This window comes from Ambystoma mexicanum, chromosome 4p (genome assembly GCF_040938575.1).
Source record: "Ambystoma mexicanum isolate Mex_15411 chromosome 4p, UKY_AmexF1_1, whole genome shotgun sequence".
Lineage (NCBI taxonomy): Eukaryota > Metazoa > Chordata > Amphibia > Caudata > Ambystomatidae > Ambystoma > Ambystoma mexicanum.
Genome location: NC_090927.1, coordinates 1054039628 through 1054616343, shown reverse-complemented (window position 1 = coordinate 1054616343; position 576716 = coordinate 1054039628). Strand labels below are relative to the sequence as shown.

Here is a 576716-nt window from a genome sequence, read left to right as displayed (position 1 = left end):
CCCATGTGCTGATATGGGGAATGGAGCGCCGTCCCTTTTAAGGGAAGCAGCGAAACGAGAGACCAGGGGGATGGAAAGGGGAGGGCTGGGAAGGCGGTGGAGGCGGGCACGAGAAACGGCAGTAAATATTAGGGAAATAAAGGAAACAGACATGAGATCGGAGGCTGTGTGTTTTGGTGTGTGTGGGCCCAGTTAATAGGTAATATATGCCAGCCCACAGGCACACCAGGTGATGGACAGCTGCCCCTCACGCACTGGATATGTTAGTAAGCAGTTGGTGTCGAAACGTATGCTGCACAAGTAAGTACCTGAGAAAAGCAGCACAGCCTACTTACTATACGTTGTTAACAGTGCTGGAAATAGGAAAGAATACTCTGGGAATGCCATCTTCCTTTTGGGCAGGGTTAGGGGGCAGGTCAAGGGGCGTGGCCCAGGCATGTCACGAAACAGCCTATTTCTTCATGGAACCCAAGACTGATGATTTGCATTAAAGCAAAGAGCATTTTGGGAACAAAAGAAATAACACATACAAAATATATAACTAGGTCTGTGCTAGTGGTTCAGCAAGATCCCCTTTGACTCAGTATTAGAAGTTGTGCTCTGTGTTTTTTATTGGTCACAACACTCACCCTAACAAACATATATCTGAAACTTGCAAGCCATATATTTAAATGTGGACACCTTCTAAAAGGTATGCGCGACTCCTCTAGGCTGTTTTTGCATTCAGTCCAACTTGAATGCTAAAATCTCTGAAGCAAAGGTTCGTCGGGAGAGCTCGCTTTAGGAGCAACCCAGGGAGTTGTTGAGGGGCAGTGAAAAAACAAAGTTCGGTCTTGTAAGAACAACCCTACAGAGAAGCTTCGCTTTGCCTTTTGCACAGCTCCATTTCCTAAGTTGTTTATAAAACCTATGTCAATTTACAATAAAAGGTAACAACTCTAAGGCAAACCACACTACAGGTAGCCCCAATGCAGTGGTGTGACACAAAATTTGGGGGTCCTCCTTAGAGCCATGCTGAGACCCCCCACACCTCTCCAGCTTGGCAACAAATCACCACACTCTTGGCCAGCCTAGATTACCACGCTTGAGCAAAATGCACGAACGTGCTGCTTCAAGGGTACACCGCACACTGTACTAGGAGAAGCATATATATGTGTGCGTTTTAATGCCTTATACAGCACACTTTCTGTGAAAAATTGGCTAAAGAGCCAGAGCGTTTGCAATTGTTTTGTAGGGTAACACCAGTTCAAAAATGCAATATATGCAAGTCACCAACAGTGCACAGGGGCATTAATGCTTTCATTAATGTAATGCTTTGCTGTTAAAAATGCCATGCCACAGTGAAAACATGTCCTACTGGCTGCACATTATAGACCCAGTCTAGACACAAAACATATTAGAGTAAAGCATGCCAGGTCACGGTCAGACATACCTAGACTGGTTGCACAAAAATGCCAGTCGAAGCTATAACACTTATCAAGGTTGTTTTATCAGAGATGCCCAGAAAAATATGCAATGCCACAGTAAGAAACAGCTAGAATGGCAGCACCCAAATGCCAGTCTAGCCAGGTAATTACACTTAGCAGGACTACTTTATCAGAGATGACTAGTTAAAAAAAAAGTCAAGCCAAGCTAAGAAATGACTAGACTGGATGCACCAAAACGCCTCTCTAGCCACTAATACCACATATCATGCCTGCTTAGCCTGGAGATGGATTATCATTACGATGTATCGCACAATCTCCGCCCCCACAAATCCCCTCTCCCTCCAAACCCCTGCCCCAACCCCCAACATCAGCCTATTGGCCCAGAATTACCTCCACATCCCTCTTCTGTGTCCCAGTGCTGACGTCTGAGACACCTTGCCTCATAGCTATGTACTAGGACGAGAAAGAGTGGGGATAGGAGTAATGAAGATTATAGGTAACTAAGCCAGGCATTACCTCCATATCTCGCTACCTCATCCCAGTACTTGTGTTTAAGGCAAAGTGCCTCATACACAAGTACAGGGACGAGGAAGAATGGGGCTATGAGTAATGAAGATTACCAATAAGTATCATGGCATTAAAAACAAGCAGTGACAAAACACCATTGATCTGACTGGGCTTCAGTCCTCTCCCCCACCACCTGGAATTTTGGGCTATGTTGACTCGACCTGGCTGACCTACAAAGCCGTTTCCGGACAGAACAGGACACAGTGGTTGGTGGAGAGAAACAAACGAGGGAGAAGTTATGGTGGGCTATGTATTTTGGTTAAAACACACCTGGAGAGTGTGCAGGTGGTTCTGACAACTCCAGTGCCATACATATTGGCGGTTAAAATGTTTAGACCGGGCCTGGTGGAGCTCTTAGTAGTTAATATGTACAATAGCCCCCACAAACGGTATCAGAAAAACTGTTTGCTTGTGCTGGCTACTGCCCTGGAGGAGCTTTCGACCAGGCTCTCTCTGGGAAATGTGTGTTTGGTACTGGGTGACTTTACTGTAGTACTGGGGTGTGGGCTGGAAGATAATTTGTATGACAACACAGAAGACGCTGTGGCAGAGATATCTCTTCCCGTCATGATGGACGGCTCTGGGCCTCATAACGAGTTTGGCGGTAACCCTTAAATGCAGCGGTAATGCTATTACCGCCGCATTTAAGGGTCTGCAAATCACGGCCTTGGCGGATTTCCCCCCAGCTCTGTGCTCGGGTCTAATGCGCTGCAATTTTGCCGATTTTCAGTGCTAATAGCGCCGGCGGGAAATCCGCCGGCAGTAATAGCGCAAAAATTCCCAATTGGGCCCAATGGGGAATGGGAAATTCCCGAATGGGCCCAATGGGGAATGGGCACTAACCGTTCCGCCAAACCCATGATCCAGCGCTAATAGCACCGGGGGGGGTTGGCAATAGGGCAAATAGCGCCAGCGGTACGGCGTTACCGCCATACTCGTGATGAGGCCCTCTGTGTGGAAGGGTTGCGCCTTTGGCACTATATTTACGAGTGGGGACTGCGGTCAGCAAATGGGCGGCTCGGTGGGGACATTCCTGGCAGAGTTACTTTTTCCTATGCAATGGGCAGCTCAACAATCGATTATTTTTGTGTACCAGTTGAGCATTGGGGCCTTATAAAATGGTTTGGGTGTTGGAGAACGTCTGAGCGACCACTTCCTCATCAAACTTGAGATTAAGCCAGCCCCAAGGGTGGACAGGTTGAGCCAAGTGTATCCTCTGGAAGTATCCCTAGATACCTCCCAGAATGGGCTCATGGTAAGAGTATACGAAGGATGACCTACTAAGAAAGACAGTACTATTAAGCACATGCAAACTTGAGAATCTCCTGTCGGTGAACCTGGAGAGTGAAATCAAACTGGAGGAGTGTGGAACAATGTTGCCCAGCTTTCCCAGGTGTTTTCCTGTGCCCCAGACAAACGAGGAGGAAAAAGAAAGGGGGTTGGCTTGACTCTGAGTGCACAAGAGCCTGGAAGAACCTCTTACTTGCTCTGAGCAGTATTGCAACACCCAAACCTGCCATTATAGGTGCTAGATCCCATTACAAGAAAACTGGCCACCAGAAAAAAAAGGGCAATTGAAGAAGAAGCATCGGAAGCCTGGGTGGTTGCCGCAAGGTATAATGACTCTAAATTGTTTTGGGAGATTGCCCAGAGGGGCCCATATTATAAATTAAATATGGATACTCCAATCAACAATGTCTCAGATAGGGCCTGGATGGACCATTTTGCAACCTTATTCACTGCATGGAGAAGGGTTGATGAAGTTGGGCAAACGACCATGGTCAGCCCGGGATGCAGTGAAGGGTCGGGCACTGAGGCAAGTATTGTTGTCTCAGTGGATGAAATAAAGAAGGCTATTGGTTCCCAGCGTTGTAACCGATATCCGGGCCCGGACTGTGTCCCAGCTGATGTATTTGTTATGGCTCTGGATCTCTCACCACCAGTATTAACACAAGGGTTTAAAGAAATATGGGCAGGTGTGGCTATCCCACCCTCATGGTCCATGGCGGTTATTCAGCCAATATATAAAAAGGGATCTTGGGCCTTTCCTGCTTCGTATAGACCCATATAACTCTTGGATTTTCTGTATAAAATATTAGGTCGTGCCATTCTGACCCGCCTCGAGGACTGGATTTTGAGCAGCAGGGTCCTCTCTCTGATACAGCTAGGATTTAGGCCAGAGCTGGGTACAGCTGAGCAGGTACTCAACCTTTATTTGGTAATAGCACATTCACTCTATTTGAAAGAGGAGCCCATCTATTTGGCATTTATGGATCTGAGCAAGGCGTTTGACAATGTCAACTGTGCTAAATTGTGGGATATGCTCAGGTCCATGAACTGTCGGGGCCCCTGGTTATTCTTCTGGCCAGGTTCCATAGCTCCACACATGCATGTGTCAGGAGTGGTGCCAATGGGCATTGTACTGGTTTCTTCCCAGTTGAACTGGGGGTACGCCAAGGATGCATGTTGGCACCCCTACTTTTTTGCCCATATATAAATGGTCTCTACAAGCATCTCCTAAAATCCTCTTGAGCTGGACCAAAAATGGGTGGCTGGCCCTTACCGGTCCTACTGTATGCAGACAATTATGTTTTGATGGGCCATACACCAAGAGCTTTACAGGCCCTCATTTCGGAATACACCATCTTTATGGAGGAGCTGGACCTGGTGGTAAATGCAGCAAAGTCGGCGGTGATGGCATGTTGGAAGGGGAGACAGAGATTAATTTTAGAACCATGCATTGTATGAACAGTGTTATCCCCAGGGTCTATTTCTTTGACTACTTGGGGGTCAGATACACTGCCAATGCAGGTGCCACGGCCCATGTAACCGAACAGTCTCGGCAGTTCAAGCAGGCTTTGGGTGGGGTCTCCAGGGCCATGTCTATGTTTAGAGCCAAGGCAATTGCTCCATTGTTGCACCTGTATAAGGGAAAAGCAGCCTTGATTTTGCAAGATTTGCAAAGGAACTGTGGGGTTACTCAAATGTTAGTGCAGTTCAGACTCTGGAGAACCAATTCCATAAGAACCTGTTGGGGCTGCCAGCTTCGGCTCTGAACTTCGGAGTATATATGGAATTGGGTTGTACTCCAATTGGGGACATGGTCTCCTTGCAGCCAGTATTTAACTGGCTTAGGTTATGGGGTAATGGTAAAGCGTCACTGACCCACAAAATGATTATCTTCCTGATAGACAAGGACTCGGGAGACAAGGTCCCATGGCTGTCTCACATTAAGAAACAGCTGAGGGTGGTGAATACTACGCATCTGTACCCACCCAGTTGTATGTTCTCTCGGTGAAAGATAAACTGATGTACTGCATGCTTTCATGAATCTGTGAGAATGGACAGAGAAAGTATAGAAATAATGAAGCCAAAGAATCGTGGGTTGATGACAATTATGTCCCCAGTTGTCCAGCATTATCTGCTGTGGGCAGAGTTCCCAGCGGATCATGTCCTCGTAAGGTTCAACTCCATCCACGTAAGGGCTGTGGTGGCAGCATGGTCCAGTGCGTTACGGATCGATCTTGTCCGGTGTGTGAAGGCCGATATGAGGACCTCGCACATCTGATTTTCTTTTGCCCTGCCTATGCACAAGCCAGAAGACAGTTTATACAACCTCTATTGCAGCAACTGGGCTTTGCACAACACCAGCCTGCCCAAATATATTTTTTTGTGAGCGGACTCCCCACATGTGGGTTGGTCCTTACTCGCATATCTGAAAACAGCACTTTATTTCAGGAAAAGACTATTAAGTATACCACCCTGAAATTAGTTTATGCACATTCATGACGGTCAGATAGCACAGCGAGTAGACCGCTCGCTTTGACATACGTGCAGAGCCTGCTGACGCAGGTTTGAATCCCAGCAGGGCCAAACTCAGCCTTCCATGCTTCTGAGGTTGATAAATAGGCACCACACACCATGGGAAATAAGCAGCACTTAGATATCTGAGGGTTCGTAGCGCTATATAAATGCACAAACAAACATTATTTTATGAATTGTATTTGCAATCCTTTTAAGCTGTTCTCTTTGGTGAGGTTTTTATGATCATATGTTTTACTGTGTCATAACTGGTATGCATTTTGGTATTTTGTACTGTTTTTATGGATTGTTTCTATGCATATCCGAAATAAACATGATGATGATGATGATGTTGATGTTAAATGGTGCCTGTGTTTCGCCATTAACAAAGGCCCGGCAATTACTAACGTGAAGCATTTCACTGTTAGTTTTTAGGCGGTTGAAATTGTGGAGTGGGTTTTGTACTTGCATGCCAGTGGAGTGACTGGAAGGGTAGAGAGGGGACAGCAAACCACTCATTCTCACAGGAGTCCATAAGTGGGTGCTTTCAGACTTAAAGGAGAGAGTTAACTGCTTGTAACATTGAAGCTGCACTAGAATAGTCACATTAGAATGTGTAAAGAAGTTAGATGCCCCCACACAAATAGGTTTGCACCTTCCCCACCGCCTGTGAAGTTAGCGCCTCTACCAACATTTGAATGGTTAGACCCCCAAAATGTAGGTTTTGTTGAGCCCCTGAACAAAAGCGCGCACACAATTCACCACACACATACACACACGCACACCCAGCCACCCATGTATTTGAGTGCGCAACCTTTCAACACCCACTAACACAGGCATACCCAGGGCGCATCATGCACTCACTCATTAATGCATATTACATTATATACATATATATACACACACACTTACATGCACGCACACACCATTTAAAGAAAATACATTTTCATACCTTTAATCCGTTGGTCCAGGGAACAAGACCTTCAGCTCGCTGCAGCAGCCAGGAACGCTTGTTCCCATCATCTGCAGAGGATCAGGAGGCCTCTGTGTCATGGGGTGAAGGGGAGCCCCATTACTTCGAAAATAAATGGTTTCTTTTTTAAATCACTGACTTCATAAAGACATTATTTACGTTAAAGGACCGAACCGGAACTGAAACTATTTATTTTTGAAGTCATAGTGTTTCCCCGCCCCATGACATGGAGACCTCCAGCCTGTAGGCTTTGATGTCCTCGGTTGGGTGAGTCTCGGACTTCATAAAGAAATAGTATATGTTTCTAGTCACTCTGCCTTCATAAAGAAATTATTTCTGTGACGCTGTAACAGAAACAAATTCTTGATGAAGACAGAATGACTTCAAAAAGAAACAATTTCGTTTTGTTTTTAGCCTTTGGGCCCCCTCCCAGGACATGTGCGGGGCCCACAGTACCACAGGGGTTGGGGGGGCCGTTACACCAGTTCCCTAATGTGATTGAAACTTGGAAAGCCCAAATTCAAGACAAGTCTTTAGCGCTATGAGGCTGACCCTGACCTCCAAGCAATAATTGTTCTAGGGCAGGGGTCGCCAACCTTTTGTGAGCAATGAGAAATATTTGCTTATCAAATGAAATGGTGAGCAACAGCCGTACCATGACGCAACATATTGTCTTTCAGGTGATGGCAAAATGATTGCAACTCAAATTGTAATGGTAGTATAGGTAATTTTACAAATAGATCATGTTACTGCGCAGCAATTTATTAGTAAGTCGAGATCCAAATCTAGGGCAAGCGATTTTGCAATAGTTTTTAACTAAATTTGAGATTACATTGATGTTTTCAAGAAGTGTAAGTGGCAAATTGAGCATTTGTAATTACAAAAGACCATTAACACTGGTCAAAACTTACAGGATTTCAAGTGTACTTTACTAGGGCTTCAGGAATATTGTCCAAGACACATTTGAAAACAGTGGCAAATTATGCATTTGTAATCATGTAAGGCCAGTCATTTTGGTCAAATACCGCTGTACAGAGTGGTCTAGAAGTTCTACCTTTTGATTTTTTGAGAAATGTCTTGGTCTTTTAACTAGAAATTATTAACAAGAAATGAATTTGCATATGCAATGTATTCAATCATGAACAATTCAGTAAGCCCCTTGTTTATTTGTGCATTATTCAAATGCCAGATGGGCAAATTATCAGATGACAATTTTTTCATAGGAACACTGCAATGAGTAGTGGCAGTTGGTGAGTTATTGAATTGGAGGGGTGTAAATATTTGCTTGGAATATATGGGAGTCACGGAGCATAGCGAGGGAGCCTGGACCTCCAACCAACAGGTGGTTAGGGTGGTTTGCCCACCCCAAGACATTTATTAAAATAATGGGTTAAAATGGTACATTTTATAGCACACTTTCCGTACGAAATTGGGGAAAATAAAACAGTTTACCCTCGGTTTTGTATGCAAGTACATGCAAAATCCCAATAGATGCAAGTCCCTAACAGTGCACAGGGGCATTTTCCAATGCATTTTCATGATGCCTTTGCTTACAACATAATGCCAGTATAAGAACCCTTTTCATGCTGGCCCTCAGGATACATGTCCATGCAGGCTGTGACAATATATGCCAGTGTTACCATATCAGAACTTCCCGCTAGGATAGAAATTGCATGCCACAGAAAGAGGTATATCCAGACTGGCTGTAACAATGTAGGCCAGTCTAGCCACATAATGACTTATGTTTGCTTTTTATCCTTAACGCCGAGTACAAAAACACCATGCCACACTAAAAATATATGACCAGACAGGTACCACCAATGTAGGGCTGTCTAGCCACCTGATAACACTTACTACGTTTGCTTTTACCCTTGATGCCTAGTAAAAAGAAATGCCATGCCACACTAAGAAAGTGAATGTAGACTGGCACCACCAATTTAATGCAGACTAGCCATGTAATAACATTATCATGTTTTCTTTACCCTTGATCCACCCTTAAGAATCGTTACTGTGCATCAATTGTAAACCAAAAAACGACATGCCCCCAGCTGCCCAAACCTAAATTTGATGGTGCTCCTCTTCATACATGCAGACACACATGCTCTCATACACACGCATTTATACAACATACACTTTCTCATTCACACGCAAATTCATACACCAGTCATACAACTCCTTACATGCATGCATTAATGCCCGCTTCCCTGGTCTACTCACTGCAGGTTGCGCAACCATAAGTACATTTAGCCTTGTTTGACCCCTTCACAGGCTCTTCTGATGCAGTACGAAGGGGGGATATTGTGTTCCTTCAGGAGACCCATATAAATGGCATCGAACCGGGGAAGCTGGCTCATGGGTGGGTCGGGCAAACCTTTCACACGCCTTTCAATCAGAAGAGGGCTTATCGATCCTCATTCACAAATGCCTGCCCTTTGCCCCGTTGGATACCCTGTCTAATCCGGAAGGGGATACTATTCTAACAATGTATTACTCTCTTGAATATTCATGGTCCAACCGACCACAATGCCAGCCTTTACTCGCATGTTTTCCCACAGAGCACCCCTTACATGGGCCGACTCACGTTTATGGGGAAATATCTTAAACAACCTCCTTCTTCCACCCATACTGCACTTCCTAGAACGACTAGGGCTCTGTTGCTCTTGATGGATGAGCTATGACTGCGAGATGCGTGAAAGGAGTTGCATCCACAGCAAAGAGATATGTCCTTTTATTCAAATCCTCATGGGAGCTATACTCGTATCGACTATTGGCTGCTAGTTTTTCCAATGCTGTCCATAGTAGTTAGGTGCGAGATCCGACCTATCACTCTCTTGGATAATGGCCCAATAGTTCTGCAGATATCATTCCCGGTGGCATGACTGCAATCCCCACCCTGGCCACTGAACCTTGTGGGCCTGCAGTATCCCGACTTTGTCGGATATCTGGGGCAACAGAGAGATCAGTTTTGGGACAAAAATGTGATTGAGGGTTATACGGCTGTGAAATGTTGGGATGCTTTCAAAGAAGCCTCCCTGAGGGGGGAAAGTATCACTAAATGGGCCTTTAAGCTGAAGGGATGGAAACAGCATGAACAACAGTTCCAGAGGGACCTGCAGGTCATGGAATGAGTGTATAAAGCTACACGTGATTGTGCTTTACTGGGCCGCATTAAACGATGCCAGAGGGAACTTAAGAGGTGCACCACATTGAGAGTTCAGAATTTTTTCTCTAAACGTGCTCAATCCTTCTTCAAAAACAATAATCACCCCCTGCGACCAATGTCGGTCCTCCTGAATGGACGACAGTGGGCGCAGCTCATTGATGCTTTTAAATCTTGCTATCAAACACTAGAGCAATAAATGATCGCTTTGTCGAATTTTATCATCGGCTCTACACCAAACCGCCTGCTCCGCAAGCCAGGGTCACATCAGACTTTCTGGATGGGCTTGACCTACCTACTGTATCCGAGGAAGACTTAGGTCTGCTGAATGCCCCGATTGACCAAGGGGACATTGCTGCTGCTTTGGCAGAACTAACCGTATAAAAGGCCACCGGCCCCGATGGTCTCCCGATTGATTTATATAAAGGACTGGTAGATAAAGTAGTTCCGAGGTTGGCAACAGTCTTTAATGAAACAAGGGAGATGGTGTCCCTACCCAATTCACTGCCGGTGGCTAATATTGTAGTGTTCTGTAAAACTGGAAAGGACCCTACCAAATGTAGCTCATATAGGCCAAAAACCCTTATCAATATGGATGAAAAAATTCTGGCGAAATGCCTAGTGTGGCAGCTAGACCGTGTCATCCCAGAATTGGTCCACCCAGACCAGACGGGCTTCATCCGAGGTCATGCAATAATCTAAGATGACTTTTGAATGTAGTGGCCACAGAAGCAGACCAGGAAGATATTGTTCTATCCCTCGATGCCGAATAAACTTTCGATAAGGACTATTGGGACTATATGTTTGCAATATTGTGGACATTTGGCATCGAGGGATATTTCCTGGAAATGGTGGGGCCCATGTACCGTAACCCTTAGGCATCAGTGGTCACCAATGGATATACTTTGGCCCCCTTTCATCTATATTTGGCCATGCAACAGGGCTGCCCCCACTTTTAAATGCCTTGGCCATTGAACCACTTGCTGCAAGGATCCAACGGGACTCTGAACTAGAGGGCATCTCCAGAGTGGGGATCGAACACCTGTGAGAAACCTGAAGACACTCTCACAATCACTTGCCAAGGATCTCCTGCTCAGGTGGCCAGGGGAGGGCCATCACTTTTGGATTCCGACCCTGGGGGTGGACAAGTGAGTGAGGACCACCTGGGTGGAGGGTTATTGGGGAGAGGGTGCCTGACTGCGAGACATGGTATTCCCCCTTTCATAACAGTCACTTAACCTCTCTTCCCTCAGCCTTCACGGGCTACTTCCATTCATGCCCCAATTTTCCCTATAAGTTCCCACCAAGTACTAAGAAGAGGAAAACGCAACTAGGAAGAATGCACACTTCCTATCACAAACACCACTGAGAGGAGCATGAAAGCATCCCATAATGAAGGGCAGGCATGTCCCAAGGGAAGCCCCTTAATAGGACTCAGGTGTATAAAGGAGAGAAACACAAGCCACTGAGAGAAGGCGAACCTCTGTGTTGGGAAAAGTCTCAGGAGTCTGAATGTCGGCATCAATCCCGGAGGACCTACAGCTGGTGAGTACAAGACTGGGAGCCTTCAAACTGAAAGACGGGCAGCTGGAGCTGCCAAACTGATGAGAGAGGGACGCCGTCTGTGCCGAAACCCGGAGGCAGCTGGAGCTGCCAAGCCAGCAGGGAGCAAAGCAGGAAGCGTAGAAGGGAGATCGGGACGTGCCCAACGAACATGGCCGTCTACCTTCCCGCTTCCTAGAAGGTGAGTGGGAAAAGCAGAGACCGCCGCTGTGGAGACGTGAAAAGCCGGTGAGTGTCAGAGGACAAAGGTATACCAGAGTGCTCCCAGGGGAACGCAGGCAAGAGACGGTCCAAGTGAAAGTGAACTATATTGAATACCGAACTGAGTTGAAACTGCTAATTGAGTATATTGAATACTGAATTGCTGAATGGAAAGTGCTATTTTGACTAAGATCGTGAAACATTGAATTCCGAACGAACATTGGCAGTTAAACAGACATATTGAATGTCAAACTGTATGTGAGCAGCACGGTGAGAAAAACGAAAGCAGATGAACAATTGAACAGACACTTGTGTGTTCTACCAATGTTAGAAAGTTCATAAATCTGTGACAAGACAAAAACTGATGCAGAAAAGTGTTACAATAACTAAAGGGAAATGGGGGCTGTGTTACAAGGGTCAGCACGAGCGCATATTATTATTTTTGGGCCCACCAGCATGAGTTATTGGACTGTACCCCCCCTTTACGCTGTTATGTGTGTGCAGTACTTTCTCCACATGCTCCCTGCTTTTTCTTATTCTTACTCTGTGCACTTCCAAGTGGATGCGCTCCTTGGGTAGAGTGGGAAATCCAGCTATGTGTTGTAAACCTGTTGGGGTGTAAGTGAATGGGAATGGGCAATTTTGATCCCCGGTCACAGCCCTGTGATCCTCCTGGCCTTTGTGTGTTTTGTTTTTATTTTGGCCTGCTCAGCTTTGCTTTGGTCCTCCCGATTGATATTTGTTGCTTTGTTGTATTATTGCACATGCTGTATGATTATTTCCCTGTTGATAAAAAGATCTAAAACCTAAAGAAATACATTTAAAAAAAGGGACAGAGGCTACCTGCAGGAGTGGGAAGTTGTGTACTGAAGACTGAAGTAAATGGCCACACATCGTTTAATATATAAGGAAGGGAGGAATTGGCATTCATTAATGGTCTCATAGTAGGTGACTAGGCTAATTTTTAGTTTGGGCTATGAGGTTTTGCTTGCACCCCATATAAGCCGGAAATATTGCATTAGAATACAGATAGGGAGGAATGGCATATGAGGAGGGACACACAGCGGTTTGGGTCTATTTGACCTAAATCCTTTTGACCTAATCACATTTGATCTCATTTATTTGCCCTTTTTTTCGGTCTAAAATGCGGGGGAGACCCCCTGCAATCCCCTCACGTCCCCTCTACCTAATCTATACCCTTACCCACCCCCATATATATATATTTAATTAAATTGACCGAAAAAAGGTTAAAAAAATCAATCAAATGTTTAGGTCAATTATGCTAATATCCACACAGCCTGTAGGTGTTGTTTGGTTATGTGCCCACCAATTGCTTGGCGTTGGACATGCTAAACTCTATGACCATTCCTACCCAGTTCTCGCCCCTCCCTGTCCAAAGCACATCCTCATGGGAACTCATTTGGGCTCACTTTAATCAAGCCTTACCATCAAACGTTGTACTCAACGTGCCTGCCATTATTTTTTCAAAGCAGTCTTCTGAGAGTTAATGACTTAATTGGAGTTGTAAACCCACTACAGGTACAATACAAATGCCGTGCCAGGTCTGCCTTGAGGCATTCGATTTATAAGCACTCTGCGTATCCTACACTTAAGTTCTGTTAATCCTGTTAAGAACTGGCATTGGCAAAGCCAAACGTTTTGGCTTGGGTATAAGTAATATGTATATGCCAGGCACTGCTATTAGATGCCCAGGTACTCTCACCAATTTTCTTCTGCTACCATCATTGGCCAGTTAATACCACTACAGTTATGCTGGCGAGTGCCTTTCCCATACCTACACAAAAGCCCAAACTGTTGGCATTTTGCCAATGCTTGTTTGTTTGAGGCACTCAAATGAGTTACTCCATGTCATCTTAACGCCACTAAAGTTTCTTTTTAAAGTATTATTTTCTGGTATGTTAATCAGTTGAAACGAAAAAACCTCCCAGAATCCATTGATCAATTACATGGAGTCACCTTGACAAACTGCTGTTTACTGGGAGACAGACTGATGAAGTAGGGGGAAAAAGCAATACTGTTGCCCATTATGTTTGTTGCTGTACTTTAAATTTAAGCAAAGAGGCCAGGTGTTGGAAAAATTGAGGGTTTGAATGCTGGGAAGAATGCGCTGAAGGCTTCTTTGTTTGCTGTTGTGTGTGTCCAGGTGCAATTTCACGTCTGCGTGTGTTAATTACTGTGGACAACGTGCAAGGGCAAAAGTAGAAAAAAGCATTAACAAAACCAACAGTTTTGGTTTGTGGATGTTGTTAGGAAAGATTTCGTAATTGTAGGGAATTTTCCTTCCATGTGGCAACCCCTAAACTTTTTGCTATTGTTTTTAACCTTGTTCTTGACTTTGCCAGAGAAGTACAGCCTTCTGCCGCACTTCTCTGGGCTTTCGCTCCTTTCTTACGGGGAAACTGACATGCCCTTAAGACAGTCAGTACCGGGGAACGTGGTTTCCCGTAGTTTCTTTTATCGTGTCGCAGCTTTAGTGCAACACGACACAAGAGGGCACTGTAAGCTAAGTTACAGCTCTCTTGGGTCTCTAGCCTTCTACAGGCCCTAGATACTCTTTTAGGATGGTATTTGATCGGTGCAAGTCATTCAGGGACTCGAATGGTGGCAGCGATCGCTTTGTTTATTTTGAGCTCCTTTTGGCGTTCTGAGCACGTTTTTGCCCTGAACCCAAAATGGTGGCCTGGCTCCCAAAATGGCCAGGCCGCGAGGCTCCTTTGTCTTGTCCACTGACCGGCTTGCTCCCTTCACCTTCCCCAGGTCAGACGACCCGGGGCCTTCCTTATTTGGGCATGTACTTTCCCGCGAAACGTGGCTGCTTTCGCGGGCTTCTACATGTCGTTTGCGTGCCTCCAGGGTGTGGGCTGGGATGTCTGGTCCCAATACACATCCTGGGTGCCAGAGAGTCTGGGGTGGTGTGAATGCCTGGGACCACCGTGGTCCGTGATTGGTCCACGTATGGTATGTGTGTTGATGTGCGGATCTCCCATTGGCTCCCCTCCGTTTTGGCGCGAAGGGAACCGTGGATAAGAGGGAGCTGGAAACACCACTGCCATGTCGATCTCCTGAGTTCTCACGAACGAAGGAATACAGGAGCCAAGTATCCTGCAACCCAGAGGCTGGACCGAGGAATCGCTGGTGACCCGCTGAAGGAATCCTCCTTTGCACTGCTGTCGTCCTGTGAAACCCTTTCCTCCTTGGATCGAACCAGAAGGCCTGTACTGGTGCTTCGACCTTTGGAATAGCAGGAACAGCTATTCCCGGCGACTTCATCATCTCCTGCCAAGTAAGCCTTCGGAAGTGTCTCTGGGCCATCCAGTTGACTGACCAGCTTACAAGGGAGTCCTGCTCTGTAACTGCCGCCAGGTTGTGTTGTATTTCGAGTCCTTGTCACTCTCCCACGCTTCGTACACTTAGCGTTCCCAAGTCTGAAGGGAGGAGTGTACATTTGGCTTGAATACACACGGCCGCTCCGTTGTCCTGCTGCGACAACAAAACTGTGCTGGTTTCGTCGATTGGGACGTCTTTTTGCTCTACACGACTACGAGGCGTTCCCTGCTCTTCTGAACCTGCCAGCTGCTGAAACTAACGTGGAGAAGCCTGGGTCTGCTTGCTTCGGGGACCGGTGAGTAGTTTAGCTAGGATCTGGTCGCCCTCCTGCAGTATCCCATTGCTTTTCCCGGCTGTGTAAAAACAGCACCCTTTTGCCGTACTCGCGCTCTGCTTCTGCTCGCTGTGGAGGCTGCGCTTGAGTTGCGGAACCTGTTCTCCTTCTGCTGTGCACTAACCCGAACTGCCTGACTTCCTCCGAAGAGCTTCCCCTTTTGCCCGTTGGCACCGGCGTGGCAGGTACTTTGAGCACAAGGCTCCACTCTTCGCAGGGCTCGGACTTCCATCTAGTTAGGTGCCTCTAAAGGCGAACTGAGTCAAAAGCGTTATCGCACTGCCTGTTTTCCTTTCCTTTCAGGTGGACTACATATTTCGTGCTTTAAACGCTTGCGACTGTGTATTTGTATATATATTGTGTTGATTTGGTATGTGTTGGCTTAATACTGTGTTATTGTGATTTTCTCGCTACGGTCGTTGTTTTAAAGGCCTTAAAATAAATGTGTTTATATTTTTGATATAACACCTGTTTGGAGTAGTTTGTAAGCGCTCTTGCTTTGTGTGCTCATTGCGGGCTTTCAGTCACCCTCACCCCTCTTGAGACCTAGTCTTGACCGCCGCGATCGCTACCTTGATTGGTCTGGCTTGTCCAGAGGTTACCCTGTTCCAAGTAATTAGGTTGGCCTTCTGAACTTCTGCGCCACCAGGACAGAGTTCAGAAATCCGTCTTAACAAATTGGTGTACAGCGGTGGGATACGACTGAAAGTATCCAGTGTTGCGCTCGAACTAGGGCATTTCAGGTTATTCCAAACAGTACACGTAGTGAATTGTTGTAATATAACTTTAAAAAGGCCATAGTCCTATCAAACAGTATGGAAGCAAATACCTTGTTAACTTTAAATGCTTCCAAATCAGAAACGCTGAAAAAGATGTGTGCGGAGAGAGGTGTTTCCTCTCAGGGCACAAAATTGGAAATGATCCAGAGAATCGTGGCGTGGCAAGAAGCGCAGCTTGACGCTATAACTTCCGAGGACAGTGCAGAAGGTGGTGGGGCTGCTCTCACTGGCAGAACCGACGGTTCTGCCGCTGCACTGATCCATCGCGACCACGAGGACAGGGAGGATGTAATGTCTAATGTTTCCTCTGCCAGTTGATGGGGAGGCTATGCTTGAATTCAAGAAGCAAGAGCTGCGGTTTAGGCAGCAGGAGCTTGAATTCAGCATAGCCAAACTAAAAATCGAACAGGCAGAAAAACAGAAAGACAGGGATCACCAGTTGGAACTGGCCAAGCTTCAGGTTGCAAATGGATCCAAGGGTCCTAGACATGGTTCTGGGGCTTCCTCTCATCCACGGTTTCCAAAAGATCTGCTCAGTGTGTATGAAGAGAGGAATGACATTATGGACTGGCTGAATGCGTTTGAGTATGCATGCGAGGTCCAGGAAGTTGACAATGCTGATAAGATTGCGTGGTTGCTCAGTAGACTGCCCCATTCTGGCTGCAGTGCCATTATGGAAATGTCGAAGGCTGAGCGGGCTGATTTCGCAATGTTAAAGCAAACTCTCATTTTAAAGTTTGGGAAGACTCCGGCCCAATATTTAAAGCGTTTTCGAGAGTATAAGAAAAAGGAAGGTGGTACTTGGGTATCTTATGTCGCTGAATCTTTGAAAAACTTAACTGGCTGGGTCGAAGGTTATAAGGTTTCTACCTTCGAAGGCATGATCAATCTGGTCATGCTGGAACATATTTTTGCTTCTTCTTCCCCGGAGCTTAAGCAGCATTTGGCCGATTCGAAGGAGATAGATCCTAAGAAGCTGGCCATTGCAGCAGACTTATGGGTGTCACATCGAGTGTCCCATAAGGACAAAACTCATCCTGGTAAGCAGGAGGAAGGGAAAAAGTCCAAAGATATGGAGGGTGGGGAATCTGCTAAATCTTCTTCCCATAAGGGCCACAAAAAGAAAAACAAGGGTAAGACACAAGAGAACTCACAGGGTAGTGGAGGTTCGCCTCCGAAACAGAACTCTGGTTACAATAAGCCTCCCTACGTAAACAGACCCAATGGGGCTTGTTTTTCTTGTGGAGCAACTGACCATGTGAAGGGGGATCCCCGTTGTAAGGTTAGACCTTTGGGGGTCCACTCCGCTAATCTGGCCTTCTCCTCCTACGAGGAAGAAGAGATTACAGGAGCATCCTTCTCCTCAGACTCATTTCCCAGCGGAATAGAGGCTGAGGTAGTTTTAGTGTCCCTGGGTTCCTGGGAGCCTAAAGTCGCAGAGGCGTATGCTAGGATTCCGGATAATACCAAGCACTACTTTAAAGACAGTGTGCTGATCAATGGAGTGGATACTCCAGCTCTTAGGGATAGTGGGTGCAGTCGAACTGTAGTGGATTCTACCTTGGTAGACTCAGAGGAAGTTGCCAGAGCTACTCTGATGCCCACTAAGTTGGCTGACGGCCCCCTCCGTATGTTTCCCGTGATCCCTGTAAATCTTACTTTAAATGGTACAGCAGTCAGGATTCCAGTGAGCATTCAGAGAAACGTCCCGGGAAAGGTCTTGTTGGGCAATGATCTCAGAGCTTTAGGGCTCGTAGGAGACACTGCCGAAAGACCCTACACACGGTCTCAAGCACGGGCAGCATTGGCCAAGCCCAATACGCCGCCCCAGCCAAAGGGGAAACCCAAGGCGAAAGGAGTCTACAAGTCAAGAAGAGGGAAAGAGAATATTCCCCCTAGCTCGCCTACCACTGCGGTGGAGGAAGTTGGTCAATCGCCCGGGCCTGACGAGGAGGTGGCGATGCCTGAAGTATTCGACCCCAACGATCATCCTGAACTAAAAGACTTGTTAGTTGAAGGAGGTCCTGATAGGGACGAATTCAGTAAAGGCCAACGTGAGTGCCCATCTCTGGAAGGCCTAAGGAGACAGGCCTGCTCCCAGCTTGAGGGTGAACCTCCTGGGAAGCATAGGATTTATTGGGAAGGTGGACTCCTGTATAGTGAGCCCACAGAGTCTACAGAAGGAGACCATAGGAGGTTGGTGGTTCCCCTTGCTGTTAGACCCTTCCTCCTGCAGTTGGCGCATGAAGTTCCCCTTGCTGGTCACCTTGGTATTAAGAGGACCAAGCAAAGGTTATCCATGCACTTCTACTGGCCCAAGATGGGGGTGCAAGTAGAAAGTCACTGCAGGAGTTGTGCCTCCTGCCAGTTGTCTGGTAAGGTTGGCGCGACAATCCAAGCTCCGTTGGTACCGCTCCCAGTTGTGGGGGTACCATTTGAAAGGGTAGGGATCGACATCGTTGGTCCCCTTGACCCGCAAACATCCTCGGGCAATAGGTTTATCCTGGTGCTGGTCGACCATGCAACCAGGTATCCTGAGGCCATCCCATTGAAAACTGTAACTGCCAAGTCAGTTGCAAAAGCTTTACTCGGCATATTTACTAGGGTTGGCTTCCCTAAAGAAGTTGTGTCAGATCGTGGCAGCAACTTTATGTCGAAGTATATGCAGGCTATGTGGAAAGAATGTGGGGTCACCTACAAGTTCTCTTCTGCATATCACCCCCAGACCAATGGTCTGGTGGAACGTTTCAACAGAACGTTAAAGAGCATGATTGGGGCTCTGGAGGAGCCCCAGAGAAGAAAATGGGATCTTCTTTTACCATGCTTGCTGTTTGCCTACCGAGAGGTACCACAGGAGGGTGTTGGCTTCAGCCCCTTCGAACTTCTGTTCGGTCATCCCGTACGGGGACCCTTAGCCATCGTCAAAGAGGGATGGGAGATGCCCACTCCCCCTGTTACTACCAATGTAGTTGAATATGTGCTAGGGCTCAGAAAACGGATGGTACTTCTGATGGGCTTGGCTAGTGATAAATTGAAGGCAGGGCAAGCGCTGGTGAAACATTGGTATGACCAGAAAGCTTCCCTCATCAACTTTACACCTGGTCAGCAAGTCCTGATCATGAATCCAATAAGGCCTCGCGCTTTACAGGACAAATGGTCAGGCCCTTACACAGTGGTGGAGCCCCTGGGTGAGGTGAACTATTTAGTGGACCTTGGAAGGCCTGGACAGGCTCCAAAAGTGTTCCACGTGAATAGGCTGAAGGCTTTCATCCCAAGAGTCGAAATCGCAGCACTGCTACTGGCTTCCGATGTTGAGGAAGAGGAGTCAGAACCTCTCCCCGACCTGTTCCAAAGCGGTCCTTCAGATAGCTCCGTTGAGGGTGTCCGAGTGGCCCCTCACCTGACTTCTGATCAGCAGGCGGAGGTGAAAAGTTTGCTTAGGCAGTTTTCCCCCCTGTTTTCACAGTCCCCTGGTTTGACACCTTGGTGCAAACATAACATTGACACAGGAGACAGTGTACCTACCAAAAGTAGGGGATACAGGATGTCAGATAAAGTACGGTCTTATATTAAGACCGAGGTCAACAAGATGTTAGACCTTGGGGTGATTGAACCCTCTAGTAGTCCTTGGTCCAGTCCAGTGGTTTTGGTTCCAAAAGCAGGCACTTCTGAATTGAGGTTCTGCGTGGATTACAGGGCTCTGAATGCTGTCACCAAGACAGATGCACACCCCTTGCCTCGAACAGATGAGCTGGTGGATACTTTGGGTGCCTCCAAGTACCTCAGCACGTTTGACCTCACTGCTGGCTATTGGCAAATAGCTTTAGCAGAACATGCCAAGGAGAAGACAGCATTTTCTACTCCAGACGGCCTTTACCAATTCCGGGTAATGCCGTTCGGGTTGAAGAATGCACCTGCCACTTTCCAGAGGCTTGTGAATCATGTGTTGAATGGGTTGGACGAATTCTGTCTTGCATATCTGGACGATATAGCAGTTTTCAGTGCCACCTGGGAAGACCATGTGAAACACCTCAGGATTGTGCTCCAGGCTCTTCAGAAAGCCCACTTGACCATAAAGGCTAGTAAATGCCAGATTGGACAAGGCTCAGTGGTTTACCTTGGACATGAAGTAGGTGGAGGGAGGATACAGCCTCTACCCAGTAAAGTACAAGCAGTACAAGACTGGCCTACCCCCACTACGCAAACCCAAGTGAGAGCCTTCTTAGGACTCACGGGTTATTACCGCAATTTTGTGGCAGACTATGGTACCATAGCTGCTCCTCTGACTGCCCTCACAACTCCGAAGAAACCCAAGAAGGTAACTTGGACCGACGAGTGTGAGAAGGCCTTCAATGGCTTAAAAGACTCCTTGTGCCAGGCCCCTGTGCTCAGGGCCCCTGATTATCAAAGACCTTTTATCGTGCAGACGGATGCCTCTGACACTGGGATAGGAGCTGTACTATCACAAGTAGATGAGAAGGGTAAGGAACACCCTATCGGTTTTATTAGTCACCAGCTTAAGGACAGAGAGCTCAGGTGGTCCACGGTAGAGAAAGAATGTTTCTCTGTTGTGTGGGCCCTAAGGAAGCTGAGGCCCTACCTCTATGGGACCCACTTCACTGTGCAGACTGACCATAAGCCGTTAAAGTGGCTAATTAACATGAAGGGGGAGAATCCAAAGTTGCTTAGGTGGTCCATAAGTCTTCAAGGCTTCGACTTCACTATTGAGCATAGACCAGGTGTCCAACATAGCAATGCTGATGGGTTGTCCAGAATGTTTAACCGACCTGAACAAGAGACTCATCCAGGGGTGGATTAGTTCCCCCTGTCCATAGTCTGGGAGGGGCGAGTGTTAGGAAAGATTTCGTAATTGTAGGGAATTTTCCTTCCATGTGGCAACCCCTAAACTTTTTGCTATTGTTTTTAACCTTGTTCTCGACTTTGCCAGAGAAGTACAGCCTTCTGCCGCACTTCTCTGGGCTTTCGCTCCTTTCTTACGGGGAAACTGACATGCCCTTAAGACAGTCAGTACCGGGGAACGTGGTTTCCCGTAGTTTCTTTTATCGTGTCGCAGCTTTAGTGCAACACGACACAAGAGGGCACTGTAAGCTAAGTTACAGCTCTCTTGGGTCTCTAGCCTTCTACAGGCCCTAGATACTCTTTTAGGATGGTATTTGATCGGTGCAAGTCATTCAGGGACTCGAATGGTGGCAGCGATCGCTTTGTTTATTTTGAGCTCCTTTTGGCGTTCTGAGCACGTTTTTGCCCTGAACCCAAAATGGTGGCCTGGCTCCCAAAATGGCCAGGCCGCGAGGCTCCTTTATCTTGTCCACTGACCGGCTTGCTCCCTTCACCTTCCCCAGGTCAGACGACCCGGGGCCTTCCTTATTTGGGCATGTACTTTCCCGCGAAACGTGGCTGCTTTCGCGGGCTTCTACATGTCGTTTGCGTGCCTCCAGGGTGTGGGCTGGGATGTCTGGTCCCAATACACATCCTGGGTGCCAGAGAGTCTGGGGTGGTGTGAATGCCTGGGACCACCGTGGTCCGTGATTGGTCCACGTATGGTATGTGTGTTGATGTGCGGATCTCCCATTGGCTCCCCTCCGTTTTGGCGCGAAGGGAACCGTGGATAAGAGGGAGCTGGAAACACCACTGCCATGTCGATCTCCTGAGTTCTCACGAACGAAGGAATACAGGAGCCAAGTATCCTGCAACCCAGAGGCTGGACCGAGGAATCGCTGGTGACCCGCTGAAGGAATCCTCCTTTGCACTGCTGTCGTCCTGTGAAACCCTTTCCTCCTTGGATCGAACCAGAAGGCCTGTACTGGTGCTTCGACCTTTGGAATAGCAGGAACAGCTATTCCCGGCGACTTCATCATCTCCTGCCAAGTAAGCCTTCGGAAGTGTCTCTGGGCCATCCAGTTGACTGACCAGCTTACAAGGGAGTCCTGCTCTGTAACTGCCGCCAGGTTGTGTTGTATTTCGAGTCCTTGTCACTCTCCCACGCTTCGTACACTTGGCGTTCCCAAGTCTGAAGGGAGGAGTGTACATTTGGCTTGAATACACACGGCCGCTCCGTTGTCCTGCTGCGACAACAAAACTGTGCTGGTTTCGTCGATTGGGACGTCTTTTTGCTCTACACGACTACGAGGCGTTCCCTGCTCTTCTGAACCTGCCAGCTGCTGAAACTAACGTGGAGAAGCCTGGGTCTGCTTGCTTCGGGGACCGGTGAGTAGTTTAGCTAGGATCTGGTCGCCCTCCTGCAGTATCCCATTGCTTTTCCCGGCTGTGTAAAAACAGCACCCTTTTGCCGTACTCGCGCTCTGCTTCTGCTCGCTGTGGAGGCTGCGCTTGAGTTGCGGAACCTGTTCTCCTTCTGCTGTGCACTAACCCGAACTGCCTGACTTCCTCCGAAGAGCTTCCCCTTTTGCCCGTTGGCACCGGCGTGGCAGGTACTTTGAGCACAAGGCTCCACTCTTCGCAGGGCTCGGACTTCCATCTAGTTAGGTGCCTCTAAAGGCGAACTGAGTCAAAAGCGTTATTGCACTGCCTGTTTTCCTTTCCTTTCAGGTGGACTACATATTTCGTGCTTTAAACGCTTGCGACTGTGTATTTGTATATATATTGTGTTGATTTGGTATGTGTTGGCTTAATACTGTGTTATTGTGATTTTCTCGCTACGGTCGTTGTTTTAAAGGCCTTAAAATAAATGTGTTTATATTTTTGATATAACACCTGTTTGGAGTAGTTTGTAAGCGCTCTTGCTTTGTGTGCTCATTGCGGGCTTTCAGTCACCCTCACCCCTCTTGAGACCTAGTCTTGACCGCCGCGATCGCTACCTTGATTGGTCTGGCTTGTCCAGAGGTTACCCTGTTCCAAGTAATTAGGTTGGCCTTCTGAACTTCTGCGCCACCAGGACAGAGTTCAGAAATCCGTCTTAACAGATGTTATGTTATTCAATATATATACTGTGCCCATAACCACCATAGTGGTTTTACGGCACCTGGCCTTGTATATTATGAACATGTTTTCTTTATTTCTACTGTACATAGTGAAATCACCTGACCCTGCAGCCTCACGATTGCTCTAATGTTACAATCACATTTACAAGTTAACATCCCTTGATATGTTTTGCCAGAACATGTTAACATACAGACTATACTTTCCACCGAGAGGTACATTTCAGGAAAAATAGATTATACAGCAGCAATTGACGCTTTTGCAGAAGCAACATCTAGTAGGTGAGTGTCCTTCATTGAGACAATGAAGATAAACATGGGATAATAAAAAGTATTTCCTGTTTGTAATATTGTTTTATAAGTTGTCTACTTGGAGAGAGAGTTCAGTGTGGAGTAGCAACAGTGGAGGGGTGCGCAATTAGGTGTTTCACAGTTTGCGCAATATTGGCTAGAAACGGCCATGGCGTGGGTTCTGGTAGCCCCTGTTAAGCGGCAGCTCCTCCAGGATTCACATGGCGTTGCTGCAACCCTCTGGCTATGTTTCAGTTACCTACTTACATTAATACAGGGCAGCTGAGCACACAAGGGATTCATTTAATTTTCTGGGAGGCTTGTGTAGTATGTATGGAACACTGGCACAACGGATACAAACAGACCAGTAACTCGACAATCAACTCTCCTTTATTTCTACTCACACCTTCATCTCATAAACTGCAACTGGGGATGTTCATATTACATAAGGCAACACGCACAGAAGAGCAGGCAGAGCTGGGGCAGGCATGTATTCCCTTAGATCCATGGTGTGTCTCTTGCACATACACTCCTAAAGCAGTGGCATGATGAGTGTTGCTTTGCAGGAGGTTGCGCCTGTTGTATCCTGTCCTCACAGGGTTAATGTTGCAGAGGGTTTTGTGACGCTCCATGCTAACGGTGTGGGAGCCAATCAGAAGGTCTTGGGTGGAGATCAGGAATGGCAAGCTTTAAATTCGCGCGGCAGAGGTGGGATGCAGTTTTCAGTGTTTATCTGCCCTCTGAGTAAAAAAAAAAAAGAAAAACCTGTTATGTTTATACAATAATAATGCATGAGTGACAGTGCGTGCACATGATCAGTGTCACACACATGATCACTGCCACGCACGTACTCGTTAAAGGAGGAACACACTCATTGTCCATCAACCGAGGATTCCTGGTGCAGAACAGCACACAAGATGTCGGGCACAGAAATGTCTGGTGCAGAGTCATTAGGTGCGGCTGTTTGTCGCCATCCAGCGGCTTTCAACATGTCTGACCCTAAGGCACTTGGACCAATATGGGAGCGTTGCCTGAGGCGATTTGAGAACTATCTTGAGGCCTAAAATGTCAGCTCCTCTGACAAGTTTGCGAGAAGACTACTGATTAATCTGGTTGGTGATGAAGTCGAGGACCTTATCCCTAAGCTGCCTCCGGATGAGGTGGATTCATACAAGGGTCTGAAAGGCTCCCTGAGTATATATTTTAACCGTCAGAGAAACATAGACCATGGAAGGCACACGTTTAAAACAGCGTGTCAAATGGAAGGGGAATCCATGGATACATTTGCAAGCAGGCGTTGCAAGTTGGTAGCCCACTGCGAGATTCACAACTTCACAAATGAAGAGGCTATCAGTTTGCGTATTGTAGGGGGATGTTGATCCTCTTCTTTTCGAAACAAGCTACTGAGAGAACCTCTTCCCTTACCCACTATTCGCATGATGACAAGAACAGAGGCAAGGTCCAAGCATAGGACACGCAAATTGAAGCCAGCAAAGATCGCAAAGGTGAGCCCATATTTCAGTTATCCCATTCTATGAAGAACATGCGTGGTGGAAATATACCAGTATGGAAGAATTCATCTAGAGGTAGGTGCTACGGTGCAGGCTGCCTTTTCTACACAAAGAGAATGTCAAATACTCTAGGACAGAAGTGCACCAAATGAGATAGGGAAATCCTATGGCAAACGTGTGCTATTCGATGCCTGTCAGACATGATGTCAATGCCAGGAGAGACCTGGCGAGTTTTGTTAGGCACATGGGAGGGAGCTCCCCATCTCTGACCCCAACTGGTTATCGTGGGAATGATGACTGTGCTTACATGATGTCTGACCAAGTGGACTCTGGCCGGGATGATGTCAATATACTCGTAGGTGATCACTCTGCTAAATTGGTTTTAGATACAAGAGTAAAGCATGTTTGTCTCCGAATTCCGACAGATGACTAGTCAACCGATACTGGCACCCTCTGAATTGTATTTCAGTGGGCTGCAAAGGGTCCTGTAATTGACCATGGAAAATTCCAAACCATTCTCCAGTACAATGATCGAAATTACTCTCTGAAGTGCATGTTTTTCAAGGGGAAGTCCCTGGGAGCAATTTGCTGGGGCACTCGACGGCCATAGCGATGAACATTGCAGCTGTAATGTACACAAGGAAGACAGCACACCATAGAGTTTGTCAATTTCTGCTGCTATTTCAAGGGATACGTCATCCCAAGGGCCGTCCATTGGCGCTGCACATTGACAAGTCCATGCCCCGGTGGTGCAGCACCCTTGATGTATACTGATTAATCTTCAGTCGCAAGTGGAGAAGGAGAAAAAATACTTGCTAAGGAATGGCATTATTAAACCCGTGTCAGGTCCCATCCCATTACGTCGAACCTCGTCACTGTCCCTAAGAAAAATTCCATGAATGGCATATGCATTTGTGTGGACATCAGTAAGCCAACAAGGCAATTGGAAGGGAAAGACATCCAGGAATGCATCTAGATGATATGATTAGTTTGCTCAATGGGATGCCATTCTTATTGAAACTCTATCGCAACAAGGGTTACCATGAGATTGAGATTGATCATCAGTCAAGATGCATCACACATTTCCCTAGCTATCTAGGCCTGTTCCGCTACAAATGCTTGAGCTTTGGCATCTTGTTGTGGCCAAGAATTTCCAGTAAAATATGTGCAAAGTCAATAGACATGTCAACAACTGCTTCTATTGCAGTGGCGACATTCTACTTTTTGGGTCAACCATAGTGCAGCATGACAAGGCTCTTGGGCGAGTGTGGGCTGCACTGGTAGAGGCTAGACTTACGCTCAATGCTGACGAGTGTGAGTTTCACAAGACTCAACTTCGGTTCTTTGGAAATATATACTCTCATAAAAGAATGGCCCCTGATCCAGATAAAGTCAAATCTATCTCGGACATCTCAGCTCCTCAAGGTGTCAGCAATGTCCGCTCCTTTCCTGTGATGGCCAGTTACTCCAGCCGATACATTAAAGATTTTGCCACCACGAATACTGGACTAAGAGAGCTCACTATACAGGGTGTACCATTTCAATGGTCCTCCGAGTGTGATGCAGCCTTTCCACAAATAAAGGTGGACATTGCTTCCCCGGAACACATGACCTACTTTGACCCATCTCTATGTACGTAAATGACCATCAATGTTAGCCCCATTGGTCTTGGTGCTATACTTGCCAAACATCAATCGAGCTGAGAGTCTTTGCAGTCAATAATTGCATACGCCAGCAAGAGCTTGTCAGATACTGAGAGGAATTATTCTCAGCCCGAGAAGGAAGGTCTAGCAGTGGTCTGGGCCTGTGACCACTTCCACATGTTCCTCATTGGTAATCCGTTCATGATAATAACGGATCATCGGACTCTGGTTACAGTAAATGGTAAGCACAGTTGAAAATTGCCATCAAAGATTCAATTATGGGGTCTTCTCTTACAGAATTATGATTTCTGCATCATTCACAAACCACACAAAGAATATAATCTGACATTACAACAGCCAGCTTTGATCTTTTCCTGTTCCTTTCGCTTCCTCCTCCATCTTGGCATGCATTTTGAACAACATAGTCACTGCTTCTGTGAGTGTTCCGTTTGCTTCATCGTTTGAAGGCATGAATGTACAGCAAGAAGACCCGATATTGGCACAAAATCCTCCTTCTGTTGCTGTGAGAAGGTCTAGAACATATCTGATCTGCAGGGCAATCAACCTTACTGCTCGGAGCTCTTCTTTTATCGCATTGAACCCATTTACAGTTGAGTTTATTGTCTGCATCAGCTCCCATCTCGTAATCTGGAGCCATTTTGCATTTATGTATGTCTGTATAGCTGGAACTACTGATGCAAAGAACATCTCAGTCCTACTGAACAATCAGTGTTCAGGTGGTATGTCGTACAGGGATGCTTCCGAAGCTGATGAGAAGTAGTTCTCTCTGTTCACCCTACTCACTTCTACTGACCTCTTCTTTCTTCTCGCATTGTCCATCTTAGGGAATTCTTCTGTTTTGATGTCCTTTTGTGGTACTATTAGTGCTGGCGTATTGATGTGTACCAACATATTCCTCCCCAGTTGGATGGCAGCCTCTCATACACCTTGGATCCGCATGCCAATAATGATCCATTAATACAGCCGTCCCAACCTTCATGCTTGGATGCTGTTCTGTGTACTTGCACTCTTTGTTTTCTCCAACCTTTACTGCGCCATCATTCTGGAAACATAATGCTGCTTTTTTCAGTGGTATTATGGGCATGGGTCCAGATTCATTGTCTACCCAAGTCAGTAACTTTGCACTTGCATCCCATTCTTTCAGGCATTTATCATTTTCTGATTGTAGTGCGTTTACTGGATATTGTAGGAGCGTATGTGCTTTGCTGCCTACTACTCCCTCCTTCCATCCTTCAGCTATGTACACTTGGTCATACACAAGCATATGTGGTAATTCCCAGCATCCTGGTTCTCCTCATAGTTCCTTTGGTCCCTTTTTATGACATGGCAATTTATTCAGTGTTATTGTTTTTGTCTCTTCTTCCTGTGGGCCGTCAGTTATGTATTGAATAGCCTAGTCTAGTTTCCAGTAATTGTCCATCATGTCAAGTGTTTTTATAAAGCTACCTTCATAGGGGAACATTGTCTTGGACATCCATCGCAATGTTGCCATTCTCCCTTGCAATCGTCCTCGGGTTGCAAACATGGACAGGTGCATAAGGCATTGTGCTCTTGCTGCTGGTATTTCAGTTGCTACAAACGTTCTGGAGGCACTTATGACACAGCGGATTAGTGAGCAGACATAGAAGTTCTCCCCGGTGGTTTGCTTGACTACTTTAGTCATGTGCTTGTACCACATGTTATTAGATACTCAAGCAGTATCAGTGAGACAGAGATCCATCCCTCCCATGTCTGCATCAGCACTGTGTCTACCTCTTCTTACTGTGCTTACAGTGCTTACCTTTCCACCTGACATGGTTGTTCCACCTGCTGGAGTTGGGGTTGTGTTAATAGAGGTTACCGCAATATCACTTGCCACATATGACATTTGCCAAAAGATGAGGACAAAAATACCACATGAAAATAAGAAACAGGACCTAATAATCATTCTTTTAATAATGCCCCCACCACTTACACCTCCTTAAATTCTTGTGCAGTCTTCAAGATGTTTGTTGCCCACCTGCAATGTGCTGAAGAAGGCATTATTGTATTAGTATTTTATTAATTCAAGCACTGTGAACCTGGTGTTGGGTCATTGCAAGAAGGAATAGTTGTTCCCAAACTGTGCGCATTCTAGGATCACAAAGTAATGCAAGCACAGACGGGTTTCCTATCTCTAGGTGTGGGTATACTTGGGCCAAATAAGCTATAAAACATGGAAAAACACATTAGGATGGTGTCTTCTTGCAATGTTGGATCTCCTAACAAATTGGACAAACGGGCCTTGGAAGGTTTCGGATCAGGATCAAGGGGAAACATGGAACCAAGTGTCATGCGCCGCCCGTGGAAGTGCTGGCAACAGTGGAAGTTTTGTTAAGGACTTTGCATCTGTTCCACCGGCCCGGAGCGGTCTAGCCTACTCCCAACATGGCTGCTGCATCTATATTGGTGGGCGGTGACAGAAGCTCACTGCGTTGTATCCGTCTTTGGGGAATTCGCCTTGCTCGTACTCTTTTGCATGGAGTCCTAGCGTTTTTTGCCTTCTCAGTCTTCCCTCTCTGCCCTGGTTTCCACCGTAGTTCTTCCTTGTCTGTCTCTGTCTTCACCTTGCTTACCCTTAATGTGTAGTCCCCAACCACGTCTCCATGGTTTCTTCCATTTTCACCTGGTGTGCTGTTTGCCTATTCACAGTCTTTCTTACTTTTGCACGTAACCTTGTCGTATGGCTTCCGACTATCCTAAGATCTGTACTCAATCCCTTTCTTAGGGTCCTTGTTTTCTCAGCCATGTTCTGTTCGGCATTTCACCCTTTCATTTCCTTTGTCAGCGTTCTTGCCGGACCACCGCTTACTTCTACATCTCCATCTGTGTTTCTCTGTGCACTGTGTTCTTACCTGTCTGCCTCCTGTCAGTTTCCGTCAACCTCTTTTCATTCTGTGTCCGCGCTGACTTCTCTTTCTGCCCTTTGGTGCTCTTACTGTTGCTCACTCTTGCATATTCCTGGAGAGCAGTCCTCAGTGCTGCACCAGGTAGTCCTCTCATACAGCACCCAGCACCTTTCTCCAGGAGCTTCAATACAGATTCCGGACATATTCTTCGGAGGAATCAGTCCCCCTACCAGTGTTGCCTGTCGCTCTGACAGGTTAGGAGCCCCAGCTCCACCAAGGATCTACACTCCAAAAGGAGAGAGACTGAACCACTGGACTTTAACTTCAAGCCTGCACATTCTATGTTGTTTTTGTATTACAAGCTATTCAGGGTTTTTTGTGCCAGGGAGGCTTTTCCCCTGAAATTGGGGGCTTGCTCCTCGGAGTTCACCTGGACTTGGGTTAATCAGCAGGTCAAGGTGGCCTCTGGGGGAGCTTGCCCCTATCGTCAACAAAAGAAGAAGAAGTCCAAGGGACCCAAGTAACCTTGTCGGAAGAAGGAGTCAGAAGCCCCGGATAGCTCTGTGGAAGACCCAGGTGAGGAGGAAGCACAGGAGGGATCCCCAGGGCTTGACACAATGCAATAATCCCAGTCGCACTTTCACGATGAATGCTGTCAGTGTGCAAAAAGAAAAATAATCAACAGACAGTGTGCCTTCACTCTGTATGTGTAGGAAGTCCTTTCCCTATCTCTGTTGCTCTGGAACGAGTAATCATAGGTTGTCCTCTAGTGGGTTGTGATGTTTCGAGGCAATTGTTTTGTTCTTCTGCTTGTGGATCATTGCCCTTGTGTTGCTGGTGCTAGGAGAGGCCACCGATTTGCACAGCTTGATGTCCCGCTGGTGGTTCCAGGCCGTCTTCCCTTTTAGCTGTTCCGCTCAATCAGTTACTTTTTCTACTGTATATGGTCCTCTAAAATGCAGTTTATACCATCGCCTGGTGAAGTCTCTTAATAATGCCTGATCACCAGGATACAGCAGTGGTTGCTTCAATAGCTCCTTATTTTCTTCCGGGTCATTGTTCTCTTCTGTTGCTTCAGGCCTCTCCCATTGTCCCTGCAGTTGATGAGAAATAAGAGAGGCACTAGCCATCAAGGAAGCGGTGTACTTGTACATTTCCTGACTCAATACATCAGACATTTTTTCTGCATCTTTTAAAGGACTAGTGAGAGGAGCCAGGGGAAGTCCCATGCACTGTCCTGTCACCACCCCATGTGGGGTTAAATGGTGGTCAGACCCTGGTTTATAGCGCAATGCAAATAATGCTAATGGAAGACAGTGCAGCTAGCTTTTATTCAGATTGTTTTTAATTTTGGCGATGCCTTCTTTGAGCAGCCCATTGAGGCGCTCACACATTCCATTTGCTTGCAGGTGATAGGCATAAGAGAGTTTGTGTTGTATTGCCAGCACGGTTGTGATGTGGTGGAACATCTCATTGGTGAAGTGAAGACCATTGTCAGACCGCAGGACCTCACACACGCCATATCGTGGGAAGAATTGTCGAACCAGGAATTTTGCTGCTCTAATGGCATTAGGATGGGTACAGGGAACGGCCTTGATCCATTGGTGCCCCTAGATATGGGGTTCTCCCCCCTCATGTGTGTTTGGCACTTCGACACTGCCATGTGCAGTGAGTACAGGAGTGCCTCTATCAGTCTCTATCATTCTCTGGAGTGTCTCTATCAGTGTCTCCAGCCTGCCCTTTAGGAGTGTGTGCTTCCCTGGTGGCCCATAAGCACATCTGAAGCCCCTCCTCAGTCAACATGACAGCCCACAATGCACTGTAGATGTCATGTAGGCTGAATCTTAATACACTGTTACTTCCTTACCCTTGCTGTGCTCTAGTGCTAATATCAAAGCTACTAATACTGCTGCCTTTGCTGATAAATGTGACAGTAGAAGTGCGCTTGTCACCACCTCACTCGTCCCATCCTCTTTTAATCTCACTACTACTGTCCCAGTATGTCTTTCCCCTGTCGTTTGGCCAATCTTTAGCAACCCGTCAGTTTAAAGCACATCTCCCCCTCAAGTTTGTTCTCCTGTACCTTTGGGGTGTCGCTGAATTGCTCTATGTTGGCTGTGCAATCGTGCACATAGTCGCTCTCTTCTAAGGGTTCGGCAATGAAAGTCACTGGGTTGACAAGTCGCATCTCACTATCTTCAGAGCTGGGTTTGACAGTATCACCTCGTACCCTAAAGCTCTCTGTGTTGTCAATGTACTTTTAGGCCTTTCCAGTATTGCAAAGAGAGCATGCTCCACATACAGAGTGGTGCTGCGTCCCATGGTACCACTCGCTGATTTTGCTACTGCGAATGTGGCAGCAGCCAATGCCTATTCGCTGCATAGGGTCATCTCATTACTGGGTCTAATTTCCCATTGTAATATGCTAAAGGTTTGTGCCCCATGCTTGTCTTCTGTGTCAGTACTGCAGTCATACCACTCCATTGGAGTGTGAGAATAAGAAGAATTCATTTTGATAGTCTGGGATCCCTAACACTGGAGCTGTGCATATTGCCTCTTTCAACTCGTCAAATGCCTCAGTCATTTCTTTTGTCCATTATAATGTATCCTCAACTCTTTGTGCTTCCTTCAGTGCACTTATCAACGGCCTAGTGTAAGTGCTGTAGTCAAATACCCACACCCTGCAATAATTACATAGTCCTAGAAACTGCTGCATTTGTCTTATGTTTGTGGGTTTTGCTGTCTTGTGTATCGCCTCTGCTCTTTCTGGCCTTACTTTTCACCCGTCTTGTGATATGAGTTGTCCAATATATAATAGCTCGTTCTGGCAATATTCTAGTGTAGCCTTGTCTACGTTGTACCCCTTTTCTGCTAGTACAGTCAACTTGTGCACAGAGTCATCTCTACACTGTGTCTCTGTCTTGCTGCAAATCAAGATGCCGTCTACGTATTGTATAACAATGCTCTCCAATTTTACATTTCCTAAGTCCAGTTGAAGCACTCTGCCAAAAAAGGATGGTGATTCACAGTATCCTTGAGGAAGTCTTGTATGTTTCCACTTCTTATTTCTATAAAGAAACAAAGTTAAGTCTTATGAATCTGGGTGTAGTGGTCTAATGGGAAGATTTCTCGAACCAGGATTCTCGTGCCTAGAAACACTTGTGTACAGGCGTGCTATGAATGCCATATCAAATCATATCATAGAGAACAAAGCATTCTTCAAATCTATGACTGTGCAGTAGGTAGCTTCCGTGAGAAAGCTACACAAGATGGTCGCTGATTCGTAACTAAACGAAATTCTGCTTTAACAATATGGTTCAGAGGGAGCAAGTCCTTTATAAAACGCCATGACACCCCCCATTGCCTTTTTGACAAGGTATACCACCATGTAGCTTAGTGATTCAGAGTATTAGGATGCCTTGCCGCAATTGTCTCATAAATAACCTTGTCTGCATCCCAGGACAGGGGATATTGCCTAGCTCTTTTTAAAATGGCTCCTGGCTTCAGGTTTATTTTAACTGCTCCTAACCCTTTCAGAAGCCCCACATCATAAGGACTTGTGGTCCATAAGATACTGGGGACCTTTGGTAAGTTTTCCTCAGGAAATGTCGGGGATGCTTGTAGCATCATTGCCATTCTCTGTGGTACCTCTCTGTAATGTATTTGCACCCAGTATGTGATGCTAATTTCAAACACTACCTCATGATCTGATCGATTGTCTTTGAACAGTTCGTCATCTGTAACTGTAGTCAATCTGTACCCTTCTACTAGGGTGATCACTGATCACCGTGCTCACTCTGTGTCATCTGTCCCATGTACTGCTATCTAGTCGTCCCCCACTATTACTGCCTCGAATTCTAGTGGCACCATTGTCCCTTCCTTCTCGTCTAATGGTAATTCTGTCCTGAAAATGTACTCATTTGGAAGGTGCCATATATTTCCCTGAATTCCTGGGAGCCATGCTATTATTATTTCAGTCCTTTATCTAAATAGTTCCTCATCTGTAGGTATTCCCCTCTGTACCTTGCGTCCACAATAAGCTTGAATAATTTCCCTCACATTTAGAAGGTGTATCCCAGGTGTGGAACACACTATCCCTTTGTCAGTGAACGAGATGGTCATGTTCATTTTGCTCATGATGTCTCTCCCATTATGTTCACCGGTGTCGGTCGTGAATACAGTAAGGGTAGAGCTAGATCATGCTCTCCTATAGAATGTACAATATCGTCTGTAAATGGAACCAATTCCGTCGCCCCAGAAAATCCCTGATCATTCATGGCATCGACTGACATTCCATACTTCCCCTCCTGGATGCAGGATCTAGTCGCCCATGTTAGAACTTAAGAATCAATAAGAATTATACTTTTACTCTAATGCGCCAACCACTTGTTTTGAACTTGTTTTCGGTGAGTACTCTCATAAAAAATATGAAAAGCAAAATTCCACAAATTAATAATTGCAAGTAGTCAACTTTGTAGTTCCAATATTCCATTTATTTATTGTAGGCTACACATGTTAGCATCACATGCGAACTTATCCTATTGAATTTGTTTTTCAATTTTCCATTTAATAGATTCCAATTCCCAAATACTCTTTACACGTCTTTCCCCATCACTGTTTGCAATGGTTCTTCAGGAGAGTTTAACATAATCTTGATAACCTTTTTGTAAAAAAGACAATAAATCAAAAAGAAAAGGATAACTTTTAGAAAAGGGACCATTGCCATATGCTTTTTAGCTTCATAGTGATTATTTATATAGTTAATAGTTTGACAAATATTATTTTATACTCACCAAATAAGCTCATTCTTAAATTTCCCTTAATTTTTGGGGTTACTTTCACTTCAATGCTTATTTATTTTTGTATATTACACTGTTGTTAATATTGCAGCCCTCTGCTGTCAATTCCTTTCAGATTCTATAGGGGATAAAGAAGGTTTTGTTTTATTTTATATTAAAGTTTCAATTTCAACAAATATTTGGCTATTGGAGTCCTTTTTTTCTAACCAAAATTTCAAATTCTAAGACTAAATGCAGATCCAAATACCTCAGCTTGTTATTTAGCTTTGTTTTTCCTCTCAAAATCCTGCTTTTGTCCAGGTTCCAAAGCAGAGTGCCGCCGGATGCTTTCGCGGCCACTCTGTAGCTTATTACTCTATTTATAACGCTCGCGCGGGTCGCGATGATGTCAACACGTCACGTGATTTTGCGCAGCGCGATGACGTCATCACGCCCGCTCACGATGTAGCGGCCATTTCGTTCTAAGTTCGTGTTGTGATCTGCATTTAGTCTTAGAATTTGAAATTTATCAAATTCTGGATGAATATCTTGGGAACTATGAAAAGGAGTTAAAAATTAAAAAACAAAGAACCTTTATAAGAGATGAGGAAGATTACAACAACAATAGAATCTTTACTTTTCAAAGGAAATATGACACAAATGTGAAACAACAGTTTAAGAAAAAAAGTGTTACACCAAAAAGTTTTGCTTCAACACCATCTTCATCAGATCTGGAAACCTCTAGTGACAAAGAAATCTCAGAGATTGAAACAACACCAACTGTGCCCACTAGAGAAAATAGACCTAGAGATGACCAAATCATAGAACCAGAAATGTGTCCTTTTTTGGAAGAAGTTTTACGATACAGAAAGAGTTCACGTATAAATCAGTCCAATCTTCGTGGAGTGCCATCAAAACAAAAGGAGCTTCCAGGTATCTCCCTATCCAACGCCCCATAGGCAAGAGGGGAGGCGTTAGAAAAAAATGCAAACGAAAACCTAGGAGTAGAAACAAGAGCCAAAAAGCAAGGGAAGAGAAGGTGAATCTTATTATTAATCTATCGGAATTTCAAGTTACTCCGGCATTAATTACAGCCTTAAGTAAAGGATTAACTTTTAGTCCGACGTATAGAGGAGACTATTTTCAAACGCAATTAGATCTATTTAAATTCTGCAGAAAGTTAAAACTCAAGAAATGTTTTGAAGAGTCCAGCAAAACTAAAGAAAGAGAACTTACACCAACCCCAACTATCCTTACAAAAGTAATGGTAGAGAAAACAATAGATTAACTGAATATTGAATCAGGCCTACACAATGGAAATCTTTTTACAAGAACAAGAAATACTAAATTGTTTATCTGAGGAGACCAGTATTAAACCAAAGTCAACATGTACACCGATCTTCGCAGCAGAAAATGCAATAGATATATTCCAGAAAACTGTAAGTGAGAAAAAACTACTTGAGTGGTAACAAAACCAGAGTAAAAAGTTATCTTACACAGGAGGAAAAATCAGCCATAAAGGAATTATCAGCAGATACGTCAATAATTACAAAGGCAGCTGATAAGGGAGGTAAAATTGTCCAAATGAATAGAACTGACTATATAAATGAAGGCTTGAAACACCTAAACGTGGTCGAATGCTATGAGAAATTAACAAACAATCCGCTACAAAACTTGGAATTGGAATGGAATCAAAAAATCAAAAATTGGTATGAATTAAGCTTACTGAGCGAAAAGGAATACTATGGTCTTCTCACGAAACACTCAATATTAGCCACAATGTATTTTCTACCAAAAGTACATAAACCATTCACAACATTTCCATCTTTACGACCCATCATAAATGGTATCGGATCGATTACAGAAAATGTTTCACAATATATTGACACGCATTTGCAACCATTAACCACTAATCTTGCCTCTTTTGTGAAGGATTCAAAACATATCATTCAATAAGTTAATCAGATCCCATGGGAAGAGAACTACTTATTTGTCACCTTGGACGTAGTACAACTTTACACAAGTATTCAACACAATAGAGGAATAGAAAGCACATCATTTATTTTGAAAACAAGATCTATTTCGTATCAACAACAAAATAAAATGATATTAGAAATGCTTCATTTTTGTTTATATAATAATATCTTCACATTCAATAACACCCTATACAAACAACGACATGGCACAGCAATGGGATCGATGTTCGCACCAGCATATGCAAATCTCTTTATGGGTTTTTTTGAATTACAACATGCATGGAAACATCCCCTCTTCAACACCAATGTTAAGTTTTGGGGACGATTTATAGATGACATTTTACTGATCTGGGAAGGCAACACCACAGAGCTGGATAATTATGTAACTCATCTAAACAACAACAACTATAACTTATCCTTCACGAAATCAGTAAACTCAAGCAAGATAGAATATTTGGACCTGGAACTATTCATTGAAAATGCACAGATTCAAACAAAACTGTTTACTAAACCAACAGCAGGGAACAGTCTCCTCCATGCAACCTCATTTCATCCAAGACATACAATTTACAACATACCATTCGGGAGATCCTTAGACTAAAACGGAATTGTAGCACTATCTCTACCTATCAGGAAAATTTGAAATCTACTCATCTGAAATTTAAACAAAGAGGTTATGGCAACAACAACATAAAAACGGCAATAAAGAAAGTTGAAAATATCTCAAGAGATTCTTTACTACTTGATAAACCAAAAACCACAGATAATAAACGACTCAATTCATAACAACTTACAGTACAGACTCAAGGAAGACAGGGACGTCATTTGGGGGTCGCCAGAGGTCGCAACAGCGACCTCTGGCGTTTCCCTTGCGACCTCTGTAATTATTTTGCGACCTCTGGGTTCAGTTTGGTTTAAAACTATATTTTTAAAAGCATGCTTTCAACTTCCGCATTGCTTTTTGAAGACAACTCTTCTCCGTCCTTAGATGGCAGCATTCCCTCTAGTGATCCCCTCGGTGACACTCTGACCAAGAACACAGTGATATTTTGAACTTCAGTGGAAGCAGCCGTGAAAGAAATGCGCTTCAGGATCGAGCTGAAGACGAAGCAGACGGCAAGCGCAGGTACGCTCTCACGAAAAAAAATGCATGCTCCACAGCACAGTCTGTCCTCTTGAGCAGGCTGCTTTCTTGGCAGAAATATGTTCAGTGAAGGGGTTGTTTACACGGGAGGTCACTGTGCCTTGCTTAAAACATACCCAATTGACCCTTGACATTTTTTGAAAACACTGCTTGTGTCCACAGTCAGGTGCAGGGGAAAACGCAAGTTGTTGCAGTCCAGCTAAGTATCATGAAACCAAACCTGCAATGCGCACACTTGCACATTTTTCGTTTTTTTTAATGCACAACATATCAAGCCATGTTTGCTCGTTCTGAGAAATACCCATATGGGTAAAATCCATTCAACTCAGTAACCGCATACTGTATATGTCATATTTGCATTTGAAACACAAACATTGGAATTGCAAATCGTTGCTTACATTATCCATGTCTTGCGAGTGAGACAATAAAAAAGGACGTTTTTAGAGCATAACATGGTGAAACAGAAAAGGTGGCGCTGGCAACCCAAAGTGCGTATGGGTAGGACCTTGCTTCTTGGGGCTCATGCTGGCATGGTAGCTGTGTGGCTCCAACAACTGGCCGAGGGGCGTCTGGAAATGAGGAATTCGTCAGAGCAATAGATGTAACCATCAGAAAGAAAATTACCGAAGTTTAAGTTTTGTCAGAATGTATTGGCTTTAAAAGAGTAGATGCAAAGTGCAATGCAAACACATACATCTATAGATGTGCCATATCAACTGATTGGCAGAATATGGTTTGGTCAAGGTAACAAATAGGTAATGTGGACGCTACTATGATATATATGTTGTTGCAGTATATTAAAAAATAACTCTCTGAAAAGTACACTGTTTATGCAGCAAGGCAGGCTGCTTCGCAGGGCAAGGCAAGCTCCATGATGCCTGCCTGGGGGGCGGGCGCGGCTCCACTAGGTCTGGAGGCTGGCTGGAGTGTTCGAGACTTGAGTTCATGGTTGCTTGGAAACCATGAACTTTGCCCGACCTCACCTCCGCTATGTTGCAGGCATATGATTAGCCGTGCTTTCGGAAATGGTTCTGTGAAAGCAGAGCCGTAGGTTTTTGAAAACCTAAATAAGCAAGTGCGCACTGGTATGCTAACAGGTCAGAACCATAATGCACACATTTTCTCTTCAAGTACACAGTCTGTAACTGCAAATTTCCTTGCGTACATGCAGAGCAAATGTGGGAATTAAATGGTGTGCATCCATGTCGAAGACAGCCAACTGTAAACGTGGTCTTCCTTTGCAATGGTGGAATTGTTCAGTTTGAGACCAGCAGAAAACTGCTGATTCCAGGCATGCTGCACTGCACAGATGAAATGGTCCAAAAGCAAATGTTGGTTTGCGTAGAGACAGAGTAACTGCGGGCAACATTACCAGCATGAACAGAATTTTGTATTACTGAAGCTGCATTTTTTCCCCTCAGACAGCAGCTGCTGTTTTCCCCTGGGCACACTTGGTGTTGAAAGTAACACCTTTGTTTCACTTTTTTCCAGATTGCAGGAGCCTGGGGGGAAGCTCGCTTATGTGAGGTGAGATAACACAATTCATCATGATGGGCTAAACGGGGGCTGCGCAGGCCGCAGGCACTCCAGCAAAGTTCACCGGGGCGGGTGGGTGCATGCTGGCTAGATCCCTGGGCTCTACTGTGGACTATGAAACTCCATGGTATGGTATGACCATGGGGTCCAGATACTGCTGACCATGGTGGGGGCCTTCGCGCCCTCGGCACCGACTACTGGCTGTTTCCACCAGATAAGGTCAGTATTAGCAGCGAAAAGGACATTGGGTGCCTGTAATACAAGGCAGGCCACATTGCGTCCTCCAGGTTGGGTCAGCAATAGCAGTGACTGATCACATTGCTTCCTGCAGCCAGATCAGTGATATCAGTGTGAGCACACTGCTTCCTCCAGGTGATGTTAGCCATAGCAGTATTAGCACATAATTTCCTGCAGTTCCGATTATTTGCTCGTTGTGGGGTCAGTGATAGCAGTGTGAGCACTAGTTTCTGCCATGTGGTGTCAGCCATGGCAGTGTGAGCACATTGATTCCTCCCGGTGGTGTCAGACAAAATTTGAGTTCATTGCTTCCCATATATTAGTGCGTACAAATGACTTCCTATAGGTAGTCAGTGGTAGTGGTGCAAGCACATTTCTTTCCAATTTTGGTCAGAAATTGCAGTGTGGGTGTTGTTTATAAAACAGGGTATTGTTGCAAGCCAAACATGGGGGTGAGAAGGGTCAGGATGAGAGGGCATGTGTCATCAAAGCACACGCCTACTGTTTGGATTTTGTTTTCCTTGAAATATTTAATTATAAATGGTTAGGTTTAAAAGGTGAACACCTTTTGTAGTTTGCTCGCATACTTATTGGAAATTATTGGAAATTCTCCTCTCTCATGTTATTTTTCCAGTGTTGATTACTTTTTTGAATACTCATTTGTCTTGTGCCCTTTCTTCTAAAGGGATAGCTCAATTGAACGAAATTTGTATATTTCACTTCACAATATGTTTACTTTCTGTGCATATATTAATGAGTGGCAGCTTTGGATCTTTTCAACAGGGGAAGAGATTCCCCCACTGAGTGATGCAAGAGAGCTTTAACCATCTCTGGTTTGAAACAGCACATTTTACAGCACATTTTGCAACGGGAATAGAAAAAGGCCATATGATTTAAACTCTCTGAGCTATCCAATTGTAACACAATATGCTGTAAAATCAATTGTGCATTTCAAAATAGACATTTATGAGGCTATCTACCCACCAACTTTACAAGGTTTACTAATGCAGCAAGACATAACCCTGCTGCTTCTAAGCACTCTAATAATAAGTGTTATGTCAATAAGAAATGTCACCCCCATAGCTAACACATGACCAAATAACGTGGTATGCACATTTATGGACCGATATCTGGTAAAATAGCTCAGTGGGTTAAGTGCTCACTGCTGGGGTACTTTGCTGCATGCTGATTTGCCTCTTTTTTTTTTCGTTAGGAGCATGTTGCATAAGTTTAAGTGTAATTGTGCACCACCATGTGTTGCCATTTTCTTCTATGCCAGGTTTCTGCATTCTGTGGCACAGGACTGGGAGCAGGATGGCCAGAGTACACCAACACCAAGCAGGACCAGCTTCTATTGCCTTGGACAGAACCTCGAGATGACCGTAACTGCAGGCAGCCCAAGTAAGTGTAAATGCTTACATTCACAGTAATTTAGTAATATGGGCCTATACACGCTGATATTAACGCTGCATATGGTGATCTGTGCTTGTATAAAATGTATATCATATTCCAGTGATATAACCATGTTTCTTAGTGTACTGAGGAACAGTGCTATTTGATGCTACTTCCTGTGTTGTCCAGGAGTGAAAGGTTGGGTGCCATCACTTCCTGTGATGTCACGTGGGGGCGTGGTCAACTGACATCACTTCCTGTGATGTCAACAGAGGTCAAGGGTCATGTGATGTCACTTCTGCTACCCCTGGCATTTTGGTGAAATGACGTCCCTGAAGGAAGATAAAGAAAATATTATCAGAGAACTGGAATATTCTAACGGATTCAAACTTAAGAAACCATGTGGATGAAAAAGCAAGCATTTGTTTTCGTAAAGCTCCGACCATAAGAAACCTAGTGAGCCCGAGTTTTCTAAAACCATTACCGGACACAAGGAAGATATTTTTTCAATCACTAATGAAAGGTACTCAAAAGTGTGGACATTGCAAATTATGCCCATTCTTGAGCACAGGAAAAAAGGAAATTTTATTACCCAATGGCAATATTAAACAAATTAAACAACTTATCAATTGCAATTCTACATTTGTGATTTATGGACTGGAATGTGTCTGCAAAAAACTCTACATAGGCAGCACGATAAGGAAACTAAAAGTTAGAATGCTTGAACATTTAAGAGCTATTCAAAACCGTGACCTAAGATCTCCCATTGCAATGCATATTTTGGAAAATCATCCTATGTTTGATATATCAGGATTGAAAATATTTGGTCCCTACCGCCAAGAGGGGGGAACAAAGAAGACATTTTGAGAAAGCAGGAATGCAAGTGTATTTGTATAATGGATACATGCACAACTGGTTTGAATAATGATACAGAAATGTATAACTGGTTATGAGACTAATTGTTTGGACAATGACACTGTAATTGGCTATGATATTATATTTTTTTATTTTATTATTTTATTTATTTTTGAAGTGAGCAAATTGCTTGGCCAAAAAATGTATTAATATAAAGTATTGTGTTTTGTTACGTTAGGATATAAGACTTTGGTTGATAAAATAATTTTGTATGAGAAATCAGATCTTTTCTTATCGAAAGATAAAATAGTTGCATACTTCCTTTTTCTTAAAAATTTGATTACTTGAGTCTGTATCTTGTGAGCACATACAGGATCGAACTTAGAACGAAATGGCCGCTACAGCGTGAGCGGGCGTGATGACGTCATCGCGCTGCGCGAAATCACGTGACGTGTTGACATCATCGCAACCCGCGCAAGCGTTATAAATAGAGTAATAAGCTACTAATAAGCTACTAATAAGCTGCGAAACTTTAATATAAAACAAAACCTTCTTTATCCCCTATAGAATCTGAAAGGAATTGACAGCAGAGGGCTGCAATATTAACAACAGTGTAATATACAAAAATAAATAAGCATTGAAGTGAAAGTAACCCCAAAAATTAAGGGAAATTTAAGAATAAGCTTATTTGGTGAGTATAAAATAATATGTGTCAAACTATTAACTATATAAAGAATCACTATGAAGCTAAAAAGCATATGGCAATGGTCCTTTTTCTAAAAGTTATCCTTTTCTTTTTGATTTATTGTCTTTTTTACAAAAAGGTTATCAAGATTATGTTAAACTCTCCTGAAGAACCATTGCAAAACAGTGATGGGGAAACACGTGTAGAGAGTATTTGGGAATTGGAATCTATTAAATGGAAAATTGAAAAACAAGAGAGTATTTGGGAATTGAAATCTATTAAATGGAAAATTGAAAAACAAATTCAATGGATAAGTTCGCATGTGATGCTAACATGTGTAGCCTACAATAAATAAATGGAATATTGGAACTACAAAATTGACTACTTGCAATTATTAATTTGTGGAATTTTGCTTTTCATATTTTTTTATGAGAGTACTCACCGAAAACAAATTCAAAACAAGTGTTTGGCGCATTAGAGTAAAAGTATTCTTTTAAGTTCTAGTTTGTTTCTGTGTAGCAACCACACATGGATTAGAGAATTACTCATGCTGACAACCTTCTAATTAAAAAAGTGAACAATTTTGACCACATAACTGTCGCCAAGGCAAGCTTTTTTGTTTGGTTTGGTTGCAAACTTCTTTACTGACTCTAGTCGCCCATGTGCCTACAAGAAAGGAGAACAGTTTGTCATCTATCGTTGCCCCTATGTGTGGTTTCGCCACTGAGTTGGGTGTGATTGATAGGATGGAACACATAAGGTCTATCTGTGGGGTGTCCTATTGAGGGTATAATGACATTCTGTTTCCTACAAATGGATTGCCCCCCACTATGGTAACCCACCTAGTTTCCTAATGGGAGTTGCCATGGAGTCCATGGGGCTCATTATGACACTGGCGGTAGCCCTGCCTGTAATACAGGCAGGGCTACCACCGGTATCATTTTATTTCGGGCGCCCAGGAATAGGCATTTACCGGTCATTACGGATTTGCCGGCCCTGGTAATCGCCTATTCCCGGGCGCCGGAAAAAAAATGCTCCCCTTTCCCATTGAGCCCTACAGGGCTAAATGGGATTGGGGAGGTTGCATGCACCGGCACCATTTATAATGGTGCGGTGCATCTGACATGGTCTGCAGGCGGGTGCCGTTCCGCCCGCCAGGTCAGACATTGCGGGCGGGAAGGCACCCGCCCACAGAACTCGTAGTTTGTCAGTCCAGGTTCTACAGATCCAGCAAGCTTACCGGTACCGTAGTTCCCGGACCGGCAAACTTATAATGAGGCCCCATGTGTACCAGTGTCCTGTCATTTTGCTGTGCTCTGCATGATGGCTTTGTGTTATTCTGCATCTGTGGTATCTGTGGTGCCTGTGAACACTGTTGTGCTGGCACCTGTATTTTTGGTGTCTGTGTCATCGGCTGGTGTGTCTGTGGGTATGCATTTGGTGCCTGTCCTTGTTGTTGTGTCTGGTCCTGGGCATAATACTCATTCTGTTCCCCTGGATACGTTGGCTGGTATGGCATTCCCCCATTAAGTGGCATTCACCCTCTGCTTCTATATACCCTAGATAAATGTCCTATCTGTCCACACACCCAGCACTGGGGTAGTTCTTTTATTTGCCTCTGATACCCTCCAGAGAACCCTTCTTGACCCTGCTGAATTGGTTGCCCGTATCCGTCATACCCTCCCGAAAATCCTTTGTTGCATTTGATGCTGTGAGAAACCAGAAGATGTCTCACCCGCTAGTCCATGCAAATCTCTCTCAGGAGGCCAGTACACAGGCATCGCCTTCGGATCCAGACCCGGGGGGTGGACCAGTGCGGGAGGATCACCTTGGTGAGGGGTCCTCAGGGAGTGGGACACCGGATGGTGAGACGCGGTATCCCTCTGTTCCCTGTAACTCCTTTACCCCATCCTGCCCAATGGAATATTTAAAAACTCAAATCCCCTCACACTTTTCCTGCACAAACTCTTTTACACAGACAGCATGCTCTGGGAAAAACCAGACTCACTATGGTCATGTGAGGTCAGGCAATTATTGACAATCACTCACACCTGACTTCCATTACAGTTCCCCACATGGATAAAAGGTGGAGCACAAGAGCACACTCTGAGCGAGGCAAAACGCACAATGGTACAGCATTGTCAAGTTGACAGCTGAACGAGGGGAGAAAGACAGCCATGCACAAGAGGTTTGTGAGAGGGCCAGCACCCTTGACCTTGTTGGCAGGAAGCTGTTACTTTCAAGAAACCTTCAAGACAGAAAACGTAAGACCAGGAAACCAAGTTGAAGAATCCTGCATTGTGTGTGGGAGATACCGAAGGTCCTCCTGTGTAACTGACCAAGGCGAGGAGCAGCAACAGATGCTGTGTTATCGTCCTTGGCTCCAAGAACAAAGATGCTACAGAGAACAACACAGTCGGTGAGTTGGGGAGACCGATGCCAAACCAGTCTGTGTTGCAGTCAAAGTTGCAAGTGGCAACATTGTAAAAAGAGTGCTGGAACAAACATTGTTAAATGAGTGTGATAAAAGACGCGAGTGAAGCTAAATTGCTGGTGAATATTTGAACATTAAAAGGAAAGATACAATACCATTGACAGAGTGGTCCGGCACTGGGAATGTGCTCAGTCGAAGGTCTCTGTATGGTATCCTGACAAGAGAAACGAAAGTAGAAGATTGATGTGAAGTGTAAATTGTGTGAAGTGAATTGAAGTGGTCGTGTGACGGTTTAAGCAAAACCTATTGCACATTTGAAAGTCTTCGATTCGTTTTTATCAAAAGGGATCTGAGCCCGGACGAGGGAGATCCAAGGGCCAAGCCCTAAACGCAGGAGACCAAGTTGCAAACATTGTGGAAAAGAGGATCTGAACCTGGCCGAGGGGGAACCGTGGTCCGAGCCCAAAGAAGGGAGACAAATCTTGAATTTGTGAAGGTGAAAACCCTGACAAAGGAAAGGAACCTTTGTGTTTTGTTTGTTACATCAGGCCCTCTGCAAATAAGAGACTGTCTTTGTGAGAGAGACTTTGGCGGAAGGCCCCGATGCCTATGTGTTTAACTGTTACTTTGTGGCCAAGAAGCAAGAGTGTGTGTGAAGCCTGCACGTGCCGCCTTGCCCCGTGCTGAAAACATGGGGATGGGAAACCAACTGCTCAGCTATCCTGACATATAATTTCTTGAACACTTTTCTTTTGCATATATTCTTATCCCACACTATTTTGTATTTAGAAGTAAGTATTGGCAATAGGTTTATTAGTATAGGCCCTTTTATTTTGACAGACTCCACTTGGATTATGTTATTATTATTTGCTGGTCATAGCTTGCTTCCATCTTTAGATTTAGGTTTAGATAGGTGTTCTATAAACCCATTGAAGTTCAATAAACACCCTTAAACTGCGATCACTTGTGTCTGTCTTTACTGTTTGATACCATGCCTTCCTTGCAATTTCCATAGCCGCATCCCCTTGGTGGCCCCCTCTTCCTCGGAGCCCATACTGCACATCCTCCCACCCCATGAACCCCTCTCCTGCAGGCGTCAGTGCTGTGTCTGTGGTGCATTCTGTCCTCCCGTGCTTGTTAATACTGCCCCTTTCATGGCATATTTAGACAGTTTCTTCTGCACTGTCATCGCTTCTTCCTGCTTCCTTTCCTCATGTGTTTTCCTTTCACTTTACTGCATTAACCTGCACTATTGTAAGTTGTATTTCTGACCACGGTTTTGCTTCCATCCCCACCAACTCCTTTAGTTGCCTTTGCACCTGCTCTGGTAACCAATGGCATACTATATGATAGAATAATGCCACTGTTTTGTCCCACGGTTCTTGCATTTCAAGGCGCCATAACTCTTGAATAGCCTGAATATATTTTAGAGGGTCGTCCTCTTGCCTCATTCTGCGTGCCATAATCACACTAATATCTGATGTGTCTGGGTACTGCACCAGTAGAGCTTGCCATATGGCTGCTCGGCAGTTATCAAACTGTGAACCATTGTGCACAGTTTTGTGGGTGGTTACTCCTGGGTACCCAGCCCTTTTCCATACGTCATCGGCAACCTCTCCGGAGGTCGCCACTAGTAAAACTTTTCTGTCTCCCACTGCTAACTTCTGCCCTGCTGTCATCTTCTCCATTTCATATATCCATTTCCCCGCACCTGCGCTCAACAATGGTAGCCTACACCTCAAATGTTCCTTTTCAGTATGTTTCCATTGTATGTATTGAGGTCACCCCCTCCCTTTTCCAGTAAGGGGAACTGTGTCAGCCAAACCTCCCCATCCAGTCTCCTGGAGTCTTTGGTGGAGGTGAATGCCCTTGCCACCTCCGCCCTCCTTTGTGCTGGAAGGTCTCTAAATCTCTGTGCATACAGGGTTATGTCATCTATGCTGCGCGACACAGCCCTGGACTGTCGTGGTCCCTTGTCCTTGTCACCCTGCAATCCCCCTGTATATTTGTATGTTCCCCACGTGGAGTTCTGATCGGTGTGTTTCCCTGACGATCGATGAACAGGTCGCCCTACTCCCTCATCCTCACTCCCTACCAAGTCATCTTCTGACTCAGTGTCTCCCAAGTCACTGCCGAAATTGTCATGGAAGCTTAGTCTCCTCAGTGCCTTTGCTCCCTGTTGTACCCATTCTAGGTTAGTCAAGTTCTCGCAGTCCCCCCTGTGAGAAACCTGAGGCATTTCTCCCAGGCTATTCCTGGGGATCCTTTGTTCAGGTGGCCAGGGGAGGGCCATCACTGTAGGATCCCAACCCTGGGGGCAGACGAGCGAGGGAGGATCACCCAGGCACAGGGTTCTCTGGGACTATTGGAGGCCTGCCCTCGGACGAGACATGGTATTCCTCCCATTCCCAATACACCCCTACCCGACATCCGTTCAGTTGTCATGGGATATTGTCAGCACAGTCCCATCATACTTCAGTACCTTTCTGTAAGGAAAGGGAGAAAACAACCAGGGAAATTAAAACCCAATAGAAAATCCATTTACCCATCACAATACCTTTACCGCCTCCATCCTAACAAAAACCTACATGGTTTTTCCATGATCTCTAAGAAAACCTACAGTCCCACAATCCCTACTTCTATTCTAGAAGTCCAACTACTGAGATGAAGAAGAGGCAGATGGGATTTGTGATGATCACCCATAGGAATCCATTGTCAATGGAGTCCTATGGGCAGTCCCCATGTTGTTCTGATAATGAGGTCAGGCAGAGTCAAGCAGGGAGGGACAACTACTCACACCTGATTCCAATCAACTCTTTCAAAGAGTATAAAAGGTCAGACACCCAGGCACACTCTGAGAGAGCAGGGGAGGCTGAAGGAACTGTGAAGACCAGAAGGAGAAGTCAGCAACTGGGAGAACATTGGTAAGCCAGAAGGGGGGGATGGACTGCCAAGACACCGAGGCCTGTGAGTACAAAGGGGGCTACGGTATGGCAGGGGATCTGTGCCCCAGGGAACCAAAACTCCAGCTACACTTTTCTGGTAGTATTTACATCAGTGCTTGCTCCCTGGGTGAGTTTCAGAAACCCAGGTATTTGAGGGGCAGGTACTGGGACCTTGACCTCAAGTGAATCCCCATGGAGGACCCACTAACACCTCATCACGCAGGGTAAAAGATGGACACCCTGTGTCTCGAGTGAAGCTAAGGCAGGATAACCTGTTATGTCAAGAACTTTGTAAAAATACCAAAAGTGCCGGTAACTGGCAAAGTGGGAGCAAAACCTTGAAAGTGCATTCTGTGACCTGTAGTGCAAAAGAGCAAAGCTGTGAGACAGAGTGGTCTGGCACCGCGTGTGTGCCCAATCAAAGGTCTCTGTGAGGTATCCAGCTGAGAAGTTACAAAAGTGAAACTCAAAGGAAGAAAAGAATTGTAAATCGAAGTGGTCCTGTGATGGGTCAAGCAAAATCCTGCGCCCAGTCGAAGGTCTTTGATTCTGATATCAAAAGTTATCCGGAAGAGCAGGATCCATGATCCGAGCCCGGATGAGAGAGACCAAATTGTGAACATTGCGTGAAAAGGGATCTTAGCCCGGACAAGGGGGATCCATGGTCCGACCCCAGATGAGGGAGACAAAGTTGTGAATTGTGAACATTGTGGAAAAGGAGTCTGAGCCCGAACAAGGGGGACCCGTGGTCTGAGTCCAAAGGAGGGAGACCAATCGTGAACATATGAATGTGAGAATCTTGACAAAGGAAATTAACTTTTGTGTTTTGGTCACTACATCAGACCCTCTGCATTAAGAGACTTTAAATGGCAAAGAGACTTTGGCACAGAAGGTCCTGATACTGAGATATTGAACTGTACGTGTAACAAAAGGAACTACAAGCACCAGCAGTCACTGGGGAAGAAGGTAATACTGTGTGTTTTGACAAGTAAAGTGAAATATGTTTCAAGGTGGAGGAAACCTGTGTTTTGACAAGAGACTTTTTTTTAGAATCCTTTTTTTGTTTCTTAAAGACTTTGCCAGAGTGGTGTGAGACCTGCTGAACCATTGAACTGTGTCCTCATGCCGAGGAAGTCAAAGTGTGCACGAGGCTCCAGCATACTGCCTTGCCCCGTGCTGCTAAACATGTGGGGAAGGTAGGGCAACTGCTCAACTGTCCTGACATATTGTTTCTTGAACACTTTTCCTTTTTTGCATACACTACTGTCGCACACCATTTTGTATTTAGAAGTAAGGATTTGCAATAGGTTTATTAGCATAGGCCCTTTTATTTTGACAGACCCGACTATTACCGCATTATTATGATTTGATGGTTTTAGCTTGCTACCATCCTTAGAATAGGTTTAGATAGGCGTTTAACCAACCCTTTAAAATTCAATAAACATCCTTGAACTGTTTCTCATTTGTGTCGTTCTTCATTGATGATATCAAGCCTTTCCTTACACCCCTCACAGAGGACCCAGTGTTGGGTTTGTCTGGCTGCCCTATCAATTTTTCAGCCGTTATCTCACTTTGCTTGCTCTTCTCTTCATTCACCATTGTCAAAATGTGCTCATTCGACTCTCAGCCTTTCGTCCCTCACTGTGCGCTCCTTCTCCTCCTTGCGGTTGCGCTCTCTTTCGAACTGCTCTATTTCCCACTTCCTCCTTTTCCTCTTTACCAAAACTCACTTTTCCTCTATATCTCCTCTAACTCTCTCTTTCTCCTCATCTCTCGCTGCTCTCGCTCTTTCTCTTCTGCCTTTTGCTTTTCTCTTCGCACTCTCTCGTGTTCCTCCATTTCTTGTGTCTCCTCCTCCTCCGTTATCTCTGCTCACTCTCGTGCTTCACTGTTCTCCTTGTATCCAGTTACTTCCTTACTCGCCCCTCCTGATTTTCCTGCTGTCTTCCCTTCTAATTTCAAGAGTATTTGTCCTACCACCCACTCATTCAATGCTATATTCTCCAGCCCTTTCCTTTTGCTTGTCTGGGTCTCACTGTGTACCCCTTTTCCACCTTCTGTGGTCATTGCTCCCCCTCCTGCTGGTGCGAGCCATTTCTGTCCCTCCTCCTTGGTGTGTATTGAAGGTACAAATTTTGGATTTGTGTACCCCTCTGCTGCTCTCAATTCTCATATAGGGTATAGTCCCTGGGCTCCTGCTGCAGTCCTTTCATTCCCATGTTTAGGAGATGGTGGGGAAGCGGGGCTGAGGGCTTTTCGCCCTGGGTCTCCTGTTGGCTTAGCATTCATTGACGTCTCACCACATCCCCTCCGTTGTCCTGAAACATTTTCTAGAGCTCAAATATTGCCATACGATTGCTCAACCTTTTCCCCTTATAAACCTCTTGTATGTGTGTGTGTAACGGTTGCTGCACATATTTGGAGAAGCTCCCACCTTTTGGCCATGGCTTAGTCAATTTACCGCAAATATAGGGGGGTGGACCAGTGGATAAAGGATGACTGGACTTGTTAACTCAATACATATATGTACAAATTTTTTTCCATCAATCCAAAAATATATGTTATATGCATTCTAATGATAGTACATATCACTTACCTAAAATCAAACATCAATAATTCAATCACAATTAATCACAGTCAAGCCCACAATAAAGTATTATCCAACAAATATTCATACACACACTCTTATATCATAAAATGGCTTTCCATTTCTCTGTGGAAATATAACTTTATAATACACGTTTTTAGCAAGTACTTTTATAAAAATGTTTGACCCTCTCCTTGATACGGGTGTCATTCCAAGTTTGTTATAATTCCAAACGGTTTTTTATAGTCAACACGTGTTTAGGTCATAGAACTGAACATTGTGTCCTTTTCTTTTTTCTAGACCTTCATCAGGACGTGAGGCCAAGATCAAATGTCTTGCTTTTCATGGACTGGAGTGAGCCACATCATGTCTCCGTAATTGAAATTCGGAGATGTAGAAGATGTTTTACACACTTCCTCTCCCAATGATTTTCTTATGTTGGTCATGTTCCTTGTTCTTAGTATTTTCTTTTTCTATTTCTAGATCCGCTTTGTCGGGTTGCCGTGCGTCCTCGGTACCAAGCGTAAATCACCTGGCTGATACTAAGAACAAGGAACATCACCGACATAAGAAAATTATTGGGAGAGGAAGTGTGTATCCCTAAGAAATATTCATTCATCTGCCCTGTGGGGGATGCAGAAATAGAGGGTGCATATCTGCTGTTGACATGTTGGGAGTTTACAGACTTGGAGAAGAACATACTATGGGCTATATGCATGGTCTTTTACAGTGCAACTGACCTGACTGAACAGGCTACTCCTAGGTACCAGTGAGGGATTTATTCCATAACCTCTTCTATATCTCCGAATTTGAATTACGGAGAGATGATGTGGCTCACTCCAGTCCATGAAAAGCAAGACATTGGATCTTGGCTTCAGGTCCTGATGAAGGTCTACAAAAAAGAAAAGGACACGATTGTCAGTCCTATGACCGAAACACTTGTCGACTATAACAAACGTTTAGAATTATAACAATCTGTGAATGATACCTGTCTCAAGGAGAGGGTAAAAAAATGTATGAAAGCACTTGCTAAAAAACGTGTATTATGAAGTTATATTTACACAGAAAAATGGAAAGCCATTTTATGATATAAGAGTGTGTGTATGAATGTTTGATGGAGAATAATTGATTGTGGGCTTGACTGTGATTAATTGTAATTGAATTATTGATGTTTGATTTTAGGTTAGTGATATGTACTATTATTAGGATGCATATAACATATATTTTTGTAGTGATAGAATAAAGTTTGTATATATATATGTATTGAATTAACAAGTCCTGTCATCCTTAATCCACTGGTCCACCCCCCTATATTTGCTGTCTATTTACCTGACGGACCAGGGAGTATAGTGCAGGTTACCCCTTTTGTGTTTGATTTAGTCAATTTAGCTTCTGTGCTTTTTGTCCATTCCATTTTACAAATCTTGTCCTTATATCGCGGAAGGGCCTTATATAGGTGCTGTAGGGGTGTGATAAGGACTGCGGATCATAGTCGCAAATGTCATAATAAATATACATGGAAGAAGGGTCAGCAAGCCAGTGAGTGTAGTACTGTGCTTGTAAATCTTTGTTAACTAAGATGAGACTGTCTTTTAGACTAATGTTCTTGTTTGCTGACTTTAGGGAACCTATGGATTTTTGCAAAGGTTTCTTAACCCGAAAGGAAAGCATCTTTGGTCTGTGTGTGCCTTTCCTGCCTATGAAACAAGACATTTTTGGCTCTTGCATTCTGTCACGGATGGCACTCTAATAAGAGTGGCACAGGACACTCAGGAAGGGTTTGGGTGGTTGTGCCAAAGTAAAGTGGACAGATAAGTACACACACAACTGAAAGAAAGGAGAATGAAGAGTAGGCAAGTGTAGCAAGGACAAAGGTACATAATGGATTCCCTCTTGGGGTGTATGCAGATATAGGAAAAGAGTATGCCACGGACCTTCGGAAAACTCTAGCCTTCTGCACAGTTTGCTATAACAGAGGCCCACGCTGTTTGCTCATGGCTTGGAACAACAGCTATGGGTGTCTGTAACGCAGAAACGAGACAAGGGAAGGGGCAGAGGTTGCCTGATGGAAACCAACAGACACGCTTTGTACAAGGGGTCTACAAACAGTACAAGAGAAGACACTAACAGACAAATCCAGGGAAATGGAAGTCGAATAGCAAACTAGCAGAAGGAAATGAAGGGAAGGCCGTATAACAGGATTGGATAGGAATAAAGAAACAGATGGTTGAAAATAAGAAAGAAAGCAAGGGAGCAGGAGTCAGGAAACAGGGGGACTGCAGTAACTGAAAGTAAATAATGTAGGTAAACTGTTGTGGATAGCAGACGACGGTAGGGTACAAGGTTGAAAGCTCAAAGATGCAAGGAAGCAATGAGCAAGCCCAAAAAGGAGCAGGGCTGAAAGGAAGGAAGCCCAGAGGGAAAGGACTTAGGGCAGCGGAGTGAAGCAGGCTGCACAGCAAGGAGCCTAGAAGGGCTGGGCAGCAAGGAGTGAGCCCAAAGGAGTAGGGCCGCTGACTGTAGAAGGCTGCAGGAGGACTGTAGAAGGCTGCTAGACTGGAAGCCCAGTGGACGAAGACTGTAGTTTGAAGGCAGCGGAGCGTGATCGGCTGTGAGGCAGGAGCCGGGGAGGCAATGGCGGATGGTAGCAGGGGAGCGTGATCGGCTGCAAGGCAGGAGCCTGGAAGGCAATGGCGGAAGGTAGCAGCGGAGCGTGATCGGCTGCAAGGCAGGAGCCTGGAAGGCAATGGCGGAAGGTAGCAGCGGAGCGTGATCGTCTGCAAGGCTGGAGCCTGGAAGGCAAGGACGGAAGGTAGCAGCGGAGCGTGATCGGCTGCAAGGCTGGATCCTGGAAGGGAAGGACGGAAGGTAGCAGCGGAGCGTGATCGGCTTAAAGGCTGGAGCCTGGAAGGCAAGGACGGAAGGTAGCAGTGGAGCGTGATCGGCTGCTATGCAGAGAGCCCGGCAGGGCACTGGATCAAAAGCAGGAGTAAAGAGGAACCACATACAAGATCCATAGCTCGAAGCAAAAAGGTGCTGGAAGGACTCTTAATGCAAGAGACTGAGCCCCTGCAGGCAGCAGCTTATATACCGCCCTGCCCAGCACAGAGGCAGGCTAATTGGTCGCACCTGGATCAGCACACCTGCAAACAATCTGCCTCCTCCCTCTCTGTTCCTGAGCTGGTGGGAGCAGAGCTGATCCCTAGGGCTTCTGGGGATTGTAGTTCCGATGATGACCAATATGAATAGCCAGGAATAGATGGTTATAGCCAAGTGCATTGTGGTAAGTGTAGTTTGTTGGAAATAATAGAAAAGCACCAAAGTCTCGGAAATGGGGAATAAGGTCCATATTGATCGCCAATGTATGCGCCCATGGCGCAGGCATGACAATCAGTGGTTTTCAAAATATCCCAAGCCTCTCTGGCTCCCAACCAACTTCTTAGGTGTGTTCTGCGCACCGCCCTTCTGCAACTCTCTGCTTCCTCAGGCGCACCCACCAATCTCACGCATGCGCCTTCCATGCACCGCCACAGAACAGCTTACTCCATCAATTTTATTTTGTCAAACCCGAATTCTGCACCTCCTCGTGCTCTCCTAGTCCTATACACAGACCTCACTGGTGACCTCTACTCTTAAGTAAGTAAGGGAATGATAGAAATCACTAACAGAGCTTACAACAATATTGTCCCATTACACAGATATTTTCAAAGGCCCAACCATCATATACCCACGCCGGTCATCCTGCCTCCTAACAGGGGATACAAATATTTCACCTGCTCAATCTGTACCTACAGCGTCGCGTTGTAGATAAAATGCCTCTGCGAGACTTAACCAGAAGAACACCTTCCACAATTCAAGCTAGCTCCATTTGCTAAGCCCTATACACAGGGATACCATCATCTATGACCCGAGCTAAAATGCCCAATTCACAGGAAATGCAATATTTACATACCTTCTGTCATCCGTACCCTTAAGTCAATAGACTAGGCTAACCACCTGAACCTTTTACCTCAAGATCGAATGTTCCCTAATCGGAAACAAATGACTTCTACATCCGCTCCATTCTCCACTATACTTGACAATACTTGACATTACTTCAAAGATACTCAACAATACTCATCACCACCCCACACCCATCATCACTTTACCACCCCCTCTCTATTGCGTGTGGCTGAGTCAATACTTACACTCTGTGATCCATTGACGCTGCTCAGCCACCAGCTCTCCCCAAAACTGCCACACCGCCCTTCTGGTCTGCTGGGCTCCTCATGGATCGTGGGCAGGATATTTCCCAAGACGGCTCCTAACGGCCTCTAGATGGGGTGCACTCCGTGAGACTCGCACTCCGTGGGGCACCTTCCAGTCCTCCAAGTGCTGTGACGGAAGAGGCGACTCTATGCCGAATGGGTGTAGTGAATCATCCCTCTGCTACCAACTGTTTAGGTATACCAGAGGACCGGGGTTCACACTACACAATTACCGTTCCGAGCACCCAGGGCCCAACGAACCATCCCCTGGTATACAGGCACAGGACTCAGCCAAGGGCAAGTTAGAACTGTCCTTGATTTTCCATAACAGACAGGGATCATACAGGAAAGAGTAAAATCTCCAGCAATCACAGCTCCTGAGCCTGTTTCAGGGGCTTTTGTTGATGTGTGGCGTCACAAGTTGGGGCTCTTCCCGTAAAAAAAACAAATAGCGTACACTATTGTGTGGCTGGGGTGGTAGTGCCTATGGACGACACCTATAGAATTTAGCTGACTGGCCCATGCATGTCAGGTTACTTTGCATGAGCCTTCCCCAAAAAACTATCTATTACATTGTTGCAGGGTTGCATGATACCCATTGGCTCTTGCCCTTTGCCATCTACCCCTGGATTTGTGTTCCGTGGTTGGCTGGAGCGGGTCTCCTCAGGCCAGGGACACAGCTCTGTTCTCAGTGCTCTGTGTACCTTCTCAAGGTAATGAGAAAGACTATGTGTCCCCATTGTTGCTACTGGTATAACCACTTTGCCTGAGAGAGTGCCTGCAGGTTGCAACGTTGTAAAACAACACATGTATCATTTCTTATCTGCTTCGCTGGGAACTGCTCCTCTTCCCACTGAAGGTAAATGGCCATTGGCCGGCTCGGCCGGATTACGTGGGTGAAGACAGAAAAATTGAGCCTTTCTGCCTGCAATTAGTGAGGATTTATTCTGCTATTTCGCAGGTGGCACCCTGTCCCTGGAGATAGGCATGTTCTGCTCATCTCTGATCCTGGCTGCGAGCACCAGCCTTGGACAGTGTGCTGCAAAATCTGTTTTCCTTCGTCCCATTTTCTGAGGCCTGTGGCTTCATGTAATTCTAATGTCTATATTGTATTATCTTCCTTATGGGTTAGTGGTACTTGGTTCATCCACATTCCTTATACAACCCTGTAGTTCCATATGGTTAGTTGCAATAAGCAGCTGCAAGCTTTCTCTACATATCTTTAATTTCTTGTGTTTCTGTGTTTTGCTAATGAAAAGGAAAGGCTTCTGATAGTATGTATATGTTTCTGTCCTCTACCTACAGAAATGTGTAAGCATGTTCTTTGTGTGCAAGTGTGTGTCTGTGTAACTTTGGGCAGGGATGCGAGTTTGCCTTGTGGCTAACATTAGTATGTGGTGGTGTCTCTAATGACGTCAGGATATTTATCATTAGTCAATCAGGTCCAATGAGGCACCTACATCCATGATCAGTGTTGAGGCACCTGTATCCAGGAAGATGTCAGCTGGATATGGTTTGAATGGTTCTCTGAGAGAATACCTGATCGTATATGTAGAAGTCACTGGCCCTCCTGGGGGCTGGCCAAACAGTGACTGCCATCTTGCATTTCTGGCTCTTCATGCTGTCAAGCTTATGGGGGTCAGGAGGAGCATTCCATGGACCCTCTCTTCACATGCTTTAAGTTTGTGCACGACAGAGGAATAAAGAAGCTGCTGCATACTCTGGCATGCCTTCCTTTATGCTTCACCGTTACTCGCATTACGAGATCCAGACACAATAGGGCAAGCGCTACTGGGACTCTGCTGGTCCAAAGACGTTCCAGGATTCTTTTTTCGTATTTCACTGTTATGCACAACTTTCTTTATGAATGTACAGTTCTCCAAAGCCCAAGAGTAAATTTCTCGCTATATCTTTTTGAAATATATGAAGAACTACCCATTTAACCCTGCACATACCCGCATTAATTCAGAGTACCCCCGCTTAATTTCATATCAATAATTCACTATATCTTATTAAATTTCAGAATAAAAAAATTGATGCATGCTTTCTTAAGGTTGAGGTTAAGGATAATTGGTGCCAAACAATTATGTGAAAACTACGTTTTAGTAGATTTGATCTAGATAACAAATCAATGAAACATTTGTTTGTGGGATGTTTCTGTTTACATACTCTCTGTAATAAATGTTTTGCAGTTTGTACATGATCCAACCCCTGAGACACATGAATTTTGCAGAAGGCTTTTAAGCGGTCATCAGAATGTTTCATCAATTGCTGTGATCAACTACATTCTTCTGACTACAGGAAATGGTATCTGATTGTAGCATGAATTAGAAGATGGTATCTGTGGTTAGTTAAGTCACAATTAGATGACAAATCTTTTTAAAACATATTGTAATTGGAAAGTTAGGTATTTTTGTATGTGTAATATTTCTTGCTTGTTTTATGAATGTGCCTTTTTACTGTGATTATGTAATTGTGAAAGGTTTATATGAAACCAAACACAATAAAAAAATATAACAATTCACCATAAAAATGGTGTAATATTACTTTGATGGACCCTGTTGTGGGTTAAAGAACATTGCAGCACAGGGCTTTTTTGGAAGGGCACTGTGCCGGGAGGAAAGGGACGAGCCAGAAAAGGAAATGTCCGTTTAAATAAAGAGTCGAGTTACGATCAGGCCACGTCTCTATGTATCCTTCTGTTAGGGGTTCAATTCCTGGGTGCCAACAACTGGCGATGAAGGAGACGGACCTTCTCGGCATTGCCAGCTGCGCTGCAGAGTCCTTCATGAAGCTGTGCGACCCATCCTTGCCAGCATTATTCGCTGCCGCCGCAGCGTCCTCTTCCACCAGAAGTGTGGTGTTCTGTATTCAGTGTCTATGTAATGCATCCTCTGCCTGAGGGCTCCCACCGCCAGAAGTGGTCTCCGCACCTCTCCGAAGCGTCCCATGATCCCGCTGGCCCTGCAACATCCCGCTGAATGAGAAATCCGGCAGCTAGTCTTGCCCCACATTGAGTGCAGGCCACTCAGGAGTGATGACAGCCTGCTAAGAGGACCACCCGGAGCAGAAGGCTGGTGCGGGCTGAAATAAATAATAATAATAATAATATAGTAGAAAGAAAAAAGTTACAAGATGAAGGCACGTGCCTGGCAGGTACCCCGACATGCTGGTTACAAATGTGGTGCTGGTGCCACATGAAGGATTAGCCTGATACACGTGCATGCTGCCTGCAGGGGCCGCTCTAACACTCCAGGCACACTGAGGCAGTTGCAGCCCACGGCCTGGACCACGCTGCCCTGCCAATGCCCACCTGTGATAAAAGGGGCATCTGATGGACACGCTGCTGCACATTCCATTCTTGTAAAAGGGTGTTTGAGCCCCTCCTGCATGTCATAGGCATCACTGAGGTTCCAAGACATCACAGGGTACACCGACCGGGTGCCAGTGCACATGAAGTGCCTGAAACACACCTTGAGGACACCATGGAGGATCAAGGCACCTTACAGAATGCAAAGACATCCTTCCTGAGGAAGCCAAATCCATTTACAGTGCTACCGCAACAAGATAAGGGCCCACAGTAGATTGAATGGGTCGATGAATTTGATGACTTCATCAGGGCGGCAGGTGAGGAAAAGTCACCTGTTCTCAAGGGCATCTTCATGAACTTGTCAGGGAAGGGGGTCAAATGCATCATCAAGATGATCCTGTCGGAGGAGAAGACCTCCTATGACCACCTTGTCTCTGCCCTGAACAAGAAACTGGTGATACAGCCCAAAAGAGACTATGCGAGGTACACATTCAATCAATGTTTACAATCCTCATATGAAACGGTGAAAGAGTTCATCATACGTCTCTGGCAGGAACTCGTCCACTGCCAATTCTCCCAGTTCTCTGACAATGAGGCCATCTATCTTTGCGTCATCGAGGGCTGTGTGTCTTTTGCACTACGGAAACAACTCCTGAAGAAGCCCCTAATGATTTATGAAGTTATAGAGATGGCGAGAGTCCATGAACGTGTCGAGATACAAGCGACTGCGATGGAGACGCAGAGGAAGAAAGGCGAGAAAGATGAGACTGTAGCTGCTTTTCCCACAACCAAGTGGCACGCTCACAGCCCTGCCATGACAAGGGGTCCACCAAGAGATGGATACAAGCAGTGGAGGACAAGCCCTTGCCTACAGAGGACATTTTTCCGATGTGGCCAGGCATTTCCGCACGCGGGCAGATGGCCGGCTGTCAGCCAGCGGTGCTTCAAATGTGGCAGGGATGGCCATTTTCACACTGTCTGCCGAGAAGGAAGACTGTTTCCAACCGTGAGACAGCCAATGCCCACGGGGTGGCCAGCAGCCAGACAGAGCCAGCAAGCGCTGTGGAGGCCACTGCCCACCTATCCTAAGGTGGCAAGGAGAACAATCAGGACCATGGGCCAAGGCCAGGACTACAGAGAGACTCCATGGGAAAAACAACAATCTCAAGTTGGCTATTTTCCGGAGCAGTATGACTGCCCTGGGGACCCATACAATGATTACGACGAATACATGAGTTGTACCCGGACTATACAGACAAATTTGTCAACCTGATGAATGGGGAGCAGGAAGCAGCGTAGGCCTCGAAAGTGATGGTCAGACTGGTAGAGGCTACACACTGCATCTTGATAGAGACAGGTACCACTGTGACTATAATTGGAGAACAGGAATTTCTTCAGACTGGGGACAGAAGGGAGTTGACACAATCAAAGGTGCGCATTTTCCAGTAGGGAGCAACTCACTGTTACCGTCCTTGGGCCAATTCCAGAGAACACTATCACACAATGGGAGGAAAAGTGACACTACCATACATGTGCTGAGAATCCCTCTTAGCAGACAGTGTCTACTTAGCTATCAGACGGCAAAGGAGTTTGGGTTGATTGATGTCCATTTTCAAGGGAACAGAGTGGTCTGGTGCAGTGGAGGCCTCACAGCCAAAGAGAGTATCTGCCACTTGACAGGCTCAATGATGGGGAAATAAGCTATCAGGAAAGCGTTCCCCGATCCAATCCGAGGACTAGGGAAGCTGAAGGGCACCGTGGTGCGACTGCACAATGATGCAAACATATGGCCTGTACCGAAATATCCTAGGAGGGCAGGTTTTCATCTGTAACAGGCAGTATCCAGAGAACTACAGCAGCTGATGGACAATGACATAATTGAATGAGCAGTAGGACCAACACCATGGATCGCACCCCTGGTGGTAGTACCGAAAGAAGAAGATGAAATTTGACTCTGCATCGACATGAGGGTGGCCGACACAGTGATAGAGTGAGAACGACAACCAGGTCCCCAGATCGAAGTCATGATGGTCCAACTGAACCGTGACACCAAATTCTCCAAACTGGACCTCAACCAGGGGTATCACCAGCTGGAGTTGCACTGGGAGTCGAGGCCGATCACGACATTCTCCACTCAAGAAGGACTATTTTGTTACAAATGCCTCATCTTTGTGATCTCTTCGGCCACAGAGATTTTTCAGGAGGCCATCCGTCAGCTGCTGCTCCCAGACAAGTCAGCATTTAATTATTGAAACGATATTCTAGTCTACGGGACCACACAGGAGGAACATGATCAGGTCCTCTTGTGCAACATTATGCACAAGGCGAGCCTCACGCTGAACTATGAGAAGTGCAATATCAATAAGGACAAACTGTGCTTCTATGGACACATCTTCTCATGTCTAGGAATGCCGCCTGATACTGAGTAAGGACGTACCATCTATGAGCTGTCAGCACCTACTCAGTTGGCAGACGTCCGGTCGTTCCTGGGCATGGCGGGATACTGTGCCAGGTATCAACACCACAGAACCGCTGAGAACAGTATTGCGGAAGGATGAGCCTTTCCACTGGTCTGAAGAATGCCAGACAGCATTGGACAACATCAAGGCAGAGCTCTAGAACGCCACCCAACTGGCCTATTTCAACTCAGCATGGCACACCAAGATCCAGCAAGCTACAGCGTGGCCTAAGCCAGCTGAGCGCTGTCCCAGACAGAAAGTGCCTAATCCCAGGCCAAGAAGGAAAGCCTGGCCGCGATATCACCACTTTGCTGTTTTGCAACCCACAGACGAAGACCGCCGAGGATTGAGAGGTGGGGCCAGCTCCAACAAGTGGAAAGATTCCAAGCAGTGATTACAGCTGCACCAGGGTGCAGGCAGGAAAGAGATGGACCGTTTGGCAAACGTCTGCATGGAGCTGGCGGTGTCGGATCAAGGGACGCTAAGGGGTTGCTGCATGGTCATACCATTAGCCCTCAAGAGGGGCCTAGTGCTGACAACACATGAAGGACACAGGGGGTGGGGGGGTTGGAGGCCATCCAGAAGCTGCTGAGACAAACCGTAACATTCCCGTTCATGGATCACATGGTGTAGGAGGCAGTCAAGAAATATTTCCTGTGCCAGTGCACATCCAAAAGCGACCCCCCTTCCCCACTACAAGAGAATGAGATTCCCGAGACTGTATGGCACAAAGTCGCAATGGACTTCTTTGGGTCCCTTGAAACAGAAGACTACCTTTTGATCATCATGGATGATTTCTCAATGTTTCCTTTTGTAAGGAGAACTACCTCCACCGCATTCACCCAAGTTGTTGGGGTGATTGATGAAGTCTTCAGCGAGTGGGGCATTCCACAACCAGTGAAAATAGACAATGGGCCACCATTCAATGGCCACGAGTTCCAAGAATTTGCCAAACATCTCGGTTTCATACACCAAAGGGTCACACCCTTGTGGCCCCAGGCCAATGGAATGGCTGAGAGATTCATGGCGTTAATAAAAAGGACAATCCAGAAGGCCATGATGGAGGGGATACCAATACAGCAGTCACTTTGCAGGATTCTGTGGCAATACAAGAACATGCCGCACTCTGCCAAAGGAGTGCCACCTGGAGACCTGATGATAGCCTACCGTGCAAGGACAAGGCTACCCCAAGCTAGGATGAAGTGGACAGAAGGAGGGGAAGTGAATGTGACAAAAGAAGACATACCAGAGAGACGCAAAAGGGAAGGAACTGACAAGGCAATGGACTGACTGGAAGAGTGGGGCGAAGAAGGTTTTCAATGAAGGGGGTGACGTAATAGTAAAAAAGAGGATACAATGGAAGACCGACTCCAGATATGAGACTACGCCCCTGAAGGTGACAGAAGTAAAAGGGACAATGATCACAGCCCAGAACGAGATGAAAGAAATAACCTGCAATGTGCCCTTTTCAAGCACCTCATGGGAGAGAGAATCCGAACAGGAACCTGCCCTGACACAGAACAGTGACAGCCAGGGCAGCAGATGTCGAGGAAGTGGCAGATCGTCTTGAAGAGCAAGGACCCCTAGAAGTAGGAGGCGACAGAGGTGACCAGCCGCAACGAACCATTAAGCGGCTGAATAGAATTATTGACGAGATCTGAGATGGATGTATGGAGATATGTGTGGGGAGGTGTTGTCGGTTAAAGAACATTGCATGCCGAGGGGAAAGAGAGGAGCCGAAAAGGGAATAGTTCGTTTTAATAAATAGAAGAGTTACGATCAGGCCACGTCTCCGCATCTCCTTCCCTTAGGGGGGTCATATCCTGGGTGCCAACAGACCCCAGTCCTAGACGCACAGCGCGCTCTGGTACATTCCTGTTATTATATTCAATGTCAAGAAATAGAACAATAATGTATGTAAAACTGCAGTAGTAAAAGATCAGTCAGCTCGTATTGGGCGCAAATGCAAGCCAAGCACATTGATTCTATTTAAGTACCTGTTTGTTCACATTTTTATTTTTAAATTGACCGAAGCGCCAGACAACAAAGGTTAATTTTCCAACAGTATGTGTTACTCGAGAAACATGCATTCATTGCGGCTCGAGGAATGCGTCCATGTGGAGCGCCATACAGGGCGCGGATAAATCATGCCAGTTTGCACTGCACACGCTCGAGTGATTCTGCTGTCAGCCTGCACACTCCCTGGAAGGCAGGATGGCAGCTGAAACGTAGTTTGCTGCAGTAAGAAAGCTGAGCGAGTCTCCGCCCATGGTCAAAGCACTACCATACTACTTCCGCTTGGGCAGCTGGGAAGCAATTCTTACTGAGGCGTCAGAAAGTTGACTGTTTTATGAGCTGCAGGCCACGCGCTTCCTTTGATTAGTCCTACATTCTGGCCAGGAAGCAGCTCTATCATTCTGTCGCTCTGACGGGGTCACGAGGCTGGAAGCAAGGCGCCTTTAACACAACAGAACATGGTGACCAGGAAGAGCAGGTGCCAAGTTCTAAGGAAACACCAAGCCATGGGCATTCCAAACATACATGTTCACGGATAAGACAACCCGATGACCAGTGTACTCAGCTGCGTGCATAGATTTATGTAAAGGGGGCTTGTTGTGGATTCCTCACCTGTTTCTTTTTTTAAGAACCTTTTACTATGGGCCCCACCCAGAATTCGCGTGCTCATATTTTCTAATCCCTAGATACGATTGAATAGCGTCATTGTGAATGTTGAAAAAACAAAACTAAATCCGTCCCACATTAAAACCGGATGGGCCATTTCAGAATCTTGGTTCCAAGCAAAATTAAACACAAATGTATGTGGGTAACATTTCTAATTTGAATGTTTACTGCATTATTAGAGCATGTAAAGCAGCTGGTGCATATCAGGGCCACATTACAGAAACCGTGCACCTGTGCAAGTGCAGTATTGCAATGTTTTAATACATTTGTGCAAAATAAATATATTTCCAGTGCATTTTTGCACTGTGGCAAACGTTGTTGCACTAATAGCATTCCATATTGGTACTAGTACAGACGTTATGCCCTAATGCAAACATGCATTGAAATAGAATATGATTCTTCCACTGGGGCAATTTTTACCTATCGCTCAAGTAGTGCAAAATTCCACCGACACCAGTGCACAGATTATGTAATATGGCCCAGAGTGTTTAATAATGCTCGTGAACTGTGCAAAAGGTCCCCTCCATTTGAACCTCCATTTGAATTCGCGGCCACTGGAAAATGCATAAAATGGACACTGCAGTTTGCCATATGTTTTGTGAATCAACATAGCCCCATTTCCAGCTCTTGCGAGGTCACATTGCAGAGGAAGCCGAACTTGAGTTGAACCTGTTCATCGCACCTCACATTGACGTGTATCGTGTTTTTTAACTGCTAATGCAGGGCTGAATTGGTACCAGGCTCCTGGAAACCATGCACGACTTCCATAGTGCAAGTGATCCTTGGTGGATTGTGTCCACTTTGCCTGGGAACTGCTTTCACTTTGCATGGTGCAGCGTTCAGCGCTCTTCAGAAGGAAGCAGTTTTTTCATGCATTGCTTCCCAGGGCTCATCAAAATGCAAGACAAATTACAAAGGCATGCAGGGATAGAGGCCCGCTGTACTTGACAGGTCCCAGTGCCTTCGTTAGCTTCATCTGATGCTACGGCACACATTGAAACAAGCAGTGGCAATGCCAATAGTGTTGGTGTTTACTGCTTTTCTTTGCATGTTGCATTTATAGGCACATGGGTGCAAGGAGTAGAGTGCAAAGACTCAAAGGAGGGAGGATGCGATAAGGAGTGTAGGTGTGCAATAGAATGAGAAGGGGAATAGAGCAAGGCAGGATGCCATTGCTAGAAGGTGGCTTCGATGATGAGTAACAGGAAATATGAGCAAGAGAGGGTAAGAAATAAAGAGAGTGTGTGAGAGGAAGAATGAGAGGGGGTACTGTGGGCGGGCCGGGAACACAGTGCGTAGAGACGGGGTAGGGTTTCATATTGTTTCCAAGGGAAAAAGGGTATGGAAGGTCTTATGTGGTGGTCTCCTGCCAAAGACGCGGGCGTGTTGGAGAGGCACAGGCGTTTACCACTCCCCCGCCCCTAAGCGCAGTTGTATGTATAATCACTGAAACGGGCTGAGTGAAGCACCGGGGGTGTTAGATGGACTAAAACAACCGATCTGAAAACCTTGAGCCTTATTTACAGAAACATTCGCACTTACCTTAACCTAATTGAACGGAGGGCGCCCTTCAGTAAACTTGGCATCAAGCGGGCACGCCCATCCTCCACTAATGAAACCCATTTACTGAGACTTCTCCCCATACCTGACCAATCCCTTCTAGTAATGTTCAACATTTTCCCACACCCCAACAATTCCTTGTTGTAATGTTGACCTCACTGCGGCCCAGAGGCTTCGCCCCCCAGGTGAACATCAAGTTGGCACCCATTGTCGTATAAATAATCACAGTAGAGTATGAACATTAAAGGAAATAAGTGGTATGCAACATCCACCTGGGGCATCAAACTCGTTTCCGGTGTACACTTGAGTACCAATTATAAGAGCAATTAACAGAAGCATCCGTTTACTGTGCAGTGGCTGCACTCAGTTGCGACACACCCCGCGTAAGCAGTGAGGTAGGGTGCGTGTAGGTAATGGGAGCACTTGGCAAATGGCAACTGTCGGGTGCTGCTGGGGCCGCTCGCAGGTGTGTAAGGGGAAGGATGTCACCAGAAAAGCGTGCAGCAGGAGAGTCAAGATAAGGCTGTGGTTGCGCTTTGGTGTGCTTACATAGTATATAGCAAGGGGATTTATTGCATGAGCGACTGGGCTGTGGACGCCTCTGAGAGACAGCTCTGAGATGACCCGGAATCAGGAGATCACTATCAAAGACATCTCTGGTGCCCTGACTGAGACATATCTGCAGAGATTGGGGAGGGAGGGAGCCAGGGGCGTTGCTGGGGGGGGGGGCTAAGGGGGCTGTAGCCCCTGATCTTTTGGTTGTAGCCCCGGATAGAATCTCAGGAGCTACAGCCAAAAGACTAGCTAGCCCCCAGTCCCAACAGTTCCGACATCAGCTTAGCCCCGGGTCTTTTCCAGACCTAGCAACTCCCCTGGAGGGAGCGAAGGAGGGCGCGCGTGTGTGAGTGGGGAGCTCGGCTCCTGTCTGCTTCTCTTGCAGCCTCTGTGCTTGTTGCCTGCAGGTTGAAGTTTCAAGCCTGCAGTGGGCTGCCTGCAGTATGCAGTTTGCAGTCTGCGCTGGGAAATCTGCAGCCATAAGTACACTTTGTTTTAAATCTAACAAGTCTTTCATGGTAACTGTGTATATGCATTGCAGGTAATCAGCCCATTTTTGGAGATGTGCGAATAACGTCTTCCCCGATCAGCATAGGATCACACGGTTCAACGAGGTATACGTTGCCGTTGTTACGATGGCGCAGCGAGGCGAAGTTTACTGGCGTCATGATGGCGTGGCAAGGCGACGTTAACATGGGAAATCTGCAGCGAGCAAACGGGGAGGCAAAGTTTAAATGGGAAATATGCAGCGAGCATGGCTGATTTGGCGCCGAGCCGGCCACGCCGAACCGTCTCCTGCAGCAAAACGTCTGTGCCAAATCAGCCCGAGCTGAACTGGCAGCGCTGAAAAATGTCCTGCTCTGCTTTCAAGCATCCCTAAAAAGAAAAATAAATACAACCAAAACATGCTTGGAAAAAGAATCCCATTAAAACAAAGCCCAGGAAAAATGCTCCACTTTGGAAGTATGAAACAAATACACGCGAACACCATTTATTTTGGTATAATAAAAGCAATAAATAGCCATGTGTTTTGAAAGATCTTTTTACATATTGCATTTTATCTGTTACGCAGCTCTGCCCCTTTAAGGGAGAGACGCAGAAATGGTGGGAGGACGGTGTGACTTGGGAGAAAAGGGAGGAGTTATGATGGAACAGGCAGTTCCAAGTTGTAGTTAAATAAAGATAGATGTGCTTCACACATCCGGGTGCTCTGTCCATTATTTACAGAGCTCATTCGGGCAACAACTGGCGACGAGGCTGTCTCCAAATGGGCCAGAGCTCTTCCATGCAGGTGGGTGATCCCACCGCACCTTTCCCTCTCTGTCAGCTGGTGGTCCCACCACACTGCTACTCCAAAAGGGAGATTCGCAATCCGCGTATCTCGCCCACATGTGGCGGCTGTCCCACCAAGCTTAACAGACTCTTGATCCCGAGCGTGCAGACCCCGGCAATCCTGCCGTCCCTGCTTGCCAACGTTCCTTGTGAGGAGTGACATGAGTCACCGCATGTGCAGGCCACGCAGCAACCCGCCAGCGTTTTTTTATCTTTTTTTCTTCCATCCCTACACCAGCAGGCCCACATGGAAGACGCCACGTACTACGGAGCAGCACGCGTGATCAAGGTTGGTGGCCGCCGCAGCGTTTACTTGTTTTTCCTGCCACTGCCCTGCCTCCAGAGATGCTCCCACATGCTGACTGCCCACACCAGGGACACGTAGGACATTTTATGAGTTCATGTTCCAGGCCCATATCATTGCACTAGGGCACATGGATTTAGAAACACTCAAGGCCAATCACACCAACCCAAAGGAGGGAAGACCTGAGCAGCCTTCCCAGTGGGAACAATCACCAACCAGCAGAGGCAAGCGAGTGCCCCCCAGCGCAGCCGCACACTCCACGGCTACCTCACGCCCCGTACTCCAGGTGAAAGCCTACAAGGAGCACAGATACGTTGACCTCATCGGGGGCCCCCAGAGAGTCCACCTCATCAGCCAATATGAGCAACCTGAATACTCTGCCTCCTGTACCCAAGGCCAAGTCGGTCCTACTACGCATGCCACTCCCGTTCTCCATGACCCCCCAAGCTGACAAAGGACCCCGATGGGTTGAGTGGATGGACGACTTTAATCACTTTTTGAAGGCAGCAGGGGAAGAGAATTCTCCCAACCTACTGGATGTATTCATCAACTTGGTTGGCACAGAGATGAAAAACCATCATCAAGCTGATTCCGCCGGCGGATCAACCTGATTTCATCTCCTTAATCAATGCTTTGAACAGAAAACTTGTGATTGAACCAAATCGGGACTACAAGAGGTATATGTTCAATCAATGCACGCAGAGGGCCAAAGAGTCTGTCGATGAGTTCATCACATGCCTGAGGGTCAAGGGTGCCCACTGTCAGTTTCATACATTTTCCCTAGATGAAGCAATACGACTACAGGTCATAGAGGGCTGCCTGTCACCTACCCTCAAGAAACAATTTTTGAATAAGCCTCTCTCGATCGACGAAGTAAGCAAACTCGCGAGAATTTTTGAGAGAGTCGACACCCAAGCAGCCTCCATGACAGACACCCCAGTCACGAAGAATGACAGCCCTGAACTCATCGCCCCAGTTCAGCAAGCGACACAGCGGCCAGGCGAGAGAGGGACTACATCATACAGAGCAACCAGCCAACCTGGACTCAGGCCACAAAGGCTGTGTTATAGATGTGCTATGGCATGCCCACACTAAGGGTGGGCATGCCACCATGTTGCAAAATAAAATCAATTCCAAAAAACTACTCCTAGTAACCAAGAATTCCCCCACCCCTACTCTGTGTACCCCATCCGATGACAACTCCAAACCCCCCCCTTTCAGTTCACACCAGTCACCCACGATCTCGTATTGGACACTATCTCCAAACTAAAAGCATCCAACTGCAAAGGAGACACTGTCCCAGCCAAACTAGTCAAAGCCTGTGCACCCACCCTGACCCCCCTCATCACTAAATTTGTCAATGCCTCTTTCAACTCCAACACAGTCCCGACCTGCATTAAAGAAGCCTGGGTTACCCCGCTTCTAAAAAAAAACAAATCTAGACCCCTCCATTCCAACCAATTATCGCCCCATAACCACTGTCCCATTTTTACTCAAAATCATCGACAAACTAGCCTACAACCAAATTCAAACCCACTTAGAATCTAACCAGCTCCTCGGTACCAGACAATCAGGATTCAACCACAGCACTGAAACAGCTCTCTTGGACCTCAAAATCCAGATGGATGCCATCAGAGATTCAGGGAAACTCTGCATTCTCCTGCTGTTGGACCTTTCAGCCGCGTTCGACCTGGTGGACCATGACAAACTCTGTAACTCACTTGTCCGTGAGTTCAATTTCTCCAGGGCAGCCACTGCCTGGGTGAAATCCTTCTTAACCGACCGCACCTCCAGAGTGTCCATAGGCAAAGAAGCAACCAACCCCATCCCAGTCCCCATAGGGGTACCTCAAGGCTCCTGCCTTTCTCCCATGCTGTACAACGCATATACCAAGCTCCTGTTCTCAGCACTTGACGATATGGGTGTCATATACACAAATTTTGCAGATGACACCCAGATCCTCATACCCCTTACAGGCAACTATAACCAGGATACATTAACAATCAATAAAATCTACGTCATCATACAAAATTGGATGGCATTAAACAGTCTATGTCTTAACGATGAGAAGACAGAAATCCTCATCGTAGGATCTCCAGCCAAAATAGAAACCCTTCAGCCAGAATATTCAACCATCAATATCGACGGTACCAATAGCCCAGTATCGAAGCAAGTAAAAACACTGGGCGTGTACATCGATGCTAGCCTGACTATGACTAAACAGATCAATGTACTTTCATCCTCAACGGCCTACACCTCCAAATTAGTTGCGCTCAGCTGACAATTTCTGACCCCAGCAAATTGCCTCACCCTAGCCAGAGCTCTGGTCCTATCGAAATTGGACTACTGTAATGTATTACTACTGGGTATCTCCAACACCAACCTAGCCAAAATGCAACTTTTGCAAAATAAAGTCCTGAGGGCAGCCCTAGGCTTAAAAAAATCAGACCATATATCCAAGACCAGGAAAGATGCCCACTGGCTCCCTATCAAAGCCCGAATTATCTTTAAAACATTATGCATCACCCACAAATGCCTCACTAAAAAAGGGCCTATCTACCTCAATAATACTCTGCATCCCAAAACCGACATGAGATTACTTAGATCCAATGACAAATTCCTCCTGGACCCCCCGATTCAAAACCACTAGAGCAGGGGGCAGCAGCTTCACCACTTTTGCCCCCAAACACTGGAACTCCCTACCCATTAACATCAAAAAAGCACCCTCATTCACGGTCTTCAAGAAACAGTTAAAAACATGGTTATTCAACCAATATTAGCACCCAAAGATAGGACCCCGTCCAGCGTATACGGTTGTGAATATTTAGTCCATTGTATATTGCTGTGAATACTCTGTAATTGTGAATACGCTGTAATTTATATCATGTAATGTAATGTTTAGAATTTTACTGATTTCTAAGTTGTCGTATATTGCTGTGAATACTCTATAAATGTAATGTAATGTTTTGAATTTTGCTAATTTCTAAGCTGTCTTATAACCACGCCGTGACACCCGAGGGTCTGGGCGTGTAACAAATATATTAAATAAATAAATAAATAAATAAATAAATAAATAAAGGGTCCTGCCCATCCCTCTCACAAATGTGCACCAACTGCAGCAGACAAGGACACTTCCAATCCGTCTGCAGGGAAGGGAGACCGTTTCCGACGCTGAGAATGAATGGGCAACCACCATACAGGATTTTTAGTCGACCACTGCAGACCCAAACCTAACAGGGTAGGTTCTACCCCCCTGGCCAACGACGATATGTCAGGGCAGTAGAAGAATACCACTCACTGACTACGCACAAGACTACGGCTATTACGACCAGCCCTCTCATCTGGTTGATGAATACAATGAGCCCTCTTGCGACTATCAGGACTATGAAGACTCGCATCAAGTCGCGCCATATCAGGGTGGCACCAACTATGATCAACCATGCCAGGATGAATACGTCAACCTCATCCAGGTCGACAGGAAGGCGAGAGAAACACCGAGTAAAAATGGGAAACAGTCTTCCTACTTGACTCTGGCGCCACAGTCAACATCATGGGGGAACAGGAGTATCTGCAAATCCCTGACAGGCCATCACTAGAGAAGATGTACTGGAGAATTTCTCAATGGGGCACGACGTTGCCCCTCCAGGAAATTGGACATTTCAAACACCAGCTCATCCACAAAGGTTTGACATCAGAAGCCCGACCAAGGGCTGGTGCCCCCTCAGCTACCATTCAGCTTCATGTCTAGGGCTCATCAACATCTATTTTCGTGAGGAGATGTAATACAATCGTCTGCAGGGGGGCGTGAAAATGAATGGGCGGTGTGCGCAATCAACGCATTCACCCGCCACAACCTCATCACCAAGGAGGAGGTCCTACTAGGTTTCCCCCAGCTGTGCTCAGTGCTGGGTAAGCTCAAAGGGCCTCCTGTTAAGCTACACAACGACTCATCAGTAAGACCTGTCCCTCAGCACTCCAGAAGAGTGGGTTTCCATCTTCAAGAGGCAGTCTCCAGAGAACTGGATCCACTACTCCCTGATGGTATCATCGAGCCAGCTACGAGCCCAACCCTGTGGGTGTCTCCCCTGGTTATCATGCCTAAAGAAGGGGGGCAACTATGCGTATATGTGGACATCAGGATGGCGAATACTGCAATCCAAAGAGAGCACCACCCTGGGCCGTGCATAGAAGACAGGATAGTACAACTCAACAAAGCAGTGATGTTCTCGAAACTTGACTTGATTCAGGGTAACCACCAGTTAGAACTGCACCCCGAATCAAGGGGCATTACGACGTTCGCCACCCATGAAGGCCTATTTCGATACAGGTGCCTACATTTTGGTATCTCGTTTGCGGCTGAAATCTTTCAGGAGGCCATAAGGCAGAAAATCAGACCCATCAAGGGCACGCTGAATTACAGCGATGACAATCTTGTGTTTGGAACATCCCAGGAGGCACACAACGCTGTGCTACTTGCAACATGCACAGCAGTACAGAATGCTGGCTTAACGCTCAACCTCGAGAGAGGTAGGTTTAGCAAGACCAAACTGATGTTTTTTGGCCACATCTTCTCTGCCAATGGCACGACACCTGACCCCAACAATGTCAGTACAATCACAAACCTGATGGAGCCACTGCAAGTAGCGGATATCTGTTAATTCCTGGGCATGGCCGGACATTGCTCACGCTTTTTCCCACACTATGTGTCATCATTGAGCCAATACAGAGAGTTCTGCCAAAGGAGTCATCATTCGTCTGGTCCCCTGCTAGTCAGGCAGCCTTCGAGTCCATCAAGAGAGCCCTGGCGGAGGCACACTGTCTTGCATACTTCGACCCCAACTGGCACATGGAAATCGTTGTGGACGCCAGCCCTGTAGGCCTGAGGGCCATCCATGCACAGATGAGCCACGCTGATGTACATCCTATGCAAGCAGAGCCCGGTCAGCTCCCGAATCTGCATACTCACATGCTGAGAAGGAGAGTCTGGCGGCTGTCACAGACCACCAGGCGTTATTGTCCCTGTTCGGAAATCCATGCACAAAGATGCCCCCCAGGATCGAGAGATGGGGCATCAGGCTACAAGAATATAACTACAATATTATCTACATGCCGGGAGGAGAGCAGAACCCAGCCGACTACTTATCTCGCCATCCAGCGGGCACCCCAGCAACCCGGGCAGGTGATGGCGAGTACATTGATTATGTTGCTACCAGCTCGCTGCCCCCAGCATTGTTGCTCGAGACGGTTGCAGCCGCATCCGCTGCCGACCTGTCCATGGCATTGGCCATCAGTTTAACGAACAATAACAAGTGGAAGGACTACCGGCGTGCAATGAGAGGAACTGGAAAGACTGGCAAGAATACACACTGAGTTGGCCGTCAAGGACCATGCCATCCTGCTGAGAGGATGCAGGCTAATCAACCCTGCGACGCTCAGGGCTGAGGTCATTAAAACGGCACTCGGAGAGGCCACCAGGGGGCGCGCAGGCAATGGCTGCCTGAACGTGCTGCTCTCCCCGAAGCCAGGCGTCCAGCGGGATTCGAGCCCCCCCGAGACCCCCCCGGCGGGACCAACACGGCGGACGGAGCGGGTGAACCCCCAGGGCCCCCCGTGGGAAAAAGAACGGAGCCCGCAGACCCCGGGGTTCCCGAGGAAGGCACAGCGGAGGAGGACGCGGCCCGGACGCGTGAACGCGTCCGAGCGAGCACCGCGTCTGAGGCCCCCTCGCCGCGACGAGTAGCCGCAGGCCCGGAGGCCCGGCGGCGGCTTGGGAGACGGGCTCCCCCCTCGCCCCACCACCCGGAACAGAGGAAAGGAGGCACAGCGACCGGCCAGGAGCCCCCGTGGCTGGCCCCGCTCGAGCGGAGAGGTCCGGCGCTCGGCCTTCCCCGCCCCCATCGGGCTGCCGCGGACCGCGGGGTCCCGGAGGAGGGGGGCGAGGGGAGTGAGCGACAACGACGCGGAGGGGCCCAGACCTGCCCCCCCCCCCGCTGGCGCGAGTGGGGACAACCACCCGCGCCTCAAGAACACCGCGGGGAGGACCCCCGTGGTGCATTGATTCCGCCCTGCCCCCCCCCCCTGCGGAAGGAAGAACTCAGGGCGGACGGGGTGAGAGGCCCCCGCCCGCCGTTGGTGGGGCGTGTGCCCGCCCCCACCTCCCCACACACCACAAGATCCCTCGGGCGCAACGCCGAGGCGGAGGAGCCCTCCGCGCCTGCGGAAGGAAGAACTCAGGGCGGACGGGGTGAGAGGCCCCCGCCCGCCGTTGGTGGGGCGTGTGCCCGCCCCCACCTCCCCACACACCACAAGATCCCTCGGGCGCAACGCCGAGGCGGAGGAGCCCTCCGCGCCCACGGGCCCAGGCCGCACGGGCCAGAAGAAGCGTACCGCGGGGTCCCGGTGGAGGGGGGCGAGAAGAGTGAGCAGCAGCAACGCGGAGGGGTCCGCCCCCCCCCCCCGGAACGCCGCGGGGAGGACCCCCGGGACATACCGATTCCACCCGCACGGGCCAGAAGAAGCCCCGGAGCACGGGGAACGGCATCGAGAGGGGTGTGAGGCCCCCACCCAGGAACGGGTGGGGCGTGTGCCCGCCCCCCCTAGGCAAAGGCTAACCCCCAGGAATGAGCCTAGCCCCCATCTGAACCGCGGAGGGAGTTCGGATACTGACCCGGAGCGGGTGGGGCTCGACACTGCTAAGTGCAGGTGAACATCAGATGAACTGGCGGGAAGCCCTACAGGGATACCGTTTCCAGGAGACCCCCAGAGGCAACATGAGCGCGGACCCCAAGGAAACCATGGCCCGACAGGAAGATGCGGCCCCCTCGTCGGCAGCAATGGAAAGAGGCTTTGCCTCGATCTTGCAGGAAATCAGGGATATGCGTTCAGATATAGCCCAGAAATTTGAAAAAATGGACCAGAGGGTGGACAAGGTCGAAGATAGACTATTACAAGTGGAGGCCAACCAATCATCGACAGCAGCCCAGGACATACAACTATGTATGAGGCTGGAAGCCCTGGAGAAGAGGGACGAGGAAAGGGCTCGACAGATGGACGACTTTGAAAACAGAGAGAGGCGGAACAACCTCAGAATTTTCGGTGTGCCTGAAGCGGAGGGGGAGACGGAGAGGGACGTCATTCGAATAGTGAAGGATATCATCACCCTCCTATTCGCAGAGGCAATGACAACCGAGCCAACATTCGACAGGGTGCATAGGGCAGGGGGCAGAGCGGGGGCCCCCCGGTCTATTTTGGTCCGCTTCCACTATTACTCCGAGAAGACAAAGGTGCTGGAGGAGGCCCGAAAGGCCAGAGAAATCACCTACAACAACGCCCAGGTCTCAATATATCAGGATCTTTCCTCCTACACGCTGGCCAAGCGCAGATCATGGCGTGCGCTATAGATGGGGCTACCCCTTCTCCCTGAGCTTTGAATACAAGGGCCGACGCTCAACCCTGATCACGGAAGACGACATCCGGAACGCTATTCAAGAATATACAGCAGAACCGCACCCCCGGAGAGGCCCAGTGGGACCAGAAAACCTCAGAACGAACAGCCCCGGTCCATCCGGGGAGAGGAGAAGGCGCACCGGCGCAAGGAAATTTCGGAAAATGAACACTCCATCTCCAGCAAAAGAGGGAGAACGGCACGACTCCGAGGACTGAGAACGGGGGTGACCTACTGAATCCGGGACGGACATGCGCAGATTCGGAGAGTGTACCACTACCACCGTCTCCACGAACAGCAAGTACAGGGGTCACATGGTCGAGATACGACCGGGGGGGACCGTTAGGGGCTCGAGGGGATGAGCTTTGTGGGTGAAATGCCTGGCCGAGGTGGGCAGGCTGGTGGTTCGGCCAAAAGCCAGCAATGGCAGAACTAATTGGCTGGACGCCGGGGAGGGGGGTGGGGGCATATTCGGGAGTAGGGGTTGTTCAGACACTGTTGGGACACGGTGGGCAGTTGGGGAGTTTCAGGCCCACCGGGGGGGGAGGGGGTGAGATCCGTAAAGTAGAACCAAGGGAGCATGCGAAGGAGAGAGACACGTGGGTAATGACTGAGAGGGAGGGAACCTGGGACTATGGCTGACAGTCTACCTGCCCTGGGAGTGGGATCCCTCAATGTACGAGGCTTGAATACGCCCACAAAGAGATCCCTGGTCTGTAGAGAGTTCAGAAGGGCCAACCTCGACATCCTCTTCTTGCAGGAAACCCACTGGCCGCGGGGGAAGGAACCCAAAATCCGGGGAGGAGGTATCGGGGAGGTCTTCAGTGCCTCCCATAAAAACAAAAAGAGAGGGGTGGCCATCCTGGTTGCGAGGAACGTGGGGCTTGAGAAAGAGGCAGTGCTGAAGGACCCTGAGGGGCGCTACCTGATGGTGCGGGGAACCCTACAGGGAGCCCCACTCACCCTAGCCGTCGTCTACGGCCCAAATGAGGGCCAAATCCAGTTTTGGGAAGAGGTGAGGGATAAACTTAAAGGCTTTGTCCATGGGACGGTGGTGGTGGGGGGGGATTTCAACATGGTCCTGGACCCAATACGGGACAGGAAACGAGTCGGTCCCCAGGCCCCCAGGGCACTCGATGAGATCATGGCACGGGGCTTCCAGAGGGTCAACTCGGAGCTGGGCCTGGTGGACACGGTCCCGTCCCCTAGAACGGACACCCCCATATTCACTTACTACTCATCCGTACACACATCATTTTCCCGGATAGACTATGTCCTGGTGGATGAAACCTTGTACCCATTTATCTCTGGCCATAGGGTGGACCCAGTCCCCTGGTCCGACCACGACCTGGTTCGAGTCACCATAGCGAGAGGGGGCTTTAATGAACACAGGGGAAGATGGAAGTGTAACGACGCCCTCCTGAAGGACGAGGTCCTAGCCCAGGAAGTCCTTGACGCCATTACAGAATTTTTTGAATTCAATGACAACGGCGAGGTGCGTACACACTCCCTGTGGGACGCGTTTAAAGCAACCCTGCGGGGAGTCCTGATCCGACTGGGAACCCGGAGGAAAAGAGAAAGGGAAGCCCAGGAGAGGCATCTGAGGGGAAAAATTGCCCAACTTCAACCGGGAGGCTCCCCCACGGAGCCCTTAGACCGGGACCGGGTGGCAGCCCTGGACGACTATAGGCTCCGACTAAAAGACCTTCTCCTCCACAAAACAGAGAGAAGCCTCCACCTGATTAAACAAAAGTACTATGAAAAGGGGGACAGGGCGGACAGGATTCTAGCTTGGAGGCTGAGGGAAGTACAGAAGAGTAGAATGGTGAAGGCAGTAAAGAACGAGGTGGGGGAGCTGGGGCATGACACTCCTCACATTGGAGAGGCCTTCCGCCGATACTACGAAAGGCTATACTCGTCTGAGTACAGAGGGGACGGGGGGGAGATTGAGGAATTCCTAAACTCCATACAGGTCCCGTCTCTGACGAGGGAGATGGCGGAGGGGTTGGAGGGTCCGGTGACTGAGGAGGAGGTGGAACATGCGATCAGCGGCATGAAGGTGGGCACTTCCCCGGGCGAAGATGGATACTCAGTGTACTTTTATAAAAGATTTCGGTCGGCCCTCGCCCCCCACCTGGTCAGGGTGTTCAATGCGGTCCTGGAGGGTGGTCCACTCCCGGACTCCATGATGGAGGCAATCATTGTAGTGCTCCCCAAGGACGGTAGAGACCCCACGGAGTGTTCCTCCTACCGCCCGATCTCCCTGCTGAATATTGATGTTAAGATCCTGGCCAAGGTCATCGGGAGCTGGGTGGAGGGGGTCCTACCGAAGCTGGTCCATGGGGACCAGGTGGGGTTTGTTAGGGGGAGACAGGGCTCGGACAACATTCGCAAGTCCATAGACCTGTTTCATTACGCCCAGGTGTCGGACCTAGATGCGAGCGTCCTCTCCCTGGACTCAGAAAAGGCATTCGACAGGGTCGAGTGGAGGTTTATGGAGCTCACTCTTCGGAAGATGGGCTTCGGGACCCACATTAGGGACTGGGTGGCCGCACTGTACAGGGCCCCTAGGGCCAGAGTCCAAGTGAATGGTAGACTGACGGCCCCACTCCCTCTATCGCGAGGAACAAGACAGGGATGCCCACTATCCCCATTGATTTATGTCCTAACTATGGAACCTCTGGCAATAGCAATCAGATCACACCCAAACATCAAGGGGATCAGGAGAGGCGATGTAGAATTCAAGCTCTCCCTGTTTGCAGATGACATTCTGGCCTATCTGGTGGACCCAAGATCCTCACTCCCACCTCTCCTGTCCCTGCTGTCCGCATTTGGGAGATTCTCAGGCCTAAAGATCAATACATCTAAATCAGTCCTCCTCCCTATGAGAACTCAGGACCCAGGACTAGACTCCCGGGACAGTCTGGGGGGAATAGCGGTGGGGAAGACCTCAATTCGATACCTGGGGATCCTCCTGACCAGGGACCTGCACAAACTCGCCCCTGCCAACTATGACCCTGTTATGTCACAGATCACCGCCGATTTAAGGAGATGGGGCTCCACGATCCTGTCCTGGTATGGCCGCATGACGGCAGTGAAGATGAATATATTCCCGCGCCTACTATACCTTTTCACCGCCCTCCCCGCCATCGTCCCCGACCAAACATTCAGGGTCCTCCAGAACGCGGTGCGCGAGTTTGTATGGCAGGGTAGGACCCCGAGAATCGCGAAGGCCGTTCTTACCCTACCTAGAGAGGAGGGGGGGGTTCGGGCTCCCTGATTTTCACCTCTATTTCCGCGCCGCTCAATTGCGCGTCCTCTTGGAACACATGAGGGAAGGGATGGGCACATACTGGTCGTATCTGGAGGATATGGATGCGCACCCACTTAAGGTACGCGACCTCTTATGGGCCCCACCTAAATTCATCCCGAACAGACTCAAATCCCATCCAACACTGGGAGTTCTCTGGGCAATATGGAGGGAGGGCCCCCAAACGGCACACCTGACATCATGGCCGTCCCCGATGTCCTCCCTTTGGGGCCATCCACTTAGACTGGGAAACAAGGGGTTCCGTAATGCACAGTCCTGGTCGGACTCAGGGTTGGAATGGGCAGGACAATTGTTCAAAGAGGGAGATTTCCTACCATACGAGGATTTGCAGACCGCCCTCGGCCCGGAGACAATCTCCATATTCGAGTATCTCCGATTGAAGGGTATCCTGTGCGATCAAGCATGGGGCCAGCGGCTAAAGAGGCAGATGACCCCCTTCGAGAAACTACTCGATACTGCAACCTCCAGGAAGGGGGCGGTATCTGCAATGTACAGAATCCTCAACACGGTTGACCTGGAGAAGAGGAGGGGGTTCCGCACTTTCTGGAACGAGCTGGCCGGGGAAGAAATATCTGAGGATTCCTGGTCGAGGATATTCAAAATAGCATTCCACGGGAACCTGTTCACTGCAGACATGGAGCACAATTTTAAAATTCTACAGGGGTGGCACAGAGATCCCGTCAAACTGTCAAAAATGTTCACGGGAATTTCCCCCGCCTGCCCGAGGGGATGTGACCAACCAGGCACGAGGGGCCACATGTGGTGGCACTGTCCGAAAGCGCAAACATACTGGGAGAGGGTAAGGGGCTGGATTGCCGAAGTCACGGAGGAATCGCTTCCCCACAATCCCCTAACAATACTGCTGGGCCTCCCCCCAGAGGATACGGAGGTACACAGATACCCGAGGATGTGGGAAACAATGCTGAGGGCCGGGAGGGTGGCATTGGCCCAGAAATGGAAGAGCAGGGGGATGCCCACAAAGGAGGATTGGACACACAAGGTTAAAAACATGTTCTTGATGGACAAATTAACAGCGATGATGAACAATGACATGAACTCCTTTCAGGCTAACTGGTACGGAGTACAGCAGATCTGGGGATGGGAGGTCCACTGAGGCTCGAGGAGGGAATGTGGAGGGAAATGAGGACCCACGTCCCGGGGGAGAATGGACGACATACAGCCTATCACGCAGTTGGAATTTTCTTGCTTTTTTTCCCGAACTCCGGTCATACAAAGTTTGCAACGCATCTCCCTGCAAAGGGGGTTCTACTGGATCCAAGTTAATGGGGGGGAGGGTTTGTTTTTTCCTTTTTTCTTCCTTTTTCTTCTCTGGGGGGGCGGGGGGGGGCTCTTCCTCTTTGACGGCTGATGACATGTTGAATCTATGGTAATGCTTCCAGCCTGTTTGTTATATTATGAAAATGTTAATAAAATAAAGTTTAAAAAAAAAAAAAAAAAAACGGCACTCGAAGGACATCGGGGAGCCAAAAACACAAAGAGGCAACTATGTTGTCATGTATGGTTCCCCTTCCTGGACTCACCGGTCGACAGCTGGGTCAAGTACTGCTTGGCATGCCAATGCACAGCAAAAGCAGAGCCACCGATACCACTAAAGCTGACGCACATCCTGGAGCGACCATGGGATAGGGTAGCAGTCGATTTGCAGGGACCAACTGAGTCAGGGGAGTATCTCCTGCTGTTCATAAACAAGTATTCCCGATTCCCCATCATCAAGAGAGTAACAACCTCTGCGTACTCTCAAGTCGCAGCAACGTTTGACGAAGCGCTCAGCGAGTGGGGCATACCAAGGTCGATTAAATCAGACAATGGTCCTCCTTTCAACAGTCATGGGTTTGCGGCTTTCGTGAAGCATATGAGGTTCAGACACCTGAAGCTAACCCCCAGGTGGCCACAGGCAAATGGAATGGCCGAGCGCTTCATAGCCTCCATTAACAAAACAATGCAAAGAACCTGCATGGAAGGCACAAATCCACATCAGGCCCTATGCAGACTCTTACGTGACTATCGCAACACGCCGCATGAGGCCACATACAAGGCCCCAGCTGAATTGATGATGCAATATGATGTACACACCACATCGTGAGACACTGCAACGCTCCTGAAGAAGGGGACACAGATACAACACAAAGAGACACTGAGAAGAAAGAGTGGACCAAGCTGGACTCAGACATGAGGCAAAGGGCCGTACATAAGGACTTCCAGGTGGGGGCCGAAGTCCTCGTCCATCAAGCAATGACCAGGAAGACAGACCCCGGGATGCGCAGAAACCCATGAACGCTGTGGCCATCAAAGGAACCATGGTGACTGTCTAAAACGAAGACCGTGAGATCATGAGGAACAGCTCTCTGTTCAAGCACCTTGTCAAGAGAGAGAACTGTGAACGCTCTTTCCGGAGCCTGACCCAGAACACAGAGAGCAACGAGATGACCTGTGGGTGCCTCGAAACTAGGCCCACCATCAGGTGCCTGCGGAAAGTGAGACGCCAGAGCTAGAAGGGCCAGTTGACGGAAACGCCCGGCCACATCGCCTGATCAGGAAGCCCATGTGCTGGGTGGATGAGTGTTCACCTGGACGTGAGAACATTTGTCTGGGGTTGATGTTACGCGGCTCTGCCCCTTTAAGGGCGAGACGCAGAGCTGGTGGGAGGACGGGGTGACGTGGGAGAAAAGGGAGGAGTTATGATGGAACAGGCAGTACCAAGTTGTAGTTAAATAAAGATAGATGTGCTTCACACCTCCGGTGCCGTGTCCGTTATTTACAGCGCTCATCCGGGCAACAATATCATATCCCACATGCTTTTCCTATGTGCGCTGCAAAGTTAAACTGTAATGAAATCATCAGCGATGGGCAAGGAACGCGAGAGTGCAAGCTAGATGCGGGTTGCTCAGAATTCTGTAGTTGCACAGGGCCGGTTCAAACACAGCTCATCACTGGCGACTCACTGGTACTTGCAAGTGATGTGCCAGCCTCTGCCCTCGTGCTCTCCGCGGCCAGAGGAAAGCCACAAGGTGGGCATAGGCGAGAAGGAAGGGGCATCTAAATACTAAACCCTGTGCTGCACCTTACAGGAACGGCGGTGGAAGGAGGCCGGGAGGTATTTTGGGGGGGTTAGGTTCTTTCAAGAAGATATCAAACAACATAGATCTTACCCGGTAGCCGCGTGCAACAAAGAGGCACAGAACCTAAAAGCATGTGTTGTAATATTTCTTCTGCTGTGTAATTACCCCACATTCTAAACTCGTAGGCTGTTTTTGGTGTGGGATCTAAAGCAAGGCTCAATTAGCTGATCCTTCTCGGTTAACAGTTGCACTAGGGAAGAAGGGGTTGGAGGCGGGGTCAGCTGTACTACAAAAATGAAAATCCTCACGTTTTTATGAGCGTAGCGGCCTATTGTACATAGCCCCTGAAACGCACTGCACGAGTGAATGCATTATTAACAAGCCTGATATTAACTTCCTAAAGAAACGTCTAGGCTCTGAATATCTCAAGAACTAGAAGGCGGTCGTGAGATGCCGCCGTCATCCTGACGGACCAATGGAGATCAAGGGTCATGGACCCGGAAAGGCTGAATGCGCATTCCCTCGCAAATAAAGTTTAGTTTACTGCATACCAACCTGGTGCCTGGGTGTTTGTCTGGTGCGTTGCTGCCGTGCTAGGTCCTGCGTTCCCTCCCATTCACAAAGGACTTCGCACTGGCGACGAGTATTGAACTCGGCTCGCTCATAAGAAGCGATCCACACGCAGCACTGCAAAACATTACGAAGTTATATTGGATGCTGCAAGGAAGTGAAAGAAGGGACCAGCAAGGCTACAGGGCCCACAGGTGAGTGTATGAAACCTACAGGAGCACCCTGCAAGGCCCAAAACTCCCACAACTGCCCCAGAGTGACTGGGGCGGGGGGCAAAGCAAGGAAGCAACAGTGCACAACAGGCACAAGAAGGTGCATCTGCTTGCCAGCACCATAGAAGGGCCATTTCACATAGGCCCACAGCCATAGTGACGCAGGCCAAAAAGGTGCAAAGTAACTGTATCCTTGTAACTTCTGTGCCCAACTACCTGCGGGTTAGGTGCGCATTAACAAATTAACAAACAAACAAAAAAAACAAACAATGTCAGACCAGGAACCGAATGCAGCCGCGCCTGCCCGGGCACTGGAGGAAAAAGGGAGAGATGCAGTCCCTGTCTCATCAATCCTGCCTTTCGACACAGTAGACACCACCAGCCTGGGTCCACAATGGACTAGGTGGATGAAGGAGTTCAACGCCTACCTGGATGCAATAAGCCTGTATGAAGACAAACGGATCATTGGCTGACTCACTGTAACTGAAGGCCTGGAGGTGCGCAACATAATTTTTGAATTACCTGAAGATATGGAGCACAAGTATGAAGATCTCAACAAGATACTAAAAGAACACTTTGCCACACACCGCAATGTGGACTCGGAAAGGCACATCGTCCACAATACAATTAAAAGGGGAGAGCATGGCTACATTTGTCACACGACAGAGAGCCAGAGTAAGACACTTCGAATTCCACTTATACAATAATGAGGAAGCTATAAAATCCCAATTGATCACAGGCTGTGAATCGCTGGTGTTAAAGAAAAAATAGCTGCGAATTCCGCACTCCTTGGCGGAAATATTCGTGTTGGCGTGAACGTTATCAGCCCTATACCTACACATTTCCACATTAAGTAAGACACGCATCACAGTGCCCTTCATCAAAGAAGAGGGAATTAACAAAATATCATCACAGCTGACAGCATCTCATGATACCAGGCATGAAAAAAGGCAATGGGCTCGCTGTAAAGGGAGAAGAAGAATACACAGACTGTTCACCTCCACTCCCTCCACCAGTGAGTTGGAGTCACAATCCAGTACGGACTGACGCAAAAAGGCTTACCTGTATGCCTTAGTGAATCCCACTGCATCAGAACATAGTCCCAACCTGACATGGACTATATAAAAGCAGGAGTTCTAATTCTTAGTCGACTCAGGAGCAACCATCAACGCCATGCCAGAGTCAGAGTACCTGAAATTCAAGAGCAAGCCAAGGCTATGCAAGGCTCAAGTAGACATCTATGCATATGGAGCCAATGAACCACTGCCCTGTCTGGGCGCATTCAGAACATCGTGCCACCACAAAGAAAAGAAAGACAACTTAATGATTCACGTCCTAGCCACAGAGGTCACAAGCGGCTGCATAGTAAGCTTTAAATCCGCAGTTCAAATGGGCCTCAAACACATTCTCTACTGGCTCATGGCAGGGAAATACATGTCTCCAGCTGCAAAAGTGGCAGCAAGCTACCCCAGTCTGTTCAAAGGTATAGGAAAGCTCAAATGATGAAACATTTCTTTACACATCGACCCCATAGTGAAACCCGTCGCACAATGTTTTAGGGGGATTCCTTTCAACATTCAACACCAGGTTGTGAAGGAACTTCTGTCGCTGTTAGAAGGGGACATCATAGAGCCTCCGAGTGGACCCACCCATGGGTCTCACCGGTTGTCCCGGTGCCGAAGAAAAGTGCAGATGATCAGATTGTGCGTCGGCATGAGGGTGCCAAACCAAACTATTCTTCAAGAACACCAGGCACCCCACATCACCAACATGATGCACCTTCTCAATGGCGCCACCGTATTTTCCCGCCTTGATCTAATCAAGGGCTATGACCAGATAGAGCTTAGTGAGGGGTCGGATTACTTTACATCATTCATTATGCACCTGGTACTCTTTAGATATAAATGCCTGAGTTTCGGAATCTCATCAGCGGCCGAGAAATTTCAAAAAGATATAAGCAGACTCACAAGACACATACTGCATTGAATCAACTGTAGCAATGACATTCTGGTGTTCGGACAGTCGCAAGAAACACATGACGCCACCCTCCAGAAGGTATGCGCAGCCCTGAGTGATGCCAACCTCACACTAAGACAAATGTCATTTCAACAAAAGCACACTAAAATTCTTCGGTCACATTTTCTCACAAAAGGGAATCCAACCTGACCCAGATAAAATTAAAGCACTGACGGAGGCTCTGAGACCTGGAACCATAGCGCAAGTGCATTCCTTCCTGGGTTTAGCAAGTTATTGCACCAGATATCTCCCAGACCTTGCCACCACCAGTGCATCCCTGAGAGGACTCACGAAACAGGATGCAAAATTTGAATGGGGACCGGCACAGCAAGAAAGTTGCGACACTATACGGAGGGTCATGGCTGCGGCCGTAGGTATGTCATATTTAGATCCAAACCTACAGACGGAACACAGTCGATGCTAGCCCCATGGGACTCGGGAAATCCTAGTCCAGCACTCCGGCAGTGAGCACACCAAAAGAAAGATAGTGTCCTATGCCATCAGGAAACTAACGGAGACAGAGCAGAGGTACTCACAAGCCGAGAGGGAGGCCCTTGCAGTGGTGTGGGCCTGCGACCATTTCCATTTGTTCATGTAGGAAAGCCATTCACGATAATCATGGACCACCAGACCCATGTCACGATATAGAGCAAACCAACAGCAAAAATGCCACCAAGAAACGCAAGATGGGGACTCCGTCTCCAGGAATACAAATACTCAATAATACACAAACCTGGCAAACAAGAAAATCCAGTGTACTTCTTCTCTCGGCATCCGCTCACTGGAGGTACACCCTCACGAGATAGGGCGGATGGTTAGATCAACTACATAATTCACAACGCCATGCCACCCACGATCGCAACAACGGAACTCGCGAAATGCACAGCCGAAGATGCCACACTGGTGTTGGTGATGGCATGCATTGGGAACGGAAGATGGCAGTCAGGAGAAGAGGCACTTGAGGCAAGTCAGACACTTGATCAGCGGCTGTTCAAAATGCTGGCAAAATCAAAAGAGGAACTACCCATATCCCTGTCATTTCTCTTACTAAAAGGAAACCGAATAATAATACCGTAAACCCTCCATCAGAAAGTGATATAGAAATAGCACATGAGGGCCATTGTGACGTCGTCTCCACCAAATGCATGTTACGAAACAAGGTAAGGCTCCAAGGAATGGACAGACTCATGGAAAAAAACACTAAAATCCTGCCACATCTGCCTCAGTTTGCAAACCACTGTATTCCCCGAGCCACAACGCACGTCGGAGCGCCCCGAAGATGTAGCATTGCGAGATGCCCCCGTCATCCTTACGGACCAATGGAGATCAAGGGTCATGGACCCGTAAAGGCTGAGCGCGTATCGCGCACAAATCAAGTTTAGTTTACTGCATAACGACCTGGTGTCAGGGTGTTTGTCTGGTGTGTTGCCTCCGCGCTAGGCCCTGCGTCCCATCCCCTTCACAAAGGACCTCACAGTGGGGAGCGGGTTTACGGCTGCAAGCTTCTTTTTGCAGGTTTTTGTCGCTGCTAAAATGCTCTAATGATCCCTTGGCTTTGCAATCACCACTGCTGTAGTCCCTGAACCAGGCAGCCCTTTAGGCTCTGCTGCCAGCAACCTCTCCTTTCTGGATGCAGCCTGGCTCAGACTTTCCCAGAGGCTCTGCAACAGCCCATGCAGGAAGATGTAAACCACCATGGCCCGCTCAGCCTCAGCTCCTTCCATCCTTCAACTCGATCACTCCCCTTGTTCTCCTACTTCTCCTACTTCGGGGCTTCCACAGCTTCCAAAACAACAGCAGCAGGCCGCCAGATGTGAGCTAGAATGTGAAGTCCCAGATGGAGCTTCAGCCATTTCATTGCCACGCACTGCAAGTTGTCATGGCAATGCCATACATGGGTCCCAAACTCCCCTCACCCCTTTTTTATATTGCCATTACAATGTTTTCTTGATTAGATTGCTTACGCCACCAAAGCGCCAAAACCAAAAAGGGGTAAGTAATATTTAGGAGGTACACTTCATTGTGAAGAGCCCTTTTGGTCTGCACAGAAATGTTCCAGCAGTGCAGGGCAAAGGACCGCCTTGGTCATAGCAATGCAATCAGGCCAGTACGTACATCGTGCTCCACATGTTGGGCCTCCTGTCACGGATACCCTGACCTCACTCAAATCTTACTTCTTACTCGCTGAGACACGCTGGCCTGTAAAGAAAAGAGATATTTGGAACAGGCAGGTTTCTCTGAAAGTCTGATAGGTTTCAAGTAGCATCAATCTCATATTGCTGAAATTGATCAGTTCATTAATCTGCCCCAGCCCAATGATCCTGAGAAGTATTTATATTTCCCCATAGGTTTGTCCACCTCTGCTTCCCTTTCCTGTCCATAAAGCCATATGACACAGGGCACTATGGTTCTTCCGATGCCATAGAGAAGAACTCTGGCAAATCTCCTTAATCACACCTGCTCCTCATCACATCAGCAGATGGAAGGCACTGAAGCACTTTCTCCCTCATAGGTATAGCCCTCCCATTGGTCACTCATTAAGCCCCGAAAGGCAATGGTTCCTCTGAAAGGCTGCTAGTGGTGGGGTGAGTCATTTATTGCTCAGTCAAAAAATATAATTGACTGCTTCAGCCATAGATTGTATTGTATTAGATTTGGATATTTATTAAGTGCTCAAACCCTAGGACATGAGAGCGCAGAGCCGGCCCGAGGCATGTGCAATGTGTGCGGTGGCATAGGGCACTGCACTCAGGTGGGGGAGGGGGCTCCAGTGCCTGCCTCAACTATAGCAGGTCACATTATTTTTGAAGAGGGGCTGTGCTGCTTCCTTGGACGATTCATGCGGCCACAGTGTCACCTCCCAAGCGGTTGTGATGCTCTTGAGACAAATACCCCCTCCCAGCAGCCCATCAGACGCTGCAGGCCCCATAATTACTACTAATCACTTTCTTTTCTCTAGTCTAGCTTTTAAAGCAGCTGAGATGTACACGTCATGGATCATTTAGGAGACCATTGTTTTGGGCAAGGCGTTTCTGTGTTAAGAAATGCAAAGGGTCATTCTTATTCTAAAAGCACACACAAAGCACTAGTTAGCTGCCTAAATGTACACCCCTCTCAGGCCACTTACACTATCTCACAGACTTAAAATATATCTCACAGAGCAGTTTTAAACTAGCTACATTATTTTCAGATGTTCATATTTACCACACCGAAAATAGTTTCTTTTTGGTAGTATGTCATATTTTTATCACACCTTATATAAAGCCTGTATTTGTCAAACATTGAAACACAAACTGATAAAATACCTTTTCTCACAATAATCTAAGTCTTGAAAGTACATTTTCAAAACTCAAAGGCCATGTTTTGCTTTTTGCTGAATTGCATTCTGGTATTTGTAGTCTCCCACTCACCAAGAGGAGTATAATGCCACAATTGAACAATTTTTGCCTCGCATGTTTCTATAAGGATTTATATATTTGTGTCAATACCTTACTATGGTTTGTGTACTTTTTAAGTCATATTTATAAAAACAGAGCACTGTACAAAAAGCCAAACATGGGTGTAAGGGCAAACGATCAGCCGACAAGCAAGTCATTTATATATACGCAGAGGTTGCCATCCTGGAGATGTTATTTTCCCTCATTGTGGCCACATGTTGTTTTTTAGGGCATAAGTAGAGGATACATGTGGGTGGGCACACTTATTTCATATGGTGTCCGCTACCCCGCTTGGGTATTTTTGAGTCCGGCAAACTTGCTCAAGTGTTCGGATACAAGGATTTCACCCACGGTGTCCAAATGCAGACGCTTACCCACAAGACCACATACAAGTATCATCAAAACACATATCTCTTACTTTTCCTGGGAATATTTCACTGTAGATTGTTGGGTCTAAAAAGTGGGCACCTTTTACACTTTGCCATTCTAGTTATTGGAACATCTCAGGTAATTTTCTGGTGTTGATTTATGTTTTCTACATGCCAATGCTCTTTTGTCTGGTGCACTTTATTCTAAGGGGAAAGGTCAATTGAATCAAACTTAAGACATGTACTGTGTGTATATTCACAGGTGCCAGCTTTTTTATTTTATCTATGGGGCCAGAAGTTCCCACACCTAGTGATGCGAGGGAGCTGTATCCATCCCATAGTCAAATCACCACATTTTAGAGCACAGTTTGGGTCAGCAATGGGGAATAAAACATATGATTTACAGGAAGATGTAAACCTAACATCTCAGCAACAGTCACCTTACATGTTCTGTTGCCGTTGCAACATTGGGATTCCCTGCTTCCCCTTTCAATTCCTACACCCCACCAAACAGTTCTGGCCTGCTCACCCCCTCCAATGAAGGCACAGGGGGTTGATTGATGAAGCTACCTTCTAATTTTGTCTGCTATTTCAAAATAAAGCTTCACTCCTGATATTGCCACATAGGTAAATGTTAACAGTGACAACATCATATGCTGGACGTCACATTGTATTAGTCTCCTGTGTTACTAATGGCAATGTGTTTTTAATGTAACTGCCCATGATATTTTGTGTATTAAAGACTCATTCTGTGAAATAATTTTCTGTAATATCATGGGTCACCATTTATGAAATAAGGGATCCCAGCACATCCTATGCCACCCAGGGCCCTGCAAATCCTAGGGCCGGCCCTGTGAGAGCACTATCGAAACAGAACAGAAAACAGAAGAAAAAAAAATTGCAGGGAGTTAACATGACAGATATAACTGGAACAGATGCATTTTTAGCAATTTTCAGAATGTTCCTATGCCATGTTCTAATCTAAGGAGGCACAGTAAATGATTGCCAATTTTTAACCCTTGCACCAAGAAAATTCTATCTCCAGCAGAATTGAGTCAGAGTCAACAACTGTGACAAACCTTCAAATTTGCATTATATGGCCTGCAAGGTCGGTCAGAGGAGAGGAGAGACGGTCAATTAACCAGACATGTAGGTGTCCTTCATTGAAGGCCCTTGGGCACTAACATGGCCACTTTAAGAGTAATCCTAGCAGACATCAGTACCCAATGAAGGTGCTGCAGGGTGGAAGTGATAGGCTCAAGATAAGGTCAATTCATAACAGTTCTGACAGTATTATTCAGGTGAACCTGGGGCTTGTACTACAGCTATCTGGGAAATACCACCTATATCAAGTTACTTGTTTTTATTTATATCTCACTGTTTCTAGTACAATTGAACTTTTCACAGATCCATAAAACACAAATAATATTTCAAATACCATAACATCAATTTCATCGAAAAACCACAATTTACATTTTTAAATACCTAAAATTCATAGGAACGTTTTTCATATCCTTTCTGGCATTCAATAGTCACATTTATAAACCATAACACAATATTCAATTCACCAATCTAACAACATGTATCCAGATATTGTAAAGTGCAAAGTGCAGAGCAGTAAGACCTGAATTCAAGTAGTAGACCCCAAATTCCTCGCTCTTAATTAAATCATAGTCATGGAAAAATGGGCCCAGATTGCACATGTGTACTGCCTAACATCACACGTGCTTGGATGTATCAAGTTACAGTAGTCAAGCTTGAAGACAATTTTTGCACAGGGAATGATTGACAGATGATGAGCGGATGGTAGGCACAAATTAGTTAAAATAATCTCCGAACGTATGACATTACCCAAGATCTGATTGATTTGAGAGGAAAAGTCTAATAAAGGGTCAAGTTAGGCCCCCTAGAGATTTGACTTTATTTATTGGTGTAATGCTACCTGAGTCATGCTGAAGATAAGGTTATGGAGTAATTATAGACGTCACAGAACTACGAGGGTGTGCCACCATCAGCTCGGTTTTCTTGGTATTAAGACTGAGCCATTTATGCTGCGCCCAGTTCTGTACTTGGGAGAGAGTATCAGCCAACCTTACCTTGTCAGACAAGGACAGCCAGAGTATTATAAAAAAAAATTGAGTATCATCAGCGTAACACTGAAAATGCACTTCCATTTAGAGAGTAAATCATGAAACGGTTCCCATAGATATAACATAGCCATGAAGATAGTTCAAACCATTGACGAACACCAAATTGAGATGCAACAAGATTGGTGGACACTCGAATGCTGCCGAAAGATCAAGCATAATCTCAAACGATAAGTGATTTTTGTGCAGATCCAGAGGAGTCCCTCCCTGTCATCCAAGTGAGCAGTCTTAGTGCCATAGAACAGATGGAAATTAGATTGGCGAGAGCCCAGTAGACAATGAGAAGGCAACCATATTTTCCATAAGCAAGGGGCAATAGGGCAATATTGCCCATCAAATTAGTATCCAAAAATGATTTATTTTAGAGATTGTGATCCATGATAACTTGAGACTGAAAAGAGGAATTGACTAAATGGCCAAATAAGGAACCATAACTTCAAATGAATCTTAAACCATGGATTTCCAGGATAAGATGAAGGACCCATACCCTTGACCATGAAGCAGAGTTGCTCGGGGGTCACTGCCTCAAATTAAAACATGGGAACAGAAGAGACATTCTCCATAACATATGGATCAGGATCACAAGGCAATGACCGAGAACAGATATTGCTGTGTGTCTGATTCATTTTGTTGTCGATAAATTTAAGTATATTCTGGAGCCACTCGATAGCAATAGGTTTACTAGGTGTAGGAAGATTTTTATTTTCCAAAAGACGTAGGGTTTAAAGAATTGTTTGAGGCTGCACAAAGGCACCTCCATGTTCAGAAGTGTTTCAATTTCCCAATAAGACAATCCACCTCCACCTGTCTCTCCTCCTCACCACAACATAAGATGCACATCTCTACGGATATATCTATACCACTCCCTTTCCCCACTGCCCAACCACTCAGATCTCTCTGTGTCCCACACTGAGCCCTCTCACGCCTCACTTCTTTCCGTCTGTCGCAGACTCGATTAGAAGGAAATTGCGAAATTTCCCAACAGTGTCACGGCTCGCTCCCTTCGCTCCCGTTCCCGTCACTTGGGGGCATGTTTTGGGGTTTATTCCCTACTGGACATTTCCTCAGAACCTTATGCTACAGTGATGTGATGAATTGGGAGCGCTAAAACATTATTTTCCAAGTTACTTCCCTTCCGGATCCATTCCAGGTTTTTGGCAGCCAGCATGCTACTTTAATCTAATGACTATGCTTCCCAGAATGCCTGGCTCACTGCTTCACCTCCTCCCTTCCAGGACACGGTTGGGTGGAGGATAGGCAACACCTGTGGCTGCAGGTGCAGCAGGCGGCACACCTGAGGTGTGCTCGTTAAGCAGCTTTAAAAGCCTCAGTTTGCTTCAGCCCAGCGCTGGTCATTGTTGCAGTGTTCCTGTTGTGACTGGTCCCCTGTTCCTAGCTTTTGTGCCTAGTTCCTAGTTCCTTTTTCTTGTTCCTCTGCCCTGGATTTCGGATTTATGTGCTTAATTGATTTCTGCTTTCTGGATTTCCCTTTCTGTCTTCCTCTGTCTGCAGGCAGCCTTTCTCTGTGCTTTACCCTTTGCTGCTGCCCAATTTGCCTGTGTTCTCTGTTTCTTTGATGCTGTCCTTTGCTACTGAAAAACTTGATGCATTAGTCTTTCCCTTTATAGATTTAGCTTCCTGCCTTTTCTCCTTGGATGGGTGGGAAAGGTTTCCTTTTGTGATATCAGTTTCTCTGCTCCTGATCCTTACTTTCTATTGGGATCCATTCCACGTTTTCCATTGCACTTCTGCATTTATTTCCCATTTGATTATTTAGGTGTGGGGTGCTGTTGTAACTAGTCCCTGTTTGAATGCCTTTTGTTTTCCTCACTATTCTATAATCACAATTCCTACTTGCCCCTTGACTTGGGTCTTATGTATTTAGTTATCCTCCACCCATTGCTGTTATAGCCTTCTGGGTCCCTGTTTGATCAACTCGGTTCGTGGGTTTACTGACATTCAAGTGGTCTTTCCGGTCCTCGTGAGTACTGTTTCTAAGTTCCTTATTCAGTATCATCCAGAGTGTCAGCTCACAGATCCTGTCCTTGCTTGCCCTCTACCTGGGCTTAGCGCTGTCAGTATCTGTAATAGCATAGTGGGTAAGGAGTTTGCCGACTTTCCTTTCTGTCATAAGGAGGTTCTAAGTGCTTACCCCACATCCCTTTTCATATATTGGTATTATTGTTTCACTCTATTTGCACTCCTGGGTTTTAGTATACACGAGTCTTGGGTATTGTATGCACGTTGTTAGATTCAAAGTTGTTCACTGTGCGATTCCGTGCATATTTCCCTTGCCATATTCATTGCCTTCTTCCTTTCTTAACAGAATGACCAGCCGTTATTTCCGTTTGAATATGGCCAGTTCAAGAAAGAAAGGCAGCAAAGCCACTAACAAGTTTGTACATAAAGCATCCCTTACGTTTACCTGTGACAATCAAATCACTGATCCTGACTTAAATGAACTCCTTGTCACGAATGGGTATTTACGTGCAAAGTATTTCTCCCCAGGATGGCCCATCGTACATTGCCTGATCCTAGTTCTGTCTTTAATTTTGATCCAGATTCTATGTCCGCACAAGCCTTAGCAGCGGAAAACAACACACTGCTAGATTTATTACAAACAGAGAATTGCCCGAAAGAGGCCCAATAAGAGGCATATGCCTTTGGTGTATTCTTTCAATTTCCCAATAGGCCAGTCTAGCTGTCTCTCATCTGCTCTCTCCAACTACACCAGAGAAAAGAGCTCTCTTAATGTCTCCCACACAGAGCTCTCTCATTTGTCAATCATTACTTCCTGAGGCAGAGGGTCATACAGATAAATTATAATTGTTCTTTTATAACGCGCTTAATACCGGGGACCAGTTTCTAACTGCGAGACCGGGATTTGCGAACCTGTGTTGCTATGCGTTGTCTTGTTTCCAAGACAAACACATTGCCCAGGAGCTATCCTCCTAATTTGGAGAGATATCCTACACAGGTTCCTCTGCAAGATTTTCTATGGCAGTATGTACTACACTTCTGCCTCTCTGATCTTTTGTATTAGGATAACAAGACAACAAAGCATTTATCTTGAGCCGCATTGCAAACACGTTTTCAGTCAGAGTTAATAGATTATTTGCTGCTCATCTTTGGCCAAATACCGATTAAAAGCCAAAGTTTGGTACACCATTACATGACATGCATTTTCCCACTCCTGACCATTCTCCAACAGTGGGCGCTGCCATGGCCATAAGAATTTTGAACATGGGCTACCCACATGGCCTTTTCCTGTGGGCCCCAGTCTTCTTGTTTGGGAGTTCATACAGCAGCAAGAATCATTTTTTACCATAGCCCAAAGCACCAAATCTTCGCAGCGCTTCATGCCTCACACTGGCTACTCATTAGCAGCTAAGTCTTCTTTTTGACTTTATGCATTATGTACCAGGAAGTCCAAAATAATAAATCCAATTCAAACTGAAAAGATGCATACTGAAGCACAAACGCAAGTGCCCGGATTTACATTGGCCAAGGAGAATTAGTTTGCTCAGAACATCCTTCGTGGTGCAGGCAGGAGAACTGTGGACTGCACTCCGGCACCACATCCACAATCTGCCTGACTTTGCTGTGTTCATGAAAACCCTGAAATCATGCCTGTTCCCCTTACACGCCAAAAAGAGACCTGATGGAATCAAACAGTTCTGATCTAGAGCTAGCCTCCATTGTCTGTTGGGAGAACTGCTCATCCCTGAAACACTGATCCTGAGTAAGTTAGTTTCCATTAAAAGATTAAGAACAAAGAAGTGATGTGAAAAAACCTCCAGGGGCTACCTAGCCTGAGAAATGACAAAGCCTTTTAGCTATACCCAACCGCTTCGAACAACCCAATGGATGCATTCCAAAATAACCATACCAGACCCCTTCCCACTCCATTCTACCTGCCTGGGCCCATCCTATCTTACAAGGTTTCTTCCAACTAACACATTTCCACCTCCCATGCCCCATCTTGCACACCAAGCCTCACCAGGGCTACCACCCCAACCCAGGCTGTGTATTATTATGCTACGATGTTTTTTCATCTACACCAGTTTTTACAACAGGTGTTTTTAGGTATCCAGTGATTCCCTCGAATACAAAGCATCGGATGCAAAAGCATTGAATGCAAAAGCTTTGAAAAATGCATTTTTTGTGGGTAAAGGTTTTTTTTTATTAAAATGGGTTTTAAAGGGGTAATAAAAACAGGGGTTGGGGGACCCCCCCATTAAAAAAAGAAAGAAAATGCATTTTTTCAATGCATTTTCTTTGGAGGCTTTTGCATTCGATGCTTTGGATGTAGAGGCTATGACTAGGAACCGTGTTTTTACACAGAGTTTTTGCTGCAAAAACATTTTGACATTTGTTGGGGTGGTGGGAAAGGGCACATAAAGGGTTGGGGGGGTTGGGAATAACCAACAATAGGAAGAGAACAGGGGGCTTGGGGAGGGGCCCCCATTTTTTTAAAAAAAACTTTCAATTAGTTTTTGGGGCAAAACCTCTTCGTAAAAACACCCGTTGTTAAAACAGGTGTTGATGAAATGACAGAACCGTTATTATTTTGGTACTTATTGAGCATGGACCTCGTTTTGGGAAGCAACGGAGCACTTTGCAAGTCAAGGGAGGAATTACATGGAGGGAACCAGATCGCAAAAGAGCAATACAAGGAAGTGGGGAGCTAACAACTGGCGGGTGGGGGGCAGGCAATTTGGCAACAAGAGATCTACAAGTAACCGGGGAGGAAACAATGGCGGAGCAGAATGCTCACTCTCAGGTTACGTGGGAAGTGCAGCCGTTGTGGACTTAGATACACCTGAATCTCCAATCCTATATGTAAGGCACTCCTGGTAGCAACAGTAAAGACAGACACAAGGGATCACAGTTCAAGGGTGCTTATTAAACAGTAAAGGGGGTGAGACAAATGCCTTATCTAAACCTAAATCTACGATGGACGCAAGCTTCGATCATCAAATAATAATAAGGCAGTCTAAGTGGCATCTTGTCAAATGAAAAGGGCCCATACTAAAAAAAGCTATTGCCAGACCTTACAGCTAAGTTACAAAAGTAGTGTGGATAGTGTTCACAAGAAAATAAAGAAGTGTTCACAAAAACGATGAGTCAGGATGGTATAGCGAGGTCTCCCTTCCCCACGTTTTTACCACGGGACAAGGCAGGCCTCTTGATCACAGCACACAACTGGGCTTTTCCAGCACTAGCCTATTGTTCTTTTCAGCAGAATCAGGCTCTGCAGTGGTGAAGTCTCTTTACTCAAAGTCTCTTGCCTCCGAGGGTCGGATATATTCAAAATACTAAAAATAAAGTTCCTTTCTGTATGTACGTTGGGTGATGACCTTTTCACCCCTGGATCCCCCTCTTCTGGGCTCAGAGCCTTCTCGAATGGTAGCCTCCCTCCGTCGAGTTCACTACAGCTTTTTACTCAAAAGATTTCCCCTTTTGCATTCACGAGTCTCAATGTCGTTTTAAACAATTATTTTTCAGTGGGCATCCCTCAGCCGGGTTCACATTTGCTTTAGCTTTTTATTCAGTTTACTCAAATTCGGATTTTTAGCCCCCAGTCAGACTTTCCCTTTTAGAGCACCCAGTCAGACTTTCCCTTTTAAAGCCACAAGGTCAGGCTTTCCTTTTAAAGTTGTGTGTCAAAGGCTTTCGACTGTACAAGAGGTTTTTACTCGACCCTTGTATGACCACTTTGACCTCTTACGACAGACTCTCCTACGGCCCTTTGGTACATGTAGTTTTAACAAAAAGGGGACCTAGCAGAGTCTTTCGATTGAGCGCCGCTGTGGCACTGGACCACTCTGCAGCTGGTCTCTCCCTGCGGTTTTAACAGTTCTATAACACACACTGTCCTTTTTCTTTAATTCATCTTATGTTGCCATTTGCAACCTTTGCTCATCACAGTTAGCTTTACTATCGGTCCTCCCTCCGACTCACCGGCTGTGATGAACCGCTTGGCGTTTCTGGTCTCTGGAGTCAAGGATGATACCACGGTAGTGAGCGTCTGCTCCTGCCTTGGTTATCAGTGTAGGAGGGCTCCGGGCACTGTTGGCATCTGCTACATCACACGCTGGCTGTTATCCCCGGGCTTATAATTCTTTTCCCAGAGGCTTTGCAGATCTGGGTCAAAAAGGGCAAGGGCACTTCCCTCCTTGCAGTCCTTTCGGTTCTAGCCGCCTTTTCCCTCCTCTTGAACTGCCGTCCTGGAATAGCCGACTCGTCATGCGGTTTGCCTTGCTCGTAGTGTGCTCTTGTGCTACACTTTTTATCCCTGTGGGGAAGGGAAAGGGCCGTCAGTTGTGTGTGGTTATTATCAATTGCCTCACTCTGCCTAACCCGTGTGTTGGGACATGTTAGGTAAATGGCTCTGGTTTTAGTCCATTGTTTTTCTTGGTGTAGGAAAATGTTTGTTTCGTAAAAGGGATGGTGGAGCTTCTGGATATCCTACGGGGTAGGATGGAGAAGAATTGTTATAAAGAAGGGGGTACCACATCTCACTCATCGACATCCCACTCCCCGATGACCCCTAATCCAGGTGATCCTCCCTCACTGGTCCACCCCCAGGAACTGGATCCAATAGCGATGGCTGTGTCCAGGCCACCTGGATGACAGAACCCTGGGGACTGTCTGGTGAGACACCTTCAGGTTTCTCACATATACCACATCTCAACAATAGCCAATGCTGCTACCTATCCGATTCCCACCCACTCTGATATTTGAGCACCTACTACCCTGGCCACTCATCCACCCTAGTCTCATCCTTCCCTTATCCTACTTTGTACACCAATTAATCTCAAACCACCCTTTCTATTCCCTGAGCCCTCACAAGACTTCACCAGCTGCATTCTGATGGCCATTCCCTCATGCAACATCCTGGCTACCCTACCACATACAATACTTGTCATCAATATTTATAATATCTGACATAACAATGTAACCCTTCGCCACAATATGTTAGGCTGTATCTTGATGGGCCACCTCCCACACATCCATTCCCTTTTTCTCCATCATCAACCCCCCAACTGTACCTCTCCACTCTATTCAAGGTTTGGCATTATACACAAACAGCACTGCCCATGCATGAGGCGTAGGCACAATTAACCTGTCCCATTATCTACAGGACTTTCCTGCAGTATATGCACTGAATGTTATCCTGGGCATAGTGACATACAGTCCTATATTTAAGCTTTTTGATGCTTAAACAAGCATCATAACAAGAGTCTTTTTACTATAAATGCATGGGCAATGAAAAAATGGATCAGTCTTGTGTGCACAGTTAGATTCTGCCAGTGCGTAAAGGTATACAATAATGAGTTTATTACAAGATCATGCTAAACGGGGGCAGCCATTGGGGCTGAGTTGAAACCTCTTTGCCACTGCTTGATTTATGTTCTCCATATGGTGACCCCACATGTAGTGGACTGAATTGAGGCCATGTGGGCACTGGCCACTTACTTCTTTCAAAGTGTTGTGACAAGGTCAGTGAGCTGCCTCTATTAAGGGGGATGGGGACCCCTCTTAGTCTGGTGTGGGAGGCCTACCAGGCTGTAATCCAGAGATAGTCCTAACCCACAGGAGGAAGGTGAAAGTTGGAAATTCCCCAATCCATGTCCCTTTTTATAGTCCTGGTTTGCTTGCATACGGAGCCACTGTCAAACACCCCATACCTATGTTGCATGATGCAGGAAAGAATTTCTTCAGAGAACTACATATCCTAGCATCCTCGGCGAGAGAAAAGCTAGAAAGCAACCATTCCAAAGCTCCACTGAAGGGCAAGGAACCCGTGAACATCAATCAGCGATATACGGAAGAAAGTCTGCGGTGCAATATAGAGCCACAGTTAACCTCTGAGGACCGTGAATACACGGAACGCTCCAAAAACATTAAGCTCATCTGGGGGAGAGCAACGGAACAGCTCCCCAACCAAATCAATGGGTTAACAGGCCTGCAAGGCCCTTGCGTGGACTGGGACATAAGTGGCATGACCGTCATTGCAAAACCATGGCGGACCCGGACATGAGAAAGGGCAAGGGCTTCGACCCACTTTTATGCCTTTTGATGATTGCACCACCTACCAAAAGGGGAGAGTAGGGAACGATTAGCCTGTGGAACCAGTAGTGAAGGATAGCCAATGGGGGGGGAGAGGACCAGGATAAGAGGGGGTCATAGGAAGCATGAATTTGTGTGTTGTTCAGGTGAGGTCAGAGGAGGTGAGGTGGATGCAGACCAAGAGACCAGGAGAAGGAGGGTTATTCGGGGAGATGTACAAGGTGAGGTATTGGTTGGTGAGAGATAATGGCACTGGAAGTGGATGAGCGTGTGTGTGAGTGGATTGGTAGGGAGTAAATGAGAAGATTATTGCAAAAGTGAAAGGAGATTGAAAGTGGGAAAAGGTGTGGGAGGAATAGTAGTGGAATGGAGAGGGGCAAGTAGTAGTGATGTTGAGATGTGAGAGAGGTAGTGGTGTGTCGAGTAGAGAGGAGAGAGTAGTGGTATTAAGTAAGATTGGACAGTTGAGGGCAGTAGGACAGCGAGGTAATGGGGAGGACATCAGAGGCACAGCGGAGAGAGATTGTAAGCACGATGGAGAGAGGAGGCAGTGGATGAAGTAGGAGAAGGGAGATTAGAAGGAGATGAGGAAAAGTGATAGAGGGAAATTACTATCAGGGTGAGGAAGGAACAACAAGAGTGGAAGACTGGGTGTCTGAAAGGCACAACCCTTAAATTCATCCGATAAGAACCCATAGATTGTTACCTGAGGAAGTTTAGATAGAAAAGGCTTTGACCTTCTGGCCATCACTAGCATCCAGATAGTTGCTTGGACAGCAGGAGTTACCAAGCTCCAGTACCAGTCTGAGGTTGAGGAAGGCCAAGTTTAGTGTGGGATTTCCCCTTCCTAGGTTTGAGAGGGAGGGGCGGCCATTAGGCCCACTGTTGAATCAAAAATGAAAACCCTTGAACTGTCTTTGGGTGTTGGTGTATTAGTGAGGCTATCTGTGAAATGTGGTGTCAGAGTGGGATTCCACAGACCCCGATACAGAGGTCACCCACTGCCCTAGAGAATGTTGGGCTAGTAAGAATGAGTACAAAGGCCCAAGTCAGTCCATACTTGGGTAACACAAAGGGCTGCAGGGTGTGACCTATGTGGGGACGACGAAGTGAGTTTTCCAACTTTTGGGCAAAGCCCATATTAAGTAAAAGGAGAGATGCCACCCCACATTTTATTTACGGGAGAGAACACCTATACTGAATGGACATCCATTCACAGGGAGAAGGAGCCAAGTTCTGCCAATTGTTGGTACTGAAACAATTCCGGGGGGAGGTACTGGAGATGGCTCACTCCAACCTGACAGTGGGATGCCTGGGCCTGAAGAAGGTTCTGCTGGCCTGCAGTGTACCTAGAAGTTAAACAATTCTGTGCTAGCTGTCTATTTTGCCAAAATACGTCTTGTGATGATATACCCTAAGCCCCACTACACTAACTAACAGTCATAGAGGTGCCCTTCGACAGGATTGACTAAGATACTGTTATTTTTATTTATTACATTTGTATAGCGCACAAACAGCCTGTGGGCATAGAGGCGCTGTTGCTTGCAAGGAACTTAGTTACAGGGAGGGTACAGCTGGGAAATGCATTTGAAAACGTTTGTACACTGATACATGTAGGATGCATAGTTGAAAAGAGTACAAATTACACAATACATTTCAGGTTGATCAGGCTGGGCTGATGATTGTGGCACATATTTATGCGAAGAGCACGGTTTTCATGGTCTTGCAGAAAGCCATGAGGGATACCTCTCCTCGGAGGGTAGGAGGTAGAGCATTCCAGTGTGAGGGTGCCCTTGGAACTTTCACAGTTTGGCAGTTAAAGCATTTTGGTAATCCTGGATTACGCAACTTGATATCCAGAGGCTTTTTCTTTGAGGAGCAACACCAGAAAGGCCATCCTCAAGGTTACTTGTACCTTATTTCACCATGGTGGGCTTGCCAGCAGAAATCTTGAAGATCTGGAAAGTAGTTTCATGTTCCACCCCATACCAATGGTCTCGTCACGCGATTCAACCAGACTCTAAAATGAATCCTTAGAAGATTAGTCACCAAAGATGGAAAAACTAGGATGATTTCATCCTGTGAGCCCTTTTCCCAATCCGGAAGACACTGCCATCCTCAAGAGGCTTGTCTCTATTTGAACTGGGGTATGGCTGAAACCTCTTCAATTTACTGGATTCCGTGCAGCAGGAGTGGGAAGGACCAGACAGCCAGCAGACCAGTGACCATCCAATGGTGCAAAACACTTGTGAATATATGGAGAGGGTGAGAAGTCTGATCATTGCCCACCAACAAGATGCCTAACTCCAAAAGGAAAAGGCGTATAATAAAGATGTCGAGCTGTGTACCTTCCATGTTGGGGATAAAGTGATGGTCCTGCTTCCTACCACACAAAACCAACTATTGGCCAAATGGCATGGAACATGTGTCATTACGAAGGCTGTATCCCATCATACACACAAGGTACATCAAGTTGATTGATGAAAGCCATTTCAGATATACCATGTGAACAAACCAAAAGCATGGAAGAAGAATTGTACTCCCCAATTATTGCTTTTTATATGCCAGCAATACCCAGGAAACTCCTCTACCAGTCGAAGGTCAGGGTGTTACCATGCCATTGAGGCTCCCCACATCAGGTCACCAAGAACTAGCTCAATTGATAGCAGGATGCCTTTTCCACAAAGCCAGGAAGAGTGAATGGGGTGGTTTGGAAAATCCAAACAATCCCAAGAAGGGTTTTAGACCTAAACCCTATTGGTTGCCAGAGACAAGGAAATAAATAATAAAAGAACAACAAAAGAAAATGCTGGATCTCAGAATAATTTGGAGATTCCATATTGAATGTTCCTCGCCAATAGTCCTCATTCCCAAGACTGATAACTTGTGAAGAATCGCATTGACTTTCGAGGACACAATGAAATATCAAAATTCAATGCGTATCCGATGCCCCAGATTGCTGATTTGGTTGAAACACTGGGGATGGCAAAATTAATCTCCACCCTAGACTTGACCAACTGTTATGGGCAGATGCCCCTGAAGGAAGAAGCCAAACCTAAGACCGCTTTTTCAACACTGGAAGGCCTTTTCCAATTCACAGGATTTCCCTTTGGGCACCATCTATATTACAGTCACTAATAGACTGAGTCTTAGCCCCATGTTGGATGTTTGCTGGAGCATATCTTGACAACATCGTCATGTACAGTACAACATAGGAAGAGCACCTCCAGCATTTTACAGCTCTATGTGACCAGCTTCGGAAGGCCCACCTCACCGCCAATCTGGCCAAGTGTCATCTAACAAGATCATTGTTTAAGTTCCTGGGGTTCCAGGTTGGAAATGGGCAAGTACTATCACAACAACCCAAGGTGGAAGCAGTACAGAAAGCTGCAAGACCAGTTATCAAAAAGGATTTCCTAGCTACCCTAGGCCTTGTTGGCTACAACCAAAAATTAATCTCAAATTGCTCTGCAAATGTCAGCTCCCTAGCTGACAAACTGGGGAAAGGTCATCCAAACATCATCAAATGGGACCAATGATCCAGCGGACAAGAGCCACAATCTGAACCAGAAATAACAAGAACCGCACAGACCTAGAGTGTTCCAAGAGCATTGCGCTTACCTGGGAGAGAGCTTCAGAGTGGCTCACCAGTCAAACGAGCGACTGACAGGCCAAAACTGCCCTCACACAAACTGGGACTTAGACGCCACAACTCACCAGGCGGGCTGTGATTGCCGAAACTATGCAGGTCTTCACACAATAAAGGGGTGGGGCTTAGAGATGCTTTTGTATCTTCTGTTGTTTGTACCAACTCCTGGGTGGGCAGTATAGGAACAGATTGCCCCGGGAAACGGGTTGGGAGGGATGACGATTGGGAAGGAGTTGGGCAGTATGAAGGGACTACCCTCCAATCTTACATATGACTGTAGGAAGGAGAGAGGAAGAGGAGAGTGGACCATCAGCGGGATAGCGGAGAAAGAGTCTAATGGAGAGAGAGGAGACAGTGGGTGGAGTAGGAGATGGGATACTAGAGAAAGGAATATTAAGATATGAAAGGAACAGCAAGGGTGGAAAACTGAGTGTATGAAAGGTACAACCCTTAATTCAGATAGGAACACAGAGATTGTTCCCTGAGGAAGTTTAGCTAGAAAAGGCTTTACGCCATCATCAGCAGCCACATAGTTGCTTAGACAGTAGGGGTTACTGAGCTCTAGGACCAGACTGGTGTCGAGGGACGCCGGTGTTAGGATAGGAATGCCCTTCCTAGGTTAGAGAAAGTTTGGCAGCCATTAGGCCCACTGTTGAATAAAAAACCTTGAACTATCTCTGAGAGTTGGTATATTATTGAGGCCATCTGTAATAATGCTTAGCCACCTCCTCCTTAGTCTGTTTTACCATTGCCCTCTACCCCTCTAGTTTCCAACCTCCTGCTCGCCTTTCTTCTCTCCAAATAACTTCTTTTGCCTACCTCCAAATTTGCCAACTCTTTTCAAACATCTGCCATAACCTCCTCAACATACCAACACCACCTAACTGAGAGCGTGGGCCTATAGAGCCCTGCCCCTCAATTGGTCTCACCCTCAGGGTCTGTACCTGGTTTGTAAATAGTGGGGGCTTTGGATTGGCTGTGCTTAATAAGCTCACCTGGGCTCACTAAGGGAGTGGGAGGGTGATCCAAGTCATCAAAAGGCTAGTCCACCAACTTGGAGTTCATTGGTGTCTTTGATATGGTTTGCATGGGGCCCGGGGAAACAGGCATTGTGGTTTTACTGTGTACATTATCTGTATACATTGGAAATCATGGAGTAATTTGTTTTCGGTATCCTGCATCCCTAGTATCCAGATTGTTCAGCATGCAAGCACTGCCAGCCACGTTCAAACTTCATTCAGAAGCTGCACAAATGGGTCCCAACAGTTTCAGGGACCCACTTGGGATTGCAAGGCAAGTCACACAGGGCTTGCTGAGGGCCCCCAGATGACTGATCGGACTCCTATGCAGGATAATGGTTCTCCTGCTTTGTATGCTATCTGTACAGGAGAACCCACTATTGGGAAATCAAGCATGTGGGTTACAGCTGGCCTAGCAATTTATGGTGAGATCCAGTGTTTTGCTAATGCGCCTTAAAGGGCCAGTGTCCACTTTACAAGAGTCAATGGAATAGATATTGTTTCTGTTGGACTGTGTGCCATCGGTGGACTGGCCGTTTTTGTTTGGGTCTGGTGTTTCCATGATTTTTCTTAAAGTGTTCTCATCTCCAGTGCAGATCCCACTACTGTTCCCTGCCTTATGATGGTGACTAAGTGGAGGCAATAAGGTGACCCTCTGTGTGAGGGTTGCGGGGCAATGAGGTAGAGTAGCCCAAGTCGGGAGAGTGCAATACCGGCGTGGGACTACAATGCCCAGAAGGCTGTGTGGGAGGCGTGGCATATGCTGAGAGAGAAATCCTGGCGTTGAGCCTTCCCAGGGGCTCGTGATTCACACCGGTAGGCACGCCCGCCTGAAGGAGGACATGGGAACAAGCCGGCACCACGTGTGCACTTTCCTTTAGTTATCAGGCTGAATGTTTCCGGCCCATGGCGGTGAGGAGTCAGTAAACTTTGGGAACCTGTGCAGCGGCAGTGATTGAACTTCTGGAGCCTCGAGCTGTGGCGATGATCTGGGCTCGGCTCGGCTACAAGCATCTTGTCAAGCTGGAGAAACAACTTTGCAAGCAATAAAGTGGAAGGCACGCCGGCATTTGCCTCTGAGCTTGTGCGCGGGCTGCACGATGCAGCAGTGACGCAAAGGGACTCACTTGTCGCAGTCAGTCTTTCCCTCCTATCTCAAGTCCCCTTGATGCTACGACTCCAACATTTTCGCAGAGGTAAGTCTTGTAGCACAAGCTGAGGATCCCCCAAGTTCCAGGCCTCAACGCGGAACAGCAATGTCAGCAGTGTGGTAGCTCAAACTCAGAGCTGGTTAGCCTAGAGGGCAGTCCCGGGACACTTCGAAAGGCTCTTCTTCGCAGGATACTGAGCAGATGTTGGGAATTGATGTTCCCTCCACTCCACGAGTCGCAGCTCCCTCGTAGGACTGCTGAAGTTCGACAGCAAGACGAAGCTCTTCCAGGACAGCAGCAGAAGTAGGTCACCAGGCTGCCTTCAGGCAGGTCTCTGGTTTCCTCACATGTCTCACAGCTGGACAGGAGCTTTGGCTCCATCAGGTTTCTCCAAGGTCTCTCCAGAGTGGGTGCAGGGGTCCTCTTCTTATCCCCAAAGCCAGGTCAGAGCCGAAACTCTCACTAGCCAATAGCAGAACTAGCCCCACACACACCCCAACAGTGGTCCAATCAGTCAGTCACTCAATGTTTATTCGGTATATACTATTAACATCCTTCATAAATAAACATTTAAATACATTCTATAAAAGACATCTTTAAAAACATTATCCTGTCACAAAATACACATCTGCCCCCCATGACTCTTTCACATATGAAGCAAGATTGAACATAAAAGCCTCATCTGTTGAGTTCATAATTAAAATCATAGCCTCTGCACAATTAGCCACCTTTATTCTTTAAAAAATCTGAACTTAACCATTTTCTTCTTGGTCCAATATTATATTTACCCACCAACAGGAAATGTAATAGATTCCCGGTCATTCCCAACCCACATATTTCCTGTCCATGCATAGCCATGGAGTCCTAGAGCGCACCAGTAAAACATTTAACCTTATCATTAGGATTATTCTCCTGCACTCGTGCAAATTCACCTTTGTGATAATGTTTTGTGGTATCCTTATGTCACAGCTCTCCCTACACAGTTTCATTGTCGATAGCTTTGACAGATGGCTCATGCAGATTAAAACCAAATATGAAAAGGGCGAATAAAAGGGGGCCGAGAGGACATCCCTGTCGAACTCTCGTTTGTAGCAATATCCAATCAGGACCACAGGCGGGAACACTCATGCATAACACTCAGACAGACTGAAAACAGTTTGTGGATTGGGACCAGACAGTCCCAGCCCACATCCTCCCAGCAAACACACACAGCCCTCCAGTAGCCCGCCAAAAGCCTCTGCTTTCCTGGGCACTGGAAGTCCATATATGGATTTTGCTTGCCTCACAGGACAGGAAGAAGGCTAAAAAACAAGATGGCCATAGGACCAGCGAAAAAACCTTGTGGCATGGCCATGTTTGGACACTAGCCACAATTAGTAGCCAAATGAGGTAAAGCTAAAACGAACAAACCACAGAAAAATTGTAAATAGTCACTGCTGACACCAGCTTGTCCATTTATCACACCCAGAGTAACCAAGAATCGTTTGTGTGTTAGCCTAGGGCAAAAACAAAAGTGTACCCCATTGTAAGATGCATTGTACAATGATAAAAAGTGATGACAAGTTACTAAAAGTAGCATCTATGTAACTAGACTAAGGGAAACAATGTTTCCCAGTACTGACGGCCTGAAGGACATGTCAGTTTCCCCATAACAGATGAGCAAAAGTCAGTGTGGTGAAACTTAAGGCTTCACTGTACTGTAAGAAGTACAGGTCAGGATCAAAAATAAAAGCAAAAGGTTTGGGGGCCCATTAAAATGGAAGGAAAGGTGTAGTATAGAGAAACCTTTATTAACATAGGGGTCATGAAACCAGACAAACAATTAATGGTTTGTGGTAATTTGAGAACTCATGGCTATCAGTAATAAAAGGATCTGTTAATGTAATGTGGATATGTACTAGAGAAGGAGGATACATTTGGTGGGTTAATATGCTGGTTGGACTAAAGTGTTTGAGAAGTGTGCAGCTGCATGGGCAGCAGGACAGTGGTGTACAGTGGAGGTATAGAACACTGGTAAAGAATGATTAGGCATGATTCAATGGTAATTGAGTGGAACCATTGATAGGTTCACATGTGTCTCAGTGCCAGAAGCTGAGTTAGTCTCAGGTTTGGTGAACAGGGTCTATGAGTGAGTACAGGCAGTCTGAACCATTGAGTTTACGCTTACATCCCCCTTAATCCCCCTTCCTATCCACAACCTCTTCTTAATCCTCTTTCCGGTGATCCTAAACACCACTTACCTATCCACAAACCTCTTCCTAACCCTCTTCCCCCCATTGGTTGCCTAGAGGTGGCCTGTGAATCATAGTGCGCATCTCATGTCAACTGAGGTGTAAGGGTCATGTACATGTGGCTTCTGTGGTTAGGTTGAGGGTGCGGATAGCACGTTTGACAAAATCACAAGCCCACAGTTTTTTACCACCTGAGCAGCATGGACACGACTGCCTCTGCCTTGGCAGATATGATGACGATTTTACAGGACATGCAGAGATAAATGGACAGATATAGGACAGAGATGGCAGCCTTGCGGGCTCAGGTTCAAACCCTGACAACACAGACTACTCCATTGCATGGAGGAAGTAGAGGGCCCTGGCATCAGTAGTAAGATGGAAGGCCATACCTCCCACTGTGGTAGTAGCCCCTTCAGCCCAAGTTCCTTTTGCCGCACCAGAAACATTTTCAGGAGATGGGCTCATATGTAAAATGTTTATGACGCAGTGTCAGTGGCATTGTTTGTGCAGGCCATTAGTGTTTCAATCTACACCGTCGCGTACCACTTTTGTTATTTCTTATTTGGTTGCTGGTGCGGCAGCATGGGCGATTCCTTTGGTTAGTAAGAGCGATCCAATACTTTATGATTGGGTACAGTTTAAGCAGGAATTTGGCAGATTGTCTGATAGAAGAACAGTCTTGTTGGCAGCAAATAAAGAATTGTTGTTGTTGAAACAGGGCACTAAGGATTTAATTACATACATCACCCATTTTAATCAGTTGGTGATTGAGGCAGAGTGGCCCGCTGAGAAGACACAAGTAGTATTCTACCAGAGGCTGAGGGAATAATTGAACGATGCCATTTCACAAGGAGATCCTCAACCTGTGAGAAAGCCAAAGGGTGTCTGGCCGGGCATGGCCATCGCTATTGGATCCAGACCCTGGGGGTGGACCACTGCGGGGGGATCCCCTGGATGGGGGTCCCTCGCAAGTCGGGCACCTGGAGGAGAGACGCAGTATCCCTATACCCATTTTCCTGTAGAACACCCTCATTCTATATACTATCTTGGAACCTTATCCTCCCCCCACCCTTTTCTACACACACTCTGCTGCAGAGACCATGAAATTGGAGCGACTGTGGAAGTAGGGCAGAAGTGGCCAAGAGTTGAGAGAAGGGCCATGGTCTGGCCAGCTCCAGAGTGAAGGTCGCGTAGACTTTTCAAAGGAAACCTCCCTGCTAATGCAGAAGGTGAAGGCAGGCCCTACTTTGGGTGAACAACAGAGTTAGGAGGAGGCGAGCCGTGCTTTGCCGAAAGCCTTGGCTTCAAGGAAATGCGGGACAAATTGTATCGAGCGCTACTTGGCGTTATCGAGTGAAAGAAACCAAAGCGTTTGATGAGGCTTGCAGGGTTTCATGAAACCGCGAGCGAAAGTACATTGTAACCAAACGATGAATGCAGAAGCTGCGCGTGTCATAAAAAGCCACGAGGGAAGCCTGCAACATTACAACTGTGTTTAAGACTGAAATATGCTAAAGAATAACGGAGTGGTCTGGTAATAGAAGATTACCTTTTCGAAAGGCTCCTCATCCAGAGTCAAAGTTTAGATTCAAAGTAAGATAATAGGAAAGACTGCGAATTCCAGAAGTCTTCAGGAGAGGCCAACCAAAGTAAAAGAAAGTCAAAGTGGTCATGCGAAGGTGCAAGCAAAATCCTTGTACAATCGAAAGTCTTTGACAAGTGGGAAACAAAGTGAACAATTGTAAAGTAAAGATAAGTGAACTATGTTGCAAAGGCAAGTGTGAACCTGACGGAGGGATGCCAAGGGGGAGAAAGGGGAGCGAATCCCACTGAACAGTGAGGTAAAGCCTAAGGTGAATGCAGCAAAGAGGGTATCACGAGGAAGCGAGGGAAGAGGAGAATCTTGCATGGTGAAAGCTTGGGAATGTCTTGTGATGACAAGCAAAAGACATGGGTTTGCAGGATCATGCCTTTTCAAAAGAAACTGCTTCCTGATGCCTATAGACTCAAGGGGTGCTCACAGTTATACCACTGTTCTGCCTTGTCACATAATATAACGTATTTAAGGGAGTACACTAGTTCAGCAGTCCCAAATTATCGAAACCCTTTTGGAAATTCCAGTTTGTACTACACTCTTTTGTTATACATATCATTGTCCCACACCCTTTTGTTATATAGATTAAGCATCTGGCAATACGTTTTTTAGTATAGGCCATTTTGTTTTGACACATCACTAGGACAGCATTTTCTTTATGTTGATGGATGTAGCTTCACCCCATCTTAGATTTAAGAACATAATGGTGTCCATGCTGCTGAAAAATGAAAGAAAAAAATTATTTTACCTTTGACTTAATACCCAGTCAGAGGTTTGTCATATTCATCTTCATGAAGCTGGTTTGCAAGAATGATGTGTGCATGGCTGGCCTTGCTGGATAAGTAAGGCACTGCTATGGACAACTGGAAACTGGAAAACGTCGGCGAAGGCTTTGCGGAGTTAAAAAAAACAAGGAATCATTGTTATTGGATCATAGATCCACGCCCCCAAGTCTAGTGATGTTTGTATTGGTGTAATCGCTTTGGAAGGAATGGGCTGGACTAGGAACAGGGAAACACTGTCATTGGTCCATGAAAACTGTGCCCCCACGTATGGGGACTACGTTGTAAGTGTGGTCATGGCACCATGAATATTTTTTGTACACTAGTAGGAGTTGGTTTCATGGTTTCGGATCAAGTGGATCTAACTAGATCAAAGGCAAGCGGGCGAGAACGGCACATGCATTCGGTTAACTCTTGTCATTTGTGTTTAACTGAAAGCATTAGATGTAGGCTTCGGTTAGGTGTTTTTTTCTCACCCTTATACTGTTTAATAAACACCCTTGGTGTATACTCCTTGTATCTGTCGTGCTTCTGATAACCCTGCCTTCCTTACAAACCCCAGTCATGTACAGAACTTATCGATCTAGCTTTAAGATTGGATCATCGGTGGCAACAAGGAAAGGGAAAGACCAGAAGAGTACAATCCAGTGGTCCATCTGATTAAGGCTAAGGAGTCTAGAGGGAAGAATGTGGAACTCATGCAAATTGGGAGTGTATGGGGGCCATTAAGTATGGAGGAGAAGGAGAAGCAGAGGAAGAATAATCGGTTCCATTTTTTAATAAATATTGCCATACAAGAATGGCGCTGTTTTTTTCCTGCAATATTAACCCATGGAACCTGCGGGGGACTCCCCTGAAATCCCCATATTTTTTTAAAGGCAGCAGGGGCCACCCCTGCAACACCCGCTCCCATTTAAACCTATTATCAACCCCATCAATAATGTCGCCTATGGCCTTTCCCGATTACCATATATATGGTGACATTATTGGTGGGGATAATATTACGTGATACCGAATAATCAGTGTTTGTATTGTGGTAAGGCGGGGAATTTCTTGAGAGATTGTCCCAACACTCCCAAAGGTGGCCCTTTCAGGAAAAAATGGGTACCAATGGAAGTGGAGAAACTGGTTCTGGAGGGAAGTTGCAAGCCCCTACTTACACTCCTTCACAGGAAGCGAGGGGGGGTCTCATATTTCCATTTTGGTAGCATTGACTTTTGAGGCTTATGCTGTCACTACGGCAGCCATGATAGATCTGAATCTACAAAGAGGTTATTCTGGCTCATGCCCTAGGAATTATGGATAGTACCTTTCTTAATTGAAAAGAAAGCAGTTTGCAGACCTTTCTCCCCCTTACTCCCGGTCTTGCTCATGTGTCTTGACAACCTGTCAGTTGCCCAAGGTTGGTCAGTAGAATCCCAACAAATCAGGGCCCTCAATGTTGAGCCTCTCAGTACATGTTGTGCTAGCCAATTATGTATTTTAGAGGTTACATATATTGACTATAACCAATTTAGATGTGGTCTCAGGTGGAGCCATCAGATATGTAATATCTAATTAGAAGACGAACCCGTATATATTGTCTATATAGTCAATCCCCCTTACCAATCCCCTCACCCCATAGGTTTTGTAACCAGGTTTGCAGTATGATGTCAGTAATGATGAAAGTCAGGTTTATAATATATTGCTTTGCATGAGAACCTTTGAGAGCTGCGACTCTACTGCGTGTATGCTTTCCCTGCTTCATGTTGGATAGTTAATAAAGCCTGTTTTCCCTTTCACTTTGACTATTTCTGTCATTAAGTCTAAGGGCCTCATGACAAGTTCGGGGGTAGCCATGCTGGTAAAACCGGCAGGATGCCACCGGACTTGTGAATTTTTCTGGCACCTGGCTTGCAGGGAAACACCGGGGGATTATGACCCCGGTGTTCCTGGAAGTCAGGCACGGGAAAAATGTTAATCCCCATTCCCATTGAGCCCCATAGGACTCAATGGGAATGGGGATGACAGAAGCACCAGCACTGTTAAAACCAGTGCTGGTGTGGTATAGGGTATTAATATCCCCAACAAAAATATTGCCGTAAATATGGCTGTTTGGTTCGCCATAGTCGATATTTTTATTGGGGATATTATGTGGGAGCAGAGGTTGCGGGGGTGTCCCCCACACATTAAAAAATGATGCAGGGTTGCGGGGGTGTTCCTCGCAGGGTCCATTGTGAATTTCGCCGCAAAAATATGGCGATATTTTTGTATCGCAATATTTTTGCGGCGGAATTATCAATGGAACCGCTGGTGCTTACGTGAAAGTATACGGGCAGGTGCTGTTCCGCCCGCCAGGTCTAACCATGGCGGGTGATAGGACAGCTCCCACCAGCAGACTCGTAGTGTGCCAGTCCAGTAACAGCGGTGCCGGTAGACTTATTTGGGAATGGTATGAATGTGTTAGAAGTGGACGAGTGGAGAAATTGGTATGCCTACTGTGAATTTGCACAGCACGAGACACTTTAAAAGATCAAGCTCCGGAAGGAGCTTATTCTGAATTGAAGGTGTTTTGTACAATAGTACTCAGAATCCAGTATGGGTACTGAGATGATGAGTAACAAATGAGAATTTTAGCACTTTGGATTTGTACCACTGTATTGTTCTATTAATTGTGAATTAAATAATATATTTTTTCATCTGTTGAAATGATGTTTTGTTCAACAATGTTCTGAAATATGAGTACTGCATGAAGTGTCTTCCCTACATACAAAAAACAGCTTGGAATCACAAGTTTATTGTTGTTTAATAGTTAAAGGTCATTCCCATTTTATTGAGGGTTCACTTGTGATTCCATGTAAACCACCCTCTACCTCTAATTGTAGTGTTGTGATTTAGACAACCAGCATACCACTTAGAATATAGTGATATGATAGCACCCATAGTCCCTATAGAATTGCAATTATGGAGCCCCAGAAATGCATGAAGGAAATTGACCATGCTTGTACCATTGTGAAGCACTCGCAGGTGTTCATAATACATAACAACTTTGAAGATAAAATCGTGAGTTATTCCATTAAGCTCAAAGTCTAGATACAAGTACTCCATGGACAAGGCTTGGGGCATGTGAAACAGTTGTCAAAGCAGTTTTGCCTCAAAACGTTTTAGAGCTGCTAAATAGTCATGGCCACAAACCTCAATTCCATAGTAAACAATTGGGAGAACTTTTCTATGATTGTCGAGATGGAAAAACCTCCTTGTCGCCCTATAAAAGAAGTAATGGTGCTTAAAAGCCTTCTTACATTTAGCTTTAGTTTCCATCCAGTGCATGGACCATTTAAGGGTATTTTCAACATACAGCCCTAAGTATTTGTATGAAGTCACACACTCAAGAAGAGAACAATTTAGCTTACATATGATACTATTCCCATGGGAATGCTCACGAGAAAATATCATAATCTTACTTTTTCCAATGTTAACCGAGAGACCATTTAAGTCAGTGTACTCCCCCAGAGCGGTAATCAAACATTGAAGCCCTTTAGGGGTGTGATCCATTAAAAGATCATCAGCGGAGGTGAGCCAGCTGGTTTGATGGGAACCAACTTTAACTGGTAAGATATGTAGGATACTAAAAACATCTCGGAGATCAGCTAGATATATAGATTAAAAAGCACTGTTGCAACAATACACCGTTGTTTGACGCCTCGATGCGTCGGCATAGAGGTCGATAATTTACCCTCTGCATCAAGTCATATCCAGACAGTAGTGTCAGTATGTAGCATCATAAGCATTTTTAAGCGGCCAGAGGACATTTTCCCTGAGGCCAACTTTTGCCACAATTTATTCTGCATAATGGAGTCAAAAGCCGCAGCAAAATCAATAAGTGCTCATTAAACTGAGCTCTCTCTTCGTAACAAGATATATTCCACAGAGGACACAAGGATTAGCCAGTTATGGCAGGTGGAAGCTTTCTTAATTAAACCCATCTGATTAGGGGGTAGAATGTCATGTTAAGCAATCCATTGGTTCAACTGTAAAAGTAGCAAAATCTTGGCCGGTATATCCAACATAGCTAACATTCTGTAATTGGCGGGCACATTCGATCAACCTTTTTTATATACAGGTAATATGTGGCTTTCACACCACGTATCGGGAGGAATATCAAAGTGCCTATATGGACAAGTGATAAATGCAACGCTTGAGCCCCCATTCCCGGAGATAGTTTAAGGAGACAATTGCAAATCCAATCAGGGCCAGCGGCACAGGATTTTTTTAGACGTTCAATTATGATAGTAATTTCAAGAATTGAGGCCTTACAGACCCATGTGGTAACAGGGGGGGGAATGTTACCTTCGTTTGGGAGAATAGTGCCAAGAGTAGAGGCAATGTGGGCAGCCGAAGCAGGTTCAGAGACACAGTTTATCGGTAGTGCCTGCTTATCATTGCCTCTAATTACACTTGTATAGCAGAACTATTTTTATGAGTTGCTAGATGGGCAATTTTGTTCCATTTATCCACTTCACATTTTAATTTGTACTCCTTTAACCATTTCCAGTAATTTAGTTTGACTAGTTTAACATGCAAGTTTGTCTCATTCGAGCTGTAAACACACAGACAGGGATATAGAACAGCTGAAATTTACGAGAATTAAAAGCAGCAGCAGGATCCACTAACGCCACATATGCACCCTGCATAAAGCAGTCAAGATAGTAGGAATAGGGAGTAAAAAAGGAAACAAAGACCAGTGTCCTCACGCGTGGAATATGAAGAGTGCTGCGATTTGAGACTGGCAGGGTGACAGAGGCAGGACGGCGATGGTGCAGAATGAGGGGAGGACAGATAATGTTCAAATTAGATGGAAGAGGCATGGACAATTTTAAAGAAAGAGAACGGGAAGTAAGAGAAAGACAAGAGAAAGAATAAGAGAAATAGGAGCAGGAAGAGAGGGAAGGAAAGAAGGAATGAAAAAGAGCAAGAAAGGGAAAGACAGAGCGATGCAGAACAGGAAAGAGAAAGATGGAAGAAGGAAGAGAGGGATAGAGAAAGGCAACGAGAAATAGAAAGAAGAAGAGAAAGATGGAGAAGAGAAGTTGACAATGTTCTCAGGGGACGTATGCTCCCAGACAAGTAGTGGGACCAAAGACGGGAACATACAGAAAGAGAAAGGAACTGACACTGCAAGTAAGTAGATGAAATCCTTGAGAATCATACTCGTCCAGATGAGGGAGAACAATTGGCCATACGAAGGAGGGTTAGTAACCTGTACAGATGGTAGGGTATTAACAACATGATGGAGAGTAGGAAAGGGGCTCTGCAAGGTTGGAGGAGAGGCGTAATGGAGAAAACGGGTGGAATGTATTGATTGAGTCCCATTGGAAGACTAGACTTCGAAGACAGGGAAGATCATGAAGGGGATGAAAATTATGACACTATGTTTGAAGATGAGGAAAGAGAAGAAGGTGGATAGGAAGAAGCTGCATTAGCCCCATCCACAAGCATGAGATTAGGGAAAGAGATAGTGTGGCTAGATTTGGAAGAAGCAGTAAGGAGGCCAGAACCGAGTCAATACCATAAGCACCCAAAAATGCGATCAAGTAGCGTAGAGGACAAAACATTATATGTAAATAGGTTAAAAAGTTGACCGGGATGGGGGCGTGGCCAAGATGGCTGGCTGAGTTGACGTGCCATGGAGAAGCTCCGTCCCAGCCCGATGCAATAAGGTAGAAAAACCAACATTAGGCGCACTTTTGAGTATAAATAAAACAGTGTGAGCTGAAGTGGAATAGAACGGGCAACTAAAGGGAGCAGTGGAAGAGTGAGCAACAAGAGAGGGGTAGGAGGCATGAGCGAGCCAGCAGGGAGAGAAAGGAGGCCCGTAGGGAAAATGGCAGGCAACCCCTGCTAACCCAAGAGCAGTGCGGCAGACTCAAATGCGGGGACGCCCAGAGCTGGTGGAAAAGTATTGCCAGAGCGGGAGGCAGACCCCATGAGAAGAGGGCTGAGGCCAATCCTGCAAAGCATCCCCGGTGTTGATCCGGGAGAAGTGAGCGGATAAGGGCCACACTATGAGGGAAGACCCAAAGAGAGGTGAGCAGCAGAAACCGAGCAGCACGACCACACTGCGGGGGACCCGACACCAGAGGAGGATCAAGGTGTGTCGCCCGGTGTGACAAGAAGCAGGCAAAGTGTGGAACCCGCCCCGGACCAGCTGCAGAGGTGGAGTGTAGCGGGGTGCTACTGAAGATCCAAGAGAGAGGATGCTGCTGGAGAGGATGGACGGCAAGTCGGGCCACAGAGGAAAGCATACAGCCCACTGAGGTGCCCTTGCACAAGCAACTGGAGCTACCGGAGAGGAGAGACGAGAGGAGGGACGGTGAGCCTGAATAAGGAAGGAGCCAGCCAGTTCCACGGAGGAGCCACTGTTCAAGCAGCTGAAGCTCTGACAGCAAGGAGATACGGAGCACAGAAGAGGGACGGGAGGTCGTTGAAGAGAGGACCAAAGAGGAGATAAGGAATAAGGAATCACTGCGGTGTCCGGGGAAGCCCAGTACCTCGGGAAAGCAGTCAAATAGGGGCAGCGAATCGGAAAAGGTGAAAGGCTGCCGGTAGGGATACGTGCCGGCAGCTCCAACGCAACAAAGCCTGAGTAGGACCCTGGGGAATTCGGTAAGACCCGCAGGAGGGGGAAAGTGCTAATACAACACAACGCCTGGCAAGCCCAGGGGGGGTCCTGAGCTTGGCAATTGGCAGGAAAATCAGCCAAGAATACCCCAGAGGAGCACTGGGGGAAACATCACCCACATAAAAGCATAAAAGCACTGATCTGCCCAATACACCGCAGAGGGGCAGTGTAAAAAACAGCACCGATATAGCCCATGGGGGACAGGGCCCTGAAGACTGATCTAGCAGTCTGCTAATAATAACGTCCAGCCCAAGAAGTCCCGGAGAGAAAGCAGGGCCAGGAGCCAAGAGAAGTCTGAGGAATCAGAGAAGAAGGACACCTCAAGACCCAAGGGGGAAAGCGAAGTGGAAAGGGGCCCCATGCCCATAACAACAAAAGGGGTGAGCCAGGGTGCATCAAGGGAGAAGGCCCGGGAAACGCCAGAGGAACAACCCTGAAGTGCACAAAAGCGGGGTATCTCGCTGGAGAGGAGGGGTGGTAGGAACCAGCGAGGAAAGAACTGCTTAAAACTGGGAAACAGACCGGAAAAGAGCAAGCAGGATGGGAGCGCAAGACAAGCTGAAGGACATAGCAGGAGAAACTGGGGACCACCGAACAGAGGTGTACGCAGTAATGGAATAGTGGAATGTCGATGCAACCAAAAAAAGAGGAATACAAACCCTGGAGAGCAGGAACAGGACACAACAAGGGACATATACAAACAAAGCTTCCAGGTCACAGTGACGGGGGAATGGCACTCACCAAAGCGTATCTGCTTGTTGCACTGACCAAATTCAAAGGTGAGCTCACCAAGACAGTCAAGGCAGAAGGGGCAAGCTTTAGAGAAGAGCTCTTGCAGGCTATCGAGAAAAACCAGAAAGGCATTGGGCCTCATTACGAGTTTGGAGGCAGCCATGGTGCTGTTAGCACCATGGCTGCCTCCAAACCCGAGTCCGGGTAGTCGGAATGGGGACTTACCGGGTCATTCCAACTTTGGAGGACCCGGTAAGTCCCCATTCTGAAAACCATTCCCATTCGAGCCCCCATAGGGCTCAATGGGAATGGGGAAGGAGCTAATAACAGGCCCGCCAATAGCGGGCCCGTTATTAGCTCCCTGGTCCCTTAGCGGCTCCCGCTAAGGGCGGCTGGTAAAACCAGCCAGCCTTAGCGGGACCCGCTAAGGGACCTTGGAATGCAGCGGTAGGGGGTTAACGGCACCGGCATCCTTACCGGTGCCGTTAACCCCCTACCGCCGTACTCGTAATGAGGCCCATTGACTCCCTAGGAGAGCGAGTAATGGGAATGGAGGAACGCCTGACGGAGATCGACATAAGGGGGCCCGAGTGGGCACAATAAACAAAGGAGACAGAGGAGAGAATAAGGGCACTAGAGGAGAAATGTGAGGACCTAGAAAAAATGGTTACGAAGAGATAACGTTCGGATCAAGGATCTGGGGGAAGGAGTGGAGGGCCCTGATCTGGAAGTCTGCATTCGGGAACTGTTTGAGAATCTAATAGAGGGAGAGCAAGTCAGAAGTATGGGGATAGAAAGAGCACACAGAGTGGGCAGCCGGAGAATGGACCCAGTGCGTGACCTCGGGACATACTAGTCGAAATGCACAACTATAAGGACAAGGCGCAGGATAAAGAGGAAGATTCAAGTGCGGGGGTGTGAAGTTCAGCTATACAATGACCTGTCCAGAGCCACATTGGCAAGGAGATGCTCATTCAAGACACTCACAGAGGAACTGAACAAGAGGAAGCCGAGATATTGATGGCTCTTCCCGACAAGTGATCAATTTTGCATGGGCAACGAGGAAAAAACTGTCTCTCAGGTGGAGGATCGTCTGAGGGCCCTAGGGCTGACTCAAAGAGAGACCGGAAAAGGTACCAAAGAAAATCACCCAGGAGGAAAGTCGGGTGAGGCATGGTCTGAGTCTCAAGGATGGAGCACAAAAAATGCCAAGAAGACATGAAGAAGAACAATGGAAGTTAAAAGGAGGCTCACAACAAAAGAACTCAAGGACTAGAATATAGCCTGATGTGGGGTAAGGAATCAGGAAAGTGGCGGGCATGGGGGGGCGAGGCCATGCGCGATCCGGTGGGAGGAGACCACATCAAGAACCTGTACATGGATTCAGGGACAGTTACAAGTTCGGAATGTATAACCAGTTCTGAGGGTGTCAGGGTTCAATGGGACAAAGGCTCAGTCATTCAGGGGAAGCAAACGGTGTCAGGGCAGTTTCGGGCAAATACTAGCAAGAAGGGATGCATAGGCTAAACTCATGGAACAAAAGGGGACTGAACAGCGCGAACAAGAGGGTCACATTTCTGAGGGAAATTGACAAAGAGGGGCCATAAATAGTCTGCCTGTAGGAGAAGCATCTGATGAAGCGGGATGAGAGTTGCTTGCGCAGTAGGAACTACCCATTGCAAATACCATGCTACAGCAGAAACCAGGCGGGCGGGGGTGGCAATCCTATTTCATAAAAATTTGCAAATTGAAGGGACCAAGGGCCAACGCGATACGAAAGGGAGATATTTGATGGTCAAAGGGAAAATTAGAGGCCAGATGTATACATTGGCAGCATATGCCCCCAACAAGGAGCAGGAAGGGTTCTTTGAAAGTTTTCTAGAGGAGCTGGGCAAGTTCGGGGACGGGGAAATGATTGTATCTGGGAATTTCGGTTTGGCAGCTGGCCCTGTCTGGGACAGATCAGGAGCTTGAGGGGGCATGCAACAGGGACAATGCCCAAACGCCTGCTGAGAAGAGGGGGTCAATGATGTGTGGAGAACACGCCACCCACAAGAGAGAGACTACTCCTTCTACTCACATGTCCACAAGACATTTTCCAGAATAGATTATATAATGGCAACACGAGGGATAGTCCAAGAAACTAGCAAAGTACATATGGGGAGCATGACCATATCGGATCATGCGTCGGTCAGACTAGAATGGGAGGAAGGGAACATGCAGAGAGGGACGGGGGGATGGAGACTGGAGGAGTACCTTATCATAGAATGTGAGGTGAGGCAACAAACTGAGAACAAGATACGCACATTTGTGGAGGACGGGGGGGGCAATGGCGTGGGAGAGAGATGGGATGCGTTGAAGCAGCACATTAAAGAATACTTCATAAGGGGTGCAAAGAGCCGCGAGGAATGGAGGGCGGCAGAGGGAGTGTAGAGGAGGAGCCAAGCACCCCCACCTCAACCACTTCACCTATATCGCCTATGTTGCCTATAGACTTTATACCGAAATATGAGACATACACGGAGCAGTTGAATCGACAAAGGGCAGAGTACGGACTCTGTGCGGTACCAGTAAGACTACCAATATCTAAGAGAATCCTGGAAGCAAGATTCTGGGTGAGAAGGCCATACCTAAATACAAAGAAGTAGGACAGTCGTTTAAATGAAATTCATGAAGAAACAAAGCAGATAAACGGCAAAGAGGAATGGTGACATCACACAGAGTCGAGCTGACATGTATAGAAGAGATGCAGAGATCAGAGAATGCAGATATTCTATAAGGCATCAAGAAAGTATCGAGGATAAGTGACATCTTGGGATCAAGGTGAAGAAGCTTATGCCACAGAACTGATGAAGATATTAAGTTAGTTTACAAGTGTACAGATGCAAGAAACGCAAGCAGCAAAGTAATCATGAAGCTAGCCTTCTGCTTTATAGTGAATATATTGCGGCAAGCGCCAATATATGCATGTATATATGCATATATAAAGGATGGATGGTTACACTATACGTTATTCGCAGTGCTGAACAGTAAGAAGAAGGTCTCATTCTAGTGTGTCTCAGTTAAAAAGCAGTTGAATTAACAAAATAAATATCAGAAGGCAGAGTTGGATGAGCTAAGAAGCCATGGTCTTATCAAACCAGAGCGGACTGACATTGGATACAAATCGTGTGAAAGAACAGAACTCCTGATCTGAAGACATAGACAAAAAACAAAAGACGTCAGAGGTCTATTAAGAATTAGTATTTTAAATTCACCCGAAGCTCAATTCCATGGTCTCTAGTCACGTGGAAGGATGAAGTTGGACGAACAAGGTGGTAACACCTACGCATGAGTGCAGCCTGTGCCTTCACTGCCTACATTTCTCAGAGCTAAGAAAACACTCAAGGACGAATTTCAAAGCCCTAATTGACACTAGACCATTGAGGTGATGATGGATTAGTATGCTAATTGGTGGGAAGCTGGTGCTAAGCCGAGCTCACCAGCACCTGGATGTTCAGCCTGCCTGCTGCTAGACGTAGGTGGAAAAGTACTGACGGAGGTTAGAAGCCAACCAATTGTAGAGGACCGCTTAATTAAGGGTCCTATAGTTTTTATAGCCAATGGGACGTCGTAGATTTAGTGATGTTCATAGTGGCCATTTTCAGGGGAGGGCTTAGTTGCCCCACCTGTTGTTAAGTACCCTATCACTTTCATTCACTGACTCATGCTATTATAGAACATATACTTAGATATTCACTGAGAGCCTACCATTACTGCTCGTAGGTTTTTGTAGTTTGCCACGTAGGATGGCGTCGGTAGTACGCAGGTTAACGCCATTGATGACTCATTTTGGGTGTAAGAACCCAACTTTTTAAAAGATTCATTGAGTAAGAGGCTCGAGCGAGTGCTATGATGTTCGTTGTAATCCCGGTTTCAGATAATTGAAAATAAAACAATCTTCCTTTTGCCAAATGACCCGAGTTGTTTTGATTATTGATTTCTGAATAAAATCTGCATCCCCATCCATCTCCAGGGTATTGCTACTCGTCTTAAAGGGCTGGAGGGATTATCCAGTTCAGGGGGGCTAGAGAAAAAGATACAGGAACTTGAGCAGATGCATAAGGAGAAGGGAACAAATAAAGTGGCTAGAAGGCTAGCTAATGCGAGGGGTCAATTGAAACAGATGACCAGTAGGTCGGTGGAGAGCACCCTCCTAAGGAGCAGACAGAGTTTCTATGAGCAAGGCAATAAAGTAGCGACAGTCCCAGTGAAACGGATAAGGCATAGAGAACAGAAAGCATTCAAAGACACTCTGAAAGACAGGGAGGGCAATCAAGTAGGGGAGGAGGGAGCCAAACGTAAGATCGTGAGAGATTTCTATGCAGACCTGGACGGGGAGGACCCAGTTGATGGGGAAGGGCAAGCAGCATACTTGGCAGGTTGGGAGGGACCAAGACTAACCCCCGAGCAAAAAGACCAATTAGAAGACCCTATAACATTTGAAGAGGTGCAGAGGGCAATATCTTGATTAAAGGCAAACAAAAGCCTGGGGGAAGATGGGCTAACAGCAGCATTCTATATAACATCGGGAGACTCACTCGCCAAAGCCCTGACAAAAGTATTTAACCATTTGTGAGAGTAGGGAGAGTTTACTAAATCTATGAACATGGCACATATCACTCTCATCCCTAAGCCGGGGAAGAACCCACACATATTCTCCTCATACCGCCCTATGGCGCTCATCAACGTGGATGCCAAATTGTATACGAGGCTACTAGCGGCGAGACTGGAGAGGATTCTACTGGGGCTAGTGATGCAGGACCAAATAGGGTTTATACAAGGATGGAACACGTTTGACAATATAAGAAGGGTACTACATATTATTGACAAAGCGGTAGAGGGTAGAGGGCCATGCCCACATGCCTGATGATGCTAGATGCTGAGAAGGCGTTTGACGGCGTCAATTGGGCTATTATGGAGCAAATACTCAGAAGGGTGGGAATAGGACAGAATTTTTTTAAAAAGATAACGGATAACTATCAGCATCCCCAAGCTAAGGTAAAAGTGAACAGGGCTGACTAACCCATTCTCAATAGGGAGAGAAACAAAGCAAGGATGCCCACTCTCCCCACTCCTTTTTGCTCTGGTGAGGGAACCCTTTGCGCATCGGATAAGGGAAAATAGGGAGATCCGAGGGGTTAGGTGGGCAAAGACACACCACAAAATAGGCCTGTTCGCCGATGATGTGATTCTGATGATCACCGAGCCAGAGAGATCGCCTCCAGCATTAATGGAGGAGATAAGGGCCTTCTCAGCAGTGTCAGGCTTTAAAGTGAATCTCGGAAAGTCAGAAATCTTAAATCTATCCGTAGGGGAGAGGGAAAGGAACCAGCTGGAAAACAGAGACCCATTCAGGTGCACATCAGGACCAGTCAGATATCTGGGGGTGGGGGTCATTTAACAACCTCCATAAAAAAAATAGTGCTGGCAAACTACGTGCCGCTGCTGAAACAAATCAAGGCAGACCTAGCGAGATGGAGTGGGCTGTATGTATCATGGTTTGGAAGGGTAGCCGTTGTCAAAATGAACATACTTCCTGGGCTTCTGTATCTCTTTCAGGCATTTCCCTTAGCAGTCCCAGGGAGGCTGATAAAGGACATCCAGGTATGCATCATGGGTTTTATTTGGTAAGGGAAAAAGCAGATAGGGAGGAAAATTCTATTCAGGGGCAGGGCGCAGGGGGGAGTGGCCTACCCCAGCCTAATGAAATATTACTAGGTGGCACAGCTGAGGGCAATGGCAGAATGGGGAAGGGCGGGAAATCAGAAACACTGGGTGGGCATGGAGCAAGCGGTGGCGTGAGAAAAGTGTCGGGCATGAGGAAGAAGGACATGCCAGTGGGCTATTGAGAAATCCAATCACAAGAAATACTTTGAGGATCTGAGAGCAGCTGAACAAGAGGTTTAAATTATCTCCCTGGCCAGCACTGCAGACACCCATTTTTGGCAACCCTACCTTCCCACCAGGTAAAGAATACAACAGGTTCAAGCGGTGGATGGAGGGAGGGATAAGAGGGATCGGTGATCTCTATGAAGGAACACAATTCTGGTCATTTGCAGACTGTAGAAGGGAACTGGGCCTAAAGGAAGGGTACCGGTTTGCATATCAACAACTAAGACATTGGCGCAATGATGGAAGGGCCCACAAGGGAATACACAGAGTGGGAAAAGCTAATGTCATCAGCAGAGACCAACAGGGGACTGATATCGGCAATATACAAGAACTTGCTAAGTGGGAGAACGAAGGGTAAGGAGCACTGAGAAATAACTGGCGGAAGGTGTTCACTGACAAAGAATGGGACACGGTACTAAAGAGCTGGTACACCTCATACACGTCGGTGCAACATCGGGAATTACAATACAAGCTCCTACATTAGTGGCATTATACCCCAGAAAGGCTTCATAAAATTCTTCCCACAATGTCAGCAGAGTGTTGGAGGGGGTGTGGGGAAACAGGAATAATGGAACACATCTGGTGGGGATGTCACATGTAGAGGAGGTCCCAGACATGGCCTGTACTCCAGCCACCCACTTTGAGAAACCAGGAACATACTCACCGAGATATGTGACGTATGAGGAGCAAATAAACCAACAGAGAGCAGCACTAGGGCTCTACCTATTCTCAAACACAGATGGCAGCATTATGACGGCAGTGCTCGCTCAAAGAACCTCGTTGGGGTACAAGCCCCTAGCGTATTACAGTGGGAGCCTGGACCCAGTCATGAGAGGCCACTTCCCATGCGAACAAAGCCTAGCTGCCGCAGCGTTCGCCATAGAGAAGGCGTCTACCATTGTAAAGGGATGTTCCATGACGTTATACGTCGAGCACTCATTGTTTGCCATCTTAGAGAAACCAAAGGGTACATTGACATCTCCAAGAGCTTCTGCCTATGAGGTGATCATATCTAATCCATCGATCAAAATAGTTCGATGTAAAACAGTAAACCCAGCTACCTTCATAGCTGAGCCAGTCACTGAAAGAGAGCCGATACATGACTGCGCAAACTATGAAGAATTCTATGATGAAATCCCCAGGGTGAAAGAAAATGCCCTGGCGGGAGGCGAAATCGTTTTTATTGACGGACAAAGATATACAGGCGTTGCTGTAATGAAACACATAGCAAGCGGGGAATTTCAAGTATTCGTCAGTGCACGAATACCATCTCATTATTCTGCACAAGCTGCAGAATTATTGGCGTTGATACTCACCATTGAGAATCAAGCAGGCCAGGAAGTCATGGTGTACAGTGACTCCACCTATGTGACGTCTACAGTGCATGCAGGCCTCGCACGCTGGAAAAGGAGAGGCTACCTCCGAGCAGACAGCACGCCAGTGCAGCACACAGCCTTATTGGATAGGCTGATAAAGGCACTACAGCTCCCAGTGGGCATAGCGGTTGTGAAATGCGCTGCCCACACCAAAGGGACAGATTTTGTGTCGCGCAGAAACCATGCAGCAGACACGGAAGCCAAGCGTATGGCATCCAAAAGTGAGACGATCATGGAAGTGGAAGTGGCGTGCACCTATGAACGGATGATGATAGCACGAGCCACACCAGAAGCCTATAGCAATATGGGGCAGACACAACTGATGGAGCTTCAAGGGGAGACACCTCAGGACGAAAAGAACCTATGGAAACGTTGAGGGTGTTCTTTAAACCCCTCTGACGGCTTGTGGCGGCAAGACAGCAGTGGTAAACCAGTAATGCCTGTAGCCCTATTAAAGATAGCATTGGAGCAATTGCATTACCCATTTCACATGTCAAAAGAGAATCTCCCAGCAACGCTCGCAGAAGACTGGTTTATACCGAATTTAGCTGAGCATGTTGCATTCTTTATAGTGAACTGCATAATCTGCCAGCAATTCACCGCTGGGACACATTAAAAGTAGTGAGAGGAATCATCCCCCGGCCAAATGGGCCTTTTCAACACTTACATATCGACCATGTCGACATGATTCAAGTGTGTAACGGGTAATGGTACTTAATTGTAGTGGTGTGTCCATTCTCCAGATGGATAGAAGCAGGTCCCTGTACACACCCAGACTCAACCTGTGCCGCCAAATTCCTGATGAGGGAAGTGTTCCCTAGATGGGGGGTGTGTGAGGTGATGAGATCAGACAAAAGGGCTTATTTTGTTAACGCAGTCCTTGAGCAGATCAGCTTGCTGCTTGGTATAAAGCACAAGTTCTCGTTGGCGTATCATCCAAAGGTAATGGTATTTGTGAGAGGCTCAATGGCTTGCTAAAGGAAAGGATAGCCAAGTTGAAGCTTACTCTAAAGAGGGGATGGTTGCACTGCCTTCCACTGGCATTGTATGCTCTTCGGAACCAACCAGACTCCGACCATCATCTTACGCCGCACGAGATAGTCACAGGAAGAAGAATGAGTACCCTCCTTACCCCCTGAAATAGAGCTAGATGTGATGCCCAGTCAACCCGAGAGGTCCTGGGAACCGAGTTACAAGAGTACCTGAACTGCATGACATCCAGCCTTACTGTAATTTCAGACCAACTGCAGCGAAGACGAAAAGGGTGCAGAGCAGCACAAAACACAGCAGGAGATGCTGAAATAGACACAGTTCAAGGTCTACGTACTCCAATCATCTTCCCTGGAGACACCGTGTTGGTGAAAAACCACACGAGGAAAGGGTGGGACGAGCCAAGATTCAATGGCCCTTTCATCATAGAGGACTGCACTCCTTCAGATGTAAAACTGCAGGGCAGGACATTAAGCCCTATATCGGAGAAAGCCCTCTAGCTGCACCCCACCACGAAGAGACCACAGACAACGGGGAAGAACCTCAGCATGTGCAGACAAGATCCATGACAAGGAAGAAGGACGCATGAGCAGCAAAGGCAAGACAAAGAGAACCCTTTTGAAAGTTGTGGCTTAAAACTGGACATTTCCTCTAAACAAAAAGGGGGATAAGGACATAAAATGGACACTCGACACTCTGTGCATCCTAGTTGCAGGGTGAAGAAGAAAATTGTGCATTTAAGCCACAACACGGTTGTTGACACAAACTTGTACCAAGCCACACTTAAGCATTTTGAGAAACAAGATTCTAATAGACTGTGATCAAGGACCTTTTACCTAAAGAGCTAAACACATAATCCTGAAGCAACCAACACCAAGACCTTGTTTTACAGAGCTTATGGTATCTCCCAGCAGAAATCTGACAAGGGATGTGCTCACCTACTTCCAATTAGTAGTAATATCATATCCGTCACTTGTAAGGAGAGTAACCTGTGTCACAGACTTTATTCAAGATCCTGCCAACAAGAAAGTAATCTGGAAACTGCTTACTGTCATCACAGAAGCCTTCATTGTGTTACCAGAATACAGTGATAAGGACACAAATGCTTCCACCACAGGCGATAGTAGATGAACTCACAAACACGCTTTTCTTTCGCATCATAGAGGAGTGCCCAGCAATCGTCGGGAGAACCACTGACACTCTTACGTTCATTAGAGATCCAAGAAACACTGAACATTTGAACCAGCTATAGGCTAAGCTCAGTTACCTGGTCGCAATCCACGCAGCAGGAAAGTGCAAGGAGTGTTCACGTCAAGGGAAGGGCTTGTTATCCTGAACCCAGTAAAGCAGGACAAATGTCCCTGTCGCCCGAAGACAGCTGATTGGCACACAACGTCTTGTTTCGCCTGGTCACTGACTTTCCAGAAATGGTGGGGAGACCTATCGAGGTTGACATCATTACCTTCATCAGAGATCCAGCTAATGCTGTTCATATGGGAACGCTCCTCCATGGAATTATGCTGCAAGTGGAGCTGTCCAACTTTCAGAGAGATTATATGAGGAGATTCCAATTAAACGTTCCACCGAGGGACAGATCGGAGAAGCAGAGGCAAAATTCTCCATCTTTCCACCGTGGGACAGATCGAGGGAGCAGAGACGAGAACTTCACCTTTTATTTTTTATTTTGATATATTGCCATTTATCCATTTTTTACAATGAACAGGTTCCAGCATGTCCTCAGGACTGAAACAGATTCGGGGTTGGACTGGGAACTCACCTATTTTGAATATGCACAATGAATATGACTCACCAAAGGTGTTAGTCCAATCTTTTCCCATAGTCTAGCAAGGGAACTGTATCCCATATCCAGAGACAATCGTCACCCGCAAGAGGGGGGACACTTGCGAAGCACCAGACACTTTATGATACAAACTTTCTGAGAAACAATAATGGAGTAAGTGAAAATAATAAAACACTGACAGTTTTTATGATTAAGATGGGGGCCCAGAACAGTAACCTGGTCCTCCCACAAACAAAGGGGCGCCCCCGCTTCCGTGGAAGGAAATGCTACCAATTTTCATACCGCACGATTTTGTGTATATGTATAGTGATTATCATTGCCTTTCTGTCATTAACAATCAGAACTGCATTCTTTATTGGTGCAGGGAGCGTTCCAATTTCAGTGCACCCACCAGATAATGTATTCATAGGTCCCACAAAAGCACCCAGACCCAATATAGTTATTCCAGTCCAGAGAAAACCTGATGATGGTAAGGTAAACAAACTAAATTGAATGTAATTAGCAATGATTCATACACACTTGAGGTAACGAATGAAGAGAAAAGCTGGAGACAGGGTCAGCGCGGAATGAATGTAAACGTAGCACTGACCACTACACGCACGCACACATGGAATGCACACGAACCAGGGCAAGTGTCAATGGCCACAGAACCTTGAACGAAGACAACAGAAGGTACGAGACCGCATACTGAACAACCAGTCCCAGAAAATAGTAAAGGTGACCGAAAAGAATTAAGTGAAAGGCCGACTAAAGAAGATATACCAAAAGCCCTCAAGAAGACAGAAGCGGGTACGGGAGAATTCACTGCAAGGACACAAATGTTGATAGATCATTTATTCCCGTTTATAGCTAGAGCAAAGAAACGACAGGAGGAACTGAAAAATAAAACCGCAGAGACTGTACTGATAAGCACACCAGTTCCAATACAGGGAACAAGTACCAAGCCCATGAGGCAGCCTTACGTCGGGCTGATGACATACATATGGTGGTTAAAGACACTCATTGAGAGAATACAAGAGGAAAGGAAGAGAATCACAAACCCCCCTTCTATCAAACTGATGCAGATAATGAAGCCTGCTCCACCGACCAGCACGCCTGAGAGACTCCCAGCAAGGAAAAGTCAGACAGATGCATTTAGAGATGTAGTTATAGCTAACTACAGAAAGACACTAAGAATCAAGAGAAGCCCACGTGAAGATAATAATGAACTAAACGATTACCTGGACAGCACAGCACATCTAGGAAACAACATTTGGTACCAACACATGAAAGAAGTTGGGAGAAGGAAATCAGAAGGAGACTGCTTCATTTGTGCACTCCTACAGTACAGCATGGGAAAATCCAAAATCTTCGTGGCAGTAGAAATTGAATTCCAGACAGCACACTGTATGTCCCACGTAGAAATGTGCAAGACCAGAGGCCAGTTCATGGGCAGTGATGCCTCTCTGAAATGGGCAACTGAAGCAACTGATCCTGATGAAGATGATTATGGTCAAGACATAAAGACAAGAAACAGAGCTCATACTAAGAATCATGTGATCAGGTACGAGAAGCCTGGTTTAAAAGGGGCTGAAATTAGATGGGAAGTGAATCAGAAGCTAAATGTCCAAGGAAAAACTCCAGAGGAGGCTCGAAGTTGGAAGAACAGAGGCCAACTGCAGATTTGGGGAACAGTGCTTTCACCGGACGGATAGGAGAAAGGAGTAGTGATCTGCAGAGCCTGGATGGTCATTGCTCAATACGAACCTACCATCAACATAGTGGGAAATGGATGCAAGCCATTATGGACAAAACTTGCAAAGACAGAGGAGGACCCTTGCAGATAGTGCCACTAGAAAACCCAAAGTTCTGTTTCAGAAATAACGGCACAAGGAAGATGGGAGAGAATCAGAACTGTGGACGAGTCTTCGACGCTCCAGGAATGGTGCACGGAACCGCAGTGATTATGGATCATTATTGGGCGTGTGGATCCAGAGCATAAATCAGACTGCCAAGAGACTGGGGAGGCATATGCACAATAGTGAATGTCCACGTTCCTGCACTGGTGATCCCAAAAAGTGACCTGAAAATTGACAGTTTCCCGAAAGCAGATGCTCACCTGAGGAAAAGGAGATCAGTGGAGCCGATATCCCAAATGAAGAGAGAAAATTACTTTTCTGCCAAATCAGAAGAAGCATTCCATGAGATCCCCCTCATCAGTGTTCACAACAATCTTCATGCCAAGGTTCCAGGTTGGAGCAAACACTAAGTGGTTGCAAATAACCAGATGGGAGTAATTGCAGACCATCAACACAACCATAAAGGGATTCAACGCTATTAAAGAAGAACTAAGAGCAATCCTATTGATGACCCTCCAGAACAGATATGTACTTGACATGATCACAGCGATGGATGGAGGTGTTTGCGCAAAAATCAGAGAATCATGTTGCACATTTATACCTTCGCATGATGAAGAAAATGGAACCTTAACAGAAGCCATAAGTATGCTGACAAACCTACAGAACCAGATGATCGATGAAACTGACGAAGTTGATGATGACAGCTGGTTTGGAACTCTATTCTCATGGGTCCCACAATGGATGGCAGACATTTTCAAGTTTCTGGGAGCCCTGCTATTGATGATACTACTAGGATTTTGTGTTATCAAGATAATCATCACACAATGCCAGAACACTGCGAAGAAAGCCATTGGGATGAAGATCATGATCGAGGTCAAACCAGGATGGAAGCCAGAGACCTGACTGATGAAGAAATAAGAGACTTTGTGAAGGCCAGCAAATTTGCGCCAGAAGGAACAAAGTTTGTGTATCCCAGAAAACGAAGAAAGTATGAAGGAAAATGGATCTATTGCAGCCCAAACAGACAATGCCAGCTAATGACCTGGAACAAAGATGAACATGTAAAAACAGCAGGAAGCCTGAAAGGAGTGATAAAAACATGGACTCCAAAGAAACACACGTTCACACCATCATGTACAAACCCAGAAGACAATGAACAAGATACAGAAGAACCAAGTAAGACGAATCCGAAGGAGGAAGCAGAAGTGGTTGATGAACCGACCAGAGGGGGGGAGTGTAGGGGAGATCCCAGACATGGCCTGCACTCCAGCCACCCCCTTTGAGAAACCAGGAACATACTCACCGAGATATGTGACGTATGAGGAGCAAATAAACCAACAGAGAGCAGCACTAGGGCTCTGCCCAGTGCCCATCAGAAAAGCAATACCTGTTGAAGTGCCTATAACCAGACAACCATGGGCAGCACGGTACATGTTGAGACAACCGTACCAGCAGTTGACACGAAATGAAGACTACTTACAAACTGTCCCCGAAGAGACTCAAAGGGCCTTAATGGAAGGCGAATGGTGACGACACAAGGGCCTTGACAGGCATACTAATGAACGAAACAACAAGCAAAGAACGACACCTAAAGACAAAAAATAAGGAATAATGGTGCAATAAACTTAAAAGAAGAAACGATGTTGCAAAACAAAGAACGTAACCATGAAGGAAGGATGAAAATATGCAACTGGCTAAATGCCTGTAAATAGGCTTGGAACGCAAGAAGCTAAGGAAACGGTACTGCTTGCAATGCTTAGTAGAAGGATAAAGCGGCAAGCGCCAACTGTATATCTACCACAAAAAGCACATTGTACAAGTGCGACTCCATTTTATAAAAGCAGAATTTAGCCCTGGATGGTGGAGGACAAACAGGCCAAGATTCATATACTTGCTCAAAGCCAGACGAAGGAGCAGAATCGAAACTCATTAAGAAGCAGCTCATGCCTAGGAATTCGAGGTCAACTCCAGGAAGGGAGGAGAGCGGCAACTTCGAAGAAACGAAACTTAAGAGCATAGCAGCCAGCCAGTGAAGGATGAGATAAGGAGGCCCAGGCAGGTGGCAAGGCTAAAGGAAGAATCAAATATACAAATAGAGGGAAAATGAAGCAGATTCACGGTGAACAGACACGTGACCAGCCAAGCGCGAAGAGGTACCAACGTCTGATGTCACCCAAAACCCGAAGATGCCATAACCTTTCCTGATAAGAAGCTACAGTTTCGAGGCCAACCTCAGCCAACTAATTGACACATAGCCCTAAAGTACTGATTGATGGAAGGGTGGCAGGGTGAATCTTGGGGCACACCACATCTGGGTGTCCATTCTGCATGCTGCTAATTAAAGTGAAGATTTATGTCTAGGGCTGTAACCTACCCAATCACAATGGACCAAATAATCTAGGGTCCTATAGCTAGTAGAACCAATGAGACGTCGTACTTGTAGTGACGTCTATCACGAGTGGTGTAGAGGGATGGGCGTAGACGCCCACCCGATAAGAATTATCCAATCCTCACACTCTGTTACCATATACAGACATAGCACCTATACTTAAGTTACCTTTCCCGACCAATAGAATTGCATGACAAACTGAGTTTTACACGTCGATGATGACGAATTTTGCCTATAAGAATTGCTGTCTGAATGAAGATGTTGGGAGTTGAAGCGAGACGGGCGATCGCATCACTGTTGATTTCCATTTGTTTCCCCGTTTTTTGTACTTGTCATTAAACGGACTTCCCTTTGCCAAACTACTGAGTTGACCTTATTGATTGGTGTTGGAGTAAGAGAATCCTGCACCCCATCCTCCTCAAGGTGCAGCTATCTCGGCTTAAAGTACTAGAGGGCAAGCTCTGATCCCATGGGCCCATCAGAGGTCGCTCCGCCCTCCTGTACAAACGGCTGAAACATTTCTGTCAGGAGGTGAAATCAAAAGTGCTTGTGATAATGGGAATAGACACAGGCCCCTATTCTCAACTTGGTGCAGTGAAGGTGCTAAATAGCACGATTCACTGCGCCAAAAGAGGACACCCAGCCTCCACTAGTATTCTCAAGTGGGCCTGGGCGTCTTCGTAGAGCACGACAGTGTTCTGTGTGGATTGCGCCTGTTTTAAGGTGTTACGGGCGCAATCCAATCTCGACAGCATTTTTGCAAAATAACGACATATTCAGTATTTTACAAAAATCCTGCCGAGAATGCAGGTGTGTATGAATAAAGTGAGCAGCTTCAACATTGCAGGATGTTGAAGCTGCTTACTTTGTGTATAGGAAAGTGTTCATATACACCAGTGTGGTGTATATGAACACTTTAGTGTACAGCAAAGCGAGCAGCTTTAACGTTGCAAGATGCAACGTTGGAGCTGCTCGCTTTGCTGTAAATTAAAGTGTTCACATACACCCGTGTGGTGTATATGAACACTTTGATTTACACCTGAAGCTGCTCGCTTTGGTGTAAATGAAAGTGTTTATGTACACTGCACGGGTGTTTATGAACACTTTCATTTACGCCAAAGCGAGCAGCTCCAACGTTGCATCCTGCAACGTAGAAGCTGCTTGCTTTGGTGTACATGAAAGTGTTCATATACACCTGTGCGGTATATATGAACACTTTCATTTGCACCCAGCTTCAACATTTCAGGATGTTGAAGCTGCTTACTTTGGTGTAAATTAAAGTGTTCATATACAATCATGTTTTGTATATGAACACTTTCATGTACACCAAAGTAAGCAGCTTCAAGGTTGCAGAATGCAACATTGAAGCTGCTTACTTTGGTGTTCATGAAAGTGTTCATATAGAACACACGGTTGTATATGAACACTTTCAATTTCCCCAAACAAGGCTTCGTGTGGCACTCCTCCAGTTTAACGCCACCAAAAGGGTACTGTGTGTGTGAGCTAGTTTAGAGCACATATTAAACTTGCGGAGTGCCACAAGAATAGCCTTCAATAAAGCCAGTTTACGCATGTGGTGGTTGCTAGGCTGGTTTCCAACCCATCCTAGCAACCGCCACGTTTTCCGAAAGTGGCGCATTCCTTCCGACTTCGGAAGAATGCGCCAACTTCAGAATAAGTCTTAGGTGGCGAAAAGGTTGTTAACTTTTTTAACGTCCTTTTCGGTACTTAACACATTGATGAGAAAATGGGCCTCTGCGTTTGAGGGGGTAGAGGTACTCCTAGGTGCTAGACCTGATGAACAAAGAGGTCTTGGTGGGGGTGCAGGAAGGTTATGGGCCAACTTAATGATGGCCGCAAAGAGATGCATAGTCAAACAGTGGAAACAGAAGGAGCCGCCATCCATTATACAATGGTACTATGCAATATGGGACAAAATAGATGTGGAGAAGATGACAGCGACAATACGGGGAACATTTAGGAAATTCTGTAAAGTTTGGTCACCCTTCATAAACTACGCAATTAAGGATACCATATGCCTATACATCCAGAAGAGACTGAAGGCACTGGCAATTTTAGAGGAAGAATAGGACTGAGCCGCAACCAGTTAATAGGACTTAAAGGGCCACCTGCGGGAACTGGCGGGGGGTAAGGGGAGAGGTGGGGGGAAGGGAAAGGAGAGAGGTTACTGTTGTTGTAGCATACGATGATGTTAAAATGTACTATGCAGAAAGTTACATGGAGATGCACAGCTAATTACATATGTAAACTGAGTTGAGCAATAAAGATTTGGTTGAACAAAATAAAAATATCTACCCTCCTTCTACCTGCCAATCCATTCCCATTGTCAAAACAACATTCTTACCTATATATTTTATAAACATTTTAATACAAGTAATCAACCAAATCAGTCCTTACTCTATGGTGGCATTAAAATGCTTTCGGAGCAATTAAGGGCCTATATTAATATCGATATTTTCCATAAGATGTCCTTACCCTTGTACCATTGCCACCACCTACCAAACATTACTTTAATCCTTATATAAAACATGTTGGATCTATATTCACATATCATTTGTGTTACCCCACCCATTCCTATACCGTCCTAGATACAAACAAAACTGATGTTCATCATTAAGCAGGCCAAAAAACACGACTGAAAAGTGAATGTTTAAATCTTCAACACAAAAAGGTCACTCCACAGCCCACTGCTTTTCTGCTCCCCAAATCACAAACCCCCATTCTCGGTCCTAGCCATTTAAATCCCACGTTTGCCAAAAAATTCCCCTCCACTTTACAATGCCTGAATTCCATGCGCTTTTCCCCAATGCAGAAAGACACATTATTCTAGGTCGCCATGTAATGAAAGTTGACACAATGGGCCTCATTATGAGTCAGCCAGTCCGGAAACAACGGTGGCGTTAAATCCGCCGCCACCGTTGTTTCCGGACCGGCTGATTCCGAGATCTGCAGGCGTGAGGTGTCACTCCCGCCATGTCTGACCTGGCAGGAGCAACGCCACCCGCCTGCAGGCGGAAATGGAAACACCGGCTCCGTCATAGACAGAACCAGTGTTTACATTGTCGCCATCCCCAAGGGAATGGGGATTTATGGAATTCCGCCTCCGGAATTACCGGGTCACCGGGGTTGTAATGCCCCGATGATTCTGCCAATCACGGAGGCGGAATGGGATTTCGGGTCCGGCGGTAGCCTGCCGGTTTTTCCGGCACGGCTACCGCAGGACTTGTAATGAGGCCCAAGTATTCTTATGTTGGAATTCCTAAGTCTGCTGGTTTTCGCATAGTCCTGTCGGCCAAAAAACATTGTTTCTTTGTGTGCTTGTTCAATGCATTACACTTGAATTTGCCTAGCACAATGCTTAATACTATTTTTCCTTTTGCTTCATTTTATGTTGTGCTGCCCAAAACATGTGTTGAGAATTCAGCTGAATGCGCCATAGCTTTGCGTGCTACATGAGCCAGCTTTGCCTACTTGCATTTTCCTCCCCCTCCCTTCGCTGCTGTCCCCTGGCCAATACCTGTTGGCAAGAGTATAATCTTTGAAACTCTCAAAAAAACTATGTGGGTGTTGTCCGCCTCTCCAAAGACAGCGTGAGCTGAGCTGTCTGTTTACACGCTGAGAACAAAACATACTTTATTCTGCTGCGGCAAAAGATAATATTACAATTTTTCTCACCACACAATATGTCATACCTAGGTATTCCCTATGGAGGAAGTGGAAAATCCATAGATAATCCCAAACTAGCCTCCCTCTAACATGGCGGCTTCATTGTCCTGCCCCTACTGCCACCATTGCAGGTCTATTTCAAAATGGCCACGTCAACTCCTCCTATATAGTCCACTCTTCCACTTCAGAACGGCGCGTTACTACGAATCTGACTTCCTGTTCCCTACGGATAGTCGTGAAAGTAAGTGCTCCCGTCTTCCCTGTCCTTTCTCCCTCCCTGCTCTATTCCTCGCACTGCCCTTCAGCGTGGATGAGCCTAAAGAGCACTCCTGTTATCTCATTGCGTGCACTCTGCACCAACCTTGATATTGTTTACTTCATGAAACCTGCTTTACGGGTCCTTTCCAGCAGTTCATTCTCCGCGGAACATTTATTGTTGGAACCCGAAGCCCTTACACAGTGTGACTATTAACACTGCCCTTTCAATGGAATTCTTGTTGCTTTAAGAGACCGCCTGCAATTTGTTTTCCCACCCGTTCCCGACGGATAAAAAGGAAACGTACATTTCTTACTGCGACATAACCCTTGAGTTATAACGGACACTTCAAAAACTCAAAAACGTCGTCGGGTATGTTGTGGCCTGAATAGATGACAGGACGCAGTAGGGTTTCTGACAGTCTTTATTGACTGAGAACAAGGGAGAATGTCTTAAGGCGGACTGGTGGCGCAGGGCGCTTACTCACTGTTAACTGACCAAGTCCTGTGCTTCCCCAGTTGCTTCACTGTGGAAGGGTTGTGCTCACCGGTGGCACGCCGTAAACTCATAGGGCCCCCATGAAGCCTCCAGTGGCTGTGGTGTTATGCCCTATGAGCTTTAGTGATGGTTCTGGAGTTGATTCTCCTCTTTCTGTAATCAGGAGCAGCGCTCCTGTACGACCGCTCTAGCTGGCAGGGCGCCAACTCTGAAACGGGAACGTTTTCCCGCGAAGCGTGGGCTCGCGAGATCCCGTGTATCGAGATCTCGCGAGAACACGCTCCCGCGATCACGTGATGTCCCCACACACCACCTCTGCTGGGAAAAAGGAATGGGAGGTCACTCCATGATGAAGTCCGCATATTTCCCGGGCTTCCTTCTCTCTCTCTGGGGCCTGCCAGGATCCGGGTATGTAGCGGGATCGATGAAGTGTCCTTGGGAGGGTGCTGGTGAATCGGGATCTCTTTGTCCAGCTCCTTGCTGTGATCCCCTGGGTGTGGTTGGGAAAAGGGAGCTTGCGAAGTCGTTGCGATGTTGCGGCTCTATGATGTCTCCACTCGGGAGATGATGGTTCTCGTATGGCTCTTGGCAGACCTGATCTCCTCCAGTGTCTCCAGGGGAGTGTACAGTATCATCTTTCCTGCGGTACATGGCTACCCTCTCTAGATTCCATCTCCTGCCATCGCTGGTGCGGATGTGGTTTGTCCCTCTCTCCATGACTTCTATGGGACTGCTGTATCTGGAACCTGTGATGGTGTCCTTGTGGGGAAGTCGTATCTTCACCAGATCCCCTTTGTTGACTTGTGTGTGTCGAGCGGCTCGGCGCAAGTCCCCCTGTGCTTTCATTGCTTCTTTGTTGCGCTGCATACGGCACGTTACGTCAGCCATGTCGACGTCTTCGTCGGCCCTCACTTGCTGAAGCCATGGTGGTACCAGTGAGGATGCCGCCCTTCTCCCCCTCAGCAGATGGAACGGAGAAACACTTGTGACGGCGTTGGGGGTGAGACGGTGAGCCGCTACGGCTTCTTTGACCGTCTTGTATGGGTCTAGGCCCGAGGCGTGGGCCAGTTGCAGAGCCCCTTTGATGAAGCGGTTGGCCCGCTCGACTAGGCCATTTGCCTGTGGGTGGTATAGACTTGCTTTCCGCTGTTTGATGTTGTTAAGCTTGAGAAATTTTTCCATTTCCCTGGATACTAGTTGGACTCCGTTGTCCGTGACGAGTTCTTCGGGCAGGCCCTCCCGCTGAAATATGGCGGTGAGAGTTTCAATGACTGTTCCCGTAGTGATGTCCGGGGTGAAGTCAGCTTCCACCCATTTGGAAAAGTAGTCGACCAAGACTATCCCGTATCTGTGCTCAGGGGGCATGTTGTCCAGCGGTCCTATGAAATCCAGCCCCAGTTTTCGCCACACCCCTTTTGGGACTTCGGTGGGCAGCATGGGGGCTTGCCTCACGGCTAGGCGCTTGTCGCTGTTGGAGCATTCGTGGCACCTATCGACCATCTGCCGAACGTCCTGGTCCATACCTGGCCACCAGTATGCGTCGCGTATCCTTCTTCTGGTCATGTTGCACCCTAAGTGGCCCGAGTGTGCTCTGCACAGTATGACTTTACGGATTCCGCTGGGTGGGATGATTTGATCACCTCTGAGAATGAGACCGTTCATGGCGGTAATTTCCTCATTCACCTTCCAGTAGGGACGAAGGCCTTCAGGGATCGCTCTCTCGTTGGGCCATCCATTTCGAACCCAGGTGCTTACGTGCCTTAGAGCGACGTCCTGCTCGAACTCTTCTTGCCAGTGGCGCTCGCTCATTTCCATGTACTCGACGTTCCTCAGGTCGCCGATGGACGCAACAACACATTCGTCTTCCAGGAATGTGGTGCCGGGGGCGCTTTGGTTGAGGAGCCTGGACATGCAGTCCGCTTGTGCGTTTTTCCAGCCCGCAATGTGTTGTATCTCGTAGGTATACTCTTGGAGCTTCGCGGCGATCCTGGCCAGTCTGGGGGTGGCCGTCTTGGTGCCGCCCGGGCTCAGCATGTGGATTAGCGGCTTGTGATCGGTGATCAACTTGAATCTTGTCCCCCATACGTATGATCTGAAGTAGTCGACGGCCCAAGCGCATGCCAACATCTCTTTCTCTACCGTAGAGTAATTCTTCTCGGATGAGGATAATGCCTTGGATGCAAATGCCACAATGTTCTCTGTGTCGCCCTTTTTCTGGGTCAAGGTGGCCCCTAGGCCGTATGCGCTGGCGTCAGTGGTGATGTAGGTGTCCCATTCAGGGTTGTATGGTTTAAGGCACGGCGCGTGCAGAATCCTATTCTTGATTTCGCCGAAAGCCTCATCTTGTTCTGGGCCCCACGAGTACGCTGCCCCCTTCTTCAGAAGCTCCCTCATGGGAGACGTGGTCTCAGAGAACCTGGGGACGAATTTGGCATAGTACTCAGCTAGGCCTAAGAATGAGCGCAGTTCCTCTTTAGACATCGGCGCCGGCGCCTCAGTAATGGCCTCCATGAGGTTCCTTTTGGGGCTCACCCCATCACTCGAGATGCAGTACCCAAGATACTCTACTTTGTTCACCCCGAAGACACACTTTTCATGGCGTAGGTGAATGCCTTCCTCCTGAAGTCTGCTTAGGACTGACTTGAGCGCCTTGTCATGGGTCTCGCTGTCCTTGGCGTATACCAAAATGTCGTCTTGGAAGAATGAGACATTGGTGAGGCCTTTCAATAGGGAGTTCATCATCCTCTGGAATGCGGATGCTGCGGACGATAACCCGAAAGGCATGCGGGTGTATTGGAAGGTGCCGAAAGGAGTGATGAACGCCGTCAGGGGGCGGGAGGACTTGTGTAGGGGAATCTGGTGATAGGCATCACGCATGTCCAGCTTCGAGAAAATGGCCGCCTTATTCATCATGAGGACGATCTCATTGATGCTGGGGAGCGGGAAGCTATCCGTGATCACCTCCAAGTTCAGGCTTCTCAGGTCGATGCAGATCCTGAGGTCGTTGCTGGACTTCTTCTTAACTAGCACCACCGGACTCAGCCATTGCGAGGATTCCACGGTTTCAATGGTTCCTTCCTCGACCATCTTCCTCAGGTGAGCGTCCAAAGCTGGTCTTGCGGTGGCAGGTACCGCCCTTACTTTGTGCTTGACTGGGGTGGCGTTGGGTTTCAGTCGAATTTTGTGTACGAAGTTTCTCACTTTTCCCGGTCTCTCGGAGAACAGGTTTGGAAAGATCTCCTTATAGTTTTGCGCTGCTCCTGACGAGATCATGAGCACCTGTTCCGGAGTGCTGGGATCTAGTTTCATGCTGAGTTTGTGTTGGTCATCCCACCCCAGCACGGCTGGACCTTTGGGGGAAAAATACACCTTGGTGGTGGTAGACCTCCCCTTGAAATCGATGCGGGCCTTGATGTAGCCCAACAGGTCGACCGTTGCCCCTCCAAACACGGTGGGTTTTTGCCTGGTGGATCTAATCTCCACTCTTTCTTGTCCCATCATCTCCTTGTACGTGTCGATGGGCAGAATGGTGAGGTCGGATCCCGAGTCAGCCATGACACGCGTTTCCATTCCGTCCACTTTAATGGTGCAGTGGGGCTTTTCTCTCCTGGCATGGGGGCATTGACCATGACAACCATGGGTCTGTCCAGCAGTTCATCCTCTTCGGTGGAGGTGCAGTCACCGTCGACACGGGACACGGTTTTCTCCCGCCACGTGCATGCTGGAGCCACGTGGCCAATGCGTCCGCACTTGGAGCATTCTTTATTCCTGGCGGGACAGTCGCGGTCGTTCGCCATGTGCTTGAGACTGGCGCATCTGTAGCATTTCGGTGCCTCCTTTTTCCTGGGACTTTTGTCCTTGGGGCCGTCGCGGGATTGTTTGTCTCTGCGACCTCTCCATTGTAGCGCCGCCATTTCGGGCACAGGCAGGTGACTTCCCGCCTCCTTGCGTCTGCTGGAGGTTTCTTCCTCCGCCCTGGCAATCTGGATGGCTTTATCGAGGGTGACCTCCTTCTCCTGGATGAATTTGTCCTGCACTTTCCTCGAGTTGGTGTGGACGACGAGCATGTCGCAGATGACCTGTTCTGCATTTTCTCCGAAGGCGCACAGAGAAGCGAGTTCCCTCATCCTGGTGATGTAGTCATCCACGGTTTCGCTCCCTTCCTGTTTGCGAGTGTAGAATCTCAACCTATGCAGTACAATATTCTCCTTATTAGTGAACCTCTTCATGATGCGACGCGTGGCTTCTTTGTACACGTCGTCGTCATCGGCGTCTTCGTCGGCCGCCGGTATTTCTTTAAGGCCTGCAAAGATACGCTGACCTTCAACCCCTAGCGCATTCAACAGCATCGCCCTCTTCCTGATGGGGGAATATCGCGTGCCGCCCACCGCTTCCAAGTAGGTGGAAAAAAGGGGTTCCCATTGCATCCACGGAATCGCCGGTGTCCCTGGCAGGGGGAGAAACGCAGGGGGTGGCGTGGCGCCTTGCATGGTGGGTCCTTGGGACTTCAGGTATCCTCGTCGCCAGATATGTTGTGGCCTGAATAGATGACAGGACGCAGTAGGGTTTCTGACAGTCTTTATTGACTGAGAACAAGGGAGAATGTCTTAAGGCGGACTGGTGGCGCAGGGCGCTTACTCACTGTTAACTGACCAAGTCCTGTGCTTCCCCAGTTGCTTCACTGTGGAAGGGTTGTGCTCACCGGTGGCACGCCGTAAACTCATAGGGCCCCCATGAAGCCTCCAGTGGCTGTGGTGTTATGCCCTATGAGCTGTAGTGATGGTTCTGGAGTTGATTCTCCTCTTTCTGTAATCAGGAGCAGCGCTCCTGTACGACCGCTCTAGCTGGCAGGGCGCCAACTCTGAAACGGGAACGTTTTCCCGCGGAGCGTGGGCTCGCGAGATCCCGTGTATCGAGATCTCGCGAGAACACGCTCCCGCGATCACGTGATGTCCCCACAGGGTATTACTCAGATTACTCAGACTCCTTCATATCGCATTCCCTGTTAGGACCTACTGTAGAACTACTTACGAGTGTAAATAACCACCACACTCATTCACTATCGGATGCCTGGAACTCCTGATTGTGCAACTTGCGCACCACCCATCAATTCACAGCAAGAGAGTATGTGTTCCAGGTAAGCCTTAAGAATAAATACCTCTGTACATTCAGTTACCTCTCTCTCATCTATCACTTAGAAAGCATCTAGTGTCTTTTTATAATGTTTGTGTCTCTCCCTTCTTATATCCATGTCCCTGACAACATTCAAAACATCACTACTCTGCACCTTGCATAAAGACAGGAAACCACACTTCTGGACATCCTCTGATACTCCACGTTTGGGTTTTCTTCCCCAGGAGGGTTTTCCCAGTTTTATCTTTGCCCCTGTCCTAACCCTATGGGTCATAGTGGAGCTGGGAAGGCTCCCCATTGTTCTTCCCTCCAACATTCTTCATATGCAGTTAAGGGTTCAGTGAACCTCCCATCTTCCAGTTGTCGTACAGCATGTCTCATTCTGAGTAATCATCACAGATAGTCATAACACAATACACAATTTCATGCATTCTTCTCCACAAACACCATTATTAAAATGCACTCACTCGCACAACAAATACAATAAACAAACACATATCACAAGTTACTTTCACTTTAACCTCCACCCTAGGCCAGTCCATCATTCTTCCACATGCTTCTTAAATCCACTCCAATAATGTCACATTTTTCTCACTTAATTTTTGTTTTTCATTTATTTTCATTTTGCAATACTTAAACAAACCCCTCATTAAGTTCTCGACCAACCCCATGCTCCACTATTGATCACAATACATAAATGCATAAATGTTAAACCATGTCTCCCCTCATAACAATAAAAGTCCTATTAAATAACCTACTTTGTGATGTCACAAACCCTACAGCAAGGTAAAAAAAAATAGTGAACAGATTCCCCTTCAATACAAGTCCACTTTAAACACTTCACTAACACAATGACACATTTAACAATACACAAATAACAATCTGTGTCCACCATCCTGTTTACCTAACAAGGATCCCCAATAATTCTCCAATAATTCTTGTGGTCCTCTTCCCTCGACTGTGTCGCCTGTAGAGGTCTACCTCCACGAGGACAAAACCAAGGAACTCGCCATCCATGATACGAGATAGCTATTCCTGCCAACCTTGCTCACAGGTAACCCTCATCCATAAAGCAAGCTAAAATGTGTATCTAACAGGAAAACCGAAATGTACATACCTTTTGTCACTGCCCAACCTAATCACCGAAGAACAAATGCTCACTAACCATACAGAAAACAAACATTCCATATAAAATGAAAATTCTAACACAAACATCAAGCGCAACCTGTCCATACCCTCCCCTGTTTGCCATATTATACTCCATAATCTGCTGAAAAAAGAAATAACAAACCCATAGCTGTTCCCTCCCCCGTGTGTTTGTCAGATTCCTAGGCTCATACTTGCATCTCCACTGAACTGCTGCAGCTCTTGGACTCACTGTCATTCCCCGAGCCTGCCAGCCATCCCTTCTGCTTTCCGTAGCAGGCAGGAATGCAGGGGTATAGGGGGGAGATGCGATTTGCCTCAGAGAGCATGAGCAACCATCTATCTTCTACCACTTGAAGTGCATTTTGAAAAACAGAGTTAGGCTCGAGGGAAATCCCCTCATGCCCAAAAATGAAGGAGTCCAGAAATGTGGCAAATTGCTGCTTTTATTAGTCCAGGCAGTCATATGCACACGGATTCCACAGCTCCAAATGCACTCTCAGCTCATTACAGGTGGTCACTGAGTTTTTAAGCTGCTGTAACCTCACAACCATAAAATACATTCCTTGCGCTTAGGCGGAAATAGAATTGGGTGAACAGTATAGGCATAATTACAGTCTATAGGGGGCAGATCATTTGATTGGTCTGGCTAGATCTGGTAGCTCCTCCTGGCACCACCCCCATGAGGTCAGTGCAAGCCTTGTCAGTTTAGAAAGTTTACCAGCATCTGAGCAGAAATGATGGGAGGGGAAGGTGAGCTCAGAGGACCGTCTGCTTCCCACTATTGTTTCACCTCTCTGACTTCCCAGACCTTGAGCAAGGACACTCCATTCTCCATCTTCATGTTGTGCTGCATTTTCTTCATCTTCTGTCTTTGATTTGATGGGAGTAATCATATCTGTCTGAATGGGCTTTGTTCCCCAGCTCCAGATCATGTGTTCAGGGATCGTAAACATGATTTTCTCTCCTGGCATTTATAAGGGATTTCAGCCTTTTTGTCATTGCGGGTGCTATATCTTTTCAGCTGACTCGAGCCCTCTTCCCTAGTGTCCTTGGTAGGGATGCACATGCTGCTATGCCTGTTTCGCATCTCTCAAAAAGGTCAGTGTTTCAGGCCTCAGCCCTGTGTTTTGAGCTTTCCCAATTCTTTTCAATGCAGCTCTGGCTTCCATTATGCTGATAATTGCTTTTTCTGTGTCAGCAAGTAGTTCATGTCTGTTGTATTGCACCTGGCTAATGTGGGTGTGCTCAGCTATTTCGCCTTTTCATGATTACTTTGGTGATGTCATCCGGGTATGGTCTGTGGGGCTGCTACATTGGGTGGGATCCATCCTTTTGGGGATATATGCTTGGGGGGGTTTGAGACCCCCTCAACAGGTTACTCCTGGGTACCCAGCTCATTTCCACACATCGTCTGCAACCTCCCCAAGGGTGGCTGAAAGTACTCTCTTCATGTCACCCACAACTAATGTCCCTACTGTCAACCTTTCTATCTCATATATACACTTCCCAGCCCCTGCGGTCAACAGCAGTAACTTACACCTTAAATTATCCTTGTCGATCTGCTGCCATGGTATATATTGAGGTCGTACCCCTCCCTTCTCTAATAGTGGCCACTGTGTCAGTCCTACCCCTCCACTTTGTCTCCTTGTGTCTTTGGTGGCCGTACATGCCCTAGCCAATTCTCCCCTACTTCATGCTGGAAGATCTGAGCCTTTGTATGTATGGGGTAATGCTGTCAGTCCTGCATGATATATCCCTAGAACACTGCTGTCAGGAGTCTGGCCGGGCAGCACAGGGCAAAGGCTATATCTCACAGTATGCACCGTAGATTAGGGTGTGATTCTGTTACGCTCACCTGGTCTCTCCAGGGATGTTGGAGCACGGTTGCAGCCCTCCCCGCGAAGTAGAACCCCCCTGTCTGCTTTCTCCCGCTGCAAATAGGCTGTGGGCTGCTGCGATGAATTGGAACACTGCTCCTGCGTAGATATGAGAGGACGTACGTTTGCTGGCCTGTGAGTGAATTCCCTCTGAAACCCTTCTTCCCATAGCGTGGTTTTCGTGAGCATGCATCGACCCATTAAGGCTCACCTGTAGATTATTAATGATGAGCTCTCCGTCCTGCTACTTCTGGCAGGGGTGCTTTTAGGATGAGGACTGAGTTCCTTCACTGGTCCTTCATGCGTGGTGTCCAGTCCAGCTGCGACTATTCCATGCCTTTCTGGTAAGTGTCTTTCAGTTTTCTCTTTGTCTTGAAGTATTTGTATTGTCTTTTTCACAGCCTGCTGTCAGCTCTGTAATAATGTCTATCTTTCTCCCAAATAGGTGTCATTGCGGCCCAGCAGAGCTAGAGAGCACGAGGTGGCTTCAGATGAGGAGCGGAGGATCCCGCAGCGGTCCGGCAGCAGGTAAGTGAGCTTTTAAGGATAAGCTCGAAGAATTTTGCAAGCGCAACATCAAACTGTAAGTTCGAAATGTCTAACCTTGCCTTTTGTCTTTTTACAGGGTCCGCCTTCATGGATGAGCACCACACACCGTGGGTAATAATAAGCAGCGCTCAAATACCTGAGGGTTCGTAGCGCTATATAAATGCCAAATTATTATTATTATTATTATGAATAAGATGTCATGCTGCATTGCACAGAGCTGAAGTCCTGCGTGCTGGATGATGAAGAAGGTGTAATGCTGCGGTGCCCAGAGCTGAAGTCCTGTGTTCCGGAGGATGAAGAATGGACGCCACGCTCAGCGGTGAAGAATGCAGGTGAATGCTGACTCCAGGAGGTAAGCGTATGGGCAGGGGAGTGGATTCCCAAAGGTAAGTACTGCTTTATCCCAGGCGGCGGTGAGCATTACGCTGCATGCGAATGCAGATTAACACAAAGCGTGCGCCTTGGGGTTGGGTTGGCTTTTATAGCTGAGCTCTCAAGCCACGCCTGCTAGTTCTGTTCTGCTTGCCACACCGTGCCACTCCTTGAAGTTGCACGTGCAGCTTATAGATGGAAAGTTGCACATGTAGCTCAAGTTGGAAAGCCACTCCCGGACTGACTGCACACACGTGGAAAGTTCCTGGAAAGCACTCCTGCCCATAATAAAGAGTCTGGCTTATGTTTCTCCATGAGCCTGGCGCCAAAGGCGCCAAGACTGAGTCCAACCGGGCCCCCTTTGTATAAACATCCCAAAGGGACGTGCGTGAACCATGCTACCCCTTGCTCCCACAACCTGATGTTGCAGCTCCTGTGATCCTGGCCAAGTGACCATGACAGCATTCCCCCCTCAAGGCCCCTCTAAAGGGTGGTCCTCCTGGTCCTGGTTTGGTGGGGTTGTCGCGATGGAACTGCCTAACCAATCGGGGAGCATGGACATGTTCGCTGGGTTCCCAGATTCAGTCTTGAGGTCCATATCCTTTCCAGGCTTTGAGGTAGTATAATTTGGAATGGACCACCTTAGAGTCTAGGATAGTTTTGACTTCGTACTCCGGCTCCCCCTCAATTATCTCAGGATCTGGTGGAATGCCGACATATGTACCTGGTTTCATTGGTTTTAGAAGTGAAACGTGAAACACCGGATTAATCTGCATGTTGGATGGCAACTCCAATTTCATGGCGGCAGGATTGATTATGGCTTTGATTGTGTAGGGTCCCAAGTATCTAGGGCGGAAAGCTTGTGGCCGTTTCAGAGGGATGTTTTTTGATGCCAACCAGACCTTGTCTCCGATTTGGTAACCGGGAGCTTCTCTTCGATGTTGATCTGCAAACCTTTTCTGTCTCTCCTTGGCTCTGGCCAGATGCTCGGCTGCGTCTTTAAAAACCTGGGTGATGGTTTTGTGCAGGTTTGCTATTGCTGGCATTTCTAATGTGTTGAGTAGATCAAAAACAGATGTTCGTGGATGCCGTCCGTACACAGTATAAAACCGACTTTGCCCTGTACTGGTATGAATGGAATTGTTATATGCGTACTCCGCCAACCATAGGATGTCTTTCCAGGAGTCTTCGGATGATTGGAACATGCATCTTAAATACTGCTCTAGGGTCTGGTTGGTTCGTTCGGTCTGGCCATCGGTTTGAGGCTGGTGACTTGTGGAAAGCTGAAGGTCGATTTTGGCAATTTTACAACACCTTCTCCAGAATGCTGAAACAAATTGAGTACCACGATCTGATATTAATACCGATGGCAACCCATGCAGTCGCACAATCTGTTTCAGAAACACTGTCGCGAGAGCAGAAGCGGTGGGGAGTCCTTTCAAAAGGAATGAAGTGGGCCATTTTGGAGAACAAATCCACAATACCCAAGATGGTGTTGTAACCATTGCAGGAAGGGAGATCTGTAATAAAATCCATGGACAGAGTGTGCCAAGGCGCTAGCGGTACCATCAATGGACGTAGTAGACCAGCAGGATTTTGCTTTTGGGATTTGTGTTGAGCGCAGACACCACAGGTCGCAACGAAATGGGTAATGTCCTTTCTCCAAGTGGGCCACCAATAATGTTTCTTTACTTGAGCCTGAGGTTTTGCTATTCCTGGATGTCCTTCCACCAAGGAATCATGATAGTTGGCGATGATTTGGTTTTGCAGTTTCTTATCCGGAATGTACAATCGCCCTTGGAAGTAGGGTAGATCCTCTTTAATGGTGTATCGGTCTCCTTTTTGAAGCCATTCCTGTTGGGCAGATTCACTCATCTGGCATCACAAGTCGGAATGTAGATCGTCCAGACAGGTAGCCGCGACAATTATATTTTGGATCCGCTCTTCAGGAATGATAGCCACAGGTTCCGGTGCATTGAAAGATTCCTTTTTCTCGCTCATGCGAGAGAGGGCGTCCACTTTCCCGTTACGAACTCCGGGTCTATAGGTAATGATAAAGTCGTATTCCGCAAAGAAGAGGGCCCAATGAAGTTGGCGCGAAGATTGCACCTCAGCGGATTTTAAGTATTGTAGGTTGCAGTGATCCGTGATGACAGTGACTGTATGTCTGGCTCCGAGAAGATAATGTCTCCATGCTTTAAACGCTGCCTTGATTGCTAGCAATTCTTTGTCAGTGATTGCATAGTTCAATTCGGGAGCAGAAAACTTACGGGACCAGAACGCCACAGGGTGTAACTATCCGGTTTCAGGGATCCGTTGTGACAATACAGCCCCCATTGCTATGTTGGAGGCATCAGTTTCAACCACATACGGTAAGTCTGGTTGCGGGTGTCGTAGAACTGGTGCTGTGGTAAACGCTAGATTTAGTTTCTGAAAGGCTTCCTCAGCCTCTGGGGACCAGCAGAATTGTTTGTTGTTTCGCAGCAGAGAGGTAATAGGATGGACGATCTGAGAGAAACTGGGTATGAACCGATGATAGAAGTTGGCGAATCCGAGCACGCTTTGTACTCCTTTTGTAGATGTCGGTGAGGGCTATTGAAGGATAGCGTCCACTTTGCGTGTATCCCTGCGAACGCCTCGTGGTGTGAGACTAAAGCCAAGAAATTCGACCTCTGTTACATGGAAAAAACACTTCTCCAACTTGGCAAACAGTCGATTTTGCCAAAGCTTTTCTAGAACTGCCTGGACATGACCAATATGCTCTTCTTTGGAAGTTGAATAAATGAGAATGTCATCAATATAGACAAGTGCGCAAACATCCAGTAATTCACTGAGCACGTCGTTCATAAAAAACTGGAACGCCGCGAGAGCATTACATAGCCCAAAGGGCATCACATGGTATTCATAGGAGGTCATATTTAGTATGGGATGCTGTCTTCCACTCGTCTCCTTCTTTGACCCTTACAAGGTGGTAGTCCCCTCGTAGGTCCAGTTTGGTGTAAATCTGAGCGTTTTTGACCTGATCCAAGAGTTCTGGGATAAGTGGTAACGGGTATCTATTCTTCACCGTGATCTGGTTTAGTGCTCTATAATCAATGCAAGTTCTTAAGTCGCCCTCCTTTTTAGGCACGAAAAAGAGCGCGGAGGAGGCAGGGGATTTAGATGAACGGATTAAGCTATTGGCTTGGTAAGATTTTAGGTGTTGGTTTTCCTGCTCAGTTAGAGCATAAATCCAACTGCAGGGTATCTGGGCTCCGGATACGAGATCAATTAGGCAGTCGTAAAACCTGTGTGGAGGAAGGGCGTTTGCTTGTTCCTTTTGAAAGACATCTTGATAATCTAGGTATTTGAGTGGCAAGGAGCCAGTGAGATCAAGTACGATTCCTTTCTTAGGCTTCGGGTTGGTGGGCCTTTGAGTCTAACAGGTATCAAAACAGTCTTGGGGAAAGGTCAGAACTCATTTTCGCCAGTCAATCTTAGGGTTGTCGGTCTCCAACCAAGGCATTCCTAATATCATCTGGAACTGAGGAGCACCGATGAGAACAAAGGTAATGTCCCCTTGGTGGCCGTCCTGACACAACAGCTTGACTTTTTCAGTATAATGTGTTACTGGGCCGGATGAAAGTTGAGATCCATCTACCACTGTGACATTTTCCGATTTCTGCTTTTGTCAGAGAGGAAGGCCTATTCGGATAGATAGATCTTGGTCAATGTAGTTTCCCACAGCTCCACTGTCAATGTGTGCTTCCAAAGCATGTATTTTTGACAGTTGTTTGTGGTCTACCAAGAGCACCGGGATGACTAGATGTGAGGTCTGTACAGGTTCCTTTTTACCGCTCGACAAGTAGACCCCTACGCTTGCCAGGCGTTGGAGTTTTCTGAGTCTTGTTCTCCTTTTTCGTTTTTGTTGGTTGCTCTGACTATTTTCCTGGGTGTCTTCACTGGGCATTCTCAAAGAAAGTGACCTGCTTTTTTACAGTACAAGCAGATTTGTTGCTGTCTCCTTTTTTCTCGTTCTGCTTTGGTGAGTGGACTCCGTAGTCCCCCAATTTGCATGGGTTCGGTCTGTTTGTATGGCTTGGGTTGATTATCACGAGGCCGTACATAGACCGGTTGCCCTTCAGCCCTTGTTTGATCCATTTTTCGATCCTGCAGCCTGTGATCGAGCTGTACAGTTAGGTTAATGTATTCCATACAGCCCTCTGGGGATTTACCACTTGAGCTAAAACGTCCTTGAGTTCTCTACGCAATCCACGGTAAAAGAACATAGTCCTTTTTCCTTCTGGCCAATTTGTGTGAGCCATATGACGATTGAAGGGGTATAGCGTTCTTTTGCCGCAGGATTTTTCGTCGCGGGACTTTTCATCGCCGTTTTTTGGGGGGGGTTTAAAAATTAAATAAATATTTGTTGGTGAAATGGAATAATTTAAAAAAGGGGGGGTTTTAGGAGGTAACCCCCCCCCCAAAAAAAGATGAGTTTTTTTCGATTAAAAAAAACGGCTATGAAAAGTCCTGCGACGAAAAATCCTGTGGCAAAATAACGTAGAACCATTGAAGGATGTGATGTAGGTTAACAAATCCTGATTTCCCTGACTGAGTGAAAGTAATTTGTTGCCCAGGTCCTGGTGAGTGGGTCGTGCAAACAATTTCTCCATTTCGTGCTGAAAACCCCTAAGGTCCCGAAGCAAAGGATCATCTTGATTTATCAAAGATATTGACCAGTCCGCTGCACTGCCTCCCAAATACGAGAGTATGAACGCCACTCTGGCTTGGTCGTTGGGAAAAGCCCCAGGTGTACACAAAAAATGTAAGCGCCATTGAGTCATAAATATGGTGTACTTGTTAGGGTCGCCTGTGAAACATTCAGGCGGGGCCAGAGGAACTGCTCCTGGAAGGACCACCTGAACTGGTGGTGACTGGTGCGGTGTGGGAGTAGGCCCTGGCAATGGGACCTGGCCAGCTTGTGCCTGGGGTAAATGTGTTTCCAAACCATCAGTACGCTCTCGGTTCACAATAAGGTCCCTTCTTAAGGCATTGGTTTCCTGCCTAGAAACATGAACTTCAGCCCGTAATTCACCCAAAGGTTGGGCCAATTGGTCAGTCTCTGAGGTATCCATAACGCCCAGGCAGAGATTCGTAGTGTCTTTGCGTTCTGTTACGCTCACCTGCTCTCTGCGGGGAAGTTGGGGCACGGTTGCAGTCCTCCAAGGAAGTAGAACCCCCTGTCTGCTTTCTCCCGCTGCAAATAGGCTGTGGGCTGCTGCGATGAATTGGAACACTGCTCCTGCACCGATATGAGAGGATGTACGTTTGCTGGCCTGTTAGTGAATTCCCGCTCAAACCCTTTTTCCCATAGCGTGGTTTCCGTGATCATGCATCGACCCATTAAGGCTCAACTGTAGATTATTAATTGTGAGCTCCGCGTCCTGCTACTTCTGGCAGGGGTGCTTTTAGGATGAGGACCGAGTTCCTTCACTGGTCCTTTATGTGGTATCCAGTCCAGCAGCGACTATTCCACGCCTTTCTGGTAAGTGTCTTTCAGTTTTCTCTTTGTCTTGAAGTATTTGTATTGTCTTTCTCACAGCCTGTTGTCAGCTCTGTAATAAAGTCTATCCTTCTCCCAAATAGGTGTGATTGGGGCCCAGCAGAGCTACAGAGCACGAGGTGGCTCCAGATGAGAAGCGGACGATCCCGCTGTGTTCCGGCAGCAGGTAAATGAGCTTTTAAGGATAAGCGCGAAGAATTTTGCAAGCGCGACCTCAAACTGTAAGTAGGTAATGTCTAACCTTACCTTTTGTCCTTTTACAGGGTCCGCCTTCTTGGATGAAGAAGATGTCGTGCTGCGGTGCCCAGAGCTGAAGCCCTGCGTGCTGGAGGATGAAGAAGATGTCATGCTGCGGTGCCCAGACCTGAGGATCTGCCTTCCGGAGGATGAAGAATAGACGCCAGGCTCAGCAGTGAAGAATGCATGTGAATTCTGACTACAGGAGGTAAGCGTATGGGCAGGAGACTGAATTCCCAAAGGTAAGTGCTGCTTTATCCCAGGCGGCGGTGAGCGTTACGCTGCATGCAATTGCTGATTAATGCGAAGCGTGCTCTTTGTTTTTGGGTTGGCTTTTATAGCTGAGCTCTTAAGGCCACGCTCGCTAGTTCTGTTCTGCTTGCCACACCCTGCCACTCCTTGAAGTTGCACATGCAGCTTATAGATGGAAAGTTGCACGTGCAGCTCAAGATTGAAAGCCACACCCGGACTGACTGCACACACGTAGAAAGTTCCTGAAAAGCACTCCTGCCCATAATAAAGAGTCTTGCTTATGTTTCTCCATGAGCCTGGCGCCAAAGGTGCCAGGATTGAGTCCAACCGGGCCCCCTGTGTATAAACGTCCCAAAGGGACGTGCGTGAACCATGCTACCCCTTGCTCCCACAACCTGATGGTGCAGCTCCTGCGATCCTGGGCAAGTAGCCATGACAGATTTCGGAGGCAATGTTGGCATATAACATTAACAGGGTACATAGGAAGCTAATCTGAGTTGCAACAGGTATTCACAGGAACTGCAGGGGCATACGCTGGCTGTAAACAGAGACAAAGAGAAAGCAAAGACAAACAAATATACTGGGCAACACAGATTGATCAGAATAAAGGGTGTATTGAAATATGATAAGGGGTCTGCAAGGATTAGGGAAAGCTCTTGGGATCGGTACCAGCAGATTACTCTTAACAATGGTCATAGAGCAGCGAGGTGTACCAAGGAGACGGTTGTACTCAGTGCAAGGTTAAAACTGGAGACCATATACTGAGGCTGGTAATACTTCAATGGACTAGGTGAAGGCAACCAAAGTCTTTCCCTTGTCTGATCTGACTGGATACCAACCTGGGGGTCATACTGTAAACGGATTGAAAGCGAAGGCACAACAGTGGACCAAGATGTAATACAGGTAGAAAGCAGCATTTAAAGAAATAACCAGGTACAGAACAGTACCAGGGAAACAAAGTACAAAGCAGAGGCTGGAATATCAGATTAAACAACGCAAATGACTCAGGCAAGATAGATCGCTGCCAACACAGTGAATACGAGGGATTCAGGAAACTCAGAGTGCTTAAGAACAGGCACTAGAACTATGGACTGAAGTCGGGTAATATCGCAGGCAAGGAACAAACAGGAAAAACTTCAAAAGGCAGGGAAAATAGAGAGAAAGAGAGAAAAGCTAGGCTGAAATAGAACAAGTCTGTGAAGCAGAAATGCTTACAGAAATCAGGGTGTTTACAGAAAGGCAGAAAAGATATCAGTAAAGAACTGAATGTCTTTAACAGCAAAACAGGATAAGGTAACAGAAGTCAAAAGCTGGAAATCAAGGAAAGGTTGGATAACAGGCAGACTGCAAAAACAGACTATAAAGGGTGCTGCAAGCAGCAACAGCACAACGGATTCAAAATCCAAAATGAGGATTTTCCGGAAAGGCCAAAAACTGGTAATAGGAGCACAAGCACAAACTCCCAGTGGAAGCAGTTTGGTTCAAAGTGAGCTTATAAAGGCCATCCCAGCCAACACGTTGGAGCTGATTGCAGTCTCATGCAGCTGTGTTCAATTAAACCCAGCCTTGGCTTCAGTAGCCTGCAGCAGTGGTTTCTAATTAAGGGCTCTCCAGCTCTCTGCAGCCTAGCCTGCAATAGCTTGGAATAGGTCAATGCAATCAGGGCCTCTCCAGCTCTAAGTAGCATGCTTTAAACAAATGTACTTAGTATGTCTCCTCCAGCCCTCTGCCTTTTGGACAGCATACATGTACCAGAATGCATCTGCTGGTTTAATCCAAAACCCGGAATGGAACATGAAATTAGATTGCTCCAAAACTGCAGCGGTAAAACAAGTAAATGAATGCAGAGGCCGATCACAGGTTTTAACTTTGCAAATATACCATAAACAGGGTCTCTGAATGGGCACATGTAGAGGTTCTGGGTGGCAGTTGAGTAGGATTGTGACAGCTGCAATCTTTCCCCTCTGTCCTCCCTTAGTCCTTCCATACTTTTATCGTCTCCCCACATGGTGTCTCTGTCTGGGCTCTTCCTTCAGGAACGGTGGAAGGGTCTCCCTTCACCCTTGTCCTCACTCCCCAATAAGTCAGTATCGGACCCTGTGTCCCCCATCAGTGCTGTCAATGTTTTCTTGGAAGCTCAGCCTCCTTAACACTGCGTCTTCCTGCTGCCTCTCTTCTAAGTGACCCGCGCTTCCACACTCCCCCCTCATGGTGGAAGCAATCTCATCTCTATCCACCTGTGGGGTAGCCCTGCTGCGTTTCCCGCCTCGGTCTTGCTCTTTCCTCCCTTGCGTCTCTCCCTCGTCCTCGTCACTAAAACATGCTAAACCCATCTTTACTTGCACTTCTCTTACAACGTGCCTGTCCTCTGTTCTGCACCGTCGCTCTGTAAGGAGCCGTTCTACCTCTAGCTTTCTCTTCTCCTTCTTTATTTGCACTTGCCTTTCCCTCTCTTCTTCTTCTGCCCTTCTTCTGGCCATGTCCTCAAGCTCTCTCTGTCTCTGTGCTTCCCGCTCCTCACGCTCTTGCGCTTTTGCCTTCTGTTTCTCCCTGCACACGCTTTCATTCTCTTCCTTCTCCTCTTTCTCTTTCTCTTGTCTCACTACTTCCTCCATTACTGTTGCCCATTCTCTAGCTTCATCTACGTCCTTATAGCCCACGGCTTCTTTGTTAGTGCCTCTGGTCTCTCCCGCTACCTTCACATCTAGTTTAAGCAATATCTGTCCACCTACCCACTCGTTCGGAACTATGCGCTCCCATCCTTCCACGTTCCTCATTTCCCCATGTCATCATTCGCTTTCAATCGTGCCTCAATCTCGCTGCACTCCTTGCTTTCACCGCCTGCGCTTTGCCCTCCCTTAGTCGCTTGTCCGGTGTTACCTTGCCCCTCTCTTTTGCTATACGCTGGAGATGCAAATATGGGATTAGTATAATCTGCTCCTGCTCTTAATTCCCTCACTGGATATAATCCCTGAGCCTCCGCTGCTGTGCCTTCGTTTTCACAGTCAGGAGGAGGAGGCGGCGCTGTAAGTTTTTCACCACTGGCCTCTTGATGGCTCAGCATCCCGTGTTGCCGCGCCACGTCCGCCCCCATCATCCTGAAACATTTTCCATAACTCAAATATAGCCATTGGTTTGATCAACTTCCTCCCCTTCTAAGCCTTGTGTATATGCGTATGTAATGGTTGCTGCACACATTTGGAGAAAATCCCTTCTTTTGGCCATGGCTTAGGCAGTTTGCCCTCTGTACCTCACATCCATTCTGCACTATATTTACAGATCCTGTCCTTATAGCATGGGAGGGACTTACACAGGTGTTGCAGGGATGTGTCCCTCATACCTTTACTCAAATACTTTAATTCTCACTTGACCCCAAGTCAGGGTTTACGACATTTACCAAATGCACTCACTTTATTTTATATTAACACCAGATGTTACAATAGCTCTCCAAGCCACAATAAAATCACCAGCCACTCCGGCTCTCGACCAATACCCTGTGAGTGTTCCGCGCATCACCCCTGTGCAATTCCCTGCCTCAAAGGCACAACCAACAGTTCTGCGCAAGCGCCTTGTCCGCACCTTCCCCATAGCACAACTTTTTCAACCCTCAATCATTGTTTACAACTGTTTTAAATAGCGTCACGAGAACGCTGCGTACCTGTTCGTCCGGTTGGGTTCCTTGGTGATGAGGCCAGGCTGTCAGATGATCCGAGGGGACGTGAACGATGGCGCGGGGAACCAGCCCAACACCAGCCCGAATGGAACCGGATTGGAGGTGAACCGGCTCCCACCGCCACGGGTTGGCTCACCCCTGATTTGCGTGGCATCAGGATAGTGCAAGCACTGGCAGGGGGAGCCTCTGAGTAGAAGGTTCAAGGTCCACAGGAGGCAGTGTGATCTCGGCGGAAGCTGATGAAGATCAGGAGATCAGAAGCTGAACAGTACCTCCAGGAGCGAAGACTAGGCAGCAAGAGGAGCAGGCCGGACAACGAGATGAGCATGGGAACCAGAAGGAGCAGTGGGAACTCAGAGCCAGGGAGGACTGAGCCGGACAGGCGGGAAAGGAGGACAAGGACCAGAACCAAGGTAGGCCAGCGGGAACTCAGAATCAGGGAGGAAGCAGGAGGAAGGGAGCGAGGCAGAACAGGTAGGAGGGCAGGGTGCCCCAGGCAGAACAAGGGCAGGTGAAGGTAACAGGATAAGGGGAAGGCAACACAAGGCAGCGAAGACACGATCCAAACAAACCGTGTTGAGACGCGGTTTGAAAAAGGATCAGGGCTCCTTAAATAGGCCCACCAGCACCTGGGATGCTTGCAACGCAAGCCGTGCCGTCTCCCAGGCATTGAATACCCCACAACGAGGCTTGAGCCGCATATCTCCCTGAATCGAGCATCCTGCGCACCGCGCATGCACGGAGAGCAGAGAGCGGACGCCCGCGCATGCGCAAAGCAGTGCGCACAGGAGACCCGGAAGTGCCCGAGACCCAGGACAACCCCGAAGCCGAAAGCGGGGATACAATCTCCAAGGCGGGGAGCGCCGTAGTGGGTAAGGAGACCCCTGGACAGGCGGTGTGACACTATGCCCCCCCCCCAGAAAGACCCGGGGCCCCAGGTTTCCAGGAAAAACGAAGAAAGAATTCACGGATAAGCCGGGGAGCGTGCACATTACAGTGCGGCTCCCAGGTGCGATCACAAGCAGGATAACCCTTCCAATCGATTAAGAACTGGAGTACACCCCGATGAATCCGTGAATCACAGATTTCCTGAACCTCAAACTCAGGAACCCCCTGTACCAGAACAGAGGAGGGTCGTGGACCAGAGCGCTTAAAGACATCCTTCACATAGGGCTTCAAAAGGGAGACATGAAATACAGGGTGTATTCTCCAAGTGAGGGGCAGCACTAATCGAAAAGCCACTGAAGACAAACGTTTGGCAATCCTGAAGGGCCCATAGAACCGGGGTGCCAACTTGGTGGGTAAATTACGAACAGGTAGGTTCTTGGAGGACAACCAGACCAGATCGCCCACCTTGAAATCGGGCTCCATGGTTCGGCCCCTATCAGCCTGCTCCTTCATGCGTTCCCGTGTCTCCGTAAGGGTTCTCCGGGCCAGGTCATGCTGTTTCTGAATATTGAAGACCAATTGATCCGCAGAAGGAACAGAGCTGGGCACCACAGGTGAGAAGGGAACCAGCTTGGGATGTTGTCCGGCTGAACAAAAAAAAGGACTGATGCCGGTGGCAGCATGGGCCGCATTATTGTAGGAAACTTCCGCCAGATCCAGGTACCTTAGCCAGTTTGACTGAGTGGCATTGGTATAGCAACGTAAGTATTGCTCCAGGGTTTGATTTGTCCTTTCGGTCTGACCATTGGTGTGCGGGTGATAGACTGAGCTCAAGGCTCTGTGGATACCTAGATGATTACACAACTGATGCCAGAAAGAAGAAAGAAATTGTGAACCACGATCAGAGATGATCTTCTCTGGGAGTCCATGTAACCGATAAATGTTGTGTAGAAATGCCAAAGCCATCTGGGAGGAAGTTGGGATCTTCATGAAAGGAATGAAGTGTGCGTATTTAGTGAAACAATCCACGACCACCATGACACAAGTGTGACCCTCAGAGGGTGGAAGCTCAACAATGAAGTCAGTGGTGATAGTATGCCAAGGGTAGGGTGGTGTTTCAGTAGGCTTAAGTAGCCCCAAAGGCTTTCTTCTGGGCGTCTTCGTCTGAGCACAGATTGGACAACTTTCCACATACGATCTTACTTCTTTGGCCCATCCAGGCCACCAGAATTGTCTGGAGATCAACTCCTGGGTAGCCTTGATACCTCAATGACCAGCTACTTGAGAATCGTGAAAACCATGTAGAATGTCCAAGCAAAGGGCAGTCGTTGGTATGTATAACCGGTTCAGGAAGAACAAAAAACCGTCGCGTTCGCAGATCTGGGGTCTCTTCAGCAGATTGACACGTTCCGGATCCCTCAAGGTCTCTTGAATGATCTTCTGGAGATGCGGAGCTAAGGTCAGTAGAAAGTGTTTGGGAGATATCATAGGGGCGTGTTCAAACCGACTCCCACTTCTTCCTTTTCCAAGGATCGAGATAAGGCATCAGCCTTCTGGTTTTGGGAGCTAGGAATGTATGTGATATTGAAGTCATAGTGAGAGAAGAAGAAGGCCCATCGGGCTTGGCGAGCAGTGCGACACTGCAATGATCGTAGGAACTGCAAGTTGCGATGGTCAGTACGAACTTCTACAGGGAAACGACCACCAAGTAAGTGATGCCTCCACTCTCCGAACGCCGTCTTGATGGCCAAAAGTTCTTTTTCAATGACTGCGTAGTTCAGCTCACTGGAGGTGAGTTTCCGTGAGTAATAGGCCACAGGGGGTTCGTCGCCGGACGTAGGATGCTTTTGCAGGAGGACCGCTCCAACAGCAAAGTCGGAGGCATCTGCTTCGATGACATATGGCATCTCATAGTTAGGATGACTCAAAACAGGAGCTGTACTAAACGCTGTCTTTAAGCACTCAAAAGCTGTTGATGCCTCTTGATCCCAAAGGAAAGGTATCTTAACACTGGTCAGACGTGTCAATGGGGCCGTGACCTGTGAAAACTGTGGGATAAAACGCCGATAAAAGTTGGCGAACCCCAAAAACCGCTGAAGGGACTTCAAATCATGTGGTTGTTTCCAGTTCTGAATAGCCGTCACTTTGCCCGAATCCATGTGTATACCTGCATTGCTGATTACGTATCCCAGGAACTCCATGCTATTCCGATGAAACAAACACTTTTCGGCTTTGGCGTACAGGTGATTACGTGACAATCGCAGAAGTACTTCACGGACATGCGAGACATGTTCCTTCAGATTGTCCGAGAAGATCAGGATGTCATCCAGGTAAACCCAGACCGAGATTCCAACCAGGTCGCCAAAGACGTTGTCCATAAACCGTTGGAAGACGGCTGGGGCATTACACAACCCGAAGGGCATTACCCTGTATTCGTAGTGCCCAAAGGGTGTCTTAAATGCTGTCTTCCACTCGTCGCCCTCTTTGATTCTAACCAGGTGGTAGGCACCCCGGAGATCCAACTTAGTGAAGATATTGGCAGAACGTAAGGACTCTATGATGTTCCGAATCAAAGGTAATGGGTACCTGTCCTTGAGTGTTATGTCATTCAATTGGCAGTAATCGATACAGGGCCGCAGGGTCCCCTCCTTCTTCTTGACAAAGAACAGCGGGAAACCGGCGGAGGATTTGGAAGGTACGATGTAACCCTTCTTAGAACAATCATCCAGATAATCCCGTAGTACCTGTTTTTCAGACTGAGTTAGAGAGTATAAGTTCCCATGAGGAATCACAGTACCAGGAATCAGGTCTATGGAACATTCAAATGTCCTGTGAGGAGGAAGAGGTATTTCTCCGGGCTCAGAAAACACCGTACAAAAGTCGGCATAAACATTCGGAATCGAGGACAGGGAACATAAAGCAGATGAGTCCCCTCCCAGGACTAGGGGGATCGAGGTTGTAGACTTCAAGGATGTGTTGTGGCAGCAACATTCACGGAGGCAAAAGGCAGAAACAAACTTCAAAGTGCGGAACTCCCAATTGATTGCAGGATTGTGTCGCAAAAGCCAAGGCAGTCCCAAAACCACTGGATACGAAGGTGACTTGATGACGTCGAGGGCTATCCTTTCTTCATGCCCCTTGATCTGTAATAGCATGCCGACTGTATGCAACCGGATGGGACCGGAAGCCAAAGGTGTACCATCGATGACCTCTACTGGTATAGCAGTTCTTCTGGTAAGTAAAGGCATACCAATGTTGATGGCGAATGCCTCATCAATATAGTTTCCGGAGGCCCCGCAATCTAAAAGACCATGGACATTAACCGTTTTATCAAGCCACTTTAAAGTGATCTCAAGAATCATCAAGACGGCACGCTGCATTGGGGGCAGTTGTAACCCAGGGCTGGAAAGGTCTGAAAGCAAGAAAGGACCTGTCGTAGCCTTTCCCTTAGACGACAGGTCTTCTAGTTTCCCACTTTCTTGATAGGACGCAGAGGGCAGATTCCCAGAAAATGACCAGCACCTCCGCAGTACAAACACAGTCGCTGACTTCTCCTGCGCTTCTTCTCCTCTTCCGATAAAGGGCCCCTTACAGCTCCCAGTTGCATTGGTTCCTGGGTAGAATCCGAAGGTGCTGACATCCCAGTAGGTAGAGTTAGTGGTCTGGGGTTTCCCTTCTCAAACCGTCGTCTCTCTCCTTTTCTCTCGGCCAACCTCTGGTCAATTCTCAAAACTTGATCAATAAGTTTCTGTAGATCATCAGGTTCAGGAATGTGTAACAATTCATCCTTGTATTCCTCTCTTAATCCCCGGCGAAACAAGGTCTTTTGTGTTACCTCTGGCCATAAGGAGTCAGTTGCTAATTGACGGAAACGGCTGATGTAAGAGATGATGTCAGTATTGGCTTGTTGTAGGTCCATCAATTGGTTCTGTGCTGCTGAAGCCAGATTGGGGGATTGAAACACATCCAAGAATGCCTTCTCGAAGGCTACAAAATCATTCAGGATTGGGTTATTGGTAACGACCAAAGGAGTTGCCCAGGCCAGCTCGTTTCCAGACAAGTTGCCCAATATGTATCCGATATTGGCCTTGTCATTGGTGAAATGAGTTGAACGGAAGAGAAAGTGTATGCGGCAATGATTACAGAATTCACCCACGCGGCGGGGATCTCCATCGAACTTGATGGGAGCAGTGTGAGCCATGGGACCTTCAGGCTGTGGAATGGCACCAACATTCTGTGTCACCATTTGGCGCAAGTTTACATTCTCCTGACGGAGTGCCGCCATCTCAGCATGAAGCGCTTGAAGCTCATTACGAAGACCCGAATCCTCTTCCATCGCAGAGTCCGAGGTTTCAGAAGACAGGCGTCTCAATCTGTTGTAAATAGCGTCACGAGAACGCTGCGTACCTGTTCGTCCGGTTGGGTTCCTTGGTGATGAGGCCAGGCTGTCAGATGATCCGAGGGGACGTGAACGATGGCGCGGGGAACCAGCCCAACACCAGCCCGAATGGAACCGGATTGGAGGTGAACCGGCTCCCAACGCCACGGGTTGGCTCACCCCTGATTTGCGTGGCGTCAGGACAGTGCAAGCACTGGCAGGGGGAGCCTCTGAGTAGAAGGTTCAAGGTCCACAGGAGGCAGTGTGATCTCGGCGGAAGCTGATGAAGATCAGGAGACCAGAAGCTGAACAGTACCTCCAGGAGCGAAGACTAGGCAGCAAGAGGAGCAGGCCGGACAACGAGATGAGCACAGGAACCAGAAGGAGCAGTGGGAACTCAGAGCCGGATGGAATCAGGGAGGACTGAGCCGGACAGGTGGGAAAGGAGGACAAGGACCAGAACCAAGGTAGGCCAGCGGGAACTCAGAATCAGGGAGGAAGCAGGAGGAAGGGAGCGAGGCAGAACAGGTAGGAGGGCAGGGTGCCCCAGGCAGAACAAGGGCAGGTGAAGGTAACAGGATAGCGGGAAGGCAACACAAGGCAGCGAAGACACGATCCGAACAAACCGTGTTGAGACGCGGTTTGAAAAAGGATCAGGGCTCCTTAAATAGGCCCACCAGCACCTGGGAGGCTTGCAACGCAAGCCGTGCCATCTCCCAGGCATTGAATACCCCACGGCGAGGCTTGAGCCGCATATCTCCCTGAATCGAGCATCCTGCGCACCGTGCATGCGCGGAGAGCGGAGAGCGGACGCCCGCGCATGCGCAAAGCAGTGCGCACAGGAGACCCGGAAGCGCCCGAGACCCAGAACAACCCCGGACCCTGAAGCCAAAAGCGGGGATACAATCTCCAAGACAGGGAGCGCCGTAGCGGGTAAGGAGACCCCAGGACAGGCGGCGTGACAACAACCACCAAAAATGTGCTGCACCCCTTGTGTGCTCCAATTCCTATACAATAGCCTGATTGGTGATGTCACCTCTACAATACAGGAGAAAAAGAAAGATTGCTGATACCCGCCCCTTCAATGAGTTTACCGCAACATTTCCCAACTGCGCTAACACCCCAACAAAGACAACAAAACATATACACGGCCGTCTTCCTGCCTGCTAATTGGAGATACCAATATTCCACGTGTTCAATCTGTACCTACAGCGTCGCCTTGTAAATAAAACGCCTTTGCAAGATTTAACCAGAAGAACACCTTCCGCGATACACCAGCTTAACCTGCTAAGCCCTATGTGATATGATATGCTATTTTATTTATATCGCGCTCATACACAGGTGTTTCAGAGCGCGACCAAGCAAAGCAGTGGAACAAGGGAGACAAAAACAACAATCTTACTAGGCCCAGTGACATTAAGAATGTGCAAGGGAAAGGGAAAAGGGGGAAGTGCGTGGAAGGGGGGAGAAGTGGAAAGTGGTGAACACAGGAGAGAACAGAATAAATAATAAGCGAATAAATAAATAAAACACAGGCAGTGAAGAGTGGTAGTGCAGCCAGCAAGTGGCAAGTGCATGATTAATCCGACAGGGTATATCTGATAAGTGCAGAAGAAAAGTGGGGGCTGTATGGGTATAGATACAGATCCAAGTGCAAGGGGTGGTCTGGAGGCAGTGCAGGAGGGAGGCAGGTGAGTAGGTGCCTGGGCCGGAAGGACAGTGGGTGGCCAGGTGCACGAGGGAACGGCTGAAAACAGATCTGCCCCCAGCTCGTTTCTTTGAAAAACAACTGACCCTAAGGGAGTTTGAAGTAGAGGAGCGATGGGCTCGAGAGGGGAGGTATTTATGGAGGGATAGTTGAAGGTATTTTGGACCCAGGCCCCAGAAAGCCTTGTGGACAATTCAGATGGTTTTAAATGTAATCCTTGCATGCACTGGGAGCCAATGAAGGGATTTCAGAGCTGGAGAGATACAATCCAAGGGCTTGAGGCCAAGGACAAGTCTTGCAGTCCTGTTCTGGATTAGTTGTAAAGGGCGGAGAGTGGAGGCATGTAGATTTAGAAAGAGGCTATTACAGTAGTCCAACCTAGAGAGAACCAGAGCTTGGGAGACATTGAGCTTCTGGGGGAAGGAGAGGAAAGGCAAAGTACTTCATGGAGGTGCAGTAAGAAGTTTGACTTTTTAGACACATCAGAGATGTTTGTGGAGAAGGAAAGTGTGGAGTCAAAGATGACCCCGAGATTCTTAGCCTTGGAGGTAGGGGTAGGAGGAGGGCCAAAGGAGGCCAGCCAGAGAGTGAGGGGAAAGGATGGTGAAGGTGTACAAATGAGGAGGATCTCAGTCTTGTTGGCATTTAGACAAAGATCGTTGGCGGCACTCCAATTTTGAATAGCGATTAAGCAATCGGCCACGGGATGCATCATATAGGACTAGCGCTACAACGCCCTTCCCACAGGATATACGTTATTTACAAACTTCTGTCATCCAAACCCTTGAGCCAATTTTCATAGGCCAGCTGTCAAAACGAATCACCCCAATATCGAATTTTCTGTAACCGCAAACAAATCACTTCCACCTCCACATCTTATTACCCCCAAATCGCCCACTCACCACCCCACAACCAACATCTGTTCATCCCTTCCCCTGGTTGCTATATGACTGTCTATCCTTACACTTCGTGATCAGCTGACGTCTCTCGGCCACTGACTCTCCCCCAACCTGCCACTCCGTCCTTCCGGTCTGCTGGGCACCCCACGGAAAGCAGGCAGGAATTTATCCAAGGCGGTGTGTGACACTGACACAAGAGTTTATATGTTTTCAATACCTTTATTTGGTATTTTCGGGGTTGGAAAACTCCTATCTTGCCCTAAAACTATGATGGGAGAATTCTCTCCCATCAAAATAAAAGAAAATACAGCCCTAGTCAGTTTCTTAGTCAAATCAAAATGGCATATACTAAAATAAATCTAATGCCTGCCATTACTCTTGTACAATAACTGTGAAAAGGGAAATATATATGTAAGAAAGGAAAATTAGTGTTCAAATTAATGGTCAAAATAGCTGAGCAAACTGTCTCCCCACCTTTATATAGCATGGGGTAAGGTGGCACACTCTGGCTCTGGATGCAATTCACAATGTGGACCAGTGCCTCCTTGGCCTTCCACGTGAACGTTCTTTGTTTCACAGTTCAACAAGGTTCACTATTCAACAAAGTTTCTTGGCTTTTCAGTATCACAGTTCCAATCAAGGTTACAGTTCAATGTAGGCCTCCCTCCGTCGGGCTCAGACCTCTGAATCACAATCTTTAGGGGTTCCCCTCCCCAAGATTTTATCACAACCTTTAGGCTCCCCTCCATCGGGATCAGGCCTCTTTTTACTATTCCTTTACTGCCGAAGACTTTTGAAGGTGCAAGGATTTTTCAGACACCTCAGCATGACCACTTCGACTTTCACTTCATTGTCACCGTTTCACTCCTATCCCACAGCCTTCTGGTCTATGTAGTTTTGAGCACAAAAAAGTTCCAATCAATCTATTTCACATAGGTTTCCCTTTGCCGAGATCAAACCTTTTGATTCAGTGTTACAAACCTCCTTCCATGTATCTCAAGTTTCTTTCTCTCACTTTGCCGCTTCTGCGAGATCAAGACATTTCACTGAGACTTTTTATTAGGCAATTTCATTTCGCCGGACCACTCCGTTACTCTGTATCTCTTGCAGCTCACTTTAACAAATGCACGCTTTCGCTTGTGCGTATCGCCACACACCAATCTTCATTCGCTGGGCACACTGTTGCCGTTATGAATCTTTCTCAACACAGACTCATTTATTCACCGGCTGTGTTGATTTTGTTCACTTTGCGGCTTTTGATCTTGAAGTCAATGTTCCTGCCACAGATGCTGCTTCGCCTCCCCAACTCTGTCGTTCACCCGGGTAGGTGGCTGTGGTACTTGAAGCATAATGGACAGTTTATCTTTTCCACTTTGGGGCCTCTCAGGTGCAAGTCTCAAGGTTTTCCAGAAGAGATGATCTCTCACAGGGATACCCAAGGTTTCTCCTCTCCATGAGTCAGCCCCTCGGCCTGTCATCCGGTTCCGCCTGGCTCACCGCTGCCCTAGGAGGACTGCTTCTTCTCATGCCTCACCTTGCTCAGCTTTTCAAACAAAATGTCTCTACTTTTTAGTTTTCTGACTCCATGTCCCACAATGCATCACTCCTCTTTTGCTCCTACTTTGCCACCTCCCCTTAACAGCATTCTGGCGATTTTAGGAGTGACAGGGTTTCCAAGTGGGATGAATTTGAGGTTAGGGTCTCACCACCTAACCCTCAAAGGCCTGGGCCTTTGTATCTTACCCAGGAGAGGAGCTCTGGCTTGGATGCTGCCAGGTAGCCCGAGCTGCCCCTGGTTTGGTTTCCTGGAGTCACAGTTCCCTCATCACACTTTATCCTCCCCTATACTCACAAGCTCAGTGCTCAGGCAGTCTTTCTCCTTCCAGGGTCTCCAGGGTTTCTCCAGCTGCTGTTATTCCTCCCAGCCTCTGTGCACTCTCCAGCATCCCCAGCTCGCTCAGAGCTGCCTGTGTGCTCTGCCTTTTCTACTGACTGGGAGACTTAACAGGTTTCAGGTGGGAATGATTGTAGAGGGAGGCCTGACCTTGCCTGGCCTCATTATTGGGACAAAATGGCGACTGCCCATAGGAATCCCTGCTGTATAGATTCCTATGGGTAATCTTCATGGCTCCCTTTTGCCTCTTCTTCTTAGTCTTGTTCGAAAATGGGGAGGGGGAGTTGTAGTTTTTCTCAGGGTTTAAGGGAAAATGATATGTGTTTGCCAGGGTGAAGGGGAAGATGTATGGTTGTGAGTGAATGGGTTTTGGGCGATAATATCAGTCAGTCAACATACTTTTATTCGATATAAAAATCGTCATTACATTACATTGCTTATTTCCATATAAAATAAGAACAATTACGATCATTAAAATTCATGTGTGGGCTGTTTTTCCAGTGCCAGACAAGAGAGGAGAAAGTAGTAGAAAGGATAGACATTTTTCTTTAAAAGATTACAATCATTAAAATGTATATATATAAGCTGTTTTTCAGAAATCCAATAACATAAAAGAAAATATTAGAAAAGAGAAAGATCCCAGAGGAGAGCCTTGCTCGTAGCCTCTAGGGCACTTTGATAATGTTTTACACTGAATTAGCATTTGGGTTAGGCAGTTTTCTTCCTTATCAACCAGGATTTGGGAGTAAATCTAGCCATTGCAAAATGTACATGAGTATGTACATTCTGCCGCAGGAACATCATGGCTGGTCTCGCACCCCTAATCCCAACTTCATTCAAAATTGGCTTAAGATACCTGTTCATCAGGTACTTTGTTTTTGCACAGATTACCATAAAATGCAGCATTGACCCTCTCGCCGCCCCACACATAACACATTGGTCTTAAGGAACCCCATTCCAAGACTGCGTGGAGGCAGCCACAGGGAGAATCCCCAGTCTCTTTTGTATGTATAGAACCTTTTCATATGGTGGTGTAATAAAATCTAAATAGGACTTTCTGCCTGGTGAGTGAAGTTCTAAATATGCAGGCCTTTGTTTCAACTTCATGGCATCAACCATCATCTGATTCCTTTCGCTTTGGATCACTCCATTTCTTATTGATTTCCTCCTTCCCCTCTGCTGGTTTTGAGGATTATCCCAAAGGTATCCTTCTCCTACGCCTTGGAAAATCTTGTTGACATGGATAAGCCAGTCAATTGATTTTCCTCTGTCCATGAGCATTGGGTGGTGTAGGGGGCTGCTGTATTAATCCAGCCCTTCCTTGTTCCACAATCTCAGCCAAGATAATGCTGGGCTGAGTGACGCCAACACCTCCACCGGGGTTACCTCTAATTCTAGGGCTACCAAGGCGGATGGAGCGCTTTTTGGTAAAAGGACCCGTTTTTTCATAAACTTATGCTCGCTAGTTGCTACTTTTGAGAGGTTGGCATACCCCCATAATTCGTCCCAGTATAAATCTGGGCAGGTGAGATGGCTCCACATGGCAGGCCTGAATTGACCCCCTCTAGTTATTCTAGTGTAGAGAGCGATCGGCTCACCTCGGCAACCCAACCTTCAGTCTCTTGAAATCAGACCCCTAGATAATCAAAAGTTACTTGTTCATGCTGTAGTCCATCAGCCTTCAACGCCATCAGCCTGGCTTTTGTAAAGCGTGGTTTGAACACCATAACCTTTGATTTTTTGACATTCAGATTCAAATTCAGTTCATTGCACTTTGCCACAAAGACCGCCATTGAATTTTCTAGTCCTTTTGAGCTGGTGGACAGTAAAACAGCGTCATCCGCATAAAAATAGCACAGGATACTTGTTCATGCCCATCTTTGGGCAACACTGACATCCTTCGAGCAATGCGCTAATGAACTCTTCAATATACAGATTGAAAAGGAGGGGAGCCAGGCCACAGCCCTGCCTCACCCCCTTCGTAAATACAAAAGAGCGGGTGTTATCACCTCCCAGGCCATATTGTACAGATGCAGTGTTTCCGTTGTAAAGGAGCCTAAATCCGGTCAAGTGGGCAGGGACGTTTTGTGAGATTAATAACTTCCATAGGGTCTACCTCGATACTGAGCCAAATGTTGTCCTCCGATCAAGGAATACAGCATACAATTTCATGCGTTTTAATACTGTGTATTTTTGTATCAACAAAAAAAGTACGAAACAATGATCCAAGGTGCCTCTATTCTTACGAAAACTGTCCTGGAGATCACTAATAATGTGGTTGCTATTTTTAAGTGATTTTCCCAAACAATTTGCCTGACTTCCCAGAAGGGATATCGAGCGATAATTTGCCAGTAGGTTCCTACCCACCTTTTTATACAGGGGGATTATCATTGCCTTACGCCTTGAATCTGGGAGTGTAACTTGCCTTAGAATTACATTAAACACCTTGCACAGAACAGGTGCCCATATATGCATCTCATCCTTAAACAGGTCACCCGGGATGAGGTCAGGCCCTGCAGTCTTTCCATCCCTTCTGAGCTTTGATGTTCCTCTACATCAGCTAATGTAATAGACAGATAATCAACATTCATTGGATTGCCCCCAATGCTACTTGTGGGAAGGTCTACTTTGTCCCCCGTACCGCTATACAGACTTCCAAAGTGTTGTCCCTACTCTTCAGCGCCTATGCAGCAATTAATTGTTTGATCGCCCTTCAATTCCCAATCCGTTACCAGTTGCCAGAATAACACATTATTTTTACTTTGGAGGACTTCAAACATGGATCTCCACTTTGCTTGTACGTGTTCATTCTTTTTAGAATTTACGATTTTCTTATATTGTGCACGTGCCCATCGCAATTTACTTTCATCTACTCCCTCCTTGGCACTTATACAAGCCATCATTTCTTTTTTTGCTTCCCGACACTCCTGATCATACCACTCATTTTTCTGAAGGGTTTTCGTTTTAATCTTTACCTTAGAGGTCGAAATGAATGGTAGTAAATTCTCATTAAGGCTTTCATAGGTTTTCAATACTGACAAATCAGTCGTCGCCGGGTCACAGATATCTTCTAAGTTATGAATTATAGATGTATATAGATCTGGTTTGGTATCTTGGTCAATCACTGTAATTTGCACTATTAGGGGATAATGGTCGCTTTCCAATCTCGTCCTAATGTCAAAGTCGTCCATCCTGGCCCAGTCTACTCCTTTGACAAAATGTAATCTATACGAGACGAACCATTGTGGCCATGGAAGGTAGTTTTAGTGAGCTGATCTTTAGGGAAGCATCCATTGCACGCTCTTAAATTTAAGTTATACAATAAACAGGCGGTTTCTAGTGCAAGGGGATGTGTTCTTGCTGGGGGGGGCTGTGATCAGATTGGGGATATCCCAGGCACAGTCCTGGTCCTCCCATAAACCTTCCAATGTTCCCAATGGTTTATAGTCATAAAGTCGAAAGTCATAAAGTCGAAAAAGAAATGTCGAAAAAAATAATTTCGAATGTCTTTTTTACTACGTTTTTTATTCAAAATGGGGGGTTTCGCCCCAAACTCCCTTTTTTTTTTTTTTTTCTTTTTTATTTTACCCCTTTTTTTTACTCGCAGGACTCAAAAAAAGACATATAAATTTAAAAAAAACAAAATTCGAAAAAAAAAATTTTGACATTTTATTTTCGACTTTTGTCATTCGACTTTATTGATTCGACTTTATGACTGCACACCGTTCCCAATGGTTGTATTTGAAGATTAAAATCTCCTACAATCATTGTTAGATTATTTAATTTGTCCTCTCTGAGGGCTGAGCTAGAGATTACTTTAACACGGGATAACATTGCCATACCTAGTTTGGAGGAGGGCCTATTATATATATATTAAACATATCTATTTGTTCGCCTTGCTTTGTCAAGATAGACACATATTGTATGTCTTCAGGGCCTGTTTGCTTTCTACCACCCCAGACTGACATCTACCCAGACTGACAGGCTACCAGTGCGTCTTCCTTTTGGGCCTTTTTTCGCAGGGACATGGATTGTTTGGTAACTATGAAAGTAAACAGGCTCAATAGCCCACATTTCCTGCAATTCGATTACACTGTAGTTGCTCACAAAGGCACACCAATTTGCATCATCCATTAATCTATTCAAACCAGCTATAATCCAGTATAGCCCTCCACCGCCCCTGGCAGCCAGCCCCAACTCCCAGTCAATCTGCATCCTCTGTGTCATCGTATTGCTCAGACTGTTGCCCAGTTGGCTCTCTCTCCATTAATTGTACCTTCTGAAGGTAGATTATTCACCCTATTCCAAGAGTTGCCCCCCTCCCTTATCAAAGATAACAATTCTGGGTATTTTAGGGTGACCCTGGTTTTACTTAAGGGATAGGCCCTGCGGTCTATGCTCAGATGGCCTTCTACTTGTGCCCATGATTGAGGGAACACCTGGATGACGTCATATTGGGAATTGTGGATATCTCCCCTGTGACAGGATATTATGTCACTTCTTATTATTGAAAGACAACCTTTGGTGTGTCGTATCCAATGGGTACATTTATTTGTGAGGCTCTCCTTGTCCTCAAACATTCCTTTGCCTAACCATGAGATATTGGTCATGAATATGGATGGGTGGGATTCCCTTACTGGCTTATTTGAGCCATTCCCTATGGGGGCATGGTCTGAGGGCTTGTGCACTGCTATAGTGTTTGGACCCTTTAGTGGGGGGCCTATGTTTGCATTTCCTTGCAAATTTGTATAAGCAGGCCCATAATCCTGAGCCCCCTATGGCAGTATGAGGTCGCACTTGCAGATTTTTATCAACAAGGCCCATGGTCCTGGGCCCCCCTATGGCAGTATAAAACTGCCCACTCCATGGGTTAGTCTCTACCCTGCTCTTGTTTGGTAATATACTTGGTAGTTGGGTCTCCTGTGCGTTCTTTTGCCTTCTGGGGGTCTCTTTATGTCTAACCATGTTGCACATACAACTGGTCTTTCCTCCCTTCATGGAGCCCAGATCTACCACTTTGCTTTTTATTTCCTTAATTTCCCCCATTGCTTCTTTGAGACATTTCTCTATTTTACAGACAATAATCTCTTCTATCTCTACTATAATTTCTTTTACCATTCATTTCAGGTTACAGGGCTGTGATCCCACTGGGATTGTTCGTACTCGTAGTCTGGGTTCCTACTGGTTGGGTCCCAGTCTGGCTTTGGTTTTGTTAGATTTCCATTCAGGACCAGTTTCCCGTTCCCCTTATGTGTGATTTCTTTCGTAGAAACTGCCCCCTGTTTGTGAGCCATTTAACCACTCCCTCTATTATTAGGGGGAGTCAGTGATTTGCTCAAGGGCGTCGGGTCTTGGAGAGGTCCGTAGCGATGGGACATCGCTATTGCTGACGCTGCTCGAAAAGGCCACTAGGCCCTCCACTTGGCCCTCCATGGCTCTCTGCCAGGGACCCATTGATAGCCGCTACTTGAGCACTGCCCATTCAGACGGGGGCATTTGTGTTTGACTGATGGGTTGCCTTAGTTGGGCCATTATCTTGACAATAAATTTCAACTATATTGCCGTCTCGTGCTCCCAGGGTCATGGCGTTGTTAATAACTGGGAATGTATTGTTGTTCTCTCCTTCTTGGCCCACTGTTTGTACTACTTCAAAGAGCCCTAGCCTATCTTACTTTGTGATTAGTGTTATCCCCCCCAACTGGCCGTTTTGTTTGTGGCACTGGTTCAGGGTCACAGAAGTAAGTCAGCCACTGCGACTGCACAGTTCCAGTTGATTATTTTATGTGGTTCCTTCACTCCCTTTGTCCGTGTGCACCCTTCCCTTCTAATTCTCCCCCTCCTTTCCTTCATCATCTGTGCACTCTATGTCATCTATTTCGTGTAATAGACCCTTAATCTCTGATATCAGGAGGTTAACATCTTTGATAGGTTGGAGAATCTTAGACATTTTGTTTTTAGCTGCCTCAGGAGGGGCGGACCCCTCAGCATTCCTTTTAACCATTTTGTTTGAGCAATGTGCAAATAAGCCTGTGTGCAAACAGCCAAGTTACGAATAACCTAATGTGTGACTGCCCACCACTGTGCAAATATACAAAATGTGCAAATATGCTAAAACAATTTGCTATAGTTAATAAAATAAGAATGGTATAAAAATACAAGCATGTATTCAGATGAGCAGTTACAAAAAAAAAGTTAGATTCGACTGAGGGAATTGATTATAATAACTACATTATTAAAATAGTAAAAACGTCTCGAAACAGAACACAGCAGCAATGTTGTATCTTTTATCCACAGCCTTTGCGGTGCAGCTTTTATGCCTCGGAGTCCTTGAGGCCTTAGGTCCTCTGCATCACATCTTGGTCAAAAGCTTTCTTCCCCATTTATTTTAAATTCACTATATCTCTAAGACTCGATATTCACCCGCTATGTAAAATAATGTACAGCTCTCAGGAGCAAAGAACGTCCAAGTGACTAGAGGGGCACCCCGAGGCCGACTCCCCCGTTCGCTCCCTGAGGCTCACCGAGTACCTTACTCCAGGGCGATTTTGCCTTTCTGATTTTGCAATAGTTCCAGATTCACAATCTTACATTAAACTCTTCAGATCCACAATATTCGCCACAGGGTTTTACAGCTCCCAGGAGCGAAGAACACCTGACTCACTCAAGGGGCTCCCACAGAATTTGCTTTACGATTTCCCATCCTTCTCCCTAGTGAGTCACAAAGAATGACCAAAATCAGTGCAAGCAAGGCACGCCCGAGTGGCTAAGGAGGCTGTCAGAGTCTGTCTCCTCCCTGCTCCACACGTTAGCCAGGAATCATACGAAACTAGCAATCCATAAGTCAGCAGAATCAAAATTATAACAGGGTTCCTACATGTAGATCCTACAGAAGCCTGTGCAATGGTAAAAGGGAAGGGTTCTTTGGTTGTTTCCCAGCAGTGTAGGAGACGGAATGCGACAAGTAACTCTCATTTATGAAGCACTCTCGGTAGTCAATCAATTAATCAGCGGGCAACAAACAGCAGCCTGTTGTACATAAATTTGGTGGCCAACACATGTGTCTTCACTGCTTTGCTGGAAACTGCTTCTCTTCTCACCAAGAGTAAATAGCCATTGTTCGTCTCTGCCGGGTCACGTGTGCAAAGACTGCAAAACAAAGCCCTTTGGTCTGCAATTATGAGGATTTTATTCTGAATTCTTGCACATGGCTCGCCGCTTTGGGAATCAGGAATTTTCCACCCACCCTTGTCCACGAATATCACCACTGTGCTTCGTGCTGTAGAGCCTGCATATCTCCCTCCATGTATTTGAGGCCTGTGATATCATGTGTATTCACTACAGTCATTCTATGGTTTCCCTATGTGTTCTAATATATTCTTAGAGGTTAATTGCGATAGAGCCCTATAGGTTCCTTATATGTTCCCGTAGCTCCTTATGATTAGTTGCACTAAAGCAGCTGCAAGCCTGGTCCATGTATATTTGGCTTTCTTGCATTTCTGCATTTGGCTAATGAAAAAGAAAACTTTGGCATTATGTAAATGTATCTGTTCTCTATCTACAGAAGGTGTAAGCATGTTCTTCATGTATGCTTGTGAGTGTCTGCCTATCTTCATGCAGGAATGCAAATTTGCTTCATGTCTAACGCTGCTATGTCGTGCTGTCACTAGTGATGTCATCACGGTTGGACTTTGCTGTCAGTCAACTTTGTCCATTGATGGGCACCTATCTCTTCGAAGCCGTTAATCGGATACGGTCTGAAAGGTCATCTGAGAGAATATCTCTTTGCATATGTAGATACATTGGTGCGCCTGGTGGCTGGCCGAACAGCGAGTTACATCTTTTGTTCTTCATTCTGCAGGTTGACATTCACGTAGGGGACATGAGGGCCATTCCAGGGACCCCTCTTCAGTAGCGTTATTTTACCATTTATGATGTCCGGGACTGCCAGACCCAGTGCAGAGGCAGTTAAAGAAACAGGTATGGGAATGGGAACAAAACCAAGGCCAGAGATACAATTTGCAGTCGTGCACTATTGCAGAATGCTAAAAGAGTAAAACAAGAAGAAAACTGAGGCCAGAAAGCAAGAAGAGGTGAAGTTGGTACAGCAACAGCAAGCACTTATGCAAATGCAACAGGCACCCTCTCAACAGATACAATGGGCTTCATTACGAGGCTGGCATTAGCTGTGTACTAAAGGCACGGCTGCCGCTGGTATCCATTTTTTTCCGGCACCCGCAAATGGCCAATTACCGGGTCATGCCGAGTTTGGAAGACCCGGTAATTACCCATTCACGGGTGCCGGTAATAAGGGACTCCCCATTCGTCCCCATAGGGCTGAATGGGAATGTGGAAGGTGGTAGCAGCGGTACTATTATTAACGGTACCGGTGCTACAGTTCTGTCCTGCTCAAGGGTGCCGGTACAGCCACCAGGTCAAACCTGGTGGCTGCAAAAGGCACCCGCAAGCAGAACTCGCAGTATGGCGGTACGGTAGCAACAACGTTGTTGCCTTACCGCCATACTTGTAATGAGGCCCAATGTATTCCAATGCAACAGACAGGCGCATCACAATGGCAGATGGACACAGGAGCTACACAGGTAGTCAAACCCAAACTAGGGAGTGTGACTGTGGTAGGAAGGCATCCTTTCACAGGACAGGGATGAATTTATACCCACAATGGGACAGCCCACAGGACGACCTGATGTGTTCAGTATTATCTGTAACACCAAACCGCCAAGAGGACCCAAGGGTTAAGGTGATGATAGGAGGCAAGACATACTCATTTCTTGTGGACATTGGATCAACTTGTTCCTGTGTCCGTGCGGGAACATTTTCAATGTCAGGCATTGTCATGAATGCACAGGGATTTACTGGGGTGATGACTTTAGTTCCATTTACAGACAAATTACCTATTTCTATAGGGCAACACGACATGTCTATGCCATCGCTATATTCTAAACAGACACCAGTGGACATACTAGGACGTGATTTAATGACAATAGTACTATCCTTGCACTGTTTTGGTACTTGAGTGCGGTACAACACTGTCATATCTTCTGTTTGGTATAGTTTTCTCCCCTGCCTACTGCATACTCTTTCTCCGTATTTGAGACAGTACCAATGACTGCTGCATTCTTTCTTCCACATTGCCCAGTTTTACGCTGCGTTTGGTACACCAGTGGTATCTCACCTTCATGTACTGTCACACCTCCCTATAGATTGATGTCTCTCGCATGCATCCCATGCCTGCACATTGCTTAGTATCTCTCGTGGTACAGGAATTTGCTCTTGCAACAGTAAGAATGCACATGGTTTTACTCACAATAGAAAGACGGTCCGGCCAAACCATGTTCCCACCTTGTTTTTATGCTGCCATCCTGAGTCTGACGCTTATAAAAAGGCGATTAAGTCTTGTTGTTTCTTTAGACCACTGCTATGTGTTTGTGCAGTGTCTTCCAAAATCCTGTGTCACTCTTCCACATCCAATATTGTCCATCAAAGTCATTAGTTGACTGACAATATCTAGCTTGTACTTAAATAAGCTTTTGCACTCCATCACATTACCACGTAGAGGTGTCATTGCACCAATGCTTATCTCAAAAGTTGTAATCCTGCCTTCAGAATCCAGACCATGATCTGTGGAGGCAAGGAAAAGGTAGGCCTGGAGAAGTAGGGAGAAGCAAGAGCAAGTAAAATACAAGATCAGATGTTTGGGAGAGATTATAAGAGTGCGGCAGGGAATGTTGATATACTGGACGCATGTAGACTTCTGGCATCTGGCAGTTCTAGTATACCTAAGACTAGAGGCTACATTGGTGTGAGGGCAGATTCTTAGTAGTTAGTAAGTAGTAGGTGTGTGATGGGCTGAATGGGTGCTCAAGCTTTCCCTTGAAGCCTGGAGGTTTATTTGCAAAGGTCATGTTTTAGCTTTCAAAGACAAACCCCAGGAGCTTAATCATCGGACTGTCAAACCCACTTATTAAAGGACCACATCATTGGTTAACTGTGATTAGAGTATATTGTTTCTCAGTAGGATGCACATTTTTTTCAAATGTCTCAACTTGTTGCTTGGCTAGTTGTCCCTGGCATTAGGAGGCTTTACAAAATATCGTCCATCATACCCAACCCAAATAGGTTGCAGTATCTCATAGTGGGGATAGAATAATGAATATGGTTCAACAGCAATTGCTACAATGGTGAGCTAAATTATTTAATTCTCCCTTTAAATCAACTAACCATTGGCAACAACTATGGACAAAGCTGACCTTGACAGAAAAACAGAACTACTTCACAAGTCGATTACCACAACAATAAACGAGATCTCCAAGGAAAAACCTTTCACCCCATCACGCAAAACAGCTACAGCAAAATGGTTTACCCTGCTACTCAGTGCCATGAAAATATAAAAAGGAAACTGGAACTAAAATGGAGGAATAAAAACAACCGGGCCAAGAATTGTCAATTCCAACAACAAATCCACTCATACAAAAAGGAAATCCAAAAGGCAAAAAACAAACACTTCAAAAACAGAATCACCAAAGCCCCAAAAACCCAAAAAGAAATGTTTAAAATGGTAAATGAAATGAGAAAACCCCAGCTGCAACAACACACTGACATCCTCGCTGAAACTGTACAACGACCTTGCAGACCACTTCAAAAACAAAATCAGCACCATCCAACAGATCATACAAAGCAGACCAAGCAACCTCAACATGCAACCCACCCACCCATCTGAGGACGGTCAAACTCTGAAGCTTCCCCCAAATATCAGAGGAGACATTTGTCAAGCTGGTAAACAATAGCAACAAAGCAGGCTCCCCCATGGACCCCTGCCCCCCAGACATACACAAATCAATCCTCACACAAGGAACTCCATTGGAATACTACAGAAACCTTCTCAACCAATCAATTTCAACATGGAAATGACCACAATCTTTCAAATCAGCATACATCAAACCGCTCCTCAATGACACATCAGGCAACATGGAGGACCTATCTAACTACAGACCCATCTCCAACATCCCATACCAGCAAAACCACTCACAACATACATCTATAGAATAACACAAGAATTCATAGAAGAACACCTACTGCGGGATCAGGCAAAAGTAGGCTTCAGACCAATGAGAGGAACGTAACCAACACTGCTTTCAATCTGGGACGATCTAAAGGTGAATGCAGACTCAGACATAACAACAGCTCTGATACTTCTGGATCTCTCCTCAGCATTTGACACAGTCAACCATGTCATCCTCATCAGGAGATTGGAAGAAATAGAGATCACTGACCTAGCTCTACTGTGGATTAAATCCTTCCTAACAAACAGAACAGAAACCATATCGAACAAACCTTTCAAATCCACCTCAAGAGAATCCGCATGCAGAGTACCACAAGGATCATCCTTCTCCCCATTGCTCTTCAACATATACCTGGCTCCACTAACCAAGCTCATTAAAGCCACAGCCTCACATGCTACAACTACTCTGATGACACACAAATAGTCTACAAAATACAAGACACACAGGAAGAAAACACAACAATGGAGGGCTGCCTCAAAGAATTCCTAACTGGATGAACTCAAACAACCTCAAACACAACCTGGGAAAAACAGAAATAATTATATCCAAAAGCAGAGAAAACAATCACTACATCCCATGGCCGATGGAAATTGGTACAGCACCAGCTTCATCGACATGGTAAAGAACCTGGGAGTTTTGATGGCCAACAAACTAACAGTAGAGACACAAGCAAACGCTATAATCAATAAATGCTTCTTCTTCCTCCTATGCGCAGTAAAAAAGATCCTACCATTCCTCTCTTTCACCCACAAAACACTCACCATCATCGCTCTCATCATGTCCAGAGTAGAATACGCCAACAGCCTATACCTAGGAATGCCAGAACGAAGAGAACACATTACGCCGGCACTGAAAATGCTACACTTGCTACCAATAAAACTACAAATAAAGTTCAAATCAATGTGCATAATGCATAGAGCAATCCACAGCCAAGGAGAAGAGTTCCTGAGAGAAAGAAAATAAACATTTACCACCCAACAAGACCACTCAGATCAAGCAACGACATTCGCCTAGAACCAAAACCATACAACCAAAGAAGATTTGGAGGATCGCCTTTCTCTCACCTGGCACCAATAACATGGGGTGAGCTGCCAAAAAACATACATAAAACAAGAGATCCTCCTCAAGTCAGAATACGACTCAAAACTTGGCTCTTTCCCACAGAACAAGAAGGCGGGGGAGGATGCCACCAACGCATACCATTATTCCAAAGCGGAAACGTGGGTAGGCTAGGATCTCGCTTGGGAATGGGCAAGGGGGGACCTTGAGTGCAGAGGGAGTATGGCATATCCACATACCGATAGTCTACCGATGGAATCATAGGCAGGTAAAGACCACCACCACGGAAATGGGCAGGAAGGGAGCTGTATCCTGTAAACTGTACAACCCAACACCGGAGTGGTGGAACATGCGTGCTTGAACCAGGTACACAAACCAATAAAGTAACACGGAGGAAAACATCAACCCCATCATACCTTCCAACGAGACGGACAAACGACAATATTAAACTCACAGGATAACCGCAGATGTGGTACAAAGAACAGAAACGCAATGATTAATGAGGTAATAAAAATGTACACAAAATGTAAAGACCAACTAATCCAAAAGTAGAAAATCCTCAACTTTCCCCATACACTTCTCACACGGAAACCCACACAATCACTTCTCCGCACAGCGATCCGCACGTACTTCACCACACCGCAACAACAGATACACAACACATAACCTGTTTCAACAGCACATGGGAACTCTCACTGATCCGATAACTGCACTCAAGCTCAGCGCACGGTTAAAACCGAACTGAAGCTGCCAACAGGACATCACAGTTCTCACTATCCTACTCCCGCTACACCCTATTAACCCCCAACCCTCCTCTTTCAGATTCACCAGAGCACCTGGGTATTACAACCCTGGTAGCCGGGAAGTCAGGCACAGGTAATTTTCTAAGTCCCCTTACCCATTGAGTCTGATAGCACCAGCCGGTGCTTCCATGAAACTCTGCGGGCGGGTGCCATTCCACCCGGCAGGTCTGACCCTGGCGGGCAGGATGCCACCCGCCTGCAGAGTTGTACTGTGCCGGTCTGGTAACAATGGTGCTGGTAGGCTTACTGGCACCATTGTTACTGGTTCGGCACAGATATGATGAGGCCCAATATCTTTTACTGACAAAGGCATGATGTGTTCAACTCCAGAGATACATTAGAGAAATGTGAGGGGATTTATACAGAAAATATTTTGCAGAAAAGAAAGCTTTAAGAGGAGTTCCCCTAGATGAAGAAGTGTTTTTGTATGGAGTTCACATTTTAGTATCATGGGTAAAATAAAAAGTATGCCTGATACATTTTTGTTTAGACCAGAAATCCCCATGGATGATGAGGAAGGGCAAGTTATTCCTTTGGAGTTAGAAACAGCAGTGGTAAGATAAGAAAGGGTAATGCTTCATGGGACAGATGATGAGAAATGGGATGGAGAACAGTGATAGCCGTCAATAAAGGATTTAGACTGACAGATTTGACAGATGAGGAACTATTTAAGGATGATTATTCAGATGACGAATTAGTATTCTTTACAAGTCTTACTTATTGGATTAAAGTTGAGAGCATAGAGGTACCACAGGGAATGGCAGTGGTAAAAACAAAGCAAAAACAAAGAGGTGATGGCTGGAAGGTTTAGAACGAATCTTAACCACTGGCATTGCTCTGGGCAACCCTCCAGACCATTGTTCTTCGCCTGCCAAACCATTACAGAAGGGGAAAGACCATATGCAAATCAGGCTTGGGCCCACCCCAAAAGGGGCAGTGGAGCCCGAACTGTTAGGTCACATCCCTTCTGCACGAGACCATAAGCATCCCCAAACATGTTTCAGCCTTGTTGGGCCTCGTCAGTGAGAAGTAGCTTGGGTCTCTAGGCCCAGCAGGCACGGGACCCACGTCTGGGCATACTGTTCTCACTGGGTGTGACAAAGCAAAAACAAAGAGGTGATGGCTGGAAGGTTTATAATGAATCTTAACCACTGGCATTGCTCTGGGCAACACTGCAGACCATTGTTCTTCGCCTGCCAAGCCATTACAGAAAGGGAAAGACCATATGCAAATCAGGCTTGGTCCCACCCCAAAAGGGGCTGTTGGTACTCTTGTTCAGAGGAGAATTTCTTAGCATTTCGGTGCTGGACTGTCCCAGGGCAGGACAAAGACTGATATGTTGTGGATATTTCTCCTCTGTGAAAGATAGTGAGCTAAAGAATCTGGGTAGGTTCTCATAACAAGGACTAATGTCTGGCAGAGACGCTCCCAGTATTCCCCTTGTTAATTTGCATAATTTAAGTAGCTTTGGGTCTCACCCTAAGTTAATAGGGGAATCCAGATGTGGTCCCCTTGCTCACTATTCTTAGAGAGGCATAGCTCCACTGTACTGATGAGGTCCAACCAGCCCGAAACACGTGTCTGGGGTTGCTGTTGGTACTCTTGTTTGGAGGAGAATTCCCTAGCATTTCGGTGCTGGACTGACCCCGGGCATGACAAAGACTGATATGTTGTGGATATTTCTCTTCTGTGAAAGATAGTGAGCTAATGAATCTGGGTAAGGCTCTCATAACCAGGACTAATGTCTGTCAGAGAGACTCCCAGGACCCCCCTTGGTAAGTGGTAAAAACAAAGCCATCATTTCTTCAGGAAAACATGGCAAAAGTGCCAAGTATTTTATGGACTACACGTGCATATGATGTGGGTCTATTGAAAGGATTATGAGCAGTGAAAATCAAACTTAAACCAGGAGCTATTTTGCCACATGCAAAACAATACCCAATGTCCACAGAAGCATGTTAAGGGGATATTTGAAACTATATCAGCACTAATGAAACAAGGCATTCTGGTACCATCAGATTCACCATGCAACGCGGTCATATACCCTGTCAAAAATCAAAGCGGGTTTGTGGAGATTCATCCAGGACCTTCGGCTTTTAACCAATATAGTCATAGCAGAGTTTCCTTTAGTTCCAAACCCTGCAATGATATTGTGCAATACCCGTCAAAAGCCTGGTATTTTACTGTTGTTGATTTGAAAAATGCATTTTTCTCAATTCCCTTACACAAAGACTCACAGGATTTGACTTCCTATTCATATAGAACAATGCATCTGAAATATAACTATTTGCCTCAGGGGTACTGTGAGTCCCCTTCCATCTTTAATAGAGTCCTTCAGATGGATTTAGGAAATATTGAGCTAGAAAGGGCCATCATTCAATACATGCATGACAATTTAGTGTGCAGTGAGACAGAAGAAAAATGTAGAGAACACTCTGTCAAACTTATGACGATAATCGCAGAAAAAGGGTACAAAGTAGACAAAAGAAAAGTTACAGTATTGTCAAGAAGAAGTGTTATACATAGGACAGTTAATCTCACATGAAGGGAAAAGAGTGACTCCTGAAAGAGCAGAAGCTATTAAGAGAAGCGTGCAGCCAAACACGGTGAGACAAATGCAGCAATTTTTAGGTCTATGCAATTACTACAGTACATATATTCGACCACCTTTAAAAGCACGTAAAGAAGCACAGGTGGCTAAAACTAAATTGATGTGGACAGAAGACATGACTGAAGGATTTAAGTAATTATAAAATGCAATTAGCACAGCTCATGTATTAGGGATTACATATTATAGTGAAGAATTTTACTTATTTTCCCATTCAAATGCAGAAGTCATGGCAGCAATCTTTACACAGAAGATGACATTAGGACATGGTCATAAACCATTGGCTTATTACAGTGGGATTCTAGACCTGATTATGAAATGACACTATCCTTGCGAACAATCTTTGGCAGCATTGCATTTGCCATTGAAAAGGCTTCAAGTATAACTATGGGGTGTCCCGTAACTCTATTTGTAGAGCATGCATTATTTGTAATTTTAGAGGAACCCGAAAGTACGTTGTCCACACAAAGAGCATTGGAGTATGAGGTAATTATCTCAAACTCTGCGATTAAAATCGCAAGGTGTAGTATGGTGAATCTAGCAATGTTCATAGCCAAACCAGTGGGAGAAGATGATATGCATGATTGTGTTACATATTGAGCACCCATAGCCATTGTGAAACATGCCACGCATTAAAAAAGAACAGACTAACTAGCCGATTCATGGAATTAATGTGCCCTGAAATTTCCAGCTCAAGCGTGCGAAAGCGTGCGAATCGCAGTGCCAGTGCGGAAATCGCAGCGAAACCCGCGCACAGCGATTCATGGAAGTCTGTGCGCATGGAAATCCATGGATGTGCGCTGAAATCCTGTTTGGCGCACGTTGGCGCACACGCCTTGAAACAGCGTGCGCTAAGCGCACAGCGAAGGCGCACACAACAAAAGTAGGCGTAACACGGGGCGTGACACGCGGAATGGGGAACAACGCGTGAAAATGTGGGTGTCACGGGGGAAGTACAGGAGGCAAGTGCACGGAACGCCCACACGCTCGCCTACAACACGTATTCATGGAATCGAATAGGGCAAACCAGCGCACGGGAAAAGACGTGCACAGGCCTAAACACGTCCGCCACACGAAGGCAGGCGGTAGCGTCCCTGCGCATGAAAAAAATGTGCGCTAACAAAAAGCACGTACATACAGCTATGATGAATGTCCCATATTGTGTCCCTCTAGGACAAATGACGTGCAAAGGGGTACGCGACAAACACGGACACCCGCTGTGTGAAAAGTAGCATGTGCATGTATTCCGGGGGTGCGCGGGAAGTTTCACACGTGATAGGCCTTGGGAGAGCGGGGTACTTGTATAACTGGGGTTTGCGTGAAGTTTCACACGTGATTGGATCCGGGTATGTGTATTTCTGGGGTTTGCGTGAAGTTTCACACGCGATTGGCCCTGTGCGAGTGGGGAACGTGTATTTCTGGGGTGTGTGTGAAGTTTCACACGTAATAGGCCTTGGGCAAGTGGGGTACTTGTATAACTGGGGTTCGCATGAAGTCTCACACGCGATTGGTTCCAGGGATGTGTGTATTTCGGAGGTGCGCGGGAAGTTTCACACGCGAAAGGGCCTGTGCGAGGGGGGAACGTGTATTTCTGGGGTACGCGTGGAGTTTCACACGCAATAGGCCCTGTGCGAGTGGGGTACGTGTATAACTGGGATTCGCGTGGAGTTCCATACGCGATTGGCCTTGTGCGAGTGGGGTACGTGTATTCCTGGGGTTCGCGGGAAGTCTCACACGCGATTTCAGCAGGGTACGTGTATTTTGGGGGTGCCGGGGAGTCCTACACGTGAATTGGCAGTGTGGATCCTCCCAGGTGTTCCCTCTACACCCTCCACGGCCCCTGCAGGCAGCCCACACCACAGGGGACTACCCTGCACCACTGGTCATGTCCCGCAGGCAGCCCATACACCATGGGCATGCCCCCCAGCCAAGCCACATGTCAGCTTGCACTACTGATCACCAATGCATGACCCCCTGCACCCTCACCCCCCCCAGCAGTGCAGGGCACCTGCCAGCAGGCCCCCACACATGTCCCCCAGCACCCCCACCCCCCAGCAGTGCAGGGCACCTGCCAGCAGGCCCCCACTCATGTCCTCCAGCACCCCCACCCCCCAGCAGTGCAGGGCACCTGTCAGCAGGCCCCCACACATGTCCCCAGCACCCCCACCCCCCAGCAGTGCAGGGCACCTGCCAGCAGGGCCACACATGTCCCCCAGCACCCTCACCCCCCAGCAGTTCGGGGAACCTGCCAGCAGGCCCCCACACATGTCCCCCCGCACCCCCACCCCCCAGCAGTGCAGGGCACCTGCCAGCAGGCCCCCACTCATGTCCCACTCAGCAGGCCCCCACACATGTCCCAGCAGTGCAGGGCACCTGCCAGCAGGCCCCCACACATGTCCCTCAGCACCCCACCCCCCAGCAGTCAGGGGCACCGGCCAGCAAGCCCCCAACACCCCCACCCCCCAGCAGTGCAGGGCACCTGCCAGCAGGCCCCCACTCATGTCCCCCCGCACCCCCACCCCCCAGCAGTGCAGGGCACCTGCCAGCAGGCCCCCACTCATGTCCCACTCAGCAGGCCCCCACACATGTCCCAGCAGTGCAGGGTACCTTCCAGCAGGCCCCCACTCATGTCCCCCAGCACCCCCACCCCCCAGCAGTCAGGGGCACCGGCCAGCAAGCCCCCAACACCCCCACCCCCCAGCAGTGCAGGGCACCTGCCAGCAGGCCCCCACTCATGTCCCCCAGCACCCCCACCCCCCAGCAGTGCAGGGCACCTGCCAGCAGGCCCCCACTCATGTCCCTCAGCCCCCCACCCCTCCAGCAGTGAGGGGCACCTGCCAGCAGGCCCCCACTCATGTCCCCCAGCCCCCCCACCCCTGCAGCATTGACAGGCATCTGCCAGCAGGCCCCGACACATGTCCCCCAGCACCCGCACCCCCCAGCAATCAGGGGCACCTGCCAGCAGGCCCCCACACATGTCCCCCCGCACCCCTGCCCCCCAACAGTGCAGGGCACCTGCCAGCAGGCCCCCACACATGTCCCCCCGCACCCCTGCCCCCCAGCAGTGCAGGGCACCTGCCAGCAGGCCACGACACATGTCCCCCAGCCAACACGTCATCACAATCCAGATCCCTGACTCTTATGGCCACCCAAATCCCACCCAAGGCCACCCCAGTCCAAACACCCAACCAAGCTTTACATCCACTCCAAATTGAAATCCCCATTACATGATAGATCACAAATAAGGGGTGGCGTGGGGTGGGATTTGGGTGGCCATAAGAGCCAGGGATCTGGATTGTGATGACGTGTTGACTGGGGGACATGTGTCGGGGCCTGCTGGCAGGTGCCCCTCTCTGCTGGGGGGGGTGCTGAGGGACATGTGTCGGGGCCTGCTGGCAGGTGCCCCTCACTGCTGGGGCTGCTGGGGAACATGTGTCGGGGCCTGCTGGCAGGTGCCTGTCAATGCTGGGGGTTCGGGGGTCGGGGGACCTGAGTGGGGGCCTGCTGGCAGGTGCCCCTCACTGCTGGGGGGTGGAGGGGCTGGGGGACATGAGTGGGGGCCTGCTGGCAGGTGCCCTGCACTGCTGGGGGGTGGGGGTGCTAGGGGACATGTGTGGGGGCCTGCTGGCAGGTGCCCTGCACTGCTGGGTGGTGGGGGTGCTGGGGGACATGAGTGGGGGCCTGCTGGCAGGTGCCCTGCACTGCTGGGGGGTGGGGGTGCAGGGGGACATGAGTAGGGGCCTGCAGGCAGGAGCCCTGTACTGCTGGGGGGTGGGGGTGCAGGGGGACATGTGTGGGGGCCTGCTGGCAGGTGCCCTGCACTGCTGGGGGGTGGGGGTGCAGGGGGACATGAGTGGGGGCCTGCTGGCAGGTGCCTGTCAATGCTGGGGGGGTGGGGGGCTCGGGGACATGAGTGGGGGCCTGCTGGCAGGTGCCCCTCACTGCTGGGTGGTGGGGGTGCTGGGGGACATGTGTCAGGGCCTGCTGGCAGGTGCCTGTCAATGATGGTGGGATGGGGGGGCCGGGGGACATGAGTGGGGGCCTGCAGGCAGGTGCCCCTCACTGCTGGGGGGTGTGGGTGCAGGGGGACATGAGTGGGGGCTTGCTGGCAGGTGCCCCTCACTGCTGGGGGGTGGGGGTGCTGGGGGACATGTGTCGGGGCCTGCTGGCAGGTGCCTGTCAATGCTGGGGGGTGGGGGGGCTGGGGGACATGAGTGGGGGCCTGCTGGCAGGTGCCTGTCATTGATGGGGGGGTGGGGGAGCTGGGGGACATGAGTGGGGGCCTGCTGGCAGGTGCCCCTCACTGCTGGGTGGTGGGGGTGCTGGGGGATATGTGTCGGGGCCTGCTGGCAGGTGCCTGTCAATGATGGGAGGTGGGGGGGCTGGGGGACATGAGTGGGGGCCTGCTAGCAGAAGCCCCTCACTGCTGGGGGGTGGGGGTGCTGGGGGACATGAGTGGGGGCCTGCTGGCAGGTGCCCCTCACTGCTTGGGGGTGGGGGTGCTGGGGGACATGTGTCGGGGCCTGCTGGCAGGTGCCTGTCAATGATGGGGGAGGTGGGGGGGCTGGGGGACATGAGTGGGGGCCTGCTTGCAGGTGCCCCTCACTGCTGGGGGGTGGGGGTGCTGGGGGACATGTGTCGGGGCCTGCTGGCAGGTGCCTGTCAATGATGGGGGGTAGTGGGGCTGGGGGACATGTGTCGGGGCCTGCTGGCGGGTGCCTGTCAATGATGGGGGGTGTGGGGGGCTGGGGGACATGAGTGGGGGCCTGCTGGCAGGTGCCCCTCACTGCTGGGGGGTGGGGGTGCAGGGGGACATGAGTGGGGGCCTGCTGGCAGGTTCCCCTCACTGCTGGGGGTTGGGGGTTCTGGGGGACATGTGTCGGGCCAATGATGGGGGTCTGGGGGGGCTGGGGGACATGAGTGGGGGCCTGCTGGCAGGTGCCCCTCACTGCTGGGGGGTGGGGGTGCAGGGGGACATTAGTGGGGGCCTGCTGGCAGGTGCCCCTCACTGCTGGGGGGTGGGGGTGCAGGGGGACATTAGTGGGGGCCTGCTGGCAGGTGCCCCTCACTGCTGGGGGGTGGGGGTGCTGGGGGACATGTGTCGGGGCCTGCTGGCAGGTGCCTGTCAATGCTGGGGGGGTGTGGGGGGGGGTTGGGGGACATGAGTGGGGGCCTGCTGGCAGGTGCCTGTCAATGATGGGGGGGGTGGGGGGCTGGGGGACATGAGTGGGGGCCTGCTGGCAGGTGCCCCTCACTGCTGGGTGGTGGGGGTGCTGGGAGACATGTGTCGGGGCCTGCTGGCAGGTGCCTGTCAATGATGTGGGGTGGGGGGGCTGGGAGACATGAGTGGGGGCCTGCTGGCAGGTGCCCCTCACTGCTTTGGGTGGGGGTGCAGGGGGACATGAGTGGGGGCCTGCTGGCAGGTGCCCCTCACTGCTGGGGGGTGGGGGTGCTGGGGGACATGTGTCGGGGCCTGCTGGCAGGTGCCTGTCAATGCTGGGGGGATAGGGGGGCTGGGGGACATGAGTGGGGGCTGCTGGCAGGTGCCTGTCAATGATGGGGGGTGGGGGAGCTGGGGGACATGAGTGGGGGCCTGCTGGCAGGTGCCTGTCAATGATGGGGGGTGGGCGGGCTGGGGGACATGAGTGGGGGCCTGCTGGCAGGTGCCCCTCACTGATGGGTGGTGGGGGTGCTGGGGGACATGTGTCAGGGCCTTCTGGCAGGTGCCTGTCAATGATGGGGGTGGGGGGCTGGGGGACATAAGTGGGGGCCTGCTGGCAGGTGCCCCTCACTGCTGGGGGGTGGGGGTGCAGGGGGACATGAGTGGGGGCCAGCTGGCAGGTGCCCCTCACTGCTGGGGGGTGGGGGTGCAGGGGGACATTAGTGGGGGCCTGCTGGCAGGTGCCCCTCACTGCTGGGGGGTGGGGGTGCAGGGGGACATTAGTGGGGGCCTGCTGGCAGGTGCCCCTCACTGCTGGGGGGTGGGGGTGCTGGGGGACATGTGTCGGGGCCTGCTGGCAGGTGCCTGTCAATGCTGGGGGGGTGTGGGGGGGGGTTGGGGGACATGAGTGGGGGCCTGCTGGCAGGTGCCTGTCAATGATGGGGGGGGTGGGGGGCTGGGGGACATGAGTGGGGGCCTGCTGGCAGGTGCCCCTCACTGCTGGGTGGTGGGGGTGCTGGGAGACATGTGTCGGGGCCTGCTGGCAGGTGCCTGTCAATGATGTGGGGTGGGGGGGCTGGGAGACATGAGTGGGGGCCTGCTGGCAGGTGCCCCTCACTGCTTTGGGTGGGGGTGCAGGGGGACATGAGTGGGGGCCTGCTGGCAGGTGCCCCTCACTGCTGGGGGGTGGGGGTGCTGGGGGACATGTGTCGGGGCCTGCTGGCAGGTGCCTGTCAATGCTGGGGGGATAGGGGGGCTGGGGGACATGAGTGGGGGCTGCTGGCAGGTGCCTGTCAATGATGGGGGGTGGGGGAGCTGGGGGACATGAGTGGGGGCCTGCTGGCAGGTGCCTGTCAATGATGGGGGGTGGGCGGGCTGGGGGACATGAGTGGGGGCCTGCTGGCAGGTGCCCCTCACTGATGGGTGGTGGGGGTGCTGGGGGACATGTGTCAGGGCCTTCTGGCAGGTGCCTGTCAATGATGGGGGTGGGGGGCTGGGGGACATAAGTGGGGGCCTGCTGGCAGGTGCCCCTCACTGCTGGGGGGTGGGGGTGCAGGGGGACATGAGTGGGGGCCAGCTGGCAGGTGCCCCTCACTGCTGGGGGGTGGGGGTGCTGGGGGACATGTGTCGGGGCCTGCTGACAGGTGCCTGTAAATAGTGCGGGGGCTGGGGGTCATGTGTCGGGGCCTGCTGGCAGGTGCCTGTCAATGATGGGGGGTGGGGTGGTTGGGGGGTGGGGTGGTTGGGGGACATGAGTGGGGGCCTGCTGGCAGGTGCCCCTCACTGCTGGGTGGTGGGGGTGCTGGGGGACATGTGTCGGGGCCTGCTGGCAAATGCCTGTCAATGATGGGGGTGGGGGGGGCTGGGGGACATGAGTGGGGGCCTGCTGGCAGGTGCCCCTCACTGCTGGGGGGTCGGGGTGCAGGGGGACATGAGTGGGGGCCTGCTGGTAGGTGCCCCTAACTGCTGGGGGGTGGGGGTGCTGGGGGACATGTGTCAGGGCTTTCTGGCAGGTGCCTGTCAATGATAGGGGGGTGGGAGGCTGGGGGACATAAGTGGGGGCCTGCTGGCAGGTGCCCCTCACTGCTGGGGGGTGGGGGTGCAGGGGGACATGAGTGGGGGCCTGCTGGCAGGTGCCCCTCACTGCTGGGGGTTGGGGGGTGCTGGGGGACATGTGTCGGGGCCTGCTGGCAGGTGCCTGTCAATGGTGGGGGGGCTGGGGGACATGTGTCGGGGCCTGCTGGCAGGTGCCTGTCAATGGTGGGGAGTTGGGGGACATGAGTGGGGGCATGCTGGCAGGTGCCCCTCACTGCTGGGGGGTGGGGGTGCTGGGAGACATGAGTTGGTGATCATATTGCAACGTGACATGTGGCTTGGCTGGGGGGCATGCCCATGGTGGATGGGCTGCCTGCGGGACATGACCAGGGGTGCAGGGTAGTCCCATGTGGTGTGGGCTGCCTGCAGGGGCAGTGGAGGGGGTAGAGGGGACACCTGGGAGGACCCACACTGCCAATTCACGTGTAGGACTCCCCGCGCACCCCCGAAATACGCGTTCTCCGCTCTGACAGCAAAATCGCGTGTGAAACTTCATGCGCAGCCCAGTAATACACGTACCCGGCTCCAATCGCGTGTGAAACTTCCCGCGCACCCCCGAAATACACGTCCCCAGGCCAATCACGTGTAAAACTTCCCGCGCAGCCCTGAAATACACGTACCCAGGCCAATCGCGTGTGAAACTTCCCGCGCACCCCCGAAATACACGTACCCAGGCCAATCGCCTGTGAAACTTCCCGCGCACCCCTGAAATACACATACCCTGCTCCAATCGCATGTGAAACTACCCGCGCACCCCCGAAATACGCGTACCCAGGCCAATCGCGTGTAAAACGTCCCGCGCACCCCTGAAATACACGTACCCAGGCCAATCGCATGTGAAACTTCCTGCGAACCCCTGAAATACACGTACCCAGCCCAATCGCGTGTGAAACTTGTCGCGCACCCCTGAAATACACGTACCCAGCCCAATCGCGTGTGAAACTTCCCGCGCACCCCTCAAATACACGTACCCAGCCCAATCGCGTGTGAAACTTCCCACGCACCCCTGAAATACACGTACCCAGCCCAATCGCGTGTGAAACTTCCCGCGCACCCCTGAAATACACGTACCCAGGCCAATCGCGTGTGAAACTTCCCGTGCACCCCTGAAATACACGTACCCAGCCCAATCGCATGTGAAACTTCCCGCGCACCCCTGAAATACATGTACCCAGGCCAATCGCGTGTGAAACTTCCCGCGCACCCCTGAAATACATGTACCCAGGCCAATCACGTGTGAAACTTACCGCGCACCCCTGAAATACACATACCCAGGCCAATCGCATGTGAAACTTATAGCGCACCCCTGAAATACACGTACCCAGGCCAATCGCGTGTGAAACTTCCCGCGCACCCCTGAAATACACATACCCAGACCAATCGCGTGTGAAACTTCCCGCGCACCCCTGAAATACACGTACCCAGGCCAATCGCGTGTGAAACTTACCGCGCACCCCTGAAATACACATACCCAGGCCAATCGCATGTGAAACTTACAGCCACCCCTGAAATACATGTACCCAGGCCAATCGCGTGTGAAACTTCCCGCGCACCCCTGAAATACACATACCCAGCCCAATCGCATATGAAACTTCCCGCGCACCCCTGAAATACACGTACCCAGGCCAATCGCGTGTGAAACTTACAGCGCACCCCTGAAATACACGTACCCAGGCCAACCGCGTGTGAAACTTCCCGTGCACCCCTGAAATACACATACCCAGGCCAATCGCGTGTGAAACTTCCCGCGCACCCCTGAAACACACGTACCCAGGCCAATCGCGTGTGAAACTTCCCGCGCACCCCTGAAATACACATACCCAGCCCAATCGCATATGAAACTTCCCGCGCACCCCTGAAATACACGTACCCAGGCCAATCGTGTGTGAAACTTACAGCGCACCCCTGAAATACACGTACCCAGGCCAATCGCGTGTGAAACTTCCCGTGCACCCCTGAAATACACATACCCAGGCCAATCGAGTGTGAAACTTCCCGCGCACCCCTGAAATACACATACCCAGGTCAATTGCGTGTGAAACTTCCCGCGCACCCCTGAAATACATGTACCCAGGACAATCGCGTGTGAAATTTCCCGCCCACCCCCGTAATACACGTACCCCACTCGCACAGGCCCTTTCGCATGTGAAATTTCCTGCGAACCCCGTAATACACGTACCCTGCTGAAATCGCGTGTGAAACTTCCCGCGAACCCCAGTAATACACGTACCCCACTCGCACACGCCCTTTCATGTGTGAAACTTCACACGCACCCCAGTAATACACGTTCCCCGCTTGGCGTTTGCTGTTTGGTAGCCCTGTAAACTGGTCCAGGGTTAGCGCAGCCCTTTGCGCTGAATTGGGAATTTTGATGGCTTTTCCTTGCGCGAGGGCGTTCTTGGGGGCGTAACTGGCGCTCCTGCAGGGTCGCTGCACCACTCTGCGCCACGGCTGGTTTTGGAGGCTAAAATTCATGAATACGCTGTGCGCGGAAATCGATTTTAGCGCATGCGGCTGACGCAGACATTCGCACGTGCACACTGTGTGCCAGCCGCGTACGCCACTTTTGTGCTAAATACTATTAATTACCCTGTATATCTCTTGCAGAAATGAACCCACAGACTTAGAGGCCAAACGTGATGCATACTATTGGTCTTTCCAAGGTGGGGAGTGTGTGAAATGTTGTATAATGGACCACATTTTGTGAACACACTTTTTGAAAATGTAGTCTCACCTTTAGGCATTAAGCATAAGTTTGCTTCAGCCTATCACCCGCAAGCCAATGGAATATGTGAGAGATTGAATGGACTTCTGAAGGAAAGGATAGCAAAGCTTAAATTGATATTAAAGAAAGGATGGCTACATTGCATACCTCTTGCATTATATGCACTCAGAAAGCAACCTGGTTCAGATCCCCACTAACGCCCCATGAGCTGTTGAATGGGTGCCGAATGAGAACTCCTCTCACCCCCAACAAGGGCAAATATGACAGATTCAAAATTACCCCCTTTTTAAGCAGGCCATAAAGACTCACCTTTTTAATCTGGAGTAACTCTCCCACGGCCTCTTTCTCATCCTGCTGGTCTTTTGCTGTGTGTCTTGTCCTTGTTTCTTGTGCGCCCTGAGGCCTATGGGCATGTGGCGCATAATAAGAATTAAAATAAATAAATACAGACACCCACAGTGTAGCAAGGGCACTAGGCGACAAAATGCACAATTATTTTAAAACGATGACTCAAAGTATCTCTTTTATTTCTCAACAGATCAAGCGTCAACAGGAGGGGTCAAATGTAAACAAAGAAGACAGTTTACCAATCAAGTTGGGAAACACATTAAAGGCACTGCCAGTATATATAGGGGACCAAGTGTTAGTATGCAAATTTGTACGCCCTTTGAAGGCCCACATGAGGTGGATGACATAAGCCCTACGGAAGTAAAGTTGAAAGGAAGAAGGGCATGGATCTACCTGCATGATGTCAAACCTTATACAAGTGAAGCAGCACTGACCTCTCCTGCACCCGCCACCAGTGAAGCAAGTATCCCCAGCGAAGCAAGTCCCCACGGTGAAGCAAGAGAAGAACAACAAAGAATGACCACATGATGAATGGTCAAGAACTTGGATAAAGAAAGCAAAACACTTTTAGAGTAGGATTGATTTATGGATTCATTCATCTGCAGTAATCTTGAAACATCTTCCCTAGACTGAGATAGATAAGGCTGTGAAATAATCAAAGAACAAAAAGGAATATTTTAGCTTTTATGTTGCCGATCAACCACACATGCTGTTTTTTCCTAAATACTTCAGTCTTATCCGGCTTTAATATGAAGAACTACAAACATTTGTGATGTTTTTTCGGAAATCCAAAGAATGGCTTCCTCGTTTTAAGAATTGTTTTGGCAATCATTTTGCAGTTTTTGTAATAAATGTATGACTTACAGTTAAAACGATAAGAATTGATTAATTAAAAATAAAGTGGTAACAATGGAAATGTTCCAAGAGGTAACTGTAGCTCCGTGAAAAAGATGTACCAAAAGGAAAATAATTCTGGGAGTTTTCTGTGGCATTCTGATTTTGACTACTCTCCTTATAACATTAGCATTTACACATGTTATAAGCAGCGAGGAGCCAGAAAATAAGACAACCCCTACTAGTCCCATTATTCCCATTGCCCCTATTAAGAACCCCAAAACCACGTTACGTTCTGATATTTAAAAAACCTTTCCCAGGTAAAGAGAGATGCTGAGGAAGATAATGAAATTATCAACACATACTTCAATAAATCAGCTCACTTGGCAAATAATGTATGGTACCAGCAAATGAAAGAGGTGGGAGAGAGAATGTCAGAAGAGAGTTGTTTTGTGTGCTCATTAATATAATATGCTATGAATGCTGCAAGAACATTTATTGCAAGAGAAATGTCCCCACACAATGCAAAATGTCTCAGTCATCTAGCAGCTGGTACTACAAGAGGCCAATTTAAAAGGAAATGGGCAACTTTAAGATGGCGATCGGGACAGACTTTTCCATGTGAAGATACATATGTAAAAGGCCAAAAGAATGGAAAGTGGATTACGGTGGACAAATCAAAAATGTGTATATCCATCCCAATTGGGAGAGAAGATACCAGCTGTTAACATGAAGAGAATGAATTGCTCAGACATGACTGAAAAATCAGGGGGGCCAGGATGCTGGAAAAGAGCACAGCTGTTGGTGTGTGAGCGTGTAGCAACCGGAAATGGATGCGAAGATGGATTAATATCATTCCCTGCACACTTATTAAAAAGAGACTCTGTCCACCGAGTACAAAAGGTGAATGATGAATGCTTGGAATCATGGGCTAAATATGCAAAATGACACATTAGAGTTGACAATGAAGCAGGACCGGTACATATACTACAATTGAAGAATGCAACAACCTGTTTCAAGAATTATGGCAAGGTCTTTGTTGGAAGGAACAAAGGATGTGGAAAAACAACTGAAGTACCAGGAATGAATGGAGGAATTGCAATTCTGATGGATCGATATTGGGCCTACAGATCCAGAGCCTATATGCAGTTGCCTAAGGATTGGGCAGTAGTGTGCTCTATTGTAAATGTACACATTGCAGCACTAGTGATTGCCCAGAGTGACCTCCATATCGAAGAGTTCCCAAAGATGAATGAATATAACAGATATAAGAGATCATTCCATCTTTGCCGACTGAAGAGAGAGAACTATTTCTCATCAAAATCAATAAGGGCTTACGAAGACATTCCTGATGAGCACAAACTAATCAGCAAGACTGCCATGATAATGACATCTATATTCACACCAGGACTTCAAGCTCCAGTAAACGCTAAGTGGCTCCAGATTCCAAGGTGGGAGCTGTTTCAGATGATCAATGCAACAATAAAAGGATTCAATGCAATAAAAGAAGAGTTGCGAGCCATCAGGCTGATGACGCTTCAGAACACGTATGTTCTGGATCTGATAACAGCAATGGAGGGAGGCGAGTGTGTCAAGGTTGGACCATCTTGCTGTATGTTCCCACCATCTCATGGTGGAGAAAATGGCACTCTGACAGAGGCAATAACGATGATGGCGACCCTGCACACAAAGATGGAAGATGAAGTTGACGAAACAGCAGGAGACGATTGGTTTTCATCTTTGCTGGGATGGATTCCATCTTGGTTGGCAAATGCTTTTAAATTACCTGGCACAATATTACTGTTACTAATGTTGGGAATCCCGTCTCATAAGGATCATTGTGGGACAATGCCAGAAAACAGCCAAAAAACCTATTGGAATGAAGATAATGATTGACATTAATAGACATACTGGAGAATGGAGACAAAATGAAGAAAGCATTCGAGAGAATATAAAGAAGACTTCTTTTGCACCTCCAGAAACGAAGTTCTATTATCCCCAGGTTAGGAAAAAATATGTAGGACAATGGATATTCTGTGCATCAGTAGGAGATTGTTGTCTGATGACCTGGAGTGTGGATGAACATATAAAAAATGCTGGCCACCTCAGGAGAGTGACAAAAATATGGGTTCCAAATAAAATAAAATATGATGAGATGATTAAAGAAGATGAAGCAGGAATTGCAGAGGAGGAGGAGGCAAAGAGTCTGTTCGAAAAAATGTGACCAGAGGGGGGAATATAGAGAAGCAGGTGGACACATTCTCCTTAGTCACCGCCCCTTACGCCTGTCCTATTAGAATGATGGTCAAAGAGCTACCACTGGGAACCCATGCACAAGTTTATGCGATATGTTCATACCCTGTCAACTATATGAAAGAAGATATGCACTCATGCAGTCATTCAGAAGATACTGTCTTGTTGAAACAGTGGAAGAGCAAGAAGGATGTCCCTTGCGGAGTTGTCGAAAATGAAGCCATGTATAAAATGGTGCGCGACATGGATGTACGTTAAACAAAGTCTAATAACAGTAAAAGAGTGTCCTAAAGAAGATATATGAACCTATGTTGAAACAATATGAAAATACTTAAGAATGACGATGTAACTGAAGCACGAAGAGAAACATGTACTCCATTATGCAGTATTTACGAATACAAAGAAGAATGAAATGGCTCACTGGTCAATAACTGTAAATACGCTGAAACACAAGTAAGAAAGAAGACATAGAAGCTTGCTTATAAGAGGTCTATATTCAATGTTTAGGATTACCATTAGAACAAAATGGATGACGGCTTATGTCAATCAACCCAGCTACCTCAAAATACGAGCCCAGAGTCTTAACATGGAAAGATGATGAAGAAGCTGTTTCCTTGCGAAATAGGGGAGCAAATTGGCTTAAAACCAAGGATGCTATTTCGAGAGATGAAGGAAAAAGCACAAAGGGAGTCTAATGAGCAGACTATGTGCAAGGACATATTTCGCAAAGATTAGGAGGAACAAGAACATTTACTGATGCCAAATATTGGATAATTAAAAGGGCATAAAGTCAATATGGGATAGAGTGAGCAAGTCTCTAAAGGCTAAAAGGAGAACTACACCCAGCATTATTGAATCAACTGGTGTTAAGTGCACTGTCGATATGAACAATTTCATGGTCTTGCAACACGTGATGAGCTCGCAAACAAGGGCTATTCATTAAGCCTGGAGCCAAGATAGCACTGTACCTACACTCGCTTGAATGTCCAGAGACAGTGCAGACTGGCAAGGTCAGTCTTCAAACAGAAGACACTGGCATGAAGCCTACAGATGACAGAGTGTGGCCTAATTGGGAAACAAGGGGAGAGCTGACGTATCTCCAACCACCTATGTTTTGTTTCTGTGTACATGCTGCTAACAAACGGAATGTCCAAGGTTGGATTTGGGTTGCCAACCAATTAGAATAGCCTGACATGTACTTTTTGATACAATGTTGCAAGGTATTATTCTCCTGCCACATTTTCTGCTATCACGAGGGACCCACACCATGTGGTTAGAAGTAGCTCAGGGTGTGTCTCACAGAAAAGAGACCACCAATGAGAGACTATCAAGCACAGTTTCTATAGGTAGATATGATCCCCTAATCCAATGCTACTCCTCAATAGGTTTTGAAGTTTGCTATGTAGGATGATGTCATAGAGGATGCATCTAGCATTATATAAGCTAAAAACTAATTATAAGACATTGTGATCTTGCATGAGCCGAATTGATGCGTGTTTATTCGCCCTGTGTTTAAAGGAGTATTTTACCATCTCCTTTGAGTCTGTCCGGTTATTGGGTCTGAAATATTTTACTGGTAATTTATCCATTTACTGGTAATTCCAGCACAACAGATGCTTCAAGGTCCTTATGATATTGTTATTAATAGTGTTATAGGGAACAGATATGAGTTTAAAAGTGAAAAACAAACCTGAAAAATGAACTTTTCCACTAGAGACTTCAAGTCCCATAATTCTCTAAGTACTGGGACGAAGAAAAGGACTAAAAAGGTACAGTGCAGCAGGAGTGGTCAGATCATTAATTCGGACGGCCCACACCTGAAGGAGACTGAGAGGCTTAAAAAGCCCCCTCAAGTGCCAGCCATTAGTAAGAGCAAGAGCAAGGGCAAGAAGCAGAAGCAGTGTGATTTGTGCAGGCAACCGATGCAGAACCTGGAGAAGGGAGAAGACGCCAGGACCACTGTTTGTCAGAAACCAGCTGCCGGTCCTGAAAGGCTCTGTAACCCACTATGCCTGAAGTGCAGTGGTTGTGCAGCGGGAAGCGTGCAAGAGGGAAGCTTGCCCTCTTCAGATCTGTTCTGCAGAGGCTCTGCGGCAGGAAGCGAAAGCGAGGGAAGCTCACCTTCCCAGGAGGCTGTCTCTGGTGGCTGGCATACACCAGAGGGCCTCAGATGCAAAAGCAGCTGCAGTTGCAGGTGGTGCAGGTGATGGCGGACCAAGAGAAGCAGTTTGCCTGGTGAGGAGGAGCCTCAGAAGCAAATGAGTTGCGAGCAGTGACGGGATAGGATACGCACGCCTTACCTGGTGAGTTCCCAAGCTAATAGGGACACCGCAGCGCTCTGCATCTGCTTGCATGTTGAAAGCAGGCCTTCATGAAGAAAGCAGCACTTGCATATGAGTGAAAATGGTCCTAAAAGTGATTTAGAATACCAAACTATTAAAAAGCAGAGAAAGACACTTTTAACAAAGCCAAATGTCTGTAACTTTAAACGTGTGAGTTTGTGGAGTACTCAACAACCTGATGGAGCGATATTATTAAGAACAAATGCATACAATCATTGGCCGAGCCAAGAGAGACTAAAAGCAAGACAAGTCAAATCCAGAGTTATTGCCAAAAGCAAAAGGGGGCAAAAGGGAGGTCTCATAAATTGGGGAATGTGTTGCCTGTACTTGGTGCACCAAATAGCAAAATCTGGTATAAACGCACACTGCCAAAGCCAAGGGAGAAACAGAATAAAACCCTATACTTGTCAGTCTTTGGTTACTTGTTCAAGAGGTGAACACAACAATTTGGTGCTCTTGAAGTGGTAGAAGGTGGGGTAAGAGACACTAAGAAACAACAAACGAGCCTGTTAATGCTGACACTTGGTTGGTTATTGATTTAACCTAGCTGTGTCAAAGTATTGTGACAATTAAGTTTCCGAACATTTAAGCCAACACTGTGTCATAGAAAACCCTCTGATACAATATGTGTGCAAGACATTTAATTTTGTTTGTAGAAAAACGTGAAATGTTTAGTACAATTAAAACTTTTTTTCATACAGAAACTGGAAGAAATAAAAAATGAAGAAGAAAGGGCAAGAGCCAGTGTTAAGGAGAGAGAAGGCCCAGTGAAGCATTGGGTCTGCCTACGTGACATGCAATGAAAATGAAACCTAATTAGAGCTGGGGTGAGAATGTCTTGGACAAAATTCAGAAGGGCCCCAGCATTGGTCACATTTCGGCGGCGTTCAAATGTGCATGGCCGCCTTCTTCAGGGCGTGGTTTATAGGACCCTGTGAATACATGTATAGGTGTATTAGGCTAGGCACAGGTCGATAAGACACTGTGAATCAATCATGATGGGATGGGTTTCGTCTTAAGGAAATGTCACCAAGGGGTAAACTTACCCTGGGTAACAGAGCTCCAAATCTCCTATTCCAGGTGGGTTGGATGAACTGTCAGTGGTTCGTGGTGGGGACTTCAAAAAATCTGAGCGTGACCAATCATCAAATGTGCGTTAGGAGTGCGTTTGGTATGAGTGATCTGTCAGAATGCCCCCTGTACTCAATTGTAGAAGGCCTTGATGCCAAAACGCTAAAAAGAAAGGTGGGGGAATAACCCTGTTAATGACAAACCAGATTGGGCATGGATCAGACAGCAGTTTGTCATTAGACTACAGGGAGAGAAGAACATTCTGCTTTAGAAAGGGGTAAGGAAAGGCTTACCATCGCCTGAACAGCAAGATGCATGGAGTGGTCACTGGACCATTGTGTTAGTTAGAAAGTCATCAGAACCGGCGTCGCTGTGCTGGAAATTGGTTTATAGTCATAATATCGAAAAAATAATGTCGAATTAAGAAAATGTCGAAAAAAAATGTCGAATTCAAAAATGTCGAAAACACATACATATAATAGAAAAAGTCATTAATTCGAAAATAAAATGTCGAAAAAAAAATCGAAAAACCAATGTTAAAATAACTATGTAAAATGTCACACATACTAACTTTTTTTATTGGGGGGGGTCCCCCCCAAACCCCCCATCCCAAACCCCTACCCCAACCCTCCACTCCTCCCCATCCCCCCCAACACCCCCCATGGATATACCTTTAATTTTTTTAAAAAAGTATTTAATAAAACATTAATTAAATAATTAATTATTAAAAAAAACCATCCCAAACCCCTACCCCAACCCCCCCCCTCCTCCCCATCCCCCCCACCCACCATGGATATACCTTTAACCATTTAAAAAAATTATGTTTTATAAACTATAATTAATTATTTATTTAAACATTAATTCGAAAAAAAATCGAAACAAATCCGACATTTTTATTTTCGAATAAATATTTTCGACATTTTGACTTTCGAAATTATTGTATTCGACATTATGACTGGACACCCTGGAAATTCTGTGCTGCTGCATCTGTGGTGGCAAAGATGCAAAACATAGGGAGCCAATAGTCAGTGGCGTTGGAGCCTAGGTGAGGGATGGCTTCTAGAATTAGCCTGTTGGGAAATTAAAGAAAAGGTCAAAAATGTGTACAGGCAGCTGATTCCTGGAACTGCAGTGGTGCAAAGAGAGAGCCTGCTGCGTGTAGATCTCATTGTCAGGAAGAAGCCACTGTGACCAATCGTAATGTAAGTGAAAGCGTGGTTGCCATGGATACCCTGCACGCTGTGCTGTGATTGGACTGAACTGTTGTTGCTAAGGGACCGACGACGCGGTACGTGTAGATTCAGGCAGTGGGCGTGCCTGTAACTGAGGGAACAGACTAACATCGAGAAAGTCAGATGATGTTTGTGAAGCCTCTTAGGCGTCAGGAGCAGGCTAATGCAAGCCCAACATTTACAAACAGAAAGAGAGTCAAGTGTAGAACAGCGATATAAAACACACCTTGTAATGGGAGAAAGGAAGGAACTGCTGTGTGCTTGCAATTCTCCCACGTGCAAGAGTGTCAAAAAGGATGCCCTTCTGGTAAAGGTTATCCAGAAGTAGAGGAGCATTATTTGAAGGAGGAGCATTAAAGAGCACCAATGTGAATCTTGTTTTTCCTGAAGAGTTGTTAAAAGTTTGAAGCTGCAAAATTATTAATATTATGAAGCTGTTGTGAACCTTTTGTCAGTTTATCTTAACCACAAAAGCACTTTTTAGTTCTGAAACGCTGTTCGGGCAAGGGAGTATACCCAGATAGCAATCCTTTGAAAGAGTAGGCCTGGCATGCGAATAAACCAGGTGTGAACTGAGATAGTAGGCCTGGCATGGAAGTAAACCAGGTGAAAGTTGACGAAGTGCTATAAAGTGATCCCGACAAAGACAGTTTATGTTGTTTGTGGTGCAAAGAAAGAACTTTGTAAAACTGTTGTAAAGGAGTTGCATTTCTTTATAACTCCTCAATTTTGGCAAATCATCCTGGACAAGACAATTATTGTTGCTATTGATGAACCGAGAAAATGTTCTTTATTTGAAAAGGATAAATCTTACGCTTATACAAGGAATAGAAAGAACCTTCTATTTTCTTTGTTGGACCACTGGAGTGCTGGTACTTTCTGTTGACAAGTTGGAGTTGCAAAGAACTGTGTTGGAACATTGTTGCAAACCAGGATTTCCTTATTTCTTTTTGGAACTGTGGCACAGAATCCTGCTCAAATCTAGGGAAGGGGAATTTGCCCAGACTATAACGAGAGACTGTGTGTTACAATTAAAATGAAGATGCGTAGTTCCAAAGGTCAAAGCGTAGTTCCTGAACTGTTAAAATGGTTGTGAAAAGTGTAGGGATTGTTAACAGTAAAAAATAAAAGTATTGTAACTTCGTTCCCACTCACTACGACCTCTGGGTATGTGGGATAACCAGTGTTTTGGACAAGAGTCCTCTAGATGACTATTTTCTTAAAACTATGACTTTCATGCATGAGATTCTAAAACGCCCTCAAAGCTGCGAATTGTGACTTCTACGAACGCGTGATATTCGCACCCCTAAAGACACGGGAGTGATGTGCTGGAGCACGTGTGGCGGGGTACAGCCGTTTGGCGGCCCGGATGGCTCCTCCCCTAAGCACCCACGGAACCCGCCCGTGCCTGCACAGCAGCTGCCAGGCTCGGCCCGCGCCCGGCCCCTTCCCGCCCCCGAAGCTGGTGGGAGGAGCCTGGTGCTAGCCTGCGCTGTCTCTCCGTGACAGCAGCGGGTAACCGTGGACTGGAGCGTCGGCAGCCTCCGTAGCACCTCGGAACTAGCCCCTCGACAGGCCCTGCTGGCCTTCCCACCCCCCGGAAGAAGGGTGGCCGCTGAAAGCTCAGCCTGAAGCTTCGGGTGCGGAAGTAGAAGAGGCAGCCGCCTGCTCGCGGGGCACGGGTGCAAGGCGAGCATGCTGCCGCCACCGGGAGCCCAGCGGATCCCCTGCCTGCTCCTGGCGCTCTGCGTGCTTCCGCTGCACTGCCTGCTGGCCGAGAACACAGGTGAGTGCGCGCTGGGGTTGCCAGGACGCGGTGGGTGGAACAATGTTTGGATGGAGCACGTTCTGTGGGGAATAGATGCTATGCTGGGAGAGGGTCCGGGCCACGTTGTGCTGCTCGGACCCAGGGCCAAGAGCTCTGCCCGGACCTGTCCCTACTTAATGAATTGGGGGTGAGAGAGACACATGGGCAGTGCAAGGACCAGCGGGTGGGTGCATTGATGAGAACGTCACTTACTCTGCAAGTGCTGCTCTTTAGTCTTTTCTGCGCCCTTGTTTTCGCCAACATCAACAGATAATTGCCGATTCCTCTGTTACATTGTACATATAATTGGAACACACGCAGGCAACCTCCAGGTTTGCATGACGTCTGGGTGAACTGTTTATTTCAAACTGACAGTAGACATGGCAATCAACCCAGACAGGGAGTGAAGTGTACGTTGCTTTCCTAAAAGTGGCCCGGTTTTGTGAAATGTACGTCCGTTTCTTAAAAATGGGCCGGTTTTGATTGCCGGCTGCTGCTTCGTTTCAATGACGCTGCATCAGAGTCGTGCCTCTCGTTTTCTTCTGTTTACACCTAAACATGTTCCTGTGATGGGGTTAACGAAACTTGACCGCGCGTTTAAAGTAAACATGCCCCCCTTTCTCCCTTTCGAGGGGTGGCATCTCGGACCATGGGAGGGGGCGGGCTGGCACCCACTACTCCCTAGATGTGAGCACGCAGCCACATTGCACACACACAGCGAGCCTATCAGCAAAGAAGACTGTGTTGCTGATAAAAGGATACACATTAGCGGCTGTCGCTTTGTTTGAGTCGGAAAGGTATGTTCCTGTGCAGGAGGTGGTGGTTTTGGCGAGCCGCTTGGATGTATCGATGGGAACCAGAAGAGGTAGGCTAGACGGGCCCGTGGCAGGCGTCGCTGCCCCCTTAAACACATTGTAACATTTATTGGTGCTAGTCTAAAGGAGTAACCGGAACCTGTTCTTTTTGTGGCATTTCTCCTGAGTTTTGCATCCACCTCCCGGCTAAGCTGTCACAAAGTTTGAGTACATTTAGTAGCCGAGCATTCGTTGGTGCGACTGTGTGCATGTTGGATCAGGCATTGCTTGTGCACAGGGCAGAGAGAGAGTGAGCGAGTCACTCTGCAGGGATCGTTCAGGTGCATTGATTTCTCTCAGGACTCAGAAAAAAGTGCGCGCATCCCGGAACCGAGCGCAGCAGACGCTCGCCGATAACATTAGGTTCACTAAATATCCAATGAAGGTTGCAGACGTTGTTTTCCAGAGCGGGCCCGGTTGGTTTGTTATACGCGATGGCAGGTTTCTGTTAACTCGCCCTCCCTCTCTGTGGGATGTGCCAGGCTGGAGCCCAGCGTGTGTCCTGAACATCTACATTTCAATGCGGCCGCGCTACGTTTTTACAAAGGACTGCGCGAGGGGCGTGCGCGCATGTGGTTAACTGCGCTGCGAATGCCGCGCTTACTCCCTTTTTTTTTTTAAAATAATATAATTCGTTTCTAGTTACCTCAGGGGCGGTGCCACCCGTTCGTCAGATACTGGTAAATCGTCAGGTTAACGAAACTACTAGGAGGGGGTGGGGGTTTTGCGCCCGTGACGTGTACTCCGAGAACAATTGCGGCACGTTTATCCGTCACCTCGTAAATGTGTTACTGTGTAATTAATGCAACATAAATTATACATCCTGTCAGGTCTCGGTCTCGTGCGAAGCGTTTCGCATGGGCGTAATTTTAGGGTGGTGCAGGGGTGTTTGTTCCCCTAACTTGCATGCCTCACCATTTTGTCCCCATTCATTTGGCTGGGGACCCCCACCCCCAACATTTTCAGTAAAGTTACTCCACTGCGCCCTGGTGCTTCCCGGGACATAGCGCTGCTCTGGCCGGAATGCAGCGAGTGTTGAGTAGGCATTGGCGGGAGCACAGGTGCCGGGACCCGCAGTCGAGCACTTATTTACCCGTGTGATGGCTTGGTGGGGCCGGGGCGCGCTTTGTGATGTGTGTCTTTAGGCCACTCGGGTGCATCGGGCAGCTGTGAACTACTTCCTGATCCAGAGAGACTGCTTTTAAGAGGCCGGCGGAGCGAGCCCTTCATTTCCTCGCTGGTTGTGTTAATGCGCCACACACCAGTTAATGCTTTATTTTCCATGCTCGAGCGGCGGGGTCGCGCGGGCGAGTGTGTCATGGAATCTGATGAACACAATTTGGAATCGTTTTCTCCCCCTGCTGCACGCAGAGTTGAGCACTATTCATGGCGTCCCCTAATGGCGCTTGCCTAGCATCTGTGCATAATTCATAGTACTTTGGGGGTCTCCCCGTGAGGGAGCTGTCACCGTTGCTGTAAAGTGCAACTCGCGGACATGATAGATCCCCGTTTGCAGCAAAGGGCTGCACAGCGCAGTACCTGCGGGGGTTGGGACTGTGCCGCCGCGCATGCGCTGTGAGCACCGCTGAGGAAAGGGCTCTCACACTGGCCATCATAATAAGCTCTCGAGGGGGCCTCTATAGCAGACCACCTCCCTCACTTAACTTATTCCTGTAGCTCTATGTTGAGTGCTGTGTTTTTTTTCTATTTCTTTTCAAGTTATTTTATCTTGTTTTACATTCAGGAGGAAACGCATTCTTAAATTTAAAAGGGGTTTGGGGGGTGGGGAAAAGGAATACAAGGAATGGCTTCCAGCTTTGTGCTTCATATGAAAAATTGGGGCTAGCAGTTTCTCAGAATGTTGTGCTTCTTGTTTCATGCACCTTTTGTTCAGCTGGTTATGGTTCTCTGCGTAATGTTTAGAGGTTTTCTTACTGCACCAAATTACTACTACGGTGGTAGTGAGCCTCAAGTAGCAAAATGCCTCGCATGTGGATAGTTTCAAATGCCGTACGTGGTTATTACACGTGGCTAAAGACTCATTCTTTGAGCGTGGGCTTTTTGTAATTTTGACTTTGGCTCTCACCCCTGTATAGAAGGTGATATCGGTGAATTAACTGGGACGGGCAAGGCCCAGAAGGTAGTGGTCACAGGACCATAAGTAGGGACGTGGCCATGCAGGGAAGAAATCGCAAAGGCGGCTAACGGGTGCCTCCATTTCCTGGACACCAACAGATGCAGGCAAGTGGCAGGGCTGGTACAAAGGAGGTAGCAGACTGCTGGGCAGCTGGACCTGGGGGAAAGGGCTGGGCAGGTTACCAAGTACCCTGCAGGTGGTAACCTGTACACAGGAACAAATGGGACCAGAAGCACAGCCACCAACTGTACTGGTTGGGGTCACCAAAAGGTAACACATGAGGTATCTTCCTGCCCTCTGGCATCATCTAGCCTATAAGAATGGGCGACAAGATACAGCCCCAGCATATTGCTTCTACCTCTCCTCACGGAGAGGTAACGGGTGGAAGAAGAAAAGGACAAACTCCCAACCCTCCCGTCCCACCACCCCAAAGTCACCAGACAGAGACACTAAAAACAAATGGAATTGGCAAGGACCTCTGGTGATTGAATGGCTTTCAAATGAAATGGGGGCGGGTGGGGGGAAGGAAAACGCAAGTCAACGCTGTGGACATCTGTCGTAAGCCAAAAGAACGGTGATAGGGATCAGCCTGGAGTTGGCACTATGATGGAGCAGGGCCCCTGCTCACCTGATCCCTTGCTGCCCAAAAACATGTGCTTATTGATATGATCACTTGGGTTTGGTACAATAAAGCTTACAGCCTATGTTTCCCACTACAGCAGCTCGCTTCTGTTTGTTTTCTTGCGAGCGCAAAACATGTTAATTTATGAGAATTAGATGATCATGTACCTGCACGATGCATTTCCCCACACTATGCCACTACCAGGCTTATGGTGTTAGAATAACTCTCAAACCTTGGTTAGACATACGCAAAGAAATGGGTGTTTCTAACCAAGAGGAAGGAACAGGTAATGAGAGCTGCCGTTGTGGCAGAATGCCATCTGCACTGGTGGGCAATCCTCAGCCCAAAATGACGCTGTTAGTTCTGCAGCTAAAAGTGAGATCTGTTAATCGGGTTCACTTTCATAATGCTCCATTCTGAAAAGTGTAGTACAGATGTGTAACTGCTAGGACTGGTTACCGAAACCCCCAGAAGTTGCCATGTAGTTTGAGAACATGGCAGTTAGAGTAACGTGTGCATTTCGGCAAATCGTCTCCTGGAAACTTCCAACAGATAAAGGCTGCCCTACACTGGTGGGCAACCCTGCTGCAGATTACATATCATTCTATACCGACAAGGCCTGATGACATTTCTAGCAATATCTGACTTGACCATATTGGATATTTTATTGTCCACCTGTTTAGATTGTGCACCCTTGTCTGTAGCTGAGTTTTACAGTGAAGAGTTTGGGCCCAGCCTTAGAAGCTCCCCCTTTGTTCTCTCTGGGGAATAGTTGTCAACTTGCCAGGAAGGGAAGGCACATGCCAGGGGGTTAACTGGGTTGCCATGCACCAAGGCAAACCCTGTCAGGACAATTGAAAGATCGCACCAGGGGATAATTGCTGGAATCGCTTTGATGCAAGGCAGATGGGGGGGACTGGAGAAGTAGTAGTTAAGAGGAGAGAAGTTAAGTCAGGACAAGGGTCCCACCCTCCCAGTGTCTTGGGCCACTTACTTCCTGTGCCCCTCGCCCGTTTGTGGCTGGATGGCGCATACCCGGAAGCTTGTGGTTTCCAGGGACGCAGTCTGCAGTGTGCAGACAGAACAAGAAAGCCGACAAGTAGGGGAGGGAGCTGGGTGGACAGGGCGTGGGGGGGGGGGGGGGGTGCTGCATTGCTGTTGGGGTTTGGGGGGAGGGGAGGGACTGGGACCAGGAGAGGACTGGTCACAAAAGGCAGAACCTGTGGACGGCAGCCTTTTGTACGCAGCCTACAGACACATAACCCCCCCCCATTCCCCCGCACATCTTGCAGACATAGCACTCTGGGACTGACATCATGGGGAAAGACTGTTACAGCAGTGCCAATGTTAGACTCTTACAGAAGACTTGAAATTTGCCAATCCACTGAGGCCAATTGCGTGTATAGGGGGTTGAGGACATGTCTGTCCCCCTAAGTGGAGTTATTGTTGCATACCATTAGAAGGATTAAACTCGGATGCACCCCCCACGGAAATGCCAATTATGTTAAAATCCCTATACTTAAAATGGGACTTTAAAAACACATTTGTGCCGGTGCCCCTACCAGTCCCAGCCGAGGAAACCAAAAATCTGTGCCCTTGATTACACTGGAGCTTTTTTGGGGGCAGCAGTCTAGTCAAAGCCCTGAGCCTTTGAGGTCAGGATGGATGAAGCAGTACCTCAGAGCCCTGCCCCCCACCCTACAAATCATAGAGGAACACTTGGGGGTGACCTGTGTTTGGAAGAGGCCCGCCTGCTGCCTGAATACTGGTAACCAGGATCCTGCTTACTGGATGTTGCAGCCCCAGCAAGTGCTCTCTGGCAACCTTCCGCTGGAAAGGGCAGACCCCCTGGTCAGAGACCCTCCACTACGAAGGAGGTAAGAACAGCTGAGTGCTATGTTTTCCTGCACCACCCACTTTCGAGTCATTTTTTGAGCTGCTGCAGGACCCACGGTGCTGCATTTGATAGCATTTATTTTAACCTCTTCGAGCCATTGGCACGACCACGGCCTTAGCTTTGCTCCAGCCATCTTTGAGCTGATCACTGGACCATGTCAAGCTGCCATCGGTACCTGCTTCATTGGGAACACCCATGTTGATGCTAATTTGCCCCATTGGAAAGTGCTTAGAAGCCCATCTCTGCACTGTGTGTGGTGCCACCCAAGAAGAAAGTAAGTATTCAGTGGTTCTGTGTACCTGGCCTTCTTTTTAGGGCCCTACTGATTATGTAGTACCTCACTTCATATGATAGGTTATTTATTACGTGCTTAATACCCAGAGGTTTCTAAGCACTGACTCGGGGATTGAACCTGTGCTAAGTAGCTCCCGATACTGTGTGCGTGGTCTGTGTGTTTTTTCTTTTCTTCTTTTTTTCAATGGAATCTTGATTGTACAGTTATTTTAGTTTGCCCCAGTACTGTTGCTGTTTGGACGCTTCTGTGCTGGCTCACATCCCTTCCGAAGAGTATATGTTGTCACGTCACAGACGGCAAAGGAGGCATACCTGTCTGATTGTGCCTGTTTTTCCTTTTATGAGCAGGATCACCGCTGCTTTAGCAGGACTGTGGGGATGAGTGAGTTTAGAAACCAATATTCAATGCAGTAGACCTTTCGTCACAGCCTTTGTTTCTTTTCAATATATGGCCCCTTTCTCCAGTCATAAAGTCGTGCTCAGTGAATGTGTTGCAGGCGCCAGATTTCCAAATGCGAATGTTTCCTTCAGTATATCCCCGATTTTAAATGCAGCCACTTGTTTTCCGAAAGGCAAGCTCTCCCGCACTGTAGTTTTAAACGTGTAATGGTTGTTTGCTCGTTTTTTAATTATGTATAAATGCTGCTAACTTCAGTGTCTGGGTTTTCCATTTCCTGTGACATATTTATCGTGGAGGTACGTTTTTTTTTTATTTTTTGTTGTGAGAGCATTGTATGTTGGTACTTTGTTGTTTTTTCGTCTTAATACCTAGATTATGATTTTTGTCGAGAGCACTAATCGCAGGCGGGAAGTGGTAATTTAGTGTCTGACATTACGTCTAAAAGTTGATTTGTCTGTAGGTGGCTGATTGTGTAGGCTTGCAAAGTATACTTGTTTGTGTTTACCAAAGGTGGGATAGTTATTTCATAGGCTTTTCTGAGAAGTAGATATTACATTTTAGCCTGGAATTTAAGGCATTTGTGACATCACTCTCCATAACTTTTATGGTTCATTATTGGATTTTATATAATGCGACCGATGCCATTTTCACGCGTCTCTAGGCACTTTGGACCTGTAAGAGAATGAGTTGGGTTTGGTTGGTCGGTGCAAGATGGCACTGCTGTTGGGGGTAGATCCTAATGAGCATGCTGTGTGTAGGTGTACACTTCTAGTTGCATTTGGCACATCATCTTTTGTGGCCTGCCCCGGGTGTATTCTGAAGTGGAAACTCAGGTTGTGTATCGGACAATTGTCTGTTGGGGCAAGATTGAACATTATGAATGACTCTGCTTGGGGTGCTCAGTATTTGGTTTGGGTATAGGTGTATGCAGTGGCCTCAGTTAGGTTATTTGTTGCTGGATCTGTGGTTAGTGGTGGTTCTGGTAGTTTGCTGTTGCGTGTTGAATATTGTGGTAAAATGTGATTTCAATTATGGTGGGAGACTGGAGATCAATAGGGTTCTGGCTGTTTACAAAAGATCAAACCTGAGCATAATACTGTAATCTGAGCAGGTGGGATGCTGGGTGACAAAGGGTGTAATATTCCTGGAGCGATACATCACTTGGGACTCAAAACAATCTAGGTAGCAGTCAAGCCACGCGTATAACAAAGCGTAACATGGCATAGCAAGGCATGATGAGACACAACAAAGCATTGAAAGACCGAGCAAGGCGTGACCTCCTTCCCACACTCCCAACTCTGCAGACCTTTCCCATTTTCACTTTGTGGCTGTCAAACACTATCTTTTTGTGTGTCAGTGTCACTCTTGGAAATTGTGTGGAACAAGGAACGGTGGAGGAGGCTTGGTTATAACCCCACTGCTTACCCCCAGTGAAGTGCACCAGAGGAAAAAGCTGCTGACATGTGGAGGACCCAGGCTCTCAATTCACCTTCCCTGGAATGTTTTATTGGCAGGCTAAGAGCCATGGCAAACTTGCTTAGGTGCTGTGCTCCGTCGGTCCTGCTGGGACTTTTGCACATCATGAACATAAGTTTTACATTGTGGCGGGGGCCAGAATCCCCGGCTTCTTCTCTTAGGGGTTCATCCACGGTCTCAACCATGATTGGACACATCTCATATGCACATAGAGGGCCGCAGGTCAATTCTCCTGTCCACACCCCTCTGGGTGTCGGGAAGTGGATTTACATATATACGTCGAGAGCAGGAGGGTTTGTCTAGCTTAGCTGTGCCCTGTTGCCAGGGCAAGTCTCATCCATAGACTCATTCTTTCGTTGTAGAGGGGCATGATGGTTCCTTTCAGAAACTAGAAGAATTGTTCAGGTGTCTTTCATCTACTCCATATTTCTAATTTTTACAGAGTTTGGTATAATTTATGGGGCTAGTATCAAAACTGTGTCCGCATAGTTTTGGAGTTGGTTGCAAGAACTGTGCGATGTTTGGGTCACGTGGGCCCATGTTGAATGCCTCACACGTTTACATCATTGGAAGTTGATCCGTGTCTTGTTGCGCTCGGCTTGATTTGGCATTTGCATGAGAGGGGGAGGGGGGGGAGTGGTTCTCATTTTCATTCTCTGCCTCGCATTGTTATTATAACTCATCCTCTGGGTTAATTTTGGCATTGATGGACTTCTCCGAATCGCACTTTTAAATTATCATTCTTCAGCCACAGTCTTGACCGATGGCGAGTGGTGGCTTTCTGGACCGTGCACTTTTGGGTGCTGTTATGAGGATTGTAAGAATAGCATTTCCTTATTTAGGTGCCTCGCACATGCCGCCTTGAGTGGCTTGACGTTCTCTTACTGCACTTGCATATGACGGCAGCCCCTGCGCATCAGAGGCAGTAGCTTGCTTATGGCTGCACTATGCATATGAGGCGTTCATTGGCGTTGGAAAGCATTGTTGAGGCGGCACTTGGCTGGACCCGCACGTGTGGTGATGCACCTTCAATTTCATATGATGTTGGTCTCTCTGGCGGTTTCATGGTCTCTTGGCGCTTAATACCTGCTGGAGGAATGGGTTTGATTTGTTAATTGGGAGCAGAGGGATCATTGCAAGATCGCCTTTCCTGTTGTAGGGCATGTGTGGGTCATGAGGCAAATGGGATGTGTGCGCGGCTGAGCTTAGAAGGGAACTTACTGAGCTTCCACAAATACACCCAAGAGTGAAAACTTCCACAACTGTATCATGTTGGCACTAATTGAATGCCCGCAAGGCACACAGCAGCGTGCAAGGAAATGCCACATTTTTGATAAGGTGTTTGGTGTGGGAGCAGCCTAGGAGACCTGGGAGAAACTGGTCCGGAACAAGATGGAGGCGCGCGTCGTCAAAGCTTTTCTTGCCAGTGCCGCGAGCTGGGACAGAGTGATTCATGTATGTGATCTGGCCTCAGATTCCTTACCATCTGTTGTCCAAATGGTTACATGGGTCTCATGATTCGCAGACCCTGTTCTGTAAGGGTCTGTGTTTTGACGCATGAAATGAGCGGAGAGCCAACCGAGTGTGCATTACTTGCTCAGAAGGGTTTCATGCTTCAATCTCAGGCTTATTTTCAATATAAAACTTGTGGTCGTTCTCATGTTCCCAAAATGCTCTTTGCTTTTATGCAAATCGCCAGGTCTCCGGTAAGAATTTGTAGAGTCCAACTGGTGTGGGATTTTACAAGACTTGTTTCTTGGTGTTGGGTAACCCACCTTTTAATATAGGCCTGTACTACACCACTTGGTAGTGTGACTGAGCAGCCAGGCTTACCTTAATAGTGGTAATGTCAGCTGTAGAGCTGTACAATGAAATCAGTAAATACAGGTATCCAAGTAAATACACAAGGATAATTGCACCATCTTTAAAAAGCAGCAACGACTTATAACATTAATCCCAAACGATAGGATTCAATTCAACAAGCAATAAAGCGGGTGAGTAACTTTTCATGTGTTATACATATTCCAGCACTTTTGTCATCTGAGGTCAGTAACAACACTTATTTGTGATCACCATTGCAATATTGAGTTATAAGGAGGGAAAAGTTGTAGTTGGATCAGAATGTACTTTGAAAAACCGTTAGATTCTCCCACAGGGATGTAGGCAGTCTTTTATCCCAGCAATAAGTGTTCAACTATTAAAACCTGTAAGGGATCAAGCACTGTCAAAGGCAATAGGTTCAGAAGGGGGCCTCAACTCTAAAGAGGGTAAGATAGCACTCTCCAAGCTTGGAAGCACCACAATTGGCAAAAGGTAGATTTACCCGAAGCCCCACAGTACCTGAGAATTGAAGAATTAGTTCCAGCTAGATGCCTTCCTGTTGCAGTGTAGCTGACCCTTGTACCTGGCCCTTGATCATGTTGACAAAAGGGAGGACGTCTGGCGGGCTTCTGCGGCAGCATTCGAGAGAGAGGGGCTCTGCAGCAATGGATTCTTTTTGATTCAGCAGCCTTTTGTTGTATTGACACCTTTTAGCTCAGGTTAGAAGCTTCTTGATCCTTCGGTCCTGGACTCTGGTGAGGGGACTCTGGATGAAGATTTGCTGCTTCCGGAGGGTCCTCTGTATGCCCATAAGTTTTGTCTGGATTCACACTTCCGAAGACAACGCACTTGATGATGGTCAGAGGCCCCTGGGCATTGGGATTCTTCAGCCTTGGAAAGTCAAAGCAAGTCTGGGGGTTGCGCAAAGATAATGACGCTTGTCTTAAGGCTAGTTGGTCCCACCTGTCGTCCCATACAGGTCTTCCCATTCGAAACGAAAACTGGGTCAGCACAGCTGCAGGGCTCCACCAGGCAAGGGACTTCTCAGTGGCACTGCAGAAATGGTGCTGTGTGTCTCATTGCAAAAAGCAGATGCCTATGGAGTTTACCAGACTCCATTAAACAGAAAAACACAAAAATCCTAGACAGAAAAAACACACGAGAGAGTGAGAAAAGTCTTACCCACTCTGGAGATAAAATTAAAAAGCTCTGTGTCAAGGAAAAGAGCTGAAGGTAAAAGGGAATTGGCACAGAAATGAAAATTCTCCCTAACAGTGCCCCTGAGCTGCATATTCATCCTTTGAGGAGGTTGGGGTTCCACTCCTGTGCCCTACACACATCATTGACCACTCCTTCCCCACCGCACTCATGAAGGGGAACGGGGGCTGGAGGGAGAGTTCTAGAGTAATTTGTCCATTACAAACACTTGTTCTAATCTAGTCTTCCTCCCTTGATCAGATTGTTGGATCCTGTAGTGCATATCGCTCTGCCTCCGAGGATGCCAAATCATGCGTGCCAAGGATCAAGCTTCACCCACTATTGGATGTTGCATGATGATACACATGTTTGCGTTTTCCCCATTTCCTGACGGACACTTAAGTACTCTAGATAGTTCTCTACCATTCCCCAGCCCCATGTTGCTATTTTTCCAAGAGTGTAGTGCCATATTTTCATGCTGCTGGACTTGTCCCTCTCATTTACCCTTCTGCTTGTACTGTGTTGCACCAGGGAAGACATGCATATAAAAATAATGTAGCAGTTTTCCATTTTTATGTGGAGTTTGGTTTCCTTCTTTTCACCACCTTTCATTTATGTGGTGTGACTTAAAGATGACGCTGCGCTCAAGATGCTATACATTTTAATATGAATGAGTGTTGGTTTCAGGCATGATGCAGGAAAAACCGGTTAATGACACCTTTAGCAAAGGATTGACTTTCAAAACTGGAGACATTTTAAGAGTCTGTGCCAACTCATGACTCCTAAGATTCTCTTGGGTATATTTGCTTTCACGCCCTTTGTATGACATGTTACTGTTCTTACAGAAACCAAAATCAAAAGGATAAATCCATGTACAGGTTTTCCTTTCGTCATCGCGAGAGTATGCGATAGGACAATCTTTCCTACAAAATCTTGTGACTCCCTGACCTGCAAAGGATCCATTTGTCCGTAAGTTTGGAAACTCTTACAATACTGATCATTGTGGACGATCAAAACAAAAGCGACTAGTTGCTGCTTCTCATTTTAAATGCTGCCTTTGCGAGGTGGCAAGTATTGAAGGTATCTGTTAACTGGTGTTCCATGATAAATCGCCCACACCCGTGACACCGGCAGTTTGGGTGTTTGGAAAAATCTGGAATCTGTGTGTATATTTCCATTGTTATACCCCTATGAAAAGATGATGGATTTTAATTGGGCCAGTGACTTTCCCCTCCCACCCCCTCATAAGAGTACTAATAAGAGACCTAATAAAATGAGCAGTAAGATTTGTAAAGGAGCGGCAGGGGCACTCTTAGCAGTCGCCCCAGTTACCAGCAAGAGGGTACTTGGGCCCAATGAAACCCCGCTGCAAGAACAGAAAACTCAACCATAGGGCAAGTTTACTGTCTTTATTACAAATCAAAAATGACAGGGATCACACTAGAACAGCATAGCAGTCCACAGGTTCTCAGTCTCCAAACGTGTTGCACAGTTTTAACCATAAGTGACGTCGCAGAAAAGAGTCGCATCCCCTGAATGGATTAGTTTGTTTATTGTATCGCCATATCTGGTGGCTCCTCCCTGGACCACCTCTAGATGTAACAAATACAGAGTTGCAGGGAAACTATTGGCTGTTGCAACATGGTGTGACTTAATGTGAATGGTAGTTTAGGATTGGACAGACATGCTGCATTAAACTACTCCCACACCAGCCAGACTTTTGTACTACTTAGTAACATGATGACGGATGGGTGCCCGTGGGTCAGATGTGGGTAAATTGGTGCTGCGTAAAGCAGAAAAGCGGGGTCATACGTTCAGTCTCAGTTTCAATTATAAATCTAACAACGTGCTCCTCAAAGGTTGTCTGCAAGTACGGAATCATGTATTTTAAGCAGTCCTTTACTTTCAGGATGAATACCTAGTGTTAGAAAAGATGGTGTACCTAATCTTATTCTGCGTTTTGTACTTCCTTTGTCTTTTTCTTCTTCTTGCATCAAATAGGCCTTTTTGCCACTCGACTTTACAGCACGATCAGTGGCCTGCTCTACAAAATGGAGCCCCTCAAACAAAAGTTTTGCAAGAAAACGGAGTCCCTTGGATAAAGAAGTGGTTGCTTTAGTAGTTGGGAGTTCGTTTCTGGTATGTTGTCTTTCTCATTATTCTGAGACCTCTCCCACCAGGATTGACGCTGTCGAGAGATAAGAGGCACTGGCCATCATCGAATCGATATCATTGTGCATCTCATCTATTTCTAGGCCAACAGCAGAACTGTGATTGCCTATCTGTACTCTAGTAGGAGGAGCAAGTGGGAGTCACATGTGCTCTGTGACCACCCCATGAGGGGTTAAGTGGTGGTCAGATCCAGGCTCATTGCGCAACGCAAACGAAGCTAAGGTCTGATAAGGAAGCTCTCTTTTTCAATGCGGCTTTAATTTTGGTATTAAAATGGTAAAATGGTATAGCACTTTGCATTGATTCAAACAACGGAATCCACAACCTTTTGAGCACCTAAAGTCCTATTGAACACCGTCACTGGTGACCTATACAACTGTCCAAAGTAAAATCCGTAACTCTTAGATATCCGCAGGTTTCATCCCCCAAAACCTTCCTAGGATGGGCATAATACATATGAGTTACTTTGGTTATTGGATCGCCATAGCTGGTGGCTCCTCCCAGCACCACTTCTACATATAACAAATGCAAAGTTGCAGGTTATCGGTAAAACAATTGACCACTGCAACATAGGGTGCCTTACGTGAGGGGTAGCTAAGGATTGGACAGATGTGTCTTCCCAACCATGAGACATTGGACAGCTACCACCAGGCTGAGTGAAACTTTTCAAGGATATGGGAATGATCTGAAATGTGCTGTGTTCCCATCATATTGCCTGATCTCCTAAGCCCTGAGGGAGTACATCCAGCTTCGTACCTGTATAATAATTGTATCTTTCCATCTCTGGTTCGATGGGAACAGCTTTCCTCCACCTACATCAAATGAATAAGCACTGCCCTAGTCTTCCAGGTCACATGTGTAGGGACTATGAAATGGAGCTCTCCTGCTGGTAATTATGAGGATTTTAGCTGTATTCCTTGTAGGTGTCTTATCGCCTTAGTAAACTGGAAGCCTTCCAGCTCTGCTCGTCCTCGGCTAGGATGGGCATCGTGTCTGCGCACCTATGGCTTCCATCTTTTTTCTTGTGGCCTTCCATGTTAGTTGCTGTTACGCATGTGCAAGCTAGATATATGTATTCCTGGCATCTAGTGGTTTCTGCTTAGAAACAGATACACATGTGTGCATCTGTCAGTCTTCCGCGTAAGTCATAAGCATTTGTTTTGTGTCTAGCAGCAATAAACAAATGAGTTCATGTAGCTTCATGCACGAATGCCTATATTCTTAATTTCCAAATGCACCTACGTTGTGATGTCATCAGCCTTTTCGAGATTATAGTCAGAATTGTCATTGATTGAACAAGTTGACCATCTCCTCCATATTGTCAGTCAGGTATGGTTTGAATGGCTCTCCGGGTGAGTGACGTTTCTCACATCTGCGATACATTGACGATGGTGACTGTTAAGACGGATTTCTGAACTCTGTCCTGGTGGCGCAGAAGTTCAGAAGGCCAACCTAATTACTTGGAACAGGGTAACCTCTGGACAAGCCAGACCAATCAAGGTAGCAATCGCGGAGGTCAAGACTAGGTCTCAAGAGGGGTGAGGGTGACTGAAAGCCCGCAATGAGCACACAAAGCAAGAGCGCTTACAAACTACCCCAAACAGTTGTTATATCAAAAATATATACACATTTATTTTAAGGCCTTTAAAACAACGACCGTAGCGAGAAAATCACAATATTAAACCAACACATACCATATCAACACAATATATATACAAATACACAGTCGCAAGCGTTTAAAGCACGAAATATGTAGTCCACCTGAAAGGAAAGGAAAACAGGCAGTGCGATAACGCTTTAGACTCAGTTCGCCTTCAGAGGCACCTAACTAGATGGAAGTCCGAGCCCTGCGAAGAGTGGAGCCTTGTGCTCAAAGTACCTGCCACGCCGGTGCCAACGGGCAAAAGGGGAAGCTCTTCGTAGGAAGTCAGGCAGTTCGGGTTAGTGCACAGCAGAAGGAGAACAGGTTCCGCAACTCAAGCGCAGCCTCCACAGCGGGCAGAAGCAGAGCGCGAGTACGGCAAAAAGGGTGCTGTTTTTACACAGCAGGGAAAAGCAATGGGATACTGCAGGAGGGCGAACAGATCCTAGCTAAACTACTCACCGGTCCCCGAAGCAAGCAGACCCAGGCTTCTCCATGTTAGTTTCAGCAGCTGGCAGGTTCAGAAGAGCAGGGAACGCCTCGTAGTCGTGTAGAGCAAAAAGACGTCCCAATCGACGAAACCAGCACAGTTTGGTTGCCGCAGCAGGACAACGGAGCGGCCGTGTGTATTCGAGCCAAATGTACACTCCTCCCTTCAGACCTGGGAACGCCAAGCGTACGAAGCGTGGGAGAGTGACAAGGACTCGAAATACAACACAACCTGGCGGCGGTTACAGAGCAGGACTCCCTTGTAAGCTGGTCAGTCAACTGGATGGCCCAGAGACACTTCCGAAGGCTTACTTGGCAGGAGATGATGAAGTCGCCGGGAATAGCTGTTCCTGCTATTCCAAAGGTCGAAGCACCAGTACAGGCCTTCTGGTTCGATCCAAGGAGGAAAGGGTTTCACAGGACGACAGCAGTGCAAAGGAGGATTCCTTCAGCGGGTCACCAGCGATTCCTCGGTCCAGCCTCGTGGTTGCAGGATACTTGGCTCCTGTATTCCTTCGTTCGTGAGAACTCAGGAGATCGACATGGTAGTGGTGTTTCCAGCTCCCTCTTATCCACGGTTCCCTTCGCGCCAAAACGGAGGGGAGCCAATGGGAGATCCGCTCATCAACACACATACCATACGTGGACCAATCACGGACCACGGTGGTCCCAGGCATTCACACCACCCTAGACTCTCTGGCACCCAGGATGTGTATTGGGACCAGACATCCCAGCCCACACCCTGGAGGCACACAAACGACATGTAGAAGCCCGCGAAAGCAACCACATTTCGCAGGAAAGTACATGCCCAAATAAGGAAGGCCCCGGGTCGCCCGATCTGGGGAAGGTGAAGGGAGCAAGACGGTCAGTGGACAGGACAAAGGAGCCTCGTGGTCTGGCCATTTTGGGAGCCAGGCCACCATTTTGGGTTCAGTGCGAAAAACGTGCTCAGAACGCCAAAAGGAGCTCAAAATAAACAAAACGATCGCTGCCACCATTCCAGTCCCTGAATGACTTGCACCGATCAAAATACCATCCTAAAAGAGTATCTAGGGCCTGTAGAAGGCTAGAGACCCAAGAGAGCTGTAACTTAGCTTACAGTGCCCTCTTGTGTCATGTTGCACTAAAGCCGCAACATGATAAAAGAAACTACGGGAAACGTTCCCCGGTACTGACTGTCTTAAGGGCATGTCAGTTTCCCCATAAGAAAAGGAGCGAAAGCCCAGAGGAGTGCGGCAGAAGGCTGCACTTCTCTGGCAAAGTCAAGAACAAGGTGAAAAACAACAGCAAAAAGTTTAGGGGTTGCCACATGGAAGGAAAATTACTTACAATTACGAAATCTTTCCTAACACTCGCCCCTCCCAGACTCTGGACAGGGGGAACTAATCCACCCCTGGATGAGTCTCTTGTTCAGGTCGGTAAAACATTCTGGACAACCCATCAGCATTGCTATGTTGGACACCTGGCCTATGCTCAATAGTGAAGTCGAAGCCTTGTAGACTTATGGACCACCTAAGCAACTTTGGATTCTCCCCCTTCATGTTCATTAGCCACTTTAACGGCTCATGGTCAGTCTGCACAGTGAAGTGGGTCCCATAGAGGTAGGGCCTCAGCTTCCTTAGGGCCCACACAACAGAGAAACATTCTTTCTCTACCGTGGACCATCTGAGCTCTCTGTCCTTAAGCTGGCGACTAATAAAACCGATAGGGTGTTCCTTACTCTTCTCATCTACTTGTGATAGTACAGCTCCTATCCCAGTGTCAGAGGCATCCGTCTGCACGATAAAAGGTCTTTGATAATCAGGGGCCCTGAGCACAGGGGCCTGGCACAAGGAGTCTTTTAAGCCATTGAAGGCCTTCTCACACTCGTCGGTCCAAGTTACCTTCTTGGGTTTCTTCGGAGTTGTGAGGGCAGTCAGAGGAGCAGCTATGGTGCCATAGTCTGCCATAAAATTGCGGTAATACCCCGTGAGTCCTAAGAAGGCTTTCACTTGGGTTTGCGTAGTGGGGGTAGGCCAGTCTTGTACTTTACTGGGTAGAGGCTGTATCCTCCCTCCACCTACTTCATGTCCAAGGTAAACCACTGAGCCTTGTCCAATCTGGCATTTACTAGCCTTTATGGTCAAGTGGGCTTTCTGAAGAGCCTGGAGCACAATCCTGAGGTGTTTCACATGGTCTTCCCAGGTGGCACTGAAAACTGCTATATCGTCTAGATATGCAAGACAGAATTCGTCCAACCCATTCAACACATGATTCACAAGCCTCTGGAAAGTGGCAGGTGCATTCTTCAACCCGAACGGCATTACCCGGAATTGGTAAAGGCCGTCTGGAGTAGAAAATGCTGTCTTCTCCTTGGCATGTTCTGCTAAAGCTATTTGCCAATAGCCAGCAGTGAGGAAAAACGTGCTGAGGTACTTGGAGGCACCCAAAGTATCCACCAGCTCATCTGTTCGAGGCAAGGGGTGTGCATCTGTCTTGGTGACAGCATTCAGAGCCCTGTAATCCACGCAGAACCTCAATTCAGAAGTGCCTGCCTTTGGAACCAACACCACAGGACTGGACCAAGGAATACTAGAGGGTTCAATCACCCCAAGGTCTAACATTTTGTTGACCTCGGTCTTAATATAAGACCGTACTTTATCTGACATCCTGTATCCCCTACTTTTGGTAGGTACACTGTCTCCTGTGTCAATGTTATGTTTGCACCAAGGTGTCAAACCAGGCGACTGTGAGAACAGGGGGGAAAACTGCCTAAGCAAACTTTTCACCTCAGCCTGCTGATCAGAAGTCAGGTGAGGGGCCACTCGGACACCCTCAAAGGAGCTATCTGAAGGACCGCTTTGGAACAGGTCGGGGAGAGGTTCTGACTCCTCTTCCTCAACATCTGAAGCCAGTAGCAGTGCTGCGATTTCGACTCTTGGGACGAAAGCCTTCAGCCTATTCACGTGGAACACTTTTGGAGCCTGTCCAGGCCTTCCAAGGTCCACTAAATAGTTCACCTCACCCAGGGGCTCCACCACTGTGTAAGCGCCTGACCATTTGTCCTGTAAAGCTCGAGGCCTTATTGGATTCATGATCAGGACTTGCTGACCAGGTGTAAAGTTGATGAGGGAAGCTTTCTGGTCGTACCAATGTTTCACCAGCGCTTGCCCTGCCTTCAATTTATCACTAGCCAAGCCCATCAGAAGTACCATCCGTTTTCTGAGCCCTAGCACATAATCAACTACATTGGTAGTAACAGGGGGAGTGGGCATCTCCCATCCCTCTTTGACGATGGCTAAGGGTCCCCGTACGGGATGACCGAACAGAAGTTCGAAGGGGCTGAAGCCAACACCCTCCTGTGGTACCTCTCGGTAGGCAAACGGCAAGCATGGTAAAAGAAGATCCCATTTTCTTCTCTGAGGCTCCTCCAGAGCCCCAATCATGCTCTTTAACGTTCTGTTGAAACGTTCCACCAGACCATTGGTCTCGGGGTGGTATGCAGAAGAGAACTTGTAGGTGACCCCACATTCTTTCCACATAGCCTGCATATACTTCGACATAAAGTTGCTGCCACGATCTGACACAACTTCTTTAGGGAAGCCAACCCTAGTAAATATGCTGAGTAAAGCTTTTGCAACTGACTTGGCAGTTACAGTTTTCAATGGGATGGCCTCAGGATACCTGGTTGCATGGTCGACCAGCACCAAGATAAACCTATTGCCCGAGGATGTTTGCGGGTCAAGGGGACCAACGATGTCGATCCCTACCCTTTCAAATGGTACCCCCACAACTGGGAGCGGTACCAACGGAGCTTGGATTGTCGCGCCAACCTTACCAGACAACTGGCAGGAGGCACAACTCCTGCAGTGACTTTCTACTTGCACCCCCATCTTGGGCCAGTAGAAGTGCATGGATAACCTTTGCTTGGTCCTCTTCATACCAAGGTGACCAGCAAGGGGAACTTCATGCGCCAACTGCAGGAGGAAGGGCCTAACAGCAAGGGGAACCACCAACCTCCTATGGTCTCCTTCTGTAGACTCTGTGGGCTCACTATACAGGAGTCCACCTTCCCAATAAATCCTATGCTTCCCAGGAGGTTCACCCTCAAGCTGGGAGCAGGCCTGTCTCCTTAGGCCTTCCAGAGATGGGCACTCACGTTGGCCTTTACTGAATTCGTCCCTATCAGGACCTCCTTCAACTAACAAGTCTTTTAGTTCAGGATGATCGTTGGGGTCGAATACTTCAGGCATCGCCACCTCCTCGTCAGGCCCGGGCGATTGACCAACTTCCTCCACCGCAGTGGTAGGCGAGCTCGGGGGAATATTCTCTTTCCCTCGTCTTGACTTGTAGACTCCTTTCGCCTTGGGTTTCCCCTTCGGCTGGGGCGGTGTATTGGACTTGGCCAATGCTGCCCGTGCTTGAGACCGTGTGTAGGGTCTTTCGGCAGTGTCTCCTACGAGCCCTAAAGCTCTGAGATCATTACCCAACAAGACCTTTCCCGGGACGTTTCTCTGAATGCTCACTGGAATCCTGACTGCTGTACCATTTAAAGTAAGATCTACAGGTATTACTGGAAACATACGGAGGGGGCCGTCGGCCAACTTAGTGGGCATCAGAGTAGCTCTGGCAACTTCCTCTGAGTCTACCAAGGTAGAATCCACTACAGTTCGACTGCACCCACTATACCTAAGAGCTGGAGTATCCACTCCATTGATCAGCACACTGTCTTTAAAGTAGTGCTTGGTATTATCCGGAATCCTAGCATACGCCTCTGCGACTTTAGGCTCCCAGGGACACTAAAACTACCTCAGCCTCTATTCCGCTGGGAAATGAGTCTGAGGAGAAGGATGCTCCTGTAATCTCTTCTTCCTCGTAGGAGGAGAAGGCCAGATTAGCGGAGTGGACCCCCAAAGGTCTAACCTTACACCGGGGATCCCCCTTCACATGGTCAGTTGCTCCACAAGAAAAACAAGCCCCAGTGGGTCTGTTTACGTAGGGAGGCTTATTGTAACCAGAGTTCTGTTTCGGAGGCGAACCTCCACTACCCTGTGAGTTCTCTTGTGTCTTACCCTTGTTTTTCTTTTTGTGGCCCTTATGGGAAGATTATTTAGCAGATTCCCCACCCTCCATATCTTTGGACTTTTTCCCTTCCTCCTGCTTACCAGGATGAGTTTTGTCCTTATGGGCACTCGATATGACACCCATAAGTCTGCTGCAATGGCCAGCTTCTTAGGATCTATCTCCTTCGAATCGGCCAAATGCTGCTTAAGCTCCTGGGAAGAAGAAGCAAAAATGTGTTCCAGCATGACAAGATTTATCATGCCTTCGAAGGTAGAAACCTTATAACCTTCGACCCAGCCAGTTAAGTTTTTCAAAGATTCAGCGACATAAGATACCCAAGTACCACCTTCCTTTTTCTTATACTCTCAAACGCTTTAAATATTGGGCCGGAGTCTTCCCAAACTTTAAAATGAGAGTTTGCTTTAACATTGCGAAATCAGCCCGCTCAGCCTTCGACATTTCCATAATGGCACTACAGCCAGAATGGGGCAGTCTACTGAGCAACCACGCAATCTTATCAGCATTGTCAACTTCTTGAACCTCGCATGCATACTCAAACGCATTCAGCCAGTCCATAATGTCATTCCTTTCTTCATACACACTGAGCAGATCTTTCGGAAACCGTGGATGAGAGGAAGCCCCAGACCCATGTCTAGGACCCTTGGATCCATTTGCAACCTGAAGCTTGGCCAGTTCCAACTGGTGATCCCTGTTTTTCTGCCTGTTCGATTTTTAGTTTGGCTATGCTGAATTCAAGCTCCTGCTGCCTAAACCGCAGCTCTTGCTTCTTGAATTCAAGCATAGCCTCCCCATCAACACTGGCAGAGGAAACATTAGACATCACATCCTCCCTGTCCTCGTGGTCGCGATGGATCAGTGCAGCGGCAGAACCGTCGGTTCTACCAGTGAGAGCAGCCCCACCACCTTCTGCACTGTCCTCGGAAGTTATAGCGTCAAGCTGCGCTTCTTGCCACGCCACGATTCTCTGGATCATTTCCAATTTTGTGCCTTGAGAGGAAACACCTCTCTCCGCACACATCTTTTTCAGCGTTTCTGATTTGGAAGCATTTAAAGTTAACAAGGTATTTGCTTCCATACTGTTTGATAGGACTATGGCCTTTTTAAAGTTATACTACAACAATTCACTACGTGTACTGGTTGGAATAACCTGAAATGCCTTAGTTCGAGCGCAACACTGGATACCTTCAGTCGTATCCCACCGCTGTACACCAATTTGTTAAGACGGATTTCTGAACTCTGTCCTGGTGGCGCAGAAGTTCAGAAGGCCAACCTAATTACTTGGAACAGGGTAACCTCTGGACAAGCCAGACCAATCAAGGTAGCGATCGCGGCGGTCAAGACTAGGTCTCAAGAGGGGTGAGGGTGACTGAAAGCCCGTAATGAGCACACAAAGCAAGAGCGCTTACAAACTACTCCAAACAGTTGTTATATCAAAAATATATACACATTTATTTTAAGGCCTTTAAAACAACGACCGTAGCGAGAAAATCACAATATTAAACCAACACATACCATATCAACACAATATATATACAAATACACAGTCGCAAGCGTTTAAAGCACGAAATATGTAGTCCACCTGAAAGGAAAGGAAAACAGGCAGTGCGATAATGCTTTAGACTCAGTTCGCCTTCAGAGGCACCTAACTAGATGGAAGTCCGAGCCCTGCGAAGAGTGGAGCCTTGTGCTCAAAGTACCTGCCACGCCGGTGCCAACGGGCAAAAGGGGAAGCTCTTCGTAGGAAGTCAGGCAGTTCGGGTTAGTGCACAGCAGAAGGAGAACAGGTTCCGCAACTCAAGCGCAGCCTCCACAGCGGGCAGAAGCAGAGCGCGAGTACGGCAAAAAGGGTGCTGTTTTTACACAGCAGGGAAAAGCAATGGGATACTGCAGGAGGGCGAACAGATCCTAGCTAAACTACTCACCAGTCCCCGAAGCAAGCAGACCCAGGCTTCTCCACGTTAGTTTCAGCAGCTGGCAGGTTCAGAAGAGCAGGGAACGCCTCGTAGTCGTGTAGAGCAAAAAGACGTCCCAATCGACGAAACCAGCACAGTTTGGTTGCCGCAGCAGGACAACGGAGCGGCCGTGTGTATTCGAGCCAAATGTACACTCCTCCCTTCAGACCTGGGAACGCCAAGCGTACGAAGCGTGGGAGAGTGACAAGGACTCGAAATACAACACAACCTGGCGGCGGTTACAGAGCAGGACTCCCTTGTAAGCTGGTCAGTCAACTGGATGGCCCAGAGACACTTCCGAAGGCTTACTTGGCAGGAGATAGTGAAGTCGCCGGGAATAGCTGTTCCTGCTATTCCAAAGGTCGAAGCACCAGTACAGGCCTTCTGGTTCGATCCAAGGAGGAAAGGGTTTCACAGGACGACAGCAGTGCAAAGGAGGATTCCTTCAGCGGGTCACCAGCGATTCCTCGGTCCAGCCTCGTGGTTGCAGGATACTTGGCTCCTGTATTCCTTCGTTCGTGAGAACTCAGGAGATCGACATGGTAGTGGTGTTTCCAGCTCCCTCTTATCCACGGTTCCCTTCGCGCCAAAACGGAGGGGAGCCAATGGGAGATCCGCTCATCAACACACATACCATACGTGGACCAATCACGGACCACGGTGGTCCCAGGCATTCACACCACCCTAGACTCTCTGGCACCCAGGATGTGTATTGGGACCAGACATCCCAGCCCACACCCTGGAGGCACACAAACGACATGTAGAAGCCCGCGAAAGCAACCACGTTTCGCGGGAAAGTACATGCCCAAATAAGGAAGGCCCCGGGTCGCCCGACCTGGGGAAGGTGAAGGGAGCAAGACTGTCAGTGGACAGGACAAAGGAGCCTCGTGGTCTGGCCGTTTTGGGAGCCAGGCCACCATTTTGGGTTCAGTGCGAAAAACGTGCTCAGAACGCCAAAAGGAGCTCAAAATAAACAAAACGATCGCTGCCACCATTCCAGTCCCTGAATGACTTGCTCCGATCAAAATACCATCCTAAAAGAGTATCTAGGGCCTGTAGAAGGCTAGAGACCCAAGAGAGCTGTAACTTAGCTTACAGTGCCCTCTTGTGTCATGTTGCACTAAAGCCGCAACATGATAAAAGAAACTACGGGAAACAGCGTTCCCCGGTACTCACTGTCTTAAGGGCATGTCAGTTTCCCCATAAGAAAAGGAGCGAAAGCCCAGAGGAGTGCGGCAGAAGGCTGCACTTCTCTGGCAAAGTCAAGAACAAGGTGAAAAACAACAGCAAAAAGTTTAGGGGTTGCCACATGGAAGGAAGATTACTTACAATTACGAAATCTTTCCTAACAGTGACGGGCCCAGGAGGGATGTGCATCTCATTTCTCTGCCTTCGGGCTGCGAGTCTGGTGGTGGTCACGGGGGTCACACTTCGACCTCCATCTTCTGATTCACTGAAGAATATGTAATCCGAAGGGCATCTGTTTTAGAACTTGGAGGGTAGCTTATTGCGTAACCTAACCTTGATGTCAAGAGAAGGCTCTGCTTGCCGCAAGTTCTGTTGATGATGGTCTTGCTTTTTATTTATGAGCAGTGGGGCTACAGAGTAAACGCTCCAAATCTCATTTACTGGAGGGTGCCATACGGTTAGCCACTATATGAAAAGTACAGCAAACTCTAACCAGATCAGTGGAAAAAGTGAGCATTGGCAAAGCCAACCCTTTATTTTGTTTTTGTTTAATTTGTACTGGCATTTTCCAAGCCCTGCCATAATGGTACTACATCTCTCTAATGCCTATACAAGAGCCAAAACTGTTGACCTTGCCCTGTTTTAACATATTAATTACAAGGACAAATCTTGCCCCTCAAGTGGTTGAAGGTACACTTGGTTGACGTTTTTATTACACCAAGAGCTGGTGTTCAAGTGTTGTTATTAAGCAATGGGCAAAAACATTGGCATCCTTAAAATCAAAGCGTTACCTCTGAGATTCCAAGGGGGTTGGCGCGGGGGGGGGGTTCAAGGGTATTTTGTGTGGGTGGGAATGCTCCTGCGGACTAGCATGGCAATGAGTGGTCAGTAGCTGGGTAAAAAGCCATACAAGCACAGACTGTGCATCCCTTATAATTATTATAAAGTGTTTGATGCTGGAAACCTGGACCATGATTTGAACAGGTGTTGATTCAGTTGTCTTGCTTCCAAGACACATTGCCTCTGAGCTATCCTTTCGGCCCATCTCTTTAGTTTGGCTTCCCTTGCCACTAGTTTGTCTTGGAGGCCGCAGTGAAACCCAAAACTGAAAAAGGTCAGAGTTTGCCTTCGGGACGAGACAAGGTTTAGAGTGGTTGGTTGAAGGTTAAGAAAATATAATGTATGTATGTAGTTTCTAATTTGAATTAAAGGTCCTTTTTCATGTTTGGTCATGCACGCAATAAAGGGTTCAGGCTCACCACAACGTTAGGAGATCTAGCAGACAATGCTGCCGGCACTTCAATGGAACATAAGGCCCTGCACTTTGTGTATATTTCAGTTGAAAAAAGAAAAGGGGAAGTTCCAGCTTTTGGGGAAGTAAAAACCACATTTCTGACCAGGGTACTGTAAAGGTATACCAGAGGACCGAGGTTCTTGCTACACAGTCGCTGTTCAGCAGAGTGCCCCGGGCCAACAAACCCTTCCCCGTTAATGACGGAGGACACCGCCAAGGGCAAGTTAGAACCTTCCTTTATTTTCCATAACAGACAGGGGTCATACAGGAAAACAAAATCTCCAGCAATCACAGCTCCTGGGCCTGTCACAGGCTTTTGTTAACAAATTGCGTCATAACCTTTGACCTCTCCCCATAAACCTACGAGCCCACTCAATTGGGTGGCTGCGGTGGTAATACCTATAGAAGGCACCTATATCAGATTGCTAAATGGTCCTTCCATGTCAGGCGGTCTCGTGTGATACATCCCTAAAAGCGGATCTATTACATTGTTGCAAGGTCGCAGGACTACCATTGGCCCTTGCCCATTACCCTCCACCCTAGGATTTGTACTCCCTGATTGGCTGGAGCAGGTCTACTCAGGCCTGGGACCCTGCTCATCTCGGCGGTCTTTGTACCTTCTCAAGGTTATGAGACTGTGTCCCCAAATTGTTGCCATTGGTATATCCACGTAGCCTGAGGAAGTGCCTGCGACTTGCAATGTTTGTTGGGCAACACATGCATCATTTCTTGTCTGCTTTGCTGGGAACAGCTTCTCTTCCTACCACGGGTAAATGGCTATTGTTCGGGCCGGCAGCATCACATTAGTGAGGACGACTTCTGCTATTTCGGATGTTCCACCCACTGCGAGCACTGGCCCTTTGCTTCGTGCTGAAGTTCTGCATGTATTTATCCTTGTTCTGAGGCCTGTGACTTTGTGCAAATTTCACTATAGTTATTCTATGGTTCCTATGTTTATTGTAGTGTTTTTTCTCAAAGTTAGCAATATTCAGCTCTTCCAAGTTTCTTATACGTCCCTGAAGTCCCCTATGGTTAGTTGTAATAAGGGGGTGCAAGCTTGTTTTGTGGGACTCTACTCTCTTGCGTTTCTGCGTTTGGCTAATGAAAGAAAATAAGAGACATCTGATGGTGTATACATGTATCTGTCCTCGATCTGTAGGACTGTGTATGTTTTGTTCTTTGTGTGTGTCCTTTTAACTTCGTACAGGGATGTGAGTTTGCTTCGTGGCTAACGTTGCTATGTTGTGGTATCTCTAATGACGTTGACACACCACGTTGACACACCTAGATATTTATAGTTGGTCAATCTGCTCCAGTGATGAGGCGCTTGTGTCTGTGAAGACGTCAGCTGGATAGGGTTTGAGTGATTGTCTAAGAGAATACTCGCTCACATATGTAGAATTTTCTGGCCCTCCTGGGGGCTTGCCAAACCATGACTGGCATCTCTCATTTCTTAGTCTTCGGGCTGTCATGAGCATCAGTACAGTACACAAGAGGCATCATACCTCAATCTCTCCAGAACACACCAGAGCCCATCATGAGATTTTTCTTTTTATCTGAAATCCAATTCCAGATTTGTTTTTTGTGTTGTTTTTTCTGGAGTCTTTAGAGCTACGCTAGGCATTGAAAGGCAATCTAACAGCAGATTGTTAGAAATTGGGGAATTAGTATATCTGCATCATAAACACAGTTTAAGCATAGGAAAGGCTAACCTGAGGAAGAGGTTATAAAATCAATACACAATGTGCGTTTTGTTCCCTTCCGTATTCATTTATGCAGAAATACGAGTCTCCGCCAGTAAGGAGGGTTTGTTGGGAAAAGACCTGTAGGTCGCAGTAAAAGAAAAATCAACACTTAAGTTTGTGATATATGAAATACTTTTGTGTGTGGTTTGCTGTCGTAGGAAGCAGGGGTTTTCGTGCTAAGCACCACCCCTCAGTCAAAATGGACGCAAGGTTGTTTGGACATTGAGCACTGCGAGTTTGGTTTCAGTCTTTTAAGGTTCCCTAGTGCTTGCAAGCTTGTCCGTGGGACACGCGTGTACTGTAAAGGTAGGCCTGAAACTCTTCCTTTGCCAAAGCTGCACCTCTGCTGCATACCCCTTGACCAGCTTCCCTGGGCACACTCGGTTGACGTTCAACTTGGCAGATTGTACTCTCTTCTGCAGGAGATGTTCAGGTGTGAATAACCTCCTTATCTAATGCGATGGCCTATGGGCTCCCCCCCCCCCCTTGAAGTAAGATATTTTAGTTTTGATGAAGGCGACCTGGTCCTTCATGCTTTAAGCTCCTGGAACAACCCATCCAATCATGGATATAGGGAGAAACGCGCAAGCTCGCTCATATTTTAAAATCTGTTTAGTTTTGCTCTTGGTTCACAAAAAGATTTGTCAGTGACCCTTGTTTATGAATGGTGCTCCATGACTTCATGTTGGCAATTTTTCCCCACCCAGGAGGGGGGGTGAAGCAGCAGGTATTGGTTCTCTATATCCTTTGCTATAGAAGTCCACCATTATTTTGTAGTGCATTTAAATTATGTGGCTCTTCTGTATAGTTACCTTTTTAATAGTTAAATCGTAAACATTGGGTTTACTCTCAAATTAATTGAAATGCTTTGGTTATAAGCCTTTTTGATGTGAGTGAGGAGGAGCTGGCCCTCTGTTAATTCAGACATGTCTGTACTTATTTTCACTACCAACAGTACTTGCAAATTCGAAAATCCTGCAGGTTTAGTAACTTAATTTACCTACTTAACCTAAGAGATATGTACTCGACCCATAAACGGGTGACAAAAGGTTTACCAGCACTTCAGTAAAATGGTGCATGTCACCATAAGTCCACTTTATCTCTGGTGTACTGCGCTCACACAGATAATAGCCACACAGTGACACCTTCATATGACATTTACTGCAGTAATGTCATATAAAAGTTTAAGACTTCGTTGTACTTGCAGGGATCGAAATTAAGATCTGAGAAGTAGGAGCTAAAACCAGCTCCTGGCTATCCAGAATAACCATGGGACAAGGAGCTAGTGCATAGTGCTCCGCACATCTAACTTCCATATAGGGTGCAAAAACATTGTGTCCATTATTTATGACCCCTTGTGCTTTAAATGTTGTATAGATGTGCCCTAATGTTTATTTATTAGATTGCCCCAAACGCACAGAGTTTAATTCACATAGGTCTGTTTGTTCTGCATCTCTGTTGGCCTGTGGAGCCAAAAGGAGCTTTTGGTGTCAAGCTAACCAGACTCTTCTAGGCTACCAGCAGGACCTAAATGGCTCCCACCATCTGCTAATTTCAACCCTGCACTTTCCAGCAAGGTGGTGTGCCATGTAAATGGTACTCTGCATTCATAAAAACGACTAGAGACTGGGAGTGGTCGCGTAGATTTTGGGAGGCTTCACCATGCTTGTCGCATACAGTAGGCCATCCCCCAACTACTATAAACCTGTGACTGGCTGGTTTGCCTCTTTGCATCTACTGGCTGAGCCGTGCTATACAGAAACAATTGGGGGTGGCGCCGTACGTCAAGCTAGAAGGCCACTGTTGCGGAGCAGTTTTGCAGTGAGACTTTGCACCGTGGCAGACACCATCTTTTCCAAAGAAGATGCTCCTTTTATTTAGCATCTAATTTCTCTCTTCTGCCCTTCAATTGTGTGCTCTCCGGTTCTTGGGTAAAACCTTGTTACTGTAGCTGGTGTATTGTGAATTGTATCTTCCTATAAGCCTGCTTTATTCTGTGGGTGGCCTCTGGTACAGAGGCCTTGGTTTGGGGCGCTCCTCAATGCTTGGTACTGTCCAGTGACCCTGAAGATGGCGATGAATTGTCTGTTCCCTCGAGGACAATACAGTGACTTTAAAAACTTCAAGCAAGACTTCCTCTTTAATATTTGTCAGTGTCCAAAATAGTAATTGTAAGTAGCACTAATTAATTATTGCTATGATAAACAAAGTGTTGTGGATAGCATGTCTCTCTTCTAACTATTGCAGTAGTTTACACTTGAAGCAAGTTCTGTTTTCTGCAGTGGCCTGAGGGCGTTGTCATTAAGAAGTCTTCACTGGGGGGGTTAATATGGGTGTGGCTATGTTACACACAGCATTATCCACGTGGCTGTGAATCTGGAAGGTTCCGAGGCAAGGGCCTATGCCTGTTGGCCAATATGTGACGAAAGATGCTTTACATCTGTGTTTCTTTTAAAATTAAAGTACAAAATCTTTTTCTGTTATTTAGGAGAGGCTGACAAAACTACAGTGTGCTTGAGACTTGCCTGTGGATCTAGTATGCCTAGGCTAGTTGAGAATAGGGCACTTGGGAGGGGGGGAGGGGGGCCCTCCTGCTATTTCCACTTTCCTTGCGCTATTAAGACTTGTTTCCTAAGGGAATCCAAAATATTCAGGGGCCGTTGTCTTGCCATGATGAGCATATTCCATGTTTTGGTCTGCAACCATAAAGTGGGCCCTCTTCCAGGGGGTTGTGCTTGTTGCGTGACGTGGGGAGTCATCACCGTCTGCAGATGGGCTACCGGGAGGCTGAGGGGGTGTGGTGTGACGAACGGGTACTGCTCTGGCAGTGATGAGTGATGGATACAACTCCTACTCCGCCCCGTACTACACCAGCAGTGACCCAATCAGAAAAGTGAAACGGCCAGAGGCCCAACCGATATGCCGCCTTATCCTCGAACATGAGCCAAGGAAGGGCAGGGTATAATCTTCAAGAGGGTTGTGCGCTAGCACTAAAGCAATCCAAACAGAAGTACTGGGCTACCAGAAAAGTGTACAGCCAAGATTATATAAAACAGCCTACTTTAATTAAACTTGGATACAATTGCATTAATTAAAAATACCAACCCATCCCTGTAAAGGAAAACCGACTGCAGATTTTGAAATGAAAGAGGCACTTTGGGTTTGAAGACCGGTGGGGTGAGAGTGGGTTCACAGGCAATTCTTTCAGCAGCAGTGCCAGGCCCTGAATATGTATTTAACAAAAGGGCAGAGAATTATGGTCTACTGGTCACTAGGGCTCTTCAGTGCAGGTGAGGGGATGCAGCCTTTATTGGTACACTTTTTTTCTTTACATTTTTTTGAATTCTTATCAGAGTCTGGGTGCTTTCAACTAACAGGAGAGTCCCCTACCATTACCCTTCTTAAATAGGAAAAGGCCACCGTGGATTGCAACCCGTCTAGCCCAAGCAGTCCAATCCTGGCTTCTGTGTTCAGAACTTTTCACCTCGTGATGTCATACCCAAAGTGCTTTGTCTGCTTGTTTGGTGGCCCTAGAAAAATCCAACGGTGGTACCCTACTCTAACTGGAAAGTCCTCTCTCTTGGGCTGCTCTTTATCGCCCCCTTCCTCTGTCTTTTTACATCAAAGGCTCTCTATTAAAATCCTGCTGTGCTTTCCTTTGGCCTGGCAGAGCCTACCCTTTAAAGTACTGGACTTCTCACTGCCGCCTCCGGGCAGTTTCTGTGCTGCTGGAAGGTGACAACCCTTTCCCAGGGAAGACTAAGGCTTTTGCTATGACTGAACCCATATGGCTTATTTGGGTGACCCTCCGTTCCAGACTGTGAATACACAGGAGCCCCTGACCAGGAAGATCGCAGGTAACCAAGCTGATGATAAAATGACCTCTGATTTTGTCCAGTATAGTTGTGTAGTCCCAGGCACCACTCTGTCAAAAACAGACCTGGTTTATACTTCGTTTTTTCATCTGCCACCAGATCCTGAACCTTTATTAATGTAATTTGGGTCCTGAACTACCCTGGGTTCAATGCAGATCTTAACTGCTGACCTATCGGTTCCAACAGTTGCTGGCAGAAATGCACAAGTCACTTTGTGACTGCCGTATTGCCAAAAAACACAAAGTAGCTGCTGGGAGGTGTCGGTAGACAAGCATTGCAAAGTCATGTGTGTGCTCGATGCTTTTCAAACATGGAGCATTATGAAACTGGGGTGGGGGCGAGGGTGGTCTGATCAACAAACCTCACTTTGAGACAAACATACCTGCATCATTACATTAATAAAATTAAACCATCTTCGGCTATTCCGTCCTCTCAAATGGTATTCTGTCACAAAGTGGGGAGGTGTATTGTCATGGGGTACTTCTTACAGCCTGCACACAGTGAAGTGTCAGTGTTGCATTCCAACCCACATCTGATCCTCCATTTTTGGTCGAGTGGTTTTTACCAGCATTGCTTACTAGTAAATGCTTTCTGGTTGCAACTACTTTGGACGGTTTGAATTATTTAGCTCATTTAAAATCTGTAAAAATTAATTTCTGCTTTATTATGAATGAAAGCAGTTTGCAAGTGGCCGTCTAATCAACTCAAACGATGTTTTGTGCTGTGTTCCACATCTTGGAATCAGGTGGCAAAATGTCGAGTTGCAAGATGCTAGCCAGGGATAAAAAGTGACTCTCCACCTCAATTCTACACATCCACACAGCGCACCATTTCTTACTTGCCAAGAGTCCATTATCACTAGCCACTGGCCAGTGCAGTTTACTATTTTTGAGTCTTGTTAGAATGGTACAGCAACAGCAACAAGTGCTTGGCAATACTTTTTTTTGCAACTATATCCAAGCATTCGCAAACCCCACAGCTTTGTTATTTTCACTATTTAACATGCAAGAGCGTGGGTAGGTGTAGACAGGTATGAGCTACGATGGGTAGGAGGCAGGGAGTTCTATTCCCAACTGAGGTTGGGTGCAGCAATAAAGCAATATGGCAGATCAAATGAAGCAAATACAATAATATGCGGGAGCCGGTCAAATGGCTTCTTATCTCTTTAATCATCGACCCCGCCTCTTCCTGCATACTGTGGGGCACAGCCCACAACAATAGAAATGGGACTTAGCTCCCATTCAAACAGGGTCATTAACATGGATGAGGACACAACATCTCCCCCTTACTTAACAGAGAACTTTAGTTCATTTCTTGTAACCACCTGGTTGGTCTACTGTTCGTTTCGAGGGGCTTCGCCTCAGTGTCATTGTTCTGGCCATCTGGGTGTTGCTGATGTTCCACTCCATATTCAGATTCTGGATCTGAGGATTCGTCTGTGACTGCGGTGGTTGTGTTTTCACAACCTGAGTTTCCTTCGAAGACTTTGAAGAACGATGAGTTCCTCGTGAAAGTTCTGAGGGCTTGCCGCCGTTATCATGGACCCGCTGGTGTGGGTCACAGTCGGGGTTTGGGTCTGAACGCAGGGGTGCCCTTTGTGTTTTGGTCCTGTCGTACCAGTACCACATCACCTACTTGAATCTGGCATGGTTTGTCTCCTCTGGTCGAAGTAGGTTTTCATTTTCTCCTTGCTCACCTTGTCACTGGCTCGTGCATCTTCGGCGATGGTGGTGGGTGGACGGACATGGGGGTTGCTATGGAAGTCTTGTCCGTATGATTCGGCCAAACATTAGGGTGGATGCGCATTCGCCGGTGGCGCTGTGTGGCGTGTTCCGATATTCTCTTAATAGTGTTCAAATGGCTTGCATAAATGATCCGTTGGTGATGGAACAGACTTGTAAGGTCCTCTTGAGATTGCTCATAAATTTCTCGGCCATTCCATTGGCTTGGGGATGTAAGGGTGTTATCTTTCTGTGCTGGAATCCCAGATGTTCTGCGAACATTGCAAATTCATGACCACTGAAAGGCGGCCCATTGTCTGATTTTTACGGTCGTGAGGATTCCATAGTCTACAAATGTCTTATCCAGAGCAGGGATGATGGCCTGGCCGCTGGTTGAGTGTACAAGGTGTACTTCTGGAAAACGCGACATTTCATCCACAATGACTAGCACATATTTTCTGTTCACTAGGGGTCCAAACATGTCGACGGCCACCTCATCCCATACCTGTAGGGGCATGTCGGATGGCCTTAACGGTGCGGGGAATGTTCTCGGAGCCACCGCTTGGCATACGAGGCACTTGCTTAGTAGACTTTCCACCTTCTCATCCATTTTCGGGAACCAAACATTTGTCCGGAGCTGTCTTTTCGTGGATACCACTCCGCAGTGCCCTGCATGTGCTATGTCTAGAACTTGGTTTTGCAAACTGGATGGGATCTCCAGTCTGTTTTCTTTGAGAATCAAACCCTCCGGGGATTGACACAGCGTGTGGTGTATAAGTTTGAATGTGCGCAATTGAGATTCCTCTTGGGAGGATAGACCCGCCTTGTCCCAGTCTTTTATATGCCATCGGCCTGATTATATGCAGTCCTTCACGATTTGTAGGAGTTTGTCTTCGCTGGTGGCTTCCACTAGTTGGGCTGTGGAAATGTGTTTTGGGACATCGTTGTCAACGAGATAGTTGATCTATTGATTTGCTTTAATGGATTGGCGCTCTTCTTGAGCGGGCAGGGGTATCTGGACAGGAAATCCGCTGGATTATTATCTTTGCCTGGCCTGTGAACGATCATAAATGAGTACTCCTGTAGTAGTAATCCCCATCGGGCTATGTGAGGTGGCATTTTAGCCGTGGGTTTGCCGTAGATCGTGGTGAGCGACTGGTGGTCCGTGATGACGGTGAAAGGGCATCCATACAGAAAGAGATGGTAATGTTCACATGCCCACACGACTGCCAGGCTTTCTTTTTCAGGTTGAGAATAGGCACACTCGGCGGGTGACAGGCTTCGGCTTGCATAATACACTATGCGTTTTGGTGAGGCTCCGGGTCTGGACTGGGCCAGGATGGCTCCAAGGCCGACTGGGCTAGCGTCCACGGTCAGTTCAGTGTCATATGCGGGATCGTAGTAATCCATGCACGAGGCTGACGCGATGCGACGCTTGATCTCTTGAAATGCTTCTTCGTATTCTGGGGTCAACTGGTAGTCTCGCTCTTTTCCGGTGTTGAGCCTTAGTGGTGTGCTCACCGATGCGAAATCTTGAATGTACCGAGTGCAGTAGCTGGCCATCCCTAGAAATGAATTTATGGCTGATGGAGATGTGGGAGTAAGGGCGTCCACCAGTGCTTGCACCTTCTCAGGATCTGGGCGCATGCCTTTGTTCGAAAATATATGTCCAAAGAATTTCAATGTTTTGCTGATTTCGCATTTTTCCGAAGAGAGTGAGGTGGGCGTATTCTAGTGCCATACAGACTCTTCTCAAAGTGTCATCGTGACTTTCTTGTGATGCGCCGAAAATGAGAATGTCGTCGCTATAATTTAGACATTGGGGAATATGCTTGATTATTTGATCAATCTCGTTCTGGAAGATTTCAGCGGCCGAAGATACTCCGAAGCTTAATCTTTTATACCTGAACAGTCCTAGGTGTGTTGAGAAAGTTGTGATATATCTTGATGAGGGATGAAGTTCAAGTTGATGGTAACCTTTGTTTAGATCAAGCTTTGAGAACACGGTCGCCCCATGAAATAGATGCATCATGTCAGTTGCGCGGGGCTTGGATGTCGTTCGCTTTCAATGGCCACATTTGGGGCACGCATATCCACACAGATGCGTATGCTTAATTTGCTGTCTCTTTTGGGTACCGGTATTGTCGGAGAGACCCACGGTGTTGGACCGGATGCTGGCTCTATAATGTCCTGTTGTAGCAATGACTGTATTTCATCCTCAACCTGTCGCTGCATGTTAAGCAGGATGCCTCTATAATGTTGAGCAATCGGTGGTACATGCGGGTTGATGTGTAGCTCGATTTGTCAGTCTTTTAGACGTCCCAGGCCTTTGAAGAGAGATGGGAACATCGTTTGAATCATGTCTTTTGCGCTAGAAGTGTAGGCGGACATAATTTGGTACATGATGCTGATTAGTCCCATTTGTATGGCTGTGCGGAAGCTCAGTATGCTTCCACCTGGGACTTCCCCTTTGATCACGTAGATTTGTACTTTTTGCCTTTGATTTTTGTATTGGCATTTTGCGGTGAACATGCCTTTACAATCTAGCGGTTTGTTGGAGCCATACGGATATATCAATGTATCAGCTTTCCGTAGCTCTTTCTTCACCTCAAGTGTTTTGTATACTATGTCGCTTATGACATTGACAGTGGCCCCCGTATCGATTAAGAATTCCAAATGTTGTCCATTGAGTTGCAGCAGCAGTGTTGGGCTGTATTCAGCAGCCATGCTGTTTCCTATGGCATGTACATATGTGCGTTTCCTCTCTCCACTGGAAGATGACCACCTGGCCGTTCCTCTTTCTTGCGGCGATTACTCTAGGTACCTGATTCTTTGTCTTGGCTGGCGGTGCTGAGGGTGGTGTCTACTTTTGCGATGACTGGATGTGTCTCTTCTTTCTTCACGCCATCGAGTGGATGGCACATGCTCCCTTGACGAGCTGGGTGAGCGCCGCCTGCTGGGCGTAGACTGGCTTGCGTGTTTGCGCGGGCTTTCCCGCCATGGCCTTCGGCCATCTTGTCTCCAAGACTCTCTGTGAGGCTCAGCACTCTGATAGAATTTAATGATTTTGCACACCAACTGAAAATGGTTCTCACCCCCACATTTGTCGCACTGGTGACCTATTGCAAGACATGGTCCTGTGTGGGGAAACCGAAAACCGCATCTGTAGCGTTTCTTTTGTTCTGATGAGTCGGCGTGAGTGCGAATGGGACATACTTGTACTGTGTTGGCCGTTTGCGTGATGGTGATGTTTCCTAGCGACTCAGTTTGTAGTGTTAATGCAGCGTCAGCTCTTGCTATTTGCAGGATTTCTTCTAGTGTCCTACTTTTCTGCAGTAGTTTTTTGCGAAATTCGGGGGATCCACACCCGGCAATGGCTTGTGATTTGAGAGCCTCGTCTGTGGAGTATCTGTCGAAGTCACAATATTTGGCTCTTTTCCTCAATCTCATGACAAAATGATCCATGCTTTCACTTTTATCTTGTATGGTCGTATGAAATATGTCTCTCATAGTCAACATTTCTTAAAGGTGCAAAATACGTATTCAAAGAGTTGATGATGCCCTGGAATGAGTCCGTGCTAGAATCAGGCATTTCAAATACTATGGACATCATCACGAATTGGGCGGTAACGCTGGCGGTATTAGCCCTACCACCGAACTCCCCGGTGCTAATGGCGCCAGATCACGAGTTCGGCGGTAATGTCAATCCCCATTCCCCATTGAGCCCATTCTGGAATGCCCCATTCCCCATTGGGCTCAATGGGGAAATTTTGCGCTAATCCGCCGGCGGTAATAGCGCAAATTTTTGGCGGATTTCCCCCCCCCCCCCAGCTCAGAGCTGGGGAGAAATCCGCCGAAGTCCTGCTTTGGCGGACCCTTAAATCCGGTGGTAATAGCGCTACCGCCGGATTTAAGGGTTACCGCCAAAGTCGTGATGAGGCCCTATGTCACGCACCGTAGGGCCCAATGAATGCAGCAAAATGGCTCGTAGGCGACGTTCCTCCCTCACTCCAGAGGCGTCGATGTAGATGTGCAGTTCTTTTAGCCATCTGGCCCATCTGGGAGCCAGGCTGTTCGTGTCAGACATGTCAAAGTGTGGCACGGCTTGTAATTGAAGTGAGTCAGTTACCTTCCTCTTTGTTGCTGGCAGGCCTAGGGGTGGAGTTGGCTTGGGGGCTTTGGATGCCACTATCTGCGGCGCCTTCCGACATGGTTGCAGCCACGTTGGTTGGCTGTGTCGCGAAGCTTTCTGGGGCAGGCCTCTCCCTGCAGATCAGCGCGGCCTGTGCCGTCTATGGGAAGTCGAGTCATTGTGGAGTCTGCGTGGTTTTACTGGCACCGTTCACGTAGTAATGAGCGTTTTCTCCGTGGCTGTGAAATCCTTGAAGTTCACCGTGCAGTGTGGCTGCGGATGCGGCCCTTGCACCTCGCTGTGGCACGGTCTAGTGGGTTCGGCTGAGCGTGACAACTCAGTTGAAGATCCTCGTCGCCATCCCAACTGAGGTCGGGTGCAGCAATAAAGCAATATGGCAGATCAAATGAAGCAAATACAATAATACGCGCAAGCCGGTCAAATGGCTTCTTATCTCTTTAATCATCGGCACGAGAACTGCCGCCTGAGGCAGTGACCCCGCCTCTTCCTGCATACTGTGGGGCACAGCCCTCAACAAAAGAACAATAGAAATGGGACTTGGCTCCCATTCAAACAGGGTCATTAACATGGATGAGGAAACAGGAGTGAGCTTGGAGGGCAGGAATGAGGGTTCTATGAACCACAGCACGTTTTCACCAATATTCTTTTTGTTTCCCATCACGGCGCTGCAGTGAATCTTACTCTCGGGGCCCCCTCCCCTTTTCTCTCTATGCAGGCTACCCCCCTGCAATCTTTCTCTTACCCCCCCTCCATGGGACCCCCTCATCCCTCTCCTTCTCCCAAAACCGCCTCTTTACCTCCTTTTCATGCCGCCAGCCCCACTTCCTGGATGCACTTGTTCCCTGGTGGGCTGCTGTTCGCGAGTGGCCTGCCGGTAACTGCAGTTGGAGAAATGTCGCTAGATTGGAATGAGCTATGAATCGAACTAGGGTGGAGGCAGGTGTACATTAGGGTGGGTAGGGGCAAACGCGAGCTAGGGTGGAGGGGCAAACTTTGCTTTTCTTTATGATTCCGAAATATGTGACTTCCAAGAGCAGACAATGCAAGCCTCCCTTATTGTACGTGGAGCCCATTTGCACCACTGTCTCCATGTTTGGCAAGTTTTAAGTGGCCCTTTGGCTTTAATAGTTATGCTACAGATGCCACTTGCATGGTCTCTAGGTGTATCTGAAACAGAGGGGCGAGTTTGCTTAGAGCAAGGAGATGGAAAACGCGTCCCCCGTTTTGTTGTTGTGTTGATGCATGTACACCGGAAGTACCCTGAACTCTGCCTGCAGGTTTCATATGTAGCATATTTCCGTACACAAATTCCTTTCTGATCAAAACAATGTTAGTCCTGTGAACTGTTGGGTCCTAAGTTCTATGCATGGGAACACGGGTATTGTAGGTGGGTAAAGGGTGGTTGCCCCTAGCCAGGTGACCTGCCGCTCCCACTGATATGAAAGCTGCACAGTGAAACTAAAGCAGTGTTCAGGCACCACTCGCCCTTGTACAGTACTCCAGGCCACTGTACACACACCAGGGGGTTTCTGAAGGTTTGAGCAAGCAATAGGGTAACCGTCTATCCTGAATATAATGCGGAATGGCATGTGGCATGTGTTGCGTTTCAGCCATCTAGGCTGATTTGCCCCTAACCCCACATGGCCCATGTTGAGTCCACCACGCATGAGATGCCAGGGCCTGCACTGATACTTCTTGCCAATGCCTGCAGCACTGCCAATTGGCTAGGGTGTGTGCTTTCACTGCCGACGGGTGGGGCGCAGATGAGGCTTCTCTGTGCTGCATGCACTATTTGTAGTTTCTGGCAGAAGTAGGATTGGGGCCATTCCCCTTACTTGTACACCAAGAACCACTAGGAGACCATTGGGTGATGGATCTATAAGCTAATGTGCTCCTCCCTGGCCGCTACTGCGTACCTGGAACCTTCTTTGCCTGCCTCCGGGAGGAGGGAGGAGCATCGATTCGTACCGTGTACCATGAGCAAAATGGGTGCTGCTGCTGCCCCCACATTGCAGACCATGTTTTACAGTAAGTAGTGGCTGGAGGATCCTGCACAGTGAACGCTAATGCAAGCTCGTGGCAAAAACTCAGCTGGCTTTTTCATTTGCGTTATTTTAAAACATTGTTCAACTTTAACGGTATACATCGATTTCAGTTTTATTGTACTGTTGCACTTTCTTACACTTTGCTATTTCATAAGCAAATATATTTGGTTCTGGGTGTGCAATTCTGCAGTGGCTGATGAAGTGGCGTATTGGTTTCATTCACCATAGAATGGTTCTGATTTCCTGGTTTGTGGTGGTGATGTGGGTGCAGATGTTTGAAAACCCTTTGTAAATAAACGTTCTCCAATAGTCTTCTCATCCTGTTGGGCACTGATGAAGAGGCATGACCATAAATGACCCTTTTTTGGGGATTATTGGGACAAAATGGTGTCGGGCCTCCCCTGTGATTTTTGACCTCGATGAAGGCAAGGCTACTTGTTTATATTTTGGCACGTTACATTTTATTTCCTAACTTTTGCAGTCTGTGTTTTCGTTTGTTTGGGTGTCAGTCTTTCTGGGAACTGCATGGTTTCTGTTGAGAGAGTCTGCCATCATCTGAAATCCGTATGGAAGCTTACATCCACCAATATGATTTACACTGCTGCCTTTGGTGGCCCTCAATTAAGGTAGGTGAGAAATTTAGGGAGCTGCCTCACAAGAGATATGTCAATTATTCCATGGATCCTTTTTTGTTTGTAGCTGAATTAATGACTGGGTCAGTCTGCGGTAATCTCTCGGGTTGAGGGTTAGCAGCGGGTACCTAATGTGCTTAAACGTGTTTTGCTAGACTGCTTTAAATGGCTTGAGCCGAAGTGCATCGGTGTGCCTTTTTTGTCCTTTTTGGATGTTATTTGAAGCAATGGCTTTTGATGAAACGTGGCTATTTTGAAGATATCTTGGCCACGTGTGCGTAATGCCTGGTGGAGCCAGAGACCTAAAAGGGCATTTCAAACTGCGGATTTTGCGTAAGGTGCTTCCCTTTATTCCGACTAAACATCCTGCTCCTGTGGTGGCTGCCCTGGTCCTGAGCACCACGGACTATTGTAACTCTTTACGTCAGCCGAGTCACCTTACTAAACGCCTTCAACTGCTCCAAAACTCTGCCGCGAGGGCGGTTATTCACCCCCCCCCCGACCACCTAGTGCACACATGACCCTGCTGCTTAGATAACTACATTGGTTGCCGATTGAGAAGCGCGTTTTTAAAATCTCTGTGCCTGGTACACTGTGCCTTCTACAATCAAGGTGCTGAATACATATAGGAAAATTCCCATTATGTGCTATCTCGGCCCTTGCGCTCTCAGTCAGCCCTACTGATAGCTGTTCCTCGCATCAGGCTGTCCCGGATGGGCGACTGCTCCTTCTCTGTGAGGGCCGCTATTACTTGGAACAGCCTCCCCTTTCAGCTCCGCGTCAACGAAAACCATTTGGTCTTCCGATGTGCTGTTCTAGTTCTTGCTGCTGCACCTCTCTGTCTACCTTGGCGCCAAGATACCTTCGGGTGAACACTGCGCTTTAGAAATCTTCGAACATAACAACATAACATAAATGCATCCATTCTGGCTAAGGACGCCTGAATTTATGTTGCGTAATGCCGATTTATAGAAGGAGGCACTTGCTCTTCTTTGGCGCTGCAAAAAGTAGAGTGGGGGAAGATGGTTGGGGATAGTGGAAACGAGAAGGAGAGAAGTGGAGTGAGAAAGTGGGAGGAAGAAGAATCGGTAGTAAAACGTAGGATGACATGCTAAAAGCAGATGGATACTCCTCGACTAAATCCTTCAACCGGGACAATGAAGGCATCTTTACTGGAAGATGAGGAAGCAAGCTAATTGTTTAGGGAAGAAGCAGAATGTTGCCTGAAGACCAACCTCATGGGTGAACTTTCTGATGCCGTAGAGTCGGGGATGCATGCATGGCTTTCTGATGTCAGTATTGGGCTGAGGGCAAGGTGTTGGCAAGGCCTGAAACAGCGGATTAAGATTCTGGTGAGCACATATCCGAGTTACAAAACTACAGATGCGAGGTATGAATTGTGCCAGAAAAAATCTGAATGGAACAAATGTAATTCCGGACATGATGGAGTGTTAATGTGTGCACTTCATATAGTGGGAGTAATATAGCCCAATACTGGCAAATTCTTTATGGCACATGGATAGCGAGCGCCTTTCCTGTCTTCTGGTCCATATCCAGAGTGGTGGCCTGTGTGTCTGGGTGCTATGCAAATCAACAAGCAATTCCTAGAGTTCCCTAAAAATAAACACTGAGACATGCTAACACATGTCACCTGGTTTTGGATGCCTGTGTTAATGGTAGAGTAAATTGTGCATCTGGAACAGGACTTAAAAGAAGGTGAAACTCCTGAAGGCAGTGAACAGTCTTCATAATGTAGACTGCCCGGAAGTACTGACTTCTGAATTCTAGAACCTCGTGCTAGAGAGGGGGTTTAATGTGTTGCCTCTGATGTGCATAGAATGCGGGAGATGCGCAAGGCTATATGAAAGTGTGAGATGCTTCTATATCAATACTCTTAGTGGGACGAGAGCAGCCCTACCTGGGAGCTACTAGCGGGTGAGCCTTACCAACACTGATGGCCAGACGTACACAGATCTTGACAAAGTGGGTGGAAAGAACCTTAGAGAAACCTGTGGACGCAAACTGGGTGCCGTTCACCAAGACGAGTTATGCTGTAGTTAATGAGAACGTACAACCAAGAGATGCTCCTACCAGTGATTCATTCAAAATCTATTTTGTGATTTCTTTATGCGAATTTAATTCGTTATATATTTGCATCTTGTTCAAGGCACTTGAGATTTTTAGGTGAAAGTTATTTGTCTTGATTCAATCAAGCGTTTTGTTTTTTATATAGAACCTTAATCGGGACATAATTAAATACCTTACTAGATGTGGAAAAGGCCTTTTGATCTCAGACCCGGGTCTCCTATGGAAGAGATGGGGTCCATCCCAGGATATCTGTCTTGCGTTTGCTTGGTGTAAAGTGCTCCATTGTGATCTCTCTTCACAAATGGTATGCACGGCACTGTCCTCCAGTTTGTGAGATGAGATGAGGTTCCCTCGATGCAATGGTCATGGATAAGGGCAGGTCAATGCATCGGATTTGGAGGTGCTGCTGAGGAGCTAAAAGCATGGCCGGGTGATCGACTACTGTTAATATGGATCCTAACAGGACTGATCCCCAGGCCTAATGGACAACTTCATCGTACTCGGCTATTAGATGAACTATGCAAAGATTAACGGAAAGGGGCAAGCTCAGTGTAAGTTTGGTGGTGATTGCGCCAGGTTTCATAAGCGTTCATCTACTGATGATGGTATTATTGAACGTTTTCCTGTTAAAAAAAAAAAAATACACAAATGCATATATATCTCCATCACCGAAGTTTTCAGAGTCATAACAAATGACCTGCTTGACGTTTAGTTGCCTGAACAATTATTCGTTTTAGCAAACGGTTTTAGTGTCACAAACAAGTATTAGCATTTAATCTCGCAACATTATCCAATAAACAGAAATGGACAAATACATAGTTGTCCCACCTGTAACCTGAAACGGCCATCTCTGAAGTGATCTATTTATATTAATAAAAAAAAAAAAAAAAAAAAAAAGTTTTCATTCTGCCAGTAATCTCATGTATTCCGTTGCACAGCATATGTTGTAGAGAAAGAGACGTGGGCCTGTTTTTTCTAATATCCGCAGCCACCAAGCAAATTACAGGAATCTGGCCAGAAGTGTCACTGTTTGCCTACTTCCAAGGGCTTTCATGGTGGGAAAGCGCACTTAAGCCAGCAAGGGCTGCAGTAGGAATAACGCTGGACTTCACGTCTTGTAGATGGGATTTTTTCTCGGCGGCTTCCCTAGGAGTAAATGTACCCCTAGAGAGGAAAAAGATTGCCATATGGATCCAGGCTTGGTAATTGAAATTGGTCAGTCCTGTCTAAAGCCATAATGCACCAACCGTGTAGATGTAAGGACATCCATTATAGCGTGAAGACATGTATTCCTTCTATGCCCCCTGGACAACGCATTCATAAACACCTATGCTTAGAATTTGTCTGGCAGACCTTGAGGGTCATTAACACAATGTATCCCTTCTTTCCAGCCGTCTGGGTTAGTGGGGGGGTATAGGCACTAACGGGACCTTGATTTGTTTGCGATTACGCCAGATTGCCTGAGATTTCCTCTGTAGCTCCCTATTCTAATATTCAAAATGCTGTATGCATGACAACATTAAAGCACTCTGTGTGCCACTTAATATTGCTTCCTGGCAGGGGTGGGCCTGCATGGCGTCCTGTACGTAGCAGTACAATAAACACTGCCTATAGCCTGATCCATGCTTGTGAGAAGGACAGAGGGCAAGTAGATCGGGCCCCTGGCATGGGGCAGAGATCCCTTCACCCTAAAATGTATCTGATGCAAGCTGGTCCAGGAGATATGCTGCAGAGCTCCTCCACCTCCCCCAGCGCACCTCGTGCGGGTGGGCGTGTTCTTGAATGGCAATAAATATCAGTGGAAACCCAGGACACCTCAAACAAAATGTGCAAGATTAACAAATTACAGGTTTGTTCAACAAAATGCAGTTTTGATAAAGCCACATTGATCCTAAGTAAGCAAATGGCGCCCAGCAGAGGTGGTGTGTTTAATCTCTGAAGGGCCACCTCATGTTGCTGTTATTAGAAGTAAGAATAAAGGGGCAAGAAATAGTGGTTCTATAATGACGGATTGAAATGGGATCCCAAGCACATTTTTTTTTTAAATGGACTCTATATCCTGCCATGCACTTGCCTAAAAGGAGTCCCTCTTAAATGCATGTTGTTGCAGTGGGAGAGGGCCCTTTTCAGCACTTGGAGGTCTGTGAGGGGAAATTGCACGCTCCAAACTCAAGAAATAACAGTTTCTCTGCATCGCTGATGAGGAAATACATTGTCTGGACAGTTGCAGTTTTGCACTGGGACATGTGACCTTCTGGGCCCCACCATTGTGCTTGCTCACTTGTGCTTCTAGTTGAATTACCAAATGCCCCATGATGGACTGTCCCTTGGAGTGTTTGTCAACAGATCATCTCTGGGGCTGAGCTATAGGCCGTTCTCGAGTCTGGCACTCTCGCACCCCTGTACTGTTGCCGTGGAGCCGCTGACCGATCACTCAGGGCCGCGTCTTTCTTCCTCTCGTAGGCTGGGCACCTTTTGGGGATTCTACCAGCAAGGCTCTCGGCATAGGTAAGGTTCCCTGCAAGACTTGAATGTATTCCTGTGGTCGCATTTTCCAGCCCACCAGTGAAACATTCCGGACAGGTTCATCACGGGAGGCGGCTGGCTCAAAGAAACTATATGCATATGTGTGGACCGCACAGGATGAAGGTTGCTGGCTGTTTAATTCTGCAGACTATTTACTGCGGGTAATACAAGGAGGAGAGGACCAGCTGTCTGACAGATTGAGGCTTGACACATAAGGAACTGCAAGGGACCGCTATACTCCCGCCCGCCCCCTCTTCCTTCTCTTCCTGCCAGAATAATGTTCTTAACCCCTCTGACAAGTTATCCAAGGAATGAATGACCCCGTCAGAAACCCCATGATACCATTATTAAGAAACAGCACTGAATGCCAAATACAAACTGTACAGGCCATATTCATTTCTGCACATGGTTAGATACTCTTAACCATTTTACTCTAGCACTTTTAATGGAATCCATTTACCTACGTGGGCATTCACTAATAGACTTCACTGGTCATGTCGTTTTATTTAAAAATTCCCATTTCTCTTATTTCACCTTTATTCTTAATCTATCAATTTTCCTTAGCCAAGATCACTTTTCTCCCTTCTTCTGTGGGTCCTACTTTTGTGGGGAGTTAAGAGAAGCTCCAGAACTCTGAGGGATTTCGATAGTGACGGTTGAGGTCCGATAGCAGCTACTGATTGAATTTTCTACGGAATTCTTGTATCTAATTTTCCTCTGGCTTTACGAAGCCCAATTAAAAAGTCTGGGGGGGGGGGGAGGGGTTGTCTGGTGTGGGCTTTACTGTCTGTGAAGGGCCCAGGGCCAAAGTAGTTACACCTATTCGCATACCAGCATGTTTTTCGGGCCGACAATAGCATTTTTGTAGGTAAGTAAGCATTGCTGTCGCAGTTTCACAACAATACACAATGATGGCTCTCAAGGAAAAAACTGTTCCTAGCCCCTTCTCCCGTTCCATGGAGGCCTAGGCAGGAAGGTATCGCAGAGGCCCAGGAGTTGCAGCGAGAGTGGGGTAAGGAGTTGCAGCGAGGGTGGGGTAAGGATCGAGAAGAGACAGGCGAGTGGGGTTTTTGAAGGATTGAGGGGAAATGACGTCAGGGCTCCATGCAAGAGCTTTGAATTTCGGAGAGATGGATAAGTGGGCCAAAACCAGAAGGTAAGGCCTGCATTGTAAACTCAATGATTGGGTCACAGACCTGATTGGCGTCCCCACTTGAAAATCGGCTACAGTTCTCCTTAAACAGCTGATTGTCACGAGGATCATTCATTCTTTTTGTTGATCATGCCACTGACGAAGGCTTGATTTTGCAAGGAAAGGACGCCCATGCGTGCCTAGGAGACCTGTCCTTGTGGAAATGCCTGGCTAATTGAGTTTTGCCAATTGCTTCCGAACTGAACTCTGCACATAAAACCCAGATCAGTGAATCATCGTCTCACCGATGTTCTGCATATCGGCTTGTCTCCCAAAATAGAATCAATCTAAGGTAACATAATCTTGTTAATTCATAATCGACCATACAGCTGAGCAATGTTTATAAGATTAGATCTTTCCATCCACCATTGGGAAGATGTGGCCTGTTAGGACGATGACCATGCCAGTTACACGGTTTTATTGGAAGCTCTGCCCTTGTATAATTCTGCGATGTTCTTGTTTGGTCCACGACTCTGTCCAAGTCTCAGATTTTGGTGTCGGGTATGGTTGCCAGTGCTCATTGCTACAGTGCGAGCATCTGATGAGAGAAAGGGCCACTGACTAAGTCTGCACGTGAGTGAGCACACTGAATTGAGTTTGAAATTGACAGTGTAACGTTTAGAGGGTGGGAAGGTAGTGGGTCATTGGACTCTTCGGGTGATCTAGGGGTGAAAAGGAGCCCCATCTAACGCTGGCCTCCTAGGGTAGGTGTTCCCGGATGGTGGTGCAGCGATTCTGAGATCTTGTGGTGCTTCAAGGGACGCTTTCACGGGTTCCATGGACTGTTGGTGATGCGTTAAGTAGTAGATGAGTGTGCCTCACATCAGGTGCCGCGATCAGCGCGCAACAGAGTCCACTCTTTTATGCAGGAGTGACACCTGGTGCTCTAATGCATTGGTGATCTTTTCGTGTTGCATGCTGAGTCAGCGCAAGAACTGCATTGACAGCACAGGTGTGATGCAAATAACTCATTTCAGAGTAAATGCAGCGTTTGCTTCTCCTCAGCTATGTGGAAACTATTTGGGCAACTTTAAACATATGCACAGTCAATACTGGAGTGAGGTTACCAAGGCAGGGAATTATCCAGTTTTCTCCAGACCCTTTAATTTCCCGCCTTTTCTGCTGTGCACACACACACATACACCTCACCAGTTTTGGCACGGAATTACACACGTGGACCAACTCTTGTTTTGGGAGTACTCGCTCTGGAGTGCTTTTGAATGCGCCGCCTCTGGTCTGTGCAGGTAGGGTGATGGAGAGCTGGACGCCAAGCAGGGTCTTGCGCAGTCAGGTGGGTGATGGTTTTCTGCCATGTTTCTCCATGGGCTGCTAATTCAGGGTGGAGTAACTGGGTGGGTCACGACCCTATCTCTGACTGCCAGGGGTAGGGTGTCCGAGGATCACAGAACATCAAATGTGCAGAGAAAGAAAGGACATTGTTCAGAGGACCAAGGCCCCACACAGGGTGAAAACCGCAAGACCCTAGTATCCTGTATAGCAGTCGGTCTCTAAAGGCAGGGGAATATGGTATGACATTGTAGTAGTATGTGGAAGGAACATGGGATGTGGCTGTAATGTCTAGCCACTGCCCTTCCCCCCCCACCCCCCCACTCAGTGAAGTTGAGTCTGTGCTTTGGTTTCATCTCACACTCGGATTTCCCATCTGCCCCTATTCTCTCCTAGCCGCAAAAAGACACATTTAAAAAAAAAAAAAAAAAAAAAAGGGTATTAAAGATTAGCAGGAGCTGCAATAAAATGTGCCCTCTTAAGTTCTACCCCACTTGGCCCACTAACTGGCTGGCTCATTGACTTGTGTAAAGTCTGTGTGTTACACACAATGCTTCTGTGGACATATCTTTCACACTACCACTCAAGAGAAGGGTGAAAACTTGGACACGTTTGTAATGATATTGTGGAAAACAGTTGAATATTGTTACTTCGACAACTATTCAACGGATGAAGTCCTGAAGTCTCAAGTAATTGCAGGTTGTGAATCCGCAGATTAATTACTAGAGAAAACCAGGTTGCTAGAGTACATGTTGATGCTTGCAAGGGCCGATCCATCTCCATGCAGGCGGAATCGTTGGGGAATATAAAAATCCTGCAGACAGTGGCTGCTGCGCCCATATGTCAAGTTCCAGCGGCAGACAGACCAAGCAACAAAGATCGCAAATGTTATTGGTGTGGGTATGATTTTCCTCATGTTGGCCCATGTCCAGCAATTCGTTATTTGTGTGATGCCTGCAGAGGTGACCCTTCCAGTCCATGTGCAAGAACATTAAGTATATTCAGCAAAAGGGTACAGACAAACCATGCTCGACCAGATTGCGGTCTCCAATGTCTCTGTGCAGAAGCTCTCCAGCCAGACATCAGGAATCTCCACGTAGATCAAGGCAATGCACAGAAAAAAGAGATTAATATCGTAGAGCATCCACGCCGGAAGAACCGAGAAAAAAGTCCACACGTTATAAAATAAGGTACATGGCAGCCTCTTCGAGATGACTAGGTGACTCCGCTTGTCCTCAAGTGGGGATTGCAAGAGAGGTTACATCCACGCTACAGGAAACAAGACGGCGGTGCAATACAGTCCAGCACTATTGCTTCAACTAAATGGAAGTCCACAAGAATTTCTAATTAACACAGGTGTCACGGTCAATGTGATAAATGAAGGCACATATCTAGGACTCAGACATGCCAAGAAACGTCAGACTGCTGACATCGACATACATCCATATGGATCCAACAAACCACTTGAATGTAAGGGAATGTTTACAACGACCTGCTCCTACAAGGACAAATCTGCAAAGCTGGTCATCTATGTTGTGAAAGGTGAGGTGCCAGGAGGTAGCATCCTCCATTTCAAATCTGCCATGCAAATGGAGTTGGTGCGCATAATGTACCAGATCCTGTTAGCATACACCATGAATCCCAAGACCTAATAGTCAAATTGTTCCTGTCACTATTCACTGGTCTAGGAAAGTTAAAAGAGGAGCAAATTAAACTGTACATCAACTCTAGAGTGACCAGTCGCAGGGAATACCGCTAAATATCCAAAAGCAAGTGAAGATGAAATTCAATCATTACTGGTTCAAGATATCATTGAACACGCAACCGGGCCCACACCATGGGTCTCTCCAATTGTTCAGGACTTAAGGAGGAAAATTGAGGAAAATGTTGAATCTGTATAGATATGCGAGCACCCAATTTGGCCATTGAAGGAGAGACATCTGTCTCAAAGAATGACGCACATGATGCACTTGCTGCATGTGTCAAAGGTGTTTTCAAAATAGAACCTGAACAAAGGGTACCATCACCTAGAATTACACCGAGAGTCCTGGTACATCACTACCTTCACCACTCATCTGAGATTATGCAGATATAAGAGGCTCAGCTTTGGAGTCTCATCTGCTGCTGAAATATTTCAAAATGAAATCCGTCAAACCAGGCACATCCCTCAGTGTCCCAGTAATGACATTTGGATATTTGGGACCACACAGGAAGCACACTATGACGTGTGTGCATGTCACTGGAAAATCTTAATTTGACATGTGCGAATTCAGAGAATCAACGTAAACATTTTTTGGGATATATATTTTCAAGTGAAGGGCTACACCCCGACCCATTTAAGTTGCAGCTATTAATTGCCACACTAACTCCCACGTTCACGTCAGCAGTACGGTCTTTCCTGGGCATGGCCAGTTACTGCACAAGATCTATTCAGGACTTGGCATCAGTCAGCACACATTAAGACCACTCACCGGCACAGGCCAAGAATTTACATGGTCATCAGAGTGTGAGGAAATCAAATCCCGCATTTCGTCACCCTCCCTCATGGCATATATGACTCCAATCTGGAAACCGAGCTGACCGTTGATGCAAGTCCAGTGGGTTTGGGAGCCATACTGGCTCAATTCAAGCCAGGCACCTTTTCACCCAGACGCATTGTTGCGTATGCCAGCAGAAGCTTATCCACTGAATGTGCCTATTCTCAACCTGAGAAAGAGTTTGTCTGTAGTATGGGCATGCAACCATTATCACACGTTTCTATGTGGAAGAAAATTCACCATCATTACTGACCATCAGGCGCTCCCGACCATTTATGGCAAGCCCAATGTCAAAATGCCTCTGCAGATCGCACGCTGGGGACTAAGATTGCAGGAATATTGTTTTGACATCATATACCGGCCAGGGAATGAAAGCAATCCAGAGTGCTTTCTGTCTAGATATCCGCTGCCCGCAAAAGAATCCCAGTCCTCTAAGGCAGAACAATACGTCAATTACATTGTAGACCATGCACTCCCAAAGTCAGTGGTCCGTCCAGGCATTGCCAAGGCACTTCTACAGAACACTAACGTAGGCCAAAGAGTAGGTGACGTCAGGAAAATGGCGTGACTCACACAGGCGACTAAGTATTGTCTCAGAGTGAGCGGAAAGTGCTGAAGCAGTTTATCTTGTGAAAGATGTGCTGTCCATCTGGCCATAAGAGCTACTGTTAAAAGAAAACAGGATTGTCATCCCTGTGTCCCTGCAGGATGGAATATCAGTTTGGCCCACGTAGGACACAGAGGGATGGTCTCCACCAAGAGACAATTTAGCATTCAGGTGTGGTTCTCGAAAATGGACGACAAAATACAGAGAACAATTGAAACCTGTATGTGGCTCCAAAGGCAGCGGCTCCGCATAAATTTCCAGAACCTCTTGAGCGTTGTCACTGAAAGTGTGGGATGAAGTGGCCATTGAGCTGTTTGGGTTACTGGCAAATATGTCTTAATAGCCATGGACGAAATGTCTTGCTTTACGGAGATGCACCTGATTCCATCTATCACTGCCCATGCAGTAATTCCAGCTCTCGATAAGATGTTCGCGGACTATGGAATTTAGGCAACAGTAAAATCTGACAGTGGCCCGCCGTTTAGCAGACGCGATTATGCCATGTTTGCGGAATACTTAGGGTTCCAACACAGGATTACCCCCATATGGCCTCTGGCCAATTGTACTGGTCGGAGATTCATGGTCCACATCAAAGCCACCCTGCAGGTATGCACCATCACATGTGGGTCGTTTTCACAAGCTATTTGCACGCTACTGCGAGATTACAGAAACGCGCCCGACCAGAGTATGTCTGTCAGAACTGATATTCAGTAGAATGGTTCGAACACAGCTTCCGCAAGTAGGGCATGCAGTGAGCTGCCCGCAGCTTGATCACAAGGCCAGGACAAATGATGCTGCAAGCAAAAAGAAAATGATGCGGATCAGAGCAGTCGGCAAAGGAGTCCAATATACAAGTGGGTGATTTTTCATCCTACTACGGGAACCTCAAGGTCAGAAGGATGTGCCCGCTTTCGATCCAGGTTCATTGACTGTGATAGCAGTTCAAGGGTCCATGATATCAGCTGCAGGCGCTGGTCATTCCATCACCAGAAACTCGTTCTTAGGAGATACTGGCCCTCATGAAGAGTCAGCGAATGTAGTGAGTTCCCAAGAAAGCTGCTCTGACTACATAGATGCTGACCTAGACACTGACAGCTGCATTAACAGAGACATTGAAGTGACTGTCCGTCAGAGTCCGTCCAAACGAATGATTCGCAAACCATCAAGATGGATCGAGGAAATGGAATGATCTTGACATGTATTGATTTATGTAAGGGGGAGATGTAGTCTCGTGGTGGGACACGCCATGTGTGTATGGTATGTGCAGTTAGAGTATCTCTGAAATAAAGAGAAGTAGCCTCTGAGCTCCTCCGTGTCGGCGTGATTATTACGGCCTGGTGTGCCTTTGCTATGTTACTATTGTCCAGAACGCGCGATGCACATTAGCACATAACGGGGACCGTGTTTCGAACCCAGATTGCTTGGCATTGTTTTGCTTCCCAGACCAGCCTGCTGCTCCGAGCATTGGCTCGTAGGCATGCGTACTCCTGTGTGGACCTGCCTATGGGGGGAGGAGGAGCTGTATGTTTTGTTGCTTGTGTTTCCTCTCCCATACTATGCCACCAGGTAGGCTGCTAGACTGTAGCAATTTCAATCTGTTTTTGCGATGCCTTAAAATTGAAAAAATATTTATGCAATTCAAGAATGTATTTGTGGAAGCCTGTTCTATTCCGTACTCGTTAAAGTACCTCTTTAAATCGGTCACATTGAAATTTCACTGTTGAAAAAGTGGAAATGGAGCATTATCCATTCCTAATGGACCAGGTGCGCTGCCTTTATCCATCAAAGGTTTGTACCGAATCTGAACACAAAACGCACGGCATTCATTAATTTGTTGCAAGAAGCGCACCCTTTTGTCTCAAAATCCCTTGACAAAGCTGTTCTGTTCTGAGGGACCACACCTCACACCAATTTTATTTGAGCCTTTGTTCGAAGAGCGACACAGGCCTAAAGGCATTGCGGCGGTATCTTGCGTGATTCATCCAGATTGGAACTCGGCCATGTGATTTCGCTGACTTCTTTGGTTTCTCGTTGCACGTATGTTGGTAGGAGTTGCACTCGCCACATCGGGTTGATCTTGATGTAGTAGCGATAATTGTAGTGGCGTAAAAAGGGAGCGCTTCCCCCACCCCCACCCCCTCCATCTCTTAGCAGGGAGAAAAAGATCAAGTTGTAAGCTTCTATCAAGCTACACAAATCACTGGGTCCCTGGCATAAGGGCCACCCCTCTGTATGCACATAACCCAGCACACCATTTCTTACATGCCAAGAGTGAAAGATCTCTCGCCAATGGCTAGTGGCAAGTGCACTTTTTGTTACCTACGTTTTAGTTCAGTCTCATTCTGATATTCAAGTCATGTGAACTTGCACCTCTTGGTGTGACCTTAAACTGCTTACAAGGTTTTATGAATAAAAGAGGGACTGAAGTGTCTCTTCAAATGGCCTCTGTGCTTGCTACAATCCCACCTAATTTCCTCCATTTCGGTGCGCTCGCTAAAGAGATTAACCATGTAGAACCCAGTCTCCTGAAATGGTCCCTGACCCTGCCCCCGGACTCTACCTCTGCTCCGCAACCTGCAGAGAAATCATGTGCTACATCTGCGGTCTGCCACTCCAGGGTCGGAGCTTGAATATTTCAACATTTGAGGATCAGGGATCCATGCCATTTCCAGTTCATCATTATGTGGCCTACCCATAGCAAGACCTTCACCATGACACTCCCTGAGCAAGACTGCTCCCTTGCTAAATGTGCTGATCCTGGAGTGGCAGCTCTAAAAGGTCTGCTTGAAAATGCCAGAAGCTTGATGTTTCTACTAATCTATAATCGTGAAGTGTTGAGACACTCCAAGATAAACCCTTTAGAAACGAGGTAGTTCACTCCCTGGAGCAAGATGAAAAAGTGATTCCCTCGCACTGACCAGCCAGCCCACTCTGTTTTCAGAGGTAAATGGCAAGTACTACCACTAAACGGGCCTGGCAATCGGGCAAATGCCATAATAGTCGCAGCTAGGCACAGCATGAATGGTGACGGGTACCTGGAACAGGTGTCTGGATGTTCAGAAAGAAAGCGGCTTTGTGATTGGGGGACATAGTGTGGCAGCTGAACCTCTGCCAATGAAAGATGACCCAGTGGCCTTGCAGCAAGGTCCATTGCTTTGCTCTTCACTAAACCAGGAGTGCAAGGTGGCATTAGTTTTCCACGCAATAGAAATCCATTTATTTTCTTCTGCAGTGAGTGAGGCGCTTTTACCTTTAAATTGTGAGCAGTAAATGCTACGCCCCTCCATAGTCTCCTTAAACCTCATGGAATGTGAATCGATCCCAATTTACTATGTTAGATAGGTGGCAAAATCAAGTTGAACTTGGAATTACAAAATGATTTTGCACCAAATCCAAGGCGAGCTTTGTATCTGGCTAAGTTCCAAATAGTGACACTGACTGTTTAGGAAGAAAGAACCCTCCTTCAGCTCTGCCAAGGAAGGATCACCCGTCAAATGTGTGCCCGCCGTCTATCTGCAATGGATAGATACATCGGGTATGAGGAGTACAATGAAAAGCGGCAAAGCGCTCAAGTTGTGGCTATTCCCCTCCTGGAATCGAAATACAAATTTGAGCATGAGCTTAAAACCGCACCTAGGTATACAGCCAATAAACCGGGGCTACCTCCTGAGGAACGAGGAGCTGATATAAAGCGAGCCGCAAATTTAACTCCAATATGAGATGAAAACTATACATTTCATATGAGCCAACACGCTGTCCTAAATGCATAGTTTACACAAAATGAAGCACATTTTTTTGTGTGGTACCAGTTGGCCTAAGGAGTCCAATGTAGTCCGTGCTCCTGAAGTGTGTGTGGGGGCTTGGGGGGGTATTTTACTCCCGTATTTTTTTGTTTTGTGTATTGCTAAAGCAACACCCATCGGCCAGCTAGAGAGAAATGGCATAGAATGAGGGGCACAAAGCTTATAGGTGTTTAGTGATTTGCCCACCCATTGACTACCCAAGACCATGCTAATCCCTGTGGCCATTCCAACCCACTTCTTGCCCTTCCCCCCACCCAAAGCCCATCCTCCTGGGATCTCTTAGAGCTAGGTTTATCAAGTCTTAACATCCAGTGCCTGCCCATGTTTTTTCAAAGCAGTCTTCTGAGAGTTAATGATTTAATTAGAGTTCCTACACAATACTGGTGTCCAGGTCTGCCTTCAGCCACTCGATTTTAAAACACTCTGCGTGTTCTTCACTGAAGGCCTGTTAAAAACAAACATTGGCAAAGCCAACAGTTTTGGCTTGTGTATAAGTATAAGGCATTTGCCAGTCACTGCTATTAGATGCCCTGGTACTCGCACCATTTTGCACCTGCTAGCCTCCATGACCAGTAAATACTACTACGGTAGTGCCAGGCAAATGACTTTCCCGTGCCTACACACAAGCCACCTGAGGGGCTGGTGTGAGGTAGGACCACTATTTAAAAGGATCTATCTTGATGAGAAGTGGGGGGTGGGGGGGGGTGGGCGGTGGTAACCTTTTCGCAGTTACTGTTTCACTGTAACTACCAGACTATACCGATCTCACATATTGGTTATTTTGTGCCAATCCACGTGCACGGATCACATTTCTCATATAAATGCTCTTGTTGAGAACTGGGTGCATCTTCCACTTGAAGGAAGTCTGTGTAACAAGTTAAATGCCCTTCTGACATTTTTTTTTAAATCTTCGTGCAAAGTCGCGGCCATTTTCATTTCGCTGCCTTTATCCACAGTTCAGTGTTGGATGCGTCTGCATGCGTTTGTGTTCGTTCTCTTGGCTTCGTTTCAGCATGAGTCCCTTTTTGGTAGAATCGAATGGATGCGCCAGGGAGATGAAAACATGCTTTGGTTCTGCTAATGAGGATTGTCAGCATTTCTTTTTAAGGTCAATTATTCTTATATTTTTACATGCACTGGTGTGACCGTCCGATTTGGCCCCGTGCTTTTTCTCTCCCAATAGTAGGTGGTACTTTCCATGCCACCTGTGCGTTTGCTGTGGATGATGGACGCTTAATGTTTGAAGAAGACTGCAAGACCTTTAAATTACTAACCATTGTCATGTACACCATAGAGTACCGTGGAGATGGGCTGGACTATGTTGGTGTTGTAAAGTGCTCGCCTAGAGTTTTAAAATAAGTGCTAATGCATGGAGTATTTATATTTATTTATTTATAGTACAAGACGCACAGAAACATTTTACAGTACAGAAGAGGTTTGAAACATGGAAGAAAATACACAAACGAGCAATTCAATAACAAAATGGTAGAAATAGAGTTAAGACTGTGGTGAACTTTTCAGAGCAGTACGAAAAGCAGAATAAGAATTAGGAGAGTGAAGAGGAAGAGCGTTCCAGTGAAGGGGAGCAGCAAGCAAGAGTGTGTGCGAAAACGTGATTGCGCACAGGAAGAATGAGGAACAGATAACGAGATTGAGAACGAAGAACTCGAACATAAAACTGTGATTAGAAATGCAAGACTCTTTCATAGGGTTCCAGCATGGAAGCCCCAGTGACTGCATTGTGTATCTGAACTGTCTGATCACATTCCAGCCAGTGGATATCCTTTCGCTGGCTGTCCACTTTTGGGCATCCGTAGCCAGTGGAATGGTGCAGGTAATTTCCATTGGAGAGCTGGGGGGTGGGGGGTAATCCTAGGCTGAATTTAGAATACTAGAGGGTCCGCAACAATTGTAGTAAGTCTACCACTGGTGCCAAGTATGCTGTGCAGAAAGACTATCGGAGGGACGGCATAGGGCTGCTGCAACCAGAATTGGCTCAGCCTACTACTGTGAAGCTACACTCTAACTTCTACTCGAGTGGGGAGACCTGCAAAGTCCTGCTTGTTGCTGTCCTTGGTGTTTTGGAGCTCTGAATGGGTTATTTTATTTTTTTTTTTGGCCTCCCTCCTCCTGGAGCTGGGCTGCCTCTATGCATGGACTCCTTCTAGCTTTGACGCTGGGAAATTCCCGAGTGCTTTTCTCTGTGTTGCAAAGGCCTCTTTACCTTCCTGCTGCCGTTCTTCTGGCCAGACCATCGATCATGCTGCCTGCTGCCCTGGATCAAAATTGATATTCCCATCTGGTTCTCCTGAGGGGTCTGCCTCCATCACGGTATTTAAAAGTTTAGCCGTGGTTCCTGCTGGTGTCTTCCCCCCATGCAGACGAGGCCTTGCACCCGTGACCAGGAACCCACTCTTGTAGTGTTCAGGTTGATCCTCTGGGAATGTTAGTCTGGCTGTTTTAGGGGCCCAAGTTGCTTATGTGTCCTTAAGTCAACTCTCCCTATAGGAAAGCCTTGGGATGAGTGGTGCACCTGAAGCTATCCTTGCTTTGTGCTCTGTGGTGGACCCGGGGCATTGGTGTCCTGTATGGGAACCTCTTAGAAACCCAGGCCTGGTTGTATGATTGTGTTTTTACAGGAACCTCGACTTTCTACTACTTTTGTAATCTGAATTGTGTGCTAACATTGAAGACTTTGACTTTTGATCCCTCTTTCGAGCCATGGGGCTGTTTTCAAACTGTCCTACCGAAACCTGCGCAACTAGGTTTACTTACCTACAATAGGCCTGGACACTGAATAGCGCGGGCCTTCTTATGGGTTACGATTTCCTTAGACAGATGTGTAAGCCCTGTAATGTGTGATATAACATGTTTTCCCTCTTTAGGAGCGGTTTCTGTGTAAATGCCTTTTGGACTGTAGCGTTTAATCCAATATGGATTGCGAAACTGTTGCTATATGGATAGCTCTGCTTGGATTGTAGTGTGTTCGACCGATGCAAGTGTCTTCTTAAATAGCATGTGTGTTATTAATCTGTGTGTCCATTGTTAACTATCCCTTTGACCAAACTCCTATTTCTCTCTTCCCTCAAGTCTAAGCCTTACTACTGCTCGGTCTTGTTATCCAGTTAGTTTGGTTATTCCAGGTGCAAAAAACGCTTGCATGTCCCCTAGGCTGCTTCCCACAACCCAACACCAATGCTGGTACAGAAACGCCTACTAGTCCTATAGTTGCCTGCGCGATGGTCCACGTATCCTAGACATCTGGCCTCCGATGGACTAACTTTCCGCGATGGTGAGAAAGCGAATTTTATGCAATTACATTTCGAATGTTGGTGATATTTGTGATTGTAGGTGTCATTTACATCTACAAATCCTTCTGTGGTTCTCGGTGTCTACGCTGTGTATGTGCGATGTCGAGCTCCTATGATTTATGAGCCGTGGTGGCAGAAGAGGACTGGTTGTTGTGAAGAGAATGGCAGGTGCCGGTGAGGACTCTGGGATTTTAAGCTGTTTCCTATCCATTTGGTTGGATGTGTTGGGAGGGCTGTCCTTCCCTGGGTTAACATGGTTGATGTCTTGGTGGCAAATCCATGATGTGTTAACCTTGTTCTGTTATGGTGAATTGTTGGTTTGTCTCGGGGCCAGGGCATGTGTGCGCTGATGGGTCCTTCTGCGTCTCTCATTGGATTCTTGCTGTTCATTAAACCTCCAGTCTTTTGTATTGTGCTCAATACAGAATATCCCTACAGTATATCCTGTGACGTCTAAGGTTCAGCATTTTCTTTTTCTGAACATCCTAGCGTTGCACAGCTTTGAATACTTGGCCACCGCAGCGTGTTCCACATTAAATGGTGCAACATGTAATAACCATTTTGTTTCTATCAGTCTTTTTTTAAAACGATATATAGATTTGCTTCTAAAATGACTGTGCGCCAAAACAAAATGATGTTTTCCCAGTGTACCCTGACTGGTCAGATTTGGGTCCATTTTTTTTGGGGGGGGGGTTGAATTTTTTTTTGGCTGAAGCAGCCCAAGGACCCACAATTTACCTTCTGAGTGCTTGTAAAAAGCAAGCCCATTTTGCTATTTTTTTTTTTTTTTTTGGCAGACGCACAGGACTCTAGGCGTGGTTGTCGTTTGTGTGCCACATAGGGTTACCTGTGGTGGCACCAGTAATTTGCTGGAAACTCTCTGTTGGCATTGCATTGTGATTTGTAGTCTGATGAAAGACCCTAGGCACTAAATGCAATTGGCACCTTTTTTCTGAATACTCGTCAAGGCTCAGTCCATCGGAACATGCAATTCTAGGCACTAATCTATTTGCATGCTCAAAAAGTCTCCGGAGGCCAGAGCATCTTGAAAGTTCTTGGTGCGTGCCTGAGCCCCACCACTGATTGCAGCCTACATGCAACGGCCCAGGCACTTTCTTTGGGGCGTGCACCTGTGCCCACCAATTGCGGGAAGCAGCAGTCCCCCAGTGTCTCCGGCCTTCTTTCCATTGCCTCTGATGCTGTTAGTCTTTTTCTCCTTTTTGCCCTCTGACTCTATTTTGGTGACACAGGCCAGCACTTCCAGAGGTGCTGTAAGAGTTACTGCAAGCAGAAGGCAATGCTGGCCATTGGGTGCCTTGAGCTCTCTCCAATAGCCCTCACTTTTTGCTTGGACTGTTAAGACCTTTTTCTGACACTTAAGGGTTATCCATGCCCTCCCCGCACCCCCCCCCCCCCGCCCAGTTTAGGGGTCTGATTACAGCAACGATTGTGTTTTAAATCCTACTTTAGAAATGGTTAGGATATGGGAGGCATTGCTACATGCCGGAGATGGCGGATTTTATGCTGTAACATCTGTACCATATAGCAGGTCTTCGCCATGCCTGCCTATTTTCAGTTTTAAGACTTGTTGCTGAGACCCCTCTAACATCAGCTTTCAGAGTCCTCCAAGAAAAGGCGCTTCTGAAAATCTGTTGTTGGCTTTAGGTCAACTGTGAAGGACTGATATCCACCCAGTGTGATCTGCTGGTTATTGTAAGGTCGGGACTTCCATTTTACTAAGTTTGCCCGAAATACGTGGGGCTCATAAGCCTAAAATGCTACGGGGGTCTTTCATGGGCCAGACAAGCTTTCACTGTGCATGAAGGGCAGCAGTCTTCAAACTCTGGGGCTGACCCTCGAGGGGTGGAGGTGGGGGGGGGATTCTCAAAGAATAGCCAGGGGATGCCTAGGGCTCTTCAAAAAGGGAGTACAGTGACTGCTTTCAACGGAAGATATAAGCAGATCTCTGGTGCAACACTATTGTTACTCAAAGGGAGGGGAGTGGGGGCGGTCTTAGCATACACCTGTTTGATACCCCCGCAGTAGGGTTTAATGGAAGGAACTGAAAAGGTCCTAATTTCTGACAGCATCTGTGTCTAAAAAAATGTTTGAAAGCTGTTGCCAAACATCGAATTGCATTTCCACATCAACTGACGACACTCGATATGAACGTGTCGGCATAGATGGGTGAGCAGAAATGTCTGATCCTGAGAGAAATTCCTCCGTGGACTTGGGTCCTAACTCCTGAGTCACGGGGTGCAAGTCTCGGTTCCCACGACAGCTCGGTCTCGGTGAGCAGAGCCGCTCCCTGCCCCTGACTGTACTGCACGCCCTGGGCAGAAGAGGCCTCTGCACCTGCAGCCAAACACGGGTGTGGAGCGGGAATGTTTGCTGCCTGTTGCCGTCGCGGGTGTCTCTGGGTGTAGAATGTGGAACAGCGCCTCCCCTGCAAATGTTTCACTGCAGGGATGTGCATTTTTTGTTTTGGCGTTCACAGCTGGCGCACGCATTTAAGAAGTGACAGGTTCTTTCAGCCCCTTTGCAGTGTAAACCCATTTGTCCCAGCAGCTTAATTCTCTACTGCACGCGAAACTGTGCGTCAGATAAAAGCTAGTACTCGTATTCTTGAAATGAAATGTCGATCAAATGTCCCGTCTTTATTCGGGTCCTGTACACCTTTTTACAGTAGCTTGCTGTTGAATCTGGCCTGTTGATAAACTCGCAGGTCAACATGGTTATGGACCCACCGATAGTTTGATCTTTACTGACTTAGGGTTACCCGATTGAGGGGAGGGGGGGGGACATGCCATAGACATAGAAGTAGTACTAAAGTAAAGAAAAATAAAACTGTAGCTCTACTTCTATGTCGCTGGCCTGTTGCGGGGATGGGCTGGGGTGTGTGTGCGCCCACAGGCACACTCCCCATTGGAGGAGAGTGGCCGGGGAAGGGGGAGGAAATAGGGGCCCCCATTCACACGCAGGAAGAGTTTCGCTGGGCCTGACTTGATTTCAAGATCAGGCTCCGGCAAAAACCAGGACTGTAGCCACCCACCTTTCCAATCCCAGGATGGAGTTTATAAAATTTAAAAAACTTGCGGGACCCCGGAATAGAGGGCGATATCCCAGAACTGTCCTGGAAAAACCGGGACGTCTGGTCACCCTAGCCGTGCTGCACCTTTTGGCACGGGTGCATCACACACCGGAAGGGTTTGAGTTTATTTCTGAAAGGTCAAGTCCTAAAATGTTGGCCCACTTCCTGTTAAGCCAATTTTTTTTATTTTTCTGTTAGCAAGGGACTTTCTAACGGGAACGCCTTTTTAGTTTGGGCTATTGGGTGGTGCTTTAACACCACCAACCAGTGGTGGAAATGGAAAAAAATGAAAGGGGATCCCAGAAGGGCTGGTGTGGGGGCAGAGCTTTGAGAAGGTTGCAGAGTCCCGAGGGGGGGGGGGGGGCGAACTGGCATTTTAACTCTACTCAAAGGAAATGTTTAAAAATGGTGCAATTTCTTTCATGCCGATTCGTTCCAAACTCCGCACTGTACATTAATTCCACTTTTAATCATTTCCCTGGCAGTGGTGCACCCAAAATGCGGTTGGTAATGTAGTTATTTTTAGGCAATTGCTTATAAAAAAGCAAGTGCTATAAAATGTATTTGAACGTGGGCATGGGTTGGGCTGGTTGTTGCTTATATTCAGGACAAAGGTGGGGGTATTTCTGCCCCTGTAGTGAAAATCAAAAGTTGGCATCCATGAACCCTACAGTTTAACTTCCTAATAACTGCTGTCGGCACAATAGAAGCATGTATTTGTGATTAAGTAGTTTGACACGCTATAACGCCAATAGAAATATAACCTGTGATAAAACACAAAGGAAGGGGCACAAAAAATATAGGGCATTTGTGAGGTAGTCTGACAAAAAAAACATTTCAAAGAAAATGTGTGAATGCAAGTTTAAGGACCATTTTTAAGTTTGGGAAATACTGAAGTGTGAGATGCACATTTGGACATCAATGTGTGCACAGCCTGCAGAAAGCCTTCTTTTAACAATGATGGCCCCCACCCGAGTGATGGTCCTGGCCCATTGATTCCTGTAGTGTCCCTTTCAGACCAGAACTTGGCAAACCTGCAAATGACGGCTGGAGAAAGGAGCAGAGAGCAGATTAGATCACGAGCCCCCAACTTCCCTTGATAAAGCTGGGGGTTCGGTAAAGCCTTGTTGGGGCTGAAGCAGGCCGGGTCCGACATCCAGGGACATGCCTGATACCGTATCTCGGACCTGGCAAGATCCAACCCATTGACCAGCGCTGAGTGCCACCTATAAGCCGAGGGACACAAAGCCTGTAGGTGGTGTTTGGTTATTTTCCAGCCCAAAACACCTAATGGAAACTCATTGAGCTTGCTTTACTCCAGCCTTAGCATCAAACTTTGCACTCAAAGTGCCTGCCAGTGTTTTTTCAAAGCAGTCTTCTGAGAGTTAATGACTTAATTGGAGCAGTGAATACGCTACTGGTGTAATAAAAAATGCCTGGACCGGGTCTGCCTTCAGCCACTCTGTAAGCAGTATGCGCGTCCTTGACTGAAGTCCTGTTCTTAACGAGCCAAAATGTTGTCTTTGCCAATGCTTGTTTTTAAGTATAAGGCATTTGGCAGGTACTGCTGTACTGTTGGATGCCCAGGTACTTGCATCATTTTGTGCCTGCTACTAGCGCAGTGCCTGGCAATTTCGGCTTTAGGCAAGGGCCGCCTGGGCAACTGCCCTGGGCGCCATTAGCCTCCTGCCACCTTGGGGGAGTCTGTGAGATGGCGTGGTGGGAGAAGGCGCAGTCGGGACCCTATTGAAATGAGAAGAAGTGCGCATTTAATAACGATAAAGAGCAGAGTTTACAAAAAAAAATTGCCACCCTACCCGCGCACCGAGGGGATGGGGGGGGGGGGCAGGGGAGGTGTTTTGCTTCACTACCTGGGGCGCTGCCGCCTCTAATATCGGCCCTGTCGCCTGGCAAGTGGCATTCCCGTGCTTGTACAAAAGCCCAAACTGTTGGCATTGCCTATGCTTGTTCAAGCTGGAGTTTGCTTTCCGGCCTCTCGCGTGGGGGGCACCGCCGTGTGTTAAAATAACACAACATTCGCTAACAGATAGTGTTTGCAGTTTTGGGAGCTTTCCCTTGAATCCTGCCTCCTACAGAACCAATCAGAACACTGGAACAACACCGCTCTTCCAACATCGCCTGAACGGGTTAATTTGTGCAACCTAAATTACGCACAGTGCGATTAAACTACTCCCCCCCCCCCCCCCCCAAACCTTATTGCGTAACAAACTGCAAGTTTGAGTCCTGTAGCAAAGTGTTTTATAGTCTTAGTGGCTTATCTTGTTGTTACCCCTTTCCTGGGACCTACGTGTGACCTAAAAGTAACCCCAGTTCTTCCCCCGGATGAATGGCAGCACCGTTGTTGGCAGAATAGTGGCCGTCCTTGGTGTGTCTGACCGAAAGATGATTGTATTAGTTTCCCACGCGCACCGGTTGGTGAGTGATGTGTGCGTGGCGGGGCCGGTCTCGGTGTACGCGCGTAACACTGGGACTAGACTGCAGATCCCTCTTACAGCGCTCTCCCTTTCCTTTATACACACGTTTTGCAATACTCCCGTAAGGTAGGCTTTTCAGAATAAACTCCATTTCTGTGGCGCACAATATGCAGCCCAGGTGAAGACAGATGCGGTTTTTTTATTGCTTGTGTAGTTGTACCAGATGTTGCGTTAAACAGGTTACTAGATGGATTTCCACCGCTCAAAATCTAGGCTTCCCTTGTAGGAACGTTGTCATATCAGCAGACGCCTGGGATTTCTGCGTGTGTTGAGCCTGCCTAGTGATGCGCTCAGCTGAAGATGTTTCAAGGCTTAAACATTTCAGCACGCCCTGGTTACTTTATGAAGCGATGCATCCCGCTAGACTGATTGCGCCCATTCATTGGTTAGGCCTACAGTACGACCAAACTGATTGGCCACGACAGTCCACGCTGTGTACTAATGCAGCCTTCAAGCCCACTTAGTGATCAGGGCCATCTTTGAGTCCTCGGCGGCAGGTATTCGCCGCTATGGTGTGCTTCAATCATATTTGCTCCCTGACCCAAATGCCCTGGTGCTAGATTTTCTTAATGACTTTTTTCCCCTCAACAAACGCTACCCGTTTCAGAGAAGGGCGTCTCTGCTTCAAAGAAAATTGCCACATTAGTGGCACAGAAATCGAAGGGGTACTCTTGTGTTCCACTCAGACCCTCCCCCCCCCCGGGAAAATGAATCCCCTTTTCTGTTTCCATGATTGTTGAATTGCTGGCCGGGGGAGAGGAACTGCCAAGAAAAGAAGCAGATGGCCTCACTGCAGGCAGCCAGGGGAAATCTAAGTCTAGAAAAAAAAAATGCTGACACCACTGATTCCTCCCTCCCCCAAACTCCCATGGGTTATTCGGAGCTGCTGTGTGTAATAACGAAGGTGGCAGTCATTTAAGTTGTAACATGTCTTTATTCTCTCTCATGTTATGCCTCACGGATAGTCTGGTAAGGACACACAAAGAGACACTGGCAGTCCCACCCGGCATGCAAACTCCCCAACCGTCAAGTCCCGAGCTCCACACACGTCATTCACCACACCAACACTCTAACAATAGAACCCACGTGTACTAGCACGAGATAAGGTAACACTAGTTCCTACACCCCCCCCATAGTTTCTTTGAAAACAACCCTTCAAATGCACAACAAGTGGCCACCAACCAAAATGAGAACACAAACCACCACTGCACCCAACAACATAACCACGGATTAGGAAACTGCAATAAAGACCACTCCTTAGTAATTAAAACAGAGCATGTAACCGCCCATAAAATCGTACCCAGGTGATACAACAGCTCATGACCAACACAATGTACAACCTGAACAGAATGGTAACCCAACAACAAACCCCAGTTCGAGACAGAGCCCCCCCCCTTACCGGCATCAACGGGACCTAAAACCCTCAAGAACACAGCAACAAAAGGAACTACCACCAGGCCTCGAGCTGCTCCTCGGGGCTCAGGCCTGCCACACCTGACAAATCCTAACTCTCACACTAACCAACCTACCCTTCAGTGCACATTACTCCTTCCACCCCAGGCTGCCCCCCAGGGCCTCCAGCCTGCCACGTTGGAGCACTAACCCAGTGGTACATGGACCCACCGGGCCATCCACGACCGACAAGAGGCACAAACTAAAACCTGGGATGCCCAAAGGGGAAGTATAGAACCCAAACTGGTCCCCCGTAGGAGAACTAACAACCACAGATCTCTTCTACTAATGCACCATAAACTCCCGCATGGCCCCAGGCCACTGCCGACAGCACACGCATCAACTGATGCAACACCACTCTCTACATGGCCCGAGCCCACTGCCACCAGCACACGCATCCCACTGATGCGACACCACTCCCACCATGGCCCCAGGCCACTGCCACCAGCACTACTCAATTGTAAACCCTGGCACACAATTGATATCACTAAACCCCCTCAATATGACTGCCCCGCACTGCGCACACCCGGCTACCCACCATATACACACAGGGCACTACCCAATAAATTTATTGGCATGAAACTCACACCAGAAGTACATACACGCGTACCTCCAAACTCAAATGCACTTAACCACATCGTGCATCCACATGACGTGCATTCTCCAAGTCCATAAATTCACTTAACCAGATCATGCATTCACATGAAGTGCATTGCCCAAAAGTCCATAAATCCCATTTCGTGAGAACTCGGCCCTCCCCGGCAAGGAAAAACATGAATTAAACCATTACATGAACTGTCCCAAGTCCATACCAGTCCATAGTTCTGGAAACATTAGCCCACCCCTGCAAAGGAAATATGCAAAACGCATTACAGAAAAGGGATTACAGGATCAGACACGGACCCCAAAACCGCCCCCCCCCCTGCAATGTAAACATCCAAGTTAAGGAGCAAAACAATAGCACACACATGACTTGGCCACAACACATACAACACATACAACAAAGTCTCTCAAACCATACAGGCCCAAACAAAAACAAATTACAACAGAGGCCACAACACCATCACTACACAAACCCTCACCACTCATACAGGCCTCAACACAACACAACCATTAATCCTCACTCAACGTGAGTCGGTTCATCCTCACATAAAATTCAAGCAGGTCTGGATCAAATTCTTCCAAAATGGACAGAAATGAGGCACATCTGTCACAATATTCCCCAAGTTGACAATCCTGCAATCCACATGACGCACAGGACCGGTCACATTTCTTTTTAGAAAGAACACAGTACTTGCCATGGCCGTCCACTACAAATGACCCTGGAAACCCCAACTGACTCCGGAGCACCAGCGCTACAGGCCCCCTCCAGCGAGCACTCCTCAAGTGTGCACTTGACCTGCTGGTTCGCCATGATGACACCAAAACGTTCAGCAAAGACTAGAAAACGCTCATCCAAAACAAGCCGAATAGAAACAGGACAAACATCCACTAGAACTGTCAGAACTCCAATCAACGGCCATGCACCACAGCGCCACCTGCTGGACCACAAACAACGACCAGGAATTGACAAAATATACCGCAGCCGCTCACCGCTTCGGCCTACGGCGCCGGGCAGTATTAGGCAGGGCGGTCGCTTCAGAGTTCACTGCTGCCTGCCACACAGACAATCTCTGCGAACCAACAGAAGGCCACTTCACCGCCACTGCACCCGAGCCCCGTAAATACCTGGGACACTGTGTTTACAGTCGGTGCTAACGGACCATGGCATTCCGGCTCCGAACCCAGGAGTAAACTCCCCGCTACGGACCACCGGAGCACTCCAGGCAGTTGCCCCGATGTTCGACCCTCTGGCTCCAGGGGTGGGCTCCCCCCGCTGCAGTCAACCAGAGCTCTTCAAACAGCCCGCTTGACCGTGACACACCGGCTCTGGGCTGAGAGGTACACTCCCCCACTTCCAACCACCAGAGCTTTCCAGACGGCTCCTTTGACAACTGTTCGCTCAAATTCTGCAGCTCGACGCCGCACTATTTATGCCCGAGCCGAAACCGTCTCCACCTGGAGACGACACGGACTATCACAGTCCTCCTCAATGGCCCGGTGCCCCGCCGGGTGGGACGTCAGGTTGGAGGGCAGTGTCCCCTTCTTGTCGGCTGCTCCCTCCGCAGCAGCCCCGAACCTCGTCGCCAGTGGAATAACGAAGGTGGCAGTCAGGTAAGTTGTAACGTGTCTTTATTCTCTCTCATGTTATGCCTCACGGATAGTCTGGTAAGGACACACTAAGAGACACTGGCAGTCCCACCCGGCAGGCAAACTCCCCAACCGTCAAGTCCCGAACTCCACACTCGTCATTCACCACACCAACACTCTAACAATAGAACGCACGTGTACTAGCACGAGATAAGGTAACACTATAGTTACTACACTGTGCCTTTGGAAAACCCCATGCCGTCCCACATCTGTGCCAAGACAGCCTCCACATCCTCCCTGTCCAGGTACTTTCCCTTGGCATCCGCTTCAGAAGTAGTAGAGGAGGAGGCGGAGGAAGAGGAAGGAAGGAGCGGCCCGCTGTCTGTCTGCTTATTTGTTGGGTATTTATAATATGCACAATTTGTTTCAAGGCACAACGGGGGGTGGAGGGGGCGAACATATGGAGAATAACGAAAAACTGTCCTCTTGGGCCTTGTCATTCGGATCATTCAAGTGCAGTGATGAAGTGCAGGTGTGTGGGGTGGTGGGAGGTGGGCGGGGGAAGAGTGCCGGTCTGGCGGGAAAGGCAAGTGCTAAGGGGAGGCCAGGTGGACAAGTGCCAGGGTAATGCAGAGAGTGCAGGGGAATGAAGGGCCACATGCGAAGTGCAAGGACTGGGCTGGATGGGCTCAATAGGGATGCAGGGCCAGCCAGGTTAGTGTGGGGCAGGGAGCCTGGTTGGGCAAGTGCAGATTAGGGGTCAGGGAGACTGAAGTGCTGGGGTGGCCTGGGCAAGTAGGGCCTGGTGCCATGTATGAACCAGTAGGAACCAGGCAGCCAGTCCATGCAGCAGACAGCGACAACATCGGGGGAGGGGGAGAGGGAAGGAAGAAGAGAAAAATCTCGTTCCTAGCCCAAACGGATACGGACGATTAAATAAGGGTAGTTTTTCGGATTTAAAGTAAACTCAAAATGACAGGTGACAGCTTGCAGCTGCAGAATTGACAGGTGACAGTTGTGCAGCTTTAAAAATGACAGATGACACGATTTCTAGGAGGCAGTTCTACTTAGGTTAAAATAGTTTGGATTAGATTATTTTAACTAAGAGATTGGTTCAGCACAGTTCTGCTAGGTACTCACAATATAAATTTGAACTAGGCCTCGTCACGGATCTGGTCAACACGTCAGGCTGCGGTTCTGTCTGCTCGGCGGGTCAATCAGGCACCGGTTCTTCTCACAGCGATCTGGGTCAGCTCTGCTCTGCTGGTCTAGCCTCTCTGGATTCTGGATGTAACACTGCTTTCTGGGTACTGCTACAGGTTCTTGCAAACATTCTCTGCAAAACTTCAAACAGCTCGCCCGGCTGTTGAATAGTTTGGTTAGTTTTGAGGCCTGCTGAAGAGGATTCAGCTGGTGGATTCAGGCCTCTCTGCTACAAATTCTGGAGTTAATTTCTGCCACAGGTTCTGGAGATTGATGGATTTGAAGTCTGGATCTCTGGATGTGAAGTCGTCGGCCAGCATGCTCTGCAGCAAATGGAATTGAATGTCTCTATCTGTCCCAGCAGTCTCTTTTTATGTGTTTTGGAAAGTGGGCGTGTGCGTTGGTCATAACTAAACCTGCTCCTCTCACTTATCATTGGCCAATTCCTCCTCTCTCCCTTGATTGGGGGAAGGAAATGTGAGTCAGAGTGATGCTGTAGGTTTTATCGTCAGAGGAACCTCCCCTTGTCAGATTGCACACAAATCTATTTCTGACCCAAATACATATTTTATCTATGCACCATTTTTCAAATATTCCAGTTAACATATTTTCTGTAGCACCAAACCACCCGATCCCTGTCTTTGTACGATGTCGTGTCCACTGATGATAGAATTCTCCCCTTTTCATCCAGATAACCTCTAAACCTTTCCAGATTTTACACAAATGTGCACCAGGGATATGGGTTACAGATGATAAAGTGTCAGATTTTTAACATGCATACATTTGGAGTGAGACCCTATTTTCCGCTAGCAACCCCCCAGAATACACCACAGGGTCCTAACGCCTCTCAAAATGTTTACAGAAAAATCACAAAAATAATGATATTACTTATATAATTCTGACAAGTCCGCACTATGAGTTATCTATCTTTTTAAAATTATGCCCTGGTCAAAAAGGGGTGTGGCTTCCCCCATCACAGGGTGGAATAACTGGTTTATCCACTTCCCCCAAGCCAGCTTGTTCAGAGGCACAGCTGCCCCCCAGTTTCTCCCAAGAGGAAGCTATTTTACGACGCCCCCAATATAACATTTGCCTGAGTCCAGGACAGGCCTTTGTTCAACTCCCTGTAGTCCCCAGCTGCTCCATCCCTAATCTAATCAGAGAGGTGACAACTCCTTTTGACAAGGGGAAGAGTGGCTGAGCAGGTTTCAACTCCTGTCGGGGGTAGTTGTCAGGCAGAATCCAGTTTCATTAAGCCAGGTTTCAGCTAAATGTCACTTTTTGTTCCCAGTTTAAATCACTTACAATTTTTACATATACATTAAATAATTACTTCCTTCAAGTCATTTCAGAATATAGTTTTACATTGTATCCACCTCTCAGCAAGTCTTTCCTTGATCTGGTTTTGTTTCATTTGTTCAGTTTTACAAAAAAGTCTGGTGGTTTAAAACGCTGGCGTTCTGATAGTGGTGAGTACTGGTAATGCAACCATTTTTGTGATTAAGAAAATGAATTCCCCACAGTTCTGAGTTGCTTTTTTGGCAATCAGCATTGCCATTCCCAATGATTTCAGGCTACTGTGTGTGTAGCCCAATGGTGCTTTTAGGCAGTGCCCTCCTGTGCTCACAACATAGGCAAAAAGGGGTGGCAGCCTATTCTTCATGTTTTCCCTGTGCACTCTCTGGGGAGTTCTGGCCATCATGATGTTTTCCATGCCAGTACTGCACAGTTTTATGGTAGGGCGTGTATGCATGGGTAAAAACATCCCACAGAGGCAAGCTTGAAGGAGGGCTGCGTGCCATCCGCATAACAATGGAAATTAGAAGAGCAGGCGGAGCTCAAATGGGCTAGAGTGGCAAGGTAGATGTTGAAAAGCTAGGGGGTGAGGATGGAGCCCTGTGGGACACCACAGGTGAAGTGAGATGTAGGGGAGAAAAGGGCCCACTTGAACCTGGGAAGGTCAGTCCGAGAAGGAGGACAACCAGTCCAGAACCAGGTTTATAAGGGTAATATAATTGACCGGATTAAAGGCAGCAGAAAGATCAAGAAAGATGAGAACGGAAGAAGAGTTGGAATCAAGATTGGAGAACGAGTCATCAAGCGTGCTCAGAAGTGCACTTTCTGTCCCTGGAGCCTAGTCTGCTCCAGGGACCCAGAGGAAAAGGCAGAGGGCCCCAGTTCTTATAAACCTGATTAAATTCCAAGCAACCTGATTAGTCTGCATCCCCCACCTGGTACTGGTGCATGTTATAGTTCTAATTGGCTTTCTGAAGAATGACTTTGCCAGACACTTGCTTTCTATCACTAACCTGCTGACCACCTAGACACTGCCTGTTTTATTGTACTGCATTAAGCTGGAAAGGGTTTCCATAAGGATAGGCGGTCTTCCTTCTGACTAAGGGTGTTGCAGCAGAAATTATGAAATTGTGCAATAATCTGCCACCCGTTTTGTCTTCATCGTGGGTGTGAGAGCGTAGAAGTTGTGTGCGGGAATAGTGCAGCGTTCGTGAGGACAAGCAGTGTTCTATTTCATGTACCCGAAGTGTGGGGTTAACCTTAAATGAGAGTGAGCATTGCATTGATCTTTCAAGGTGATCCAGTGTGAGTTGAAGCCAGTTCAATGACGCTAGTTCCAGGGTCATGCACTCCCTTCGTCTAGGTGACGGATGAGTCATGCAGACAGTTTTTGAAGATTCTGTTGATGTCTGTTGAATCAGGAGGAGGACTTGGATGATTGGGCATCATATTCAATGAGCGTTATTAAAATAAAAGAACCAAAATGCCTAACTAGCCCGATCACTGTGAGGGATGTTCCCTACCTAGCAAAACAAAAGCTAAGGGTGCAAGTTTTCTTCGGTCCAAATCCAATCCAACTAACTAGACCTAGTACTTTAGAAAACCCCTAACTAAAAGGGAAAAGGGGGGCTTTTACAATGGCCCCAGCAGGGATTCAACCTGGCCGAAATTACACTTGACTTGTTCTCAATCTTCAAAGTTTTTTTCACAGCAGGGTATTCTCCCCAGTCTTTGTATCAAGTTATGGGTTTCACTCTCTCCTTTTTACAAAGAAAATTGTCTCTAGCTGTGAACATTTCCATTCCTCCAGCATTGCTTTGACAGAAAAGCACTTCGACCTTTGAGGCATTAGGACTCTCCCAAAGTTCTGTAATCCGAAACAGGCTGTTTTTTCTTTCACCCAAGTTATTTCATATAGGGCAGTTGTCCACCCTGGTAGACTTTTATAACTTCTGTGGCTTTCTCAACCCTAATTCAAAGTGTTAGTCTTTCTTTTCCCCGTACATAGAGTATTCGTACAGTCTGGTTTCTCAGGCTTGCGTAACCTTACTAGCTTTTACAGCCCTAATTCACGTAGTGGTATGCTTAGTCTAGTTTTTCAGGCTCCTGTAGCCTCTTCGACTTTTGTAGCTTTTGCTCAATGTGTTCATACCTCTCAGTGGTACGCTCTCCTTCTCGTTTCTTAGGCTCCTGTAACCTTGTCAGTTTTCCCTGTGGCTATTTATCTTGGTAGCTATGGTCTGACCTGTGTGGAGCTAGGGGACCCGGGCTCCCTCATACGATCTGTCTCGTCATCAGTTACTGGCCTACTGGCCCACCACAACTCCTTCATTGTTGTGCCACCTGACGAGACAGTGTATTTCCATCTCAACCTCTTCTCCGATCTCAGCTCTTCAGTCATGTAGAACGTCAACCTTCAGGCGTTCCGCTTGCCCTCTGTGCTGCCACTGGCTCTGTGGCCCAGCATAGGTCTTACCCATTCCAGGACATCGATGAGGGAGAAGCTTTCATCTGCGCAGCTGTTCTACAGAGGGAGCAGGAGTCTCCCCTCTGTAGGAGTCTCTATTGTATACAATCCATTCTCTTATACATGCCACGGGAATATATGGAATGGTATCCTTCGATGAGCATGGCATCAGGCTGTGTTCAGCATTACCTGTAGCCAATAGAAGAAGCTTTGTGGAAAATAGTCGTCGTAGGACATTTTAAAGTCTTTTCCATAACCATATATGCAGACAAGGTGGTTATAACTAGGCGTTCCGCCCTGGAATGGGAGTTCTTGTCCCCAAGAGGGGAGTTACTCCTAGGGAGGGTCTTGCATAGTGGTCTCGGCTCCCTAACCTCAAAGGGGGATGGCTCCCCCATGGTGAGATGCGGCACATGACCCATAGAGTAAAAGCTAGTAACCTAGTCCACCCACTGGCAAAAATGTGTGCAATTCACTTCGCAACACTTGGAAGATTGGACACCTACATTTTTGAGTCTTCTAAAGAAGCACATTTTTGGGCACATCCACAATTTGCGGTGGAAGAGACATCTCGGCCGACACAACCTACTACTGAGCCGACACTGCGACACAAAGTGGCTGAAATATGACATATATTTGTGCTTTGTAAATAAGGATCCTTTTTTTTTTCAGTTAAAAAAAAGAGAATTTTTATTTTACACGCGTGAAAACAGACCGGATGTTTCTCTGGTTCATGTCTCCAGTTATAAAAACTGAAACGAATGGAAAAGTAGGCCTCTTGTTTATCAACATTTGCCGTCAATAGTGCATTTCAGGCTAATGCAGATTGTACATAAATAACCGTTGTGTTAAAGGGGAGAAGGGAATTTGCCTTGCGCTGCTGTGTGCATGCCACATAACGGCATTGAAGCGACTAGATCAATGTTTCATTAGAATAAATGTGAAGTACTAGTTTAAACATTTTTAAAAGCAAAAAATAATGCAGGTACAATAAGAAAATAAATATGGACAAATACAGATGTAAATGTAGGAAAAATAAATACTATGAAACTGGGAGCCTTGTTTTATAACGGCCATCAAAATAAAAACTATTCAACGGGAGGTGGTGCATGGTATTGTCCAAGCCAAGGCAAAATCACATTAGGACCCTCTGAAGGAGAGCACCAACATCTGTCCTGAAGGGATTCCTATGGTGCAGATGTGCATCTACATGACTGGTGCTATAACTGAAGAAATTGAGCCCCTGTGAGATGTGAGGCAGGGGTGTGTGCTGGCACCCTACTCTTTTAACCCTTACCTGTCTGACTTAGTTAACCATCTCACGTATTATGCCTTCACTTTCTGCCTAGGATTGGATGCCTTTCAGTGGGGTCTTTGGCCTTTGCTGATGCCCACCATGCTCTCTGATCGGACCCCAATTGGGCTGCCGCGGTCTTCATGTAGCCTAGAAGCGTATGAGCGAAAACGACCCATTGATTAATAGCAGTAAACCTTCTGCTATGGTATGTAAGCATGATAGGAAAGTAGTAAAACATACTTGGATTCTATATTTAAAAAAAAAACACCTGGAAATGTCGAAGAATCTGGTGTATCCAGGCTTACGGCTGTAATGTGCTTTTTTCCATGCGTCCTCTTATCAAAGTCTATAAGGGGGAAGATCATCCCGACATGAACACATGGGTTGGAAGTCACAAATAACACTGTAGTCACAAGTCTTTGATAAATTGGAAGGTATTTTATGGAGGAAAACACTACATCGTCCATCTTGCCTGCTATCACTCCAGTTGTGTGGAACTGGGCTTGCAATCGTTACATTCCATAATTATTTATAAAAAATTATGCTATTTAGTAAAATACTAAATCTTCCAAATCCTTTTTGTAGACCTATGAGAAATATGTTTCGGGACGACTCGCTCGAGCTTGATCAACTTAATTTAGAATGTTCTAATCATTTAGCTGAAAATAAATCCGCTTTTCCGGAATTCGTGTTAAATCCTAATCTTTGTGCATTGGGCTAAAAAGCATGGTATGTTAAAGGGACTACAAGGTATACAACCATTGCAAATCGAGAATAAGGAAGCACAATACGTTACCCTCTCATGTAGGGTCTGATCTCTTTCCTGATGGGAAGGGCCGTACAGTGTTTATGCGTTTTTGGTTTTAATATTTTGTGTAGTTGATGCTATGGGGCCCAGCAGAGGCACTCCCCGACCAGATAGAATTTGTCAATTTAGTAAATCTCTTGTCCCTGAAACCAGGAAACATCTTGTATTTGAATGTGAGGTCACTTACTGGCTTTTGACATCGCTGGCTAAAACAGTTTGTCTTCGATTATCCCACATTTAATAAGGACGTGTGAGGTTGGTGGGCAATACAAAAATCGCTCTATTTAGCCTTTGAAAGTGATCAATATATATATATATATATATATATATATATATATATATATATATATATATATATATACTCTTATAATGGGATACTAATTTAAATAGAATGTAAAGCTGTCTAAATTAATTTGGTGTGGATTTGATCCTTTTGTAATGTCTTGATATTGTGTGATAATGGTTGGATGCATGTATTGTGTAAGGTTTCTAAACCATTTAACGATATAAAATAAAAACGATTACTTGTAAACGTTTGCTCAGCCATATAGAAGTCTAATGGCTATTGGGCTCTGTGAAAACCAGGGCTTGGCATGACTCGCGGTTCAGTAGCATCTGCTAAATTATTTTTAAAAAATGGATGCGAAGCAAATTCATTAACTGCACAGGCGATTTGAGCAAATGACGGGGGGGGGGGGGGTTGGAAAGGAGGGGTGGAAATTGCCTGGAGGGTACCAGGGAGGGGTTATTCAGTCTAGAGAGCATCGGAAGACTGGTCAGCTCTTGATACAAGAGTCAAAACCTACTGGCTTTATTATATTTCTAATGCGCACCATATGACCCAGAGGCTTGAGGGCGCAACAAAAAGCTCATGAATATATTTATTTGCATTTTTAAAGCGCTCACACAGCCTGCAGGCATCAAGGCGCTGTTGCAGGAATTCTTTGTTTTTAGTTGCATAGTTTGTCTTAGTTGCATATTTATAACACGCTTAAATACCCAGAGGTTTCTAAGCGCAGACCCGGGGATCGAACCTGTTTCTTTGTGTTGTCTTGCTTCCAAGGTGAGCATGTTGCCGCTGACCTATCCTCCCTCAGTGATCCACATAATCCAGCGTTCTGCCATAAACCTCGGGCAAAACGCACTGTTTCCTATACAAACGGAGTTTTCAATTGTTTTCTCAAGTTGGCCATTGATTTCAGTTCTCTTGGCTCAGGCGGGAGAGCCTTCCATGGCTTAGAAGCAGCACGAAGGAAAGCTCCTTTCAGTACCTGAGTCAATTTACAGGCCAGCATGTTCAGCTGATGGGTACCATTAGATCTTGATGCCCTCAACTGTTTCTTTTCTTTACAACTGCACTTGGATAGCAAGGGCCCACACCAGCTAGACATTTATGGGTAATCGTGAGAAGACGAAAGTGAATACTCAATGGGGAGCCAACGTAGGTCGCGTCTAGCATTCAAGACGTGATCTTTCTTAGACCCATAATGACCCTGCCCACCTCATTTTGAGTGGTTTGCGGGCGATTTAGATTAGATTTGGCTATCTCCACCAGTAGACTACTGCAGTAGTCGATTTTCAATCCCATCATTGCCCTAGCCACTGTTTCGCAATTCACTTCTGATATATATGGGTGAAGTTGCACCAACAGTTGTAGTACGCAGATGAGGACACTAGGCTCATTACATGAGCCCTCGTATTCATATTTTGATCTAGTACAATCCCCAATGTCTTCACCTTTTCTTTTAGTCTCAATATTCTGCCCTGCCATCAAAAAATGATTTTAGTATTTGTCCAGTCTCCTCTCTTTTCCTTATGAAGTGCGAGGCTATGTACCGCCATCCAGATATGTATCGGATCATAGATCTTAACTGTTCTTTTATCCTCTTAATGATTCCCAGATGGCGGGATGACACATTGAGTGTCATCTGTGCAATTCTTGAATCCTACCTTTATTTTTCTCAAAAAGATCAAAAATATGGAACTGTGAAAGCATTATACAATGATGGAGATAAACACGCTCCTTGTGCCGCGCCGTACACCAGTAGTGCTGTTTGCGCTTTAGCCTGCTTGCTACATACATGACACCATCTATTACTTAAGAACGAGGTATTAGAGAGTGCAGCATTTAACCTGGTGACCAACACAGTGTGGTCAACCAGGACAAAAGCTGCAGACGGTTCCAGCAACATGTGTAGGACAGTCTGCCCTTTATCCCTAATCTGGAACAATTTCGATTTGAAATCAAGCTGCACCGTCTGTCCCATGTCTAAAACCTGACTGCCTGATTTAAAATCCCACGTTCGTTCAAATAAATTGATTTGGAAATGAGCTACCCAGTCAAGAATTTTTAGGAGGGAAATGGTGTGTTTGTGATAGGGTGGTAGTTAGCCGGCATATCCGGACATAAACCTGTTTTTTTAGTAATGCAGTGATCCAAGCATTCTGGTATGATCTGGTCTTCACCAGTGCTTGTAGTTTGGCCTCCCTCGTGTCCAGGTCACAGCAATTTTAGGAGATTATTTGAAGTCCTTATTCCCTCAGCTACAGCAAAATTGATCCTGCTTCTTAGCGCAAGACCTCCTTCCGAGAGGTGTTTCAGCAAATTGACCAACATTGTCATTGATGGATCGGTTTGCCTCCACAGGGGAAACCCCACCCACTCCTCCCTATGCCCCACTGTTATGCAAGTGCTCCTCACCTGGGGTGTAGGCCTGGGTGTAGGCCTAGGCAAGCTCACCTTAGTTTGCCCTTAATGCTTTCCATCCAGCACCCTAGATCCCCCAGGATGCTTCTAGAAATCGGGCCCAGCTCACCCTGGGTGCACCTGGTGGCTTACAATTGACCCTGTGCTTCCTTGCAGATTTAGCGACTGTCAATGGTCAGGATAGATGGTGTGGAAGGGTCTCCAAAGGCGGGTTTTGTTAAGGAGATTGCCTCTTCCATCCAGAGTTTCTAAATACAGTCCACTCCCAAAGCATTTGCCAGCTACTGGGGCTCCTTCAAACACGGTGCCACAATAACCATATTCTGAAGTTGTATTCCAGGCATCAGGGTGAGTCCCAGTTAGGACTGGCCTTACTGTTGCCGCAAGGAGTTGATGATCACTATGATCCATCTTCTCTCGTAACTTCACCCACATCCTTTTGATAACCCAGTAGACCTAGAACCTCCCTGGGGGTCTGATGTTGCCTCTCACCAAAAGAAACGCACCTTCATTCAAAAAATGTACCGCCAACGCTGTATTGGCTGCAAACATGTTGCCTTGGGGTTGCACTTTCTTTACTTCTTTGAAATCAGGCAAAGGGATTGCAGGTACCTTTTTATCTCCTTTTTTCACAACACGAATGTTTATATTTCAATAAGCTGTCAGCACTGTTTGGACTTTCCCTTGAAGCATTTCGCTTTTTTCAATGCATCTTGACTCAAGGGACTCGTCCTTACACCAAACTATCCCAGGATTGCATGTAGGGCCTTCCAAATACTCTGCACCAGAATGGCCACTTGGAACGCTCAGCACTAGTAACGACTCCTTACCAGACTCCTTTTTTAAAGTAAAGTCCTCGAGTCCATGCCAACTATTTAAAGTCAAGCAACGCATTTTAATAGTCAATCTCTCCGATGGCATCAGCGAGTTTTTTTTGGCATGCTTGTTGGATTCCTTTTAGATCAACGTTGGTGGCGCAATGCTCCGTAGCAACTCCTTTTTCTTTCTTTCACTTGATTTCTCTTTCTGTCATTCTCTTTGCTTTTTGCTCCTTTTCTGGCTCCTTTATCCGCCCTCCTTTTTAATATCATTCCCCCCCTTGCATGTTTTTTTTGGTGCTACTCTCCTGTCATTGTGGAGGGCCCTAGTGAAATATTTTGAATTGGCACCCTGTGTCAGGATGTATAGAATGCGAGCATTATCTGCTGGGACAAGCCACTGTTCAATGGCTGGGGCCTTCCAGGTGCCATTTTTTCTGCCCTGGGCTCCATTACCTTTTCCCCCCCATGCTCCGTCCCCCTAACACAGTACTACTCTGGCCGGCACTACTTCTCAGAGCGGTTGCTCTTACCGGGGGCGAGAGGGAAAGCTTCCAACGTCCTGCGGGCAGATCATCCTCGGGTACTATTGCGCCGTCTACCTTACCTCACAGATGCCAAGAACACTTGCAACTTCTGCCTAACAATTTGTTTTTCTTTTCTTGTTTTTCAAAAAAAAAAATGTCCCCAGTGATGGGACCAAATGTTAGCCTTGTGGAATGTGCTCTACATTCTAAGCCCTCCCTTCACTCGGGCCATTTCCGCCTGGACAATGACTCATTGCCAGAGGATATTAAAGCCCACCCCAATGTCCTGTTCAGGGCCGGGCCGAGGGATGGGCAGTCTGTGCAGCTACTCGGGGCCCCGAGGTCAAAAGGCCGTGCGGGCACCAGCTGCCTTCCTCCAGCATATTGCTTTATAGAGGGGCTGTTATGTCACGATCTCAACCTCCTGCTGCAACGCTCTTGAGACAAATAACCCCCTCTTTGGGCCCCGATGTACTGCTTACCACTTTCTTTCTTCAAGCAGAGCGTTTAAAGTGGGAATTATTTGATAGCCCATTTTAAGAGACCATTGTTTTGGACAATACATGTGTCCGTCCGTGTTAAGAACGGCAAAGATGCATTTTTATTTTGAAAGCACACACAAAGCACCAGTTAGCTGCCTAAAATCGATGCCCTTCACCAGGACAATTTAAATATATCACACAAAGCAATTTCAAACGATCTGCCTTATTTTCACATATTCATATTTAACAGACCAAATGGTGTTTATTGTAGGCTGAATGGAACATTTTCCTCACATTATATATATATATATATATATATATATATAAAGCACGCCTTTGTCAAACATTGACGCACAAATGGGCATCCTTTTCACAAATTACCTCGTTGTTATGAGTCTAAGTCTTGAAAGTACATTTTAACAATCCACAAGCCATTTTTTGCCTTCTGCTGAATTTCATTCTGGTATCTGTGGTCTTCCATAACATTTTGGAGTAATAATCCCACAACTGTACACTTTTTGCCCAGCATATTTCTATACGGATTTATATATTTGCGAGAGTACTTTACTATGATTTGTGTACTTTTCAAGTTCTCGTTAAACAGTTTTGTTGAAAGCCAAACATGAGGGTCACGTTACAGTCCTGAGACTTTGGTTCTGGTTCTCACCCTGTGCTGATTTTCAGGTCACAAGTTGAGAATGCATGTGGGTAAACAGCATCCACCCACTTTTCAGAGGGCAGACACAAGCCTTGTAGGTTGTTTTTGAGGCTGGCATTAAACATAATTTTTAAAAAGCTTTGCTTGCTCAAGCGTTCGGTTTCTATGATTTTACCTTTGGTTGTCATGTTTCCAGTGAAGACTCTTACCGAGAAGACCACAAAAAGTGTGATTAAAGCACTGGCCTCCTATTTGGATTTTGTTTTCCATGGAATATTTCATTATAAATTGTTCTAAAAGGTGGGTACTTTGTATATTTTACCAGGACAGTATATGGAAATTCTCCTCTGATTGTTTTTCCTAGTTGATTACCTTTTTTGAAAGGCACATGCTAATTTGTCTTGTGCACTTTCTTCAAAGGGGAAATGTCAATTGAACTACATTTTGTGTATTTCACTTTAAGATATGTTCACTTATTGTGCATATTAATGGGCAGCAGCGTTTGATTTTTCACTACAGGGCAGGGATTCATGAGGTGCATAATCCACAAGGCTTTCTGCGGCCTGGGACCACGCGATAACCCACTCACTCTCCCTAAAGACCTCCCGACTAGAGTCCTTTACTTGTCTAGCTCGAACTCTCTGCAAATCATTTTCTTTTCTTCGAAGCAGAGTTGGGGGTAGATCGCTCTTCCGCAGGCCCCTCCCTCTGGAATGGCCTCCCTGCCCCTCTCAGACTTGAGCCGGATCTCCTTAAGTTTCGGGAGCTTCTCAAAACCTCAGTCATCCTCCCCTGCTAATGCCCCCCCCCCGCCTGACTGGTGGCTTAGCTCTTTCAGAGTCTCGCAGGCACTCATTCCCTTCCCCTCCCCTCCCAACCCCTCCCAACTCTTCTCCTGCACTTGCCCTCACAGGCCTCACCCAACCGCTCTTAGCTGATCGGCTTGCACCCTTCTAGTCCTCCAGCCCCTTAACTTGCACTTAGTTGTGGACCCGCCCCCTTGCCTTGTCCACCTGGCCTCCTTGGATCTACGTGAAATGATATGTGAAATAAACTGGGCCGAAAAGCATGATGTGTAAACTTTGCATTGCCAGATCTTTTTTTTTACCTTTGTTTTCCATCACTTTCCTTGTTATGGAAGCGAGGGACACCCACGCAACCCTGAATTCCCATAATTTGGAACAAGGGAAGTGGGGGGGAACCACCACTCCCCTTGTTCGACATTATGGGAATTCATTTTTTCCCATGCCGAAAGCACAGAAAACCGGCATTCAGCATTTTTTCCCTGACAGTTTCGGACAAAACAGGCCTCCCTGGCACTCTCCTTCTCATGGAGTCTTCGAAACTGCTCCTGTTAATGTTAAAGGATATTTGTACCGCGCAGTATCACCACCGGAGCCGTCCCCTGGCGCTCTGGCGGCTCTGAAAAGGGGAGAAGGGGGGTGGGGTTTAGTTAGTGGGAATAAGCTGGAAAAGTGCAAGAGAGCAGTGATGTGCTGTTGACCGCCTCAGCCCAGTGGGCCCGTTGGCTGGGCTTGGGGTGTTTTATGGTCTGTAGTCGTTGTGTGCTGTTCAAGTCTGTGTGGTTTGTTTTGTTGTTGCAGTGTAGTGAAGTTTGTGCGGATTGCTGTGTTAGGCTTGTGGTTATGTTTGGTTAGAGTTTGAGAGGTGTATGCAGAGGGCTGAAGTTGTTAGTGGATTGGTTAGTTGGCATTGCTGTCCTTGCAATTGTGTTTAGGTGTGATGTTTGTTATCATTCACTATTCCATCCAAGTGTGGCACTTGTCATCACTCAGTTTCATTTAAGTGTGGCACATGCTAACAATTCATATTTCTATCTAGATGCGACGCAAGCTAAAGTTAAGGATGACCTTTAAGTGTGGCATATGCTAACATTGTTAAATCTGTCTAAATTTGATGCAGGCTAATCTTGATCATTCTCTATAGGTGTAACTAGTATGTTAGTATGTAATGTAATGGAATGCAACATTTACAGTTCCCCTAGAGTGGATTTAGGTTGGTGGCAACAAATCGTTCCAAGTATGCAGGGTGTAAGTCTCTGGCAGTCTATGTTATGGAAGGAAAGGTAGAGTGGTGATGGCTTTCTGGAGTAGAGTAATTGCTCTACACCCCACCCATGCCACACTTAGTTATGTTGGTGTCTTTCGGCTGCTGGCTTCCTTTGCGGACACCGGCAGACACATCTTGGAGCCGCCAGTGCAGGAGCTGCTTTTTGCCTTGGGGCCCTTACCCTCAGAGCTGCCAGGCAGAGGCTGCCTTGGTTGGTTCAGTTAAGACCAGACAGTCAGCCAATCACGGGAAGAGGGAGGTCCGGGGGGAGGGGAAGGGGGAAGCCGGGGAGTACTGGGAAGAGAGCAACACGAGGGGTCTGGGGCTGCAAGGGGACATGATTATGGCCACAAAGTGGCAAGATTGGAGTAGAGGGGCCCTGCAGCTCACCTGTGGTGGTCTCCCACGGTGGAGCACTTCCCCCCACCTCCCTTCCCCCATGCACTTCTCTCTACCGCACTTGCACAATCTGAATGTCGCACGGCCTATTAGGATCGCTACTTTCCTCCTTCCTGTTCCCCTGCCCCCCTTTCCTGCCTTGCTGCACCTCGAAACACTTGTGTTTAGGCGCATTACAAATGTGATGGAGCTGTACCCATCACCAGGTAGACACATTTTGCAGCACATTTTGCAGCACATTTTGCAGCATGAATCGGGGGTGGGGGGGAAAGCTGTATTATTTAAAGGAAGATCTAACCTGTAACATGTCGGCAACAGCCGCCTAACCGGCTGGGCTGTTTTTGCTGCATTCTGCTATAGGATCCCCTGCTGTGGTATGCCCATCCCCGCCAATCAAGGATCATGTGGTCCATTAATGAGGCTCCTTTCTAATTTTGAAGTGAGCAGCACTTGCTAATTTTACAAGATACATGCTAACATGTCACCTAACCTAAACCCAGCAGGAAGGGAGATTGAGTGATTTAAATGATCTTGGTAAAGAGAACGGGTGCAAGTACACCCTGTGCCCCCCACCATGTACTCTGCATATATTATTGAGCCCCCCCATACTTTTATTTTTAAGGACTTGAACCCTGTTAATTATGCGACCATTAGAAGACTTGCTAAATTGCTTACTTCCCTGACTCAACACCTCCCATGTCAGAAGGTTCTATTGCATTATAAGGCAATCCTGCATTAGACAAAACCTGTCCTGTTTGCCCCAGGGCCCTAGCCTGACATGTGTTCCTTGGAACCTGCTTGGAGTTTTTCTTTTGAAAGCCAAAGTAATCCCTTTCTGTAGCTTCCGAAATAAAAACCCATTGCTAGTTTGAACAATAAAAATAAAAACAATTTGGAAACGTCACAGTGATCTTATTTTTGCAATCCCTTCCACAGTCCTTGATTTTAAAAAAGACCTCTACAAACACTATTGCTACCAATTACATCTGGGAAGAGTTTTGTTCAATATTTCTTACCTGCCAAAATTACAAGTCTATATAAAGTATTCAGCTCACATAATGTGCTACTTAATACAAGTTTTTTTTAAAATGTTTTTTATTTTTATTTCCCCATAGGTAAATGATGATGCATATACTGGACGTCACAGCTTGTCTCCTGTCTTACTGGGCAACGTGTTTTAATTTAACCTCCCATGATACCTTTTTTTTTTTTCAACCAAACATTTTATTACGCATTTTAACTAAGTTGACAATGACATCAAAAGCATAAAGCAACATACAGTACATAACATTAGTGCAAGCTTCATGTGATTGAGTCTTCAATACGCAAATACAGTGGAACATTCTATAATAATTTCTGTAATATCAATCCTGTCACTATGCAAATAAAGCCCCCCACACCTTTTGCCACCCAGGGTCCCGCACATCCTAGGGCCGTCCCTGGTCACGTTTGCCATATATCAGCGACTTGGAGGGAGCCGGGGGGCACCTGACAGTAGATCTACCATACACATTGGTGCCCCCAGATAACGCTGCATCATCACCCCCAGGCCTTTCCTTGCTGAGGTAAATTCACGTGTTCTGAGGCTGCTTTTGGGGGCACGCTGGTGATAGTAAGGTCACTCGGCCAGGTGTAAGCTCTAATTTTACAGGTCAGTCCTGGGCCATGGAGGCGTGTGTTGTCGGTTTGTCTGTTGACCTTGTAAGACATCCAGATATGCAAGGGAAATGAGCCAGCCATGACTAAGCACGCCGAGCAGCACGCTGTCCTTCCCAGGCGGGAGGCTGCCTGTGTCTCCTGTGTCAGTTTACCTTCTCCTCGGAGTTCGCATGCAGTGGCTGCTGTAATTGTGTACCGCAGTCTGCGGTCTGCCTACAGAGCTGGTATTTGTCGAGTCTTGCACACATATTTTGCCGACCTGTCATAGTCTTCTGCCTGGGGAATTCGGTTGTTTCTTTAGCAGCAGTTTTGACATTTTCGTGTTGCTGTGCCAACAAATCGACCCCAGCAGCGATAGGTACACCAATTGTCTGAATTGTGCGTGTACCTTCCCATCCCTATGTCTGAGAACCTGTTTGGGCATCGTGTGAGTGGAGAGCACGCGGAATAGCTTTGCTGTTGCTGTGGGCGCACACTCGAACATACAAATGCACTTGCACGCAGGCTCAGGCTGGCCCACGGGGCAATGCCCGAAAGGCCATCCTGCCAGCCCAGGGTGAGAAGGCTAGTCAAAGGCTGGATTATGTAAATGATCTCCCATAAGCGCTCAGCCTATAAGGATTCCTGCCTCACACACCAATATAAGCATTACCTTGAAGGCCCTAGCAATACTCTGGAAACCTCGAGGAAGGCCGGATCTTGCTTCTGCTCCGAATTTCCACCCTCGGCTAAATGTGCCCATATTTCCTTCCAGCTTTCCCTTATGTTGAATGTGGTTGTTCATGGGGCTTTGCACGCTTTCTTTTCCCTACTTGACTTTGTGCACCATGGCACTGTGGAAGGCTCAATGAATGGCCATAGAGGGGCATTGGGCCTAATTCCCAGAACGTTCTCTGATGGGGTTTTGCCATTCTAAAACGCTTCTGTGAATTAGACCCTTAGAGTCGTCGGAAAACAAAAATTAGTGGTTGTACTTGCTTTTCAGGGAGCTTTTGCAAATTCTGATTTCTGACACATTACCCCTCCCAAATGTTGGGGACCTGGGGAAGTAAGCACAAGGGCTTTGCCGTCTGTGTTTTCTTGTGCATGACGTCGGCATGCCCCACATCACCATGCAGTGAGTAATTTCCAGACATACCCCCATTGCGCAGGGAACACCTCCTCTCCAGCTATCTGTCCTCTTGCTGCGCCCCATAGAATACAGTGCAGCCCCATGATCCATTCTGTGTAATTGTACATGTAGCTCCTGTACATTCTTCTCATGCCTGCCTGCCTCTCGTCTATTCCTTGCCCTCAGCCCAACTATTTCCCCGACGTTGCTTCTCCATACCACTGCTGAATTTTCTGTAATGCCCCTCCTTTGCCTGTCTCACAGGCACAGTCTTTTGAAGCTATGAACTGTGGCAGGAGGCGCTATACGAAGGCAAGTTAACATAACATTAAGAATTTTAGCATTATTTAGTCTTTCTTGGTTTGCAAATTTCATGCACTTGTTATCCTTTCAGACTGTGTTCATTAATTTTTGCCAATCTCGTCTTTACTTTGATTTCTCTTCACTTTTTTATAAACTGTATTCTATCACAGAAGCATTTACTTTATTAGTTTGTATATATTCTAATCATCACTGTGTGCCCATTACCTAAAATAAACCTTGAAGAAGAAAATAAGCATGTTCCCCAAAGGCAGGAAGCATTCCTCTTTCAGAGATCGTCTTAATTTTGGCCACAGAATATAACGTGATGAATATCACCCATACAGTCAAATTCCTAGCAATGTGGTGACCTGGGGTTCTTTTGGGGAACTCTTATCCTGGATAGTGGTATCCTACTCCACGCATTATTTCTGTTCTTTTACCTCTGAAAAGCGTTCTGTTGCTTCTGGAAGCTAGGGCCGCGCTCAATAAATACTATAATAATGATATTGAGAAAACCAGGCCGTCACATTACCACATTTCAACATCAAACTTTCTGCCCCCTCCATCCCTACTAGAACACCAGAATGTGCTGGAATAACAACTCTCCCTGTAGGGCAGAGGTATTCAAACTGTGGTGCACGACCCCTAGGGGGCCACGGCCGCATTCCCGGGGTGGCCGTGAGGCCCCGGCCTGAAAAGTCAAAGAAACAATATATGCTTTTTTATTTTATTTTATTATTTTATTTTTTTTAGCGAGAAAAATCGAATCTGGGTTGGGGAGTCCAAGGCAGGTGTAGTTCATCCATTATGGGTAAGGGGGCATCAGAATAACAATAATAATTCGCATTTATGTAGTGCTACGAACCCTCAGGCATCTGAGCGCTGCTTATTATTACCCACAGTGTGTGGTGCTCATTTATCGACCTCGGAAGGATGAAGGGCTGAGTTTGGCCCTGCCGGGATTCGAACCTGCGTGAGCAGGCTCTGCACAGATGCAGAGCGCTCTACTCGCTGTGCTATCTGACCAGTGGCCCCCTCGCCCATTATGGAGGAGCCAGGGAGTCAGTTGGCTCTCTAAGCTGCTTTTTCCAGCAAAGGGAGTGCTCGTGGGCTGGCTGAACATTCAAAGAGAAACACTGTTTCCATTTGGCAGTTCAGTTGCCCAACACATGCTCAATGAGCCAAGCAAGTCTTGGGGCGCTTTGCTTCGCCAGCCTTGTATAGCTCATTGGAAATGCTGGCTGGGGAACTGCATGTCTATATGTGCGAGGGGGAGCTCCTGATCCTCCTTGCACATACAGATAGGGCAGGCTGGAGCAGGGCATTTCAGCACCCGCACTCAGGCGCCTGCACGCATGTGCAGGAACCAGGACGTTTTTGCTTCCAGATTCCTGTTCATGATGCAGGAGCTAGAGTGCTGAGGAAGAAACCTCAGGACCAGGGCAGAAGGGAACTTAATGTCCATTCATTTTTTCATTATGTGTATGGCTGCGTGTATGCTTGTGTTGAGAGTGTATGATGATGGCTGCTCATGTGAATGATGGTGCTTGCTGTGTTAATGTGTTTGTGTTGGTCCGTGGAGCTGATTTTGACGAGTGGGGCAGAGGAGTTGTACAACAAATGCCTTGGTTGCATAATGCCACCACCCACCTGCCAAAATCAGCTCTCCTTCTCAGGTGCAATGGAGCCCAGGGGACAGGGATGGTCTTTCTTTACTGGACATCGAATATAGATGTCCAGTAAAAAATGTACGCTAAAATATTTAAGTATGCTCTAAAATGCAACATTTTAACGTTTTATATCAAATTTGCTGTTGGAGAACCCCCTTTGATTGGCTCGGGCTCCCTTGCTATGCTCTGTTGCTGTGGTATATCTGGGCGAAACAATTCTGCTCCTCCACCTAAAATTCATCCGCTACCACTGGCCCTGGGACTGTGCTGGGAGCGTGGTGGGCCGAGAGCAGGGACTGTGGTGAGGGCAGGATGGGGGAGCCATGGAAAAGTGGTGGGAGCAGGGGGGAGACACGGGACTGGGTTAGGAGTCTGATGGAGCCCAGAGACTGATGGGAGCAGGTGGGGAGCCCGGGCCCTATACTGGGAGTAGGGTGCTGTGACAGCACGCGATAGTTGCAACGCTGTAATAAAAGCTACCCGCAGGTGGCTTTTGCTTCATTATTGCCGCAAAGGCAGAGAAGAACACACAAATGGATGCCTCCTAGTGCTTGAAATGAAAGTGGTTTAAACATTATTTTTGATAAAATTAAACATAGGAACTTTCTTTAAAAAGATGTTTTAATGTTTTTTATTATTGTCTATCTTTTTAAGACGATCACATTTTTGAGTGCACTATTACTTTAAGAGCACTCCTTCCAAGATGCCCACCAGTCGCATATGATGGGACATGCATCCCTGTATAGTGTTCTTTGATTTACCGGAATCTCAGTCCATGCAGTTACAGAAGGCTTGTCCCAACCCCCGTTGGCTCGCGCCTGCCCTATTTCCACTAGGGGGATGAGGCCTATATTGACGACCAGATGCCCAAGGCACTCAGACGATTGGGCTGTAGGGACGGCCCCAAATCCACAGGTAATTTGGGTTATAAGCTTGGCAACTCTGACAGACTGTCAATCTTCTCTAACTTTCCCATTCTCTTGTCTACTGTGTTACCATAGAGTATTAGTTTGCAGCTCTACTGGATATTGCAATTGTTTCTCTTGCGTTTAGTTGGCGCTTGCCCCCTTCAGTTAATTTTACCTTTGTAAACACCTGTTTTCCTATACATATATTGTTTTGGGTTTGTTTTGTCCCTGGTAGATGTCCCATTTTCGTACGCCCTCATAAACTGGCTCCCCACTTGTTCTCATCTTTGTGCTATTGTACAGGCACCATTCATGGGAATGCTTCCAACATCTGTAAATGTTGTAAATCATTTCTGTTCGAAAATTGACATCCCTGTTCTTCAAATAAATGCATCATTTCACTGTTAGTTTTTGCCCCCAGTTTTTTCCCCACAAATGGTGGGTGGAGTTTTATTGTAAAAATAAAAAAAATGTAATTTTCCATAAAGTAACAATGAAAACGTGATTTGTTCCAAATGTTTTCCCAGATGGTTTCTAGTTCTTTTTTTCTTCTGTTTGATTTTTCCTTGTGCCATTTCCAACCAATGTGGCCTTCTCTTCTGTTTCAGCCGATGGATGTGGGCACATGGTGACTACTAAGGGCAGCGGCACGCTAGCCTCCAAGAACTACCCCGGGACGTACCCGAATGGCACTTTCTGTGAAAGGCACATCCAAGTACCCGAGGGGAAAAGGCTACACATCAAATTTGGGGACTTGGACATTGAATCCCACGATTGCGACTCCAGCTATCTCAAAATCCTCAAAGGCTCATCGGAATTGGAAATTGGTAATTACTTTCATTTAGACAAAGAAACAAATAAGAGAGCTGGCATAGATGCAATTAAGGCAGTCGATGTTTGCTTTCTTACAGACAAAATTGGTCAGAACCCAAGCATTGGCTGATGTTATTACTATACCTTGTTCGTTCCATGTATTTTATTTCTTTTTTACTTTGTCTAGATTATGGTTATACTATACTTACATTGTATGGTGTAGAATTGCAGTTTGTATCCAGGTTCAATTTGGATCAGTAGCACCGTACTTGTATATTTCCGTTAGATTTGGTGTCGGGCGGCATTGCTCGCGGCAGCTATGCCAAACAGTAGTGTTTGATAGCCGGCCAGTGTTTTAACCTTGCAATGCACTTTGAAAGTTACAGGGATTTTTCCCCAGTGTTTTGTGGTGGTGTAAATTTTGTTTCTAGAGCGGCCTATAATATGCTTCAAGACTTTGCAAATGGTCAGATTTTGACTTCCTACAATTGCAAAGGGGAGGCTCGAAGTCCCTTTTGTGATTGGCAATTGAAGTCCCGATCACCTGACAGATTACTGAGACACTGTTCTTTGTCCTGGCAGAGGAAAGACCAAGGGGATCCCCTCTGGCACAGCACCTGTGTAAGGTTGTGTTATGCTCGGACTGCTCTTTGGTGCCCCTTGCACGCTGAGAAAGGAACCATTGGGGGTTGCGGTTTTACATCCCAGTGAGCCCTTCAACCGTAACCTAAGGGTCCATACCCCCAAAACATCTAGCCAGGCACTTAAAAAATGACGAGTTCCCAGGTAGACACCTGGCCTCAGTTTATGATCCTTGTTGCTCAATGTGTTTACTTGGGAGAGAGCAAGATCATGCCAGAGGGGGCGTGGGGTGGGGGGGGGATATGCTCAGGGTCATTAGCTCCCACCCCGTCTTATCCCATATACAAGGGGTTGCAATGCTCCACTATAGTGTGCTAGACTGTATTGTATTCTGCAATGCGATGATGCAACTTTATGCAGTGCTTGTAAAGTTTTTGTTGTTGCTTGCAACCCTCCATGAGCGTCTGACTTTTTGTTTGTTTGCGACTTTATTCTGGGACTGAAAAATAACTTTAAAAAAAACGTAATTGGTTTTCTTAGATTGGGTAATGAACCAGTGCAGCTCAGTGTAGTCTTAAGACCGAGCATTGTCCCTGAACTATCCTTCCCTGTACCTGAACCAAAACCAATGTGACTTCACACATCTGTGAGTAAGTTATGAAGCACAGTCCTTGTTTGAAGCATTTCCAAATCTATTTGCTAATTAACAGAATACTTTAGGGGGCAGTGTCCATAGGTTTGTTAGTGCCCAGAGAGCACATTTCGCTACAGTGAGATATGAGGGTCTTTTTCGGAAGACATTGCAGGTATCAACATTAAGTTTGGCTAAGCAGGAGTTAAAAGCAGTTCCTGGGTATCCAACAATTAACCAGTGAGCAGGAGCTACCACTGGGGAATGAGGAGCTAGTATAGAGTAAATGTAACGGGCATGTTTGTTTGGCATCAGTTGGCCTAGGGAACTAAACGTATAGCTCCTGGTAGCTGTGAGTTTCAAGTTAGCCATGCTCTTCTAGGCTATAAGCAGGAGCTAAATGGCACCCCAGCTCCTCTTCATTTCGAACCCTTCATTTTCTATTAAGAAGAATACTTTAAGGTCCCTTTGGTGAGTGACCATGCTATGCACCCTGGTGTTGGTGAGTTCTGACCCTTGACCTGCTAGTTCATCCTTGTTTTAAATCCCTAAGATAGGCGCTTGCCCTGATCTAATACTGTTGTGGTTTGGTTTATCTGGGGGCAAGGGGAGAGCGCATCTTTCCTCCTAATGGGAAGGCATGTAAAGGTGATTCAATCCCTCCTAGGTTTGTTCTTTTCAGCTGCTCGGTTGGATAAAATCATAACACTTGGACCAGGCTGCTACTTACCATTGTAACATTACAAGTGGGCACCTACTTATTTATGTAGTAGACCCCAATACGTAATTGTGCTCCTTGTGGTGGATATTCCCTCCTGTCGATATCCAAATAAAACCTTTTACAAATCGAACTAAACGATGAGAATCGCAAGTGCGGCAAACTGGAGAGAAAAGCCCTATTAAATTGAGTTGAATGGCAGTGAACAATGGCATTAAAGTGAGAGTAGCAGCTTAAGGCCTAATTTAGTTCTGCTGAATTAAAAGGCAACACACATGCTTACCGTCTAATAGCAGAAGTAGTCCGGGCAGGGAATTGCTGATGCAAACCCAAGGGACGCGGCACTACAATTTGGATGTTCATATTGTATAAGCTCGGAGGAATCTAGCTCAAGCAGGAGCGCAGCTGAGGATCCACCAGCAAGTGACTTAATACTTGGTTTGCCTTTTCTTTTCTAACCTGCACCCCTTACTCCCTCGCCTGTAGCCCTTTGTATCCCCTCTGTCCATATCCTTTGAAGTGTGCCCTTAAAATTGTGCCCATTTTATTTATTGCGTCTGTTACACGCCCAAACCCAAGGGTATTGCGGCGTAGGTTACTTGGCATCATCGCTGGTTACAATCAGAAGGAAAGGTTAACTGTGTACAGGTTAAGATGCATAGTGGAGGCGAAAGGGAGCGTGGCAGAGTTAATAAGGTACAGCCAGGATACTGGTTACAGGTGCATCCTAGGTATCGGCAATAAGGAAATTAAGACAGTCTCAGGGTAGGTAACATTCTATACATTCACGTTCTGTAAGTTGCAAGGTTCAGCAATCTAGGTTACTCTTAGATTTGTTATAGAGCCACGTTTTAATCAGTTTCTGGAAGCCTGGTGGGACTGCTCATTTCTAATCTAGGTGGGAAGTGTATTCCACAGTGAGGGGGCAACTACTGTAAAGCTCGAACCGCCTGCCCTTTTACTCTTATAACGAGGGGCATACAGATTAGTACTAGTACAGGATCTAAGGGTGCGTGTGGAGACAAGTTGGGTTACGCTATTATTCAGGTAGATGAGGGGTGGGGGGGCAACATTGAGAATACATTTATGGGCAGTAATTGGTGCCTTAAAGAGGATACTTGCTCTGACAGTGAGCCAGTAGGCTTCTTTTCTGATATGGGAGATGTGGTTGTTCCGATTAAGGCCAAGCGCCACGCAGAGGACTTTTTTTAAGTAGTTGCATTTTAGCCATGTTAGTGGTCACGGTGCCCAGTAGTAGTATGTGACAAGTGAACGGTAGTCTAGTTTAGAGAGGATGAGGGCTCGGGCAAAGGCGAGGCAGTTCTTGTACCTTCCATCTCCTTGTTGTACACTGCTCTGCTTCACAGCTAGGTTTGCGCATCATAAAACAAAAAGCAGTTGCATAGAGAAGTCGTGCAATTTGACCTAGGCAGTGTGGGTGGGTGTCTTTACGCCCTGGGCCTTTAGCTCGATGAGGTCAAATGAAATGTATATATTACGTTAATGGTTTACATGCAACCGTTCCCCTGCACCCTTTCAGAATTTGACAAAACAGCTGGTACAAGTTTAAAAATAAAAAGCGACTACTGGTGCATCAGATCATGTTAGGGAAGTATTAAAAATGGCGGGGGCAGAACGACAGAACGAGGGGTGCAAGCAATTTAAAACAAATTGGGACTCTGGGTCTCTGAAGTGTGCAGTTAAAGGATTGAGCCCTAAATGACCTACACTGTAGTGGTTTCCTGTCACAAGGAGCCAACTTCATTGCATGACAGTGCCAATACTCTGAGAAGCCCCAGCCTGTCTTCCTGTCTTCCTGTCTTCCTGTCCTAGATGATTTTGAATTGGTAATTAGTATTTCTTCATGGTTGGGATCAAATTGGGCAATCCGGACTTTAGAATCTTTAATACAATAAGTGGGCACGGCCAGCAAGATGCAAACCGAGCCAACAAAGAATTATTCTCAACCTGCAGGATTCTGAGATACAATGTTAGCCTCCTCACAAGTGAGAGGAGGCGCAGTTAGGTCTTAACATGCGTGTATGGTGAACTCCTTGGCAGATTGGAGTCTCCAAATGATACCTTCCCGGGTTTTTAGTTTTTGTAAGGATAACCTAGGTATGATTTCAATACCCTAAATGAGTTCAGGAACAGCCTTTTAAATATAAAGTAATACTAGCGAGATGCAGAATACCTGCTGTGTTATGCTTTGTCAACTTGTAATAACCTGAATTCAGCACAGTTACTAATATTGAAGCCTGAATAAGGACCTTGTTTTTTTTTTTTTTTTTTTTAACCGCAAGTGACGATCCCTTTACATCCCATATGAAAGGTTTATTTGGTGATCTCTTTTTCAAAATGACATAATGGAAGAATTGGAAAAAATGGATTTGGAAACCATTAGCTAGCAAATAACCCCAAACTAAGCTGAAACCAATTTGTATTCTCCTTAAGGGCCAAGTCCTCTGCGTAAACTATCCAAGAATACCTGAAGGAACCCCTTTACACAGGAAGTTATTAATTTTTTGTTTTGTGATGCCGAAGTTGGATAAATATAGATTGAACAAACCGGCGGCATATATGTACAATGGTTTCAATTAGTTGGAGGTAGAGATAAGTCAAAGGAGAACCTTCAGAATGTACATTTTTTTTTTGTTGGACCCTATTATGAATAAGCATTAGCCATCTTAATCCGCCTTTTGTGAATCCCCCACTATAAAAGTTCATACCACAATCTTTTGCGATCCAAATGCTGCTGTAAAATCAAGCAAGGCAACATAAATGGGATTCGTTCTTTTTCTGCAAACAAAACGTAGAATGTGTATAGGAGAATGTTATGGATGAAATACAAGGCAAAATTCAGGATCTGCTTTAAGCACTTGATTGGAAAGACCATCCGGTCCAGGTGCACAAGAACCTTTTAATTTCTTTGACAATATAGAGTGCCTCGCCATGTTCCAGATGTGGGTCTAGGAATGATTTCAAGATTATCAAAGGGATTAGGCAAGAGTTTCGAAATATTTACAGGTCTTTAAAAAAATCTATCGAAACCGTCCCCAAAATAAAATTACGGCGGTAGCTTTGTTTCAGTGGGTTCTCAGAAACAAAGGTCCAGAATTTCGAATGGTCTTTATAATGCAGAGCTTTTTGTTCCACCCAATTGTCCTAGCATATCTTTATGGGCGATAAGCTAATGTTTGATATTGTTGCTTAATTTTGCTTTTGTGATGAGGTTCCTCCCAACCTTAATTTGATCAGTACCTGCCGAAGTTCTTGTCTAAGCAGTCTCTTTTTAGGTGCACAATCAAACCTGTAGTCCAATTCCCTGGTGCTCCTGATCACGTGCACATATGCTTTTCCAGGCATTATTCATGGTACTGTTGGACATGTTCAAGTAGATGCCATTAATTTCTTTAGAGAACACAATGACGGCTAAGAACGGCCAGTCTCCTATGCGTGCCTGCATCATGCCACATGTATGTATATGCAAAGCTGCTATAATTGTCCTTTATTTAACGTGGTGCCCTGCCTCTGAGTTTTACAGTTGACAGATGAGCCTCATTTTTTACGTCGGGTTTACTTTTGAGTGTGGCTAATTTTGTATTCACAGTAATTGTTTGACACGTTTTTCAGTTATAAGTATCAGAGTGCTTGTGTGGCTACGGAGCAGTATAAAAGACCTCTGGCCATATTACAGAATCTTTGCACCAGTGCAAGTGCAAATTTGCACGGTGTTAGAACTAGTGCAAAGTTTTCCCTATTTCTGAAAGCACTGGGACTATTCCAAACCACTGCACCATGAGAAGTGCAGGTTCGGTCTAAGTACGAGGGCAAACATTGTCCTAGTACAAAAAAAGATAAAGATTTTCACTGCTGTTTTGCCCCGGGGCACATTTTGACCTAGTGCTAATACCATGTCGTACTAATGCAAAAATGCAGTGAATTCTTTTTTATTTTTATTTTTTGCACTATGGCATGGTATGTGAGCACCAGGGTAAAAATATCCATAGTCCCAAAAAATACTGCATTTTTGCACTAGGGCAAAGTTTGCCCTATATATAAAAACAGTGAGACATATTAGAAATTGCACCATGACAAGTACAGTTTGGCATGGTATAAGCACGAGGGCAGAAATTGCCCAACTGTACTTGCCATGGTGCAATTTCTAATGTCCCAGTGTTTTTAGAAATGGGGCACGCTTTGCCCTAATACTAATACCATGCAAATTTGCACTTGCACCGGTGCAAAGTTTCTGTAATTTGGCCTCCGGAAGACAACTGCTTGTTACTATTCATGAACAGTTTGAATGTTACTGTTTATGAACGTTGGTTTGCATTCCGATTCATTATACCGTTGACTGTCCTATGATACCGTTGACTGTCCTATGTAAAGCGCTTTGGACAAAGGCGCTGTATAAAACACAATAAATAAAAATACAAAGGACTTCAGAAACCTAAGAGTCAGTAGGATGCAAAGTCGGTCTGTGTGTGAATTGCAGGCAGTGTCCTGCCTGTACAGCTTGAGAGGCCCTGGTACCTCCTTCTAGCACTCCCTATGTCTAATTAAGACCTTGTTGCTGTCCCGAATGTAGTCAGATTGTCTGACTTGTGGGCTGTAAAGGGTTTCATGGGTTGTAGGGATTCCACCCTCAGCCTGTGAGCTGAAAGGGCTCACAAACGAAGCAAACTAACACTAGTCTGCAAAATGGAGCCCCTGTGTTTTTTTTTTATAGCCATCCCGTGCGAGTGCCAGAATTTGCAAACTATTTACAGTGATAGCACATACATATATATCTATATCGGAGGCTTGTGGAGCTACTTGGATCACATGCCATGCATAGGCCGACATCTAGTGGTAGTCGTGGAGTTGTACATGATTTGTTTAGAAACTCAAAGGGAAGTCGATTGGGTGTATCAGTAATATCTATCCCTAATGTGACGTCTACTCTACCCATGGTTCTTCACGCGTCTGTGTCCCTCGGATTGTTTTTTTCCACCATCGTGGTCGGTCGCTAGTTGAGTTCTTTCTAGCTTTCTGGCCAACGCCTTTTGATAACAGTTTAATTTTAGACTTTTTTCTATCCTTCCATCAACCGCCCGCTGCACTACCAACTGCTTCAGCGGCCTGTGACGTACGGCTCCATCGTTGACAACACTCCACTGTTTCGACGAACGAAGACTGTGGCCTACACAGGCCTCACTGGGCCTTGGCCCTCCACAGTAGGAAGAGTGGGGGGGAGATCATATACTTGGTACCCTTTTAGAGAATGCCTCTTCTGACCCACTTATCTTCCCTTTTTGTCGCTGCGCTGCCCTTCCATTAGCAGTGGAAAATACTCCTGTGCAAGGTGTGCAATCGCTGTCTGCCAAGGGACCACCCCGCGAAACACTGCAAGTCCTGCAGACTTTTCCCTCCAAAAATCCTAAAGGACTATCAGACTAAATGCTGGGCTGCCCACGCCATGCAGGCTGAGGCTGCCATAAACGTGGTGGGGGAATCCAGCGAGGCCAGCATCGACGTCCTTAGTGACGCCAAAGGCGATCAGTGTTCGATAGAATCCCATGTGCGGGCACTCTGCTCCAATAAGCAGGCGAGCAGCCCTGTGACAGACCTCACCTGGTGGCTCAGGCACACATACTTCCTGCCACATCAAGCGCACACAGCAAGGTCGACCATTGAGAGCTATGCGGTGTCAAAGGAGAGGACCTACCAGTCATCCCTGTCCTCTGGAGCTATCGCGCTTGCTGCATGGCAGGCTTCCGAAACAGGCGCTGAAAGCCGTTTCAGACACTGCGCCTAAAAAAGCCCTCCCTTCATGCGCCGAAAGGTGCTTCGGCGCACTGCCTCCACATCAGAAATGAGGAAACTTATCAAAAAACACATCCCGGTCACACTTTGAAAGTCACAGTAAAATCTTTGCCTCTACCATCCCAGCCCTCTAACCAGGATAGTGGCTTTCTCCCTCTGGAGACGCCCTTCCAGGGTTATGCATCACAAGGAACAGCCACCCTTGCAACAAACCCCTACCTCCTGAGACTTTCCCAAATCAACTGAATGGACCCCAGCACATTTCGATAGGATTATGAGAAAAATGTCTCGCTTTGTCAGCTTCATGGACAAGCACCCGGAGGAACTTAAAAATCTTCAGGGCCCTACACAGAGGGGAGTAGCCACTGATGAACCATCTAATAATCCCATGTTTGGACATTTCACTGCACAGCACTTCCACCCAGACCCTTGCCACCTCTCAGTACCATGACCCCTCTCAAGACCTCCATTATAGATCCCGCAGAATCTCAGGACCCTGGAACTCGGAGAGATCAGCATTTCCAGGATCAATATTATGACAATGAGGACATCTGTCATCCAGTCATAGACCATCAACTCACCAGTCGACAATCTGCTCCATATAAGCTATTTCTCAAGGCCACCCAACATTTTAAAATAGACACACAGGAGGCACAGGTTGACAAGGATTTTGTGGAGGACATTCTTGGCAACAAGAAATCCACCACACAATATATGCCCCTGTCGGGGTGATCTCCAGGGGGCCGGCAGAGCCATCCATGGACCTCCAGGGCTGGGGAGGCCCCAACTCCTCCCGCGTCACAAAAGGAGTATGAGGCACACACAAGAGCAAAGTAATTAATGCTGTTTATTAGAGTAGCGACAGGGATTGTTCTCCGTCCGTTTGCATCTGGGGAGACGCTCTCATTCGTAGTGGGGCTCGCAGGCCCTTTTTACTGTAGTATGACGCGCTACTCGCGTCACCTGGGGGAAAAAACATCACAAAACCTATTGCCACTTTGGGTTGGCTCCCCGAGTGGTAGAGTTAGTATGGATACATATATGGAGAAATGTTATTGGATAAGGACAGGTCAGGTGGCACACTTGGGTTGTCCCTAGCACTTGCTACAATATAGTGGTTACATGGTGACCCTTGGTGATTGGCTACCCGAAATGGTGTCAGTGAGGAGCCCCTCGTACTCTGATTGGTACCCTCGTGAGCCCCCAAGCCTGGGACCATTGCTGTTCGCAGCCTATGAGGTACCTGGTGTTGGCAACATTGTGCAACTATGTTTTAGTGGCGGACAAGGGACAGGTCTTGCTAGTGGCTGATGATCACGCCTTTCCCATCGGTGTAGGTGTCCAACTTGTCGCTTCGTTGTTGCAACCTGGGTCCCAGACGTGGGACCCCGGCAACTTTGTCTCGTAAGCTTGGCATCTTGTCAGTTCGGCTCGGTCACGTGTGTAGAGATCGTAGCTGGAGCATAATTATGAGCATTTAATTTTGCTTGTTCGGCCCAGAGGGGTGCTGGCTGCGGCAGGTGTAACTTTGGTACTGGGAGCTCGGCGTGTGGGTTGCAACTTTGTGGCCTTAGCGGTGGGCTCTCGCTGGGACTCGTTCTGCATGGTCAGCGCATTGCTTTTCGTCTCGAAGGTTTTCATCTTAGAGGCTCCGGCCTGTGGACTCTTGCTTGCGGCCTACTTGGGCCTAGTTTTCCTGGGAGGCGATGTATAATTACTAACATAGGTGCTGCAGGATGACAGTGTGACTAGTAGTAGTAGATATATATATATATATATCTATGGGGGTTCAGTAGCATGAAGCATCTGCAAGCGTATACACAAGCTCTTCAGGCATCTTGCTTTTCTGCGGTGCTGTAGGAGGCCTATGTGAAAAATAACAATGATGCATGTCGGCGAGTGTCAGTCCGCTACGTCATAGCACGGAGTATGCTCTTCGTGTGGGTTGGTGTGTGAGTGACCAGTTGTGCATGGTGGCATGTGTGTTCGTCTGTTGACTGTCGTCATGGCATCTCTAACGATGTTGATGCTTTGTGGCTGTTGTTTTAGTCGATCTGGTCCATGTCGCAGGCGTCGGCTTGGCCAGGGCATGGTAGTGGGCATGCTCCTCGTGCATGTGGGCCACGAACACATGGTACCTTGTCATCTGGTAAGGAAGTGAGCGGGTTAAACTCCTCTCGCGGGAGATGCTTGGGCCGTGATCCTCTAGGCATGGGTCTGGATGGTCGACCACAAAATTATCCGCTCTCTTGTCTCCGTGTGGTCTCCAAACCTTTGTTATCCCTCCTAAGTGTCCATACTGGTTCACATGATCTTCAAATGACCAGTACATATACACACATCCACCACCGGGTTTGCAGTAGACCCACTTCCCAACATAGCTCTTCGGGTTCCTTGGGTTTTCTACCTTCACAGACGGCGGGTGCGAGTCATTTTCTAATATTTGCTTGAGCAATCTCTCCCTTTCTTTTATTATATCTGTGAGTCTGTCTTCTGCTGGCATTATGGCATGCATGCCTATCATTTCCATAATTTCATCAGGCGTCCGTGCTGTTCAAGCTCTCCACAACCTTAATCCTAAAAGGGCAGCCATACCCAATATAATGCACCCAGCTATTATTTTAAGGCAGTATGACAACCGTGATGGCATCCATGACCACAAGTAGGAAAACCAGCTGCCATCTTTTTTCACTCCCTTCGCTTTTTCTTCCATCTTGGCGTGCATCTTGGCAAGTTGTGATACTGCCTCTGTGAGGGTGTCGTTGTCTGCGTCATTAGCAGGTATAAATGTGCAGCATGATTTTCCAATTTTTGCACAAACTCCTCCTTCCATTGCAGTAAGAAGGTCCAGCACATACCTCTTCTGTCGTGCTACCATTCGTACTGCTCTCAATTCCCCTTTTATTGTATTAAATCGGTTTACTGTGAAACTTATTTTCATCATTAGCTCCCATCTTGTTATTTGGAGCCATTTTGCATTTGCATACGCCTGCAGTCCTGGATGTATTATTGATGAGAAGAATATTGCCGCTCTGCTAAACAGTCTGTGTCCTGGTGGGATGTCACTGAGAGCTGTTTCTGATCTTCCCCATAGATAGTTTCCCGTCACTGGCTCTCCTTGTCTTTTAACTCTTGACAATATATTTGTGCTGTCATTTTCTTTTCCTTCTTCAATCGTCACAGATCTATTCCTTCTTTTATTTCCTTCATCCATTTTAGGGAAGTTCGCCAAGTTCACATCTTTCTGTGGTACCACCAGAAATGGTACGTTTATGTGTACCATTGTGCATAGTCCCTTCCATGATGGCAGCAAACTGTGGTATGCCTTGTCTCTGCAGGCCCAATAGTGGTCCATTAAAACCGCTGTACCGGCGCTCTCTTTAGTTATTGTCACTATCCTTTTGCAGTTGCTGTTCCTTCCGACATGTAAGTCTCCGTTGTGTTGATAGCATAGTGTCGGTGCAGTTAGTGGAAGTATTGATACCGGGTCTTCGTCCTTCTCTAACCAAGTCACCAGTCTGGCTGTCTAAATCCATCTGTTGAAACACTTGTTGTTTTCTTAGTCTATTTTCGCTATATTCGGTTTTGTCAGTGTTATAATTTCGCTCTCCCCAAAACCCCTTCTGTCCATCCTTACTCCGTGTATACTTTCACATATATTAACAGCAATGGTCTTTCCCAGCACCCCATTACTCCAGCAACTTCACTTGCATGCCATTCACGTGGTAGGTAATTCAACATTACTTCCTTCGTCTCTCCTTTGTCTGGGCCATCCGTCACGTACTGGAGTCATTCTGTAAATTGCCAGTAGTTATTGTACATATGGAGTGTCTTGATGAAGTTATTTTCATACGGGTATGTGTCTCTCGTTTGCCACTTTATTATTGCCAATCTCCCTTGAAAACGTCCTTTTGTTTGGAACAGGGCCAGGTATATCAGACATTCCACTGATGTTGCTGGTACTTCAGTAGCCACACATATTCTAGAGGCGCTCATGGCGTATGGGATCAGCGAGCACACGTAGCAGTTGTCCTTAGTTGTCCCCTTACCAATTTTGGACATGTGCTGATGCCACATGTTTGAGATGTGTGCAGAATCTGTAAGAGATGTCAACCCCATTATTATCAATATATGTGCTACGTTTAATCCTCCCCCTCCCTATTCTTGTTCTACTCATACCACCCGACACCGTACCTGTTGCAGCTGTGGTAGGGGGTTCATTAGTAGGGGGTGCAGCCAATACATGATAAGCATAGTGTCTGCCAGACAGTGGCAGCAAGTAGACCAGTGATAAACAACAAGCCTATAATCTTTAATACAATAACTAATATCACTGGCATTTTCCTCTTACCTTTGCTGCGGTCCTGCAGCCTATTATTGCCGATATAGGTGCTCGCCTGAAAATTTCAACAAAAAAAAAAAGCGTTCATTTTGTTAGTTTTGTTTTATTCAAGCCCTCCCTATCAAGTAGTTGTTTAATGCCCAAGCGAAAAGCTGCTCCCACCCGTATCTTAATGACCTATCTCTTAGGGCTGGTAAATGTTTGTGGAGATGTGGGAATGATTGCTCTATGGCTAGAAGGAACGTGTTGAAATACATGGCTCGAAATACACGTTTCTTTCTCTTCTTTAAATATTTTGGTCTTTTTATAACATATACAAATTGGTGTGACAGTGCTTCGGGTGTGTCTTCTGTGGGCAGCATTTACCCCTAGGCAAAACGCAATGTTAGTTACTTCACTTATCTTTATACATAAACAGTTGCATGCAGTACCTGCATGTGCGAGACAACAAAGAGAAAGAGAAAATGCACATGTTTTACAAGTGTGGTGTAATACGACAGTTTGCTATATAATGTCCTTTATTTGGGTAGTGGCACGGGAGTAGTTGGCTGGGCAGGGCATTGTTTGCTCTGGGATCTTGTGACCATGGGGTGGGCTGTGGGCAATTGTCCTTTTGAGTCCTTATGGGTGTCTGGGGATTGGGGGGCGGGGGGGGGACAGGGGCTGTGTCACCATTGTCTTTTGTTGTTGTTGTTGCTGCTGCGTTGGCCCCGTCATCGACGCAAGGGCGGGTCTGATCTTTTGTAGGGCTTGATGTCATGCAGATGAGTCCAAACCTGTTCATCCCTCAACTTTACTGCTCTAGCAAGTTACCTTCTCAACTTGGTGAGGCCTGGTGAATCTCGGGCTATTCCACTTTCTGTGAAGTTACAAAGGAGAACATGATCTCCTTCCCTTACTGTCCATAGTGCTGCTTGTTCCTGTCCTTCAAGTGTAGTATCTTCTTGTTGGGTGGTCTTCGACCCGCCCCGCGTCTTCTCGAGCTGTTCAGAGATGAAGGTGACACTAGTAATCAAGGAATTTATATATTCGAACATTTCATCACCAAAAACAGTTTGTAGAGTGACAGTCAGTTTTGGCCCTTGACTGTGGTGTCAGTGGAAGGCGCATCTGGCGCCCGGTCACCACCTCGTGGGGTGTGAGGTGGTGATCCGACCCTGGCCTGTTTCTTAATTCAAATACTGCTAATAGGAGACAGTAGAGCCAGCTCTTTTTGGTTGACTGCTGGATCTTTGCTATTTCTTCTTTTAGGAGGCTGTTGAGGCGTTCACACACGCCATTCGCCTGTGGGTGGTACGCACATGGAAACTTGTGCTTGATGCCAAGGAGCGCAATTATCTGCTGAAACATTTCGTTGGCGAAGTGTGGGCCATTGTCTGACCGCAATACCTCGCACACACCCCCACCCCGGGAAGACCTCCCTCACTAGGAACTTTGCTGCTCTAAAGGCATCTGCATGGGAGCATGGACCGGCTTTGATCCACCTTGAGAATGGGCATACTACCACAATCATGTATCTGCACTCCTGACATACGTTTATCATGTCAATGTGGAGGTGTAGGAAGGGTCCTTCCGGCCGGGGTATAACACCTTTGATCACTTGCAGCGTGTGACCGGCTGTAAACTGTTGGCAAGTAAGACAATTACTAATGAAATTTGCAACGTGTGAATTTAATTCGGGACAGAACCACCCTTCCTTAATTCGAGCTGCAATCACTTCTTTCCCTGTGTGTGCGGGATGGTGTAGTTGGGCCAGTGCGGTTTTCAATAAGGGCAGGGGCATGACTACTTTACTGTGGTGTTTTGTCGCCATAACGCGTCTGTGGGGGACATTGTGCACCCCCTTTTCACCCACAGTTCTTTCTCTGCCATGGGTGTTGCTGCCTGTATTTCCATTATTTCATTCTCAGGGATTTGAGTGTACCCATCCTTCATCAGCATCTGTCTTGCCCCCACTCTCCCCTTATCTTTTTCTTTTTCTGGGGGGGATCCATATCTCCCCGTGGTACGCAGTATGTTTAGCATGTGCGTCCGCTGTTTCATTACCTTTTGGAAATGTGATCATCCCCGTTAGTATGGGCCTGACACTTCACCAAGGCCACTTCTTTGTGGTCTTCAATTACTTCAGCAAGTAGTAGGGCATGTTGCACTGGGGTGCCGTCTGCCCTTCTAAATCCTCTTCGCTGCCATTTAATTAAGCCAGAGTGTACAGTTGATGTGACATATGCACTGTCAGAATATATAGTTACTCTTTTGTCATTGCTTTCTTTTAGTGCCAAAATTAGGGCCATTAACACTGCCTCCTGGGCAGAGTAGTGTTGTGGTAGCTGTACACATTTCACTGGAACATATGTCCAATCCTCGGTCAATCTCATCACTGCGGATCCCATCACTTTGGTCTATTGTTGAGGGCCCATCAATGTACAGTATTTCTCCCCCCCCCCCCCCCCAGTGCGTTTTCCTCAACTTTTCTTGTGCGGGAATATGTGTCGCTAGCTTGTGTGCAGTCATGTGCATAGTTGCCATCTTCCACCACCTCTGCTATAAACCTTGCTGGGTTCACGTTGCTGCACCTTACAATTGTTAACTCCGGCCTGGACAATATTACTTCATACCCTGATGCTCTTTGAGTGGTCAGTGTTAATTTTGGTTTGTTCAGAATGGCAAAAAGAGCATGCTCCACGTATAGTGTTGTTGGTCAACCCATTATTGAGGATGATTTTTCCACCGCAAAGGCCACGGCAGCCAGGCTCTGTTCGCACGGGAAGTGTCCTAACATTACAGGGTCTAGGTGCCTGCTGTAAAATGACCCTGGTTTGTGCCCCATACTAGTCTTTTGTGTCAGTACTGCTCTCATCACTGCTGAGCTGCAATGTGAAAAAATAAAAAATTGTTCTTCATAATTTGGGGTGGCTAGTACTGGTGCTGTGGATCTGGCATGTTTTAGTTCCTGAAATGCTTCTGTCATTTCTGTGGTCCATCTCAACTTTTTCCCCTCTCTGTGCTTCTTTTAGTGCCTCAAGCAGTGGTCCTGTGTATGAGCTGTAATCGAAAACCCAAGCCCTGCAGTAATTGCATAAGCCCAAGAACTGCTGGAGCTCTCTCACTGTCTGTGGCTGCGGTGTGTTTGTTATGGCCTGTGCCCGTGGAGGTGCAATGTTTCTTCCATTTTGTGAAATGAGCTGGCCTACGTAGAGCACTTGTTCTTGGCAGTAATGTAGTTTTTCCTTGTCTACTTTGTACCCTTTTTCTGCTAGCACAGTGAGCATCTGGACAGAGACTCTCCTGCACTTTTCTTCTGTTGTGCTGCAGATGATTGTCATCTACATATTGTAGCACTGTACTCTCCATCTCAATGTTTCCCAGGTCCATTTGTATCACCCTGTTAAATATGGATGGGGATTCACAATACCCCTGGGGTAACCTCGTGTGTTTCCATTTTGTGTTGCGGTATGTGAAGCTTGTCAAATCTTGTGAGTCAGGGTCTAGTGGTATTGAGAAAAAAAGCATTCTTGAGGTCAATCACAGTAAATCGTGATGCCTCTGTTGGTAACCCACATAGTGGCTGGGTTAGCCGCTATAGAGTATTCTGCCTCTACAATGTGGTTCAGGGGTCTTAGATCCTGAATGAACGCCAAGACCCTCCCTTGGCCTTGCGCACAGGACACACAGCGGTGTTGCATGAAGACCCTGATGGTACTAGTATGCCTCTCACTATTAGTGCTGTTATTGTTTCATATATTCCTTCATCTGCCTCTTTTGGTAGTGGGTATTGTTTTACTCTCGGCAGTATGGCCCCCGTTTTCAAATTTATTTTCACACCTCCAATGCTTTTGATGCACCTCACGTCATATGGACTGGTGGTCCATAGAGATGCAGGTACTTTTGCCATATCCTCCTCATAAAACGGCACAGCTGTCGTGGCTGGTGCTTCTAGCACCAGTGCCATCTTTTCTGCTACATCTCTGTTACCGACGCCCAGATGTGGACGCTCATTTGAAACACCATCTCCCCCTCAACATTGTCATCTGAGAAGAGCTCCTCATCAGATTCTTGTGTTAGTCGGCACCCTTCTGCTAGAGCTATAACTGCCCTCCAGGCCCTACCGTCTGTCTTGGGCATGCACTGCAATGTACTCCTGCGTTGCCACAATGCTCTCAATGTTCAGTGACATCCTCGTCCCTTGCCTCTCACTGGTTGGTGTTTCTGGTTGGAAAAGGTAAGTTGTAGGCCTCCTCCAAACCTTCCCTGGTGTAGAGCAAATTATACCTTTGTCAGTGAAGGATAGTCCCGTTCAATCTGCTCATGGTCTCTCTACCTAGTAAGTTTACTGGTGACGAGTATAGCAGGGTAGTGACATATCATGATCACCTACAGATAAGGAGATGTTATCTGTGAAAGCAACCAACCCTCGAGCCCCAGAGAATCCTTGTGTGTTCATAGCTTCGCCTGCCAGTTGAAACTTCCCCTCTCTTATGCACGACCTAGTGGCCCCGGTGTCAACTAAGAAGGAACATTTTTTGTCATCTATCGTCGCCTGTATGCATGGTTCCTCCGCAGGGTTAGGTGTTACTGATAGGATGGGACACATCAAAGACATCTGTGGGCTGTCCTATTGTGGGTATAGTGACTGGCCATTTCGTGTGTATGGGTTGTGACCCAGTATTGTCACCCTTCCAAGCTGTGTCTGGGTTACATATGTGTCAGTAGATGTTATTGCATTGTCTTGTATCAATTGCTGGCCAGTTTGGACCTGTTGTTGCCGCTGTATGTTTGGCTGTTGCTGCGTTTGTGCGTGTGTTTGCATGTGTGGTTGTTGTTGCTACTGTTGTGTTTGCAGGGTCTGTTGTGGCATTTGCGTTTGTTGTTGTGGTGGTAGTTGTTGCTGGATCTCCTGCTGTTGGAAAACCTGATGTCCGCCATGGGCCCTTGTTATCCCTGCTCCCCCCAGGCTACTTATGCTGGTCTCATCCTACAAGTGCGTGACATGTGTCCTACTATCCCACATATCCAACATGTCGGTGGCTCTCGCGCTTGCCATTGAAGTCCCCCCAGGTAGTTCTGATATCCCTGATGTCCCTGTTGATTGTAACCTCGTAACCCTCCCCCTTGCTGGTGGGAGGGTGGGCATATCCTCTCATTTACCCTCCCCTTCCTCTGTAGTTATTTGAGTACCCGTTTCATTTGCATATAACCTCCCCCCATGTGTTCTATGTGTGTCGGGGAGGAAGCATTTGCTGTGTCACTACTTGTGCTTGCTGTGGTAGTGCTACCTGTTGTTGTGTTGTCAGCGTTGCCTGTGGTTCTGCGGGGGCTGTTATCAGTGCTCCCTCCATGGCATACTTCAATAACTTCTTCTTGACCAATTTTGCTTCCTCGGCCTTCCTATCCTCCTCCTTTTTGTTTAATTTTCTCCTGCCACATCCTACAATAGTGTACTATTGTCGGTTGTATTTCTGGCCATCCTTTAGCTTCCATCCCTACTAACTTCTTTAATTGTCTCTGTACTTGCTCCGGGAGCCCTTGTACTAGTATGTGGTAAAAAATTGCTACTGTTTTGTCCCATGGTTCCCGTGTTTCCAAGCGCCACTTCTCCTGAATCTCCTGGATGTATTCAACAGGATCTTCATTTTCACGCCTCTTTCGTGATGTAATCGCTCCTATGTCTGAAGTGTTTGGGAATTGTACTCTCAATGCTTGCCAAAGCGCATGTCTGCAATTAGCAAATGGTGCTCCATCATGTGCAGTGTCATGTATTGTCAACCCGGGTAATCCCGCCCTCTTCCATATGTCATCAGCAGCATCCCCCAGTATGTAAATTAGGAGGCCCTTCAGGTCTCCCACCTCTAATGTTTGCCCCGCAGTGTGTTTTTCCATCTCATATATCCACTTACCAGCTCCTGCACTCAACAATGGAAGTCTGCATTTTATATTTTCCTTGTCTGCATGCTTCCAGGGGATGTATTGTGGTATTGTTCCTCCCCTCTCTAGTTGTGGCATTAAATTGTACCCCCTCTCCTCTACCTTCATTCTCCTATGTGGGGTTATGTCATTATATTCATCATTTTCCTCCATATATGGCAGCTCTTCAATGCTATCGATGTTACAGGTTTACCCCCTCCATTTCCTATATCCCTCCTCCCCTTGTGTCCTTCTGGTCCTACTATCGGTGTGCTTGCTCTCTCTTCCTTCCTACGTCCTGGGAGATCCCTTAGTCTGCCAACATATGGGGTGTGTACGAGTGTTGGTGTTAGTGGGCGCGGTGATGGGTGTGATGTTTGTGTGGATGTTAGTGGGTGTGGCATTTTCCCTATCGTGTCCCTGTTATTTTCCTCTCCTGCATTTGGTCCTCCCCTTCTCTCGCATGCCCATGGTGACTCGCAATTGATTGATTGATATTTTATTTCTATCGCGCTCGTACACAAGTGTTTCAGAGCGCGACAAATAGTGCGCGTTATGTATAGTTTGTCTAAACTCTCCTTACTTCCATCTCTTCCATTGATACTCGAACCTTCCTCTTCTTCGCTGCAAAACCCATCAGTTAATGTCGAACCCCACTCTGTTCTTTTGTCCCCCTACTGTCACTGTTTTTAGATCTATTAAATTGTCATCCGTGTACTCACCTCCTCTACCCTCAGCTGCCTGTGCTGAGGTTGATGCCATTTCCTTATCATGGCGTGTGTATTTCCTTGCCCCGTTTTCCATACTTCTATCTCTTCCTTCCTCTTCCTTCTTTTCCACCACTTCACCACCTATCTCCTCCCTTTTGCTTTTTATTTCTTCCAATATTTCTTCACTTACCTTTGCTATTATCCTTTCCTCATCCTCTTTTCGCCCCTTTATTCCCCCTTCCCTTCTTAGTATATTTTCTATTACCTTCCCTTCTTCCTACTTCTGTGCGCTTTCAGCTATAATCCTTTTTCCACATTCCCATTTCCCTATCGTTCTCTTCTCTCTCCTCCTCCTTCCTTCTCATCTCCCTGTGTTCTGCACGCACCATTCTTTCCGCTATTGCCCTAATGCGCTCTCCTTCCTTTTTCTGCTCTTCCTCCTTCAACCTCATTCTCGTCATCTCTTCCTTATGTGCTTTCTTTTAATTTTGCCTCCTCCGTGTCTCTTCCTCGAACTGCTTGAGTAACGCGCTTCGCACGTTCCTCAATTCCGCCAACCTTTCCTCCAATATCTCTTCCTCCTCTTGTGACAGTTGCCCTTCTTTCTTCACTTACCTCCGACCCTGTCTGTGTCTTTTCCTTCCTTTCCTTATTTACCTTTTCCACTGTATCCTCCTCTTCCTTGGTTACTGTTCCTCGAAGTTTCAGAAGCACCTGCGCTGCTATCCACTCCTCTGATCCTACGTCTGCAAACCACCCCAAGGGCCTACTATCATTCCCTTTTCTTACCTGCGTAGTTGTTGAATCTACCGTACCTACCTCCTCCGTCCTCATTTTACAATCATCCGGGGGTGCGTATGGCAAGGGGCTGTATGCGGGGTTGGAGTATCCTTCAGCAGCTGTTAATTTCTGTCTAGCCGCTTCTCTAAGTTCTGTTAGTGGGTACAACCCTCTTCCTCTTTTTTCACTGTCTTAACCACTTGCGCTCCTTCTGCCCCTTCTTGTCTTACCTTCGCCTCTGCTACCGCAAATGATCCTTCTGCCTCTTCTTCACTTTCTTCAGGGTTGAGCGTATTTTTGTTTTTCTTGTCCTCGCCCCCTCCTTCCTTTTTCCTCTTCCTTTACCTCTTTTTCCTCTTTTATCCCCTTCTCCTTTTTTACCCCCTGCACTGTGTACATACCTGTGTCCCCGGGTCTGGTTCCCTGGAACATCTTCCAGAGGTCGAAAACGTCCAAGTGGTTTGGTAATTTCTTCCCTTTTAAGTATTGTGAATGTATGTCAATAAGTTATGCTGTGTATACGTATCAAAGCTGCCGTTGGGCGGCCACGGTACTCTTACTTTGTTGTCCATTCCTTGTGTCCATTCTATGCTATACTTAATTATTTTTTCCCTATGTGGTGTCAGTGTTGTACATATGTGCTGAAGTGGAGTAGTTAACATGCTCCCCATGTTCTTCCATCCCGCTCCTGCCCCCGATCCGTAGTACATGGCCATGTTACAACTTTATTTTCCCAAATGTCAACGTCTTACCTGGCCCCGTAAGTTGGGGACTTCGACTGGCCGCTGGAAAGGAAAACAACTATTGCCCCCTGCGGTGATGTGCCCTGTGCGGCGTGCTTCTGGGCTGCCCCACCTTTCTCTCCCTTCCGTACTTCTCACACCTTCAATGCAACTCCTCCTCCTCCCCTTCTCTCCTCTTTCCCCTCAAACCACACCCTCTACTTCCACAGCCCTCGTCGAGCGCTGCCGGAATTCTCCATGTGCGGCCGCCTCTCCCCCTTTGCCCCTTACCTTCTTACATCCTATGTCCCCAGCCACCCCTGGATGGACGCAAGATGGGACACGAGGTGTACCGCAGTGTCCTATACAAACCCTATGGGTGACGTCACCAACTTCTACAATACACTGTAAGTACGTACAAGTTTCAAAACTTAGAAACGCGCGCGTGTTCTCACACACTTATCCCTCATTAACCCCAAAGCTGTCTTCTCGCCTCGTCTGGAGCAAGGTAAGCCACAATTAATTCACTTAATATAATCAGTCTGCGCACGCTGCGTCGCCTCGCGTATGATACGCCCCCTCTCCAGAGGAGCTTAACCAGCCAATTATCTTCCGCATTCGGTAAACAACCTATCTACCCCATGTGGGAAAACGTCATCTACTTAACGAGCTTCAACACTCAATTAGTAGGGAACCTCATCTATTCATTGATCTACAATGTCACCTCATAGGAAAGCCACCCCCCCTTTACACAGGTGTCTGCGATCTCTAACCAATACGCGCTCTCTAACAGTCACATGTGGGTGCCTGAGGCTGCACCCAATCCACTTTGTGAGGCTGTAGTGGACGGTCCTTGTGGATGTCCCCTACACCTCACACCTCTACTACCTCAGAACAGTCCAAATCAATTTTAACACTGTTACAACCTCCCCCTCCGTCTTTACAACTCCTCCCCCCCCTCCCGCACAACATTACGTTGCTGATTAGGTGTGCCATACTCGCAAAGTCCTCGTCAGTCGGGGCCGCTCGACCGCGGGCACCCCTCCAAAACAGCTCGCCACCACCCCTCGTCTGGACCACCTCTGGACACTCGCCAAACACGGGCAGGATACTTTTCAAGTCGGCTCCCGAGGGCCACTGTCCTGATTGCGCTGTCCGGTCTTCTCGCAGTTCCGCGATGGTCCTGTAGTCCTCGAAAGGGGGCAACGGCAGAGGGGGCCGCGCTGCCGGGTCGCCTGGCTGCAGGAGGCCTATTAGTTATGCTCTTAGGGTAGGTTAGGTAGATCTCAAGCAGATCTCAGCCATGCCTCCAACTTGTCGAGGTGATCTCCCAGGGGCCGGCAGAGCCGTCCGCGGACCTCCAGGGCTGGGGAGGCCCGAACTCCTCCCGCGTCCCAAAAGGAGTATGAGGCACACACAAGAGCAAAGTAAATTCTGCTGTTTATTAGAGTAACGGCAGGGATCATTCTCCGTCCGTATGCATCCGGGGAGACGCTCTCATTCTTAGTGGGGCTCGCAGGCCCTTTTTTACTGTAGTATGATGCGCTACTCACGTCACCTGAGGAAAAAACCATCACAAAACATATTGCCACTTCGGGTTGGCTCCCCGAGTGGTAGGGTTAGTATGGATACATATATGGAGAAATGTTATTGGATAAGGACAGTTCAGGTGGCACACTTGGGTTGTCCCTAGCACTTGCTACAATAAAGTGGTTACATGGTGACCCTTGGTGATTGGCTACCCGAAATGGCGTCAGTGAGGAGCCCCTCGTACTCTGATTGGTTCCCTCGTGAGCCCCCAAGCCTGGGACCATCGCTGTTCCCAGCCCGCGAGGTACCTGGTGTTGGCAACATTGTGCAACTATGTGTTGGTGGCGGACAATGGACAGGTCTTGCTAGTGGCTGATGATCACGCCTTTCCCATCGGTTTAGGTGTCCAACTTGTCGCTTCGTTGTTGCAACCTGGGTCCCAGACGTGGGACCCCGGCAACTTTCTGTCTCGTAAGCTTGGCATCTTGTCAGTTCGGCCTGGTCACGTGTGTAGAGCCCGTAGCTGGAGCATAATTATGAGCATTTAATTTTGCTTTTTCGGCCCAGAGGGGTGCTGGCTGCAGCAGGTGTAACCTTGGTACTGGGAGCTCGGCTTGTGGTTTGCAACATTGTGGCCTTGGCGGTGGGCTCTCGCTGGGACTCGTTCTGCATGGTCAGTGCATTGCTTTTCATCTCGAAGGTTTTCGTCTTGGAGGCTCCGGCCTGTGGACTCTTGCTTGTGGCTTACTCGTGCCTAGTTCTCCTGGGAGGGGATGTATAATTACTAACATAGGTGCCGCAGGCTGACAGTGTCACTAAGCATCTGCAAGTGTATACACAAGCTCTTCAGGCATCTTGCGTTTCTGCGGTGCTGTAGGAGGCCTATGTAAAAATAACAATGATGCATGTCCGCGAGTGTCAGTCCGCTACGTCATAGCACTGAGTATGTTTGTGTGGGTTGGTGTGTGAGTGACCAGTTGTGCATGGCGGCACGTGTGTTCTTGTCTGTTGACTATGTCGTCATGGCATCTCTAACGATGTTGATGCTTTGTGGCTGTTCTTTTAGTCGATCTGGTCCATGCCGCAGGCGTCGGCCTGGCCAGGGCATGGAAGTGGGCATGCTCCTCGTGCATGTGGGCCACGAACACATGGTACCTTGTCATCTGGTAAGGAAGTGAGCGTGTCAAACTCCTCTCGCGGGAGGTGCTTGGGCCGTGATCCTCTAGGCCATGGTCTGGATGAGAATGGGGGGAGCGTGTTCTCCCATTTTCCCACTTCAGTCCCCCCTCTGGTCGACTTGTCGACCACAAAATTATCCGCTCTCTTGTCTCCGCGTGGTCTCCAAACCTTTATCCCTCCTAAGTGTCCATACTGGTTCACATGATCTTCAAATGACCAGTACCTATACCCACATCCACCACCGGGTTTGCAGTAGACCCACTTCCCAACATAGCTCTTCGGGTTCCTTCGGTTTTCTACCTTCACAGACGGCGGGTGCGAGTCATTTCTCCCATTTTCCCACTTCACCCCTCTTGCATTCCATCCAAAGGTGCATCCCGCCTTCACTTATTTCACCAATCCTCATGAGGGCTGTAAACCTTTGCATCAGGTTACTGAGGCCAGCCCCTCTGTACATCAAGGTTTAACTTAAACCCAATTCCTTGGTCGTTACCACTACAAGGAAAAGGGCAGGCACACCCTGGCCTCTGCGGAGGCCTTGCCAGTTAAGGAATGCCAGAGGACCTACACCTTTCGTAGAAAGGTGGCTTCCTTGGCTGCCTTCCAAACTAGGATAGCCAACAACACCACCAGCCCAACCCCCCTGGCTAGCTATGGTTTCAATAAGTGGGACGAGCTTGAACAGATTGAAGCCGTCCCAGAGCCCCTGAAGTCAACACTTCTAAAACAAGCAGGTGTCTAACTGCATCTGCTAAAACAACCTAGATGCCACAGACAATGCAGGCCACATCATAGCAGAAGACACTTTAATCAAGCGCTATGCCTGGCTGAGTTAGTCAGGCCTCAAACTAGAGACGCAGGCCACGTTACTTAATATGCCCATTGAAACTAATGCCTTGTTCAGTAAGGCAGTTGAAGATGCTCTAAAGAGTGCCAAAGAGGAATAAGACACCCTCAAATTTCTTGTACAACTATCCAACAAGCCCTTTGTCCAAATGGGATCCTAACGCAAGGTTCGAAGGCCATGGCCCACAACGCACCTAGTTACAATCGAGGCAACCAATCGCATTCCTGGGGCACCTCACAGGGATAGTCCTCCTCCAATTTTCAAAGGGGCTACAAGAGGTCTAGGAGCACGGATAGAGTATCCTGTGCCAGAGGCTCCACTCCACCCAAGCAATGACACCCTGCTTCAGGTCCCCTCCCATGCCACTCCAGTAGGTCATCGCTTCTCACAATGCACCCTCGCATGGGTGGGTGATCAGTTCGGACAAGTGGGTGTTCTCCACCACGGCGGGCGGATACTGTATAGAGCTTCAGCAAAGACCAGCCAAGCACTCGCCAAGATGCAAAAAAAAATGACACCAGTGGAGAGGCGCATATTACTGGAGGAGGTGAAAGCCCTGCTGGAAAGACACACTAGAAATAGTCCCAGCAAACCAGGTAAACAAGGGTATTTATTCAACGTACTACCTTGTGCCAAAGCAAGACCTAACAATGTGCCTGGTGCTAGATCTGCGCCCAGCGAACATGTATGTCAAGCCTCAAAAATTTCACATGACAATGCTTCAGAAGACTTCCCCTCTTAAATCGGGGGCATTACATGGCAACATTGAACATGAAAGATGCATACTTTCATATTTCATTGTTCCCAGCGCACAGAAGTATCTGCGCTTCCAGACAGCAGGAGAACACTACCAATTCAAGGTGCTTCCTTTCACCATAGCCTCAGCCTCAAGGGTATTCACAAGAGTACTAGCAGTGGTAGTGGCACACCTACTCTGAGAGACAATCCAAGTGTACCCTCAATTGGACGACTGGTTAATAACAGGGGAGTTCCCACAAATTTGCAAATACAACATCCCAAGAACAATTAACCTTCTATTCTAATTGGGATTCTCCATTCTGAAAAAAATCTCTTGTACCCAGTCAAACAAAACAATTCCTCAGAGCAATCATAAAAACAAGAGGGGCTAGTCTTCCCCTCAAATGAAAGTTTAGAAAATGCTATTGCAAATACATCCGGTAAGATAGCTCAGTGGGTTGAGCGCTCGCTGCTGCGATCTCAGCATGATCTGCAGGTCGCAGGTTTGAATCCCGGCAAGGCCAACTCAGCTTTTCATCCTTCCGAGGTCGATAAATAAGTACCAATTTCGGTTTGGTGATATTGTATATACACATGTGCTCTGTAAAGCGCTTTATATAAAGGTACTATATAAATAACACATCATTATTACATCGCAACGTATCCGGTCACCAGATAACCGTATGCAATGCGCCTGCTGGGGATTATATTTTGCATTTACCTAGTTACATATGCGCATCGGGTGTCACCAGCCCTAGTGACACCACTGCTAATACCATTCCACTACTTTGCAGGAGGATCTTGGCAGACCCCTGGGGGGGGGGCAAAGCTACACCCAGCACCATGCCTCCCTCCATCGTTGCCCACGCCTGGACTTGTGACTCACTCTAATGGCGATGCTTCTTGTTTCTCAAAATATTTCAGTTTAAAGGCGGTAAATATGAATTGGACCTGTCTCCCGGATATTGAGCCACTGAATGTTGCGACTAGATTAAGGAAATATTGTGCCACAAATATTTAAATTTGATCAATCTGAAGCGATCTCATAGTGCATGAGTTTTGGGACACTGGTGGTGTTGGCACTGGATATCAGAAATTCATACAGATTTGCCGATCAGATCGACGGCAGCACCCCAGGCAGAAATCTGGCAAAAAGCACCCCTCGTCCATGCCAGAATAAGGGGTGGCAGGAGGGTGCATTAACTTATTTATTATTATTATTATTTTTTTTTTTTTGCACTCTTTGCTCCCGCACCGGACCTGGGAGTTAATCACTGGAATAGGGCACTGATGTGAAAGCATAATCACCCTATTGATATAAAATGCACCCCGCTCCTGATACAGCACTAGAGCGGGTGCATTTAATTTCAATAGTGCGCCTTCTCCTACCACGCCAGCTTGGGGGAGCACAAAAGACTCTCCTGAGCTTGCATGGCAGGGGGCTAATGGCGCCTGGGCATCCCTGTCCTAAGGTCGGTCCTGCGGCAGATGGGTAAAATTCAATACTGTGCACTTTTTTGTGGCATTTGAAGTTTGTGACAAAAATGACACGTTTGTGTTTGTTTTGCTGTGAGCAAAACATTGTTGTAAGCTGGATGGTTTGATGGAAAAAAAATGCCATTCAGATCTTTTCTTGTACTGGTGCTGTGCCATCCCCCTCCTGCTTCATCAGAATGGCACCAGATGAGCGGCTATGAACGGATTTTGTGTTTGGTGCAGAGATTTGGGTGCACAGGGAGGGAGCGGTATGGTCAGTTGTGAAGGAGAAAGGCTGGGCAGAGGCTAGTTGTATTTCTTATTAAAAAATTAACTTGCTCTTGGTTTGTCGAGCCCTTTCACTGTGGTGTGTTGCCCCTTTAAGAACACGAGTCATGACTTTGTCATGATTCGAGCCAATAAAATGGGCCTCTGCATGCACGTGCAGGCACTGCAGCAGAGACCTAGGAAGCGGCAACTGTGTCCGTGCCTTTCTTTATGGTGTTCCTGCCATGCGCCCTCGACCTGTGACCACAGGGCCAAGGGTGGTAAGGTATGCTGGGTGTCCCCAGTATCGTCTGGACAGGTGATCCCGACCCCCACTGGGTGACCCCTGCTGTGTAACCCGCTGCATGATCGCAGCTCTCCTGATCCCGGTGCACGGTGTGTCCAGCACTGGTGCCCTGAGAGGCGGGACACCACATTGGCGACTAAGAGGTCCGGGCCCCCGTGTCCATTGGTGGAGTTTGCAGCCTGAGGGCTGCTCGGTACCCGCTGGCAAGGCGGCGTCGGCCACAAACAAAGAGCAGGCGGGGTCTAGGGTATACCAGGCCAACCGGGGGTGAGAACCAGTGAAGCGCTGTGGCATGACTGGCTGCGGCTGTTCCTGCGTAGCAGGGTGTGGAGGAGCCACGTGTGTTCATGCCCACCCCCAAAAGGTGTATGCTGCATGCTGGACCCTTGACCTGCAGCTGTCAGCAGTCCTCGGAATAAGGGGTCTGTAAGAAACACGTGGGGGCCTGCATCCCTCATCCGCTGTACCCAGAGCAGTAGTACAAGGACAACCCATTACAGCAACTCCACCGCCACAGCTGTGTGTTCCTCTGTGCTCTGTCTTTGAAACCCTGAAGGGGAGAAGACCCCCTGCCCTCCCCCCCCCCACCCCCCCACCCACTGTGGCCCCGGATCTAGGGGGGGTGGTATGAAATTTTCCTTCCTGGTGGGGGTGCGGCAATAAGGACAAATGCAGGACTGATCTGGGTGCATGGGAGCTGTGGGTGGCTGTGCCCCGCCGGCTCAAGCAGTAGAGCGCTTTGGGTATGTCCAGAGGAAGTGGTCACAGGTGGGTAACCCAGGAATCCAGAACTTTAGTCATGGAGTGCTTGTACACCCTTGTGACATGGCACAGTGCAACGTCAGATGCCCATCATGGGGGATGAGAATGACGTCCAAGAGGAATATTGGCAGAATTGACAGCTTGTGCCACTGTACGCTTTTGATGTGGTAGGAACATCTGCCAGTCTAAAACCTTGTTGGACGGCGTGGGTGGAGAGCCCTGAGCTGTATTTTGAAGCAGTTGAGATCAAAGAAAGAGTGAAATGGCCAACTCTGCTATGCTCAGCAGGCTCCGCAGTCCAGAAACTGTTTGACTTTGCGGCATAGAGACCAAACATATGCTGCAGCCATTGCCACACTGAATGAATACTTTATGCCCATGATCAACCAAGACTATGAAAGGTTCAGGATGAGATGCGTGAGACGAGGCATAGGAGAGCTTAGACGCACTTCATGGCAAGCTTCGGAATATCGCGCTGTCTCTGGGGAACTTTGAGGATGATGAGGTCAGGGTTAGATAATGTATGGCTGTATCTCTGCCAATCTGTGTAAGCAGGTCCTCGGGGAGCCCGGGCTAACGTTAGACCAAATTCTAGAACTGGGACACGCCACGAGTTAGCGGAGGTGCGTGCCTTGGTCATGGACATCTTCAGGCAGCAGTTGAAGCTGGAAGCCCCCATGCACCGGGTGAAATGGAAGGATGTGTTGTGGGCAAATGGCAGGGAAGTAGGCTGGCAAGAAAAGCACAGTGGCCACAAAAGGAGACGGGCGCAATGTTATGCCCTTAGTGTGGATGGAGCCTCTCGTACGAGTGCCCAGACAAAGGACATACGTGCGGGTCGTGCAGGAAACATCATTTAACAAGGGTCTGCCCACCCCCATCACTAGCCATGCCAGTGGGGCTAGCAGCAGGGGGCGACTCAAGGAAGGAGATGAGGCAAGATACAGGTAGGAAACCGCCCAAAACAGCCACGGTCCAGGTAGCAGAGCAACAGAGAAGGCAGTCTGACTACGCGGAGGATGACGAAGATGAGGATGTATTCTTCATGTCCTGCAGGAATACAAGTGGTCAGGGACGTCTCCAGCAAGCCAGGACAACCGGAGCATGATTCCCTGAGGACAGTTTGATCCAGGAATATAGGGCCGCTCTGTTTCAAGTGGGTGTGCAGACTGGAAAGCACCAAAGCACCAAAGTTGTGGGCTTGGTTGTATGGCCAGTGTTGCTGTTTTGTTTGGTTATGATAAAAGAGGGGTGTGGTGTGTTGCCCCTTTAAGAACACAATTCATGACTTGAGCCAATAAAGGGTCCTCTGCGTGCACGTGCAGGCACTGCAGTAGAGACCCAGGAAGCTGCAACTCTTGTGTCCGTGCCTTTCTTTATGGTGTTCCTGCCGTGTGCCCAAGTCCTGGGTTGAAACATTGGCCCGTGTGACTACAGGGCCGAGGGTAAGGTATGCTGGGTGCCCCCAGTATTATTGTTGGGTCGGGTGATCCCGACCCCCACATGGTGACCCCTGCCGTGTCTGCATGATCGCAGCTCTCCTGTCCGCCCGGGTGATCCCGGTGCACGGTGTGTCCTGCTCTGGTGCCCCGAGAGTGGTACACCACACTTGGCTCGTCTCCATCAGTACAGCAGTACTTCAGACTGTTGTGACTGTGGCTCTGCCTTGTTTGCGGTAGAGCTATGCTGTTGCACTGCGTGTTTTCTACCTGTGCCATTACAAGCAGCACCTGCAATACAAACATACCAGCATACCAACAGACGTGGACCGTTTTGGAACTCCCTTTGTGACTTGTTTCGTTTCTTTCTAGAAATTGGGGGGAAAAGGCAAACCAGGTTCTTTCTGATGGTACGAGCGAGGTCTTTTATTTTCCAAAAAATGTCAGTTGAAAAACATTTAAGGAAGCACACAACAGTGTTGGTGCCAGTCAGTTAACTAAACATGAACATGTCATTCATCAACCAGAAAAAGACTAGACAATCGCAAACCACAAACCTACATCAACACACAGCCTAAAGGTAATGGAACAATAGAGAATTACAGCCGTAGAAGAATAAGTTGTCAAAGCAAGAATGACAGTTCTATAAAAACATCCTTTCCTTTCTGAACTGTAAAGTTCATTGGCGGCGTTCCAGATTTCACAGTAAGGGTGCAGCTCCTGAGTTCAACCGTCAACGGGTGGGACACTGCGTCACCCATCCATCAACCCTTGCATGCAGGTGCCTTCAGCTCAGTTTTGCCCCATAGATAAATCATGCTGTGCACTTGTCTCCCGCTGTCCTGTCCCTAGTTCACACCTTCGGTTATGGACGCATAAAGAGGCCAAAGGTTTAATTTATGGGGAAGAAGGGTAGTTCAGGGGCAACTCGTTTCTTGTAAGCAGGGCAACGTGGGCGACAAAGGTTCGAATCCCGATCCCGCGCTTAAAAACCACTCACCGGTATTCTCACTGGTATTAAGCGCGTTATAAATAAACAATTAAATAAAATGTACAACTGGAGTCCGCTGACAGGTGATCCTTATGTATTCCATGTTGTGGTAGTCTTAAGGCCAGCTAGGTTTCCTTGCACTGAGCCAGTCAGTGGTCTTTCCACGACAAGACCCCGCCCTGGTTTTTTCGGAGGCCTCAGTGTAGCCTTTTCTCCCTCAGAGTCCCTAGACCACCATGTAATTCAGCTATGCCCCCCTGAGCACCATAATTTCGTCTACATCTTAATGATCTTGCAGCATTAAATATCCCCGGCAGGCACGTTCGCGTTCCTTGATCAGAGAGCTGCGCCCCATCTGGTGAATGAAGGACTTGTTTGACTGGTTTCCAGTGTCAAGTTCGTCTTCTCCCTTGACCTTTTCAACTCTTACATTGGCTGAGCTCCTCCCCATACCCTCCTTTAGGTGACCGTGAACGGCAATGGTTTGGTACGAGTTGTAATCTTCTTGCTCTTTTTACAGCAAGCGCCCCGTTTCTTTTCTCCAGGCTCCTCTCTCCCACAATGCTCGTCCATGCCGCCGCTTTGTGGGGCAGGCACTGCAATAATGGCAATGAAAATGAAGTCTGTTATTGTTATGTTGCGCATATTTATAACGCGCACTTTCGCCCGAAGGCTTCTTGGCGCGGTTATTGTGTGATATATCTTCACATATCGCTCCTCTTTTCAATCCTTGTCGCACCAGTGCTTTTATTTTTCATACATACATTATTTTGTGCGCACTAGTCCTTCTCTTTCGTACCATTGGATGCCCATTGTCCTATCCACATTATTTTCTTCTTTGACAGCCTGTCACTGAGTGGTTTCCTCTGCCCCAACTCTGAAGGAGTGCTTCGATAAGGGTGTCCCTATCTGTGCCATGCCCGTGCTAATTGTTGTTAGTTTTGGCTATTAGTTGCTGCATAAGCACCAATTGGAAGCGGAAATTGTAGCACTGGAGTACAGCTAGGAAGGAGATGTCATGTGAGGAGGGACACGCAGCATGAGGGTATTTGGTAGTTGTGCCCACCCATTCACTGCACCTGCCTTTTGCTGGGATTACTATCCCCTCATACCGGCCCCTCCAAACGTATCCTCCTGGGATCTCTTTAAGCTACCTCTAAATTGCAGTAATTTCAAACGTTGGTCTGCCAGTGTTATTTCTAAGCAGTTAGCTGAAAGTGAATGACCTAATTACAGTTGTAAATGTGTTATTGGTGTAAATAAAAGTCTTAACCAAGTGTGCCTACAGCCACTTGATTTAAATCTGTCCCCTACAGTGAAATGCAGTTAAAAACTAGCATTAAAAAGCCAACAGTTTTAGACTTTTGTGTAGGCATGAGATGGGCATTTACTAGGTACTGTTCTATGTCTAGGTAAAATCACAATTTTTCAGCTGTTGCCATCTTAAAGCCGGGCAGTGTTATGTCAGTGCCTGGCAAATGCCTATCCCATCCCTACACAAAAGCCAAAACTGTTGTTTTGCCAATCTTTGTTTAAACTGGTAAATCGTCATGGCTGTGACTGCTATGCTTAAACAAGCTGCCGGGTCTGCTGTTTATTTTCCTTCTAAAAGATCTTCTAAAAATGTTACAGGACAACACATTACGTATGGACTCCCCTCGAACATAATATCTTCAATTTTCGCATTTGAGCTGCCTTCGATAAAAAAATAATTCTGACTGCAAATTCCCTTGTAAGGGTGCAGGCAGGGTCAGACTGGGACACGAAATGGGCCCGGTCACACAAAAAAAGTGGCCCTCGCCTCACAACCCTTGACCTCTGATATCACCGTAAGTGATGTAATTTGACCCCACCCCAAAGTGACATACCAGGAAGCAATGAAACAAACCTTTCACCCCTTGACAAAACAGGAAGTGGTATCAAATAAGATTGTTCCTAAGTACACTAAATTACTGTGAATCCAAGGAGACATCCAAGGCCAAATGGTGTTATTGTATAGCACTTACGTTCTTTTTTTATAGAACAAATATGCATGCAATATCACCCAACCTGTGTTGGTACTCATTTATCGACCTAAGAATGATGAAAGGCTTTTTGAGAGAAAAAAGTTGGAAAAAAATATATATATTTTTTTTTCTTCCAAACCAGCCCAGCCCAGGCATGGGCAGAAACCGGACCCCACTCCCAGGTATGATTTCGGCCCGGCCACTGGCCGAAAGGCCGAGGGGCCAATCCAACCCTGGGTGCAGGTATAATCCTTTTTGTTTTGCAACATTTCCCTTTTTGCTGAACGTTGCATTTCTTGAATCTCATCCAGTCATAGGCCTTTGTTGCAACCATCTGTAATTTATTTCATGCTTATGCATCTTATCCCAGTGCTTCAACCAATCAAGCTTTGGTCTGGAAATGGCTTCACAGCGAGTTAGCAGGGCGGCACCATTTCAGAGGTGCTCCCAGTGCCATAGGGCTTTCCACCTGTCTCTAGCTCTTCCAATTGTTTGTTGCTAACCAAACCAAACCGTGCAGGGACAAGGTTACGGTTTGCTGTCTCGGGCAAAATCCCATGATCGTTTGAATCTTTGGAAGGCTAGATGAGGAGCGGGCTGGCCAATAAGCCTGCATGGAATTGACAAAGTGCCAGAGACCGTCCGGAGAATTGTCGATAGACATGCAATATTTCAAAAAGCAGTGGGAATTCAGGCAAAAGAAATTTTAAAAAAATCGAGCCGAAATTAGGTTTTGATTTTTTTTTTAATGTTTTCATGTACAAACGAGCCTTTCCACCCAGTCTCGATGTCCCTAACAAAAGACCACCTTGGTGGTGAATGTCGTTGCAGGGGTCGAAATTAGGATTTTTGTGACCAGGAGCAAAATGCAACTCTTGGCAAATGTAACTTCTGCGTAAGATGCAGACTCTTAACTTTTTGACCATTTAAGTTTTATCCAATATGCTTTAAATGTCTCTTAATTGACATTATACACATACTCAAACCTACACAGTTCATATTACATAGCTATGTTTGTATGGCACCATTGAGTTGGAAGCTGCACCTGGTTTCAAGGTAGTCAGGTTCTCCTTGGCTTAAACCAGGAGCTAAATGGCTCCCAGCTCCTGGAAATTTCGAACCCCGACGACGTGCTTTATAAATGCTTATAGTCGTTTTTGTTTGAGAGATGCAAATTGGGACCAAATGTGATAAATTGTGGGATGTGACAGATGAGGTTAGTACGAGGTCGGGATTATGACGGATGCGCAGAATGAATTTTAAAAAAAAAACCTGCCGAGGAGAATTTTCCAAATACAATTTGGAGAAAAGCAGTTTAAAAAAAGTAGCTAAAATGAAACGAAAGAACCAGAGTGATGGCCTGTGCCATTCACATCACAGTTTGTATTAGTTTATTTTTCAGTAAAAGGGAACCTACCAATAATGCAGGTTTTGTGGCTGACTGTTTCAAAGGGCATGCGTGATGTGTGCTTTTATCTGCCATCCCCATTCTTCGAACAAAGGGGGGATTGGTACTCATTGCCTTTTCTTGTACATTTTCTTCAAACAATAAATCTTTAATTCATTGTTCGAAAAATGTCTGTCATGCGATTGTTCGGAGTCCCTATTTTTAGCTTTTACAAATGTTTGTGGTTTATTAAGCAGCCGCCACCTTGGGGGTGTATGTTTGCTTATACCTTGCTTGCGCCACCCCACTGGTGAACGTCTGGGCTCCGGGCACAGACGGTGGCATGGTGGAAGGATGGCGATGGCTGCCTCTGCCTCATGAACGCGATGGAACCATAACTCACGTGGAGCATTAAGCTGAAGTGAGTAATTGAGACTTGTCTGGTGCCGACAGGGTTCGCCCTTCACGCCTGAGCTATTGTGCCTTGGAATCCCAGGCCATTTCTCATCCTCTGTCGCCAGATTCAATTTGTGATGGCTCGTTATGAGCTCCTTTGTCTGGCGTCTGCTGGCATATGTTGTGTGCACGTTGCCGGTCGCAGTTCGGCAAATGGATGTTGGTCTTGCTGTTCTTGCCGTTTGGCAGAAAATGGAATGCATTTACCTGCAGTGTTTTTGTTAGGTCATTTTTTAATAGTTGAATGTGCATAAAGGTTTTTCTATTTCTCAATCCTCGCTGGGGCAGAAGGGAATGCTGTACATGCAATGGAAAAGGTGTACATTGAGGGTTCCAGATAAGATTGTGTGATGGTAGTGATTCGCTTTATACTTTCTGGAAGTCGAGAGTAAATATATTTTTCAGAGATTAAAAAAAGTAATTCTTATGTCGGGTATTTTTAGGCAAGTGAAAGTTTTGTTCTATAAACGTTGATCTTTTGTTGTAGTGTACTAGGTTTCCAGTATTTACTATACATAAGCTGTTTTAGTTTATTCTCGTTTCCCTCCTGTCTCTGGAATGCCAGGATTCACATAGTCCATGCACTGGTTCACAATTTTCCCCTGATATTCACAGCCGCAAGGTTATGTTTGAGTAGGACTGCGCTTATTGTGTAGTGTCAGCATTAACTGCTCTTGTATTTTCTGGATGGAACATATTTATTTATTGAGCATTTTACATAGACCTTGCTACAGAACGTAGGATGAAGGGCTCACTTCTGAGTTGCAGTTCTTTTCACAAACCTCACCAGAGAAGAATTCTCCTCGGGAGCCCTTTGATTTTTCTAGGATGTTTGCAACAACTAGTTTAGGGGAGTTTTCCACCCACCCTAATCGGGCGTGCACAATTTTTTCATTTATTTAATACATTTCATTTTATGAACCTCGGGCTTCCAATATAACAATAGATTCACAACAGGCTCCATCTCCTTGCATGACCACAACAAACAGGTTTGCACAGAAGGTCCATTTATAAATGGAACAAAGTAAATGAATTTAAATTCTAAATCTTTGACATTCCAACTCCAATGGTGATCGATAGACTAGTCAACACCATCAACCATAATAGAGACTTTTGTAACACACACTTCACATATGTCACAAAAAATAATGTAAATTGAGGTCTCCTGGTTACATCACCAGGGAGAAGCCTGTTACCAGCGATAGAAAAAGAGGAAAGGGTGATTATTTGACACCCATTTTCCCACCTTTAAGTTGCCCACTGAAAAAGAGAAATGTATACTTTTACGCCTTAATACAATAGAAACGACACTGATGGAAATCTAGCAAACATGTTTTTTCATTTGTATGAATGATTGCCATCTGGGAATGTTAAGTAGCTTGTCTTGCAATTTAATTTTCTGGAACCATGTTTGTGAATCTGATTGTGTCTATTGAGTTGAAGGGGGACATGCTTATTCGTACTGAATAGGAAGTGGAAAGTTTTAGATATGCAGGGATGTTCTGATTTTAATTTGGTTTCTTACAACTGGACATTACCTGAAGCCAAAGGAGTGAAAGAAGGGTCCTTGTTGGGTATAGGCATAAATGAGATATCAAAGTCTTTCCAACACTCACATCTGCAGAAATTGTGCTTTTGGCTCTGAGATCCTGATTGGAATGAGAGTCCTTGGCCCCAAGAGCGAATCGCTCCCAGTGAAGTCCCATTAGCCCAGACCCCTAAGGGAAGGGTCTTGGTTGGCAAGCTCACCTCCCTAGCCTCAAGGAGGTTGCTCCCCTTTGGGGAGAAGGGGCAAATTGTCCAGATTCTCAACACACTCTGAAAGACAATAAACCAAGACATTCCTCCAAAAGAGTGCTGGACGCTGGACCTACTCAAAAAGTGCCACGTTGATGAACAACTTTGCTCTCAGACAGGCGGCAAGTACCCACATGTCACTTTTTAAATTAGCCCCGGTACCACAAGGGTCAAGCCTGTCGCAGCTTGTTTTCTACATCAACATGAAACCCCTCATGTAAGATTGTTTGAACAGGGACTCGCCTGCTCCAATTATGAAGTAGTAACAGTAACCAAAACTGTGTAACCCGGATACATTTCTGGCTGTCAGTCAAGTAGTGAATAATGCGCCTATTAGTTCCCGGTTGATTCAAACACTTTGATAAGGGCTTTTACTTGCAGATCAATCCAAGCATAATCCAGAATGATGGAGCTATTGTTATAGCAAAGGTGGTTTGTAGGCTGCCTTCCATCCATTCTGATCATGGATTCATCTTGGGGTGCATTGCCTTCATGTAGAAGATCATTATTGCTGTTCTTCTTGGGTTGCGTTTTAGGTCTGTTAATCATCCAGGAGTCTACTAGCAATGTAATGCTTAAAACCTCTTTCACAGTTATTCCAGATGCTTTGTCTGCCTCCCACCAATCCCAATCACCGTCCAAATCATTTTTGTTTCGCACTTATGCAGAAACATTCTGTTTCAAAGCGCCCATAGGGCACCAGGGAGGGGACATGGGAATGAGAAACATTAGGAACATAGATATTAAATGCAGTGGAGCGGGGGAAAAGGACGAACCTACTATGGCTTGTGAGGATTCGGAACGTGCACGTGCAGAAGGGAGGGGACAGTGGTGGTAAGTGCTGGGGAGCTTCCGTGCTCGTGGGTGAGCAACAGATGAAGTGCAAGGTATGGTAGGTGTGAGCCTCCAGGACGGAGGGTGTGTTGAGGCAAGTACTGAGGGTAGGCAGAAGCTGGGGGCGATTCGGTGTGGGAGGTCAGGGCCCCGAGGATGCATAAGGGTCCTGGACACCAATCGAAGTAACTGTGAAATTAGCAGAGGAGAGAAGGGGGAAGGAGGAGGTAAAGTGTAAAGTCTTGATAAGCGTCCAGAATTTAAGAAAATCCTGCTATAGATGCAGAGGGAGAGGTGAGAGGAGGCTGTCCCATAGAAGGGAGCCAGCTGAGAAAGCGATCTACCTCCTGCCCTCTGTTTAGCTAAACACTTTACACAGAAAGAGTTGGTGCCAGAGAAATGCAGAAGTCTAGAGGGAGACGATTTAGTAAGAGAGAGTTGCAGATAGTTGGGTCCCTGGCCCCAGACAGCCATGTGGATGATGCAGATGGATTTGAATTTAATCCGTGAAAGCAACCAGCAGCCACTGAAGACTTTATGGGGCAGGAGAGATACGGTCCCTGGGCTTGAGGCCAAGGATATGTCTCGCTGACCTATTCTGGATTAGCTGCAAGGGTCGCAGAGTAGAGGGTAGATTCAGGAGGAGGCTATTGCATTAGTCGAGCCTAGAGAGAACCAGGGCCTGGGTAACATTGACCTTCTGGGTGAAGGGGAGAAAAAGGAGAATTCTTTTGAGAAGGATGAGTTGAAATTGGAACGTCTTGGCAGTGTTCTGAGTGTGACGGAGGAGAGAGAGGAGTTGAAGATGACTCCAAGGTTTCTGGCTTCAAAAGAAGCAGAAGGGGGTGAGCCCATGAAGAAAGGCCAGAGAGAAGGGAAGAAGGTGGGAGCAAGGGTCCCAATGGGAAGGATCTCCATTTTGCTGGCATTGAGGCAGGGATCATTGCAAGTGCACAAGACCTGGATGGCAGATGGTCATTTAGGGATGAAGGAAGGTGCGAGAGAGTCAGCAGGAAGTTTGAAAAGTTGTGTGTCTGCATAACACTGGAAGGTACGAGGAGGAGATGAGTGCCAGCTGAGTAAGGTAGATGTTAAAGAGCCAGAGGGAGACGATAGAGCCCTTGGAGACACCACCTGAGGATAACAAAGTAGGAGAGCAGAAGTTGTCAAGGATGACTTGGGAGGAGCGGTCAGTTAGGAATGTCAGCTAGTCCAGTGCTCATTCCGAGATACCAAGGGTTTCGTGGAGCCTTCATGTGAGGATGGAGTGTTTGACCGTATCAAAGGCAGAGGAGAGATCAAGTAGGATGAGGACAGCAGTTGGAATCGAGGGATGCAAGCAGTTCTTCACGGGTGTTCCAAAGAGCAGTTTCCGTGCCTCTGGATGCTCGGAATCCAGGTTGATGGTCGTGAAGACCAGCAAGTTCAGTGTGAAAGTTGAGTTGGGGCAGGGCCAACTTCTCCAGCAGTTTCCGCAGGAAGGGGATAATGGAAATAGGGTGGTTGTTGGCTGGACAGCTAGGGTCTGCTGAAGGTTTTTTAAGGAGGGGATGCACAAGGGATTGCTTGAGGGAACCAGGGAAAGAACCAGTGACAGGAGTGGTTGCAGAGGTCTGCGAGTGCAGAGCCGAGAGAGCCAATATTGTCCTTGATGGTTCTGGATGACCAACCTGTTTGGAAGAGACCTTCATGGAGCGGACAACTCTGGTGATTTCTTCACGTGTGATGGTGGTGAGGAACCAAGAGAAGCAAGGGGGGGGTGTGGGAAGGTTTGGGAGGGTGAGTAATAAGGCTGTTGAGGATTTGGTGGTGAAGTGAGTGGCCAGTGCATTGCAGAGGGCCTGGGAAGGAAGAGGGGAGGAGGAGACTGCGGAAGGGATGGCTAGTTCCCTGAAGATTTTGAAAAGTTCAGCCGTGTTGTTGTTCTTGGCATGGATGGAGAGTCCATATTACCTCTGGAGTAGGCGGCAGGCAAGTTTCAGAGGGTGAGTCTGAAGTTTGCCACTTCCGTTCCGCCACTCTGCACTTTCGTTTCAGTGCTGTAAGATCGGAGTTGTACCAGGTGTTGCGCTTAGAGGCAGGTTTCAGGCGGATCCTCATGACTAGGGCAAGAATGTCAAGAGTGTTGGTAATGGACAGGTGTAAGTTGGTAAGAGCACCGTCAATGGTAGTCTGAGTTGGAGGGGAAGGGGAAATAAAGGTGGAATTGAAGGCAGCAGCTGACACTTGTTTCATTGGACGGATGTTCGTGAATGGGGTTGGCAGAGCTTTAGGGGGTGCAGTCAGTGGCCCAAAGGGACCCAGGTGGGAGGAGAGAAGAGTGGTCTGACCAAGATGGGTTACCAGAGGAGATAAGAGGTCAGTCAGAGTGGAGTAGGGTGTCCAGCGTGTGTCGAGCAGAGTGGGTTGGACCAGAAGGGAGAATGCTAGAGGGGTGCAGAGGTCAATGAAAAAAGAGTGGTTGCTGTCCCGGAGAGTCCAATTGGATGTTGAAATCACCCAAAAGGAGCAGATTGTAGGAGGTTGAAAGTAAGGAGGAGCAGAATCAGAGCGGAACAGGGAGTTAGTGCCTGGAGGCTGGTAAATGATCAAGGTGGAGGAGGGAGAGATGACTAACTTGCAAACCAGGCTCTCAAAGGAAGAGTAGAGCTGGGTGGTTAAGATAGAAGAAGGAACCCACTCATGGGAGATTAGGCAACCCCACTGCCAGCACAGTGAGGTCGAGGCTTGGAAATTATCTTGAAGCCGGCGGGTATGAGGCAGTCAAAAGTAGTGACTGAGCTGGCATTGAACCATGTCTCGGTAAGAGCGAGCATGTCTAGTTCTGTGTCCTCGAGAAGGAGGCAGATGTCAGCAGAGTGTTGGTTGGCTGAGCAGGTGTTGAGTCACCAGGTGGAGACGATCTGTGCCTTTTTAAAGGTTTACTGACGTGGAGTACAGGCGAGTGGTACTCCAGCCAGGTAGGGGCAGCGAGAGAGTGGTAGGGCGAGAGGCAGGAGAAGAAAGAAAGTTAATGAGGGACAGCGGGATCCAGTCAAAGAGAAGATTGGCTTGAGGACCCTAAACCACCTTAGTGCCAGTGTGATGGACATTAATGATGCAGCATGATGAGAAGAAGCCCACCAGGACGACTTCCCACTTGGTGCCACCATTAATGGGAGATGTGAAAGGGCAGAGAGTGGATATGAGCAGTCCATAGGTCTGGAGAGGGGACAAAGAAAAGGAGATACGTCAGCACATCTTCCAGAGAAATCTTTACTTAAGTGTCTGCGATGGGAAGGCCAGGGATTGCACCCAGTATTTTGAATGCTTTTTTTCATCCAAACTTCGTGAGAGAGGGGGAGGATTGTGTAGCAGTTAGAGAAGATAGGAGAGATGGTTAGCGCCATCTTAGAAGGAAAGGAAAAAAGGGGGGGGTTGCCTGCATGGTCTTGACACTTACTACAAGGTGGCCTAGGAGTTGAAGGGCACAAGTGTAAAAGCAGAGCAATGGGTGTGGTGAAGAGTTACATTTTAAAAGGATCACAATGCAGTGCACAATATGGATGCATAATGTAAGGCACACCCACCTAGATATGATTTTTAAAAATGGATCACAAATGAATGCAGTGCACAAGAGGGATGCAGGTAGGAAAAAGAGGACACAGAGCTTGAAATAAATGAACCTTGGTAACACAGAGTGCAGTGAAGAAAATGGGCAGTCGAGTGACCAAAAGAAAAAAGGATAGGCACAGAATATGGCTAGGAGATAGATGGAGGTGGCAATAGGACAGTTCAGCCATCACTCACAATTGAGTTGAAAGGGAGTCTGGAGGTGCTGTGGACCAAGTTCGTGCAGGGGCAAGATGTGAACAAGAGACAGCAGCATTGTTTGTGGAGGGGCACGAAGGAAGTGGCCTTACTCAAGGAGCATTGGGGGAAGGGGCCGACTTACAACCTGGCGGCCACAGGATTGGCTATTCACAGCAGCTCTGCCCAATCATAGAGGGGCAGCTGGCTGGCCTGATGGTGGCTCCTCTACACGAGGATGCATCAGCCATTTTGGAGTGGGGAATCCAATACATTTTTAAATGGACAAGTGGCTTCAAATCATGTGCACATCAAGAAAGGTGATTGATAAGGTGCCCAGCAATAAAGTCGCACTTGCTGCGGTCTTTTCTTTTTTCTTTTATTTTTCTTCAAAGTTTTCTTTTTTTGATCTGTTTTTTTTTTTTTTATGGAAAACAATAATAGCCCAGCAGGGCTTACCTTAAGTCTTGCCCTGGACTTGTGCCTTGCTGCTCCTGCAGCATCTGAAGGTGGGAAGATGTTGTTTCCCACAAGGCTTCTGCCCAGCCTTGGGAGATGGAATGGCTGCAGCAAGCAGACGAGAGCCTTACTCAAGGGACCTTGCGTTGTATTGTTCTGCATTGGGCTGTAACAGTTAATTTCCTTTGTATTTTATTGTAAGTAATACTATTGTTTGGAGGGGATGTCAAGATTAACCGCAACATCTTCTCTAAAACCAATTGGCACCCTTGGCGTGTGCAGCATCCAATCGGGTAGCTCCGAATCCAGGCTGAATCTAATGTTGCAAGCCCTGTTTTGGAGCAACCTGTGTGGTCTTTGCACCCACCCTCCCCCAGTGCCACTATTCTCCCTGCTCACCTGCCACCAAATCCAGTCCCCCCTCAACTGGAAAGGGCTCCTCTAGCCATGTGCTGCACCATCTTTGCTTCCGCTGTAAGTCATGGGAAAGGAAGAGGGGCTCCGCGCGGACCCATTTCCATGGCAATCCTGAATTCCCAGCCACTGTTTGTTTTATTTATTTGTATAGTGCTCCGGACCCGTGGGTAGAAGGGCACTTAAGAATGCGGTTACAGGCATGAGATAAACATTTACATATTACAACAATTTACATAAGTTACATGGTAAAACAATTTACATATAGTATAGGGATGGTTGCGGTTTTAGGGAGTTAAGATATTGGAAAGTGGAGTTAAATGCTATTCTTTGTTCAGTAACCAGCTGATAACATGTTTCCTAAAGATCGGAAAGGACTCAATAGTTTTAATGTTAAGTGGTAGGGTGTTCCAAAGTTGGGAGGCAAGCACTGTGAAACTGGCGCCTCCTGCTCTTTTTAGGGCAAATCTAGGCACTGCCAGGCATAGGGAGTGGGATGATCTGGTGGTTCTGGTGGCGTTTTTTTAAAGTAAATTTATTTGTGAGATACGGTGGGGCTAGGTGGTTTAGGGACTTGTAAGTGAGGCAGATTGTTTTGAGATCAATTTTTTTGCTGTATGGAAAGCCCTTTAAACGCTTTCCTGGTTGTGGAAATGTGCTCTCGCCTTGGGATGTTGAGTGCTGCGCGTAGAGCATTGTTTTGGAGAACCTGGAGTTTCTTTATTATGGATTGGTTGGCTCCTAGATTCAGGCTATTGCAGTAGTCCAATTTGGACTGGATGAGGGCTCTGGTGAGAGTGAGGCAGCTATTGGAGGATAGGAAGGGTCTGCTAGCCCTAATTAGCTTACCCGTATAGGCAGTGGCTGAGGCGGTCGTGTTAATTGGTTTGGTGAGGTTGGTGTAGGCATCAGGAAGCCTAGGGATTTCACACTTTTGACAATGGGGATGGTATTGCCATCTATGATGATGTTATTGTAGCAGGTACTGAGTTTTGCCAGGTTATTTGGAGAGCCGACCAGAAGAATCTCCGTCTTCATATCATTCAGGCAGAGGCTGTGGGTGGCCATCCATGCCTGAATGATGGAGAAGATTTCGTTAATCCGGGTGACGTCCGCATTGTAGTTGCCCAAGATGGTGAGGAGGATCTGGGTGTCATCTGCATAGTTAGGTGACACCCAGACGGTCCAGTTTGTCAAACAGCAGCTTTGTAAATATATTATACAAAGTTGCGGAGACACAGGATACTTGTGGGACTCAGCATGTGATGGGGATAGGGTCCGATAGTTCTATTCGCCAGGAAGGATTGTATCCATGAGGAGGCAGAGGAAGAGAAGTGGGCTGCGATAGATAGGTGGCTGCAGAGGATTTCGTGATCGACTAAATCGAAAGCCGCTGAGAGGTCTAAGAGAAGCAGGATTGCAGCATTGCCTTTGTCTTTGATTTCATCAATCTGGCTTTTGAGGTCAACCAAAGGGGTTTCTGTTCTGTGTTGAGGTCTGAAGCCAGATTGACGTATGCCTAGCAGTTGGTTGGATTCTAGGTACTCCTGAATCTGGATGTAGGCGACTCTGTCCAGGATTTTTAACAGGAAAGGGACAGTGGTGATGGGTCTATAATTGGTTCGTATGGCTGGGTCAAGTGATGGTTTTTTTAGTAGAGGGAGAACCCAGGATTGTTGTAGGTTGCTGGGGGCAGAGTTGTTAGCAAATGACAGTTTAATTAGCTTAGTGATAAAAGGGGAGAGGTCTCTGGCTGCGTCTTTTATTATCTGTGCAGGACAGCTGTCACCTTTGCAGTTAGAAGGTTTTAAGGAGGTGATAATTTTTGAACTTCAAGAATAGTTACTTTCTTAAAGGTGAAGGCTGTATTAACTTTGATAGGTGTTGGTGAGTTTAGGATTGGGTTCGTGGTCAAGTTGCTGAAGAGTTGTTGACGTTTGTCCTCAATTTTGGTTTGGAGTCCTGTGATTTTGTTAAGTGTGTTCTGGATGCTGGTGCACTAAGGTTTATCTTTTGAACAAGTGTCTGGAGGTGGATTAGGGTTTTCTAGCTCCTTTAGTATTTTGAATAGTTCTTTAGTGGAGGAGCTTGCCTGATCTATCCTAACGTTGTAGGTCTCTTTTTTTTTTTGGTGTGAATTATCTCACTTTTGTATAGCGCGGAGATGTTCTTAAGAATGGATTTGTTTTCAGATGGGTTAGTTTTCCATAAGAGTTCAGCTTTGGCCTAAGTAGTTTACGTTCGGGGGTGTACCACGAATTCAGGTGGCTTATTGGCTTGCTTTTACGTAGTTTCAGAGGGGCAATGGTGTCAATGGCAGTGGCCATAGAGTTGTTGAAGGTGTCAACAAGAAGGTTTAGGTCCACATTGTCCGGTAGAGCGTTAAGGGTGGGTAGGACCAAGGGTAATAGAGCTTCGGCTGTGATGTTGCGCTGGTTTCTGGTTGGGCAGGCTGGTGCCATGGGGCACTTTTTAGGAACTGTATGGTTGATGTGAATTTCGAGAGGGATAAGGTAATGATCCATCCATGTGAGGGGTTGGGGGTCCCTACAAGTGGTGTTGCAGTTATGAATTGCTACCCAGTCGATAATTCTACCTTTCTGGCGGGTCGGTGAGGTACTGAGTTGATTGAATTCATGCTCAGTTTGGGCATTTGCTAGGGATGTGGCTGCGGTGTCCTTGGGGTCGTTGTAGCCAAGATTGAAGTCACTGAGGATTATAGTTTGTGCTACTGGTTTGGAATTTTCAGTGATGTCTTCTTCGAAGACTCCAGGAGGGCCTGGGGGTCTATATACGAGGTGAAGAGTGATCATGCTTGTGGGTGAGGTTTGAAGCTTGACTGTGAGTAGCTCGCAGGATTTAAGTGTTAGGATGGAGACTAGTCTACAGCCTAGTAGTGATTTAGAGATAATTTCTACGCCTCCTCCCTTGCCATTAGGTCTGTCGGCTCTGAGGATGGAATAGTTGACAGGAATAGCTAGCGATAGGTGTGGTCCTGATGCCTCATGTAGCCATGTTTCCGTTAGGGCAAGGAAGTCGAGATCATAGGTTAGAATGGTGTCGGCAATTTCTGTGGGGTGTGCGGCCAGGGATCTGACATTGAGTAGGGCTCCTTTTAGGAGGAGTGGTTCAGGCTTGTTGGGGGTCTTTACATTCGTCTTAATTTTGGTGTTGAGTTTTGCAGGGTGGTTGCTGGTTGTATGGGGGAGCCTAGTGCCTAGTCTGTTGTGGGCCGTGCTATCCGGGTTGGTTGAGCATGCACATTTAGGGGATTTCACTGTGAGAGGTAGTGTGGCATGGGGCACTGAGTCTACTATAATTGGGAGTTTTGTTAGAGATAGTGTTGCCAAGGGGGCTATTGTCTACGGAGGAGGTATGGTGAGGGTAGAGGTTGGGTGGGAAGGTAGGAAGGGCGTGGGGCAAGGGATTGGGTAGTGTCTAGGGCATCCAAGAGTGGTTAGGCCATCGTTGAGGGTTATGTAGTTGTTGCCGCTACAGGGTACATTGTCTGGCATGATGCAGAAGGGGAACATAGTAAGAGTAAGCCAGGTAATCATGGTCTAGGTGCTCTTAGGTTAGGTTACAATGGGACAATACTTAGATTGGAAAATACACTCTAAGGTTAAATGCTGTGAGGTAATAACTAGGTGTATGTGCTAGGCAGGCATAGGTAGGCACATAGAGACACATAAAGTCGGAGCACTGAGTCAAGTGACAGGTATGGTAGGCGAGAAACTGGCAAATAAGGGCTTCCCCTATTGATAGTAAGGCATAGGGCAACCTGGGGCTGGGTGCATCAGAGCATAGGCAAATCAGCATAGGCTAAATGCAATAATCCAGCATGGGTTGCAAACGAAGCAGTGCTGGCGTGTTTTAACTTATTTAATTGCTATTAGCAACTCGATGGTTTGCCTCTGGTTGCTATGTTCTGAGGGCTTCCCCGTTCAGGTAATGGAACCAGTGCCCCGTGTTCAGGCCCGGGCCATTACCAGACGATGAAGCCTTCGGAACATGTTCTTATTGCTTAATTGCATGCCTTTCCATTCTGCGTTCTTCTTCATCTGGGACTTTACTTTCTTGTCTTGCAAACAATAATGCTCAGATACCAGGTCTGGTCCCGATGCCCATTTTCTCTGTGCAGTCTTTCAGAACCTATTTTTCCTGTGCCTCTGCATGCTGTTCTGTTAGCAAGACTCCTCTTTGCCCCATGCTCAAGGTATGACGGGAGTACCCACAAACAAGCTGCATGGTTATCCCCAAGGAAACCTGACTCCTAATGGTAAATGCAGCGGAGCAACGAAGACTGAAGTCTGAGTGCAACTGGGAGTGCGGGTGGCGTGGGGGTTAAAATTGCTGTACGCATATTAGAATGCACAATATGGGAATGTTCACACAAAGCATTACTTAAGAAATAACTGGCTTGCTGTGCAAAGAAAATGAGTCATTATGGAAAGGTGCGTCTTTGTTCATGACCCTGCTATTAGTTATGGTCACTGGGAGAGTTGAAGGTGAGCCAGGTTCAAGGTTGACGAGTTAAATATTTCAAGTTGCAAGCCAAAAAAAAGGTTAACCTACACAGCAACACACAATTTCTTACACACCAAGATTGCACTATCACTAGCTAGTGATGAGTGAACATTTTTAGTTAGGTTAGTCCCCAAAGCGGATTCTAAAGGTAATCTACTTCTGAAATTGGATTTAATACAGTGGTCAAAGGTCGCTGCTGTCAAGTATAGTCTCTAGTTCAGCAAATAAACTTCAGATGAAGAAAAATGAGTTTCTCCTGCAGAAGGGAGTTTTTAAAGTCACCAGCGCTGTTCCTGAATAAGAGATCAAGGGGTCTGATTCTGGGATGTCCGGTAGCAGACAGGTCGGATTCCGTCAGCCAGGCATTGCAAATGGTTCCCTAGCAACGCAGACGAGCTATGCCTGGGGTTCCTGTATTCGTTCATTGTATTATTCCGCATTGTCTTTCAGCACATTACAATAAATAAAAGTACAATAGTAAAATTAAATCCTAAATCTAATTTGATTTGGATAAATTAGCACGCAGTGCATCATCCTACCTGATGATAAAAAATACATCGTAATTGCTAAATACACATATGGGGCAGTGATTATTATAATCAAATTAAGATCCTTGGTTGCAACGCAAGATCTTAACTTTTAAGCCAAGCTTTAAAAAAGATACCTAGTCGCACTGTATACCACATCTAATATTACTGGTTTAATTGCACAGCCAGATTGCATCTGGTATGGTTTGAAGGTAGAATACATGTTGGTCTATAATACACTATTCCAGGTCAAAAAAGAGGAAATGCTGCATGGATGCTTTCATTTAATATATTTTTGTGTATTTGTATGGCGCCGGGAACCCGTAGGCATCTGGCCGCATAATTACACAGTAAAATGAACAGAGGACAGGACAGATACAGTATTCATCAAGTGATCCCAAGCTGTTAAGTTTGCCTGAAAACGAATGTTTTTTTAAAATGTTTATGGAAGAGCTTAAAGTTAGATTCTTGTCAAATATTCAGAGGGAGGGAGGGAGGGAGTTCCGTAGCTGAGAAGTCTGGCTGGTGATGGATTTGCCTAGCCCATTAAGGCATTTGGTCCTCAGGCGGCCAACCAGTGCCATTTTAGAAGATTGTAGATTTCAGCTGGGCTCGTATCTGGGCAGGTACGATTTCAGGTAAACTGGTGCTTTCACATGTAGGCATTTGTGCACCAGGGAGGCTGAGTTGAAACTGAATTTGCGAGGAAACGGGGAGCCAGTGTAAGGCCTGCTGGCTAGTTGAGATGTGTTCCTGCCGAGAAATTCCCCTGATGCGGACCATGTCGTTTTGAACGATTTGAAGTTTTTGCAGACTGCTTTTATTGGCACCAGCGCATTACAGCATTCTGTCCGAGAGATTAAAATAGCGTGTGCTATTGTGACGCAGTTGGCTTCAGAAATTAGGAGTTTGATGCTTTTCAGTAGTCTAAGATAGTGTTGGCAATGTCTAGACGTCTGGTATATTTGTTTCAGCGCTAAGAGTAGGTTCAAGGAAGATGCCTAAACTCTTTACGCTCCCTACCACTGGGATCGCGCATTCCTTTATTTTAAAGCAGAAATAGGCAGTGTTAAGTTTGGCCCTGACTGAGGGAGATCTGAAGATCATCAGCTTGGGCTTACTTCCATTCAAGCACATTCAATTCTCGTTTATGTGTAGACAACTTGTACAAATCTATGGAAACCCATTGTTCCATGCATGTTGTAATGCCGCAAATGGCAAAGTTTTACAAATCAAGCCCTTGTGAATGGTGAATACATTTCACCAAGATGGTTTTCTAAGCTTAATTTTTACTTGAAGTAAGAACACAACTTGGGCGTGTGAGCGCCGAGTATCATATTAGGTAAAATAAGCAGTTATCTTAGATAAAATCTTTGGTTCCCACTTTAATTTTAGCAGCATTGGACCATTTAAAAATGACCGACCTTATTTCACCATGGCAAATTATTGCCTGCATTCTGGGTCGGGACATCTTCTCGCTATTTATCAATGTACTGCAAAGACCACAAACCAATCCAATCGGTCTCGGTGAAATGTCATCCTGAATAATGTTCTGGTTAAATTCAAGATGAAGCATCTCATAAGTGCTCTTTGGGAGGAGATGAAAGATTCATTTTTGGAATTTGTTTACAATTCCTTCTAGCCTGCTCTGTTATACACCCATATCTTAGTGTCGTACAGTGCTGCTAATTTTGCTAGCAGATCAGACTCCAGGGGCTGGGGAACCAGTCTCCTACCCAAATCTTAGTATCGCATTAGCACTTCTTGGGTCTTAGTCCCGATTTCCCTTTGCTCTCATCAGTTACAGTTCCCTGGGAATTTCATAACTAGGTATTCAAAACTCGAGACTTGCTCATTTATGTGCACCATGATTTCAATCTGGGGTGTAAGTGCTTACTTAAACTAGGAGAAATTAAAGCCATGGTTTTCCATCTTAGATATATTTCTAAACCTAGCGTTTTACAGCCTACACTAAAATAATAGTACTAGATTGTGTCAATGATATTAAAATGGCATTGTCTACACAAAAAAAAGCCGGGGGCGTCTGTCTGTGATGTGACAAGACTATTAAAAGTTTATTAATAAAGATGCAAAATGGTGTGGGGGTCAGGGCACAACCTTGTCTGAACCCTTTATCAACTATAATTGCTCTTGTCTTTCCACCCTTAGCGTTCCACTGTATTGCAGCCTCATTGTTGCAATAAAGAGATTGAGTTGTGGTTAGTAAATTCGATGGTATCTCACCTTGACCAGAGTTTTCAATAGAAATACCCATGGCACTGCGTAAGTGTTTTAAATATCTAGACATACCCTTTAAAGATTAATTTTCCTAAGGATCACAAACTTTTACAGTAAGAGCAATAGGACGAAGAATTGGTCTATTGCACTTTGGCTCTTCTTAAAACCCGATTTGTAAATGGCAAATTATTTTGCCTCAGCCCATTCTAGTAATTTAAACAGAAAAGAGTCTAGGTCTTACTTATCAAACTTTTATTTGATAAAATTTTCCTTATAGAAAGTAAATTGTACACTTGATTTACGAAACAAAAAACGATTCTAAATCCAATGGACATCCCACCATTGACAAAATAAGACTAAAACATCAGGAAACACTTCTAATGTCAAAAAAGTACAAATCTATTCAGTTGTACCGATCACGCCATCAATCACTCATTCACAATCAATACTAAAATTACACAAAACAGACACATTTTCCCTCTAATATTTCATGAAGCCATTTCTTTTTGTCCAGAAGTCAGGGTACCCAAGAATTTTCTAGGACCCTTTAGTTAGCCAGTCCCAACCTGTTTCAACGTATAGGGATTTCATAACGTCTTCATCAGGCGAGTAAACGCTATTATGAAGCGGTTGTCTAAGGTGGATGGATGTATGCAACCCAGAAGTCAAGTCCGTTGGCTCCAGATTGTTCAAGAAACTAGCCGCCGGGCAAGACTGATTGGAAGTGTCCCGACTGTTGAAACCATATAGTGAGGAGTGTTCCGTTAGTTACAGGAACATTAGAAAATGGAAGGCCATTTACAAATCGGTGGTGACCTTGGGAGAATTGAAGCTGTTAGTCACACTATGGTTGGCTGTGAAGCACGGTATGCTGTCACGGCTCCAACAGTGATGCCCGGAATCCTTTGTATTGGATTTCAGTAATTTAGTCAGTATCACTTTAACAAAGATCTTCCCTGCTGAATCCAGCTGGGAGGTCGGGCAGTAGTTGCCAGGGTTCTCCAGCATGGGGTCTGGCATGGATTCACATGCTCATGAATATTCCCCGTCGTCAGGCCGGGAATCCTCGGTATAGAAAAAAAATCAGTATCAGTTTCGTTTCTGATCTGTCTTTCTTAGTAGTAACCAATCACTGGTCTCTGGGTCATACTGCCCCCAGCCAATGACTGCCCTCTCCCTAAGCCCCGCCTCCGGCAGCCATCCTCAGCTTTTTACTGCACGTTCAAGTGTTGGGAGTCCTCGTACTGTAGCTCTCGAGCTTTTGCTGCGTTTTTTTGCGCTTTTTCAGGAGATTTTTCTCTTTTTTCGGTTAAATAGAGCCTCAAGCTCCACCGTTTCTACATCCAATCAATGGGGATCCGTTTCAGAGTTTTCTACGCCCCTCAAGGGTGAAGATTTCGTCGAGTTACGCTTTTGGAGGATTCCAAAAGTTCCGAGGCCTACCCCGGACATGGCCCTGAAGAAAGGAAGCTCGACGCCCGGGAAGCTGTTCAGGAACTGCCCTGGATGCCAGCTTCAGAATGTTTTCAAGGAGGACGAGCATTCGTTATGCCTCTACTGTCTCCATGAGGACAAGACGCACAAGGAGAAGGACACTGCGTTTTGTGGGAACATGTCGGAGCGGACCATGAAGGATCGCCACCTCAGTCTCGCCAACTGGCTGGAAGGGAAAAGCCCGTCAGGCGAGAAGAAAAAAAAGAAGTCAGAGCGGTCTTCTAAGTCCTGTGAGGGTGCCCCGGTGGCGGTGGCCCAACAAAAGGCTAAGCACCGCAGGGCGCCGAACGGTCGGGCTCCTTGGCTGCCAGGCAGGGCGCATCCTCCCCGGCGCCATCAACCGCGATGGCTTCATCAACGCTCTGGCTCGGGTAAGAGGAAGTCCGAGAACCCAGCGAAGCTTCTGGAGAGGCCCCGGTCGATCTCGAAGATTCCGGCAGAGGGGAGCGAGGCTCGGACCCTCCCCCCAAGGTGAAGGCCCCAGGCGTCCAGAAGGTGACAATGGCCTTAATTCACCCTGCTAAGACCTCGATTGAGGATGTCGCTGCGGCCCTGGCTCCGCCTGTGGAGGCTACACCAGTGGAGGTGCCTTCAGGACCCAGAGTCTCCCTGCCACTGCGGAGGGAGTCGTCTTTCAGGGCCATTGAGAAGACCCCCACAAAGTCCTCGTTGGAAAAGGTGGGGGAGGGGCTGGTGGCCACCGTGGATACGGACACGACCTCTGAAGAAGAGCTCATCGAAGTCGTGGGAGAGGCCCAGCCCATCGGGAGGGATCCCGACGTGGGCGACGACGAGAGCGACTGTGTCGCCGACAAGGCTCCTCAAGAGCCCTCGCGCCTGTCGGTTCCGGCGCCGCAGGACACCTCGGTGGCCATTTTGTCAGCGATTCAGTCCTTATGCTCGGAGATAAGGACAAGGTTGCCCCTTCCCCCGACGGAGGTACCTGAGCCAGACCCGACGGGGGAACTGGAGACAGGACCTTCGGAGAGTCCACCGCATAAGAGGAGGACGACGCATCCTACGCCACCTCTCCCACCTCTGCGGCCTGCTCTGCCTTCCCCCCGGTCTACTACCCACGGGGATGATACAGGCACGGACACGGCTATGACAGGTACAGATGGCGACGACGGGACGTGTCCCCTGTCGCCCCCTGCTCGGGCGTCCCCGCCCAACGAGATTGGATCCTTTCATGCCATGATTTCCAGGGCATCCGAGCTTTTTCAGCTCTGCCCAGAAGAAAAGAAGAAAGAAGGGTTCCTTTACCAACGGTGCGAGGCTAAAAGGAAGACGGTCCTTGCCGTACCGCTTCTTGATGACATCTGGGATGAGGGGCTCGCCCTCCTCAAGAACCCTGCCACGGCGCTGGCAAAGAGGGACCGGTATGAGAAGAATTACCGGGTCCCCGACGCTGCCCCCTTGTGTCTTCGGGCACAACCTACCCCGGATTCGGTCGTCTCGGCGGCGGCAAAGAAGAAAGCTGGGGGAGGCCTGCCTCGACAACAACTTCCCCATCGGACGGCGAGGGCAGGAAGTTGGACACGATGGGACGACGGATCATCTCATCCGCAGCGACGACTATCAAGGCGGTCAACGCCCTGGCTATCATAGCCCGCTACGACAGGGAGTTGTGGTTCAAAATCGCCCCTCTGTTAGACTGCCTTCCGGACGCGAAAAGGGCTGAGGCCCTTGAAATTCTACAGGAGGGGGAGATTGCTTCAGATCACGGTGGCAACGGACATCGCCGACACCAGTTTCCGTCAGTTGGGCAACGGCGTTTGCTTGAGACGACGAGGATGGCTCAAGGCCACGGATTTCCGCCAGGATGTACAAACCAAGGTTTTGGACATGCCCTTTGACGGGAACAACCTGTTTGCGAAGGCGGTTGATGAGTCCCTTCAGGCCATCAAGACAGACACAGACTGCCCGGGCACTGGGAGTGCTCCAACAACGACGGCCGTCCTTTCGGAGCTCCGGAGGCAGACGAGGTGCCTCCAAGGGATCCGGCAGTGGCTCCTCCACTTACCGCCAAGCGGCAAGATCTTCATCCCAGGAAGCCTACAGGGGACGCGGCAAGTCAGGTGGTGCCCGTCGTCGTCGACAAGGAGGTCAAGGAGGCAAGGCGGCCTCCAAACAAGATTGAACTGGCCGTGTGGTCGGGCCCCCGCCGAAGCACCCCGGTGGGAGGCCGGCTGGCGAGGTTCATCAGCGTGTGGGAGTCCATCCCCACCGACAGTTGGCTGCTGGACGCCCTGGCCCAAGGGCACGCCCTCGAGTTTCAGAAGAAGTGCCCTCGCGTTCACCCGTGGCCAGGAAGGAAAATCGCGTCCCTAAACTACTGTTGGAAGTAAGGGCGATGCTCAAGAAGGGTGCCATCGAGCTCGTCCCAAAGAGGCTTCGGGGCTCCGGAGTTTACTCAAGGTACTTCCTCGTAAAAAAGAGGACAGGAGGATGGCGCCCCATCCTGGACCTACGATGACTGAACAAGTACTTCAAGGCACAGAAGTTCCATATGGTCACCCTCCAGCATGTGCTGGGACAGCTGGAGGAGGGCGATTTCCTGTCATCTGACTTGGATGATGTGTACTTCCACATCCCCATTCAAAAAAGACACCGAAAGTTCCTCAGGTTCGTGGTCCAAGGGCGGCACTACCAGTTCAAGGCCGTCCCGTTCGGATTGAAGTCGGCACCCAGGGTGTTCACCAAGTGCCTCGCACCGGTGGCGGCGTGGCTGCGCCTACAGGGGATCCACGTCTACCCCTACCTGGATGACTGGCTCATCCGGGCAAGGACAAGGGAGCTCGCCGTGGAGCACACTGCGAAGACCGTCCAGCTGCTCACGGACCTGGGATTCTCCATCAACTTTCCAAAATCCCACCTGGTTCCGTCGCAAGTTGCCCTGTTTCTGGGAGCCAAGCTCGACACAGTGGCGCGGCTGGCCTCGCCGTCGGAGGAAAGGACCAGGACCATTCTGGGCAAGGTGCAGCGTCTGCTGGCCACGGACATGGCCACGGTAAGATCTATCAGGTCCCTCCTCAGGATGATGTCCTCCTGCATTTATCTGGTGCGCCTTTGCAGGCTTCGGATGAGACCCTTACAGGAGTTCCTCGACGCCCGCTGGATCCAGTCGACGGGCAGCTTCGAGGACAGGATCCCTCAACGAGACGTTCCGTCAGGCGATCCGGTGGTGTGGTACCCGCTCCCATCTGTCGGCGGGCACGGACTGTCAGACCCCAGCTCACCAGGTGACGGTGACGACAGACGCCTCCCTGGAAGGGTGGGAAGCACACTCCGGAGATCTTTGTCAAAACTAACAACTTCCCCCTTCTCTATGCCCAACTCCTCCTCACCTGAATCTCCAGTGGAGCCCGTAGAAGTCGACCAATCCTGTCTTCTTCGATACTTCTTTGATTCCGTCTTCTTCTTGGTCTTCTTTTGACGTAAATAAGGACGTGGCTCCTCGGAGGCCACCTCGACCGGATGGGAACCAAATCCGGTGATCTCCCAGGAGCCAGTCCCAAAACTCCAGGGAAAAAGCCGTTTGGCAAAAAACCCTGTGTAGCAGATCTTCTCTACTGTCGGAAAGGAGTATCCGATCTGTGAATTGTGATTCCCGCTGTGGTGAAAAAAGGGTCTCAAGAGGTTGTAGATATTCTGAAGATTTTAAAGCAATCAAAGGACAAGAACAGATCTGTAGTATGGAGAAACTACAAGTTCCAGCAGGCACCGCAGGAGACAGGCAACGTTCGAAGAGTACTGCGATCCAGAAGGCACCGCAGAAGGCAGACGTTGTCTGGGAAAACCGCAAGATCCGACAGGCACCGCAGAAGGCAGGAGATGCGTAGGATCAGCGGCTCCGTGGGAGACTGCGGTAACAGGGGCTTCGGCACAGAAGTATAATTGCAGCGGTGGGAGAGTGCAGCGGAAGAGGAACTGGAAGCAGACAGAGTCTCGGAAAGGCGAGAAAAGAACAGAACAAGAAGAAAAAATGTGAAAAAAGGTAATAGGCAGAATAAAAAGATAGTAAAATACAAGTAAAGGGACAGAAAACCGAAGACAAAGAGAAAAGAAACTCCCGTGAACTTACCAGAATAAACCGCTGCTGAGTATACACCTGAGAGGAGTAACACCGCGAGTGAAAGCAGAAGGGTAGAAAAAAGGCTAAGGCAAGAAGGAGGAGGTAAGGTCTTTCTGCGAAACAGAATAACACGAGCAAGGGGCAATGAACAAAGTTAGAAATCGACGTGCGTATATACGCTCCGGACGCCATCTTGGTGGAAGGCTAGACCGTTAACTAGACATCGAAGGCATCCGTGCTAGGTGTATCTCCACCTATACCATAACTTCCATGGCTGGTGCATAACAATCTTCACGCGAGAGGCATTTGGCTCCCGGAGAAGTCTCTCCACATCAACATCTTGGAGCTCCGCGCTGTGTTCTGGGTCGTTTCTTCCGTCCCTCAAGGGCAAGGTGGTGAGGATCTTCACCGACATCACCACCACGATGTTCTACATCCGGAAGCAGGGGGGAACCAGGTCCCCGGCCCTATCCAGGGAAGCCCAGGATCTGTGGCATTGGGCCGTCGCCCAAGGGATGTTTCTGGTGCCTCTTCATCTGGCAGGAATAAAAAAACACGATCGCCGACTCACTCAGCAGGGAGCTGCGCTCGTGCCACGAGTGGGAAGTACGCCAGGATCAAGTGGATCGACTCTTCCGACGATGGGGCGAACCACAAATCGATCTCTTCGCGACGGCGATGAATTCCAAGTGCCGGAGGTTCGCCAGCAGGTTCCCCCAGCCGAGGAGCATGGGCGATGCTTTCTCATTCCCCTGGGACGGCCTATTTCTTTATGCGTTCCCTCCGCTGCCGTTGCTGGTCCGGCTCATCAACCAGCTCAAGAGGTCCCGGTGCAGGATGATCCTCGTCGCACCGGCGTGGCCGAGGCAGATCTGGTTCCTGGACTTGTCAACGTCCCCACCAGTCAAGCTTCCAACGGACGCAGACCTTCTCTCTAGAGAAGGAGGTGCCATTCTTCACCACAACCCGGAGTCGCTGAGCTTGCAGGCCTGGCTCCTGCAGCACTAGAGTTTGGAGGGTACGACATCCCGGCCGACTGCAGAGAGGTTCTTGCAAAGGCCAGGGCGTCCTCAACTCTTGTGCTACGGACATAAATGGAAGAGGTTCTGTTTGGTGCCGTGCACAGAAGATTAACCCTCTGCGGATTACGGCCCCTCAAGTACTGCCGTACCTACTGTCGCTGGCCAAAGCTGGACTAGCTCACGCCTCCATCAAAATACATCTGGCTGCAATCTCCCGATATACCGGGAAGACGGGACGGGCGTCCTTGTGGTCTCATCACCTGGTGAAAGAATTCATGAAGGGACTATTCCGATCGTTCCCGCCGGTGAAGGCTCCTGCCCCGGCGTGGGAGCTTAATGTGGTGCTGACCAAGCGCATGGGGGGGCCCCATTCGAGCCTATGCATTCGGCGCCTTTGAAGTTCCTGTCATGGAAGACCGCTTTCCTTGTGGCCATCACCTCTGCACGACGAGTGGGAGAGTTCCAGGCCCTATCTTGCAAGCCTCCATACTTGACTTTTCATGACACGAGGGTAGTGCTGAGGACACACCCATCCTTTATGCCCAAGGTGCCGTTGAGGTTCCACCTCAACGAGCCCTTGGTGTTGCCAGTTTTCTTCCCGTCGCCTTCGTCGCCGGCTGAGAGGACTTTGCACTCGCTGGATGTAGCTAGAGCGCTGAAGTTCTACGTGGACCGCACGAAGAGTTTTCGGAAGAAGTCACAGCTGTTTGTGAACTTTGGGACTGTGAATCAAGGGAAGGCTCTCTCGAAGACTCCCATTTCCAGATGGCTCTCCGGCTGCATCATGCACTGTCACCGGTTGGCAAACCGACAGCTGCCCGGCCGTCCGAGAGCCCATTCGACCAGAGCGATTGCTGCTACCACGGCGTTCCTGTCTGGTGTGCTCCTGCTGGACATCTGCAGGGCTGCGATGTGGAGGTCGACGCACACCTTCACAAGATTCTACTGCGTCGATCGGGACTCCAGGGAGGAGTCCAGGGTCGGCTAAGCAGTGCTGCGCAACCTGTTCGCCTAAGGTGAGCCTGGTGAGGAGGTAAGAGTTGCTTAATGTTGAGCCTGTTGCCACCTCCCGTGGTTGTGCATGTGTGTACTGCTATGTATTCTCTTATTCATGAGCATGTGAATCCATGCCAGACCCCATGCTGGAGAAGGAACAAGTTACTTACCTGTAACTGTTGTTCTCCAGCATGGGTCTGGCATGGATTCACATGCAAACCCTCCCGCCTACCCCTCTGCGGCTCTTCACTTGGTCATACTGCCACTTTACGTGCTACCAAATCTGAGGATGGCTGCTGGAGGCGGGGCTTAGGGAGAGGGCAGTCATTGGCTGGGGGCAGTATGACCCAGAGACCAGTGATTGGTTACTACTAAGAAAGACAGATCAGAAACGAAACTGATACTGATTTTTTTTTTCTATACCGAGGATTCCCGGCCTGACGACGGGGAATATTCATGAGCATGTGAATCCATGCCAGACCCATGCTGGAGAACAACAGTTACAGGTAAGTAACTTGTTCCTTTTCCATATCCCCATTTTAAAAAATGTGCTTTATTTCTGCCTTAGACGCTACTCTGGAACCGATCTCAGACTGTCAGTCACTGCATTGAAAATACATCGTACTGGGGCCCTTATTCGAACAATCGATAGGAATTTGATTGGGGCCTGTTGGTTTGTTAAGCTATCGCTGAGCAAACCACCTCGGCTGAGAAACGGAGGGCTTCGGTACAACGTGGACTGTGAGACTATTATTTGGATGTGGCATCAAATGTTGTTCTTGTTTTTAGGTAGTTTCTCGTAGTGTCCAAGCCAACTGTGCTCGCTAATATTGTAATGCAAGACCTGCCTGTGACCTGAAGTGCCCTGTGCAGTTGGGCACCAAAACGCCACGCCGTCATTCCCATATAAGGCTTCTTGGAGTTCAGCCCATTTACCAGTCGCATATTCCCACTTTTTAGTTTGAATCCACCTTTTGTAATTTGCCCTTCATTTGCATGATTCCTCATTGGACACTGATCCTGGATTTTTGGCTGCAGCGAGCGGTTTGCGGTTGTTATCCCTGCAGTCTTTCTCATACCAATTAGATCTACACAGAGCCCTGGATTTCGTCAGATTATTCGGTTGTTGCATGCATAGTAATAGGACTAATTAGTTGTAGGCTTTTAACGTCTCGCTGCTATCAAGATTCTCGGGGGTAAGAATCGCTTTGATTATATCCAAAATATTTGTATCTAGATGTGGTATTTTTTTTGCCTCAATATCCACCCACTTGATCAAACGCCTTACATGTGCCTCAATCATGGTAGGAGGGAGATACTGTTAATGAATTTTTCCCTCCACACAGACTGGTAACCAACCTCTAGCATTAATATGGAGGCACAGCGGGCGATGATTCCTCTTCTGTGGACGACGAGGAATGATTTTAGGTGATGCAGTCCCCCAGCACATAGTCAATATTTCATAGTTTATCATTAAAAGCAACGTCGGCTGGACTTGCTGGTCTCCATGTAATCTCCCATTACATGATCCCATTTCAAGATTATATAAAATTGTAGCAGTCTCCACCTCCGATTTATAGTTTTTTTTTTTTGTTTTTTTTTTAGGCAGAGCCGCTTGTAAGGTCTTCCAACAATAGCAGTCGATATAAACTGGTTGCAGGTTGGAATGAATTGCGTACCTTTTGGATCAGTCAATCTGTTCATATGCTGGCTCCCGGGTGGGTAGCGCCCGACAGTTTAAGGGGCTGACAAAGATAGGTGCCCCCCAAATCAACCACCCCAATCTGGCCCAGACTTAATGCGGGCAGAACAAAGGTAATCAAAAGGAGAGTGACACCGGAGGGATAACGAGAGAAACCTGAAAGGCTGGCAGAGCCGAGGTGCAGTGTGCCGCCTTTGTACAATTGTCACCTATGTTGTGGGCAGGACTTGGTCAGTCAAATCACTACAAGTCTAGGCCACAAGTGACTCGCCAAACGCCAGATCACAAAATCTACCAGCACTCCTCAGAACGCCTGCAGCTGCCTTTGAACAGCTCCAAATAAGAAGCACCTTTTACTAGGATGTTGGCGAACTCAATTTATGTTGGTCTCAGAAAGCGGGAGTGCTTGGAAGTGAGGGGGCAGAGGTAGGAAAGCAATTTAGAAATGCAGTTTTTTTAAACATACTCAACAGATAATTCTCGGAGGAAGGAAATAAGTGTACAGCGTTTCTACACCAGAGGACGCAAGTGGGTCCAACAAATCCAAAACCAGAGGCAATAGCTAAGAAATGCAAAACAAACCTACATGGAAATCAAAAACCGACTGCAGTAAGTGTGCCTCTGACAAACTTCGCAAAGAGAGAAAAGCTAGATTAAGTGACGAGGCACGTGAACTGCAGCCGGTGACCGAACCTGCAGTGCGGCTTTGGAACCTGCGTGTTGGAATGCCTAGAATGTGCGCGGTTTGGAGGCATCTGTCTTCTGTTTCTCGCCCTTCCTCTAAGCATCTGGACTTTCCGGTTATGTTACCTGCATGTGTGCCACGTATAATGGTTAAGGAGTGGGCCTGTCTTAACAAGCATGTGTTTATGCACATAGGTTTGGATTGCACTAGGCATTTAGCTTTGCTTTAAGGGACTTCCAAAGTGCGCATTACAACCTTGCTTGTATAATGACATGGTTGGGCCTTTTAAACTAGGGGTGTGTATACATTGTTGTCAGTTGATCAAATGCTCTATACCAACTGCGAGCCATAAAAGTAAGCGGGTAAAGCAATACAATACATTTTCAGTAAACACACAAAAACTAAATATATCCACAAACACGCGAAATTCAATAATGTTACCAACAAAAATATTAAAACGATTAATTGCTAGACAAAATTGGTCACATTGATGTAGCTCCTGTACAGTCGTGGGGGGGGGGGGGGGGGGCGGAAGGGCTTGTGCTTTATTTAAAAATGTTAAGATTCTGGCATAATCATGTTTCACATAATGTTATTGTTTAACAGCTCTAATACAATTTGATTCATCGATGTTAATTACGTTTTCAATTGGAGCTTATCTTAACAATAGTCACAGGCAACTGTTCTGTAACGAATATAACAGGACTTCAATTTGTATCTTTTATCGCCTTATGCCACTGCAAGTGATCACTGGTTTCTTTGCAAACATTTACTGCAACATCAGTGCGGCAAATAATAACTTGGGTTTCAGAAAATATTTTAAATTGACATAATGAAGGCAAATCTTGAAGTGCATCTTCGTTTTGCTCGTATCTGGGCAATGGTCGGTGGTGGGTGGGTGGGGGATTCATCCCCCATGAAAATGTATGTGTACACATTGCGGTGCATTGTTTTATTTGTGGTTATGAGGTTATACAGATGCCAATTGCGCTTAACATTCATCAATGAGATAACCAACTAAAATCCCAGTGGGGCACACTCTCCCATCTTAACTTGATTAAGAGTTGCATTGAGCAACAGTAGCAATTTTTCCTAGTGCACTATATAAGTGAATTATAATTGTAATCGAGAGCCTGGGCCAATGGCCTTTTCCATTTGTGTGCTTCAGGCTCCTAAAGGGATTTTGCCAGGTCTTTGAGTGTGTACCATGACCTCTCCACGGGCAATGCCTACACCCAAGGGTGCAACACAGTATGTGTGTGTGTGTGTGTGTGTGTGTGCGCGCGCGCTAACTAGATGCAAAAAGCATCCTCTCTACCTCCAATGTAGACGATGGGGGGGGCACTACATGCAAGGTGAAGTTCTTTGTTGTTTCACCTGCGACAGCCACATATTGCGATTACATATTCATTGGAACACGTCCCCATGCTGGGTAAAGGGACGCTGCCCTTTCTTTTAAGTAGGTTTTTGAGATGTAAGGACTAAATCTAGGGATTTAATGAAGGATGGGTGTAAGGCAGTTCTTGAAGTAAGATGAGCAATCGAGGGGGCGCTCTAACAAGGGGTGGGGGCCTAAAGAATGCTGGGTGTTGCCTAAAAAGAGGGGCAGGCAGCCATACCGTTCGGGAGGGGGACAGGCATATTATTTTGTCACTCTGTATGGTCTCAAGTGGTATGGTTTGCATCCAGTCTGCAATGGGAGCCCAAACTAAAGGACTCGCTCGGCATCTCACTTCGACTAGAGCTGTTTGAAACAGCCATGCATCGTCTTGTTATGGGTGATGTGAATAGAAGTTCTATTTCCACAAAAAATATAGAGTACATATAAAAAATCCAACTGGTGGTTTTCAGTGCAAGAAAACGTTTGTAACTTGGTCTATTGTAACTTAGTATGTTCTTAGTGAAGCTGGGATACCATTTTAGCAAGACAGTGCAGACTATGTTTTAAGGGGGAAACACAGGCTCCTCAGTTCATAAGTAACTGCTTGTGCAGTCTGCTTCAGGTAACCGTATGTGCCATCAGATGGGTATTTTACGCGTTAATGGCCCCATCACACTGCTGAGGACCCTGTTTTGTCAGATGAAATGAATTTCCATGGGCTGAGGAAACAAAGAAAAGGAAGCTGGGGCTTAGGGAGTGGAGAAATGGTGGGGATTGAGGGTAGCCCCTGGTCACGTGCAGTTCTTGAATACACTACCCCAGTCAATGCTGGACCACAACCCCCTTTAGTACTGGGCTATGTTCGACTAACCTACGCGCCCTCTGCACTTAAGGGGTCCATATTGTATAGTAAAATTGATCAGAAATACCCTCACAAAGAACTTGCATTGGACCTTTTTATAAGCACACTTTTTGTGATTTAGAGACGCACCTTAAATGAAGCACAACATAGCATTGAAGTGAACTACTTCCAGGTGTGGTGTATTGCCACTTGTGATCTCGGTAGAGGCTGAGGTTTCTAAATGTTCATCCTAATGGATAATCTGAAGAATTAATTTGCACAAGACTCCTATTGAATGGATGTTGACCTGGTGTGAGGGTGCTGCCACTACCTGTTGGCATGCAGATGCAAGGGATGAGAAATGTGAGATGGACACAGAGGTAACGTTTCCTCGAGGTTTGCCATGTATTTAAAGGGTTTGATAAATGCCCATATTTCCCTATCTTAACAGTGGTCACTACCTAGCAAACAAATTCTAAAGAAGAATGACCAGTGTCCAAAATATCTGCCCCTCACACTAATACACAAAACAAAACTATACACGGAAAATATGACTAACTTTAATTCAACAAAACAGTTTTGTAATTCAAACAAGTTCTTGAAGCCTCTCCTTGTGACCGTGGTTGGACTTCCTTCCCCTGGATCAGTTCAAGAACACTTTGGTTAAAGTTCTGATTCAACAAAGTTCTGTTCAAGGTAATAGAAGTCTTTTTTTACCAGTGTGTCTTTCTCTGCAATACAGCAAAGGTCCTGCCCACCACGGTTGGTTGATGACTCAAAACGACTTGATGTTTTCCACGATATCGCTCTTGAAAGAATAATTGACTTTCTTTCACAAACACAAGTTCAAACCAGTGCAATTGTTCTGTTACCATGTAACCTCTTCAAAGTAACTACTTTTTGTGAAGATAGCACTTCAATTGTTCTCAATAAATCTTCTTGAAATGAAACACATTTTTCAGGATAACAGAATTAACTTGTCTTGGTGATGCCACTGCTTGTCAAACAAATGATAACATGATTGATTTTCTTAATTCAACAAAGGTTCTTTCAACACATCTTTTGCCGCAACGATATTTTTATCAAACCAGCATCTTCTTTCCTTGTCCGCTCGCCTGCCAGGACTAACCGCTAAAAGCCCTTTCCTGGTATATTCGCCTGCTAGGAAGAAAAACTTCTACAATTACTTTAAATCTTGATGGCAATATTATTCCAGTATTCTCCACACCAATCTTTCGGTATAGTATCAGTCTCTTGGCTGTTGGCAAGGTGAGATATAGGCTTTCCCAAAAGTATATTGCTTACAAGGGGATTTATGCCTTGGTTGCTTTATGGAGGTTTTCTCACAACTTTATGCCTGATGGTAATGCTGCTTCTGAGCATTTTTCCCAGTGGTTGTCGGAGTATGGTTTTCTCGTAGCCTCTTGGCTGTGGGTTATACTGGTTAGAGGCTTTGCCCACTGGTAATTCTCCTAAAGTCTTTTGACAGCCTCTTGGCTTTTTATAACGCTGGGCATAAATATTCCCCTCTCTTAATCCCTTAAAAGTGAACTTTTGCTGCTTTGCTTGAGTTTCTTAAATGATTAGATATTCTGAAAATAGTTTCTGCTTTAATGTGTCAATTTTTAGGCATTCAAAATTGTTACAACATTCTTGTAGGAGTGCCCCGGGGACAGCTTTCACATTCAGCCAACTTGCCTGTTCTCGGCTCCCTCCTGCTTTGTGGCAGTCCTTCAGCGTTCAAGCTGCTTTCTCCAGCAAACCACCAGTAAGTCGGTCTACGGGGTGATGACCGCACCATTGGTCTTCCGCAACTCCACCGGTCTGCCATACCCTGCTCTCGGAGCATGTCTCCTCTTCAGCTGGGCTTCTTCTTAGTATGCTGCTTTCCACTGCATGTACTCTGCAGTTCAGCTCAATATCACCCTTCGCAGTGACTTCTGCTGGCGTCCTTCTTTCTGTGGCTACTCTAGCACCTCAGATGGCTTTAGCTTCCTCAGCGACACCTCCCGCACAGCCTTACAATGCTCCTTGGTCTTCTTCCTCTGCTTCACCTTCATTCCACTGCTGGGCCTCATATTGGGATTTAAATATCCCTCTCAGGGGCCTTTAGTGGCAGCAAGTCGATCACCTTTCAATACATGCCATTCCGAGTTCATTCCCTCTGAGCTCTTATTCCTTGTGCCAGTACGTTTAGCATTATGGGACCTGAAGTCCATGAATGGGTGACACCAAGTTGTTCCATTTTACAGTAAGTCAACAGCAGTTCAGGAATTACAGGGGATTCATGAGATAAGGAGGTCCCCACTGTCCCCCGTCATGAGTAATCTCCCATGTGATCTGCCAACATGCTTCTACCCCCAGGGTCACGATCAGGTAGCAGCTGTCTTTACCTGGCCACATGTGGAGGCCTATATCGGGTTCATAGTGAAGATCTTGCTAGAGTCATCACACCGACCACAAGTAAGGATCACTTGACCTTCAAAGCAAGTAGCCAGAAGAGGCTTCTTCAAGGCATAGGTGCCACTGCATGATGCACGAGGGGAAACGGCAAAAGGCATAAGCGCCACTGGACACAGTTATGCAAAATCTGACACCTGAAGGGTAAACTGGCATAAACTGTCGGGGCAAGAATACAGAAGAGACGCTGCTGGGAAACCTCTCGGCAGGAGCCCCCTCAGTTGAAGAACAAGAATGGCAAAGATTGCTAAGCTTTTTAAGGCCTGTGGGCCTCAACCATGGTCTACAGAAATACGGAAAATGCGTAGGGAATATTCTTTGCAGAATATTCCCCACTGAAAATTGACCACTTAGCAATGCGTGTTCAGTGTAGTTCCTTGTTGCCCACGACGGGCATCCCTAATCCCATGGGCAACCTAAGCTACACTGCACATGCAGTACCCCATAGGGATCTGTTCAAAGCAATAAGGGCGGGAAATCTTAAGGGGGAATGTGATGCTTCTTCCCAGCCTGAGGAGGAAAATCTGAGCACCCAAAACACAAACACACCCAGTTGAGTGTCATAGCGTAGCTGAAATGCGATGCCAAACTCCTCCACATCCACTGCTCTGCAAGAGGTGCCTCATGTTGGCCTTCGAGGGTGATGGACACGTGAATGTCAGGTGTGCTGCTAAGAGGTCGCAGAAAGAGCCGGCCTTCTTTGCAGAGTGGGGCAGTGCGAGTATGAAGCTTCAGAGTCTAATCACAAGTGATGATCATTCATTAGGATTGACAATAGAGGAGGTAAATTGGGAAATGGAGCTGGACATGCCCGTATCTTCTGTCTCCTTGTTGGTTAATAATCTGAATGTGATGGTTACACGAAGGCGGCACAATCCTCCCCCAGGTGACTTTAAAAACTTCCCTCTTTGAAAAATGTCATAGTAACTAACAGTGCATTTCTATGGTTTGATGTATAGTTTGCAGAAGCTAATGTGATGAAATGGTTCTATGAACCTGTGCTGCAGATTCTCCACAAAATGAGACTTCTCCCATACACCTCCCATATAGCTTACCCCCACTTGCCATGTGCATTCTGCTGCAAATAAAGTGCAACAGAAAAGGCGAACATGCATTTGGTGAAAGTGGGCTAGCCGAATGAAAGGACTACTGATCTGTAGGAGTACTGGGATGTGTAGTGGCACCACTACTAAACCAGCAGTGAGCAGTGTGAGCTAATCTACGTGCAACACAAACAATAGTACTGTGGTACCAAAATAAAAAGGTTCTGTAAAAATAGATTTCAGTAAAGACCAGCAATGCAATCTAATTAAAAACACTAAACACCCACCAAGAAATACAAAAAACGCAACTGTTGAGAAGAAATGGTCCTCTGGCTTAATAAGTAGGGTTTTCTGGCAAAGGGATTTCAGCAGCAATATCTATGTTCAAGATTGTCTTTAAAAATGGTACTTTAGGTCACTATAGTCCTTTAAGATGGACCTGAAGGACAGGGCCTCTGTTGGGAACTCAGCAGGCTCCTAGGCTAGTGTCAAAACGATAGTTGTGTAGCTCTAGTGGTGACTCTCCATTGTTTGTTTGAAGAGTGGGCCCCCATTGGATTGAGTCAACATTGGGTACGGTTGATCGGTGGCTTCCAACGGTTTGGCGGCGAAATGAAACTCCTGCTGAGTTGAGTCTGCATTAGAGATAGTGAGTGAGAGGCTCGAGTCCGCATTCGAGCCACTCTTCACAGGGTCAGGTCAGCGATTGGGTTGATCGATTCGGTCTGTTGCAATGGGTCAAGCCAATGTCTGGATGGTCTGAAGAGTTCATCAGTGGTTCAAAAAATCATAGTGGCAAATTCCCCAGGTCCTGTAGCGGCTTTGTCAGTATAGCTTGGATGAGCTGGCTCGAATATGTCTCGGGGTGGGACAACAGGGTTCCACCGGCTTCTGGGGTGGTGGAATGCCCAGTCTAGAGTCTCCAGGGACACAGGGCGAGATCTTAGTTCTGTACTTCCAGTCCAGGAAGTTATTGGTCACCTAAAGAGGGTCTTTCACGGTCAGTGAGTAGGATCCTGGTTCAAGTGCACAGGTAGCAGAGGGGCCTTGGTCTACAGCAGTGTCCTCTCCACTGTTCCCCAGCGATGGTTAGGGGGCAGAGCTCTCCTCTACCTTTTTTGAAGCTTCTTTCTTCAGATCTGTGACCAAGGACTTTGGAATATCCCCAATAGAGTTCCATCTGAATCCTTGTCTTGAAGTTCAAAGATTAGTCTATGAAGAACAGAATATTCTGTCCTTCTAAGCGAAAAATGTTAGTGGATTGGTCCAAAGCCACCATTTGTCAGGGGTCCAATTCAGGCTGCTGTAGCAAGTCGTGTTTGCCTTCTAACATCCTGCACAGGGTGCTTTGTCTGCAGGAATTGGAGGGGTCAAGGCGTGTAAAATACGCTATCAGAATGGTGGAAACCCCCGCTCAGCCTACCTCTCACGTCTGGCTACTGGAACTCCATCCTATTGTCATGTCTGCTGACTTTAAAGCAACTCTGGTGATCTGTGCCCTAGTGACTGTGGCTTTGTCAAGTCTACCTTTGAAGCACTGGTTCCCAGGGGACATCCTGGGAGGAAGGTGTTGACCTGCCTTCCTCAGGGGTTCAAAGAGGTAGCTTTGTGGGTATTGTCCCATGTGGCAGTTTCGGAGCAGCCAAGTCAGACATCTGAGACACATCTGCCCGGTCAGTGCTGAAGCACTGCCTACCAGGCTGACATTAGTAGGATATCCAAATGTTGTGGCTGTATAATTGTGTAACCTCCATAGCCAACAGATCATAACCAAACATGGCTATTTACAGTTTAGCGTGACAGCAGGCTGGCCTGGGTACACAATTATATTTTGATTAGAGGTGTCGAAGATTAAAAGGACACCTCTGCCTGTTGGAACTTCATTTCAGCAGCCGTCTGGAATGGACATTTGACCCTAGTGTGCTGCCACTGCAGAGCAGCTGCTGAAGACGTTGTGAGATTTGTCCCAGCAGAGTTACACGAGTGCACTATGGTTTTGGCAAGGAGCACTATGAAAGGGGGTTAGATATTGCAGTCTTCCCCTTCAGAAACCAAATTACCCAAATCATTTTAATACTAAAAATCAAAGTTCAGGCTATCCTTTCCTCGCCAAATTGGCATTCTGTCACAAACTGTTTGAGAATCCAATTGGCATCACTTGTTTATGCAATTTAGGGGGCTAACGGGCCGGGAAACTGCACATCGGCACATGTTTCAGAAAAAAACACATGGGAAATCTAGAAGTGTCTAGAGAAAAGTAAAACTCTTATGGGTAGCATCCGTGTCTGCTTTTTCCTCTCCAACACTTGCATACCAAGTTATCATATGAGGGACCTGTGATGTTCTTTGACATTCTTATTTTTGGAAGTCCAAGATAGAAGTTTGTTTTCCTATAGCAAGGTTTTCTAATAGGGAATGGTTCTTCAGCGCACAATTCTTCTGTAAAGGTCCAAAGGCGTTCATATTCTTCACTTCTCTGCCTTGGGAACACCTTGCACATGTATCTTTTGGTGGTCCCATCACAACACCATGACAACCCTTCTTTACCAATAGCAAGAGCTAGCAAACAGTTACATTGTTTGTAATATGACTCTTATATATAGTGATGCATGCCACACCTTCCAGTTTCTAAGCATTGTAATAGGTGTTATTACCCCCTTTGTAACCAGGAGCCCGTCTACCAAGAACAAATCCGGCCAAATAACCTGTTCTATGGGTATGTTCCCACTTGGGAGGGTCTGCAACCACGTTTTTGGTCACTGTACCTTTCATAGAGGAGAAATACCCATTTGCATATCAGTCTGGTCCCACCCACGTGGGCAGTCCAGCACCGAAAGGCTGGGCAATTCTCCTCTGAACAGGAGTACCAACAGCCACTCCCAAACGCGAACTTGTGACGTGCGGCCTGACCTCGTGCCAGAGACCAACGTTTTATTCACGTAGCTATCCACTCATGGCAATAAATGCATGACATTTAAATAACTAAATCGGGTTTCCCAGCACTCCAGACCATAATAAAGTTTGGCCGATGCCATCACCAGAATGGCCTCCAAGATAATCCAGCTGCTTTCCTGAACTAGAAAATGCAGGAACACCCGTGAGTCGGAGAATAAATGCACATGGCTCGCCTGCAAGTGACAATTATTTACTTTAACAGTAACCATGGTGTAAGCAGGCACTACTCGTAATTCTGTGAACGTTTCTGCCGAGTTTAATTACTTAACTCAACACTCGGTGTGTGGTGTCTACTAGAAGCCTAGAACACACTATACCAGGGAAAGTACAGTCATTGGACTGACTGATATCATTCATTAGATCTGGTGTCTACATTTTGTAGTAGTAACTACTGTATTAATGACACATGTAGCGCAAACTTTATAAGAACATTTTTTTAAAGGATCAGAAAAATAAGGTAGAACATAGTCGTTAGTCTTCTTGGTGACATTAGTGGCAAAGACTTCTTATCTGAAGGTGCAGAGACTGAAGCCGATGCATTTTTAATTGATATTTTATTTCTATCGCGCTCGTACACAAGTGTTTCAGAGCGCGGCAAGGGAGGGGAACAGGGGAGAACAAAACAGCGATCTTACTAGGCCCAGTGACATTGAGAACGCGCAAGTGCATGGGAGAGGGGGAGGGGAAAAGTGCATGGGAGAAGTGGAAAGTGCGAAGCAGAAGAGAAACAGATAAATCACAATAAATAAATAATAAAGGCAACAAACAGTGGTAATGCAGCCAGCAATTTGCAAGTGATAAGTTTAAGGCAGCAGACAGGGTAGGTCTGATAATTGCAGGAAGAAAAAGGGGGGGCTGCATGGGTACAGATGCAAACCCCAGTACAAGGGGTGGCCCGGTGGCAGGGTGAGCAGGTACCTGGGCCCGAAGGACAGAGGGTGGCCAGGTGCACAGTGCCAAGAGAGAACAGATCACCAGGGGAGAGGGGGAGCGAAGGCAGAAGAAAAGAGGAAGGTCTTGAGGTGCTTCCGGAACCGTAGATGGTTCTCAAGTCTTAGAGTGGCAGGGAGGCTGTTCCAGAGGGAGGCCCCAGCCGAAGACCGAGATCTACCCCCAGCTCATTTCTTTGAAAAACTGACCCTGAGGGAGTTGGAGGTAGAGAAGCGAAGAGCTCGAGATGGGAGGTATTTGCGGAGGGATAGCTGAAGGTATTTTGGACCCAGGACCCAGAAAGCCTTGTGGACAATGCAGAGGGTTTGGAATTTAATCCTTGCATCCACTGGGAGCCAGTAGAGAGATTTCAGAGCTGGAGAGATATGATCCCAAGGCTTGAGGCCAAAGACAAGTCTCGCAGTCCTGTTCTGGATTAGTTGCAGAGGGCGTAGAGTAGAGGCAGGTAGATTTCGAAAGAGGCTGTTACAATAGTCGAAGCTAGAGAGAACCATTTCGGACTGCATGTCCATCCTCTGGCCTACCTGTGTGTTAATTCACCTCTGTCACCACCAAAAGAGATCTGTCTGCATCTGTATCCCCACCAGATAAAGGTCTTGGCTAGCAAGCTTGGGAGTACTGAATACCAGGACAACTCTTGATGCAAGTGTTTCCTCCAAAAGAAAAGAATCGGCGTGTGCAAGAGTGGTGACTGTGTGCATTACCTTTTGGTAGAGACGTAGGTGCATTACTGCAGTACTTATTACTACAAAGTCGCCAGATCTGATGAATGTTATGATCAGTCAATTCAATGAATGATATACATTAAAACATTATGTGTACCTGTGAAAAGCAAGTCTGCGAGCAAACATGCTGTCGGATACTCCCATCAGGAATGTTTTGCTAAGCAGCAAACCAATTACCAGATTGTCGGAATATACCCATAATTCATGCATATTTTCTGTTACTGCGTTAATGATTTACAATGTTATGTTAATGTGCTTTTGTCCTGTATCTGTCGCCCCGTTAACTTGTCTTACAGCGCTGAGGAGTGTGCAGATAGAAGTATTGTGCCCCTGTCCATTGCAACATGGCAGCCATATTTGTTCAAGCTCGATGTAGCATTTGTAAGTGGAGTCAGTGCACGAAACCTGGACTCCTAGTCTGTGTTTAATGGACTGTTCATGTTCAGTCCATAAGAACCAGAAGGCCAGCACTTGACCAAGTAGAAATGTGATTGCAGTAGCTATTCTGGAGGCATTTTATAGGAAGCATTCAGGTGAAGGCCAACAGAAATGGAATAGGCCAATTTGGTTAGTGGATTAGGCATTTTCTAAAGTTTCCTCTCAAATCCGGATGAGGAGCATGTCAGTTGTTCGCTCGACTCTAGCTATGTCCTCCCAACGTCCCAGGTGGAGATGAGGATGGCCTAAAGTAGGAGGATGTCGGCCGCAGGCTGTAGTTCAAAGCACAATAGTACTGGTGAAATTAGGTTAACAAAATTCAGTGAAAATCAGTCTAATCTGAACAACGGGCGGTCCGAAGTAAAAGTACAAGCCCGGTTTGAGCTTCCAGGTGTCCACCCCAGACTGCTTATTCCGTCCATCTCGGGTGGGGTTATAGAATGGCTTCAGGATGGAGAAGCAATTTAAGGTAAGGGAAATCTAGACAAAATAGTGCAAGGAAGGATTAATGTAAAGTCTGTGAAAGGCCATTATTCGGAAGTGCCAGAAGTCCAAAGTCCATCCCTAGGTTAATCTCAAACAAAAATTCCCAGGCATCCGCCCAAAACAGTATTCCACAAAGGAATTGGTGGCAGGGTTAAGAGTCTCCCTGCACACCTATTTCAAGATGATTGTGTCCACTCTGTGGCCGGAATATTTGTCCTGATGCTTGGCATGGTGTGGGTTGATATCTTGGTCGTAAATGGACAACCTAAAACAGCTATGTGGGGCAAGACCTGTATGGGTTGTGACCCTCAGGACTAGGATTTTCTTATTCTCCCACCTACCAAATACTTTCAGGTGGGATTACAGGTAACGAGCATTAGCAAGACTGCTATTTTTGATCTAGTGGCCTTACTACTCCCACCAGATGCTGGATTTTAAGCATGTTTTCTTTAGTTTGAGCTGTTGACCTGGCTTTCCCATCGGGATCTGGACTATGACTCCAAGCGAGCTTTCCTCTGTTCTTCGGGGGCCCTGGATTATGGTCTCTGCCATTCTAAGCCAGTCCTCTGAATTTGGTTTCTCCTAAGCATTGCCCCCACTGGCTTAGATTACTCCTCTTATTACTGCATATCTGTGGTTGCTCCCCTTCGGTTGGCCAGCAAAAAGTTTAAACCTGCGGATATTTTTGCCACAAAGGTTTCTCTTCGGGTCAGGCAGGAATGCCACCGGAGAGGCACCCTGTGGCACTCGCTGCTCTGTTCGTACCACTGACCTAAGCGTGTGGGTGAAGCAGGAGGACGGGTTAATGTGTGGCTGCTTCCTACTGTTTTGCGAATACTTGCCTATTATTTATTTATTGGGGAGTGAAAGTAGAGGGTAGAGCGCCGATCTGTTCTGGCTCTGGGAGTCCTGAGCTTTTGATGGATGCATGGGGCGATGGCGTCTGAACATGTACTGGCAAGTTGCCAGACCCCATTAACCCCTCGAACACAGGACTCTCAGTGGCTTTAAAAATGCAAAAGATGGACTTCTTCAAACGACAATCGAGGTAGATAAACGTTTAATCGCTTAGTTACACCCGGTGGGGTGTCGGTGTCCTTGAAACCTAGCAGTGGTGCATTCTGCTGCCACGCCTGTTCCTCGCGGAGGAAGCTGCAGTGCAGTGTTTCAGGCGCGCCGCGGCTGCCTTGTGTGCAGTGCGGCTGGTCTCTGGACTTTACTTTCATGGCCCTTCTGTGTGGACCTTGTGCTGCGCAGGGGAGCCGCCTGCGAACACACGAGTCTATCTTTAGGGATTACGGAATCTCTGCTCTTCCACGCCGGAGACACTAGTTCTGCGACATAAAATACATTGCCACGTTGATTTTCGGAAACCTTTTCTTTGCACATGACTATAGCTAATTGTTTAGAAAGGAAAATGTTAAGTATTACGTTGATGTGTGAGCTGACAGTGTTATTACACTCCTACCGACGAAGATGTACACATCACAAATATAGCCTATACAGCCGGGTGTCTGTAAATCAGAATTCAATCATAACGTTGCCGAGATTAAATTACAATATCCTAGTCCCGCAGCCACATTTTTGTGTTATTTTTTAAATGAAGCAAAGCTGATCTTTAGTTTCCATGGACTTTTAAAAATTAAATGGCTTTTGGTTTAATATAATTTGAAGTCTGGAAGGATTTACTCTTTAGCAAAATCGGTAGCGCGTGAAACCCAATGATACCTTAGTTGTAGATGTGTAGTATGGACATGATGGGAATGAATTCTGCTGCCACGTGGGCCAAGGGAGATGATACTTTTCAATATGCAGTGAGCAGGCGATCTAGTGCCAAAGTTCCTTCTGAAGTGGGCGCACGTGGGAATTCTATGAACCTTTGCGTAAGTAACTACGATTTTCTCCGCGTTGTCACGTGTTCATAGCCTTGTGTTGTGAGTCACCTGACTGATACCTCTTGCCTATTGTGCCGTGTGTCCATTGGACCCAGAGCTGTCGTTCAAGTTGAACAGAACTCATTGGAAGTGCCATGAGGAATGGCCTCCAGTAGAGTCCCCTCCTACCGGGGCTTACTCCGCATCTCTTCAGTGCGATTGAACAACTTTTCAACAAAGCTCTGATACCCAGTTTTGTGTTTGGAGCTGTGTTCTCAGAGGAGAATGAGAGCAGAGGTGGAGCGGACATGTCGTGTAGCGGGGGCTTACATAGCCCTACTTCTGCCACCTCGGCAACCGCTATTCTGCGAGAAGGGAAGGCGGGGCCAGAGTTATTGGGGTGAAATCGAGTGGTAAAATGAGAAAACTGGGGTGTTGGTGCATGCAGATTGGAAATCCCTGGTTTATGTGCTAGTGAGATTCAGGTTGGGTGGGGCCATAGGGGGTCTGCTCAGTTTATCAACTAATTCTGTCCTGCAAGCAAGGGTGTTTTGGGGGGTTGGAAGCGGTTGTGTGTACTGTGTTGGGATGGTTGGCAAAGTGGGGTATGCTGAGTGCGTGATTGGGGCCCCTCCTGTCTCTTTTTTTTTTGCTAGGTTATGCAGTGTAAGTTGAAACGGCCGACAATGAGGTAAGTGGGTCGTGGCTGCTTGGTTAAATGTCTGCTTTGATTAAGGAGTAACAAGGCATTACCGTGCTTGTCTATTGATGAGGGAAGCAAACTCGAAGTGTGCGAAGCCACGAAACAGCTATCATGGCAAGGGGTCTAGGAGGACTGCACCTGATTGTGTACAGTCTACATGTTTCTACTGAACAATCCAACCTGTGGTTTATACCATATCCTAATAAGATTGCTCCCCCTTTGGCCTGTTCTATTTTCCTCCAATTTAGGACAAATACCCTGGTCGTAGCAAAGTTAAAAAGCAGTTGGTCTGTTTCCAATTCTCCCATCTGTCCTGTCTGTGGTATAGAAGAGGAGACGATCCTACACATTTTGTTTTGCGAGGTCTATAAAACTATAAGGGCCAAGTATACCGATGTTTACGCTTTTTAATGTTGGCTTTATGCTGAGGCCTTTTCCTTTTGCAAACCGATGGTTGATTTAAAGGTCTTATTTTACAAGTAAGTTCATCCACTGAGCATGGTTGATTCGTAACCGGTCCGTTTTATTTTGATTTTAACAGTTTTATTTTGAGGAATTCAACCATCTGCATGGTGGGTGTTCGCTTGCCTGGGCTTTTTTTAAATGTTTAATTAAATGGAATGATATATGGGGCTAATTGACTCACATTTTCCTTTGCGCTCACCACAGCAAAAAGAAAGACCTGTGTACTCCGGCCTGGACAACCCCTACCGGTTTCATCCGCCCCTGTTCGATTTAGTTGTAATGTGACAGCTGAGGAGGACACTATCACCTGAGGTAGGGGGAGGACCAACCTTCCCCCTACTATGGTCAGCCTGATTAACTGATAAAGGCCCCATGGAACTGCCTTGCTCTTTTTTTTTTTAGGCCCTGTAGCTCGGGGCAGCAATTATAATACCAACAGGGAATTTCAAACTGGCCCATGCAGGGCCTGGTTGCAGAAGGAAACGAAGGAGACTGGAAACCCAACAACCTTTCATATGCAACATTGTCAACCTGAAGCCAGCTCCCTTGACTCGATCAATGCAAGTGAACTGTCATGCCTGGGTCTCTTTAAAGTAGGCCACCCCGCTAGAGGGACCCCGTTCATAAGGTACGAGAATGTGGTTTGCCGGAGCCAAAGAGTCTGGTCTCAGTAGCTTCAAGAGAGACCTGCCGCTTTAACTGGAACCACACAGGGAGGACCATTAACCAGAGAGACTCTTTGAACACAACAGACTGGAAGCTGGGTGGGACTTAGTAGCACAAGGGAGTGAGCCCAGAGCGCTTTGTTGAGAGAAGGGTTCCGCCATATTAGTTCTGGGGCAAACCTTGTTTCTCTTTACCTTTCTTGTTGCAAAGTACTCTGGTTATAACCTCACTGATACAGAAGATTGTTGGCAGGGGCCCCAGGATTGGTTTGCCTACACGAATCACTGTGTCCCACTAAAAGGGGGCTGAGCCCCTGTTTTGTGTGATCTGAAGACTTAACCAGAAGTAAGAAAGAAGAACTCTACATTGGACCCTGGCTGAAGGTACAGTCTGCCTTCCATTTTCCGCCATTTAAGGAAGGCCAGGATCTCCAAAGAGGGAAGCAATTTCTCCCCCCTTAACTTCTCCCAGGTAACGGAAGGAGAGACAGAACTCTCAGGACCCACCAGCCGCTCTAGAACCAGTACCCAGCCAGCACACAGTGCCCTACTAGGTACCACAGCAAGCTTTCTGGATAGGGAGTGCTGGAAGGTCTCTGGACCCATAACCAAGGACAAGGCAGCTGGCTGCAAACACTCCACAGCTGTGGTCGGCCTCCTTAAAGGATGACACAAGCCCAGTGAAGAAGTTGAGTGAAGTGCCTCGACAAGCATCTTCCGACGTCTGCCTTAAAGGACATTTTCACGCCAGTAGAGTTCCTCGATCCGCAACCGACTGCAACATCAAAGACCTCTCGACCAGTGCTTCAGAACCACCAATCAGCACTGAGACAATGATTCCTGACCCTGAGCCGCCATGTAGGCCAGCCTGCAGCTGTTGATATATCCTTGTTCGCCGAACTGTCTTGCCGCCTAAAACCCACTGGTGACCCTGTCTCAAACTCTTGTCACAGAAGCCTGCAAAGCTCCCTGAAGCTGACTCAACCCAGTCGAGCACCAACAACAGTCAAAGGTACTTTGTGGTTCTGTCCCCCTGTTCCTTCCCAGAATTTCTATCCAGAGTGCATCCCTTTTCCTCGTTTGAAACTGTCTGCCCTCTACATTCCTGTAAGGGTGGGTTGTATTTTGTAGTGTTAGATTTTCTGTTGTGATTAATAAAGTAGATATTTTTAATACAACCTTCACTGCACTGTAAGAGGATTCAATTCAGCACTACAGCCAAGTTAACGCCTAGTCTAGAATACTGAATGAAAACCCTTATTGATATATCTTTAGGTCCAGTTCATGCGTTCTGGATGACTACCCTTGTATAACACCCCTCTCTTGGAATCCCCCTGACCCCACTGAGCCAAGAAGTAATTCTGTTTTGCAAGTTTAAAAGGTTTATTTGATAAATTAAAATATATATCACACTTTTTAATAAATTAATAATTGAATATCACACTTAATCTGATATGATAAAGATTGACAACAGAGAATCTGGCACTAGCACACTTCTTTATAATTACTAAGGAGTTGAGATGAAATGGATAAGGTAGCACACTGGTAATTAGGAACAAAAGTATAATGTTGTAGAGGATGCTTTATGTAAGCTCAGGTGGATGCAATATTCAATGAATGCAGTACAGAAAATACGCAATATGATTTCAACCAAACAATGTAATCACTTTTCTCTGGCTATTCACTCCCCCCCTCTTTATGCAATGCAAGGGAATGGGAGGAAAGCACACAGTTCTCAGAAATGCAATCAATGTAATCAGTTCAATCCAGCAAGCTTACAGAAAACAGATAGGAGTTTTGAAAACACAGGCCCAAATTGCTTTGATATGTGCTGGCAATGAATGAGAAATATGCTGGAAACGCTTTTAATTCCCTTTTAGAGGTTCAGGATGAGTGGTATCTAGTTAATATTAGTCCAGGCTCACACTAGCAATGATGCAGGGATAGTTAGCAGGTTAAACGAATTTCTGGCAAATGGAAGGCAAGCAGCAGCAGTTTTTACATGTGAAGAAATTGCAAATCGCGGTAAAATTCGCGGATGCGTGTTCCGCGATTGCGGTAAAACTATAAGGGGTAGGAATGCGGTTCTTGGTGCGATTCAAAGCTACGATTCTAAGCTTTTAAATAAAAGTTATTGCAAGTCTCTAGCACAAACGGTTGCGGAGATATGAACGATTGAATAAAGGTCGTTTTTCAGATTCGAAATTTTAAAGTTCAAAAAGACACGTGCAGCTTTTGCAGCTAAAATGACAGGTGACAGTTAGGAGGCAGTTCTACTTAGGTTAAATAGATTGAATTATATGATTTTAACTAGGAGATTGGTTCTGCACAGTTTTCTAGGTACTCACACTATATTCTTGGGTGAAATGGGCCTCGCCATGGATCTGGTCAGGGTTTTAGACTGGGCTCTGGTCACTCTCTGGGCACAGCACTGCTTTCTCCCTCTGGTCTGGTCTCTTAGTTCTGGATAGATTGAAGTCTCTAGTTTGGCTTTCTGGAGGTTGATGGAGGTAAGTATGGATTTTTCCGGCAGAGCGTCCCGCTGCAAATGGATTTGGAAAGTCCCTATCTGTCCTGTCTGTCTGCTTTTATGTGTTTAGAATGTGGGTGTGTTCTAGCATCACTGACCCTACCTCTCTCTCAGCTTCTAATTGGTCAAACTTCCATTCCTCCGCTTGATTGGCAAACTGAACTGTGAGTCAGATTGATGTCATTTTACAGCCTGCAGAAAGTCCACTCCTCCTGTCAACTTACACACAAATCTAGATTTGAAACAAATACATATTTGCAGAGGTACATATTGTTTTAAAATCATATGCACCCATCATGCATTACAGGAGGTATCCCCTGTTCAAACTCTGCTCTTCCTGGGAGCTTGCATTCAGAACTGGCACATATTTCACTTTTTAACTGCTTTTTCAATTTCCGACATGGACCCAACTTTACATACATGTGTGCAGGGGGTAGGGACATTAACTGATGAAGTTTCAGATTTTTAACATGCACACATTTAGAGTAATATCCACTTTTCCGCTAAAACCCCCCTGAACATACCACCGGTTCCTACCACGTCTTAAACTGTGGGCAGAAAAATCACAAGAATTATGGTATCATTTATAAAATTTTCACATGTCCGCTCTATGAATTATCCCCCTTTTTATAAAACCATATCCTTGCTGCAGGGGTGTGTCTTTTCAGGTCACATGGTACAGAAACCAGTCTTTCCAGTTTCTGCCAAGCCAGCTTGCTTCTCACAGGCAGTGCTCCTCCCAGCTCCTGCCAAGAGGAAGCTACAATTTACGACGTCTGTAATAAAAACCCTTGCCTGAGTGGAGAGGGCTTTGTTCACTCTCTGCAGAGCACAGATAATTCAATTATCAGATAGATGGCATATCCTTCGCTTGGGCAGCAAAAGGAAGGTTGGCCTGGGAACACAGTGGTGACTCAAGTTTCACTCCTGATGGGTAGTTGCTAGGCAAAATCAAGTTCCTTAAGCCAGACCTTCAGCTAACTTTTGTTGCTTTTAAAATAACTTGGAATTTTACACATGCAGCTAGAATGCTGATTCTAAGTGCAAAACTATGACATTTCAACAGTTACAAAGGCATGTGACACCAAACATAGGTCACTCATTTAATCTAAACATTTTCGATTTTAGTGTCTTTAAATCCAGTTGCAGTTAGGCTTAAGCTGCTGACTCCATAGCATTTTTGTTATAAGCATTGTTTTTGGGCTCTTCATTTCCCAGATTTTGTAGGCACACAAAACTCCATTCTGCCAAATGTCTGCTGGTGTTCAGTGAATATTTTGCACATGTTGCAAGGTTTGAAATAGGCATTTTGCTTGCCTTCAGAAAAACACACAGAGTGGTTTTAAAACGCCGGCTTTTGGATAGTGGTGAGTACTGGTACTGCACTCATTTTTGGGATTTAAGAAATGAATTCCCCACACTTCTAGGTTGCATTTGGCAATCAGCATTGCCATTCCCAATGGTTTCAGACTACTGTGCGGGTAGTCCAATGGTGGTTTTAAAGCGCTTTGAAGCTAACCGGCGCTACTGTTTTTCCTTTGGCAACCCATTTCCCTCATGGCAACCCGGCCTTTCATTCTCGCACTGGTGGGTGGCAAGTGAGGCAACCATTTTAGTGTGCGCACAAACTGCGCAGCTTTCCTGGATTTCGGCGCACATGTGGGTTTTCCGCCATCTTGAATTTCCTAAGCCCACAGCACCAAATGTTGTAGCAGGATAGCTTAAACGTCGGTCAGGACACCCAACAAGTCCCCCCCACGCGACTGCACTTTGAATTTGAGTCGATGGGGAGTCGCGTGCACAAGGGTTTTGACCCATGCACCGGTCTGTCCGCATAATCTTCTTCCTCTTCTGTAGATGGCACAGTTCAGCATCTTCTTCTCCATCCGGTACTGATCGATCGGTTCTCCTCGCCGGTCCTGATGGGAGTATTGGGCGGTCCACTGGGCCCATTGGATCTCCGTCTCCCGGTTTTCTTTCTCCTAGGACGACAAAGGAAGAGCGGCAATACCTATTCATAGATTTTTTTCCACCACTGTTGAGATAGTGGGGCAGCATATGCATTTCATCATAACAAAACATTACATTCTTATTTTGAGAAAAAAAAAACAATGTAACTAAGAGACAGTTTCATACAAATCACAGTATGTTAGAGACTAGATGTGGTACGTTTTATGATTGGAACTGAATTAGTCTGAGACAGTACCCGCTAGGATTCCAGAGGATTCCTCCAGTTGTTGCAGAGTGTGCCTGGGATGGCAACATTTCAACTGGTTTATGTGTACCCACTTGTCTTCCCCCTCTGCCGAACCGCCTTTGGGGATGCGGATCTTGTAGGCCACAGGGGAGATTTTGTCGATGATCTCAAATGGTCCTTTCCATGTAGGCAAAAATTTGCGCTGCTTGGCCTGGTTCCTTTGGAAGTTGTATAGATAGACCCGGTCTCCCACCTGATATTCCTTCCTGGAAGTTTTCAGGTCATAATGGGTCTTCATGCTATCAGCTGATCTTTCTAGATTCCGCTGAGCGTAAGCAAAAGCATGTTGGAGGTGTTTCCTTAAATTCTCTACATACTCATGAGTAGTGGAGGCATTTATCAGTGTCTGCTCTTGGGTCCTATAGAGCAAATGCTGAGGAAGCACCATCTTGCGCCCAGTCATCAACTCAAATGGTGACATTTTGGTTGCAGATGAAGGGGTAGATCTGATGGCCATTAGGACCAGAGGTAATCGGATATCCCAACTTGGCCCAGAATCTGCCACAAACTTCTTTAATATGCTCACAATTGTCCGGTTATATCTCTCTACTGCCCCAGAAGAAGCTGGCCGGTAAGCAATATGCAGCTTTCTCTTGACCCCCAGTATCTCCCACATCTTTGTCATTACTTCACTGGTGAAGTGGCTACCTCTGTCTGACTCAATCCTTTGAGGTAGACCAAAACGGGAAAAGATGTGGTTAATCATCAAGGCAGCTGCAGTTTCTGCCTTGCAGTTTGGGGCTGGGAGACATTCCACCCACTTGGTAAACAAGCATGTCACGGTCAACATGTACTTATTCCCCCTAGCCGAGCGAACCACGGGGCCTACAAAGTCGATTTGTAAATCTGACCATGGCAGTGTCATTCCCCGCTTTTGTAAAGGTGCCCGGTGTGTGAGGGATGTCGGCTGAAATTGTGCACACACAAGACAACCCTTCAAATATTGGTTGAGGTCCTGGCCCATGTGTGGCCAGTATGCAACCTCTCTTAAGATTTCCAATGTTGTGTGAAACCCCCTATGACCGGCGGTGGCCGCATCATGGGCGTGACTTAACATCAGGCTTCGGAATGAGGTAGGAACCACCCACTGATCGTGGCCAGCTTTGGATTTCCTTACCAGCAAACCGTCTTGGATCCGGAACATTTTTGGACATTTCATCAACACTCTTAGGTCCTCTTTCCCAATGTAATCGGTATCCGTCAGGGGAAAGTTCTCAGGGTCCTCAAGGTGCTGGTAAAATTTACCAATAATTGGATCCCCCTTCTGAGCAGTAATCAAATCATCATCAGGGGTCTCCTTACTCCATTGTGCAATTGAAAGGTCGTTGTGAGCATTTGTCTGGGACCTAGTGATAGCAGTGACCTGGATTTCCCCCAACAGGGACTCAATCTCAATTAGATCCCCTTGGATGGCCCCGGTTTTGGCCAGCTGATCAGCTAAGTCATTTCCAGTTTTGTCTGGTCCCTCTACTTTGGAATGACCCTTGATCTTCTTCCAATAGATGGTCATCCCATTCGAGGTGACCAGATCATCAATGTTTTGGATCAACTTCCCATGTTTCAAGGGTTTGTTGTTAGCACATACCATGCCTCTGGTCTTCCAATTAACCAGGTGCTCCACGAACCCGTTCCGTACATAATCCGAATCTGTGATTATGACCAGTTCGTGGAGTTGATGCTGGACAGCAGTGAGGATGGCCTGATGCACAGCCATCAATTCTGCCACCTGACTACTTCGGGGACCAATTTTGTATCCAGCGGAGGGTTCTGGGGACTCATTCACCCATGCATTCCCTACGCCGGCCACCAGTTCTTTCTCCCCGTTGTTGTCGACATGGTAAGAGCATCCATCCACATACACAGTGGGCATTCCCTCACACTTGTCTTCTTCAAAGACTTTGTGGGGGGAATTAAGGTATGCCTCCATGTTGTCCTTTATTTTTAGACTTTCGTCCTCGAGACAGTTTTCTCTGGCACAATCATGCAAGTCAGCCAGACCTTGCGCGAGGGGACTCTTCTTGTTTTGGCCATATCTGACCTCCACAGGAAAGCCTTGCATTGACAGAATCCAGGAAGTAATTCGGGAATTACTCACATTTCCGGCCCGGATTCTGTCACTTTGGAGATATTGCAGAGGCTGGTGTGGAGTCTCCACTATGATGTGTTCCCCCTGGATAAACGGGCGGTAATTCTTCAATGCCCACACCGTTGCCAGGAGTGCCTTCTCACAATCGTTGAATTTTTCCTCCACAGAGGATAAAGTTTTGCTCGCATAGGAGATTACTTTATTGACCTTGTCATGCTTTTGATATAATACTGCCGTCAAGCACGTATTAGAGAACCCCGTCTCCAGGAAGAACTCCTTGTTTCTGACAGGGTAAGCTAGGCAAGGCGCTTGTGAGAGGCTTCTTTTGAGTTGTTTTACTGCCTCGGCTTGTTCTGGACCCCATTCCCACTTGACCCCCCCCTTCAGGAGATGAATCAGGGGTCTGGTGATCTCTGCGTAGCCCTCAATGAACTTTCTGCTGTAATTAGTCAGTCCAAGGAGGCTCCTTAGTTCCCGCAGAGTTGTGGGGTCTTTCAGTTTCTGAAGTGCTTCCACTTTCTTTTCCTGGGGACAGAGACCCTGAGGAGTAATCTCATGCCCCAAGAAATTAACACGGGTTCTACACCACTGTGCTTTCTGAAAGGAAAGTTTTGCTCCGGCGGCCCTCAACTGTGTCAGAACATAACGGATCTCTGCTATGTGTTCCTCCACAGATGAACTTTTGATGAGGACATCATCTACATAAGCCAGGTTACCCCTCGTACCCAGGTCGGGCATGGCCTTATGTAGGAAAATATTGAACTCATTACCGGAGTTAAGGTATCCGAAGGGAGTCCGGGTCCATGTGTACTGCTGGCCCCCAAAGGTAAAAGCCAGCTTGTATTGGTCCTCCCTACTGACAGGCACGGTCCAGTATCCATTGGTCAGGTCTATTGCAGTGAATACCTGTGACCCCTGAATCTGGGCCAGCCCTTGGTCAATGTAGGGCAGAGGCCATCGGGAAGTATGGACCCGTTTGTTGAGCTCCCTAAGGTCGGCGCAGAGTCTCCACTGGCCGTTCGGCTTCAATATTCCCAGCACCGGATTATTGAAGGTGCTGTGGACTGGACGGATTATTCCCCGGGACTCAAGGTTCTTAATTATTTCAGTAAGGGACTCCATTGATGCGAGAGGCAAGCGATATTGCTTCACAAACACTGGAGTCATGCCAGGGTCCGTGGGGATTGTGGTTGTGTGGATGTCGGTGCGACCACAGTCATATGAGTCTACCGCAAAGAGATCTTGGAAATCCAAGAAAACTTGTTTCAACTTTTGCTTTTGTTCCAGAGTCACACAGGCATCAGCTAGGTTGACTCTCTCTTCCACCATCTGCCTGAAGCCTGGAAAGACTTCTGGTTTGGCTATTTCCGCGGCCTCCTCCAGCTGGGTGGAGAAGTCCCTGGTCAGAGTGCTGATTTGGACTGGAGGCTTCAGGTGGGAAAGGCAGCCCTCATGGACCTGGAAAATCACCTCATCCCTCCTGAAGTCACAAGTCACATCTTCCTTACCATAGGGGCAGGAAGTGTACACCAGGAAGTTCCCCCCATGCCGGGTAAAAATCGTGTCTGGTGTTGTATTGTCATCACTGTCACTGTCAAAACAGTCCTTGGGGATTGGTCCTAACAGTTCATTTACAAGATCAATGGAGAAATGTCGGTCATCAACCGCCATTCCAATAATGGTGCCTGCGGCTAGAGTAATACTCTTTAAGTCGCTGTTATCCACCTCTATTAGAATGGTGTCATGTTCTATGTTGACTAATGGAGTTGGGTTTACCCCCAACCCTTGCTGTTGGAGAGAAGCGTTTAGATGTATGTAAGCATCAGGGTTTTTCAAATGTTGTCCTCTTTTAACTTTCACTTCCAGGGAGAATTGTCGGGTCCTTTCTGGGATGGTGACTTCCTCTTTAACCTGAATTTCAACTGCATAAGGTAGCAATTGAGCTGACCTAAATGCTTTTTCTGGATCAACAAAGCCCATGGGATTATCCGCTAATCGGGACCAAGCTTTGAAGTTTATTAGGTCCAAACTAATGGCAAAGCGATTGAGAATGTCACTGCCTAAGTAAAAGGCGGCAGTGACGTCTCGCACGACCCAACAATTGTGGACTATGCTCTTGTTGCCAATGGAGATTTTGAGCATACACCTGCTTGGCAGGAGATGTTTGGAATTAGGTACTTCCAGGTCCATTTCCCATTTGTCTATCAGTTTGAAGGTGGGAATGGCTGGATCTTTTGGGAGTTGGCGAAACATGGCTTCGCTGATGAAGCTCTTACCGTTGTTCACACACACTCGAGCGAGAACAGAGTCCTTCCCATCATTTAACTGAACAGGGATGAACAACTGCTCTCCAATTTGCTGAATATCAGCCAGGCTTTGAGCTGATTTCACATCTTTCTGGACTATAGGAGTGGGAGTTTCAGATTGTGGATTGGTATAGAATTTCAAAGTGTTTCCTTCCAGCGTGGAATACCACCTTAAACTGGAAGGAAGGTTGATTTTCAGAAATAGAGAGGACCCCCCATCACCAGTCTGTTGTCCTACTGCTATTACTGTCACGTCTGGAATTTGGCTATTCTGGAAGTGAAATTCTACTTGGTCAGATTTTTGTTCAACCATGTGGCATGTGCCGTTTAAACTAACATGGTTGACACTCTGTTTTAATTTTATTGGTCGGCTAGTCTGGGTCCAGAGGACCTTGTTTACGCAATCTATTAGGGGTGACAACCTTCTCAGGAGGTCATTCCCTAGTAAACAAGGGGTGCCCTCTGGGGTCACCACTATGACCGGGTGTTTCAACTTATGTCGCCCAATTTTAATGTCCAAGTCTGCAGTCCCCTCAACGGGAATTTCCTTCCCGTCAAAGTTCTGTAGTTGTCCAGGAAGAGAGGTGAGAGGAATTTGGTAATTCTCTCCCCTTCCTGCATTCAGTTCGTCAAAGGCCCTTCTGGACAGAAGGGTAGCTTGAGATCCAGTGTCCACCAGTGCCGAGATTGTACCCTGCCCCTGTACTTGTACCGGTGCATAATATCTTCCCTCCTTCTCCTCAAGGGGGCACAGATAATGTACATTTTTGGACAACTGGTGGGCTAATTTTCTGGTTTTGGACATCGCTAGCGAAGAGATTTGGGCAGAATTCTGTGGAGAGTCTTGGGAATCTGAAAGAAAAATTTTGCAACTGGAGATCAGAGCCATTGTGGGTTCCCCTGGCTCTGTTTCTGGGCCGCCCCCCCCCTTTTTGGAGGCAGTCCCCAGGGTGGGTTTGAACCAGGGGATTTTCTTGCTGTTGGTTCTGGGATGAGATGGTGGGCGGCGGTAGCTCAGTCTCCACATCTCCCCAGTCTGGATTTGCATCCCTAGGGACCCATTTTTCTTTGGGAGGAGTTCCCCCCTCTCTGAAGGAGAAGATCCTTTTCCCAGGATCCTCTGAGGATCCCTCTCCCTCAAATTGGAAGATCTGTACCTCCTCCTCAAACTGAGTCTGTTTGGGTCTTTTGTTTCTCCTACCCCCCCTCTGCTCCTTAGGAGGCAGACTTTCAGGGGCAAGAGATTTTGTTTCCGGTTCCTGGGTTTCCAGGGGCTGTTTACAAGTGAGGAAGGAAGCTTCCTCCAAGGCTTTACACCCCCCTTCCCTTTGTGCCTCCTCCCTGGGAACCGGTGATTTATCGGGGTGCTGCCCCCGTCATTGTTCTGGAGCACCAGGTCCAGAGTTGGGTGCGTTCTGCGCCGGCATGCTGATCTGAGGGTTCTGCTGTACCCTCAGTATATGACCCATATCCCGCGCCATGTTTTGAACCTGGCGCTCTAACTGGGAAACCCGCTCAGGCTGATACGGGGCCCTGTTTTCTCCCCTGGGCTGATCCCGGGAAGGGTAGCTGTCCCTCCTCTGGTAGTACCCCTGGTTGGGAAGATTTTGGTACCCCTCCACCCTTGGCCTCCCCTCTCCCGGATTCAGTGGTCTGGGCTCAGGGAATTGAGGAAAGAAGGATGGATGATTTTGGGGTTGGAAGTCGGGTGGATATCTGGGGAAAAAGTTCTGCCCAGGGTTTGGTAAATTTCTGCCCTCCTGTGGGAAGTTTGGAGGGAAGTTCCCTGGGTTAGGTGCTTGGCTGGATCCCCCCCCTTGGGCTGGAGGAGTCCACACATAACCCAGGATGGGTCTGTTACCTTTGTAGCGAGGACTTACATAGTCAGGAGAGCGAGGGACCCCATTTGTGGGGCTGCCTCCCTGGCTCCCTGTCTGCGACTGGCCCGAGGACCTTCTGGGCCTAGCATTATTAGGTGCAGGTAGGTTTTTAGGCCCCCCCATCTCCAAATCCAAAACGGGGGTGACCTTTACCTCTGCCACCTTGGCAGCAGCAGGGGTGCTGTTGGCTTTGGGGTTTTTCTGGGCATTGCTTTTATTTTCTATGGGCTTCTGCACCTCATAGATGCGAGTAGCCTGTTCAATGACCCAGTCTAAAGATCTTTTCTCATGAAAATCTCTCACGAGCTGGGTCATTATATATTTGGGCAAGGCATGGAAAAATGTATTGACAAACTCTCTACTATCTGTGCGCACCCTTCTGGTGGTTTGCGCAAAAGCACGCTTTAACTCCTGCACAAATTCTCGTGGGGCCTGATCCTCCCCACATTGCAAATTGTAGGCCGCCTTGCGAGCCTCTTGAGGATTTCTGTGAACAGAAAAATGTTTCAGGATGGCCGCCTTATATGTGGACCATCTTAAATGATTTTGGTCCTCCAGCCCCGCAAAGAAACTGGAGTATTCCGGGGAGAATGTCCACTTTACATATTGAATACAGCTTTGGCTGTCCTTCAAATGGAAAGTCTCCATCATTTGTTCAAACAACTCTAAGTGCTCCCAAACAGAATACTTAGCGTTCTTATGGTAAGGCGTGATGACGCTCCTGATCGCCTTAATCTGCTTGAAGGGGTCCTTAAGCAAGGCCCTTTTTGCCTTATTGGCCTTTTTGGTTCGGGTAACCCTTGTCCATTCTTCCTCGGACTCAGAGGCACTGCTCCCAGAGGTTCCCGTCTGTTCTTCCAGGTTTTCCCGGATTCTGCGAGCCTGGGAATGGCTGGCAGACTGTGGGGACCTGGTCTCCTGTGTCCTGCGCAGTTCAGAGGAGTCTTCAGATTCCTCCTTGCTGCCAGGATTTGATGGGTACCCCCTCCACTGACCTAACTGGGCAGAGGTTTTCAGGATGCCCTTAATGGGCCTACTCTCCTGGGGTTCCCCACTGAACTGTATTGTACTTGGGTGCCCATACCCGGATGCCCACCCCTCCATTCCTGGATGGTACTGGCCTATGAGCCCCATGCTTCTGGCTGGATAGTAATCTGCCATCCCTGTGGCCCTGTGCTCATGTGCGCGAGGGGACATGGGGGTGGCAGAGTCCAGGGACTGGGGAAAATGAAGGCCCCTGGTGTTAGGGCTCCTGCGGTTATGGTCAGGAATCTCTCTTTCCCAGCGGACCTCATCTCTATCCGCCCCTGCTCCCTGTTGCAATGCAAGAGCCTGCATTTGTGCTTTCAGTTCCTCTGTTAAGGCCTTACTCGACTCTATCAGTTTCTCCTGCATCGCTACCTGTTGCTGGAGCCTATCATTGTGTTGACAGAGGGCCTCATTCTCCCTCTGTGCTTCCTGGTTGGTCCTGGAGAACTGGGCCAGTCTTTGCTGCAGGAGGTTTACCTCCTGGGCAATGTCCCTATTGGCCTGCTCCTTTCTTGCTAGAGCATCTTCCACCCTTCTGGTGTGCTCTACCAAGTTCTGGTTTTCTTTTTGGAGATCACCCAGCCCCTGGTGGGCCAGGTGATTTTCTTCCATTTTTCTTTTTAAATGGCAGACTTCCTGGCCTAAGGCGTCTCTTTCCTGACTAAGAGCCTGCATTTGTGCCGCCAGGTCGTCCCTTTGCCTTTGGAAGGCACCAGCTTTCTGGCGCTCCTGATCAAACTCTGCCTGGGTATCCAGGTCTTTCAGAATCAGTTTATTGCTCTCCTCCTTCACTCTATCTAGGTGGCCTTGCAGGGTGACTACCTGCTCAGCACATGCCCTATTGAAGTCTAGCTGTTGCTCCAGCTTTTTCTGGCTTTGCAGTAGGGAGTCCAAACCTTCTTGGTGTTCCTTCTGCAAGGCCAGAAATCTGGTATCCTGTTCTGACTTTTCCTTTTGCAGCACATCCATATCCTCCTTTATTTTAGTGATGTACTGTCTGGTCTCATTTTCTGACTCCTGGCTTCTGTGCAGCCTTTGCTCAGAAGAGTCCAGATCAGATTGGGCCTTCTCTAACGCCATCTGTTGCCTTTTTGCCAGATCATGGCCTTCAGCACATTTATTCTGTATGGCTCCCATGTATAAATATAAATATGCCGCTATCCTAACAATCTTGTCGTGCTCATCTTTGGCCTTAGGAGCCATATATAGTTCACTCAGGGCCACGTGTAATGGACCCTGATCTCTATATATATCTGACCCTGTTTCCGTGACCTGTTGCATGATGGCCTGCAACCAGACTGTTTGGTCCTGGTGAGTCCACTCACCTCTCACAAATAACTTATGTAAGAAGTGCTCTCTGGCTATTTTCATATCTACCAAGGTCGTCATTCTAGAGATTGGTCTCTGTCCTGACTTACAGAAGTTAGTATTTTAGTTTTGCAGAACAGAACTTTTCTTGGAGTGTCCCTTTTGAGGAATGCTTCACAGCGTAATGCAGCGTGGTGATCCGACTGGATGTATGTATCCCGTCAGTTAGCACACTGTATTAAGCTGCACAAGTGGTATTCTAACCCAGAATCCCGGATACGAGCCCCCACTTTGTAAGAGGATTCAATTCAGCACTACAGCCAAGTTAACGCCTAGTCTAGAATACTGAATGAAAACCCTTATTGATATATCTTTAGGTCCAGTTCATGCGTTCTGGATGACTACCCTTGTATAACACCCCTCTCTTGGAATCCCCCTGACCCCACTGAGCCAAGAAGTAATTCTGTTTTGCAAGTTTAAAAGGTTTATTTGATAAATTAAAATATATATCACACTTTTTAATAAATTAATAATTGAATATCACACTTAATCTGATATGATAAAGATTGACAACAGAGAATCTGGCACTAGCACACTTCTTTATAATTACTAAGGAGTTGAGATGAAATGGATAAGGTAGCACACTGGTAATTAGGAACAAAAGTATAATGTGGTAGAGGATGCTTTATGTAAGCTCAGGTGGATGCAATATTCAATGAATGCAGTACAGAAAATACGCAATATGATTTCAACCAAACAATGTAATCACTTTTCTCTGGCTATTCACTCCCCCCCTCTTTATGCAATGCAAGGGAATGGGAGGAAAGCACACAGTTCTCAGAAATGCAATCAATGTAATCAGTTCAATCCAGCAAGCTTACAGAAAACAGATAGGAGTTTTGAAAACACAGGCCCAAATTGCTTTGATATGTGCTGGCAATGAATGAGAAATATGCTGGAAACGCTTTTAATTCCCTTTTAGAGGTTCAGGATGAGTGGTATCTAGTTAATATTAGTCCAGGCTCACACTAGCAATGATGCAGGGATAGTTAGCAGGTTAAACGAATTTCTGGCAAATGGAAGGCAAGCAGCAGCAGTTTTTACATGTGAAGAAATTGCAAATCGCGGTAAAATTCGCGGATGCGTGTTCCGCGATTGCGGTAAAACTATAAGGGGTAGGAATGCGGTTCTTGGTGCGATTCAAAGCTACGATTCTAAGCTTTTAAATAAAAGTTATTGCAAGTCTCTAGCACAAACGGTTGCGGAGATATGAACGATTGAATAAAGGTCGTTTTTCAGATTCGAAATTTTAAAGTTCAAAAAGACACGTGCAGCTTTTGCAGCTAAAATGACAGGTGACAGTTAGGAGGCAGTTCTACTTAGGTTAAATAGATTGAATTATATGATTTTAACTAGGAGATTGGTTCTGCACAGTTTTCTAGGTACTCACACTATATTCTTGGGTGAAATGGGCCTCGCCATGGATCTGGTCAGGGTTTTAGACTGGGCTCTGGTCACTCTCTGGGCACAGCACTGCTTTCTCCCTCTGGTCTGGTCTCTTAGTTCTGGATAGATTGAAGTCTCTAGTTTGGCTTTCTGGAGGTTGATGGAGGTAAGTATGGATTTTTCCGGCAGAGCGTCCCGCTGCAAATGGATTTGGAAAGTCCCTATCTGTCCTGTCTGTCTGCTTTTATGTGTTTAGAATGTGGGTGTGTTCTAGCATCACTGACCCTACCTCTCTCTCAGCTTCTAATTGGTCAAACTTCCATTCCTCCGCTTGATTGGCAAACTGAACTGTGAGTCAGATTGATGTCATTTTACAGCCTGCAGAAAGTCCACTCCTCCTGTCAACTTACACACAAATCTAGATTTGAAACAAATACATATTTGCAGAGGTACATATTGTTTTAAAATCATATGCACCCATCATGCATTACAGGAGGTATCCCCTGTTCAAACTCTGCTCTTCCTGGGAGCTTGCATTCAGAACTGGCACATATTTCACTTTTTAACTGCTTTTTCAATTTCCGACATGGACCCAACTTTACATACATGTGTGCAGGGGGTAGGGACATTAACTGATGAAGTTTCAGATTTTTAACATGCACACATTTAGAGTAATATCCACTTTTCCGCTAAAACCCCCCTGAACATACCACCGGTTCCTACTACGTCTTAAACTGTGGGCAGAAAAATCACAAGAATTATGGTATCATTTATAAAATTTTCACATGTCCGCTCTATGAATTATCCCCCTTTTTATAAAACCATATCCTTGCTGCAGGGGTGTGTCTTTTCAGGTCACATGGTACAGAAACCAGTCTTTCCAGTTTCTGCCAAGCCAGCTTGCTTCTCACAGGCAGTGCTCCTCCCAGCTCCTGCCAAGAGGAAGCTACAATTTACGACGTCTGTAATAAAAACCCTTGCCTGAGTGGAGAGGGCTTTGTTCACTCTCTGCAGAGCACAGATAATTCAATTATCAGATAGATGGCATATCCTTCGCTTGGGCAGCAAAAGGAAGGTTGGCCTGGGAACACAGTGGTGACTCAAGTTTCACTCCTGATGGGTAGTTGCTAGGCAAAATCAAGTTCCTTAAGCCAGACCTTCAGCTAACTTTTGTTGCTTTTAAAATAACTTGTAATTTTACACATGCAGCTAGAATGCTGATTCTAAGTGCAAAACTATGACATTTCAACAGTTACAAAGGCATGTGACACCAAACATAGGTCACTCATTTAATCTAAACATTTTCGATTTTAGTGTCTTTAAATCCAGTTGCAGTTAGGCTTAAGCTGCTGACTCCATAGCATTTTTGTTATAAGCATTGTTTTTGGGCTCTTCATTTCCCAGATTTTGTAGGCACACAAAACTCCATTCTGCCAAATGTCTGCTGGTGTTCAGTGAATATTTTGCACATGTTGCAAGGTTTGAAATAGGCATTTTGCTTGCCTTCAGAAAAACACACAGAGTGGTTTTAAAACGCCGGCTTTTGGATAGTGGTGAGTACTGGTACTGCACTCATTTTTGGGATTTAAGAAATGAATTCCCCACACTTCTAGGTTGCATTTGGCAATCAGCATTGCCATTCCCAATGGTTTCAGACTACTGTGCGGGTAGTCCAATGGTGGTTTTAAAGCGCTTTGAAGCTAACCGGCGCTACTGTTTTTCCTTTGGCAACCCATTTCCCTCATGGCAACCCGGCCTTTCATTCTCGCACTGGTGGGTGGCAAGTGAGGCAACCATTTTAGTGTGCGCACAAACTGCGCAGCTTTCCTGGATTTCGGCGCACATGTGGGTTTTCCGCCATCTTGAATTTCCTAAGCCCACAGCACCAAATGTTGTAGCAGGATAGCTTAAACGTGGGTCAGGACACCCAACAGCACACGACTTTTATCATTGGGTAATTGTTGCTTCTCTGTGTTGAAACTAACCAACGCTCCATGACCTTTAGGAGATGAGCCTGCCTTTCCGTCCACGTTATCAAAATTGGACAAGGTGTATCATTTGCTGCTTGTTCCAATCTGTTAGGATCCCTTCTGGTGTGTTAGAGGTGTGGGGCTGATTGATGTTTTAGAAACCGATATTCACCTCTGGACCACTGGTACCCCGGAAGTTGATTTGTCACATTTTTCTAGCGATTTTTTTTTTTTTTTTTTTTTTTTTCTGATGTATTTAAATGTTTAACTTGGATTGGTTGCAGATTTAATTATTCTGTTTGGTACTATTTGTAACGCTGTGCTAAAGACTAACATTGAATAAAGTTGGACTGAACTGATTGGTTATCACTAGCAAGCGATGCAGTGACGTCATGGCTGGTGTCCAGTAGGGCGGCCAGTCTACATACCCACCATCGCAAGCATTGCATACTCTATGGCGCGTCCTCCCGCACAAGCATAACACAGCCACAGGAACAAGGCCCATTATGCCGTTGGTGGTTATGCGAGAGATGCAGAAGCAGCAGTTCTGGTGCTACTTAAGAACATCTGCAGCCTCACCTGGGATTCTAGCCCATGGCGATGGTAGGAAAAATATGTAGCTAATGATCCGGGGCTATTTCACCTGTCGTCACTTGTAGGTGGTATTCGAAGTATGTGAAATACATGTATTTTGGTATTTGTGGATTTTCGGTTAGCTCAGTTCATGTACCTCGTATGTTGATTTCACCTGAAAAGCAGGTCAGAGTCCCGAGTGCAGGTGAATCGCGCCAATACTCCAGAATGCAGGACCTAAAGCTGCCCAGACACTGAGCAGCCCAGTGTCATCTGGAGATGCTGTAGCCAATCTCAGTAATGAAAAAAAAAAAGGCGCAAACTATTTCTTGGCACCATTTTTAGACACTTTTACAGGAGATCCAATTGCATTTGGGCCTGCTGTACACCTGAGCGTGCACTTTGGTGTAGCTTTTTGCCGATTTATTTTGTATGAACCACAGAGTGGGTGTGAGGCAAAACTGGGCAGATACAGCCACACACAAGTGCTCCAAATCAGGATTTTCTTAAAGGCACCGAAATGTGATGTTTTAGGGCTTATGCAACCAGATGGGTTTATTGGAAACCTAGTTTTGGGTTTTGTGCTTGCCTTGGATATTTTTCTGTGACTGGCAGCCACAGGTAGGAATCCCAGCAGAGCTAAATCAGCTCGCCATCCTTTTGAGGTGCTCAAATTAAGTACCATTAATTGACGTGCTAATGACAGCATTTCTTACAGTGCTTAGAGCGCAAAACAATCTGTGGCACCTGTGGGGTGCAAACATTCTAATGGGGAAAACCCTTGCTTGTGCATATATTATAATAGAGGCAAAGGAATATAGCAGGGGTTTACTAATGAGAAGGCCAAACAGCAGGGAGCTGAAACAGGTATTGCCCACTGGAAAGTTATACATCCTCCTTTGTCGTCAAGTGACTGATGTCGGATCCAGTGTTAAAAGGCAACAAGGTGATAATTGTCTGTATTCACCAAGGGAAGGGACAGCAAGAAAGGCTCCAGCAAGCACAGCTTGTAAGGTGAGTGCTGCGAAGTGCACGTTTAAAGCAAAAGCCCTAGAATGAAAGTAACATAGAAAGGAACATGTTGCAGTTATAAGACTGCTGACTAGGAACAAGGGGGTAGTTGCTGGCCCCCTCCGTACAATTCCCCCCCCCCCCAATGCTCTTCATGTTCCGGGTCCCGTTCAACTGACAAAGTTGAAAGGTTCTGGTGAAGTTCCTGGATTAGAGGCATGATATGGAATTTGTGACGCGCCTATACACATGTTTCAAGGCATATGAAAAATGGCACAAGTGCTATAAAAAACTTGCTATAAATGCTTTGTCAAGACAGGCACCCCTTTAAAAGTTGTAACGCTGGTGATACGTCTGAGGTATTTTTCAAAATTGCATGCAGTTTAAACTATCTTGTGATGTCTGAGAGCACCTATGCAATCACTGGACTCGGGGCAAAGTTGGGCTCGTCAGTGTGATTGCCCGACATGTTTGCAGCGTGCTTTGCATCTCATGGGGCAAGTTTCAGTAGTGACATTTATTATTTGGTTTAATTATTTTTTTTGCATGGTGGTTTTTGTTTTCCTGTCCATGCTCAGCTCGTCATAATTCTTTGGCAAGTATGCAAAGCATGGTGGGTCACAGACGTGCATTGTTCAGCAGGCAAAATTAGGACAATAGGGAGATAACTGTAGAGATATCAAATCAGCCATGCACAGTTAAACCGGTGATGAAACTGCCCCCGCGCGTACATTAGTTCAAGACCTGTAGACCTTGGAGGAGATGGTCGCTGCTGTTTTTTTGTGTACGCAAATAGAACTGGAAAAAGGAGACGGCCAAGTCGAAAGCCCGCCCAGGAGCAGCTGCCTCCTGGTGGGTTGGTGTTGCGATTGAGACGTCTCTCTGGGCAATGACTGCTTTCTTTACACGGGCCCCTGCCCTACAATAGAACTCTTTTTGTGTCCATAATGTTTTGCCTCGCGTTCTTCAATTGCAGGCTTTCGTATCCGAGACCTCCGTAATGGAGAAGGTGGTGTGGGGGACGTAATAGGTGTGTGACCGCCAAACCGATGTTTTGAGACATTGCCTTCCTGGGATAGGTTCCTGGGTATTTTTCGAATGGATTTATGTAAAGATTGCAGTAGGGCAATAAATGATTGGGGAGAGGTCAGCTTGCATCACTGCATGAGTGAAGGGATGGGGAAGTATATGTACGACATGTCCCGGGAGGATAGCTCAGAGGCAACATGCTTGCCTGGGAATCAAGACGCAGAGCAAAACGAGTTATAACCAATTAAAAGCAAGATCCCAAATAGAGAAGTGCCGACTTCCACGAGTTACTCCTCGAGCCAGTCCTGCTCCCCACAACCCCCAATTGCCTCTTGGGATTTATAAGCCCATACTTACAATGGGAAACACTGATTTGGAAATCAAAATTAGGACATGCTTGATACCGTGCATGGAACTGGGAAAGTTAGCAGCTATGTATTGAATGTATGCAGGGGAAGCATGGGTTGCCGGCTTTTTTTGTTCGTTTTTAAAAACATTTTAAGCAATCTCCGCACCCTTATTAATTGGCAAATAAATAAAATCAATGTTCTCATCGTTGCTGTGACCTTGCTCTTTGGCAACCTAAATCATAGAATGGTGTAGACCACACAACCACCCTGACTGATGGGAGTGATCTACTAGTACATGTATGCACGTGATGAACACTGGTTGGGCTATGCAAAGATTCACTCTTAAGCTTCCCATGGAGAATGTAACTTCATGGCCACGATGAAATGAAACTGTAAATCCAGCAACCTTGATACCCTCCGTGGCAGAGCAATTCTAATGATTATATTTAGCAATGTCAGGTGTAACAGTCTGAAACGATGTATGCGGCTTAGTTGTATACATGTTATGGGGTCGCTCTGGTCTGTTAAGTGTAGTACAAATGCTTGAAGGAATCGGACTCTGTAACAAGGAGCCAGAAATGATCTTTCAAAAATAAAGGTCTTAAAAACAAAAGTGAAAACCATCAATTGTTTGTGAGGAGTTGTCAAAAAGAATGGCATTCCCCTGTATTACAGTGAGGCCATTGAGACTGCTTCGGTATAGGCCAAGGGAGGCATTGTTCAACAGTTATCTAGATTTCTGCCTCTTACTCGCTGCCATGATGGAAAGGGTGCCCCTGCGAAACACAGATAATTGTCTGCGCACTGAGAGAGAAACTGTAGCCATTTGTAGGGCCTTTAGGTATAATTCCAGAGTCTGGGTCGATGCTAAGGTCAAGCAGAGAAATGCACATTGAAGTTGGAACATCCCAAAAGAATTCGGTAGGTCCCAGAACATTTATTGGAAATTTAGAACATGAATGAGCAATACCTGGATCACATCAGTGTCATGTTCCTGGGTCCCTAGCACAACAAAAAATACATTTTTGTATGAGAATGAGCTTTTATTTGTTTTAAATAATTATTTTAGCAACTCTACTATTGCAAGATACAATGTGAAGTTTAAAAAAAGAAAAAAAAACATTATTCAGAGTTCCCTGGGTATCTTGGCATCCATTTTACTTAACTTTGAATAACGCTGCATTTCTATTGAACTTGAAATGAGATGTGTGTGCAAGATATACAAAATAGGTGTTTCCCTTTACTCCCATCATTTATAGAATTTAAATACTTTCTGTGCATTAAATGTTATGCAGGGGCTTCTTATATTAGTGTGCAATCTCCTCTGAACAAGTTTATGGGTGACTTTCAATCTATTTCTGTTTATTTGCCTCCTGCTCTGCAAGTTTGCCCTGTAGATGTAATAGTCTCTAGTAAAAGGTATCATGTTAAATAACCCTTGCCCCTTCACAGTACATAAAGGTCTGCCCTTTGCATTTCAAGATGAGGGTCATCAGGGGGTTAACACTTTGCACAATGTTCTGTGAATAGGATGAATTATCTGCGCTAAATTCTGTTGCACAAGCCCCATTTATGACTAGACTCCTCCTCCACCCACCACGGCCGCATATTGACATGATATCACGTTGGGTAATCATATTAAAAGAAGACACTATGGGCCTGCATGATTCTGTGCTAAGAGCCATGGATTCAATTTTCATTAGGAAATTTATAAAGGAACACACTGATTAATTTGTACCAAATGTGAGTTTTAAATTGTTACTTTGAATACAAAAAGGCATTGAGTTTTAAGGAAATGACATCTCATTTTCTTTCAGTTTCAAATACAATATGCAGGACATTTTATTTAGTACTGATCCTGTGTCCCTGTCGGATTAGCTTCCACTTGGCTCCCAGCCCCTTTGTTTCGCTGAATTTTACAAGGAGTTGCACCATGGGCAACTTGAGTTTTATGTTGATCTTTCTATACTTGTATTTTAAATGTGGCTTCTTAATTTTTGGGGAATCAACTTGGACCCTCAATCTGGAGTTAAAACCTCAGCAGGATCCTTTACAGCTGGCTGGAACCCTGTTTCCAGCATGGCTAACTCCTCAGTAGTACTTACTTCCTCAAAAGGTCTCCAGTCTGCTTGGGAACCAGCCACCCAGAGTGTTTTAGCTTTGCTCCCCAGTCACTTACTTCAAGTAATGTTCTTCAATTTTCTCCTCATATTAATTCTTCAATATTGTGTTCATGCTGTTGTATAATCTTCAGCTCCTCCCCTCTTGTAAAAGGAAAGGAGGCACTCTTGCCTCCAGACCCCATGATTGCAAAGGCGGGAGGAAATGACACTCCTAAACATATTAAGAGGCATTTCTTTTTAATGGTTTAATTCCAAATGTGAATATTTGAGTTTAATAAAAATGAAGCTCATTATGTTCTGTAGATCAGAAGGAATAATTCATGCCGTTAAATGTTCCTGTGCGATGTGCATTCGCAGAAATAATTCTACTTTAACATTTTTTTTTCAGCATGCACTAGGAACATTTTATATAAGTTAGAAGTTGTCTTTTATTTTCCTGACCAAATGCAATTTGTTTTAAGTTGGTAGGACCTTCTGTAGTGGATGTGCACATTTTCAAATTATTAAATGTTGATGTTAAAATGTAACATTTCTATTCAATGAAGAAATGCTGACTTTGGCCAACAGAGGTCACTGTTACATCTTATGCACAGTTTCCTCCTTAATATTTCTACATTTGCAGGCTAGTTCCTTTGGATTGTTCAACGATCCCATGACTATCTAAATTCCTTTTATGAAGGGCCTAGATTTGATACTTTGCCAACATATGGCAGTATTTTGAGGCCTGGCCTTGCAACTAGTTTGAACACTATGAATCGGGGCCTTACTGTGCCCTCTTATCTTGTGATGTGTCTGGGCTGCTGGAGTAAGGTGAATTCTAGGACTACTACAGCTAGATGCACCATGGAGTAGGGAAATTAATACATAGCTTTCCATCTTACAAGTGTGTGAACCAGTTCAATACGCAAGTTAACTTAAAATTCAGTACTGTTCAAAGTGAAGAGAACTGCATGCAAAATGCAATGTAACTTCGAAATTGTTTGGTTATGATCCACAAGTACTTCTTCTGCCAACAATATTAGAACTATGGCACTGTGCTGAAATCCTCCAATTGTTCGGTTATTTTGTTAGAATTCTGAACACATGTTCTTTAGACTTGCTAAATTCATTTGGATGTGGCAAACCTTTTTTTATTTATTTGTATTCATCTTTCTTTACATGTGCCACAGATCGATTTCCCTGTGCAATTTACTGTGTGTTCTTACATACTGATCAGGCAATAGTTGAATAAGTACACTATTTACATTTGTGTCTTTTGCATGAAATCAGGATTTTTTTGCACTTTCCCTTTACAGAGTTAGAAAAAAATGTCTCTGGTGCACGCGCAGTTATTTGCACCTCCTGTTTTACAGGGGAACCCTTTTTCATGACCGTAAGCAAGATGCACAGTCCAATAACAGGCATCATTTTGTGAATGGCGCCTCTTGCCCTTTCAGGAAAAACTTTTCTGTTGTCAGTTCACTTTACGAAAACTCCACCTATTTTCTTCTATAATCAGTTTAGGGAACACGTATTTTTGTTTCTCTGTAACATTTGAACAAGACACGTGACTGTGCAATAACCTCATAGTCTGTGCGCATTTAACCTTTATATCCAAGAGGGGCCCAACTGTCCCACTTCAAGAAGTCACTGGGGATCCACAGGGAGCCTAACAGCAATTACTCAGCCTTTAGCAATCAAATTATGAAAAAAGCCTTTCTGAGGGATGCACCGTTTAGCATTTGAACTCCTGTCCCTGAGCATCTGGAATCACTGCAGTAGTCTCATTACCCAGGCTAGACACACATCCCTTACCCCAGCAAATGGACCGTCCTCTGAGCAATCAGTGTGGTTCTATTCTTAATATGTCCAAACTTCTCTTGTAAGTAGAATGTCTTGGCTGCTGACACAAGCAAGTCCTTGGAGGTTCAGAAGCAGCATGTTGCCACAGATGATAAATACCTCGTGGCTTGGTTGAAGAGGACCTTTCCTTTCTGCAAACCCTTGGGAATCTTATGTAGCCGTTGGCAGGCTATTTGGCTCTAGTCCAGAAATTGGCTTTTCCAATGAAAAATCACCTAGCACAGGGAGTATAATCCCAGGAGCCAGTGTCTTCAAAGGAAAAAGCAACACATTTTGGCAAATTGTTAATCCTCGATATGCAAGCTGGGATTCACAAATCACTGATTCACTCCTGAAGTAGCCGCAATTGCCTTTGACCATGTAATGATCTTGAATTAGCCCAACTTGCGTTTGAGGGTATTATCTAGCATCGACTTGTGCATAGAATATGAATGCCTATTATTTTAATGCTACATTAATAAGGTCTTAAAATAAAAGGAAGAAAATTAAAAGTCCATGTGTCTGGGCAAAAAAAACATATATTCTGACTCTATGTAGGCCAGTTTCTCCACATCAGTGTCGTGTTTAGAAGCAGAGTTCGATGCTTCAGTGGCATGAGTAGGTTCTTGGCTTAATCGATGAATGAATATTGTGCTACATTTCAGGGAAGTAATGTTTGACACACACATCCTATCAATAGACATCCAACATTTAGTGTATTTTTTTTTCCAGTGACCTATTGTGGAACGATGACTAATGCACCCAGTGAAATCTATTTGGATTCTAATGAAGCAACTATTCGCTTTAAAAGTGGATCCCATGTATCTGGGCGTGGATTTCTGCTCAACTTTGCCACCAGCGATCATCCAGGTAAATTATACAATGTTTTTATTCTATGCATCTACTGATAAAGCCTGATGGGCAGATGCTTGCAATGTGTATTTGTTTGTCATGTGCTGTCAAGCTATGATCCATGTTTGCACTATTGGGGGACGGGTGGGCAAATCAGTCTTTGACCTTTCTCTGCTTCCTAAAGGAAGAGAGAGGGGGAGACAATCTGCAACTTTGACTCTTGCACTTGAAAACCAGAAATTCCCCTCAATGCTAATCCCTTAAATTAGAAGGTTCAAGGGGAATTTTGAAAATGCAATGGAAGACATTCTAGGTGGTCATGCGTGACAGACTCCATGACAAAAAATACTGACACCAAAGATAAGTTAAACAACTTTATTTTGCACATTTCGGGGATGGTTGGGGTTGTCCCTAATCTTCGTGGCAGTCTCTTCACTCTAGTAGAATTGATTTTGTGACTCATGTGCTCCGCGTGTAGCAGGTTTGTAAGTTATTTCACCAATGCTTGAGAAGTCTGCGACTTCCATACTAGACATGCGATGTGTTGGTCATTTGTCTTTTTCTCAGGTGCTCGATTAGAAGAACCCCTACATTCTGCATGAAGTCGGTTTTCACTCTGAAAAGGATTCCTCGCCTGTTTCTTCCAGTTCACTCTGGGAGTTGTACTTGGTCCCTCGTTATGCTTTTCCACTGGTCAAATTACTTTGATCTTTTTGCTGCCAAATACTTCCTGAATTGATATCATCTTATACATTCATATGGAGTTTATAGTTTAGTAATTGCAAACTTCACCCAAACATTATTTACCATATATGAACATAAGTCACATGGCTTGGTTGCCATACCATGTAAAACAATTTTTTTTCTGTAGTACTTAGTTGGGCATGTTATTTATTAGTATTCTTTCCTTATATTTGGGTACATTCTTTTGTATTTCCAAATGTTACGGGGAACTAAATTTTAAGAGTTTAATGTGTGCTTGGAAAGATATAGGAGACGTTGCCTATAAAACCATTCCAAGATGACACCCGTGTTAGTATACCCTTTTTCCCGGATATCTCTTTTAGGACTGCTTTGGCAGTGCTTTTATTAGTACTCTTCTCTTGCCCATTATATCTTTTTCATGGATGGGAGTCTGAATATGGCTCCCAGATATACAGTTGTGTACCATATATTGTTTTCACACAAGTTGCTGCCCAATGATACATGTGGGTTAGACTAGTTTCTCATTTGGTTATATATCATTATAATCTATATTTATACCTGAACTTTTACTTTGTATCGGTTTTGTTACTAAAGGGGTTCCAGCGGACTTTCTTTAGAACTACACTGAATTGCTCTAGTATGCATAATCTTTGAAGAAAGGTACCATCCATGTAATTAAGACCACGTACAAAAGCAATTCTTGATTCTATATTGGTTATATTTTTTCCAACTCCTTCCAACGAATACGTTGGTTCTTTTGATAAACTTTGCAGAGGCACAGATTCATACTGGACACCTCTCTAATGCAGTTTAGAGTAAATGATTAATCTCAATAATCTTTTATAGTGTGTAACATTGTTATGCATGTTTACCTATCCCTATCTGGGTTTTATGTTGGAATGCTTGATAGTTAGGGTTCTGCTCATAGAGCATGAGTAGTACGATTTTACTTCAGGGTACAGATGGGGCCAACCATTTAATAATGTCAACTACAAGGATTGCTTACTTTGTACTCTAACAATTCTCAAACTATTGCTTAATGTTGAGTATTCCTTTGATCCAAGTACGTTTTCTCCCCATTTTTATTTTATTTACTTGACTTTTTATTTTTGGGTAGTAGGTTTCTGGGTATTTTAATTTGATTTTATAGTCACTTGTTACAGTTTTGAGAAGTACTTTGTTGAAGTGTGGTCGTGTTTTTGGATTGGTGAGTCTTTTTATGGTCCAGCAAATTGGAGAGCACCTAGAAAGTGCCATTTAAACATATGATTTACAATTTAGATGTATGCCTGTAGAAAGTAAACCTTTACTCTTTTGGATACTGATACCTTATTGACAGATTAAGAGACTTCTACAAACTTGCCAATTATCTGCCTTTTATATGTGCCCCTTTCTTTGGTATTGCAGAAAACAATGTAGGATGATGCACATTTTAGCGTCATTCTTTAAAAATATAAATGACTTTTCTGTTTTTCGTACAGTTTAGGAATGCAGTGTTATTATATTCACCTGCAGAAAATCATAGCTCTCAACTCACCCGCTTTTGGCGGGTGTCACCCGCCTTAAAAGCAGATGAATCACCCGCCAAGTCCCTCATACGCCCATTCACTTCTATGGGCCACTCACCCGCCAAAAAGAAAATCGGGTGTTTTCACCCACCTTACTGATAAAAAAAGGTTGAGAGCTATGGAAAAATCCTATTCAGACTTGAACATTCAGAGTTGGATTTTGTTCATCCAAATCTTGGGTCTGTAACTTGTGGGTTTCCAGATACGTTTGCACTTGGACCTCCCATCCCTCACCATTGGCTAGTCTGGCTAGAGGTGATTGGAGTTGTAGTCCAAAAAAATCAGAAGAACCAAAGGTTGTCGACTCCAGATCTCGAATAGCTCTTATGGCTCAGTGAATCAATTGCACTCTTGTACCTTTTTTATATGTTGCAGTCTTCACGATGTGTAGTTTCCTCTAATAATTTTAATGGCATGAGGGTATATTTGTCTGTAAATAGATGCATTGAATCTGCTTCTTTGATTATCTTATTTGTTGAACTGTACTGTAAACTGCAATATGAATTTTTAGTAAACGTGTCCCAAGAAATGGCTTCATTGTATAGTTGATGCATACAGCAGTTGTTGAATTGAGATTTTCCACAGCTAGAGAGTGTGGTAGTGCTCATACAAGTGTAGGGCATTATGTTGCATTTTAATTAAACTCTATTCGACCTTTCTATGCTGTCGCCCAATTCGTTTTCTCATTTTGCTCTGGGGGTTAGGACTCTACATTGTGGAGGATCAGAACAAGGACACGGACGCAGTAAAGGCATGTTCTTACTGAGAAGGTTCTAGTAAAATAACTCTGATCTCTCCCTATAACTATGGGGTGTTCCCTGCCTGTCTTTCCAGCTGAGCAGCTCGTCAGTCGGGATGAATGATCAAAAACAAATCCGTTCTCTGACCCAATCTAAGCTATCTGACCCTACCAGTATTATAACTAAGGTCAGGGGAAGGACTCCCTTCTCCTGGTGCTCGTCTTTTTTCACATGTTTCTTCTCACTTCTTACTCCTTTCAGTAGACCATATGAAAATAGTCTCTTGTCATCCAATGTATCAAGTTCCTGAATCTGTTACTCTTCTCGATTTTATAGTATTTCAAGTTTCCATTAACATTTTATCATTGACTGGGTGCAGTTTTACATGTGATTTTGGACTTCTGGGTTTTACAGGTTTGTTCTCCCCAAATGCCGGTCTTGTGCTCTTCTCCTAAAAATATGGGTGGGCCTCGTATTTTCCCCAAAGTGATGAGCCTCTTATTTCTTTCACTCTATGGTTTTCGTATTTCTTCTTATTTTACTCAGTTCTGTTTCACTGGATTATTTCAAATAGTTTTACCATTAGTACTAGGATGGGTTTTGCTTAATTTAGGAGTCCTGCATAGATTGCCAGTATTCCCATTACCCGTTTTACCCTCTGTGAGCAACGTTGGCAGTAACTGGAGGCCCTTGGATTCTTTCCTTCTCATTGCCGCTCCGTGGCTTGCCCTTAACGGTGTCTCTTTCCAGAATGTGTCGTTATTGTCTTTGTGATATTACAGGGATTGTGACTTGGACTGCGAACTGCTTACTCCCCTGGTTGCTCTTGGCGCTGTTGTATGGGCAGACTGCCCACCACACTGATTCTGTTGTCACGCCACCACCGCTCTTTCGCCTCCTCCTAGCTTGGCTTTCTTCCACTCTCATACACTGGTTTCTCTGCATTCCTGGTCCCGCGCTGGAACGGCTCTGTCGCACATCTGCTCTGCGTTCTCCCAGAACCCCACCTTCTTCCGCTCCGTTGTGCACAGGGAGCTTTCTCTCAGGTCTTTGCCCTTGGCCTTCTCTTGGCTTGTGACCTTCTCTTGGCCTCTGGGCTCTCTTTGAGCCTTCTCCTCGTTGGTCTCGAAATTCCTTTTCAGCCTACTTATTACAGTCCATTGGAGGGTTGAATTTTTAAGGGGGTTATTTTCCTTTTCTTTTCATTCATAATACAACTTCTCGTTATCTTCATGAGTTTGATAACAGTTTGGTATCTTGTAGAGGTCAATATAAGCCGCCCCTTGGAGGGTGTTCCTCACCTGAATGGGAGTCCTTGTCCCCAAACGGGGAGTCTCTCAATGAAGTCCCACTTGCCTAGATCCCTAGGGAGGATTTTGCAAAGCGAGCCCACATCCGTAGCTTCATGGGGGAGGGGGTCTGCCCTTTGGGGAGAAGGGATGAATTCCCGCAATCCGTTATAGTATCCAGTCTCTGGCATTGCCACACTAGAGGACCTCTTTCCACACTGGGTTAGCATTGTCAGTATGATCTGGAACTCTGCATCCCAGAAGAAAGCATTTTTTAACACTATTTATATACATGAGGAACAATGCTCTTTTGATCACAAAAGAATGTACAATACATAAGAAATCAGATTTGTCTGGGAGCAGTGAGCTTCTTACAATGCGGTTGAGTTTGAGGGACATTCTGACCAGGTTGAGGAGGGGAGTAAATTGAACAGTCACCACAGACTATTCATAAGTGGACATACATAGGTTAAGGACAACCAGCATTGGACATTATGTGCATGGAGGCAGTCCGACCAGCTGTGCTTGGGCCGTGACCATGATTGGTGAAGTGCTAGAATGGAGGAAGAGGGAGATTGAGGCAGGTTGGAGGCAATGGAAACCTGTTAGCTAGCAGGCAGATGAGAGGTAGGTTAAGAGGGTAAATGAGGTGAGGAAGGAGGTAGGCATTCTGGTTTGGCTTTGAACAAATCCATGTGGACTGTTTCTTGTATGTCTGGGGAAAAGAGAATTCCATGCAAGTTGAGCAAGAATAGATCAAGAGCAGAAGTGAGGGGAAGCACAGGGAGGGCGAAGAGCCACGATGGTAATCAAGTCCGAGCAGAGATTTCGAGAAGGTGTATAGAGTTGGATAGAGGAGGATAGATACGTTGTTGCCTTAACTGTGGATAGATTTGTAAACCAGGAGAAGACATTTTAATCTGGCCCTGTTTTGCAGCATCAGCCATCCAGCCCGGTGACAGTACGAGGATGTAGGTGTGAAGTGAGGCAGTTCAGAGTCCTGGTACCGTAGTTGATGCTCTTGTTGAGAGGACAGAAAGCATAGTTGGGGAGCCCAAAGAGGATGCTGGCATAGTAGTCCAGTATAGAGAAGACCAGAGGTGCTTGGCGGTGTTGAAAGGAAAAAAAAAAGTATACTGAAAAAATGTCCAGAGGTTATTTATTTTCAAAAATGTATTTACTAAGATTCATTATTTTCCACAAGGAATTAATCCTCGATTAATACACACATTAAATTACATAAATATTGCAGGAGAGCATAAAACACCAGATTATAAAAAAGCCTAACACAACCATCATTCCTCAACAATCAAACCATCATTTACAACTCATATCAATCAGCCTCATTCACTCAATTAAAAATTGAACCAAATTATTAGTACAATATATATGTGGTAGCACTTCATGAATTAGCCCCACATAATTTTTGTCATTTCATCCACATTAAATGTGTATCGGCACAATGATTATCCAAAATGTGCTCTATTCCACGGAGCGGGTACATTCAGCGGGAATTGGTAAGTCCCATCCCGGATGTTCTTCTCTACCGGATTCGACGTTTGAAAACAATTGAAACAACGTCTGCATCAGGAGAAACCATAAATACAATACAACCACTGAAAAACAAAAATACAACAATTATATGCAGTAATCCACTTGCCTAAACTGGCTGGCTCAAGCTGACAACATGCAATCGTTTGTACAATCAATTACACTTTAAAATGCATTAGAGGCACCACGTGGTGGTAAATCCCGAGGTGTCGCTATTGTTCCAGAGTATCCAAAGGGGCTTGTGAAACCCTAAAACCAGAAAGAACCACTGTGTCTAGAGTGGAACTACACCATCACCGTGGAAGAGAACCGGACCACCACAACATAACACAAAGGACAAAGGAGCCACACTAACCTGACTCCCAATGTCATATGCTCTTAATAGCCAGACCCGTAAGTGTGACTCAAAGAATTTGACTCGAGTTGAATTCAAAAGGATTCTAAATCTGAAAAGACATATTAAGCGTCATGAGTTAAGATTATTGGTTGAAGTGCTGCATTTGGAGCACTACATTTGGCCAGGGCACTTAATTGTGTTAGACCAGCCAATCACCTTGAGCAAGGAACAGGAATTGTTCCAATGTTCGATCAACTATTGCCTTGTGTATCACCGATGTTGATGTAAATTCAGCTCAAAGAAATCAAATTCAAATTGGTCTATACGAAAAAATCAAATGGTTACCCAAGTATCATGGGGTCGTGCTACTGCCTATGAAGAAAACCTATGATTACAAAAAGGTTGTAGTGGCTATGTTTTTAAATATGAGCACACAATTTTGCAATAATTAGCAAATTCTTCTCTATGTTATCGATTTGTGACCATCTAGTTAACATTTATCCGTTAACACGTTGGCGCCGCATCACACAAAATAGATTTCAAATTCAATTACTTACAACTGAAACGCGCTGAAACCAGCCAAGCATGCTACGGAAAGCATAATCCGACTCAAATGTCGGATGCCCGTTGCATTGGCGGCTCGCAGCAAAAAGTGAAAGCGGAAGTCTCACAGAGAATTTCCTGAGTGGCATCTAAATAAACCAATTGTGTGCGAGCATGGAGGCGTGGCATGGGATGAGACTCCATCAATGGACATGTGATTACTACGATGGCCTGTCACATGGATCAAGACCATGTTGGTGTTTAAAGGGGCCGTCTTAATTTGACGAAACGCTGTATTACCCAGAGAATTCACTGTATAGTGTGTAAAGGAATCTCTAAATGTAATTAAGTTGTCCCAACACACAGAACATCCTGATGCTGGAACAACCAATTGGAAATTAATATAAAAATGTAATTCGAACATGACTAGCTAGGACTAAATTATTGTCCTACATTTATTATTGTCACGTCGCACTAAACAATTTCAGTGTTAATGTCGCAATATACACAAAAACAATTACTGCATGATGTTAAAGTAACATGCAGAAAAATAGTACATTTGCTAAATGTACTTACAATGCAATTGAACCAGGACTAGCTGTATTAAAAGTTAATGTTGCAATATACAGGAACAATTACTGCGCGATATTAGATTCACATGCAAAAAGGGCAAGGGATTTATGTCAACGTGAGTTGAACTCCCAAGGTTCCAGCGTATTGAGCCCCTTGTCTAATGTTTTAAGATTGAAAATCCAAATGGTTCTTTATATGTCAACTTGTTCCTTGTTTGACCAGGTCCACTGGTGGCAATTTTCTCAACACAGAACCACGTTAGATCTTCCACACTATGGCCTGTCTCCACAAAATGACGAACCATATGAGCATTAAGGTTATGAGTTCGAATTTTTGAACGATGTTCGTTAATGCGAACATGAACCTCTCGAAGTTTTTCCTATATATAACGCTTGTTACAAGGACATTGAACCGCATACACCACATTTTTGCTTTTACAGGTGGTGAAGGTCCTGAAGTCCCATGTTTTTCCTTCCCCCCACAAAAGTGGTCATTTTTTCTTTATTTGCAAGCTGTACACGACGTGCAAGGGTAATTCCCTACTACTGGGTTCAAATTGATGTCTCCAATAAGGGGACATTTTGATGGGAGTCGGTTAGCACGAGTTAATTTTTGCCTCAAATATTTCCTTTTCTTAAAGGCAAACAGTGGTTTTTGAAGTTTCATACCTGTCGAGTTCAGGATTCTCCAGTTTTTCAAAATAATACCTTTGATCGCCTGACTATGCTGGCAAAAGGTGGAAAAACACACCAGCTGCTCTTGGTCAGAAGTCTTGGTCTGCGGGCTAAGGAGTGCTTCACGGTTGGTATACCGCACTCTCTACCTGGACTGTTTAACCCGTTTCTTGGGGTACCCTCGTTCAATGAGCCTAGTTTCCATGACCTCTGCATGTTTATTAAAATTTGCCATATTTGAGCAATTTTGACAAAGTCGTAAAAACATGCCATGTGGAAGATTCTGTAGTAAGCTTTTAGTATGTTGGCTGGAAAATTGCAGTGTGGTGTTTCTTTCCGTTGGTTTCCTAAATAGCTCCAATTGTATATGGCCCGATTCATTGTAGATAGAGAGATCCAGAAACGAGATTCTCGTGATAGAAAATTCAAAAGTGAAATGTAGATCATCATGTAGCTGGTTAAGCCAATTCACAAATTGGAGAAGTGTATCAGCATTACCTTCCCAGATAAGTAAGATATCATCTATATATCTTCGGTATAGCTTGATCTGTTTAAAGAATGGGTTACTATCATGTAACACTTTCTTTTCTTCAAATAGGGCCATGAAAATAATCGCCAGGTGTTGAAAGGAAGCCTGATTTTCCTAATATTTAGGAGGTTGAGGCAAGGCTGTTACAGTTTTGGAGATGAAAGTAGAGAAGGTGCGAGAAGAGTCGGAGAGATGGATAACTGCGGTTTCTAGCTGAAGAAGAGTAGGGGAGAATGTCGGGTGCGGAAATGGATAGGCTGAAGAAGAGATGAGGGAGAGAGCTTTTGGCAGGGAAGAAGAGTACCTGTTTAACATCAGAGAGTGAAGCCATCCAATATTTAATGGCAGAGAGACCGTTGGACATTTTGATGGAGAGTTCAGGAAAAGAGAAGTTGATTTGGGTGTCGTCCACGAAGAGTTGCTACGAGAACCCAAAGGAGGAGATTAGTTCCCCCAAGAGCAGTAGTGTAGAGTGTGGACCCAAGACAGAGCCTGTGTAACACAAACAGTTGAGCGGTGATGTTGCTCCAGGAGACAGAGAATTGGCGAGTTGCAAGGTAGGATTCATTCCAGGCAAGGGCTTGATCATGAATCCCAAGACGAAAGGGTATTAAGGAGTTCAGAGTGATCAACAGTTTCAAAGGCCGCAGACTGGATAAGATGATTTAGGATAGAGGATACCTTGGATTGCTTAGCAGAGTTGATGAAGTTGGCCACATTCATGAGAGTATTTTCCATGAAGTGACATGAGCGGACACCTGCTTGTGGCGGGGTGTCTCGACAGTTGTGGATGTCTAAGAATTTGGTAAGATGGTTGAACACAACACTTTCTAACACTTTATAGTAGTTCTTCAGCTGTAGTGCTGAAGGATAGACGGAGTGAAAGTTAGCCGGTAGGTTCGGGTCAGCCCCTTGCTCTTTTAGTAGAGGGACGAATGTGGCTGTATTGAAAACAGGGAAAGCAAGCGTGGTCGAAGGATGGGTTGAAGAGTTCAGTGAGGTGAGAGGCCACTCTAGGGGCAATAGGCTTGAGTAGCTGAGGACCAAGAGGGTCAGATGGGGGTACAAGACTGGTTAGCCTTCATCAATAGAGATGGCACCTTGTCAGCAGTATTAGTGTGACTGAAGTGGGAGATGGAGGCAGAGGATGATGACTGTTGAGTAGGCGGAGTATTAAATGTATGAGTGTGATGAAGGTCGGGAGGGAGTTTCTAATTTCAGTAATTTATGCAGCGAAATATTTGGCTAGATCATTAGCTATCAGAATGGCGTTGATAGTCCTAGACTTGGGAGGAGTGAGTTTAGGGTGCTCTGTAGCCGGCAAGGATGGTTGCAGTGAGTCAATGAGGGTTGGGTAGAAGTCCCTTTTAGCCCTATCAAGAGTGGACTTGAGAGAGTTCAAGGCAGAGAAGTAGAGTTTCTGGTCCTCGTGCAAGTGGACACGCCTCCATTTGCGCAGCAGCAAACCGATGTCTGTACGTAGAGAGCGTATGAATGGGGTGACACATGGTTGAGGATTCTGACACTTGGGGGTGAAACTAAGCAGTGGGAAGTGGGTTGTACACAAACCCCCCACCCAACGCCAAAACATAATGTGACCCTTTAAATTCGGTCAATTGTAAACAAACAATTTGGGTAATACCGGGAAGTGAAAGGAGAATGAGTCGTATGGTTGAGATTGGAAGCTGGAGAAGGCTGTATTAGTGGAAGAGATATCTGGTACGAAGGAGAACTGTAGGTCTGAAGGTCTGAGAGAAAGGGGTGTGGGGGGAAATGAGAGAAGGTTTACATTTCCTTTTAGTAATGGGTGAAGCAAGTGGTGAGGAGAGGTCATAGGCTGGAAATGAGATGGTGGTGGAAATAATTGAATGATCATATATGGACGGTGCGACAGTAGTATTAGTGGCTGAGAGATGAATAAGAGATCCAAAGAGTTGCCCCCTGTGTGGGTAGGTAGGTTATGGATAGAGTGGAGAGCAGGGTCATTAAGAAAAGACTGAAGTTCAGATTCCTGAGAAGTGGTTGGAAAGAGAATGTTAAAGTAACCTAACAGACTGAGGTGATTAGTGGAAAGAGAATCAAGGAGTTGTCCAAAGTCATCAAAGGATCATCAAAGAATGGTCCAGTGGGACTAGGCGGGCGATGGATGGATGGGTGGAGGTGATGTGAATAGAGTTTGGGCAGAGCAATGATTGAGATGGTGAATTCAAAAGAAGTACGAGAGGACGTAGCAATGGGGATTTGTGAGGCATTGAGGTGGGAAGAGAGTAGGCGTCCGCCGCCACCTCTTCCAGTCAGTCGAGGATAGTGAACAAAGAACAGTTTGGAGTCGTGAGTGGCAGTGGTAGATGGAGAAATCTAAGTTTCAGTGATAGCAGGAATGTCTATGGAAGGAGACCTGGAGTGAAAGTAGTCTTGTTGCATACAGACTGAGCATTGCAGAGAGCAATGTTCAGTTGATGAGGAAAGGTAGAGATGAAAGGTTGAGTAGCACAGGAAGAGAGGTGAGGTGTATAGGTGTTGGGAGGCATGGTTAGCTTGTCGGCTTTGTTGGAAGGAGGTGGAAGAGAAATGAGTAGTGGGAGTTTCGAGTTGTGAGTTTTATAAAAAGGGGAAGTTGTAGCATGATTGGGGAACGCAGAGGAGAGTAGAAGGAGGAGCAGGAGTGAATGCATTATAGGTTAGTAGCACAGTGTGGAAAGACGGCACAGTAATTTGGAAGCTTTGGATACTCACAGGTGCAACAGGGGAAAGGCAAAAGCAAAGCCTCATGGGTTGAGAAGCAAATAGGCTGGTCTTCAACCTTCACTATTCCGCCCTTTACTGGGATGCCCCTGGCTGAACGCCCTTAGGAACGTCGGAAGGAATGACACTCGCTCTTGTCAATTGGTTGCCTAGTCAATCAGTGGTTGGTCTCTGATAAGGTCTCTGCTGTTACTGGCATGAGGCAATTTCTTCCTGATTTGGTTGCCAGAGGAGCCTCTTGTGGCTTTCGGCTGGAGATGGGTTTGGTCCAAATGACCCCAGGAAGTGATGTCACAGCAATCAACTTCCAGACAGTGAAGCCAAAAACCATATCCACACAATACTGTATGTGTTTAAATTTTTACTTGCCAAGGTGCTTCTGGCATCTTACTTTGGACCCCAATGTCCAGTTTTACTACTTGGACTTGACTTGCTCCTTTTCAGATTTGGGTGCATCTCTGTGCTCTCCCATTTGGCATTAGCTGGATAATCGCCAGTTTATACTGTAACTTTCTCACCCGGCTGGTTCTCCTGGCTCCACAGATCAGAGATTCTTAGGAGTACTTTGCGCTGCTCCACCCGTTCACCTTTTTCTGTGGTTCTGCATTTGCCAGCTATCCGTGTTCTTCTTATTCAGCAGGGCTGCTCCTCTTGTCATCTTCAATGCTGAATCAATATACGAGCTCCAGCTGGCATTAGGCTTTCATCCTGCTTCTTGGCCCTGCTGCCATAGGTCAGGCAGCAGGGCGTCTATTGTCACATTTCTCCTTTTGGTTGCCACTGCATTGGGCATAGCTTATTCACAGAAGGTTGATGGGGAGGGGGGCCTCCTTCTCTATGGGTTTTCAACTGGCCAAGTGCTGTGATGCTTCTCTGAAAAGGAAAAAGCAGTTATTCCTTCCAACTTTGGAAGGTCACTTTATCCCAAACGGTTAAGTCATTCGAGGAGGTTTTCCCATTTTGGATGACTTCTTTGTCAACATAGACTGAATAGTATGGGTAGGGACTAAGTTCTTTTGTAAGGTCATGGAACATATGTTGACATGAAGCATCCTTTTCTACATGTGTTGGGGGTGCAGTATTCCTTGTAGTACATGGCCCCCTGTGCTGCCCCTTCAATTTTTGGTGTGCCACTCTCCATCCAATTAAATGAGAACGCATCTTCATAGAATACATATGGAATTGGAAATGTGAAAAAAAAGATGTCCACAATGATGAGCCACCAGCAGGGATTGTGATGTGTAGCCTGCTTTGAAAGGTTATTCACGCTAGTGCGCCTCATCTATCCGTAACGCTCAGAATGTACCCTTTATCTGCTGGTACAAACCTTTGTTCTGAGATCTCTCCGCTGCTCACCTTCTGCACATCTGAAGATCTCCCACTGCCCTTTAGTTGTAAGATAAATGTACCCATCACCTCCTATGCTGCACCTGTTCCGTGAAGGAAATGGAAAAGGCAGTCGTTCTGTTTCGAGACTGCTTGTTCTATTAACACGGAGGCATTTATTTCCCCCATTTTTTTGAAGAAGTGTCCGAGTGTGTTTTCGGACCACGAATGAGTGCTTACAAAAAAATAGTGCCACACCACCAGCAGACCACGGATATTTGAACCGGGGTGCTAATGGTTATATAGCCCACACCAGCTGCCCATATCTTCTGCTATCCACGACACATGCCCGATTTAAAGCCTTAACTAAGTCAGGCTGGCGGGCCATTACCATTTAGTACAGACTACCAATGGTTGCATTATCTCCTAATTAGCTATGTTTTGCGCCCAAAGTTGAAATACTAAACATAAAGTGCAGATGCTTAAGCAGTTATTGCAGGGCTTCCTTGTGTTGTATATAACATAATCATATACTATCCTTGTTACGGTGAGTTTATTTAAGCATGAAACAATCCTACCACCTGAAATGTGAAAGTAGAATAAGCCTAATCGGTTAAGTCACACATGCCACAGCACCACCTTTTTATAAACCTGTGTAACATTGATGGTGTTTTGGCAACATACCCCAATACATCAACCACAAAGATGTCAGACTATACTGCACTGGTGATCCCTTATACGAGTGAAACATATATGCTGTTGCTGCATCTTTGAGCTGTCTTTCTTGGGTTGATGATTGTGTAAAATAGCTCTGCCCTGTTGGACAACAGTAATTTTCTACAGCTAAAAACATACCCTTTTCATGAGTGTTCTTTCATCAGTGCTGCATGTGCATACCTAGTGTCAATTTGAGACGATCTAAAAAGACCAGCGAATGTCGAAGGCTGCGCTGTACTCATTCTCATTGACATTTCTGCCGCCTTAGATACCATTGACCACACCATTCTCCTAGACAAGCTATGCTCTTTAGGAATCAAAGGCACTGCCCTCACTTGGTTCTCCTCCATTTCTAATAGCTCACAAATCATGCTCTTCTACCCTTTCACCTATACATCCCGCCCAGTGCTGAAAGAGGTGCCACAGGGAGCTTTACTATCTCCCCTCTTCAATATCTGTCTGAGCCCACTTCCCGCACTGATCCGCTCCCACAATCTCACCTGCTTCAACTAAGACAATACCCAGATCTTCCTTAAAATCACCCGGCCAGATCTGTCATTGTGCCTCTTTGAGATTGACCACTGGATGATGACGAGCCACCTCCTCAACCCTGGGAAAACAGAAATCCTAGCCTGTGGAAAAACCACGCTCCTTCCCCAACCTATCTCCTGACCTCACTCTCTAGCCACCTTCCGCAGCAACCTCCACTTTGGTAAAGAAACGCAAATGCAGGCTGGACACCGATATATCCCTCTCCCAACACATCAACTCTGTATTCAGAACCTGTTTCTTCCACCTACACGTCCTCCGGCGTGTCTTTCGCTATCTCGCTGAATCTCTGCCACTCTCACCGTCATCCTCTTGCCTAGATTATGCAAACTGCTTTTATCTAGGCGCACCAGCGTTCATACTTGGGGAAACTAAAAAGAGTCCAAAACACCGCGGCCGCCTGCTCACCGGCCTCCCTCCCAGACAACACATCAGCCCCACACTGAGCCTCCACTGGCTCCCTATTGGGCGACAAACTACCTTTTTAAAGCCACGTGCATTTCTCACCGTGCCATCCACAACTCTGGCCTGGAATTCTTCCAAGACAAACTAAAACTCTACCGACCCTACAGGACACACTGATTGGCTCAGCCTTTCACCTAGTTATCCCCCAATATAATTGCACCAGACCGGGCGAATCCTCCGTCCAAGCTCCCACCATCTGGAACTCTATACCCCTCCACATCTGCAGCATTGACAATCACCTTGCATTCAGAAAGGCCCTCAAAACCTGGATTTTTCCTGCCTCCTCTTGAAAAACTCCCATTCTATACTGTGATTGCCTGAACACACAAAATGGCCCAGACCAAACTACAAACTAAACCTCTACCTTCCAAACCACTGCAGATGCCGGCAGCATTCGTAGCGGCCTACCGTGAGATACTTGCACTCTTACCCCCCCCTCCCCCCAACCTCCTGACAGATGATCATTCTGCACCACGTCCCTCCAAGCCCCTTGCCCGAACCACCAACTCTATAACCGGTGCAATCTGGTCACTAAACAACCCCAGTAAATCTGATGCACCTTGGATGTGGCAACTTAAAGATGCAGCGACAGAATGCTTGTTCAGATGGACCACTGGAGATGGCAACGGTTGCAGTATCAGTTGGGACAGCTACCATTCACGCATTCAGCTGGATGTCCCTACCTAATTATCAAAGCACACAGAATGCTAATATTCCATAGGTGGCACTGGGGGTAGTGATGAAATACATCAGGGGCCACTGGGCATGAATTAACTTTAATAGCTGTGGGGGTAAGAACAGAGACACACTAAGAAGCACTTAGTTCTTTCCATTTGGGTCGGGAACTATACTATTGGTTTCAGCCATAGGTGGCAGGATCTATTAAATGTATTTCCTATTGCACTAAAAAGGCACCAGCCAGGTCCTCCACAAAGGCAGTATGCCAACACCACAAAAGATGTACTCAAACAACCAATCTACCATCTTGAGCGACCTAAGAAACGAAATCCGTCAAGACTAAGGTATGTATAACTGGCACCATGTCTGTGGACCCATGGGTTCAACAGTTCAACAATCGGCATAACCAAAAGGACCTCCAAGATAAAGTAACAAACCACACAGGAACCAAAAAGGAAGGAGCAATAAACAAACCTAACCACGAAGATCTTTCATCTGAGGTAGGTCTCAACTATCCACAACTTCCCCTAATACAAGCAAGCACAAACAGCAACTAAGTAAACTTGAAAGACCAGGAAACGCACTAATCCAAAGAGGATGCCCACTTAAAAAGTAATACAACCCACACATCATGCGTCACCACAAGAAAGACCAAGAAGCCAGAACAGACAACCAAAATAATAAGAAAACCCAAACCACTCAAAGGCACCGACCAGCATGTTACCACTAACTGGACAGCTACCATCCCAGATGGCCCGAGGAGACATGCAAAGACAGACTACATTGCTCACTACCACTCCACATACAACAGAATGACCAGCAAAAACCGCACAGCAACAACGGACAGACAGCCAACAAGTGCCACGAATACAGACCCCACCAGGACACCAAACTAACACAACCACTAATAAACCATCCCAACCGGGTCTTCACCATGGACGATACCCCAACCAGAATCGGGGACAAGTTGGAATCCATCACCCTCTACACGTCCAGCATCACCAGAGACTAACAACGGACAGGTACCTAGACAATTTACCACTCGAAACCAACCAACCCTGCTTTTATCGGCCTACTCCACAGGACTGATCACCAAAGAACCACTCCACCCAACAGGTTCAACCAAGGAAAACCCACCAGCAATGGAAACCCAGCCAACAGCCCACCGTGCCGAACAAACAATACAAATAACCCAAAGGGAAAATCAAACTGCAGCCTTCTCGACGTTAGATCCATGACAAAACGCAATAGAAATCCATTCCCTCTTCTTAAGCGAAGGAGGCACAGATGTGCTTTGTCCCAGAAACCTGGTTATCAGACAACTATAAAGCCATTAGAAATGAAGCAATACCTTACAATTATAAATTAATACATGGCAACAGAGAAAACCGAAGAGCAGGAATCTCAATCATACACAACACATCGGAGCATCTCGAATCATGACAACCACTTAGACTATGCATCCCTCCTCAAGATAGAACGCCACGACCAATCCAACATAGTATTCCTCCTGATCTACAGACCACATTCTTACAAGCCCAACTTTGCACCAAAATTAACAGACGAGACTGCCATGCTATCAACCCATCATGACAACCTAGTCCTACTGGCAGAGTTCAACATATGGTTCGAAAAAGTAAACAAGTCTACACCAAACTTGCTCTGCGCACTCCTGGAAAAGTATGCATTTCAAGCAAATAGTAAATGGATCCCCCCATGATTCCGGACACACCCTGGGTGCAATTTTCTGCAGGGAGAAACTATGCACATCCATGACACCTACACCAGTGGTATGGAGAAACCACTACTTAATACCATTCTATATCACATCCCAAACCTGCCTATCTGCTGGGAAGGATATACTCCATACCATCAAGAAAAGGAACTTGAAGAACCTGGATTTACAGGCCCGAACAAACCACCTAGACTCAACCGTCCCAAAGAAAAGGGAACTCTCCGAAACAAGCAGAAGACCCACTCAACAATTGGATCACCAAGGCCCTTGATAAATTAGCACCAGCTGAAACATTCAAAAAAACTGGCAGCAAAATGGTTCACAGAAGAACTGAACACTAAAATCAAAAACTGCAAAATGGAGATAACAATACTCGAGACAAAAGAAAATACCAAAGACCACTCCAACTATACAATTAAACAGTCCTCAAAGCAACAAAAAGTTTACTACACCACTAGAATAGAATCAGCAAACAATCCACAGAATGAACTCTTCAAAATCATCAAAGGGATTAAACAAAACTTCTTCCTGCAAGAATTTCATCATTGCGACACAAGCACTTTGTGACAACATCACCAACCATATAAGAGCAAAAATAGATGCAATCCAGACCCTGGCAAATCCAACCATGACTGCCGGACCACAGACACCGGGCGAAGCGCAGATTACAGCAAAACCCGCCAAACCAATCACAGAAGAAACCTTTGTCACACGGATCAAGGACGCCAACCTTGCAGAATCCCCAAAGGACCCCTGTCCTCTGGTCATCTTCAATGGAATCCTCAACCACAGAACCCCAGAGACATCCTTCCGGACCTCATCAATTGCTCAAAAGAGGTCCTCCTTCAAATCCGCATACATTAAACCACTGATGGAAAAGGATTCGGTGCAGAAGACCTAAGCAACTCAAGACCAATATCAAACCTGGCCTGCCCAGCAAAGATCCTGGAGAACCACGTGCACAGAATCCTTCAACACGTTGAAACAAAGGGAATACTCGACCGGTCACAAGTTGAATTCAGACCATGGGACGGAACAGAATCGGCACTTCAATCGATATGGGGCGACTTGAAAATAAATGCAGATGGCGATGCCCAACTGGCCCTCATACTATTGGAAATATCAGCGGCTTTTGAAACAATCAGCCATGCAACACTAATAAAGATTGCTGGAATGTGGCATAAAGTAATCCGCAAAGTAGCTTACCTCATTCTTAACAAACCAAAAGAACCTACCTATAACCGTTCGCAGGATATATTGATGGTGTTTGAGGTTGAGTCCCACAGGTATCTAGCCTCTCCCCTCTACTTTTGAACATCTACATTTGCTCACTGATGAAAATCATTCAAACCCATGGATTTACTGCATACAACTATGCAGACTCACCCACTGATTGTGAAAACAAACAGAAACCAGGAACAAAAGAACACTCAACTGCCTCACAGACATGAGGTGGAACAACTTCAAACTGAGCTTGGCAAAAATGGAAACGATGCCCCCACCCGCAGAGTTTGCCAGAGGGAACCCACAACTGGACTGGCCGATCGGCATGGGAACGCAGCTAGAGACTACCGATGTAGTAAATAACCCAGGAATACTCCTGGACAACAGACAATCACTGAAACCGCAAGTGCAATCACCAAAAAATGCTTCTTCCAACAATGACTGCTCAGAGGATTACTCACCTATTTCTCCTTCCCCACAGAACCCTCACAATCCTATCTCTGATACCCAGAATTGACTATGTAAACGGCCTCTACCTAGGAATGCCAGAAAAACTTAACAAGAAAGATGCAAAATACAGTAGCCACAATACTATTAAGACTAAACCGAAGAGACCACATCACTCCAGCACTGAAAAGCCTACACTGGCTACCAGTAAAAAAGCGCATCAAATTCAAAGCACTCTGCATCGCCCACAAAACCTTGCACAGACAACGAGCGGAATTCCTCCAAGACCAGTTCAGCTGGTATCGCCCCGGAAGAGATCTGAGATCCAGCAATGTCCTACAAATATAGGCAAAGCACTATGAAAAAAGGCAATTCGGCGGAACAGCGCTCTCGTCTAATTGCTAACATCTGTATCAACATGCCCAAAGAAATTGGAACCACAGAAGACCACATAACCTTCAGGAAACTGCTCAAAACCTGGCTATTCAGCAGACCATGACATCTGTCCTTTACCCTCCTTGCTCAGAACTCATTCTTGCTGATCCCGGTCTAAGCATGTTGTGTATGTGGAAAATGAAACCTGTGGTAGACCACTGCAAAACAGAAATACACAAAGTAATTCCGGTGTATTGGTTCTGGTGTAATATGGCTCGTGAGATGTTTTTCTTCAGCAGTACGGGGGTGGGTTCAACACCTTGCTAGTGTCGGTGCACTGTGCCTGCCACGTCGGGGCCCATCAGACCCAGCAAGGATAGTGTAGCCACAAGGCCACCTATAAGCCTTGCTAAAGGCTGGTCTGGTTTATTTCGTTTTGTACTGCCTCTGCTTGACTGTAAAACCTGTGCGTGTGGAAATTGGGTTGAGTGAGGAGGCAAGTTACATGGGACAGATCCCGTGCAGTAAACAGCTAAGTCTCCCTGCACCAGCGGTGCAAGCTTGCACTCCTTCAGCAATGCTGAACAAGATTTTAGAAGTGCTGCAAATATGCAGTGTGCTGGCAGTGCGTGCAACACTGTAGTTTAAGAGGCATGTTTTTAGATAAGCATTTAGTTCAGCGCCAATATTTTTTCCGATTTCTCTCTTCTTTTTAACTGCATAGGGTATCTCAGTCGTGGCTTCTACCTGTTACTCTTACATGCTTACATTACTCAAAGGCATGACCGTATTGTTCACCTGCGTGATGCCCTTTAAAAAGCAATTATATCCAGGCCCACCTACTCCGTTAATATGTAGATTTTGCGTGGACCTGGCAAGAAAAGGGTTGCGTAATTCGTTTTTTTAAATAGTTGTAAGCTAAGACTGAAAGTGTGTTAATGATGCCATTTTCAGTGTGCATGTGTGTTCATAGGCCCTTCTCCGTCCTGTATTCCATGCCCTTTGCTGAACTGGCAATGCACCTGTCATTATTAAATCCTGAGCTAATGAACATGTATAGCCCGACGTTCAAGGACCGGAATATTACATGTGCAAAATGACTGTCGCGACACATGGATGTTCTCAAAGATGATTTAGTACACGCGGAAGCTCGAGGGTTTGAGTTTTCCTTGTTGGCGTGGAGACTGCGATATGTGTTTTTCGGCCTATAAAAATATATAATTGTCAGATTTGGCTCCTGAGCAGTCAGAGGAGGATAGAAGACACGGGAATGCTGGAACCACCACCCGAGAGTGTCGGGGGAAGTGACTTAATTCGCCATTTCACCTTCCTCTCCCCCACCCGTGATAACACAGGGCGTGCTTGAGTACACCTCCGACACCTGTAATCTCAATATATTTGGACATTTAAATACTTGTTTTCTACAGTATGTGATGCACTATGCATCATTTAGCTCCCGGTTTCTTTCCCTGTGCAGCGATCCATTGTAGGTTATGCCTAGCCTCCTATGTAGGTGCTTCCACGTGTGCCAGGCAGTTTCATGCACACATTTGTATACCAGGCCCATCGTCTGAGTTGCAAGCATCGTATGCATTTTCACATCCTCCTGCCTGGCACATCTTTGCATGCAGCGTACATGATTAATATGCCAAGAGTGTCTGCATGTAACCATCCGGCTACCTGGTCGGCGGAAGGTGTAGTGCTTTGCTCTGGGCATTGGCATCTTGCCACACTGCAATCCTTGTGACGTGCCTCAGACGGGAGAATATACAGTCACAGCATGCTTCTGCCCCTGTGATTGTATTCAGATGCTTTACAATATTATTTCGCTAAGTTACCTTGGTCTATGGTTGTTTCACCATTTCTTGAGGTAACGTTGGCGCCTTGATCTACTTTTAAGCATGCCGTAATAGCCCCAGCCCCTGGCAAGAAGGAGCACATGGTTTCAACAACCACTGCACTAAATCATGTATGACAGCACGCATGAATACACTCTGTTCTCATATTGGCAAGGGTAAAGGTCAGACCGTTTCCATCTTGTTTGCTCCCCCCTGGTCTCCCCAACCCGAGGCCAGCCTAGCATGGCTCTGATGGGCAGATTTCTCATAGTCTTCTGTTGTGTTCCCCAGCTTTCATTCAGCACATGGCAAACTCTTGCAGTCAGCGGGCTCTGACCTCAGCGTGACCTGATTTCCCCCCCCCACAAGAAAATCCGTTTTTAATCCCCTCACAACTCGTACGAAATTTAGAGCACATCTCAAGGCCATCACGCGTCCATACTATAGCATACAACTATGCAACCACCATCACTCGCTTTTTTTCCTTCGCTTCTTTTTTTATAGCTGTAACCTATTTCCGTCAGTCTTGATCTCAGGCTTGCCCACTCTTTCCCCTGCTTATCCCTATTCCCTTTTCCTCTCGGACCATGGTCTGGTTTGCACCCTAGGCGGGCGGGTGGAGGGAGGAGGGGGGAGGTCAGTTTGCTTCTACACAGACATGGTTTGGTGCTCTTAAGATCACTACGGTTGTGATGTGCACATTGCAAAAGCCACTGAACGCAACCCTTGCCTGGCCCCATCATACTCCCATACTTCAATGGCGATCATATGTTCATGTGCCGCCATCATACATCCAGGGGTTTCCAAAACGAGCTCATATGGCCAGGTGTGCTACTGTTATGTTCCCTGCAGCCTTATATGTTTTGGTAGAAGTTTCATATGTCTAGGTGCAATAATCCTATGTTCCACAACAACCTCTTGCACAGGGTCCCTTGTCCCAGGTCTGGCCCGGTGTCTGTGCCATGTCACCCCAACTCTTTGTCCCTGCTCCATTAGGTAGTTGGTGCAGGAGTGTTAACCCTCCTTGGCCAGGCAGAAAGCCTCCCCTGCGTCTGTTGTGAAGCGTAAAGGTCAAGGGGTCCCCCTCGACCCACCACCCAATAAAATAGGACTCCTTTCTCACTTGGCAGAGGCTCCACAGAGCACCTGGGATCTGGCCCGCGGGTGAAAGGTAGCTTGAGGCGCCCGTCCTCCGACCTCCTGATGGCAATGGGCTGGGACGAGGCCTCACTAAACGGCCTTGTCTTCCCTCTGCTGGGGTACAGTACAGATGGAGAAAAGCTTTCCAGTCCCCTCCCAACTATGCATGCAATGCAGCTGAGGAACGAATGGGTGGACACGGGATGGGAGGGCGATGCATAAAAGGTGGGGATACCCATGTTCCACTGCGAAGCTTCTAAACGGCCTCCTTTTGCTGCCGAGGAGCTCCAGGGGAGTTGCAAGAGCCAGGAAGTGTTGGGTGGGTGGGGGCTGAGAGGCAGGTGGGATTCTGCCCCTGGCGCTGCCTCTGCACCCAGTGTTGCAATAGTAGCGCCAGAAGTCTCAAAGGTGGAGCTGCTAGCCCTTGGTGCCTCTAAGCTGTGTCCTCGGTAAGTGCGCCAGAGGGTTCTCCGTTTTTTTCTCAATGCGGGGGGGAAAACCCCTCGCCTGCAGCTCTTACAGACTCATTTTCGGAACCGTATTGGTAGGAGGCGCCAATATATGCTGGAGATATTGTGCCAAGACTGATATGCAAATGGATATTTCCCATCTGTGAAAGGTACAGTGAGCAAAAAGAAAATGGCTGCGAACTCCCAATGTGGTTAACAACCACTGAACGGGTTATCATGCCTTGTTCTTCCGAGAGAGGGGCGCCTGCTACCTTTGTTGAATTATTTGAAGGAACTTGGGGTTGGTCACCTTAGGTTACCTGGGGGCAACCAGACGTGGACTCCCTGCTCACTGTGCTTAGAGAGGCTCAGCTTCACCTCACTGATGAGGCCCAACAAGGCTGAAACACGTGTATGGGGTTGCTGGTGGTACTCTTGTTCAGGGAGGAATTGCTATAGCATTTCGGTGCTGGACTGCCCATGTGGGCGGGACAAAGACTGATATGCAAATGGATATTTCGCATCTGTGAAAGGTACAGTGAGCAAAAAGAAAATGGCTGTGCACTCCCAAAGTGGTTAACAACCACTGAACAAGTTATCATGCCTTGTTCTTCCGAGAGAGGGGCGCCTGCTACCTTTGTTGAATGCCATGCATTATTTAGTGTATGATCTTTTCTGCTTAGTTTCCTTCCTAAAAACACGATGGGTTTAAATTCAGCCTTTGTTTGCGTTCCTGTATTGTTGCAGTTTAGGGAAAGTTGAATTCGGGCGCCCCTTTTTCAGCTGTACTTGTTAATCAGACTTTCCAGTATTCTTATTCTACTCCTATTTTTAACCATGTTTTACCTTTTCCCTGAAATGTGACCGTCATGTGAGACTTGCCATATGTAGCACATTCCTCGTGTGTAATGCGGTTGTTTGAATAAAGCTAAATCAGCATTGTAATGGCGTGTGCCTCTCACACACCGCAGGAATGCATGCAAATATTTTACTTCTTCTTGCTAGTGCAAATGGTATTGAAATATGTTTGATAGGGTTGCAGTTTCATGTGCTTTTTGTTTTGCGTGTTGGATACCTCTAACTATCTCTTGTCTTTTACGCTAGATCTAATCACATGTTTGGAGAGATCAAACCGTTTTGCTGAGTCAGAGTTCAGGTAAATATGGGTCCTTCTCTGTGTGAAGTACTCTTGTGTCATATCTTTTAAGCTGCGGTGGCTGGTTTGACTGGATTGCTTGTGTTTGTTGTGCAGACTTGCTGAGAAAACTAAGCTGTGGCATCAGTGGGCGCTTCCGAAGACGAGTTCCCCGACTGCCTTGGCAGTGTGGCGAAGCCCTCTGCTGGTGGTCTAGCGGTGGTTGGTGGGAGGGAGCAGCAAAGTGTTGATGTGGTCGGGACTTGCGGGTAGCCTTCCCGCCTGTTTCTCGCCTATGCCTAGCCAGGCCCTGAGGTTTATACAGACATCGGAAGAGGTTATACCCTTACTTCCTTTCACACAAGTCTTTTTTTTTTTCCCGCTGGCAAGCAAGAGTCGAGTTGCAGTGAGGAATTGCCACCTTTCTGCCCTAAGGAAGTCACAATACAAGCACTAAGACCTATACTGGGCATTTATAGACAATTGGTTTGCACACCCTTCAGCCCGTCCATAGGTATTTGGTGTATCAAACGCAAAAAGTATTCTAGGGTTATTTGTCTTTTATTACATTTATAAAGCGCTATACATAATAACATGGTACAATAGTTCAGGATAACACAACGGAGAATGTCCAACAAGGAGAGAAGTTATGAGGAGAGGAGGTGAGCTTTTGGAAAGGGATCAGCAACTAGAGGTTGTAGAATTGCATCCAGCAAGAGGCAGGCGGTTCCAGAACCTGGGAGCTGTAATGCAAAGGAGTGAAAACGGCACTGTGCACACAGATGCGTAGGAGCTGTCGGAAGAGAGACGGGAGTAGGAACATGGCAAGATGCCAATGAGGCAAGATAAGCCAGGCCATGAAGACATTTAAATGCAATACATAGGAAGTGGCATCGAAGCCGAGATTTTAAGGAAAATATGGACATGGAACAAGAAAAAAAGAAATAGAGGTCCGGGAGAGCGAAAGAAGGATACACATGGAGGAAGTGAAGCTAGACTGTAGGGATGCAAACAAACTGGCAGGGAGACCATTAAGTGGCTCATAACAATAGTCCAGGTGAAATAAAATAAAGAAGCTTGGTCGCTTGAAGGGTAAGAAAAGGACGACCGTTGAGGATGTTGCAAAGTTGAAGATGACCGTAGCGTGCACTATTAGCAACGTGAGTTGAGAAGGAAAGAGTGGAGTCAAAAGAAACACCAAGATAGTGGTCAGATGAAGTGAAACGAATAAGAGAAGGGGGAAATTAAATGGCAGAAGGCAACATGGCAATAGATGGGGTGTTGGAAGGGGGAAAAGAGAATTTCAGTTTTTGAAGAGTTGAGGAAAGCGAGAATGCATCCAAGACTGGACATATATGAGGCAGGCAGTGATAGTTGAATGAATAGTGTCAGAGAAGGAACATTTGGGAGTCATACGCGTAGAAATGACATTTGAAGCCCAAAAGGGAGGGGATGGTGTCAGAAAAGGAGGAGGTGTAGAGGTAGAAAGGAGGAGGGGTTAGAACAGATCCCTGGTGAGCACTGTGCCGGAAAAGGAGAGTATCGGAGAGCTTCCTGGCCCAAGAAACGAAGGAGGAGCAATTTGAGAAGTAGGATTGGAGCAAGTCTGTACTAAAACAGAAAAAATAGACATTATGCCACATTTACCCAACAAGGGGTCTACGCAGAAATGCGCTCCGGTACGACAAGTTTTGCAGCCTAATTACTTTCCTGGTTTACCAGTCTTATGCACAGCAAGTGACTGGTTGCTTTCTGTAGGCCGCCACACAGATTTTGCCTACCTTGGGAACAGCCATGTAGAGCCTGTGCTGCAACTTTAGGCACTCTTATTTTTGGTCTTCACATCCCTTGACATAACCCCTCACTCGCCCAGGCTTTTCAAAGGAAATCAAACTTGGGATGACTTCCATAAGGTCTGCTCTGAAATGAGAGATTGCTTTCCGTGTTGGGGTGGTCAGGAAAGGTCCCCATGTTGCAATTTCATAGGTATCAAAGTGTAGTTAATAATGGATGAGATTTGTTACTTTAGTGTTGCTTTTGGTCTAGAAATTAATCAATATCAGCTTGCATGCACGCAGAAAGATACAATGTAAAACCGACCAAATTTAAAAAACGTGCATATACAATAACATAAATGCTTGGGGAGTTCATGCAGGAACACAGTAGTTGGGACCCCTTTTGCAAAATATACTTTGACTTTTAAACTAACCTTTCCAGGTTTTCAGAAGGCAGGTGAATGAGTAACTTCATCCTTCGTGGTCAGTACAGCTGTAGAAAATGAGTTTTTTTGGTCTGATAAAGTCTTGTAGATGGATGTAATCACCTGAGAGCTTGACAGGAGTTTCGTTATTTATTTTGGTCAGTAGTAAAATGCGGGGTAAGCCAGTGCCACAAGCTATTCAGGTGTTTCAATTATGCAATGAAGTGGGAGTTTTTGTAGATTGGAAAGTTTCAATTGAGTGTTGTCCTGGGGAATGAGAGCATCACAAATAAATCATTCACACAGGCTCCTCGCACCGCTGAGAATATTCATGCGAGCCATCTGCAAATCAAGGTTTAAACGGCATAGGCCAGTCGTTGCTAGTAATTGTTTCAATACCAATATTTGACTGTGTTGACATCATGACCTACTACAGATGAATCATAAGCAGTGTTATGAATATGATCTTTAGATAATTATCAAGATAAAACTGGCCAATGAAAACGTAAGAATTGGGAAAAGATGGAATTTCTTTTTTTTTAAAGATGGTTTTGTCCAATCAGGTTTGCGGGGTGGATTGCAATAAAGTATGTGTATTTTAGCTGTTGCAAAACTGTATATAAAAGATGTGAACTGATGTGGTTTGTTGAGACTTGGATCTATTTGGTCCTGCAACACCATCTAACTGCTCCCTGAAAAATTGTACAATAAGCTTGCTTTATGTACAACCGTGCATTCACTTCTTAAGTGGTGGGCCTTTTTCAGTTAAGGGGATTAAAGGCCCATCCACTCGCCTGCCCCCTGACCATCTGACGGTCATCTATGGTTGCTGTCCCCAACGTGATTTTAAGTTCACACACCTAATCTGGTATGACGAAGAACAAGGGGGAAGACATTGCACAGTCGGCATGCTTGCCACGAAGTACACTGTTTCTGCAGTTCAGAAAGCTGAAAGCTGAGCCCCCTACTACTGTCACCGGAATGTTACAGGCTTGAATCCCAAACCTGCCAATTTTGTGTTCCATCCAAAGAACAATTGCATTGAATGCTGTTGCTATAATGCAACACCTATTATGGCACTCAGACACAGTGCAGGTTGTCTTGAGTTCTAGAAGTTAAACATTTTGAACAATGCAATATTTGTGCCGACCTATACGAACTCAAGAGGAGCATAGCATTCGTATTGCGGGTATATATCGTTCATATTGGAAGAACCTTGAAATCCACACCTCCAACAAATAACTAGTTGCATCTTCCAAGTTTAACGGTTTATTGAGAAGCCACCCTCCACAAAGGAAGCTCCTCCCCTCCACACAAGGTGTGACACAACAAACTGTATAACGGATTATTTTATTCAGTCCTACTTCAGACACATCATGCCCCTTGGATCCATCACCCCATGGGCCAACAATAGCAAAGAACCAGGCCAGTGTACAGGAAATATATTTGTATTTATTTCAATTAAAAGTAATAAAAACGTGCAAGAACATATCAAACACCACTTTATTCGTGGCACAACACAAACTTCTCTCAACATAAATAAATCACAAAAGTGAGTTGAAAAGAACACAAATTGCAATTCTTTACTTTCTACAAATTTCAATTCAAGAAATAATTAAACTGATCAGTAACCTGAGCAATTATAAATGTAGTGTTTTGCTATTTTGATTTTCCTGCAGGCTTAAAAGTCTAGCAGTAGGATTTCAAGAGTGGCACAAATACATATGGCAATTTTGATTTCACCCACACATTTGGTGTAAAATAGATTTAGCAGTTTATTTTTTAGACCATCCCCCCTACTTCGATCTGTGTTGGGGATGTCGGACAGAAATATTGGAAGAATTTGGGTAATTTGGGATTTCAGACCACCCCCCTCCACTGAAAAGCCTGCATTGGGCACGCTGGGCAAAAGATTAGATGGATTAAAGAACAAAGACACCCCTCGTCCTTGAAGTCGTAAAGAAGGAATACCCAATTAAATAATAGGCTATAGTTTTCAGTGCACACTGGGAAGTGAGCTTTGTTCATTTCAAATTTTAACAAAAATCACCTTGTGTTCCACCAAATGGGGGAATTAATTAAAATAATCCTTTTAGTTAAGTAGGCTAAGAATCTATACAGCCCCCCCCCCCCACTACTATAAAGGGAAAGGATTTAGGGCAAGCCAACTCCCCCACATTTTGGTTTCCCAGGGCTCAGTTCTACTTGCATAGAAAGCATCGGTTTAAAGTTCAGGACAGCCAGCTGAATGTCGGGACCCTCTGGGAAGATGGGGCAGAGGTCTGGCCACTCCACTCTTAAGGATGGCCTCCCGCTCTCCACCATAGGACCCAGTCATCTTCTAGGTCTTCCTAGAAATAGACGGCTCCACCAACATGCACTCTCAGCAATCTCTTCTGGTGTTTCTTTGCAGTTCCCAGATTGTAAGTTCCAGAAGCACTCTTTTGATGTTAAATTTACGCAGCTCTGTCCCTTCTACCTGGTACAGTCACCCTTATATAGCAGCGATGACGCCACCAATTTTACAATCTTGGGGGGCGGGGGGAGTACTCTGCAAGAGGTTACACAATAGGATTGGACAGTTACCCTTCTCTCTCCTCCCCACTTCAGCCCATCTCTACTGATTGGTTTAAGAGTCTGGAGAAGACATATGGCAGCTTAATTTACAAGCCCCATTTGTTCTCATGTCACATTTTTAGCAAAAGCTAGTTATCTGGCAAAGTCATAATTGTACTAATATAAAACAGCCAGGTCTGCACTATTTAGCATGGCCATGTGGCAATTTTCTGCTCTTTCCGTAAAAAGCATAAATTATGATTATGTAATTTATTACCCATATTCCTAATTTTATCCTCCACCCGTTCACCAACTCTCACATTTGGAAAATGTTCAAATCCGCCATAAACCTAGTTTAACTGGCCATTACAGTACCCTATCTCCAAAATCACCTGGTAATTACCTTTTTTTTTAAAAAAAAGTGTACATACATGGGAAAATCCACCTTATTCTTTGGGGAAAAAGGCCTAAATGATAGTTCTTTTAAATTAAAAGTAAATCTTCATGTGGGAGAAATTACTATTCTCCTGCCTTCATGCCATGTGGTCTCACTGGGCTGGGCTCACTCATGTAACCAAAGTTTTTTCTTTATCAGTCTCTTTGAAGTGGGTTACCTGTTTGAAGTTGGAGTTCCAAGCTCCCTTAATTGAAGTGTCTTCACAGCTCCCCTCTTCACACCTACTGTCTACATTGTGGTCATGCATCAGCCAGGCAAAATGGTCCTGCAGAGACAGCCAGTCTAAAGATCACTTGGCTTTCCACAGCTTCCAGAACAAGCCACATTTTATTGCATTTGTAAACACTAGGATGCCAGCTTTCCAGGGTTGAAGTTCCTTGTGATATCCAGCAAAAGGGTTTGCCTCTGGCGTACAGAACTTTTCCCATGGAAAACAAAGTGGCTTTTCAATGTCAATGTCACTGGTATTTTGAATGCAAGCCATCATTTCTGGAGCTTATGTATCTGCTTAGTTTGCATACTCGGCCTAGTCTGACATTTAGTGGTAGTCTCAGAGTATTACACGATTTGTTTTGAAACTCAAACGGACGTCTAGGTCCCTCGGATTGTTTTTCTGACATGAGGTTGCATGAAGTGTAGCACGGGAACAGATGCGATAAAGCAGAAACAGTGATAACCCAGAAAACATGAATGCGCCTTCTACTCCAGAAGGGGAGGAAGGGTGGGCCCATGTGAATCTAAGCACATACAAGCACCAGAAATACTATTACAGTGAGTAATGTATCCCTTCTGTAGCTTGTGGATCTGCTTGGATCACATGCTCTGCACAGATTAGCGAGCAGTGTCTGGAGAAGGAGGTGGGAAGTGAGAAGGTACACCAGCAAAGATGTTTTAGGACTCCTTGTCCCACCTGCGAATCTGCTCTAAATTGTGTGTCAATGCAATAATGTGTGAACATATGGTTGGAACCCCATGTAACAGCTTTGCAAATGGTGTCTAAAGGACGTTTGCAATTAAAGCTAAGGTAGCTCCTGTACATCTATTGGTGAGCCTTGGGGTGAAAGGTAAGACTTTCTTGGATGGGGAATAGCGGAGCTGTACGTACTTGACTATCCATTTGGAGATGGCGTTCTTTGATATGTGATCGCCTTCTCTTCCAGGTGCTATGGAAACAAAGAATTGGTCTGTTTTCCTTGGATATTTAGTTTTGTTCACATAGTACAAGACAGCCCTCCATACATCAAGGGTATAGAGGCTTCTTTCTGCTGGGTTAGATGGATTTTGAAAGAAGGTAGGCAGTGCGATGGATTGATTAACATGAAACTTTTAAATGAATCTAGGATGTGTTCTGAGGACAACCGTGTCCTTGTGTATTATGAAAAAAGGGTCTTGTACAGACAAAGCTTAGCTCACTGACTTATAGCGGTGATAGCTATCAGGAATGGAGTCTTGTAAGCCAGATGGTTTAGGCCAGCCTTGTGTGTAGGCTCAAAGTGTGGACCCATGAGCTTGGAGAGCACAACATGGAGATCCAACCCAGGGGAGGGCTGAAAATCGGGGGGTGGGGGGGGCTATAACCTCTTCACCCCTTCCATGAATGCCTTAATGACAGTAACTTTCCAGCAGGGCACCTGTGTTCTTGATCTGTAACATGGTGTAAGCTGATAGGGCTGCCAGATGCACTTTGATGGAGTTGAATACTAGGCCGGAGTCTAGTAGGTAAAGCATGTAGTGTAGAATATTAGCTGGGGAACATTCTGTTGGGTTTAGTGTTTGTGATGTGCACCATATCACAAATATCTTCCACTTATTGAAATAGTGGTGTTGGTTTTTCGTGCCTCCTTTTAGGAGATCTATACACCTTTGTGAAAGATTCTTCAAGTGGCCAAATTCTATGACTTCAGGAGCCAAGCTGCCAAGTTCATAGATTGAGGGCACGGGTGGAGAGATGCTACCTTGTGTTGTGTTAGCATGTTGTACAGGTACAGGAGCTTGATTGGGTCACACATCGTCAGTTTGAGCAGGTGTGGAAACCAAGGTTGTCTTGCCCACTTAAGAGCAACCAGGATTAGAGTTAAGACAATTCCACACTCGGGACATTGCCAAGAAATAGCACTTTCAGCTCTACCTTCTCAAAGGAATTCTACCTTTTCTCACCTTCCCCCAGAAGCTCGAGGTTACCAGAGCTCTGGTTCTCTCTAGTCTTGACTATTGCAATAGCCTCCTCCTGAATCTATCTTCTTTGACCCACACAATCTACAACTCTTAATAAATATTCCCACCTCTAGACATCTGTGCTCCTCTGGTACCAACTCTGTGTGTTTGCTATCTTTCCTCAGCTGGCTCCCTTCTTTGGAACAGCCTCCCGCTTGGTCTTGAGCAGGATGGTCTCAAATTTGGGAAGCTCCTCAAGACTTTCCTCTTTACCTCCTCCTTCACTCTCTCTCCTAATCTCAGTTGCTGGTTTTTAGAGGCCTTATTCATCCTCGGGGTCCTGCCTCCCACACAAATTGCCCCATGCTCCTGTCTATCCTCTGCACTTGCATCGGCTCACCCTCCACCCTGGAGACTCGCACTTAACATTGCACTTCAACTGTTGCTAACCCATGAGCACCTATAGCACCTATCCCATCCCCCCTCCCTTCTGTACTTGTACATTCTGAACACTCACAAGGCGTAGTAGCTTTGTCCCCCGCACTGTATTAATATTTTGTATGTATTTTAGTTTCTCATCCCCTTGACCCCTCCCTGTTGCCTTGTCGGTGCTTTGAAACATAATTTACTTCCTGTATAAGCACCTAACAAATGCACAATAAACAAAATAAATTAAGGCGTTGGTGGTCTAGGGCTTTGTCCACAGCCCATGGCTGTTCCCCATTGCTGCCATGGAGCGCAGCGTGGGCTTTCTTACGCCCACATACACGCAGCTCTTCTCCCCTGGCGCCTCTCTGCTTCGGCCGTTGTATGACGGATTGTGCGAGCCACTGGAGGGTTGTCCGTATTTAGCTTGGTTTCAGTCTGACAGCCTTGCGCGGATAGTGTGTGCGTGACTGCTATCTGCTTGACCTGGTACGCTGTTCCTATGACAGACTCTGGCAAGCATTTCTGTTGCATGGTATGGTGTGACAGTTGTACTGTATAAAAACAGAATGGCATGTGGGGCCCTCTCAATTGCAACCTTCCTGAGGGAGGGGTGGGGGGGGGACTAGCACTGGATTTCTCCCTGGTAGGCTTCCAAACACCAGCTTTGAAGGGATCCCATCCCCCTTGACAAGGATAGGTTAATGGCTTTGTCACAACGAGTACCTGTTACTACTTTGCAGCCCACATCTCTGGGTTTGTCTGGCTGTTCATGGCCAAAGTAAATTTAGGGCAGTTAAGGAGGGCTGAAATTCTTAGACATGTCAATAGCCCCCAGTGTATGGAACATGCTACCCAGTACAGCAGGCATGCTTTGGACCAATTCCCTGGAACATTTTGTCTTGGAAAAGGAGCGGGACACCCCCTCATTCTTTGGTTAATGTCTGGACTTCTGAAGGACAAACAACTCCTCTGCACCTCTTTTTGGCCATAGTGTATCCCAAGGTCAGCTGCTGGACGGCAGAAGGCAAAACGGAATCCAAGAGATTTGTTCGCCTACCCGTTCCCAGGAAGCAGGTTGGTGGGAGGAGGGGAGAGGTGAGAGAGGTCACTGCTGTTGAAATAAGGTCTCTACTGGTTGCACTGGAATGAGGCTCCTGTTCACTGGAGGGGAAGGATCTCCTGTAGGTGTAAGCCAAGCGTCCTGGAGTTGGAGTGCAGAAGGACTTTCCTCATCCTGGAGCTAGTGGTTGGGTCTCCCAGCAACCGCAGAATGAAGGACTCGCCCTGCATCTCCGAACTGCATAGACGCTGGTTTGGACAACTTCCATGCTGTCCAAGTTGCAGCCTGGGAAACCACTGGATTCATCTCGAACCTCTATTATCAACTACCTCCACATCAGAGTTCTGTCCAATGCCGAAGCTCCGACCGCCTCTGAATCGGAGACCTGCTGAGTCTTCGAACATCCCCAACTAGACACCAGCACCTGGTAATCAGCTTTTTCGAGCACCAATCCAACACTCCTGCAGTAGCCTGACACTGTGATCCAGAAGCGTCCCGCTCACCCCCAATGGTCAGGCTCTACTTCTGTGCACGTGAGGGTACCGAGTCAAGGATCTGGTGGTGCTGATGTGACATCCATACCTCCTCAGTGTGTTTGACCTTTGGGCCATCACTGCTGTTGAACAGCACTGCATCATTGGATCCGGCCTCACTGCTCACCAACACCGGTCCAGTTCCGAAAGAACCCAGACTCCTGATTCAACGCGGCAAGTCTTGCTTAATGCTGTTGATCCCCAGAGACTAGAATAAAGGTAGTGTGAAGAGGCCCTGTCCCCCTGCTCCACTTACGAGACCATGGTGACCTTAAAGCCCCCCGTCCCCACTTCTCTGCGTTATTCTGAAAGATCTATTCTTTGAACAGTGACATTGTGTCAATCTTGTGTATGAACAGCCCTGCTAATTTACCCAGAGTGCCTTTTCATAAATCTGCATTCTTTGTTCAGTTGCAGGGCTGGATTTTCTCCGTGGTTTTGATTAGTTGATTGCATTTTTGTTTGATTACAAGTCTTTTGTTATAGAACCTTGATTGGACAATCATATATTTTTGACCCTTACATTGAAGTTGTTTGCGTTGTGCATTAGGGGATGTTTACCGCCTCACCCGCCCATCCCTCCGGATTGTCATGCTAATGCAGAGCTTGCGCTGTATGAAGAAAATGTGTTGAGTTTAAGACCTCCTTAGCGCATTTTTGAGACCGCCATAAACTTGGCCATATTATTACTGCTGATTTGTGTTTACTTTTAGTAGAATTTGGTAGAGAAAGCAATATGTTTTACTTTGATTTGTTAGCTTTGTCAAACAAAGATGTGCAGAATTTCAACATGTATGTTCAAAATTGTCATTGCAGCCGGTACTGCCCCGCTGGCTGCAGAGCAATAGCTGGAGCTGTTTCTGGAGACTTTGTGGAAGGCTACAGAGATGTAAGTACACACAGAATTGAGTGAATTGAGAATCTTTCTTTTATGCATCCTGTGCAACGAACACAGGGTGCACGTACTAGTGTAATGTAGAAACTTTAAGTGGCAGCTGGTGAATTATTGTGAATTATAGTGAATTATTTTTTTTAAGAGAAGGGGCGTAAATATATTTCCCACAAATGTCTCAGCGACCGAGCGTAGCGAGGGAGTCGAACCATTTAAGGGGTACTTGTGGGTGTTCCCCCCCCCCTATACATTTTTTTTTTCAATAATCGGTTAAAATTTAGCTTTTTACAGCACTTTTTTAAAAAAAATTGGGTGGAAAGACAAATAGTTTGCAATTGGTTTTGTAGGGTAACTCTAAAAAAAAAAGTCACCAACAGGCACAGGAGTATTTCTCCATATTTTCATGATGCCTTTGCCCACAATATGTGCAAGTGTAAAAACATGTTCATGCTGGCTGTGCCAATACATTTCCATATCGGCTGCACCAATATGTCAGATTCCCATATAACACACTCCTGTTTGGTTTGCTTATAATGCCAGTAATAATACTATAAGAAAATGCCCAAGCTGGTTTCTGCCAATACCCCCACAACATACTCTGTTGGGTTTACCAAAATGCATGACTCAGTGTAAAAATATATCCAAACGGGCTGCACCAAAATGCCAGTCTAGTCTCCTAATAACACTCATCATGCTTGCTTTATCACAGATTCCCAATACAAATATAAGGCCAGAGTAAGAAATGGCTAGACTGGTTGCGCCAAAATGCCAGTCCAGCCACACAACCCTATGCTAGTAGTAGTCTAATGTCAAAACTTTCAATGGCAGCTAGTATATTTTGTAAGGGGAGGGTTGTAAATATTTCCCCCAAGCATCTCGGTGACCGAGCGTAGCGAGGGAGTCTAAATCAATTAAGGGGTGCTTTTGTGTGTTACCTCCCCCGTGTTACCCCCCAAGAATTTCTTTAAATAATGGGTTAAAATTGTGCATTTTACACTAAGTACACTTGTTTGAAAAATTGGGTGAAAAGCCAAATAGTTTGCAATTGGTTCTGTAGGGTAACTCATGAAAAAAATAGATGCAACTCTCCAACGGGGACAGGAGAATTTCTCCAAAGTATTTTTATGATGCCTTTGCCCCCAGTATGTGCAAGTATAAAAACATGTTCATGCTGGCTGTGCCAATACATTTCATTTCCCATATAAGAACATACTCCTGTTTGCTTTGTGCATAATGCCAGTAATGATACTATAAGAAAATATGTCCAAGCTTGTTCTGCCAGTATATGCCAATACCCCGACAACATACTCCAGTTGGCTTTACCAAAATGCATGCCGCAGTGTAAAAATATATCCAAACAGTCTGCATCAAAATGGAAGTCTAGCCACATAATAACGTCCATCATGCTTACTTTATCACAGATGCCCATTAAAAATGCCATGCCTGCCCACTGCATCTTCCTCGCCTCACCCGCCTCGTTCTTGCGTATAATCACATTCATTATGGTTGTGTGTGCAAGGCACCACTGGGATCCAAGCGGATAGCCATAGTATTTTTTACTGGGTATGTATGCCCATTAACAAATGCAATGCCTGCCGTTGGTGCCCCTGTAAACTTTACCATAACACAGGTGGAATGTTGCTTCTTGCTTCACATCATGGAGAGTGACATCTTATGCTCTGTTACGTTGATTTATACCACGCACCGCTGCCATTTTGATGGTCTCCAGGTGCTCTTATTAGCGAAAAAGGCATGCAGCAAGCAAAGGTCAGAAGTTCCATGTTTGCGTTTTAAATATAGTCATGTGTACCGTCAAACAGAGCTGTTGATAATTCTTGAAAGCCTTTTTTAGGCACCAACAGCAATGCTGTTGCCCAGCTCCCATGACCTCTCACTATTGACTGCTGGCTCAGAGTCTGAAGGCAGCTGTAGGCCAGTACATATGTGGATTCAGGGAGATGTATTCTGTCTTTCCAGGTTGGGCTGCAGAAGCAAGATTTCTCCAACATGTTTTTGGTCTCATTCATGATGCGTCAGTGCCACATATTTTTGAGCTTGGAATATGTGGGAATTGTGAAAACCGGAGAAAAACTTTATAACTGTGCAATAAGATACACTGAGAATGTACTGGGCATTTTAAAGCTGGGAGTTGACACTAATTATTGAAGTATGGTAAACTGGGAATTTACTAATGATTTTTTTAACTGGGAATGTACTGGCGTCTGACAAACTCGAAGCCTACTGGAATTGAAGTCTGGAATACTGAACAAAATTGCTAAATACTGGGATTGTAATTTTGGGTTATACTGCCATTCTGCGAATTTGTAGTTTGCCATGGCTGTGAAACTGTACATACTAGGATTGTGCACGTGGTAGGATTATCGAAATGGTTATTTGGCATTGTCCATGCTGCATAAATACTGGAATTGTGCAGATGTATAGAGCGATATAAACTGGATGCAACACTGGGAATGTAGTGGAATGCTGTGACCAGGAGTATACCAGGATTGCACAAAGTGGAATATACTGGGGAATCCAACTAGAATAAGTATGCAATCTGGAATAATACGGGGGGTTGCATAACTGGGGCTTGGTTTAGAGTATTCAAAGTGGCGGTATACTGGCCTTGTGAAACTGGTTGGTTGGGATTATGCAAACTGGGAGATGCTGTAAATACATTACACTGAGATTTTGAACCTGGGAATGTACTATGGCTTGACAAATTGCAATACACCCGGATGATCAAACTGGGAATATTCTGAGAATGTGCACAATGGAATTGGGAGCACACTGGCATTAACAATCTGACAGTATACAAAGCCCACTCAAAAATGTGGAGTAGCAAGGAACGGTTTATTACATTGCAATGCAATACAAACAAAAACGGCAGCATGTTCCTTTGTTATCACATCTTAGTACTATTTTTAGAGTTGGAAAATGTACTTCTCACAATGAGCTCAATTGGCCTTTAAGGCGATACCAGTCCACGAAGATGCAAGTTCTCACCTCGTGGAGCAAACTGTGGCTTGTCCATCTACGATTTCCTGTGCACCTACCACTTCCTCGATCATGTGACTCGAACCTCAAAATGTCAAGACTCTCCACTAGTCGTCAGGGCTATCTGCTGCCTTACTCCAACACTTGGCATCCTGTACTTTTCCGTCAGTTAAGTCCCATCCTTCTTCCACATAACATTGCCATTGTTCTTCGTGCACCGCGACTGGCACCAAGACCTTCGAGCAGGGTCATCACTTGATCGTGCCAGCAGCAGTTGAGGATGAGGCTTTGTAATCGTGTTCAATATTATATATATTCAATAGGGGAGACAAAACATAACACAAAGGGATTATTTTAAGCCCACAAGCGCAAGGGAAAGATATTGTGCTATGCATTGTTACCAACTGATTTGTGGAACAATGTATTGGAATTGTAGAAGCTTGAAATAGAGTTGAGTTGTGTGAAGTGAGAATTTCCTTTGATTGAGCAAGCTGTGAAAACAAGGCGCATACTAGGGTCCTCAAACTAAGAATATACATTGTTTGTAAAAACTGGAATGTTACTCTCATGGGTAAAATCAGAATTGAATGTCCTTTTTCAGCCAAGCAACGTTCAAGGGTTGTGTAAAGTGGCCTATGCTGGGCTTGTTACACTGGCAGTAGGCTGGCATTGTCAAATGTGGGATATTGTAGGATTGTGCAAGCTGTTTATTAACATTTTCAAACTCTGAGAAAACCGGGTTAATCAAACCGGGAATATAAGATTGCCAAATGGGCAGCATACTGGGATTGTGAAACTAGATGTTACAAAGTGGATGTATTGTGAGATTTCAAAACTGGCAACGTGAGCTTGCATATTGGCAAATTTCTGCGGTCAAATTTTGATTCTTATTTTATTGAATAAGACAGTGAGCGCTTCAACCGAACAACTACATATAGTGCAATTTGAATGAATGGAGTGCAGGTGGGAAGGAGGTGTTTTGTGTGTGGTTTTCAAGGCAGGAAGAGAGGCTGAAGAGTTGAAGATTAGGCTCGTGAGCAGGGCTTAAAGTGGGCTGGGGCCAAGACCTGCCAGTCTCAAATATCGTTCTGAGGCAGGGCCCTTGGTGGGGGGGGGGGGGTTACTAATGTCCCCTGGCATCCCCGGACACTAGAGGACAAGGCTTTTCTACTAAAGCATGAAGCTCTCGTTCATGTGGAGAGCTTCAGGCTTCCGGAAAAAATCCTTTCATCAATAATGCTGGTGCTGGCACTTGCGAGGGATCCCTTTAATCAAGAGATGCTGGGGTCCAGCGCCAACATTATCGATGAAAAGATGTGGCCGCTGCAAATTGAGGCCTTTTTTTTCTGAAGCTCCCGTTCATTTGCGAGAGCTTCAGGCTTTAGGAAAAAAAGTCCTCTCCTTCCATCGCCCTCACCTTTTCAGTCTTAATGGGGCTGCTGTCCCTCCCCAGGAAATATGCCTGGCGAGGGGCCGTGCCACCATGGAGGCTGAAAAGGAAGACGCTGCTCCCTGCCAGGAAAGCCATTAGTAAATAAATGCAGAGCTCTGCACCCTCTCCCCTGTTGGCGAGAGGGTGCTGATCTCTACTAAGGGCTGGCTGGCAGGGGAGCCTGTAGGCCATCAAGCCAGGGCTCGTGAAAGGGGTGTGGCCTAATGAGCCGGCAGGCTATCCCCTGCTGTTAGCCCTCGCCCCCTTGAAGAGCCCTGGCTCATTTTCCAGTGCCATCCTGTGGTGGATAGGAGTGACCGTTGAACATATTGGGAAGATGGAGAAAAAGATCTGGGTCCCGTCTACAAGTAAGTAGTAATAGAAGCCCTATAAGGAGGTTACTTAGCTGAAGGACCATGAGGAGAAGTGGGCTGAGAAATCATCCTGGAGACGCACGTTTAGGATGAGAGGAGGGAGCAGAGATGGCATTATTTCAGGAGCAGTAAAGGGGGCCATACAGAACGATAGCAGGCCGTCCATTCTCGGGGCATGTTGAGGATGCAAACATCAGTTACCACCTCTGAATGCACCATCTCTGAAGTGTGGAGTGGCTGACCATACCAAGGGCAGCAGCAAAACTGGAGCGATTGCCATTCTGGCATTGCACAGACTGTGCTGGACATTCAGTGGGATTGTGCAAACTGGGAATATCCTGCAATTGTGCAAAGCTCACAAGGGAGTATGACTAAAATTATGCAATCGAAAACTGCATACATGTTGCAATTTGGAATACTGTGGATTACCAAGCGTGTAATATATGGTGTTTGCAAAATGGACATAAAGCCAGGATTGTTTAACTATCGATGTGTGGAAGTGCAAACGGGGTCTATATCCTGGTTTCTTTATGTCCAAACTGACGTTCTATTGTGACGGTCAACCTCGGAGTATACTGGGTTTGTCACAATTTCACACTTGGACCGTGCACACTTTGAATATACTAAGGTTCGTTTCTTGAGTGGAATAAAGTGATTGTTGTACATCTAGCTGAATTACACACTTCCGCTGAGTGATTGTTGTACATCTAGCTGAATTACACACTTCCGCTGACTGTGTTGTTGGCGCAACGATAGAGCTTTGCACAAGTGTTAGGCCTGGCACAGTAACAGCCTATCACCAGTGTCATTTCCAATGCGAACACTGGTCCAAATGCTATTGCGCCTGGGCTAAAGTCATGTTTTGCTACAACTATGCATGAAGGTGCAATTAACACGTGTGTGCCTTTTCTGCATCAGTGTGAAGGCACTAATAGTGTGGATGTTTAGGCGGGCGCAATCATGAGATGTGGGCCTTCGTCGTCACCAGGGCTTTCGCTGGGAAGGTCCACTTTTTATACCCTAGCTTTGTAAGGATGGTCTCTAGGGAAGGCACACTTTTTATACCCTAGCTTTGTAAGGATGGTCTCTAGGGAAGGCCCACTTTTTATACCCTAGCTTTGTAAGGATAGTCTCTAGGGAAGGCCCACTATACCCTAGCTTTGTAAGGATGGCCTCTGGGGAAGCCACACTTTTTATTCCCTAGCTTTGCAAGAATGGTCTCTAGGGAAGGCCCACCATACCCTAGCTTTGTAAGGATGACCTCTGGGGAAGGCACACTTTTTATACCCTAGCTTTGTAAGGATGGTCTTTAGGGAAGGCCCACTATACCCTAGCTTTGTAAGGATGGCCTCTGGGGAAGGCACACTTTTTATACCCTAGCTTTGTAAGGATGGTCTCTAGGGATGGCACACTTTTTATACCCTAGCTTTGTAAGGATGGTCTCTAGGGAAGGCACACTTTTTATACCCTAGCTTTGTAAGGATGGTCTCTAGGGAAGGCCCACTATACCCTAGCTTTGTAAGGATGGTCTCTAGGGAAGGCACACTATACCCTAGCTTTGTAAAGATGGTCTCTAGGGAAGGCCCACTATACCCTAGCTTTGTAAGGATGGCCTCTGGGGAAGCCACACTTTTTATACCCTAGTTTTGTAAGGATGGTCTCTAGGGAAGGCCCACTATACCCTAGCTTTGTAAGGATGGCCTCTGGGGAAGCCACACTTTTTATACCCTAGCTTTGTAAGGATGGTCTCTAGGGAAGGCACACTATACCCTAGCTTTGTAAGGATGGTCTCTAGGGAAGGTACACTTTTTATACCCTAGCTTTGTAAGGATGGCCTCTGGGGAAGCCACACTTTTTATACCCTAGCTTTGTAAGGATGGTCTCTAGGGAAGGCACACTATATCCTAGCTTTGTAAGGATAGTCTCTAGGGAAGGCCCACTATACCCTAGCTTTGTAAGGATGGCCTCTGGGGAAGCCACACTTTTTATACCCTAGCTTTGTAAGGATGGTCTCTAGGGAAGGCACACTATACCCTAGCTTTGTAAGGATGGTCTCTAGGGAAGGCACACTATACCCTAGCTTTGTAAGGATGGTCTCTAGGGAAGGCCCACCATACCCTAGCTTTGTAAGGATGGCCTCTGGGGAAGCCACACTTTTTATACCCTAGCTTTGTAAGGATGGCCTCTGGGGAAGGCACACTTTTTATACCCTAGCTTTGTAAGGATGGTCTCTAGGGAAGGCACACTTTTTATACCCTAGCTTTGTAAGGATGGTCTCTAGGGAAGGCCCACTATACCCTAGCTTTGTAAGGATGGTCTCTAGGGAAGGCCCACCATACCCTAGCTTTGTAAGGATGGCCTCTGGGGAAGCCACACTTTTTATACCCTAGCTTTGTAAGGATGGCCTCTGGGGAAGGCACACTTTTTATACCCTAGCTTTGTAAGGATGGCCTCTGGGGAAGGCACACTTTTTATACCCTAGCTTTGTAAGGATGGTCTCTAGGGAAGGCACACTTTTTATACCCTAGCATTGTAAGGATGGTCTCTTGCCACAAAGTGCGGCAGTGTAGTGGTCGCCTCCCACCCGATCCCTACAAGAATTTGATGGACGGACGAGCACAGGCCGCGCGGAAATCTCATGCCCGCAAATCCGCGCTCGCCCCATGCACTTAATTCTACTTGCCCCCCCCCCCCCGGGTGAGGCACGCCACGGATGTGTTAAGCTTTCCGACAGATGTGCTCGCAGTTAAGGCGCCTGGCCCCGTTTCACGCTAGGCTCTGTGAGATCAATGCATAGGTATTTAGGTACCAAGACATGTTAATCTATCGCCAGGATCCCAGATGCGCGAGGAGCTGTAGTGTATGCAGAATTTCAATCGGTGGCAAAATACCCTGCTCGCTTGCCGACGTCTTGTTTTTCGGCAGGCGCCAATGTACCTCCAACTCTGTGCAGCCAGTTGCAAAGAGGGGGCGGGGGGGACGGGGGGGGGCGAGGAGTCTCGGGGGGGGGGGGGGGGAGAGATTGGGGATTGTGGTGGGGGCTGGACTTCGGAGCAGTCTGGCCAAACACGAATCGCTGCAGCCGCACGTGAGTAATCCAGCATTGCATTAGGAGTCCGAGAACTGAATTAAAATATTCAGAAATTAGCAAATTCGTATGGAATCCGGGTCATTCTTCTGACTAAATACACGTCACGCCCCTTTCAGTAGCGCCCAGAGCACTTGAGCATCACTCGCATGTTGTGTTGGTGAAAGGATTCCTTACTGATTTCCAAACCAGGGTTTTATGGCTCTGTAGAATGCGGAGTTTGTGTCTGTGTGTGTGGGATGCGCGGTGCTCATATTTTACTAATCTCGAAATGGCAGCGTTCTTGTTTCTCCGCATTTTCTCTTATTATTCATTTGTTTTGAGCATTGAAAGCAGAATGTCAATTGTATATTTAATGCAGGAATGTCTTTTTTCAATGTGCATTTCACATGGGCTAGGATACACAGGTCTGTGCATTAGTCTTTCATGCGAGTATAGCTATAGCCTGCCACACTTACTCAGCCCGACAGGGCGCCTCAATTTAGCACAATATCGCGCTCACTCTGGTCCTCCATCTCATCAGCTCCCTTCTTCTAAAACGGGTACGCCTCAGGTCATCCTAAATTCAAAGATGGTTGGGACCCGGCACTCAAGTGTGTGCAACTCGCATGCTTCCGATTTACTTTTTTTGAGGGGCACGTTTTGCCTTTGCGGATGGGCTACTTTTGGTGATTGGTAATGGCATGCAGTTTAAGGTCTGTAGGAAATGCAAGCCACATCCCGCAGGGGACAAACTTTGTCATCTATAACCCTTTCTACCACCACTGCAGCCTGAGGGGTTGCTATTGTGACTCAATGCCATTTAGAGATTTTCCAGGGCATGTCACCCTTTGGGGAGCTTGCATCCTACCCCAATTGGAAATGTTGGCTCGGCCCAAAGCACCTAGAAACTAGCTATATGCATATTTGTATCCAGGAGCTACTTTCCTAAATGCATCGAATGTTGGTTTTTCATAGTGCAAGACTAGTTGGACTGGCTCCATGGGCAGGCTTTTTCTCCTTGCCTTTATTTTTGAAGATTGATGACCCTACTCATCAGTATGCGTTTATTTAGCTTCAATGGCATTATTCAAATTACTGCATTTGTTCAGGATGGGAAAGATGAGCAGTGTTGCCCGTTTTCCAGTAGAGCCCAAAAGACACCACAGAAGGGTCATTTAATAATGTGACCGTGTTGAGTGAAGCAGGGAACTTCACCATCTGGGTTTGACTGCTGAGCCATAAGAAATCTCCCAGTGGGTCGGAAACACGATCTACTACAACATCACGTCCCCAAGTACAATTTTATTAGCCTCAATATTTTGATGGGTTCCCCATGCAGCATCTTTGGTACGGGCCTTTTGAATGCTGCATTTTTTTTGTAGTTTGTGCCTTGCTGAACACGGTGCCATGTTCCACTAAAGTTTTACTTGGGTGATGAAATGTGGGCATTGGAGCCTGAGCATGCCCTCTAGAACGCCTCATTGCACTCCATAAACTAGGCTGCATAGCATCCCTCTTATGTGCTGTTGATGCCGATCACAAAATATCTAAATGCAGCAGAAAAACTGACAAGATTTGTGAATATGGTGCTCCACTTGCCCCTCTGTAGATCTGCCTCATTGACCTATTTTAACAACGTGCTCACAGCAACCAGTCTTGGTGTACAATGGGGGTGGTTTGGGTCTTAAAGCAATTTTGTGAATAGATTTTTTTTTTGTCAAGAGAAAAAAAACTTCATGAGGAGTTCCTTCTCAAAAACAGTCTTTGGGAGTGTTCCGGGAGTGTGTTTCAGTGATGTATTTGTGGTTGCTGCAAAAGTATGGGTGATTTGAAGTTGTCTACACCGCTGTTGCTCAATCTCATGCATCCTTGGCCGCAGAAATTGCCCAGTTTGTGTTGACAACGTGTGTACTTAAACCCTGCCTTGGGACTGATCTCTGATTCATTGCAGCCCTTTATACAGGACCACTACCTGATTTCTATGGGGGTGATATATAGGATAGTATCTACCCGTAGTTGTTATGGTTGGCACTGTATGGGTGCAGAAGAAGCACTCTGACACAAAGGTGGCATATTGAAGCAAGAGAAAAGCCGATCTTCCTATTCCTGAGAGGGGTTTCCCTGCCTCAACTAAAGATATAAGTTGACTGTCAGGATGTGTGTTAAAGTAAGTGTCCACTGTCCTGTGTCAAGAAAAACCTACTTTGGGCCCTTACACTATAAACTAATAAAGCTGCACTGTGCTGATCCCAGGAGAATTCCTTCCTTCTGGCGTTCAGTCACAAACAACCTGGAGGAACGACTCCCTTCCCCAGGTTACAAAGTTCCAAATAACATTCCAAATACACCTGTGCAGGATGATTCCCTTTCCCAGGTCACAATGTTCCCTTGTTGGACCAGGAGAATGCCTCCCTTCTCCTGGCTTTCAGTCTCTCTCAAATTAGCCTGTGGAAAGGACTCCCTTCCCCAGGCTTGTTGGACCTTCCTCCTGGTCCACATTACCAGAGAATGAATCCCTTCTCCTGGTAGTTATGACACAGTGGGCCTCATTACGACTCAGGCGGTAAGGGGTTAACGCCTGATTACGAGGTCCCCTAGCGCCATGGTGCTTTTAACACCTGCTTTTAAAATCCATGGCGCTAAGGGACCATGGAGTTAATTACGCCACCGTAATTTACGGTGGCGTAATTAACGCCTTCCCCACTCCCATTATGCCCTATGGGGCAAAAATGGGAATGGGGAAGGGTAAATGGGGATTGGGGACTTACCGCCCCGCCTAGGTCGGAATGGGGCGGTAAGTCCGCCAACCACCATGGCGTAAACGTAGTTTACGCCATGGTGGTAAAGTCACGGCCCAGGCGGTAACTTACCGCCTGGGTCGTAATGAGGCCCAATGTCTTAGAACCAGGAGGAATGATCCCCTTCCCCTGGTCTTCTCCTTAATAGATTTCACACTTACAAAACCCAACTTGAGTGTTGCGATGGTCCATGACCCTGGTTTCTCACTTCTTCATTGGTTTGGCCTGTTCTTCCTGGTGGTCCTTCCCCTGCTCAGAGTGCTGAGTTGGCTTCTCCACGTCTCGGTTTCTTTGCCTTGCAGATCTCCCGTCTGGCCCTTGGCGTTAAAGTATGGACGCTGTGTCTTGCATTCGTGTTAGTCTACCGGCCTTCCATTACTGCCTGGATACCATCAGGTGTCCTCTTGACTCCGGGAGCGGACTGCTCTCGGCTCCTTTCTGGCCTTCTCTGCATCTCCTTCCTGCTTACCGGTATCTCGTTCTGGTTTGCTGCTTCTCCCTGATATGCAGTCTTTCTTTGGCTCTTGTGGCATAGGAGGAACCATGCCCCCACGGAAGACTATACCGCTGCAGTTCCCTTTTCTTCCTTGGGCCTCTCTTTATGGCTCCAGAGGGCCACCTATTGTCAGTACTTGCATGGCTGGTGATCCTTATGTTTCTGATCTTCTTCATGCTTGTACTTGAGTCGGCTATACTATTTGTATTGTCATCAGTCTTCTTCGCCTCAGTTCTGTTAAGAAAAAGGTTCGATTTTAGCTACGGCCGAACGCAATCTTCTTACCAAGTTCAGAACTAGCAAGACAACAAGTTGGTACAGGAGTATACTGTGGTGCTTTCTGACTTGCTCTTTCCAGATATTATAAGCTTTGGATTCTCCAGGCCTGGAGGGCAAGGGTGATCTTTTCATGGGACAAGAATCTTTACATCTAGAAAGATTTGCAGTGGTTGTCACCCTGTAGGGTTGAGGGTTTGATTCAAACTCCTTTATTTTATTTTTATTTTTTACATTTATAGAGCGCACTGCAGCCCATAGACATCGAGGCGCTATTACATGAAGGCGTAAGCAGCAAGATTGTGTAAACATAGGAAACATAAGGTACTTAGTTACAGAGAGAAGAGCGGAGCATAGTTACAAATGACGTTCGTAAGCCTGTAAATATAAAGGCAGTTTATCCCGAGGAGGGGAGTTTGCCTCCATGGGGCTGCCCCACATGCAACCAACTCCACGGGGGACTATCAGTTTGCGGCCTTCGGAACCCTAGCCGCATAGACAGGGGCACAGCTCTGGGGAGAAGTGACGAGAGTGATTGAATTTTCACAGCACACGCTGTTTCTGGGGTTGTTAAAAAGAGTACCATTAAATTGTTGACTAGTAGCTCTGATTTAGCACTGCATATTACAGCACTTTGAAGTTGGATAAGGCACTAAATAAGTGACATTATTTTGTAATGCAAACCCCTTCGAGTGCGTGTGACTGCTGCAGAGTGCTATTTAAACAAATAACACTTTTTTATTTTACTTCCAGAATTTGTCGCCTTTTTATTGCATAGTATGATGGTAACTCTAACATGTTTTGTCACGTCTCTTATTACATGAATATCGGACTGCTTGATGTACATGCCTATTTTCCAGTCGCTATGCTGTCTCAGGATATGAGGATCCTCTGACCAGAGACATCAAGTTTAGCCTCTTTGGAAAGTCTAAGAATTATTGATTATTTTTGAGTTTAAGTCCTCAATTACCGTTTGCTGCTGACACACAGCAAGGTGTTCCTTTAGACCCTTTGATTTAGCCTTACTGCGAGATTTATCTGCAATGGAGTGATTTTTATAGACCTGAATGGGTGCGGTCTGGGTGGTTAACGAGAGGTTTTAGTTACCCCTCCTCACGCCCCAGAGCTATAGTGTATCATTACAATGGATGCAGTTTCCGTCAATACTGTCAAACAGGATTGCAAAGATGCACCAAAGGCAGTAATTTTCATGTGCATTTTAAGCAAGTGCCGGAAACTCTTGCTAAATTGTCTCTATCCCTGCGATTTGCCTCTGGGACTCAGTCCAAGCCTGGTACGTAGATGAGCTCTGTAATTGTAGTTAAATATGGTTTTGCAGTTTAATTGTGTTGGGCCACACCCATTTAGTACAGATGTCCCTCTATTTAATGCATGGAGTGGGCCTTAGTTCATGAAGACTGCATTCCTCTGGGCTTGAATGCTTTTTCAGTGCGAGTGGTTAATCGTAATAATGCGTGTTAATCATAATTGGGACCTAGTCCAGGTTTTCTTGCGGATAATTATTATGGTGGTGTTTGATACCTGTTTATGGCACTTGTTATCTACAACATATTAGTCTGTCTAATTTACGCACATTTTCCCCAATGTCTCGACTCGTGATTTGACACGTAAGGCCAAGTCATATTTCTCCAGCATGGGGTCTGGCATGGATTCACATGCTCATGAATATTCCCCGTCGTCAGGCTGGGAATCCTCGGTAAAGAAAAAAACAGTATCAGTTTTGTTTCTGATCTGTCTTTCGTAGTAATAACCAATCACTGGTCTCTGCGTCATACTGACCACAGCCAATGACTGCCCTCTACCTAAGCACCGCCTCTGGCAGCCATCTTCAGATTTTTACCGCACGTTCATGTGTTGGGATCCTCGTGCTATTGCTCTCGAGCGTTAGTGCTATTTTTTTTCACGTTTTTTCTCAAAACTTCGTTTTTTCGGTCAAAAAGAGCCTCAAGCTCCACCGATTCTCCATCCGATCAACGGGGACCCGTGTCGGATTCGTCTGCGCCCCTCAAGGGTGAAGATTTCGTCGAGCTACGCTTTTGGAGGACTCCAGAAGTTTCTCAGGCCCGGTCATGGCCCAGGAGAAGGGAAGCTCGACGCCCGGAAAGCTGTTCAGGGTCTGCCCTGGATGCCAGCTGCAGAACGTCTTCAAGGAGGACGAACACTCTTTTTGTCTTTACTGCCTACATGAGGACAAGACGCACGTGGAGAAGGACTGTGCGTTTTGCGGCAACATGTTGGAGCGGACCATGAAGGACCGCCATCAACGTCTCGCCAACTGGCTGGAAGGGAAGAGCCCGTCCGGCGAGAAGAAGAGGAAGAAAACCGAGCGGTCTTCTAAGACCTTTGAGGACGCCCCGGCGACGGGGGTCCAACATAAGGCCAAGCACCGCGAGTCCGCTGGCACCGGGAGCGCCGAACGGTCGGGCTCTACGGGCGCCAGGCAGGGCGCACCCTCCCCGGCACCATCAACCACGAGCCAACGCTCTGGGTCGGGTAAGAGGAAGGCCGAGCACCCGGCGAAGCTCCTGGAGAGGCCCCGGTCGAGCTCGAAGGCGGAGGGGGAGCGAGGCAGTGTCCCTCCCCCTCAAGGATAAGGCGGTGAGCGCACCTAAGGTGGTGAAGGCCTTAATCCATCCGGCCAAGCCCTCTATCGATACTGTCGCGGCGGCCCTGGCTCAGCCTGTGGAGGCTACACCAGTGGTGGCGACCTCGGGGCTCAGAGTCTCCCTGCCACCTCGGAGGGAGTCCTCTTTTGTGCCCATCGATAGGACCCCCGTGAAATCCCCCGTGGGGAAGAAAAAGGGGGGGCAGGGCGTCGTCGATTCGGCCTCAACCTCGGAGGAGGAGCTGGTCGAAGTCTTAAGCCACGGCCTCGGCGTGGAAGAAGACCGACCCGTCGGGATGGATCCCGACGCAGGTGACGACGACATCGTCGAGGGTACCGACGGGGCCCCTGATCGCCCGTCGGATTCCCCTCTGCCAGCGCCGCGAGACAACTCGGCGGCCATTTTGTTGGCTATACAGTCCTTATGCTCAGAGATAAGGACGAGACTACCGTTGCCGACGGAACCTCTCCCGTCGGGGGACCCAGAACCGGGACCTTCTGGTGTTCCCCCTACCAAGAAAAGAAGGATCCACCCTCCGCCTCCTTTTCAGCCGTCGCGCCCCTTCCAGCCCTCCTCCCCGTCCACCCGAGGGGATGATACGGGGACTGACACGGCAGCGACGGGTACGGACGACGAGGTATACGACGAGGATGTACCGTCGTCGCCTCCCACCAGGGCTTCTCCGCCCGATGAGATTGGATCGTTCCACTCCATGATCACCAGGGCATCCGAGCTTTTCCAACTCTGCCCTGAGGAGAAGAAGGAAGGCTTCCTTTATCAGCGGCGCGAGGCCAAGAGGAAGACGGTCCTCTCAGTGCCTCTATTGGACGACATTTGGGATGAGGGCCTCACCCTCCTCAAGAACCCTTCCACGACGCCAGCTAGAAGAGACCGGTACGAGAAGAAGTACCGGGTCCCGGACACGGCCCCCCTGTGCCTCCGAGCGCAGCCCACCCCGGACTCCGTCGTCTCCGCGGCGGCCAGGAAAAAAGCGGGGGGGGTGCGGCCTCCACATCGACTTCCCCACCGGACGGCGAGGGAAAGAAATTGGACGCTATGGGACGCAGAGTCATCTCGTCTGCAGCGACGACGATTAAAGCGGCCAACGCCTTGGCTATCGTGGCCCGCTACGACAGGGAGCTCTGGTACAAACTGGCTCCCCTGCTGGACTTCTTGCCGGACGACAAGAGGGCAGAGGCCCTGGAGATCCTGCAGGAAGGTGAGGTGGCTTCGGACCACGCCATTACCGTTGCGACGGACATCGCCGACACTGGGTTCCGCCAGTTGGGCAACGGCGTTTGCCTTAGGCGGCGTGGATGGCTCAAGGCTACGGACTTCCGTCAAGACGTTCAGACCAGAGTCCTGGACATGCCCTTCGATGGGAACAACCTGTTTGGGGAAAACAGTGGACGATTCCCTTCAGGCCATTAAAGCGGACACCGAGACGGCCCGGGCCCTTGGAGTTCTGCAACAATGACGGACGCCCTTTCGGAGCAGCGGAGGCAAGGGCGCCTCCAAAAGTTCCGGCGGCGGTTTCTCCACCTACCGTCAAGCGGCCCGCTCGTCGGCTCAGGAGGCCTACAGAGGACGAGGCAAGTCTGGCGGACCCCGCCGTCGTCGCCAAGGAGGTCAAGGCGGCAAAGCCTCGTCGAAGCAGGATTGAACCGGCCGTGGGGTCGGGCCCCCACCGAAGCACCCCGGTGGGAGGCCGGCTGGCGAGCTTCGTCAGCGTGTGGGAGTCCATCTCCACCGACCGTTGGGTGCTGGACGCCTTGGCCCGGGGCCACGCGCTCGAGTTTCAAAGAAGGTGTCCGCGCGTCCCCCCCGTGGCCAGGAAAGAACTTCACGTCCCTCAACTTCTCCTGGAGGTAAAGGCGATGCTCAGGAAGGGCGCCATCGAACTCGTCCCAAGGAGGCTTCGGGGCTCCGGAGTTTACTCGAGATACTTCCTCGTGAAGAAGAAGACGGGGGGATGGCGCCCCATCCTGGACCTGCGACGTCTGAACAAGTTCATCAAGGCGCAAAAGTTCCGGATGGTCACCCTCCAGCACGTCCTGGGTCAGCTGGAGGAAGGAGACTTCCTGTCGTTGGATTTGGAGGATGCCTACTTCCATATTCCCATCCTAAAGGGGCACCGAAAACTCCTCAGGTTTGTGGTCCAAGGGCGTCACTACCAGTTCAAAGCCCTCCCCTTCGGACTACGGTCGGCACCCAGGGTATTCACCAAGTGCCTTGCACCGGTGGCGGCGCAGCTGCGCCGCGAGGGGATCCACGTCTACCCCTACCTGGACGACTGGCTCATCCGAGCAAAGACGAGGGAGCTCGCCGTGGATCACACGGCAAGGACCGTCCAACTTCTCACGGACCTGGGATTCTCCGTGAACTACGCCAAGTCCCACCTGGTACCCGCGCAAAACGCACTGTTTCTGGGAGCGAAGCTCGACACAGTGTCCCTTCTGGCCTCCCCGTCGGAGGAAAGGACCAGGTCCATCCTGGGCAAGGTACAGCGGATGTTGGTTTCCGACGCGGCCAAGGTGAGGTCCATCAAGTCCCTCCTCGGAATGATGTCTTCTTGCATTTACCTCATCCGCCTGTGCAGGCTCCGGATGCGCCCGTTGCAGGAGTTCCTGGACGCGCGCTGGATCCAAACGACGGGCGGCTTCGAGGAGAGGATCACACTCGACGAGAGTTTCCGCCGAGCGGTCCGGTGGTGGGGCATCCGCGCGCATCTGACGGCGGGCATGGACTTCCAGACCCCAGACCACCAGGAGACAGTGACCACGGATGCCTCCCTGGAAGGGTGGGGAGCGCACACTGAAAATCTGCACGCGAGAGGCCTTTGGCTCCCGACGGAGAAGTCCCTCCATATCAACGTCCTGGAGCTCCGTGCAGTGTTCTGGGCCCTCAGGTCCTTCCTTCCGTCCCTCAAAGGCAAGGTGGTGAGGATCTTCACCGACAACACCACCACCATGTTTTACATCAGGAAACAGGGCGGAACCAGGTCCCCAGCACTGTCCAAGGAGGCGCAGGACCTGTGGCATTGGGCCGTCGCCCAAAGGATGTTTCTGGTGCCGTTTCATCTGGCAGGGATAAAAAACACCATCGCCGACTCACTCAGCAGGGAGCTGCGCTCGTGCCACGAGTGGGAACTACGGCAGGATCTAGTGGATCGCCTCTTCCGACGGTGGGGCACACCCCAGATCGACCTGTTCGCGACGGCGACGAACTCCAAGTGCCGGAGGTTCGCCAGTAGGTTTCCCCAGGCGAGGAGCATGGGCGATGCTTTCTCGTTCCCCTGGGAGGGCCTGTTCCTCTACGCATTCCCTCCTTTGCCACTGCTAATCCGGCTCGTCAACCAGCTCAAGAGGTCACGGTGCAGGATGATCCTCGTCGCACCTGCGTGGCCGAGGCAGATATGGTTCCCGGACCTTCTGGACTTGTCAGCGTCCCCGCCAATCAAGCTGCCGGTGGACGCGGATCTACTCTCCAGGGAAGGAGGCGCCATCCTCCACCACGACCCGAAATCGCTGAACTTGCAGGCCTGGCTCCTGCAGCGCTAGTTTGGAGGATACGACATACCGGCCGACTACAGAGAGGTTCTTGCAAAGGCCAGGGCGTCCTCGACTCTTAAATGCTACGGACACAAATGGAAGAGGTTCTCTGTCTGGTGCCACGCACAGAAGATTAACCCTCTACGGATTACGGCTCCCCAGGTACTGCCGTACCTGCTGACGCTGGCCAAAGCTGGACTGGCACACGCGTCCATCAAGATTCATCTTGCTGCGATCTCCCGATACACCAGAACCACGGGCCGGACGTCCTTGTGGTCTCATCGTCTGGTGAAAGAGTTCATGAAGGGACTGTTCAGATCGTTCCCGCCGGTGAAGGCTCCGGCCCCGGCGTGGGAGCTCTACGTGGTGCTGACCAAGCTCATGGGACCTCCGTTCGAGCCTCTGCACTCGGCCCCGTTGAAGTTTCTGTCGTGGAAAACAGCGTTTCTTGTGGCCATCACCTCCGCACGACGGGTGGGAGAGATCCAGGCTCTTTCCTGCAAGGCCCCGTACTTGACTTTTCACGACACGAGGGTAGTGCTCAGGACGCACCCCTCCTTCATGCCCAAGATACCGTCGGACTTCCATCTCAACGAACCCTTGGTGTTGCCTGTGTTCTTCCCGTCGCCTTCATCGCCGGCTGAGAGGACTTTGCACTCGCTGGATGTGGCTAGAGCGCTGAAGTTCTACGTGGACCGCACGAAGTGTTTTCGGAAGACGTCACAACTCTTTGTGAACTTTGGACCTGTCAATCAGGGGAAGGCTCTCTCGAAGGCTTCCATTTCCAGATGGCTCTCCGGCTGTATCATGTACTGTCATCGGTTGGCAAACCGACCGCTGCCTGGCCGTCCGAGAGCCCATTCCACCAGAGCGATCGCAGCTACCACGGCGTTCCTTTCTGGTGTGCCCCTGCTGGACTATGCAGGGCTGCTACGTGGAGGTCGACGCACACCTTCACAAAATTCTACTGCGTCGACCGGGATTCCAGGGAGGAGTCCAGGGTCGGCCAAGCAGTGCTGCGCAACCTGTTCGCCTGAGGTGAGCCTGGTGAGGAGGTAAGATGCTTAATGTTGAGTTTGATGTAATGCTTAATGTTGAGCCTTTGCCACCTCCCGTGGTTGTGCATGTGTGTACTCCTATGTATTCTTTATTCATGAGCATGTGAATCCATGCCAGACCCCATGCTGGAGAAGGAACAAGTTACTTACCTGTAACTTGTTCTCCAGCATGGGTCTGGCATGGATTCACATGCGAACCCTCCCGCCTACCCCTCTGCGGCTCTTCACTTGGTCATACTGCCACTTCACGTGCTTCCAAATCTGAAGATGGCTGCCAGAGGCGGTGCTTAGGTAGAGGGCAGTCATTGGCTGTGGTCAGTATGACGCAGAGACCAGTGATTGGTTATTACTACGAAAGACAGATCCGAAACGAAACTGATACTGGTTTTTTCTTTACCGAGGATTCCCAGCCTGACGACGGGGAATATTCATGAGCATGTGAATCCATGCCAGACCCATGCTGGAGAACAACAGTTACAGGTAAGTAACTTGTTCCTTCTGGCTCTGCCCTGACTTCACTCTCAAGTTTCTTGGCTTTCCCACCTCTGCTACCCATCCTGAGCCACAAATTCACGGCCATTTGCATTATTGAGGCTGATGAGAACGATCCTGTCAGAATGATCTTGTGATAGGCAGTGTGAGGAATCAAGAGTAAGACTGGGACAGTGGTATTTTCTGTGTTTATCAAAGACTTATTATCAAACGAAAGACGAGTTGGGGAAATACTACCCATGTCTGACTGAGGGGTTTCCCTGCCACAACAAAACTAAGGAACGTCTGTGTCAAGGTATCTAAAGCAAAAAGAGTTTTGTCCTGTGTACAAAATCCTAAGATGATCCTTAGACACTAAAGTCAATATAGCGGGGAATGGGGGAATGTCTCTTTGCTGGACACCTATAGCTTATTTCTAAATTTCCAAATATAAAGGTGCAGAAAAGAAAAAGGTATAAGGTTGCACCAGAGAAGGGCCTTCCTTTCCCCCAGAGTCTTTTCGATAATTCATTGTCACTTCTCATATATTCCACAATCCCAAAGGGGATGGCTCTAACGTTGCAATGATGGGTTTTCCAGACATCATGTGGCTTGAGGCAAGTTCCTTTTTATAAATATGCAACAAGGTAGGAGCTTAGATAAGGGGAAGAGCTCCAGCGGGGGGACCCACAGGGACCCACTGGCACCCACCACCCAGGCTTACATTCTCCAACTTCCTGTAGTGGAACCAGCTTTACAAGTACACATTCTAAGCACTCACTCCGCATTCTCTGTGACTTCATTCAGTCATGCATACAGGGAAAGAAGATGTAACACACGTCCCTTGAGTTTTCTCTATTTACACAACACTTTACAGTTCTTTCTCTGGACCCCTCAAAGGGCTTTGTTTTCTTTTGGTCCACAAATCAAAAGGGGTGTTTCTTCTCGTTTTCTCAGCACTCTCTGGGGGGTCTCTGCCCTGTTTCTCCATTACCTTTATTCTGCTACTTGGGTGTGGGTCACAGACTCTGTATCCCTGGTTTGCTCTCCTGCCATAGCCTTTTGAGTCCTCTATATTAGAGTGGAAATCTGAGGTTCACATTCTTCATTAGCAGTCACTTGTTTCTGTAGCCAGGTAATTATATTTTCACATGTCCGGCCACCAACCCTTCTCCAACTGTTAAATGTCCCAGCTGCCTTTGTGGATTTTTTCTCCTTACCAACGGCATGCAGCATTTGCCCGGAAGCGCCCTAGTATCCCAATCTTCTCTGGTCTTAACCGTCCTCTCTGGCAGCGTAGGCGTCCCGCCTGTATCACTATTAACTGTGCTGTCCGTCTGCTACCTGGGAGCACATCTTTTCTACTTCTCTGTTCCCGCCTGGCCTTCTCCTGCGCTCTGCAGCTCCTGCTTCTCGGGATAGCAGCGTAGTGAACACTCGTCCGTTTGACTTCCTTGGACGCCGTCCTCGCCAACTTCTTTGCTCCAGTCCACAGCTCGCTTTTCTCTTACGTACCAACCAGCATCGGGAGGGCTGACTCTGTCGTTCTGTTCCGGTGTTTCATATTTGAATGTCCCAACACCTGTCAACATCTTCAACGACTAGAACGCAGCGCCGGCTTGCTGCTTCTAGTGATCTTAATCACTCAAGTCCTCTTCCTCATCTCGGTGTTATAAAAGTGGTGGCAATGTACATAAGTCCCAGTACTTGTTTCAGTGTTATTAAAGGGGGAGGGATGTATATACGGTCAGTGTTGATTAAATAGTGGAGATTCTTTATCCACACCACAATATGCCATACAAGAATGGGGGTGTTGGGGGGGGGGGGGGGGGGGGGGAGTAAATGGGTGTTACCAAGGAGTGCAGGTAAAGACCTGTTCTGACCAAGCAGGCTCCCTTTGCCTTGTCCCCCCCACAGTGGTCCTCCCACTGATAGCCACCTCAAGGGTCAGAGTCGGGTAGCTTCTGCCTTTCCCTGACCACAGGAGGGTAGCGTCCACCCCGGGGAAGTAGTGACGCGCTCGCTAGATTCGTCACAGTAGATTTTGTTCACGTAATCTTCATGGGTCCTCCAGAACCTTTTATTATGGATGAAAGGTCGCAGGAGCAGCCATCTGACACTCGTGTTGCATAGGCGGAGCCCAAGTTGATGTACGGATAAGTAGATCCCTGGTTATTTGAGCAGTGGCCGCCTCATCCTCCTCGTGTGCGGCAGGTGACTCATGTTAGCTATTCGGTTTCAACCGCTGTATTTTTTCTTTAATGTTATTTATTGGAATAGGACACGCTGTGGTTTACAGTTGAAAAGTACACTGATCACTTTTTAAATAGTTTTCTCCGTTTTGAGGTAGGGCACAGCATGTTGGCAAGTAGAAGAAAATGACTTGTCTACTGAACGGGCCGTTGAAACATCGGGTGACAGTTTATTGAGAGGCCTGCAGCATGCTTGTGAACAGGGCTCAAGTCGAGAGACCATACGGGTGAACGTTTCAGAAATTTCAAAATCAAGATCACAAGGCTACAGTGACGTGGCCGGTGAATGGAACCCTGGCCTCGCACCACAAGATCATGACAATCGTTCCATGTAAAGGCTAAAATCTCTTAATTCTGCCATCTTCCTATACAGGACATGCTGTGTTACCGGAGGGGGCTGTTGCTGAGCTGGTGTTCGCATTTCAAGATGGCACCCTAAAACCTGGAATTGTATTGCTTCCCATCCTCCCACTCACGCTTCTTTCCGCATACATTTTTCATGATCTAAGTAATTGGGGTTTTCGCGCGGAAGGACGCATTGGACTTGAAAGAGAAGAGATTAACAATTGTTGCTCTGGCCTCGTACACTCTCATAGCAGAGCCAACGTTGCTGCAAGGCTGTGCTGTTTAACACCGCCATGCTGCTTGATCCCGGCATTTGCACGCGTGTTTGTCTGGCTGAAGGCAAGACTTCTGTTTTTGGTTGAAAACCAGTATTTGTCAGGTGAATGATGTTGGCTTTGAGCACTCGTGGTGTAACTTTGGATATTGATTTGTAATAGTATGCGTTTAGTAGAAACATGTATGGTAGAATGATGCTACTTTATAGCAAATGGTTAGATGTTGGTTTGTGTCTGTCAGAAGCCCAGACGTTGTAGGGTCTATCCAGTGAGTCGTGTAAGGATGGAACATGGGTCTCTTGCTTTAGAATTTTGGGAAGTAGCAGGGCACAAGTCGATGGGACGGAGCGGTCCGGCCCCTGCCCTCGTGTTTTTAAAGCATTAATAATGCAAGTCAAGAGTACACACTGGTGGCTTTTTCAGCGGATGGACGCGAGGCTGCGTCAAACAATACTGTCTTTCAAATTTTTGCATATTTTAGTTTGATAAGCTAATTTCTAAAGACGTGACATCTCATTGCGTATGCTAACGAGTCACCCAACTTTTTTTTTTTTTCTTTTCAGGTCTTGACCCCTACTTGTGCGCTACTTTTTTCCCCCAGAAGTGTTAAATATAGTAAAGATGGAAATGTCATGCGCCCTTGGGCGATTCTGAATCGTTTGTTCAGTGTCCATCCCATCAGAAAAAAGATTCCGCCTTCCCTTGCCAGTTGGTAAATCCATAGCGGGACTGCACTGAACCTTTAGTGACCCTCATCCTTATCCACAACTTACTGAACGCTTATGAATGATATTTTCATGGGGTCCACGGAGTTTGGGGGAGAGGGGGTGTAAGAGTGCCGTCATGCTTAGTTTTGATGCACATATTTCCTGGGAATTTATTTGAATCGAGCATGGTTTGCTTGTGTTGCACCGTTGATTTTAGTTAACCTTTTTCATTTTAATTTCCTTGCCTGGAGTCTTGCCACAAAAAAAACACATTGATTTTGCCGTCTGCCTTGGGCTGGATGTCCATTACTTTCAAACCATGGGTTGAGGCCTAGTTATTTGCAATGGCGTGCGAGACACTTATTGTATTGGCTGAGGGTTTCCTGGAGTGCACTGGCACGGATTCCTGAGTGTTATGGCTGCACTCATTTTAGATTTTGACAGGCATTTCTTTTTTCCTCCCTTTCGTCGTTTCACTATTCCTTATTTCGCTTGTTCTTATGTTAGACAGTTGGTTTCCATCTCTCTTCCTTGCCTTTCTCTTTCCTGCTATCCTCTGTCACTTGATTATTACGTCCCCTTGCGGGCTGTCTTTTATCACTGTTTTCTCTTGCCTTTTACATCTAGCTACTGTTAGTCTCCATTTTGCCTTTGTCTCTTTTCACCCTCACTGACTCTTTGGTTATATTTGCAACTTCTCATCTGTGTGCCTACAGATCGCCAAACTCTGTTCCTCCCCCTAGCATGCCATCCACAGTGTTCTAAGCCCTCGTGATCTCACACATCGTGGGAAACGCCCTCTTTCCTGCACTTCCAGCCGCAGACCTGGCCACCTCAGGGCAGTCCTCCTCGTCATGGGTGCTTGTAAAGTCACCATGTCTCTCCCACACTGCGCTAGCTTCACTGGCTCGTTACCACCACGCTCATATTCAAAACTGCATGTACCCCCTACAAAGCGGTCTTGAATGGAGCACCAACATACTTGGTAGCTGAACTCCATGCTTCTGGAGGCTCTCGTGTAACAAAACTATCAAAAGGTTGAAGTCTAAGCTATTCAGTAAAGAGAAGACTTGGAAGCAGCCCTTCTTCTGCCTCGTCCATGTCCGGCTGGAACTCACTTGCAGCAGGGGCTCGAAATGCCCCATCAATCTCCAATTTCATAAAACACTAAATGGGGCGCTTTCAACAATGTCGGCCATATCAATGAAAATCCCTCCCTTCACTAACACTACTGTGGCACTTTATGAAATGCCTAGCCTAATGCTGGCACCCTCCTGTTCTAAAAAGCCCTGCTACTCTTAAGACAGGTTTGCAGGACAAGCAATAGATCACTATTTCTAATACTATTGATGGTATTCACCTTGCTGGCATTGTTGCACGCCACTTTTGTTGTTGTGCTTTCTTTCAGTGGAGCACGACAGCTTTCTGAAATCCCACACAATCTTGACATTGTCCTCCAGCAGATTTGGTACGCACCCCTGATCCACAGTCCTCAAATATGACTTATTGCTGGAGGCGATGCACCTTTGGTCCAAGGTACGCATGACTGTGACCCAACAAAGTTCTTGCCCACTTAACCATTTGGTGCAGTGCTGCTTTTACTAAACATAAAGCGGGGTTGCACGGGTAGCTTAATGTTTAGCGGGCTTCCAAAGATGTTCAAATGGGCTGATCAGCGCCAATCTGACCCCAGCTGGATCGTGGCAGTCCAAAAAGTTCCTGGATTCACATGATCTGTTCTGGGGTAAATGTCCTCCTAATGGATCTCTTCCTGACGTGCCAAGAAGGGAAACACTCAGGTGAAGGAACGGATCAGCTCAACCCTGGCTTTTGAGTGCGCAATTCCCGATAAGAGCCCTAGTAAATGCATGGTCCTGGCCATCGAGCTGCCTTTGTTGTACGCACTGTGAACTTGACGTGAAGTGAATGCTGCGCCACCCGACACTGTTGGCACTTAGTGATCTCTAAGCAGTGCTTTAAGATACCTAGCCGTAGGGACTGAATAAAAATGACATAACTTCTGTCCTTGCAAGCACCATTTTGCGGATTTTTGTCGCCAATGGTAGTTGATTCAGTTGAAATTACTTAATCTATCGCTTTGAAAGGTCATTAAAAACGTTGTGGGCAAAATCATTCTTTACATAAGCATGGGGAACAAAATCTCAATGTTGCCTTCATCTGGCGTAATTCCATGAAAGATAACATTTGCTTCAACCTACATATTTTTCAAGATCACTTTGACCTGCACAGTTCATAGATAAGAAATTAGATTCAGATGTAGATCAACACGTGAAAACTATTTATCATTATTTAGCCAATGTATACCGTTACTGCTACCAAGGGATAGTTAGTTGTCCGTCAAGCGTTCTTGGTTTTATAACCAGTTTTTCATTGAACCGTTTTGAGAACACCAGAAAGCTTGGCATAAAAGACACATTTTCTGAGAGGGGAGTTGTCTGGGTCACCAAAGACGCTCATTCTATAGCCGTAGATGGCCAAACCCCCACTAATAATACCAAGAAGTGGCGTTCAATTACACAACGGGCTAGATGGAGCAACATTTCCCAGACACCACTCGCATTTAGCCATTTCATGACATTTGGCCTCCTGGACTTTTTAAATGCTGGATATGTTGCACCCCTTCTATAGTTCTTTGGGGGAAGTTTCATATTTTAATAGCAGTTCCCTGAGTGTTGAGACAAGTTCTTAATTGAAAATGTTACTGTTTAATAGTCAAAACGCAGACTATTTGAAGTGTGATCTGCAATCTGGAAAGAGCCATCCTTACATTTCCCAAAAATCATAATTATACAGGTTTTCTTTTCGATATATTGAATCCATCAATTCAGTGTGACCTTTAAGGAGAGCTTGTAATGCTGCTGGAGTATGCCCTATTAATACAGCATTCTCAGCATAAGATGGACCAGGAAAGTACCTGTCATGTTCCGGGAACATCGAATATATAGGTGAATACTTTTTCCTCCAAACGGTTTATAAATTAAAAGGCAGTGGAGCCATAAGTCAACTTTGTTTGACACCTTGAGTTATTGGGATATCTTTAGCTCTCATTCTTGCTTTGTTATAGGCTCCAATATTTATAAGTAGCTGCATTCACAAACTCCACACTTATTTGTCAATGCCCATTTTCAACATTGTCTCCCACAATACACTTTGGTCAACCTTGTCAAAAGCCGTGGACCATAAGTACCAAATAGTTTTTTCACTCTTGGCCATCTGCTTGGTGATTAAACCCAAATTGAGACGTTGCTAGGTGGTTCCTAAAGAATCTCGAACCCATAACTGAATGTCTGATAAAGACTCCACCTCTTCAACCCAGGTCCCCAACTTCATTAGTTGTCCCAATAATTTTAAAACAATTTGATGGCATGGTGGGTCTATTTTGGAGACTTGTGATTACATTTTTTTAAAGATGGGGATTAAGGACAATGTTAGCAATGAGTGGTATAATTCTAGGATTTAATATGGCCCAAAACACATTACATTTAAGGGGAGCCCACAAGGTAACATTGGTTTTGTGTAAATTACCTGGTACACAATCAGGACCTGGTGCTTTAAGATACTCTAGTTAAATATATGAACGCATTTAGTCTGCAGTTCATTCCTCTGCTAGAGTGAGTAACAGACAAGTAGTAGCTATGTTATTAGAAGGATTAGATGTATAATTATCATAGACCTTGTACCCATACCATACCCATAACATTTGCAATGTTATCTTGCAGTGCGTCAACTATACTATTTGTAGTTGAAAATGTTAGTCATTCTCCAAAACTTCCTGGCATCTTTTTGTATTTCTAGCTGCATAGAATTGATCTCATAGAGTATTTTCCACATGTTTCGTAGCCCTATCCAATATACCTCTACATTCAGCTCTGGCAGCAGAGATCTGGGGTCTAGTTGTATTCTTAGCCTTTAAGACCTTCAATAAGACTCCCCTTAGCTGACTTGTGACTTGCATTACTTATTAAAGCATGTGTTTCCTACATTCTTTGCACAATGTAATCCAGGGCAAGTCATTCTATCTTTAACTGTTTCATTGAGGGTAATGAAAAAAAATTCCCTTTTTTTGTAATATTTATTCATTTCAAAATATACATATTGTACACTTATACATATATACAAGAATAATCCAATAATGCATCACCTCCAATAATACAACTTAGTAGTTAAACAATTCATATATCAAAATGACTAAAATCTAACATCCCTCCCACCATCCCACCCTTTAGTCTAGTATAGCGATAGAAATCTCCCTTAAACCTTCTCAAACAAGGATATGAAAGTTTGACTTCAGCCTATTAAGCAACTTGGAGCGATGATGTACAAAATAATTTTTGGTACAGTTAGTGTTCAAGGCCGCACTCCTATCTCATGGTACTTAGGCTGACCAGTATCATGTAATCCTATGTAGAAAAAAGAAAACACAGAGAATGGTGGAGTTGCGGCAAGTACGAATTTATTCTAGTAATAGTTATTGATTGAGTTATTTCTTATCTTGAAGATCTTCTATTAAACTCCATAGAATATATGTTGTCCTTTGTTCAGTTAAAAGAAGGGACAGTCTTATTTTGATTAGTTGAACTTGAAACTTCTATTGGTTTTCATAGAAGATGTGGTTTCCCAAATATCCAAATAGGATCAATTTGTTTTGAAATGAAGTTTTTTGATCTTTGTTAGTGTTATAAAAGATTGATTAATCCTTAAATCAAATTGGATTTGCAATCTGGTACAGGGTATTTAAAATCTGCAAATCAATACTTAATATGTAGTCCTCAAAAACCTCAACACGTGTTTCCCCGCTGGATTTTAGCAGCAGTTCTTCAGGAGGAATTGCAAAGTTTTTATAATTTAATTCTGTAAATAAAACAAATGGACTGCTTTGATGCTTGTATTTAAACGAGTTGGCATTCTTTGCTTATGGACAGTTGTACAAGTTAGAAGAAAATGGGGTTAGACTTACAGGTTCTCGAATATATTTTCAACTGTATAGAGTCTCCAATTTTCTTCACTGTCCCAACAATATGGTTAACGTGGGGAAATGTTGCGGTTGTAAACCTAACAAATTAAATGTTTAGATTTATAGTTTATGATCGTTGAAGCTTGCCAGCATACATTCTTCCACACCTGTGAAACACTCCACCCCCCCTAAACAGACAGACAAGCCCAGGTCTGCTGATAGGTCCACAACCAGCAAAGCTACTCAAGATAAATCCCATAGACTTGCTGAGAGAGTCATTCCCAGTTCCAAAAAATGGTCCAGTGAAGACATAGATAGGGTCATGTCAAGAATGATGTCTTTGGCTGATTTTTATGATAAAAATCCAGAACATTGCCTCTCGTATGATCCACAAGGGGGCACACCCTCAGGCTCTACTGATCCTATCCCCCCCCCCCCCCGAGTAAGAAGGCCCGGTTTGAAACCCTGATGAGGTCTGAACCCTTCGAGGTACAACCTTACGCAACACCATACTCACGGTATCAAGGAGAGGCTTCCTTTTGTGGAGACCAAGAATTTGGTATGATAGAAGAGCAAACCGGGACGGGCTACTATGGGGATGATGAGGACCAGGAAGAAGAAGAGGATGACCCGGAAACATACAGAGTAGATTCCCTGGTAGAAAACGAAGCCCCGGTTACCGACTCCCCGGTCGATAACCAACCCCTCCTAAATGAGGTTCTCGCTCGCGCAGCAGAACATTTCCACATTGACACCCACGGTGTACAGGATGAAAGGGACTTCGCAGAAGAGTTAGTGGGAGAAAGGAGGCCTGTTGCCCAGACCATCCCTATCCTTAAATCCATTCAGCGGAGAATAGATCCGTCCCTGGTGAACCCAAACCTCACCAGAGCAGTCAATCCCAGGGTTGAAAAACTTTTCAGGGCAGCCCAGTCTGACCCTCTCTATATAAGAGGACATCTGAAACCAGACTCCCTAGTTGTCACCAACACTCGTAAGAGGGCTGGAACACCCTTGTCTTCGTCAGAAGCTCCTCCCGACAAGGAGAGCAAAAAACTATACGGTTTCGGCAGGAAGGTAGCCTCAACGTCTGCCTATCAAGCAAGGATTGCTAACTCCACCACCCTGTTGGCCAGCTGCAACTGCCATCAGTAGGAAGAAGTCGCAGCTCTCATAGCCTCTGCTCCTGAACCGTTAAAGGGCCAATTAGCTCGGATTTCCGCAGAGGGTAGAGCCGTGTCTGGTTGCATTTTGAAAGCAACCTTCGACGCCGCGGACAACGCAGGCAGATTGATAGCGGAGGGCACTGTTATCAAGAGACATGCGTGGTTACGGCAGTCTGGTTTTAAAGCAGAAACCCAGGCATCATTGTTAGACAAACCGGTGGAAGCCGATCTGTTGTTTGGTAAGGCGGTCGAAGACGCACTGAAAAATGCCAAGGACGAATACGAGACACTCAAATCCCTTGGCCAGTTAACCAATAAACCCCCTAACGAGAGAGGGGATAGTAATTTTCGTCGCCCACGCGGCCAAAATTCCCAGAGAGGATCTAACCATTCCCAGGGGCAGGGTACACAGTGGAACAACCAACAGTCTACCCAGGGTTACGGCAGAGGTAATAGGAGAGGTCGTGGTAAAGGCAGAGGCAGCCCCAGCAAGGGAGGCGGCACGCCTCCACCAAAGCAGTGACGCTCAGTTCAGGGTCCCTTCTCACGCAACCCCAGTAGGGGGACGCATTTCAAACTTCACCCAGGCTTGGGAAGGGATCACATCAGACAGATGGGTGCTGTCAACGGTATCCACGGGATATTGTATAGAGCTACTGCAGCGTCCCCGGAATCATCCTCCACGACAAAGAGTACACTCCTTAGAACATCAGAAGATTCTCCTCGAGGAGATCGCCATTCTTCTACAAAAGGACGCGATAGACCTCGTCCCGGGACACCAGGTAAACAAGGGTATTTATTCAACTTACTTCCTTGTGCCAAAGAAAGACTTGACAATGCGCCCAGTATTGGACTTACGGCCTGCCAACAAGTATGTCAAGCCCCAAAAAGTTTGTATGACCACGCTACAAGAGGTAATCCCCCTCCTAAAAAAGGGGGATTACATGGCAACCTTGGATATGAAAGATGCTTATTTTCATATTTCCATGTTCCCAGCGCACAGAAAGTACTTGCGCTTCAAGGTGGACAGTCGGCACTACCAATTCAAGGTACTGCCCTTCGGGATAGCTTCAGCACCAAGGGTATTCACCAAGGTACTGGCGGTGGCGGCTGCACACCTACGCAGGGAGGCAATCCCAGTGTACCCTTATCTGGACGACTGGCTCATAACGGGGGAAACCCCAGGAATTTGCAGGACAAACATTCAAAGGTCTATCGACCTCCTCCACGAGTTGGGCTTCTCAATCAACGAGAAGAAGTCAAGCCTGGTGCCAAGCACCTCAAAACAATTCCCAGGAGCAATCCTGGATACCCAGGAGGGGTTGACCTTTCCTTCAGAAGAAAGAATTCGGAATATACTACTGCAAATTCCGCATTATCAGTCCGGTCACCAAATAACGGTACGCAAAGCAATGCGTTTACTGGGCATGATGGCGTCATGCATTTACCTGGTCCCCCACGCGCGCCTGCGCATGCGTCCCATGCAGGAATGGTTGGCGAAACAGTGGTCTCAGGCAAGTGGTCAGTGGGACGATCTAGTGGTCGTTTCGCCAACACTGGTACAAAGCCTTCACTGGTGAACAAGAGGAAATCTTGCACAGGGGAAACCCTTTTACGATCCCAAAGTACAGGCAGTAGTCACTACAGATGCATGCATGTCTGACTGGGTGGGGAGCTCACCATCTCCACCACACAGCTCAGGGTCTCTGGTCTCACTCAGTGGCCAAGAACCACATCAACCTGCTAGAGCTTCTGGCAGTATTCAGAGCGCTTCAGGCGTTCGAGCCCCACCTACTAAACCTGTCAGTGCAAATCCGGACGGAAAGCACTACAGCCATGTTCTACCTGAACAAGCAAGGAGGAACTCGCTCGCCAAATCTGTCCAAGCTTGCCCAGAAAATCTGGATATGGGCACTCAGACGGAACATCTTCCTGTCATCACAACATGTTCCAGGGGAGCTCAATTCCCTAGCGGATGCTCTGAGCAGAGACTCCCTCCCAGAGGAACACGAATGGGTTCTTCACAGAGAGGTCGTAGAAGATCTCTTCTCTCAGTGGGGTTTCCCCACTATAGACTTATTCGCCACAAGCGAAAACAGACCATGCCCAGGATTTGCATCCAGGTTCCCCCAACCAGACTCCCAGGGGAACGCCCTGTGGATGAACTGGTCAGGGATGTTTGCGTACGCTTTTCCACCAACTCCTCATCAGGAAAGTGGTGAACAAGATGAACAGGGAATCGATGACGCTGGTCCTAGTTGCTCCCATGTGGACAAGAAAACCCTGGTTCCCACACCTACGCAGGATGGCGGTGTGCAAGCCCATCAAACTCCCAGCCTGGTACAACCTACTGTCCCAGCACCAAGGTCAAACAGTGCACCAGCAACCCAACTCAATGAAACTGGCAGCATGGCTCCTGAGGTCATAGAGTTTGGACACCTCAATTTGCCACAGAGGTGTATGGACATCCTAAAGGAATCTAGGAAACCAAACACAAGGCACTGTTACTTTGACAAGTGGAAGAGGTTTGTTATCTGGTGCCAGAGTAGACAAATCAACCCAGTTGATTGCACTCCTTCCACTATTGTTACATACATGCTCCACCTGCTCGATGCAGAATTGGTTTTTAACTCACTGAAAGTACACCTGGCAGCCCTCTCGGCTTACACCACTTCCCATAGCAAGGTGTCGTGGTGGAAAGTACCAGTAGTTAAAGCCTTCATGGAAGGAGTAAAGAGACTCCACCCTCCTATTTCAAACCCACCACCAGGGTGGGACCTTAATGTGGTGCTAGCCAAGCTCATGGGCCCCCCCTTTCGAACCCATGCATAAAAGCAGTCTCAAACACCTGACTTATAAAAAGGCCTTCTTAGTAGCTATTACTTCTATAAGAAGGGTCAGTGAAATTCAGGCTCTGTCAGTGCAGGATCCCTTCTTTACTATCCATAAAGACAAACTGGTTTTACGCACACACCCTAGGTTCTCACCTAAATTTATATCAAAATTCCATGTAAACTAGTCCATCGAGCTTCCGGCTTTCTTCCAAAACCCGCAAAGCTCGGCTGAGGTGAAACTACACACCCTAGACGTGCGTAGGGCGGTCCTCTACTATGTAAATAAAACAAGACCGCTAAGGAAAACAGATCAACTGTTTGTCTCCGTAGCTACAGGCAGAGAGGGGGATCGCGTCTCTAAAGGTGCCATCTCGAAGTGGATTATTAACTGTATCCAGCTGTGTTACTCACTCTCTGAAAAGACTCTGCCTTTTACGCCAAGGGCCCACTCTACTAGAGGCATTGGGGCCACTCTGGCTTTCATTGCAAATGTACCCCTTGACACCATTTGCAAAGCAGCTACTTGGAGCTCTATTCACACTTTTACTCAGCATTACTGCATTGACACCCATTCCAAGGCAGATATACAAGTGGGACAAGCGGTTCTAAGACACTTATTTGCTCATGACCCTTCTCACATCCCACCTCCTTCTTCTGGTACTGCTCGCTAATCTATGCACAGCATGTGATCTAAGCAGATTCCACAAGCCTCAGAAGGGATACATTACTCACCGTAATCGTATTTCTGATGCTTGTATCTGCTTAGATTCACATGCGACCCACCCTTCCTCCCCTCCGAGAGAAGGTGCATGATTGCTTGTAGTCTTACCTTTCTGTTTATCAGCTTGGATTATCTGTACTCGCGCTACTCCTCATGCTACCTCATGTCAGAAAAAATACAATCTGAGGATCCTAGACGCGTCAGGGATCTTGGATACAGTGGACGTCGCACTAGGGATAGTATTACTGGCACGCCCTGTGTCGACGCCCATTTTCGAGTTTCGAAAAACAAACTGTAATACTCTGCGGCTTCCACTAGATGTCGGCCTATGCACAGCATGTGAATCTAAGCAGATACAAGCATCAGAAATACGATTACGGTGAGTAATGTATCATATATATATATATATATATATATATATATATATATATATATATATATATAATCGTTGAAGCTTGTCAGCATATTTTATCAAGTATAATCTAAATGTTTCTCATAGCAATAAAAATATCTTACCAGCACGTTCTTTTAAGAAATCTGCATCTTAATGCATGTGTTGTCTCTGCTCGGTGTGATAATCCGAGTGGTATTCTAAAATGGCCGCCACGTAAATAGTTGCATCATGGCGCAGTCACGAGTTAGTTGCGCGTTGACGTCATCAACGTGGCAGCCATATTGGATAGGGCTATTGTCGATGAGTACATCTTTAATTACGAATGTATTGAATAGTAATGTTAATACTAATTCAAGTTACTCAGTCTTTTCAAGAAGTTAATTTACGTTCCGGCATTGAAAGATTAGACAATTGATCTAGACTAGGCATGTGATCGTACCTCAACAAAGGATACCAACTTTACGCACTAATACTGCGATACAGTGGGAGGCAGAAAAAGTTACAGAAATTGAAATTTTAGTCTACGCATTCACAATGATAATCATTGATAATCATTTAAGTCGCTTAACATTTCCCTTACTTTAAAAATGAGAAAAAGGAAAAGAAAAAATCTTAATAAAAATGCCTGTATAGTATTTGATGAGTTATGATTTCACTACAGTAAATTGGTTAGCTCTGTGTCCACATTAAGGCCAGTGTGGCAGCATCCAAAAGACAGATCCATTTTGCCTCTCATATTCTTAACAGTTTAGCCATGTTAGCACTTCATGGTGGCGGGGGAAAGTTTTTTTTTCAATACCAAAGAATTTTATATTATCCTTAGATATCCCTTGATGATTTTGTTGAGCATGAAACCCTAATGGGAATCTAATATCTTCCTGTTTTATATTTTGTATATGTTTTGTATACACATTTTGAATGGTCTTGTAGTGCTTCCTACGTAAAGTTTAAGACAAATGGATTGGATGGCGTACAAAATGTTCCTTGAGTTGCAGTTAAAGTCCAAAATGGGTTTGGTTTTGCCATTGGTAGCAAGAATTCTTTTTTGCCATTTATTAAATGGTGTCAGATTGAGCATTTTCCACATCGATAATTACCTTTTTGTTTTGGAAAGTTCCAGAGTTGAGAAAGGCCTGGTTCTCTGTTGTTTCTTTGAAAATGAGAATGACAAAGTTGGTCATTTAGGTTTCTTGCTTTACGAAAAGTTTGATTTGCTGTGTTGTCTAGATCGGGGGGATAAGGTCATTATCCGATAGGAGAATATGCCAGTTTTTCGTAAGAATTTTTCTCAGTGTTGATATTAGAGCTATAGTTCGTGATAAAGTGTACTTTACAAGCTTTACGAGTTGCATTTTGTATGTATTTGTTTAATATTTCTGTTCTTGGTTTCAATAGTGATTTTTGATACGTTCTGGGCAAGTGTTTTTGGGAGTATCCTCTTCTACTGAGTTTTGCAATTGCAATTTTGGCATTTCTCAAACAAGGAGAATTTCTTTTCTCTTTTATAAATGACTCTTTCAATGTCTGCCAATTAATGCATCCCCTTTATCCATGCATTCAATTTCACAGGTAACGTAGATTTCCACCTAGTCGAAATCAATGTTTTACCAATCGCACCACGAAACATCCTTTTCTTCTGACTTGTAGTCAAATCATCTAGAAGTTCATCACATCCCAGCACTAAAGTTTTGAAGTCATAGGTAATTCGTTCAACAAGTACTTTCTCACAAACTTTACCAAACTCAGTCCAAAACACTCTCACCCTCAAACAATCCCCCATCATATGTTCCAAGTCCCCACTTCATGAACACATGCCCAGCAGTCCCTACTATCATTCATCCCTCTCTTCCACAATCGCTTGGGCGTCCAATACATCCGATTTAGAATTTTGATCTGCCATGATCTTGCACCAAGACTAATCGAGCAGAGCTTAACATTCTGGCACATATTGGACCATTGCTCAGTAGAAATCTCACAACTAATACGACGACTCCAGTCATCCTTCAGACAATCATTTCCTTTGTATTCTGATATGATTAGGTGATGCATTTTAATGGTCAACCCTCCCTCACCTGGTGTGAGATTATTTGTGAAAAGATTTATCTGTAGTCCTGAATCCAATTCCTTCAATCCCACAACTTTCCTGCGTTTCCGATAATCACTTACCGAAAGATTCACAATATTCCACTTTCCCTGAAGTTCTCTGGCTGATGGCCATTTCCCATTATTGAAAAGCTCAGAGATCCACTGTATCCCGCCCATGAACCAGTCTGACAAGATCGGTTTGCCATTAATCCTAATTCCAGGATTCATCCATATAAATGAACATGGGTCCAATAAAGCATCCACTCACAATAACTCGCATAACTTCCTCCACAAAACTCTCAAGAATTCAGTCATTGGTTTCTTAACGTCTCTAGGTCCAGAAGCAGTCGATAAAACTGCCCTAGGCAAAAGAGGTCCACTACAACTCGCCTCAGCCATCACCCATTCGTTTGGATCCTCCTTAAGAAAAGGTACAAAAAGATGCGACATGAATGACAAATGGTAAACCCTAAAGTTGGGAACTCCTAGCCCACCCTTCTGTAATGGAAGTTGCAGTTTTCGTCCCTCTCTTCAATGTAAAAGATCCAGACCTCATGTCATTGATAACATCCGCAGTAGGATCAGCATACAATAGTTCAATCCAAGATACAAACCTATCTCAAAACCCCATCTTTGGAAGTACCATAAGTAGATATTCCCAGCTCACCCTATCAAACGCTTTCTCCACGTCTAATGAAAACACTGCAATGTCATCAAGAGACTCACTTGCTTCACATATAGTCTGAATCAAATTCCAAATGTTCCTTGATGTTCGCCTGCCCTTAATAAAGCCTGACTGGTTCCATCAATTTTGGTAGTAATGTTTCTAGCCTCAGGGCCAACACTTTTGACAAAATGTTGTTGTCAGTATTGATCAAACTAATCAGTCCGTAGCTTGACGTGGGAAGTTTCATCTTTGCCCTTCTTTAAGAATACTGAGATTGTTGCATGTCTAGTGGTAGGAGATAAAACACCAGAGGCTAACAAAGCCTCAAACAGGTCCTTCAGCAACCTCAGGGCAATGAAACATTTATAGTTGAACTGGGAGGTACATCAAGCGATGAGCATGAAAATGTCGTTTCTCCGCTCATTTACGTTTTTGTAATTCTCCAGCATTGGATCTTTCATGGATTCACATGCTTAGAATATTCCCCGTCGTCAGACTGGGACCCCTCGGTACACATATATAGCCTTTTCCTATAGGAAAACCTCCGACACTTTTGTGTCCTATCTACGTCCTTCTAGGACCCGCCTATGCATGCTCCGTAGGCCGTCCCAGTATAAGAGGCCCGCCCCCGCGGCTCCCCTTCAGATTTCAACCGTCTCCAAAGTAGTGGGATCTCCTCGCGTTGTCTTACTATTTTGTACAAGGTTGTATACCTGGAGTTGGAGTTAGAGAAAATGTCCTCCATGTCAGGAAAAGCGCTGTTCCGTCCATGCGCGACGTGCGGCTTGAAAAAAGTTTACGAGGGGGACGGACATATGGATTGTATATATTGCCTCCACCCTCATCATTCGGCTGATAACTGCGACATATGCAAAGGGTTCTCTCAAAAAACCCTCAAAGACCGGAGTCGACGGCTGGTGGCATGGCTGAATGATGGAGCGGGGGCATACCCCCCTTCGGAGGTAGGCTCCACACAATCGGCGAAAACATCACGCCGCGCTACCTCGTCGGAACCACCGGCGAAGAAATCTCGACCGACGGAAAAAGAGTCATCTGGGAGTCACTCAGCTAGAGACTCCTCGTCAAAAAAATCATCTTCATCAAAAAAGCATGAAAAGGAAAGGCAAAAATCCTCCTCGGGCGATCATCATAGATCGACCACGAATCGAGAGTAGAGTAAAAGCAGGCCAAGTGGGGAAAAGGCGGGACTTCATAAACCGCCTGCTAAGCCACCGTCGTCGACGGCGGTCCAGTCATCGGCCTCCACCCTGCCACTAACGCCGGTGGCATCCACCGTCCCACCGACAACGGCGGCGACGACGATGGCTTCGTCGCCGGGGGTTCTACTGGAGGCCTGAGGTTTTTGATCCGATCCCCCCCCCGGATACTTTACTGCAAGAACAGGCTGTGTCGCTGTCCTCAGAGGACGAGAGCGAGAGAATAGCTGGCCCAGCAGACCTAGGACTACGAGTGGCTGACAAGTCGTCGACGAGGGTAGCCGGTATACCGGGATCTGCCCCTCTTCTCAATCCTCAATCTGTTTTGTCGTTGGAAATTCTGTCCACGCTTCAGTCCTTGCTACAGTCATTGGACCAGAGACTACCTCAGGCAAACCTGCCACAGTCACCCGTCGACGAGCCGGGCCCGTCCCGTCCACCGACGCACCTACGCACACCAATCTCAGCACTGGCACAAGAGAAAGGTGAGCTGCCAGATTCGGATTCTGACAGGGGAGCCATGTCAGATATCTCATCATCCCCCTCCAGGGATCCAACCTGGGAGTCAGAGGTGGAGTTGGAAACCCCTAGAAGCCCAGCTCACCCGTCCCCTCCGGACGACATTGCATCATTCCATTCTATGATGGAGAAGGCGTGTAAAGAATTTGGTTTGTCCCAGGAAGAACAGAAAAAGGACTATTTTTTGTTCGACCACATGGGTAAGAGAAGGAGGTCTGTGTTCTCAATACCAATACTTGACCACGTGTGGGAGGAGGGGTTGCAGACAATGCGTCGCCCTTTTTCAGAGCCAGCAGTGAAAGGACGCCTAGAGAAAAAGTTTAAGGCTCCAGAGTCTACCCCCAAGTGTTTATCCTCCCAACCAACGCCAGACTCGGTGGTGTCGGCGGCAGCGGCGAGGAAGGCGAAGGCCCAGCACAAGTGCACGACTCCGCCTGAAAACGAAGCGAGACGCCAGGATGCCTTTGGCAAAAAAGTGCTATCCGTGGGAGCAACCACAGTAAAGGCCGCAAACTCTCTGGCGATTGTAGCCAGATACGACAGAGAGATGTGGCACAGGCTAGCTCTGTTGCTTGATCATCTTCCGGAAGAGCATAGGAAGGCAGCGATGTTACTTGTCCGAGGGTGAGGAAGCCTCAAATCACGCAATAAACATTGCGGTGGACCTCGCGGAGTCAGGCTTCAAGCAAGTCAATAATGGGGTCGTATTACGACGACAGTCATGGCTTAAATGTACCTACTTCAGGCCAGAGGTACAATACAAAGTATTGGATATGCCTTTTGAGGGAGACCTTCTATTTGGTGAGAAGGTGGACGAAGCCCTAAAGGGAATAAAAGAGGACTCGGACACGGCACGTTCATTGGGTGCCCTCCAGAGTGGCCGAAGCTACAAGTCTTTTTGTCCCTTTAGAGGGGCTTCAGGTAATTCCAGATTTTCTGCGTCTGGGGACAGATCCTTTGGCAGGTCGGCTTACCCCTCCCAGGGATACAGGCGTGCCTCCCAAACGGCAAACCGACGCCGTAACTTCCAGACGTCCAGGAAAAGACCACCCTATCCGTCGTCGTCGAGAGACAAGCAAAATAAAGACCAGCAGTGACATACAACACACCGTTCTGGGGGGAAGAGTGTCAGCATATGTCGACGAATGGGAACGAATAACGACGGATCAATGGGTGCTGGACACTATAAGAAACGGACACTCTCTACAATTCAAACACAGCCCTCCGCACATTCCACCTGCGTTCACCGCTCATTCCCATCTAAGGATACTGCAACAAGAGGTAACACTCATGTTAGCAAAGGGCGTGATGGAATTAGTTCCAACATCACAGAGAGGTCAAGGAGTCTACTCAAGATACTTCGTCGTAAAAAAGCCGAACGGCAAATGGCGTCCCATTTTAGACTTACGCGATTTCAACAAGTCTTTAAAGAGCCTAAAATTCAAAATGCTCACTCTGCAGGAAGTGATCCGCGCCGTTCAAGAAGGGGATTTTCTAGCGTCCCTGGATTTACAGGACGCGTACTTCCATATTCCAATGTGTCGGAAAGACAGGAAATTCCTGAGATTTGTAATAGGGCGGACTCACTACCAGTTCACGGTTCTTCCCTTTGGGCTCAAGACCTCCCCCAGAACGTTCACGAAATGCCTGGCTCCAGTGGCGGCCTGGCTAAGGAAGCAAGGCCACCATGTATACCCATACCTCGACGACTGGCTGGTAAGGGGATCCTCCCCAGCGTCGACCAACACAAGTTTACAAGCCACCATGCAGCTTCTACAACAGCTGGGATTCGCCATAAACTTCGAAAAAAATCCTCTCTGCAGCCATCGAGAATGCTGGTATTCCTGGGGGCACAGTTCGAGACCCAGTTAGGGCTAGTGAAGCCTTCTCTCGACAGAACCTCAAAACTCAATCAGCTGGCGAGCCGACTACGTCAAAACACCAAGCTCTCAGTGAGAAAATAAGTTTTGGTCCTAGGGGCCATGGCATCCTGCATCCATCTGGTGGCAAACTGTCACCTATTCATGAGGCCAGTCCAGGAATTCCTTGCGGACCGATGGACACAGGCCCAAGGATCGTGGTCAGACAAGATAACCATCGACGACGACAAGCTGCTTCGGACCCTTCAGTGGTGGCAGAGTTTCCACAATCTGAACAACGGTGTACCCCTACAGGAACCGGAGTTTCAGCGAACCATAGTCACGGATGCGTCCCTAACCGGATGGGGAGCTCACATGGGTGCGCTCCAAATGCAAGGTCGCTGTTCTCCAACGGAGTCACTCCTACACATAAACGTGTTGGAGCTCAAAGCAGTACGATGGGCCTTGAAAGCATTCCTACCACACATCAAGAGATCGCGAGTACGAGTACTGACCGACAATACAACGGCCATGTTTTATCTGAGGAAACAAGGAGGGACGCGATCAAGAACTCTTTCCATAGAGGCCCAGAAAACATGGCATTGGGCATTAAAGCACGAAATTTCCATCGTGGCTCACCACCTTCCGGAAGTGAAGACCTCGCAAGCAGACTCCCTCAGCAGAAGCATGGCCCAGATACACGAATGGGAAATGGGCACAGTCCAACTGATGAAAGTGTTCGAGAAATGGGGTCACCCCCCTCTGGACGCCTTCGCGACCAAAGACCACAAGAAATGCGAGCAATTCGCAAGCAGATGGCCTCAAGAGGGTTCCATGGGGGAGGCATTCTCCTTCCCATGGACGGACATGTTCCTTTATGCTTTTCCCCGGTTCCCCCTCATACGGAGGACAATACAGTGGATACGCAGATACAATTGCCGGGTAATTCTAGTGGCACCATACTAGCCGCGGCAACCGTGGTTCTCCGACCTGCTTCACCTGTCGCTGGAACATCCTATAGCGTTTCCGAGAGTCCCGAATCTACTATCCCGGGACAAAGGCACGGTGTGGCATCACGACCCGGACAGTCTCAACCTTACAGCCTGGCTCCTGACTTTTCGGAGTTCGGTGCTTTAGACGTTTCGGAGGATTGTCAAAAAGTTCTGCAGGCGGCTCGAGCCCCTTCTACAAACAAATCTTACACCTATAAGTGGCGGAGATTCTGTGAATGGTGTCGAGGACAACAAGGCCTACAACCGTTGTTGGTGACGCCGGAACAGGTTCTACCTTACCTGCTTCTCTTGGCGGAGAGGGGTTTATCCTTCACATCGATAAAGGTGCACCTGGCGGCCATCTCGAGGTTCACGAGGAAGAGACAGTCTCCTCTATTTAGCGACAGACTTGTGAAACACTTCATGAGGGGTTTATTTCGAACTTTTCCCCCGGTAAAACGGTTCCCTCCAACTTTGAGTCTCAACACAGTGTTGGCAGGCTTAATGAAACCGCCTTTTGAGCCTATGGCCACGTCCGACATAAAATTCATATCGTGGAAGTTGGCATTCTTGATTGCTATCACATCAGCTAGGAGAATCTCGGAACTGCAAGCGCTGGTCGTAGACCCGCCATACTTAATATTCTTTAAGGACAAAGTGGTCCTGGCAACTAATCCGACGTTCGTCCCAAAAGTTCCGACAGTGTATCACAAACACTCGTCCATTGTTCTCCCTACTTTCTTCGCGACCCCATCATCGACAGCAGAAAAAGCTCTTCATACCTTGGAAGTTAAGAGGGCTCTGAAATTTTACCTACATCGTACACAGGAACTCGGGTCTACTCAACAACTGTTCATCGCATATGGTCCGTCGACGAGAGGAAAAGCAATCTCTAAACAGGGATTGGCTCGATGGGTCTCATCGACGATTGCTTTTTGTCACTCCAAGGCCGGAAGGCCACTACAAGGACATCCTAGAGCCCATTCTACAAGATCAAAGTCCTCCTCAGCAGCATTATGGGCAGGAATTCCGCTGATGGACATATGCCAAGCTGCGGCATGGTCAGTGCCCCACACGTTTACCCGCCACTACTGCCTTGCCAGGCAGCATGCGGACGAGGTGCAGATGGGAAGAGCTGTCCTGCGCCATCTGTTTCAGTAAGGTAAGCTCCACGCTGTGGAGAATCTGTTTCTACCTTTTGATGACAGTATACTTTAGGTGGGTAAGGTTATATGAATTAACTTATTCCTACTGTACATATGCATTGTGTATTATGGTGAGGGTATATTACATTACATTCTCACCGCCGTTTCAGGTGTTACTGCTATACAATCTATTCTAAGCATGTGAATCCATGAAAGATCCAATGCTGGAGAAGGGAATAGTTTCTTACCTGTAACTCCATTTCTCCAGCATTGGTATCTTTCATGGATTCACATGTGCCCGCCAGCCTCCCCGGAATGCAATGCATTTGATAAGTTTAACCCTTCCTACTTTGGAGGGGCCGAAATCTGAAGGGGAGCCGCAGGGGCGGGCCTCTTATACTGGGACGGCCTACGGAGCATGCGCAGGCGGGTCCTAGAAGGACGTAGATAGGACACAAAAGTGTTGTAAGTTTTCCTATAGGAAAAGGCTATATATGTGTACCGAGGGGTCCCATTCTGACGACGGGGAATATTCTAAGCATGTGAATCCATGAAAGATACCAATGCTGGAGAAATGGAGTTACAGGTAAGAAACTATTCCCATATATAGATTTCCTTTCTTGTGTTGCTAGAAATTACCACCCATGATTGTAAAACTGCTCTACTTTTCCTTTCTGTTGTAAAAGATAATCTGACAGAGAGGCAAGTGGTTACGTTACAGCAGTCCTCCAATATACAAATGACAACATTCATTGGTGCTGATGGTGTCCTAACAAAGGTACCTCTTGTAGGACAATCTGTTGTAAAATGACCATTTAAGACACACATCATATTATTCATTAACAAATTTATTCATGGTTTGTTGATGTGAGAAAAAATAGTATTCTATGTAGGAAAACCCCACGACTCAAATTCTTCATTATGCGTATTGGATAAATTCACATTACCAATACAGGCCTCCAAAATCCCTGTCAATCAACAGTCTCATTCATGAAAGTCCCCATCGGCATTACTAATCCAGGAAATGGAATCAATAAGTGATACTGATGCAATAGAATGTGTAACGTAAACATAGATATAGTTTACGTTACACATTGTCTTAACAGTATCAAGGAATCCTTTGGCGGAAAAGAAGTCAATTCAGTTGCTAAAGGCCGCCTCACAAATAGTGGTCCCTTAATCTTATGTTAATATAGTCCTTATTTTCGGTCAGGGTAACTTTCAGCTTGTTTGATATCAGAAATAATCGCTGAGCAACATCCCTTGCATGTCTAATCCAATGAGTAACTTTATTACACAGACAATACACATCTTTGTTTTTACCCGGTTAGAACTTGGGTACTCCACACATTTAGACAACCAAAGGATCGGTACTTGAGACTGAATGATGTGTTTAAAATGTAACATTGGCTTTTACTGATCTGGATGCTGATTTTGACTCTTTGGCTAAGCTTCCTTTGCTGCATTTGGTGACTTAGTGTTAATTAACTTGACACCAAAGTTGGATTCAGTATTTGCAGACAGATTTACATTTTTCACAATAGATTAATAATCTGTTTTAGTTGATATTGTAATCCGTCCATTTTAATTGGTTCAATTCCGACTTCAGATTGTCAAACCTACCCTTTTAATAGCTGTAAACTCACTATTTATACAATCAATGTCTATACTTAGTTTAGTATAAGTATCACAGTGGATGTGTAGGTCATTTGCCTGTGTATGTGGGTTATGGGAGTAAAGACCCTTTCTACCTTTGATTACTACCTGACCTCTATTACAGATCGAAGTTGTAGGACCAGTCATTAACACAGGCAGGGTAATTATTAAAAGCAACAAAAAGGCTCTGCATCAGTCATCGGGAGTGATATGTCAATTAGGACATACTCCCATGAGGACATATTGCCTTGTTTATGCCCTCTGTGCACAGAGCCGTGGGGTGGGCCACAGCTCAAGTAGGCCTGCATGTGTGGATTGTAGTCTACCCTGGTCTCAGCCTAACCGAAAGTCTCATTTTAAGTGGTGCACAGCTGCTGTGGGTCTCCTGCTCATGTGCCGGACTACACACACCTATAGAGTATAAAGTATGTCCTACTGAGACGTATGGAGAGTATGGAACAAGGTGCGGAGAAAGAGGCAAATGAAAGGTAGGACCAGGGGGTGGTGGGTTGGGGTGGGGGGGAGGTTGGAAAAAGAGAGTGAGGGATGAAGGAACCTTGAAGAGAGTGGAGCTAAGGAGTCAGAAGACCTTTAGAAGTGAGGAAATATGGGGAAAGAATGGATTGTGGGAAGAGACACTAAGAAAAAGTAATAAACAAAACAAACGTAGCAAAGACTGTGTTGGAAGAGGAGACTGTGGTGGAAGGACAGGAAAGGGAGAAGCTGCTTTTAAGACCTGTGGCATCTTCCCCACTATACCAGTCATCCGGGATCCTCAAAAGCAAGAGTTTAGAGATCCCGGAACACTCGAAGACTGAGTGACTGGGAAGACCCAGAGGTTCCTAAGGCTGTATAAAATGACACCCCTTGTTGTAAAGTATTTGTTTTTATAGTGTGAGACTTTTTTATCTTGAGTTTGTTTGTTTTTGGGCACCTGTTTGGTTCTACATCAAGCACCGACCTACCAGATTACATTACCAGAAAGTAGCCGAACACAGGCTTGGAGAGGAACAGTTTGCACTCTTGATTGCTTTCTTTCTGACACCAAAGACATTTGCTAAACTCTCCACCCTAAGCCCACAAGACCAAAGAGGTGGGAGAAAGGGAAGCTGGTTGGTTACAGGGCACTAGTAACACCGAAAGGGTTCTTTTAACTTTGAATGGATGTTGTAGTCTGAGGTTTGCACAAAGAAATGTTGTGTAAAGCAGGTCTGCTTTGTTCATTTTCTTGATTCAGTGATCACTTTGAGACAAATGTTTCTTTGGACATTTAACCAGACAACGAAGTTGTGGTATACTCCAAAGCGTGTACACCGGACTTTGTGTAAATGTGTACTTGGACAGTTCACAAGGACTTTTCCTAAGTGGATTTTATACTGTTGCTCATTTTACTTTGGCATGTGAGGAGTAGAACGATTCGAAATGCTCCAGGAAACCTATATTCAGACCTAAACTGGTATAAAGGCCCCTTTTGGCTTAATAAAAGCAGGTCCCCATTTCTGTTGTGTAGGAGGTAGAACTTGCGAACTGCATATATACGAGCAGCAAGGGTGCTCTAGTTCTCCCTCTCCATAGGAGAATACAACAAAAGATCGTTGCTGTTCGATGGTTGTTAGCTGAATTAATTTTTTTAATACATTTTACTATTTACTGAAAGGAAATCGGTATAATCATTAACAAGAATATGAAATGACTGCAGTAAAAATATTGGCTGCATCAACCAAAACAGTTCAACATGTGGTAATGTAATAGCTTGCCTACTTGCACTAGGGTGACCAGTCGTCCCGGTTTTTGCCGGGACTGTCCTGGTATTTGGTGCTCTGTCCCCCTTTCTCAAGATTATGTACCCATTGGAAACTGCAGGGGTCCTCTTTTTTTATAGTAGGTCTTCGTGGCTGACCAGCAGGAATGCACAATATCCACAGAAGAAATGCTGCATTTTACAAGTTAAGGTAGTATAATTAATTATAATGTGTGCTTATTTGAACAGTAACACTTAAACCCCCTTCTCCTGCAAACGCTACTGAAGTGTAGTGCCTTGACCGCCACTTTCAAGAGTTAGTCCTACGTTTATGTTAGTTGCCCTGTTCCGGTTTTTTACTTTATAAATCTTGTCACCCTAACTTGCACCCACGTGCCATTTTGAAATCTGAGCCTGCTGTCCCTCACCTCATGCTGCCAGAACCTTTTGCAATAGCATTGGATCCTCTCCCCACAAAGAGTGAATTTTCAGATGAGTATGACGGGTGACACACAATCAGGCTAAAATAGTGTAGAGGACAATGACGCTACCATTGCCAAAACTTAGATAAAAACAGTACATTTCAGACGGAATCTCCAACATTGACCTAAGGGTGTGATGGTGAGAAATTGCCCCTTGGCGGTCTTGGGTCACCAGAAAGGTAAGAGGCTGAACACTAACCTTTGGGGCATTTTTGTGACTCCATCAGCTTTCCCCGCAGACCTCGACCCCCATGCTCTTTCAGCTTGTATAGCAGAAGCCCCAAGCCAAATTTCCCCAAACCTTTCAGCTTTGCCGGAGTGTGGGAGACAGTTTTCTTGAGTGGGATTGCAGAGCCCTAGTTCTCAGAGGGAGCATCAAGACCTTTTTAATATTGGAAGGCCAGTGGCTGCATTTATTTTTAATCACACATATTCGCATTTGCACAAGAAAGTAAACCAAATTAAATAATATAATTAACACAATGTTGAAGTATAAATTGGGCTGCTCTAGATCCACAGACAGTTTTGGTTGGAGCTTGGAGCCACCTGCCCCTCCCCCCCCTCCAATCTACAAGCTCAACAAGTGAGCACCAAAAGGTCACTTTGACCATCTGACTCCAGTGTAGCTACTGTTTCCTGGGGTAGGAAGTCTCCAATGTTTCCCTTGCAGTTCTGTTTCCTATGAGTTTCTTCTGGATCCTCTTCACTTCGCTCTCAAACTTTTACCCTGTTTATTGATTACTTTAATGTATCCTGTCATTCTTATGCTGACCACTCTCACAAGTTTCTATCTTTGTCTGCCTGCTCCGAGACTCATTCTGCTCTTTAGTTGTCTTCTCAAAGTCCAGGCTCAGATGATTTCTAATTTTTTTCTTCTTAACCCCACTAAAATGGAAACTCTATTTTCCTGCATCAATCTCTAGTCCTGTTTCTCTCCCTTCTTATGTCCCTTTCACCCTCCCACTTTGCTAGTTCGACTTCTGCTTACAATCTTGGTGGTGTATTTCGTTCCGCTTTCATTTTCTTCTCTGTGCCTGTACTTCTTGTTTCAATCTGTACAATATTTGCAAAGCTCATTGTTTACTCTCCAGTCATGAAACTAAACTTAATCTTTTAATTTTTCACGCCTCAACTATTCTGCCTTGTTTATTCGACTCCCGGCTTATCAACTTGCCCCTCTGTGTTCTATTAACTCGGCCATCAGCCCTCTTTTTCCTCCTTCTCCATGCACTTCCATCACCTTCTGTTTCACTTTCTCTGTACTTTCTATAAAAGTATGCATGCCCTTGCTCCCCGTATCTCGCATTGGTTTATCCTCGCGCTCTTTTTTCAAGGCTTCGTTTTCTGCTCACTGCTTCAAAACCTCCCTGTATCCAATCTCATTCTCCTTCATTTGCACAAGACGCCAAAACCATAAGGCGGTTCCTCTCGCTTGTCCTTTCTATCCCAATGTTTGTGCTATTTTTATCATTGTCCCTCTTCTATTGTACTGTTGATGATCGTGTGTCCAGCGTTTTGGCAAAAGCCCCTTAGAAATCAAAATAAATGCAGATCTAATTTTTGGGGAACTGATCCTACAGCACTGTTCAAATTGCACTGAAGGGGGAAAGTTAATGTTTATAGAATCCCTCAAATTGGAGAAGCCTGCAACTTTGGTTGTATTGTTCGTGAATCTGAAACTGGAACAATACTGAAAAATGTAAGGGTGAAGATTGAAATGCTGGTTTGCGGAACTACCTTTTCCTTTATTTTCTCCTGCGCTGTTCAGTAGATGGGGGCGGGGGGGATGTGCATGCAAGGCTTCTACACACCAAAACATGCTAGTAAAAAATAAATGCAGGAAACCTCAGCTGAACTATATACCCACTTAGTCTAGCAATAAGTCCCCATGATTCTGTTAATTTTCCTATCCCTCATTTTCAGTTATTACATATTGATATTAAGAAGTAAGCAGGCATGCCACAGCATTAATCCATTTAGAGGATGCCAGGGGGCAATTCCATTATAATGCAGAAATGGCATGTGCTTAAATCAAATTTTGCCTTCAGACTAAAACTAACGGGCATGATGCAGACCTGTAGGGTCATATATCATTTTCAATTCGGACAAAAAACGATATGCTAATGCGAAATAACGGCACCCCCTATGCATTCTGGGAACACCAACCTCTGCAGACAAGCCCATGAACAGATGATCGAATGAGACCGGTAATCCTTACTCTATTGCTTAGACGTGTGTGTAATTCATTCGTTAGACTAATCAGCACTTTACTAAACCTGCTTTGTGTGCATGTACTTATCTCCTGCCTGTAAGCAGCGCCTAGACGTCTCGTGGCCTAGTGCGCTCATAAATGCTAAAATAAATGACTGTATCAAGGAAGTTGCTTGTGTCTTCTAATAACTGTTAACGAGCCTGGCCATGGTTTTGTATTTCAGACGTCGCTGCTGTGTAAAGCTGCCATCCACGCAGGGGTTATCGCAGACGAGCTGGGCGGCCAGATCGGAGTGATCCAGCACAAGGGAATAGGCCGCTACGAGGGAGTGCTGGCGAACGGCGTCCTGTCTGTGGAGTAAGTAGGGCCCATCACGCCCTCACTTGGCGTTTGCTGGTAGGGTGCGAGCCCTGCACGTATGCTCCGCCGCAGTGCAGGACACAAAAGAGCGTGGGTTGCTTCCTTTCATGGAAACAAAGGACGGAGGCCGGCCCCTGGTGACAGATGAATGGCGCAGGAAGGAAATGAACGATTTGTTATGTAGATTGAAGTTATATTGGGCGGGTCTCTTGGGAGCAGGGTAGGCATACCTGCATAATCCGGGTTTTCTCCTCAAATCATTGATCTTCATGCGAGGAGAGAAAGTCAAATTAGACTGTGTGAGATGAGAGAGCATGGATTTGCACGCGAGGGAATCGTTTTCTAGCCACTGAGATCTTGGACTTGAAAGGTGTATTGCTAAGTAACGACCCATCTGTCGGTGTACAATCCAGTGCCTGTGGGGTTTTCATGTTTTTTGTATTTCACACAGGCTCCTTGTAGGTGGTATCGTATGACATATTTGACTTGGACAGCACCACCTGGAACAAGTTGCTTTTCATTTTTTTTTCTTTTCAGGTTTTAAATTGTAGTTTGGTTCTTATGCTTGGCCACCCATAGCCACACTTCGAATGGATAAGACTTTTGAGGGGAGAGCAAGGTTTTTCATGCTGAAGACCACTCGTGATCTGGATGGCTGATGGGTGTTTTTATCATCATCGGAAGGAATGCTTGCTTGTTTCCCCTTCATCAACAACAAAGTCATGCTCTTATGTGGTTTGGTCAGCTAAACTCTGTCCCCGGATGGATTTTGCAGACTTCCGTGTATTGCATGTAGTAGGGGCGCCAAGTATACAGGTGCTCTGTGGTCCGCCCCGCACCCACAGGAAAGACCAATTGCACGAAAGTCCCCATATGTTACAAGAGGGGGCTTTTATTTATTTAATTTATTCGTTAGCCGCAGCCTCCCCCCCCCCCCCCCCCACGACTTCTGGGAAAAGTATTCAATCTAGAATTAACAGGCAAACCATTCAAATTTATGTTATTGGAGTCTTTAAATCGAAATATGTAAACTCCGTATGAACAGCAAGTGTAACCAAACGGAGGAAGGGGTTTCTGGCACCTTGATTGAACTTTTCCCTAAGCCTCTGGCAGGGGGAGCTGATCTCTAAATGACAATGGCCTAGGACTCCAGGCGCATCACTCAGTCCAAGTTTTGATGTTAGTTTTCATGAGAGATTTCTGCAGCGGGTTCTACATTCACTGGCAGATAACTGTGTAATTATTTATTTGTAAAGGGCTTATACACAAGTGAAGTGCTTCAAAGCGGGAAGGTAATAAGGGGGATATCGTTGTCATTTTTGGGCCATGAAGGTTCCAAATGCTCTAACAGAAATAAAAAGCATACGAGGCCAGAGGCATTTCTACTAGTAGAATGCGCGAATTTTTGTGTTGCGCAAGGTATTATTTCCTAGGCTCCCTTTTCATCATGGCTTCCTGTCAACCAGATAGTCCCTAGAGCAGGTCTAGTGTATGGCTGCTTTGCATGTTGTGTAGAGTTGGCGCATACCAACCAGCCTTGTTACAAAAAACAAATGGTCATGGTAATGCATACTCGCGTCTCCCTTTCTCTAAAAAGAATTCTGCAAAATATCGTTTTTGTAACATACAAAATACTCAAAACTACTAAAATCCAAATTAATTGAATTTATTTGCTCACATTGAGTTTTAACTCGTTATGATACACTTGTGATTACAAGTAAGGGCGTTTGCTTGATCAAATCTCACACACAAATGTGTCAAGTACATCTATATGTACAAATGTGCAAGTAGAAGATTTATATATTGTGAATTGCTCCAGCACTACACCTAGGAAAATTGATTACACAGCAATAGTCCCAAAACACTGTACTTTGAAGGGATTGTGTCCTCCGACGTATTCCTTATCTTGATAGATAATCTCCAGCTTGCTGGCCTCAAACATTTTTTCAGTAGAGGGCGCTGCGCGTCAATGTCCCTCGAGCCGATGTCCCTCGACAGCCTCCGTATCGGCACCAACGTCATCATGCGTATAAATAGATTCGCGCAGCGTCCGTTGCTAAGTTCCGTTTTTCCGCGCTTCGTGGGCCTCGGAATCGCGTTGCTCAGTTCGTTAGTCAGAAAATATATTCTTCATTATTCCTCGAATACCAACTCTTACTCGATCATCCGAACCCGACGACTCCACGGTCTGGCTTCAAAAAATGTTGAGACTGTGGAAAGAATGTCGTAGTCAGATCCTCACAGGATCTGTTTGTGGTGCCTGGGATTGGAGCACCATTGTTCGGAGTGCGGGGACTGCATGTCCATGACTGCGAAAGCCTTGAAGGAGCGTAAGGGGAAGCTTGAGAGAGGTAAGTCAGTTAAAACTCTTTCGAAAGTTTCCTCTGCAGAGTCGAGACATTCGTCTCCTCGCCGACACAGGAAACATTCTCGTTCTAGGTCTCGAAGCAGTTCCCACCACTCTTCGAGATCCAAGCATTCAAGTAAGAGACGTCGAAGATCCCCTTCCTCGCCTTCTTCTGTTTCTCCGGAAAGAGTCACCTGCCCCACAAAACATAGCTCTCAGGCTGAGTGGGAGGAATTCCGTAAAAGGATGCTTAGCGTCTTTGATAAAGCGGCCTCAAACCCCTCGAAGACAGCTGAGGGTGATACCCTGGGTGAAAGACCCGAAAAATCTAAACGCTGCGAGTCATTGCACCCGGCGAAAGAAACTACTCGAGAGCGTCACAAACCCTTGAGCAAAGGCACTGTGCCATCAACGCCATCGTCGAAAGTCCCTTCGACGCATCAATCTGTGTCATCAATGCCATTATCGAAGGGCTCATCGACACATCGGTCTTTCGAATCGACGCCATCTTCGACCGAAAAATAACAAACCCACGGCCGTAACTACCTCACAGCCAGTGGTCATACCCAGGGCCTCTAACACGACTTCGAGGTCGGCAACCTCGAGTAGGATTCCGATCCTCTCGAGTTCTTCGAGGCCTCTTCCAATCTTCTCGACGCCTTTTTCGGTGTTTTCGAAGCCTTTAACGTCCGCATCGTCGACGTTTTTTCATCCAATTATGACAAATTTAGCCCCTTCTGCTCTGGAAATGGGATTTAAGCCATTTCCAAGGTCTGATCATTTCAGACCTTTGTCTTCAATTTATGAGTAAGGGGAGGATTTGGATCAAGAAAGACCCTTTGGGTTGCAGAGATCTGCAACACCTGAACCAGAGGAATTTACCTCTGAGGAAAATAGGTTGAAGGATCTTCGAGAATCCTTACATGAGGCAAGTGGGTTAGATACTTCCCCAGAAATAGAATTTGCCAAACCAGACCCAGGGGAACATGCTGAGACCCCTTACAGAATTTTAATGGCAATAATTATAGAATTCATGGGTTGGTCTACACCTTTACCTGCATTCCAACAGGATGACCTTACAGACATTTTAGTTAAAGGCCCACAGGAGGATCCTGTGGTTCCATTTCACGCTGCACTAAAAAGAAAAATATTGGCTAACTGGGAAACTCCTGAGGTTATCCCAGCGGTTAACAAAAAGTTATCAACCAAATATAGGGTATCTACTACTGACCCTGAATTTTTGTCTAAACATCCAACTCCAGGGAGTCTGGTTGTTCAAGCAGCAACTGCATCAGGCAGTAGATCGGCATACCCTACTGTTCCACAGGACAGGGATGACAAAAGATACGACTCTATGGCTAAAAGTTTTTTCTGCATGTAGCATGGCGTTGAAATCTATTAATGCTACTTGTACGCTCGCAAGGTTCAGCTATACACTTTAGGAGTGTGCTTCAACAGCAGCTGACTGCCTCCCAGAGGGAGAAGAAAGGGAAGTGTTTCTAAACATTAAGGATGGTAAAGGCGCAATGTGCAAATCCCTTCAAACTGGCATTGATTCTGCTGACCGCATCAGTAGGGCCATGGCGGCAAGTACTACAACCCGCAGATTTGCGTGGTTGCGAAAGTCTGGGTTTGCTCCAGATGTACAAGCCAGACTTTTAAATATGCCCTTTGACGGCTCTTCTTTGTTTGGTAAGAAGGCGGATGACAGCCTAGAAAAGTTAGACATCCAAAGCAGCAGCAAAATCCCTGGGAGCTGCAATCCGTCAAACGCCATATCGCCCCTCAGGAACCTCTTGGAGAGGTAAGTCCTTTCGCTTTTATTCCGCTTTCGGAAAAGGCAGAGGACAGTCGGTTCAAAGAGGTCAAAGATTCACCCGAGGTGGACGGCGTAAAAATACAAAAGCCGCAGCAGCAGGTGCCTCTTTACCCTCGGCACCTGCATCAGCCGCCTCTAAATCACTCTGAGGACTCTCCTCACAAGACACTAGTAGGGGGCAGGCTAACTCAACATCTGACGGAATGGCAGGCTATTATGTCAGATGCTTGGGCATTGGAGACAGTTGCCCAAGGTTACTGCCTACCTTTTCTACGCATTCCTCAGAGTCATCCACCAGGGAACAGCTCTCGGAAAGTTCCAGATCCGCTCCTCTTGCAGGAAATTGTAGACCTGCTGGAGAAAGGTGCCATAGAACCGGTACCTGTAGCGGAGAGGAACAAGGGCTGGTACCCCCCCCCCCCCCTACTTCCTAATACCGAAGAAGGACGGAGGACTGAGACCTATCTTGGACTTACGAGAATTGAACAAGTTCCTCAGGAAGGACAAGTTCAAGATGGTAACTCTTTCTCAGATCCTTCAGGCCCTCCAGCTCCAGGACTGGCTGGTATCTATGGACCTTCAGGATGCTTATTTCCATGTGCCAATCCATCTCAAACACAGGAAATACCTGAGGTTCGCAATTGGCGGCTCTCATTATCAATTTCGAGTTCTGCCATTTGGGCTGACCTCCGCCCGAGGGTCTTCACCAAGCTAATGTCGGTAGTGGCGGAAAGTCTAAGGAGGGAAGGGATTCACGTTTACCCCTACCTGGACGATTGGGTGATCAGAGCTGTATCTCCGGAACAAGCTCAGATCCAGCTAGATTAGGTCTGCCACTTCCTTCACAAACTGGGATTCTCCCTCAATTTAAAGAAGTCACAGATGATACCATCACAGAGACTCCAGTTCATTGGAGCGGTCCTGGACACTTCCCTGGGAAAAGCCTCGCCACCAGAGGTTAGGGCTCAAGATATTCTACAGATGGTCACCAAGTTTCAAAATGCCCAACGTCTCCCAGCCTTCGACTTTTTGAGGTTGCTAGGCCTCATGGCATCCTGCATCCTCCTTGTGCCAGAGGCTCACCTGAGAATGAGATCTCTTCAGTGGGCACTAAGAACTCAGTGGTCACAATTCTCAGGGAGAATGACAGATCTCCTTCAGGTTCCGGACAAGGTGGCTCGAGACCTTCAATGGTGGGCCTGCCAGGAGAACATCTTGAAAGGAGAACTATTTTGGCAACCATGGCCGGAGATAACAGTAGTCACAGATGCCTCACTCACGGGGTCGGGAGCCCATGCCAACGACTTGACCATCAGCGGTCGTTGGTCTCCATCGGAGTCCAGACTACATATCAACCTGTTAGAGCTGAGAGCAATCAGACTAGCGCTGAAGGCTTTTCTGCCATCTGTACAGGGGAATAATGTCCTGATAATGACAGACAACACAGTGGCCATGCACTACCTCAACAAAAGAGGAGGCGTAGGATCACTGCCTCTGTGCAGAGAGGCGATGCAGCTCTGGTTCTGGGCAATCCAAGAAGGAATCTCTCTATCGGCAGTTCACTTAGCCGGAGAGAAAAACTTGACAGCGGACGCTCTGAGCAGGCAGAGTACAATCTCCCACAAGTGGGAACTAGCTCAGGAAGTCCTTCAACAGATCTTCACCCTTTGGGGAACCCCTCAAGTGGATCTGTTCGCCACCAGCATCAACAGGAAGTGCGATCAGTTTTGTTCAAGGGAATTTCCCCCGAGAAGAGCTCTAGGGGACGCGTTTGTAGTGGACCGGGAGTTTCCACTTCTGTACGCGTTTCCTCCAGTCCCTGTCATTCCTCAAATGATAAGAGGTTGAGAAGGTTCCGGAAAGCCATGATCCTAATTTCCCCGGACTGGGCCAGGAGAACGTGGTACCCGGACCTTCTGGACATGTCCATCTGCCCTCCAATTCGTCTTCCACTCAAGGAGAATCTTCTCTCGCAGAAGGGAGGTCCGGTTCTCCATCCAGACATCAGAACCCTCAACCTTCACGCTTGGTATCTGAAAGGTTGAGATACAAGGATTGGGACCTCCCAGATGATGTCATAGAGGTGTTGCTTTCGGCAAGAAGGCCAACAACAAAGACTTTATACCGCTGCCGTTGGAACACATTTTACAGCTGGTGTAGAGAAAAGAATATCGACCCCTTTTCATGTGGTACACCAACAGTATTATCTTTTCTACTCTATTTGACAAATTCGGGCCTTCAGGTTGGCACTATCAAGGGCTATCTTGCAGCGCTATCGATCTTCAAGCGCACTGCAGAGGAACCATCATATTTCAAGTTACCCTTAGTAATACAATTTCTGAAGGGATTAACCAATGTCTATCCTCCAAGACCATTCCAAGTTCCCTTATGGGACTTAAATTTAATCTTAAATTTCCTGGTGGGTACGCCTTTTGAACCACTCCACTCTTGTTCGCTTAGGTTTCTCACCCTTAAAACTGTCTTATTAGTGGCATTGACATCTGCTAGGAGGGAGAGCGAATTACAGGATCTATCTTGTAAACCCCCTCATACAATTTTTCATAAAGACAAAGTTGTCCTACAAGTGAAGCCTAATTTTCTCCCAAAGGTGGTTTCTGAATTCCACATCACTCAGAAGATTACGTTACTTTCATTTTATCCCCCTCCCCATCCGGCGAAAGAGCAAGAAAGGCTACATAGGCTGGACCCAAGGCGGGCTTTGAGCTTTTACATCAGCAGACTTGCTAGGATTAGGCAAGCAGACCCAACTGTTCGTAGGTTACTCAGTGTACAAATTGGGATTACCGATAGCAAAACAGACCATTTCCAGATGGATCATTTTGGCCATTCTGGAATGTTACAAACTGGCAGGGAAAGAGCCTCCTCAAAATCTTAGGGCTCATTCAACCAGGGGTATCGCAGCCTCTTCGGCCCTCCAAAGAGGTGTTCCGATTCGAGACATATGTGCGGCTGCCACATGGTCGTCTGCACATACCTTCACAAGATTTTACAACCTGGATTCCTCCTCTAGCCAAGAGACTAGATTTGGCAAAGCCGTGTTGCACTTTGTTCATTCTTGAGGGTAAACATGGCAATTTTACTCCCACCTCCAGTTACACACTACTGCTATGGGAGTCTATCAAGATAAGGAATACGTTGGAGGACACAATCCCTTCGAAGAACAAGTTACGTCTTACCTGATAACGTTCTTTCGATGGGATGTTCCTCCGACGTGTTCCTTATCGCCCCTCCCATCCATCCCCTCAGTAAAACGTACCTTGTGGTTACAGCTTACGCTCCTTCTGGGTCAATAACCAATTCATGTAAAACAACTGTTAACGTCAAAACGGAACTGAGCAACGGACGCTGCGCAAGTCTATTTATACGCATGATGACGTCGGCACCGATACAGAGGCTGTCGAGGGACATCGACGCGCAGCGCCCTCTACTGAAAAAAAAATTCTGAGGCCATGCGGCGCTTCTAGATGTTTCCATGCTAACCTGGAGTGTCTTTTCCCTCTTGCCGATGGATGAAAAGTTTCGGAGACAGAGTTCCCTCAGAGCGGCTGGGATTCAGGTAAGCGTTTGAAGCACGTACAGTCTTTAAAAATAAGCGAATATTTGCTGAATGCTTACTAATGCCTTTTTTCTGTTTTCCCTTTTCCTTATAAAGCGGCGTGTCCGGGATGGGAATGACACCCCCGAAGATGCCCGCAGAACAGAAGAAGCGATGAATGATTGGCAGAAGCGCTGCAAGGTAAGGCTGTTCCTAACGGTGTTCTTGTTCTTGCAGGAGCTGAGCGCAGAAGAAAGATGCAGGCCTACTGGAGACCGATCCGAACACGGTGAGTGTCATGCTGCAGGTGCAGAAAACACAAAGCCTGTTTCTCAGCCTGGGCATGGCTTAAATAGTCTCTGGGTATCCCAGGTGTCTCTGGGCTGAAGCACACCCAAAAGACTAGACTGCACATGCAGTTCTGGGAAACGAAATATGTGGGGGCATCCATCTTGTCCCTTCAATGCACTACAAGTCCAATCCCCAATGTTATCCTATGGGAGTGTGTGAGTCTGGTGCCACAAGCGCCAAGTCTGACTCCAAGTGGGTCTTTGGAGGGATGGAGAGACCCTTGAGGGCCATGTAGGTGATCGTGGCCTGGCTCCAGCCTGACATCTTGGAGGGCTGGGGACATGAGGCGCAGGAATCGTGACACCAAGTTGGACCTGAGAGGGTCGTTCAGTGAGAAGAGGTCCACCGGGCCAGGGCAGGACCAGTAATTCCCTGGTTATCACGGAGGCTCTTGAGCTGTATGGTATGGTTAACCATGTCGAAAGTAGAAGAAAGATTGAGGAGAATGGGGACAGAAGGATGGTTAGAGGGTCAGAGAGCAGGTTTTCCCAGATGTTAAGGAGAGCAGTTTCCATGCTTCTGGCTGCTCTGAAGCCAGAGTGATGGTCATTGAGACAACCAACCGATTCACTGTGAAGGTTAAGCTTGGAGATGGCCAACTTTTCAGAGTTTGCCCAGGAAAGGAGTGCTAGAGATCGGGTGATATTTAGCCAGAGAGGAAGGATCGGAAAAGGTTTCTTTAAGAGGGGGGTGCACAAGGGAGTGCTTCAGAGGGGAGGGGGAAGGTTCCAGTGGCAAGAGTGATTGCACAAATTGGCAAAGGCGTCGATGTGGTCCTTGCTGGTTCTGGAGGAACAGGGAAGAAGCTGTTTTGACAAAACTTTCATAGATCGGACTTGTCTAGAAAAATTCAGGGGATAGGAAGAGAAGGAAGGAGAGGCGGCCACAAGGCCAGGCGTGGAGGTGTACAGGATGGCCTGAGTCTTAGTTATGAAATGAGAAGCCAAGGCCATACTGAGGGCCTGGGAGGGAACAGGAGAGGTAGCGCAGCAGGATTGGCCAGCCACTTGCAGATTTTGAAGAGTTTGGACGAGTTGTTCGATGCTGCAGAGGCGTGGGCTTGAATGAGCTTTCTTCTTGGTATGGACAGAGCCTGTACTGCCTTTGAAGCAGGCGGCAGGCTAGTTTGTCAGAGGGGGCACCTGTTGCCTTCCACTTCCTCTCCACCACCCGGATTTGCGTTTAAGGGTGACTAGGTCAGAGTTGTACCAGGAGTTGCACTTGGATTTGGGCTTCAAGCGAATCCTCATGACAGAGAGAAAAGAAAAAACACACCAGGCATTTTAAAGGAGTAGTCCTGTATAGGAATGATGGAAGCAGGGATCCACTCTGGGAAGATCAAGGCTACACCCCCAACGGGACAGTTGCTTCTGGACACAGAGAGGATCTTGTAGCCATCAGGAAGGAGTGTCTCAAATCTTCTGACCGAGCTGGCAGTGAACCACGTCTGTCAGACTGAGAACATCCTAATCGAGTTCTTCCAGGAGACGGCAGATGTCAGAGGAGTGTTTGACAGCTGAGCGAGAGTTTAGTGGCAATGTGGAGCAGGTTTCCCCCTTTGAAGGACGTCTGTGGAGGGTTACAGGTCAGAGGTACACCCTGAGGAAGTGTTGAAGGAACCCTAGGATGGGAAGAGGAGAAAGGAGGAGAGGGCAAGTTAGCCAAAGCGGAGGAGGTGGGAGCCATAGGCTGGCGGAGGACGGAGGCAACAGGGTGGCCGGGGAAGCAGCCGAGGCAGCCGTAGAGATGGCAGAGGATGTAGGAAGCAGTGGAGCGTGACATTCTCTCATTATTCTTGATGGGTCCCTTCTGGACTTGGGCTTTCTCAGGATTCTCAACAAATCCCTCCTGTGCCTTGGCCTTCTCTTGATTGTCAACCTGTGCTTCCTGTACCTGGTCTTTCGCTGGATTCACAGTAGGTTCCTACTGGACCGTGGCTTTCCATCAGGAGGCGTAACAGATCTATCTTGGGCCTTAGCCTTCATAGGAGTGTCAACTGGTCCCTCCTGGATCAATAGAATACTGGACTACAGCATTCGGAACTGCATCAATGGGTTTTTCGCCCCCTGCCCTCCCCATTTAGGGGTGTCTGTCAGGCAGCTGATGTTGTTTTGCCCTCCTGCCTGTGGTTCAGTCTCTCTCCCTTGGTGTTGTTGGTGGATGGCTTCAGCCTTTGTCCTTCGAAGTCCCTGCAGGTTTGGGTTTGCTTGACCCACACCCTGGCTATCTTCTCCTGGCAGGGTCTACGTCCAGCCTGGTCGCTTCCAGTCTCCTCCAGATTCTTTTCCCCTCTTCCACACTGCATTCATCTCCCGACTTCTTTTCAGATATCTCCCTTAATATCCAGGGAGTGCGTGTAGACACTTCTGCCTCCTACTCCAGGATTTTCTCCCTAGCTGAACATTCCCAGCATCTTTTTATATTTTTGGAGAGGGGCTTGACCCTGGGTAACAATCCTAAGATGGAGTGGGGCAGAGCATGGTAAGGAAAAGATGCAAGTAAATGTAACAGACTCAATGTGCGCTTCAAGAAAGAAAGCAAACCTCTTATAGCAGAATGAGAACTCACAAGTTCACATCCAACTACTTGGCATGTTTAAATGGTTGGGTTAAAACCTGTTCCCGGAAGGTAAGCAAGTAGAGATGCACATCACAAAATAAAATAAAACAGGACTAGATAATGTATGCATGGAATATGGAAACTCTGCATCAGTCACTCGGGTATGCTTACAATCGAAGATTTGGGGAGCTGGAGGTGCAGTCTCTAATGATCTACCTCTCGGACAACAGTGAACTCCACCCAGAGCCATCAGATTTCTTCTGATCCTGCCATTGGAAACCTGTGTTATGTTGGGCCAGACTCTTGCATAGCAGCTTTATATAAATGACCACTTCCCAATTTAAAAACAAAACATGATTCCAGTATGATTTTGCATTGTTGCACAATTTCCCATGCCTGGTGCAGGAACTTGCTTTTCATATAGTGTCTTCTACCATTGATGGATCATTTTGTAGGACTGCGAACCAAAGGTACTGATACTAACCAATTAAATAGTAGGCGTGTACCGAATTTCGTCTTTAAGTGAGTATTTGGCTAAAATCCAGCTATTTGACATCCACTGAATAATTCATTTTAAAGTGGTGCCAGATATAGACTATATGAAACACTGTTTCAAAATAAGTAGCAGCAAGAGTGCGTTGCTGCAAAAACACATTTGGACTCTGATTGTGCTACACAGGACTTGTGGGCACTCCCGTGCAGAGTCGGCGCTGCCCATCTGTGTAGAGGAGTGCCTGCAAGTCTTTCTTTGTAGCCAGCGCAAAAAGTACTTCAGTGTGACCTATTTCTAAACAAGCTGCTGCCTCCTTAAATGTTCACCACTTTTGAAGGGGTGAATATTTAAATAACACAACAGATTGTTTTTATAGTGGCAATGGACTTCTGCACCATTAAGAAATGAGTGGAAGAGGCAGCAACACATGTCCGGTGGCAGAGGACAGAGCCCTGCCCATAGCCGCCCTCTCGCCCCATGATGAAACCAAACATTGAACGTCGGCTTTAAGATGTCACACAAGCTAAAGATTAGCATATTTGTGAAACTAAAAAACCTCTGAATTGGGGCGAAAGATGGATCAAATACACGTTCAGCCTCTTGACCTCCGAGAAAGGGGAGGTCTGCAGCCCTGTGGGTGCATGTGCTTACTGCAGCTACGTGGAACATGCAGGCAACACATCCAGTGGCTGGTTATCCACTGAAAGTTTTGCTTGCCATGCCAGGACTTGTAGTCACACCACATCCCCTCGAGAAGATGCCCGGTTACATTTATTGGTCATTTGTAATGCGCACTATACAGCAAAAATTGTGTTTCAAGGCACACACAAGGGGTTGGGGGAGGGGATGAGTAGAGTAAAAGTTCTTAAATTCCAACACAAGTGACATAGCAACACTAACCCCTATGCTTAACTTTTCAATGTTTTTGTGGCAAGCGGGAGCAGAGAGTTTGTGCACGAGGGTTATCCAGGCTAAAGTGCACAAGAAAATGCTCATTTTATAGTGGACACCCAGGCACTTCGAGGGCAAACGGATTTTGGGTGATCACTAAAGGCCCACTCATGACAAGTTTAGGACTGTCCTTCAGCCCCCCAACAATGTAAAGTGATCTGTTGAACGATTCGGCTCACTATTCAGCGTCCGCGGAATACTTCGGACAAAGAGTAATTTCCTTATTTGGTTCACCCCGATTAAATAGTACTCCTTTGTATCTGTCTCTAAAGGATTGGGGGCTCAGGGCCCTGTTGAGATTCAAACTAGTGACCTGCAATTTGACATCCCACATTGCAGCTGGGAGAGCCCAACTTACTGAGCTAACAAAATTATATATACAAATAAACCTTCCTCTTTCTGGAATGCTTGTGGCCAGCGGCCCTGTTCGCATTGTGTTGTGTGTTTTACTGTTCTAAATTAGGTTTACAGCTTTCTGATTCATTTAATTTCGTGAGCCCTTTTTAGTGTGAGCTATTAGTGTGACTTGGAACACCTATAAAGCCCAAACTGTTCCTTCAAATACTGATTTGTGTATACATGGTGAGGAATGGCGTCTGACGCGGGGCACAGACGAATGACATTTTATGAGGCACACGCAGTGTATTAGGTGTTTGGTTATGAGCGCTACCATTCTCTGCCCCTAGCTATTCTAATCCCACTGATTCGTGCCTTTCCCCTCCCAAAAGTCTGCATCAGAACTCTTTGAGCTCCTGTGGTGACAGCCATGTTCTATGTGTAGGCTACAGTCTACTAAAACGGCAAATTGTATAGCAGACGTTACCAAAAAATGTAGGAGCTTTACAATGAGCGCACGGGGGTAATAAACCATGGTCGGCTTCCACAGAACTGCCGAGGTGGAGTGTCAGAGAGAGGCACTGCATGTCAAAGCGGTTTCCTGCAGCCACCAACACACAGCCATCAAGCCAGGGGATATGAAAATGGCCCTGTATCTAATAACCAGATGCTGCTTTCACCTGGCACTGGCTTTTACCTGAAAACTGACAGTTTCGTCCCCCACCACTCTGAGGCTAGCGAGGGTCCATTCCCCATTGCCACAACCCTTTGTTATTGGACACTAAAAACACGCCATGCTGCTTTGGTGCGTTTGTGTGGCTCAGCAGTGTATCCATCTTGTGCCACGTCTAAGGACTCGGCGCTCAATCTTCCGAGCTCCGGTTGGACAGTGCTGCCAATGTTGGTCAAGAGGGACGATTGTTAGACATTTAAAGTGGTGATCAACTATTCAAGGCAACATGTGTACTTCTGATAAGTGCCTGCCACCCCTCAGCGTGGTGCTTGCTCTGTCACCTTGCTTCTGTCAAACGGACATATTTTATTGTTCATTGTCAGTTTGCACAGAGTTCGTCGTGTCTCCCTCCAGTGCTGTGCTAAAGTTCAGTATTCTCTGTGAATGTGTGCAGTGCGTTTATTTTGTGACTGCGGTGCTCGGCTAAGACTCCCTCAGACTCTCCATTGCTGCAGACATTGTGCTCCTCTGTTGCTGAGACACATTTAGTGTAGTGCACGTGCTGTTGCACTCTGGTGCTCTGCTTGAGTTGAGTGTTGAGACTGATTTCTGAACTCTGACCTGGTGGGCAGAGTTACAGAAGGCTAGCATAGTTTAGTGGAACAGGGTAACCTTCTGGCCAAGCCTGACCAATCAAGGTAGCTATGGCGGCAGTCAAGACTAGGTCTCAAGAGGTGTGAGGGTTGCTGAAAGACCTCAATGAGCACACAGAATAAAGGACACTTACAAATCACTCCCAGTCAGGTGTATATATATATTATTAAAAATACAAATACATTTATTTCAAGACCTTTGAGTTTCAAAACTCAAATCGCAGTAATACTTTTAAGCCACCACAATCCTATCTAAATAAATATATACAAGACCAATTGGGTCTAAAGGGTTAATGCACAAAATGGGTCCATAACATAAAAGGGGAAGGAAACGGGAAGTGCAAATGGTCTTTAGTCCCTTCTGCATCCAACACACTCATAACTAAGAGGCAGTCCAATCCCTAAGAAGAGTGGAGCCTATTGCTCAATTGTACTTGCACTGCTGGCGCTCGTGTGGTTCAAATGAGCAAAATGGGGTCTCTTCAAGGGTCTGTAGCAGCTCAGGAAGGTGGGTGAGGTAATGAAGAATAGGTTCCCGCTATTCGAGGTGGGCCTCCTCTTGAGGGCAGAGTAGATCCCAAGAGTTGAATAGGTCGCTAGTTTGCACTAGCAGTGGAAAGCAGAGAGGCCCTCAGAGGCCACCCGTGTGTAAAAATTGATGGATGCGCTAGGTGCCACTGGTTATGGTTGTGATTACTCACCGAGTACCGGCGCATTCCGGACCAAACTTCGACAGATCTTGGAACGCCAAGTGTACCAAATTCAGTGTGAGTGACGTGAACACAGAGCTTGCGATGTGCCAAGTTTCGAGGGCCTCCTCCTAACAGCGGCGGTATCGGAGCCCAACGTATGCGCAAGCTGGTCAGGCTACTGGATGGCACAGGGACTCTTCCTAAAAGGCTTACTTGCAGGTTAGATGAAGGTGCGAAAATAGTTAGTCCCACTATTCCAATGGGTCAAAGTGCCTTCGCAGACCACTTAGGACCATCAGATGCAGAGGGGTCCAGCGGGACGACAGTGGGCTCAAGGTGCCAAACCTTCCAGCGGGTCACTAGCAGTTCTTCGCCTCGGCTTCTTAGTTTCAGGATACTTGGATCCTATCCTTCATTCAGTGAGAAATCCAGATATCAACATGGTATGGGTGTTTCAGGCCTTCTCTTATCCAGAATCTCCTTTGCGCCAAAACGAAGAGGACCCAATGGGAGATCTGCTCACATACAGGCCTACCATACGAGGATCAATCATGGACCACAGTGGTCCCAGGTATTCACAGCACTACAGAATCTCTGGCACCCAGGATGTGTATTGGAACCAGACATTCCAGCCCACATCCTGGAGGCACACACACAATGCATGCAGAATCCCTCAAAAGCTTGGTGCTTCTTGCCAAAATGCATGCCCAAACAAGGACTGACCTGAGTCGGCTTGACCCGGAGAAGGTACAGGGGCAAGATGGCCAAAGGACAGGACAAAGGACCTCATGGCATGGCCATTTTGGAGCCAGGCCACCTAACCATGCCAAACGCGGTAATCATGGTTTACCTGGCAAGAAAGGGTTAAACATAAGCGAAATGATAAGCTGCCACCAGCCCTGTCCAAGGCATAGCTGTACGTCTCCAAAAAAAAGTCCTTGGAGAGTATCTAGGGCCTTTGGAAATTACTAGACCCAAGTGCACTGTACTTTAAGGTATATTGTACACTTGTTACATGTTGCAGAAAAGTTGACTAAGGGAAACAAGTCTCCCAGTACTGTCTGTCTTTAAGGGCATGTCAGTTTCTCCATAAAAAGTGAGCGAAAAACCCAGTTGAGTGCAGCAGAAGGCTGTGCTACTCTTTAAACAAAGCAAAAAGTTGGGGGGGGGTTCACAACCGGAGGTAAAATTACACATACATGGGAATCTTTCCTAACATTGAGCAATCTCGTGCATTGCTAGCTCCTGTTGTATTTTAATGCAGCATAGTGGTCCTCCTCGCACCGCTAGAGCTGAGCAGTGCTTTTCTCTTAAACCGTCAGATATCCGTGCTGTGGAGCATTGAACAGTCCCGACTGCTTGACAAGGCTCCACGTGTGCGGTGCCCAGTCTCTTAAAACTGATTAGAGTACCTCAACCTGCAAAAGATGAAATTTCGCTTCTCCAGGCAGGTGGTCAATTCTGCCGTTGTTCTCTGGCTCATGTGGTGCAGTACTAAAGCATAGGGTATGCAGTGTCCTGCTCAGACTGTCCTTCAGTGAATTACTGACTCCACATCACTGTTGTCCTGCCGGCGCCCCGAGCAGTACTGCTCCGTGTTCCTTTTGCCCCTGAACAAATGCAGCAGAGCTGTCGGCCAGCCCGAGACTGCAGTGATCTCTCTTCCTCCGATGACCAGTTATGTTGTCTGGTATCCTGTCACTGTGGACGCAGCTCTGATGTTGGGTTGCAGCTGTGCCATGACTCATCGGAGTAACTCTCGCCATGAGTCGCATCTGAGCGAGGGCATCATTCTGTGGCGTCCTGTTCCATGCCTCGTGATCTTCTGGAGCTCTCTCCCGCAGTGTACGGCGATCGCTCACTGGTAGAGCATCACACAGGAATGCAAGACAGTGCAATTCACACAATAGCATTATCACGTTTTTAGTTTGGGCTATTAGATGTCCCTAGCAACACCTATAATCCAAAACTATTTAATTGGAGTACAGATGGGGGCACTGCTAGGGTGACCTGATTTCAAAAGTAAAAAACCGGGACAGGGCAACTAACACAAAAGTAGGATTAACTCTTGAAAGTGGCTGTCAAGTCACTACACGTCGGTAGCGTTGGGAGGAGAAGGGGGTTTAAGTGTTACTGTTCAAAGAAACTAATTTAATTGGGGAATCCCACCTTAATCACTAGCAAGTAATATATCTACCTTCTGGTGGGAAGTGAGTCACAAATTATTAGAAGAGGTAGATGGAACCTATCAGCAGCTAGGCCACAAGATTATCTCAAATGTAAATTCACAATTTTATTAAGATTCAATTGGTAAAAAACACATAAATGTAGAAAAATACAATACATACATAAAAAGACATATATATTAGTCTTTGTGACAAACCTTTCTAAAGGCTAAATATACAATAGTCTCACTTAATGTGGAGAACATCTTCCACGTAATGATATTCTAATAATCAATATGAATTTGTACTCACCTGAAAGTCTGCAAATGCTAAACTTTCAAACTCGACATGTTTCAGTCCTCAACAGTTATTAGGGGACTTTCTTCAGGAGTGATGTCACGTTCGTTAAAATTCTCATTAAAAAGTTAGATAGCGCTTCGCAATTGAAGTCGTTAACTTGTTAAGGTTGGCGTCGCTGCTTCTTTGTCATGTGGGTTGAGTCCTTTTAAAGATGCCAAATCGTCCTCGATGAATCGGGAAATGGACAATATTCAAAAATGAATTTTTCGTTGGACCTTTGTTGTCTATAGTGGACTTCCTATTGGTGGTATCTCGCATAGTCTCATTAAATTATGGTATCCGCCGTTGATGTATTCGGTGTCGTGATAATGCCCAACAAAAGGACTTAAAATTGAATAAACGCCCAGGGTAGAGAATCCAATATTCTGCATAGCCCGCAAAATGCTGATGTGTGTGGAACTCGCTAGCACACAACACGGCAGGTGAAATTGTCTGTTATTCTCTCGCTGTTCCGAACTCTGGGATCCTTACGCCCTTAATCCTGGCCAGTAGTTTGAAATATGGATATTGACTCAATCTGGATTTACTGTTCTAAGAAACACATATAATTAATTTATCTCAAACTAACACGATGTTAAGTTGTAAAGTGCAGCATTTCTTCTGTGTGAGGTTTTGCATTCCTGTCTGCCAGCTATGTAGAGCTATTACAAAAAACAGGGACCATCTGTTCTACCCCCAAGGGTCGTCTGATGTGGGGACCAAATTCAGATGGTACATTTTAAAGCACAATATGCCAGTAAGAATGAACATTTTATTGCATTGAAAGACAAAAGTCACATTAAGTTGCTTTGATAATTTGTAGATGCTATGGACAGCAACTTTTGAAAAATATTCTTGAGAAAAGAAGTAGATTGTACACCATAACACTTGTACATATAAGGTCATGCCATAGTAATACAGGACTACACTGGCTGCACCAAAATTCTAGTGTAGCCACATAACACAAATGCCGAAGAAAAAGCAAGTGCACATATTAGCCCCCTACCCTCGCCGTGAAAGTACACATAATGTGGTAATGTTGGCTCTCATCTGAGGAAGGGGGGCTGACCTGAACATTTTATTTTGCTGAAGCAGAGGGGTGATTTAAGTCATGAAAGTAGCAGCTTTAAAGTTTGACTGCGTTTTTGTAAGTGCTTTTTTCTGCACCTGCACAAACACAGTGAAACTTTAATGCTGCCGGTTTCTGGAAAGGATTGCCTCCTCACCTCTGCGATTAGCAAGTGCGCTCCTCTGCCCGTTCCCAGGGTGCACCTAGGCTTAAATTTCGTGGGGGTGGAGGGAGGCTAACCCTTCAAATGTTTGGAGAGGGGCTAACGTCAGAGTCTGTGGGGAAGGGGCAAACTTACTTCTAACTGCTTTACAAATTTCAATGACACTATTCTGGTGAAGCTTCAATGTTACAAACAGTTAACTCTGCCCTTTACCTCTGAAAGCACCCACTTAAGGACTGCTGTGAGAATGAGTGGTCTCCTACCCTCTCTCTGCTCTCTACCCTTCCATTCACTCCCCTGACATGCAAGTGCTAACTCCACATCACGATTTCAATTGCTTTAAAAATGGGGGGGGGCTTCAATGAAATGCGTTGCTGAGCCTTTGTTAACTGCAGACGGGCAGCATCGTCTGTCTGTCCTGCCAGATCCTGCCTGAAGGTCAGCCAGGTCGAGTCAGCATGGCCCACAATTTCGGTGGGGGTGTGGGGCGGCAACGGGCTTGAGCCTGATCAGCTCAATGGTGTTGCGCCACTGTATAAGGAAGAGGGATGAATTGGGAACCAAAAGAAGCCCCGCCCGGAGTAACATGAAGAGGGAAACTGAGTCTGTAGTGTTTGGTTACATGGCCAGCCATTTCCTACCCATGGCCGAGCTAATCCCTATGGGCATTCCCACCAATTCCTGCCTCAGATTGCCCACAAAAGCCCAAACAGTTGGCATTGCCAATACTTGTTCTACTCGGTGCACACATTGGAGTCTCGTTACAAGGTAGGCCTGAGAATATGCCCTCGATCTGAGCCCTGCAGTCTCGTGCATGTCGTTTGCACATAGCCCGAAGATACAGCGGCAGAGGCCGCCATTCTGCAACTGTGAATGGGGGCTGTGAGGTATTGGCTCTTGGACGTTGTATTTCAATTTGGGATTCCCCCGCTCACTAACCTCATTAGAGGCTGCCTTCGCTCATCGACCCCTTTGTCGCTGGCCCCATGATTTGTGGCTTGTGTTGGAAATGGCTCCCTCGCCGCCTCTGCTCCACAGACATGACCTTGTCCTCCCCGACTCCACCCCAGCGCGTTTGTCAGCCTCCGTTATCGGTGATTTGCAGTCTATGCGATTCATTTGTCACCCAAACACATGAATGCGTTACCCCTTGAGGTGCAACGGCTAGTGAGGAGATTTATGCGGCAAGCCGCGATCTCGCCGATAGTGAGGTGCCTGGCACTCGCCGTTTGTGTGTCCATAACTGAGATTTCAGTTTTTCATTTACAATCTTAAATACACGTAGATTAAAATTCTATCGTCAGTATTATTCATGGTTACCCTTCGTTTGCAAACGCAATTTTATCTCTTGTCAAAGGGGATGTTTTCTTTAGGAAAGCATGCTACTGGGGTTATGTATTGAGTGGAGATAGAGGGGAAGTCCTGATTTCCTTCAGGTGGAAGGTAATTGCGGGAACATGTTGTGGAGCCTACGGGTTACAAGTTACCTTGGATTGCCCCGATTACTTACTGATAATCTTCATTACTCCTGTTCCCTTTCTTCCTCATCGCAGTACTGGGCTGTTAGGCCCAAGCGTCCGGTACAAGACCCTTCTTGCAATTACTTGCTCTGAAGACCTTCCCCTATGGGAGGTACAAAAACCTCTCACTTGCCCACAATCCCCAGTTGGAATACCGAACTAGATCATGGGCTCCGCCTCCAACGGGAAGGTGGGACAGGGATGTCGGTACTGTGATGAGGAAGAGTGGGGCTAAACATATCTGGTAAAGTAATACGAGCAATACCTCCACATCCCTCTTCGTTGTCCCAGTACTTACCTCTGAGATACATCAATACATCGATGTAGAGGTTTATGATACACAAAGGGGCTTCCGGGAGTCACTTTTTCTGGCGATTAGTACCGGTTTTGAGATTCTTAGCCAGATTCTTTAACTCACTATGTCTTTAACAGAGGCGAAATATCCATAAGTCTTTTTCCTGCCCTGTGGCAGTCCAGCACTGAACTGCTAAGCAATTCACCTCTGAACAAGAATACTGATGGCAACCCCAGACCCATGTTTCGGCCTGTTTGGGGCTAATCAGTAGGGTGGTAGCTGTGCCTCTCTAAAAGCAGTGAGCAAGGGTTACTAGGGGAGTCCAGATGTGGACCCCTTGCTCTCTGTTCTTAGAGAGGCACAGCTCCACCCTAGTGATGAGGTCCAACCAGACTGAAACACGTGTCTGGGGATGCTGTTGGTACTCTTGTTCAGAGGAGAATTGCCTAGCATTTCGGTGCTGGACTGCCCCAGGGCAGGACAAAGACTGATATGATTGGGATATTTCTCCTCTGTGAAAGATGGTGAGCTAAAGAATCTGGGTAAGGCTTTCATAACCAGGACAAATGTCCAGCAGAGGGACACTCCAGACCACCCACCCCTTGTTTTATGAGAGGTTTATGATAACGAAGCCCACAGACCGCTGTTCCTGCACCCTTCCAACACATTTATGGACAACATTTTTGGACTCTGAGCCTCAGATGGACCTGGCCTCAAGAACTAAGGAGACCCCTGTAGTAGAGTTCCACATTTTCTATAGTGTCTGCAAAAAAGTGCTGGAGTCTCCCTGTGTGGTGGCCCTGCATAGTTCCCGTAGGGACATCCCTTGAACATTTTGCCCTATATACCGCCATACCTCTGATCAAACATTCTAGAACTTTTCCTGGGGGAGACCTGCCAGCCTCCACACAAGCCATAGTAACGATGGACCAAATTCATCTGTTCATAGTTGCCACAGAGGTTTCCTGCCCTACCCCGAGTTCCCAACGGTGACCAGAAGGCTTTCTGTTTGCCTGACCGCCTCTGTCCTTTTCAGATACTCCAGGACAACTTCCATACACCCAAGCAATGCCAGGCCTCCTCCTTCCGGGGAAGCCAAATTCTGATAATAGACTAGGAACACAATCTTGGGAAGAAACCCTGGCTCACACCAGCAAGAGGGCATCCAGCAAGGACTTGAGATATGTTTGAGCTAGAGAGGCCCTATTTCTCCAGCATGGGGTCTGACATGGATTCACATGCTCATGAATATTTCCTGTCATCAGGCTGGGAATCCTCGGTAAAGAAAAAATCAGTATCAGTTTCGTTTCTGATCTGTCTTTCTTAGTAGTAACCAATCACTGATCTCTGGGTCATACTGCCCCCAGCCAATGACTGCCCTCTCCCTAAGCCCCGCCTCTGGAGGCCATCCTCTGATTTTTACCGCACGCTCAAGTGTTGGGAGTCCTCGTGTTTAGCTCTCGAGTTTTTTTTACTGCGGTTTCACGTTTTTCAGGAGACTTTCACATTTTTTCAGTTTAATCGAGCCTCAAGCTCCACCGTTTCTACTTCCAATAATGGGTACCCGTTTCGGAATTCTTCTACGCCCCTCAAGGGTGAAGTTTTCGTCGAGTTTATACTTCTTGGAGGTTTCCGCGGCCTATCTCAACGGACATGGCCCAGGACAAGGGAAGCTCGACGTCCGGATCCAAGCTGTTCAGGTGCTGCCCTGGATGCGGATTACAGAATGTTTTCAAGGAGGACGAGCATTGGCAATGTCTCTACTGCCTTCATGAGGACAAGACGCACGTGGAACGGACCAAACAAGACCGTCGTTCCGCCTCGCCGCCTGGCTGGAGAAGGGCACAGCAGGTGAGAAGGTGAAGAAGTCTGAGCGGGCTTCTAAGTCCTGTGAGGGCGCCCCGGCGACGGGGGCCCAACAGAAGGCCAAGAACCGCAAGTCCGCGGCCACCGGGCGCGCTGAAAGGTCGGGCCTTCGGTTGCCAAGCAGGGCGCAACTTCCCTGGCACCAGTGCTCTGGTTCGGGGAAGAGGAAGTCCGAGAACCCAGGTAGGCCGCTGGAGCGGACCCGGTCGATCTCGAAGGGGAAGCGAGGTGCTGACCCTCCCTCCAAGGCGAAGGCCCAGGATGCACCTAAAGTGGTGAGGGCTTTGATCCACCCGGCAAAGGCCTCTACCAAAGTGGTCACTGCGACCCTGGTGAAGCCGGCTGATACTACACCTGTGGAAACGCCCTCCGGGCCCAGAGTATCCCTGCCACCGTGGAGGGATTCCTCTTTCCAGCCCATTGCTAAAACCGCCGTGAAGCCCCCGGCTGAAAAAGAGGGGGTGGGGGGCCGGTGGCCATTACAGACTCAGAATCAGCCTCTGAGGAGGAACCTCAATGAGAGGTTCATAGGCCTCAACGAGGGGTTCGAGAAGGTTCGATCCCAGGGGGTGGTCCCTGCTGAGGTGATCGAAGATGGTGACGAGGAACAGGGCCCAGTGGAGCGGCCATCCCGTCTGTCGCAGCCATTGCCCGAGCCCCAGGATAGTTTGGCGGCCATTTTGTTGGCAATCCAATCCTTATGCACCGAGATAAGGACGAGATTACCACGCACCCCGATGGAGGATCCAGAACCGGGCCCGTCGGGAAGCCCTCCGAACAAGCGCAGGAGAGTCCACCCCGCTCTGCCCTTCGTGCCTGCGAGACCGGTGGACCCCTCATCCCCCTCGCTGGACCCTAGAGAGGATACGGCGACGGATACGGGGACGGACGATGACGGCGGCGATGACACAGCGGACATCCCATCTTCACCCCCCCCTCCCTTGCGGGCGTCTCCAGCCGACGAAATTGGCTCTTTCCATGCCATGATAACCAGGGCATCCGAGCTCTTCCAGCTCTGCCCTGAAAAACAGAAAAAGGAGGGGTTTCTGTACCAACGACGAGAGGCCAAGAGGAAGACAATCCTCGCGGTGCCTTTACTCGACGACATCTGGGACGAGGGGCTTGCTGTCCTCAAGAACCCTTCCACGACACCAGCCAGGAGGGACAGGTACGAGAAGAAGTACCGAGTCCCCGATGCTGCCCCCTTGTGCCTCAGGGCCCAGCCCAAGCCCCGGACTCTGTCGTCTCGGCAGCAGCTAAGAAGGCGGCAGCGGGTGCAGCGGCTTCAACTTCCACTTCCCCGCCGGACAGCGAGGGCAAGAAGTTGGACTCTATGGGACGACGAGTCATCTCGTCTGCGGCGACGACGATTAAGGCGGCCAATGCCTTCGCGATCGTGGCCCGCTACGACAGGGAGCTCTGGTTCAAGATGGCTCCCCTGCTAGACTTCCTGCCTGATGACAAAAGGGCAGAGTCCCTAGAAATTCTGCAGGAAGGCGAGGCTGCGTCGGATCACGCCATAACGGTGGCAACGGACATGCCGATACCGGATTTCGCCAACTGGGCAACAGAGTTTGCCTCCGACGAGGAGGATGGCTCAAGGCGACAGACTTTCGCCAGGACGTCCACACCAGGGTGCTGGACATGCGGCAAAAACCTTTTTGGTAAGGCGGTGGATAAGTCCCTACAGGCCATCAAGACCGACTCTGAGACGGCCTGGGCCCTGGGGGTGCTTCAACAGCGACAGCCCTTTCGGAGCTCCGGAGGCAGACGGGGTGCCTACAAAGGATCCAGCAGTGGCTCTTCCACTTACCGCCAGGTAGCCCGCTCCTCTTCCCGGGAGGCCTAAAGAGGTCGCGGCAAGCAAGGGGGTTCCCGCCGCCGTCGCCAAGGAGGCCAAGGCGGCAAGGCTGCCTCCAAGCAAGACTGAACCGGTCAGGTTGTCAGGCCCCCACCGAAGCACCCCGTTGGGAGGCCGGCTGACAAAGTTCGTCAGCGTTTGGGAGTCCATCTCCACCGACCGTTGGGTGTTGGACACCCTGGCCAACGGGCACTCGCTGGAATTCCAAAAGAAGTGTCCTCGCATCCCTCCCGTGGCCAGGAAGGAGAATCACGTCCCTCAACTACTGTTGGAGGTAAAGGCGAGTCTCAAGAAAGGTGCCATCAAGCTCGTCCCGAGAGGGCTCCGGAGTGTACTCAAGGTACTTCCTCGTCTAGAAGAAGACAGGCGGTTGGCGCCCCATCCTGGACCTGCGTCGCTTAAACAAGTAGATCAAGGTGCAGAAATTCAGGATGGTCGCCCTCCAGCACATGCTGGGACAGCTGGAGGAAGGCGACTTCCTATCGTCTTTGGACCTGGAGGATGCTTACTTCCACATCCTATTCTAAAAAGGCACAGGAAGTTCCTCAGGTTCGTGGTTCAGGGACGCCACTACCAATTCAGGGCCTTACCGTTCGGATTAAAGTCGGCACCCAGGGTTTTCACCAACTGCCTAGCACCAGTGGCGGCGCGGCTGCGTCTGTAGGGGATCCCCGTTTACCCCTACCTGGATGACTGGCTAATCCGGGCAAGGACAAGGGAACTCGCCGCCGAAAACATGGCGAGGACCGTCCGGTTGCTCACGGAGCTGGGGTACGCCATCAACTACCCCAAATCCCACCTTGTTCCATCGCAGATAGCACTGTTTCTGGGAGCGAAGCTCGATACAGTGGGGCACTTGGCCTCCCCCTCGGAGGAGAGGACCAAGACCATCCTGGGCAAGGTGCGACGCCTGCCAGCCACGGATGTGGCCAGGGTGAGATCCATCAAGTCTCTCCTCGGGATGATGTCCTCATGCATCTATCTTGTACCCCTTTGCAGACTTCGGATGCGTCCGCTACAGGAGTTCTTCGACGCCCGCTGGCTTCAGGCGAGGGGCTGTTTCGAGGACAGGATCCCTCTCGACGAGGAGTTCCGTCGGGCGATCTTATGGTGGGGCACCCGTGCTCACCTCACGACAGGCACGGAATTTCAAATCCCGGCGTTTCAGGAGACGGTGACAACGGACGCCTCTCTGGTGGGTTGGGGGGCCCACACCGGAGACCTCCACGCAAGAGGCCTTTGGCTCCTGGAGGAGAGGTCTCTCCACATCAACATTCTGGAGCTCCGAGCAGTGTTCTGGGCTCTCAAGTCGTTCCTCCCATCACTCTAGGGCAAAGTGGTGAGGATCTTCACCGACAACACCACCACAATGTTCTATATACGGAAGCAAGGAGGCACCAGATCGCCAGCCCTATCCAAGGATGCCCAGGATCTGTGGCACTGGGCCGTCGGCCAGGGAATGTTTCTGGTTCCCTTCCTCCTGGCAGGAATAAAAAACAAAATCGCGGACTCACTCAGCAGGGAGCTGCGCTCGTGCCACGAGTGGGAACTGCGCCAGGACCTAGTGGATCGACTCTTCCAACGATGGGGCAAACCCCCGATCGACCTGTTCGCGACGGCAACGAACTCCAAGTGCCAGAGGTTCGCCAGCAGGGTCCCACAGCCGAGGAGCTTGGGCGATGCTTTCTCGTTGCCTTGGGACGGCCTGTTTCTATACGCGTTGCCATTGCTGCTCCGCCTCATCAACCAGCTCAAGAAGTCCAGGTGCAGGATGATCCTCATCGCCCCGGCGTGGCCGAGGCAGATCTGGTTCCCGGACCTTCTGGACTTGTCAACGTCCCCACCAGTCAAGCTGCCGGCGGACGCAGATCTTCTCTCCAGAGAAGGAGGCGCCATGCTCCATCACGACCCACAGTCGCTGAACTTGCAGGCCTGGCTTCTGCAGCACTAGAGTTTGGAGGGTACGATATCCCGGCTGATTGCAGAGAGGTTCTTGCAAAGGCCAGGGCGTCCTCGACTCTCGTGTTACGGTCATAAGTGGAAGAGGTTCTCTGTCTGGTGCCGTGCACAGAAGATTAACCCTCTGCGGATTACGGCCCCTCAAGTGCTGCCGTACCTACTGTCACTGGCCAAAGCTGGACTGGCTCACGCCTCCATAAAAATACATCTGGCTGCCATCTCCCGATATACCAGGACTACGGGACGGGTGTCTTTGTGGTCTCATCGCCTGGTAAAGGAATTTATGAAGGGACTATTCCGATCATTCCCGCCGGTGAAGGCCGCTGCCCCGGTGTGGGAGCTTAATGTGGTGCTGACCAGGCTCATGGGAGCCCCATTCGAGCCTATGCATTCGGCGCCTTTGAAGTTCCTGTCATGGAAGACAGCGTTCCTCGTGGCCACCACCTCTGCACGACGAGTGGGAGAGATTCAGGCCCTATCTTGCAAGCCTCCATACTTGACTTTTCATGACACGACGGTAGTGCTGAGGACGCACCCCTCCTTCATGCCCAAGGTGCCGTCTGACTTCCACCTCAACGAGCCCTTGGTGTTACCAGTTTTCTTCCTGTCGCCTTCGACGCCGGCCGAGAGGACTTTGCACTCGCTGGATGTAGCTAGAGCGCTGAAGTTCTACGTGGACCGCACGAAGAGTTTTCGGAAGACGTCACAACTGTTTGTGAACTTTGGGTCTGTGAATCAAGGCAGGCTCTCTCGAAGACTTCCATTTCCAGAAGGCTCTCCGGCTGCATCATGCATTGTCACCGGTTGGCAAAACGACTGCTGCCAGGTCGTCCGAGAGCCCATTCGACCAGAGCGATCGCTGCTACCACAGCGTTCCTGCCTGCTAGACATCTGCAGGGCTGCTACGTGGAGGTCGACGCACACCTTCACAAGATTCTACTGCGTCGATCGGGACTCCAGGGAGGAGTCCAGGGTTGGCCAAGCAGTGCTGCGCAACCTGTTCGCTTAAGGTGAGCCTGGTGAGGAGGTAAGAAATGCTTAATGTTGAGCCTGTTGCCACCTCCCGTGGTTGTGCATGTGTATACTGCTATGTATTATTTTATTCATGAGCATGTGAATCCATGCCAGACCCCATGCTGGAGAAGGAACAAGTTACTTACCTGTAACTGTTGTTCTCCAGCATGGGTCTGGCATGGATTCACATGCAAACCCTCCCACCTACCCCTCTGCGGCTCTTCACTTGGTCATACTGCCACTTGACGTGCTACCAAATCTGAGGATGGCCGCCAGAGGTGGGGCTTAGGGAGAGGGCGGCCATTTGCTGGGGGCAGTATGACCCAGAGATCAGTTACTACTAAGAAAGACCGATCAGAAACGAAACTGATACTGATTTTTTCTTTACCGAGGATTCCCAACCTGACGACGGGGAATATTCATGAGAATGTGAATCCATGCCAGACCCATGCTGGAGAACAACAGTTACAGGTAAGTAACTTGTTCCTTCCCCCCAATCGGATGCTATTTCCATAAGGAAGGTCGCCTACAAAGTCCAATACTTGATGGCCATTGAAGAGATTGTATTAACGGGAGAGGTTTTAAGAGACTATAATACCTGGCGTGTATCCCACGATGGAGTGCCTGCATCGGTAGGGGTTCTAAATGAGACTAAAGCTCCTGAGCATATTTCCCTTCCAGCTGATCTGTCAACTCCCTTTCCTACACAGCGTTCACTAAACGCTCTTATTGCTGACCACTGGGCCCGGAGAGCTGAAACTGTGCAAGGATTGCCACACTCAAGGGCTGATATCTTGTTCCTCTCACCAACACCAAAAAAGACACGTGTTTTTTATAACACCAAAGGGTTGCTGGGTACCTACACTCTTGAAGAGCTAAGTCAATCACTTCTGAAACCCGCAGATTCCTCAAACCCCTTCTTTCAACTTTCAGACCGCCACCGTGAATAGACTGCTCTGTGAATTGGTTTCCTATCCTGAAGCCCTCCTAGGGACCTCAGAGGTGGCAGCACTACGTGAATCAGCACACCCACGCCACTGCCATCTCTTGTAGGCCCGAGAAACGACCCCTGCTGGGCCATTAAGGGACAATCCGAAGAATCTCCACTTGACTGGAAATGATCTTCTCCAAGACACTGGGAATTGGGTGATAGGCATGAAAGAGCCCACTGGGCCCCTCCAGCTCATACCATCCATCCCCCCAATCCCTTCAATGGAAATCTGGAGCAAAACCTCCAAAACTGTGCTGTCTTCAGTGAAGAAAAGTGTTCCAGGATCAACTTCCCAAACCTGCCACCTCCCGGAATGTGCACAAGTGAAGGGAAATGGAGAATGTGTGGGTTGTAAGTGCAACCTTGCCAAAGGCAGCAGGCAAACGTAAAAGCCCTTAAAACCTTGAACCCTAAGCATAACCTTAGCCGGAGTGAAGGCCCACTTGATGACCGCCCTTGGATACCTGTTGAGACCTCACCCTAGAGTATGAACAAAAAAGAAAATGAAGGCTATAGACTGGGAAGGTTCCAGGTGGGATTTCTTCCAATACAATTCACCAGGAACCCCACTCTGCAAAGGCCTGACATGTCCTCTGCACACGAGTTTGAATGATTGTTCTGGCCCCATACCTTTATCAAAAGACTACATAAAATGTTCCTTCCAGGAATTATTGATAGCCCTAAATGGCTTACTTTCAGAACCAGGCAAAATCCTCGTAGAACTGGATATGCAACCCTGCTAATGTGCAATTACTAAGAACACCTCATACACGCATAGAAAAACAACTACATTTAATGATTGATTCGTAAATTACAATGGTTCATTCTTGCCATTGAAAGATGTTGCTTGATGACATATCCAGCTACATGTACAAATAAAATCAAACTAGTAAAACACATAACAATCATACCCAATATTTGAAAACAGAAGTACTCGTGTACACTAAATCTCCAAATTAAAAAAACTCAGAACCCCTTGACACATGTCCCTTCTTAAATACACAGCGGCAAGGACAACCAATTCTAAGGGGTACAAATCATCAAGGGTTTACGTACAGAATTATGCCCAAACATCCCAGACAGAAGAAACTTATTTAATTTTTTAACCAGGGCAAATCTGTACTTTTCGGCAGTTCTTAAATAAACTCCACTTTCATCTGGACTGAATAATACACGACCCTGTCGTTGATGAGAGATACTGACAAAATCCACAGGATATTAATTAGCATAGGGTTGCATGCACCCACGAACAATAACCATCCCCAAATACCTGTGGCTGTAACATATAAAATAAAAACTGTCGCCCCTACCCCATAGCATTTAAGAAATGCATGAACATCAGGAATCTGGTGATTAATAATGACATTAATTTTGGTGTGGCTATACCCCATAGTATCACAGATGTAACGAGTATAAGTCCTGTAGTGGGCCACCACAGATGTGGTGGTAGTTCAGAATGTGATGTTGACGGACCTTGAAGGATTTCACCAATTGCAATATGGCCAATGTGATTAAATGTCCTTGCAAGATGTTGTACATAGGGAAGACCAACCGCAAATACAGAACCCGTATTATTGAACATAAGAGTTGTTTGAAGAATTGCATTGAGACTTCGCCCTTAGTCAAACATTTTATGGATGGAGGCCATAAACGAAAAACTAAGTGGCTGCATGGATACATTCTTGGAATAATTGTACAGGGTGTTTGGTTTATAACAGTATGAAAGGGGTTGTTTTATATTCCGGTGTATCTAGAGGGTGACCTTCCAAAATGAGCATAATTGAGTGCTTAGTTACCCTTCTGCATTACTTGATCCCTATGAAATATGCACACTGACACTGTATATTATTGGTGATTATTTTCAGTGGTGACACCGAACATAAGCGGCACACCCGCACGATGGGGTGTTTGGGCCATAAAGTTTGTAAGGGCTACTTAGAGCCGGGCTCCAAGTTGACCTAATTTGTAATGGGTCCATTAGTTTGAAACAGCAATACTTTTGGCGCTTTATATAACCCACATTGGGATGTGCTATATTTTGACTTGTGCCGGGGGCGTAACCATGGAGTATGCTTTTTTGGTGGTTGGTTCCTTCTTCTAAGCCTGTCCCGCCCCTCAGCGCTTTTGCATGTGACTGCGGCGAAATGCAGTCATTTTAACAACCTTGAACTTTTGTCTTTAAGAGGGAGACGTGATTGACGTCACTACGTGATAAGTAGATGTATGATTCTGCCGATTTCTCCCGTTAAATAGATGTGGTTTGTGGGCTTGTGGGTCCTATATCAATTGTGTGGCAGTCTGAGGCTTAGATCTGGGATCATTTCGTTCCGGTGTGTTACGGTGTCTGATCTTGGTGTTTAAGAACTAAAAACATGTCATTTGCCAGTGTGGTTTAGAACTCCAAAGTACAGTGATCCAGCTGGCTCACTTGATGGTGAACTCGTTACTCAGTACAGCAGAGACACTTACTTGACATGGCCCTGTTCGAGTGCCGGCGGAACCCTAAGCGGGTCAGCGAGGTGAGCTCAGTCTTGGACGTTTTTTAATATATAGGTGGCCGGCATTGCACCTTGGCTTCTTTGTGTGCTCATGTTCTAGTTGGGTGGTTCGGTTGTTATGATGCATGCTGGGATACTTTTAGTTTGCACTGTATCTTTGCAAAGTACCGATGGTACAATCTTGTACATCACCTTCGAGTGGTGGTGTTGGACTTTAAAAGCCAGATTTATATAGTAAAAGAAGGCATTTTTGCTATGTTTGCATTGTTCAGAGAGAAGGTTGACTGTATTATCCCTAGGCATGGTTAAAGTAGACACACTGGCAATGTTAACATATTTATGATGTGTTGAACGTCTGTCAAATTTCCAGGATTTCCAGGTATGGTTTATGATGTTGGTGTGACATAAACAGGCCCTAATAGTCAAAATAACTCCCCATGTTGGTCTATAGAGATACCTTTTTAATTGAGTGTTATTGGTCTATTTAGAAAGCAGCTACTGCCTGTGGCAGTCCCATTCACGAAATAACGGAAGATTGCCTACAATACATTGGTGTCCCGTCATTACAGTGGGCTTGTAGAAGGAGACAATTGTATTTGATCCCCCCCACCCCATGAAGACCATGTCAGACATTGATTAGAAAACACTGAAACATGTTGGGTAGAAATGAAATGAATATCTGGTTGGTTTAAAATTGAGATATATCGCTCAGGTGTACTTTATTATCTGTGGAATGTATTTGATGTATGGAATTGTATGATCTACTGTTTCTATAGGTTTTTAGTAGTTTGGACACTTTATAAATGTGTAGTTACACCTTAAAATGTTTTATGGATTTATGTATAATAAAAATATTTGCAGCATTGTTGGTTGAATAGGTACCTGTGCAAGACGAATGCCTTTTTTGTTATATTCTATTCCTACCCTCGTAGTAGGCGGTGTTCTCACTGTTAGGAAAGATTTTGTAATTGTAGGTAATTTTCCTTCCATGTGGCAACCCCTAAACTTTTTGCTGTTGTTTTACACCTTGTTCTCGACTTTGCCAGAGAAGTGCAGCCTTCTGCCGCACTCCTCTGGGCTTTCGATCCTTTCTTACGGGGAAACTGACATGCCCTTAAGACAGTCAGTATCGGGAAACACTGTTTTCCATAGTTTCTTTTATCATGTTGCGGCTTTCGTGCAACATGACACAAGAGGGCACTGTAAGCTAAGTTACAGCTCTCTTGGGTCTCTAGCCTTCTACAGGCCCTAGATACTCGTTTAGGATTGTAACTGATCAGTGCAAGTGATTCACGGACGGGAATGGTGGCAGCGATCGTTTCTTGTGTTTTGAGCTCCTTTTGGCGTTCTAAGCGCGTTTTCCGCGCTTAACCCAAAATGGTGGCCTGGCTCCCAAAATGCCCAGACCATGAGGCTCCTTTGTCCTGTCCGCTGACTGTCTTGCTCCCTTCACCTTCCCCAGGTCGAGCCGACCCGGGGCCTTCCTTATTTGGGCATGTACTTTCCCGCGAAACACGGATGCTTTCGCGGGCTTCTACATGTCTTGTGTGTGCCTCCAGGATATGGGCTGGGATGTCTGGTCCCAATACACATCCTGGGTGCAAGAGAGTCTAGGGTGGTGTGAATGTCTGGCACCACCGTGGTCCGTGATTGGTCCACGAATGGTATGAGTGTTGATGAGTGGATCTCCCATTGGGTCCCCTCCGTTTTGCGCGAAGGGAACCGTGGATAAGAGGGGGCTGGAAACACCACTACCATGTCGATCTCCTGAGTTCTCACGAACGAAGGAATACAGGAGCCAAGTATCCTGCAACCAAGAGGCTGAACCGAGGAATCGCTGGTGACCCGCTGAAGGACTGCTCCTCTGCACTGCTGTCGCCTTGTGAAACCCTTTTCACCTTTGATCGAACCAGAAGGCCTGTACTGGTACTTCGACCCTTGGAATAGCGGGGACAGCTATTCTCGGCATCTTCACCATCTCCTGCTAGTAAGCCTTCGGAAGCGTCTCTGGGCCATCCAGCAGACTGACCAGCCTACACAGGAGTCTTGCTCTGTAACCGCCGCCAGGTTGTGTAGTATTTCGAGTCCTTGTCACTCTCACACGCTTCGTACACTTGGCGTTCCCAGGTCTGAAGTGAGTAGTGTACATTTGGCTCAGATACACACGGCCGCTCCGTTGCCCTGCTGTGGTAACAAACTGTGCGGGTTTCTTCGATTGGGACATCTTTTACTCAACTCTGCTGCTGCAGACTCAACATGACGACGAGACGTTCCCTGCTCTTCTGAACCTGCCAGCGACTGAAACTGACGCGGAGAAGCCTGGGTCTGCTTGCATCGGGGACCGGTGCGTAGCATAGCTAGGAACTGGTCGCCCTCCTGCAGGAGCCCATAGCTTTTCCCTGCTGTGTCAAAACAGCACCCTTTTCCGTACTCGCGCTCTGCTTCTGCCCACAGTGGAGGCTGCACTTGAGTCGCGGAACTTGTTGTTCTTCATTTGTGCACTAAACTGAACTGCCTGATTTCCCTCGAAGAGACTCCCCTTTTGCCCGTTGGCACCAGCGTGTGCAGGTACTTTTGAGCACAAGGCTCCACTCTTCGCAGGGCGCGGACTTCCTTTTAGTTAGGTCCCTCTGAAGGCGGACTGGGTCTAAGCATTATTTCGCACTGCCTGTTTTCCTTCCCTTTTAGGTGGACTACACATTTCGTGCATCTAACGCTTGAGACTTGTTGTATTTGTATATATATTGTATTGGTATGGTATGTGTTGGTTTACTAAAAGTTGTATTGTAATTTCTCGCTACGGTCATTGTTTTAAAGGCCTTGGAATCAATGTGTATATATTTTTAATATAACACCTGTTTGGAGTAGTTTGTAAGTGTCCTTGCTTTGTGTGCTCATTGCGGGCTTTCAGTCACCCTGACCCCTCTTGAGACCTAGTCTTGACCGCCGCGATCGCTACCTTGATTGGTCTGGCTCGTCCAGAGGTTACCCTGTTCCAAGTAATTAGGTTGGCCTTCTGAACTTTGGACAGAGTTCAGAAATCCGTCTTAACACTCACACATATGAATTGGGGTGACCCGATCAAATTAGTATATTATTGTAATTAAAATTGTAAACTTTCTAAATCAAGGAACAGAATTACAATCCTTGCCATAGTCTTTTTCTTTCAACTATACACTTGAATATCAGGCATAGCATTTGGTCTACATGGTAAATTCAAAGTTGCATAGAAAAGCGGCAGAATCCAATTTATCAATGTCTTTTAGTGCCAACTTGCATGCGTTCCAACCTCATGTGAAAAGCTAATACTACATTTCATTCTGCCAGTCAGATGATCTACTATTTTATTTATGGAATATGTATAAGGCGCCAATACAGCAAGTGGTGTTTCCTGCTGAGGTCAGGGGAGATGAGTAACAATAACGGTCCTACTAGGCCTTGTGACATTTGGATCGTGCAAGTGCAGTAACAAAAGTGCAGAGGGGAGGGGAATGGCGCATGAACTGAAGGTCAGAGGCAGTGTAAAAAGCAGGGGGATGAAAAAGGAGGGTAAGAAAAGGCCCAGGGGCTAGGCAAGTGCTGAGGGGATCCCAGGGTGGGATGTGTTGGGGGGGGGGGGAGTGGGAGGGGTGTTGTAAGTGCTGATGGATGCCAGGGCGTGGACCAGACTCGGGAGGGATGCCCAACCCACCAGACTAGAGGGGGAAGGGTGCCCGGGAGGGCAGTGCTTGTATGGGGGCTGCTGGTATAAACTGGCCAAGGGGCCTGACACCCTATAAGACTCATAAGGGACCCGGCCGCCTCTCATTTGAGGCAAAGCGTGTTTCCGAAACCTTTATCCCCGGTTTTAAGTTTGTGCTAGTGCCAGTGCTGGTCATTGGGCCGGCTCTCTGCGGATCCGAGATCCGGCACCAGAAATGGAGCCGGATCTCGGGATCCGGCCAGAGTCATCCGCCCAAGACCATGAACCGAGCTGGAATACTTAAAAAAAAAAAAAAAAAAAAAAAAAAAAAAACACAAAAAACCGCCCACGATGGTAGCATGGTAGCTTTGCCTTTTACGGGGCCTTTGGCACTGGTGTGTAATCCACAATGCTCGCTACATGTACAACTGATTCCTTTCAGCTGTACATGTAGTGGGCATTGTGAATTACACACCAGCGCCAAAACAGCAGTAAAAGGCAATGTAGCCGTTGCAGGCGTATTTTTTGTATTATTTATTTATTATTTTTTTAGGTATTTCAGCATTGCTGGATGCACACTACGAGCACCGCCCCCGCTAGACCATGCCCCCCCTCGGGCACCGCCCCCCAAAATCCTCCCCCACCCCTGCCCTTGTGTTGTTGGATCCCCCACCACATTTTTTTCTATTTCCACCCAGTATGCATACTTTTGATATCCTAATGCATCTGCTTGCGTGGTGGCTAGGGGTGTACCGAACTTCGGCTTCGAGTAAGTATCCGGCTGAAAAAAAGCTATTCGGCTCCGGCCGAATAGTTTCTTGCTATTCGGCTCTTGCAGAATACTTTGACATTCTGATTTGAATACAATGCAACATGAATTCAGAAAGGCAAATATAGACTTCAGTTTGCAAAACTGAATAGAATTAGACCAGACAAATTGCTATCACACAGCTGAAAAATATTTTATATTGTAATCTGCTCTTTAGGGCATGTTTTGTTAAAGATTCTTAGACAAAAAAGGTGCTAATTTTTTATACTTAGCCTGCAACAATAAAGGAACATTTTTCTTTTGACGAATGTTTATATGCAATGTGCAATTTTTTTCAGTTGGAAAAAACAAACTGAAAGAAATGTACATAGATGCTTCCAGTTCCTGTCATGTCACTTCCCACTGCGTACGTCATAGTCCCCCCTTTTCTTTTTTTCAAGGACCGGAGTCCTGAGTTTATCATTATCTGATATTTTATCAGGAATTATAAGTTGCATATGTTTGTGTATTGGCGAGAAAGAGCGGCGAGGATAAGTGAAACGTGAGCAACATTTGTTGGGACAGGGTGTGTAGTTGTGAGATGGCGTTCACGCATTTCAGATTTCCTCTTGACTTGTGACCTGCATGAGCCGACATTAACCATTGTATACATTTCTATGTGAACTGCAAAGAAATTTCTAAACTCGACCGCATCGACTTTGCAACTGGATAGAGAATGCAATATATCTCATTGACAAAGGTAGTCCTTTTGCATTTGTGAAATCTCCTACTTTAACTGGCACTGAATATGCAACAATCTTCTGTACATTCAGAAGGTACATTCTGGTCCCTTCATTTTGGTTAAATCTGCTTTATTTCTGGCTTTTATACTTTAAATAAAGATGCTACATTAATTGCAATGAAGAGAAATAAAAGTTTACAATGCATTTAAAATGGTGCTTTATTTGTTTTTTTAATAAGTGTGTTTTTTTTAAATTTGGAACATGATTTATTAAATAAAGCAACTATTCGGCTTCATATTCGGCTTTGGCCGAATAGTTGACAAACTATTCGGTATTCGGCCGAATACTAAATATGCTATTCGGTACAGCCCTAGTGGTGGCAATGCCTGGCAAACTACAGAACTACATTGTGTGTTTGGGCTACATAAAAGCCCAACCCTTTGGCTTTGAAAGTGGTACAATCGAAGCATTACGCCAATCGTTCTATTATACAATTGTCAAACAAAAGCCCAAAACACCAGAATCTCTTAATATGCGTGACTTGTGTAGGGCAGCGAAACATTGAGCACACAATGATGTCCAAAGCACGCAATGATGCTATGAACATTACCTCCCCTCGAGGGCACCTTATTAGAAGGGTCCAACATGAGCGCGGAAGGGGGTCTGGTGCTAGTAGTATTATTTACTCCTATAGCCCAGGGCAGCCCTCTGGGTTAATCCTCCTGTGCCACTTTGAAGCAGGGGACGGGCATTGGTGGGGGTTGCATACCGTGCCCCGATGCGTTGCCACCCCCCAACCCCCCCCCCCCCCCCCCCCGCCCTCCCGCGCTGCAAAAGCACAGGTTTTTAGGTGAGTTGCATTCTGCACGGCCCTGGTGTTTGAGGGACAAGTGCCACATTCCTTGGGCTGCACTGCTGGCTCAGTGGCTGCGGTCGCTGCTGAGCAGCAGGGATGCGCCTTTGTGCACTCTAGACAAAGCAGCCATGAATTTCTCTTGCTTTTCCGTGACCTGCATGGGGGCGGGGGATGGGGTTCTCTGCGGGCCATCACCCCCAGTTCAAAAAAAGCTTGCTTCATTCAAGGAGATGGGGGTGGCTTTGCTTCCTGTATGAGAATAACCCTGAAGTGCGCGCGCCAGCGGCGTGGCCAGCACTGACGTGTTTTCACGCCTCAGTCACTCGAGAGAAGAGTTGGACCCAAGCTATTTTCTCAATGAAAAAATGTATTTAGCCTTTCACGTCCATTCCAAATACACCGCGTAACTTCCGCATTGCATGCACGTGGTTGCGACGTGAGGCGGGAGCGTTTAATACTGCCGAATAGTTTTTAGTGTTAAAAAGTAAATGCAACAAAATGTCGGAATTATTAGCCAACAAATAAGCGACGACGAAGGCGAGGTGTCGCAGGAAGTGAAAAGGTAGGCCTCACATGGAATTGGGCCTACTCGCCTTTCTTGTTCATAGCTCTTGAAAAGGTGCCCTTTTGTGAATGGTTGTGAAAAGGTTTGCCAGCCTTGTCTCTTGGACTCGTTGAGGGTAGTGGCATTTAAAACAAAAATGTTGACTCGGCTACTTCGACACTGGTCCCACCCCTCCTCCCCGTGTGTGTGTGTGTGTGTGTGTATACTCCAGCTCTCTGCGAGCGTGAAACTCGTAACTTTTTTTTCTCCCGTGCACCTTGTTCATGATGTTTTTTGTTTGTTTTTACTATTAAACGATCCAAGCCATTAATTCGTGATCTTATTTATTGGGTTCGGCATCTCCTGGCCCGGTGGCAGCTTCCTGGCTGTATGGTTATAGTTTACAGGAGTGTAGGCTTCCACACGGAGCTTATCTCTGGAAATGTATACAATAAAAAACACGATTGAAGTATCACCCCCTTGTCTCCGGGCGTACAGGGCTGAGCTGGTAAAGGCCCTAAACCCTCACTTCCCTAGGACCCATCTAGTCTTGGGGTGGCGGGCCATTACTGGCCCTGCATGCCTCCGAGGCAGGGGTGATGGGGCTCTGCAAACTGGGACATGTTTAACTTTTTGACATCAGTGTGGGGTTGACCAGGCTGGGAAGAGGTTGATGCGACTTGTACACGACCGAATGGCTTTCATTGGTGCTCCTGGGGGAGGAGGGGGGCTTTGTATATGAGGAATACAGTAGCCGATTTACAAAAAAAGATGTCTAAAACTGAAATCAGAAGAGAATATTCTAGGAGAGTATAATTGCTATCCAACTCCAATTTGAAACCCCATAGGTGGTGCTTCATGGAGGCCCCCTGGGGTGCTCGGAGTAGTCTGAGGTGTAGTGATCCGGGGACATAAAGTGATTTTCTGATCGAAATCGCCTTCACTTTTTCCAGTTTCATTTCATTTATTTAAAAATGTATATTAATGTATTACTAACGCAATGTGTAAGGGGGGGGGGGGCGAGAACATGACTTTAATGAAGATGGCTGCAGAGTGTGTGTGTGTGTGTGTGTGTGTGTGTGTGTGTGTGTGTATTCGTTATTGTTACCTGAAGTTGCAAGACTAGTTCTCCTTAGTTGAGCACACCGAAGGAGTGCAGGAGGTGTGTTTGTAACCCGTCAGCACTTTGGAGAAATAAACCTGATTTTACTTTCACTCGCTTGCCATTTCCGTTAAGTGACTTGCTCCTTTGTTTCTTTACAGCGGCTCACTGTCTGATAGGCGCTTTGTGTTTACACCTAATGGTAAGGCACTATCTTCCTACACTATGAATGTGTGGCATGCGCATTTCTCTTTTGCTCAATTGTCCACTACAAGGGGCGGTTGTAGAACTCGCTTGGTTCGGTGGCGTTATAATGAGGTCTGTGCTGGAAATTGACAACTGGGCGAAAACGTTTTTCTAAATCAGCCCTTCTCTCGCTGTTCTGAGATTCTAACCAAACCAGTGGGTGCAGTAATCCGTAATTTAAGGTGCCAGTGCTCTTCTGAAAAACTGCGCGTTTCTTTTTCTCCAAACTTGCTATCGATTGCCTGTTTTCGCACCCAGGCCTACTTTCCAAGTCTTAGATCCACCTCCTGGGAGAAGAGTTGGGTTCATCGTTTAACTCTCTGCTACTCTCCAGATGGGAAAACAGTGTAGCAGTAAAGGAGACACACTTCCATCTTTTCACTGTGAAGTGTATAGTAGTCGTGGACTTTAATGGCCTTGGTGCTTTTTTTGTGGGGGCGGGGTGTAGATCACAGCAAATTTCTCTGACGCCCCCCTCGGCCTGGTAAGAGCTTCCTCAATACAAGCAGCATTTAATCCAATAATGACCGCCAATTTAAATGGGTCGAATTGAAGTCCCCTTCCTATTGTTTGCAAAGCCCGCTGGGTGGGGGTGTCTACGACGCAAGGTCTTCATATATGTTCTTGCAAGGGATCAGTGCTCTTATCACTGCTTAAAATAACCGATTTGGATCCGAAACATTCCCGGTACAGGCTATTCACATGTACAAAAGTAGACCCCATTATTGCTTGTGTTATTATAAAAGGCCTGCGTGTAAAGGTTTTTCTGTTGAAAATGCCACTTTTGGCTTCTCAATGGAGTTCAGATGGGAAAGTGGTGGAATGTAAGGAGGGACATGCAGCTCGTTGGTGTTTGGCGATTTACCCACTCATTGACCAACCATGGCCATTCTCACCCACTGTCTAGCCCTCCATGCCCAAAACGCAATCTCTTGGGATCCTAGGAGTTCATGGCGCAATTGCAGCTGTAAATTTAGTACAAACAAATGCCTTACCCAAGTGAGCCGCTACATTTAATGTGTTGTCCTTGCATCTGTTCCTTGCACTCAAGCTCTTAAAAACAGGCAGTGGCAAAACCAGCATTTTTCGTTTGTCTATATGTATCAGCTAGGCGTTTGCCAGTAACTGCCATCATATGCCCAAGTATTCATGCTATTTGGCCATTGTTGCAATCTTATGGCCAAGTAGTACCATTATGGCAGTACCTGGCAAATGTCTATTCCATGCCTTCACAAAAGAAAACACTGTTCATTTGTATAGCGCGCAAAACCCAGAGGTATCTGGGCAATTAAACTTAAGAGATTGGTTTCAGTGCTTCAGGTTACTGAATAGGACGCGTACACAAGTGCATTACAACATGGTGATACTTACACAGGTAATACGTCATACTCAAAGTGCAAGAACGTACAGGTGGTGATCATATCCAATCAGCCTGGCCTCATGTTGCAGGGTGGCAACAACATACAGATGCAGCAGTCCAACAGAAGGCAAATGCATGGTGTCTACCCCACATTTCAGGGTGGCAGCAACATACAGGTGCAAGAGTCTAATCCATGGATAAATGCATGGTGCCTACCCCATGTTGCAGGGCGGCAGCAGCACACGAATGCGAAGATCCAGCAGTAGTCGTGTGCATGGTGCCTACCCCATGTTGCAGGGCTGCAGCAGCACACAAATACAAGAGTAAATCAATGGGCAGATTCATGGTGCCTGCCCGAAGTTGCACGGTGGCAGCTCAGTGGGCAAATACATGGTGCCTACCCCATGGTAGGTTTTGCCAAAGCTTGTTTGGTTCTGTCTTTGCAACACATCGTCTGTGGCACCCACGAGGATAACGGCCAAAAAAGGATACTTCCGAGTAAGAGCAGGCATTTGTATAGTGCACGTTACACTGGGGAAATGCCTTGAGCATGGGAACATTTCGCCAGTGGAGTAATTTTTATTTTCATGAACCCTAAAAACCCCTCGCCAACGTATTCTAGAACTGGTGGTATTCAAAGTTCTAAACTCCAGTCTTTGAGCATTTTGGGAAAGTGCTGGATTTTATTCATGTTGCAAATTTGGCTAAATATCGCCCTCTGCTGACATTTGCATTGGCACTTTTGAGTGATGCAAAAAAAATGTAGGGCTTTAATGTGGGGTTTTTGTTTGTCTGCAAAACAGAAGCAGAATCATTTTGGCACCCCAGAGAGGCCAGCCAATCTGTATTTGGCTTGATGTACAGCCCATAGATGCACCCGGGTTGCATGTGAGGTGGAGCAGTACACACGTCTCACTAGGCGGTGTGTGAAGCCCCTCACACAGAGGGTCAGTCTTGTGGAGAGTCAGCAGCGGGAGTAGAAGTGCAGTCAGCCAGCCTGTCAATCAAAGCTGCAGGTCGGTGGTTCCCCAGCTAGCTGCTGAAATGGAGGAAATCTGTGAGGATAAATACTGCAAAAAAAAAAAAACCTTTGACCGTTAAATAGTCTAAGTATGAAGTGACATTTGCGTGTAATGGAGAAAGCCTACGCGAGTTTAGCCGAAAGGGTGTGAGCTGCACCGGAAACAAAGCACATGCAATGGCTGACATTTGGGAGCCGGTGCCCACCGCAGTATGTGCAGGGCCCCGCCCGATCATGAATGGGAGTTTATACGGAACGCAGCATTGCTACACACTGGATCTTCCCCACTTCTATTTAGTTGAATTATCGCCCATAAATAGAATTGATTATACCCTGTAGTACTCGACTTAATTCTATATCTTGTTTTTTTTTTCTTAATTATTGTACCTCCTTTTAAACTTTATTACAACTATCTGGTCAAATAAAGTGCATGGATCGTTCAGCCCCGGGGCACACCCGACGGTCCTTAGAAGGCAACCCCCCCTTGAAAGAAGCAAAATGTATGGGACCAGCAGGGATTGGGTGGGCTGTTTGAAGCGGATGAGCTGCAACCATTCAGTCTCACGGTGACAATGTGAGCTCGTCGTTGGATGTCGGGTTCTTGAAGAATTCTTGCAATATACAGATGCGTCATCCGGGGGCCCCTTTCTAATTCATGAGCTGGCACTCCCAATTGGAAAGGGATAGTCACCGGTGCCGGAAGTGCGTCAGTTCAGATCAGTTTGGGCTCCATCCCTTAGAACGCATGGTCATAGACCTGATTATGTGGACAGCAAATGGACACGCCATATGACAAGCTACTGCCCAATGTACTAGAGGCCATCCACAAATCTGAAAGTGCTGTGCTGCTGTGTCAGAACCTAACTTTGTTAATGGTACACACAATATCTGCCTGCAGTTTTCTGTTCTGCATATATTCTACCAAAAGCACCCCGCCCCAACACCTTCACTTATTTTCTTGTCCATGCACCATGTGAGTAGGCCTCGGATTCATAGCAATGCACCTAGATCCTTTCTGCATGAATGTCCATGCCTTCCCATATATCGCCTGGTCTTACCCGTAGACGTCATCTGTCTGAGGGATCTGAAACCATGATGTGAAAGCGGCCAAGTATGATGCCGTGTGAACCTGGATTGCTGTCCTCTTATGTCCATACGCCTTAGTCCAGTACCCCCCTCTTGAGATGAGACACTGGCTCTATCTGATAAGCTCTTGAGGGGAAGGAAGACTGTTCTTGGTTGGTCTATAATAACACGCAAATGCAAGGCATAAATGAGTTTTAAAAAAATCGATTAGCACATTTTCCTATGAAAAATTTCTGGATTAGCAAACCAACCCATTTGATTAGCAATGTTGTAGTAACATTTTTAAAATGTCACCAGATGTCATGTTCATTTTCAAGTGTTAACTCGTTAATTATTCTTCCCCAACAAAATGAAATGTAGTTGACACTGAGATTTAGATACATTTCACTGTGAAGCAAGGAGACAATGCAGTGTTTTACAGTAGCAGGCCTGTGATTGTGTTATGTACATTTTTTAGGAAGAAGTGCATGACTGTCTTTAAAAGAAAAAGGAAACATACAGGTCTTTGCCAAATAGGATGTAGTTGACTTAGACAGTATTATCCCGATTAAGTCTGGTTTGCAATTATTAGAAAAAGAAAAATCTTGCCCATGACTCCCACACATGCCTTTGGCAGTTAAGAGTGGAGGCGATGATTGCTGCTGCACTCTCTCCATTAGCCCCTTTGAGTTTGCAGTGAACGGAGAAGAAAAGGGTGTAAAGAGCTCTGAGGGCAAGAGAGGAATGCAGACTCAGCCTGCTTTCATTGTACATGGTAACTTTAAATAGCTAGCTTTGCTACACAAGTGTCAATTTAATTTGCAAACCTACAGAATTGCATAGCAAATTGCTATGCGAAACTGCTTATTTTATGTCTTGAAATGCACAGTACCATCGAAGGTGGACAAAGGTCTGAGCTCCAGGTGGATTCACTTAATAATAATAGTTTAATAATGGTTCTCATTGAAATACCAAATTTAAAATAAAGAGGCTGAAAAGGCCACCATTTTTGGTTGAATTTAGAAAAAATGCCTTTTCGTTTTTTTGCACTTTAAAAAATAAAAATGTGGTGTGTGCCCCTGCAACCCCGATCCCCAACATTCCCTTTTTTTATTTTATTCCCGTAAGCAGCAATGTTTTTCTTAAAGTGCAAACAATCAAAAAATGGAGTTTAAAAATACTCAGCATTTCCGGCCTCATTTTGTATTTCCTGTTTATGGTGGTTTACCTGATAATAATGTGGGGATGCGGATGACCTTCTGATACGCATGTCTTGTGCTTTTAGTGATCTCAAAGTAGTAGTACTGCTTTTCCCTGTCATGCAGAGCCATAACATTAAAGTGCTCTTTGACGCAAGGGGTGCATGGCAGCTTGCATTATATAGTTGTTGTTTTTTTTTATTTCTCCTAGGCTGTAGTACGCCACTTCTTACGGAATTGGCAGCCAATTCTAGTAGCCGGATCACAGCCACCTCCTCTTGGGAGTCGACCAATAGCAATGGGGAGGCTGTCTCGTGGACTCCAGAGGGGGCCCTGCTGCAGGGACAAGGTGCACCCTGGGCTTCCGGCCGCAACACTCTAGGCGAGTGGCTTGAAATAGACCTCGGAGAGAGAAAGCGGATAACGGGTAATGTAAATGCTTGTAAATGATCTAGCCCAAGTCCTTGATCTTTGGATGTCTCTAAGGCTCTTGTTTGAACGGCATACTAAACCATTGATGAATTTAGATAAAACCATCTAAAAATGTAGCGGGACAGACAGCCAGGCCAGTGAGATTTGAATGGATTAGAAATGTTAATAGTAGATGAGGATTTTTTTTTTTTCTTTCCTTTTCGTTTTTATTTCTTTTCTACATCTTTCTTTATTATACGAACATTTTTAGTGATGGCTAAATTGTTTTTTAATTTGTCGTTTTAATTACTGTATGAAATTAACAATGTATTTTTTGTGAAAAGTCACACTTTTGAATAGAGCACAATAAAAAAAAAAACATAGCAATAAAGAAGAGGTCCTGAGGTCAGGACCTGAATAAATGGTGGTGATGAAGCTCCTGTAAGCAACTCTGTGGAAACTGAGATGGGTCAAATCTGTTGGCTTTGGCTACCAGATAAGGCAAAGCTTTAGGTGTTTCTAAAACTACTGACAGAGACGCAGGAAACTAGAGACGCTGATGAGCCAGAGGACCTTGTTTAATAAAATGGTTTTCTCAGTTTTGTGTTAAAGCTCTTTTGTGGATCCACTCTGCAATATGAGTGATACTCCATAGTGTAAAGCAGCCCAGAGGATTGGGGGTTTGCACCTTAAATCGCTGCTTAGCAGAGTACCCAGGGCCCATTGAACGCTCCCCTGGAAATGAGTACTCAGCCATTGGGCAAAGCAAAACTGTCTTTTATTTTCCAAACGGACTGGGATCATACAGGAAATGGCAGTCTCCAGCAATAGCTGCTCCTGAGCCTGTGTCACAAGCTTTCATCCCGTTATGACATCACAATCCCCAACCCTTCCCCAGAAACCTAAGAGCACGTTCTATTGGGTAGCTTGGGTACAATCACCTATAGGTATCCCCTATATGAGTGGTCTAACTGGTTTTGCAATGTCAGGTGGGTTTACCAGAGACTCTCCAAAAATGATCTATTACATTGTTGCAGGATGGCCATTGGCCCTTGCCCAATTGCACACCACCCCAGGATTTGTGCTCCCTGATTGGCTGGAGAGATCCCCCTCCTCCCCTCATCCCCCCTCCCTCTGTTCAGAGCTCAGTGTACCTTTTCAAGGTAATGGGAAAGACCGTGTCCCTATTATTGCCACTAGTATAGCCACCTAGCCTGGGAGAGTAGCAGCAGGTTGCAATGTTCGTTAGGCAATACATGTAACAATTCGGTCGGTCTTCGCTGGGGATCCGCTTCTCTTCCCACCACAAGTAAATGACTATTGTTCGGCTTCGCTGAGTCACATGGGTGAGGACCGCAATACTGAGCTTTTTGGTCTGGAATTGGTGAAGATTTATTCTGTTATTTTGCAGGTGGCTCCCTGCCCGGGAGACTGGAATGTTCCACCCGCCCTTCTTTTCCTTGGTTGCGAGCACTGGCCCTGTGCTCCGTGCTGCAGAATCTGCATCTCTTCATTCCTTATTCTAAGGCCTGTGTCTTCATAGAATGACTGTAGTGAATTCACATGTGTTTTTTATATATATATATATATATATATATATATATATATATATATATATATATATATATATATATATATATATATATATATATATATATATATATATATATATATATATATATATATATATATATATATATATATATATACTCTTCCAGGTTCCTTGCATGTCCCTGAATCTTCATATGGTTAGTTGCAGTGCAAGGCATAAATTAGTTTTGCAAAATTGAGTAGCCAAAATTGCTAAGTAAAAAACAATTGATTAGCAATCCAACCTAAATGATTAGCCATTTTGATATCTTTATTTTTAAAGGGATGAGCAGTTAATTGCAACATGGCAATTGCCTAAATAAAATGTTTTACAGAGATAATCTCTGGGCCGTTTTAACCGTGCAGCACAGGCGCAATTCATTTATCACATGTATATTTAAACAACGTTTAGAAGGCCTCATGCCTGCATGTTATCCGTGCAGGACAACTTCTAGCAAATGGCTGGGAATAATGTATCTCAGTCAATCATCGGGCAGGAGAAATATCATGGCACAGAGCCCCACACTGAACACAGCCTGCGGGCATATGCCTTCTAAATGCTCTTTGAAGCGTGGGATGGCAGCAAATCACTGCAGTCCAGCGGCAGTGTCGGGGCCTGTCAACCTTTTCAGTTTAAAGGGATCCAAGACCGGGAGGGTCCACCAGCAACCGTCACCATGTTGGTAGTCGGGCATCTTATGACATTGCAACATACATCTTATATTCCACACTTTAAATGCGTACTTTGCAGTTCACACATTACACACATAAGCTGCATTTACTGGAGCCCTTCAGGCCATCACCTTCCTTGGGCCTCATCGGTTTCTAGAAGGGTTATCACCTTGTTGCCTTTTAAGCCGGGTGGCTTTAGAATAGACTGTTGCTGCTAAAGAAGGATCAATAGCTTTTCAGTGGAAGTTTAGTGTTTCAGTTGCCCGCTGTTTGGCAGTCTTGTGATAATCTGTGGTATTCCATTCCACCACCAGCATCACCCCCCGCCCCAACCCCCGCCCCATCACTCCCTGGCTGTATTTCTGTCTTCATTAGAATGTGTATTTGGTTGTATTATTTCCTTTGTATTTATTTGTTCTAATTTAATTAAGTATAAAAGTTAATTGCAAACTATAAAAAAATAAAGAATGTTTGCAGACTTTTTCTCCACTCCAGGCTAAGCGGCCCCCAAATATCAGAATGAAATGGGCCTGCACGAGCCATGACAAATCTTCAGCTGGCCCTGCTGCAGTCTGGTGCTTTAAAGATATTTAGATGGCCTCATGACTGTAGGTTGTGTTTTCAGTGCTGGGATGACCATTGGCAAACGGCTGGGAAGAGTATATCTTCTACCAATCGGGCAGGAGAAATATTATTTCCAGACACTTGATGACAGACAACCTCTTGATAATGCAACATGCAAGCAGACCCGCATAACCTTGCCCGATTCTGTGTCTTATTTTTAAGTAGTTGTCCCCTTTTTCAATATAGGGAAACGCAAGGACCGAGTTTAGTCATTATAGAAGCTGGGCTGCAGAAATCACAGGGTTTTTTTGATTTTTAAATGTAGGCAGGTCTGCCTGCAGGCATATGACCTGTAAATGTTGTTTGAAGCACGATGTTCAGATAAATCACTGTACTCTTACGTTTCTAAGAACATTAAGAAGGCAATGCCTTCAGGCAGAGGGGCGCTTGTGCCCCCCCTTCTCTGTTATCTTTGAATAACTGGGGCAGGAGTGTCATTTTGCAACCAAAAGGAATCTGGATTGATTGACATGCTATTCTGAATCACTCCAGCTGGCCTCCTCTCCTGTTGGTTCTGGCTTAGTGACGTGTTAACATGCATCTTAAAAAATTAGCAAGTGCTTCTCACTTCAAAGGGGTTTGGGGGGACTGCCTTATTGTGGTAAGCCTTGATTTGGGGTAGGTGGTGGGCAGGTCAAACTGTTTGTGGCCGAGCTGTCGGGGAAGTAGGATGTTATCGTGACTTTGCATGATACAACAAACGCCATCCTCTTATTGCTCAATATATTTCTATGATGATATATATAGTGTAAGGTTAATTATGAAAGGGTAGTTTATTATCTAATGTGCATTGTTTAAATAAAGTATTATTTAAGCACATGAAATGCAAAGGGAAACCTTATTAAATATCTATAGCCACTAAACCTGTGAAAATGTGCTCAGTTGCTTACATTTTTCACATCCCGCTTTCCTCATTTAACCAAACTGTGTGATCCTGGGCAGATCCTTTACTGTGTCTTATCTGCAGCTCTGTGATTCACTTCAGGGCGTATGTTAATATAACATGCTGTTATTTAAAAAATAAAAATACCCTTATATAGAGTTGCTCCATAAATAACAATAGTGCAATTAAGTATTTTGCACCACAGTTATTTTCCACCTGGCTTACTTATGGCAACTTATTCTAAAGTCGCTTCCTTGGTGCCTCCAAGTATCAAATACTGATGGTCCTTGCGATGCCCATTTCTGTGAAGTCATTTCTGCTGGTGCAATCCACATGCAAATTCGGAGGTTTGTGTGTATTTTGCACGAGAGCGCTTGAACAGAGCTCTAATAGATGCGTTTCCTGCATCTGTAATGATTATGCAATTTTATTTCTTTTTATGTGTTAAAATACCATCTACCACTAGCAGCGGTTTATGGGCCCGAATGAGACCCTATGGAATTGCGCGCACTGCATTTGCTGGGAAAGTAGCAGGACTTTTTTCATTGCTCGCACCCCACTCTTGCAATGCTGGATATTCCCCTTCCTACAGGCAGTGTTATCAGTGCTGTGGCAGTGTGAGCCCTGCACTAATAACATAGCCCAAGGCTTTCTAAATGTTTTTTGAAACGTGGGACTGCAACAAATGACTTTAGTACCGTGCTTCAAAGAACATTGAGAAGGCAATATGCCTTCTGTTTTATCAGTGCAGGGTCCGTGTGAGCCGCGCACTGATAAAACGGCCAGATAAGAGGTTCTAAATGATCACACAGCCCAGGGATCTTCATTACCAAGTACTTACCCACGGCATCCACGATGGCTAGGCAGCCGAGCTGTGATTTGAGCTGTTTCTTCTGTTCTCTGGCCTCTGCACATGTGCTCCTCTATGCATGTCTTGTAGCCCCGGAGCCTCTCCCTAACCCCCCCCCCGCCTCGCCTGTGTGCTCTGCACTACAAGCACTATAACACAACGGATGGGTTACCCGTTCCTCGCTAACAAGGGGCAAACAACGAACAATATATAAATGGGAATCGTGTCAGCGGAATACAACAATGTTCAATCAATCAGGACATTACCGACAAAAGATGATGAGGAGGACCCCCAGGTCCACACCGCAGATGAACTCTACATAAGGCAAAAGTTAATTTATAAACTGTATTTATTACATTTTTGATCAATGTTAAAATACATATTAAACTGTCATGAGCTCATATTAAATATAAACTTAGTATAGCAAAAATAAAGTGCAAGTGCACTACAAGCACAGCACAGGCAAGTAAACATAAACCCTGCTTCTAGAAATCATGTTGCAGTTTGTGCAACATGATTATTGAAATAAAAAGCAAATCGGGAGTATTGTATTGCAAAATGCAATGCAATACCGCTTATTTTATGCCTTGCAGTGAAGCGGTTGCAAGCGTGCTCTGCGTGACTTTTTGGTTTCTTGCGTTTCTGCGTTTGGCTAGTGAAAAGAAAAAGGCTTCTGACAGAATGTACATGTATCTGTCCTCTATCTACAGAACTGTGTATACATGTTCTTCGCGTGTACACGTGCGTGTATAACTTTAGGCAGGGATGCGAGTTTACTTCGTGACTAACGTTACTATGTCGTAGTGTCGCTAATGACGTCAGCACGGCAGGATAATTGTCATTAGTCACCCTGGTCTAGTGATGGGGCACCTGTATCCGTGAAGACATCAGCTGAATAGGGTTTGAACGGTTGCCTAAAAGTGTATCTGCTCACATACGTGCAATGCACCGTTCCACCTGGGGGTTGGCCAAACAGTGATTGACATCTGTCATTTCTCATCCTTCGGGTAGTCCTGCAAATGGGGGACTTGATGGCCATTCCGGAGACCCTCTCTTCAATAGTTCTCCTGATTCAACCTGATAGTTCAATAATGTTACTGATCTATTATCCTGAAGTAGAGGTGTCACGGTATTAGTTTTATGACGGTAAGATAACCTTCTTACCAAATGACGGTATATCATGGTAATCGCGGTATAGCAGGTGGAGTTAACTAATCTTAACAAATATTTTCTAAAAGGTCATAAATTGTCAGATTTATCAACACAAACAAAACCAGGCACCCAGGGCCAGAATTGGGCTTTTCAACATACTTTCCACTGAAATGCCACCCCTTGCTTCCACCAAACACAAGTGTGGAGAGGATGGGGGGGGTGGTGAGCCCTGCTATGGCTGGCAAAGCAAACTGAATAGCTTTCTTAAGTGGTAATTTAGGCTTTTAGCTCCCCCACTAGCTACTGGTGAAGATGAACATGTTGCCATCTTGATAACCTGCATCCCACAGATCAATGGAGGCTGACGGTAGAAAACGCTTTGCACATACACACACATACACACGCAATGTCTCTTTACGTTACAGCCTTTAGTTTATTTGCGGGCCAAAAGGTGTTCAGTAATCACGGACATGTTACCCTTTGGTATGGCAGCAGGGAATACCCACAGAGATGAGTGAATTTCGCAGTGTGACGGTTATGTAAATGCCATATGTGTAGCAAACTTGATCCATTATAAATATATAAACCCCAAAGCCGCCAACCCAAAGTAAACCCTTTTCCTTCTTGGCACTGTATTTATTCTTCCTATTGCTATCCTATTGATTTTGTGTCGGGCACGTGTGGTTTATGGAATGGCATTAAAAACTGCTCCAACTGAAACTACTTTGCAGACGGCACATCCAACAGTGCAAGACAAAGTCTGCGCAGCACTTGCTTATTGCAGTCTTTACAAATTAGATTGAAAAGCACACGGTATAAACGGTATACCGGTATAAACAATGTTACGGTTATTATTGTTCATTTAAGTGGTTCACGGTATCTTTAACGGTATACCATTACATCCCTATCCTGAAATACGTTTCTTTCTTTCCCTTATCTTTTTGTTTCCCTTATGTTTTTCCCCTTTTCTTACTAATGGGCACCTGCTCATGGATGAATAGGATCTGTGCTTTGGTGGCCAAGAACTCTAATGATCTGCTGCATTGAACTGGGGCTTACGTGGCGTTCATGCCCCATTGCTGATGGTGGTCTCCTCAGCACCTCTAGGTCATTGGTAGCATGGTCAGCTCATTGGCACCAGACATGCCGTGCTCTTGCCCATAAGTGGTGATCTCTGGAGCAGTGGCCATGGTTCTTCAGAAGCTCCTCCGGTGTAACGGGGGACATCTCAGGGCATTTTGTAAGCTTAGTTACTTTTGGGACCAAACAACTGGGCAGTCAAGTGAGTATGCATGGGCAGAAGTGAGGCCCAAAGTTGCATCAAAGGAGGGAGAGGGCTTATTAATTTGGTGCAGCATGCGTCTAGACTGGAATCGCAGTGCCACCCCAACACCCGATGCCATGAAGCTGGATAGCCTGACCCACTTGGGTGGGCTGTGAGGAATCCTCTCTGTACTGCTTCCAGGTAGCTCAGTGCATAGATCACGGTCTTCAGTTGGTAGCCAAGGGGAAGGGCAACCAGTGTGACTTGGTCGCAGCAGGACACATAAAGTTAATGCAATGGCTCTATGCTCATTACCTACGTAGTTTCCATTGCATTGGTTCCTTGAATGGCTGTCTTCTTGTGGGAAGTGTGCAGTGTTAAATCAAAGGAAATTGGTGTGCAGCTGCCTGGGTCGGAGCCCATACTGTTTTTGACCAAGGGGCCATTATCTTGGCCAAAAGCTTTGGGTGCCACTTAAAATGCTGTGAAAAGCTTAAGGACCAAGTTTAAACACTTGGATTCAGAGCAGTATATAAACTAAACCATTTGCAAAAAATAATCAAAAACGGAATGTTTGGCTGGTGTACTGCTTCAATTCACCCTGGCAGCAGGAGCTCCTGGTTTCACGCAGGTTGTCCTGTTTTATTTGATTCATTTATTTATGCAGCAAGCTGTTAGTCTCTGCACATTAGGGCTGTGAATTTTAGGTAGAACTTGAAATGTCTGGTCATATTGGCACTACACTTTCTTACACATAGTATAAAGAACTGCTGCTTGGTCCTCAAATGAATCTTTGCTGACCTTCAAATGGATCTCACTAAAGGAATCCACTTAGTCAGTTTGAGCAGAACTGCTCAAATATTGGTAATCTCAGGCTGCTCCTAACCCATCAGTATGTCAGTGCATCATAGATTAATTGCACGTGTGGCCACTAGATTCTTGTTTGCCATAGACTCCACATGAAAAAACGGGTTCACCTCTTCAAAATGCTAGACTCGTGTATGCATGAATGCATTACACAGGGCCCTATTGCATAACACAAGGCCCTTCAACTAAATGTCGACCTGCACTTACACTCGCTCGCACACTATTCAATTGAAAAATTGATTGTTTGACAAACATCGATTCATTGTTTTATTCTGAAAAATATGCATGATTTTACCAGTGATTTGCATTAGTTAAAGCCGCAGAAAATGGTTCATTTGATAGAATGGCTCATATCCGTCATTGGCGACAAGTCCAAAGGGAATACATTTTTAAAACTTTAGCCCATTAAGCACGGATTAATCACACGGCAAACGTTGCACTAAGAAGGGTCGACTAACTGTAAACCCGTGTTCAATACTGGCGCTATTGCTGAAACTAAGGTCACACAAAATAAAGCGTGTGCTGAGAGAATAAGAGCTCACTTGGAGTTAGTATTTCTTACCTTTGATATTATTACGCAAACTTTGTAGTTGAACTAGTTAATAGTGGTCAGCGCTGAATTAAAAACGTTTGCTTTTCTGATCACTTGATGATATGTTTTTATTTAGCCAGTATTCTTTATCTTAAGCTGTTTCCTAAAGGGTGACTTTTGCAGGCCAACTTGCAATAAACAGAAATATTATACATTCAAATCTTAGTCTTGATGAAATTGGCTTTAATCGTGCAATAATTATGTGTAAAATGCAAACTTGAAGGAATAACATGCATGCATGGCAACATTCTATGCTAGAGGTCCCAGCCACCCAAGAAAGCAAAATCTGCACAGAGCAGAAAGAGCAAGATATGCCTGCACTCTGCTCCCATAGGCTTAGAGCGTGTGTGCGCAGTGGATAAACACAATGGCATTGCCGAAAAGTGTCCTTAACCGGGAGCAGTTCAGGCATCTCTGGTGGGGCGCAGTGGGGCAGATGCTATAGTGCTGCGGACCCACTGGGGTCCAAATGGCCCCCCCCGTACTTCTGAGAAGGGGGTTTGGGGAGCGGTGAGGCGGAGTCCCATGTGTGGGGCACATCTTCAGCCCGATTGTGTGGTGTGCACCCCTTATGCAGGTGGCCTTCAGGGATCCGGTGCCTGCACCTTAAACTCCTGATTGTGATCGGCATCTGTATAAGAGACCATAACCTTCCTAGGCTGCAGAGGTAGCGCAGTGAAGCTGTGCATGTGAGGCGTGACAAGGGAGAAGAGCCGACTGGTGCAGCACCGCTGGACACGACAGGGCTCCAGTGAGCACATGTGGAGGGGAGCAGTGCTGATCGGTCTTGAGATGAGATCCTGGCTATGTTGTGAGGGATCTGAAGAGAATCAAGCAATCGAATCAGATGGCTATCTAGGAAGGAAGTCTAGCTGGTATAAAACGAATGCAAAAGTAAAGATGCAGTGAAACCCAGAATGTTCTTCATAACGCTAGTTTTCCACTTGATGTGTACAACACTCCTCTTGATTGGGACTCTGAGGGGCATTTTTGGGTAGCACGGTTAAGCAAATTTGAGGGTTTGCCCTCTGTTGCACATGAATGTTCATGCCATTGGACAGTTATTTTCTTATTAACGAAATACTTAATCTATATTTTTAAAATATACCTTGTGATAATTTAATAACCAGTGCTGGTTTGATGGGTAGAGTTGGCCCACAAGTGTCACCTGAACTGTATATAACACCAGCCTGTCCAAATCCCAGACCTCGATTAAGAGTCTCCAGGGCGACAACTGGACCCTTTAGCCCCTGAAACGGATTGAAACTGATGGCTACCGCAAATTTTCTCTGAAAAGCAATGCAGTAGTCCGGAATCTCCCTGGGGATTTCCACCTATGGCATTGAAGTGTGTTTATGCATAGAAATGCCCCAGAATGTCCAACATGATCTCCTCACTCAAACCTATGGTCTTCCAACACATTTGCTGTGCCCTCCTCACTACCAGTCCACCAGAATGGGGGCCAGAAAATGTGAAATTCAGTGCCCCTTTCTCTGGAGTTCTTCCCCAGAATGTGAGACTTCACCAACCTCTCCACTCCTGACCCATTCTGAAGACTTAATTTTTCTATCAAGCAAACTAGGAACTTTCACTGCTGTGCTCAGCATCTTGCCAGGCACCTTAAACTCTGTGTGTGATCATTTTCATAAGGCGCAGACTTGAACAGTTCTAAGCTTGCCCTGCTGTACTTTACTACATGCTCTTTAATGTTGATGTGGCGCCCTAGCAACAAAGGTGGAAGGAATCCAATGGTCTACAAAAGACATGCTTAATTTCCTAACATTTATGTAAACCGTTCTAAAGTCATTTTCTCACCTTGCTTCCTACTGCTTTTTCTGGCAGTCAGATTAGATAAAAGAAAATATCTTCTTAACAGTGTAATTGCTTTCTTCACTTTGCTGTCAGGTGGGTCAAATAAACAACCACACCATATGAATGAATGGCAATAAGGACGTTTGTGGGTATATGCTGATGGCTCTTGAAAAAACCAACTCGAGTGTTTGTTTAAAAAATGTGTTGTTCATGGTTTGTAAACTAGTAGCAATCTGGAGCCCTGTGTAGCCGTGACGCTCGTAGAACACCTCATGCAACATGTCCTCTCCATCTTTTTAAAGGAATTGTTACCCGAGGATCCACCAAACCAGATTTTATTTTTTATGTCCAGACCTATGGAATACAGTTCAGCAGAGATGGCATGAAATGGAGGACGTATAAAGAGAGTACGAACGGCGAGGAGAAGGTTTGTACTTGAACATCACTTTGGGAAGGAAGATGGGTCTGGTCCATTGAGTACCACGTCACCAGTCCATACCAGCTCCATTTACAACATTTTCGTTTGCTGCAATGTCCATCAATGTCTTATCACTTATCACCATATCGCTGATCTGGGTGAGAATCTGTACGCGATCAGACCAGTGCAGGTGCGTGCTCTAGTAAAACTCCACTGAAAGTTGACGCTTGCAAAGCCTTACTCGCAATTAGCGGAGGCAAGAGCGTCGGGAGGTAGTCTGGCATGGCCTGGTGGTTGGGAGAGGGGTGCAGAGCAGTTCTTTTGAAACCTTGTGGTGCGCATTTCCTTCAATGTGGAGCATCTTGTGAAATTCAAAGCATTTTTCCAAGTCCAGTTTCGAGTATATGGGTTGCGGTGACGGGTCTTTATAGCAATCCTTTTACATCGGTTTGCATTTGCGACGATGTAAAAGCATTGGCGCAAGTGTATTGTATTTTTTTTTAAAGTGCACCCAAGAAATACATGCAATGTGTTGAGGGGTATAATTTGGAGAATCAATGGGAGGAACCTGTGGACCTCTCTTGTTTGGCAGAGAAAAAGATGCCCCAGCACTGATGGCATCAGATTGTTGCAAGTGCGTAACTTTATAAATTCCACATTACATCGGCATGGAATGTGCTGTCCCTCTCTGTGTTAACGTGTGTTAATGCTGGTGGTAATTTGGCATGGCGCTGTACAGCTCTATTAGGGGCTTGCAGAGGGGAGAGGTTTGTCGCTCCCTTTTGCCCATTCCCCTATTTAGTCCACACGATCTCTATAGCTACTTGGTGGCAGGGTTCAAATCTTCTACCCTCTGACCCCCTCATTCTACAGGCCGTCCGGGTCTTGTTGTTCTTATGCCTCTTACTCTCCTCAAGTGCCCTGTGAATTAGCTTGCAGGGATTGGGAACTTGTGTTGGGGGTTATAGTGCCACAGTCACATTGGCATGGTGTTCATTTGTGGTCAAGTCAGTTTTCCCTTCTTCCTTCTGTATGTAGATGTGGATTGATGCATGGATTGGTGTCAGAGTTCAGTGACTCACTCGCCATACACTGTTATTCCCATCTTGACTTTGGAAACTAGCTTTTCCCACTGCTAAAATGTTGCAGTGCTCTCCATTTACTGACCATGGAAGATTTAAAAGAATATATGTACTTTTCTGAAATAATTGACGTTGCATAAGAAAGTCTAATTTCTTCCTTGCATTGCAGGTCTTCACAGGCAATGATAACTTCTTCGATGAGGCACGGAACAGCTTTCTCCGCCCCATTGTTGCCCGTTATGTGCGTGTTGTCCCTCATTCGTGGAACCAAAGAATCGCCCTGAAAGTTGAACTCCTTGGATGTCGACAAATCCAGGGTGGGTGAAGGCCACTGGCATGGCAGGCTGCAAGCGAGTGCAACCACTGATCTGCCTAAACTCCGTTGTTTTCAATTTGTTGCCTTTTCATTTTCTCCGACATAGGTAACACTTCTTCTGCCCAACCCATACTTCAGAAGCCAACGCACAGTTCAAGTACAACTCTAGTGAAGAAAGACTGGACAAGGACCGACCATAATCCATTGGAAGAAGGCCACACAGGTAAAGCAGAGCAGACTGGTTCTATAGGGGCTCAATTTTGTTTCATGGTTGTACCCGTTATGTCTATGTATTTTATTGAAAAGTTGACAGCGCATCACATAAAAGCAACATTATGGTGGTGGGTTTTAAAGGCACAGATTGAGAAACTATCATTTTCTTTGGTAGTATACGAGAAGAACGCTAGACTTAACAGGGCACAAATCGAGGGACCATGTGGGTGGGTGGGTTAAGTCCACCCTCCCAAAAAGTGGGCCGTCACCGCACCTCCTTCTCCTCCCCCCTGTGTGTTTTAAGGAATTCACACCCAAGCCATGCAGCTGTAAGGCGAGACACTTAACCATAAGACCAGAGCAATCACAATGATATGGGCAGTAAAATGTGTGCTATTGACTTTCTGCTTGCTATATAGGGCAAGTTTTGTTTGGATTCTTATATTTAAGATGTGCCTGCATTTTATCATTGCCCAGCGATGCAATCAGAAAATATATCCTATTGGCTAATGCCTATTTGTTCTGTGCACTTTATTCAACCGAGAAAGAATGAAACTTGGCCATTTAAGGAAATTGTCACTTTCTATGATGTCACTTCCCAAAAAGTTGCGTCAGAGGGCCTGCACTTTTCTTGTTTAGGGTTGGAGCCTGCTTAAGAAGGGTAATGTTTATTTAGGCAGATTCAAAAGTGACTCCAGTTAGTGGACGGTTTACAGTGATGAGCTTAAAGGAAGTATGGCGGTTCTGTGGCAATAAAAGACCGAGCAGAAGCAAGGTGATGTGCGTAGGCAGTGACGGGAAATATCATTTGCATTTGTCAAACTGCAGAAGTAACTTCGAGACTCTGCAAAGTTTAAAGGGATAGTCCAGTAAAAAATGTTATTTAAAAAATAGGCAATATAAATAAAATACTAGCACTATTTTTTGTAAACTTCCTATGGAAAATTTTGAGCTATACAAGCTCAAAATTCGCAAAAGCAAGCACATGGACGCATCCATTTTGTGAAATGGATGCTCGCCTGTGCTGGCTTTTGCTTTTGCGGCACTAATGAAGGAAAAGCCAGCCAGCTGTAGTAAACAAAAGCTACCGCTGGGTGGCTTTTCCTTCATTGGTGCCGGGACTCGGAGGACGCGGACTGGAGACCAGAGCAGGAAAGCTGCAGCTGAATCTCGGTAAGTGCTATTTATTTTAAAAAAAAATAAGCACTAGCTGCGTTTTTTTTTCCTAAGTTTTCCAGGCTGGAGGACCCCGGAAAACTTAGAAATAAAACCGCAGCTTTAAAAACGTTGTATTTATGTTTGCGGTCGCTTTTGAAGCAACCGCAAACATAAATACAATGTTGTGTTTGAAAACGCTGCGGTTTTTCTTTCCAAGTTTCTCAGGCTCCTCTGGCTCGGAGGAGCCTGAGAAACTTTGAAAGAAAAACCGCAGCGGTTTCAAACACAACGTTGTATTTATGTTTGCGGTCGCTTCAAAAGCAACCGCAAACATAAATACGTTTTTAAAGCTGCAGTTTTATTTCCAAGTTTTCCGGGCTCCTCCAGCCCGGAAAACGTAGAAAAAAAACCGCAGCTAGTGCTTATTTTTTTTTTAAATAAATAGCACTTACCGAGATTCAGCTGCAGCTTTCCTGCTCTGGTCTCCGGTCCGCGTCCTCCGAGTCCCGGCACCAATGAAGGAAAAGCCACCCAGCGGTAGCTTTTGTTTACTACAGCTGGCTGGCTTTTCCTTCATTAGTGCCGCAAAAGCCAGCACAGGCGGGCATCCATTTTACAAAATGGATGCGCCCATGTGCTTGCTTTTGCGAATTTTGAGCTTGAATAGCTCAAAATTTTCCATAGGAAGTTTTAAAAAAAAAATAGTGCTAGTATTATTTTTTTATATTGCCTATCTATTTTTTAAATACATTTTTTTACTGGACTATTCCTTTAAGATTGGGGTGGAATGTGGAAGGCAAGGGAATTGGTGAGAATTGACCCAGGAGGATGCATGTTTTATCCTTACTCATATATTAGAATCTCCTGGAAAGTGTATCTGAATGCTTACTGAAGAGCTTGCAAGTAGACGCGAGTGATTCATGTGAAAACTTGCAGCCAACTAGCATCATGCAATCCCCTGCTGCAGCGTGATCCTAAACTTTATTTGTCCAGTTTTCCTACATGCAGGTACTGCAACCTCCGCCCGCCCACTGTTTCTGACATCTATGCAGCAAAGTCCAGATGCATCGTTGGTGAACAAGGACTGGACCATCACAGGCGCCATTCCACCAGAAGAGAGGGACTTTGGTAAATCGGGACTCCATATTGTTTGGTGACTGGTTGCAGCTTTGTGGAACTGTTTTTTACCAAAGCGCTTTCGATGCATCTTTCAGGTTCAAACAGTGAAAGCATAAATAACCAATTATTTTTAACAGGAGACCCGGCTAAGCTCTCCTGATCATGCAACACAAATATTTCAAGTTGTCGGATCGTGGCAAAGGTTTTCCAATCCCTTTATCGCTGGTTATTAATGTGTGAATGAAAATAATCTACCCACTGCGCATCATGTAGCAAAACACTGAATACATTGACCTTGTTGCCACCCGTTAATATTTTCGTGTGTGATCAATGCATTTATTTCAGTACTGCGGCTTTCTTTTGTCAACCTGAACATCGGAGCCCATTCGTACAGGGACACCAAACAAACCACCACTGTGGACTTCATTGAGTTTGTAATTACCTGCAACCACTTCAAATTGGACTGAGTGTCTCATGCTTCAGTTGACAAGAGATTTGTTTTGCTCTCCTGTCACAGAAGCGATTGTGTGAGGGTCTTTGCAATATTAATGGCGGTCCAGAAAGCCTATTCATTCATTGCTACACATGTTGGATCTTTGCATAGATCAGGCAGTTTCTGTGGATTTGTCATTTATTTCTGCTGCATTTGCTTACTTCCACATTTTGGGCCCTCTTATCTTTCTTTGACCTGCCCCTCTCAATCAGCACATGGCACTGGCCTACAGAGTGTAACCACAGCCACTGGCTGCCTGTTTTTCCTTGTCTTGAGATGAGAACAGGCAGTATTCTGCCCGCTTCGGATAGTCGGATTTGGAGAGATCTGTGTGATGTAGCATTGCAGGACCTTTTCACAGCATCACTGACCATAATGTCATGGCCTTTAGGCAAACGGAAATGTCTTAGATGGTGGAAAATCAGAGTTTGGAGAGGATTGATGTCAGTGTATGTAGGTATGTGAAGTAGAGGATATGAGCGTAGTTTCCGTTGGATTTGGGCAGTAATACCAACACAGCTGAAGATTAATTATTTGCCTGGTTGGAGTTCAGTGAAAGAAAGGTCTGTGCTAGGTGTGTGCGCTATTTTGCATCTGTGGTACTAGATTGACACTAAAGGTAGAATTGCCTACCTACAAGGATACTCTAGGAAGACCATGCGGTAGACGTGCATAACTGATGCAGTAACACTGCAAGCATTTCTAACTTCCCCCATTCACCTTTTTCTTGAACACAGGCAATGCTACTTCCGGCCGTCCTATGTTTTATAAGCCAAACCAAACCTCTGGTGTTCCAGCAGAGAAGGGCGACCAGGCCATCACAGAGCCAATTCCATCCGAAGAGATTGATTTGGGTAAAGCGCAGAGTCTCACTGTTTGCAGGATGGTCTGTTTTGGGAACGGTGTGCTTTCGCAATGTATTGTGCTGAGTGAATGGAACGCTGCTCACCAAAGCTCTTCAGAAAGATGTAACATGATGATGAATCTTTCCGGCATGAAAAGGGAATAGGAGACTTGGAGTAGCAACGTGGTCTGTAGCGGCACCACAAACATGAGTGTTCCATCTTTAAGGGGTGCAATAAAGGTGACCTGGCAGGAATGAGCATGAAGACTGATCCATTAGGCAGGCTGGATCCGACGGGAGTCACTGCTAGACTAGAGGCAGGGGGTGTCCAGTCAATGGATCGATTACAAAAGGCTCGAATGCAAAAGGTGAGAGTCAATAGGGTCGAAAACCAAAGGTTAGAATTTTTTTTTTGTTTTTTACCACAAAAACGGGGGTTTGGAGGGGGAACACCCAAACAAAAATGTAATAAAAAAAATAAAAAATTTCGAACCTTTTTTTTATTTTCGAGACTATTGACTCGAACCTTTGCAGTCGATCCTTTGACCTATAATCGAGGCAAGGTACTGAGTGAAGGGCAGACATAGTACAGAGGAACCCATCCTGAAAGCAGTAAAGAAGTTTACCAAAAATGTTTAACTGTCCTTTCTGGGGAAGAATAGCCAAGATGTAGGTGGTTTCATATGTAGGCTGAGATATGTGAGGATAATGGGGTGGGCTTCTGCAAATTCTAACTGACTAACTCACCTACGGTCTGAACTCCTAATCTCCGTGGGCTCTTGCATTGCGGTTCTCTCCATCTTCCAAGCACTGTAATAGGTGTTGCGTTACCTAAATACATGGAAAGGTTTAGGCAGAGTTCTTCTTGGGTTGGCTCCAGATCACCTGGAGCCGGTGATTTCCACATGGATAGAAGATGATCGCCATTCAGGCAGAGGTGCCACAGGATTCTAAACATTCAAAGTGTACGTTGCACCATGTGAGAGCAGCACTTAAACTTGTGGTTTGTCCTGCGTAAATCATGATTACAGGACTTTATTTTGAAAGCTTCAACATATTTGAAAAGTAAAATTTGAAAATGAAATCCTTTTCTATACTTTGCATTGCTCAGAATGAAGTGTGAAAATGTAAGTTTGAAAAGGTTTTCCTTGATGCCTTTCATGTGTTAGATTAGAAGTGCTGCTCTGTCTGCTGCCCTCCTTCCTAGCCTCTAGTTGATGTTCCCCACCCTGTAGCCTCTTGTCCTTCTGACCTCTTCTCATGTCTTTTTGACGTCTACGAAGTTTTTCTTTTAATAAAGAAAATGGCCTGAGCTCCCGTTTTTATGGCCCCTTATCCTGCACCAAGACCAGCGTGGGTTATGCAGTATGTTGGAGTTCTTCTGTATGTATAGCCCCGGTTATGAGAAAACATGTTTTTTGTTTTTTATGTCCTTGACGGTTTCCTGCTAATGCACAAGATTGTTTTGTTTCCCCGTCGTTCCACTTTACACAACACAAACTTCCACACACGACATCTGTTGGCACAATGATGGACTTGCTTGTGTCTGGACTCTGAGGGCACTTAGCTTTCTTTACTAGAATACACATTTATCAAGCTCTGAAATAAGCCCACAAATTTGGCATGGTCTTTGAGCGAAGAGCTACATTATAGCTCTAGCTGGCTACAAACTGTTATAGCCTGCATTGCACCGGTCTCTGTTGACTAGTGGTTGGTTCTTGGGGTTTTGGCTTCCACCATAACCCGCATAGCTTCGAGGTCAGCCCAGCCCACTGCATAGTCAAGGCAGGTCACATCACCCAATACAGACTGCATTGAGGCCGTCTGGAGTAACCAATGCAGTTCTTAGCATAGCTTCACTATTCACCATTAGCCTTACGCTCAGGGCTGCTTGCACAATGGTGTTGACCAGATGCAAGGAAGCCTGTGGTCACCTCCCGAACGGCATAGAATAGTTCAAGTACTTGCTTGGAGCCTTCAGGGTCATGATAATCAGTGACCTACGAGTAGGCTGGGGAAATGTTCACGTTGAGTGCAGAGGAAAGTTCAGTCCTACTAGACGGATTGAGGCTCTTCAGACTTCAGCAGTCCATGGCCCTTGCAGTTAGCAATGCATTTAACACAATGATCCTGAAGAGCTACACAAAACCTCGGATAGACTATTTGCTAACAGTTTTTGTCAGTACAAAAAGTCATAACCTGGCTCAAAATGTTATCAGACCCCTATCATTTGCCTTTGCATGTAAAGAGAATTATGGATTTGTGCATTTGCCTGACGTCACGCAGGGTGAAGGGGTCAGGAGGGGCAGATCGTCATGGTTTATAGACTTTCAGGAAGTTTGATGCGTTTCACTACAACGATTTACTGGCTAGAAATTGAAAAGGAGACCGACTTGGGGGGGGGGACTCCTCTGACACTAATAGCTACACTTATGGAGCACTACATTCCAAAGGTTATTGTCTCATGGTGCCTGTAAGCCAGTGTTACCACTAACGCATCTCAATTGTACCCTAGTAAGGATGCATGCCTTAGCGGAGGCAGCAAGCTTTGCACCTGTTCCATTAAGGTTATTGTAAGGGTGTCGAAGAAGGAAGCCGACACACATGTGGCATGATTTTGGTTCCATCCTTTTATTTCTGTTAATAAGAAAAGGTCCTCACTATCCTTACCTGCTAAGAGGGGTGTCCCCTGCCTCAAAACTAATATTAAAAGGGTCTGTCAGAATGTCCATCATATTTATCTCCACTATCCAGTCACAACCTACTTCTATCCCTCACACTACACCTAAAGGATAAACTAACAAAGTGCCTTCTTCAGCAGAATGGCTCCATTCTCCTGCTTCTTGGATAGTGTCCAAAAAGAATGTTCTCTTGCAGCAAAAGTGCCTGGGGAATGACTCCCTCCTTCTGGCTTGCTGGTTTCACCCAGTCTTTGTGCAATTTCTCCTCCAGGAGGATGGTTCCCTTATCCTGGTGTAGATCTATAAACGTTCCGATAAAACCAGGGGCAATAACTCTTTCCCTGGTGTCTCCAGCATAACCCTCCACTCCGTACCAAGAGAATGCCTTCCTTCTCCTGGTATCACTTGGTACAGTTTACACCAAGGTCAGGGGGAATGACTCCTTTCCCCTGGTGTCTTTATCACACAGCCCCTGGTTCTGTACCAGGAGAATGACTCCCTTCTTGCTTGGCACAGTTCTTTCTCGTTGTTTGCTTTCAGCTTCATGTATACTTTGCCACTCTGGTTTGTTGTTGGCAAAGTCCCAGATCTTGCTAGGCTCCTAGACCCTGCTCTGGTGCTCAGTGGTTCTTTCCTACTGTGACAAGGATTTCCTCTTATGCTTTCAGTATCTGTTTTTGGGGTCCCAGGCCTTTCTCTGGTGCTCAGTGGTTTTGTGTCTGCCACTGACACAAAGATGATGATGCTGGAGGGCTGTTCGACACTGGCTAGGCCCAATAGTTGGTCCACTCCCACTGGGCTGAGGGAAAGCTGTTCTAGCGTCTCTCCCGACTGTTCCCTCGTCCTTTCCGGGTCTCCTGTGCTGCCCCTCACCTTCTTGGGGTCTTTAGTACATCACTGGGGTTCCCGGGACTGGGATTGGCACTGTCTGCTGTTCAGGCTTCTTATCAGGATATGCAGTGCAGCGTGTCTCTGCACTGCTCAGCTTGCTCTCTCTCTTGGTTGTTTACTCGGGTCTGCGCTGGCAGACACAACAGAAAACTCAAACAGCTGGTCGCTGGCGTTCTGTGTCTTCCTCCTGCGGGCCCACCAGCAGAATTAGAATCTCCCTTGTTGGAGATATGCTGCACCGGCTTCCTCTCACAGCTGCGCTAGACCCTGGCCAGGCTTGAGACATTTCATACTCCTTTGTTGCTTTTTGTACATTGTATACAGTTCCCCCCATGCCAATTTTAAAAGTACTTTCTATGTTAACTTAATTCTCATGCATCCTCGGTGCCACCTTGTACCAAGTTTGGCACAGGGAATGACCTTCATGTGTCCTGTGCTCGTCCTCGTACTTTTGGCTTTACCTCCCATGTTACAACAATACTTAGGTTTGCTTTCTATGTAGTGGTTCTGAACATTAGGGAGGTAATGTTGGTGAGTGACAGCATTCAATGGGCTGTACCCCAGATGATCGTCCTTGTCAACTGGGGTGGGGGGGTAGTCCCTCACCATGAGTTCCTCCCGCATTAAACCACCCCTTGGGGAACTATTGGGTCGCAGCCGCACCTCCCTAGCCTCATTGAAAAGGGCTCCCCCTTAGAGAGAAGTGACGTCACATTGTAAGTCGTCACCTAACACAGAGTTCTGAGGAGGCTGCATTGGTCCAAAGAACCATCTTCCCGACTCTCAATTGGTACCTAGCATTGATGCCTGTGCCAACGGTCTCATGAGGATGGAAAGTGTTGAAACAAGATCAGATGGCGGTGCTCGCAAAACTTGTGAAGGGGTGGGGATAATTGCAACAGAGATTTGACACAGGAGCATTGGGGACTGTACAAAGCATCTGTTCAGTTTGAAAGGAACGCGTGGAATGCTTTGGGCCCATACAACGTCAACACAAATGGAGCCCAACAATCTTGAGGTGTGGATTGCGGGTGGAATGGGGTTGGACCTGATGCCGCAAGCTGCTGGCCATTGTAAATCCCAGATACTGTAAATGTTATGTATACAGAGTAGGGCAAGATGGCGAATAATTCAATAGAGTACAAAGGGACTGCAGTACAAGGTCACGTATATTAGCAGCCAAGATTTTGGGAAATCTGTTTGAATACAATGGGTCATGCTGCCAGTAACCTTGCTATGAGGTTCTTTTTGTTGTGGTTGAAGTGAGAGGTACGGGACGGTGGAGGCCAGAAAGGGAGAACCGCCCACAAATTGGATAAATGCTATGTCGAACTGAATATGGTGGTTGCACAATGTTACTGGCAACAAGTGTGATTTGGAAATCTGAAATAATTTGCATAGTGCCATTGTGAAGTGCCCCAAGAAAATACTGCTTACATCACTCCCTATAGACCGCAATAGCCTGCCAGTACATTGGCGCCATCTGCGGTGCACGTTGGCAGCACCCTCCCGTCTTAGGTGCCCTTCTACTAATCTACAAAAGCATCCACTAGTTCTGAAACCTACAGCGCTGTTGATAAAGCAACTCCATAAATGAAGCTGCTTTAGCCCAGATCCTCAGAATACTATACAGGTGAGACAAAGGGATCAATGGAACACACACAGGAGTAATCGATCAGCTTCAACCCTTTTTATTATGCACAACCGGAAGGATGAGGGTAAAGCTTACAGGGTTTTCACTGTAATGTGTATAGCTTTCCTCAAAGGTGTCACTGTGTGATTACTCCAAATGGTGCAAAGGACCTGTAAAGAGGAGTGGGAGGCTGGGGACGCTTGGTCCACCCTGGATTCCTTACTTTAATGAATAGTCCCACTGTTGGCGCACCAGGTTTGTTTCTTGCCAGTCTCTGGGCTATATCCACTTCCTTGCTTCAGTGATTGACCCAGAGCCATAGTACCCCACTTGCCTCGTCTGGGCAGCAGGTGCTTCTTCCTGCCTTGCTTTAGGGTACAACAAGTAAGGCTCAGATTTGCCTTCAGGCTTTTGCCTTCAGGCTACCCTCCTGGGCTGATTACGATACCTTTCTACGAACTGCTGCCAGCAAGTATTTCTCCCCACCTACCCCCCCCACCCCTTTACTTTGGTTTTTTGTGAGGCTGTGCTTTACCCCGCTAGCCATGCATCGCCCTCCTGGATCAAGGTTTTCTCCATCCGCATGTAGTCTCTTCCCAGACTCTGCCCCTCAATAGCTTGTTTCTTCGCGTTCTTTGACCTTTCATAACTAGTGTAAGAGATATAGCAGTGGACAGGCTCTTGGCTTTTCTCACCTTTTTCCCCTCTGGATACTCATTGGGTTTGAGATATAGCCCTTAGCAGACTCTTTGCTCGCTCTCAAGTCTCTCCTCGTCACTCAAAATATGGCTCTTTCCTAGACTCTCCTTATGTGTTTTGTGACTTTTTCTAATAGTGTAGTCCAATCAATTCGTTAATGGGCTGTCTCCCACTCCCCCAAAACCCCTTCCCCACTCTCCTGAACCATGTGTTCCGGTTCATAGTCCTTCTTGCTGATCGGGGCCTACCAGATGTTTCACTTAATTCTTGAAGTTAATGACTTTGTACTACACTCCTGTTCGTGTCTTGCTTAATGGGCTCTTCTGCAGCGGGGACTGAAAGTTTATAGTGTTTCGCGACCATTTTGGCAGAATTGTTAGGTGCTGTATACATGGCCGGTCCCACGAGCCAGCCATGAACAGCTGTGTACTGGCGACTATGTTGCTATGGGGGGAGGGGTGGGGAAAGACATTGCATTGTGTTTGAGTCCTCACAGGCAGGTTAGGTCCTCTGTGGAGGTTTTATTCTTTTCAAACATTTTTTGCACCATTATGGAATATTAAACTGGCGCCCACTCACTGACTTATTAGGGAATGTGGGTGGGCAAAGGCAATGGGGTCATAAGGGCCACTTGTAGAGACTTTTTTTACTTGTGCATTTCTCTGGGCCTAATGTGGGAGATGGATGAGAAAAAGCAGCAAACTGCTTTGGGACACAGGGACTGTATTAGGGGGTTGTTCACACCACTATTCTGAATGGGAGTTGTTGGGTAATATTTGGCCATTTTCTGGGGGGAGTCTATGTGAGGAACTAAAGGCGCACCTTCGTGTACATCTCCCAGGCATCACTTTTGTTGTTGATCTGGAATAACTGGTCTCCACAGCCCCTCGGAACGCCAAAGGAGTGTTGGACAATGTGACTCTGTCATCTAGAGTAATGTAATTCCGAATCCATTATTGGGGCACCAATATATAGCCAGTCTATTCGGGCAAGTTGTTTGCAGACGCTGATCCTCAGCCATGAGATTACCAACGATCTGTCAATTTCACCAGTTCTAGTTGAGTGTGATCACCCCAAAGGCTGATGGATGGAGCCGGTCCAAACCAAAAAGTAGACGGTTCACAAGTAAAGGAAGGAATGTGGTCGAACAGGTACATTTGTCGTACGCTGCCCTTCTGCCACACCCATGCTGTTTTAGTTTTCCAATGGGATTTGCACATGATTTGTAAAATGTGATTCCTGGTTGGTGTTTGTGAGAATGCCCTGCAGGCGTGTCGCAAAGTGCAAAACAAAGCATCTGCTCACTTGCATATAACCTCTGGCACATCATAAGTTAAGGGATGTGCAAGTTCGTTTTGCCTAACACTGTCGCATTGACTGCTTGCAAATTTAGGATACCTGCATCTCCAGTTGTTTTGAGTCCTTTCTACTCCAGTTTGAGCTCTCGCTACACCACAATGCAAATGACCATCCTATATAAGCAGCCTGATTGGTGAAACTATTTATATTGAATGGACAAAAATCACTGGCTAACCTTTTTTAATTCTCTGGTTCTGCGCAGGAATGAAGCTTGCTGCCATAGTTGCTCCAGCGGTGCTTGCTCTCTTGCTTCTGATCGGTGGAATTTGTCTCTATGCAGCCATAAGAAAGTAAGTTCAGTTTTATTGTGCGACAAGCACACTTTTTAGTTGGATCTGTGAAGGTTAGCGATGTGGACTTGAGGCCATTGCAGAACTGTTGGCATACAGCACAAAGATCACAACCCTGTTCTCACACCAGCCCATACAACATGGACATGCTTGTGTATGGACAAAGGGCTGCACATCTCTCCAACACCAGAGACCACATCACTTAATTCCCTGCACTTGCAAGGTCAGAGACATCCACTCCAGAGCACTGGTCTGCAATGGCGCAGACGCCTCACAACCACATCTACATGCCATGAGCAGTTGTGCATGTATGAAGGTGCTACAGGTGCTGTGATCCTCCTACTTTCCCGCCCACGATGACCGCCCTGCTTGCCTGCCACACAATGGCTGTGACTGGCAGGCACTGCATCAGCAGCAACTCCAGACTGGTGGATAATCTGTTATCTGTCCCCAACATTCAGAAATGCAAAGGAGGAGAAGAGGGGTAGGCGGGGGAGATGCTGTTTTACACAATCAAACTGATAGTGGCTGAGCATTAACCTTTGCTCGTTCGGGTCATATCAATGCCCGTACCACTATTACACCCCAGCCACAACCATAGCCTTAGCTGATCAGAGTATGGGGAACCTTGCATCCTCTGAAACATTGACCTACGTTGACCTACAAAAGACCCTCTATTTTGATGTGTCCTGCTTGTGCATAATTCTACAATTTGTGAGTCACTAGTCTGCCATTTGGGTGCAAGAGGGCATGGGGTGTTGGGCTGTTGTCTCGGCATAAGAAAAACATTCTACCAAAAGCAGATTTGAGACCGATAAAAGGAAATGCCAAGCACAAGAAGCTAGAAAACAGAAGGCATAGAAGTGTTGGGACAAGGGAGTCGGAAGGAGGATAGCCACCAGCATTAGGGACAGAAGAACAGAGGGTGTGACATGACAGAAGGTTGAGGGAGAAGATGGCAACCGAGCAGAGTACATTGGGAGTATGGTTTATAGGGCAAGATTAAGAAAAGAGCAGAAGATCGGCAGCAGACTAGCATGGTGTGATTGATGAGTGTAGAGGAATTAGAAAGCAGATGCATGAGGGAAGAGATACAACAGCATTGGGAGACCGGGCAGGACAAGGTGAAAGGAAAACAGGTCTGGATGGAGAACAGGAAGTAAAGGGAGTGGTAGAGATGACAGGCTGAGAAGAGACACCGGCTTAGTGAGCGTCCAACATGTTTCCATTGTGAGGAGGTAGACCGATCATAAGGGTTAGCCAGATTTTCTTGAACCTGCACTACATATAGGCATCCACACCATGACATGACAGCATCCCTTGCCTACCCCAAAGGTTTACACCATATGACTGGAATGGGCCCATCCGACGGCAATTATTCCCGACAACACCAACTGGGAACCTAACAGAAATTCCTGTACCGTTACAGACAGGTGGGGGTTTGTGAGGTATATAGGTACCAGTCCTCAGCCCCATGCTGCAGGACCATTCCCTGCACTGCCCCTGTGGATATAAACCACAGCATTCCTACAGGTGGGGCATTTGGTGGTGCAAATGGGTGCCAGGGGGCTCTGCCGGACAACATTGAAAAGGAATGACAAAATAATCATAATTCCCCTAACCAAGTCCAGAAATGTAGTGTGCACCCTGACCAGGCCAACTCGCCTTGCCTACCCTATAGAACCTAAACCGAAGTACATCATGGTCTGCAGCGTACGCTCCTGCAAATGGCAGGGCGGTAACCTTTTACAGCAGAAAAGGGCATTATCTGTAGAGCTACCAAACCGTGTGAAGTGCCCCCAGACAAACATTCACGAGAAAAGGTTCTGTAGCAAGCGCAATATCACAACAAAACCTATCATTATTTCTAACCTTTGGGAATCCAAGTACTTTGAAATATTAATGCTGTTATGGTTTCAAGGTTCAGCGTGAGGACACCGCCTGGTGTGCTCTGCAAAGATGTGGTTTTCCACATTTAATTATGTACCCTGGGTAAAGTAATCATTTCTATACTTTAATGTTTTAAGACCAGATTGTGTAGAAGTATAGCCTTTCTCAGGCAGCTTCAACATATTATGTAGACTATTTTGAGTGCATCCCTGTTGGTTTTACTAGACCATACACATCGGGGCCAATTGCACCATATTTGCTTCTCTGATCTGGTCCTGTGTATACTATTCCTATGGTCCGCTTCATCAAGGCATACGGACAGTAACTAGAAGTTCATTTTATGCCCAGTACAATTATGTTTGTGGTTCTGTATTTTCAACCTCCTAAAAATTATCCCTTTCTAGAAAATTTCAACTTGAGTGGTTCAGCTAATGAAGAGATGTAAACGTTTTGCTTGGATTTACACTGCAATAAATAGGTGGCTTGGGGTGAAAAAGAAATAGAAGTTTTGCTTAAAAAAATGCACGAAAACCTCAACTCGGGTTTTCTCCTAAAAAGTATAGGCAGAAAAAATACAAATGAATTCAGCTTTTCTACTGTGCCGGATCATCACTCAAAGCGCCTATCCTTGTTAGATATTTTATGGTGTACTTTGTCCCCACCCAGAGACCACCGGACTTCAGTCTGCTGGAGGAAAATGGTAATGGGTGATTAGAGATGGACGGGTATAAAAAGGAGGCTCGGAAGAATAAGTAATATATAGTATATATGTAAATATATAGTCTGGATGCATGAGAAGTTCGAGTTGTGCATGGGCTATCCAAAGTATAGTGAAGGCATGATTGACCCGGTGACCGCTGGGATAGACCAGGCATTTGAAAGCTCCAGGGAAGTTGGCTGCGCAAGGACATTTCAGTGGAATTTCGCTAGATTACCGTGGTAATAACTGAAGGCACGCTTGGAAACGAAAATGCGTCACATGAAGCAAAGGGAGAAATGGAGTAATAGGAGGGGGCTAGAGGTAAAAATCAACTGGGGGACCAAGAGGAAAGGAAGGAGGTACATGGGTAGTGCCTGTGAGGACTTTTTAATATTCGAGCGTTATCGCGATAGTTACTGTGGTTAATAATTCACCAATTATCTGTGGTTTATGGAGGAAAAGGAAAATGGGACGGGGAGAGATAGGTGCCACATATATTGGGGTCACATCTACTAGGCAGGGGGAAGTGGGTCTTTGTGCCAGTGAACCCTAAAGAAACCTATTGGTGCAACATGTGCAGTGGCTGAAGGCATGGCCTTTGGCGATAGCCAGTGGCCACTGACTAGTGGGCTTGAAATAAAGCTAGTGTATTAAAATAAACAGTGGGCATGGCTAAAGTGTGTGACCACTGGCCTTGGCCAAAGGCAAAAAAACACTTGAAATTACTTTAGTTAAGGGACAGTTAAGGTGATCGGATTTAACACAACAAAACCCTTGAAATTCAGTGGATGTGGGAAGTGATCATCTTAACTTCCCCCCCTGTTGCAAACCCCAGGAGCACATACATAACGGATGGGATTCACAATGACGAACAAAGGCCGGCAAGATAGCTCAGTTGGTTGAGTGCTTTCTGCTGCGATCTGCGTTATATCTGCAGATCGCATGTTCGAATCATTGGCAAGACCAACTCAGCCTCTCATTCTTCGAGGTCGATGAGCACCAGCTCTGGTTGGGCGATATTGTATGTATGTGTTCTATGTAAAGCGCTTGGGTGTACGCACTATAAATAACACATCATTAGAGCTTAGGGGTCATCAACAGGAGGGGGGGGCACAGAGTTAAGATGATTATCACTTCCCACATCTGCTGAATTTCAAGGGATTTGTTGTGTTGAATCTGATCATCTTAACTGTCCCTGACTATATATCCCCCCCCTTGAAGAAAATTTGGGGGGTGGATTTAAAAAGTCAATTTGAACCAAGTCACGCATTCCACAGCGCCAATTCTACGTATATAATTAAATTTTCCAGTGCATCAATTGTGTACATCGGAAAGGAGCATACGGTCTCTGACAAGAGATGTTCTGAAAAATAACATTATGCAGCTCTTGCTAATTACCTCCTAACATTTTTGCGTTTTTTAGAATGAGAAAATTCTTGAACAGTGAACCTCAAGAATATTTTCTGAGGACTTTTCCTTTTTATTGTGGGGAAAAGATGCCGCAACAAATGATCTAATTTCTTGGTGGACAGGACATTTTATAAAACCCAACACTCACATGATTATAGAGTGAACTACTATTGTGGCATCAGTAGACATCTGAGTGGGTAATTCCTAGGCATGTGGCAGCGGGTGAGCTGCAAATCACTGAGTCAAGAGCATTGTTTTTCCAGTTCCCCACAGGGTTAGCAATTTGGACCAGGGGCATAGGAGTCCTTCCGTTTCCTTGTGGGACATTCACTTGGTCATCCATTTTACTGCTGCACTGCTTTGTGAAAGTCTTGTAGATGGTAACCATGACCGATCTCAAAAGTGGACCCTCACAAGTGCATTTTCTGTGTAATCTAGTCACAGCAGGCTGATACTTTCACTGTCGAGGGTTTAGATAGAAGTGCACACCTATGGTAAGTAAGTTTAGTAAAGCAATTCGAGGATTATTTTAAATCATTTTTAGGTGCGGGGGAGGAATTGGGGTCATGGCACAAGACCCCGACAATAAACAGTAAAAAGAAAGAGGATTCAACTTGGGAACCATCCCGTCCCCTGCACACGTTCAAATGTTTGGATTAATCCAATAAAGTTGTTCAAATTGAGGTTTACGCATTTACATATTTTTGTTTCTAACAGAAATGGTCAGACACAGAAGTGTGAGATACATACATATTTATAGCCAAGCTATATTATTTTCAACAAGAATTATAGTTCAGAGGTAGATTTACAGTGCATAGAAACAAAATGGAATCAATAGATGAAACTCAAATTGAGGAAAAATGGAGTCCAAATTAAATGACGACACGTTTCGAGGAATTTCTCCTCTTCTTCAAAAGGCCAAACTTGGACTCTTAACGTAAAGGGAAAAAACACAAATTCAGTAAAGAAAATATTGTAGACACAATTGATAACATAATCAATTTTACAATTTAGAAAATTGTGTGACATTTGTAACACGCATAATATGCGTTGTAATACATGCAACATTATAAGGTGAATTATGTGTTCCATGTTTGAGAAACTGAAGGTCATTTGATACACCCCTTCCTGTAAAATAGACAGTAAAACGTACATCATATTATAGTTCAGTGCAATGATCCCTCTAATGGGACCTGTCAAGTGGATGGTGAAACATAAGCTAAAGTGAATATATAGGGAAAAAAGTTAGTGGTTCCTAAGCTCGATCGATCTAGTGGGGAAGTAATGCGAAAGTCGTTACCTTTGTGAGTGGGAAGTGCCGGAAACAAAGAATCCGACGGTGCAGGAAAAATAAGTAGACAGACTGTCTTCATATAACAGTTAGTTACTAGAGACACGGCCAATTCCCAAAAGGATACTAGAAATCTGTAAATAACAGAGCCTGATCAGTGTCAAGTTCAATGTTCAAAAGAAACGGACATTAGTATGAAAAAAATCGAAATAAATCGAATGCGGGAGTTCTGTCATGCAAATAAATAAGCTGAACAGGAATGGAGTCCTCTTTTGACTATTTACCGTCATCCACATTTTGGTTAGGTACGTTATTCGTTTTTTTTTATTATTATTTTTTTTTTCATACTAATGTCTATTTCTTTTGAACATTGAACTTGACACTGATCAGGCTCTGTTATTTACAGATTTCTAGTATCCTTTTGGGAATTGGCCGTTTCTCTAGGAACTAACTGTTATATGAAGACAGTCTGTCTACTTATTTTTCCTGCACCGTCGGATTCTTTGTTTTCGGCACTTTCCACTCACAAAGGTAACGACTTTCGCATTACTTCCCCACTAGATCGATTGAGCTTAGGAACCACTAACTTTTTTTCCCCTATATGTTCACTTATGTTTCACCATCCACTTGACAAGTCCCATTAGAGGGATCATTCCACTGAACTATAATATGATGTACGTTTTACTGTATATTTTACAGGTAGGGGTGTATCAATTGACGTTCAGTTTCTCTCTCAAACATGGAACACATAATTCACCTTATAATGTTGCATGTATTACAACGCATATTATGACATGTTACAACAAATATCACTAAATGTTCTAAATTGTAAAATTGAACATGTTATGAATTGTCTACAATATTTTCTTTACTGAATTTGTGTTTTTCCCTTTACGTTAAGAGTCCAAGTTTGGCCTTTTGCAGAAGAGGAGAAATTTCTCAAAACGTGTCGTCATTTAATTTGGACTCCCATTTTTCCTCAATTTGAGTTTCATCTATTGATTCCATTTTGTTTCTATGCACTGTAAATAATCTACCTCTGAACTATAATTCTTATTGAAAATATAGCTTGGCTATAAATATATATTTTTTCTCACACTTCTGTGTCTGACCATATTTGTTAGAAACAAAAATATGTACATTGCGTATAACTCCAATTTGAACAACTGTATTGGATTAATCCAAACATTTGAAAGTGTGCGGGGGACAGGAGGGTTCCCAAGTTGAATCCTCTCTTTTTACTGATACTTTCACTGTGTAGAACCTAAAGGAGAACTTCTAAATTTTATAAAGGCGATTTTCATGTGCTCTTAATGCTTATGAGGTTCCAACAGGACAATCCAATTTCCCTGTCCATATTGGCAGTGTTACAGTTGGTAAATGTAGACAATAGGCAGATATACTACTGGAGAGAGGCCAACGACCCACTGAGTGATGCAGAGGGATACATTGCCCAACTACTCAAATTGTGTGGCGTTGATTTCTTGTTATAGTGTATAATGGTCTAGTAGAAACATCACGACACAGGCTCACCTGTCCTACAATTTCATTTAGGAAAAAGATGAATGGAAGCACACGTGGGCCAGGGAATATCAAAAAAGCAGGTTGGTGGAAACATTTGTACTCTTGCCGTTACAAGGGCTGATTGAAGCGGTAAGCCGTAATATTTGACTTTTGAAAAAGACAATTTGACCTTGTTGTTTTATCTGTAGGTTGTTGGAAGCAGATAAAACAACCCTTTGCCAGACAACAGTCAACAGAGTTTACCATCAGCTATAACAATGAAAAGGAAACCATACAGAAGTTGGATCTAGTTACTTCAGACATGGCTGGTAATTATATTGATTTCACATGTCACTACCTCACATATTTCGTTTTTAATGTTGCTTATGCTGTTGATGAAAATAAGTGCAGTCATGGAAAAAACCCTAGCACTCACTCAGCAATGGAAAGGTATAACCTTTATAACTCACAATGGCAAAGCAACTGCCACATGGAATTTTATTTCAATGCAGTTTTACATATTTGATCTAGGTATAATAAAGCATTAACTTGTAGCATTTCATCTAGATGTTGTCTGCCAGCCTAACTGGTGGGCACGCACGTGCTGAGGAAATCTTCTCTTTGCTCATGTAAGCTAATTTTATATTCAAAGAGCAGTACGCTTGTCCTTCTACTTTTTTTCCTACTTAAGTGGAACTGAAAGTTGTTTCAGTAAAGGCTGTTTCTTAGCAGTTTTTAAGACTTCTTTTGTAACCTATATGCTCCACTCTCATTCGGTGGATCTGCCGGTTGCTGTAATTGATGCTCCTAAAGAAGTTTTCAGGGCTAGAAATGTTCTCACCTGCAAGTGATAATCACCTCGGTTCCTGTTTTAAGAAAACCAACTCATTTGTTGAATCATATTGGAGCAATCCAACATATTGAAGGCAGATCAGAGATCTAAAAGTATAAACCAAGGCGTGGACCAGATGGTTGAAAGTCCTTGAATTCCAGATGGTTCCAGAAGTGTTTTTCCCACAATCTAAACTGGTTGCCTTTAGAAGTTTGGAAAGAAACAAGAGGATTCACCATGTTTGACAACCAATAGTATATGCTCAGTGAAGGGATTTACAGAGCTACCACTATGTTGAGGAGATTCCAGCCTAGTTGACGTTAATGTTAAAGATCATTTGTACCTTACACTATCACCACCAATGTGGTCCCTTGGTGCTCTGGTGGATCTGAAATGTAGTGTGGGTGAGGGGGTGGTTAGTGAGGTATAGCGGGTATAGGTAGAGCAAGAGTTGTGATGTCTTGTTGACTGGTTCAGTTCGGTGTGCACCTTTCGCTGAGCTTGGGTGTGATTTGTGGCTCGGTAGATTCCCATGTGCTGTTGTGCAGTGCTGTGTGGTTTGTTTTGGGGTTCATTGTCAGTTGAAGGATTAAGGATTCACAGTTGTTGATGTTTAGCGGTTTGTTTTTATTTTCAGATACTCCTGTTATGCTATTACAAGTACCCCCGCCCCCTCTTTCATTTTTTCTTTCCAGTTTAGATAAAGAACGGCTTTTCACACTGTCTTACTAAACTCTCTGGATATCATATGCAGAGCAATAAGACACTTGGATCTGATCTGAGGTTTTGTATGTAGGTATAATTAACAAAACCTAGATGTTCTCCAAAAGCCCTCCAGGCTACATTGGGTGCAATGAATAATTATCACAAAAATGAGCTTGGGATTTAAACAAAAATAATGGTATTTGGGAACCACAAAAGGCCTCATTGGAGCTTCTTCCCACTTTAAGATTTTCAGATGAAGAAAAAGAATGGGCACCTAATTCACATAACTGCTTAAAACAAATGCAAGCTCTTTACTGCAAGTCACCTTTTTCTTATGCCAATGAGAAAGCAGAGGAATCTTGCAGTGAAGTTTAAATATTTGTATTTGCATTCGGAAGAGTTTCATATCCACACAGGTTGCCCTGAAGTATGCAAACGTTATTGCTTATGGTTCTGTAAATTGGGTCCTGGATCATGCTATGAAAGTAGTGGAAAAGGTGTTGCATCTACCTTTTTAATTTGCCTGGAGCTGCTTTTTTTGCATGGCTTTCATTTCAACAGTGGAAACTATGGTGCACAAGCCAGCAAGGTATGTCGTAGTATTGATGTCTGAGGGAGGAGTGGGGAGGGGAGGGCAAGTCAAGACTGTGTGCCTCTGGCCCATAATATAACCTCTTCTTAAAAACCCACATTTATTTGGAGATTCTATTGCCCCCTCGCCCCATTGCTTGGACTAGCACCTGATACCTTGTCCCTGCTCGCCCCCACCACAGACACTTGGTAATCTAACTTCGGGCAAACATTTGGCGGCTCTTTTCATGTGACTTTATACCAGATTCCTGTTCAGCACAGGCACTTAGGGGAAAATCTCTTCCACTCCTTGCTTTGTATAAAAATTGATAACTCTTTAAAATATTCATCCCAACCACCTGCCTGGTTACATGCAATACTGAAAGATTTTGATCATATTCATGTCCTTTAAGTTCCCCAGACTGGTCAGGTGTTAGTGAAGTCTTACTGACTGACGTTACCCAGCCCATTCTTACCGGGCAAGTCCCACCCCACATGCTGAATAAATGTCCTCTCATATGGTGACCAACATCGCCATCTTTCACAAAAGTATATGCTCTAATTGTCTAGACCTGCCTATGATAAATTCATTGGTGATCCTATTGGTTAACTGGGATTTCCCCACTCTAACAAATTTGATATTCTTAAATTGTTTCCACCCCAGATTCTCTCCCACCTTTTCTGGAAAAGTTCAGTTTGCACATCTGCTGACCAAAACCACCTACTTGTTAGTTGTGGGCAATTTCAACTATTGGTGTTTCTTGCCCTTAAAATACCCTATCAATGTTTTCCTGGAGAACGTTTTAGCTCTTGGATCATCTGCTCATGTTCCTGAGCCAACCCACAATAGTTATCAGATATGTGTGTCCCAAGATCTAAAGATCTTTAACTTCAATCCTGTCACATGCTTGGAAAGCCAATTTTAATCTTTCAAGACTCCCCTCCTGCCCCCCCTTTAGATTTTTCCGATCCCAGTAATCTACAGCTTGAACTAAGATTCTGTCCTACTCCTGAAAATCAGTTATCGCTCCAGCCTTATCCACTCACCCAGCCAGTTAGCCAGAATGCTTGTCCTCTGACAAAAACCTGCGGGCATACAATTGCAGTGACAACACCACCTTCAAGGACAGTGGTACCTATAATGCCACAGAAAACTTTGTTTATAGTAATTTATTTTACACTCAAAATTGAACATTGGGTTTATCCTATTAACTCATGATCTTGCTAATTACCTGCTTTTATAGTACCTTTAAAATGGAACATTCGGCTTTGTTGCACATGCTCCTTTATAGTTTATTTTATTTTATTCCCCTATAGAATGAATTATTCTGTTACCGTGTAGTAGATGCTGAAAGCATTTAGGTTTATTATTGTCACATCCCAGGCCCCCAGATATTGTGGGAGTTTGTAGTCCTTTTCCTTTGTATTATATTTCAAAATGGGATTGCCCCATCAAAGAGCATTATTAGTCCAGTGTCTAAAGACAACACGTTAGTTGACCTTGTCACCTGACTGTCACTCAAGTTGTTTCTCAGAGCATTTTTCGGCCGGTTTTCTCAGGAAAAGGAGGATGGTTAAGAACATTGTTTATTTACCTGCATGTTATTTGCCTGTTTTGCCAAGTGAGGACTATTTTATCACGCAGATTTTCATTTGTGCTGAAGGTTACTGCTTTTTATACTACATGTTCTATGTTTTTCCCCAATCACATTTCAGTTAAGTCTCATCAAGTACAATCTCACCATCATATGCTGTCCAATGTTTTAATCATAGCTATTTGTTCTTTTATATTATTATTCTTTATTTCAAATCTGTCTTTTATGCAGCTCTTTTGAATTCACATTGCTATTAGTAGGAGCAACCTAATTCATGGTTTAATGTTGAGTCTGCATTTAGAAATATATATTTCTGGAGCTTGCGGATCTGCTTGGATCACATGCTCTGCATAGTCCGAGATCTAGTGGAAGTCGCAGAGTATTACAAGATTTGTTTTGAAACTCAAATGGACGTCGACAGGGCGTGTTAGTAATATTGTCCCTAGTGTGACATGTATTGTACCCATGGTCCTTCACGCGTCGAGGTCCCTTAGATTGTTTTTTTCCACCATCGAAGTCAGTCGCAAATGTGGAGTTCTCTTCCAAGCTGATGCCTTTGATTAGCTAAAGTTGCAATTCTAGACTCTCTTTCCTTTATTGTTCACTTTGCTGTACAACCACCTGACTGTTTGATGGCTCTCGACGAACACCTTCGTCGTTGACGACTGACTGATCGACGACCAGACACAGCCTTCACAGGCCTGTTTGGGCTTCAGCCCATTACAGTAGGTAGAGAATGAGGGGAGGTTCTTCATACTGACCTCTTTAGAGTATGCTTTTTCTATTATCCTCTTTCTTCTTTTCTTGCCAATCTGCCCTTTTTAAAATATAATGGACAAAACCCCTTTTAAATGTTGTCCCTCCTGCCACCGAAAATTAGGACAGGCACCGAGTGTGCAATCGCGGTCTCACAAAGGGAATCACCCTGAAAAATGTAAATCCTGTGGACTTTTTCGGACAACGACCTTAAAGGATCGGCAGACCAACCAATGGGCCACTCACGCCATGCAGGCAGAAGACTCCATTGACGTGACGTGAATCCAGCGAGGGCAGTGTCGGGGTCATGAGTGACGCCGAAGGCGAGCAGGGTCCGTGGGAACCCCATGTGCAGGCTCCAGGCTCCAAGATTCAGTCCAGCGGCTCTGTGATGGAGAAGACACCCAGCGGCCAGGGCACAGACAAATACTAAACGTACCCCACGGCTGACTCTCGCTGGTTCCGTCGAGCATCAAGGCCCATGCAATGTCCAGGGACAAAGCCTCAGATTCTTACTGTCCTCTGGGCCTTCGCGTATGCTTTCGCCTCACGACAGTTCCCCAAAACCGAAATTGAAAGTCAGTTTGGGAACAGCACATAAAGCCCTCCTTTTACGTGCCGAAAAAAACTATGCGGAGAAAGGCACTTCGACGTCCCCCAAGAAAATGCAGGCACTAATTAAGAAACGCATCAATGCTTCCCTGCTTAAAGCGAGGTCACCAAAAGACAGTTCAACGCCCTTTACCCCAAAAGACACACACTCAGGGGCCATGCACCACAAGTAGGCTTCCTGCCCTCATGCGAATATACACCTGAACAGTTCAATAAAATTATAAGGATATTGTCTAGTTCCATAGACTTCATGGACAGACACCCTGATCAATTGCCAATTCTTCAAGTTGCCTCACAGCCAGGGGCATCAGCACAGCAGCATCCTGCCAAAGTCTTGTCTTGAGCCACAGCCTAGCACCACTGCTTTAGGCACTCCGACCTTGACCTACCAAGACCCCTCTCAAGACTTGTATTATGACGACCAAGGAGACTCAGTGTCTCAGGGGGACCTCTATAGTCCAGACCAAAACCAGTTTTATGACGACGATGGTGACATTTACGTGATCCAGTCGCCAGACCACCAGGACCAGCCAGTAGCAGATTTGCCTGTTGACTATCAACTTCAATACAATGAACTGCAACTAAAGGCGGCACAACATTTTAATATCGACACTCAGGAGGCATAGGTCGACAAGGATTTTGGGGAAGATAATCTGGGGGACAAAAAGCCCACCTCCCAGTCTATCCCACTCCTGCAGTCCTAAGACTCATCCAGCCATCCCTACTGGAACATAGTCTCACGAGGGCAGTCATCCACACGTGCCCACTGACACCCTGTATATTAGGGGTTGTCTTAAAACAGATTCCCTAGTGGTCACCACCACCGGTAAAGGGGCAGGCACTCCCCTGGCATCAGCAGAAGCCTGGCTGGACAAGGAACGCAAAAAGATGTATACTTTCGGCAGAACGGTCGCATCCTCTACAGCATACCAGACCAGAATTGCTAACAACACTACGCTGTAAACTAGTTATGGCTGCCACAAATGGGATGACCTGGAACGCCAAAATGAAACCATCCCAGAACTACTAAAGGCTCAATTACTGAATACCATCTCAGAAGGCAAGCAGATCTCAAGCTGCATCCTAAAGAATAACCATGATGCAGCAGATAATGCAGGACGCATCATAGCAGAAGGAATGCTTATCAAGTGCCATGCCTGGCTCAGTCAGGGTTTAAGCTAGAAACTCGGGCAACCCTCTTAAACAGACCAGTGGAGCCAAATATATTATTCAGGAAGGTGGTAGAAGACGCCCTTAAGAGTGCCAAGGAGCAAGACGACACTTCTGGATCTTTTGGAGTGTTGACAGACAAACCTTATTCCCAACGCGACTCCCCAAACTCTAGGAGATTCGGGGGCCAGGGTGCAAAACGTTCCTCTGGCTACACTCGGGGCGGACAGTCCTGGTCTTGGGGCCACTCGCAAGGCCAAGGTTCCTCGTCCAATTTTCAAAGAGGAAATAAAAGGGGCAGAGGAAGGGGCAGATCCTCACCTGGGAGAGGCTCAAGCCCTCCAAAACAATGGCACAACATTTCAGGTCCCCTCCCATGCCACTCCAGTAGGAGGCCGAATTTCACACTTCACCCACGCATGGGAGGAGAGGCCACATTTCACAGGGGAGAACGTTGGGCAAGTCGGTCCGTGGCAGGAGGGTACTGTATCCAGTCACTACAAAAACCACCCTACTGCCCGCCAAGACAGAAGAAAATGACAGCAGAAGAACAAAGCATATTGCTGGAGGAAATAAAGGCACTGCTGGAAAAGGATGTCATAGAGATAGTCCTGTCAAATAGGTAAAAAAAGGTATTTATTCAATGTACTTCCTTATGCCAAAGAAAGACCTTACCATGCGCCCAGTACTAGATCTGCGCCCAGTGAACAAATATGTCCAACCACAAATGTTTTGTATGACCACGCTGCAAGAGGTGATCCACTTTTAAAACAGGGAGACTACATGGCAACATTGGATATGAAAGATGCATACTTTCCTATTTCAATGCACAATGCGCACAGAAAATACCTGTGATTCAGGATGGCGGAAGTACACTACCAGTTCAAGGAACTCCCATTCGACATCGCCTCGGCACCAAGAGTATTCACAAAGGTGCTCGCAGTAGTGGCAACACACCTGCGCAGAAGGTCCATCCCAGTATACCCTTATCTGGACAACTGGCTGATCACTGGGGAATCTCCTCAAATTTGCTAATTAAACTCGCAAAAGACAATAAACCTTCTCTTCAATCTGCGTTTCTCCATCGAGACGAAATCCAGGGTAGTCCACCAGCCAGATAAAAATGTCTGAGGGCTATCCTAAACACAAAAGACGAGCTGGCTTCCCCTCAAACGAGAGAGTTATGTTAGTTGGCATTTAAATGGTGCTCTATATAACATTGGTATGACCTCAAAGCACTGGTAGGTTGAACGCCCTCAGACCATAGTGCAGGTCAGTTGAAAGAATAGGGTGTCGAAGGGTGCTTGGGTGCACCAGTTAAGTGTGCAGCTGATGTAATTGCTTGATGGTAGCTGCATTCTAGCATTAGGTGTGGTGTTATTGGTATCAGTTCAATGTGTGCAGTCAGGCAGGTTGACAGCAAGACTGGGCTCTTGTACAGAGTTGAGTACAGAACATGCTGTTGCAAGTACCTCACTACACGGTCTGTCGCCAGATAACTGTACGCAAAGCAATGCAAAGGGTGACGGCCTCATGCATTCACTTGGTTCCACACGCGTGCCTGCATCCAATGCAGGAATGGTTGGCAAAACAGTGGTCTTGGGCAAGCGGACAGTGGGACGATCTAGTAGTTTAGCTAACCCTGGTTCAGGCTCTTCGCTGGTGGTCCAAGGACAATGTGTTAAAAGGAAAACCCATGGTCCTTCACGCGTCAAGGTCCCTCAGATTGTTTTTTTCCGCCATTGTGACGGACGCTCATCGCGGAGTTCATTTCAGCTAACGCCATTTAGAGTAGTTACTCTTTCTGTCCTTTCTCTAATCCGACTTCGACGATTTCATCAATGTGGTAGAGAGGACGACCGTCTAATGAAATGCCATACTCGCTGCACCGGGCCTAGGCCCTAACAGTAAGGAGAGTGGGGGGTGGTCATCGTAGAATGCATTTTCCCTCCATCTCCTTTCTCGCCTGGCTGCCATTCCCCATAAACATGGAGAACACTACATTTAAGTTTTGCCCCACGTGCAACAAAAATGGCCCCTTTATAGGCAAGCACTGGGTGTGCAACTTGTGTCAGGCGCGGGATCACGTTGAGGGGCATTGTCAAGCCTGCAAGCTCTTCAAGCCAAAAAACACTTCTGGACCGAAGACCTAAACGCTGGGCCCATCATGCCATGCAGGCTGAGGCTGCCATGGATATGGAGGGAGCCTCCGGTGATGGCAGCATCACGGTCTTTACACACAGTGAAGGTGACTGGGAACCGTTGGGTTCGCAAGTGCAGTCCCCTGACCCCAAGAGACAGTGCGGCGGCTCTGTTACGGGGATGACACCCGGCAGCAAAAGCACTACCATGACCCCCAGCACTAAGCACATAGCCTGTGGAAAGGTATCGACGACGTAGACCAAACACCCACACCTCTCGTCAAGGTGGAGGTCTGCAAAATCCCTGTTCTCTGAGCACTCTAGGACCCGATCGCCTCATGACAGGTCCCGTAAGTCTAAAGACAAACCTGACTCTGTGCCCAAAACATCGACCGAACGTTGGTAGACGAGGCTGCAGTCCACCCCACCGCCGAAAGTATACATCACACGTCTCAAATGGCTGTAAGCATACAAATCACTAGTTTGTCCCACCTACGTAAAAAAGCATGTACCTGATAGCCTGCTGAAGTCCAAACACTCAAAGAAACACTCCAAGAGCCCCAATCATTAAGGGATGTCTAAGAACGACAAGTCTACCTCTACTCGCAGGGAGAAACACACTGTTCCCCCAGGAGGAAGGTTCCTTGCCAGAAGCCTTAAAGAACGAAGGCCAGCCCCAAACTCGGGCCCAGTCTACACCCCAGGGCCATCATTCACAATCAGGACAGGACACTACTCCTCGGTACCCTAGTGTCATTCCAAGTTCAGCCACATGGACTGCTGAAGACAGACAAGGTCATGACCAGAAAGACCTTTATGGCCAACTTCTTCGAAAAGAACCCACAAGCATACCAGAACTTCCAAACCACACACAACAGCTGAGGCTTCCACCTCCCAGCCCCCAGCTGAGAAGGCTCGACCTAATACTCTTCCTATTTCGAGTCCACTTGAGCCAATCCAGAGTGATCTGTATGATGATCATACTGACACTGATGACAATGAAACATTTTAAGAGACAGATAACTACTATGATGATGAGGAAGAGGTGTATAACGTAGCCTCACCAATTCAGCAGGACTTGTCAGTGGCCGATTCGCCAGTTGACAATCAGCCTCGCCATAATGAAATGCTTATTAAAGCAGCTGAACACTTTGGAATCTAAACCCGAGGCTTGGCTCATTAAAGACTTTGTGGAAGATATATTGAGGACAAAAAGGCTGCCACCCAATTCATTCCTATTCTACAATCTGTCCAAAGAAGGATTCAACCTTCCCTGGAAACACGAAATCAGACACGGGCAGTCAACCTGCGGGTTGAAAATGTTTTCCGTCCAGCGCCATCTGACCCACTTTACATCAGGGGCCAGCTTAAACCAGATTTGCTTGTGGTTACCACAACCCGTACAAGGGCAGGAACACTGTTCGCCTCGTTGGAGGCACCCCCAGATTAGGAGAGCAAACAACTCTACGCTATGGGGAGAAAGGTAGCCACTTCGGCAGCTTTGCAGACAAGGATCACCAACAATTCAACACTGCTGGCAAGCTATAACTGCCACAAATGTGACGAAATAACCACACTGATAGCTTCTGCTCCCGAACATCTGAAGTTACTACTGGCCCAGGTAGCAGCAGATGGCAAGGCAACATCCAGCTGCATCCTGAAAAACAACTTAAATGCCGCAGACTCATGAAGTCCCCTCGGATGGGGGTTATCCTTGGAGAGGCTCCTCGGATGGGGGTTATCCTTGGAGAGGCTCCTCGGATGGGGGTTATCCTCAGAGAGGCTATCAGGGATGTGCTCCCTCTGATGCTACCGGCACCACAGGCACCTCTACTGGCACCCGTGGCCCCGGCTCAGCCTCTGCCTCTGGCTCCCCAGCTGATTCCTCAGGCGGTTCCGTACCAGCCTCCAGCACCGGTCCCCGTACCCCAGCCTCTGGCTCCTCTTACTCCTCCACCTACGCAGGACCCTCCTGCCCCACAGGAGGAGGATCCTGACACGCCATCCTCAGCCAGGGCCTTCCATGAACGTCTGGTGGGGCTGGCAGAGTATCTGGGCCTACCTCAAACCGAGGTCGAGCAACCGGTCGAGGGGGTGTTTGCTGAAGTCCTCACGCGACGCCCCTCGGCCAAAACAGGAGTTCCACTGCAGACTCCCTGGCCAAGAAGGCTTGGCTCAAGCCCTACTCTGTCCAGCCGGTCAATCAACGCCTGGACGCCAAGTACAGGCAGATGGAGGGGGATACACTCTTGCTATTGGCCCATCCTCAGCCGCACTCCTCAGTGATTGCTGCAGCATCACTATACTCCAAGCCTCAGTCGTCCTCTGCCTCCTCCTCCTCGACGCTGCTAGGCAAGGAGATGATCTTGGAGGCGTACTGGAAGAAGCTGTATTCCAACGCGTACTTGCATCTTCGTCAGCCCAAAGGCGATGCCATGCTGGCTGCTGTTAACCAAAGGTTATGGCAGGAAATTGCAGACTTCCTCCTGGAACTCCCTACACACAGCCAATCGAGTTTTAAGGCGGGACTGGCTGAGGCCAAGCTGGTGGCGCAGGACCTCCTGCAATCCACTGTGACCCATATTGACACCTCTGGCTGTGCCATCTGTATCGCCACAAACATGAGGACAGCCTGGCTCCATGCAACGAAATTCAACCCGGATGTCCAGGAACGCATATTAGACCTGCTGTTCAAGGAGGGGTACCGCTTCCACTTCACCACAGACAAAGAGCTGGACAAAAAGAAAAACGGCTCGCAGACTGCCAAGTCTTCATCTATCTTGACAAAGACCACGTCCAAATCGTACACCCAGTCACAGCAGCGCTTTGACAATGGGAGTGCATATGGAGAGTTGCGCAGCCTCCAGGAATGGAGAGCCAGGCAGCCTGACTGCTCGCTGACTCCAAATCGGCACAAGTAACAAAAGGGGGGGGGGGGGTAAGGGCTTTTTCCAGTCCCCCTCCTCCATGACAACCTCCGAGGGAAAGAAGTCATGACACGCCCCTTCAGTTCCACGTGTCTCCAGTGGAGGGGGGCAGGCTTGCTCTCCATGAATTTTCTGCTGCCAGAATTTTGCGGACCCCTGGATCCTCTCAGTAGTATCCATGGGGTACCGCCTACCCGTCCCATCCTCTCCTCCCTCAAGTTGGGACAGCAACTCTTCTGGCAGAGATCCGGTCGCTCGTACCTGTAGGGACAAGGAGCCTCTCCTTACCCCTACAGGTGTGTAGTGTGAATGCTTATTCCGTCTCTCACTCTCTGGTTTGGAGCTAATGGATGGGTGTTCCCTATTCCCTTGCTATCTGCTGTGACTGTGTCTGTTTGGGATAGCTATAGTTTAGGCTGGGTGCTATTGATGAGTCATCCTGGTTTTTGTCTTCGTTTGCTATGTATTTGGTCTTTTGGGTCCTAATTACAGCTGTCTCTCGGTTCGTTGTTTGCGATGTCGTGGAGTATTTTCCTTAGGATCCTTCCACCGTGGATTGCTTGGTGTGGGTCAGGGTCAGTCTCTTTGTTCATGGATGTTTTAGTTGTGTCTCCCTTTGGGGGGGGTCTTCTAGTTATGACTTGAAGAGCCAAGTTTTGAGTAGTTTCCTGAATAGTAGGTGGTTTCTTCTGTTATGTATGTACTTTGGACGGTCGTTCCAGGTTTTCGGCGGTTGGTGAGAGAAAGAAGATCCTCTGAGTTTTCTTTTGTTGTAGGGCTTCGGTTCCAGGCGGATGTCATTGCTTGATCTGAGCATTCTAGCTGGTTGGTGTAGATGCAGTTTGTCTCTCGGGAACTCAATGCCTTGATTGTGTACTGCTCTGTGCGTAATGCACATTGTTTTGAAATGTATTAGTTGTTTTATTGGTGGCCAATGTAGTGTTTTTAGAGTCAGTGTGGTGTGTTTTCTTCGAGGTAGTTTCAGAAGCAGTCTGGCTGCCGCATTTTGCATGCACTGTACTTTTATTTTAGAAGTCGTTCAGGCATACCCAAGTATAGGCTGTTGGCGTAGTCTAGTCTAGACATGATGAGAGCGATGATGATGATGATGGTGGTAGTTTTGTTAGCAAATGATGTCAACAGTAGGATCCTCTTTGCCGCTCGCAGGAGAAAGAAGCATTTCTTGAGTAGGGTCTTTACTTGTGGCTCTAGGGTGAGATTGTCCATCAGGACCCCCAGGTTTTTTCAATCATCGAAGGTGCTGGGGTTGTCCCGAGTTCCCTTGGCCTAGTGTGTTAGGCCTGATTGAAACTTTTATTCAGTTTGGGGGCGTGGTCGGCACTCTTGGAATGCTAACACTGCTGACTTACATTTATTTCTGTTTGTGCATTTTTATATGGTCCATGCCTTTTGAGGCTGTGGCCAAGCGGTGAACTGGCGTTTGCATCTTGCTAAGGCTCTGAGGGACGCACCTCATAAGTAGCATGGAGCCCCTATCCTCTCACAATGAAACTACATTGGCTACATGTACAACCGGGGTCCAGCTCAAGCTAGCTGCAGTCTTCACCATCATGAACACGGCCCGCTTATGCCCTCGGGTAGCGGTGGAGGGGGCACTAGAGGTAGTGTGCTGCACTGCCAGGGCGGGTCAGTTGCTGGAACGCGTCCTGCCCAAGTAAGAAGGGGTGGATGTCATGCATGCCTCGGAATTACCCATCCACAGCGGGATGTCGGGCCCGGGGAAAAGACTTGCTTGCTGGCCTCTTCTGCAGTGTGCACCGCCGCTGCTGTACCCATCTTTGTGCTGGAGATCCCACTACTGCCTGGTTGTCAAGCCCCAGCCAAGTGCCGGGAACCCTGGCTTGTGCTTCAGAGGAGGGAAGACGGGTTGAGGCTGGACTGTGGTCCTCTGAAGGGTACACCAGCTAGAGACCTGTGGTCCATAATCTGGGCTGGGAAGGGGCTAACTCCTTGCCGCCCACTGAGAGCCCCAGCGGCGCACACAACTGCCTCCCCATCTACTCTGATGCTAGGTGACCCGTCTGCACCCTGAGGGAGAAGCTGGCTTGACCCTGCCCTGATCCTAGGAGTGTCACTGGTTGCAACATCGGAGGGGGCCTGACTGTGGGCTTCGAGTGGTGCTTGGGGCTGTGACAAGCTCTGGGCCTGGAGCTGGAACACTCTAGTTCTTCTGCAGAGGCCTAGTAAGTAGAGAGGGGCATAGGGTGGTAAAATGAGAGACTGGGGTGGCAACATTACCCTCCCCCTCTCGGCAGGTTCCACCATTGTCCTCTCCCATGCCAGCCACACCTAACCCCCAAATAATGCACAGATTGTTTACTCACCATTTAGATGACGTTCCAGCAACCCCGCTCTCCAGGGTCATGATCGCCAAACAGAACAAACACAGCAAGCCTGCAGACATCCTTACCTTGAGGAATGCCACCCCGGATAAAGGGAGGAAGCGTGAGGTGAGCATCAATTCATGGCCCAGGACCCGCTCGCCACTGAACTCTAGCTACAGAAACGGACCTCCAGCTCTACTTACAAGAGATCAAAAATGAGATGAAGGTAAATGGGCCCAACTAAGCCAGAAAATCATGGCACCAGACAAGCCAGCCTCGGGCCTTGAATAGTGTATCAACACGTTTCAAACCTCCAAATGTGAACAATATAATGAGATGGCAGAGTTGTGGGGGGGGGGCGAATCACTGGAAGCCCTCGCATAACGAATATTAGCAAAGCAAGTTGACATGGAAAACAGTGGCAGGAGGAACAACATTTTGATCAGAGGGATACCACCACATATCCAGGACTCCTAGCATGAGAGCTTCAACTGGGCCTATCTATCTTTGCGTGTTCTGCTGGAGAGTGTATCAAGCTGGAGTGTACCCGCTGTGTATATTCTACTTTCTAGAAGTTCAAAAATCTGAGGCCCGATTTCCTCACTTGATGCCTTTATGGCAGCGGTTTTAAGGGCGAACTGATCGCCAAGGGGACAGTGTTGATCAAGTATAGGGAGGCATTAGGGACCAGTTGGAGGGGAGGTTGGGTTCTGGAAGCACTCCACAAAGCCTCTTTCCCTCTGAACTTTCTGGAATCTTCGGTTGGCAAGAGCCAAACTGGACGCACACTTGCCTGATGGCACAGCATATGCAATTTCCACCACAAAACAAAGATGTAACGTACAGGGCAATATAATTATAATTGGTTATTTATAACCCGCTTAATACCCTGAGGTTTCTAAGGGCAGACCCGGGATCGATCCTTTGTTGCTCTGCGTCTAGCTTCCAAGGCAAACACTTTGCCCCTGAGCTAGCTCCCCAAGCCCAATAAGGCCAACTGACTTATAGCAACCAAATGGAAGGGCCTCAAGACTAGCAATAGGATCCTCCACGATGCCTTCAGAGTAAAACAATACGGTGAGACTGAAAAATGTGAGATTGCGTTCCAATGTTTCTCCCATTTTATGTCGGTCATCTCACAAGGCATGGCAATGCAAAAGAACGCCTACATCCGGAGAGCTAGTCTTCCTGTGTTTTATGCAGCTAACAAAGCATCACTGGATTTTCCTAGCTCCAAAGAGGAGGTAGACTAGGCAATATCATTCCCCTACCCCCAGGCCACCCAAACAAAACCTGCAGCCCGATTGCTACCCTGCCCATTTTTATAAGCGATTCAAGGCCAAGCTAATAACCGCCTTGACCAACCTTTTCAAATCTTTCTGAACTTCCAATGCAGTGACAGCAACGGTGTTACTCAACAAGTGGAAAAGTGCAAGGGGGTGCCCAGGAGGGCAAGTGCCAGGGGAAGCTGGGGTAAGGGAATGGCACCAGGGAATGGGGGCGGGCCAGTCTCAGAAGGCTAATCAGGGAAGGGTGCCCCAGGCAAGTGCTAGTAGGGAATTGTATGAAGGAGGGACGTAACCCAGGGCTTCATAAGGGACACAGGCATCCAGTCGTAGCCGAGGAAGAGATTAGCAGGGCAGGAGAAGTTCGAGGGAGGAGAAAGGGAAGGTCTTGAGGAGCTTCTGGAGATCCAGCTCAAGACAGAGGGGGGGGGGCGGGGCAGGAGGGATGTTCCAGAGGGAAGCTACTGCCGAAGAGAGATCTATTCCTCCCCAGCCCCCCTGCTTGGAGAAACACCTGACCTCCAGAGAGTTGGAGCTAGAGGACTGAAGGGCTCTAGCAGGGAGGTATTTAGGGGGAGAATTGAATGTAGCGCTGGCCCAAGCCCCAGAAAGCGTTGTGGATGATGCGGATGGTCTTGAATTTGATCCGTGAAACCACTGGAGAGATTTTAGTGCTGGAGAGATGTGGTCACTGGGCTTGAGGCCAAGTATAAGTCTTGCTGTCCTATTCTAGATTTGTTGTAGAGGGCGGAGAGTGGCAGGTTAAGGTAGAGGCTTTTACAATAGTCAAGCCTTAGGGGAACCAGAGCTCTGGAGACATTGAGTTTCTGGGGGAAGGTGAGGAAAGGGAGAATACCTTTGAGGAGGTGAAGCTGGTAGTGGGTCTTCTCATCAAGGTAAGCAATGTGGGGTAAGGAGAGGGAGGAGTTGAAGATGACATCCATATTTTTAGCCTCACAGGAGGGTGAGGGGAGGGGGCCTAAGGAGGGTGGCCAGAGAGTAGGAAGGAGAGAGTAGGGGTCCCATTGAGAAGGATCTCGATCTTACTGGCATTAAGGCAGAGATCATTAGCAGCACACCATGCCTGAATAGCAGTCGGACAGTTTGGAATGAGAGCGGAAGGGAAGCTTACAGGAAAGTTGTGTGTTGTCAGCATAGAACTGGAAATAAGGAGAGAAGGTGATCAGATGGACATGGGCGGGGAAGGTATATATTGAAGAGCCATGGCGAGAGGATGGAGCCCTGTGGCACGCCACAAGTCCAGACAGAGATGTAGGAGAGAATGGACCCTAGTTGCACTTATGAGGGCCTATTTGAGAGGTAAGTGTTGAACCAATCCAATGCCCAGTAGTGATGCATAGGGTATCACAGTGCTCAGGATGGAATGATTGACTGTGTGAAAGGCCGAGGACAGATCGAGGAGAATGATGGAGAGAGGAGAGAGAGTTGGAATCGAAGTTTGAGAGCAGATCATCACAGATGTTCAGGAAAGCAGTTTCTGTGCCTCTGGATGCTCTGAAGCCAGACAGGTGGTTGTGAAGGCAGCCTGCAGATTCAGTGTGATTGATTAGTTGGGAGATGACCAAATTCTCCACGCGTTTGCCCAAGAAAGGGGTAGTGGAGATAGGGTGGTAGTTAGCCGGGCAGCGAGGGTCAGCATACTGCTTCTTTAGAAGGGGGTGCACAAGGGAGGGGTTTAAGGGAAAGAGCCATTGGCAAGAGTGGTTACAGAACTCGGCTAGGGAGGGAATGAACGAGGCAATGTTGGTCATGATAGTACTAGAGGAGCAGGGAGGCACCTGTTTGGAGGAGACTTTTATAGAGCAGATTGTATTGGTGACCTCATCGGTTGTAATGGGTGAAAATGAGGAGTATGGGAGAGAGGGAGGGCAGCATGCAGAGAGGAGGGTAGAGGGGGAAAATATATATCATGTGTCTTGGTTGTGAAGTGGGTGGCCCACACTGTGCAGAGTGAATGAGAAGGAAGAGGTGGGGAGATATCCGTAGGATTGGCCAGTTCCTTACAGATTTTGAAAATGTGAGCCATGTTTGTGGCTCCAAAGATGCAGGATTGTATATGGGCCCATTCCTTGGAGCTGATCGAGAATCTGTATAAACTTTGGAGAAGGCGGCAGGCCAGTTGTCCAAGGGTGTGCTATAGAAGCCAGCTACTTCAGTTCCACAACTTTGCATTTCCTTTTCAATGAGGCTGTTAGTCATACCAACTATTGCACTTGGAAGCAGGCTTCATGTGGATCCTCGTGGCAGGGGCAAGGATATTAAGGGTATTGGAAATGGAGAGATGAATGTCAGCAAAAACAGTGTCAGAGTGAGTGGTGGGAGTGGGGGGGGGTAGTGAAAGCGGCTACTGACACTCGCTTCATTGGTCGAATAACGGAGAAGGAGACTGGCAGAGCGGGCAGAGGCTTAGCCAGGGGGGTAGAGTGTAAGGGGAGGATGGTAGGAGAGATCCAGATGGGAGGAGAGGAGAGAATGGACGAGCCAGGAGAGAGTAGTAGTGACGGGGTTGAAGGAGATCAGCTGAGATGAACGCATCCAAGGTGTGCCCGGCTGAGTGGGTTGGGCCAGAGGGACACATGGTGAGTGAGGCAGTCTCGGAGGTTGTGAAAGAGTAGAGACACCATGGAGGAAAAACTTTGAGGAAGAGGTCCGGAATGAGGAGGCAAGGTCGGCCCACTCAGAGAGGAAGGGGGGGGAGATTGGCCCGGGAGGCCTGTAGATAGTGAGGGAGGGAAGGAGAGACTCAAAGCTTGCAGATAAGACCTTCAAAGGAAGAGTAGGATTGAGTGGGTAGGATGGAAGCAGTGACCCATTCAGGATAGACGAGAACCACACTGCGTTCATACCGATTTAGACCTGGGATTGGAGAGGATCTTATAACCCCCAGGAAGGAGAGTGTCAAAAGCAGTGACTGAGCTGTTTGTGAACAATGTTTCAATGAGAGCGAGGATTTCAAGGTCAAAGTCTCCAATAATTGACAGATATCAGAGCAATGTTTGACAGCAGAATGAGAATTAAGGGTGGCCAAATGAAGCTGATTGACACCTTTAATTGTTTTCTGAGGTGGGGCATAGGGGCGGGGCGCACCGGCTGGTGGGGCAAAATGGCCATAAGGGAGTCGGCCAGCAGAATGGCAGGAGAAGGGAGGGCATTAATGAGGGATGGAAGATGCCTGTCGAGGGAGGCGGTTGGACTGAGACCCCAGGACCATGATGGTGCCATTTTGGTAGACATTAATGATGCACCTAGAGGATAGGAAGTGTGCCAAGAGAACTTCCCACCTGGTTCCACCATTAATGGTGAGGAGGAAATTGGGAGAATTTCGAGAATATAGGGGGAATCCATAAGTCAGGAGTGGGAACAGTAAAGAGGATGTTGGTAATAGTCTGCCTATAGGAAGCATTAATATAGGTGTCAGCAACAGGCAATCCTGGTTTGGAGACAATTGCCTTTTCTCATTGTCTTTCCTTCCAGACTTCGAGGGAGGGGTAGAAAAGGAGCTAGAGTATCAATTGGGGTAGATGGGAGGGATGGAGAGTACCATAGTTGCAAAGGAGGGGGCAGAGGAGGAAAGGAAGGGACTGCGCATTGCACAAGGAACACCAGGAGGCCTAACAATGCCTCCAATCTCAAATCAATGCAGCAGGTGAGACAGTAGAAAGGGTTAGGAGGGATAGGACCTAAGTTACAAGTTGTAGCAGGAAGCAAGAACAATTCAACATCGATAAGTGGGGAAACGGCTACCGGAAATAAATCTGTGTGATGATACCATGCCTAGATTTGGCATAGCTGGAAACGGATAAGAATTCCCCAGCTGCAGAAGACCAGGAAAGCAAGTAGGACAGCTGGAAGGCAGTCTGAAGCAGTTTTCCAATAATACTGGGTAAAAAGCCCCCACTTGGAGACAGCGCAGCACATATCGGCCCAGATGCGACTTTCACAAAATGCAGATAAAAACTATTTCTTTTTTTAAAAAACAGGTAAATGTTCACAATGGGAATAGGCACAGAAGTAGGAGAAGGCTGGGGTGGTGATGGGTTAATGCAGTAAACATTGCAACACGGAGACAGGTGGGATAGAGTCAAGAGCAGGAAACATGGAGGTAAAAGGTAGTACAGTGGGCCATTGTAAAGTTGCGCAGGCAGATGCAGCAAGGGAAGGTTAGGTTGAAAAGGTTCAGCATCGGTGAGGCTAGGCACTCGTCCGGCAGTCAGTTTGAATGTTTTCACTGAGAGCCTAAGGAAACCACAGCAAAAGGGTGGAAGAGTATTCGCGACAACATGCTGAAGGAAACTGCAGGGGAAATGGTAGTGCAGAAAAAAGGTGATTGGTGCATGTGAGAGAGCGAGGAGGCTCGGTGGCGTGGGGGGGGGGCAGGCCAAAAGGGCACTGCTGGCTCATTGGAAAGGTTGTGCTCCTTTTGCAGCAGGCTGGTGGAATGTAACACTCATCAGAGAGCCCTTATCTTAAGGCTGGAGTTGGAGGCAGGCAGGCCGCAGGAAGGATAGAGCGCAGATTCCCAGGGGCTGTATAAAAGGGCATAGTGGAGTGGCCGTGGCTGGACAGTGGCCTTAGGAGTGGGTCTTGGTCAGGGGGGCTGGCATTTGCCTGCTGGCTCCCTGGATTTGCCCTGATGGAGGAGGCTGCAGCCAATCACTGCAGCAGCTGGTTGGGAGCATAAGGGACTCCGGTGCTTGTGGGGGATGCAGCCATTTTAGAATGGTGAATAGGCTGAAGATGTAGCATGACATCTGGGCTTACCAGGAATGTTGAGCGCTTAAGGTGCAAAAAGCAGAACAAACATGAACACACATATAATGGGCGTTCGATGTTTTGTTTTGGGAAAAGAAAGCGCAGCCCGTTTGTCACCTAGCCCAAGTGGGCTTACCTAATGGATGGGAGGCAGTCGTTGCTAGGGGCTCTGCTGCTTGTTGCTTCTGCAATGCAGCCAGCATCCGATGTTCGGCAGAAGCATGTTACCATCCTTTGTCCATCCTGATCAATCCGGTTTCAGCACATGCAGATCCACCCACGCGGTACACTCAACCTAATGGACATAGGCACATGCAACCAACAGAACCTCTCCTAGCCCGCGCTAGATGCCAGCAAAGTGTTCCACAGTCTAGATTGGGGCTTCATGGAGGAGATCCAGGCTCTTTGGTTGCAAGTTCAGATCCTGGGTATTAGCCACTTTGGCTTCACGCGGATCAAGATGAATGATCACACCACACAACGTATTTACTTAGGCACACAACACGGTTGCCCTTTATCCCCTGTGCGCCCACATTCAGTAGATTGCAGAGGGCCCAAACACCCAGAAAATACCCTTTTATGCTGACGACCTACTCTTATTTCTCGGCCGCATGGAACAATTCCTTCAACGAACTTGGAGTTTGGCGTATGCTCCGACTATACAGTCAACTAAGTCCCACAGGCTGGATGTCTCAAATGGCAGCGACAATTCACTGCCTGGAAGCAGAACTCCCACTGAAATGGTCAAATAGTTTAATATCTGGGAGAGCGCATCTCTCCATGAGAGAAGACCTCTTCAAACACAATATCCTACCCCTTCTGAGTACTCTGTTCAGACTTGGAGAACTGGCTCCCTCTGGAGATGATCGCATGGCTGGCCCAGATCCACTCAGCTAAAATGCATGTCCTCGTCAGTAGTCTCCCAATCCAACTATCCAAATCATCTCTCTTGGGCATTCAAAAGAAGATCTTTAAATGTATATGTGGGTTGGGGGTTTGGGGAGGGGGGGATAGAGTCTTGCGAAAAGTACTGTACTGCTCTGTGGCGATTATCTGCCTCGGGGTTGCAAATGTACAGTGGTATCTTGTGACCGCTCAACTTGCCCACACAGAGAAATGGGGCAGGGACTTTGCAGGAAAAGGATGGCTGCATTTGGAACAAATTCACAACTGCTCTGCATTGTCCTCCCTTCCTTTTATGTGGAAACCAGAGTGCATGGAGAGTGGTTCTCTTCTGGGTTCTTCTCTGGCAACCCTACCTATTTTACTGGAACACAGCAGAACAGACTCTGGGGCATGCGATAAGGCCTCGTCCCCTCTGCCCTGTTCTGGGAAACCCAGACTTTAACCCAGACTTCAATCCAGGTTTATCTAAAGGCATTTTTCCATTAGTTTGCGGGCCAACTAAGGGACTGTTACAACCGGTACCTCCCATACTCCTTTGACGATTTCAAAACTAATTCTCTCTACCGGAAACGAAACGGGTATATTACTGCCAACTGAGACAGGGTGCACCCGGCCTTCAAATTGGAACCGGAAACGAAACGGGTATATTACTGCCAACTGAGACAGGGTGCACCCGGCCTTCAAATTGGAACCGGAAACGAAACGGGTATATTACTGCCAACTGAGACAGGGTGCACCCGGCCTTCAAATTGTTCTTGAGCGACAAGAGCAACGTTTGTAGAAATGTTTAAACTATTATATAGATCATGCCCTGATGAGAAATTGCCATACATGGCAGCCTGGGAACTGGGCCTCCAACTAGATATTCCACAAGAAACATGGTTGTGAATGTGGTTGACATCGCAGAGGAGATCCGAATGCACCCTTATGAAAGAAAACTTCTAACAAAATAATGCTTTGGTGTACTCTTCCCCACATCAACATCACAAGATCTCTCTGTGGTCTTTGCAGTTGTGCTGGCGAGGCTGCAATCAGACAGGAACACAAACATGTGGTGGTCGTGTCCCCAATCCCAATTATAGTGGAAAGTAATTTTTGGCACAGATTAGGGGCATCACGGTGCAGAATATCTGGTTCAGCCCTCTAACTCTGATTTTGGGAGGCTCTGTCTGGGAACAGATGTATGGCCAGAGCAGGGATACTGCAGCTCTGGTTACCCAATTACTAATAGTCGCCCGCCTGACACTTGCACAATCAAGAATGGACCCACCCTGGGCCTTCCATAATTTATGGTGGATAAAGATCTGGGAAACTAGGTTGAGGGGGCCCTCAGAAAAATAGAACAGCCGCCTTGAACGACTCCTTACCTAGGTCCTCCACTACTTGGCTCCACTTGGTCATGTATTGTTTGTGCATTTATATAGCACTACGAACCCTCAGGTATCTGAGCGCTGCTTATTTCCCACACTGTGTGGTGCTCATTTATCGACCTCGGAAGGATGAAAGGCTGAGTTTGGCCCTGCCGGGATTCGAACCTGCGTCAGCAGGCTCTGCACAGATGTCAAAGGAAGCGCTCTACTCGCTGTGCTATCTGACCGTCTTTGCAGAGACACACTTGGCGCCCTGTCCAAAACTCTGATACGCATCATCATTCTAAAGTCTTATTTATTGGATCAGCCAACAACCAGAACATCGAGATGGGTGAGCGGGGCGTTTTCAGTCAGGGCAGTGGGTGGGACCCAGATCCCTATACTCCAGTGAAACTCCTAGTTTGACACAGCATCCATTACCCCACTATCCCCCCACCCCGAAATTTGGCCTAATTTCCTACGATACCTACTAGTGCTTCTTTTAATTTACATACGCATGCATCACACCCCCATTGGTTTCTGGAACCCCATTTTATTTTCCTCCACGCCCACTAAACATATCCTCATTACCATGCTTGAATCACAAAGCTATATTGTTTATCACTGCTGTCATCAACTGTACTCAAAAATCTAAAAATGGTTAAGTTTAAAAAAATGTTTGCTGCAGACTTCCCTAGGCAGAAGAAAACTCTATTCCTATAAGGTGTCGCTATCCCTATGAAGGAGGTGGTGCACCACCTATCTAAAAAAAAAAAAACAGAGCTGCTTCCCGTGCTTCTACAATGTTTATAGTTCCAATCAAGGTGAGTAGTTAAAAGTGGTTGAACCAAATCTACTTATACCTCCATGGACATTCGCTGGAGGACTTTTCCTTTATATAGAGTACAAATCCCCTAGATTTGCTTTATTCACCCAACAGAGGTGTGTATGAGGTGTAGACCAGGTGGTTTAATGAGGTTCAACACAGAAGATAAACCCTGTGCAGCGGGGTGACCGCAGCTGTACAGGACAATTTTTGAGGTTTTAAATAAAACATGTTGAGAGTTCCAGGTAGAGAGACCGTTTCTCTAAATATCGTGTGGTGAAACATCGCCAGAAGAGGAGAGAGGTTGTCCCTCTGCTAAAAAGTATTCCTTTGGTTGCTGTATCCCATGAGTCCTTGGAGGGGGATATCATCTATCGTGATGGTCGACCGGTTTCGATGAACTACTTGTTGTCATCTTCTTCAGTACCTTTAGTTCAGCAACATTTTATGCAGATCGTCCGCTCCCTCAAGGTAGTGGTGTCACAACCTCCTGGCCTAGGGAAAGGATTGTCAAAGGACTTTATTTGGCCTGGGAACTATTTCAAATCTTATTTTATTGGGATGCACCATGCTGTCCAGTTTTATTGAAAGACTCTGTGGTCTGTTTTATCTTGGTCTGTTATTTCTCCCAGTTAAAATCTCCCAATGCAGGGCATACATGTATTGAGGCTTTTCCCCCATGCCAGTACCGTGTAGACAGTGATGGAAATGGACCCGGGGTCAAGCTAGTCCATGGTGTAGTTTGATTTTCTACTGTTATTCTATGTTACCTCGCTTCCAGACTAGTTGCGTTTCAGTCTGGAACTCGTAATTACTTGCATCTTGTCACACGATGTTGAGGGCCTTTCTTTGGTCCCCTATACAAAGGTAAAGAGGAATATAAGTGAGCTCCATGGTCTTGGTAGGGAGCTAACTTGCTCATATCACAATACTCTGGTAGTCCGTGAATCGTTAATAGTTAGAATTCAAATTAAAGAATGCTTCCGCTTATGTGGTATGTTTTAGGTGCAGCTAAATCCCGTGTGCGCTGAAAAATGGTTGGTAGCAGCGGAGTGCAGGATGCCAGTTAACACTGTGTGGGTCTATGCATATTTATTCCCCTCTAGGTGCGTCCCCATGCTTTAGTTGGCTATAGTGGCGAGGTAGATCTGGGCAATCTGCTGTTGGTCTCCCCTTACAGCGGCATAGTGGGGGATGAATGTTTACGGGGTGCCGTTTTTCACTGTTAGACTATGCAGATCTATTCCCTTCTTGGTGCGTCCCCATCCTGTGGGTGGCTCAGGGATTGTGGGGCAGATATGGGTGCACCGCGTGTTCGAGTCACGCAGTGTCCAAATCTGCTGTGCTGGGGGATGATGTGATCTCCCTGTTGGGTCCAAAATATCTTAGGGCTTTATGTGTTACTCGGGGGATCTTAATCGCAGAGCTGCCGCAGTGTGGATGTCTCTGCTGCGATTGCTGAGCAAAGCTAATGGTTGCTAGGCGACGTGGTTGGTGGGGATGTCTTTAGTGTCTCCTAAAGCTCGGCCTCCCGTGTGCCCGCCTGGGATGCACGCACGCCATCTTGGAGTGTGGGTAGGCGCCTACTTCTCGAGTGCAAAATAAACCATCTACATGTTTGGCAATAGTGTTGTTCTTTGTATGTTTAAAGAAAAACCCTGCCAGTAAATTTCAGGGGACGCGAAAGGAAAGTGGATATACCGATGATTCTTCCTAACTGGTTATGTATTCTGTACTGCTGTTTTTCAGCGGTTAGGGATGTAGGGCACTGAGCTTGATCCTTTCTCAAGGACGTAAGGGACCTGTCGACATGCTCATGATTTTCGAGGGCACATCTGAGGACCTGGCCAACTTCCACGAATAGCTGAATAACTGTAACCAACACCTCAAATTCAGTATCGATGCCAATAAAAAGGAGACCCACTTTCTGGATCTATTGATCACTGTGAACGATGGAGCTCTCACCTCTAATGGATCCAAAAAGGAAACTGACCACAACTCCCTTCTGAAGTACTCTAGCTACCATCCTCGAGCCTTGAGATACATCTTTCCCTTCGGACAATTTTTGCGGAATAGGTGCACCTGCACTAGGGCAGAAGACTACAACACCTAATCAGGTCTCCTTAAAAAAACAACTTTTCATGAGTAGATATCAGAGGAATATGGTCAACAAGACCTATAAAAGAGCTAAGAATATACCACAAGACTAGTACAACACAAAGAAACAGATAAAAGAACCAAAATCAGAGCCGTACTAAGCTACTCGCCTATTTTCAACACCCTGAAAAAAGAAATCAGAATAATTCTGAACACTGGCACCAGCCACCTAGAGACTCAATCCTTCGCCATAAAAAGCAGAAAAAAATCTCTGGGATCGCCTGGCACACACTCTGAGAGACAGACTGAATAAACCGAACCAACAATCTGGGGCACTATCAGACCCACTGGCCATGCCCCCTGCGGGAGTTGCTCTTTGTGGGCCCAGACGTCCTGCACTACGAACATCAATATTGGATGGAAACACTGTGGGAACAAAAAACTCTTACGAATTGTAACAGCAAAGGTGTTGTCTACCTCATCACATGCCCATGTGGGCTGCGATATGTAGGAATGACCATCCGAGAAGTGAAAAAACGCCTCACTGAGCATAAGTCATGTATCAGAACCAAGAAAATCTCTGCTCCTCTGGTAGCCTATTTCCAATTATGTGGGTACACACCTGAACAGTTAAGTGGACGATACTTGAGAAGATCAGACTACCACTCAGAGGAGGCAATTTTGCAAATCTACTGCTACGACAATAGCAGAATTAGATTTCGGACTGCATACGGTCAAAAATTGCCTTAACGAAGAAATCCAATGGCACAATCTGGCACTCATGAAATAACTTTGGGCATCCACATGCAGATAGAAGATCAGGAGGGAACTCCCCACCGCACATGTAGGGACAGGCTCACACCTGTACCCACAATACCACACGTTGTAAATAACTGCTGCCCAATGAGTTGGACATTCCTCTCTTAATGAGAAATGGCACTAGTAGTCTGTCCACCTATCACCCAGTGTAGGATTAAGCCTTGAACGTACACTATACAGGGGGGCTGGGGAGACAAATCCAGCCTAAGTGGATCACCCCTACTAATTACCTTATAACCCACGGGTAGATAGGGGCCATTTGAATGACACTCAATAACAGCATTCCACTTCATCATGCAACACTGCATACTCTAGTGACAGGTCCCGTCCGTCCTTGAGAAAAGATCAAGCTAAGTGCCCTAGGTCTCTAACCACTGAAAAACAGCAGTACAGCATACATAACCAGTTGAGAAGAATCATCGGTGTGTCTGCTTTCCTTTAGCATCCCCTGAAATTTACTGGCAGGGTTTTTCTTTAAACATATGAGGAACAACACTATTCCCAAACACGCAGAAGGTTTATTCTGCACTTGAGAAGTAGGCGCCTACCCACACTCCAAGATGGAGGGCGTGCAACCCAGGCAGGCAAATGGGAGGCCGAGCCTTGGGAGACACTGAAGACGTCCCCGCCGACTGCGTCGCCTAGCAACCATTAGCTTTACTCGGCGATCGCGGCAGGGACGCACATAATGCGGCAGCACCATGATTAGGATCCCCGAGTAACACAGTGAGCCCTAACATATTTTGGGCCCAACAGGGAGATCACCATCTGTGTAACTCGAACGTGCGATGTTTCCTCCTTCCCCCCCCCCCACCCGTCCCCCGATCCCTGAGCCACCCATAGCATGGAGAAGCTCCAAAAAGGGAATAGATATGCATAGTCCAACACAGTGAAAAACGGCACCGCGTAAAAGGCCGTCCCCCACTATGCTGCTGTAAGAGACCAACAGCAGATTGGGACACTGTGCGACTCGATCGCACAGCCTTGTTCAGATCTGCCTCGCCACTTTAGCTAACTAAAGCATGAGGACGCACCTAGAAGGGAATAGATATGCATAGCCCCACACAGTGTAAACGGGCATCCCGCGCTCTGCCGCTACCAACCATTTTTCAGCGCATACAGGATTTAGCTGCACCTGAAACATACCACATAGGCGGAAGCATTTTTTTATTTCAATTCTAACTATTAACGATTCACAGACTACCACAAACAGTATTGTGATATGAGTGAGTTCGCTCCATACCAATACCATAGAGCTCACTTATATTCCCCTTTCTCTTTGTATAGGCGGCGAAGGAAAGACCCAGGACATTGTGTGACAAGATACAAGTAATAACGAGTTTCAGGCTGAAACACAACTGTCTAGAAACGAGGTAATGTAGAAAAGCAAACTACTCCATGAACTAGCTTGACCCGGGTCCATTCCCATCACTGTCTACACTGTATTGGCATGGGGGAAAAGCCTCAATACATGCATACCCTGCATTGGGAGATGGGAGATTCCAACAGGGGGAAATAACCGACAGAGATAACACAGACCACAGGGTCTTTCAATAAAACTGGACAGCATTGTGCATCCCAATGAAATGAGATTTGCAATATTTCCTAGGCCAAAGAAAGTCCTTTGACAATCCTTTCCCTAGGTCAGGAGGTCGTGACACCACTACCTTGAGGGAGCGGATGATCTGCATACAATGTTGCTGAACTAAAGGTTCTGAAGAAGATGATGACAACAAGTAGTTAATTGAAACCGGTTGACCATCACGATAGATGGTATCCCCCAAGAACACATGGGATACAGCAACCAAAGGAATGCTTTTTAGTGGAGGGACAACCTCGCTCCTCCTCTGTTCTGGTAACATTCCACCACACGACATTTAGAGACAAACGGTCTCTCTACCTGGAACTCTCCACAGGTTTTTTTTTTTTAAGTTTCACAAATAATTGTCCTGTACAGCTGAGCTCAGCCCGCTGCACAGGGTTTTATCTTCTGCGTTGAACCTCATTAAACCACCTAGTCTACACCTCGTGCACACGGGGTGAATAAAGCAAATCTAGGGGATTTGTACTCTATATAAAGGAAAAGTCGTCCAGCGAATGTCCATGGAGGTATACGTAGATTTGGTTCAACCACTTTTAACTATTCACCTTGATTGGCACTATAAACATTGTAGAAGCACGGGTAGCACCTCCTTTCTGTCCTTTTAGATAGGCGGTGCACCACCTCCTTCCTATGAATAGCGACACCTTATAGGGATAGGGTGTTGTTCTGTCTAGGGAAGTCTGCAGCAAACACATTTGATGTAAAGATTGAAACCAGTTTCTAAAAAGCATTAGAGTATGCTCCTTGTAGGTGTTAATGTGTGATATAACTGTTGTACCTAACACTTTAGTAAATATTTTGTCCTCCCACAACCAGATTCTGATTGTTATGAGTTTAAAAAAAACATTTTATAATCCTACATTAACCTTACTTGTCAAATCAAGATGTGCCGGAGACCTAAAATGGGGCACAATGCCCTGTGTCCACGTAAAGCGGTTCAGTGAAAAAGGGGAGGTGTACGTTTATTGGAACTAACTTTCTGACTATAGTGTCAGATACCTAGGTTCAGAAGCTGGTGAAGTCAGTGATTTCTATGGGCTTAACAAAAAGTGATACACGTAATGTTAGTTCTTGTTTATGTTCACACTATTATCCTATATTCACAAATGTATACGCCGGTTTTGTACTCAAACGTGTCCTTACGGTTTTACAAAATATAAGTGTACGGGGCAACTATCTGCATTCATCTTTCCAATGTAAACCTATACTTGATGTCACATGGATGAATTATTTGATGTATTGAAGTTAAATCCGAGCCCCTCCTAATGTGCTTGTTATTAGTTTACAGTGTTTCTCCTTTCATGTGCACACTAATTATGGGTGTCTAAAGTACTTTCATGTTTTACCAGTCAACATGGGAGGGGGGGGTGATATCTTCATTGTAGTAGACTGCATTTCTTATTCTAGAGAGGTGCCCCAATTCTTGCTTGGGATGAATTCCTTGGAACTCTGTGGTGCACACTTAAGGTAAAATGGGACCACCCATGACTGCAAGGTGGCTCTGTGTGAAATCATCTTCAGTGCTAGGATAGTTGTACTGCACTGGGTGTAGGTGGTCCAATCCCTCTCTCCCGATGCAGCTGCCAAACCAAAGGTATCTGACACTTAATTTTTGAAGATGGCGTTGATTGATTGACCCTGAAACTCCTTCCTTTTTCCACTCTGTGCCTGGTCATTTCAGAAATTCTCCTTTATGGCATTAGTTCCTTCTGTGAATTCCAATATGTTCGAGAAGTGGTCGGACGCTAGGAGTTGTTAGGTTCTTTTAAGGTACTGCACAAACAACCAGATGTGTATACTTATTTTACTGAAGAGAACACTGTTGTAAATGTATGGAGTGGCTTGGTGTCTGTTGTTGCAGTACAGTGGAGTAACCTGTTTGAATATTATTTTTATCTAAATAGATTTCCAGCTTCCTCTTCTCATGGTTGGCACAGACACAGTGACAAAAAAAGGTTCCACCTTCAAACCCCTGGACACGGAGATGAAAGACCAGATCGGTAGAGCGGAGATCGAGAATCACTACGACTATCCTCATCGAGCAAGTCGGCACGAGTACGCCCTGCCCTTGATGAACAAGGAGCCGGAATACGCCACCCCTATCATAGAGAGGCATGCCAAAAGAGACAATGCATTAACCTCTGCACCTGGCTACAATGTGCCAGTCCTTGCTGCCAGCCCTCTACTGAACTACCCTGTTGTGGGGATGTCTAGTTTGAAGGATCCTGTAGGCGGGGACTATAAATCCCCACAGAGTATGAGGAACTCTGAGGGAGACTATGACCAGCCTAAGATCAACAAGCACATGGCTGCTGTGGGAGGCTGCACAGACTATCAGAAACCCCAGCTGTGCTTCGTGGTGGATGATGGTTACTCCGCTCCCAGAGACTGCCTGAACCCTATAATCCATTCTTCTGTGATCAGCGTGTGAATGTGGTTACTATGGACACCAGGAGTTGTTACTCCCCGCAACTGCAATGCACAATCTGGGGGGGCAAAGGACGTCTGCCACTCTAACCAGAATTCAGTCCCAGAATCTGCCTATCAACTGGGGACTTCTTTGCATCTGTCGAACTGGCGGTGTACATGTGTTTTTGGAGAGAAGGGTTGCATTGCTGCAGGATCTTTCTGCAGTCTTCCTCTGTGACACCATCGACCTACAAACTGCTCGCTTTAACATGTGGAATTTGTATAGATGTTTATTTAAAAAACTCTCCCTTACTCAGGTTGGTTTTGAGGTGACTGGAGTTTAATATGGAAAGTTGTTATATGAAACCTGTTGTGTCTGCATGTCTAGAAGCTTTAATAGTTGTGGTGTTGGGTGCATTGAGTGGTATGCAAGTGCGTATTCACTGCCCCTTTTCCATGGTGTGTACCACCTCAAGGTGTTATTTATTTTTATTCTTGGAACATACAGATTACAGCCACTTGACGCACAAAATGTTATTTATAATTAATCTGTAAAATAGTTTTATATCTCAACCTGTTCTAGCGGTTGCCACGCTTATGTTGAAGTAGCTGTTTATTTGTTATTGCATTTTGTATTGTATATTTTGGGAACATTCATTACTGTATAGACTAAAAAATGGTGCTTGGTTCAAGACCAAAAAACCCTCCCGTCTTTCTTACTTCTGAATTCCAAAGGAAATTGAAGCCAACCCAGAGTGACAGCTAATGCAGCTTTGAATATCACTCCGCAGTGAATACTTTTCAGGAATGGCTGAATGCTGGCATTTAGGTCTCAATTTGCTAAATATCTGACATTTAAAATGTCGTTCTTTTATGTTTCGTTTCAACGTCCTCTGACAGGGGCTGTCAAGAAATAGGTTTGTTTGCACTCTGCTTGCTTCACCATGTGGCACTTAAACATACTAGGTGCACAGAGGGCCGTGTCCCCGAATGTTTTGTTTAGGGGGCAGGGGGTGGCGCAGGGGAGAGGGTCTCTTTACGGCACAGAATGTACCATCTCCCTTCCCCAAACCATTGTACATGTCGCAAAATGGCCCACTGTATAGGGGTGTTTATGCATACTTCCCGAAAGGGTACTCAAAGGAGTTGGATCATGCGTTCCTACAAATAGGGGGGGCATTTAACTGCGGCTTTGCTTCACATCCGGCTGTAAAGTCCATGAAATGGCTCCTCTGGTGTATGGCCATTGGGAACTCTGGCAGTACCCAGACTAGTCTAAAATCTTCAGAATGAGCTGTAGCCCCCCTTACATGGCACGTTTGGAAAAAGCGCACACAAAGTGCTTACTTAAACCTGTGGAAAACCAGACCTGCCTGCATTTGCCAAAGCAAGAGGGCACCCCTTCCGCCCTCTTTGGAATGTGTGATGCCCCCTATCGCAAGCCTCGCAGTGCTGCATTTCCCTGAGGAAAGGAACCTATACTGTGAGAGCAATAGATTGTGCCGCGTGCGCCTTTTCTTCTGGGACGTTTGTACGTGTGCCTAGGAGGGAGGTGCAGTGGGAAGGTCTGAAACCCGCCGTTTAAAAGATAATGCAAAAGCAGGTTTTTGGCCCCCAAGAAGTGTGAACACCTGCAGTGATTTATATTCTCGAGGAAGGAATGTGCGGCTGCTTAACGGCTAAAAAATAACAATGTTCGTGTAGGTTTACTTCACTGAGGCATGCGCACTTTTTTTTTCTCAATAATGAAAATGTTCGACAATATATTATTTAGCTTTTGACCAGGGTGTGGCAGAGTTAAAGCCTATGTTTTGAAAATCAAGTTTGCAACCATTTAATAAAGTAAGAAACGCGTGGTGGGTGCCCGAGGCGCGGGGAGGGGAGGGAGACGGGGAGATTTCTTTTGTGCTTATTGGCTCACATGTTTAGAGGAAAAAAAACTGAAATCGCAGAACTTGTTTAACGCCAAAGAGATCGTCCATTTTAGTACGCGAGAGCCCAAGGCTGGGAGTTGTCGGGTGCCTTGTAAAATGGATTGAATAGAAAGTAAATGTGCGTTGTGCAGCATGACTGCTTCTCGGGTTGGCAGATTTCGGAGTGTCAGCCTCCTGAAAATTCGACGATCTAGATTTTTTAAATGTGCTGCACGCCACCAATGCTGCATGAGAGCGGATCTAGGTTACTGCCGGTCAACATTAACTTGGTGGCGGGTTGAAGGTGTCCAAAAGAGGAGGAATGTCTCCTTTGTGACACTACGTGCTTTCATTTGTATGGTGGTCTTCAACAGGCTTTGACCAAAGAACTCCAAGTGCACAATTCTCCCTTTTCCGGCATGACTTGCAGTGCACACACAAAGGCATAAAAGCATGTCATTTCTTGAAATTGCAAACTTTTTTCCTGGGCTTTATTGTGTTCAAAGTAATTTTAAGACCCCATGATGGTAATGTGTAGGACGTGGCACGTAACTTACCCTTTGTACACATATATGGGAATGCATGCATGGCATCACATGTGCATTACCGAAAGTAGTGGGTGTTCCCAATAATTAGAGGTTTGCCCACAATCTGGGGTAAGTGGCTGCTTTTGGTGGTGCTGGCTGTTTGGTTTGCTTTTTCCTTGGTAAGGTGGCCTGGTGGTTGATTTGAGCTGTTGGACTTGCTTCCTGTGCAAAGCGAGGACTGACCGCGGAGCAGAATCAACCGCCTTGCCGGTTTAATACATTCAATATTGATCTGTTTATGAAGATGGTTTTGTAACGTATTCTCTAAACCAGGACGCAGGTTACAACTCCATCATATGTTTAAAAACCGTGAAACTGACCAAAGACTTCACTTTTAATTAAGCAAGCTGTAGTGGGGGGAGGGGTGAAGTTGCAAAGAACTGCATAGGCTGTTTTTTAACAGTCGTATGTCCTAGTGGATGATTAATAACTAATCGACCTCCCGGCCCCCATGAACAATCCCAATTGCTTCCCCCCATTTATTTGCATGTACTGCCATCCCTGTGATGCCCCCCCTCCTGTCGTATTACTGCACCCTCTACTTTCCTAGTTCTTCTACTAAATGTAATGCCGTGAGTGCTTCCCATTGGTGCCCTTGCACCTGCTGTCAAGTCTTCACGTTTTTTCATCTGAAAAGTGCAGCACCTTCCAAAAAGTAGCATTGTGATCTAGGAGTTCAGCCTTCCAGGTGATATTGGAGACGAAAGTGTCTTTTTGTTTTAGCAGTTAAACCTATATTTTTCAGGAGGGTCGGGGCAGTGTGTAATGGGTGCCTGCAATGGAAAAGGTGACCCGTATTATCCCCTGTCACGAGTCCCACTCTTCAGATACTGATGAGATTGCAGTCCCTTCATAGAAAGCTGTATCCCCAGATTGTTTGATGGGCAGTAAACATGTTTGTACACCTTTAGAACTGGTATTGATTATTCTACCTCAAGAGAACGAGAGGCTAACTCAAACTTAATGAAACGATTTGTTGGAGAAGCCCAGAGCCAATAGAGTGCCAACATGGAACTGCAACCGGCTGTCTCCTTCCAGCTTTTCAAGTCATCGGTCATTTGCAATATAATTGTTGGCAGTCCAGTCTCATACACCAAAGGCTAGACCCCCATCTGAGTGCAGGATTCATTGGCATGCCACAAACAGAAGGAAGCTGCAGTTGGAAGGCCTGAAGCCAAACTGCACAGGCGCTTCAGTAGCGCGCACTCTGGGAGACTAAAGGTGGTGTTTCTTTGGGGATTGTTTTATTGGTTACTCTTTTGCTTCTCAAGCTGAGCAAAATGGGTCTTATTTAACATTGTTTTTATACTGTGATTCGATAAGCAATGGATGCTTTCCAGAGTTCTGGTTCTTAATACAATTTCTATGAAATACCTTAAAGCACTTCAGGTCCTAAAGTGTGGCCTACTTCGTTTCAGGGTTTTGGGACACTGGAATTTGTTTACATAAATATGTAAATAATTGTACATTAATAATAAAAGTTGTGGAGAATGGATGATCCTGTTTTATTTCTTCATTTGAATAAGCTCCTGTGTTCCCTTCTGAGAGCCTGTGAATACTTGGTGTCATTGGTGGGCCGCGGTGACACTTGGCTAGCGACCTCTTTTGACTATGCACCAGGCACCTTGGTAAGTGTGAAGAAGGTGCTGCATAAAATGGCCGGAGCTGATCTGCCACAATGCCTCCCTTTCAGGTTTTAGTCTACGGTCTGATGTTTGCACAAAAATGACTCCATGGCCCTTGTGCTCTGAACGGAGGTCTGGGGAAGGGGATTCATATCGCAGTTAGGGGGAACAGCCATGATTTCAGAAGGCATCAGCATTCACATTGACTATCCATAATGAACAGAACTGGTGTGACCGGCCACACATAATATGTTAATGATTTACTGCATTTGAGAACTATAGGTCTGAAAGATGGGTGCGTTCTCACTAATCTAGGCTTGGGGATGCATTGATAACTTTGCACATGGCTTATTGCGATATTTTATCTGTTGGCAAAAATACTGCATACACTTGTTTTGTAACAAATTGACAGGTTGTCCACAGGTGTACGGTTTAGGTACATTGGAAGAACAATTGAAGAAGGGAGATGATGGTGCCAGTGTTTATTGGGCATTACTAAGCTGGTGTTGGAGAATGATCTGGAATCAGACCAGTGGACGGCATTGTAGGCCTTTAAAAGTGAGGCAACGCATCACTTTTTTGCACCCGTTTCCATGAGTCAGTTACTGTATGGGGATGTCTGTAGCATTTGCATAAGCACTGCAGTGGATGAGAATGGTTGCCAGTCATTTTACATCCGAAAACCCACAACTGTGAACTTACTTTGTGTGCTAAATTTCAGATGCAAAATTCAAGGGCTGGGGTGGGGGGGTTTAGGTGAGGCAATATGGGATGGGGCGAGGCGTCTTATCTGCTCTGCATTTTATGGCGCAAAACATTGTGCAGTAAAGTCTGGACTCTGGAAATGATCACCAGCAGCCTGATATGCAGCCTGCATACCTATTTCTCGCTGCTGCAGTGTGGCATTTCCATGGCCGCCAAGTCTATGCTAACTCCATAGGGGGTAGGGTACAATGTCCGTAAAGCAACATTCAACATTTCTAGCAGCAAACCTGCATTTCTCTTCCCCTGCACCCCTCCGAGTATGGGTTCTTCCATTGCATGACCGTTAACTTAACCTATCTGCAACCATTCGTCTGGAGTCCACTATATTCCTTGTCCCACGATCTCAACAACCATCGAAACAAGGGCTCTCCGGCTTCCTGTCTAAACATTTGAGCCATTTCCCCCAAGGTCATTTTGTGCAGTCTGATTACACAAGTATTTTGTACTTTTCCTCCCTGAAATTTCCTTTTAACTTGTTTGTAATCAAAGGTCGCACTGCATAGTCATCCAACACTCCTGTGTCATATTCCTAATTTCCCACCAAATCTGCAACTCGTACTTCAACCTGTTCATTCCAATCAAATCCCTCTTCATCGCTGTTTATCACCATCCCATGAGGACGGATCCCACTCAATGTTCCTAACGAAAGTACTCGCCCTTGCCACTGACAGTGTGAGAGTGCTGCTTCCTTTTCTGAGCGGCAACACTTGCTGCTATAGCTGCACAGGTTTCCATAACACTGCTTTGTTTTACTGCACTGTCAAGGGTGTCTCGTATGACTAAACTCTGCTCGTTCAACTTAATACACTCAACATGCTTAGAGGGCTCTCCTTCAACAAGTCATGTACAGTTTGGCTTGCTGTGATAAATTCCCATCCAACATCCCTCAGAGTGGCAACCCGCTTTCAAACCATCAATACCCAACACCTCTGGGGCCGTTTATAGAGCCGCCGGTGTAATGGAACTTTTCAATTCCAGCTAAGCTGATGGTTTTCAGTTTCTGGATACTGTGAGGAATCCTGCAGAACCCTCACAAAATCGCTGTCTAAAGTCTCCTTCCAGTTGACCAGGGGAAGGCAGCCACTACCTGAGTCTAACCTTGGGGAGGGGGTGGGGGGGATTGCCTAGGACCAGAAGGCCCCCAAGGGGACGGGAGAGATTCAGTATTTGTCTTATTCAGTGAGGGAGAATCCTATGATACCAGAATATTTAATAGCTTGTTGTCTGAATCAAACTTACCTTCACGTAGATGCACACATCGAGGGTAGGGAAAACTGATTACCAGAGAAATGGTATATATGAGAATCGGAACATTAACACTTCGGCTTCTGATTAATATAATTCTTCCCTGAATAGGAATCGAGCATCTACCTTTCCAAAGGATTTAGTCCCTAGGCAACGCAAATATAATAAAGCCGAAGCTTATAATTGGGAAAGAAATGGTAATCGGAACATTAGGGACTTCACGTCCCTCAATGCCCTTCGTACTGGGACAAGGAAGATGGACTCTGAGGCACTAAACTACAGTGTGCAGTCTAGTGGCCCTCATCTGAGCGGGGCCTTTGAATATATACATTCACTGACAAAACTTTGCCAAAGGAACATTATGGTTAATTTGCACTAATAAAAATCGATGAAAAAAAATCCCTTAAAGGGACATTATGGTTACAAGTAAAACTGAAAAACCTCAAATTCGCCACTTATCGTAGGCTAAGCAACCATAACCTGCCCCACCACTGTGCACTGTTAAGACTAGCACCCAGGACATCAAAGATGGCATCACAAATTTCATTGATGACATTACATATCTGGCCTACTTGTTTTTGGTCACTGACATATCTAGACCAGGTGGTTTTGTTTGCTGGCAGTCAGAATATAAAAATGCAAAAGGTGCTGTATATCTAGACGTTAACCGTGTCATATGTCTCAAAGTACTTTCCTCAGGGTTTGGTCTCAGCTCATGGTGCACGTACATGGGGCAATAGGCAGGCCTCAAATACATAATTAATTTGTATGAATGAAGGTAAACTTTAATGCTATTAACATTTTCTGATAATGCGGTTTCTTTCTTCCTTACTTTAATTTCCCTGCATGTACCTCTGATGTGTATGCATTGTGGCTTTTCATATGTATTGTTTGTACTAGCACAAGTGTGTAGTAAGTCTTGAATTGTTAACTAGTTGTTACATATTTAACATTACACAATCACCCCTGACATCTTGTTACCAACATTATAAACACAACCCCTTGTAGGGACTTTTCATCCAAATTAATTTCACATGTGATGTCATCAGTGATGTCATCAATGACATATGTGATGTCATATTTGATGTCCTGGGTCTTAGTCCTAGCAGTTCACAGTGGTGGCACGAGTAATGGTTGCTTAGCTTACCATAACTGGTGAATTTCTGAGGTTTTTCGGTTTTACTTGCAACCATAACGTCCCCTTAAAGTATTTTCATTGAATTTCATAGGTTTTTATTAGTGCAACTTAACCATAACGTCCCTTTTAATAAAGTTTTGTCAGTACATTTTATAGGTTTTTATTGGTGCAACTGAACCATAACGTCTCTTTAACATGTTTTTTTCAGAGAATTTCATGGGTCCAATTTACAAAGTTTCACCTACAAACTGCCATTTCCCACCTTCTAGCATCATTTTTTACACTTGTATACTTTTCCCACTGTTTTTGCTTCCGTCGATTGCTGTGAATGTCTGACATTATCGCAGACCTTCCGGACAGTGCCACGTGACCATGTGCTAGCGCGCAGCATGCTTCGACAGTTTGGCACTGCATTTTCTACTGATCTAGGAACTTTCAAGCTCGAAATGTACCGTTGCACAGCTCCTACACCTATTCTTACTCATTATCCATAAGCAATCTAGTACAAAGTACATATTTGGAAGAATAGTAGCAAATCTGCTATTTATCTTAAAGGGGAGGAGGGATGGCAATAGCTGATGCCAAAGTGCCATCACCAGCTGAAGGACCCACACAAGAAAAGCACAGTATTTCCAAAGACAATGAAGAGAACCAAGAAGATGAGGTAGAGAAAGTGCCTACCTCTAGCATCCAGAGAGAATCATGGGTGTGGCAGTTCTGTACCACACCACTGTTGGTAATGTACCAAAGGCAAAAGCTACAAAAGTGAAATGTAGTGAGTGCAACTTTGTACTCTGTCATGGACTACCTGTACATTTCTCCTACGGGACCACCTCCATGTGCCGCCACACCAAATCCAACCACTGCAATGCTCTCATAAAGATTGTTCCTTTCTTAGCAAGTAGTAGCCTGTCTTCCTCCACATCTTCCTCAACCAATACTGTATCCTACTTCTGTGTGGAAAAAAAAAACACCAGCTACCTTGCAAGCAATAAAAGAGGCTGTTGATCCATATCTTTTGAAGACAACAGTCCTCTGCATATACTGCAACACACCACTCTGCAGGGGGAAGCAATTTCAAAGTGCTTTTGAAGCTGTAATCGAGGAGCATGACAAACATTGCCAACTACCTTAGAAGTAACACACACGCAACATCTTCCCCTGTCCACCTGCCCCTGCATATTAGTGCTTGGTGCCTCTTCCCTCATTTCCCTCCCCACCTTACGTTCAAACCTCTCCTGCAAACATTTTTTTTCTTCAAAAACTACAAAAGAAAGGTTCCTTTTAGGAACCAACTTTCACAGTTAAAACAGAACTAAAAAATAAAAGCTTAGACTCCATCTACTTTACATTTCTCAGTAAAGTACATAGACTAAATCCGTGTTGCCAACATTTCCATTAGCATTTTGTGTTGGGCTGCCGGGCTATTATTCCCATTAGCACAAGTTATCAGCCCAAGCGAAGTGTCTGTGTGCGCCCTGATGCCTGGGGGCTTCAGTGCATTATAAATAAATGAGGGCTCCGGACCATTATCCTCCATTCCAAGACCTGCGATGGAGGATAAAGGCCATTAGCACCCCTGGTTCCCAAAGCGGGAACCAGGGGTGGTAAAAACATAGATTTTTCCTCCTACTGCAAGACATCTGTGGTGTCCCGCTGTAGGAAGGAAAATCCTTTTCCAAGATGGCCACCATGGAAAAGGAAGGTGGGACTCTGTACATCGCCCCTATTCCCTTTCCATGCAAGCTTGCAGAAGGCGAAGACCGGACCATATTACCACAAGCACATTTTTTTCCCTTTCCATGGCAGCCTGCAGAAGGTGAAGACAGAACCCTATGAGCAAATGACCACAAGCACATTTTCTCCCCTTTCGAATAACTCTACCACATATCAGGTCCCAGGCGGACATGGCCACATTAACCCCGTTTTTGTCCCTCGTGGCCATGGCCAGTAACCAGATTGTCTGTCTGGATCATGACCCAGACAATCTGGTAACTGCCCATGGCCACAAGCTATACCTCAGTCACCAAAGATATATCAATATTGTTTGTACCTACGTTATGACACTTGTCAAAAAATAAAACGTGGGCACATTTGCAAAACCATGCTTTCAGGTCCTTGCCAATGCTCCTTACACGAGTTTGCTTGAAATCCGTCCATGTTTTATTTTTTCTAAATTGTCACAATGTATGTATATAACAATAGTCGTATAACTTTGTTATATACTTGACATCCATTCAGACTTTACACAAACATTCAAGGTTGGGTCTATAATCTTTCTGAAAACATTTGTCCACAATCGTCAAACGGCAACAAAGTTAAAAGCCATCTAAACATGTTGAAACCCACTCCCCCTCTAATTTAGCCCACTCTTTAGATAATCCCACCAAACTTTACAATAAAGTTTATTGAATCGGGTCCAGAATAGGATTCCATAATTTCATGCAGTTTCATTGAGTGGCACCAAAGTTATAAGCCATCCAAGAACTGCTTTTCACCAACCCTGTAATGCAGAAATAGGCATCTGAAGTGTCCGCAAATATCACAGGACTGTCCCTGGACATTTGCAGTGTTTGCAGACTTTTTAGAGCAAAAGACGCCTGTTTTTTTTTTTTTACTTCTTATGGCCATAACCCATTCCACCCTCATTACCCCTTACCTCCCCAGAGATTATTTGATAAGTTTGGCAAGTGCAATGTGGTTTTTTTTTAAAAATGTTTTTACTGCGGTGTCCTGCGACACCGGTGAGTCCACAAATCCAACATGGCGGGCGTTTCCAAAAAACGGACGCACTTCACGCTTTTCAGCAGGAGCGTTGGTTGACCGGACATCACGCGGCCTTCTGGACCAATGTGAGTCCAGTCCGCGGACCAAACGGGGAAATGGGTCAGGGGAGCCAGAGATCACTTTTGGGACCTACATTTTGCCTGTTTAAAAAAAAAAAAGCGACTGGACGGAATTTCACCAAATTGACAAAAGCATGCTTTCGGGACCAAGCCACCATTCCTGCTGCAAATTTGGTGAAAATCCGTCAGAGGTTTGAGCTGCAGGCGTGATCAAAGTTTTTTTT

At 46.7% G+C, this 576716-nt stretch overlaps 1 protein-coding gene across 1 annotated transcript; it reads left to right on the top strand.

Annotated features, from left to right (window-relative positions):
- Nucleotides 1-197277: 197277 nt before the first annotated feature.
- DCBLD1 (discoidin, CUB and LCCL domain containing 1) lies at nucleotides 197278-567077 on the top strand. The gene is made up of 17 exons (XM_069606627.1): nucleotides 197278-197680; nucleotides 283942-284160; nucleotides 381723-381860; nucleotides 405144-405195; nucleotides 415380-415452; nucleotides 463073-463206; nucleotides 501216-501256; nucleotides 506157-506372; nucleotides 516965-517089; nucleotides 518332-518479; nucleotides 518585-518701; nucleotides 520843-520977; nucleotides 522199-522315; nucleotides 529771-529858; nucleotides 536704-536753; nucleotides 536862-536981; nucleotides 565869-567077. Exons 1-17 carry the CDS (start codon nucleotides 197590-197592, stop codon nucleotides 566393-566395), a joined length of 2391 nt encoding a protein of 796 aa, XP_069462728.1. The 5' UTR covers nucleotides 197278-197589; the 3' UTR covers nucleotides 566396-567077.
- The last annotated feature ends 9639 nt before the right edge of the window (nucleotides 567078-576716 follow it).

What these genes read in the sequence shown, in the direction of transcription:
- DCBLD1 (XM_069606627.1), top strand. Translation starts at nt 197,590, where the DNA reads ATGCTGCCGCCACCGGGAGCCCAGCGGATCCCCTGCCTGCTCCTGGCG. An exon ending in AACGGCGTCCTGTCTGTGGA is followed by an intron (nt 463,207 to 501,215) that starts GTAAGTAGGGCC and finishes GTTTCTTTACAG; the next exon opens with CGGCTCACTGTCTGATAGGC. An exon ending in AGTTACTTCAGACATGGCTG is followed by an intron (nt 536,982 to 565,868) that starts GTAATTATATTG and finishes TTATCTAAATAG; the next exon opens with ATTTCCAGCTTCCTCTTCTC.